This window comes from Lissotriton helveticus, chromosome 11 (assembly GCF_964261635.1).
Source record: "Lissotriton helveticus chromosome 11, aLisHel1.1, whole genome shotgun sequence".
Classification (NCBI taxonomy): domain Eukaryota; kingdom Metazoa; phylum Chordata; class Amphibia; order Caudata; family Salamandridae; genus Lissotriton; species Lissotriton helveticus.
In genome coordinates this window covers 1,150,095,661-1,150,672,376 of record NC_136072.1, presented here as the reverse complement: position 1 = coordinate 1,150,672,376, position 576,716 = coordinate 1,150,095,661, and the positions used below count along the sequence as shown (strand labels likewise).

At 47.9% G+C, this 576,716-nt stretch overlaps 1 protein-coding gene across 1 annotated transcript; it reads right to left on the bottom strand.

Annotated features, from left to right (window-relative positions):
• Positions 1 to 130,844: 130,844 nt before the first annotated feature.
• Positions 130,845 to 553,570, bottom strand: TXNRD2 (thioredoxin reductase 2). The gene is made up of 17 exons (XM_078667932.1): positions 553,418 to 553,570; positions 506,363 to 506,428; positions 466,812 to 466,868; positions 448,749 to 448,893; positions 445,930 to 446,004; positions 429,613 to 429,691; positions 425,804 to 425,866; positions 420,012 to 420,082; positions 364,741 to 364,760; positions 363,229 to 363,320; positions 313,653 to 313,827; positions 234,248 to 234,384; positions 212,141 to 212,236; positions 209,990 to 210,082; positions 170,100 to 170,171; positions 153,816 to 153,913; positions 130,845 to 135,261 (listed from the first exon to the last, which is right to left on the bottom strand). The coding sequence occupies exons 1-17, from the start codon at positions 553,506 to 553,508 to the stop codon at positions 135,138 to 135,140; spliced, it is 1,554 nt and encodes a 517-aa protein (XP_078524058.1). The 5' UTR covers positions 553,509 to 553,570; the 3' UTR covers positions 130,845 to 135,137.
• Between the last annotated feature and the right edge of the window lie 23,146 nt (positions 553,571 to 576,716).

Below are 576,716 nucleotides of genomic sequence, written 5' to 3'. Positions count from 1 at the left end.
GCTTGCATAATGTAGTAACCTACAGGGATAGCTGCGAGAATGTCAGGGCCAGAGTCCTCGGTTAGCCACGTCTCGGCTAAAAGGAGGATGTCGATGGTGCTACCATGTAATAGTTGGAAAACTTCAAGCTGGTGGCGAACTAAGGAGCGGGTATTTAAGTACAACACCCTCAAAGGAGCAAGTGTTGGGAGCATGGAGGTACAAGGGGTGGAAGAATGTTCAAGGGAGGAGGGGATTTCAAGGACATGGATATTCGAGGGAACGAGAATACCGCATTGTTGGGCGGCCCTGGTAGCGCGACCAGGGATGGGCCCTGGGAGGTTAAGTTTATGAAGGTCAGTGGGGGAGTAAGAAATAAAATGGGCATGACGGCGGGGCCCTAGGCCCGGTCGGCCGCGGACGGGCGCAGACGGGCTTGACTTGTGCGCGACTTTGGCGCGAAGTCGGCGCTCCCGCTGCGCTCGTCCGCTGCGCTTCCGCCATATTGCCATTTTATACTAATAAGAGGGAACACTAGACCGCTAACCTGCGGTGACTGGGTGCAGGGCGGAAGTGGTGTTGCAAGCAGGAAGTGTCGCTCCTCTGACTGACCCTCCGCGCAAACGGCACAGAGCCTGGACGGAACGGGGTCACGAGCGAGGCGAAGTACAGGTAGGGTTAAGGTGGGATACACCGTGGAACAGGTGGGGAGCAGGTGCCCCAACTAACGAATGGGGGATTAGTGTAGGAAATAGGTTTGGTATTTTGTCAGGCCTAAATGACTGCGACTGACTCAAGGGGGATTCTATTACTGTAAGTAACAAATTGTCCCAGGCCAATGCAAATGAGGTTTTCTTAGATCCTGGTCCCACTCACTCCAGGACACTTGTCTGCCCCGGACCATCATACAGGGCTTATGTAATATCGTAGAGGTCTCTGAAGGGACTGATGGTATAAACCCATCTAACGACTGTATGATAACAAATACCGCCCATACTAATAATGTTCAAACACAGGAGACATTGGTCACCAGTTTAGATGGGGGCCTGGCATTACCTTGTCAAATCATGGGTGGTAATGCCCCTAAGTCCAGAACTGACGGTATGGGTTTACCAGCATTATCTACATTGGTGTCATGGAATGTGGCTGGGCTGAGGAGTAAGGTTATATCTTTGGATTGGCAAGTCTTCTGGGACAATAAAGATATAATACTCCTCCAAGAAACATGGCAGGTTAATCCGGAATATAAGCAAGGGTACCTAAATTTCTATACCTCTGCCATCCCCAGTTTAAGGGGAAGATCGAAGGGTGGTTTGCTGACATGGGTTAAGCAGGACAGCAGATATTCTGTCACTCAGCTGAACACAAACAGCCCAGACATTTTGTTAGTCAAACTTAAATGCTTAAACTATAAGGATCTACTTATTTTTAATGTTTTTCAAGGGGACTTCCTGGTGGTTAACCAACAGAAGCAGTTGATCAGTTAGATATTCTCCTTGAGCAATACTGTTCAACAGATCATAATATCATCGTCGCAGGAGATTTCAACTGCTGTTTTGAACCACTAGATAACCATGATGTGGATCTCACAGTGGAAGAGGATTTCATCTGGAATATCCCTCAGCTGGCAATATCACCTATTAAGAAATGGTCAGAGGCAGTATTACAGCTTAAAGTCCTCAACGTGGAGCATGGGCTCCGTGCCACGAATGGAAGAATGGGTTCCGATAAGCAGGGTGCCTCTACCTTTAACAATGGCATATCACATAGTCGTATCGATTATATCCTGACGAATAAGGAAAATTGGTCTACTATGGTTGATATGCGGATACAAGAACGGGTAGAGAGCGATCATAACCCATTAGTCCTTAAATTCAGGTTATTTAACTTATCAAAATCAGAGGGCCCAGGTGATTGTGTGGAAATAGCCCTCTCAAACAACCTGAGACGGATTAGATGGGCAAATTGTGTTACAAACGAAGAGGGTTTAGCTGCCATAAGGGATTTAACAGTTCAGTCCATAACAGATTTAAGGAATAACTCCACTGATGAGGCGATGGTGTTAAATACTAGTCGGATTCATGATTCTCTCTTTACTAAATTAGGATCTTTTTTTGTAAAAAAGGTGTCAAAGAAACAGTGTAGACCAGCTAGGAAGGAGGACCAATGGTATGGAAAATCCTGTAGGGTTGCATATAAGGCCCTATCAGATGCAGTAAAGACCAAAGAGATAGCCAAGATTAAGACAGCCCGAGTCATGTACAAAAAAGTACAACTTAAGGCTAAAAGTGATTGGGACAACGAATATTGGAAGGAGCTCCTGAGTGCCAGTAAAGAAAGATCTATGTGCTCCTTTTGGGATATGGTAAAATGGGGTAGGGGGGCAAAAAGGGGCGATCCTACTAACTATGTATCACCAAATGCTTGGGTCGCATATTTTGCGTCCCAGTTTACCGCTCTTGACACATCGGGAGCAGTGAGTGAGGCTTCTTTAAAAGTAAAAGAGGGTACTAACCACCTATCCTTTACCAAAGCAGATACTATCAAAATTTTGGATATAATCCCTAAAGCTAGAGCACCAGGCATGGACTCCGTCCCAGCAGATCTTTTTATGCATGACAAGGATCTTTGGGCCACTTATATTTATTTGGTTGCTAATGGCATTGCGATGGGTTCGCCAATACCCGACTCCTGGAAGGGAGCCGAGATCATTCCCATCTTTAAAAAGGGGGAATGCTCGGACCCAGGAAACTACAGGCCAATCAGTTTGATTGCCTGTATACAAAAGGTAGTCGCAAGACTTTTACTGCAGCGTATTCAGGGCTGGATAGAGGAAATGGACATTCTGTCGCCTCTACAGGCTGGATTTCGTAGCCACACAAGTACCATTGACCAAGTTTTTAGATTTGTTTTAATATATTGGCGTGTAGTGTTATTGGGGGGGGGGGCATGCTTTTTGCAGTCTTCGTTGATCTTAAATCAGCATTTGACTTGGTGCCTCGCACCAAGTTGTGGGCAGCCCTCCAAGAGCAGGGTATACCACCTGATATTTTGTCACTCTTAATTAGACTGCATGAAAATAACTATGCCCGGGTACGCTGGAACCAGCAGGGAAGTGTTACAGATAAATTCCCAATTGATAGGGGGGTACGCCAAGGGTGCGTACTTGCACCTAACCTCTTCTCGTTATACATCAACAGGGTGATCAGCTATTTTGAGCGGCAACCAACTGATGCTCCCAAACTGAATGGTAAGCTGATCCCTCTGTTGATGTTTGCGAACGATACGCTACTGATTTCAAGAACACAGCAGGGACTCCAAAAAGCTGTTGGTGTGTTCGAGGTTTTTTGTAGGGATCATGGCCTTGTCATTAATACATCTAAGACTAAGTTCATGATCCTACACAAGAGCAAAATCGTCAGAGGGAAGATGGCTATGGATGGGGTCCAATTGGAGCAGACCCAGGTATTTAATTACCTGGGCATAACCCTATCATCTAAACTAGACTGGAAACAGCATACCAACCAGCTTCTCACAAAACATGCACAATTGATAGGAGCTCTCACCAAGGAATTTTATTTATCCCACACTAGGCCAATTACCCCGGTCCTAAAGATATACGACGCCAAAGTAGGAGCGTCAGTTCTCTACGGGGCAGAACTTTGGGGATTTAGCAATTTGAGAAAACTGGCGGGGCGAAAAATAAATTCATTCGTAACATCACAGGCCTACCGCCCTCCACTCCATTAATCCCTCTCCATTATGATTTAGGGTCTCATAGCCACGAGGATATGGGCAGATATAGATCGGTTGCCTACTGGAGGAGATTATGGATCACACCAGAACTCTCCCAGTATGCGCAGGCCTTCATCGAGGTAAGAGACCTTGATAAAGCTCGGAAAATAATATGGTTGAGGGAGGTTAAGGCTACCTACAAGGCCATGGGGTTATCTCCATTGTGGGATGACCCTGTAGGCAATCCTTTCCCACCAAAAAAGACTTTTCAAGATCTGTACTGGAGTATGCTTGAAGCATCGAGATTCGGCCGTTGCATTGAACCGTCACTTACGGCTGAATTTCTAGTTCTCAAGCATTCCTCGGTCTTTGAGGCATATTGGGATTGGATTACTATTCCAGGGGATAGGAAGATGTACCATCAGTTTAGGGTGGGGACATTGCCTCTAAATGCCTTTACCGCCAAATGGCGAGGAGGCCAGGGATTTTCCTGTCCCTTTTGCCCGGATCAACGGGAAGGTATTGGGCATGTCCTCTTCGCCTGTCCTGAGTACAAGGTTCCCAGGAGATCCTGGTTAAAACCTATTTGTCTCCAGCTAGGACTCAAAACGGGTACTGAGGCAGTCAGGATTCTATGTTCTGACAATTCCCAAGCCGTAGTGATAGCCATAGCAAAATTTCTCCATTGGATGTGGATAATTCGGGCCCGTAAAATGAGCCTACAGTAATTTTGTTTAAGACAAAATATGAAATTGTTAAACGCACTTAATGATTAATGTTCCTGGTGATGAATTTCCCTTTATATTTGAAATTTTTTATATAACTAATGATCTTTTATATTTTCTACTGTAACTTATTTATTGATTGTATTCTAAGGATTTTATGATTCTTAGCTGGCCATTGTTAATTGTACAGGGATGAATTGTGGATTCTTCTAGTTATAAACGATGTATTTTCCCTACTTCTTTTTTTAGAACTGTAAAATTTTTCAAATTGTTTTATGTATTGTCTTTTATGATTGAAAAATATCGAAATAAAGACTTTTGAATTTGAATTTGAGAGAGTGGACAGAGAAAGAGAGAGAGAGACTGACTGACTGAGAGAGACTGGCTGACAGATAGAGACTGACTGACAGAGAGAAACTGACTGCCTTACTGAGGGAGAGAGAGACTGACTGAGCGAGAGGGAGACTGTCTAACTGAGAAAGAGACGGACTAGGAGAGAGAGAGAGAGTGACAGAGACTGGCTGACTAAGAGAGAGAGACTGACTGAGGGAGAGAGAGACTGACTGAGAGAGAGAGACTGACTTAGAGACAGTGACTGACTGACTAAAGGGAGAGAGAGACTGACAGAGAAAGAGGGAGACTGACTGAGAGAGAGACTGACAGAGAGAGTGAAAGACTGACTGACTGAGAGAGAGTGAGAAACTGACTGAGAGAGAGACTGGCTGACTGAGAGAGACTGACTGACTGAGAGAGACTGACAGACTGACAGAGAGACTGACTGACTGAGAGAGAGAGTGAGAGACTGACTGAGAGGGAGATTGGCTAACAGAGAGACTGACAGACTGACTAAGAGAGACTGACTGACTGTGAGAGAGACTGACTAAGAGAGACTGACTGACAGCGAGAGAGAGAGATAGTGGAGAGAGAGTGGCGAGAGAGAGTGGAGAGAAAGAGTTTAGAGAGAGAGTGGAGAGAGATAGAGAGACAGTGGAGAGAGAAAAAGTGGAGAGTGACTGACTGACAGGCCGACTGAGATACTGACTGACTGACAGAGACTGACTGAGAGAGAGAGACACTGACAGAGACTGACTGACTGAGAGAGAGAGACTGACTGACAGAGAGAGAGAGACTGACTGACTGAGGGAAAGAGAGACTGACGTTTCACGGATGTAAAAGAGTGCACATGAACAGAAAGGTGTGCACTGGTATTATCCTCACCTGGGCTCTGCCCCGTTTCACAGGTGTAAAAAAGGGCAAATGTGCAGTGAGGTATGCACTGGTATAACCCTCACCTGGGCTCTGCCCCGTTTCACAGGTGCAAAAGAGTGCAAATGAAGAGAAAGGTGTGCACTGGTATAACCCTCACCTGGGCTCTGCCCCGTTTCACAGGTGCAAAAGAGTGCAAATGAAGAGAAAGGTGTGCACTGGTATAACCCTCACCTGGGCTTTGCCCCGTTTCACAGGTGCAAAAGAGTGCAAATGAAGAGAAAGGTGTGCACTGGTATAACCCTCACCTGGGCTCTGCCCTGATTTACAGGCGTAAAAGAGTGCTAATGAAGAGAAAGGTGTGCACTGGTATAACCCTCACCTGGGCTCTGCCCCGTTTCACAGGTGCAAAAGAGTGCAAATGAAGAGAAAGGTGTGCACTGGTATAACCCTCACCTGGGCTCTGCCCTGATTTACTGGCGTAAAAGAGTGCAAATGAAGAGAAAGGTGTGCACTGGTATAACCCTCACCTGGGCTTTGCCCCGTTTCACAGGTACAAAAGAGTGCAAATGAAGAGAAAGGTGTGCACTGGTATAACCCTCACCTGGGCTCTGCCCTGATTTACAGGCGTAAAAGAGTGCTAATGAAGAGAAAGGTGTGCACTGGTATAACCCTCACCTGGGCTCTGCCCCGTTTCACAGGTGCAAAAGAGTGCAAATGAAGAGAAAGGTGTGCACTGGTATAACCCTCACCTGGGCTCTGCCCTGATTTACTGGCGTAAAAGAGTGCAAATGAAGAGAAAGGTGTGCACTGGTATAACCCTCACCTGGGCTCTGCCCTGATTTACAGGCGTAAAAGAGTGCAAATGAAGAGAAAGGCTTGCACTGGTATAACCCTCACCTGGGCTCTGCCCTGATTTACAGGCGTAAAAGAGTGTAAATGAACAGAAAGGTGTGCACTGGTATAACCCTCACCTGGGCTCTGCCCCATTTCACAGGTGTAAAAAAGGGCAAATGAACAGAAAGGTGTGCACTGGTATTATCCTCACCTGGGCTCTGCCCCGTTTCACAGGTGTAAAAAAGGGCAAATGTGCAGTGAGGTATGCACTGGTGTAACCCTCACCTGGGCTCTGCCCCGTTTCACAGGTGCAAAAGAGTGCAAATGAAGAGAAAGGTGTGCACTGGTATAACCCTCACCTGGGCTCTGCCCCGTTTCACAGGCGTAAAAGAGTGCAAATGAAGAGAAAGGTGTGCACTGGTATAACCCTCACCTGGGCTCTGCCCCGTTTCACAGGTGCAAAAGAGTGCAAATGAAGAGAAAGGTGTGCACTGGTATAACCCTCACCTGGGCTCTGCCCTGATTTACAGGCGTAAAAGAGTGCAAATGAAGAGAAAGGTGTGCACTGGTATAACCCTCACCTGGGCTCTGCCCTGATTTACAGGCGTGAAAGACTGCTAATGAAGAGAAAGGTGTGCACTGGTATAACCCTCACCTGGGCTCTGCCCCGTTTCACAGGCGTAAAAGAGTGCAAATGAAGAGAAAGGTGTGCACTGGTATAACCCTCACCTGGGCTCTGCCCCGTTTCACAGGTGCAAAAGAGTGCAAATGAAGAGAAAGGTGTGCACTGGTATAACCCTCACCTGGGCTCTGCCCTGATTTACAGGCATAAAAGAGTGCAAATGAAGAGAAAGGTGTGCCCTGGTATAACCCTCACCTGGGCTCTGCCCCGTTTCACAGGTGCAAAAGAGTGCAAATGAAGAGAAATGTGTGCACTGGTATAACCCTCACCTGGGCTCTGCCCTGATTTACAGACGTAAAAGAGTGCAAATGAAGAGAAAGGTGTGCACTGGTATAACCCTCAGCTGGGCTCTGCCCTGATTTACAGGCGTAAAAGAGTGCTAATGAAGAGAAAGGTGTGCACTGGTATAACCCTCACCTGGGCTCTGCCCCGTTTCACAGGTGCAAAACAGTGCAAATGAAGAGAAAGGTGTGCACTGGTATTATCCTCACCTGGGCTCTGCCCCGTTTCACAGGTGTAAAAAAGGGCAAATGTGCAGTGAGGTATGCACTGGTATAACCCTCACCTGGGCTCTGCCCCGTTTCACAGGTGCAAAAGAGTGCAAATGAAGAGAAAGGTGTGCACTGGTATAACCCTCACCTGGGCTCTGCCCCGTTTCACAGGTGTAAAAGAGTGCAAATGAAGAGAAAGGTGTGCACTGGTATAACCCTCACCTGGGCTCTGCCCTGATTTACAGGCGTAAAAGAGTGCAAATGAAGAGAAAGGTGTGCACTGGTATAACCCTCACCTGGGCTCTGCCCCGTTTCACAGGCGTAAAAGAGTGCAAATGAAGAGAAAGGTGTGCACTGGTATAACCCTCACCTGGGCTCTGCCCTGATTTACAGGTGCAAAAGAGTGCAAATGAAGAGAAAGGTGTGCACTGGTATTATCCTCACATGGGCTCTGCCCCGTTTCACAGGTGCAAAACAGTGCAAATGAAGAGAAAGGTGTGCACTGGTATTATCCTCACCTGGGCTCTGCCCCGTTTCACAGGTGTAAAAAAGGGCAAATGTGCAGTGAGGTATGCACTGGTATAACCCTCACCTGGGCTCTGCCCCGTTTCACAGGTGCAAAAGAGTGCAAATGAAGAGAAAGGTGTGCACTGGTATAACCCTCACCTGGGCTCTGCCCTGATTTACAGGCGTAAAAGAGTGCAAATGAAGAGAAAGGTGTGCACTGGTATAACCCTCACCTGGGCTCTGCCCTGATTTACAGGTGCAAAAGAGTGCAAATGAAGAGAAAGGTGTGCACTGGTATTATCCTCACCTGGGCTCTGCCCCGTTTCACAGGTGTAAAAAAGGGCAAATATGCAGTGAGGTATGCACTGGTATAACCCTCACCTGGGCTCTGCCCCGTTTCACAGGTGCAAAAGAGTGCAAAGAAGAGAAAGGTGTGCACTGGTATAACCCTCACCTGGGCTCTGCCCCGTTTCACAGGTGCAAAAGAGTGCAAATGAAGAGAAAGGTGTGCACTGGTATAACCCTCACCTGGGCTCTGCCCCGTTTCACAGGTGCAAAAGAGTGCAAATGAAGAGAAAGGTGTGCACTGGTATAACCCTCACCTGGGCTCTGCCCTGATTTACAGGCGTAAAAGAGTGCAAATGAAGAGAAAGGTGTGCACTGGTATAACCCTCACCTGGGCTCTGCCCTGATTTACAGGCGTAAAAGAGTGCTAATGAAGAGAAAGGTGTGCACTGGTATAACCCTCACCTGGGCTCTGCCCTGATTTACAGGCGTAAAAGAGTGCTAATGAAGAGAAAGGTGTGCACTGGTATAACCCTCACCTGGGCTCTGCCCCGTTTCACAGGTGCAAAAGAGTGCAAATGAAGAGAAAGGTGTGCACTGGTATAACCCTCACCTGGGCTCTGCCCCGTTTCACAGGCGTAAAAGAGTGCAAATGAAGAGAAAGATGTGCACTGGTATAACCCTCACCTGGGCTCTGCCCCGTTTCACAGGCGTAAAAGAGTGCAAACGAAGAGAAAGGTGTGCACTGGTATAACCCTCACCTGGGCTCTGCCCTGATTTACAGGCGTAAAAGAGTGCAAATGAAGAGAAAGGTGTGCACTGGTATTATCCTCACCTGGGCTCTGCCCCGTTTCACAGGTGTAAAAAAGGGCAAATGTGCAGTGAGGTATGCACTGGTATAACCCTCACCTGGGCTCTGCCCCGTTTCACAGGTGCAAAAGAGTGCTAATGAAGAGAAAGGTGTGCACTGGTATAACCCTCACCTGGGCTCTGCCCTGATTTACAGGCGTAAAAGAGTGCAAATGAAGAGAAAGGTGTGCACTGGTATAACCCTCACCTGGGCTCTGCCCCGTTTCACAGGCGTAAAAGAGTGCAAATGAAGAGAAAGGTGTGCACTGGTATAACCCTCACCTGGGCTCTGCCCCGTTTCACAGGTGCAAAAGAGTGCAAAAGAGTGCAAATGAAGAGAAAGGTGTGCACTGGTATAACCCTCACCTGTGCTCTGCCCTGATTTACAGGCGTAAAAGAGTGCAAATGAAGAGAAAGGTGTGCACTGATATAACCCTCACCTGGGCTCTGCCCCGTTTCACAGGCATAAAAGAGTGCTAATGAAGAGAAAGGTGTGCACTGGTATAACCCTCACCTGGGCTCTGCCCTGATTTACAGGCGTAAAAGAGTGCAAATGAAGAGAAAGGTGTGCACTGGTATAACCCTCACCTGGGCTCTGCCCCGTTTCACAGGTGCAAAAGAGTGCAAATGAAGAGAAAGGTGTGCACTGGTATAACCCTCACCTGGGCTCTGCCCTGATTTACAGGCGTGAAAGAGTGCAAATGAAGAGAAAGGTGTGCCCTGGTATAACCCTCACCTGGGCTCTGCCCCGTTTCACAGGCGTAAAAGAGTGCAAATGAAGAGAAAGGTGTGCACTGGTATAACCCTCACCTGGGCTCTGCCCTGATTTACAGGCGTAAAAGAGTGCAAATGAAGAGAAAGGTGTGCACTGGTATAACCCTCACCTGGGCTCTGCCCCGTTTCACAGGCGTAAAAGAGTGCAAATGAAGAGAAAGGTGTGCACTGGTATAACCCTCACCTGGGCTCTGCCCCGTTTCTCAGGTGCAAAAGAGTGCTAATGAAGAGAAAGGTGTGCACTGGTATAACCCTCACCTGGGCTCTGCCCTGATTTACAGGCGTAAAAGAGTGCAAATGAAGAGAAAGGTGTGCACTGGTATAACCCTCACCTGGGCTCTGCCCTGATTTACAGGTGCAAAAGAGTGCAAATGAAGAGAAAGGTGTGCACTGGTATAACCCTCACCTGGGCTCTGCCCCGTTTCACAGGCGTAAAAGAGTGCAAATGAAGAGAAAGGTGTGCACTGGTATAACCCTCACCTGGGCTCTGCCCTGATTTACAGGCGTAAAAGAGTGCTAATGAAGAGAAAGGTGTGCACTGGTATAACCCTCACCTGGGCTCTGCCCCGTTTCACAGGTGCAAAAGAGTGCAAATGAAGAGAAAGGTGTGCCCTGGTATAACCCTCACCTGGGCTCTGCCCCGTTTCACAGGCGTAAAAGAGTGCAAATGAAGAGAAAGGTGTGCACTGGTATAACCCTCACCTGGGCTCTGCCCCGTTTCACAGGTGCAAAAGAGTGATAATGAAGAGAAAGGTGTGCACTGGTATAACCCTCACCTGGGCTCTGCCCTGATTTACAGGCGTAAAAGAGTTCAAATGAACAGAAAGGTGTGCACTGGTATAACCCTCACCTGGGCTCTGCCCTGATTTACAGGTGCAAAAGAGTGCAAATGAAGAGAAAGGTGTGCACTGGTATTATCCTCACCTGGGCTCTGCCCTGATTTACAGGCGTAAAAGCGTCACCAATGTACAGAAAGGAGGGCCCTCTCCTCTTATTACCCATAACTGGGCTCTGTCCCAAGGCTCAGAAAGGTCCTGAATGCCCCGGTCCAACTGCAAAGCGACTGACTCTGTCCCAGGCCCACTCGACCACACTGGAATTCCGCTGCTCTCTCTAGATGCCAATCAACATCTGCCCGGTAGCAGTGCTCGTGACAAGATGTGGAATGTGGGAAAACGGCGCAAGGCTTAGTGGGAAAATCCCGATCCGACACGGTTCCGGCGCATTAGAGAGAGTTGGCGCCCACGGTGGAGGGTTCACAGCACCGGCCTTGAGGGTACCCTTCCGCTCTGTGCGACGCAGCGCCTGGTATCCATCCTTGCCTCAGTCATGCCAGGGCACAGCGGGCACCACTGTGCCACCCTAGGGACGGCAGTGGCATTTATTATGAGAGACCCTCAAAGATGTGTGGAGAAGCGCGTCATGAAACTTGCCCATCAGGAACACGGAAAGTGGAATATTGTCTCGTGGCGCGATCCACACACTGAAAAAGGCACTTTTAGAGCCTTTAAAATAATTTGGTGCCGCCTAGAGGGGCAAAATATGTCCACGGCCCCAAAACAACTTGAGACGTCCCTGTGTAAGGTAGAGAGAGCGTGCAGTGTACTTGTGCCTTACTGGCTGGACCACGCACAATGGAGGCAGGACTCGGGTGAGACTGACCAGGCCCCTGTGTTTGACCCGAGGACAGGCTCAGCACTGTCCTGAACGCAGTGGTACACCCCAGCCTGCTCTGGTGGGCACAGGTGATCTCATTTTCCTGGAGCCCCTGGACCTTTCTGCCCATCCCCCCAGGGTGGTCAGGGTAGTGAGGTTTCAGCAGATGGTGGGTGGGGATGCCTTCCCCTTTCCTTTTGAAGTGTATTCTTCTACTCACTGTAAGGACACTCCCATCTCCACCTCTTTTTCTGCTGCATCTGTGTGATAAAGATTGGGGGGCAGATTTACAAGGAAGTGCCGCAGCGCGGCACCGCCAGCCCTTTGGCTGCACCACGCTGTGGCACTACCAAAGCACAGGGATGCAACATATTTACAAGAATGTGTTACATTCTTATGCTCTCCCCTGCGCTGGTGCACAAACTGCAGCCATGCGCCTGCGCAGGCACCCTTGCACCATGGAGCAAGGATGCCTGCGTCGTGGGGAGATTGTTTTTGTGCAGGAAGGGGCCGTTCCTGCACAAAAACAATCACAACAGGTATTCACTTCTTTCAATGCGTGCTGTAGAATGCAGCACTCATTGAAAGAGGAAAAAACAAGGGGAAATGAAAACATTTCTCCTCGTTGCGCCTCTCCTGGGGAGGCGCAGCATTCACACACATTTCCAGATTTACGATTCCTCATAAATCTGGAAATGTGTCAGGTTCCATGGGTGCTGCGTGGGAACACCCACAGCAACACCCATGGAACGCCCCTTTCACGCAAAGTGCTGCGTGTGAAGGGGCCATATTTACAAGGACAGGAAAAGCCTTGCAGGGTGGCCTTTCCTGTCCTTGTGAATATGGAGCAGGAAAATACGTCACAGAAAGTGGCGTACTGGTGGCGCAGGGGGCTTGTAAATCTGTCCCTTCGTCTGCACCAGTCTAGGCCCAATAAACAACAAGCATTGGCATTGCCAATAGGTCTTGACTATTAGACTTATTGGCTATGCCAATGATATTTAGCCATGCTGTGCGGTAGTGCTGCTGTTGTGCAACATGGCTAATATATTTTTAAGAACCATTTACCACATCACTTTGTAAATGTGCGCCTTCAAAATGAAGGGGATATTTATAAAAAATTAAAAAGTAGCACTAAAGGCGATTTTTTTCTTTCTTTTTTGCACAGAAGTACTTAAAAAATAATGAACGAACAAGCTAAGGGCAAGGAGTGGGGGTGGGTGAAGTAACACAGGGCGAGCGAGGGCGAATGGCACGGGTTGAGAGACGACAACGTGGAGAACTGGGTATGGGGAAAAGAAGTGCCTGAGCGAGATAGTGACGTTGAGTACTCTATGAACAAGCATTTGCAATGCAATCGGTCTCACCTTTGGAACCTTATGTGTATCTATCTATGCAGTACATTAGCCTGGGTGCTGAAACATCGACTGTTCATTAACATGGAGGGAAAGTAAGCACCAATGTATGGGAACACATGGAGAGAAATATTGCCTTTCAGCGGCAAATGATATAGTCCAAAGCTCTATTTTTAATATAAAATCAGGACCTTCTTTGTCATATCACTGAAAATACAAGATTTGAAAAAAATATTATTGTCTACGGGTGCTCGAGTAAAACAATTTCTATGGATTGGAATCTAGAAAATGCTAAAGTGATTCTGATATTTTACTGACGTCTGCTGGTCGTTTTCTATCAAGAAAGTTAAATAGAGGCAGTTGCCAGAAAAATAGACAAAAGAAAGTCCCTCAGCAGAAAGCAATTCTGGTATTTTACTGACCTCTACTGGTTGTTTTCTATCAAGACAGTTAAATAGAGGCGGTTGAACAAGCAGAAAGTTATTGTGGTATTTTACTGACCTCTACTGGTCGTTTTCAATCAAGACAGTTAATTAGAGGCAGTTGAACAAGCAGAAAGCAATTCTGGTATTTCACTGACCTCTACTGCTCGTTTTCTATCAAGACAGTTAAATAGAGGCAGTTGAACAGAAAAAAGTCCCTAAGCGGAAGCAGACAAGTCCTAGGGGTGATCTCCAGAGGCCGCAAAGTACATATCAGTATACACTAAAGTATATACAAGAGGTCTCAAATGCTCGACCTAATAAGGAATAAAAAGCAGAAAAAGCGAGCACTCGTGGAATAATAGAAAGAGCTTCTCAGAGAGGTGTCAAACATTGGCGTGTCCCTGGCGCCGTTGGGTTCTAAAAACCCGGTTCTTCCGTTGGCGCCCAACTTCGGGCGACTTCAGCGGTACCGGTCCAAGCCCGAGGATCGTGAGGAGCCACGTGAGAAAATTCTGAAAGAAGGCCGCCACTTCATCGACCCCTGTATGTCGACGTGGACCGAAGGTTTTTGCTTTGAGGCTTCCCGCTTTCCGACGGCTACGAAGGACTGCTGCCCTGACTGTCACCCTGTCTTGGACCCTTGATTGATCCTCTGTAAAGCGAGACGATAGACGGTCTCCTGGTGGCGTGACAGATACTTTGGTTAAGTATAAGTGGGTCGCTCCCACGATCTTTGTTTTGGTTCTTGGTTTTGATTCGGTTATTGCAATAGTCGAAGCCGAGGGGCTCGTATATTTACGAGTGTATCGATAGTTGATAACCCCTTGAAGTTTGAAGCTAGATTAGTGAGCTATAAGATGCCTGGTCTTAGCAAAATTAGGAAATGGTTTAGTTGTGGTTGCAACAAGGATTCCCGTTTGGAGGATTCGTGTCCGATACCTCCGGTTGGAACTCCAATTTATGAGCTCTATTCAAAACATGGAGTGGGTCCTATCACTTATAATGAAGTGTGGGTTCGCTATACAAAGAAAGATGGTGTTTTACGATGGCCCCAATATGGTAATTTCGAATTAAATATTTTAGATAATCTGGAAGTTGTTCTATTTAGGAAGAAAGCCCGGCCGGCGATGTTTGACTCTTTCCGCCTTTGGCGTAAGGAAGCCAAACAGCGAGAAATTAAGCAAGCAAAGAGAGATAGGAAAGATAAGAATATGTCAGTACTACAAGCTGCTAGGCAGTTTAAAGAAGATGGAGAAGAGCGTGCGAGTGAAGTTTCAGATAGACAACGTTGCATGGCTATCGATAAGTGTTATCCGGCCTTGCCGCCTTCTCTTTCAAAAGTGAATGAAGACCTTGAAAAAGATCCTTTGATCTCTCATTTACTGAGATTACCACCTCCTTATGTGCAGGGTGCTACTGCACCTCCATTACCCCCGGTTGTAGCACCCCTTGTTGTTCAGCCTCCTGCTGTTGTTCAGCCACCCGCTGCTTCACAGATGGTTTTCCCTCCTATGGTGCAGCCTTCTCTAGGGCCGCCAGCTTTGTCACCAACTTTGCCTCAAACTCCTTTGCCTTCCACTTCTGTATCTCAGACTTCTGCTACTTTTGTCCCTACGCCTCTTTTGCGTCAAAACACTCTTTCTCCTGTTCTCATGGCTACTTCTTCTCCTTCTGCTCGAAAACGAATGACTGAGACTGTTGCTAGTCTTTTGTCGCCACTCTTTGTGTCATTCAATATGACAAAGCAAAACCAAAGGTGGTGATGGACGGAGCTTTGACAATAGAAGCACTCACCCCCAGTCAACTGATCTGGGTTTAATCCATCACCGTTCTTTAGCCCACTCTGCCACCCCAGTTCAGACATGGCCATATGCAAATCAGTCTGACCCTGTGCCTCATGGGAACAGTCCAGCCCGAACTGCCAAGCCATGCCTTCCCTGGACCGGAAACAAGCTTCCGAGGACCGGTTTCTGGCATTACAGCCGTCTTCAGCCGGGCTTGCTTGAATCCAGGGGCAAAGTGAGCAAGGGACTCACGTCTGAGCATACCCTGCCAACTTATGGCGAACAAAGCAAAATCAAAGGTGGTGATGGACGGAGCGTTGACAATACAAGCACTCAACCCCAGTCAACTGATCTGGGTTTAATCCATCACCGTTCTTTAGCCCACTCTGCCACCCCAGTTCAGACATGGCCATATGCAAATCAGTCTGACCATGTGCCTCATGGGAACAGTCCAGCCCGAACTGCCAAGCCATGCCTTCCCTGGACTGGAAACAAGCTTCTGAGGACTGGTTTCTGGCATTACAGCCGTCTTCAGCCCGGCTTGCTTGAATCCAGTGGCAAAGTGAGCAAGGGACTCACGTCTGAGCATACCCTGCCAACTATTGGCGAACAAAGCAAAACCAAAGGTGGTGATGGACGGAGCGTTGACAATACAAGCACTCACCCCCAGTCAACTGATCTGGGTTTAATCCATCACCGTTCTTTAGCCCACTCTGCCACCCCAGTTCAGACATGGCCATATGAAAATCAGTCTGACCCTGTGCCTCATGGGAACAGTCCAGCCCGAACTGCCAAGCCATGCCTTCCCTGGACCGGAAACAAGCTTCCGAGGACCGGTTTCTGGCATTACAGTCGTCTTCAGCCCGGCTTGCTTGAATCCAGTGGCAAAGTGAGCAAGGGACTCACGTCTGAGCATACCCTGCCAACTTATGGCGAACAAAGCAAAAACAAAGGTGGTGATGGACGGAGCGTTGACAATACAAGCACTCACCCCCAGTCAACTGATCTGGGTTTAATCCATCACCGTTCTTTAGTCCCTTTCATGTGTTTTATTCAGCTTTAATTGTATGTATGTATGTATTGGCATACTTGTATAGCGCAATGGCTGTCACCCAACGGGTATCCTGGCGCTTTAGACTATTGTAACCCATACATGATGTTTCCAGCTACTGGTCAGCTTACATTGTTCTAGGAAAGAGGTGTGTTTTTAAAGCTTTCTTGAAGGAAGGGAGATCTCCCAGACCTCTCAAACACAACGGTAGAGAGTTCCACAGTCTCGCTGCGGTGAACCTAAAGGACCGACCTCCCATCCGGGACTTCAAAATCTTGGGCACTACTACCAAGCAAGCTGAGGCCGAGCGGAGAGATCTGGACGGGGTATACCAGGAAAACAAGTCCTGCAATGGAGACGGACCTTGTCCATGAAGGGCCCTGAATACCAAACACAGAGCTTTAAAATCAATCCGCTGAGGGACTGGCAACCAGTGAAGGTCCCTGAGTGCCATAGCAGATGAATCAGAACGTCGGCGCGAAAGGGCCAGTTTGACAGCAAAATTCTGTACATGCTGCAGTTTTCCTACCAAGGTCATGGGCCCCCCCAGAAGTAGTGCGTTACAGTAGTCAAGCCTACTTAAGATGATACTCCGCACTACCTCTGGGCTGACCTGCACAGGGAGAATGGGTAGAATCTTCCGCAGCGTGCAAAGCAGTGCCATACAAGTGGCCACCGTTTTATTCACGGACACGTCTAGCTGCAGGCTGGAACCGAACATCAACCCCAGGTTCCGAACGGATTCAGCCGGCAAACTAGTGCCCTGAAAAGAAGGAGGCCAAAAATCCTGCGGTAGAGGCCTAGGGGTGCGATCCATGGAGCAGTGCAACACCTCGGTTTTGGAGCTGTTAAATTGCAAGGAGTTGTGGCTCAGCCATTCCGCCGTGGTAATCATGCAGCGGTGAAAGATCTCTTGTGACACGGCCTCCTTACCCTCAAACGAGAAGATAAGTTGGGTGTCGTCAGCATAGTTGGTGACTGCTATGCCAAAAGATTTGATCAACTTGATCAGGGGACGGAGGTAGAGATTGAATAAAATAGGGCTGATGGCCGACCCCTGAGGCACGCCCTGCTCAAACCTTCTGATGTTGGATTTATAGGGTGGCAGGGCCACCACCTGGTGCCTATTACCAAGGTAAGACACCAGCCAATCAAGGACCAAGCCAGATACCCCCACCTCCTCCAGGTTCCTGATCAAGATCGTGTGGCTGACCGTATCAAACGCGGCCGACATGTCGAGCAGCACTAAAAAGGCTGCTCGACCTTGGTCGCACGCGTCCGAAGATCATCTAGAACAGTCACCAAAGCTGACTCCGTCCCATGGGCTGGTCTAAAACCGAATTGAGCCACGTCCAAGCAAGCATTGGTCTCTAAGAAGCTGGAGAGATGTTTAGTGGCCAATTTCTCTAGAATTTTAATTGGAAATGGAAGTAGAGAAATAGGCCTGTAATTTGCTGAGCAAGTGGGATCCAAAGTTTCCTTCTTCAGGAGTGGGGAAACCACAGCCAGCTTCCAGCAGTCCGGGACCCGTGCAGACCTGAGGGACTGGCAGCAGATGGAAAAAAGTGGGGGAAAAAGCTCTTCCCAGAACAGTTTCCAGAATTTGTGTGGAAGTGGATCAAGCGGCGAGCCCGAGGAAACACCGTTAGCCAATACACAAAAATCCTCGAAAGACGGCAATGGAAAGTTGTTCAGCCGGGCTAGCCTAACATCTTTCTCCGTGGTAACAGTCGGAGTGGGATTAGGCAAAGATTGAGAGACAGAGCCTGACGGTGAGGCAAGATTGTTCAAGATGGTGGCAATCTTGTCCTGAAAGGCCTGTGCCAGCGGATCACAAAGAGATTGAGAGGCGGGATGTCATTTGCAGTACAGGCAGGACGCGTCAAGTCTTTAACGATCTTAAATAGGTCCTGAGACTTGTTCGCGGCTGCCAGCAGCGATTCCTCTAAGAATCTAGCTTTGGCACGTCTAATCTGAGCTTTATAGGTCGCCAGTGCCTTTTTAAAAAGAACTCTGTCTGATTCAAGGTACTGCTTTCTCCAGGCACACTTAGCCCGTTTACACTGGAGTTTAAGCTGCAGAAGTTCCCCTGAAAACCACGGCATGGCGTGATTAGTCCTAACTCTAATTTTTCGCAACGGGACTAAAGAGTCTAGTGAAGCCAAAATTTGCTGGCAGAGTGTCTCGTAGCTCACATCCACACTATCTCCCAAGGTGAAACCATCCAAAAGCAGAGTAGGCAGAGTTGACTGTTTAAGGAGTTTAGACCATTGTCTACCCACCTTAGTGACTCCTACACTGCCTTTCTTCACTGAGGCGGCAGTAAGTGAGAGAGAAAAAAGGACGAGCGCATGATCCGTCCAGCACTGGGGTAGGATATCCCGTAAGGTCACTTGACGTACGTCTGCAAAGATCAGATCTAGATGTGACCCTTTGAATGGGTTTGGGAGAGTACGAGCTGCTGTAGCTGGATGTTACGGCAGGCCTGGACCAACTCTTTGAATGCAGAGTCAGTCGGTCCATCCGGCCATAGATTAAAATCCCCTAACACCATAAACCTTGTGTGAGAGTAAGATAGATCGTAAATTAGATCAATAAGCTCAGACACAGCAGGCAGTGCACTAGCCGGGGGTCTATAGCACAGCAGCCCAGTATATAGCACACCTCCCTGACCATTTAGGGAAAAGCCCAACCATTCACACCCAGGGATAGCCTTAATATCGAGCTGGGAGAAATCTAGTATCTCCCTGAAAATCAGCCCAACTCCTCCTCCTCTGGCCCCCACCCGGGGATTGTGTATTATTTTGAAGCCGGGAGGGCAAGCTAAACCCAATTCCACCATGCTGTTTGCTCTAGTCCAAGTCTCTGTCATGAAGAGTACGTCTAAGTCATGAGACTCAATAAGTAACGCAATTTCTTCACAGTGCTTGCTGAGAGATCTCACATTCATCAGGCTACAGGACAAGGATTCTAGGTGCCTACAGATGGTATCAGGCTGGCGACTGGGAATAGTGCCGGAGTTCAGGCTTATAAATTCATCGCGGGAATAAGACTGAGAAGTTCGAAACGAAGAGGCAGCATTTCCGGCACTCGGCGCATCCTGTGCGCGAACGGGCGCAAACGGGCTTACCTCTGGCGCACCTCCGGCACGCTGCCGGTGCGCCCGCTGCACGCCTACGCTGCGCGCTTGAGAAAGGCACATCTTATATAGCCGTTAAGCGCGGGAGTCCTGCGAGGCAGACCTCTGGCCCCACACCCAAGATGGCGCCCGTTAATCGGCACCTCCTGGCTGCCCACCCCAAAATGGCGGCCAAAACGCTGCGATGCGGTTACAAAAAAGTCCTAAATCCCGCAAAATGCGGGTGCAAGACGATTATAGTGCAGATAAGAGCTAGTTGGAAATTATGGCCCCAAAAGATGTCCACAATTCGCGGAAAAGCGACTGCATCCTGAATTCGAGCAGCGCGATAGTGCAAGTGCAAGTGCGAGTGATTATTTTAAAATGATAAAAACAGCAGGTAGCAGCAGCTTACGCAAGCATGCAGTGGCAAGTAATAGTCTACCTGAGCTGAGGAAGATTCCTGCTTTTATTAACTCCCCTGAGCGCGGGAGTCCTGCGAGGCAGACATCTGGCCCCACACCCAAGATGGCGCCCGTTAATCGGCACCTCCTGGCTGCCCACCCCAAAATGGCGGCCAAAACGCCGCGATGCGTGTACAAAGAAGTCCTAAATCCCACAAAATGCGGGTGGCAAGATGATTATAGTGCAGGTAAGAGCTAGTTGGAAATTATGGCCCCAAAAGATGTCCACAATTCGCGGAAAAGCGACTGCGTCCTGAATTCGAGCAGCGCGATAGTGCAAGTCCAAGTGCAATTATAATAAAGTGCATATTCTATGTCTGAAGTAAACGTGCTGGGTGGACACCAATTTATTACGTGTTACTGCACTCTGCACTGAGTGCTGAGACTCTCGACCACATCACCTCCCTCAGGGAGCCTTGGACTGCTCTACGTCACTACCCTGCGGGCCAAGTGTTGAAAAGGTGTATTTGGTGCTCAGTTTGTGAGTCCATTAGTAAAATGAATTAAGGAAATCAAAGATAAATGGCCCCAATCATCACAATTTGAGCCTGGTAACTCCTGATTGTGTGGAAAACCAGTTTGAGGGTTCCAAGACAGTGTCCAGGGTAGTGAGGTGTGATAAGGTTGTGGACAAAGAAGTTTACTTCTCCCTCATGGTCAAGAAGAATCTGGAATACTTGACTTTTTGTAAAAGTGAGTGAAGTTTCCCAACTTCGCTAGACTTTGCACAAGAAGATTGTCCAATTTATCCATCAACTATGACAATTTGTACCTCAGGATCTCTCAAGGAAGGATATCCTGCAGCAGGGACATGTGGCTTCAGCTCTTCACACGCTCACCCAAGGCACCAAGGTGCTGGGGCTGCAGGTCTTCAAGCAGAGTATCGTTGGGTGGAGGGTGCATGGCTTTTGGAAGAGGACAGTGGAAGAGATTAGATTACGTCTCCAACAACACATCATCAGTACGGTAAAACTAACTTGTCTCCTGTTCCCTATTAGAGGTGGCACAATCTAAAGCACCTCGAACTGAGAGGAGGAGCCAGAAGATGTCACAAATTGTGCAAGGGACATCAACCCGGGAGAGTACTCAAAGCAGGGAACGGACGGTCTCGGAGGAATGCCAGGAGTCTAGCCACTGCTCTATGTGGCAGTGGGATCGAATTTCCTTTACCAAGCAGCTAATGGTGTCCCCATTTGCTCACACTTAAGTCTTTGCAGTTCATGAGACTTGGAAAGTGTAAAGTATTTTTTGGCAAGTTTTCAAGTTGGCTCCCTTTGCACACCCTCCATGCAATAAGAAGGCGTGTATTTCCTGGGCTCTGAGTTTAAAGAAACAAAAAGCAGTCTGCTGCCAAAGATCACTTGTATTTTTCAGTGAATAATGGCACCTTATTAAACACATCTGGCCTTAAGTTGAAGGTCTTGGGATTTTAGAGACTTTAACCCCAATTCTTTCACAGCAGGACTCTCTCAGGTCCTCCGACTGGATGACCTGAGGTTCTGTGATTCTCAAACCGGACTCCATTTTGTCTGAGTTGTTCGTGACGCCATTTTGTGTTGCCCTCACGTAGGCCTTTAGAGGTAACTGAACGAACAAAGTTGCATGGGCTTTGTTGTTCATGTACGTATTAACTAGGCCTTTTCTGACTTGTGAGTAAACTGCAGGACGCTGACCCCGTCACCTGAAACTGACCCTTTGCGAAGCCAGTTTCCCTGGCTGATCGTTGTCTGAGATTGCCAATCAATGTTCAGGATATCGTTAACTTTAGTGCTCTTGTACATATCTTATCCTATTCAGCATCTGAATTGTTTCTTTTCTTATGTATTTTCATTGCATGGGTAGTGCTTTCAATTATGGGTTTGTCCGACTTGTAGAAATTGAATTTGGGACATTCCTAATAATTAACTTGTGGGTTGGTACAATGTAAAGTGAGCTTTTTATGATGTGATAATGTGTGGGAAAATGTATTTCATTCGTCAGTATTTGTCGCAGTGGGTGTGCATTTGTAATGAGCAAAATGTAGATAAAAAGTGATGTCTTGCTCTACGAAAATTGAGCAGTTTCCTGAGTTGTACACCGTGTTGTATTGCTGGGATTACTGTTACTAGCTGCAGCTAATAAATTTGATCTCTGACGCCACCCAGAAGTATTCCGTGTCTCTGTATACCAAGACAGGAGAACCCGAAGACTTTGGGCGTGGCCCTGGCGCCGCTGGGTTCTAAAAACCGGGTTCTTGAGACCTCACTTGAGATTTCCTGAAGTCCAGTGATAAGTTCTTGACCTGCCTTGGCAGCATGCACAACATTGTAGTGAACGCACACAGTCAGCCATACTCTCAACTCATTGTGAAAGTTGGCTATGGTCACTCATCCTGGATGGGCAAGAGATGTTTGCAGGAGCTGTGCTGGCGGTGCCACCTTGAAGCACTCTGAACCAAGGACTCAACCTTATCTCAGCCTCTTCTCAGTGACCCAGAAGTGGGTCCACCAAACCCTCTCAGAGTGGGTTCATATTTAGAGGTGGGTTGCATTATCATCACAAGCAAAATAATGCAAAGCAGTGAGATCACATGCAAAAAGGTTGGGGCGGGGGAGAAAATATCTCTGCATTAAAGTCTTTGACATTATCCAAACAGGACTTGTGCCATAACCCAGCATAACAAGCATTTGCAATGCAATAGGTCTCGCATTAGGAAAGTTTGAGCCATTGGTATTGTAAATTACATTTTTTTTATTTATGTGTTGGTTGTGAAAATAGCTAAAGTAATAGCTTTGTCATTTACAATGCCAATTGTTTTAACTTTCACAAATGTGACACCTATAGCATTTGTAATGCAATATGTGTTGTATTTTCACGAAAATCCAAGAACAGAAGTGAAATATTTTTTTGTGACATTTATAAGACAGACGTCATTGTTGTTCGACTACAATAAATGTTTAAGAGAACAAAATACTCAACATCTAACAGCACAAACCACTCACATATATATACTGCAAAGCTTCCGAATGTACTGGCTATCAGTTTGTGGATGGACAACATTCAGCTTCCCTTTGTTCTCTGTCTTAAGGCATTATACATCTTAGGAGATCCCGGGGGACCATTTGATAATGCAACACTAATGGTGCCCTTGAAAGAACGGGTTCATTTCCATTTAATAAGGCGGAGGCTTGTGGTGAATAATACACGGGCTGAATAAAGTGGGAGGTTAGCGGAAGAAGAAGTAAATTAAACTAAAACGTTGATGCAGCAAAAAGATCACTGAACAGCCCGTCCATTCCTGCCGCAAATGCTAACAAGCGTTAATGCAGCATACACAGCCTCGAAATATTAAAAAACATATCTTGAATGGCTGTATCTTAGTAAGCAACTTTCTTTTTATTATCTTAGCAACTTGGTCTCCGCTTCAAGTTTCCCAGATTAAACTTTTTTTTAAACATTTTTAGGGAATAATAGGTATGTACAACGAAAGTATTCACACTTCCCTAGTATCTATATTGACATCCCGTGAGACATTGTCTTGTATGCTTATGATACAATGCACAATTCGGAAATATATATATATATATATTTTAAAGAGAGAGCTTTCGCAAGTAATGTCTATAAGAGCTGAAACAACCAAATAGAAGGGTTAAATAAAAAGCTTCTGGAAACAAGACCCACTTCCTACTGATCTGGCTAGGAGTTACTTCTTTTTAAAGTGCACAAATCCCGCTTTTGAGGACAAATAACGTATGCATTAAACAATGACGAGGGCAGAAGAACAAAGTAGGGTAAAAAAAAGTAAGAGGACCTTCCTGCTGTAATACTGCATTTGGGTCCACGTCATTGGGACACAATTTGGTTCAGCGCCAAGCTTTACATCCACAAATAATAATAAAAACGTGCGCTACCTCAACTGTCCCAACGGAAGCGAAACATTACAAGTTTGCAACCCTCACAATACAGAGATGTGTTACAGGTCAGCTCAAGAATGAAAATATAACGTATTATGGCCACCCATGCTCTTTGGGAATGGGTCAGATTTCAAGAAAAAGTTTACCAGCTATGTGCATATTGAAAAAAGATGTCGTTTTTGGGAACTTTTGCAACATAAGCAGCGATAGCCGTAAAACACACATAAGGGGCGCGTCAATCTGTCATTGTAAATGGAGCCTGTATAAAGCTTTAGAATGGTTGGATCTGTCCTCCAAAGATAGGCTTTCCATCTTGGAGTTCATTACCCCAACAACAGAACCCTCTAACACCCCCACACCGCCCCCCCTCACCCGGCGTCCAATTCTTGGAACATTGGGAATATTTGGGTCTTGACCTTACGTTCAAAGTAGCATAAACTGCATCCGACTTCATGCTTCAACATTCTTGATCACATATGTAATCTTCACACGACTTTTAAATAAAAGCATTCAACTCATTAATGTTTGTTCCAGCACTTAGTTTGGGGGTATTACAGGTTAACAAGTATTTTAAATGAGCGAATGGCATATACAGGTAGATCGGTCTTCCCAGGTCCCTCGCCTCATTTAAAGTGTATGCTATGCTTATCAAACATGCAAGTCGTTGATAAACACCAAGCGTAACTAGGGTTAAGTAACAATTTCACAAGTTAAGGCGCTGAAAGGCAGAACACCGTCTCTATCAAATGGTTTAAATCCTGTATAAAATGGGGAGAACATAACTAGGGAAAAAGAGTGCTCTATGGTATGCGTTTGAGTTCGATTTTCTAAGCAATCTATTAAGAATGGGACTTCAAAGGACATTTTTTAAAAATCTTTGAACATATGTTTTTACAGGCTGAGTTAATTAAATCATAAGCAAGTCGGGACACATGATCCGATCCGTTTTCGAGGACAGGGATTAGCATACATTTTTAAAGGTGACAATTATCTGACACAAAAGGCAGCGTCATCTCTCAGGTGCCGTACAAAGTGCAGCATGCAGCGTTTCCTCGCTATGCAGCAGTGAAAATGTATAGGAAGGAAAAAACCGAGGCAGGGCTCTGGCGGCGGCTGCTGCATCGACTCGAAAAAGCGCTAGCAACGCGGGGACGCACTGCGCTGCATAATCCGAGCACAGGAACGGCCCCGTTAAAAAAAAAATAGCATTTCGTAAGGAACGTGTTCTGTCTCGATCCAAAATGCACTGTGCGTTATTTGGGCATATTTAGGGGGTGAAATAAAGCGCCACCACAGCTGACGGAGGGGCATAATGACGACTCGTGAACAGACAGCAATGCACCTACCTCTGGATGCCGGCGAGGAGTGTGGAAGCGGCAGTCTAAGTTGGCACGGGTAGCATTCCTCACAGCCCCCCTCAATGGGCTTTGCTATGAACAAAACAGTCAAAACGAAACCTAAGAGCCGCGCGCGTGAGCTTCTACCGTAGACAGCTCACGTCGCGCGGCTCTTAGGTTTCGTTTTCCGAAGCGCATGGCAGAGTCGCGCTCGCACACATGCGCGCTCACGAGGTCAAATCCGAGAGCCACGACGGAAAGCGCGTGCACCTCCCAGTCCCAGCGCGTGCACCCCCCCATTTACAAATACTATAAGTATACTAAAGTATACACGAGGCCGTTCGCTACGCTCGACCTAAAAACCAAGGCCTAAAGCTTATTCCCAGCACAAACTTTCAATAAGACCTACATCATATCACTGAGCCTGGCACTGGAACCCAAATCATTCAAGGAACTTAAAACCAAACCGCATCCTGACCTAGAGTGTCCCTATGAGCCTGAACCGAGAACTTAGGGTCTTAAACAAATTCAAACGTCACCCAGCCCTACATCGTAATGCTGTGTCTGATCCTTGAATCCAGCTCCAAGAGGCCTCTTTCGTTCAGTCAGGCTAGAGGGGCTGGGTGAGCTTCAGTCGTCCGGTGGAGGCATAATTCACAGCTTTCAAATGTTATTTAGTGCTTCATGTACGAGGTTTTGGCGCAGGCAGCGCCACAAGGAATGTTACTGCGCTGCCCTGCCCTGCATCAAAAGAAAAGGGCAGGAATACCCTGCATCGATGAGATACGGCACACTCCTGTCCTTTTCCCCTGCGCTGGCACACAATGGGCTGCCATGCGCCAACACAGGCACCTTTGCGCCATGGTGCAAAGGTGTCAGCGTTGTAGGGGTAAGGGTGTAGGGTTGTAGGGGTGATTGTTTTTGTGCGGGAAGCGACACCTTTTTTCACAAAAACAATCACAAGAAGTGTTCTCCTCTTTCTATGATGTGTGCCGCAGGCACTTAGGGGCAGATTTATGAAGGCCTTGCGCCGCCGGTGCGTCACTTTTTCCCATGTTAAAAATGACGCACCGGCGGCGCAAGGCCTTCATAAATCTGCCCCTTAGAGTTCTGTTTCTTTTGGTTCCAGCTCATGGGAGTTCACTTCATCATTCAGTTCCAACAAAGAATCTTCACAAAGAAAGACCAGTGCCAAACCATTTACAACTGATCTCCTTCACTAGAAGAGTCTTTTCCAGGCCCCTGTTGTGTCATTGGAGGCCACCAGAAGTGCAGCTCCTCCTACTCAATCACTCACTGTCCTCTGTGGGGCCCACTGTCCCAGCCCTTCCCCACTGTCCCAGCAGTCTCTCTCCTGCTTCCAAGGCATGCACCATGTACATTTGTGGCTTGGCTGTAGGGTCAGACGCCCAGCCATGCCCTATCCTTGGAGGGCACACACACGCTCAATACGTGGCTCTCTTGGCACAGGCCACATGCCAGCTCCAGCTCTTCACTTCTGGTTCCCATCGCTGACCAGTTCTTGGCCTGCCCCCAGGAAGGCTATCGCCACGGCCTGAGGGATGCAACTGCATTCTGCAGTTTCAGCATCAACACCAGATATGGTATTCCATCTCCAACACGAGTCACTCCCAAGCTTACCACAACGGCCAAAACTTTGCAAAGTCAGTGGTCAGTTTGCAGCTTTCCAAAATATCATTAATTACTGTAAAAATAAGATGGCACTAGAAAAATCATTTGCATTTGTCCCCTCGAATTTTAAAACAAGCCTGATTCCACACACAATTATTTATTCTCCATGAACCCAAGACTTCTCCACAAACAGTCCCTTATTATCTACTGTATACCCGGGTGCTGCCAGTCATAGTTCTTGCTCGGGGTACAGGCTTGGCCCTCTCTCCAGTACTCAGCGATGAGGCCTCGGTACAAAAGATAGGCGGGCTGGGCCCGATTCACAGAACTAACTTAAGACAAAATCCTAAGCTTACTACTTTTGGTATTCACAGAAGGCATTGAGTACAAGGAAAGTTAGGATTGTGTCTTAGTTTGACTTAAGTTTGACTTAAGACAGACTTAAGACAGTCTTAAGACAGACTGAAAACAGACTGAAGACAGACTGAAGACAGACTGAAGACAGACTTAAGACAGACTTAAGACAGACTTAAGACAGACTTAGGACAGATTTAGGACAGACTTAGGACAGACTTAAGACAGACTTAAGACAGACTCCTAACTTTACTACTACTAAATGCCTTCTGTGAATACCAAAAGTAGTAAGTTTAGGATTTTGTCTTAAGTTAGTTCTGTGAATTGGGCCTGTTGTGCGCCAGCAGCTCACAATATAGATACAAGGCAGCTTCATGGAAAGACAAAATATTAACAGGACGAGTCTTTCCATCTCTATTCCGTTTTAAGAGGAGCACATTAAATGACAACCCTAATATTTAAATCTTAATGCAAAGAATCAAAATACTTACAGAATTTAGCAGCGAAAAGTGGTAGGAACTAGATGAAAAAAGTCGATATTCCTACTCGTCCGAACATATTATAGTTTCAAGCATGCCACGGTAAGTGAGCCACAAACTCACTGCTGTATCTTGTGAGACTGATTCACATACAGTTTTAATAAAGTCACAATGTACTTCCATAGGGTTATTTATATGTGTGGCGGAAAGTTCTGACATTTTTTAAATTGTGAAGCTTTGCAGGTGTACTCCTTCATATTTATGCATGTGGCACTTTTCCATGGGTACTCAAAGGTTCAACGGTATATGCTTACGGAAATGTAACAGTAGTAACTTGCACGTGTGGAAATATGAGGTATTAGTGCATTGACAATTTTAAACGTTTTTTGTTTCTCTACTGGATAAATATTTCCCTAGGGACCCTGTAAGTTTGGACTAGTTCTGCCCAATTTTACCTCTAACAGGCATCACGTTCTGCCCCAGCCAGAAGTAAATTTACAAGCTTGTTAAGGGTGGAAACTTCCCAGCAGGTTTGTGGCTGTTCAACAAGATTTACACAGGGGCCCACTCAGAATTGGCCAGATACTTGCCGCTAGAGCAGATGCTACCACAGAAATGGAACCATAAGGCATATCTTTCTTAGAAGCAAATCCCATCTGTGAATGTACAATTCACGAGCCCTACAAATGACCCTCTGTCAGTCACCACCGAGCATGGCTAGCAAGTGTGACTTAAAAAATGTAGCCCCCTCTTAAAAGCAAACATTAGCGATATAAAGATATTGACTCCCACTTTTCTACTCAAAGTAACAGAAATTCACTTGTGACTAAAACCAGTTCTTTTGTTTATATAATACGAGATTAAATAATCCGAGAGAAAAGATATGGTGATGTATTAGAGCACTGGCCAAGTCCACAAAATTGAATCTACCTGTTGGTCAAGAAGTACCTCTCCATTATTGCTAAAGGCCTCTTCCTATCCTTTTTAATCAGTTTCTTCGGGTATCCCTAAGCTGTCAATAATCCACTAAGGGTAAAACCTGGAAGAGAATAAGGCCATTATGAATAACACAGACATATAAAGTTAGCTTTTTCTGCGTAGTTATATGAAACTGTTTCTCTTGGAAGTTCCTAGTAAATTTCAAGATATTCGCAAAAGCATGTCAACAACTCCTTACTCGTGGTTAATATGTGTGGAGTTTTTAAATGATGCTACAAGCATTTCTAAATATTTTGTAAATAAAGGGACTTTCAGTAGGATGGGTGACAACAACAACGATACTCAAATATGTTTTAACAAGAGATGTAATGAGAGTATCCACCTTAATCTCACTGCAGATCAATAGATTTCCCTAATATATCCCTTATTACTTGGGACTTTTTGTTACAATTCGTAAAGGTGCCTCCCTTGTTTAATACTGACAGACCTTTGTGGAGGCCATGCCCTGTATGCCTTTTAACCCTGAGTGCAGTACTTACAGCTGTGTGTTTTACCCCTCTGTGTAGCATGCACAGGGCATGGACATACGCAACATGTATGCGGGAGGATACACAGTCCAGGTGGGAAACGGCTTTTACAACGAAGCCGTTTCCACGAAATCTTTAACCACGCATGCTGTACAACGCATGCGTGGTTACAACTAATGCCTTTACCACGCATGCCTTTACTACGATGTTTGTAGTAAAGGCATATGTGGTAAAAGAAAAAAAAAAGGGGGGGGGGGCTTGGGGGGGTCTCCCCTCCAAATAAAACAACTCACCATAAGTCACGTCGGCATCAGAGTCGATTAAGAGAAATCGGTAAAAATATGCCGTTTTCTCTTCACGACGTATGACGTCACCACGCAAATAGTCGGTGAAAGGTTTATGCGTGCTAAACGAATTCCGTTGTAACGCATGCGTGGTAAAGGCATGCGTTGCAACGGAATTCGTTGTATCATCATATATTCGGTTCCACCAGTGAGATTTTCTGTTTTTGAGGAGTTGAGATTGAGGTGGTTTAGTTGCATACATTGTTTTGCTGTTTGGAGGCCTTGCGTGAGGGAATATTTGTCTAGGCGAAGAGGGGTTGTCAAGCTTTAGGATGGGCTGTCTGATCCTGCCTGGTATGGATAAAGGACTTGCTGAGGTCAGGTAGAGGGCTGCACTAATCTCTGAATAGAGAAGAAATAGTGGACCTGCTCAGCATGAAGGAAGTGACCCGATTAGGATCACCCGGGCCACTCGCGACCACCCCTCAGACTTCCATACAAACGAAGAGTCGGTCAGACAGTAGAGAATACAAACCAAGACATGCATTAAAAGTACACTCAAGTGGAGTCCGGTCTGACCAGCCTCCCTAACTTGCGGCAGAGGGACTGAATTCAGTCAACATGGTAGTGCATAAAGTACATTTCCAACACCCCTAAAGACACGCCCAGTCTGGAATTTTCCATTTAGGAGCTCGTGAACAAAGGAGATACAGAAGGATGTCCTGCAATCCTGGGACCGGGCACACATTATCCTGCAGTCAAGTTTACTTTGCCTGCCCTGGCCGCTCTGAGCGGTGGGAGTAGGCCTATCTAGTCTGAAAGGTATATGATAATAAGAACAGTCTATTCATTAGCCCAGCAAAACTCAACCTTGGAGAAGTACAAAAACAGAGAATGCAGTGGCAGCTGCTTTTTGATGAGGCAGACACAAAATCAGACAGAAGTTAGCTTTAATCGTTGCTCAAAATGGCGGCTCACACAAAATGGTGCAAGGAATGCTAACTTAAATCGTACAGTGCATATAGAATTCGGCAAAAACATTTTTCCAGTCCAACAAGCGTTTTGGTGACACTGCTAAGATGTTCAGAGGATAAAGGTGAAAAAGAGAGAATGACTGATCTTTCGACTATAAAGAAAGATATCTATCCAGGACAGAGCCTTGATTTCCAATCCAAAGATAAAAGTGAAGAGGAGACAAGCTGGATTGAACACCACCCTGGCCCAAAGATTCACACAAGTCCAGACTGTTCGGCAAAACACGCATTGTCTGTACTATGGAACTACAAAGCTTCACTCTTTCAACAATCATCGGCTAGTGGACTAGTGTTCTCTGTCACATGACCGGAGCGGGATACGTCAGTCGACCCACGCCCGGGTCACGTGACAAGGAACAAGTATTTCCCCACCGGTGTTGCAGCTTAACGGTAACATTCGGGTCCATGGCACCCAACAGATAGGCTGTACGAGGGAGAACACCATTCTGAAAGTAAGTAAACTGGTTTGGCAGGGCGGGCGGCTATGGCTACTATAGGGTATACACTACTACTGACCTATATCCTACTTCCATGTAGTTCCCTACAGGTAGCTTTACCCCCTCCCAGAAACCATGACGTGAAGCCATTCATGTCTTCACGTAAGCGCCAAGTTTTCCATCTTTTAAACTCACTATTCCGCAGCGCTTCCTTGCTGATTCAGCGCCGTGACAGGGCACTATCACTGAGCAACTGACATATCGTTGTACAAATAAGCGACTGCTTTAATCACGCTGTATTTGAAAGGCACCATATGTGTACTGGTAATTACCCATAACTTGGACTCCTCCGTCAACACAATTATATGGAGCGGCTGTATGTGTGACACGATTGCCTGAGTTGAGGTCACACGTGTTTTGGGTTGCACAATGAACCCAGATTACTTCAAGCATGAGGTGGACTAGCACATTAATCTTCTGATGCATCTCATGAGCAATACCACAGTTGTCACGTAGCAGTTGTATGTTTTTCATGTATGTTTTTTCTCTTTCAGAGTACAGCGGCTTTTTGGAAATCCCACAAGGCCGTATTGGCATTTGCCTTTCACACAACCCCCACAGGTCATACGCCTTAGCGTGTATATACCGCTGTGGGGTTCTGGTCCTGAAGAATGCTTAGCTGAATTACATCCATAAGCAGAAACATGTTGACCACTTTTCACCTTGTTTATTAAATCGGACGATCCTGGCAACCTAACCAGCCAGCTCACGTCCGTCTCACTTGTTTTAAATGATGGTTTTCCACCATTAAAATTGCTTTGGGATAAAACCAGTTATCTTTTAATCTGCACTACCCTTACACTAACACCCCCCCCCCCCAAAAAAACGCTCCGCTGTAATTCAGGTGTTGTAGCACACCAGGGGGGCATTCGGTCCCTCTGGTGGGAACACAATGATGAAGCATGTCACCAACTAGGTTGGTGAGTGAGGGTTCTTTTAAATAAAGAGGTTTTTCCTTGTGCTGTCCATTAGCTTCCCTCATTTTTCGCTCTTTTGTTGTTATGACGTAGAAGAGGAGACAATGTCACATCTTTCAGGACAGAAGCTTGATTCCCAATTCGAGCATAAAGGTGAAAAGGAGACAATGTTGGATGTTTTTCGACTAGTAAGAAAGATGTCAATCCAGGACAGAGTCGTGATTCCTGATTCAAGGATGAAGGTAAAGCAGTGACAATGTTGCATCTTTCGACTAGTAAGAAAGATGTCCATCCAGGAAAGAACCTTGATTCCTAATCCGAGGATTAAGGTGAAGAGGAGACAATATTGTATCTTTCGACTAGTAAGAAAGATGTCAATCCAGGACATCACTGTCGGGCTGCAGCAACAGCAACAGCAGCGGTCAGAGCGGGCTGCCTGGCAGGCCATCGGTACCTCCTGGCTCGCGCTCCATGGATGCCCCGCGCACACTGCCTCCGTCCCATCAGCCTGGCGTCCAACCCGCCACCCAACAACAGCAGCTCCCCCGGCCGGCTCTGAAGCGGAGCCCGGGCTCCCCGCGCTCCGGGGGCCAGAGCAGCGCCAGAGGCTCCTCGCCACACCAGGGATTTATGGTACTCCTGGACCTGCAAGATCACCATGCAGCCCCCGCCGAGAAAGGTGAGCCCTGGTCGCGCTCCCCGGCCGCCCCACGTCTGCAGAAGCCCCCGCAATTCTGGGCTGCAGAGAGGGCCCGTGCAGAGCGGCCCTCGGGGCACACACACCCCTCCCCAAAACAAAGCAGCGGGGCCGTGAAAACACCAGATGCAAGCAGCAGCCCTGCAGCCACATTCGAATGAAAGAAACTACACCACGGACTCTCTTGGACTTCTCTACTTTTTCTTTTGTCCTCGCCGCCATTTTGCTGCTGCTCTCGGATGCTTTTCTCTGGACCCTGACCCGCCATCTTGTCCATTCCCTCGTCCTTTAACCCTTTTCCCTCGTTTCCCCCTTGACGATCCTCAAAGGTTTCTTCCCTTTTTTGATTTGCCTTTTCTCCTTACCCTTGTATCCCTCCCACCCTCCCTTGGTGCTGTGACTGCATCCCCCCTCCAACCCCACTTAATCGAACTCTGCTTTTCTGGGGGTTTTTTGTTTGTTTTTTGGGTCTTGACCTGAGAAAATCTACTATGTGTATATATGTATATAGAGATCACTCTAATCACTAGTATATGCAGTAGACCTTTGTACTCTCTTCCATTCCTATGTGACTCTTAGAGTATATCCATTCGTATCTCTTCCTTGAGTGACCCTACTATTTGTACATCTGCAATTTTTCTTTCTGTTTGTATCTCTTCCTTGTGTGACTTTACATCTTGTACATTTGCAATTATTGTTTTTCTCCTCGTTGTCCCACTCCTTTGCCTCCCCTGGGGAGGCGTAGGATTCTGATGCATTTCCAGCTTTACAAACGTTGCAAATCTGGGAACGTGTCGGGTTCCATGGATGTTGGTTGGGAACACCCACAGCAACACTCATGGAACACCCCTTTCAAGCAGAGTAATGCGTGAAAGGGGGCCATATTTACAGGGCTATGAAAAGCCACGCAGGGTGGCTTTATGTGGCCTTGTAAATATGGGCAAGCCCATCGCTCTGCTGATGCGTGAAAAAAAGTTAAGCTTCAGCGGCACGATGGGCTTGTAAATGAGGCCCTTGGTGTGCTCAACGGGAAACAACCTTTACAACGCAACTTTTACAACGCACTACCATTACAACTAAACTTTTACAATGCAACATCCATTACATCGCATGCCATTACAACGCAACCATTACAAAGCATGACACTACAACGCATACCACTACAACGCATGTCATTACAACGCATACTATTACAACGCATAACATTACAACGCATAGTACCCTTACACTATCCAACACTTACACTACTGTTGCACCCCCCTGTGGTTAGAATAGTGATTTTTATCCCTACACTATCCAACACTTACACTACTGTTGCACCCCCCTGTGGTTAGAATAGTGATTTTTACCCCTACACTATCCAACACTTACCCTACTGTTGCACCCCCCTGTGGTTAGAATAGTGATTTTTACCACTACACTATCCAATACTTACCATACACGCAATGTAATGTAATGCATTGTAATGGTATGCGTTGTAAAGGTAGTATGCGTTAAAATGGAATGCGTTGTAAAGTTCGTTTTAAAAAATTCGTTGTAATGGCATGCGTTGTAATGGAATGCGTTGTAATGGATGTTGCGTTGTAAAAAATGTGTTGTAAAGGTATGCGTTGTAAAAGTATGTGTTGTAACGTCATACATCCGTGCTCAACTGCTTTACCAAGCACAGATTTCACACCTTGCACAAGGCTATGACCTCTTCACTGACTCGGTTCACACATTAAAAAGAACCCCCAAAATAAACACAGAAATAAGTAAAGGGAGAAATAATTTAGTCATCTATATATGGACTGGTAGTGAAGTGTTGCAACACTGTTCAATGGTGAAACCTGTAACACTTGAGTCACCAGGAGAGACATAGCTCGTCTGTGGGGAAGTAGAGAATACCCAACACTAGGACTCTGGAAGGCTGGCATGGACTGGTGCATGCAAGCTGAAAACAGTGTACAAAGCGCGGGGCTACCCACGGAAGCTTGAAAAGTTGTGGGGACTCGTGCAAAGACTACAGAGGTATGGTAGGATGTCCAGGGTTGGGATGCACGCCGTTGTGTGTGAGGACTCAGGTTATACTGCTCGGTGTATGTGTGATGCTACAATGCCAATATGTTACTATTCCTGTTTTACTGCTTCAGTGTGACAACACAAGTTAAAATAAAAAAACTCTCTAAAGTAAAAAAAGAGTGGAACAGGGTCAGGGTCTGATTTATATTTGGATGGTGATGGAAAAAAAACCAAATTCAGGAAGATATGCTACACCCCAGATAAGAATCCACCACTCTGACTTTCCCTGCCACACCCCCCTAGTGGGGATATACACCCTCAGGGCATGTCCTACGGATTTAGTACGACCTCCAATTCTATAGACAGCCACCTCTAAATCAGACTCGTAGGGCCTGATTCGCAATAATTTACACTTTTGAGTAAGTTTACTACTTTTCTGATTCACAAATGTAATTTTATTTGATTAACTCACAGTTTTGTGGTGAGTCCAGCACGACACATGGCCATCCACTGGTACTGCAACACCCTCCCATAGAAAATAATGGAGGTAGGGGTTAACTACAAACTGTGAAATTAGTACAAAAGTGCAGTTTATAAATACCAAGGGGCAGATGTATCAAGATTCCATTTTGCGATTTCTAAATAGCGATTTTTAAGTAATCGCTATTTAGAATTCTCAAAATGGAATGTATGTAGGAAATCGCTAATTTTTTGCGATTTCTTAATCTTCCTTATTTGCGAATTCACATTTTGCAAATTCGCAATTAAGGAATATTTTCCCATGCATTCCTATGGGCCAGGAGGCCCATAGGATTGATTGTGAAATAATTCTCAAATTGCGAATTCGCAATTTGCTAATCGCAAATTGAGAATTATTTTAAGGGTGCAGGGGTGTCTCAAAGACACCCTGCTGCACCCCTGAAATGTACATGTGTGTGCATATGGCGCACATACATGCCCTATGGGCATGTGTGTGTGTCACATGCCACCTTCATAAAATGCCAATTTGTGCATTTTTAAAAGAATTCGCAAATTAACATCAACTACAAGTTGGTGTTAATTTGCGATTTCCTAACCAAAATTCGCAATTTAAAAATGCTACATACATAGCATTTGAGGAATCGCAAAAATTGCGATTCCTTAAATGCAATGGCAAATTTTTGCGATTCCTTAATTTGCGAAATTTTGATGCATGCCAAAACATGCAAAAAGACCGCTTGCGACTCGCAAAGGCCGAAATTCTGCGAATTTCTGCCTTTGCGATTCGCAAACGGCTTGATACATCTAGGCCCAAAAGTAGTAAACTTACTCAAAAGTATAAGTTAGTACAAAATTGCAGTTTATTGATAGTACTTTGCAGTAAGTTTTGAAGTACTACTATAGTACGACAAAACTTACTACAAAGTCCAGTTTGTGAACCAGGCCCAATGTGCCTGACTGCCTTGTACCTTCACAGTGCTTGAAGGTGCTCTCAAGAGGCCAGGTTGGCATCTTGGCGCTATACGACAGGGCACTTCCACCAGATGCCAGCGGATGGGCGCGGTTCATGTAACCGCGGATGAATGCCACAGCCACTGGCACTCGGAAGAGGCTATCTCACACACGTTCCTGTTCTGAACGGCTCCCCAGGAACTGGTCTACAACAATAATCCGCAGATAGAAACCCAGGGATGCGTGGAGGCAGTTCCGCCAGTAAATGTTGATCTTGGCGGCGGATGGCCTGAAACCATGCCTGTGGTATTATCTGATGAGCCCTGAAGGCAGCCTGCATAGGTTAAGTGTTACCCTGTGCCAACTAATCTCTTGCAGAAAATGTGATGGGGTGGCTCTGAAAACATCAGGCTTTTCCACCCAGATGCACTGTATCAAGAGGTCAAAGGTGAAGTTTCAGTTGTGCAGAAACCCTTTTTGTGACCTGAACTGATGTGTGCATGTATAAAATGCAACTCTCCTGGTCAGGTGCAAGACAGTGCCCTGTAGGGTGTCCTCTTACCAAGCATGTGTCTACTCCCCCCAGTGGCTGGGTGCAGTTCTTTTAGTGCTCAAATCCGACTCAAGCAAATTCATTGAGCAGCAGCTGGGGAGGTTGTCAACACAAACACAGCAAACTTGACATGACTGCCCAAGCCAACACATACCCGCAGCAAGATTCCATACCCTGAAGATGCTGAGGAAGATTTTTAAATGGCCCCCAATCTGCACCCAGATAACTGCCACACATGCCCTGGTCGCAAGCAAGCTGAACTAGGGGAACACCCTCTATGCCGGGATCAATAAAAAAACTCACCAGAAGGTTGCAGACTATTCAGAACTCAGCAGCCAGAATCACTCTCTACCTCCCACACTCCACTCATATCACACCCCACCTGAAGGAGCTTCACTGACTCCCCATGAACAAACAAGCACAATTCAAACTCCTCACCCACACTTTCAAGGCACTACATAACCCTGGCCTAGCACACCTCAACAATCGTTTCTGGTTTTTAAAACCTTTCAGACACCTCAGTTCGTCTGGACTCCTACTTGCACACATCCCACACATACAGAGAACCAGATTCGGTGGTTGAGCCTTTTCCTACATCGTTCCTAAAGTGTGGAACGACCTGCCGCTACACATAAGAGCCTCCACCTCACTTCTTGAATACTGCAAGAAGCTGAAGACCTAGCTTTTCGAGTAGTCCCACAAAGCACTAGGCTTGGTGAGGCTTACACCACCCCACGCGCCGTAATTCTCAGTGCGTACCGAGGTGCTGTCAAGACCGAAGGTGCCTCCCTGCTATGGTGAAAAGCCCCAAGAGAGTCCTCTGGCTTCCCGGTGAGTGCAGCAATGAGCGGTCTGGGGAACCAGGCTTACTTGTGTACGGCATGGTGGCCTTGGAGGGGACACCGCAGGTGTAGGTGTATCCTCCTGCCGGGACCCGAGGTGGACAGAGAAGTGGTGACACCGAGCATGGGGCCCTCTCTGCATCCTGCGTGGGATAGGTGGGACCTTTTACCCCCCAGCCTGGAGCATCGAAGACTGAGTGCCTGACCCTAAGATGGCGCTGAGGGAGGACTGAAAAAGACATCCTCTGGTTTGTGGGCTGTGCCACCTTTTTCCTGAGATTGTGATTACATGGTAGCATCCTTGTTTGACCTGGGGTTCATGGTCTGCCTACACCCTGGAGCTGCAATCAATTAGCCCTGCACTTCCATTTTATTACTGCCTGACTAAGATGGCGGTGGAAGAAGCAATGTGATGAGCCTTCCTGCTATATAGATTGTGTGGAAGCCCATGCTCCTTGTGAGTGGCCTCTAGTGGAGGAGGCCATGTGGGGGATCTGACACAGGACCTGCTTAACCCAGCAACGGAGATGCTTGTCCAAGAGCTGGTACCCGTGCCCATTGAAGTGACCTATCTAACCAACCCACGCTTCAGCGGGGGCTCCATACCATCCATACGGCGGCCCAGGACTATGTATTTATGTTGACTTGAATCAATCTCAGACAAAGGAGATGGCGTCCCCTCCTGTTGAAAGCCTCCAAACCTTGTGCAATACTCAAAAGACTGATGCCTGGTGCTGCTCTTTCTAGGGAAGTGGCCTCTAGCTGGTGGGTGACACCTGCACTTCGAGTAGGGCTCTCGGATGTGCCGGCGAATGAACATTAGGCTATAACAATACCACTTTGCCGTCACTGGCCCTGTGAGCACCTGCAGACGGTCTGGGCATCCTGTGCACTGTTACTTGACCATTTGACTCCCACATGCGGCTGAGGCCGTTCACCTCTATGCCTCCAAAGAGGCAACAATTGAACAGAGTGTCTCGCTACTTTATTCCGGCAGAGGCAAAAATCTCGTCGCTGGTGGTAGCAGAGAGACCGCTGCCAAGGCACTCACTAAAGAAGACCTCCTCTCCTTTTTAAGGGACTTTAAAGGGGAACTTTGTGAAGAGCTCAAAGTACACTAAGGTCTTTGAGTTTAAGCGTCGTTCTGGCCAGGCACAAGACCTCACACACTCTTTACAGAGGCAGCTTCATACATCCATCTTGAAAACAGAAGATCAGGAGAACAGGTCGAGGCGCAACAATATATGTATCAAGGACCTGGAGGAACGATCAGAGGGCACAGACCTAGAGGTCTTCGTAACAGGCCTTTTTGCAGACCTGCAAGAGGTATGCCACCAAAGATTAAATAAGACAGGGTCCACAATGTGTGTTCACAATTGTCTGACAACAGAAAACGGCCTTGTGATGTACTGGTCAAACTTCACCCCTTCATGGCACAGGAAGCCATCTTCCAGGTAGCATAGAGGGCCGGAACTGTTGCTTTTCAAGGAGTTACTTGCTCACTTTTTTAGGATATAGCTCCTGCCACGTTGAGCAGGCGTCAACAATTTTGGCCAGTGACTTATAGATTGAGGAGAGACCACATTAAATATCATTGGACAAATCCATTCGGCTTGGCCTTTGAATTCTGCAATAAACTGCGCCATCTGACAGACCTCACGGAGGCCCTTGCTCGCTTGGAGATTCTCAACCTGGCTGATCAGCAGCCTGGTGAATGTCAGGACGCCTCGAATAATGGCACCACCGAAGCTCAAAATGCGAATGTCTGGCTTACTCAACGCCAACCCCGCCAACACAAGAAACGCTGACTCCTGAACGCTGTTCATCTTTGCCTTGTAGCAGGGGGTTACTGACATAGGTCCTGAAGGTGGTTACTGTGGTCCACCGATGAAATGTACTGGCATCACTCTGACAATGTAGACGGTGCTCTCGAGAGGGGACCCACAGAGTGGACACTGGATATCCGGTGAGATGCCTAATAATCTTTCTAGTGCCTTCTTACCTCCTTTCTTCTTCTATTTCTGACTGATAATGTCTATTGCTATCTCATTTTCTTAACTGAATGTGATTCCTTGAAGATGCTTTAGAGGTTCCTGACCCGGTCGACTATAGGGATGCAATTTCACGTACAAAGTATGTTAGAATTGGGACCAGTTGTCCCGCTTATTTTTGTTTTACGGTTTTGTTTGCGCAGGTTCTGGTGGGATGAGGGGGCACAGATCACTAAAAGCTATGGAGACGGGAGGGGTATGTTACAGTAGGGCGGATGGACGTACTGGAAAGACCCATCAAGTTGGAGGGGTAGGGTTGTAATGCAGAGACAGACTGGCTCATTTACACCACGGCAATAACTACACTCGCCTAGAATATTAAAGGCCTGAATTCCCCTTCAAAGTGCCTCAGGTTAAGGAAATATATACAAGATAAGCGCCAAGATGTGGTGCTTCTCCAAGAGACACACCTTAAACGTAGTGAGGATCATAGGCTGCGTCAAAAGTCTTATCCAGTGGTGAACACATCCTCAAAACATAATGGGGTGGCACTTATGTTTCACTCATCCACACCATTCCAACCTGAAGGATATAAGACTGAGAAGTAAGGGAGGATTGTACTAGTTAAGGGCCGCATTAGGGGCAGATTAACCACTTTTCCATCTATCTAAGCCCCCAGCACTAACCAAGCCACATTTGTGCACTCCCTTTTATCAATGCTAGGGGGTTTTGCGGAAGGTAAGATATTTTTAATGGAAGATTTTAATCTCATGTGGAACTCTGCATCTGACAGCACTCACCCCCCCAGATCTCCCATGGGGAGTTTCCCCAAAGCACTGAAGCAGGCCACACACACATACTGGGGCTCATAGACACTTGGCGCATGCTTCATACCACTTTACGTGGCTACACTTTTTTCTCACACCGCACTTACTCCGGACTGGACTCTGTGTTCCTCGGTGAATACCTCCTCCAAACTCTGTTGTCCACGACAATTCACCCAATCACTATATCTGATCATGTGCCAGTGGTGGCCACACCGGACTGGGGACACGCCCCTTCGAAATATCACTTTTGGTTCTTCCCTAATTCCATCACAAGATATCGCCTCCTTAGAGACGACGTGAGAAAAGCCATATGGGAATATTTTCAACAAAATAATGCAGTAGACACTACTTCTTCAATCCGATGGGATGCGCTTAAGGCAATACTTAGAAGGAAATGTATATCTTCGGTGGCAGCTCTAAACAAACAGAGAGCGAAAGAACGGGTAGACCTTGAAAAAGAGCTGCATGCTTTGGAGCGAGAACATGAGGGATACTCATCCCTCACCATGCAGTGAAAGGTCAAAGGCGTAGGGGGGAAACTCACTGCTATTTATGCCAACAGGGCAGAATTCTCGCTGTTACGCCTTAATCACACAATCTAGGAATAGGGTAACAAGGCTGGAGCTCAATTGGCGAGGAAACTTAGGATCAAACCTGAAAGAGTAAATTGAGGGTATTCAACACTCCTCAGGTGACCTTGTCTCTTCTGACACAGAAAAGGCCCAAATATTTAAAAAAAACAACTATATACTGCTGACCACACCCTTGCCCTGGCCCAACCTGTCCATTTGGACCAAGTAGGCCTACCTCAGGTGATCCCTCTACAGAAAGACCTATCGGGAGGACCTATCAGTGAGGACGAAGTGTGTCTGGCGATAACAGGTCTGAAACGCCAAAAGTCTCCGGGGCCAGACTGTCTCACAGCCCAGTTTTATGAAACTTTCAGCTCTGACCTGATCCCCCATTTGGACTCTTTGTTTAATTACATAGCAGAGGTGGGAAATGTGACCCCTCCATGAGTGAGGCCTTGATTTCTGTGATCCCAAAGCTGGGAAAGGATTTTCTTGTGTGTTCAACCCGGCGGTTGATCCCCAGAAACGGTACTATGGAGAACAAGGAACAAAAAACCCTAAAAAGGGTCAAATCTGACCACTCAAATCCAGGCTCACCCGTTAAAGGCAAGAAAGACACTAATGAAGCAATAGAAATGATCCTAAGCAGACTAGACGAGGTGAAAGACTTGGCCAAATCAACTAAGGAAGAGATGGTGGAAATACGACAGGATATACGGGACACCAATGCAAGGCTTACAGAGACGGAATCAAGGATTAGCCGGTTGGAGGATATAGAAATCAAAACATGCGGAGCTCTCAAGCGTCTGACCATAGCCTCGGACCAAATAACAAGGAAGCTGGCCGAATAGGAGGACAGAAATCGGAGGGGGAACCTCCGCATTTTTGGCATACCAGAGGGGTCCGAGGATTGACAGGGCTCCTGTGTGCCGTTCCTGGAATCCTGGTTCACACAAGCCACCAACATGACCTTCCACCAGCCTCTGGAATTTGACAAAGGCCCGGGCAGCATTTCTAAAACACAAAAAGGTCCTAGACCCATCATTTGCAAGCCACTACGATACCAGCATGTGGAACAGATCCTTTCCTTTGTCCGAAAAAACAACCACATCTTATGGAAAAACGCCAAAATATATATTTCGCAGGACTACAGCAAGGAAACAGTTGATGTGAGGAAGGCATTTCTAGCGCTCCGTCCGCAGCTCAAATCCATGGGATAGCAGTATGGTTTCATAGGACCAGCGAAATACAGAGTGATCATACAGGGATCCCCACATATCTTTTCAGATCCTATGAAACTCAAACGGATGCTAGATGGCCCCGAAGACCAGGATATGGACACCAACAGTTCAGGAAACATGGCAGCCTCAGCTTCCAGCTACAAATGAGTATCCTTTGCTTATGAACTAACTGTGTAAAGACACTCCTTCTGATGTTTGGTTATGTTGTGGTCACTGGTAAGAATTTCCGCGGACATGACGTGTGCAGTAATATTGATATTTGTGTGGCATATTGGTGCTATTGATACTTGTTTGAACAATTGTTGGTGCCCTGCTGCCTTCTTCTCGCCACTCAACATAGTGTATTAGCCACCATGCCTTATCCATGTTGTTGCCTATTTTCGTCATGTGTCATGACGGACTCAATACACCTTGAAGACCTGCCCTAGTAATGTGCTACGCGCCATATACAGTTGCTCTTGATAACTGCTTGTACAAATGGGGATGGTGGAATGGGGCAGTAGACGAAGAAGTTGTGATACAATTTATATCTGTAATGCTGTCCTTACTACAGATTGGTTGGGTATGACAGGAAGTCTCACTCTATGCCTGATCTTTTTTGGCCTAGAGCTACACTGATTTCTGATTGTGGAGTAGAATATGAGTTTGTTCACTGAATAATCCATAGGCACAAAGTTGGTTTCATAATTGTTACATGGTGGGGCCCTTGCTTCAACTTCCAGGTGTCTGGGATTTTGATCTCTTGTTATAATTAGCAATAGTTTATTTGTGTGCTGAAACAGTTCCAATGTTTCTATGAAGTTGTGTAACCACAGGAGGAAAACGCTGCGATTTTTCTCAAGTCACCATGCCTACTGTTTACTGTTGGGGAGGGCGGGGTGGGGGGGTGAGGGGATTGGGGGGGTATGTGTGGTATGTGTAGTATGTTTCTTTCCCTTTTTGTATTTTTTGTACTGATATTGTCGGACAGTTGCATGTCATATTCACAGGCTAATGCGATTACCTGCCATCTAGGTTGGTCGGTCACACTATTTAGCAAGACTCTCAGGTACGTCACTGTCTTTACACAAGGTGACTCGGAGATAATAAGCCCAACTAGGGGTCATGTGGTTTGGGTAATGATCGTAATGTCTCCAGAAGGTGCACTCTACAATTGATACACCGCTTGGTGTGGCCGCTATAGACAAATTGAAAATATTGTCCCTGAATGTAAAAGGTCTGAACCAGCCCATCAAGAGGCAAAAGATACTAGACTATCTGCGTAGACAGCGAGGGGATATTGTCCTGTTGCAGGAGACTAAAATTGATGCTAAACAATTTTACACGTTAAGGAATAAATATTACTCTGAGGTTGTGGGGGCCGAAGCGGTGGGGAAGAAGAACGGAGTTTTGGTACTAATAGCGAAAAAATCAAAGGTTGAACTCCTCTCATCCACAGCAGATGATAAAGGGAGGTGGGTCACAGCTAGACTAAGCAGAGACAACACGGAATTCTATGTCACAAATATTTATGCCCCTAACACTAACGACTTAAAATTTTGGGAGGACCTGGCTAAACAAATTGAGACCATACCAGACTCAGCCGTACACCTACTGGCTGGGGACTTTAATATTCCCATGGACCATACCCTAGATAGACACTCACGGTGCCCCTTTAGGCCGAATAAATCCCACAAAGCTTTTCTTAACCTATGCAAGCGCTTTCACTTTGTTGATGCGTGGAGACTACAGAACCCCACTGCCAGGGACTATACATTCTATTCCGCCCCACATGACTCCTATTCGCGTATCGACTATATACTTATAACACAGAATGGGGTCCCTAGGATAGAAGACACGTCAATAGAGCCAAGGGTAATGTCCGATCACTCCTGCATTTTCCTATCCATCTCCAACGTGAAGCCCTCCTCCCGACAAACGTCATGGCGTTTGAACGATGAAATATTAGACAAAGAGCAACACCGGATTACTATCTAGTCTGCTATTAACTCATATTTGGACCTTAATAAAAGGGAGGATACTACCAAACTCATCCGTTGGGAGGCCCTGAAAAGCACTATTAGGGGGGTTTGCATTAAAATTAGATCATCGATGAATAAAGACCATAATATGAAATTGGAATCCTTAGAGCGTGAAATATTGGCCCTAGAAAATAAGCACCAGATGATCAGGGGTAGCACGACACTGAATGCATTGGCCAACAAGAAATATGAATATAATATAATAGTGAGCGAAAGGGCTGGGGTATGGTTAGATAGGAGACGGAGGTTTAAACTCTGTGAATCTAATAAGGCGGGTAAGAGCCTAGCCGCATACTTGAAGTTTAAGGTACAGAAGAACACAATTAATGTCATTAAGGACGCATCAGGGGTCGCTCACTCGGAGCCAGACAAGATAGCGGAGGTATTTAAAAACTTTTATGAAAGTTTATACGCCAAAAATGTCTCTGCAGAAGAGAATAAGATTCAGGACTATTTAAACGAATGTGACCTCCCCAAACTTTCCGCTGATGAACAACTACGGCTTAATACACCAATCACGACTATTGAAATAGAGCAAGCGATTAAATCTTTGAAATGTGGAAAGGCCCCCGGCCCCGATGGGTTCACAGCTAAATATTATAAAACATTTCCCTCCCTGTTGGTGGAACCTCTTCTCCACCTCTTTCTGGAAATAAACGATACAGGTGAAGTTAAAGGTACCCTGTCTGAAGCTATAATCGCAGTACTCCCAAAGCATGGTAAAGATCCTTCTCTCCCAAAGAACTATAGGCCCATTTCCCTCATTAATCTTGATTGTAAACTTCTAGCCATGATCCTCTCTGCTCGCCTTCAACGAGTACTCCCTCAATTGATCCACCCTTCTCAAGCAGGGTTTCTTAAAAACAGACTGTCCAGTGACAATACTAGGGAACTAGCACACGTTCTGGAGAAGGCAAAACTCCTGGACACACCCACTGCGGCAATAACTTTGGACGCCGAGAAGGCCTTCGACAAAGTAATGTCCCTCTATTTTTGTCCCACGGCTAAAGTTAGAGCAGGTGGCTCTTTTTCCTCCTCTTTACGACTGCAGCAGGGAACAAGACAAGGGTGCCCCCTATCGCCTTCTTTGTTTCTTCTGGCGATCGAGTCATTTCTCTACCACATAAAAAATAAGGACGCGATTGCTGGTATTCCATTTCAGGGATGTAATATAAAACTCACCGCATATGCGGATGATGTGCTAATTATGTCGGAGAAAGCAGGTGAGGCCATACCCGCACTTATGGCAAATATCGATGAGTTTTCCCGGGTCTCGGAGTACTAACTTAATAAGGACAAAACGGAAGTCAAACGCCTTAATAATATAGGTAGTAGAGATATCCTTGGAGACTCAGGTCTAACTTGGCAACCAAAATGTTTTAAATATTTAGGACTCGACTTTGACAAAGACCTAATCTCCACTCTAAAAATCGGTGCACAGACATAATATCGACTCCAAAATATCGTTTGGACAGAATATCGAGTCAAAAATATCGTTTGGACAAAATATCGACAGGACAGAATATCGACAGCCAAAATATCGTTTTTAAGGTAAGTGAAGTAATACCGACTGTAAATAATATAGAAAGTGAAAATATGTAAGTATATAATATAGATAGTAAAAAAATTCGTTTTTATTTTTAGGGTTCAGAGTCAGTTTTCAGTTTTTGGGTAAAGGGGTATTTTTAGGGTTCAGGGTCAGTTTTCAGTTTTTGGTTTTCAGTTTTTGGGTAAAGGGGTATTTTTAGGGTTCAGGGTCAGTTTTCAGTTTTTGGGTAAAGGGGTATTTTTAGGATTTAGGGTCAGTTTTCAGTTTTTGGGTAAAGGGGTATTTTTAGGGTTCAGGGTCAGTTTTGGGTTTTTGGGTAAAGGGGTATTTTTAGGGTTCAGGGTCAGTTTTCAGTTTTTGGGTATTATTTTATTATATTTTGTTACTATATATATATGTTTTAATAAATATAAAATAAAAAAATATTTATTTAACTTTCATTAATTATTTAATTATTATAAGTTAATTTAAGTAATTTTAAGTATATTTTAGTAATTAATTATTAATATTAATTAAATTTAACACTGTTTTTAGTAAATACGATATTTTTTACAACTATATTTTTGTAAACGATATTTTTAACTCGATATTTTTGTACTTACCTGTTTGTAGATAGAAACTCGATATTTTGACTGTCGATATTTTGTCAACGATATTTTTGATGGTCGATATTCTGTCCCTCGATATTATTTCAGTGATCCCTAAAAATCAATGAGGAACTAACCCTAAAAAAGATCTCCTCATTACTGGACGGGTGGTCACCCAAATTCCTCTCTTGGTGGGGCAGGGCAGAGACCCTTAAAATGATGTCCACCCCGTTGGTGAATTATTTGGCCAGCATGCTCCCTATGACATTTACTGATGAATTCATCAATAAGGTGGATACGCTGTTCGGCGGATTCCTGTGGCAAGGTAAGAAAGCCAGGATATCACTGAAAAAGCTGCAACTAGCGAAAGAAAAAGGTGGCCTGGGTCTTCCCTCGTTCAGGAATTACCAGACAGCTTTCCTCTGCAAACAGGGAGCACAATGGCTGGTACATTCCCCATCTTATGTACCAATGTGGTTAAATATTGCGAAATCTATCATAGCTCATGCGCCTCTACCGACCCTGCTTACCATGGATCTATCTCACTTTCCTCACTCTAAATATATTATGTTGAATACCAGGCGGGCTCTGTTAAGACTCGATCAGACCCACAAAACTAACTTAATCAAAAAGTCCACCTTTATGGCCCTATGGAGAAATCCCTATTTTAAATCCGACGGCAAAACCCTCTATTGGGAATCCTGGTCCAAGAAAGGCATTAACATGGTGACGGACCTCTATGAGGGGGTACAGCCCCTTCCTTTCTCGAATTTACAGGCAACATATGACCTAACACCCATGGACTTTTACGAGTTCTTGAAATTGAAAGCCATCATATCAACCCGTGGCCTTGTCCCTCACACACCGTGGCTCGTGACCCATTTGCCACGTTTCATGTCCGCTGGCCACTTCATTTCTAGAGTGTATAAGCTACTACTCCCTCTACCCAAGAAATCCCACAGACAGGTTGAATTCAAATGGGAAAGAGAACCCAACTCCACTGGGATAGGGTTTGACTGGGACATGATCCATAGAACCGCCTTATCCAATAAGGTGTCGCCAATCCTATCCCAGACAAAATACATGCTATTGAACAGAACGTTTTGGACCCCGAATAGACTTTTTATGTGCCACTTGAGAGATACCCCCACATGCTGGAGTTGTCAGACAGGGAAAGGTGATCTCGCCCATATGCTCTTTTACTGCCCTTCTCTGCAGACCTACTGCGGGAAGATTTTCGACTGCATACACCATGTTTTCAATCTGAACCCTGTGAGGGAATTGGTATATGTTATATTGGGAGCTCTTGATCCACAATTGCCGAGCACACAGGATTGCCAACTCTTGGATTTGATGCTAACACTGGCATGTAAGGTGATTTTGTGCAAATGGAAAAATACATCAGAAGTTAGCTTTAAAACCTGGCAGGATTGGCTCTCCTTTCTGAGAGGAGCAGATAATCCGGTCCTGCAATCCGCTACCTGGCGACCTTCCAATAAGAGACTCTGGAAATCACTTGATGAGTCCTCCTTCAGTTTTGATCCTCCGTGATGTAATAATTCATGCGGTATACCTCCGACAATGCGGAGTCCTGTGCCTGACCTAATTATTGATAGCTTGGATTGTCATGTAACTGTACAATTTTCTATTTCCATTTCTTTATTTTGTCCATGTCATTATCCCCATGTAATCCTGTTTACAGACATCGCCAGACAAGCGTAATTTGATTTTCTTTTAGGTTTGTGTATTGTTGTCAAGTAACGCATCTGATTCAATCTATGTATTGGAAGCCTTATTGTATTGTATTTTCTTTGTTTCCCTTTTTTCCCTCAATAAAAATTATTTGAATAAAAAAAAAAAAGATTTTCTTGTGTGTTGTTCGTTTAGACCTATCGTGCTCTTAAAGTTGGATGCCAAGCTCTACTCTAATATGTTAGCCCCCGACCAGATGCTAGATTTGATCCACCCGGTTCAATCCGGTTTAATAAAGGAAAGGAAGACTCATATCAATCTGAGAAGGGTGCTTCATCTGATACCCACCATACTTTTAAGTCTGGATGCTTAAAAAGCATTTGTCCGGGCACACTGGCCGTAACTATTTAACACTCATTAGCGCTAGGGCTTCTGTGACTGCTTCATAGCTATGATCAGAGCAAACTATGCGACTTCCAGGTCTTGAGTCTTGGTAAATGTTGCGGGCTCTAATCTCTTCCGGCTTGAGAGGGAGACGAGACAGGGCTGTCCCTTGTCCCCACTTCTCTTTGAGCTCAGTATTGAACCCTACCGTCCAGAATACGCTCCATACAGGACATTCAGGGGATCACCCTTAGCTCAGTAGAACAAAAGATTTATTTATTTGCTGATGACGAACGTCTGATGCTCAGTAATCGCCTATCCTCCTTGTCAGCACTCCAGGAGGCACTTTGCCTCTTTGACAGGCTTTAGAATTAATTTAATTAAATCATTTGTACCTAATTTAACACTGCCTAAACCTGACATGACTCTGAGGACTGGCCCTTCCCTATTTTAACCTTTACTATAAAGCTGCTCAGTCACACATCTTTTTAAAGTAGTCACTTTGTGAATCTGATCAACACTGGTTGCATATGGATAGAGCAATAGTGGGGTGGGTTGTCTGGGATGTGCTATGGAAACCGACGGCAGCTAGTCGACCAAACACATACCTCAGCACCCCAACTAGAACGACTCTTGGAGGGTGGGATGAGGTGGTTGAGGCTGCGGGTGGACTAACTTTCCTCCCCCTACACACCACTGCATTGAAACCCAGCATGTCCTCCAGCTCTTATGCCTGGCCCCTTTGATTCAAGGAGAGAAGAGAGATGCCTGACTCTTTCAAGTCTTTTCCATAGTTGGGCTATCTTAATATTCGACCATTGCAAGAGAAACTTCCACCTTCTAGAAACAGAGCATTACCGTTGTACACAGCTATGACACTGGGCATTACACCCAAAGTTCGGCTGGCAGCCACACGGGCAGGGCCGGACTGGCCACAGCGGCACCGGGCAATCCCCCGGTGCGCTGCACGGGTGGGGGCCGATTTTGGGCCCCTGTAATATCGGCCCTGTACCAAAATCGTCTGAAAACCGGCCCTGGAAAAGAGTTTGGCGGCACCCACAACCCCCCCGAATGGGGAGGAGGGGCCAGCCGAGCACGTTGCCCGGGCAGGTTGCGGTTCCCAGTCCGGCCCTGCACATGGGATCTAACCCCAGTGAGCAATTTCTCAAGAGGGCCGGACCATCCCGTGGTACCATTTCCTTTTAATACTCTCTATTGCTTTCCACACTCCACTCCCTCAATCCGCGACATGTCAAATTTTGGGAACATGTACTAGGAGAAGAGGTATCAGAAGCACAATGGCACTCTCTATGGAGGGACATCCCGAAATTTAACTATTCCATCAGTTAGCGAGAAGCCCACTATAAAGTACTCTTCGATTGGTACCTCTATCCCGCTATACTTAAAAATATCTTCCCCAACACTTCTGACCTCTGCTGGAGTGGGTGTGGACTACTAGGGAATTTACACCACATATGATGAGACTGCTCGACTATACGCCCATTCTGGACAGAGAAACTTGCTCAACTTAAAGACATCTTGGGATACCCAATTCTGGAAATGCTGGGGTTTGCACTCTTGGGCTTACGTGATTTTGTACTTAAACGACAATCAAGCAGCGATAGAGCTATTGTTTGGCTGTGCCTGGGGTCGCCAAAATGGCACTGGCTGCGGCTTGGTAAAAAAGGACGCTCCGGAGATCACGCGGTGGCATACTCGCTTATGGCGAGCTCCCACATTGGAGAGGCTAGCAGATATTTTTGAGGATGATTTCAATAATTTTGAGTTCGCTTGAGGTCACTTGGTAGCCTTCCTGTCCAGGGGACTCCCACTGACTGTGTACCCCACATGTTCTAGGGCCCTTCATCTCTTTCAGTTCTAGGCCTGGCACCTCCTGCCCGCTCAGTGCCAACCCTGTCTCCTCTGACGACCCTCCTTGGGATTCTGAGTCTCCACTGGTAATGATAGCCACCTAGCTATGCCACTGGCTAAGGACATGCAGTCATGCTTCTAAAAAGGGCACAGTTCTACAAAATCCAAGTTTTCACCACATATTTGGGGGGTGTCTGTCCCGGGAAGGCAGACCCAGTGGGTATTACCAAGGATAAATCTTGCTCAGTGTCAAAACGTTTACTTAAGCTACATTGGCTACCTGTGGGTAAAAGAATTCAATTTAAGACGTTGTGCTTTGCTCACAAAATTCTGACCCAGCAGGCGCCCCCTGTCCTAGCGAATATGTTAGCGCTGGACTCTCCGAGACGTACCCTGCGTTCAGTCGATCAGTTTTTAGTCTGTACCCCCTGAATCCTACGGGCAAGAGCCGGGGGACGTTCCTTTAAGGCTTTAGCATCGGGATTCTGGAACTCTCTCCCTGTATCCAATAGAAGTATTCAGAACCATCTTGCTTTCCGAAAGGCCATAAAAACCTGGGGGCATATTATCAACACAGGCGATAAAATTATCGCCCGCTTTATCGGCCGAAAACTGCCACTAAAGCCGCTTTTGCGGCAGAAAACTGCCGCTAAAGCTGCTTTTGCGGCAGTTTTCTGCCGATAAAGCGGGCGATAATTTTATCGCCTGTGTTGATAATATGCCCCTTGGTTATTCCCAGTTTAACCTCTCTCTCTCTGCTTGTCTTGCCGCAACGTATACCTGGGTAGCGCTGTGACACCCCGTCGCTGGGGCAGCCATGCGCTGAATAAATCCTTTAACTCGTTCCGTGCTCATGACGGCTCCTGGGCTCCCAGCCACCATAAGTCACGGCAGGGGGTGCTCATGACAGCTGGGAGCCGTCCGAACGTTGCCGCTCCGTCCACGTGCGATTTATACTCCGCCTGTGCGGGCGAATTAATTAGTGGGCGGAGTTTGGATGGCCCCCGGCCGTCATGAACACACGCCTACTGTGACTCATGACGGCCGCGAACCGTCATGAGCACCATGGTGCCACGGACACCCCCGCCCCGCGGCAAAATTTACGCCGCGGCGAAGGTGTTAACATTAACAAGGAGGAGCCAGTAGACTTTGCCTCAGGGTAACCCACAAAATAAACATTTTGCTGCCAACAACCAGCAGCCCCCATATGAAGGGGTTAAGTTGGCTATGGTGGGGGGGAAGCATTTTAGATCCTTTCTCACAGCAGCAGCCTTGGACTGTGCTGATGGGGGGAATGAAGATGATAGTCAGGCTGGACCCTGGAGTCAGGGAACAGCAGGGACTCCAAAGAGGGGGACTTTGCAGGTAAAAAAATAATAACAAGCATTTACAATGCAATGGTTTTGCCTTTGTTAAAGTTAGAGCTATTGGCATTGCTCTTGAAATTTTTTTTATTTATGTTTTTTTTAACATAAATAAATGGCATTGTCATTTACAATAGCAGGGCAGGGCACAGGGAAGGGGGAGAGGAGAGACGAAGGAGAGCTGCGGGCTCAGGGAAGGGGGGGCGAGGAGAGACGAAGGAGAGACGAAGGAGAGCTGCGGGCTCTTGTTGTAATGCTTGCATAGATGAGTTGGTGGATGCATGCATGGGTGCATGCATGGATGGGTGTATGGATGGGTGTATGGATAGATGGATAGATGGATGGGTGGATGGATAGATGCATATATACAGCCAATCCCTCAACAATGTATGCAATCCACCAACCCATCCAACCAACAACCCATCCATGCATCCACCCATACATCCATGCATCATGCATACATCCATCCATCCATCATGCATCCATCCACCCACTGTGTCCCACTCCGACCCCTCTAAATATAACTCATTTTTTCTGTATAAAGAGATGACTGTATTCACTAGTATATGCAGTAGTGTGTGGTGGACTTAGTTTGAGTGTTTGTTTCCTGCACACTCACACACTGCCCCTACACATTCACACACTGCTCACCCTGCACACTCACACAATGTGCACCCTGCACACTCACACACTGCAGTCACTGTCACTCTGCAGTCACTGTCACTCTGCAGTCAGTCTGCACTCACTGTCACTCTGCAGTCAGTCTGCACTCACTGTCACTCTGCAGTCAGTCTGCGCTCACTGTCACTCTGCACTCACTCTGCACTCAGTCTGCACTCGCACTCACTCTGCACTCAGTCTGCACTCGCACTCACTCTGCACTCAGTCTGCACTCGCACTCACTCTGCACTCAGTCTGCACTCGCACTCACTCTGCACTCAGTCTGCACTCACACTCACTCTGCACTCAGTCTGCACTCGCACTCACTGTCACTCTGCACTCACTCTCACACTGCACTCACTCTGCACTCACTCTCACTCTGCACTCACTCTCACTCTGCACTCACTCTCACTCTGCACTCACTCTCACTCTGCACTCACTCTCACTCTGCACTCACTCTCACTCTGCACTCACTCTCACTCTGCACTCACCGTCACTCTGCACTCACCGTCACTCTGCACTCACCGTCACTCTGCACTCACCGTCACTCTGCACTCACCGTCACTCTGCACTCACCGTCACTCTGCACTCACTGTCACTCTGCACTCACTGTCACAAACACGTTGCTCGGGGCATTTGTTGACAAAGCAAAGCAGTTCCATTAAGTGTCAAACAGGTATGGAGCAGGTTTGCTTTCCCATGTATGTCTGTATTTGAGGTGAGTTGCATGAAAAAGATGCATCACCTTATCAAAGAGGAACTCCAATAGCCCCCAGCACCTCCCTTTGCCAGGAGGATGTGAACTCCTACACAGAAGCAGGGCAGAGTCCTGCATGCTGGGCCCTTGGCCCAGGATAGAAGGAGACGCATTCTATGGAGAATGACAATGTGCTAAATGGGGACCCTGCCCCAGACCTGACAAACAACACCTACATCTGACCTCGGGAATTTGTCTTCGGGCCCCAGAGAATAAATCCGACCCTGTCTGAAGCCTTAGGCCAGTCAGCAGGTCGAAAGCAGCAGGGCCGTCATCCCATGCGGATGTCAACAGTGGAAGTGCGCAGTTTTTCTGTCGACCTAAACTTCTACTGCGTGTCCCCTCCACTCCAAAATCTAGGGGGGGAGGGGATAAATCCCTTACGCTTCCTGTTCCCAACAACGAAGATAGTCAGAGCAGTCACAACAGACACACATGGACATGGTCATACACGAGCAGTCACCGAGCAGGAGCTCACACAGACGTGTAGGCGCACACAAACCGGCGGTGTCACCAGCAGCATTGAAGTTTGACAACTCGTCTGGACATCATTTAACAATAGTATTAGACAGGGGGCTTCTTGCAGACAGTCACAGGGCCTCGAGAAGAACCACCCATAGGTCCCCGACAGACGTTCGTAGTCTTTACGGTCTATGGGGGCGGACATTTCCAGTGTCCTGCGGATCCTGCTTTGGAGGTGTTTATGGGATGGGGAAAGAGACGAACACCCCCACCCCCACCCCCGCCTTTTTTTTTGTATTCAGTCTTGGTACACGCACTCTTCCTGCGCGCTGGGTTTGCCCTAGTTGCCTCCAAGTTATGAGCATGAGGGGCAAATATGAGTGTATCCAGACCATTCAATCCTTGGCCTCTATTTAGAAACAAGAACCTCCCACCCCGCCCCCCCTTCCCCCACACACACTTCTTCGGGCAAGAAAGTCGTGCCATTTCCAGGGAATTCCAAGGTTAGGAGACAGAGACGACTGCTGACATGACACCGTGCCAGCCCCTCCGCCTCGCCTCCTCCTGCTCTTCCTCTTTTTACCTCACCGGATCGTACCCGCAAGAACCTTATCTGTTTTGGGAGTCGCTGGGCCTCAACCCTCCGCGCTGCCAGATGTTCCTCAATGCCACTCCCTTGCCTACATGTTTGTTGTCCCTGGCCCTTCGGATTGTGGCAAGCCCTCAGCCCACCCTCCCACCCACTCTCACGTGACCAGCCCCTCTGACCACCCTCCTACCCACCCCTCCAGAACCCAGTTTGTCCGCCCAGGTTCCCAGTCACGTAGCAAGCGTGACACGAACTATAGCTTAAGTGAAGAACATTGCCTACGAAAGTCCGCGCTATATAAAATTGCATAAATAAATTAAAAAATAATCACCAGTTGCTTTACACACTAATTTTGTTATGCACAGGCAGATTAAGTGATTTGCTCAGAATCACAGGCTGTTGAGCGTCCCTGCCGAGACTCGAACTCTGTTCTACAGCTTCGAGGTTGACCGCTGTAGCCGTTAGGCCACATCCTGGTAAACCTAACCTTAAAGGAGCAATGTTTTTTGCAAATAATATTTACAACACAATATTTACATCAGGTGATAATTTTGTTAACGATACTCTGACATACAACCAATCTAGTGCCGTCCCGTTAAATTCCCCAAACCTTGCTGTGCTGCCTACAGTCTTGCTACATCGCACTACCAGGTCCATACTACTGGAAATAACTTTGTGCCACCTCCTCTTTCTGCTTTAAAAACTTCCTTTTAGACTCCCCTTCTCATGCTCGAAAGTGGCCACAATTCTTTGGAACTCATTCTTGCACCTGGCTGCACTCACGTGTCCCCCGTAATGTGCGCATGCCACGTTGTCTAGCTTGTGTATTGTCCTCCAGTAAACACATTATGCATCCAGGATAGAAACAAACTCTACTGTCACCCGCACTATTTGTGACCTTCTGTGCTGTGGAGGACACTTTTTGCGGGCAAGGAGTGTCTCTTTCCAGCTAAGTAAATGTCTACTTAAAAAAATGGAAGAAACGGGCTCAGGGTGCCAGGCCGTCCCAGTCCCATTAAAAGTAGATTTCCTTGGGCACATGACCAGTCTGTCAAAGCCAAAACATGTAGGTGATGGCACGTGCCTGCTGGTGCTGTCGGGCGTCACCTGGTCCTTCTATCAGCCATTTTCTTTCTCATCCCAGTGCTATTAATAATATGGGGCGTCTGTTAATAAAAAATGCTTACCCTCAAAGTGCTCGTGGTGCCCTCGGTTTGGAGAAGAGCCCCTCGGTCATCCGCCCCAGGGGTTGCCCCAGAATTCGCACAACTAGGGCCGATGTGGGTCCCAAGGTGCTGAATCCATTCTTTGTTGAGGCGGAGCCCCCGCGAGCCTCCTGCTAATGTCCCCCGCCGCCAGAGTGGAAATTAGCGGGATTAACCGGAGCGGCTCCCGCTATCGGAAATGTCATCGAAAGCAATTGTTCAAGACCATTTTCTTCAGCCTTGGGGGAGCCCTTTGTAGCCGGCATCTTCCTGCCCTGCAGTCATTAACACTAGGAGCCAGTTTCATTTTACTCAAATTAATACAAAACTATAAATTCATTTTATCACTTGGGGGAATGGCAAACGGCTCTTGAAATGTTCCTCGGGTGATTAGATATGAGACCTGCGGGTTATACCGGCTGGTCCGCTCCATTACTTCAGGGTCATATCTGCTCAGCTTAGTACTTTAAAACATCACTATTTATTTTACTCCCAGTGACTCCGGCCTGGAAGGGAAGCAGGTGAGGGAGGCACCTCCGTTCTTGATGTACCTTCGCTGCTAATTGCCTGGTAATGCCAGGGCAGCAGAAGCTGAAGCCCTTACCTTCCTTACTGTGGCCTCCCTGCTGAAGGCCAGGCCAGCCCAGTGAAGGGTGCACGGTGGACGTGTAATCTGTGTGAGGCTCTGCCGTCACCCCGGGAGTACCATGGCTCCCCGGGGCAGCGGGGGCTCCAGTTCATCAGTGCATTTGTAAATGTCAGGTTCTTTTTACGTTTTAGTAAATATTTAAGGTCGGACTGTTTTTAATGCTGCTTAAATTCGATGAGATCAAAATGATTTACTTGGAATCACAGGTGAGACCTCACTGGGAAGTCGGGATGAGAATTTGGGTCCGTCCCCCCCTCCGCTTCAAAATCAGTCTTCTAGGGTCGACTGTGATGTCGGAGTATTCTGTGAATATGACACGAGGTAAACGGAGGGAGGGGGAGGGGGGGGCGGAAAGGCACGGAGAGCGGGAGGGGGTCGGGAACGGCCACACACGAGGTAAACGGAGGAGGGGGGGCGGAAAGGCACGAAGAGCGGGAGGGGGGTCGGGAACGGCCACACACTGACAGCGGGAGGGTGAGGGGCGGGAACAGACACACACACACGGACAAAGCAACAAACTAAAAAACAAAGCACTCACCTGGACATCTTCCGGCAGATCTCTTGCTTCCTGCTCTCCACTCCTCCTCCCGATGACGTGGTGGAGGCTCGGCCGGCTGGGCCAATCCCAGCGCGGCCCTGGCTGGAGGCGGACGGCTGCTTCCTTCGGCTGGCCGGCCTGAGGAGAGGGAGGGAGACGGGCTGCCACGGAGCGGGAGGGAGGGGCTATCGAGCGACTTTTGTGCAATGTCCCGAGCAGGAAGGCAGAGGCAGGTGCCGGCAATGCCGGACCAGATTCGGGGGCGTTCCCGGCTTTTGGCTGACGTCGCGTGACGTCGGCAAAAGCCAAAGAATCTCGGGAACGCCCCCGAATCTGGTCCGGCATTGACGGACAGGCCCCTCGTCCAATGGCTATGCTCCATTTATGGAGCTAGCCAATAAATGACGGAGGCCGTTCCAAACCACACTACAGTTCTCATTAGGTTTTCGCCTGCGCGAAAAAGATGCGCAGAGCGCATCTTTTCGCCAGGCAAAACCTAAAACACGCAAGGGACAGCTGGTATAAACAGCTGCGGACTTTCCTTACTGCACCATGGCTTTGCAGACAATGCATCTTGCAAAAATGATTAACAATCACAGACACAGTGATGCTTTTTCATTGTGATGTAGTTAAAATGTTTTGTAGCGTTGAGGTGCAGGGCAGGAGTAACAGTCTCCTTCCCACTGGGACAGTGGGAGAAAAGTGGAACAAATTCTCGATGCAATGTGGAAGAGAGAAAATACATTTTGGATCAGACACCCCGGTGTGTCTTTTTAATGAATGCTGTAAGCCCAGAATGTAGGCTAAACAGAGAGGGGCGCCTCACAACCTTTTCCACACATAGTATGCCCTATTATTTTAGTAAGTTATTTTTATTACTGGCTCTTTATACTTTTGGATATCACAAAGCACAGGAGTCACATTGGCACCAAGGACTGGTTGAATTTCACCTTTTACCCCTGGAGACCAACCTTAGAGCAAGGTTGACAAAGCCAGTAGGTCTCGCTTTTGGGACGGATTGGGGTTGCCATTGCTCTGTAGCCATGCTGAACCACACTGGCAAGATGGTGGGCAGCATGGTGAAAACATTGTAAAAACAAGCATTTGCAATGCAATAGGTCTCGCATTAGGAAAGTTTGAGCCATTGGTATTGCGAATTACATTTTTTTTATTTATGTGTTGGTTGTGAAAATAGCTATAGTAATAGCTAAAGTAATAGCTTTGTCATTTACAATGCCAATAGTTTTAACTTTCACAAATGTGACACCTATAGCATTTGCAATGCAATATGTCCTATTATAGTAAATACTCGGTAACCAATGCAGCTGCAAACACACGACTTCCCTGGGGCAGGCTATTAGTGAAAGGCAGGCCTGCTGTTTGACGTTACTGGTTTACCTTTGAGCAGGCAATCAGCAGCTGCCGGAGGGTGCACTGAGTGCACACACCTTCAGGGGTATGCCTTAGGGTCTCGGGACACCCAATGACTCCTCCACATCTGTGTTGTAGGGAAGTACTTGGCAACATTGGATGGCATGTATCCCATATTGACCAATTTGCTGGGTCAGATGGAAAGTGGGCCTCCTTCACTCTCCCAGGTAGCCCGGTTGAGCAGCCCAGACCTACCACTGGGGTGTGGTCTGAAGATTGACTTAGATGCAGTAGAACACAGTAAATATGACTGCTCTGCCCGGGTGATAGCTTAAAAGAAAGAACATTTAAAATGCGAAAGAATTTAGTACAGTAAAAATTGGAAGGAAAAGTGCTAGTCTATAACTGATCAAGATATATATAAAAAATGTACTTCTAGAGTAGGACCCTCTGAAGTTTTTGGGACATTTCTCTTAATCTTCAGCAGTTTTAAAATGTCAAAGGATTAGTGCAACAAGTGAACCTGGCTGCCTTCCTGTTAGAGACACTAGGATTGTGTAGCTCTGCCCCTGAAGGTGCTAATCACATCGAGTCAACAATCCTGGTTTCTGGAATCTGGTGTGTTTTTGGAGTGGCTCCAGCTCAAACAACATTTTGTAATACTGACCAAGCTAGACCTAGAGTTCACATAGTGGGACTAGTTCTCGGACTTCATGGGATCTAGGTAAGTGGTGGAGGTGGTGGCTGTTTGATATTTGCACAGGAACGCAGGGTCATGCAGTCTTCTAATGATGGCTCGAAGGGTGCATTTCCAGGACCAAGGCTGGTAGCGATCTTTGCTTGCGCTTGACGGAGGCTAGTGAATCATGGGGTTGATGAAGAAAGAGGGTGCCCTACTTAAACAAAAGATCTCTACGAAGCTGGATTTTGAGCGCGCCTACAGAGACTCCCATTCTATGTGCAAGCTCACCTGGATTTTATTATTTTTACTGTTCTTGAGCGTCTCTGGAAGCCTTCCAGCGCTCTCTGTGGCTCATGTTGCCTTTGTTTGTTTAGTTGGCTTGCAGGGCAGTTTGCGGGGGGGGGGGGGGTTCTCCTCTCAGGCAGTACTTCCAGCAGTCATCGGCAGGGTCACATGAGGAGCTTAAGGTTGTGAGACAAAGTCTGGGTAAACATGCAGAATGCACCTGCAGTCCAGAAAGCACCAAAAGTCTGTTTTGGTCCAGTTCAGTGTAGTTCTTCAAATTACTGAATTGGAGCTTGAATTTCAGTTTGGGCATCATTCGACTACCTGTCAGGGTGTTTGTAATGCTCAATGATATTCAGTGTGTATTCCAAACCAAAGCCATTTAGTAAAACATGGCCTATCTGAGTTGGCCCCCAATTGTGTTGCTTAGGTAGGGCGGGGACTCTGTGTGCCCTCAACCCCTAGAGAGGAGCACCGGAATAACGAATGAGAGTTAGCATAAGGCGAGGGTACCTGAGCCAAAGGAATAGGAACTATGTATATGTGCACTATCTTCTCTGTGACATGCTTGAAGCGACACTCGCTATCTCCCACATATCGGGTGAATGGAGATGGCTCATTGCAGGAGTTTGAGAACTTTTGCTGTGGGAGCAAGGGTAAAGCCATGTTGTGTGTTCCTGTTGTGAAGCCTCCGACGCCTTCGGGTAAAGTCCGCGCTATATAAAAATGCATAAATACATGAATAAATAAATACCGCCTTCGGGTAAAGTCCGCGCTATATAAAAATGCATAAATACATACATAAATAAATACCGCCTTCGGGTAAAGTCTGCGCTATATAAAAATGCAAAATTAAATAAATAAATAAATACCGCAAAACATCCTCATTACTCTGCCGGCCTGCGACCAGGAAGTCAGGCAGGCCGGCGCGACAACAGGAAACAGGAAGTAGGAGGGCGGGAGCCTACCCCGCCTCCCACGGAAGAGCCACGATTGGAGCCGTGCACCGGAGCAGGCAGGAGCCTACCCTGCGCCCCGGTGCCTAACGAGGGAAGACGAGTCCTGCTGCCGGGCCCTGCAGCTGAGGAGAGCCGGTGAGTGCGTTGCTGAGCTGCGGGGCGGGCGGGCGGGCGGGGGGGGGGGAAGCATGTACGCGCGCACGCGCGGGAGGGGGCGGCCTGTGTATGTGTGTGTGTGTGCGTGTGTGCGTGCGTGTGTGTGTGTGTGTGTATGTGTCTTGGAGTGCGTGTGTGTGACTGTGGGGTAGGGGGTGTGTGTGTGTGAGCGCGTGTCTGTCTGCGATGTGTACGGCGCGGGACGCGGACGCGACATGCGCGTTCGCGCACACGAATCCAGGAGAGAAAAAGCGCGGGCACCCTCTGGTCCGTCATTCCTCCCACAGTGATCGCTACTGGTCTCCAGCTGGATGCATCCTTACGGATGCTTTTCCAGCGAGACCCAAAAAACCATGACGATGCGGCTACATCAATTTGTAGGCGGGAGCATGCGCTAATGCCTTCAAACTGAGGCGGACGCCATTTTTGGTATTTTCCGATTTGATATGGATCGGTAACTAAAAGAAAGTAACTAGAAGTAGCTGAAAGGCACTTATTGTTTTGCCATTGTGCAACATTCCGTCCATCATCTTGTGTGTTTTGCTGTTCACCCTATGTTGGAAGGGTATGCCCAGACGTGGGTTCCGTGCTCACTACGCCACTGGAGTGAAGGTATCCTGGCTGAAGATGGCTGATAGCCAGAAACCGGTCCTAGGATGCTTGATTCCGGTCCAGGGAAGACATGGCTTGGCAGTTCGGGCTGGACTGTTCCCATGAGGCACAGGGTCAAGACTGATTTGCATATGGCCATGTATGAACTGGGGTGGCTCGGTGGATTAAACCCAGATCTATGACTGGGGGTGAATGTTTTGCCATTGTGCAACATTCCGTCCATCATCTTGTGTGTTTTTAAAAATTTTTTTTTTTTTTTTTAAGAACCTTTATTTATTCGTACAAGCAATTACAGGCAGAGGCCTACAGCCGTTCTGGCCGGCCACGAAGCAAGTCATAACAATAGAAAATCAATAGCAATAAAACATAGTAGCACAAGGCCAGGCGTTCCCGCAAGAGCAAGACAGAATATATATGCAAGTAGGTATGTAGGCAGCCAGGATTAAGGAAGGTTCGTTTTCCAAATTAAAACAATTAAAACTAACAATCATTCGAGGTCCTGAAGTTAGCCAGCATAAAATGAAAGGTCAATTAGCAACACATTTGCGGTAGGGAAAAAGGGCTACGCATACAAATCGGGATAATCCCCAGCACAATCACAGTTCACAATAAGCCAACGCCCCATCCCTCAAGAACTGAAAATACTACAGGAACCGTAAAAGACAAGAATGTTGAAAAGGAAAAGGAAAAAGAAGGGGCCATAGAACCAAGGAGGAAACAAGGAACTAGATAGAAAAATCCCCCCCCCTAACCCCCCACCCCGCACCCCTGCAGAAGGCCATGGCCTACCCCCCCCCCCGGCAGTGTGCCTGTCGCCCTAATTAAGAGACCCCAAATTTAGTAAGATAAGAAAGAAAAAGAGCAGAGGAGAGAAACAATATACCAGCTCCCCGCCACCCATCCCCCGAGCCCCGGACCAGCAAATCAACCCAGAAGCGAAGTCAGTTTCAGTTAATACAGTGCGTGCGCCACATAGTCACCAGAATATCCAACACCAGTAATCAAGGAAGCAATCTCAACCCTGTCCCGTGCGATCAAATGCAACAACGGAGTAAAGCCTGCCAGCCTCCATGTTAACCGACATAGGCAAAAAAGGTGACCAGGAGAATGCGGTGGGCTGCCCACCAAAGCCAGCCATAAAAAACAGTTTGCAGTCAAGAATACCGTGAGAGAGTTTCATGCGCAGCAATAAGTCCCAATCCTCCTCGGCAGCAAGCAGTCTGGTAGTCGTTATAGGATCCCGGCCCTCCAACAGTACCATACCCAACGGGAGAATCATGACACGACGTTCAAATGTAGGGTGTGACACAGTGTCCTGGACGCACGAGCAGTCCCGAAGAGCGTATCCCACGGCCAGAATAATGGCATCTAGTTTCCTCACCAGGTCGTGGGTAAAGCAGTCCAGGGCGACGCGAAGGGCACCTAGAGCAGCAATAACATCACCGGTCCCCAGCATCGTCTCACGAGCACGATCCACGGCACTCGTCCTCACCAAGGGCCCCTCAACCGGTCTCGCCATGGTAGTCAGGATAACGCTGTCCCATGCACCCGATCGGGGGTCGTCGGGGCACAATCGAGCCATGACTGCAGGGGCGATGAGCTCAACGGCGTCTCAGGAAATGCTGCATAGATGGCCTCAACAGGCGACAGGATCTTTACAGCACGCCAGAGCCCTCAGAGCCCGAGCACAGATCTCGAAGTGCACAAGATGGCGCCCACAGTTCGTCGGGAGGGATGGGAGGAATATCCAGGCCGTGCACGGGCGGAAAAATCCAAATGAAGTCCAGTCTCCCGGTTCCTTAATGCTCCGCCGGCCCTCGACCCGCTCGGAGAAATGCGGCAAGGGGTAAGCAGTGCGGGTGACTCACTCCGATCGGCCGACTCCTCCCCGTTACTGGCGGCCGTTGTTGTTGCATCGGGGGCCGGTCATCCCTCCCATGCAAAGCCCCGGTTGTACGGCTATTAAGGGCCGGGCGTAGCGCGGGAATAATTCTCAGGTTCTACCGCTGGTGAAGACTTCGGGAGCACGACACCGCAAGCCGAAACACTTCCCCTTCACGATAACGCGGCTCGGGGTCAGGATTAGTTTCAGGATACGTGCACAAATCAGTGAAGACGGCGGAGCTGAGTGCCTAAGCGGCCATCACAGTCGCCTGCTTGGCTCCTCCCTCCATCTTGTGTGTTTTGCTGCACAAATGTACTCTCTGGTCCTCAGCAGAAAGAAAAATATAATAATACTTTTAAAAAAAAGAATATGGATGGGGGCAGGAAAGGTTTGGGGTGAAGAGAAGTACATGAGAGAGACAGCTGAAAAACATATGCACTCTCATGGGGCGCTTAACCGTAAAGAAAAATGTAGTTCCCAAAAAGTAAGCAGTGGAAGAACACAAGTAAAGAGGCCATGCTGTCTGATTGGTAGGTGAGACCTAAAAAACAGAAAACCTCTCATACACTGTTGTATCTGCTATTGCAAACTTCACCAGAAGTAGCAGAAAAATATCGAAAATATGCCAAAGTGTTTACAAATGTTTGTGAGAAAGAAAAGTAACATCTGCAAGGAAACCTTCATAAACCACTGAAATGATATATTAATGTTTTTCAAAATAATGAAACAAACCAAATCAAATTACACTCACTGTAGTGGTACAAATCCAGCATCCCTAAATGTTTAGAAAGCAAACTAATGGAAATATGTGTATTTGTTGGAGGGGGGTCTGTCTCCACGTGCACATCTCTCGTCAGCCTTTCTTGTACTGATACCAAGCTCAGTTTCTCCCCACACATCTCCCTTCTCAGTCCCCCTTGTGCATCTTGATGCCAAGATCTCTGTCGCCCTCACACACACATCCTGCAACAGCTGTGTCCTGATGCCAGGGTTTCTGCACCTCCTACACCTGGCCACTGCCCCCTTTGCTGCTGTGTGCCCTCAGAGCACACAGGTACTGGTAAAAGTGAGTCACTGTGTATAGAAGAGACTAGTGTTACTGTGTGAACACACAAGTACAAGGGCCCTAACAGCCCCCCGCAGGTGCTGCAGAAAAGTGGGTTTGCTGAACACCAGGACTGTCTAGTCTTGATTCCACCTCATTCATATATTTTCTACCCACACTACACTTCCACCATACATCCTAGGAAGGTCCTTGTCCCTGGGTTCTCTCTTTGTCACTGTTTCCTATCTTTGCCTTCCTTCTCCCTCTTCTGCATTTCTCTAGCTGATGATGACAAATACTTGCCGGTCCCCACAGATGACTGCTGAGGCCCCCCAACAGCACAAGTGGTGAACAGAGTGACTGACGGATAGATTTCTTTCCACCAAAGAAGCACTAATTAGTTGCCCAGTGCTCACTGCTGGCTGCAGCGCAGCTGATGATGGCCGTCCTTGTGCAGCTCATGATGGCCTCCCCTGTGCAGCTGTGATGGCTCCCCCAGCGCAGCTGATAATGGCCACCCCTGCGCAACTCATGATGGTCGCCCCAGCGCAGCTGATAATGGCCGCCCCTGTGCAGCTGATGATGTTCCCCCCATACAGCTGATGATGGCTGCCCCAGCGCAGCTGATAATGGCCGCCTCTGTGCAGCTGATGATGGCTGCCCCTACGCAGCTGATGATGGCTGCCTCTGCACAGCTGATAATGGCCGTCCTTGTGCAGCTCATGATGGCCGCCCCTGTGCAGCTGTGATGGCCGCCCCAGTGCAACTGATGGTGGTCGCCCCTGCGCAACTGATGATGGTCCCCCAGTGCAGCTGATGATGGCTGTCGCTGCGCAGCTGATGATGGCTGCTCTTGGGCTGCTGATAATGGCGGCCCCTGTGTAGCTGCTGATGGCGGCCCCTGATAATGGCTGCCCTGTGTGGAGAAGTGTGGCTCAATGGTTAGAGCGGCAGACCCTGATGCAGAGGTCTAGCCCGGGACCAGGGTTAAATTCCCCGCCTCGGGGGGTCTTGTGCTCAAAATTCCACGGACCTGATAATTCTCGCCTCGGTGCCTATTCCAATCATGGAGTCCCACTCTGCTACTCTGGGCAATAGCTTGCTTAATCTCCACAACGGCCCCCACAACGCTAAGGATGCTGGCCTCCACCTTGGGGGTGCCCAGGAGTGGACACCTCACTGGGAAAGCCTGGATGGGTTCCACAGCGGTATTCTTTCAAGCGCCTTGAGACCCTTGCGGGTGAGTAGTGCGCTATACAAGTATCAATTTACATTTACATTTACATGATGGCCTCCCCACTGCAGCTGATGACAGCTCCCCCAGCGCAGCTGATAATGGCCGCCCCTGCGCAACTGATGATGGTCCCCCAGCGCAGCTGATAATGGCCGCCTCTGCGCAGCTGATGATGGCTACCTCTGCGCAGCTGATGATGGCTGCCTCTGCGTAGCTGATGATGGCTGGCCCTGTGCAGCTGATGAGGGCCTCCCCTGTGCAGCTGATGAGGGCCTCCCCTGTGCAGCTGATGAAGGCTAACCTTGAGCTGCTGATGATGGCCGCTCCTGTGCAGCTGATGATGGCTGCCCTTAGGCTGCTCATGGTGGCTGCCCCTGCGCAGCTGATGGTGGCCGCCCCTGCGCAGCTGATGGTGGCCGCCCCTGTGCAGCTGATGGTGAACGCTGCTGCGCAGCTGATAATGGCCGCCCTGCGCAGCTGATGATGGCTGGCCCTGCGCAGCTGATGGTGGCTGCCCCTGTGCAGCTGATGGTGGCTGCCCCTGTGCAGCTGATGGTGGCCGCCCCTGCACAGCTGATGATGGCCGCCCCTGCACAGCTGATGATGGCCGCCCCGTGCAGCTGATGATTGCCGCCCCTGCACAGCTGATGGTGGCTGCCCCTGTGCAGCTGATGGTGGCCGCCCCTGCACAGCTGATGATGGCTGCCCCTGCACAGCTGATGATGGCCGCCCCATGCAGCTGATGATTGCCGCCCCTGCACAGCTGATGATGGCCGCCCCATGCAGCTGATGATTGCCGCCCCTGTGCAGCTGATGATGGTCGCCCCTGTGCAGCTGATGGTCGCCCTGCGCAGCTGATGATGGTCGCCCCTGCGCAGCTGATGATGGTCGCCCCTGTGCAGCTGATGATGGTCGCCCCTGCGCAGCTGATGATGGCAGCCCCTGCGCAGCTGATGATGGTCGCCCCTGTGCAGCTGATGATGGTCGCCCCTGCGCAGCTGATGATGGCAGCCCCAGCGCAGCTGATGATGGTCGCCCTGCGCAGCTGATGATGGTCGCCCCTACGCAGCTGATGATGGTCGCCCCTACGCAGCTGATGATGGTCGCCCTGCGCAGCTGATGATGGTCGCCCCTGCACAGCTGATGATGGTCGTCTCTGCGCAGCTGATGATGGTCGCCCCTGCGCAGCTGATGATGGTCGCCCCTGTGCAGCTTGCAGCTTGCCGGGGCCAGGCTCACGCTTTCACTTCATCTCCACCTGTTGGGATTCTGAAGAAATGTTCTGGGATTTAAATAGAGCACTTAATGGTTTAATTCGGAGGGTGGAGGGGACTTCGGGATAAGATGAAAGGCATGGGAATGCAGGAGCCTAACTACTCCTGAGGCGGGGGCGATCTGGGGAGCAGAAATTCAGTAAATGTTCAATTTAAGGCGACGCATTTAAAAGAGTGAGCTTTTGGTGAAGTAGGGCTTTGAAATGGTGGAAGTTTCTGGAGAGAGAAGAGGGGCTCGATGGCAGGTCCACCCCCGCTCACTGTTCTCCAGAGCCATCATCTCTACCTGCCCATCAGTGTAGGCACCGCACGCTATCCATCAATGCAAGCTCCTCACACTGTCCACTAGTATCAGTTTCAGACTCTACCCATTAGTGCAGGATCCATCCATTGTGCACTAGTGCAAGTGTCTCACACTGCGCACTAGTTTGAGTTTCAGCCTCAAGCCATTAATGCAGGATTCATGCATTGTCCGCCAGTGCAAGCTTCACACTAGTATGAGTTTCAGGCTCTACCCATTAGTGCGGTATCCTTGCATTGTGGACTTATTTATTTTAAAGGTTTTATATAGCGCTGGCTAGACCCAGAGGTATAAGAGCGCTTTACATGAGTATCAGACCATTAATTGCAGGTTACAAAGGTTACACAGTTATTAGAGCCTGGCAACATAGTTACATGAAAGGTCGAGACAAACAAGAAGGACATATACGTAAGGGAAAAAGCAGGCAAAGGGAGAGATTCAGGGGACGGGGGGTAGGAGCAGGGGGAAGTAGACAGAGAATGTAGGAGGGAAAGAGGAGGGGAGGGTGAGAGACACAGCATGGAAAGAGGAGAGGGAGGGAAGAGTCACGGGACACAAACCGTTAGACGAGTCAAAGCAACGTCCAAAGTCCGGTAAACTGTGGTCCAGGGGAAGTGTTATCATTTCCCCATCTCTGTTGTGAGAGGCTCCCTTTACACAGTGGACTCTCTCAGAGGGGTCTCTGAGACTCCAAGGCCTACATACTGGATCCTTCCCCTAAAAGGGGAGAGGGAGTGCCGGCAAGGGGTGCCATACCATACCTCAACTGTGAGTGGCTCCCTTGGCGCTGTGGACTCTCTCAGCGGGTACGCTGAGACTCCAGAGTATAAATATTGGATCTTTCCCCAACAAGGGCAGAAGGAGTGCTTAGTCAAAGGGCACAAAGGACAGGGGGCTAGGTGTAGCAGGCAAGAGGAGAGATTCAGGTGAGAGGGGAAAGGAGCAAAGGAAGTAGACAAAGGAAGAGAGAGTACTAAATGGGAACAAACTGCATCAGTTTGGGGGACAGACTGTTTTCTGTCTGTGTCCATGAGTTTGCCCCTAGCACAGGCCATTCCAGGAATTTAAGTACAAAGTTAGTAATTCGAATTCTTTTTTTTTTTTTTACAATTCACAGACGTTTATGTTACGCTGCACATCAGCACCCCAGATGTTATCATAGTAAGTTCTTGGGTGCAGATGATGATGCGCAGTTCGCCATGTTGTGGTCCCCTGTTGTCGGCACCTGTGAGTCTTTGGCGCCTGTGATGGCAAAGTAGGAGGAAACTCTATTTTGCTGTTTTTTTGGCAGCATAGAGAAGCCCTATATCAGTACTAGTCTCTCTGGTGTCCAGAGTCTCCCTGAATTCAGCGGTGTAGGGACCTTGCAATCTCACCTCTTTTCCACCTACCGGGTGATTCTTTTAGTGGGGTGAAGTCGTTCTGGGGCCAGTCTCAGCATCCATCCTCCTGCTGTGCAGTATGGCTCTTCTCCCTTGTTGCCACGGTGCTCTGTTGCCACTCACCTCTTCACAATGAGTGAATATAGTATAATTATATATTATTAAAGTGAATATAATTCCATAGTTGCAATTATCAGGTCCCAGCAAATCTCCACAATCCCCTCCGCTCCCAACACACTCCACCTCTTTTCTTTTCCGTACTACCTTCCTGCAGCAGTTCTGGTAGGTGTACATCTTTCCGCCCCCTCTGGTGGACAGGTGGACTAGTTCACGCTTCTCACACTGCCCACTAATTTGAGTTTCAGGCTCTACCCATTAGTGCGAGATCGATGCATTGTGCACTGGTGCAAGCTTCTCACACTACCCACTAGTATGAATTTCAGGCAGGACCCATTAGAACAGGGTCCATGCATTATCCACAGGTGCAAGCATCTCACACTGTCCCCTAGTTTGATTTTCAGGCTCTACCTATTAGTGCGTGTTCCTTGCATTGTCCACCGATGCAAGCTTCTCACACTACCCACTAGTATGAATTTCATGCACTACCCATTAGTGCAGGATCCATCCATTGTGCACTGGAGAAAACTTCTCACACTGCCTACTAGTTTGTGTTTCAGGCACTACCCATTAGTGCGGGATCCATCCATTGTGCAGTTGTGCAAGCTTCTCACCCTGCACACTAGTATCAATTTCAGACTCTACCCATTAATGCGGGTTCCTTGCATTGTCTGCTTGTGCAAGCTTCTTACACTGCCCACTAGTATGAGTTTCAGGCTCTACCCATTAGTGCGGAATCCATACATTGCTCACCGGTGCAAGCTTCTCACACTTCCCTACTAGTATGGGTTCCAAGCGCTACCCATTAGTATGGAATCCATGCATTGTCCACCAGTGCAAGCTTCTCACACTGCCCACTAGAAAGAGTTTCAGGCTCTACCCATTAGTGCAGGATCCATCTATTGTGCACTGGCGCAAGTTTCTCACACTGCCCACTAGTATGAATTTCAGGTACTACCCATTAGTGCAGGATCTGTGCATTGTTTACAGGTGCAAGCTCCTCACACTGCACACTAGTTTGAGTTTCAAGCACTACCCATTAGTATGAGATTCATGCATTGTTGATCGGTGCACGCTTTTCACACTGCCCAAAAGTATGAGTTTCAGGAACCACCCATTAGTGCGAGATCGATGCATTGGCACTGGTGCAAGATTCTCACACTACCCACTAGTATGAGTTTCAGACTCTACCCATTAGTGCGGGATCCTTGCATTGTCCACCAGTGCAAGGTTCTCACACTGCATGCCAGTTTGAGTTTCAGGCTCTACCCATTAGTGCAGGATCCATGCATTGTGCACTGGTGCAAGCTTCTCACGGTATACAGTCATAATATCGAGTCTTTTATTTCGACTGGACAGAATATCGAGTAAAAAATATAGAATGGACATTATATCGACTAGACATAATATAGACAACAAAAATATCAACTAGAGAAAATTAATATCGAATAGAATGGACATAATATCGAATCAAAAATATAGAATGGACATAATATCGACTAGACATAATATAGACAACAAAAATATCTAATTTAAGGTAAGTTAATAATAATTTTTATTTTTTGTGTAATATAAGTCTGTAGCGGGTTGTGGGTTTATAGGGGAATAGGGTGGGAAGTAATTTAATTTTAATTAATTAAATATGTTAATTTATTTATTGATATATATTTAGAATTAATTGTTAATTAATTATTAATTGGTAATTAATTAAAATATAATTGGTAATTAATTATAATTGATTAATTGATAAATATTTTAATTTTAGTAATTTATTTTCTGTAGCGGGTTGTGGGTTTATAGGGGAATAGGGTGGGAAGTAATTTAATTATTATTAATTAAATATGTTAATTTATTTATTGATATTTATTTAGAATTAATTGTTAATTAATTATTAATTGGTAATTAATTAAAATATAATTGGTAATTAATTATAATTGATTAATTGATAAATATTTTAATTTTAGTAATTTATTTTCTGTAGCGGGTTGTGGGTTTATAGGGGAATAGGGTGGGAAGTAATTTAATTATAATTAATTAAATATGTTAATTTATTGATTGATATTTATTTAGAATTAATTGTTAATTAATTATTAATTGGTAATTAATTAAAATATAATTGGTAATTAATTATAATTGATTAATTGATAAATATTTTAATTTTAGGGTTCAGGGTCAGTTTTCAGTTTTTGGGTAAAGGGGTATTTTTAGGGTTCAGGGTCAGTTTTCAGTTTTTGGGTAAAGGGGTATTTTTAGGGTTCAGGGTCAGTTTTCAGTTTTTGGGTAAAGGGGTATTTTTAGGGTTCAGGGTCAGTTTTCAGTTTTTGGGGTAAAGGGGTATTTTTAGGGTTCAGGGTCAGTTTTCAGTTTTTGGGGTAAAGGGGTATTTTTAGGGATCAGGGTCAGTTTTCAGTTTTTAGGTAAAGGGGTATTTTTAGGGTTCAGGGTCAGTTTTCAGTTTTTGGGTAAAGGGGTATTTTTTGGGTTCAGGGTCAGTTTTCAGTTTTTGGGTAAAGGGGTATTTTTAGGGTTCAGGGTCAGTTTTCAGTTTTTGGGTAAAGGGGTATTTTTAGGGTTCAGGGTCAGTTTTCAGTTTTTGGGGTAAAGGGGTATTTTTAGGGTTCAGGGTCAGTTTTCAGTTTTTGGGTAAAGGGGAATTTTTAGGGTTCAGGGTCAGTTTTCAGTTTTTGGGGTAAAGGGGTATTTTTAGGGTTCAGGGTCAGTTTTTGGGTAAAGGGGTATTTTTAGGGTTCAGGGTCAGTTTTCAGTTTATGGGTAAAGGGGTATTTTTAGGGTTCAGGGTCAGTTTTGGGTTTTTGGGGTACAGGGGTACTTTGTAAAACATAATGTAAAATTACATTTAAATTTAATTTATTTAATAAAATAAAATTATATTAAATTATATGATAATATTTTTTATTAATTTATATTCAAAAAATTATTATATACTTACCAATACTTACGTTGTCATGGTATGCGTTGTAAAGGTATATGCGTTGTAAAATCTTGCGTTGTAAAAGTTTTTGCGTTGTAAAAGTTTTTGCGTTGTAAAAGTTTTGTTGTAATGGTAGGCGTTGTAAAAGTATGTGTTGTAACGTCATACATCCCTGGAGTGGGAATAGTAATTTTAACCTCTACGCTATCCAGCGCTTTCCCTACTGTTGCACCCACTGGAGTGGGAGTAGTAAATTTTACCTCTACGCTATCCAACACTTTTGCTAATGTTGAACTCACTATAGTTGTAACAATAAATTTTAAACATTTTCTAAAATGTTATATATGTTTATTTAATAATATGTTTATATATATATATATATATATATATATATATATATATATATGTGTGTAATTTTTGGTGATATAATTTTTTAAATTATATAAATTATTTATTAAATTTTTTTATTAATTATTTCTAAGTTTATATTAAATATATTTATTACTATATTAGTTTTAACTTAATTTTAAGACATTTATAAAAATCGATATTTTGACAGTCTATATTTTTGTAAGTCGATATTTTGGAGTCGATATTTTGGTACTTACCTGTTTGAAGATAGGGAGTCGATATTTTGTCAATCGATATTTTTGACTCGATATTTGTGTATCTCGATATTTGTGTCGTCGATATTATGTCAGTGATCCCTTCTCACACTACCCACTAGTATGAGTTTCAGGCTTTACCCATTAGTGTGGGATCCTTGGATTGTCTACTGGTGCAAGCTTCTCACACTGCCCCTAATTTGAAATTTAGGCTCAAGCCATTAATGCAGGATCCATGCATTGTCCGCCGGTGCAAGCCCCTCACACTGCCCACTAGTTTGAGTTTCAGGCTCTACCCATTAGTGTGTGATCCTTGCACGGTCCACCGGTGCAAGCTTCTCACACCACCCACTAGTATGAATTTCAGGCACTACCCATTAGTGCGGGATCCATCCATTGTGCACTGGTGCAATCTTCTCACTGCCCATTAATTTAAGTTTCAGGCTCTACCCATTAGTGCGTGATCCTTGCATTGTCCACCGGTGCAATCTTCTCACACTGCCCATTAATTTAAGTTTCAGGCTCTATCCATTAGTGCGGAATGCTTACATTGTCCACCTGTGCAAGCTTTCACACTACCCACTAGTATGAATTTCAGACAGGACCCATTAGAACAGGATCCATGCATTCTCCACAGGTGCAAGCGTCTTACACTGTCCCCTAGTTTGAGTTTCAGGCACTACCTATTAGTGCGTGATCCTTGCATTGTCCACCGATGCAAGCTTCTCACACTACCCACTAGTATGAATTTCATGCACTACCCATTAGTGCGGGATCCATCCATTGTGCAGGTATCTGTTTCAGACTCTACCCATTAATGCGGGTTCCTTGCATTGTCTGCTTGTGCAAGCTTCTTACACTGCCCACTAGTATGAGTTTCAGGCTCAACCCATTAGTGCGGAATCCATACATTGCTCACCGGTGCAAGCTTCTCACACTTCCCTACTAGTATGGGTTCCAAGCGCTACCCATTAGTATGGAATCCATGCATTGTCCACCAGTGCAAGCTTCTCACACTGCCCACTAGAAAGAGTTTCAGGCTCTACCCATTAGTGCAGGATCCATCCATTGTGCACTGGTGCAAGCTTCTCACACTGCCCACTAGTATGAATTTCAGGTACTACCCATTAGTGCAGGATCTGTGCATTGTTCACTGGTGCAAGCTCCTCACACTGCCCACTAGTTTGAGTTTCAAGCACTACCCATTAGTATGAGATTCACGCATTGTCCACCGGTGCAAGTTTCTCACACTGCCCACTAGCATGACTTTCAGGCTCAACCCATCAGTGCGTGATCCTTGCATTGTTGATCTGTGCACGCTTTTCACACTGCCCAAAAGTATGAGTTTCAGGAACCACTCATTAGTGCTGGATCGATGCATTGTGCACTGGTGCAAGATTCTCACACTGCCCACTAGTATGAGTTTCAGACTCTACCCATTAGTGCGGGATCCTTGCATTGTCCACCGGTGCAAGCTTCTCACACTGCCTACCAGTTTGAGTTTCAGGCTCTACCCATTAGTGCAGGATCCATGCATTGTGCACTGGTGCAAGCTTCTCACACTGCTCACTAGTATGAGTTTCAGACTCTACCCATTAGTGCGGGGTCCTTGCATTATTCACCGGTGCAAGCTTCTCACCCTGCACACTAGTATCAGTTTCAGACTCTACCCCCTTAGTGCGGGATCCATCCATTGTGCACTGGTGCAAGTGTCTCACAATGCGCACTAGTATGACTTTCAGGCCCAACCCATTAGTGCATGATCCTTGCATTGTTGATCGGTGCATGCTTTTCACACTGCCCAAAAGTATGAGTTTCAGGAACCACCCATTAGTGTGGGATCGATGCAATGTGCACTGGTGCAAGATTCTCACACTGCCAACCAGTATGAGTTTCAGACTCTACCTATTAGTGCGGGATCCTTGCATTGTCCACCGGTGCAAGCTCCTCGCACTTCCCACTAGTATGAGTTTTCAGGAACTACCCATTAGTGCGGGATTCTTGCATCTTCCGCCGGTGCAAGCTTCTCACACTGCCTACCAGTTTGAGTTTCAGGCTCTACCCATTAGTGCAGGATCCATGCATTGCGCACTGGTGCAAGCTTCTCACACTGCCTACTAGTGAGTTTCAGACTATACCCATTAGTGCGGGATCCTTGCACTATTCACCGGTGCAAGCTTCTCACCCTGCGCACTAGTATCAGTTTTAGACTCTACCCCTTAGTGCAGGATCCATCCATTGTGCACTGGTGCAAGTGTCTCACCCTGCGCACTAGTTTGATTTTCAGACTCTACCCATTAGTGCGGGATCCTTGCATTGTCCACCGGTGCAAGTTTCTCACACTGCCCACTAGCATGACTTTCAGGCTCAACCCATTAGTGCGTGATCCTTGCATTGTTGATCTGTGCACGCTTTTCACACTGCCCAAAAGTATGAGTTTCAGGAACCACTCATTAGTGCTGGATCGATGCATTGTGCACTGGTGCAAGATTCTCACACTGCCCACTAGTATGAGTTTCAGACTCTACCCATTAGTGCGGGATCCTTGCATTGTCCACCGGTGCAAGCTTCTCACACTGCCTACCAGTTTGAGTTTCAGGCTCTACCCATTAGTGCAGGATCCATGCATTGTGCACTGGTGCAAGCTTCTCACACTGCTCACTAGTATGAGTTTCAGACTCTACCCATTAGTGCGGGGTCCTTGCATTATTCACCGGTGCAAGCTTCTCACCCTGCACACTTGTATCAGTTTCAGACTCTATCCCCTTAGTGCGGGATCCATCCATTGTGCACTGGTGCAAGTGTCTCACAATGCTCACTAGTATGACTTTCAGGCCCAACCCATTAGTGCATGATCCTTGCATTGTTGATCGGTGCATGCTTTTCACACTGCCCAAAAGTATGAGTTTCAGGAACCACCCATTAGTGTGGGATCGATGCAATGTGCACTGGTGCAAGATTCTCACACTGCCAACCAGTATGAGTTTCAGACTCTACCCATTAGTGCGGGATCCTTGCATTGTCCACCGGTGCAAGCTCCTCGCACTTCCCACTAGTATGAGTTTTCAGGAACTACCCATTAGTGCGGGATTCTTGCATCTTCCGCCGGTGCAAGCTTCTCACACTGCCTACCAGTTTGAGTTTCAGGCTCTACCCATTAGTGCAGGATCCATGCATTGCGCACTGGTGCAAGCTTCTCACACTGCCTACTAGTGAGTTTCAGACTATACCCATTAGTGCGGGATCCTTGCACTATTCACCGGTGCAAGCTTCTCACCCTGCGCACTAGTATCAGTTTTAGACTCTACCCCTTAGTGCAGGATCCATCCATTGTGCACTGGTGCAAGTGTCTCACCCTGCGCACTAGTTTGATTTTCAGACTCTACCCATTAGTGCGGGATCCTTGCATTGTCCACCGGTGCAAGCTTCTCACCCTGCGCACTAGTATCAGTTTTAGACTCTACCCCTTAGTGCAGGATCCATCCATTGTGCACTGGTGCAAGTGTCTCACCCTGCGCACTAGTTTGATTTTCAGACTCTACCCATTAGTGCGGGATCCTTGCATTGTCCACCGGTGCAAGCTTCTCACCCTGCGCACTAGTTTGATTTTCAGACTCTACCCATTAGTGCGGGATCCTTGCATTGTCCACCGGTGAAAGCTTCTCACACTGCCCACTAGTTTGAATTTCAGGCCTTACCCATTAGTTCAGTGTCCTTGCCTTGATCATTGGTGCAAGCAACTGGAGTGTTTATGTAAATAAACATACTCTGTAAATTCTTCTCTATTGCACAATAAAAATAAAATTATATATTGGAAAACTTGGAATACTAAAGACCTTAAATTGATTATTCAAGTATTACCAAACGAGATAATCCCTTTTCTGTAGCTCAATCCCTTTTTTGGTTTGCTTAATTCTTTTTTGGATAAGTATGATAAAATAATCGATTAGATTTCTGCCTCTATTTGACAGTTACATGATGAGAACATGACATTCTTTTAGAATAAGATGCTTTCTTTATTTAAAACACACTCACTCCAAAGCTTCTCTGCTATATAAATAGCGTATCTGTCCACATGATGCTAGATCCAAATCTAATATTGAATTACAGTTGGAAGAAGATTTGCATTTTGTTTATTTCTATACCTTTTTAGAAGAAACTATGGAACAAAATACATAAATCATCCAGAGCCCCTAACACTACACATACACTTTACTTTGTTTACAACAGATTACTATTGACACCCGTGGCATTAATGAAAATTAAATTTGAGGCTCAAAATAATTGTTAGTCCTGTGATGTACAACACTGCGCTACCCTACGTGTGTTATTCACATGTCCACCGATCTACAAATTCTGGAAACAAGTTTGGAATCAGATTAATATGATCTTCAAGGTTCACATTACTTTTGCATTACCTAACATTTTTATGGGAAGTTTAACTCTTGTTTGAGACATTTTACATCATAAAGTTCAATGAATAGATATTTTAATAGCTGTGGCATTAGATCAAATTACTTCTAACTGGAAAAAATGCTGATAATGTTTATTTTAAAGGTTGGTGGCATGCAATATGTTTTCATCATAGACTGGACAAGGCTTATATTAATCCGATTTCATTGACACTTAAACAGGAACATATGTGGTTACCTTTAACTCTCTCCTTAACTATTCGAGAGGTGGTAGCAGACCTATAGATTTATCGATTGAAGAAGTTACAAAACCTCCTTGAATATATACTTAATATAATGCATATAGCTGGTTTCTAATTAGATTATATTTTTTATCAATGTTGCTTACAATATACTTTATTTTCTATTTAGAATGACGTTTTAACTGATATTTCATAAGAATTGCTTTGCCCTACACATACTATATCATGTGTGTATTTGTATTTGTATTTGTGGATTTATTGAGCGCATACGAATCATCCCCGAAAGGATCTCTCAGCGCTATACAAGGAGAAAGATAAGGAGGATGTGAATTTAAAAGAGCCATGTCTTCAGCAGTTTTTTTAAAATTGATTAGTTCCTTGCAGGACCTGAGATTTTGTGGAAGCTTATTCCAATGGTTGGTTGCCAGGTAGGAGAAGGCTCTACCTCCAATGCGTGCCTTCCGTATTTTCTGGGTACACAGAAAATTGGAGTTGCTAGATCTCAGCTGTCGGGCTGGCTGATACCATCTGATTTTATTCCTAAGGTAGGCCGGGCCCTTTCCTTGGAGTGATCTGAAGGCTACGCAGAGCATCTTAGAGATATCTCTCTTCCTCACCGGACGCCAGTGTAGCTGATGCAGCAGTGGGGCTGATGGAGTTCTTGCCGGTTTGTTGAGGGCAAGCCGGGCAGCGGTGTTCTGCACTACCTGGAGTCGAGAATGAAGGTCATCCCTTGCTCCTACCAGCAGAGAGTTTCCATAGTCCAGCCGACTCACCAGGAGTGACTGGATAAGGGTCTTCCTTGCTGACAGAGGGATCCACGGAAAGACCTTCCTGAGCATTCTCATGGTGGCAAAACAGGCCCCTGAGACTGTCTTCACCTGTTCCTCCATGGATAGTTTATTATCTACATGGATGCCCAAGTTCTTCGCACACCTCCAGCTCAGTGGGCCACCATTCTGGGGACCAGATGTTCTCTGCCTTCCCAAAAAGCAGGATTTCAGTTTTTGATGAGTTGAGCTGTAAAAAGTTCCTCCTCATTCAGGTAGAAATGCTGGACATGCAGCTTCTGAACCTTGATTCGGTGGATATGATATCCTCCCCAATCGGGACGATTAGCTGCGTGTCGTCCGTATATGAAATAGTTTGAAAGCCATGGCCTCTGATGATATCGGCCAGTGGGGTTACATATACATTAAACAGGGTCGGACTGAGCACAGATCCCTGTGGTACGCCCTTATCTACCTTGACGATTTGTGATATGAACGTATCTAGCTGGTTTCTCTGGGTACGCCCTGAGAGGACGCTTTGAATCCATTTAAGGGCCCTTCCCTGCACCCCAATCCCCCTCAGTCTGCCTAGCAGCGTCTTGTGTGAGATGGTGTCAAACGCTGCTGACAGGTCGAGGAGGACTAGGATTATTGGGGTCCCGCTATCTAAGGTCATCCTTATAGTATCCGTCACCTCCAACAGTGCAGCCTCCGTGCTATGAGATGCACGAAATCCAGACTGGGAGGGGTCCAAGAGGTTGTGCTGTTCCAAATAATTGGAAAGCTGTTGGTTCACCAAGGTTTCCAGGACCTTCGAGCAGCAGGGGAGAAGAGAGCTTGGCCTATAGTTCTGTAGGGCATTCGGGTCTGCTGCCACCTTTTTCAGGTGTGGCTTTACCCGCGCACTCTTCCAATCATTAGGGAGGACCGCCGTCTCCAATGAGATGTTATATATCTTAACAAGAACCTTTGCCAGCAGCGTGCTGAGAGTTGCCATAAAGGCTGGGGGCCCCGGATCTAATGGCGAACCAGATTTTACACGGCTTAATAGGGGCTCTCTGGTTACCTTGGAAAAGGTATCCAATCCATAGGGCAGGGCCAGTTCTTGTGGTCGGTTTCCAGGTAGATCCTCCTCTGGGTCGTGTGATGTCGATCCCAAGCACTGATATATCAGATCGATTTTACTGGTAAAATACCTGGCTAGATCTTCACATCGGTCCTGAGTGGGGGGAGGGGCTTCCTTTCCAGCCTTGGGGTTTGTAAATTCCTTCAGGATCCTATCGAGTTCCCTGGAGGAATTATCCGCCTCCGCTATGCGGACACCCAAATATGCCCTTCTTGCTGTGTTACAGCTGTTTACGTAGGCTCTGTGTGATGTCCGGTATGCTAGTTTATCTGATATCTCCTTAGTTTTCCTCCACCTCCTCTCTAAGGCCATACATAGGGATTTTTCCTTTCTAAGGGTATCTGAGTACCAAGGGCTGCCCTCTCCTGCGTTGTGGCCCTTTTCAGAGGGGCCATGATGTCTAAAGCTCCCTGAATTGCTCCAACTAATCCCTCCCATGCAGAATTAGGATCTGCGTCCTCGTCCAGTGGGGGGGGGCGATGAACACCTGATCAAAAGCTAGGGGAGTTACTCTTGCCCAAGGTCTTCGCAGGTTTTTCTGGCTATAAGTCCGTGTTGCTAGGTGGGAAGATGGTAATGAAAAGTTTAAGGCCATGTGATCAGTCCAGTCCAGGAGTTGGGGAGGTTCAACCGCCAGATCGCCCACGTTGGAAAAGATGGCATCTAGCATATGACCTGCCCTGTGAGTGGAGTTGGTAACCCTTAGCGATAGCTCTAAGGATTCCATTGAGGTGATAAGACTGGCCGCGTCTGAGTTGGAGGACAGCTCTAAATGGTGATTTAAGTCACCTATCAGTAGAAATTTTGGAGCCTTCAGAACATGCGACACCAATCTATCCAGAAGTGCAGTCAGGAATTCCTTGTTGCTGCCTCTCGGGGGATGATATACTAACGCCCCTGACCATTCTATGACCTGGGACTGCTCCACTCTAAATATTAGAAGCTCCATATTCACAGAGGACACCCTGTCTAATGTCCTAATGTAATAAGGGTTCCGTATGGCAATGGCCAGTCCCCCTCCCCGTTTGTCGGGCCTGTCCAGCCTAGTGACCGCATATTCATCAGGGAATGCTATTGCCAATGTTGGCGTCGCTCTTGATTAAGCCATGTTTCCGTGAAGAGGCATATATCAGGCCTTTGTTCCTCAAGTAGGTCCCAAATTTCTGTTGCATGTTTAGGGATGGATCTGGAATTCAGGTACAGTCCCTGGATGTCAGGTGTAGATCTGACCTGCCCTGTCCCTCTAGTCTCTCTACAGCCATCAGTGTACCTCCCCTGTCGTTTTTGTTCTGTCTGTGTACAGAAATGAAGATCGCAAGGGGAGGGGAGTTGCTTAGTCCTGGCCCACCCACAGTTAAAACATCTGATGACCCTGTTTGTCCTCTTACTATTATATTTACCAGGCTCTATCTTATTGGTACAGGAAGGTGTATGTCTGTAGGCCAGGAGTACCTCTCGATTGTAACAGATTCGGCTCCCTGGGGGCATTGGAATAAAACTGGCCGCATTTCCTGGCGTCTAGCGGTGTACCAGCGCGGACGGGCGCAGACGGGCTTGCCTTAGGCGTGCCTTCGACGCGCCCGCTGCGCGGCCGCTCAGTTGTTGGAATTTATGGCGGCACCAAGTTGAAGGCTAGACCGCCAACCGCCAGGCTAGTAAACAGTAAAAAGAGACTAGCTGGGCTCTCTCCACTCAATCAATCGCCTAATGCAATTGCAGAGGACCGGAGAGTATGGTAAGTGTCCCCACAAAGTATTTAAATGCCCCAGAGTCTGGTAGTGTGTGCCCCTGTACAGCGAAATTCCCCAGCAGTAAAAACTATTTTTAAATTCACAAACAGCTTTTAAAAAGTACCCTTGGTACCTCGCTCCGCTTGTGCACTCTTGCTTTTCTTTTCGTCCTTTAGTTCAAAACTTTTATTTATTATAGGTTATTGTATTATTTCCTTTCTTAGCATATAGCGTAATGTAGTTCATTTCATTAGTTGCCATTTTTTGCCAATCTAAATTTAGCTTAATGTTTCACTATAGGATTTATGACACCTTCTGTTATTGGTTTTTTGGCATCTTATGGCATTTAAAGGTTTTGTCTTAATATTTCATTAAAATATATTTAAACTGAAAAAAGTAAGCTCTGTCTGCAATGCTTATGCCTTTCATAACCTACGGGGAGAGGGTGGGCTCCCAGGTGGTTGGGCTAATTTTGCTGCCACTGAAGCCCCAGTTTGGTGGAGGGAATTGTATTTACCCAACTCTCTGTCCATCCAGGCCTCAGGTTGGAAATCTCTCTCAGGTTTTCCTGGACGAGCCCTTGATGTTTCTACCTTACTGGAAATGTTGAGTTTTCAGGGCTGGCAAAGACGTCCTGCTGTACCTAATCAGGTTGGAACAGTTGAAAAACAGATAAAGGATTGAGATGAAAAAAAACTGGACAGGCTAGAATTTAATCTGGGGGTGCTGAGACAGCAGGAGGTTTGTGCCAAGTCAAATCTGGTCTCTTGTTGAGCCGCCTATAGCGTATGCAGATATGACATCACTGCAGAGAAGGCACACCTTGTAGATATAATATATATATATATATATATATATATATATATATATATATATATATATATATATATATATATATATTTATATTTATTTATTTTTTATTTGAGGTCCCAATATGGCACCAAGGTGTGAGGCCAGGAGGTACATATATGAATCTTTGCCTAGGTCTTTTACCACTGCTGTCACAAACTGAGGTCGTCAAAGGAAGGCAGCCTAGCGCAACACCTATGGTTTTGCCTGAATATGAAACGATGGCGAGCAGGGCATGAATACTGGGCAAGAGGACTAAAAACTCTAGGCTTAAACGAAGTTTGGAACCTACAAGTCAGCCATAATGAATTTAAAAGGCTAGCAAAATTAAGCGCAAAAAAACTCTCCTCACTGGAAGATAAGGCATGTCTAGCAAGAAGAAGCCACGGCTGGATGACCCTTTTATCATACGTCCAGCTGACGCCTCAGAGGTATCTAACTCTGCCGTTTACCGCACGCACCAAATTACGTTTTTTCAAATTGAGAATGGGAGTGATCAACTTGTTGTGTCATCTGCCTAAATGGAAAAGAGATCATGGCCAGGAACACTGTCGACTTTGTGGAAATCATAGAGAAGACATAACACATTCTATGCCTCTGTCTAAACCTGCTGAAGGTAAGACGGTCCCTTTTACGGAAAGGCTGAAACATCAATGAGGTCAGATCATGCAGAGCCGCAGTACTGGCCTGCTTTGACCCACGGAAAACCAATTTAAACTGTGCACTAGTAAGGTTTATGGATCGTGCTGTAAAAAAACTAGGGGAGGGGATCCATGAACTGACTAAAGGGGCTGAGCACACAGGATGGACTACTCCGGGACTCAAAATTCTTTAAACTTGGACACGATCACAATAGCCCCAAAGGGGCCGCCTCCAATGCTTTTGCGGCATGGAAGCTACAAGAGACCTCTGACAATCGGGGGGGGGGGACCGGGGGTCTTTTACTATAAATTGGGGTTCCACTTTCTTTTAATACGTACATTTTAATCTTTTGTAACTTGCAAAGGTTTTTTACATCATGCAATGAAGTTTCCTAACCCCTGCAGGAGATCACCTGGTTGTTGTGGCTTGGACTTTGGGGGCTCTGCCACCTCTGGTATGAGGCCGAGTGCCCCCCACATGGGTATAGAATTTGAGGGCTTGTCAGAGCACCCACAAATAAGAGGCTTCATGGTGTTGGCAAGTGTGGGCAATGGTAAAAGGTTCTGTTGTTGAGTCTGCTGTGTTGCGATCTGATGCCCTCTTATTTTTTTTTTGCTTTTCAAAAACCTTTATTGAGAAAAAACAAGACAGACACAGTACATCGTGCAAGAGCGCAGTGCAATGTACAAAACAGAAAACAGGTCAAGCGCTCCATTATACATAGGTGTCAACCGTCAACACCGTAGATTAGCTGGAAGAGAATGTCACCGCTCCAACATAACAAGGATCCTACCTCACGGGAAAACACATATTTAGCATTGTCGGCAATGGAGGGCTAAGGTGAGAGGGGCGGGAGCAAACACAGCAGGGGAGAGAAGCAGTCACTGACCAGCACCGGCAGCCGCCGCGGACCCAGGTCCGGCGGGGAGCGCGGGAGAGGCAGCACCACTAGGGTGAGAACGGGAAAGAAGGTAGGCAGTCAAAGGGCCCCAGATGTCAAAAGGACGGAACCTAGCAGGCATCAAATCCCAGAACTCCGACAGGAGAGTCAATCAATCAATCAATCAATCACAGCATTTATAAAGCGCACTACTCACCCAGAGGGTCTCAAGGCGCTAGGGAGGGGGGGTCCGCTACTGCTCGAACAGCCAGGTCTTGAGTTGCTTCCTGAAGGCGAGGTGGTCCTGGGTCCGGCGGAGGTGGGTCGGGAGGGAGTTCCATGTCTTGGCGGCGAGGTAGGAGAAGGACCGTCCTCCTGTGGTGGCTCTTCGGATGCGGGGGACGGTGGCGAGGGCGTGGCCGGTCGATCGAAGCTGGCGTTTGGGAGCGTAGAAGTTGAGGCGGCTGTTGAGGTATCCCGGGCCTTGGTTGTGTAGGGCTTTGTGTGCGTGGGTGAGGAGTCGGAAGGTGATTCTCTTGTTGACCGGGAGCCAGTGCAGGTCTCTCAGGTGTCCGGAGATGTGGCTGCGACGGGGGAAGTTCCAGGATGAGACGTGCTGAGGCGTTCTGGATCCGCTGGAGTCTTTTCTGGAGTTTGGCGGAGTCTGACACCGAGAGGCATCCTCCAGCCACCTTTCAACCGTGGGAGCTGGCCTGTGACCCCAACACATGGCTATCCTATGCCTTGCAAGGACCAGCAGCATCGCGATAAGGCGGCGAGAGGCGTCAGGTCGAGCTGCACTGTCGCGCCGGTAATATCAGAAATGGTAGAACACACCGTACTCCAAAACTCCAAGACCTTCGGGCACAGCCAAGCAAGACGAGCGAAATCCGCCGCGGGAGTGGCACAGCGCAAACAATTATCTCCGGGAGTGAGCCCGAGCCTGTGAAGTTGCACCGGCGTGCGGTAAATCTGATGCCCTCTTATTGTGGTGATAAGAGCCAGCTGAGCTGCTTAAGATGCCCCTAATGTAGCGCCAGCCATGCCCAGGGTGCAGAGACCAACACTGGGCATCATGCAACTTTCATCTGAAAAACCGTTACTAGGAAAGGCTGGAAAGAGCAAAGCAGTGCGGTGCCAAGCCCCAGATGACGCTAGTCCCGCCCTCTGCGCCTTTCGCTGAATCGTTTTTTTTAAAATGTTATTAATATAGCGCTTACTATCACTGACGAGGCGTTGAAGCTCTTTATGGCGAGTGAAGAGATCACACAGAATTAACTGAAAGGACACATTTGCTCAAAAAGTAACTAATTGCAACCCTTTGCCCTTCACAAAATCAGGATTCACCGGCAGGAAGCTGTAATTGATGTGCATTTTGCTGCACACCTGCAATTAAGTTGGGCCGGTGGTTGCATTTAGTCTGCACCAGCCTCATTTTTAGGGACCAGGATTTTTCATAATCCGAGTTAGGTAGAACGAGCGTCACTAATGAATTCTACTGGTGCAAAGCAGTGGCTTCGCAGGCCAGCGTTAGACATGAAAAACAGGTGACCTGAGGCCTAACCCTTGAGTGAAAGTGTGTGATCCTATGCAGATCTCACCTACTATGTGTCAGCTTCCTTATCTGCCAAACGCTTCTAAAGTCCAGCATTCAGAGAAGGGGGTTTAATGAAGTGGTGCTTGGATGCACAAGTCCTCTCACCCGCCCTGCCCTCTCCTTACACTTTGACCAGTCCACAGACCAGTCTGCAGCTAAGATTCCTGGAGAAACAATGGAGGCAAGTGCCCACCACCGATAATTTGGCCACGCTTCGTTCAGCAAGATCCAAGTACCACAAGCACATATTCGTTGGGAAAGCGACACACTTCAAAACCCTCCTTGACTCAGCCAAAAATAGACCCAAAAAACTATTCAATCTCATCAAGATTCCTAACTACTCTCCCCCAACCTCAAAGTTGGAGGATTCTACAAAGAAAGCAGAGGATTTCGCTATATTCTTCGATGAAAAAGTGAAATCACTTGTGGATCAGGTCGCTCATCCTACCCCTCCAGAGGAGCGCAAATCCTCAGCCATTTCGCAGAACTTTGACCCCATATCTGAAGATGCCCTTCTCAAGTGCATCCTCGAAACAAAGCCCTCCAACCACTCTCTGGACCCCATCCCCAGTGCCATTGCCATTGAATTCTATACCCATTCCCTTTCCTATTGGACCACTCTGGTCAACCTCTCCCTTTGTCAAGGATCCCTTCCTGTCTCCTTCAAAACTGGGCAGGTCACCCCTCTGCTTAAAAAACCCACTGCTGATGCTAATGAACTCAACTTCCGCCCCATCACAACCTACCAAGTCATATCAAGGACAATGATCTTCTTGACAATTGTCAGTCCGGCTTCATCCAAAACTGCAGCACTGAAACAGCCCAACTGCAAGTGGTTGATGACGCGCTGCGGATACTAGACTCGGGGGGTCTTGTCTTCTAATTCTCCTCGACCTTTCTGCAGCCTTTGACACTGTCAATCACAACACCCTCCTCAACACTCTTCAACAGAGAATGGGCATGGAGGGCACTGTGCTTAAATGGTTTGCTTCCTTCCTCTCTGATAGATCCCAAATGATCAAAATAGCGAACAGTCTTTCATCTCCTTTGGCGGTGGGTCAAGGTGTTCCCCAAGGCTCTATTCTTGCACCCACATTGTTCAATCTCTATTTAGAACCATTGGGAAATCTCCTAAGTAAATCTGGGATCCACTATGCAGATGACACTCAAATCTACCTCAAGGTTGCCTCCACTCACGATCTCTCCATCCTAAGCTCTACTCTCGACTCCATTCAAAACTGGATGTCAACTCATCAACTGATTCTGAATCCCTCCAAAACTGAATTCCTCCTCCTCTCCTCCTCACTTTCTCCTCCCCCGGTGCAATCATGCATGGATCAGATGAATCTACTGAACAATAAACCCATCATTGTCGACAGCGCTAAATCCCTTGGTGTCATACTCGACAAAAAACTCAATCTAATCTCCCACATAAATTCCACTGCAAAGTCTGCTCGATACCAACTGCGCCTTCTTTGGGGAATTCGTTGCTTCTTCCCGGAGTAGGACCTTAAAACCCTGGTGCAATCGTTGGTCCTCTCCAGACTGGACTACTGCAATTCTCTTCTTACTGGCCTCCCCAAATCCCACTTGTCCACCCTTAAATCTGTTCTCCATTCAGCAGCTCGTTTCATTTATGGAGCCAAAAGAAGCGACCACATCACACCGATGATATCCACCCACCGCTGGCTTACCATCGAGGCTAGAGCTATCTACAAGACTGCCTGTATCACCCACAAAGCCCTGCACTCCTCCTCGCTACCTGGTGAGTAAACTGAAACTCTCTGGAGGCTCTTCACGTAATGCGGAAAATCTACTGCTTGAACCTCCCACTTTCAAGAGGGAAAGATCGATGGCCCAATCCTTTTCAGGCAACGCGGTGAGAATCTGGAACTCCCTTCCGTCTCAACTCCGGACCACCTCCTCCCAGGCCTTCAAAACAGACCTCAAAGTTCTCCTCCTCCAAAGACACCTCCAAAAGTAATTCACGCCCTCTCTATTATCTGAAGGAAGCCTTTCCATTATAGAAAAATCTACTTTACATGACTATGGAAGTGCCTTCCCAGTGTTTTCTTGTGGTTTGAGTGTTTGCCATTTATTGCAGTATTATCCTTGAACACTGTGTTTGGTACTCTTTTGTAACATGCACGCACCACTTTTCTCTTGTAACACACTGTTTGCTACCTCTCACATGTTGTTTGCCTTTGATACTTGCACAAGTGCCACCATTGCCTACGTAACGTTTGTTCTTGTGCCTGAGTGTCTAGCATATATTGCAGTATTATACCTCTACTTGTACTTTGTTTTCTCTTGTAACCTGCACACTTGTCCCTTTTTCCTCCTGTAATGCACCTCACGTATTATGTTTGTTCACAATTGTCACTTTTACCTCATGTAACTTAACGTCTGCTTTTGTAATTTGTTCACTTATAATTTTCTCCTCATGTATCATTACTGTTCCTATTGTTAAACGCATAAATAAATAAATAAACTTCACGACAGCCACGGGACAGACTCGCGAACACCTTGCACCCTCTGGGAGACAAAGGACGCAGAGTATAGCGCCTAACCCACACTCGCACCGCGTGTGCACTTTGTATGAACTTTCCTCTTACATGAGCGCGCGCCCCCGCCGCCCTCGAGGCGGCGCTGTCCTTGACCCTTCAGCACATGTGAAAGGGACGTCTGGGGACAGTGAGATCACAGGGCGCCGGGGGCGAGGGAGGTGCCAGGGACGGGGCTGGCACCGACTCGAACACAGGGGGAGTTAAACGCAACACTTTCATGCCCAAGGTCACACGCTTGGAGCGCACGCCCGGCGCAGCCCAGGGCTTGAAAGAAGGCCTGGGCCTCTTGGCACGTCTGAAGGGACAGGGGGTCCCGGCCATGGGGGCAGAGGAAAGACGTGCCCACTGAGCCTCGAACCCACACCCACGGGCGGCCGGAGAGCAAAGGCGCCATCACAAAGGGCGAGAAGAAAATGAAAATTAAAGATGGGGAAAGGCGGGTTCTGTCAGAGCCACCTTCTGAGGGAGTGAATACCCAGGAGAAGCAGGGCATGCTGGGAGGGTGATACTAGGTGCCACGGGGGGCTCTCTTGATGCAGGAACACACCTGCCTGGCAGCGACAATGATCTCTTAATAATACTCGGCATGCACTTAGTACACACCGCACATCGAGCCGTATATAGGCGCTATAAAACAAGTGTTATTCCTCCACTCACTTTATTAGCCTCAGAAACCCGTGTCGGGATTTGAACCCGCGACCACAGCCTTCTCTGGTAGCTGGTGTATTTGTATTGTTGTATGGGCCTCGCTCGTTGTCCATTTCGTGTGGCTTCACACTTGTGTACAACCAAAGCGGTTGTTACCCTGACTTGGTCTCCAGATGACTCCGTCACCGAGACACTCAATTTTTTCAGTCCTGAGCATCCCTGTAACAAATCACCGTTTTCAGGTGTCTTAGTCCAATTATTTACATTTAATTCAACCAGGGCTACAACTCCCAGAATGCACTGATTAGTTCCAAAGTTAGCGTGCATGTTAAGCCTAGGGTGATGTCTATCTAGGCTTAGGGCCTGCAATGGCCTTCCACCACTCCCCACCCAACCATCCTCCCCCTCAGGTCGCCACAGACCTGAGAGAAGGCAGGAAACGACCCCTGTGGCTGAACACAGTGCATCAGCAACATGGGACCTCGAGAAAGGCTCACGGGCAGGCACACACGACATACACTTGCACACGTGAGGTGTTATGTTATGAGCTCTTATATAGCGCGTGACTCACCCGGGGGCATCTCAGCGCTTACCTAGAGGATAACATGAATCAGGACAGGATTGGAATTACTCGGGTAAAAACAGGATTAGACAGGAAGGTTTTTAATTGTTTCCTAAAAGCCAGATAGGAAGTGGATTTACCCAGGGCCTCTGGTAATTAATTCCAGTATTTGGGAGCGATGTATGAAAAAGCTCTACCACCTGTGAGACTTAACGGGATACGAGGGACCTTCAAGAGGGCCAATGCGTTAGATCTTAAGTTGCATTCGGATACCTGCTTGAAAAGTTTGTTTTGCAGATAGCGGGTCCCCCAATCCTTGAGGGCTTTAAAAGAAAGACAGCAGATCTTAAAAAAATATCTTTTTTTCACCGGGAGCCAGTGCAGTTCTATAAGTAGGGGCAGAGATGGGAATCCCGGGGGGGGGGGGGGGGGGGGCGATTTAGAACCATCCTTACGGCAGTATTCTATATCACCTAGAGTTTAGTTAAAGTAGTCTCACCTCCTTCAGCCAACAGCGCGTTCCCATAGTCGAGCCGACTAACGACCATTGCCTGGACTACTGTTCTGGGGTGTTCTAATGGCAGATAGGGGAGTATTCTGCGTAGTAGGCGCAGGCTATAGTAGCACGCCCCGGAGATGTTCTTAACGTTATCTTTCATGGTGAGTTTATAATCCAACTGGATTCCCAAACTCTTTACTGAGGATGATGGAATGGGGGCTTCACCCAGCTGGGGGGGTCACCAATCAGATGACCAGGAATGGGCATCTCGACCCAAGATCATAAACTCCGTTTTACCTGGATTGAGCTGGAGACAGCGTTCCCTCATCCAGTCCCAGATTGCTAACATTCCACCCGAGAAACGCTGTTTCTCATCAGTGGAATTTGAACCGATTAGAAACAGCAGCTGTATATCGTCGGCATACGAGACTATCTCGAAGCCGAATGGTAGGACAATCTTAGCCAGGGGAGCCAAATACATGTTGAAGAGGGTGGGACTCAGGCACGAACCCTGAAGCACCCCCTCGTCCAGCAAGAATTTTTTTTTTTAGATACAAACGGACCCAGGGTGGTGGTTTGCCATCTATCAGTTAAAAAGTTTCTCGGCCACTGCAGGGCCACACCCCCGATGCCACACTCAAGCAATCTCTCCGCTAGCCGTCGATGAGAAATAGTATTGAATGCCGCAGAGAGATCTAGGAGGATCAAGATCGTGGATCCTCTGGCATCGAGGGTTAGTCTAAGGGAATCAGTTACTGCCAAAATGACAGTTTCTGTGCGGAAGCCCGACTGTGAAGGGTCGAGAATGTCGTTGGATTCTAAATACTGTCTAAGTTGTTTATTTATTACTGTTTCCAACATTTTGCCAAGCAGGGGCAACAGGGATATTGGTCTATAATTGTTGACCACCTGGGGGTCTGCAGATGGTTTCTTTAGGAATGGGCGTACATAGGCTTCTTTCCAGGTGCTCGGGATAAGACCGGTCAGAATGGAAGAGTTAAGAATGTTTTGTATAATAGGAGCGCAGGTTGGAGAGAGAAGGGCCATTGTGCTGGGGGGACATAAGTCAGTCGGTGAACCTGATTTTGCTGCTAACACCAAGTTGTTTGTGTCTTTAAGTGAGTTGGTCTCAAACTGGTTAAGGTGACAAGTGGTGGATATAGAAGAATTGTCTAGAATCGCAGTTAGTCCAGAGTTGTTAGTGCGTGTGACAGGGAAATTGGCATAGATTATAGAAATTCTTTCTTGGAAAAAATTCGCTATTGAGTAACATAATGGTTGGGATTCTGGTGGTGATTGTTTACACGCTGGAGGGGAGGAGAAATCCTTGACGATGTCAAATAATGCTTTAGCAGAATTACCAGATTGTTCAATTTGGTTACGAAGGTATGAGCATCTGGCGATTTTTATTAGTTGATGATAGTGCGATAATGATGATTTGTAGGCTAATTTATCTGCAGAGTTTTTTGTACTCCTCCAGCGTCTCTCTAGGGCTTTGCATGAGGACTTTTTGGTTTTCAGATCACCCGAATACCAAGGGGCAGAGCGCCGCCGAGTAGCAGGGTTGCTATTTTTTACCGGGATAACAACATCAGACGTTTTTACTAAGGCAGAATTAAAGCTGGCCAATATGGCTGTGGGGTTCTGGCCAACTTGCACAGGATCCACCATGAATTGGGGAAATGTCTTATTAACCCCTTCAGCGCGGATGACAAAGCCAGCTCGTCATGGGCGTTACCTGCGCTACGCGGATGACGAGCTGGCTTTGTCACAAACCGCGCATTTTTGAAATTCCAGCGCACAGCGGGAAAACGCGGTAGCGCGGAAGCGGTTAAAGGCATCCAGAGTTAATTTTTGCCATGGCCTGTTCTTAATGCTTTTTAAGAGCTTCTGATGGCTCATATGGGTTAACCCGGGTTGGGACATGAGAGAAAATTGGATCAAGCAATGATCTGTCCAAGTGAGGGGAAGCGGAGGGAATACTCTCAGTCGTTCTGAGTGTGGCCTGCACAGTGAGTAGGTCCACGCACCTTCTGTGATAGTCCATTGTCGCTCAAGTTAGAAATGAGCTTCATTACTTCTGGATTCATCACATCTTCTCCATAGAAGTTAAAATCTCCCAGAAGGACAACATTACTGGAAGCCAAGACCTGTATGGCAATGAATTCCGTCAGGGAGTTAGAAAAGTTTGTTTTGGGTCCGGGTGTCCGGTAAAGCAGTGCCCCGTCCCAGGACACCGACGGAGACATGACCACTTTAAAAATTCCTAGGTCTATTGAGTAGTTGCAGGTGGAGGAGAGCCATTGAACTTTTAGATGACTTTTAAAGGGGATCCCTAAACCACCTCCTAATTTCCCCGTTCTGTCTAGATGAATGAATTTATAGTCAGCTGGTATTGCAAGATTAATGGCAGGAAGATTAGTAGGGGTTAACCAAGTTTCAGTTAAAAAAACATAAGTCAGGGGAGCAGGTGGAGATCAAATCCCAAATCTCTATGGAGTGCTTCGCGAGAGATCTAACATTACACAGGATGTAGTTTGGGCTATTGTGGCTTTGAGTGGAATCTATTGTGGGGTCAATTGTAGAAGAGCCAACCGGGAAGCACTGAAATCTACATGATATGCAGGATACAGAGCCTTCCACCATACCAGGGAATGAGGTATAACAACTACTTGCAGACCCATGCTTATTGGATGCGATAGATCTTATCTCACGCACAGTGGCTCCTGTGTAGGTACAACGCAAAGAGGATAGAAACTCGGGGATCAATTGAACAGCATCTCCTGCCTCCCGGCTCGGTCTGGTGTGGACGGGCGCAGACGGGCTTGCCTTTGGCGCGCCCGCTGTGCGGCCGGGCAGTTGAGCTCATTTTATGCTGGTATGGTCAGGTGGTGCCACGACAACTAGCCCGCCAACCCGAAATCACCCCCAAGATGGCGGCTCAAGGTGTGGACAAGCCGTTCCTTTCCCCGTCTCCAAACAGCACCTAATCGGCTGCAATGGAGAGTCGGGAAGTGCGCGAGCAAGGTGGCGAGAAGCGGGCTTCTTCCCACTCTTTGCTACCAGTGAAAGACAAGGGCAGGGGTGAGGGACGCTCGACTTGTCTAGGCTTTTTTTGAAAGTCCGGATGAGGGATTGTTTTTGCTTCATCTACTTTGACAAGGTTATTGGCCGCTACATTGCCCACCTGAAATATGGGACACTGAGAGATATTATCTATTACGTTACTGAGTAACATTGGATGTGGAGGACTAGGGCCAACATTTTGGGCAATCACCGCAAATATACGAGGTTAGACAATTGTGGGACACTACAGAACTTACAAGCCCACTACTTTTATTGCGATTGTCTCCATTTGGTTTGATCTTGGGGTACATTGACTCAAGTACACAGGCTGATCGGACCGGGATTAAAATAGTTAAGCCCTGACGAAGTTCCAGCTGTGGAACGAAAAGTGTTGGCTGATGTCCAATTTTTAACTTCAACTACAATAAAAGATATTCTGGATACACTTGGGGCCTCATTTATGAGGCCTTGCGTCAGTTTTGCGCTGCTGATGCGTCACTTTTTGTGACGCATCGGCGGCGTAAAACATGCGCCTTGTTGCGCATTTTTTAAAAAGTGACGCATCTATGTAGATGCGTCACTTTTTAAACCCCTGCGCCACATTATACCTGCGTCAGGTATAATGTATGCAGAGGGGGCGTTCCACCGCAAAAAGCCTCGTAATAGTGACGCAGTGAAATCTATGAGATTTCACTGCGTCACTTTTAGGACGCTGTTGCGTCAATATCTTGCGCCTGCCTCACAGCAGGCGTAAGACTGACGCAAGCCCTTTCACATGGGGCTTTCCCCATGTGAAAGGACGCATTGCTGGAGTTGCGTCACTTTTGTGACATACTCCAGCAATGCGTCACTTTTGCGCTTACAGATACGTCAGAAATACTGACGTATCTGTAACTCCTTGCGACATGATGCGTCATACATTAAATATGACGCATCATTGGTGTCGCAGGGAGAGCGCAGTGAAAAGTGACGCATCGCTGTTTTCACGCAGCGATGCGTCACTTTTCATAAATAAGGCCCTTGGAGTTCACTGACTTTGTTCTGGTGCACCTTGCCTCTTATGCAAATTTGTCTAGGCTATCACTTGGAACCGCCTTGGCCTCGAGAACACCCTATACCTCTAGGAAACATTCTGTTTTCATTAACCATTCCCTACTCTCTTTAAAACATTCAGTTTCCAATGTATCACTTATCTCCGCTGCTTATTCAGTCAGGAGGTGCTCTAGATTCTCTCCCCTGACAACGTCAGTTCAGCTTAGTTTCCACCTCCATGTGTATAGATGTACAGCTTTTGCCAGGGTGGGCCTCGAAAAGCCCTCCTCTTGAGGGTCACCACATTGGCGGCGGAGGCTTGTCCACTTACCCATCATGGGAAGAGCCAACGTGACGAAGAACCACGTCAGCAGAAAATGCACCAATATCTGTCATTGCTGGTGGAAATTCCACTACAACTCGTCCACTAAAATGCACGTCCAAAGCAGGGTAACCGTGTCAGCATTCCAGCCTCCCAAAAGTGCGACTGGTGTCAAGCGTGTTATGGGCATCGCACTGAATGAGCAGACATGGTGATGAGTTGGAGAATTGTTTACCACCCACAGGACACTCTATAGGCGGGGACACTGGCATTACCTCCTCGTCCTGTCTCCCCGTCCCATTCCTGATGAAGTGAGCAGCTAGTCTGCTCTACAGAACTCCTACCTAGCTGAGCTGTTGGCACTTCCCCCTAGGATGATGTCACCATCACGTGACTACAAAAGGGGGAAGTGCCAGAAGAAACATCCTGAAATACCAAAGACAACAGAACGAAACACACAATCACCCACAGACACCCCAAACCAGGGAGGGAGGGAAGGGATCAGGAATGGGACGGGGAGACCAGGACTCGGAGTAATGGGTATTACCGGTGAGTAACCGGGCATTATGCGATTTCCACATAATTGTAAACCTGCCTCATAGGCCAGTTAATCTATCACCTGATACATAACGGACAGATTTCACCAAATTGCTTAAAAGGAACTTATCCCGTTACTCAAGAGGACTTGACCGGGCTATATTTGGTATACTGGGGTGAAACCTACGGGCGGGCCATACCCCTCGAAGCCCACAGGGTGAGTTATACAGTATGTGATGGGGTGGCCATACCCCTTTAGGCCCACAGGGTGAGTTATATCGTATATGATGGGGTGGCCATACTCCTCAAAGCCCACAGGGTGAGATATATGGTATACTATGGGGTGCGCCATGCCCCTCAAAACCCACAGGGTGAGATGGTATGCTATGGGGCGGCCATACCCCTTCAAGCCCACAGGGTGAGTTATATGGTATATGATGTGGAGGGCCATACCCCTTGAAGCCCACAGGGTGAGTTATATGGTATATGATGGGGCGGGCCATACTCCTCCCAGCTCACAGGGTGAGTTATATGGTATATGATGGGGTGGGCCATACCCCTCCAAGCCCACAGGGTGAGTTATAGGGTGAGTTATATGATGGGGTGGGCCATACCCCTCGAAGCCCACAGGGTGAGTTATATGGTATATGATGGGGTGGGCCATACCCCTCCAAGCCCACAGGGTGAGTTATATGGTATACAATGGGGTGCGCCATACCCCTCCAAGCTCACAGAGTGAGTTATATGGTATATGATGGGGTGGCCATACCCCTCGAAGCCCACAGGGTGAGTTATATGGTATATTAGAGGGGGGGAGGGCATACCCCTCGAAGCCCACAGGGTGAGTTATATGGTATATTAGAGGAGTGGGGGGCACACTCCTGGAAGCCCACAGGGCGATTTAAAGCAGTGATCAAGTGCAAGTACTGGAAGGGAAAAAAGTGTGTTTTTATTTCGTCTGCTGCTCTTTGTCATGTGGAAGAATGGTGGCAAGCTTGCTCAGTGGGTTGAGCGGATGCTGCACAAATCCGAGAACAATTTACAAGTCACAGTTTAGAATGCCAGTATGAGCCCCTTATCCTTCCGATGATGATAAAATAGGCACCGCCGAGTAGGTAATAACAGACATCCGATTTTGGGAGCGTCCTTACCAAACAATATTTCCTAATTAATATTAGCACTATTGGTGAACCCGTGGCCCTGAATCAACTGAAGTTTGCTCACGTCAAATGCGGTCCTGCCAGAGTCGTGTATTTTTCACATATAATTGTCTTGACAGCGAGCATTAAATTGTACAGTTTAAAAATCCCACAAAAGCTGTCCCAGATGTGGGAGGTGGCGGCCTGCCCTCGGTCTTGTGAACTGAAGTCTCTCCTCCGTCCCTACTCGGCCCCACGCGTGAAGCGTGGCCCGGCTTCAGCCTCTACAAGTGACTTATGTTCTCTGATAGTTTCCTGTCCCAGCCTTCATATCCCGGATAATCAGACTTGGAAACCAGGGAGCCGAGGCCGCCTGGGCAGGAGCAGGAAGTGAGCAGGAGTGTGTATGCTTCAAGAGAGGAAGTCTCCCATCCTTAGAACAGGGAACAACCTCAACACCCCCCTCCCCCAGGCCAGGACTCCCGGAAACACCTAGAACCGAAACTAAACACTCTGGGGAGAAACAGCACTGGACTCCCAGACACACCTAGAGCCGAAACTAAACACCCCGGGGAGAAACAGCAGAGAACTCCAAGACACTCCTAGAACCCAAACTAAACACCCTGGGGAGAAACAGCACGACTCCCAGCACAGACACACCTAGAACCGAAACTAAATACCCCGGGGAGAAACAGCACTGGACTCCCAGACAAACCTAGAGCCGAAACTAAACACCCGGGGAGAAACAGCACAGACTCCAGACACACCTAGAACCGATACTAAACACCCTGGAGAGAAACAGCACAGACTCCAGACACGCCTAGAACTGAAACTAAACACCCTGGGGAGAAACAGCACTGGACTCCCAGATACACCTAGAACCGATACTAAACACCCTGGAGAGAAACAGCACAGACTCCAGACACGCCTAGAACTGAAACTAAACACCCTGGGGAGAAACAGCACTGGACTCCCAGATACACCTAGAACGGAAACTAAACACCCTGGGGAGAAACAGCACTGGACTCCCAGAGACACCGAGAACCCAAACTAAACACCCTGGGGAGAAACAGCACAGGACTTCCAGACACGCCTAGAACTGAAACTAAACACCCTGGGGAGAAACAGCACTGGACTCCCAGATACACCTAGAACGGAAACTACACACCCTGGGGAGAAACAGCACTGGACTCCCAGAGACACCAAGAACCCAAACTAAACACCCTGGGGAGAAACAGCACAGGACTTCCAGACACGCCTAGAACTGAAACTAAACACCCTGGGGAGAAACGAAACAGGACTCCCAGACACGCGTAAAACCAAAATAAAACACCCTGGGGAGACACAGCACAGGACTCCCACACACACCTAGAACCGAAACTAAACACCATAGGGAGAAACAGCACAGGACTTCCAGACACCTAGAACCAAAACTAAACACCCTGGGGAGAAACAGCACTGACTCCCAGACACATCTAGAACCGAAACTACACTCCCTGGGGAGAAACAGCACAGGACTTCCAGACACACATAGAACCCAAACTAAACACCCTGGGGAGAAACAGCACTGGACTCCCAGGCACACCTAGAACCCAAACTACACACCCTGGGGAGAAACAACACTGGACTCCCAGACACCTAGAACCAAAACTGGTGGAGTGGTGTGGCTCACTGGTTAGAGGCAGCAGACCCGTAAGCAGAGAACGACCCGGGACCAGGGTTCAATTCCCGACGCGGCAGGGTCGTGGACCAGGGTCAAAACGGACTCGATAATTCTCGCCTCGGTGCCTACTCTAACCAGGGAACACACTCGGCAACTCTGGGCATTAAGCTTGCCTCATCTCTACATTGGCCCCCCACAGACGCCGGGGATGCCTGGTTTCACCTTGGAGATACCCAGAAAGGGACCATCTCACAGGGAAAACCAGGACGGGTTCCCCAGCGGTCTTCAGCGCCAGGATACTCCATGGAGTCGCAGTGCGCTTTACAAGTACACCCACATTTACATTTACATTTACAAACTAAACACCCTGGGGAGAAACAGCACAGGACTTCCAGACACCTACAACCGAAACTAAACACCCTGGGGAGAAACAGCACAGGACTTCCAGACACCTAGAACCGAAACTAAACACCCTGGGGAGAAACAGCACAGGACTTCCAGACACCTAGAACCCAAATTAAACACCCTGGGGAGACACAGCACAGGACTCCTAGACACACCTAGAACCGAAACTAAACACCCTGGGGAGAAACAGCACTGGACTCCCAGACACCTAGAACCGAAACTAAACACCCTGGGGCCTGGGGAGAAACAGCACTGGACTCCCACACACACCTTGAACCGAAACTAAACACCCTGGGGAGAAACAGCACTGGACTCCCAGACACGCCTACAACCCAAATTACACTCCCTGGGGAGAAATGGCACAGGACTCCCAGACACACCTAGAACTGAAACTAAACACCCTGGGGAGAAACAACACAGGACTCCCAGACACACCTGGAACCAAAACTAAAGACCCTGGGGAGAAACAACACAGGACTCCCAGATACACATAGAACCCAAACTAAAAACCCTGGGGAGAAACAACACAGGACTCCCAGACACACCTGGAACTGAAACTAAACACCCTGGGGAGAAACAACACAGGAATCCCAGATACACATAGAACCCAAACCAAACACCCTGGGGAGAAACAGCACAGGACTCCTAGACACACCTAGAACCGAAACTAAACACCCTCGGGAGAAACAGCACAAGACTCCCAGATACACCTAGAACCGAAACTAAACACCCCGGGAATGACCAGCACAGGACTCCCAGACACACCAAGAACCCAAAGTAAACACCCCGGGGAGAAACAGCACAGGACTTCCAGACACGCCTAGAGCCAAAACTAAACACCCTGGGGAGAATCAGAACTTTAATCAACAAAGAACATTTTACTTTATTAAATCTCAAATTCAAATTTTAAAAAACCCTCTTTTTCTGGTGTAGCAGCCAGAACTTGGGACAGATCTCCACGATCATTCAGAACTGCATTCTCTTCCACTGCCTGCAAGAGAAGTGTAAAGCCCCCCTCCCCCCCTCATAAACAGCCCAGTCCATTCAGTGAGTGAATGCCCCGAGTTTAAGTCCACTGGGGGAAATCTTGTATCAGAACAAATATACCAAAATATGATTTAAATACCACTCCACTTTAATAAGCCATAAGGGGAAGTGGGGAGGGTACGGACAATCTTTACCATAAGTCGAAGTCATTGTGTTCTTGCTGTACTGTCCATATTCTGTTTTACAAGTGTGTAAACTGTGCTAACCTCCAAAAACTACTAGAAGAAAGGCGGTCGCATCCACCATACTGAGCGCGAGAAATCCAGAATAATGGCGGACCCCCCCCCCCCCCCCCCCCCCCCCCCCGGACCATCTCAAGGTTGGAAACATGGCGCTCCCCCTCGTAAGAGGTATGTATTCAGTACCTCCACCTATAGATGAATATTCTGGCAGTAACTGTGGGCCTCATGTAGGTAAATATTATTTACCGATTCGTAAATACCGAATTTTACCGATTCGGTATTTACGAATCGGTAAATGCTATGAAGGTAAATATTCGGTAAAAGTTACAGAATCGTTAAGATTCGGTATTTACCGATTTGGTAATTGCCATTCATTCCTATGGGCCTGGTGGCCCATAGGAATGAATGGCAATTACCGAATCGGGAAATACCGATTCGGTAAAAGGGGGAAAACATTGAAGGGTGGCAGGATGTCACTTTGACACCCTGTTGCACCCCTCAATTGTTTATGGGTGCACATGTTGCAGACATACATGCCCTAAGGGCATGTATGTCTGCAACATGGCACTGAAGCAATTTGCATTAAATTGCTTTTGTTTTTTTTCCGTTATTTACCACCAACTTGTAGTTGATGGTAAAGAACAAATCCTAACATGGGATAAGAACTCATTTAAGTGCTCCCTACATTAGGAATTCGGTAATTTACCGAATCGGTATTTACGAAATCGGCAATTTACCGATTCGGTAAATTACCGAATCCTTAATTTCGCCCCCCTACATTAGAAAAGCCCATTACCGGTCGGTAACGGCCGAAATTCGTTAATTTCGGCCGTTACCGACCGGTAATGTGCCACCTACATCTGGCCCTGTGTCCATTGGCTCCAAATCCACTGGTGCATTTTAGCATAACTCCCACTGGTGTTTTACAACTGACCCAACATACAGGTGATTATATTTCATTTTGGTGGGTTCCCCTCTGCTCACAGAGCGGAAGTTCACCAATGGCAGAATCAGTATTGCTCTGATGCACCGTTTGATTCTGAGCAGGACACGCGCAGCAACAGGGCCCGCTGGAGGGAAGAAATGCATAAATCACGACATTTGATCCGTGGATTAAAATTGGTGCACACTATATTCAGGAAAAGCAGACTTTATTTACGAAATGTTTGTGTTAGGAGTATCATTTTTTCTTGAATTCCTTCCTGCCCGTCTTCTTCTTGGCCTGAGGTGTGACCGCATCACACCCACCCTCAGAGCTTTCTTTTGGCTCCATGCATAGGAAAGAGACAATGTAAACACGTTATTCCTCATCCACAAAGCCTTACATATGTTTGTCCCACCTCCCCCAAAGGTTTAAGATCAATGAACCAGAGGTCTCTTCACACACTAGTATTTTCCCTCTGACCTTATCTTATCCAAGACTGAAAATTAGATCTTTAGATTCCAATTTCAATTTATTTATTTTGTTTTGGAACTCCGACTGTGGTCCACAAAAACACATTGATAATTTAAAAAGATAGACATTGCATACAGTACAAAATTCCTTCCTTATACATTACTATAACATGATATCAAACATAGTGTGAAATGTGCAAATAATGCTATGATACGTAAAACAAACACATAACGGGCCAATAAAATTTCTTATATACATACTAAGTAATGTGCAAATAATGCAATGAATACATGAAACTATTAAATAGCCAACCAGTAGATATTAAAACAAAACCAGGGAACTGCTGTTAGACAAAATTCTAGTAAATAGGCAAAAATGTTCTAAAAAATTGGTATATCTTAGATTCAGAAAACTTAAAAACACATCTTGTCTTCAGGGCTGGTGGTCGGTCTTCTGAAACCATCACCCTGACCAGCTACAATCAGTGATAAACGAGCCTCATACGGCTCTCTAAATCGCTATAATATTCTTGCGAGATATGCCCTGAGGAAGCTTATGGGAAACCTTACCTTAAGGGAAACGTGTCTGAATGGAGACAGATGGAAGGACTATATATCTCTCAGTCCAGGATGTCTGCCCATCACACAAGGTAGACGAAGAGCCAGGGAAAATAAAACTAGAGGTGCTCTTTCCAACCGAAACTCAAAACATTTGAGTTTGGCATGGATGGTGTGGGTGAGTGGTGTGTTTTATGTAGTACTGCATGAAGGACTCTATTTTGGTGCAATTAAGTAGAGTGGTAAAGAACATGTTACTTATCTTCAGTAACACCTTATCTGGTGCACACTACCTTCAGATTCCTTACCTTAGAATTATCCCCAGGTGTCAGACTGGACCTGGAAATATTTAGTGAGCAGTACCCGTGGATGCCAATAGGTGGCAACATTCGGCTTTCCATAGTGTCGTCTGCATCATTCGCGCAGGAGGTGATGTGCGCGTACCTATATAGGCGCAACCCCAGCATGCTGATGTCTCTTTTCACAATTTTCTACAACAGGAGCATGGAGCCACAAAGAACACGGACTACTCTCTACCAGATAAGGCATCACCATAAGTAAGCTACTTGTTCATATGATAGAGACTTCTAGCCGCTGATTTCTTACCTTAGAATAGATACCCAAGCAATACCTCCCCAGAGGTGGGTCTGCGAAACAATCTCACACCAGAAAGTCCAAAGACCAAATGAGCAAAGTGCCCCGTCCCTATGGACTGGATTTTCCAGGCAGTAGTGCTTAGTGAATGTGTGCAATGCAGCCCACGTTGCTGCCTGGCAGATGTCCAGAACCAGTATTCCATGTGCCTAACGGAGTGGGCGCAGCTTTTGCTGGGTGGAATGAGCACATAAGCCCTCTAGGGGTGTCTTCTTGGCCAATGCGTAGCAGATTTTAATGCAGAGCACCATCCATGGGGAGTTGGCCCGTTTCTGCACGGCGTTTCCTTTCTTGGCCCAGACAAACCCAACGAAGAGTTGATTGTCCACCCGGAATGTTTTTATGCGGTCAAGGTAGAATGACAACGCTCTTTTTGGGTCCGCCCAGTGGAGTCTCTCCTCTTCCTTAGAGGGATGCGGTGGAGCGTATAAGGTAGGCAAGGTGATGGGCTGGCCTAGGGTGAAATGGGGTGACCACCTTCGGCAAGAAGGATGTTAGAGTCCAAAGGACCAGTTTGTCGAGGGGAAAAAGGAATGTAGGGAGGTTGGAAGGACAGAGCCTGTACCCCCCCTGACAGTCTGAGCTTACCTAATTTCCACCAGAAAGGCTGTCTTGATGGTGAGGAACCTAAGAGGACAAGAATGAAGTGGCTCAAAGGGAGCGCACATTAGAAAGGAAGAAACAGACTGAGGTCCCATTGAGGCACAACAAAGGGAGCTGGGGGAGAGGTGATGCAGACCTTTAAGGAACCTATTTACAATAGGGGACTTGAAAAGAGAAGGATGATCTGGCAGCCGCAGGAAGGCAGAGATAGCACATAGATAACCTTTTAGGGTGCATAATGCGGAGTCCTGCTGGGCCAGGTGAACGATAAACAAAACAAAAGAACCTTGCTCAGCACACCACAGAGTTATGCCAACAGGTTATGATGTCAATAATTATGATGTCACCCTTGCTACCTTGTGTCGCGTCATACATTATTTTTCCAGTATTGTTGGTCCTCTCGTTCAACCATTAACCTAGATGAAAGCTACACCATAATCAACAGTAGTCTTGCTACACGAGGACTTAATTGGCCTCACCTAGACCATTGTTCTTTCAATACCACTACTGCAGGGGCATGTTTTCACACACTTAGCCTACTAAGGAGAGTCTTTCCTTTTCTACCATCTTCCACATGAAAAAGGTTGATCCAGGCACTAGTGTAAACCACCTGGACTACTGCAACGCCTTGCTGGTTTCAGCCAACAAAGCTTCTCTAAACAAATTGAAGGTGGTCCAGAATACTGCGGCCCGCCTTGTAGAAAATGCCCCTCCCAGTACAGCATTCGTTCCCCTTCTGCAACAACTACATTGGCTCCCGGTGCGGAAGTGGATCAAATTCAAAATTTGCTGTACTGTTTTTAAAGCTCTCTACGACCAGGGCCCTAACTACCTATCTGACAAACTTGCAAGGTATTTACCTTCTAGGTCCGCACGGTCAGGTTCTAAATCGCTTCTCTGCATCCCACGGTTTAAAAAATCTTGCATGGGTGGTAAAGCCTTTTCTCACCTTGCCCCTCTCTTTTGGAATCAACTTCCCATGCCCTTACGTCAATGTCCAGGCTACTTACGATTCAGAAAGCTGCTAAAGACCTATCTGTTCTGCTCGCAATCCTAGCACGGAGATACCCCTGATGGGGTGATTCGGGCGCTATTTAAATAATAAAATATCATTATAAATATCAAGGAACCAGAGACAGATGAGATGGGGGTCCGTCACCGAGATTTGTTGGTGACAGGAGCTGCAAGGCTTGAATCCAGCCTTTCTCGTGGAGATCCGTGCCACACCAGAGAAAAATATCTCCCAAAAACGTCAATAAAAAGTCAGTGAAAAAATGACTGGGGGTAGCTCTCTCCGGATCTGCGTTGACTGGTGCAGAGAGAAAAAAATTATGTCAGAGCGCTGGGGTCACGTCTATTAAGGCACCATGCATACCACTTCCAGTGCAGGCGTCGCCGGTGAAGCAGTCATTCAACATTAATCCAGTTTAATTCTGATGTCTACTGAGTAGTTAAGACTGACACCCCAAAGAAAACATCTGTAGGAAAAATGGTGGGACTTGTTAACTGTTAAACAATATATATATTCTTATAGTTTAAACACATACTTTTTAAGGCCACATAATCGGATCCCTTGTTTTATGTCCCGCTAGAATTTTTGGGAGGGTGGGCAGGGGCTGGGGCACTACTCAGGTGATGAAAACAGCTCTTATTGTTGAGGAGCACTGGTGGGCCACTAACTCTACAGCCTGGTCATAACCATAAAGGCCGAAAGGCTATTTCCCACTTGTGAAAGTTAAACTGGGCAGGTCTTGCGGATCGGACAAGTTGTACAGTGCTAACTTAAAAACTCTACACCAACACTCAACCTGGAGGTACACTGCTCATTGATGTATCTGTGCCATAAGCTGCTTCACTCTCTTCTAGTAAAGGAGCCCCCAGCTGCCAGTGTTGAGAGGTGTATGTGGCACAGATGCCCACACCCGCCACTGGCAGCGCCAACAATGGCTGCCTGTGCTACGAAGAGTAGCGTTGTGTAACACTGGCGCCCTTATCCTTATGGCAAGTCTGAGCCAAAAAATGGGCACCACATCTGCATCTGCATCACAGATCAAGAAACATCACGACAAAGTGATCGTGAATGTGTATCGCACCTCTTCATCCACCACACTAAGCACTACTTCTCTGAACACAACTAATCAATCAATCAATCAACTTGGATTTATAGAGCGCGGCTAATCACCCGAGAGGGTATCCAGGCGCTGTGGTGGTCATCACACACTACATGGAAAACCTTCCAGCATAGGATCATAAAACAAAAACCCTGCCAACCACAAGGCGCAGCTACATAAATACTGCAATCCAATAGTGCTTAGAGTAAAGGCCTATGTGTGTGTGCCACTGCTGTCAAGACACATACCTGTTCTCCAAACTTCCACAGCACACCCAGTAACCACCTGTGGTACAGTCACAACTGTTGTCCTCCCCCGTGACCCACCCGCGCGACCCACCCGCGCCTCACCTGTAGCGCCTGTGTTATCTTAAGGCCCGGTGTCTCTGGGAGCGCCCTGTGCAGGTGCATTTCAACACAACAGACCTCCGGCCTCTTACACTAGGCGCTATGTCAGCCAAACCCGCTAATAGGAGCTGCCACTTATGGAAAACTCACACAGCCGTCAAACCTCCATGTGAGGGGATTAGGGCTAAGAATGGCTGACAAGAAGGGCTCGGGGTGTCACAATGGGAGGGTAATGAGCTGCCTGACAGTCAGTGGCAGCACTGATCTGGGGCTGAGTGAATCACACCGAGGCCTGTGCGCGCTCCCTGCGAGCTAAGTCTCCACTGAGCATCCTTTCAGGGTGATTGACAGCTCGCTATGTCTGCTTTCAACTCCATGGGCCTGTGCCCAGGCCTCTTCCCATGTGCCGCTCACCCAGAAAGTTCTAATGACATCAACGTCACCAGCTGCACTTCTCTCCCAAAACAGCTCTCCTGCTGAGTCATGGGCGACAGGCTGGGATTAGCTACCTACAAGCTACTCTACACGTAACCTAGTGGCGTAGAGGAAGGCACTGCTCCCACAGCCGTCACTGACAGCAGGTTCAGCAAGGCTTAGCTGAGCAGCTCTGCTGGGTGCTGGACGGCTGTGCCTATGCGTTAGTTGTGTTCTAGTCTGTGGGTATTGTTGTTGCCCTCTGCCTTTAGGAGAGGGAACACTTTTGTACCTTTCCTTTCCAGGTTGCAGACCCAGCCCTCTTCGTGCTGCTACATCACCCTTGCTCTTGTCTCGATCTCACTGCTTTCTTCTTGCTTTCCTCCCTATTTTTTGAGTGGCTTCTCCTTGCTTTTTCCTTGTTTTCACTGCTTTCTCCTTGCTTTGTCCTTGTTTTCACTCCTTGCTTTTTGCCGCATTTTTTGTGGGCAGACTCCCCACACAATTCCGGACCATCATATAAATTCTGGAATACCGAAGGCCCCCAAGACCTGGCTGTTTGAATGAGCTTCCGGCACCTGCTAGCGCCTGGATACCCTATCGGGTGACTAGCAGCGCTTTACAAATCCTGTTGAGTGATTTCCTCATTGCGCGTGTTGTGTGTGGAGGAGTGTGCTGGTCTGTAGACCTGTTGCGCTGCTGAACACTTGAGAAAGGGAGCAGTTGTATCGTGGCTTGGTGTGGTGCGAGTGTGTGGTTGGCTGGTGTCCTAGGCTGTTGTGATCTGCCTTTGGGACAGGATGTTGTACCTCCGTTCAGGGACATCTTAAGGATTTTGGGGGCCCTGGGCCAAACATATTTTGGGGGCCCCTGTGCAGAACAGCTTTGAATTTATGAATAAATTTGAGCCCCTGCTTCACACCGCCTTTCCGCTTCCTTAGCTGTGTTAGTGATCCAGTTTGCATCATAGGCATTAGCCTATATATTCCTGATGCAAACGGACGCTTGCTGCTAACAGCAGTAGGATTTAGTGTTTCCTGCCCTGCTACTACGTTTTTAATACTTTTAAATTGTATATGTGTAGCTGGATTACTCTGTGCTTTTTAACAATTTCTCCTACCTACGCGCACTTGCACTTTACTGGATTCTGCTTGCCTACACTTCCTTAGCTGCTTTGATTCGCATCTCACTTTTCCTCCAGTCCTGGTCTGCCGTGGCTGATATGTCGATTGTGCGGAGGGCTGGAGCTACTATCGGGCTCCTCACTTCAGCCCAAGCAGTTTCCACTTTCTCAGCTGCATTAGCAATCCATTAGCCTATATATTCCCGATGCAAATGGATACGCACAGCTGACAGCTGTAGGATTTAGTGTTTCCTGCCCTGCTAATAGGTTTTTAATACTTTTTAAATTGTATATGTGTGGCTGAATTACTCTCTGCTTTTTAACAATTTCTACTACCTACACGCACTTGCACGTTACTTGATTCTGCTTGCCTACACTTTCTTAGCTGCTCCGATACGCATCTCACTTTTCCTCCAGTCCTGGTCCGCAGCGGCTGATACACCAATTGTGTGGAAGGCTGGGGCTACTATTGGGCTCCTCCCCTCTGCAAACACAGTTTACGCTTCCTCAGCTGCGTTAGCGAGCCAGATTGCATCATAGGCAATAGCCTATATATTTCCAATGCAAACGGACGCACCCTGCGGGCGCGCCGCTGGCACACCATGGCACACCAAAGGCAAGCCTGTCTGCGTCCGGCACCGGCCATGCTGCCCAGTTCCCCTCCGGTGAGTTTCTTCCACTATATTACAATAGGGAAAACTGCTTAGCCTTAGGCGCCTACCATTATGTCAGTGTACATCGGCTGATCCGAGCTTGGAGGTAGACCTTCGATGCAATAAGTGCAACTGGTCTCTCCTCCAGCCCAGGAAACTCGCACCCAAGATCCTCCCACGCAACAATAAGTGTAAAAACAATAAGAAAACAGAGGACTTAAAGGCCACTCTATTAAATTGTCGCTCTATGCAAAAGTATGAACCACACATTTATGACCTACTTTTAGACGAACAACTTGATCTTTTATTTCTCACTAAGACTGGGCTGTCTGAAGCCTCCAACCCTACTATCACCTCGGACATCCCTATGGGTTATAAAATCCTTTGGAGGGACCGGCCGACTGGGAAGGGGGACGGTGTCGCCATAATTTACAATCAAAAACTAGACTGCTCTCCCATCCCGATGGGAAACATTGAGGGCGCAGAGTCCTTAGGCTTCCACTGTACTTTATCTCCCATCATAGCACAGCTGGTTTTCTGATTTACAGACCTTCCGGTGCAATTGGAAATTTTATTAATACGCTTCATACAGCCACCACCTACCTGGCCTTAAAATACAACAACTGCCTTATTCTGGGAGATTTCAGTATACAATGGACAATGGAAAAGACGCTGCAGGCCTGCAACATGTTTCCATCTATTTCTTCGGCCACCCATGAGAAGGGCCATACCCTAGAACACATCTTTCACAACTTTGACATATCAGTAAGCCTACCCTTTTTTATTACCTGGTCTGACCACCTCCTATTAGAATTAGTCCCTAATTATAGGACGTTCCATATATTATACATTCCGATGTTAGCAGATGCCCTAGGTCATTCTTCTCCGGAGCTGTCTGGCTGCCCCGACTCGGACGCCCTCTCAATAGATTCATGGCTCCGAACCAACATTGATGTAGCGGTACCGGTTGTCTCCCGCTCCTCAAAGAGGTCAGCCCTACCAGCTCCATGGTCTAACGATTCCCTCGAATCTAGCAAAAGAAATTGTAGAAAAATGGAACGGAAATGGCGTAAATCCTACCTACCTGAGGACAGGAAGGTGTATTAAGACTTCTTAAAAGCTCATTACATTCTCATGAAGGCAGCCAAGAAAAACTTCTTTCAAACCAAGATAGAAAATGCTCAAAATAACAGTAAGGAAATCTTTAGTCTTTTATTGGAATTGCACCCATCCCGACAGACCACGCACGGAACCTAGGTGTTATCCTGGATTCTTCACTTTCAATGAACAGACAAGTCAACGCCGTCTCCTCATCCTGCTTCAACATCCTTCGCATGCTCAAAAAAACATTTCGCTGGATCCCCACCGAAACCAGAAAAACAGTCACCCATGCTCTGGTCACGAGCCGATTGGACTACGGAAACACCCTCTACGCAGGTACTACCGCTAAACTCCAGAAAAAACTCCAACGAATCCAAAACGCCTCAGCCAGGATCATATTAGACATCCCGCGTAACGAACACATCTCTGGTCACCTGAAAAACCTCCACTGGCTACCCGTCAATAAGAGGATCACGTTCCGACTTCTAACCCACGCACACAAAGCACTCTACGAAATCGGACCAGAATGCCTCAACTCACGACTGTCCTTCTACACCCCCTCCCGCCAACTACGATCCTCCAGCCAAGCCCTCGCCACTGTACCTCGTATCAACAAGACCACCATGGGAGGTAGATCCTTCTCATACCTGGCAGCTAAAACATGGAACTCACTTCCCACTTACCTTCGCCTTACCCAAAACCACCTAGCATTCAGAAAGCAACTTAAAACGTGGATATTTGACAAGTAATCCTCCTCCCCTCCCTAAGCGCCTTGAGACCCTCTGGGTATGTAGTGCGCTATATAAATTTTATGACTTGACTTGACTTAGCATAGTTAAATCCTCTACTGCCCCGAAAGCCAGCACAAAGGAAGGGCCATGCATGGAAGAATTGTCTAGGCAAATAGCTCAATTCTTCCACAAAAAGATCTCTGTGATCCAACAAGCCTTCACTAACAACTCAGAGGAAGAACTGACCTTTTACATTAGTTCACCTCTTGGACCCTCCATCTTTACTCACTTTCCCTGAGCTTCAGCTTAAAGAGTCACTGACCCTTATCCAAAACATTAAGTCTGGCTCTGATAACTGACCCATGTCCAGTGAATATCCTGAACCTATCAGCTCCCACCATAAACCCCACGGTAAACCAGTTCTTTAATGCTTCCCTCTCCTCAGGCAACATGCCGAAATTATGGAAGAATGCTAAGATTCTTCCACTGATAAAAAAGACTAAACCAAACCGACGGACCCTGCCAACTACAGGCCAATCTCCCTTCTTCCGGCCCTCTCCAAAGTATTAGAGAAGCATGTAAACAAGGCCCTCCAAAAACACATTGAAGATGGGAATCTCCTTCATGAGTCCCAATCCGGTTTTAGGGCTAACAACAGTACGGAGTCCGCTCTGCTGGAAGTGACTGGATTCCTCAAGGGTAAGCTGGACCAGGGAGCCAAGGCTGTTCTGATACTGCTCGATCTGTCGACAGCCTTCGCTACGGTCCCACATGAAAGGCTCCTGGAGAGACTTGCTAACATCGACTTGGGGTGAACCGCCTTAACATGGATGTCATCCTTCTTGGAAAATATATCTCAGGACATCTGGCCCCCCTTTCTAATCCCTGGTTCCAGCCATTAATGTAGTCGTCCCTCAGGGCTCCAATATCAGTCCTACCCTTTTTAATATAGATCTATCATCCCTTGCACTCCTGGTAGAGGAAGAGGGCGCCAAAATTGTTTCCTATGCTGATGACACTCAGCTGATTTTTACATATGAAAAAGGAACAGACTTTGGCGGGGCAATGATTAGGTCTTGCCTCTCAAAGGTTTTTTACTGGCTTAAGATCAATCAGCAAAAGTGCAATCCTGACAAAACTAAAGTTGTTTTCTTTGGTAATGCAGAAAGGCCTGACTGAAGCTCTTGTGGCTAAAAGATCAGCCGCCCCAGCCCGCGGAAAAGGAGAAAGTCAAAACCTTAGGAATTGTCATAGACAAGACACTCTCTGTGCGCTTTCAAACCCAAAATCTAAATGCGCTTGCTTAGGCATACTCCCGATGCAAAAAAAATTCCTGCCACTGTTACCGCTTGAGAGCAGAAAGATCGAGGTGCAGGCTCTGGTGACACCAAAGCTTGAGAATGTCAGCAGCTTGTACCCCGGTCTTCCCAAACCCCTTATCCAGCGCCCACAAGGGGTACAAAACACGACAGCCAGAGCCATCCTGAGACCTAAACCCAGATCTAGTATGACCCCTATTCTGAATTCTCTACACTGGCTCCGCATATAAGAACGGATCTTCTTTAAAGCGTTCCTCGGCTTAGGAGCCGGCCACCTAAATAAGCATGTTAATCGCTACACAACAAATAGACACTTAAGATCTTCCAATGCCAACCTGGCCATCATGACTACAATATGCAGTGCCCGCACTGGTGCCAGATCCCTCGGCTTTCTAGGCCCAAAATTGTGGAATAGACCCCCTGAGTCTCTGAACCTAACCACAGACCTACTCTCTTTCAGGAAGAACTTAAAAATCTGGCTTTTTTAATAACGGGTAGGTCTTTTACGCACTTTTTCCTCCCGCTGTCACGTGCCAGGACACTCTAGTCTGAGTAGCTGCGTGGCCTATTAAATACACTATTCCATTTCATTAGGTCCCTGACAGTGCAAAGGAACACTCATCCAAATTCTAAGGGCCTTATTTATAAGGCATTGCTTCACTTTTATGCCGCCGGTGTGTCACAGCAGCATAACAAATGTGCCATGTTGCACCCTAGTTACAAAGTGACGCATCTAGGCAGATGCGTCACTTTGTAAACCCCTGCACCACATTATACCTGCACCAGGTATAATGTATGCAGGGTTGGTGTTCCCCTGCAAAAAGCCTCGTAGAAGTGGCGCATTGAAATCAATAAGAACTCAGTGCGCCACTTCTAGGATGCCATTGCGTCAATATCTTACACTTACAGGGGGATTTCCCCATGTGAAAGGACACATTTCTGAAGTTGCATCTATTTTTAGACACACCCCAGCAACGCATCACTTTTGCGCCCACAGATATGTCAGAAATACTGACGTATCTGTAACTCCTTGCGACATGATACATCATGTCACAAAGAGGGTGCACTAAGGAGTGATGCATCCCTGTTTTCACACACAGCGATGCATCACTTCTCATACATAAGGCCCTAAATGTGTTTACATCTAATAATCAGGGATTGTCATGTGTGTTTTAAATATTTTAACACAGCAGCAGCTCACCAATATTACTGCACATAATCTCCGTGATGCTCTCCCATTTCTTATATGTTAGTCCTTGTTTTGATCTAAAAGAAATTCTTTTTATGTACATTGCATGAAACATAAACACAATATTTCTCTGCAAAATGGCTGTACTAAACTCTCACACATCAGGCTCATAAAAAATAAATTAAAGGAAAACAGTATTTAAAACAATCTGTTTAAGAAATAGTCAAGGTCATTAGGGCAAAACTCTGGAGAACGGAGCTGACTCTGTCAGGGGGGCCCCTGAAAGGCTGGGGCCCTGGGCCAGAGCCCACTTTGCCCATACATTAAAACGTCTCTGCCTCCGTTTGCTAGGCCTTGCATGTACGGACGCGGTATGTCCTCGTCTGTCAGTCCAGTTGTGATGTTTCTTTGTGAAAAGCAGTGCTGCATCAGGGCTTGATGTGCCTTGTTTATATTTTGTGTCATCATCCAGGGGCAGTGTGGTTCTCATTCACTTTGTAAAGCGAGGAGTGCTGTACGTGTGCTTGCTGTGCCTTGTAAGTAGGTATGGGATATCTGCAGCATAAAGGAGCAGTAAGGAGTTTTTAGGGCTCAGGGATGGGTAATTTATAAAATAAAATTTTATTAAAGAATAATTATTAAAAATATTTATATGTGATCACATTTTAAAACTTAAAATATAAATAAATAGGATTAATTCTTTAAAAATAAATTGGATATTAAATATATATATATATGTATGCACGTCTGCATGAGTAAAGTATATATATAGACCAAGGCCTCTGTGAAGGCCGAAACGTTATGCCGAGGTGCGCCTTCTCCACGACTGAATAAACTTGCTCACCTGCACTTGGGTCTCCTCTCTATTTCTGCGCCGTCGGTATCCGTGACTGGGCTCCAGGCGAGAGAAAACTGAGATTGTTTTATATAAATATATATATACACTTGTAAATTAAAAAAATATATATATATCTATATACTTATCACCTTGCCTACGAGGTGAAGTAACCCTGTCATAAATTGCCGCAATTGAAAGGGAAGAAAATCATGGCTGAGGAGAAATATACTCATTCGTTTGCGTTAAGTCACATTTATGTCACAGCTTTCTGAAACCAACCAGAAATGTTCTCAATGAACAAAATCACTGAATTTTGGTACAACACCAATAGAACAGCACGCGCAAGTTCATCAAGTGCAACACTACGTTCGTAATTGACGTTGTACAATCCCACTGAAGTTGTTTAGGCAGCAATCAACACTGTCTGTAGGAAAGAGCACAAGAACATATTAGGGCCATCCATCATCAGAATGAAGGAACCCCTTGGCTAAAAACTACATATCACACCACACCCAGGATGATAAGATCCATGTTAGAAATAATTAAAGTACATCCCAGAGGAGGTAACAGGGTGTTAAGGTGAAGACAAACTGAAGCCAAAGGGATTGCTAGACTCAGAGCTGTTGATATGGATCTAAATTAAGATAGAGAACTAGAATACCTTCTGGGCAGTAAGTAATTGATATATTTGATATATTAAAATAACATGATCATTGGGAATTATAATATTCTAAATAAAATAACGTGCCAAGTAAACAAGTCTTTCCACTTCTTCGCATACGTAATTACTTTCAGGGTTGTGATTGCTTTCTTCTTTGACGTGCAAGATATTGAATATGAATGGTTATCAAATGATCAGCAAAATGTTACCAATTGTATAAGTTATTGTAATAATGTATTAATCTTGATCTATAAATATGAGCAAGGCTCCCTGTTGTCAAGAGATAGCATGAAACCTCATTCGTATTCATATGGTTCTGCTTTCACTAGACATTACACTATTGTTCCCCAATTTTAACGTTACTATACTGTGAAATTACTCATTAATTAGGATATTATTACCAAGTGTTCTGACGTTCTACTTGAACCTCTTTGGGTTCCACTTTTCTTTGCTGTTTACCAATCACATTTTCACCACTCCCCAAACTATGGTTCCATCAAACCACAACTAATTTCTGGACCTATTAACCTGAATAATAAAACTCCATTGTTCAGTATACCTAATATAAGATGGTCGCTTTGTCTACAATGTATTAACTATATCATATATACAATATATGTCGTCACCTCTTACGTCTGCTTAAGCCGATATACTCATAGGACATGGACAGATGTTTATCTACCACTCTAGTGACCAGAATTCTCATTTTACCACCTTCTTTCCCCAATTACTTTTATATGGAACAAACTGATCCGGTTACCACCCATTGTCACTCACAAGTTAGTTACCTTCGGTAACGCTCCTGCGGGTGGATACTCAATCTAACCTCATATTCCTTACCTTCTGAATTCCCCCAGACACCAGACTGGATCCAGAGGTTTTTCTCAGCATTACTTCCATGCTACAATGGGCGGCAGTATGCAGCTCCACGTCGTGTTTGTCCTGCCCCGAAAGGGACACCAAAGCCACATATATGCGTCACCTCTGAATGCTGTCAGTTTCTTACCGGTCTGCGCTTTCGAATACAGAACTCAATAACGGAACAAATGTGACGGTGTGCAGATCTCTAGATGGAGACCTTTTTATAGATAGAAATGGAGACCATTGTACAGAATGGGGTGGTCCGTGAAGTATATGCGATTAGACAGAGTATCCAGAAATAGAGTTAACATACATGAGCAATTGTTCTTCTCACTGCAGATTCATCACTTTGTCAACAGATTCTAAAGCAGTACCCACCAAGGTCATGGGTCTATGAAATGGCTCAAACCAACAAGTCCTGAAGGACCGAACAGGCTAAGTGCACCCTTACGCCAAACCTGGATATCGATGCAGTAGTGCTTCTCAAATATATGGAGTGATGCCCACGTCACAGGCTAACGGATGTCCAAAACAGGATCTCCGTGTGCCAATGTAGTAGACGCAGCCTTAGTCAAATGAATTCCTCCTACTGGCTGCTTCTTGGCCAATGCATAGCAGACGTTAATACAGAGGAAGACCCACCTCTATATGGTCCTTTTCTGTACTGCATTGCCCCCCTTTGCCCTAGAGAACCCGATAAAGAGCTGATCTTCCACCTGATGGTCTTGGTACGATCAATGTAAAAACTCGAGGCTCTTTTGGGATCCAAGCCATGCAGTCTCTCCTCGTGTTTTGGGGCGGGGGGACATGTAACAATAAACGCTGGAAGAGTCATGTATTGGCCCAAATTCTTGAGGTATTCCGGCAATTCTACTCCGAACTATACAAAACTGACAATATGTATACTCTCACGATATATTGCTAAATTTTATAGGACAAAGTAATATCACAAAACTAAATGATGTACAATCAAATTCCCTTGAAAAGGATATTACATGGGATGAAATTGAATCAGCGTTACTTTCTTTGGCCAGGGGAAAAGCCATGGGCCCTGATGGTATCCCTCTTGAATTTTTTAGATTATTTAGACACGCTATGAAAGAAGATTTACTACTTACATGTCAGGAACCTTCATGGAGTCAATCCATTTTGATGGCTTTTCTTAAAAGGATAAGCCTCCTCTGAGTCCAGCATCCTTCAGACCGATCTCCTTAATAAATGCTGATAGCAAGGTTTTTTCCAAAATATTAGCCACCCGTATCTCAACAGTGATATCCTCTATCGTCTCACGATGGCAACATGGGTTTATCCCTCACAGAGATACTGCGGATCATGTTCGAAGATTAATTGCTCTGATGGACTGGGCCCAAACTGCTAATGTACCTACTGGAATCACCCTGTTGGATGCCGAGAAGGCATTCGACAGGGTGGCTTGGCCATACCTATGGGATATATTGGCTTTGAAAGGATTTGGTCCAAAAATGATTAAGGCTCTGACAACTTTATATTTAACACCATCTACACACATCAAAATTGGGTCCTATAAGTCTAGTCCATTTTCCATTTTTCGTGGTACCCGTCAAGGGTGCCCATCATCTCCACTATTGTTTTCTATCTATATTGATATATACCTTAATAAACTTAACCAAGAGGTAGATATAAAACCTGTGGAGGTGGCAGGGATGTCTTACAGAGCTTTAGCATATGCTGATGATGTGGTAGTGACTACCACTGATATAGTTAAGGCAATCCCAAAAATTGAAGAGATAGCGGAAGAGTTCGGTACCTTCTCAGGCTACAAATTAAACTCTTCAAAAACCCAAATTCTATTCGTAGGTCAAACCCCACCGACACACCTTAACATAGTACCCACCGCAACATATCTAGGAATTAAAATTACAACTCCAATTTCTGACATACCCAGGCTTAATTTTATCCCTATTATATTATTAAAAAGGCAAATGCTACTCTGGAACGGATCAATCACTTACATCTATCATTACATGGCAGAAACAATGTACTAAAAATGTTAATAGTTCCGCGATTTTTATATCTCTTCCGAACCATACCCCTTGAGTTTCCTATAGAATTCTTTAAACAGCTGGAGAGAATGGCGGGAAGATTCCTATGGGGATACAAACGCCATCGCAGAGCTTTTAAAAAGCTTACTCTTCCTAAGGACAGAGGAGGATGGAGCACACAACATTTTTTATTTTATTATTTAGCTTCAATTTTGCAGTTCATCAATCCCTTAATTATTGGCATCAAAGCTCCAATTCATGAAGCACATTTCCCCTCCATTTACGAATTTTCTTTAGGGTCAGAAGCTCGTGGTTGCTTTAAAAAAAATATTGAACCTAGTTATTTCAAGAAAATAAAATTTAAGATTGTAATAGCAGCATATCGGGCATGGCAGATTATCAAGCGACATCTAGGGATCCCGAAAATCTTGCGATATACCCCCCTGTCATCTAAACATCTATTGCCCGATATATTTAGAGATCAAATTATGCTAAAATGGAGCAAACAAGGAATTAACTCTATTAGCGATCTTTGGCATAATGATGAAATTATCTCTTTTTTGATGCTTCAGGCCATGTTCAATATTTCGCCTCTAGACTACTTCAAATACTTTCAACTACACAGCTATTTCAATACTCTATCCCCAGAGCTACGATTAGGGCTTCAGAAAATACCCTTGATTGAATCCCTATACATTAAAAGAAAGATAGGATTCCTCTATAACTTATTGATTACATCATATTCAGATGACTTAACTACAGTTCAAGACCCATGGGCAGAAAAACTGGGGGTGACAAATGTATTGATAGACGAATCCATTATGTTGGCTAATTCTATTTAACTTACGGGGAGATCCCGTACTCAGCATTATATGGTTCTCTATGATTTATATTATACCCCTGAAAAATTTTTCAAATGGGGAGCATCCACAGGTATTGCATGTAAGAGATGCTCGTTAGAAGCTGCGGATGCAACACACATGTTTTTTCTCTGCCCGAGGCTTACATCAGTACTAAACCAGATACAGATCTTTATGTCTTTAATTTTTAAATGTAACATTAGTCTTACAGCTGAGATTGTTATGCTAGGTACCTCCTCTATCAACATTCCTGAAGATCAAAAGAAACTTTTATTTATATGCATGTCATTATATCGTGCCTGTATTACTCAGAAATGGACTAGTCCAGAACCGTTACAATCTCACATCTGGAGGGCTCGGCTCCTAGCGAAATATAACATAGAACAGGCAATCTATGCTGTGAAAGGTCGCATTAAAAGACCAAGGGGGGGAGGGGGAAATTTGGGACCCAATTTATCAATGGATACAGGAAGAACTGAGAAATTATGCAACCTCTTTATTATACTAACAAAACAGACCTTTCCTTTTTGTTTGTTTTTAGATGTGAGCACATTATGAATTGTAACTTATCTTGTTTCTTTCGCTTTTGCTCTTTGCCTTGTTTATCTATTCCTTTGCATTATGAACTCTGTATCTGTCTTTGCTTGCAATAAAATTTAAAATTTAAAAAAAAAAAAAAAAAAAGGAAGAGTCATGTATTGGCCAACATAAAAGGGAGTCCCAACCTTCTGCAGAAATGCTGCTCTAGTTCTCAACACTAGTTTGTCTGGTTAAAAAGTAGTATATGGAGGCTGAAAAGCCAGAGCTAGCAGCTCCCTCACACGACGTGCCGACGTTATTGCAATGAGAAAGACTGTTTGAGAGTCAAAAGACACAGAAGACAGCTGTGCATCAGCTCAAATGGGGCGCACATAAGGAATGTGAGACCAAATTAAGGTTCCAATGCAGCATCACAAAAGTTTTGGATCGGAACACATGAATTAAATCTTTAAGAAAACCCATCACAACAGGTGACTTAAAAAAAGAGCAGTCAGTCCAGCAAACAGGCCGAAAGGGCTTGCTAGGCTAAAAATAGCACAAAATGAAAAACACTCAACAACCTTGCTTGCAATGTGTTTATAGGGCAGTAACTACACCAGGCGACTAACTGAGCCCATCGTCGGGTTTTGTGGATGGATGTCTAGCAGGTAGAATTACATCCACAACTTCGGTTTGGGAGGATGAAAGCAGTCAACTGTCACAGATCAATCTCCACGCAGAGGTGTAGATTGCGCAGGCCCAGGTGCAGAACCCTGCCCTGCTGCTGCGACAGACGATACTCCCAAAGCGGCAGTCAGACTGGAGGACTGATGCTCAGAAGATCTGCGTACCACACACTTCTAGACCAACTCAGAGCCACGAGGATGCCCTTGCTGGAAGACCCTCTGTACCACTTCTGGATGTAGCTACCATTTATGATCCATGATGTTAGAAGGTTTGCTGTCATTTGTAGGTGGGAAAACATGTATCACTGACCTCTGAAGATGTGCTCTGACCACTGCCATCAATTTTGGGAACTCCAAAGGGGTACTGTTGAGGTCAGAAGGGAGTACAGCAAGTTGAAAATGCCCGTGGCCCACCTTGAACCACAAGTAGAACCTGTTGGATTGCAGGACAGGTACATGAAAGTAAGCGCCCAGCATGTCCAAAGCCACCATCCAGTTGCCTGGATCAAGGGCAGACAGAACCTGGGCCAGCGTGAACATTATGAATGTGTCCTTCCGCACAAAGGCATTCAGCGGTAGGAAATCTAAAATGGGATTATGACCTTCATCATTCTTCGGCACAAGGAAATAATAGAATCAACAGCCAGTTCCTATTTCATGGACTGGCACCCTCCCTCTGGTTCCTTTGGCCAAAAGAACCTGCACTTCTGGGAGCCAAGTAGACAATGGCTTTGCTGAGAGACGTTCGGATGTGCAGCGGGCCAAAAAGGAATAGCAGGGCATAGCCTCGTTGGACGGTCTGGAGGACTCACTTATTGGCTGTTATATTTTGCCACCCCTGCAGATCCTCCCTCCCATTGAATAGTTGTGTGCCGCCAAGGGCAAGCTAAAGCGGCTTATAGGTGGATGTTGGAAGGGCGGAGGACTGAAAAATCTTGCTGCCCTTGGTGGCTTGGGCATTGTCTGCTTGATCCCCGACCACGAAAGAGCTGGGATGCTTGTTTCAGGAGCAGTGGGCCTTGGTATGGGTGGTATGCCAATCCTCTGGAGTAGCCTTGAAAGGGCCAAATCTGTTGCGGTGTAGAAAGGCCTAGGCAACGCACTGTGGCTGGTACTTCTTTAGAGCGATCAAACACCAAAATGGACTTCTCACCAAACAGGCGAAACTGTTGAAATGGAATGTTCATTAAAGACGCTTGCATGTTTCCAGAGAAGCTTGTGATTGCATTCAAGCATGCTGCTGAAGCACCATGCTGGTGTCAATTGCTCTGCCCAAGCAGTCAGAAGTGTCTAGGACATATTATGTACTTCGTGATGTTCCGTCCATCATGGATGGTTTGAGCCAAACTGGTCCGAAAACCCTTTGGGGCTGCCGGCAATATCTCGCCCAGCATGTCCTATAAAGCATGGGTATATCTTCCCAGAAAGCAACCGTTATTAACTGACCAGAAATCAAGACCTACAGAGGAAACCATCCACTCCCAAAGGTCTCAAGGCATTTCAAAACTCTGGCAGAAGGAGTTGTGGAGAAAGAATTAGGGTTCACCTTACTTGTGAAGCCTGAACTACCAAACTCTCTGGTGTAGTGTGCTGTGCCAATAATTCAGGGTTGCCCAGTGTTGGCTGGTGGCACAATGCTGTTGAAACTTAGTACGGTTTGGTGAACATTATCTGCGCCATCTTGCCTCTTCCCCTGATGCCACACTTTTTCGTGCGCACCCGCCATTTTAAGATGCCCTGAGCCGAACAAGCCCTTTTGCATGCCGCTGGCCCCTGACATAGCCCTTCGCCCTCACTAAGCCTGCACTCTGACCAACCCCCTGCTTGCACCTGCCTTGAATCATAAACCCCTCTTCGGCGCTGCTCTGCCTCAGGCCCTCATCCTGTTCCCAGCACAACACCTCCCTTCTTCCCTTTCATGATCCCTGGCCCTTTGATGCAAACCCCCTTTTCCCCGTGTGTCTGTTTGTCTTCCCCGTTCCCAGGCCGACACCCGGCTCTGCCGATACCATTCCTTGCCCCTCCCTGTACAATAGAAAGCTTCCCTCATCAAAGGATCCCCGGATTGATCAAAGCCCCCACCCCATGAGATCCGATCGAACCCTGCATTCCATGAATTGACGGAATATCCTGCTGCGCGATACTCATCACCTGTTGTGACCAGGGTGGGGACCTCTACTGTAAATGTGTGTGGGGACGGGCCCGGAGGGGGGGGGTTCCGGGAATGTCTTTCCGTACATCAAAGCTTTGTCATGAGTATGTAAACTGTAATAAAAACCGCAAAACCCTGTATATAAGGGGCCAGACCTCAGACATAAGTTAGAGCACCTCAGAACGATACCTGCTGTCCGTTTTGCCGTGTTCTCCTCCGGAGAGAATAAAAAACCTTGTTTCCTGCCTTCCAGTCTCCAGCGCCTGCCTCTTCATTGATTAAATAACTAGAGGGTCACAGAGGCAATACCGCCGGGCAAATATCGATTGTCCCCGACCCGAATCAGGTTTTTACAATTGGCGTCCCAAGCGTGGGGCCCATCAGCGACTCGTGGATCCAGTGGGAGAGGTCCCGACGACAGAGTGAATGACTGCAACGATCGGGAGAGCTCTTGCCCAATAGACCCTCGTCTGGCAGCCGATCATCCGAACTTCACTAGTTCCGAACAGACCTCTCTCGAGTGATCTACGGTCCTGACTGGGGACCATTAGGAGTGCCGTGAGGAATACGAGAAAAAGAGGACGAACGGGCGCTGGATTCGGAAGACAAGAAACTGTCCATACGGTCCGGGTAAGGTCGTGTAAACACGACGGATTGCGAAAATAATTGATTGCTTGATTGTTTATAATATATACTAGTATTACTCTTTGTTAACTTATTTTGGAGATTCACTGTCTGCACGCGGAGAAACAGTAGGCTCTTTCCCTTCTGCAAACAGTGAAGGATAGGTAACGCAACCGTCGCGCCTATTTTTCTCCCCCACTGACTCTATTATTTCTTAAACGGTTTTTGGGAGACTCCCTCTCCCTCACTGATTAACTGGGTTCTTTGACCCCGAACTACTGTTCGCAGATTGTCTTCTGGAGATTCTCTGTCTGCAAACCGGAAACAACAGATTCCTCTTTGCGGATAGTGAAAGGGTAGAGGACGCAGACTTTTGCGCCTTACTTACTCTCCCCATTGACCTTACTCTATCTTATTTATTTTTTGATTGTTTGATTGTTCCTCGTTATTGGTTACTCTTTTTTATTTTTGTTCATGAGGTATTCACTGCCTGCAAACAACGTAGAATAGGAATATTCTGTCTAGTCTTTGCACCTAGTGATAAGATAGGCAGTGCTGACTTTTTAGTCCCTCGTTACGAGCCGTCATGTCTGTCTTCTCCCCATTGATTGATAATTGGTTCAGCCCGGACCGTGTATTAGAGGTGGACCATATAGCTCCACTAGAAGGCACCCCTAATAAGGACATGTTCATAAACTATGGATTAGTTACCATAGCCTATAATAAATTGTGGCACAGGTATACCAAAGAAAGTCAAGACAAACAGTGGCCACTGGCAGGATCCTTTGACCTTGATAAAATAGAAACGTTGGAAATAGCCCTTCGCAATAATAAGACAACGCCTATTATGCTCGACAGTCTCGGTATGTGGCGCAGAGAGGCTATGCAACGACAGAGAAAAGACGAGGACAAACCAGGTAGAGAAATATACCGACAGGACAACCCCGGGACACCACGACCCAAAAGTTATCCCCCGACACTACGCAAAAGACGGCCAGACTTAGGGCTAGACCAATGCGCTTTTTGCAGATATGTCGGACACTGGAAAGCCCAATGCCCGACTCTACTGAGCGTGAGTAAGGGCAAAGGGCCGACAGGAATGACAGGCCAGCAGAATGAGAAAAAGCGCGAGACAAAGAAAAATCCGACTCGCACGGACAGACCAGATAGAACCACCACGTTTGATTATGCCCGATGGCACAGGTTCCGCCAGAACGATTTCAGCGACATGTTCGAGTTTTCCTAGATCGGACAATATAAAAACGGGAACCCAGCCTAGCTCTAAATTAACAGACGGGAAAAGATAATTTTGGCCAAATAATCACTGTTTTATGTTTGTCTTTGGATCTTGTGTGTCATACTTTTCTACTACACTCCCCGTCTGAGTTTGTGTGTACGTAATATATGAATCTGCGTCATCCCCCTGCACGTGCTTTCATGTTACATAAACTACGTTAATAGAAATTTTTAGCATGAAACAACCTGGAAAGAAAGAAATGGGAAACGAAATCAGTAAGCCACTGATAAACACGAACTTTTATTTTAACATAACAAACAAAGAAAAACACGATAAACACTAGAAAAACAAGAACGGTAAACTGTAGAACATGAAAGTCAATAGAACATTCGCCCCCCCCCCACCTTCTGGAACCTTCCAAAGTAGGGTAGGGTTACGGCTACGCCCAACCGGCGGCAACCCATATAAGGCGGGCCCTGCTGCCAACTCTTGGTCAGGAAATCTTAACGTATGGGGGAGCCGGAGGAGAGGCAGGAGCCAGCAGCCTGGGCAGTTGCAGGTAGTCCCGCCACATGCCTCCTCGGCCAGCCGCAACGGGCCTGGATAGTCTTAAGTAGTCCCGCCACATGTCCAGAGAAGAACGAGACACCTCTTCCTTTTCCCTTCCGTAACAGCCGCAGCAGCTCTGGACGGCGGGATGTCCTGCACGTACCTCCACAACAATTTGTCCAAATTGGGCTGGGAGGGAGAGGCGACGCGGACGAGCCTCTCCCACCTCCACGGATAGGAGGTCTCCCAGCCCCCCGGCCCAACGCCGAACACCCCCAACCAGGCGATGGTGCCCCAATACTTGCGCAGCACCGAACGTGCAATGGTGCCCATATTTTCGGAACACCGAACCTGCAATGACTGCACCGATACTCGTGCCGCACCGAATGCGCGCCACAGGTGGCCATACTCCCACAGCACAGAGCACACGACTTGGGAAGCACCGGATGGGGAGAGACCTTCGTGCGGGCCGATGAAAAAGAGCAGCATGGGGTGCACCGGAAGAAGGAGACGGCGCGAACGAGTCTCCCTCGCCCCCCCAGGTGGGGGCATCACAGCTGCACCCCAGCCGAACGTCCCGCTTTCACAAAACAGAGCCCTCTTCCTTTCACTCCGAAGGATCTCTTCCACTCTTGCAAACTCGACGAGAGTGGCCCCTGTAGGGCCTCAAAATGGCGTCTGGGTCCGCTGGAAGGCGGGCCCCGGCCGCTAGAGCAACTTTGACCAGCAATATAACTCGGACACTTGCCCACTGGGGCACAAGCCCCCATCTCCGACAGCATCTCCGCAGCCTTGAAGATTCTACAAAGGTCCCCGGCAGAGCCTTCGGCCACTGCAGGCCTCCGGTAAGGGGCAACTGCCTTGATCGCCAACGAAATAAACATGACATTGCCACTCCTTCTGTTAGCATGAATTCTAGAACTGCCGAAAAGGACTCTGGTCCAACTGCCGGTTGTTAGAAACATTTTTTCCTGATGCTACTTCCGGACTAACCCGGCCCCGCCCAAAATGGCGCCGGTATCAATAGGAACTTACGAACACCTCGTGGTGTTCCTTCGCACTAATACAAACTTGATGTTCTGAGACTCATATGATCCTTTGTACACCTGGCTAGAAAAGACAAGGAGAGCTCACTCGACTAACATTGTGAAAGGATCCCGTTAAAAATGTTGAGTACAAATGTACGATGTATTATATTTTTATAGCTGATGTATAACCCCATTTATGACGCACACATACGGTATGCATATGGGAAATCTGATTGCAACTATTCTGACTATGCTTCTAAAATTATGAAATAAATGCCCCCGAACCCCCAGCCAATTAATAGACTTTTTAGTTTCTTACGAATAAATGAATAAAACTTTCCGATGTTTTTATTGCTACAAAACGACACCCCCCCCACTGTACGCACTTTAACCATTGCTGTGTCCGGCCAAATACGACTGCACCCTCATAATCCACGTGCTGAAATGATTTTGCAAAATAAAGGTTTTCGAAACTATGAACGGGTATTGAATGTTTTATTTTTGTGGGATCGGTGGGAGAGTTCTTTTCTGTGCACCCTACTCTGCTCTCTCTTTAAGGTTGAAAGAAGATGGTTACCCAGCCCTGGAGGTCGGATCGGATCGACAACACGACACTCTGCCTTCAAAGTACGCGACCGACTCCTGAACTCTCGCATGGAGGAAGACCTCGACTCCCAAGGATGGGTAAAACGAACGGCGTAAATGAGGGAATGTAAAAGAAAGGTGAAATAAAATGATGTAAATGTTATAAAGTACGACGTTCCAAGGTATTAGGGAACGGAGCTGACCCAAGAATCGAAGAACCTTAGAACGCCACAGCGTTGAAGGAGGTGTAAGGACCCCGATAGTGAGATACATCTTTTGACTAGGTACCTCGCACTAGACACCTCTGGTTTCCTTTTTACGTTTCCCCGCACACGACCTATATGGGCACCCCCCCCCCCCCACGACTCCAGAAACCATATCCCCGGGGACTCTGCCCCGAGGAGGAAAGCCGAGTAAGAGGTAAGTAAAGGACTCTTGAATCCATGTATTTGAATAAGCGCGAATGCTGTTCCCCTCCCCTCCCCCCCTTTTTTTCCTCCCTCTGCAGGTTACATCAGAGATTACAGCCGAGGTGTGGCGAAGATCTGAAGCCTTGCCATGTCTAATACACGAAACAGACTAGCGCTGCAAGGTGGTGCCTAAACACGCCTACAAACTACTCACGTATCGAACAAACCCGAAAAATTAGCATGACCTGATAAAAAGTGATCACCCTTAAACCAGACCGGACGAATGAACCCATGTCACGTACGATGCGAAACTATGAGAGAATGTGTGTGTGTGACTGAGGCATTGACTCAACTGGTTGAAGGACCGAGAATGCAAGGAAGTGCGACAAAATGGTACCCCTCTTTTCTTTTTCCCTTTTTCTCGAAGCATGTCCCCTCTGCCCTGTCTAATGCTCGGACTGCATGATTTCAAGATACTAACGCAGACCCGTGAATGTCCTTTGCTGTGTAATGCACTAAATAGCCTTTCGTAAATACACTGCCACTCTCTGTCGCACGTGTACTATTTAGCCTGCTGTTGCGCGCTCTCTCTCTCTCTCTCTCTCTCTCTCTCTCTCTCTCTCTTTCACACTCCCGCTCTTCCGAGCGATTAGCCCCGAAATTGACAGACTGCCACCCCTAGCACACCACCTAATTGGCTTCAAATACCGCCGGTATTTGCTCAAACTTGTCTTTAATAAAATCACCCTAATGCTGTGTCACCACCTCTCCTTTCCGGAAATATTTGATGAAACCGAGAATTGGTCATAAAGGAAAGGACAGGTAAGCTGACTGAGGTTCCCTAAATCTGACCCGAAATGAGGGAACTACATGTCAGCGGCTACTACTATGAAATAAAAGTGCCTCAGATAACGCGCCCCTCCCCGTCCCAAAATTGTCGCGATACCCAAAACCATAAAGGTAACCGAAACCCCCCATCTTCTCAGGACGCTCCCAGTATTGCGTTCAGTTGCCCCCCCCCCCCCATCAACGTTTTCTATGTACCTAGGTGTCTTCCGATGAGACCCCTGTCTTCTCTAATTTAGTAATCCGGCCGCGAGAGGCTGCATAGGGACCAGAATGATGTTTTGCAAAATTAAAGATTGGACCGGAGCAAAGAAAACCATTACACTGAGCCTTGTCGAAAGTGAAAATGTTTAGTTAAAGGGCAGGATGCATTGATGATATAAAAAAGGTGTTTAGCCTATGTTCGTCCCTCAGCGAGAAGCCCATTAGTACCATGCGGTTAGCTCACACCACTTTTTATTAGCATTGCCCGGCTTACATTACAGGGGTGGGCCCCCATCAGATGACCTGTCGTGACTATATTAAACAGTTGTGAAGGAAAGCCATGGTAAACCCAGCAGGTCCACCATCGATCATTTATATGTATAGCGAACGTTCCTATCTTCATTTGCCTGGAGCTGGGAGAGAAATAGACTTATGTGGTTACTTTCCTCTACCAAATCTCTAAAAACTGTCTTTTCAAACTCCTTCAAGGGTACGGCTGTCGGAGGAAAGAAGGACCGGATGTGGGAGCACGTGGCCTGACCACGAACTATGGAACGTCTGCGACATGGGTCAAGGCGAGACCGCGACAGAACAGAGCTACAGGACGAGGCACTGTCTCCAACAAAATGAGAAGGAAGGGCTAACCTGATGCCCCTGTTCCATGTTCGAATGTGTGCCGAAAGGTCCCCGCTCTCTAGACTCGGTCATGAGCCCGCCTATCTGAAGTCTCTCGTTCCCCTAGTTTGTTCCTGATTTGGCCTTGCTCCATCCCCCTTTTTCTCCGACCTACCCTATGGACTATTTTTTACGCTCTTCTTCCACCTGAACTTTTGACTATTGATCCCAAAGGACACCGGGCGAGAAAGACCCTTTTTCTGACCAGAAACGCGAGGAAAGGGTCGTGCCCTGCAACACGGAACTTAGAATAGAGCTGGACTCGTAGCTCCACCGCCGGTGCTCCACAGTGCCAACGGAAGACGAAGAATCGCTGAAAGCTTACTAAACCTCGAACATTCCCGATCATTTCCGCCACGTCTCGTTTCTCTCCCAGCCAACATTGTATTGATTGTGTAACAATCCATCAGTTCGCCTTATGAAATGTACTCACTTTTGCATTGCATTACTATGACTTTCCTGCTAAACAAGTTTATCAAAGTTTACCAATAGGTCCGCCTCCTAACACTAGAAATGTTAAAATGTATTGTTTACAACTCTTTCATCTAGGGTTCCTACCGTTTTTCTTTCTCATGCCCACCACAATAGAACCGAGTAGAAAAAGAACCAGCAAGATGTCTTGGATATGTTAAAGGGAGGACTGTTGAAACTTAGTACGGTTTGGTGAACATTATCTGCGCCATCTTGCCTCTTCCCCTGATGCCACACTTTTTCGTGCGCACCCGCCATTTTAAGATGCCCTGAGCCGAACAAGCCCTTTTGCATGCCGCTGGCCCCTGACATAGCCCTTCGCCCTCACTAAGCCTGCACTCTGACCAACCCCCTGCTTGCACCTGCCTTGAATCATAAACCCCTCTTCGGCGCTGCTCTGCCTCAGGCCCTCATCCTGTTCCCAGCACAACACCTCCCTTCTTCCCTTTCATGATCCCTGGCCCTTTGATGCAAACCCCCTTTTCCCCGTGTGTCTGTTTGTCTTCCCCGTTCCCAGGCCGACACCCGGCTCTGCCGATACCATTCCTTGCCCCTCCCTGTACAATAGAAAGCTTCCCTCATCAAAGGATCCCCGGATTGATCAAAGCCCCCACCCCATGAGATCCGATCGAACCCCGCATTCCATGAATTGACGGAATATCCTGCTGCGCGATACTCATCACCTGTTGTGACCAGGGTGGGGACCTCTACTGTAAATGTGTGTGGGGACGGGCCCGGAGGGGGGGGGTTCCGGGAATGTCTTTCCGTACATCAAAGCTTTGTCATGAGTATGTAAACTGTAATAAAAACCGCAAAACCCTGTATATAAGGGGCCAGACCTCAGACATAAGTTAGAGCACCTCAGAACGATACCTGCTGTCCGTTTTGCCGTTTTCTCCTCCGGAGAGAATAAAAAACCTTGTTTCCTGCCTTCCAGTCTCCAGCGCCTGCCTCTTCATTGATTAAATAACTAGAGGGTCACAGAGGCAATACCGCCGGGCAAATATCGATTGTCCCCGACCCGAATCAGGTTTTTACAATGCTTGTTTCCTGGAAAGCAGGAATAGGGCTTAGATCAGTTCCCCATAACGGTGTCAGTCAGGGCCTAATTAAAAGGAAGTAAAGGCTCTGATTAAGTTTGTCCAGGGTGTTAAACCACAGTTAGACCATTGGTTTTGACATCCAAAGTAGTCAATTGCAAATCCAAAACCTCTATGCTTCTCATCACCACGGAGAAGGCACTCTTGTTTCTCGGTGGTCCAGGGAGAGAATACAGCCCAGAGTCTGGGGAAGAATCCAATTTAGTGGCATCTTGTGAATCCAGATCTAAATTGCCATCCTCATATTGTTGGGGGAAATACTCCACCATCATCACCATTGTCATCCCTAAAGGCTAGCTGGCTGTAGTCAGAGTCCAAAACAAAAAGTTGGTAGAGTGCTGCGGTACAGCACCGAGATAGAGTCATCGCTCTGTCTGATTCGGAATGAACTGGGGCCAGGTGTGGTGGTACGTTGTTGAGACCAGAACTCAGTCAAGATGATTTCAGCTCAGGGTCAGATAGGACATCCTCTAGCGCTGGTGGCAGTACTGCTGGTGCCATTGCCACAAGGACTTGGCTTGGATCTTGGTGCCTGATTGGAAGTCTGCTCTTGCGCCTGAGCCGAAACCTAGGCATGTTCTGGAGGCACAGATGGTGCTGAAGGTGGATGCGCCAGCAGTATCCCGACTAGAGGCCTGGAGGTATGTCCTTGGGCCTCAAAGGTGCGTAAGAGGGAGCCAGAAGGGTGGTGATAATTCTCTGTGAAGACCTCAATCTTTTGCCATGTTGTTGATGGACCCGGAAACTTGAGATGTGTTAAGACCGAAAGCAGTACCACAAGGCAACTTGAAGTCCTTGCAACTTCTCAGGTTGAGAGTGGCGGGACTGAGACAAATCCTGCTGGTCTTTTTGTACGTCTCCTTTGACTGACAGACTTGGACCTCAATGACGACCTGTTACTGGAATGGCCTCGAGAGCAGTAATGTTTTTTAGGTCTCGGCTAGCGTAGGCTGCACACATGCGCAGTCTCGCTGGCGAGATTTAATGTCTCTGAGTAGCGAGGGTAAACCCTGCCCCTCTTCTCCATTGGCTGGCCTCCTAAACGGCGGCCAGCCATTGGAGAAGAGGCTTCAGTGACGTCATTCTCTCGCTCTAAGCCCCGTCTTTTTCGGATTGGGGGCGTGTTTTTTCATTTCTATCTCTCCTCTTTCCATTGGCTGGAATGTAAACAAGTCAAAAACACACCCGCTGTTTACATTCCAGCCAATGGAGAAGAGGGGAGAAAGAAAAACACGCCCCCAGTCTGAAAAGGACGGGGTTTAGAGCACATGGAGAGCGCTTGTTCCCCCTGACTTCCAAACAGGAGTAAAACTTCCGAGGCTTCTTTCAGTGCTCGGAGACATACAGCTTAACTTCGCATTCCCTTCGGATTTATAAGGGGGCACTTGTTGCGGGGCTTGGAGTTGTGAACCGAGCCCTAACATCAAAGGTAGACCTCATGGGGATCTGTCACAGACATCTGTGTGCCACATCGCCAACAAGGTTTCACTTGTGGTTTTAAGAGAGGACATACCCTAGAAAATAGAATTTTGAGAAAAAACTCATCATACGATGAGTAAAAAGTAGGAAGAGAGCCGCAGATCTGCATACTAAGGTGCAGAAAGAAAGGGAATTGCGTCAGCCATGGTGGTACTTCTAGTCAGAGCAGAGCCTCACAACGCCAACTACTGGTGCAAGGAAGCAATACTGTTGCAATATTCCAGGTAAGTCTGGCACCTGGGGATATTCTAAAGGTGAGAAATCTGCGGTTAGAAGTATCTATTAGAAGTTGATTTACTCAAGAACTCCATTTATGTAAAATGTATTGTTCCATAGTAAAGAATATTTTCTTAGGAGAGGAAGCCCTTTATCACACCCCACCAATAAGCATGGAGCTATTCCCACCCTGAAAATGCACTTATTTCTACAAGCATTTCCGCAGTGGAAATCTACCTGGAAGAGTATATGAGTTTGTGAATGTTGGAATACAATTGCCACTTTCAGAAGTGCACTTCCACAATGTAAAATTCCACCAGTTTTGCTTCTGTGTACCAGGATGTTGAATTCACATCCACAGATTCATGTTTTCGCATACCTGAATTCTACCAAGTTGGACAATAAAGCTTCTGTGAATCAGGCTGTGGCGCTTGTTTCCTGCTCTACTCTCTGCTTTCCTTCCTGTATTATACAGAGTGATAGTTGTTTGTTTTTAGGTCTAACCTAGTGTCAGGTTTTGTTGTCTGCGCGTCCCATGTTTTCCAAATATTTTGTAATAAAAACACATATAGGGTCTTTGCGTCACCTCTCTTGTCTATTGCTCTCTTCAGCTGTCATTCACATTTTGCTTCTGTCCACCACAGAGTAGAGTGTGGTGCAATGTGTCAGCCCACTTCAGCCTTCTCTTTATTTTGCGTGATGGCATTTTGCTTGTACACATGCACCTAAAATGTAAGGGTATATTTTTGGGGATTGGTCATGATATCACATATTTTTAAAGACAATACTGAACATTAATGTGTCATGCATATGCCTGCAAAAAAAAAAAAAAACATCAAAAAAAATTATACATTCAAAACAACTGAAGGCGGACCAAGGCTAGACCAGTTGGATTTGCCAATGCTGGCCTCTGTTTGGTGCTTTGCGGTGTACCAATAATTATCTATTTGCACTTTTGTCTGCTTAAAGAACTCTGCCACTTGGTAGGCTTGGTTTGTGATTGACAGAACTATAAGTAGGTAGCATCACTAACAGTTGTCCCTCTCTGACAGGTTCAACAATCACTGACAAGTGCCATTTCATTGGGCTCCCTCTGCGTAGTGTCCACCTGGCACCATTCTGGCCTTTTCCATTTTTATTACAAACCATTATCCGATGCGTCAGTCCAAGTGATTTCCCCAATCAAACCAAGAACACATCTCCCAGAATACACTACGCTTTTAAGTGAGTCTAGGGCTGAAAACAGGGGGAGTTACTGACATGGAGTGGCGTGGTTTACGAATAGTGTTAAAAGCAAATATCGAATAAGCAAGGTATCATTGGTCACAGGTATGCTGACGTGGAGTATCGTGTTGAATATTCTAAGCAGGTCAACGCTGTCTCCTCCTCCTGCTTCAACACCCTCCGCAAGCTCCACAAGATCTAAAAGTGGATCCCCACCGAAACGAGAAGAATGGTCACCCAGGCCCTCTCCAGCAGCAGGTTGGAATACGGAAACGGCCTCTACGCAGGAGCTTAGGCAAATCTCCTGAGACGGCTCCAACTCATCCAGAACGCCTCTGCACGCCTGATCCTTGACATCCCTTGCCGCAGCCATATCACACCCCACCTGAAAGACCTGCACTGGCTCCCAGTCAATAAGAGGATCACCTTCAAGCTCCTCACCCATGCACACAAGGCACTCCACACACTGGACCAGCGTACCTCAACAGATGATTCAGCTTGTAAACCTCCACCTGCCTTCTCCGCTCCGCCGACCTCGCCCTCGCCACAGTCCCCCGCATCCGAAGAACGACCTCCGGAGGCAGATCGTTCTCCCACCTTGCCGCCAAGACCTGGAACACCCTCCCCATCCACCTACGGCAGAACCAAGACCTGCTGACCTTCAGAAGACTCCTTAAGACCTGGCTTTTCAAGAAGTAGCAGCGTCACCACCCCCCAGCGCCTTGAGACCCTCACGGGTGAGTAGTGCTTTACAAATTACATGATTGATTGATTGAATATAGTTCTCAAACAAGGAGTAACTGTGGAAAACCAGTTGGAATGGAATCCTGTATAAGACACATGTCTACCTACCTGCAGGTTACTAACGGATCACCAGAGGGAGTGCTCGTACCCTGAGCTGCCGGATTTGGATTGGAAGACACCCTGCAGGTTACACCATAGTCTGTGGCATGTGCTCAGCTCACTGATCTACCACCATTTACAGAGCTCTGGAGTTTTGCTAGCTGTGTAGCACCTCTTTGTACCCAGTCCATAGTGGGGTGCATCAGTGAAGTATATACCGTTTGTATCGAGTACCTAAAACACGAGTTATGATTACTACAGCGCATCGTTCACAGCTCATCAAACACAGAAGGATGAAATGCTGAGTCACTCTGTGTATTTATTTCCAGACTGTAGGGATTTCTCCACCCCCCTCCTGGAGTGTGTAACATCACATTCATCCCATTGGGTGGTGTATCTGCCCTGGGGGCACCAGTGCATTCTCCACAGCAGGGTCCCGGGTAGAGGTGATTGGTTAGTCCTCAGTCGGATGTTTCAGGAGTGATGCTCAGGGTAAGATGCAAGATTGTTTACTATGAACACATGAGCTCCCTGCACCAGAACAACCCCATCCAAGAGTCTCTTCTGACGGGCCTACCCAAATGCCACCTCTCCCCTCTCAAATCCGTCCTCCATTCAGCAGCTCGCTTCATTTCAGGGTCTAAACTAAGCGACCACGTCACTTCTATCCTGTCCTCTTTTCGATGGCTTCCCATCGAGGCTAGATCTATTTACAAAACTGCCTGCATCACACACAAAGCCTTGCACATGTCCTCCCCTTGTTACCTGGCGAATAAACTGAAATTGTCCGGAGGCTCTCGACCTTCTCGCAATGCAGAAACCATCAGCGTGGGCACCCCTCCTTCAAAAGGGAAAGATCGATGGCGCAATCCTTCTCAGGCAATGCGGGGAGAATCTGGAACTCGCTTCCCCATTTCTCCGTGCCACCAGCTTTACCCGGATCTTCGAAGCTGACCTCAAATCTCTTCTCTTTCTAAGACACTTTCAGAACTAATACCTTCATTCTCAGACCCCTCTAGGAAGTTGGTTCATCATTGTAAATTTTTATTTTTTCTTGTACATTCCTCACCCTTGCGTGATGTGTTGGAGTTTGTGTGCCCTTTCTTTTAAGTCTCCTGTTTATCTTTGTTCAATTGTGTAACACTTTTCTCTTGTAACGTAACTGGTTCAATTGTACAGCGCTCTGACACCTTCGGGTAATGTCGTTTATAAAAATGCACTAAATAAAATAAAATAAATAAATAAAAAAAAGAAGGTGGCCACCGCTATTCGGTGGCTCCGCCACTAGTTGGCGCCAATTCAAACCCATTTATCAGATTAGCAGAGCCCTGGGAGGTCCATTTCGCAGCACCGGGCGCTGAGGACCCGTGGCTTGGACCCAGTCACAGCTCTCCTATGCACCTTAATCGCGTGACATGCTTTTCACCCGGGAGCCACAGGAGTGTGTGACAGGCGTGGCCCCATCGCTTCTTTCTGGCGGCAAAAAAAAAACCGTGCACGTTAGAAATATGACTCTTTATTGAACCACAACAGGTGTAATAAATATTGCAGTTTAATGTCTCGGCCAGCGGTTCTCGAGCCTGCGCCGCCCATGCTCTGGGTTTACGCGCAGACCGTCATGAGCTGGCCTGCGTGAGCAGCGCCGAGAACATGTGCTCACTCACTCACACATTCATCATTGGAACACATCCACCCATCCAGCACATGTCTCGGCGCCGCTCTAGCTGGGAACAGTCACCCCTGTGAAGCACGCTAGAGATCTGGGCAGAAAGGAGGGGTCGCCTCGGGCCTTCCCCCTGCGAGGGGCTCGCTGGCTCCCAAACACATCTGCAGAGGAAAACACGTGAGTGCGCAGAGGCGCCGAAATGTCACTCTATATTTAGCAGCAAGCAAAGGGCAGTGTTTGTGCCAACCCCACCAGAACCTTTCAAGCCCCCCGCGGCCTGGACGGGTTTGAAGGGACAGAACATGGGTGTTTCTCACAAATGCCGGAAAGCAGGGTGGAATAAACTCGCGAGGCGCTACCTTTGATAGGGACCCAGGCCGGGGCTGGCCCCCGTTGCAGAACAGATGGACCAGTTGGCACCGGGGGCGTGTGCACGGACAGAAGGCCGTGTTAATGTGTCTTGTCAACGCCGTGGTGATGCGGCCGGGGCGGGGACATGTGTGCATGCTTGGGAGGGCTGGGACCGGGTCCACGGAAAGAAGTGACCTGGCCTCACCTCGAGAGGGGCCCACGCCAGCCACGTGCCCCCCCCCACTGAAAATGGGATGAATGTTGGGCAGATCTAGGGGTGGGCGGTAGGGGGACCTACCGAACGCACAGGGCACCACCCAGTCACCCACCAGCCTCGGTGAGGGAGGGTGCCCAGGGCAGCGGGGAGCTTCACGGGGCCCCGAAGAATTACAGGGGTGCTGGGGAGAGCAGCCGGGACACCCGAGGGGGTTACTCCAAGACTGTTCCTTTCAGAGGCGGACAGCAGTGACTTGTTTCACTGAAGGTATAAAAACGCCTCAAGAAGGGGCTTATATCTGTAAATACACAACCGAAGGCCAGGCAACGTGGCAGCATGCTTACACCCCAAAGACACCGACCTCCCCGGGCCCGCAGCAGTGCCCCCCACAGCCTGCAGGGGGCGGCACTGGCGCTCCATCAGCTGCCCTCACACATCAAAGCAGCAGCTCTAGGGGGCCTGCACTCACGGGAGGGGGGGGGGGGCAGCACGTGCTTGTTGAGTCGCCTGCCATGCTTGTGTATAGTTACCACGGTCTACTCGGCATCTGTGGTGGTGACTGGGAATCCTGGCGCTGCCCTTTAACACCCTCTGGTAGTAGCTACACCTTTCGCTTCAGGGTCAACAACTGAGGCTACAAGACCCACTGTGGGTGCTCCACACACTGGTAGTGGTTCCAACCAGCCCATCCCACTGCGGTCAGCAGTTAGAATACAGGTCCTGGTGCCCTGCCTGACAGGCTGGTATTAGTTACACCTCTCTCGATGAGATCAGGGCAGGGGTCTACAGTCCTGGTCCAACATTCAAGCACACAGGCAGGAGGTACAACTGTCTTGTTGGGAACAGTGGTTGTGTCTACAAGTCCTTGTCCACCTGTATGACACACTGGCATTAGTTACAACTCTCTTGGTGGGAACAGTGGTTGTGTCTACAAGTCCTTGTCCACCTGTATGACACACTGGCATTAGTTACAACTCTCTTGGTGGGAACAGTGGTTGTGTCTACAAGTCCTTGTCCACCTCTATGACACACTGGCATTAGTTACAACTCTCTTGGTGGGAACAGTGGTTGTGTCTACAAGTCCTTGTCCACCTGTATGACACACTGGCATTAGTTACAACTCTCTTGGTGGGAACAGTGGTTGTGTCTACAAGTCCTGGTTCACTACTTTGCCAGCAGGCAGTAGTTACTTGCTGCTATCTGCGACTGCAACTACAAGTCGAGGTTCAGCTGCCTGACGCCCTGGTAGCACTTACAACTTTCTCTTTAGGATACAGAGACGTGGCTACAAGTTGAAAGAAGGTATTTTTTCACACCCTGTAGATCCTTGGTAAAGGATCATAGGCAGTGCTTAGAAGCCACTCCCAAGTTAGCACAAGGCGCTATAAAAAATGGCCATCCATTCATTCAATTGCTCTGTCATCTAACCTAATCCATTACACAACACACTGACTTCCATCCCTCCCAAGGGTGGTAACAGGGGTCCCCTCACGCGACCATTCAACATGTCCTTCTACCCCGTCCCACCGAGCGCAGAGTTACCGTAAGCCACTCTCCGCGGGGCGGGCTGGCCGCCACTTCAGTCGCATGAGACACTTCCTCAGGATGTCCTTGGCTATTTCTGATGGCACCAGAGGGAATCCCAGGCCTTTGATGAGGACCTGAGAATCTGAAAACATTGTCACCAATGTCCACAGAAGCGGGCAAGGGTCCAAGGGTATTTTCAGCTTCAAATGTTTCCTTTTGCAGGCATGGCGAGCTCGCGTGAGTAGGCCAGATGTTGTGTCCAGAGTGGAACTGGACACTCATATCAAGCCTTCCTTTCCGGGACCCCCACTCCCGTTCCATGCATCCTGTTTTCAAGAAGTGACGTCTTCTCAGTGGGGATGTCCTGGGCAAGTTCAGCTAAATCAGGGCTAATACTGCACAAACATCTGAGTCTGCGGCACCTTCTGAAGCACAGGAATGCGAAGAGCCCTGGCCAAGGTCACATGGTGAGTCAGTGGCACAGCAGGACCAGCACTAAGATCACCCATCTCCAAGCCCAGCATTGTAATCAACAGCCCATACTTTAAACCCAGACGTCTGTGTCTAAAGAAGCGAAAGTGTCGGCAAGAATGACTGAAAGGAGGCGGGGAGAACGGGTGCTTTGATGGACCGCCAGATCCACCGCACTCACTGATCCAACAGTAAAGATGGCGTCGGAAAGGAGACCCCGTTGGAGCAGCAGCATCAGAGAACTGATATTCTATATTGCAGTTCAAAATTCTGTCTCCCCAAAGTCCTGTCTTGTAGCCCCTCAACTTCCTCCATCATTAATTTCCCCAACACAAAGTGAACAAGCAGCTACCCTTGACCATGGCCATCACGGTTCCACTGATGGACCGGCGTCTCCGGTTGCACCACTTCTGGCAATCTAAATCCTAAGACCATGTGCCAACTCTGACCCCACTGGCCAGAGATATCCAGATCCCTCGTGCGGTTCCAGATCCCTCGTGCGCGTGGTGCCAGTATCCCCACCCTCACCATCAGCGGCAACGGTGTCACACCAGCCTTCTTCTGACCAGCTGTGGAGATGCCCACACCTTCTCCAATAGCATCTAGATCCTCTCGAAGGACTGTTTCTCAACACAACATGTCAGCCTGAACCATCTAAAGCACATTTGTAGAGATAATCCGGGGTGAAAGATCATACAACATGCTTAAGGATTTCCACTAGAATCATCTCATAGCTGGAGTCAGATGCCAATCAAGCGTCTGTACGTTAAACCGGTGATTGACCACCTATTAAAAGAGCATGTCCATGCTCAAGACCGGTGTTTGGAACTCTCATCGTAAAGGAGGATGCCGCCAGCTCAGACTGGTGTCTTCAGCTGCAGATAGTACATTGCTACTACTCTCTCTGGATTTACAGGCCAGAAGAAATGATGTTACCAACTTCCCGTACGCTTCTGTATCCATGACGCCAGTAACCACTGATACGTATCTTCAATGGAGGCCGGATGAGACCCACATCTGCCTAGAGGGGATGTAAGGCTTCCCCACAGGGGGTGTCTCTGAAGGCCAGGTGGACTACCCCAGACCTACTGACCCTTCACAGAACGCCATGTCTGTCGTGATGCCCCCAGATATCGCCATTGGCCAGTTCACCGCGGGTCTGGAACCCAAGAGGCAGCGTCCATTTTTGTGTTCAATCTTCTCACTTTGATTCCATTACTGTTAGTGTTGGTTTATATACCACCTTCCTAGATATTTCTTCGGTTTGCACTGGCCTCCTGGGTCACTTCCTTTGGCATTTGGGAAAACGTCCACGAGACAGATACAGCTCATAAGGGCGGATTGGAGATGTCCTTTTATGACGTGTGTCAATGGAGGGGCTGAAAGTTCAAATGAAAATGGCCTCTGGTAGACGTGTGAGCGGTCACCCACATGATGTGGCCCGTAAATAGAGGTGTTGGGGTATGAGGCTGTGAGTGTGTGGTGAGAAAGGAGCACTACAAGCTACCCCTACTCTCTGGACCAGTCCCTAGGTGCTGCTTCTGCAGGGGGATGCTTAACCTCAGCAGCCGGTGACAGTGGCGTCCAGGCCCGAGCGCTTGGTGATGCGCAGCTTGGTCACCTCCTCCGCCGTGGTCGGGTGGATGCCCACCGTCTTCAGTAGTTGTCCATACGTCGCGCCGCACCTACAACGTACAAAAATAAAGACAAAATAAAGACAAAAATTAACAAAATAACTTACGGTGGAGAGGTTACTGCTCAAACAAGGGGTGTTATATGAACTGGGGCCGGTCTGTTTGGGAGCAGCTCAATCACCAAGCATTGGCTAAACAAATTCCATTATTGATCGGACCCCAAGTAAATTCTTTGGAAATACCTCGTACGACTATTGGCTAGAATGATTGTAGGAAAGGACCTGCTTGTTATAGTCCTTCAGTGGCTACAGATGACTGTCTGTAGGGCCTACAGGTCACTAGGTGTGTCATCTTGTGTGAGTGGCTATACACCATCATGTGCGAGTGTGTACATAACATTGTGTGAGTGTGTATATACCATCTTGTATAAGTCGTTATCCACCGTCTTGTGTGAGTCACTACATAACATCTTGAGTGAGTGATTATATACCATCTGTGCGAGTGGCTGTACACAATCTTGTGCGAGCGGCCATGTCTTAATGACTTAGTCGTTTTTATAATCGCCAATACTGGATTAGCATGTTTTAACGCGATGCTTTGTACAGCTAATGATTTTTGTGAAGGCAATTCATCATCTACATTAATAAAACTTTCTATGATGCCAGGGCTATGGTTTATTTGTGTCTGATCTTGTAAGGTCCATCTAACCAAACATTAACTAGCATTACAGTGGTATTTGTCTTCCTTCGATGTCTTTGATCTAGGATTTTTCTACCCTTTCCCTTCCATGCAGAAATTCAATCAAAACTTACGACTGACAATCTACATTGTAAGGCGGGATTAAAAATAAATTTATGAAAGATTAATTATACATACCTACACTTTGAAAAACGAGTGATACAACATTATTAACCATATAACCGAACCTGCTTCTAATACATGAAGTCCATTAGCCAATTTAAAATGCTTTATTGGGACACTTATCCTTCAAAGTTGCCCTGGGGTGTGTGGAGGGCAGTGAAAATACTTCTAATCCACCATACAGGGCTTGCTTGTGTTCATCACTTGTTAAACCCTATTTAAGGTACAAGTTCGTGCCCAACCACTCTCGCAGCTCACTAGCCACCAATGGAGGTGACTTGACATTCCACGGATCACAAAGGTTGGTCAAGGGGGGAGCTGGATTTAGAACCAGGAGCTCGACAGTTCCACAGCCGCAAGCCTGGCCACTAGATCATATCATCCGCGCTTCACTAGGCGCGAAGAGCGGATAAATGTGGCCTGTACCCAGAGTTGACGGCCTGCCATCAGTGGAGCCCTTTAAAACTCATCTGAAGAACCGGGCCAGGCCGGGAGGGTGTGGGCGACTAACAAAACTCAAGGGCAACGAGGGCCACACCCAATGTTCCAACTTTCTCAGGCTTCCACTGACTAATCCTTGACAGGTGGCCCCCAAACTTGCCCAAATATTGCTCTGTGATGCGTGGAGTTGTGATAGCAATCAAGGGGCGGGGGAATGTAAACAGCCGCCGAGCACACAGGACTTGGGATGTACACGAAGCTCGTTAGGAGCACTCAACATCCAGGCATTTCCTTCCATGCTTGTTTTGGATGAAACTTCAAACCACCTCTGGCAGGAATGCGCTCTACGGGCCGGGCCGGTCCTGTGCGGAGTACAAACACATGCTGGGAGCGGGCGGGGTCCGCGGAGCCTCGCAGGACACCCCCCTCCCCAACGTATGGCTCGCGTATGTCCCTCACACGTAAGCAAGCCACAACACCAAACAGTAACCTAGCGGTGACATGCCCGATGGGCTGGGAACATGTCCTGGGGGAAGCAGGGCTCTCTGTCTTCATCAGGAAACAAGCAATTAATTAATCATACGAGTATTATACAAAGACGACATGTCTTTGAAAACAAGACTCGGTGCAGCGTGATTGGGAACGCCGACCACATGAATGAATGCAAGAAAGAGGTGCGCCAAAAAGGGAATAAGAAAGACTGGGGAGGGGGAGGGGCCATGGTTACCCACGGTACACTGTAACCGACAAAGCACGGAGAAGGGTGGCAATAGCACCCTTTGTGATCTGGAACCGGAAGGAAAGCCCCTGCCTAAGGAAGACGGGTCGAAAGATCGAAAAATGTGAGAAACTTTTAGTTAGGAACTTTTTGAGAGAAAATGTGATCAAAACTCAAGTGTTGAAAGTTCGAAAAAGTAGTGAGGATGTTTATGCACATTTAAACAGCCCTATTTTTTCTATTTATAAATATAAAGTTCCCATCTCCTCCTAACTCGGACTACATTGCTTTACCATGACCCTTAATGTAAGCACTGACCCCTGTCAACCGTACACTGCTCATAAAATGCACCCAATACTACTCGTAACCGAGGCGGGATCACTAACAATGTCAACGCCTTCCATCATCAGATGTTCATTGCACAGGGGCAATTCACTATCCCTAACTTAAACCTTACCCCGATCTATGAACACCCCCTACACAAAACCAACACCTCGGCTTAAGCAAACCCTAACCTACACCCACTAACCCAAGCAGCATCCCCTCACCCAAGCCTGCATCCCCTCACCCAAGCCTACAACCCCTCACCCAAGCCTACACACCCTTACCCAAACCTACATCCCCTCATCCCAGCCTACATCCCCTCACCCAAGCCTGCACCCCTCACCAAAGTCTACACCCCCTAAACCAAGCCTACGCCCATTAACCCAAGCCAACACCCTTCACCCAAGTTAGCACCTCCTCACCCCAGCCTACAACCCCTCATCCAAGCCAACACCCCTCACCCAAGTCAACACCCCTCACCCCAGCCTACAACCCCTCACCCAAGCCAACACCCCTCACCCAAGTCAACACCCCCTCACCTGAGCCTAGAACCCCTCACCCAAGCCTACAACCCTTCACCCAAGCCTACACCCCTAACCCAAGCCTACACCCCCTAACCCAAGCCTACACCCCCTAACCCAAGCCTACACCCCCTAACCCAAGCCTACATCCCCTCATCCAAGTCAACACCCCCTCACCCAAGCCTACATCCCCTCACCCAATCCTACATCCCCTCACCCAAGCCTACACCCCCTTACCCAAGCCTACATTCCCTCACCCAAGCCTACACACCCTCACCCAAGCCTACATCCCCTCACCCAATCCTACATCCCCTCACCCAAGCCTACACCCCCTAACCCAAGCCTACACCCCCTAACCCAAACCTTCACCCCCTAATCCAAGCCTACACCCCCTAACCCAAGCCTACATCCCCTCACCCAAGTGAACACCCCCTCACCCCAGCCTACATCCCCTCACCCAAGCCTACATCCCCTCACCCAAGCCTACATCCCCTCACCCAAGTTTACATCCCCTCACCCAAGCCTACATCCTCTCACCCAAGCCTACACCCCCTCACCCAAGCCTACACCCCCTTACCCAAGCCTACATCCCCTCATCCCAGCCTACACCCCCTCACCCAAGCCAGCATCCCCTCACCCAAGCCTACACCCCCTCACCAAAGTCTACGCCCCCTAACCCAAGCCTACGCCCCCTAACCCCAGCCTACATCCCCTCACCCAAGTCAACACCCCCTCACCCCAGCCTACACCCCCTCACCCCAGCCTACACCCCCTCACCCCAGCCTACATCCCCTCACCAAAGTCTACACCCCCTAACCCAAGCCTACGCCCCCTAACCCAAGCCTACATCCCCTCACCCAATCTTACATCCTCACCCAAGCCAACACCCCTCACCCAAGTCAACACCCCTCACCCAAGTCAACACCCCCTCACTCCAGCCTACACATCCTCACCCCAGCCTACACCGCCTCACCCAAGCCTACACCCCCTCACCCAAGCCAGCATCCCCTCACACAATCCTACACCCCCTAACCCAAGCCTACATCCCCTCACCCCAGCCTACATCCCCTCACCGAAGCCTACACTCCCTAACCCAATCCTACACCCCCTAACCCAAGCCTACATCCCCTCACCCCAGCCTACATCCCCTCACCGAGGCCTACACCCCCTAACCCAATCCTACATTCCCTCACCCAAGTCAACACACCCTCACCCAAGCCTACACCCCTCACCCAAGTCTACACCCCCTCACCCACGCCTACATCCCCTCCCCCCAGCCTACATCCCCTCACCCAAGTTACCCCTCACCTCAGCCTACATCCCCTCATCCAATCCTACATCCCCTCACCCAAGCCAACACCCCTCACCCCAGCCAACACCCCCTCACCCCAGCCAACACCCCCTCACCCCAGCCTACACCCCTCACCCCAGCCTACATCCCCTCACCCAAGCCTACACCCCCTCACCCAAGCCAGCATCCCCTCACCCAAGCCTACACCCCTAACCCAAGCCTACGCCCCCTAACCCCAGCCTACATCCCCTCACCCAATCCTACATCCCCTCACCCAATCCTACACCCCCTAACCCAAGCCAAGACCCCTCACCCAAGTCAACACCCCCTCACCCCAGCCTACACCGCCTCACCCCAGCCTACATCCCCTCACCCAAGTCAACACCCCTTCACCCCAGCCTACATCGAATCCCCCAGCCTACATCCCCTCACCCAAGTCAACACCCCCTCACCCCAGCCTATATCCCCTCACCCAAGCCTACATCCCCTCACCCACGCCTAGACCCCCTTACCCTAACCCAAACCTACAAACCATCCCTGGTCTTTGCGTAAGGATTTCCCCTCGCCTCACCAATGCCTGTTTGTTACCCCAGCCCCACTACTTTGCAGTTAGTTTTCAAAATAGTTCCAATCTATTAAATTGTATTCTGTCTTCAATTTTTCAGATTTAGTTTCGTCACTTTTTCTTCTCCCTGTTGACCTTCAATGGCTCTGTAACTGGCAGTGCATAAAGTGGGGAGACCCCAGCAGCCTGGTCTCTTCCAAAGAGGAGGAAGGAGTACAGCGCTGCAAAGAGTTGGGCCAATCCATACTCCTGAACTGTGTCCAGAAGACAAAGACAAACAATCTGGGAGAGACAACTCACCTAAGAGCACTTTCTCTGAATGAATGTTATCAGGTAGGACACTAAGGTTTCTTTGTAACTTTGTCAACGCCTTCCTTCATCAGATGTTCACTGCGCAGGGGCATTTCACTTCTCGTGGGCTACACAAGAGTGAGTGGACCCAGAGTGCAGGCCCTCAGCTCACTCGCCTTCTTACACCCTTTGACTCACTCACTTGCTCACTCCCTCCATCCCAACACTCTTGGCACACACTGTTTGAGTGCAGATCCTGGTTGGCACAGTTTATTGGATAAAGAGGAGCAGTCTTGGTGGCATGAGTGGAAGGGCGATGAGAGTGTTGGTGGTAAAGGAATACCAATGTAGGTGAGAGATAAGGGGCAATTGAGAGAGTGGTTGTAGGTGAGCCATGACCAGTAGTGGAGAGCAGCAGCAGTCTGAGCATCAAGCAGGGAGGCATAACGAAGGCTCTGTCGGGTAAGCCTTCAGCAAGGGTGTGAGGGTGTGCGGCGAGGAGGCGCTAGCAGGGATAATAATAATAATAATAATAGGGACATTTGTAAAGCGCTGAGTTACGCACACCGGCGTGTCCCCGCGCTAACGGTGGGAGGGCATAAACAGAAAACTGGGGCTGCCACGCGGGCCTACTTATCTAACATAGAGGTGGGTTTTTAATTTGGCTCGGAACCTAGTTTCTACTGGTTCCAAGCGAAGAGCCACTGGCAGTTTGTTCCAATGGTTAGGTGCTAGGTGCCTGAAGGATCTGCCTCTCATACGAGCCTTCTTCACCTTAGGGATCCTCAACAGTCCCCCCCCCGCAGATCTAAGCGCTCTGGCAGGTTCATAGGCTTCGATCAAACTCTGCAACGGATGAGGTGCCCTGCCATTCAAAATCCGATGGCAGGTGCAGAGGGCTTTATACTCGACTCTGCTCCTCACAGGCAGCCAGTGTAGTTTTTGCAAAGCCTGCTTTGAAGGCGCTCTTTTAGGTAGCCTAAGGATCAAGCGTGCTGCCGCATTCTGCAGCACTTGAAGGCGGCCAACACTTTTACTCGGCGCTCCCAGATACAGCAGGTTCGCATAATCCAACCTTGCGGTCACCAGAGCGTGTACCAGAGTTTGACGAGCTTCCAGCGGCAGTAGGTCAAGGACTTTCCTCAGTCTTTTCAGAATCCCAAAACACACTCCGACCACACGATTGATCTGGGGCCCGAAGGTAAGACCCGCGTCGAACCATATGCCAAGGTTTTTTGCCTCCTGACAGGGGATGGGGGTTGGCCCGAGACAAGATGGCCACCAGGCCGATGACCAGGCCGACTGGGCTCTCCCTACCACCAGCACCTCTGTCTTGCTGCCGTTAAGCTTCAAACAATTCATGGCCATCCAGTCGGCAAGATCTTTCATGCACAGACGGAAGCCATCCGCAGCAAGACAGGGCGCGTGTGACAGGGAGATGACGGATGGCAGATGAATTCAGTGGGGATGATGCTGCAGCAATGAAGAACAGAAACACTGGTGGCATGGTGGGTGAGCCAGCTACGTGCTTGCAATGAGACCATAACCATCTTGGAAGGCGGGAGGGTTGGGAACATAAGAATGTGGTGGCTTAAAGAAGGCGTGAGCCTTTGGCACCAGCAGTGGATACTTACGGCCTGATTTAGATCTTGCCGGACGGTTACTCCATCACAACGGTGACTGCTATCCCATCCGCTGAAATAAAAATCCCATTATATCCTATGGGATTTATATTTCAGCTGATGGGTTATCCTTCACCGTTGTGACGGGGTTATCCTTCTGCCGAGATCTAGTTCAGGCCCTAAGTCTTCTTTCAATATGATCCAATCCGAAGACCTCACAGCAGCGATGCTAAACCCATCTCTTACGGCTCGTGTCTGACTTGCCTCTTGACGATCAGCAGGATGAGTTCAGTGGAGATGTGGACTGAAGAGAAACCAGCAGATCTTCAAGGCGCTGCCTGAGAAAATGACTGGAAGAGTCAGGAAGGCCATTGTGAATATACAACACACAGATTGTACTGGAAGTGAGTGCACCAGGGTGAGGACCAGGGTGAGGACCAGGGTGAGGACCAGGGTGAGGACCAGGGTGAGGACCAGGATGAGGACCAGGATGAAGACATGGGTGAGGACCAGGATGAGGACCAGGATGCTGTCATGGCAGCAGGTGCCACACGTTGCCTGGTGTTTTTCATGCTGATGGCTTCTTGAAAGACCTGCTAGGCGGGCACAGAGAGAGTCAAGTCTGAGGAAGACCACTGTGATTGGATTGAGAGTAGCCAACAAATGCAAAACAGAGAAGACTGAAATGATCTCTTTTGGGACACGTGTCCAACGGGTGGGAAGATCTTTGGCCCCCTGCGTTGCCAGCCTTGCCGCCTCCTTCCCTAGTGGTTAAAAACACAGGGGTGAAGTTGGATAATACCCTCTCTATGAGGGCTCAGATGTCTGCAGTGATAGGCTAATGCTTCAAGCTGCTCCGGACTATCAAGAAATGCCTCCCCTCCTGCCTTTGGAGGTGAGAAGAGTGGTGATCCATGCCTTGGTCATTTGGCGTCTAGACTATGCGAATGTCTTGTATTTAGGGGCTGGGGAAGGTCAGGTGAAGCGCATGCAGATGGTCCAAAATGCGGCAACGGGGTTACTTCTTCTTCTTTGAAGAACAACAAAAGAGTATCTAAACTATAATACAAAAAAAAGGGACAGTAGGAGAAGGGGTGAGGCCACCTATCCTTACCACCATTACTCATATGTGCCCTGTGTAAAATCATAAAATATGTCACAGAGATAAGTCAAGGATTCACAGTGAGGAAAAAAGGAACCCTCAGGCCCCTACACACGGTAGGTAGCCATTTGTCTTCATTGGGTTCCAGTTGTTAGTACGTGTTATAATACAACAAAAGTCTTCTTCTGCCTAGGGACTCTTCGACGGCAGCTCCGCTCAAGGCCCTGCATTGGATGCCCGTTAAGAAACGGGTTCAATTCAAAGCACTAGCGATGGTTCAAAGGGCAGTGTTTCTTTCCAGCCCTGGTTGTTTGGCAGAGAGATCCACTCAGTGTATACCCCCCCCCAGTGCATTGCCCGCTACATCTGGTTCACTTATAATTATCCAATGCTTTAAGAGTGTTCGAAGGGGTGGCAAAGACTTCTCTTTCCTGACTGTTAAGGCTTGGCATGAGCTTCCTCGAGATCTGCGCTTGATCGCCTCTGACCTCACTTTCTGAAAAAAACTTTCAATCTGTTTTTTTCTGGGGGAAAAGTTTTGTACTGGGAGGCCGCTTACCTGGGCTATGCCTCTAGCGCCGGGACACTCCTGGGAGTAGCTGTGTGCTTTACAAGTCTATCATTCATTAATTCATTCTCTGCCTGGACCACAGAGTGCAGACCTGAGATCGGGGGGAGATGTTTAATGTTCCTCAGCACTGACTGCTGAAAGTAGACACCTTGCACCCAGATGTCTGGTGTGACGGTGAAGATGCCCTTTAATATTAAGAAAGTCAAAGTGATCTCACACAGACACTGCGGGTAACCGAATTGTCCAAAAATCTACGCCAAGAGATACATTTAGAGGGTGTGAACGCGTGCAGAGACGCTGCATTCGGGTGAACATGGGGTGCTAGGTCAGTGAGGTCTGTCCCTTCTCCTAAAACAATAAAAGTTTTTGTTGAAATCCTCCGAGTCTTTGCTTCTCAATCAACACCCCGCTTTCTACGTGCTTTTGGGACATCCCAAGTCCCACTTGACACACCGTCTCACTACTGAGGACTTTGTTGTGTCTGTTGGATGCTTTGAAGTAGGACACAAGAAAGCAAACAGCGACATCCCGAGGACAGGACGCACTTCTGTACGAACAGCGATGCTGGAGCCGCAGACGTCATATCCTGGGCTTCTAAGAAAAAGATTTCACAGAGTACAGAGGAGGAAAGGAAATGTTCAGCAAGAGCTGTGTGTAAGGCGGGGATTAACCCAAAATAACCACCACAAGACTCTGAAGAAACTAGCAAACACATGGAGATGATGGACGTAGCGCTGAAACTTTTCAGACACTCACAGATCTGGGTTGAATCCATCATCGTTCTTTAGCTCACTTCGCCACCCCAGTTGCAAATCAGTCTGACCCGGTGCCTCATGGCAACAGTCCAGCCCGAACTGCCAAGTCTTCCTTGGACCGGAAACAAGCATCCTAGAACCGGTTTCTGGCTATCAGCCGTCTTCAGCCATGATAGCTTGACTCCAGCGGGACCCACGTCTGGGCATACCCTTCCCACAGCAAAACACACAAGACGATGGACAGAATGTTGCACAATGGCAAAACATTCACCCACAGTCACAGATCTGGGTTTAATCCATCATTATTTTGCTCACCAAGCCACCCCAGTTCAGACATGGCCATATGCAAATCAGTCAGAACCCTGTGCCTCATGGGAACAGTCTAGTCCGAACTGCCAAGCCAGGTCTTTCCGTGACCGGAAACAAGCATCCTGGGACCGGTTCCGGACTAACAGCCCTCATCAGCCAGGCTAGCTTGAATCCAGTGGCAAAGTGAGCAAGGGACACACGTATGTACATACCGTGCCAACTTAGGACGAACAAAGCAAACACAAGGAGATGATGGATGGAGTGCTGAAACGTGGGTCCCTTGCTCACTTTGCACTATGGTCGAGGTTTAGCTTCTGGGACATCAGAGTCTAGAATGGGTCTTCTTGCTTTCCAAACTAAGACTTCTAACAGGATGACCAAAAAGTACCGAGTGGACCGAGCCCAGACTCCAGGATGGCAGTAACATGGTCTGGAGCCCAAGTTAACCAAACAGATAGCAAGGAGGTGAATGAGACGTGAAGTAGAACTCACGCCAGTAAGCACTGTAGAGCAAAAGGACACAGCTGTGAGATACGTGGAGAGCACATTAAGAGAAGGAGAGACCATGCACTCATCAGAAGAGGAACAAGCATTTGCAATGCAACAGGTCTCGCATTTCTGAGAGTTTGAGCTGTTGGTATTGTACATGCCAAAGCTCAAACTCTTGTAAATGTAAGACCTATTGCATTGCAAATACTTTTTTTGTAAAAGTGCCCCATGCCGCGCTATCACATTAATGGAGGACGCGCACCTTTCTTTAAAAGAGCCGCATCTAAAGAAAGCGGTGCTGCTGCCAATAAAGTGAAAGCGCAGTATGGGGCACTTTTACAGCAAAAAGCATCGGTTTGTCATATGCTTTTTTTTGTAATTTTTTTTTAACTTTAATAGTGACCTCGGACCTTTCTTTAGACTTGGCTCATCTTTAACGTGAAAGCGTAGCATGGGGCGATCGTAAACAACAACAAAAAAGTGATAACTTGGAAAAAAAAACATGCAGCCATGTTTGGAGCGGCTGCTACTGCGGCGTGCCGTGCTATGATAAAAAAAAAAGCTTTATGAGAATGCGTGTCTTGCCTGCAACCGCAGGCAGGTGAAAACCATTTAAAGAAATAGTGCTTTTGGGCTGTAATTAAAGCCTAGCAAGTAACAACACATGTAAAAGGGCCTTTATGGGAGGTTACAAGATGAGACAAGGGGGTATTAAGGGGCAACTATTAAGCCTATTGACCAATGAAAATCCACAGTTTACAAAGGACAATGATACAAGCCAATGAAAAATATGGGCGGAGAAGTGTGGCTCACTGGTTAGAGGAGAAGTGTGGCTCACTGGTTAGAGGAGAAGTGTGGCTCACTGGTTAGAGGAGAAGTGTGGCTCACTGGTTAGAGGAGAAGTGTGGCTCACTGGTTAGAGGAGAAGTGTGGCTCACTGGTTAGAGGAGAAGTGTGGCTCACTGGTTAGAGGAGAAGTGTGGCTCACTGGTTAGAGTAGAAGTGTGGCTCACTGGTTAGAAGCGGCAGCCCCTGAAGCAGAGGTCGGCCCGGGACCAGGGTTCAATTCCCGACGCGGCAGGGTCTTGGGTCAATGTCCGCGGACTCGATAATTCTCGCTTAGGTACCTACACTAACCATGGGTCCCACTCTGCAACTCTGGGCATTAGCTTGCTTAATCTCCACAACGGCCCCAGCAACGCCGGGGATGCCGGGCTTCACCTTGGGGTGCCCTCTCACAGGGAAAGCCAGGACGGGTTCCCCAGCGGTATACAGCGCCAGGACACCACGTAACAAGGTAACAGTGCGCTTTACAAGTATACATACATTACATTACAGCTTCAAGTCTATACCTGAATAGAGCACACCTCGCAGAGCAGCGCATGTGCTGACCCAGGCTTGACCTAAAAACTGAACTACTTGACGATCATAAGAAATGGAAGGGTAATTGTTACATTCTGTCTTGTATATATTTATCATAGTAATGTTCCTTTAAACACTGTGCATCTTTCAGTAGTGCTGTGATTCTACTGAGAACCTCCACTGCTGCTAGGCACCAGGTCAGTTGCACTGGTTCTGTCTGCCAGCCAGATGCTGTTTGTTGCTGTGCCACTTATCTTGGATTAAAGACTTAAGTTAAAATATGTTTCAGTGTATTCTGTAACAGTAATGTACAGCTTTAGAAGATGATCAACTTCACTGGATATGGGGTAGTCTAGCGGCAACTTTCAAGGCATGGGATAGCAATGAAACAAGCTTACTCTGGGAGTAGGTGATGTTCCAAATATAAAACATATCCCAGCTTACTCCTTGTCTCCTGTTTCATGTTCAGGGATGACACAGGGAAAAAGAAACCTCTCACTGAAGTTATAGGTGCTTTTTGATCCAAGTGACCAGAAATAATTGAACAAGCCCAAGTGGATGAATGGCTTCTTGTTAAAAGTGAGCTAGCAGAAGGGAACACCCCCAATGGGTCTGTAGAAGGTTGTTTTTGGAGTTTATGAGCCTTCTTTTCCTCCACCTCTGCTCCCTGCCTCCACTCCATCATCATGGGGATGGAGGGCCTCAGTGATGCAGCAGGATGGACACAGCCACCACGCCAGCTCCATGATACCTGCTCATTTTCTGCCCCATGCCTGGTGACACATCGAGCGATGCATATGATGAACCACAGACCACCGTTCATGCAGCAACAGCAGCAGATCTGAACAGAAGAGGGCAGGATGAGACAAACTGGCACCACTCCTGGAGAGCCCCATCAGTGCCACGCCTCACCCCCTCCACACACAGCAGAGTCTAGCCATTCTAGCACAGCAACTTTGAATTGGCCTCAACAAATCTAGATTCTGAAACGCAAGGAGCAGAGTGTGATCCACCAGTGAGAGGGGGTTGGCAAAGACAGGTGGCACTGCCCCTGATGGGAAGGTGCCAAAGATTCAGGTAGCCTCACCGGAGGATAGAAATCTAGGCGTGGCTTAAGCCGATGCATGATTCAACGCTATGCCCAATAACGGGTGGTCCTGCAACGTCTGTACTGCGTAACCTCTCAGGGGAATCTATTCAGTTTCACCCATGACTTGAGAGACTGGTCCTTACTGGACCCACAGGAAGCATTCACTGGGGAAGAAACTTCTGAAGCTTACTGTGACATCTGTGTTAGACCTCCCTTTATGTCTATTGGGTGGAAGCATTGAGAATCAAACTGATGCCTTCTGTTTCTAGAGTCAATGCACTCTTCCTGGGGCACACGGGGTTCTTTCCACAGCCCAGCTGTTAGGTCACCTGTGTCACTCCATGTAAAATCTCACGTCAGGTTCTAAAGGCTCCAATGATAGGAAAGCTTGAAATGTTCACACAGCATTTTCAGTGAGCTTGTGTGTTTCAGACATTTTAGGCCCAACTCAGTTGGGTCACGTAAGCGTCTCAGGGGTTCAACGTCTGTGGCAGCACAAGCATGTCACCCTAGAATAGGTTTCAGGAGACAGCCACCCTAGGAGAGTCTTTTTATAATCCACTAGGTCTGCCAGGAGCGAAGAGATCACTAGGTCTGCCAGGAGCTAAGGGATCACTAGGTCTGCCAGGAGCAAAGGGATCACTAGGTCTAACAGGAGCGAAGGGATCACCAGGTCTAACAGGAGCGAAGGGATCACTAGGTCTAACAGGAGGGAAGGGATCACTAGGACTAACAGGAGCGAAGGGATCACTAGGTCTAACAGGAGCGAAGGGATCACCAGGTCTAACAGGAGCGAAGGGATCACTAGGACTAACAGGAGCGAAGGGATCACTAGGTCTAACAGGAGCGAAGGGATCACTAGGTCTGCCAGGAACAAAGGGATCACTAGGACTAACAGGAGCGAAGGGATCACTAGGTCTAACAGGAGCGAAGGGATCACTAGGTCTAACAGGAGCGAAGGGATCACTAGGTCTGCCAGGAACAAAGGGATCACTAGGACTAACAGGAGCAAAGGGATCACTAGGACTAACAGGAGCGAAGGGATCACTAGGTCTAACAGGAGCGAAGGGATCACTAGGTCTGCCAGGAACAAAGGGATCACTAGGACTAACAGGAGCGAAGGGATCACTAGGTCTAACAGGAGCGAAGGGATCACTAGGTCTGCCAGGAACAAAGGGATCACTAGGACTAACAGGAGCGAAGGGATCACTAGGTCTAACAGGAGCGAAGGGATCACTAGGTGTAACAGGAGGGAAGGGATCACTAGGTCTGCCAGGAACGAAGGGATCACTAGGACTAACAGGAGCGAAGGGATCACTAGGTATAACAGGAGGGAAGGGATCACTAGGTCTAACAGGAGCGAAGGGATCACTAGGACTAACAGGAGTGAAGGGATCACCAGGTCTAACAGGAGCGAAGGGATCACTAGGTCTAACAGGAGCGAAGGGATCACTAGGTCTAACAGGAGCAAAGGGATCACTAGGACTAACAGGAGCGAAGGGATCACTAGGTCTAACAGGAGCGAAGGAATCACCAGGTCTAACAGGAGCGAAGGGATCACTAGGACTAACAGGAGCGAAGGGATCACTAGGTCTAACAGGAGCAAAGGGATCACTAGGTCTAACAGGAGCGAAGGGATCACTAGGTATAACAGGAGGGAAGGGATCACTAGGTCTAACAGGAGTGAAGGGATCACTAGGACTAACAGGAGCGAAGGGATCACTAGGTGTAACAGGAGTGAAGGGATCACTAAGTCTAACAGGAGCAAAGGGATCACTAGGTCTAACAGGAGCGAAGGAATCACTAGGTATAACAGGAGGGAAGGGATCACTAGGTCTAACAGGAGCGAAGGGATCACTAGGACTAACAGGAGCGAAGGGATCACTAGGTGTAACAGGAGCGAAGGGGTCACTAGGTGTAACAGGAGGGAAGGGGTCACTAGGTATAACAGGAGGGAAGGGATCACTAGGTCTAACAGGAGCGAAGGGATCACTAGGTATAACAGGAGGGAAGGGATCACTAGGTCTAACAGGAGCGAAGGGATCACCAGGTCTAACAGGAGCGAAGAGATCACTAGGTGTAACAGGAGCGAAGGGATCACTAGGTCTAACAGGAGCAAAGGGATCACTAGGTCTAACAGGAGCAAAGGGATCACTAGGTCTAACAGGAGCAAAGGGATCACTAGGTCTAACAGGAGCAAAGGGATCACTAGGTATAACAGGAGGGAAGGGATCACTAGGTCTAACAGGAGCGAAGGGATCACTAGGTCTAACAGGAGCGAAGGGATCACTAGGACTAACAGGAGCGAAGGGATCACTAGGTGTAACAGGAGCGAAGGGATCACTAGGTATAACAGGAGGGAAGGGATCACTAGGTCTAACAGGAGCGAAGGGATCACTAGGACTAACAGGAGCGAAGGGATCACTAGGTGTAACAGGAGGGAAGGGATCACTAGGTATAACAGGAGGGAAGGGATCACTAGGTCTAACAGGAGCGAAGGGATCACTAGGTATAACAGGAGGGAAGGGATCACTAGGTCTAACAGGAGCGAAGGGATCACCAGGTCTAACAGGAGCGAAGGGATCACTAGGTCTAACAGGAGCAAAGGGATCACTAGGTCTAACAGGAGCGAAGGGATCACTAGGTATAACAGGAGGGAAGGGATCACTAGGTCTAACAGGAGCGAAGGGATCACTAGGACTAACAGGAGCGAAGGGATCACTAGGTGTAACAGGAGCGAAGGGATCACTAGGTATAACAGGAGGGAAGGGATCACTAGGTCTAACAGGAGCGAAGGGATCACTAGGACTAACAGGAGCGAAGGGATCACTAGGTGTAACAGGAGCGAAGGGATCACTAGGTGTAACAGGAGGGAAGGGATCACTAGGTCTGTCAGGAGCGAAGGGATCACTAGTTCTAACAGGAGCGAAGGGATCACTAGGTCTAACAGGAGCGAAGGGATCACTAGGTGTAAAAGGAGCGAAGGGATCACTAGGTCTAACAGGAGGGAAGGGATCACTAGGTCTAACAGGAGGGAAGGGATCACTAGGTCTGCCAGGAATGAAGGGATCACTAGGACTAACAGGAGCGAAGGGATCACTAGGTCTAACAGGAACAAAGGAATTACTAGGACTAACAGGACCGAAGGGATCACTAGGTGTAACAGGAGCGAAGGGATCACTAGGACTAACAGGAGCGAAGGGTTCACTAGGTCTAACAGGAGCAAAGGGATCACTAGGTCTAACAGGAGCGAAGGGATCACTAGGTCTAACAGGAGCAAAGGGATCACCAGGTCTAACAGGAGGGAAGGGATCACTAGGTCTAACAGGAGGGAAGAGATCACTAGGTCTGCCAGGAACGAAGGGATCACTAGGACTAACAGGAGCAAAGGGATCACTAGATCTAACAGGAGCGAAGGGATCACTAGGACTAACAGGAGCGAAGGAATCACTAGGTGTAACAGGAGCGAAGGGATCACTAGGTGTAACAGGAGCGAAGGGATCACTAGGTCTGCCAGGAAAGAAGGGATCACTAGGACTAACAGGAGCGAAGGGATCACTAGGTCTAACAGGAGCAAAGGGATCACTAGGTGTAACAGGAGCGAAGAGATCACTAGGTGTAACAGGAGCGAAGGGATCACTAGGTCTGCCAGGAACAAAGGGATCACTAGGACTAACAGGAGCAAAGGGATCACTAGGTCTAACAGGAGCAAAGGGATCACGAGGTCTAACAGGAGCGAAGGGATCACTAGGTCTAACAGGAGCGAAGGGATCACTAGGTCTAACAGGAGGGAAGGGATCACTAGGTCTGCCAGGAATGAAGGGATCACCAGGACTAACAGGAGCAAAGGGATCACTAGGTCTAACAGGAGCAAAGGGATTACTAGGACTAACAGGACCTAAGGGATCACTAGGTGTAACAGGAGCGAAGGGATCACTAGGACTAACAGGAGCGAAGGGATCACTAGGTCTAACAGGAGCGAAGGGATCACTAGGTCTAACAGGAGCGAAGGGATCACTAGGTCTAACAGGAGGGAAGGGATCACTAGGTCTGCCAGGAACGAAGCGATCACTAGGACTAACAGGAGCGAAGGGATCACTAGGTCTAACAGGAGCGAAGGGATCACTAGGACTAACAGGAGCGAAGGGATCACTAGGACTAACAGGAGCGAAGGGATCACTAGGTGTAACAGGAGCGAAGGGATCACTAGGTCTGCCAGGAACGAAGGGATCACTAGGACTAACAGGAGCGAAGGGATCACTAGGTCTAACAGGAGCGAAGGGATCACTAGGTCTAACAGGAGCGAAGGGATCACTAGGTGTAACAGGAGCGAATAGATCACTAGGTGTAACAGGAGCGAAGGGATCACTAGGTCTGCCAGGAACAAAGGGATCACTAGGACTAACAGGAGCGAAGGGATCACTAGGTCTAACAGGAGCAAAGGGATCACTAGGTCTAACAGGAGCGAAGGGATCAGTAGGTCTAACAGGAGTGAAGGGATCACTAGGACTAACAGGAGCGAAGGGATCACTAGGTGTAACAGGAGCGAAGGGATCACTAGGTGTAACAGGAGCAAAGTGATCACTAGGTCTAACAGGAGGGAAGGGATCACTAGGTCTAACAGGAGGGAAGGGATCACTAGGTCTAACAGGAGCGAAGGGATCACTAGGTCTAACAGGAGCGAAGGGATCACTAGGTCTAACAGGAGCGAAGGGATCACTAGGACTAACAGGAGCGAAGGGATCACTAGGTCTGCCAGGAACGAAGGGATCACTAGGTCTAACAGGAGCGAAGGGATCAGAAGATCTGCAGCCTATGTGAAGAAATGCCAAGAAGACCTGGGATGGAAGGAACCGAAGTGTGCCTATGCGGGTATACTTGACTGGCTTAGCTCAAACAGAATCACACGTTCAGCATAGATGCACAGGGGGTGGGGCTGCGGCCCCCGCTGTCAGCAGAGGACCAATGTGGCCGTCAAGATCCGCATTATTAAATTCTTGTATGAGTAGAACAAGCACGAGATGAAGATGCAAGTAAAAGATAACTTCTTACTGCCACAAAGAACCACTGAAGCACCAGGAAACAACGCACACGTGAAATCCTAGACTCCTCCCTCTCGATGACCAGACTCAGCCTCATGCTTCAACATCCTTCGCATGCTCAAAAAAATCTTCCGTTGGATCCCCACCGAGACAAGAAAGACAGTCACCCACGCACTGGTCACTAGCCGACTGGATTATGGAAATACACTCTACGCAGGAACCACAGCCAAACTACAGAAAAAACTCCAACGCATCCAAAACGCCTCAGCCAGACTCATACTGGACATCCCCCGTCAAGCCCACATTTCCGGCCACCTGAAAGACCTCCACTGGCTCCCCGTCAACAAGAGAATAACGTTCCGCCTCCTCACCCACGCACACAAGGCCCTCTACGACCTAGGTCCTGAATGCCTCAACACACGCTTGTCCTTCTACACACCCACCCGCCAACTACGATCATCCAACCAAGCCCTCGCCGCAGTTCCACGCATCCATAGATCCACCATGGGAGGAAGATCCTTCTCCTACTTAGCGGCCAAAACATGGAATTCTCTCCCCACTCACCTCCGCCTTACACAGAACCACCTCTCCTTCAGAAAGCAGCTTAAAACCTGGCTATTCGATAAGTAATGGTAGCGCGCTATACAAATTCTTGAACTTGAACCTGAGGGCACCAAGCAAGAACGTCTGATGTTTTTAAGAGGAGAAAGAACTGGAGTCTTGGAATCTGGTGCCTGCCATGCACAAGGCTGCTTGTGTTTCGGCTTATAAAGAAACCAACTTTGGCTGCATAAGGATGCGTGGTCCCTGTCTGTACAAGCAGAGATAGTCCATCTGTCTGGGGAAGATGTCAAAGTCTATAGAGTACATGAGAATTTGTGATCTTACTTTTGATCGAGCTGGGATCTGGTCACGTCCATGCTTTACACCGTATTGTCTCCTACTCACCTGTACAGCCTCTCCATGGTCTCACCACCAGCAGCAGATCGTCCACCTTTCTTTGACAGACATTGCTGGATTTTGGGGATATTCACTATGAATAATTGTCCCTTAGAGTCATCGCATGTGGATATAATCACCTGGCACAGAGTTTGAACCTGTGGGCCAACACCAGATACTCCTGATTTACAGCTTCTACAATAACATGTTCACTAGTTCGATCTGCAGCTGCTCTACGGTGACCATAAACCCACCATCCACGTGCACCACCTTATAAAGAGATACTTCAGCTTGAAAACATGAGAAACTCACTTAATTCCAAGAGCGAATCCTTGGACGACTTCACCAGCATTCGGACCAATGAAATGAAGGCCAAGTATCCGCTGCTGTTCGTCGCGCAAGCAAACCATCTGCAAAGCAACAAGAGAACAGGTCGTCAAATCGAAGATAAGTCTCTGGCCATGGGATGAATGTGGAGGGTGCAAGTGCATGTATGTAAGCATGTTTAGACTAACTAGCCCTCAAGAACACCACTTAAGACAATTCAAGACATATTTTAGTCCGCTGTATGGCGAAAACTATTGCCTCACTTTTCCTTTGAAGGTATCCCGATAGTTTCAGGAACAAGAAGTGAAACATAACTGGAAAGGCCTCTTTGCTGGGACATAACAGTTTTACAACACAGTCAGCTTCTGTAACCTGCAAAGTTTACAGTCCATCATCGTCACCTAAGGCCCACCTGAGTCCAGGATAATTGTGGGCATCCTGCCGCGAACACGCAACGAAAAATAGAAGTAAAACGTCATTAGCAGTCTTTGATGCCCAGGCTGACCTGTCTGGCATGATCTGAAGCTGAGAAAGTAAAATCTCATCATTGACGCACGCTATATTGCTAAAAACACACAGGTTTATCTACATTATCAACACATACTATAAACAACTGTTGGGAGTCCTAGCTGTCATAGGACATTTGATTTTTTTTCCCAAGAGATTCCAGCCTGAACGTGAGGACAAGTGCAAGGAGATGACATTTTCAAACTTTTTCATGAAAGCACAACTCCAAAACTTGTGAGCTGTGCCGAGCTTCCTAGTCCAATGGCTATGCTCTGATTAACTCTCTGACAAACCTCCTGACAATCCACTGACACTTGAGCCTCATTTTTCCACCAGTTTCTGTGTCACCAATAGTGCTGAATTGCCCGATACACCAAACTTAGAATGTCACTGCTCCTAGTTAGAGTACCGGCTATCCACTGAAATCAAGGGATGCTATAGTTAGGCTCAGATTTCACTCGAACACATTCAGTGAAATTTAGCTGTTATTGTGACCTGAGATACTTATAATGTACGCCCCCACAATGCACTGCTTATGACCTCACATATTGCATCACTCATGACATGATCTGTCACTAGGGGTGAGTGCCTGAAAAGTTTCAGCGCTCCGTCCATTACCTCATGTTGGCTTTGTTCGCCCTAAGAGGGACAGGTATGCCCGGACGTGGGTCCCTTGCTCACTTTGCCACTGGATTCAAGCTAGCCTGGCTGATCAAAGGTGATGCCCTGAAACCGGTCCCAGGATGCTTGTTTCCGGTCCACGGAAGACATGGCTTGGCAGTTCGGGCTGGACTGTTCCCATGAGGAACAGGGTCAAGACTGATTTGCATACAGCTGGGTCTGAACTGAGGTGGTGAAGTGAGCTAAAGAACAATGATGGATTCAACCCAGATCTGTGATTGGGGGTGAGTGTCTGAAAAGTTTCAGCGTTCCGTCCATCATCTCCTTGTGTTTTTCTACGGTCAGAGATATAACTGATGACGTTTAAAATGAAATCACTGATCACATCACTGAGGACAGTGAGCATAAGTGTTGTCTATGAATGTATGAGTGTTAAACATATATACTCAGCTACGACAAAAGTTTAATTAGTATACTAGGTGTACTACTAATGAGTGATACTACTTTTAACATATAATATGTGAGTGGCTGTGTGTATGTGTGTGTGAGTGGGTGTCTGAGTGGCTATATGGGTCTGTGAGTGGGTGGATAAGTGGGTGTGGGAGTTACTAAGTGGGTGTGAAAGTTACTGTGTGGCTGTATTGCTGAGTGAGTAGGCGTGTCAGTGGCTGTATGGGTGAGTGAGTGGGTGTCTGGCTGTATGAGTGAGTGACTGTATGTAAGTATGCTGTATGGGTGAGGGGCTCTGAGTTGGGGTTTTGTTAAGTGAGTTGGTGTGTGGGTGGCCGTTTTGGAGAGTATGTGTCTGTCTGAATGGCTATATGGGAGAGTGATCAGAAGTGTGAGTACTTGTATGGATGTGTGAATGGCTATGTAAGTGGTTGTGTGGGTGTGTGTGTGTGTGATTGGTTGTATGGGTGAGTGTGTGGCTGCGTGAGTGGCTGTGACTTGCTCCTTCAATGTCACAGGGACATCTGGTAGCTGATGCTGCAGTCCCCATCTGGTATTGCTGCTGCTACTGACGTGGAGGTTAGGAGTTCGAGGTCCTTCTCCACCTGCAGGCTCCTGTCTGCGCCTCATCCCTGGTGGTACAGCGAAAGAACATTACTGCTCTGCTGCTTGAATGCCCTTCTGTCTCTCTCTCTGCTGTATCTGTCCCTCTTTCTGCTTTTCTCTTTCACATTTTTGCCGTTGCCTTTTGGCTTTTCTTTTTTTCTTTTTCTTCCTTTTTTCTGTCCTCTCCCTCATCACTCCCTGCGATCCCCCGTGGCACTGTCACCCTTCAGTGTCCCTTCTAGTGTTTCCCGCCTCTCAGCAGACCAGCCTCCCTGCAGCACTACTTAACAGCGGCCACCCAGTGGCACGCTAAAGGCAAGCCTGTCTGCGCCCATCCGCACCTAGACTGTGTCCATTGAAAGGGACCCTGCTTCTCGGACATACAACCGCTACGATGTCAGCATCCTCCTTGCCCTCAACCCGGGACACTACGCTGCCTGCCATCTAGCATCACCGAAGAAGACACTTGGACCCTTTGCCTGCCGGAACTGCAATCACTTCTTCAGCCACTCCAACACCCCAGCTCCTCTTGCAGCCCAGCTGACCAACAGCGTACCAGTCCGGCTCAACTGCATCTTCCTCAATGTGCAGTCCCTATACAAACACGCCACAGAAATCAGGGACCTCCTTAAAGCCACCTCTCCTGACAATGCTTTCTTCACAGAATCCGGGACCAACCCCTGAAAGCTACAAAATCACCCGTAAAGATCGCCCTGACCGCCCAGGAGGAGGCATTGCTATTGTCTACAAGAGCACACGCCGACTGACCACGCAGTCTAACGACCTAACAAGCATGGAACACCTCCACTTCCAGATCCAGGCTAACCCCAACACCACACTCTGGGCACCTTGGTCTACAGACTCCCCTTCACTGACACCATCATAGAGCTTATCGCACCCCAGACTTTCGCATCCACCGACTATATCCTACTCGGAGACCACAACATCCACATGGACAACCACAGTGACCAGAACACCGCCTCCCTTTTGGGGAACCTCGCCAACATAGGACTCAAGCAGCTAGTCACGGCACTGACCCACACAGCCAGACTCATGCTCAACCATGTCTTTTCTGCCAGCAGGAAAATCAGCCACAGCCACACCACGAACTCTCCTGGACCAACCATCACTGCGTGCATCTTGCCTCGCCACACCCACTCTACACCACCGTCATCATTGCCCCTCACCACGCCCACCCCATTGCAGCTGGATCAAGGCCACTGAAGATCTTCTAGTCAACTTCCTCAGCACAACCACTCTGCCAATGCCAACACCATAGCACACAACCTCCTACGATGGATCTTCAACTGCGCCGACACCCTGACGCCCCTCAAGAAAAGACCAGGCAAGTAACACTCTAAGAAGGCCAGCTGGTTCACTCCTGCACTCCAATGGTTCAGACGTACCTGCAGGAGACTCGAGAAGAGATGGAGGAACAACAAAACTCCGTAAACTCACGCAACTTTACAATCCGCCATCAACGCACACCTCCGCCTCCTGAAAATGACAATGAAAACAGCCCTCCAAGACAGTACCAACACCAATGCACACAACAGCATAGAACTCTTCGCCATCGTCAAGGAGTTCGGCACCGTCTTCCACCACAAGATCAGGGTAGAGCTACAACAGCTTCGACAATCTAGACCCGGCTACTACGCCCGCCACCATCGCACAGAACCAAGCGGCACCCCAACAGACTGTGTTCTGCTGGACCCCGCTGACAACAGAGGACACGCTCAAGACCATGAAGAGCATCCACTCAGGAGCCCCGCTAGATTCTTGCCCCACCACATCTTCCACAGTGCAATCACCACCATCGCCCTTCAGCTTTGCCGCACCATCAACTGCTCCATCGAACCGCCACCTTCCCCGATGACTGTAAACAGGCTGAGATCAACCCCCTGATGAAGAAGCCGTTCTTAGACCCGACAGACCTCAAGAACTTCAGACTCATCTCCCTCCTCCCCTTTCCAGCCAAGATCATCGAGAAGGCCATTAAAACCCAACTCTCCGAGTTAATCAAAGTGAACCAAATAATGGACACCTCCCAATACGGATTCTGAAGCAACAACAGCACGGAGACTGCATTCTTCACCGCCACCGACAACATCCGCTCCCTCCTCTACTGGGGAGAGATGGCAGCCCTCATCCTTGTAGACCTCTTGGGCGCCTTCGACACAGTCTCCCAACGCACCCTAATCACGAGACTCCGTGGCGCCGGAATTTGTGACAAGGCTCTGGACTGGATCCACTCATTCCTCACTAGCCAGACCAAGCGAGTCAGACTACCACGGTTTCTCTCAGAACCCACAGAGATCAGCTGTGGAGTGCCCCAGGATTCCTCCGAGCCCCACCCTCTTCAATGTCTACATGGCCCCCCTCACAGCCATAGTCAGAAGCCACGGACTCAACATAGTCTCCTACGCCGACACCAAGCTGATCCTCTCCCTCACCAACTAACCCACAACTGCCAGAACCAACTTTCACAGTGGAATGAAGGCCGTTGCTACCTGCATGAAAGACAACTTCCTCAAGCTCAACTCGGACAAGACCAAAGTTCTCATCCTGAGACCTACCCCTTCAGCTTGGGATGATTCCTGGTGGCCACCCACTCTAGGATCTCCCCTCACCCTGAGGGACCATACATGCAACCTCGGCATCATACTAGAATCATCACTCACTATGAACCGCCAAATCAACGCAGTTTCCTCCTCCTGCTTCCAAATGCTCCGCCTGCTTCGAAAGACATTCAGATGGATCCCCACAGAATCCAGAAAGACGGTCACCCACGCACTCATCACCAGCAGACTTGACTAAGGCAACACAATCTACGCTGGCGTCACCCAGAAACAGCTCAAGAAAGTACAGAACATCCAAAGTGCTGCAGCCAGACTGATCCTCTACATCCCCTGCCGCAGCCACATCACGCAACACCATTGACAAGTCCATTGGCTTCCATTCAACAAGAGAATGACTTTCAAGCTCCTCACTCATGCCTACAAAGCCCTACACGACGAAGGACCAGCATAGCTGAACCACCTCCTCACATTTTACGTACCCACCAGACAACTCCAACCCTCCAAACTCACCCTTGCTCTCATCCCCAGGATCCACAAGATCAGAACCAGAGAAAGGTCATTCTCCTACCTTGCCGTCAAGACCTGGAACACCCTGACCCTCCACCTCAGGCAAACCACGTCGCTGACCAAATTCAGGAAGGACCTCAAGACCTGGCTCTTCGAATGACCTTTCACCCAGACCGACCAGCAGCCCTCCACCCCCAGCGCCTTGAGACCCCCACGGGTAAGTAGCCATTCTATTCAAGACCCTGATTGATTGATTGATTGATTGATTGCTGTATAGGTGGCCGACTAGTTGTAGGAGTAGCTGTATGGGAGAGTGAGTGGTTGTGCGAGTGGTTGTATGACTGAAACAATGGACCTTTCATATTGTTTCCTGGCTGGACCTGTGTGAGATGTACATTGAAAATTGAGAAACAACAGCGAACTCCATTGGCCGCACGTCCTCGATGTGTTCCCCAAGTGATAGCTTAGTAGTATGATAAGAGTCAGTGTGCACGATCAGCTCCTGCAACCGCCGTTGTGGGATGCTGTTGGAAATGGGATCCCTGGCTGGCCAGGGCTTTCGCCAAAGTCAGTCAGAGACCACCACTCCCAAGTCAGGGCAAGGGAGTTACACGCCAAGATAACCCCTACTCACCCTCAAGGTAACGTGGCGCGAGCAGCAAGGCTAAACTTGGAGGCGATGTAAGTTAAGTATTTGCGCACGCACCCCAACAACAACACCCAAAGGCCCCCCACAAAGGAAACTCCACACAAGGTTATATAAAAATAGCCTTTGTATTACACCAAAACACATTAGATAAAACACACACTTTACAATGTGCCAGAGGCACGGGCAGAATTTACAAGGGATTATTTACAAGACAGGGCCACCTGGACCACTGTCAGGAATCAGCACTTTTAGAGGTAACAATACAATACTTGTAGGCCTAGAACTTAGAACATAGCCTATCAGACAGTACCTTCCGTCCTGGTTGCACGGGATAATGCGAGTGACCTCCTTAGTAAGCTTGAGCGGGCGACCCAGCGAAGCGGCGCGGCTCAGGGGAGAGCGGTGCTGCTCGAGGCTTGGACGGGCTGCCGGCACGGTACAAGCGTTTCTCTGGGGCGACCAATGTGTGCGGCTCAGAAGAGGAGGGGGAGGCAGGATGCGGGCGACCCAGCGAAGCGGCGCGGCTCAGGGGAGAGCGGCGCTGCTCGAGGCTTGGACGGGCTGCCGGCACGAGCTGCCGAGGGGAACGAGCGAGGCACACTTCAGCGAGGCCCCAGGGGCCCAGGGAGATCAGACAAGTCCCATCAATTTGGCAGGGAAGGCACCATAGAGTCCACTGGTCCTGGGATTCTGGTCAGGGGGCAAGCTTAGTATCAAGCCCTTGGGATCACTTATAACAGAAGATCACTGTAATACAAAATAAGACATAAAGCACACAACCAGTACCCACTGGTAACTGGTAAGTCCCCCCTACGCAATCCTAACCACCCTAGGAACAGGTCACGCAGGGAACCAGGACCTTACTAGCACCACCTGCACTAGCAAGAACAACCACCTCAGTATCACAATACAAGTAGGGGCATAGACCTGGGGACAAAACACATGATGCAGAACCTACATTCAGCGGTGTAAGGAACACATGACGCATCGACACACGTTCAGCGGTGTAAGGAACAGGGCACATAATGTATCAACAACACATTCAGAGGTGCAGAACACAGGGTGCGCAAAACATACTACACATTGTACATTTCCTAACACCCAAAAGCAATAGGACATAGATCATAACAGCATCTAAACCTTTAGCGTAGAACTCACAAAGTCCAGGTTGCGCCACTGCGCCAAGACCTAAACGTAGCAGCTGCCCACTACTTGCTGGGCAGCTGAGGGACAGAACAGGGGGCCTAAACGCTGCAGCTGGCACTAAGTGCTGCGCAGCTGGGGAAAGGCCAGGGATGAAGGAGTGCGCCTCACTCCTAAGTCCACAGTACATGTCCCTAGGGAAAGAAATACCTACACGGTGCAGCTGCCCACTACTTGCTGGGCAGCTGGAAACACATCTGCGCCAGGGGCCCTCACTGGCCCCTCAGGAACAAAAACTGCAGCAACGGTGGGAGCCCTCTGGGCTCTAGAACATCACTTGCCCATCGTTGGAGCCCTCTAGGCTCTGCACACACTAAGCAATGCCCCCGAGCCTCTCTGGGCCCGAGGAAATGTGGTGCCAATGTTGGAGTCCCCCCTCCGGGGACTCGAAATCGATAAATGCCCTCTAGAGCCTCTGTGGCTCTGCAAACACTTGTGGCGCCTTCTTGAGCCTCTCCGGGCTCATGAAACAAGGAAATGCCCCCAGCGAGCCCTCTAGGCTCGAAGAACAACTACTGGGGGCCGTGGGAGCGGCCCTCTGTCAAACGGGGCCACTCTCGTTGTGAGGGAATCCCTCACGCACTTTCACCACCCCCGGGGCAGCCCTACTCACCGGCTGCTCTCCGGAGGCGGCGGCTGGGGGGAAGGAGAGCTCCCGCTCCTCGGGGCTCTCCTGTGCTGCGGGCTGTACTCCTTGGCCGGGGCTCCCTCCATTACATGGGAGCCCCGCAACACCGGCGCTGCACTTGGCTGGCTGCCCCGGGCTCTCCTCACCTCACGGGAGCCCCGGGCGGCCATCGCTCCGCCTCCATCCTCTTCCGGTCGGCGGCAGCCAATCCCAGCGCGGCGGCGGGCGGGACTTCCTCCGGCAAACCGGAAGTCCCGCCCCGCGTCAGGCACCTTAGTGCCTGGCTTCCTGTTTTGCGGCGCTCGGGCCGCGGCGGTGAATCTCGGGGGTATTTACGAGGGGTGGCACCCTCGAGATTAAAATAAACAGCGAGGTGGGCACTCGCTCGTTTTAAGTAATAAACGGGCAAATAACGCCGGGTGGGCACCGGCTGAGATCAATAGCGCTTCCAAGCGCTAAAAGGCAAATAAAGCGCTCACCCAGCGCTAGGCACACAGAATACCGCTCTCCTGCACCAGGGGTCAATGGAAAGCGCTCCCAAGCGCTAGGAAGGAAAATACAGCGCTCCCAGCGCTATGAAGGCACAAAAAGCAACAAGTCCTTCAGTATTCCAGCATTTTAGCAGTCCAGGGGCTGGGCAGGGCTCAGGGAGGCAAGCCATCCCTGAGCCCAAGCAGCAGCACGCCCCTGGCAAGATTCTAGTTGGGAACAAGAACCTTTTTCAAGAGGTCACAGCCTCTTTTTATACAGAGCAACCCTTTGTCTGTAGGTGCAGGGTGGGGGCAGAACCAGTTGCAGCTGGTTCTGGAGCACTCTTGATGGCCCAACCACCCATTCTATTCACTGGCAGGGCTTGGGTCATCAGTCACACCACAGGGGGGCGGAGCCAGCATTGTGTGGGGAAAACCCAGCCCATCCAGGACACAGGTACACTCTTCCCACACATCACTCATGCTAATCTCACACTCACCACCGGGCAGACCCATCCAGACTTCCTGGAGCCTGGCATGCCAGCCAGCTCCAGCCAATCACACTCCAGCACCCTCACTGCACACACACAGCCATGTCTAGAAGTGGCCCTTCCCCACTAGACACATACAAGCCACACATACCGTTGCGCAGCATTCACTCCCACGAGTTCACACATACCAAACTCGAGCCTGCACTCCCCACGCATCAGGAACTACCAGGGACCCATACATTCCCCATGCATTCCTATGGGAGGGCAGGCCTATCTCACTCCACGCACTCAAGGAGCGCACGCACTTTACACTGCGCCACAGTGTCAAAGTGCGCAAAGGCCAGAAATCACTATAATTTAAGGCAAAAAGTTCAGGGGTGAACCTGCCACAAGGCCCAAGTCCAACACAACCCCCTTCCAGCCAAAACGCAGGGGAGACCAATCACCACTGGGATGGACTTCCCTGCTTGGGGCGATAGAACACGGACGCGGGCCCGCACTGCAGGGACACCCTCCGGTTCTACGCCACGTTGATCCATAAGACAAGCCCATCCTACAAAAAAACAGGTCCAACTAGGCTACCCCACTGGTACTCCTTAGTTGTCCACGGCTAGGACCAGGCCCTAGGCCACCTAGATACCACTGGTCCTTGCCAATCCACAGAGTGGGGGGTAGTAACCCCTGGCCTACAATAGCCATTCTCCACTCCCTTTCTCAGGGTAGTTCCAAACTACCACTGATCCTTCAACCTAGGGTCCGTACCCTCAGGCTGACCAGAGGTCACGGGCACGATTGCCCCACCCTACCTCTACTTCTGAAGCACCCTCCAGAACACAACTCTCCCCCCAGTTTAGGACCTGACTTCCTCAGCAGCAGTGACCACAGTCAGACCAGCACAAGAACGGTGTAGTGAGGCGTTGCACTTTGCGGGTTGCCAGATGCGGCGCAGGTGGCGGCTCGTGGACCGCGTCGAGACGGGGACGGCGAGCGGCATAGGCTGCGCGGCCGAAGGCAGACGCGGCTCAGTGCGGTGCCTACAGGACACCAGGCTGGTCATGACAGATAGGTCACCACTCCCTTAACTGGTCTACCACCTGGGATTCAAATTCACCGGATGCACAGGGGTCAGACTTCCTCTGACCCCCTTCCAGAGTTCTGCACCCTCCCACTGTAGAACAGGGTCCCTCCACTTAAGGTAGGCCCCACCTGCTCTCAGGGTAGTACCACAACACTCAGCCAAGAACCCTAAAGATCCCTGCTAGGCCTGTACCACCCCTTCTGGGAAACACAGGGTCTCTTCACTTAAGATGAGCCCCACCTGTGTTCACAGGGGTACCCCTAGAAGACAAACCGGCCAGGACACTGGCTACAGTTGCCCTGCCGTCCAGGACAGGCAACACCTGAACCTGGCTCCCTAACCTAGGGACGCTACCCTTTGGTTAGATGCCTGGCGCACCAGGACTTCTACAAGTTGAAAACAAAAATCTAAGACTTTCTCTCCTCCTTCAGCAGCAAGGCAACCACTGCAGGTCAATACCCCATACAGCTTCCCCGGTTCCTTCTCATCAGGCAGGAGTTCCCTCTTGTAACTTCAGGACACTACGTACAATTGCCCTTACGTCCAGATCCGGAAACACCGTCTACTGGCTCCCCAACCGAGGGACGTACCCTTTGGTCAGATGCCTGGCGCACCAGGACTTCCTTGAGGGTGACACAACTAATGTGTCGTGTACAAGTCTGCCTGACACTCAGGACAGAAGTGGCATCACCATGGTCACTCACTGGCGACACAACCCTTCTGGCTGGCCCCTGACCCACTGGCTTTTCCACTGGGGAACCTATCCCCCTCGCACCCCTTCATCTGGACTTCTGCACCCTCCCAACTGGAGCGGTACTGCCAGACACCAGAACTACTGGAACCCTGGTTACAGAGGTTCCACGTTCTCCAGACACTCTGGAAGATCCTCCTCAAATGACCTATTGGTACAGCCTAGGCCCCCGACCTGATGTTCCCTTCAAGAACAATCCAGGCCCTGAGACTGGGTTTCGGGCACCTGGAGACATGCAGTCCCACCCACTCCTTCTCCTCTTGAGACAGGACGTGAGCCCCTACACCGAGACCTAGCTGGGCTACACTGAACCTCTTCCACCACGCTGGGCTGGAAGACACCTCAGACACTCCTTTTGGAATCACTCCATCCCCTATGCCTCTCTCCTCCCAGAACATTACCAACTCTAAAATTCTGTCTCTCAACAGACCACAGAAATCAAAAAGCAGGCTCCACTATCTGCAGACGTTCTTGGGAAAAGTTCAACACACAGGACTTAGGTATCTGAACAAAACTAGCATTCAGCAAGCTCCCCATCCAGAGAACTCACAAACACATCCAGTGCCACACACCATTCATCCACACACACCCCTCCCCAGACTGGTAAGGCAGTTTCTACCACCCCTGACTTCTCAACCTGACCACACGTGACACAGGTACCATTACTCCAGGGCAGGGACGGGGGACACATGCACTGGACACACTTATGCTGCCACCCCTGGATCCCACCCTTCTGGTGAATCCAGAAAACACACTGCACATAGGGGGGTGATCTACCCTCCCGAGCTAGGGACACCTAACTCAAAGTGCACAAGAAACACATTTCCACAGAAATGACATTTTCAGCAAACTTAAAACAATAATCCCCACAATGTTTTTATCTAAAATGCAGAGTTTTGTGGTGCAGCCAGCTGCTACTAAGGTACAACGCAAACACAAATCCTTATCCCACCGCTTGCCGCCAATGTTGGAAACGGGATCCCTGGCTGGCCAGGGCTTTCGCCACAGTCAGTCAGAGACCACCACTCCCAAGTCAGGGCAAGGGAGTTACACGCCAAGATAACCCCTACTCACCCTCTAGGTAACGTGGCGCGAGCAGCAAGGCTAAACTTGGAGGCGATGTAAGTTAAGTATTTGCGCACGCACCCCAACAACAACACCCAAAGGCCCACCACAAAGGAAACTCCACACAAGGTTATATAAAAATAGCCTTTGTATTACACCAAAACACATTAGATAAAACACACACTTTACAATGTGCCAGAGGCACGGGCAGAATTTACAAGGGATTATTTACAAGACAGGGCCACCTGGACCACTGTCAGGAATCAGCACTTTTAGAGGTAACAATACAATACTTGTAGGCCTAGAACTTAGAACATAGCCTATCAGACAGTACCTTCCGTCCTGGTTGCACGGGATAATGCGAGTGACCTCCTTAGTAAGCTTGAGCGGGCGACCCAGCGAAGCGGCGCGGCTCAGGGGAGAGCGGCGCTGCTCGAGGCTTGGACGGGCTGCCGGCACGGTACAAGCGTTTCTCTGGGGCGACCAATGTGTGCGGCTCAGAAGAGGAGGGGGAGGCAGGATGCGGGCGACCCAGCGAAGCGGCGCGGCTCAGGGGAGAGCGGCGCTGCTCAAGGCTTGGACGGGCTGCCGGCACGAGCTGCCGAGGGGAACGAGCGAGGCACACTTCAGCGAGGCCCCAGGGGCCCAGGGAGATCAGACAAGTCCCATCAATTTGGCAGGGAAGGCACCATAGAGTCCACTGGTCCTGGGACTCTGGTCAGGGGGCAAGCTTAGTATCAAGCCCTTGGGATCACTTATAACAGAAGATCACTGTAATACAAAATAAGACATAAAGCACACAACCAGTACCCACTGGTAACTGGTAAGTCCCCCCTACGCAATCCTAACCACCCTAGGAACAGGTCACGCAGGGAACCAGGACCTTACTAGCACCACCTGCACTAGCAAGAACAACCACCTCAGTATCACAATACAAGTAGGGGCATAGACCTGGGGACAAAACACATGATGCAGAACCTACATTCAGCGGTGTAAGGAACACATGACGCATCGACACACGTTCAGCGGTGTAAGGAACAGGGCACATAATGTATCAACAACACATTCAGAGGTGCAGAACACAGGGTGCGCAAAACATACTACACATTGTACATTTCCTAACACCCAAAAGCAATAGGACATAGATCATAACAGCATCTAAACCTTTAGCGTAGAACTCACAAAGTCCAGGTTGCGCCACTGCGCCAAGACCTAAACGTAGCAGCTGCCCACTACTTGCTGGGCAGCTGAGGGACAGAACAGGGGGCCTAAACGCTGCAGCTGGCACTAAGTGCTGCGCAGCTGGGGAAAGGCCAGGGATGAAGGAGTGCGCCTCACTCCTAAGTCCACAGTACATGTCCCTAGGGAAAGAAATACCTACACGGTGCAGCTGCCCACTACTTGCTGGGCAGCTGGAAACACATCTGCGCCAGGGGCCCTCACTGGCCCCTCAGGAACAAAAACTGCAGCAACGGTGGGAGCCCTCTGGGCTCTAGAACATCACTTGCCCATCGTTGGAGCCCTCTAGGCTCTGCACACACTAAGCAATGCCCCCGAGCCTCTCTGGGCCCGAGGAAATGTGGTGCCAATGTTGGAGTCCCCCCTCCGGGGACTCGAAATCGATAAATGCCCTCTAGAGCCTCTGTGGCTCTGCAAACACTTGTGGCGCCTTCTTGAGCCTCTCCGGGCTCATGAAACAAGGAAATGCCCCCAGCGAGCCCTCCAGGCTCGAAGAACAACTACTGGGGGCCGTGGGAGCGGCCCTCTGTCAAACGGGGCCACTCTCGTTGTGAGGGAATCCCTCACGCACTTTCACCACCCCCGGGGCAGCCCTACTCACCGGCTGCTCTCCGGAGGCGGCGGCTGGGGGAAGGAGAGCTCCCGCTCCTCGGGGCTCTCCTGTGCTGCGGGCTGTACTCCTTGGCCGGGGCTCCCTCCATTACATGGGAGCCCCGCAACACCGGCGCTGCACTTGGCTGGCTGCCCCGGGCTCTCCTCACCTCACGGGAGCCCCGGGCGGCCATCGCTCCGCCTCCATCCTCTTCCGGTCGGCGGCAGCCAATCCCAGCGCGGCGGCGGGCGGGACTTCCTTCGGCAAACCGGAAGTCCCGCCCCGCGTCAGGCACCTTAGTGCCTGGCTTCCTGTTTTGCGGCGCTCGGGCCGCGGCGGTGAATCTCGGGGGTATTTACGAGGGGTGGCACCCTCGAGATTAAAATAAACAGCGAGGTGGGCACTCGCTCGTTTTAAGTAATAAACGGGCAAATAACGCCGGGTGGGCACCGGCTGAGATCAATAGCGCTTCCAAGCGCTAAAAGGCAAATAAAGCGCTCGCCCAGCGCTAGGCACACAGAATACCGCTCTCCTGCACCAGGGGTCAATGGAAAGCGCTCCCAAGCGCTAGGAAGGAAAATACAGCGCTCCCAGCGCTATGAAGGCACAAAAAGCAACAAGTCCTTCAGTATTCCAGCATTTTAGCAGTCCAGGGGCTGGGCAGGGCTCAGGGAGGCAAGCCATCCCTGAGCCCAAGCAGCAGCACGCCCCTGGCAAGATTCTAGTTGGGAACAAGAACCTTTTTCAAGAGGTCACAGCCTCTTTTTATACAGAGCAACCCTTTATCTGTAGGTGCAGGGTGGGGGCAGAACCAGTTGCAGCTGGTTCTGGAGCACTCTTGATGGCCCAACCACCCATTCTATTCACTGGCAGGGCTTGGGTCATCAGTCACACCACAGGGGGGCGGAGCCAGCATTGTGTGGGGAAAACCCAGCCCATCCAGGACACAGGTACACTCCTCCCACACATCACTCATGCTAATCTCACACTCACCACCGGGCAGACCCATCCAGACTTCCTGGAGCCTGGCATGCCAGCCAGCTCCAGCCAATCACACTCCAGCACCCTCACTGCACACACACAGCCATGTCTAGAAGTGGCCCTTCCCCACTAGACACATACAAGCCACACATACAGTTGCGCAGCATTCACTCCCACGAGTTCACACATACCAAACTCGAGCCTGCACTCCCCACGCATCAGGAACTACCAGGGACCCATACATTCCCCATGCATTCCTATGGGAGGGCAGGCCTATCTCACTCCACGCACTCAAGGAGCGCACGCACTTTACACTGCGCCACAGTGTCAAAGTGCGCAAAGGCCAGAAATCACTATAATTTAAGGCAAAAAGTTCAGGGGTGAACCTGCCACAAGGCCCAAGTCCAACAGATGCCAACTGCCAAGCAGATATACAGTACTTTGAGAACACTGGAGCGGTGCACTCCCAAGTAAGTATTATGTCAATAAGGAAGCTCGATCAGTATATTCGTTGCAAAAAATGTAAGTCCTTATTTCAAACAATCCATGAGATTTGTCCCAAGCATCAGCCAACGCATTTCGTTCAAAGGTTGAACTTCATCAGGGCAATCGTGATTATTGGCGATTAGTGGCGAATGTTGCGCCCGTTTCAAAGTGGGTCTTAGGTCCCAATCTGGTCCAGACCCGGTCTGAAGTGGAGACTTAGTGTGCCAATCTTGGACTGCGTATGTTGTGTGGGCCTCCTTGATAAGAGAACATTTAGTGTTTCTGCAGTCCGTCGGGAATTCGTCTCAACTCACGGAAAAGCTTTCCAAGATCGACACACTAAGTCTTCACTTCAGACCGGGTCTGGACCAGATTGGGCCCTAAGACCTACTTTGAAACGGGCGCAACATTCGCCACTAATCACCAATAATCACGATTGCCCTGACGAAGTTCAACCTTTGAACAAAACGCGTTGGCTGATGTGTGATGTACATATAGAAGCCTCCTTTAGGAAAGGCAAGGTATGACTGAGTGATGAGCAGGTCTAAATGGACTGAGGTGCGGTGTCAGACATGTAAGGCTGTAACTCAAAGCCATCTCTCATTACTTCAGAGCCCAAGTATTTTAAAGTTCAGGGAAGAACATTTACTCTATTTGTTCAAAAACTGACCTTTTTAAAAGCATCAATCAAGAGTAAACGTTGAATTCAAATGCCACTTAGAGTTCAACTTCTCAGTATGTGGAAAATATGGATGTGATTTATATTAGTAAAAAATCTTAAATGTACTTTTCACATTTCAATTTAGGATAATATCAGGCTTATTTTTTATATTGTTCAAATGGTCAGGATGCCTCTTTGGGGCACCAATAAAATCGAAACATTGTCATAAACAACTGAGTCCCCAGCTTGTGGGTTCTATGTTACAATATGCACTTTAAATCATATTTATACATGCATAAATAATCCACATTGCTATTTTTTACCCTTCCTATAACTGTAAGGGGGAGTGCAACAAGGTTGTGACAGTCCTTATTATGAAGTGACAATCATGCACACTGCCAACGCTAATTTTTCTGTCTCCTATTTTTCTGAGACTTGGTCACTGCTTTTGGCGTTCAAGGGATGGCAAGCTTGGGCGCCAAGCACTAGATGGTTGGGCCTTCACAAAATGAATAAGTTGCTTATTGTTCTTGAGTTAGGGCGAGTTTTTTCATTCCAGGGTCTTTTCCATGGACCATCATGCTTGTGAGCAACGGCATCTTTCGGGGCGAGCGCGCCATCTCGTATCCCAATGAAACTGCTCATATGAACTGGACCCAATCAACAATTTTGTGAGCCTGGCTTCCATGTCCAGCACTCCCTTACCTTTATGTAGCACTGTGACGCGTCTCTCTCCGCCACCGTGAATTCCAGAGGTTTGTAATACGCGTGATAGACCTAAGGACAATGAAGACGAAAGCATCAATAACGCCATCTTAGGACAAAAAACACAAATTGCTTCATCAAACAACAGTTTCTTGAATAGGTTAGTGGGGTGATACATTAAAATGCAGGTCTGCAACTAATGACAGATTCTATGGATTCATATGTAAAATATACACTGCATAAAACAAATGACAATATTTTGGATGGGGTTCTGCCTCCTGTGGACGAGAAAGCTGGGAAAGCACATTACTGGGGCGGGCATCCTTAACTCCATAAAACAACCCCAAAGACTGACATATCACAGAAAGTCTACCAAAAGAACACAATGGGAACTAGATCTTTGGGATTGATGGCTGTATAAACAACTTACGTATAATCACAAGTACATGTTGCCGTTGTTGTGAAACACAGGGACCAGACAGACAGTATTCTGCCAGGGGGCCATCCCCGGTCTGCCATCAACATGAATACTTAAATTATTGTTTCCACCAAAATGGTAGATACATTTCTATATGCAATCTTGCAGCTTACAATAGCAAGTATAATATTATACTTTTTTTAATGACATTTCTTTTTTAACTTGCATCTGTTTCATGTTTCTGTTTAGTTTCTGTGGTCCACCACTAAGCGGACTTCTATCTCCAAATGATCAAGTTAGTATTAACATGACCCTGGCTTCTATCGGTAAGTGGAAGGGGGGTAGGGAATCTGCTGTGTTGGGGGAGGGAGGTGGTCGTGTACAGGGTAGGAATTTACTATTCTGGAAAAAAAAATCATTCTATGAAAGGCTTTCACAGGAGTAACCATCAGAAAAGGGAAACATATCTTGATGTGCCCCACAAAAGAAATAAAAAATGTCGACCAAAGAAGTAATCTTCGCTTAATATATCACGATGGTAGCCTTTGGTAAATACACACAAAAACGTCCACATTGCCGCCCGGGAGATGTTTAAAAGAGGGACTATACAGTCAACTAGCAGGGCCATACATCCTTGAATAACTCAGAGAAAGTGTCCTTGAATAAGCAAAGTCATGTGGACTTCCACCAATTATCTGGCCGTTCTTGACCCCATTGACAATTTCATATAAGCTGAGTATCTTTCACTCTTCCATAAGTGGAAACATCCTTTTGAAGTCTCCCCAATCTAATCTCATTCCCACTTTAGATCAATGAGATGGAGCAAAAATACAGGGTGTAACTTCTGAGCCAAGTGGAACTCTGTGACCACTTAGGGAACAATCATTGGTAATGCATTGGATTCGCCTATGTAATGAATAAAGAGCTATTTTAATCAATCATCGTTCGGGAGAAGGAAAGAGCTCCCTGACAGATAACACAGGAGTGGAGAGGATGTGACACAGCAGCCAGAGCTGCTGACTTGAGAGCTGGGGATCCCGGTTCGAGTTTCGGCAGCACCATGCAACATCCTGTGATTCTATGCAAATCACTTAACTTCTCCGGGTGATAAATTGGTATATAAATATGCTGCAAGAGTAAAGGGCAAAACTTTCTGAAAATATAGTTCCACCAAAGTGGATGTTAACAGTATTTTGCGGCGAGAAACTGATAAGAGAAGCAGACGAGGAACAAACATTGGCAAATGCAGGAAAATATGCTACAGCCAATAGAAATGGAGGAGGTGGGATGTAAGTCCGTTTTAAGTTTATATTAAAAACAATAGAATTCTCAAGCACAGCGCAAGCGCTGTGCAGGTGAAACCTAAAAAGGAGGGTGTAATAGTCAAATACACCTTTATTTAAGGCACGCAATGAATGATGGATCAACTTACCTTGTGACCGGAGGTAACATCTGCAGTGGAAGAAGCAAGAATGGACCAGTCTGAAATGTGAATCAATAAGGTTTTATATCAAACTGCAGCTTCGATTCCATACAGAGGAAAGACACTCGCCAGGCCTTACACAACCGACATCATCACAAGTGGAAAAAAGTGGGATCCTTGTTCTGTCCTACACTGAGACCTTCAAAGGCCAAGCCAAGAATAAAATCCAACATGTATCGAAGAGGGATGAGATCAGATCCCCTTCAAAGCACATTTTTAAAAAATAATTGCAAGAGTACAAATCTTGGGTAGACGAACTGAAGACTACAAAGAGAGCATCAACCATGTGATTATAAGGGTTCCGGGGCCATTACCAGGGCCTTTGAACATTCATGAATTCGGGTTATTTTGCCTGATCAAAGCATCACCCATCGTGTCTTGAGGAAACTCTTTGAAGCAAGAGGGTCGCTCCCTATTATTGCTTTTAGCAAACAGGACCACTTTAGGGCTATCACCACTTCACAAGATCTCAGCAGGATCTGAAGTCCAGTTCTGATCCAGGAGGCACAAAACCACTCCAAAGATACAGAATAATGAGAGGTGCACTAGATCAGTGCCAGAGCTCTGTCCTGACCACGTCCAACATTCTCTGCGAAAAAACAAAGAACCTCTTGGGAGGCTACAAAGCTCCCTTTTGATGTCCCACAATAAATGCGAGTACTTTAAAGTGCGGAAAGCACAGAGCCACAGGCTTCTAAAAGAAAACTTATTTCCACCTGGCACTGGCTGGCTGGACAACCAAACTCATGTGCATGGTGCAAAGTTAGAAATCCTGAGCCTCCATGGGCCAGTCTGTGGTTTCTGTCCAATATTTTATGTGCTGCAGGAATGGAAGATGGCATTTTTCAGAGACCACAAGACGTTTCAGTGGTACTGCAGTGCTCGATGGTACTTCAGTGAATGTAAGTAGTCACTGCATCATGCATCTTTTTATCCACGGACGGAAATTTAAGTCTTGAGAATCAACTGCTTTTAGGTAGCAGAGGAACAAAGAGCGAGATTCAACTGGTGGCACTGAGATTAGAGAAGTCCAGCTCAAGTGGGCACTGCCAACATGCAAACAATTTCTAAGTCTAAGAATAGCCCCTTACCAGTTTCTAAGAAAGGGAGATATTTAACAAGGTTCATCGGCTTTCTCTGATGTACTCAAAATCTTCGTTCATGGGGCGGGTCCTATGATCAAATGAGACAAAAATATTCCAGAAATGTCCACTGTCCATGGACCCATCATTGAACGACCAATGTGGATCTTGCTGTTAAGAATGTTCGCCAGGCTCAGATCAGGGCCAACTTGATGTCAATAGGGGCAACACCACTACCCTCACCTCCCTGGTAAAGTTATCATTGCAGATTGCATTGGGATGGATGGCGCAAGTTTGTGGTCAACGGGTGCTACTAGTAAATTGGTTAAGTCTGAAACTTGGGGTTAGAGTCATAGGGTAACAGAGTAAGAGGGGTTAGATAAGGAGAGAGGAGCCATAAGGAGCCCAAATGCTTCATCAACAAATGAAGGAGCAGTGGTGGAAGGTGCCACCGTGGCCCATTTCAAGAACTACAACTGAGTTCAAATGGAAAAGGTAGAGGGGAACGGGACCTTATCTCTCTCTAGTTTGATGGACTGGAATCTGCAGTAAGACGGGGAAAGCAGACATGTGGCATCTTGAAGTACTGTGCTAGGCTCTCTTTAGCAATACCACTTTCATACACCCTTCCTCACTTATCAAACCAAACTTCGAATACAGCAGCCTCATTGATTCCGACTAAGCCAGTCTCTGATCCAAAGAAGCGACAGAGGCTGGGCCCCTCACAGTCTGGGCTACATCCTCGAAAGATCAGACCAGCGTAGCCTAATGGTCCTCATTCTCCTTGACTGATCAGTCATGTTCTACACCGCAGACCACATAGTCATTCCTCACAGGATACAATCAGTGGCATGTGTAACAGAGGAAGTGCTCAAATGGCACACTCCCTTCCTGACCATCTAGAGCAAACCGTAAGACGTGGAGTCGCCTCCTTATCAATGAGCCCAGTCAAAACTGGGGTTTTCTTAATATTCAAGCCTTAGACCTGGGAACACATCCCTTGCAGAGGAAATCCAAGTCTATCTAAGGATGTCTGGGCAGTCTAACCTATTCTCGCCCATACTGAATCGCTTTTAGGCCATTGAAAGGCTGATGGGCGACAACAACCTCAAAATGAATGCCTCAAAAAACGCAACTCGCTGTGTGGACCCACACTACCACCTCAAACAAATAAACTCTTTCTGTCCCCTCCTATGCATTCTTCAGCCAAACTGATAGAAGCCTGTGAGTCACGTACAGACAGAAGCAGCAGCAGAAGACACATTTTAACAAATGAACAAACTAAAAAGAAACAGGCGTTGGTTGGCAAAGCCAATAGCTCTCAACTCTGAGAGAGTTATTGACTTTTCCAATGTCTTTTAACCATGTTCTATAGCAGCGTGACTGTTGTTCAGCATGGCTATAAGTTAATAGCGTACAGTAGAGTGGCGGAAAGTACAGTGGTATAGACTAGATTGGCATAAAGGAGAGTAGAGTGGCTCAGAGTAGAGTGGAGTGACAGAGTAGAGAAGTGCAGATTTGAGTGATGTAGAGTAGAGTGACAGAGTGGACTTCAATAGAATGGAGTACAGTAGAGTGGAGTGGAGTAGAGTGGAGTGGTGTAGAGTGGAATGGCCTACAGTGGAGTGGCATAGAGTAGAGTGGCGTAAAGTGGTATTGTAGAGTTGAGTGGTGTAGTGTGGAGTGGCGTGGAATGCAGTGTTGTAGAGTAGCGTAAAGTGGAGAGAATTAGAGTGGAGTGCCAAAGAATGAAGTGGGTTACAGTAGAGTGGCATGGAGTAGTAGAGTTGTGAGTATAAGTAACTTAAAGAACTGAACTTAAAATCAATGCAAAAGTATGAGGCATAAAGGTGATGAATAGCTGAAAGGCACTGAAAATAGGCGTGAGGCAGCACGCATCATGAATATGTGAATGTGTTGTTAGTGCAGCATTTATACATATTAACCAGGGTCACTGAAATTATGTGAACTGGCGGCCGCAGCTTTTTTCCGTATAATTAAGGAATTGATGCATTTGCCACATAATTGATAATTTACTGCATAATCTGCAAATGTTAACAAAGAAATGTGGTTTCTAGCTCAAACGGATCAAAAGTTATTAAAAACATGGTGGAATGGGGTCGCGCGCAATTGAAGGCCCTTTGCATATGGTAATTGGTCCTTTTTCAGTTGCTTCTTACTGTATGTGGTTGTAAAACTGGTACTAACCAGGTGGAATATTTGCCCAGACAGTATTACCATGTGTAAAAATAACTAAATAATGAAAAGTATCACAAAATGTGTAGTATTATGCTGCATAATTTCCCATTTCTTGACACATAATTTAGTCAACCCTGCAGCATAATTTCGGTAACAATGTATCTGGTAGAGATGATTCTAGCCTCAGAGTCCTTCACGTAGAATTATCCCCTACGTGAGACTGGATTCGGAAACTTTTTTGCCACAGCATCCCTGCGCGCCGGGGGCGGGGCGACATCACATGATTACGCCCAGGCGTCGTCCGCATACGTGACGTCAGCGAGTTCACATAAGCCTCACCCCGGCGCGCCTACATCAGTTTTCTTCTGAGAACTTTTCCGCACCATAACGCGGGGCCACCAAATAAAAAACAGTGAGAGCATGGGAACAGTGTGCAAAAGAGTATACCAAAAAGAAACCCCATAGAAACAGTGCTACACCGCAGTGTCCAAGGGCAGAAAAAGAGGGGAAGAACAGAGCAGAGCCCTCAGCAGTCACCCTGCCAATACAAAGACAGCAACCCCCCCCACCCCCACCTCTCCCCTGGAAACAGGGAACCTGCTTAAAGTCATGTCACATGTAGCAGGCCTACAACCACACCCCGAAAAGAGGAAGGGGAGACAGTCCTAACAGGCAGGAACAACCAGCCCCAGCCACCCCAGCCCAGAGGGCATCCACCCCCCCAGAAACAAGGGTAAGGCACTACCAGAGGGCCCAAACTTAGAGGTGTTAGAGGGGCCAGGCCCCTAGCAGCAAGAGGAAGGGAGAGATAGGAGGCAACCTCCTCGACCTGGATCAGCCAGAGCAGCGGGGCATAGGAGCACCAGAACCCCACCTTCCCAGAACCAAAGAGGAGGGAAGAACAGCAACCAGACGGAGTCACTGTCAAGAGCAAAAAAAGGTACTCACAGAGGACATGGCCCCCCACCGGGACACGAGTACCAAGGACCAGCACAGAGGGGTCCTCGCAGAACGGGGAGGAAGGGCGGGCCGTGAAGGAATCTGCGGCTAGAATCGTCTCTACCAGATACATCGTTACCGAAGGTAAGTAACTCGTACATCTGATAGAGACTACTAGCCGCAGATTCCTTCACGTAGAATAGATACCCTAGCAATACCCACGGGGAAGGAGGGTCTGCGAAAGGATCCCACCAGTCTGGACAGGACGGAAGGCCCACAGGGGACCAGCCCTGTAGACCGGGGAGGCAACCTCGTCCTTACCAGGCAAGAGGACCCCAACAATTCAAACGCCAGCAGCCCCAGAAAGGATGTAGGAGGAAGAAGAAAGAGTGGAGGCCCATACACTCACAACAGAGGAACCAAGGGCAAGGCCGGAGAGGCCGAAGCACCCCACTCCACCCCCAGGGCAACCGAGCTTCCACCCAACACCAGGACAGGCAGAGGAACAAGAAGAAGCCCAGAGGGCCCAAGGAAACCAAGGAAGAGGCGAGCCCACCCAAAGGGAAGGCAACAGGCCAGCCAGGATGGCAGCTATAACCATAAGCCGCCAGAAGCATGAAGGACACTGAAGCATTCCAGCTCTCAGTACAAGAGCAGGAAGGAGAGGAATGGCCGGACCTACCACTACAAGGGCCGCGCACCCAACCTCAAGAAGCAATAGCAACATAGAGAAACGCCATGGAGAACAGGCACCCGAAGGCAACCAGCACTCCTCAGTAGAGCATACCTATATAACTGCTACCACTACCCCACATAGGGTCCAGTAAGTCCCAAAACACGGGAACACTCTTTGGAAGAACTTCCGCAGATGGGGAGATAGCAAAAGCGTCAGAGGGAACAAAACAACCCCGCGGAAGGCCTGACATCAGCCCAAAGAAAAAACACAGAAGGCCTAATCTCAGGACAAAGTCCGTGTAACTATTCCAGCAAAAAACACACACACAGGCAACAAGGGCAGTCCAGCAGCCAACAATGTCAAAGTCCCATCAAGGAGGACTCAACTGCCAGGAAACACCATCTATAGCAAGGGCATCCAAAAGGGCTAAACCCAGCTCAGTTTGGCAGTCACTGAAGAGGGGAAGGAGGAGGAGGAGGATTAGGAGGTGGAGGAGGACGGAGCCCCGCCAGGAACCTCTGGTTGGCAGAATCAGCTGGGGCATGGAACAACGGGCTGCCATTAAACAGAAGATCAATAACCTGCTCCCAAATATTCTCAGGGAACACGCCGTCCCGAAGCCAAGCATGGCGACGGAGGGCGACTGAGGAAGCCATAGCCCGGCCCAGCACCTCCGAGATGTCCAGAGCAGAGCGGAGAACAAACACCGCTAGCTCCCGGCCATCCAAAGCATGATACCATAAGTCCACCTGAACAGTCTACTGGGAAACCGCAGATCCTAGAGATTCAGCCGAGTCCCACAAACAAAAGGAGGCCCTTGCCAATACACACAAGGTGTTAAGGGCCTGCAAACATGTTGCACCCCCAGTAGGCCAGCCAGCGGGAGTCAACAGTGGCGGCAGGGAGGAGAAGTGGTCCTCAAAAGTGGACTGGCAGCAGAAGGGAGAGGCACGCCAGGTCAAGTGGAGCCAGAAGGTGTCTGTGCAGAAGGTGTTGAGGCACCGGATCCCCTGAGGCAGGACGCCTCCAAGCTCCAGTCAGTGAAGAAAGGAGCGAACCCTCAAAGGAGAGTTAGATCTCCCTCCCACCACAGCCCTGGTGGAGAACCTCCAAGAGATGGTCTGCCGGAAAAAGAGCAATCAGCGCCCCAATGTGCAGAATGCCCACAGCGTGGACACTGAGTGAGTGAAGGCCGCACCCGCCTCCGTAGGGCCCTGTGGAGAAGAAAGCAGTTCCTCCGTTGGTGACAGCTGTAGACTAAGTTGGCCGTCCCCGAAGCCAAGCGGGACGGGCAAGGGCCAGACCTGAAAGCCAGAAGGTACTGAAGATTGGGGTACCTGCCGCTCCTCCAATGAGCACCTCAGCCTCAGACAGGGCGGGGAGCCACCCTTCGACAACGCCGGTGAAAAAGACACCACGCGGCGGCCAGTCTCCGGGGAAGAGGACACCAATATGCAGCCAGCCTCCGGAGAAGAGGGAGCGTCCAAAGACGAATCCGCGGTACGACCTCTGTGGAGCCGTGGAGTCCGCACCCTGAGGTAGGACGCCAGCAACATCCGGCGCTGAGGGAGAGACCGGATAGGGCTCCTCCAAGTCACACCACCTCGGGGCCGGAGTGGAGACCGGAGTGGGGCCGGAGCTGAAGTGGCCAAGGGGCGACGCCGGAACGGCGCTGACTCGACCTCCGCCGAGGCAGCCGCCTGCATGGAGGGACGAGAGGAACTGGGGGAGTGACCCGAAGTCCCCCACCAGCCGCGGCCCAGAATGTTGCGGAGGCGGTCAGGCGACCCATGTGGTGGCGCCAGGGACGAATTAACCTCTCACTCACCCTCCGACGAGGCAGCCGCCCACGGTGAGGAACGAGAAAGGCCCAGAGGGGGACGAGGAGTCCACACCCCACCTCGGCCCAGTGCGGGAGGAGGAGAGGTGACGACCCTTGTGGCGCTGCCTGAAGCAGACACCGGCGCCAGCACGGCGTCAGCTCAGCCTTGGACGAGGCCTTCGCCTGCCCAGAAGGTCGAGCGGGGCTTGGTGATGCGACCCGAGCCCTGGCGACCTCCCACGACACCACAGGGACTCCCGCAGGAGTTTGCGGCGAGGCAGAGGCGCACTGGCCTGAAGGAGGGACCCCAGAGAGGCCGCACCTCAACAGCACCACATCCTCCCTCCAAGCCTAGATCCGAACCAGTCGGCGCCGAAGCAGCCGGCGGCGCTGCGGAGGGCCCCGCGCGAGGCAAGGGATCCGTCGGCGCCCCAGGAGAGGAAGGAGGAGGATGAGACGCCAGCGAGGCCCGCAAAGCCGCCGCGTATGTCTCCATTTGGACTCTCGATGCCCCCTCACCGGGAAACGGTGGATAGGAGGATGACATGCGGGGCCGCATCACCCGCGGAGAGCCCTCGCCCCCAGAAGGCCAAACACCAGCCCCCGGGGACAAACTGCGACACTTACCCACCGGGGAGCGGCGCTCTCGCGACATCGGAGGACGACGAGGATGACTACCATGGCCGTATCTGAAGCCGTCTGCCGCAGCTGATCGAGGGGAGGAGGTCGACCTGGAGAGACGCGCCAATAGAAGTTTCATGCTGCGCTCCTGCCGCGACTTCGGCTTCAACTGTTGACACGCCTCATACAAATGAGATGAGGGTCCGTCGCCGACATAAGACGCCCACACGACGTGCAAGTTTGAAAGCCCAAAGGCATTTGCACACTGTTCCACCAGGCAGAAGACAATTGGTGAAGTAAAAAGGGCCCCAAACAGGCCGGCAGCAAGACCGGATCAGCGTTGCACGCGTAAAAGGAAAAAACGGATGTAGGCGCGCCGGGGTGGGGCTTATGTGACCTCGCTGACGTCATGTATGCGGACCCCCCCCACCCCACCAAGCAGACCCCCATCTACCCGAAAGGATGTAGAAGGGAGAAAAAGGCTGAAGAGGAACCAAGGGCATGGTCAGAGAGGCCGAAGCACCCCACTGCCCCACAAGGCAACACAACTCCTGCCCAATGCCAAGATAGGACAGGAGGAAGAGGAAGAAGAAGAAGGAGCCTAGAAGACCCAAGGAAGCGAGGGAAAAGAAGGCAAACCCACTCCAGGTGGAGAACAACCTGCCAGTCAGAACAGCGCTGGCAGTCAAAAGCCGCCAGAAGCAAGAAGAACAGCCTGAGGCACCAGGAAGGCCGAGTAGTCGGCGCCTGGCAAGGGAGAACACAGGATCATCCCAGACCTCAGGGCAGGAGCAGGGAGAAGAGGAGATGCCTGGGCACACCACTACGAAAGGCCTCACACACGACCTCAAGGAGCAAAGCAAAACAAACGCCATGGAGAACAGGCACCCAAAGGTGACCAGAACACTCCAGCAGAGCGTAAGCCATAGGACAGCTACCAATACCCCACCTAGGGTACTACAAGCCCCAAAATATGGAAACCCTCTTTGGAAGGACTTCCGCAGCAGAGGAAAAAACAAAAAGCCATGGAGAACAAAACACACCCGCGAAAGGCTAGACAATCAGCCTAAGCAAGCAGAAGGCTTAATCCCAGGGCCAAATCTGGGCAACAATTACAAACACACATAATCGACAAAAGGGCCGTCCAGCAGCCAACAAAGCCAAAGTCCCAAGGAAGGACATAATGGCCAAAAAACACACTCCACAGCTAGAACAACCGGCCTAAGAAGGCCCAGAATCAAGGAGGAGGATAAGGCGGAGGAGGAGGAGGAGGAGGACGGAGTCCTGCCAAGAGCCTCTGGATGGCGGAGTCGGCCGGGGAATTGAACAACTGGCTGCCATCAAACGGACGGAGAGCGACCGAGGAGGCCCGGCCCAGCACCTCTGAGATGTCCATAGCGGAGCGGAGAATAAACGCCGCAAGCTCCCGGCCATCCAATGCATGATGCCTCAAGTCCACCTGCTTACCCTCCTGGGACGCTGCGGATCCCAGAGATTCAGCCGAGTCTCACAAACAAGAGGAGGCCTGAGCTAGCACACACAAAGTTTTCAGGGCCCGCAGGGCAGCGCTGGACGAGGCAAACATGTTGCGCCCCCAAGAGTCCAGCCAGCGGGCCTTTTGGGATGGCGGAGCCAACAGCAGCGCCAGGGAGGGAAAACGGTCCTCAAAAGTGGACTGGGGGCAGTGGGGAGGAGGGAAAGGCAAGCCGGGTCTCACGGCGCCAGGAGGTGCCGTTGCAGAAGATGTTGAGGCACCGGTTCCCCTGAGGCAGGACGCCTCCAAGCCCCCGTCAAGGAAGAAAGGAGGGAACCTTCAAAGGTAAGTAAGATTTCCCTCCCACCAGAGTCCTGGTGGAGGACCTCCAAGAGATGGTCCGCCGGAAAGTGAGCCACTGGGTCACCCATACGCAGGATGCCCACAGCCGCGGACACAGCGTGAGCGAAGGCCGCACCCACCTCCGTTGGGCCCCACGGTGGGGAAAGCAGCTCCTCCGTGGGCGACAGCTGCAAACTAAGGCGGCCGTCCCCGAGGCCAAGCGGGACGGGCAAGGGCCAGACCTAGAAGTCAGAAGGAGCCGAAGAATGAGGGACCTGCCGCTCTTCCGACGAACACCTCTTCCTCAGGAAGGGTGAGGAGCGGCCCTTCGACGCCGGTGAAAAAGACACCACACGGCGACCAGTGGTGTTGGAGGACGACACCAATATACAGCCCGCCTCCAGAGGAGAAGGAGCGTCTGAAAACGAATCCACGGTACAACCCCTGCGCGGAGCCATACAGGCGGAGCCATACAGTCTGCTGCCTGAGGCAGGTTGTCAGCACCATCCGGCGTCATCGGACAAGGTCCCTCCAAGTCACCACACACCGGAGACCAGAGTGGATACCGGAGTGGAGCTGGAGTCGACCCGGCTTCGAGTCGGCGCCAGAACAGCACCAACCCGACCCCAGCCGAGGTATATACCTGCGTGGGGGAATGAGACGGGCCTGGGGAGCGACACAAAGCCCTCCGCCAGCCGTGGCCCAGAATGAGGCGGAGATCGCTCGGCAACTCACGTGGCGGTGCCAGGGAAGATCCAACCTCTGACTCGCCCTCCGTCGAGGCAGCCGCCTGTGGGGAGGGACGAGAGGGGCCCGGAGAGGGACGAGGAGTCCTCACCAGGCCTCGACCCGGAGAAGGACGAGGAGGGTTCACCGACCCCTGTGGCTCCGCATGGTCCAACTGCTGCCGGTGCCGTAGCGGCGTCACCTCGGCCTTAGACAGGACCACCTTGTCAAAGGACCGAGAGGGGCTCGGGGATGCGACCCGAGCCCCAGTGACCTCCCTTGACACCACAGGGACTCCCGCAGGAGTTTGCAGCGAGGCAGATACGATGTGGCGTGAAGGAGGTGCCCCAGAGGAGCCGCACCCCAACAGCACCACATCCTCCAAGCCTGGATCCGAACCAGTCGACGCCGGGCCGGAGCCACCGGCGGCGCCACGGAAGGCCCTGTGCAAGGTGAGGGGTTCGCTGACACCCCAGGAGGGGAAGGAGCCAGCGAGGCCTGCAAAGCCGCCGCGTATATCTCCATTTGGACACTCGACGCCCCAACACTGGGTAACGGTGGAAAGGACAACACGCGGGGCCGCATCACCCGCGGAGAGTCCACATCCCCAGCAGGCTGGAACCCAGCCCCCAGGGACAAACTGCGACACTTACCCACCGGGGAGCAACGCTCATGTGACATCGGAGAAGGGTGAGGACGACGACCACGGCCGTAGCTAAAGCTGTCCGCCGAAGCAGACCAAGGGGAGGACATCAACCTGGAGAGCCGCGCCAAGAGAAGTTTCATGCAGCGCTCCCGCCGCGACTTCGGCTTCGACTGCTGACAGGCCTCACAGTCAGAGGTGCCGTGATCCTCCCCCAAACACCACATACAAATGAGGTACGGGCCCGTCGCCGACATAAGACGCCCACAAAATGTACAAGTTTTGAAGCCCAAAGGCATTCGCACACTGTTCCACCAAAGAAATAGAGAAAAAAGGGGCCCGAAACAAGCCCGTAGCAAGTACCGGATCTGTATTGCAGGCGGAAAAGGAAAAAACTGACGTAGGCGCACCGGGGCGGGTCTTATGTGACCTCGCTGACATCACGTGTGCGGACGACGCCTGGGCAAAGTCACGTGATGTCGTCCCGAGCCCAGCGCGCAGGGATGCTGTGGCACAAAAAAAAAAGTTTCCGGATCCAGTCTCACGCCTGGGAGTAATTCTACGTGAAGGAATCTGTGGCTAGTAGTCTATATCAAAAACACGCTCCACTGAAAGAAAATTAAGTGATGCTTGGAAATGCTGGCCAATTAGGAGGCAGCAAAGAATGACAATGATGCTAATGAATGGCTACCAATGGGCGGGTTCCAAGCCCTTTCCAGTCAACAATACCCTTCCCAGCGGACAGCCTATGCGCTGTCGGGATGTGAGACCTAAAAACATACACTCATCACACCAGACAGGCATACCAGGCCAAGAGGCTGCATGAAGCCTAAAACACAGCTTTCCTCCTTCTGATTGGGCTAAATAAAACGCCAAGCTCCGGAAGCCTATGTCACAAGCATTGGCAAAGGCAATAGGTCTTTCCCTTGGGACTCACTGGATTTGTCAATTTCTTTTGGTCCTTGGATGCTTTACAGAATAGGGAAAAAAGGATTTTTGCTGATGCTGGGCAGAATCAGCCAAAAGAAAGAAAATAAGGCGCCATGACGTGACCTCCGTCATTTCGTCAGCGCGTCTATGTGTCACTATGAAAACATGCTCATGCACCTCCACTGGCACTCAGCACTGGGAAGAATACAGGTCTCTGCTTAACCTACAAGAGCACGGAAGGCTCATTTCCAAAATACTTACAAATTCTTGTCGTCCCCCCACACAAAGTCCACCACAAGAGAAAACCTCCCAAAGTCACAAAAATCAAGTGCAGAGGAGATAGGAGCTTTCAGTGCTGGCACACCCCCCTGGCATTAGTTAGGGCCTTTGTCCACAGGGAGATAGTCCAGGGGAGGAAGGAACCTGGTGTAACTTGCTGCTAGGATCAAGACTGAACTGCTGCGTAGCCGCTGGACAAAACTTTCCATCTCCCATTCTTTTCACTGTATTACCTTTATTTGCTCTGTAAAAACATTGTGGCAAAAGCACACCGCAAACAAAATACAAAAGAGAAATTTCTGGGAGATATTTGCTAAGGGATTATGAACCCAGCACAGGCAGCAGAAACGCTGGGGAGAATGACAAGAGCAAAAAGAAGAAGAAAAGACCAACCCAAGATCCTGGTTCTCCCCAGAATCCTTTCTCTTCACTAGTCACTCTTCAATAGTTTTAGACCAGTCTGCTCTCCGGTGGCAGAACCCTGAGCAATATTTTAAGGTGGACTGACTGTGATGGTGCACTTGGACGTTCCTTCTAGAGCACCACCTCCCACACTGTGGGGCTGGTGAAGATAGACTTGACCGCTCCTTGCACAGCACCAGTGCCCACACCGTGGGGTTGGTGAGAGTAGACGTTACTGGTCATGGCAGGGCACCAGTTCCCACACCGTGGGGCTTGTGAGGGTAGACGTTACTAGTCCTGACAGGGCACCAGTGCCCACACCGTGGGGCTGGTGAGGGTAGACGTTACTGGTCCTGGCAGGGCACCAGTGCCCACAGTGGGGCTGGTGAGGGTAGACGTTACTGGTACTGGCAGGGTTTCAGAGCCCACAGCGTGGGGCTGGTGAGGGTAGACGTTACCGTGCCCACACCATGGGGTTAGTGAGGGTAGACGTTACTGGTCCTGGCTGGGCACCAGTGCCACAACGTGGGGCTGGTGAGGGTAGACGTTACTGGTACTGGCAGGGCATCAGTGCCCACAGCGTGGGGCTGGTGAGGGTAGACGTTACCGTGCCCACACTGTGGGGCTGAGGGTAGGCGTTACTGGTCTTGGGAGGGCACCATTGTCTGCATCGGGGGGCTGGTGAGGGTAGATATTACTGGTCCTAGCAGGGCACCAATGCCCACACCGTGGGGCTGGTGAGGGTAGATGTTACTGGTCCTGGCAGGGCACCAGTGCCAACACCATGGGGCTGGTGAAGATAGGTCTGACCATCCTTGCAGCGCACCAGTGCCCACAACCTGGGGCTGGTGAGGGTAGACGTTACTGATCCTGGCAGGGCACCAGTGAGCACCCTTAAGGGGCTGGTGAGGATAGACATGACTGCTCCTCCCAGAACACTAGTGCTACACAACAGGGCTGGTGATGGTAGACGTGACCGCTCCTTCCAGAACATCAATGTCCACAGTCTGGGGCTGGTAGAAGTGACGGCTCCTGTCAGAGCACTACTGCTCACACTGTGGGGCTGGTGATGGTACACCTGACCACTGCCTGTCACCTAGCATTAAAAAAAAAGGCATTCAAGAAAACAGCGCTGGGAAAAATCTGCTCTAAAACTCACTATGGCACGCATGCACCTTGGTATACACCGGAACTACGAACCGAGAAAGCACTGTGTACATATTTCGAAAGACGGTGGCGCCAATTTAAAACACTTGTTGATAGAGAGGCGTATAAATCATCTTTAACAAGCTATCATCGTACATAAAAAAGCTTGTAAGGCATACATACATTTCTCATCAAATCAATCAGGTGAGCAACTATTCCAAAGAGTGATTCTAATTTCTCAATGATTTCATAAATTCCTGGGCCTGCTCCCAAGAGATTCAGCCATCCCAAGAGTTATCAGACTCTCTGGCGAATCACTCTGAAGGAAAAATTGATGTAATTTACCAGAATGTTCCTACAATAGCTGAGCCAGAATGTGGACAGTTTTATTCCAGTCTGCAGCTTTCTAATAGTGCTTTTGCTTTGAACAAATTTAAGCTACTTTTGCCAGATGTAATTCAGAAAGCGTTGGCAGCCGCCAAATCAGGGTCTCCGTTAGACATTTGTCCTCCTACTATCTCTGCGAATTTGTCCTCTCAGCTTGCTCCTGGTCATTTGCTCATTATTCAACAAGACCATCAGTACGGGTAAGGTCCCCGTAGCTTGGAAAGCAGCTCAGGTCATTCAGATTTTTTTTAAAAGGCAAAGTCATCACCTATGGACCTTTCTAACTATCGGCCTATCTCTCGGCTTCCCTTACTGGGCAAGCTATTAGAAGGACAAATAAATATTCAACTCGTGGAGGTTCTTGAAAGTAATACGTAGTTGGATCCATCTCAATTGGGCTTTAGACCCATGCACAGTACCGAGACAACTCTAATAGGGGTTACTGACCAAATAAGATGCTTGCTTGCCTTCAATACTCCCTCCTCGCTTGTGCAGCTCGACCTATCAGCAGCTTTCGAGACGGTCCCATCCCAGATTGTTCCAAAGGCTGCAGGAGATAGGAATCCATGACACCGCATTGAGTGTTCAAAAAGGTCTCAACCAATCGAACCAGATCATTAATATAGGTCCTTATAAATTGCAAACCTTACAGTTAGATAAGGGGGTGCCTCGGGCTCTTGTCTGAGCCCTACACTTTTTAACATATATGTAAATCCCTTGCTAAAATTGCCTGAGCCTTTGGTTTTGAACCATTGTCTCAGGAAGATGATACACAGTTAATTATTACATTTGTCAAAGATCTGAACAATGTAAAGAGCGCTGTTCTGCCGTTATGACAGCTATTGAGACCTGGATGACAGATAACTGTCTCCAGTTGAACGCCAATAAAACTGAGGTCATGCTTTTTGGCAAGGCCAAACAGCTTTGGACACCTTACTGGTGGCCCTCAGAATTGGGCACTGCTCCCACTCCTAAACTGGTTGTAAAAAAATGAGTGTTCACCCAGATCAAGCCCTCACTATGAAAGAGCAGACTGGGACCAAGGCCGGAACTTGCCTTCATATTTTGCGCTTGTTGTGGAGGTTTTTTTTATCTCCTTCCACATTTTACGAGGAAGGCCTTGATTCAGGCACTAGTCATCAGCCGCCTAGATCACTCAAATTCCTTACTGGCTTCCATCAATGAGACAGCGACATATACACTGCAAGCGGTGCAGAATACGGCAGCAGGTCTCATAACTAGGCTCCCACCTATGCCGGCCTTCTCTCTTCTTCTGAGCTCTCTTCACTGGTTACCTATTCATACAAGAATCATTTTTAAAATGTGTGGTTTGACTCAGCAATCCTTAAATGGCTAAGGCCCAAGCTATTTATCTGCAAGACTTTTTCCTTACTGAATTGGTCAATCATTAAGATCCAGTGATGAAACCCTGGTTCCTGCTCCCACACCCCTCCCCGATAAAGTCTCGTTGAGGGGGCGGTTCTTTTTCCCATTTAGCTCTGTTGTATTGCAACAAGCTTCTGCTCCACCTACGTCAATGACAGAGAGCACAAGGCCGGCCGAACCAGGGTCCTGCTGACAGAGAGCACAAGGATAGCCGAACCAGGGTCCTGCTGACGAAGAGCACAAGGCCGGCCAAACCAGGGTCCTGCTGACGAAGAGCACAAGGCTGGCCGAGCCAGGGTCCTGATGACGAAGAGCACAAGGCTGGCCGAACCAGGGTCCTGCTGACGAAGAGCACAAGGCTAGTGGACCAAGGGTCCAGCTGACCGAGCACAAGGCCAGCTGAAGCAGGGTCTGGCTGACATGTACAGAGAGCACAAGGCCGGCCGAACCAGGGTCCTGCTGACGAAGAGCACAAGGCTGGCCGAACCAGGGTCCGGCTGACGAAGAGCACAAGGCCGGCCGAACAAGGGTCCTGCTGACGAAGAGCACAAGGCCGGCCGAACCAGGGTCCTGCTGGCGAAGAGCACAAGGCTGGCCGAACCAGGGTCCTGCTGACGAAGAGTACAAGTCTAGCCGAACCAGGGTCCTGCTGACGAAGAGCACAACGCTAGCCGAACCAGGGTCCTGCTGACGAAGAGCACAAGGCCGGCCGAAGCAGGGTCCGGCTGACGAAGAGCACAAGGCCAGCTGAAGCAGGGTCCTGCTGACGAAGAGCACAAGGCTAGTGGAACCAGGGTCCAGCTGACAGAGAGCAAAAGGCCGGCCGAAGCAGGGTCCGGCTGACGAAGAGCACAAGGTTGGCCGAAGCAGGGTCCTGCTGACAGAGAGCACAAGGCTGGCCGACCCAGGGTCCAGCTGACGAAGAGCACGAGGCCGGCCGAACCAGGGTCCAGCTGACAGAGAGCACAAGGCTGGCCGACCTAGGGTCCTGCTGACGAAGAGCACAAGGCTAGTGGAACCAGGGTCCTGCTGACGAAGAGCACAAGGCCGGCCGAAGCAGGGTCCGGCTGACGAAGAGCACAAGGCCAGCTGAAGCAGGGTCCTGCTGACGAAGAGCACAAGGCTAGTGGAACCAGGGTCCAGCTGACAGAGAGCAAAAGGCCGGCCGAAGCAGGGTCCGGCTGACGAAGAGCACAAGGTTGGCCGAAGCAGGGTCCTGCTGACAGAGAGCACAAGGCTGGCCGACCCAGGGTCCAGCTGACGAAGAGCACAAGGCTAGTGGAACCAGGGTCCAGCTGACAGAGAGCACAAGGCCGGCCGAAGCAGGGTCCGGCTGACGAAGAGCACAAGGTTGGCCGAAGCAGGGTCCTGCTGACAGAGAGCACAAGGCTGGCCGACCCAGGGTCCAGCTGACGAAGAGCACGAGGCCGGCCGAACCAGGGTCCAGCTGACAGAGAGCACAAGGCTGGCCGACCTAGGGTCCTGCTGACGAAGAGCACAAGGCTAGTGGAACCAGGGTCCTGCTGACGAAGAGCACAAGGCCGGCCGAAGCAGGGTCCGGCTGACGAAGAGCACAAGGCCAGCTGAAGCAGGGTCCTGCTGACGAAGAGCACAAGGCTAGTGGAACCAGGGTCCAGCTGACAGAGAGCAAAAGGCCGGCCGAAGCAGGGTCCGGCTGACGAAGAGCACAAGGCTGGCCGACCCAGGGTCCAGCTGACGAAGAGCACAAGGCTAGTGGAACCAGGGTCCAGCTGACAGAGAGCACAAGGCCGGCCGAAGCAGGGTCCGGCTGACGAAGAGCACAAGGTTGGCCGAAGCAGGGTCCTGCTGACAGAGAGCACAAGGCTGGCCGACCCAGGGTCCAGCTGACGAAGAGCACAAGGCTGGCTGAACCAGGGTCCTGATGACAGAGAGCACAAGGCTAGCCGAACCAGGGTCCAGCTGACAGAGAGCAGAAGGCAGGCCGAACCAGGGTCCGGCTGAGGAAGAGCACAAGGCTAGTGGAACCAGGGTCCTGCTGACGAAGAGCACAAGGCTAGCGGAACCAGGGTCCAGCTGACAGAGAGCACAAGGCTGGCCGACCCAGGGTCCAGCTGACGAAGAGCACAAGGCTGGCCGAACCAGGGTCCAGCTGACAGAGAGCACAAGGCTGGCCGACCTAGGGTCCTGCTGACGAAGAGCACAAGGCTAGTGGAACCAGGGTCCTGCTGACGAAGAGCACAAGGCCGGCCGAAGCAGGGTCCGGCTGAAGAAGAGCACAAGGCCAGCTGAAGCAGGGTCCTGCTGACGAAGAGCACAAGGCTAGTGGAACCAGGGTCCAGCTGACCGAGAGCAAAAGGCCGGCCGAAGCAGGGTCCGGCTGACGAAGAGCACAAGGTTGGCCGAAGCAGGGTCCTGCTGACAGAGAGCACAAGGCTGGCCGACCCAGGGTCCAGCTGACGAAGAGCACAAGGCTAGTGGAACCAGGGTCCAGCTGACAGAGAGCAAAAGGCCGGCCGAAGCAGGGTCCGGCTGACGAAGAGCACAAGGTTGGCCGAAGCAGGGTCCTGCTGACAGAGAGCACAAGGCTGGCCGACCCAGGGTCCAGCTGACGAAGAGCACAAGGCTAGTGGAACCAGGGTCCAGCTGACAGAGAGCACAAGGCCGGCCGAAGCAGGGTCCGGCTGACGAAGAGCACAAGGTTGGCCGAAGCAGGGTCCTGCTGACAGAGAGCACAAGGCTGGCCGACCCAGGGTCCAGCTGACGAAGAGCACGAGGCCGGCCGAACCAGGGTCCAGCTGACAGAGAGCACAAGGCTGGCCGACCTAGGGTCCTGCTGACGAAGAGCACAAGGCTAGTGGAACCAGGGTCCTGCTGACGAAGAGCACAAGGCCGGCGGAAGCAGGGTCCGGCTGACGAAGAGCACAAGGCCAGCTGAAGCAGGGTCCTGCTGACGAAGAGCACAAGGCTAGTGGAACCAGGGTCCAGCTGACAGAGAGCAAAAGGCCGGCCGAAGCAGGGTCCGGCTGACGAAGAGCACAAGGTTGGCCGAAGCAGGGTCCTGCTGACAGAGAGCACAAGGCTGGCCGACCCAGGGTCCAGCTGACGAAGAGCACAAGGCTAGTGGAACCAGGGTCCAGCTGACAGAGAGCACAAGGCCGGCCGAAGCAGGGTCCGGCTGACGAAGAGCACAAGGTTGGCCGAAGCAGGGTCCTGCTGACAGAGAGCACAAGGCTGGCCGACCCAGGGTCCAGCTGACAGAGAGCAGAAGGCAGGCCGAACCAGGGTCCGGCTGAGGAAGAGCAAAAGGCTAGTGGAACCAGGGTCCTGCTGACGAAGAGCACAAGGCTAGCGGAACCAGGGTCCAGCTGACAGAGAGCACAAGGCTGGCCGACCCAGGGTCCAGCTGACGAAGAGCACAAGGCTGGCCGAACCAGGGTCCAGCTGACAGAGAGCACAAGGCTGGCCGACCTAGGGTCCTGCTGACGAAGAGCACAAGGCTAGTGGAACCAGGGTCCTGCTGACGAAGAGCACAAGGCCGGCCGAAGCAGGGTCCGGCTGAAGAAGAGCACAAGGCCAGCTGAAGCAGGGTCCTGCTGACGAAGAGCACAAGGCTAGTGGAACCAGGGTCCAGCTGACAGAGAGCAAAAGGCCGGCCGAAGCAGGGTCCGGCTGACGAAGAGCACAAGGTTGGCCGAAGCAGGGTCCTGCTGACAGAGAGCACAAGGCTGGCCGACCCAGGGTCCAGCTGACGAAGAGCACAAGGCTAGTGGAACCAGGGTCCAGCTGACAGAGAGCACAAGGCCGGCCGAAGCAGGGTCCGGCTGACGAAGAGCACAAGGTTGGCCGAAGCAGGGTCCTGCTGACAGAGAGCACAAGGCTGGCCGACCCAGGGTCCAGCTGACGAAGAGCACAAGGCTGGCTGAACCAGGGTCCTGATGACAGAGAGCACAAGGCTAGCCGAACCAGGGTCCAGCTGACAGAGAGCAGAAGGCAGGCCGAACCAGGGTCCGGCTGACGAAGAGCACAAGGCTAGTGGAACCAGGGTCCTGCTGACGAAGAGCACAAGGCTAGCGGAACCAGGGTCCAGCTGACAGAGAGCACAAGGCTGGCCGAACCAGGGTCCTGCTGACGAAGAGCACAAGGCTAGTGGAACCAGGGTCCAGCTGACAGAGCACAAGGCCGGCCGAACCAGGGTCCAGCTGACAGAGAGCACAAGGCTGGCCGAACCAGGGTCCTGATGAGGAAGAGCACAAGGCCGGCCGAACCAGGGTCCAGCTGACAGAGAGCACAAGGCTGGCCGAACCAGGGTCCTGATGACAGAGAGCACAAGGCTAGCCGAACCAGGGTCCAGCTGACAGCGAGCAGAAGGCAGGCCGAACCAGGGTCCTGCTGACGAAGCGCACAAGGCTAGTGGAACCAGGGTCCTGCTGACGAAGAGCACAAGGCTGGCCAAACCAGGGTCCTGCTGACGAAGAGCACAAGGCTAGTGGAACCAGGGTCCAGCTGACAGAGCACAAGGCCAGCCGAAGCAGGGTCTGGCTGACAGAGAGCACAAGGCTAGTGGAAGCAGGTTCCTGCTGACAAAGAGCACAAGGCTGGCAGAACCAGGGTCCAGCTGACGAAGAGCACAAGGCCGGCCGAAGCAGGGTCCAGCTGACAGAGAGCACAAGGCTGGCCGAACCAGGGTCCTGCTGACGAAGAGCACAAGGCTAGTGGAACCAGGGTCCAGTTGACAGAGCACAAGGCTAGTGGAAGTAGGTTCCTGCTGACAAAGAGCACAAGGCTGGCCGAACCAGGGTCCAGCTGACAGAGAGCACAAGGCTGGCCGAACCAGGGTCCTGCTGACGAAGAGCACAAGGCCGGCCGAACCAGGGTCCAGCTGACAGAGAGCACAAGGCTGGCCGAACCAGGGTTCTGATGACGAAGAGCACAAGGCCGGCCGAACCAGGGTCCAGCTGACAGAGAGCACAAGGCTGGCCGAACCAGGGTCCTGATGACAGAGAGCACAAGGCTAGCCAAACCAGGGTCCTGCTGACGAAGAGCACAAGGCTAGTGGAACCAGGGTCCTGCTGACGAAGAGCAAAAGGCTGGCCGAACCAGGGTCCTGCTGACGAAGAGCACAAGGCTGGCCGAACCAGGGTCCAGCTGACGAAGGGCACAAGCTAGTGGAACCAGGGTCCAGCTGACAGAGCACAAGGCCAGCCGAAGCAGGGTCTGGCTGACAGAGAGCACAAGGCTAGTGGAACGAGGGTCCTGCTGACAAAGAGCACAAGGCTGGCCGAACCAGGGTCCAGCTGACAGAGAGCACAAGGCTGGCCGAACCAGGGTCCGGCTGACGAAGAGCACAAGGTTGGCCAAAGCAGGGTCCTGCTGACAGAGAGCACAAGGCTGGCCGACCCAGGGTCCAGCTGACGAAGAGCACAAGGCTGGCCGAACCAGGGTCCAGCTGACAGAGAGCACAAGGGTGGCTGAACCAGGGTCCTGATGACAGAGAGCACAAGGCTAGCCGAACCAGGGTCCAGCTGACGAAGAGCACAAGGCAGGCCGAACCAGGGTCCTGTTGACGAAGAGCACAGGGCTAGTGGAACCAGGGTCCTGCTGACGAAGAGCACAAGGCTAGCGGAACCAGGGTCCAGCTGACAGAGAGCACAAGGCTGGCCAAACCAGGGTCCTGCTGACGAAGAGCACAAGGCTAGTGGAACCAGGGTCCAGCTGACAGAGAGCACAAGGCCAGCCGAAGCTGGGTCTGGCTGACAGAGAGCACAAGGCTAGTGGAAGCAGGTTCCTGCTGACAAAGAGAACAAGGCTGGCCGAACTAGGGTCCAGCTGACAGAGAGCAGAAGGCTGGCCGTCCCAGGGTCCTGCTGACGAAGAGCACAAGGCAGGCCGAACCAGGGTCCAGCTGACAGAGAGCACAAGGCTGGCCGAACCAGGGTCCTGATGACGAAGAGCACAAGGCTGGCCGAACCAGGGTCCTGATGACGAAGAGCACAAGGCCGGCCGAACCAGGGTACTGATGACGAAGAGCACAAGGCTAGCCGAACCAGGGTCCAGCTGACAGAGAGCACAAGGCCAGCCGAAGCTGGGTCTGGCTGACAGAGAGCACAAGGCTAGTGGAAGCAGGTTCCTGCTGACAAAGAGAACAAGGCTGGCCGAACTAGGGTCCAGCTGACAGAGAGCAGAAGGTTGGCCGTCCCAGGGTCCTGCTGACGAAGAGCACAAGGCAGGCCGAACCAGGGTCCAGCTGACAGAGAGCACAAGGCTGGCCGAACCTGGGTCCTGATGACGAAGAGCACAAGGCTGGCCGAACCAGGGTCCTGATGACGAAGAGCACAAGGCCGGCCGAACCAGGGTACTGATGACGAAGAGCACAAGGCTAGCCGAACCAGGGTCCAGCTGACAGAGAGCAGAAGGCTGGCCGTCCCAGGGTCCTGCTGACGAAGAGCACAAGGCTGGCCGTCCCAGGGTCCTGCTGACGAAGAGCACAAGGCTGGCCGAACTAGGGTCCTGATGACAAAGAGCACAAGGCCGGCCGAACCAGGGTCCTGCTGACGAAGAGCACAAGGCTGGCCGAACCAGGGTCCAGCTGACAGAGAGCACAAGGCTGGCCGAACCAGGGTCCAGCTGACAAAGAGCACAAGCTAGTGGAACCAGGGTCCAGCTGACAGAGAGCACAAGGCCGGCCGAACCAGGGTCCTGCTGGCTGGTGCCTGGAGCCTCTCTCCCTCGGACACCGCAGAGTGGAGGGCGCATCCACGGTCGCTCTCGCCCCAGGCTCACCGCAGCTCCCCGCGCCCCATCCCACGGCAAGCACCGGGTCCAGGGTTAAAGACGGCGCCGGTGCTCGGGCGTCAATCACTTTTAAAGAGCGGGAATCCATGGCTGTCACTTCATTCTGCAGATGGCGGTGACACCCCCTGGACGCCACGTCCATCCTGCGCCCCAGAGGAAGGCACGCGGCGCCGTCGCCCGGGACTGACAGGAGGCCCGTCAATGCCAAGCCTAGCGCCTCGAGGACCCGCACAGGACATCAATGCGCGGGGCCCTTGAAGCTGCGGACACCGCCGACGGATGATGGCTCTCTTTCACCGAACGGCCTTCAATCCGTGTTTACAGCAGAACAAAGTCTATGTTTAACTGTACAAGTTTAATAGCTGTTCAAACATCCTTAACCATGGCATTTTTTAACCGCCTGGAACTGGAAAAGTTACCTTTTGTTGACGGCGTTATTTCACCCCTTCTTTCCTGTCAATCAGCGGATCCTGGAAACTGTCGCTGCAGCGTGGAGATACAGGGGGCAGATCCTAGAAACGGTTCGAAATAAAGCATCTCCTCGCTGGGCTCGCGCATGCGCATCGCTGCGCACAGACGGCCCTCTGGTGCAAGTGGGCAGCCACCACTCACCAGTGTTATAATAAGATGTGAACCTGCACAGCGATGCCATCTGATCTGACGTCAGTGACTGCACAGCCCCGCGAGGCTTCACTGCCCCACAAAGGGCCAGAGAACGACAGCCTCGAGTTAAACACCGAGTGGCAATGCTTACCACTCAGACAGCAGCTTCCAAGCTTCCCTGGATGATAGGTGTGTAGAAAGGGTGTCCAAGCAGCAGGGCCGGCCTTGGGCATGGGCGGGCTGGGCCCAGGCCCAGGGCGCCAGTATCCTAGGGGCGCAGCCGGGAGCTGCCGGACTTAAAGTCACGCGAACACCGCTCGTCCACCCCGCTTGGAATCAAGGGGGGCCCTGTAAAGACTGTGTAATCAGCCCTTCATGCACCCCAGCGTCATTTCTAGCACCCCATCAACCCACTGCCCCCATTCCATCTTCCTCACACCTCTGCTGTCACACCGCAATGACCCCTCCCGGCCTCCACAACAAACACCATTTTTTCTGTCCGCCCTGGCCGGCCTTCCCAAGCAGAGATGTTTTAGGGTACTGTGGGATCTCGTCCAATGCCCCCTCTTCAGGCTTTTCTGACAATCCCACACTGCGTAGAGGTTTTAAATAACCAGTTTGTTTATTTGCGTTTTCTTTCTTTAGCCAGCCCAGCCTGCCCACCCATTCCAGCCCCAACCTGTCCTGAGACATAGTGAGGGTGGAACAAAAATACCTATTAGATTCTGGCTAGATTCAGCAAGATTTTCACATTTTTAAGGGGTATAAGTCGAGCAGAATTGTACCAGCTTATGCCCATTTGCCGCATGTGCTGTGCTACGCTCACTGTGCAGTAGAGAGTGGCACTGTGCCTCTGTTATTGCATCCTTCTTTTTGGAGCTGCTGCCAGATAGGTGAGACTACAGCCTTGTACCACCCGACTCCGAATACCAGTCTCAAGCAACAGAGGCCCTGTAGTAAACAAAAGCACCCCTGGGAATGAATGGTGCAGACATACAAACCTGTACCACACATTGTGGGCACAGGGCTCGGACGGGCCACCAGTCTACCTGTTTTTCTGGTGCAATCCCCCTGAAGACGGCTTTGGCCGAGGTAGGGCCACACGTGTAGGCCACGCCACCATCCACGTGGAGCAGCTGCTGGGCCAGTGCAATCAGAGCATAGTGGCAACTGACTCAGAATTGCTGTTCCTCGCACAGCAGGGACTGGAGTGCATAACACAATAAGGCACTCTCCGTATGTACAACCCCAAAAGATGAGACACCGGTCCACTGCACCCTATGCAGCTGCCTTGTTGATGCCGCCAGTGTTTCTGCTGCACCAGTGCTGCAGTTATGCCGCAAAGGATGGCAGCCAAGGAAGAGGGTTGTCAATGATCCTAGCCTAGTTGCCAATGTCTTGATCGAGCTGAAAATGTATAATACATTCAGAATTGTTGCGAGCAGAGGGCCCCAAATTAGGTTTGGCCCAGAGCCTCCAAATAAGACGTCCCGGATCCAAGTAAAACAGGTTTGATAGCACCAGGTCTCCACACTTGTAAACTTACTTTTTAAAAAGATTTCTTTATTGATTTCAAACTTCAAATAATCACAATTATTGGTATGCATACATTTCAGTTTGGTTACAGCAGATACACATAGCATAACAGTGCACAGTAAATCAGTCAATCATGTCAGGTGAGTGTCTATTGTTTCCTGACATTTCCATCTCTACGGTTTGGGAGATACATAAGTCCCCGAAAATGCGCATTCCACCCGCTCCATGTTTTATCCCATTTCTTGAACATCCTCTAGATTTATACACTTCTTTTTCTGCAACCATACACTTATCGAGTTCAGCCGCCCAAACCTTAGCCGATGGTCTTTCCGCTACCCCATTTCATTGCAATTGCTCTTTTCACTAAAGTGTATCCTAGAGCAGCTAGTTGCTGTTCCACTTCCATGAGATCAGTTGCTTCACAGATGTTAAGAAGCCCCAGCGGTGGTGTCAGAATTATCTGTTTCCCCATTGCGTCCTGCATTTGTGCCGTCACCGTGTCCCCTATGGGTCGTATTTGCGGACAGTCCCATATAGTGTGATAGAAGGTTGCCTCCTGATGACGTCCGCGCAAACATAGAGCATCCTGTCTAAATCCCATTTTCGCGTAAGTAACCCCGGTAAGGTACGTTCTAGGTAGGATTTTTAATTGGATCAGTCTAAAACGAAGAGAAATAGCTGCTTCCTTTGGAACATCAGTGCTGTTTGCCAGTCATCGTCTTCGATGTGTCCGATATTGGCTTGCTACCTATCTCGGAGAGTGCGAAATTAAAGTTACTTTTAAAAAGCAATTTTGTGAATACTGAAAAAGCGTAAACGTACACAAACATGGAAGTTTACCTTTGTAAATCAGGCCTATGGTGTGAGTTTCTCCCTCAACCTCATGTGATAAAGAACTGCAGATCAACAGAGAGATCTTCAAAGTGATCCAATGATCCACCCAAGGTCAATTTAACTCTCAACAGGCGGAGGATACACAGCCATATTTACTGAGACCTTTGTTAGATGCAGATCTGCAGTCTATGCAAGACGCAGTGTATTTACTGAACCAATGAAAGGCCAATTCAATGGCCTTGACCTCACAAGGATGTCACACAGCCTTGCCAGCTGACATAAAGGCATTTGCAACCACAACAGGAAGATGAGTTGGAACAAACTCAAGAATCTTCGCTGAAAGATATGATGGATTAGTTACTTACCTGTAATCCTAGTTCTCTTCCAGGGGTATCCTCATCAAAGTCATAAGCATTAGAATATTCCCGCCCATGTGCGGGACCCCGGAAACACTATATTATATGTGCCCCACATATACATATACTCATATATATATAAATACATATATATATAACATGCAATAGCAGCCAGTAGAAAACAGAGCTGAAATATGCTGTGTAGAATTTCCACCATACATGTAATAATAAGCATTAGAAACATGAGAAAAAACAACAAAAAGTTTGTTTTAGAAATTGTTTTAATGCTCAGAAAGCAGTAGAAATTCTCATAACTCACTGGAAGCATAGAACGCTCCCAGGCTGCATTGCAAACACACAGTCTAAAAAGACTGAAAAGCTAACCTGTAGCTGCATAGCAATAAACTGACACCGTGCCTTTAAGGCACTCATGACCCCCAGTATCCCATCATGCCTCAGGGGTGACAGTTAGGTCAGTTGTTCTTTTCGGAGACTGAAAACAAACCCAATAACAAATAGGTTAACAATATCTCCTTATTAAAAGAATGTCCTTTGCCCGGGGAGGCGGGAGGGTTGCTTATGACTTTGATGAGGATACCCCTGGAAGAGAACTAGGATTACAGGTAAGTAACTAATCCTTCTCTTCCAGGGGATCCTCATCAATAGTCATAAGCATTAGAATAGAATAGCGAGCCTCACCTCATCTCCCTGCGGGCAAAGGGGTAACAATACAGTAATAACCATATTAAGCTTAGTAAATACTAGGCTGGTACAGGCCGTAGGCTACCCAAATAGATTCCTCAAAGAGGCTTGTCCTACTTGAGTATCGGCCCTGGAATCAGAATCGAGACAGTAATGTCTCGTAAATGTATGAACTGATTTCCAAGTCGCAGCCTTGCATATCTCCGACATTGGAATGTCGTGCAAAAAGGCTACTGTAGCGGCCTTCCCTCTGGTGGAATGCGCTTTGGGTGACTGCAACAAAGGCTTGCCTGCCAGCTGATACGCCAATTTAATGCAAGAGACAATCCATCTTGCGATGGACCTCTTGGCCGCCGGAAAACCTGTTCGCATTGAACCATAGTTCACAAACAGTTGATCCGTTTTCCTAATCCCTTTGGTCCTTTCCAAATAAAACTTGAGCACTCTTTTAAGATCTAAAGAGTGAAGTGACCGCTCGGCTGGGGTCGTAGGATCTGGAAAAAACGAAGGGAGGGAAATAGCCTGATTTATATGAAAATCAGAAATGACTTTAGGCAGGAAAGTCGGATGAGCCTTTAGGACTACCCTGTTATGATGAAAAACAGTGTATGGTTCTTTCGCGCAGAGAGCTTGAATCTCGCTGACTCTGCGAGCAGAGGTGATAGCCACCAAAAAGGCCGCCTTCCAAGAGAGATGTTGTAAAGAGGCCTTGTGGATGGGCTCAAAAGGTGGTGACATTAACCTGGATAGAACCAGGTTCAATTCCCATGGGGGAGAAGGCTTTCACACAGGGGGATACACTTTTTTCAACCCCTGGAGGAAGTCCTTAACCACTGGAACTTGGAAAAAGGAAACCTGATCAGGTGACTTTCTGTATGCTACTATGGCTGACAAATGCACCCTAATAGAAGCGTACTTTAAACCAGCAGTCGCTAGGGAAAGGAGGTACGGCAGAATACATCCTCCTGTCCTGTAGTAGGATCAAGGTGATGATCTCTACACCATAAGAAAAACCTCTTCCACTTGAACGCATAAGACGCTCTTGTGGAAGGTCTCTTAGCCTCCTTCAAAATGTTCATGCACTCAGGAGGCAAGTTTAAATGTCCGTATTGCAGGACCTCAGGAGCCATGCTGTTAGGTTCAGTGAAGGGAGGTTGGGGTGCATTATCCTCCCGTTCATCTTGCTCAACAGGTCCGGCCTGCAATGGAGTCGTCTGTGTGGACACACAGACAGATGTAGAAGATCCGGGTACCACCAGTGCCGTGGCCAATCCGGAGCTATCAGAATCATGTCCATGCTCGACCTGCAGAGCTTGGAGACTACTCTCGGAATCAGAGCCAAGGGAGGAAACACGTAAGCGAATGTCCCTGACCAGTCCATTAGTAGAGCATTCCCCTGAGTCCCTGGCCGGTGGAACCTGGACGCGAAGGCGTGGCATTTGGAGTTTTCGTCGTCTGCAAACAAATCTATTGATGGACGACCCCAGCAGCGAAAAAGCTCTTCCACGACGTCGTCGTGTAGCACCCAGTCTGGCTGATCTTCGAAGTGTCTGCTGAGTGCGTCTGCTTTTCCGTTCAACTCGCCTGGAAGGTGTACAGCCACTACCGTGAGTCCCCGAGAGAGGAGCCAGAACCAGATTGCCTGAGCCTCTCGAGACAGAGGGCGAGACCTTGTGCCTCCTTGCTTGTTCAGATAGAACATGGTGGTCGTATTGTCCGTCTGAACTAGGATTGAGCTGGTCTCTATCGCTGGGAAAAAAGCTTTGAGAGCCAGGAATACCGCTCTGAGCTCCAGCATATTGATGTGATACGTCTGCTCCTGTGCAGACCACTGGCCTTGAATTTGAAGCGGACCCATGTGCGCTCCCCAACCTTGTAGAGAGGCATCTGTCACTATCGATTGGGTCGGAAGAGGCTGGTGAAAACGAACCCCCACCAACAAATTCTTTCTTTTTGTCCACCATTTGATGGAGCCTTTCGTCGCATGGGAGAGCTTGATGCCATCCTCCCAACGACCTGTCGCCTGGTCCCATTGATCCTCCAGTGCCTGCTGTAGAGGACGGATTCTCAGCCTGGCGTTCGGGATGAGAAAGATGCAGGATGCCATGGAACCCAGCAGAGATGCAACTTGTCGGTCTGTTGGAAGCCGAGATTGTAGCAGAATTCCACATTTCTGATTCAGGGAAAAAAGTCTCTCCTCCGAAGGAAACGCTTTTCCCACTCTTGTGTCCAGAACGGAGCCTAGGTAATGAATCGACTGTGTAGGTCGCTGGACTGACTTCCCCAGATTCACATGGAGACCGAGCCTGTGCAATTGGAGAAGACACAGATGTAGATCTTGTTTCACCCGCACGGGAGATGGACCCTTTAGGAGCCAGTCATCCAAGTATGGGTATAGGAACAGTCCCTTCTTGTGCAGAAAAGCCGCCACCACTGCCATGCATTTGGTGAAGACTCGTGGTGCGGACTTGAGACCGAAGGGTAGCCCTGTGTACTGATAGTGTTTGTTCCCTACGACAAACCTCAAGTACTTTCGATGTTGTCGAGCAATTGGGATGTGAAAGTATGCATCTTGCAGGTCCACCGAACACATCCAATCTCCGACTTGAAGATGTGGGCATATTTGGTGAAGCGCCAACATACGGAACTTTTCTTTGATGATGACCTTGTTTAGAAGTCTTAGATCGAGAATCGGTCTGAACTTGTCCTCCTGATCTTTTTTGGGGACAAGGAAGTACCTGGAGTAAACTCCTTTTCCTCTTTGAGCGAGAGGAACCTCCTCTATCGCTCTTTTTTGCAGTAGGACTTTTACCTCTCTTCGGAGCAAGCTTAGATGGTGAGGGAAAGCGCTCTTTGGAGGAATGCTCTTTGGCGGTGCACGGAAACGTATCCTGTATCCATTGCGCAGTATATTCAGCACCCACTGATCCTTTGTGATGCTGACCCACTCTGCCAGGTGTTGTGAAGCACTTCCTCCCACTGGAGTGGGCAACGGCGTCAGAGGAAGCCACTGTTCAGGCCTTTCCTCCTCTTGTGGTGTTAGAGGATTGTTGATGGCCTCCTCTACCTCTGGCAGGTTTGCCTCGAAACTGGGGTTTGCCTTGGTTCTTATTTTGGGACCACTGAGGGGTTTGAACCCTCTGTTGAGCCCCTCTCCCCCTGTTGGTCTTGAAGCGGCACTTGAACTCTTTCTTTTTCTCTAAGCCCACCGCTTTCACTGTATCGAGTTCCGTTTTCATTCGGGTCATTTCTTCGTCAGCATGCTCCCCGAAGAGAGCGGAACCAGAAAAGGGGAGATTGAGTATGCGATGCTGAGCATCCGGCTTCAGGCCTGTCAGGCGCAACCATGCCGACCTCCTGGCACAAACCCCATGCGAATAGGAATGTGCTGCAAGGACAGCACCATCCGCAGCCGTGCTTATGGACTGATTCGCCACTAGACATCCCTCAGTCACGGTCTCCTCAAAATCCTGCTGATCTTCCTTAGGAAGCTTGGCCTTGAACCTCTCCATAGAGTCCCATAAGGCTCTGTCGTATCGCCCCAGAAGCGCAGCCGCACTAGAAACTTTAAGAGTCGAAGCAGCAGACGTGCAAACTTTGCGACCCCAGGAGTCTTGGGTCTTGCTGTCTTTGTCTGGTGGGACTGAAGAAGAACCTGCAACTGCGTGGGTCTTCCTCGCCGCTGCCACAATCACTGAGTCCGCTGGAAGATCAGATTTTACAAATGCCGGGTCCGAGGAGGCCGGTTTGTATTTTTTCTGAATGCGGGCTGGCACCGCTCTTATCGCCGCCGGAGTCAGGAATACCTGATTGACAGTATCCATAATTCCCGGGACCAATGGCAGTAAAGGACGGGAGATCGCTTTCTTGTGCAAAATCTCAAAAATTACTGTCGTTGTAACTTGAGGGACAGACATTTCAATGTTCAGCTTCTGAGCTCCTCTTTGTAAGACATCCAGATACGTGCCAATGTCATCCACTGGGGAGGATCGGGACGTAGGACTGTCCGTCAAAGTAGGGGAGTAGTCCCTCTTGGAAGACCTGGTAGAAGAGGTAGATGAAGTAGACGGAGTTCGCCGCCGTCTACGGTGAACACTGTGCCTCCTCTCTTTTGAACGTTTCGACCGTTCTTCTCGTCTAGGAGAGCGAGACCTGACCCGCTCCTCTTGTCTGGGAGATCGAGGCCTTCTGGGAGATCTAGAAGGTGTTCGTTCAGGAGATTTGCGACTGGGAGGGCTATGCTTGTCCATCCCTCCACCAGATCCTGAAGAGGAGACCTGTGCTGCGAGCTGGCATAGTCTTGCATACGCTTTGCAGCCCCAGAATCCCTCCAATGGTCCAAAGATCTGTACCACCTAGGTGACAGTCTGACTTTATCCGCACGAGGATCCGTCCGACGCTCAGGTGATTTGCGTACCGGACTTCTGGATTTCGACGATGCAGTAGAGGAGCCAGAGGACCTTGAGGTGGAATGACGGGAAGCTGACTCCGTTACCATCACCACATCCGAACATCTCGACGTCGAGCGATCTTCCCTCGTGGTCGAGTGCTTTCGGGGAGTCGGCGGATCAAACAATCTTGCTTTAGAATGACCATGCGAGGATGTGTGGTCTCTCAACGTCGAGTGGCGATGAGCGGCCGCCGACGGAGTTCCATGTCTCGACGTCGAACGGCGAGTACCGGCCGTCGACGGAGTCCTCTCTCTCGACGTCGAACGACGATGCCCAGTCGTCGACGGAAGTATCGACGTCGAACGACGATGTCCTGTCGTCGACGAAGCACCCTGCCTCGACGTCGATTGACGATGTCCAATCGTCGACGGAGGTCTTTCTCTCGACGTCGAACGGTGATGATCAGCCGTCGACGGAGTTTTCTGCCTCGACGTCGAATGTCTGTGCGACGACGGCGGAGGGGTATTGGACACCCTCGACGCCGAGAGCTGACGAGACATCGACGGAGAATGCATCCTCGACGCCGATCGACTCTTCCCTGTCGACGGCGGAGGGGTCTTGGTCCTCGACGCCGAACGTCGTTTCTTCGACGACGGCGGAGGAGTCACACTTCTCGACGCCGGTCGACGTCTGGATTACGACGGCGGAGGGGTGACCTCCCTCGACGCCGGTCGTCGCCTGGTTGACGACGGCGGAGGGGTCTTGGATCTCGACGCCGACCGTCGCCCGGTTGACGGCGGCGGAGTCCCCTTCCTCGACGTCGGACGTCGCCCGGTTGACGCCGGCGGAGGGGATTTCGACGATGGAACTGGATCCTTCGACGTCGTCGACGTACCTGGTCTTCTTTTCGACGGCGAGCCCGCCGTCGACGGTAGTTTAGTCGAAGAATGAACCCCCGGTGGTTCTTTTCTCAGCGCCGAGCCCGACGCTGAGGGAGAGGGGTGTGAAGACTTCTTTCTGGAAGATGCATGAGTCTTCTTGGAACCCTTTCTCACCGGAGATCTTCCTCTTGATGACCTATGGGCAAGGCCATAAATGCGAATCCTCTCCCTGTCTTTCAAAGTTCTTCCTGACAGGTGCTCACAATGAGGACAGGTGCCTGGATCATGTTCCTCAGGCAGACACAGGATACAGACGTCGTGGTTGCCTGATTTGGCCTTCTTGTTGCCACAAGAAGGGCACTTGTCAAATAGTGAAGGCATTTTCAGGAGAAAAAGCTCACCAAAGTGACTGAAAAAGACAGTATCTTACTTGACTAGATGTTAAATGTCGAGTAAGTACCAAAAAATGTCAAAAGTGAAGAGATTTTCTGTCAAAAAACAGGAAAATCAGTGGAGCTGTGTAACCAGGGTCCTTCACTGAAGGAACCGGAAAGAACAACTGACCTAACTGTCACCCCTGAGGCATGATGGGATACTGGGGGTCATGAGTGCCTTAAAGGCACGGTGTCAGTTTATTGCTATGCAGCTACAGGTTAGCTTTTCAGTCTTTTTAGACTGTGTGTTTGCAATGCAGCCTGGGAGCTTTCTATGCTTCCAGTGAGTTATGAGAATTTCTACTGCTTTCTGAGCATTAAAACAATTTCTAAAACAAACTTTTTGTTGTTTTTTCTCATGTTTCTAATGCTTATTATTACATGTATGGTGGAAATTCTACACAGCATATTTCAGCTCTGTTTTCTACTGGCTGCTATTGCATGTTATATATATATATGTATTTATATATATATGAGTATATGTATATGTGGGGCACATATAATATAGTGTTTCCGGGGTCCCGCACATGGGCGGGAATATTCTAATGCTTATGACTATTGATGAGGATCCCCTGGAAGAGAACTAGAATCATCATCAGGGGTGCCATGGTAAGAAATTTATCCCAGTTAGGCGTGTCCCAGGGTAGGAAGTTGGTCCAGGGTGCTAGGCTAGATCAAGGTGCCGTGTGTTTCAGTTTTAATTCGTGCTCTGGACTGCTAGGAGGCACCAAAGATCTCCATCCATTTGAGGAGGATCTGGATTGTGTCGTCTAGAAGTAAAACAGAAAGCCAGGCCCTCATATCGAACGCAATTTTGCAGTTGGTAAGGCTCCGATTCATATAATCAGAGCCTTCTGACCGTAAAATGCCATTTTTACACTCCGCAAAGACAAATAGCGATTCGGTAAGTTGTTACAGAATCTTACCAAATCACGACTTTGGTTTGGTAATAAATAACGATTAGTATTTTGAAGGTACGTATTAAGGGCGTCCCTTTCAGATAGTAAATCTTTAAGGTATTTATTAATGTATTTATTTATTAATGCTTTGCAGTCCGTGAGACCACTGCCTGCTCATAAAAAAAGGGTTGTGCATTTTTTAACTCATCCCATTTTCCTCTAAGAAAAACTATCTGCATAAAAAAAGAATCTGTATTTAAAAGTAATCACAGAGATAGTGGTCAGTTGATCAGGCCACCGCGTTTGTGAATGCAGCCAATCAGAGTGGATCACTATGTACAACCTATCTCATGCATATAAATGAGGTAGACCCTATTACGACCCACTATGATTCTGTATTTGGAGAGGAGTTGGCCTAACAGCTAGGGGGGTCGACCTCGAATCTGGGGACCTGAGTTCGATCACTTAATCTCTCAGTGCCTAACAAAACAAGCATTTGCAATGCAATAGGTCTCACATTAGGAAAGTGTGAGCTATTTGTATTGTAAATGACAATTTTTTAAAAATATGTGTTGGCTTTGAAAATATATAAATTAATAGCATCGTTATTCACAAAGCCAATAGCTTACATTTTCCTAATGCGAGTCCTATTGGCTATGGCAATGCTTGTTGGTAGCAAGCAAGGACAGTGCTGTTGTGGTGCTGAGTGATGATGTGGTTGGGCTGAGTGATGTGATGGTGTATTTGAGTGATGTGATGGTGTATTTGAGTGATGTGATGGTGTATTTGAGTGATGTGGTGGTGTATTTGAGTGATGTGGTGGTGTATTTGAGTGATGTGGTGGTGTCCCAGAGTGATGTGGTGGTGCCCCAGAGTGATGTGGTGGTGCCCCAGAGTGATGTGGTGGTGCCCCAGAGTGATGTGGTGGTGCCCCAGAGTGATGTGGTGGTGGCCCAGAGTGATGTGGTGGTGGCCCAGAGTGATGTGGTGGTGGCCCAGAGTGATGTGGTGGTGGCCCAGAGTGATGTGGTGGTGGCCCAGAGTGATGTGGTGGTGCCCCTGAGTGGTATCCCCGAGTGATGTGGTGGTGCCCCCAAGTGATGTGGTGGTGTTCCCGAGTGATGTGGTGGTGTTCCCTGAGTGATGTGGTGGTGTTCCCTGAGTGATGTGGTGGTGTTCCCTGAGTGATGTGGTGGTGTTCCCTGAGTGATGTGGTGGTGTCCCCTGAGTGATGTGGCGGTGTCCCCTGAGTGATGTGGTGGTGTTCCCGAGTGATGTGGTGGTGTCCCCGAGTGATGTGGTGGTGTCCCCGAGTGATGTGGTGGTGTCCCCGAGTGATGTGGTGGTGTCCCCGAGTGATGTGGTGGTGTCCCCGAGTGATGTGGTGGGGTCCCCGAGTGATGTGGTGGGGTCCCCGAGTGATGTGGTGGGGTCCCCGAGTGATGTGGTGGGGTCCCCGAGTGATGTGGTGGTGTCCCCGAGTGATGTGGTGGTGTCCCCGAGTGATGTAGTGGTGTCCCCGAGTGATGTGGTGGTGTCCCCGAGTGATGTGGTGGTGTCTCCGAGTGATGTGGTGGTGTCTCCGAGTGATGTGGTGGTGTCTCCGAGTGATGTGGTGGTGTCCCCGAGTGATGTAGTGGTGTCCCTGAGTGGTGCCCCCGAGTGATGTGGTGGTGCCCCCGAGTTATGTGGTGGTGTCCCCGAGTGATGTGGTGGTGTTCCTGAGTGATGGAGGGTGGAGTTGGAGGGTGGAGTTGGAGGGTGGAGTTGGAGGGCGGAGTTGGAGGGCGGAGTTGGAGGGCGAGTTGGAGGGCGAGTTGGAGGGCGAGTTGGAGGGCGAGTTGGAGGGCGAGTGGGAGGGCGAGTGGGAGGGCGAGTGGGAGGGCGAGTGGGAGGGCGGAGTGGGAGGGTGGAGTGGGAGGGCGGAGTTGGAGGGCGGAGTTGGAGGGCGGAGTTGGAGGGCGGAGTTGGAGGGCGGAGTTGGAGGGCGGAGTTGGAGGGCGGAGTTGGAGGGCGGAGTTAGAGGGCGGAGTTAGAGGGTGGAGTTGGAGGGTGGAGTTAGAGGGTGGAGTTAGAGGGTGGAGTTAGAGGGTGGAGTTGGAGGGTGGAGTTGGAGGGTGGAGTTGGAGGGTGGAGTTGGATGGAGGGAGGTACCACTGCCCGATGCACATATTACCTGGGCGAGGAACAACGCAGAACACCCCTATCTCTGGTGGCATAATGCTTTCTGTTCCTTTCTCCAAGACTGAGTACGCCCGTTCTGCTTCTCTCTGATGGGGTCCAAACTACCCCTGTAGGACAGCCTGGAGGAGGCCTTTGTTTGTCCCCAAGTGCCCCAAAACTACAAATATATACTTCATGAGCCTTCACTCTCCTGTGGTATGAGATAACAAACATTGGCAAAGCCAATAGGTCTTGCCTTTGGGACCTTATAAGTGTTTAGCCATGCAACACTTGGTGTTGTTGCACCAAGGATATTGTGCTGTATAACTAAACACTTATAAGGTCCCAAAGGCGAGACCTATTGGCTATGCCAATGCTTGTTACCCATGTCACCGAACCAACCGGCACACACAACCTCTACTTGTAAAAAACACCTTACAACGACTCCATCTTTCCCAGTGCGGGAGAGATCAGGCCTGACTTGAAAAGGGGGGCGGGGGGGGGAGAGTGGGGTGTCAGAGATCCCTCTGGCGGATGTTTTTCTCCTTTCAGATGGCACACTTGGGAAGGGGGTGGGGGTGGTCTAACTGTTTGCCTCTACCTTGTGGTGCACACTCAGTGTGCCTCTTCCCAGCCTCCTTCCCTCTGTGCCTGCGCCCATAATACAGTACAGGTGAAGAGCAAAGTGTGTCCTCATCTGTAAAGCGTAACGGTCCATGCCAAGGGAATGCCCTCGTAAGTTAGCCATGGCGCTATGTGTGTGCCGGTACTGTCTGAATTACAAAACAGGGCAAACAAGCACCTTCTGTAATACTACTGTGCCCTGGGGGAGAAGAAAATGGATGCACACGTTGATTAAGCTCACTGTCCTCTGTATGTAAAATGGCCCTAGGCACTGTGGTTATCTCAACTTTGTGGTAACAGAAAGTGCTGATTATCTTGCCAGTTGTGTGTCAAGTATTACCACTTCAAGTAAACGAGTACTCTCCGCCTTGGATTAAGCCTGCCCTAGGGATGGGGAGCACAAAGCCTTGCTGACTCTGTGTGATAGCTTCAAAAAAGCAACAAGACACAGGCATTCAGAGGAAGTGCTGCAAGAACTGCACAGGCACTGCCCAAGGCATTAACCCAAAAAGTTAAATATCGGACTGACCACAGCAAATCGTGTCACAGTTTAGTGCGTCAACACTGGGACAAATGCAGCGGTGCCGGTACATTTTAATTGTATATGTCTCCATTCGGAGTAGAATGTTGCAGGGTATGGGGATTGATGTCACTCTCCAGCACAACAGGGCTGCAACTGCCTCACTTCCTGGGCAATTTTGTAATTATTTTTGACTGAGTTTATTCCTATTTGGGAAGAGTACACGAGATACTTGGCAAAGTAGCAGGCATATTAATGCCCTAAACTACTTCACAGTGCGCCAAGCCTTTGCCCAGAGATTACAGAGACCTTTTCAGCAAGCCAATTACACCAATGTTTTACTTGTATTGTAGACCAAAGTTTCTCTGGAGTATATGCTTTACCCCTAAACTATTATTAAATTAATTCAGCTAGTAACTAATTTAGTAAAATCAGAACAGCTTTACTTTTTCCTTGTTATTAATTCTTTTAGGGGTACAGTTTGTAAAAAAAAAAAGAACCCATGGGTAACGGCAGGCAGTAGACTGGTTTTCATTGCCGTGTTCCTACTCATCATACACAGCCCTTCGTCACTAGCAACCCATGACCTCCCCCCTCCCCAGTTCGCACGTGGTGCCATTCCCTGTACCCCCACCCCACAAAAAAATGGTGGTTTGATAAATACCAGAGTAAATTGTTGTTTAATTAATTTTTCTAGTACTGCCCATAACCGGAACAAATGAATGAAAACAAATAAAGTATAGTAGTCCGCAGCTAGTGAATCTCCTACAACCTAAAGCCTAAAATGAAAGAGTTTATTTAGCAGTAGTAATAGCTCTACGATACAGGTGTTCATATAAAGCATAATACAGCTTTGCTTAAAACTAAAAGTATGTGAAGAGGGTGCGTGTCTTAAGGAGGAGTGACTACATTTGTAAACACTGCTGTCTTCCGAACACAGCGAAATGGCGCATACAATGAATTAGCAGAACCATAGAGGTCAATCACAAATTCAATTGCCTGGATTTAGAGGGTGTGGGGGATGCACTCATCGGTGTTTGAAAGAGCATAACAAAATCTTGCCTGGATTTAGGAGGGGGGTGCACTTATTGGTGTTAAAAGAGAGCAAAAACAATCATCACGCTGCTGCCCTGCACATGCTTAAAGCGGAATACTGGTCTGAAAAGTGACTCTCTCCAGACCGAATATGGCTAACAGAATGTCCAGCACACAACTGCATCCTCTTCACTCTGTTCTGAAACAGAAGAAACAGGATTTGGCGGCACTAGCTGTTCCACTTTTTTTCTATTTGTTTACTTTTGCTACAATCGTGGCACCCGCGCTTTACTTTAACCATGTTAAAGGTAAAGCGCGGGTGCCAGGATTGCTGCTAAAGTAAAGAAATAGAAAAATAAATCTATTTCTTTACTTTTTCAACAATCGCGGCACCCGCGCTTAAAACCATGTTAAAGTAAAGCGCGGGTGCCGCAATTGAAGCAAAAGTAAAGATATAGATTTTTTTCTATTTGTTTACTTTTTCAACAATCGCGGCACCCGCGCTTTAACTTTAACCATATTAAAGTAAAGTGCGGGTGCTGCGATTGTAGCAAAAGTAAACAAATAGAAAGCATCTATTTCTTTACGTTTTCAACAATCGTGGTACCCACGCTTTAGCTTAACATGACTGAAGGTAAAGAGCGTGTGCCCCCAAAGGGAAAATAAAAAAAATAATAATAATAAGCATTACAGAGTAAAACAAGTGGCAGCAAAAGTGAAAGAAGCTGCAGTGTCCCCGAGTGGTGCGCACGCGCTTGGGAGAGCAGTCTACTCATTTTAAAAGCACTGTACTCGTGCTTGTGGCGCGCTGCTGCTCGCTCCCGCAAGGTGGATGCCGCCACAAGCACGAGTGTGTGCTTGAAAATGAGCAGAGCGACGGCTAAAGGCCCTCCTATGCAGCGCATGCGCGTTGCCTAGGCGAGACCTAAAAATAATATAATATCATTTTGCTTTTTATAGAGCGCTTAAAACTGCAAAGCTGCAAATAACAGCAGTTAATATTAAATAATTCATAACACTCCATTCACTGACCTTAAACGGATGTAAGGCTGAGACAGCATTGCCGAGATTCATAACAATGACCTGCACATCACTGCACACATCAGCGGTTCCATTGTTGTCACCCATCTCTTACCTCAGTTTACTGGACACAACACCACATGAATGGGTCCCGTAGTCTTACCTCAATGTTGTCCTCCCCGTGGCGCTCGACGGCTTCCTCTTCTGACAGTCCCACACATCCATATTCCAGAGGGGTGAAGACAGTGGTAGGCACCTGAACAGCCCCACCAGATGAAAGCAGGTATTAGTCTTGGCCAACAGAAGTACTCATTCTTTTTTATTTATAAACTTTTATATAGCACAAACTTGACCCGTGAGGGTATCACAGCGCTTTACAGATGGTCGGAACAAAAAGGAAAACAAGAATGCAATCGACAGCATAATCATGAGAGGTAAAAACAGTGTAGGTTCACAGATTGAGGAAGGTAAAATCTCTAGGACAAGTCGACGGACACTGAACATGGGCCGACAGTCTAGCAGTATTCATGGGAGTAGATCAAAGGTCAGGGTGGTCGGGAAAGAAGAAAAACCGAGCAATAACACAATCAAGTAAAGTACACACTGTCAAAGTTCTCACATTGAGAAAGGTAATATTTCTAGGACAGATCAACTGGTTAATGGGGAAGGTCAGACAGACGAGTAGTAGTCCTGGGTGGAGATCATGAGTCAAACTGAATGATCTAGTGAAGGAATTTGTGCATAAGCAGTAATTTAACTTCTTTTTTTAAAGATGCAGTTGAGGGCATTAGTCTTATTTGGGGTGGTGGGAATTCCAAATTCTAGGGGCCATGCCTGAGAAGGCTCTGTTGCAAGTTTTCTTTTTAAGGAATTTCTGTGGTTTCAGTACCAGGGTGCTGTTGCTTCTAGAGGGTCTGCATCCACCAGATAATTCTAGATTTTGAGCCTAGTACCTAAGGGTGTTCTAATGAAGGGCCTTGTGTGTCAAGCAGGCAATTTGTAACTGTATCCTTGCATCATAAGGGAGCCGTTTTAGGGCTTTCAGTTCCGGGGTACACCAAAGCAATCCACAGTGCTGTGCTTCCAGTGAGGAGTGTGTGTGAAGGTGTGTGTGTGAGAGAGGGGCTTGGTGAAGGGGAGGTGGTACAAGAAGTACACGCAGAAGGACAAAGTGATGAGATAATGATCAAGAGGAAGGAGATGATGCTCAAGATATGCAGAAGGAGGACTTCAGAAAGATGTGGGGAGAAAAAGTGACTAATTGAGCGAGAGACTCCAAAGACAACTGTTGTGAAGAGAGGGAAAGGGTGACTGAGACCCCAACGACAACTGCCTTCTCCACAGACCTTAGAGATGTTTAACACAGGCTCTTCTTTTCAGAACACACATTTGTACTCTAATCCCAACAAAATCATAATTGAAATCACTTATCTGATATTGCTAACAAGCACTGGCAAAGCCAATAGGTCTGGCTTGTTTTAGGCACATGCTCATTGCTTTGTGAAAAGTCTGGATGCAATCAGAGAAAACTAGCATTCACGAAACTCTTGTAAATGCGAAACATATTGCATTGCAAATGCTTGTTTGCAAAAGTGCACATGCAGAGCTTTCACTTTAATGGCACCAGCACCCCCTTCCTTAGACGCGGCTCGTCCAAGTAAAGGGGTGTAGCCGAAATTCACTTGAAAGTGCAGCATAGGGCAATTTAGACATGCGTCTGTGTTTGGCACCGCACATAAAACAAAGGCACGGCCGCCACTGTATGAGCCCGGCGTGGCGTGCTTTGAAAAATAAAAATTAAAGCATCGCAGGAGAGCCCGTCATGCCTGCAACAGTAGGCAGGAGAAAACCATTTAAACCATTTAAGCAAATAGGGCTCAGAGGCTGTAATTAAAGCCTACTGGGTAACAACACATGTAACGGGGGGTGTCCTCATGGGAGGTTACAAAATGAGACAATGCGGTACTAAGGAGGGACTGCTAAGCCTATTGAGCAATGTAAGGCCACAGTTTTTAAAGGCCAATGACACAAGCCAATGACAAATATGGGAGGAGAGTGGGCAGAACTTTAAGTCAATACCTGAATACAGCATGCCTCGCCGAGCAGCACATACGCTGCCCAAGCTCGACCTAAAAATCAGGACTGTCCCTGCAAATCCAGGAGGCCTGGTCACCCTACACCAGAGTTTTAGGTTCTGGCTCTGCCACCACCGAGCTCCTAGAAACAGTGTCATGTTGTCCGTGTGCCATGCAAGCTAACATGGTCAGATGCGTTTTGACGTCAGTGAGACGAATGAAGTTCAGGGGACACTTACGTTGTCATAGTCCATCGTCTCGGGCGAATGGTTGAACAAGCGCTGGGCCAAAAGCTTCCCCGCAGCGATCGCAGTCGGCGTCAGCTCAGGACGACCCTAAAAGCAAAACAAAAGAGCACCATGAACGAATGATGAATGTTTATTAAGTGCTCTCTTAACTCCCAGAAAGTGTCCTGCTGCTAGACTCAAGCATGAAAGCTACTAATCTGAAAGAGTGATTCAACAGCACTAAGCTAGTCATGTCGAGGGGCAAGGGAGGAGCAGGTCTGGGTACAGAACCACCGTGCTTTCACCCCACTGATATGCTGACCATTTATTTATCTAATGGTTTTTTTAACGCTCTTTCCACCAAATTGGCATTAAGGCTCTTTACAGAGTGCAATGAGTCATACAGACACCCATAAAACAAATAATTGAGGAGGGCCCTAGGGAAATTTTTACCGACCTAGCCCTGACATTGTTCCCTTAAATATCAGTAACACAACAAAATGTCAGGGGGTCAACATGTATAGTGATGCCTATTGACAGTATTAGCCAGAAACCAAAGACAGAAAGTTATACTCTAAAACTCCCAAGTGTACTTAAATTAAGGGTCAGCCAACCAAAAGACAACTCATAGTGTTTGGTCCGGATGCCCATCAGTCACCACACGGAACCGCCCTTCATCATTTGGGTTTCCTCAAAGGACCATCTCACAGTGAGAGCCCGAAGGTTAAGGGAACATAGCTGGATTAGATCCCTCCCTAGAGATGTAAGGGTCTCACTCAAATGTGATGTTGGTAGTGTAGATGGTATAAACACAAGTGACTAGTGTTGCAGTGTATAGAAAGTGATGGAACAAAAAATGGAAAAAAGTGAGTGACTTTAAAATAGGATAAACGGGCCCTGTAAATAGTTTATTCTAGTGCTGCCTGTTTGTCTACTCTAAAAAGTAGGCAAGGTAGTCGAATAGATGTTGGACTACCCAGCTGCATATTTGGTCAACATGTTTCTGCAAGTGAACGACAGTAATTGTCTCTTGCTTTCATCAGGACCTTACAACTGGATACTACTGCAATGTGAATTAAGATAAAGAAAAAATCATAAAGTGACACCCAGAAAGCATAGGAACAATAACAGAGTTCACCTGAAAATCCCACGTGTCCGTTACGTTCACTGCCTTATGAATCAGAATGCTGTTCTGTAGAGATAAGAGAAACTAATGTCAGTGCAATGGCTAGAACTTAACAACAGCAAGACTGTGACATTAACCATTGGCCATAGCGATGAGCAAGAATGGCCGTGTGTCTTCCTTATGGGTACAATGTTAACTTGTACTGGCAGTCCAACAGTGACTATCTAGAGGTTCGAACAATTTTGTTCATATTACCAAAAAGGCTCCTTACCCGATTCGTAAGGTGTGCCGACCTCACCCCACCTGGCCGCGGCTCAGGAAATAAGGGGAAGCATCGCTCTACAAAATAAAGGCAAAAGTACACAGGCGTGAACAAAAAGCCTCTTTATACACATAACTCAGCGCAACTCACCACTCAAACACAGTTTCCACTCAATCCACTCTCAAGATGTAAATTGAAAAAAAAAAAATGCGCCTAAAAAAAAAAAAGCAACTCCTTTAGCTTCAACTTGGAGAAGGGCATGTACTCATCTCCAAACCCCTCTCGCATTATCTCTATCATTCACTCGATCTCACCAAGAAACGCCTTGGCATGACACCTACCTGTCCGTCGATACTTCAGGCTGGCGTCTGAGCCATCTGGGGAGGTATCGCGGACAAGGTGGGGGAGTTATTTAAGCGCGCCTCCCATTGGCTCCTAGATTGAAAGCAGGAGCATGATTGGGGGACGTGTAACCAATCCTATTAGCACTTCTTAGGTTAGGGTTGGTCGTCATTGTAATCACTCATGTGGCCGGTTCGTAGTTTTATGAATTCACACATTGTTATTACCCACATCGTTAAGGTTGAAAAAAACCTTCTGTTTAGGGATTTCCTCAATTGCGCGTAATGATTTCTCGAGTGCCGATGAGCTGCACTCTGTTTGTTCTACCCAATACTCACGCCCCTCATTGGATCGCTCTCGACCAATGAGAAAGGTGCTCAAGGCTTCAGAGCGAAACTATGGCAACTGTAGCGTTGCCCGATCCATAACAATGTAGCACTCGGTAGCATGGCTAGCCCTAGAAGCAGTCTCAATTTAGGGGCCATAGGCGTCTGAAAATGTGCAAAGACTGACAGTTGAATCAAAAACTAGCCCAAACTATATCATCATTCAGACCCCTGATGTTTGTTCCTAGTTTGTAGACCCACTGCTGTTCTTTGCGGAACAGAAATCGTGAGACATCTGACACATGAGCAGGAATATAGGGTTGCTCTAACACAGTCCAATGGAATGATGTGGCTGGGTGGTTTGCCTCCAGAAAATGGTTGGTAAGCCTGGTGGCTTGTCTCTTGAATCTTATTGTGCTTCTATGCTCACCTATTCTTACCTTGACTTTACGTGTAGTCATACCCACGTATTTGAGCCCGCATGGGCATGTGATCAAGTAAATCAGATTAATGCTGTTGCAGTTGGTCAGTTTGGATAGGATCCAAGGTCTATTGGTTCCTATATCAATTTGCATTGTCTTTGATGTATGTTTGTGGACACGCTTGACATGAACCACATGGGTGGTGTCCCATTGCAGGTGGCATATCCCATAATGTTCCCAGGGCCCTGGGTATCATTTCTCGTGGCCTGGTGTGTACCATTTGATCTCGGAGGTTAGGACCTCTCTTAAAAGAGAACAGCGGTTTCTGTATCGTGTGATGGCCCGAGTTGAGAATGGGCCAATGTTTTCTCACCATGCTTTGTATTTTGTTCGATAAAGTACCAAACGTGTTGACAAACGTTATTCTGTCCAAAGATGGTTTTGGGACAGGTTGGTCCAGGAGTGCTTGGCGGTTGTTATTTCTTGCTCGCTTGAGGGACTGGTGTACCAACTTAGGAGGATATTTGCGTGATATCAGCTGTTGTTTCAAAGATGCTGAATGTGTTTTAAAAGTCTCTGCACTTGAGCAGTTCCTCTGGATCCTTAAAAATTGTCCGTACGGTAAGTTCGTACGCAAAGCTCTAGGATGATGGCTATCGAAGCACAAAAGAGAATTTCTAGCCTCTGGTTTTCTGTACAATTCCGAATGCAGGCCTTCTGCAGTGGCCGTAATGAGGAGGTCTAAGAAGGCCAATTTGTGTCTACCTATTTCCAAGGTAAACCGGAGGAAATTGTTCCTGCTGTTTAGCCATACCAGGAATTCTTGGCATCTTTCAGCTGTTCCTCGCCATATGACTAGAACATCGTCGATGTATCTTTTCCATATCTTGATACATCCGATGTAAGGGTTGGTATCCACCAGCACATGCTCTTCTTCAAATGAGTGTACATAAAGGTAAGCCAGGCTGGGGGCATAAATGCTCCCCCATACTGGTACCGGACACCTGTAAATACAAGGTGTCCTCAAATCTGAAGTAGTTTCTCTTCATGGCCAAAGTGGCACAAGCCATGATAAAATGCACTGGGGTGATACTATCAAGATTCCTCGTGTGCAACAGTGATTGAATCACTTCGAGAGTTTCATCCTGCGGAATAGACGTGTACAGGGATTCCACGTCAAAAGATATCAGTAGATCCGTGTTGATATCAAAATCTATGTCTGGCAGTAATCGGAGCACATCCGTGGTGTCCTTGAGGTATGTACGCATCTCCGAAACAATAGGTCTCAGGAACTGGTCTGCAAAAGCTGACAGAGGCTCAAGGACCGACCCAATCCCAGAGATAATGGGACGGCCTGCAGGTGGTCTCTGCTTTTTATGGACCTTGGGCAAGGTGTAGAAATACGGGACCACCGGATGTTCCGTGTGGAGAAACGATGCTTCATGTCGCGTGATCCAGCCCTCCGCTAGAGCTTCCTCGGTCATGGTTAGAATTATAGTTTTCAATTCATTAGTTGGATCAACATCTAATTTGCGATAGGATTTTTCATCGCTCAATTGTCGGAGGCATTCAGCTCTATAGGTATCGGTGTCCATAAGGACTATGGCACCCCCTTTGTCCGCTGGTTTTATGGATAAGCTTTCATTAGCTGACAGATCTTTAAGTGCTAACTGTTCAATTCTCGGAAGATTACAGAACGTGTTCTGTTGCTCTGTGAATAACTCTTCAACACTCTTCTCCACCGCTTGCTCAAAGGCCAAAACCTGGGGTGGCATGGTATGTGTTGGTGGGTTGAAGGTGGATTTCTTTTTGAGACCCGTATTTGTGAGCTGCTGGTCTATTTCATCAGTATTTTGTTTGTCCGCAAAGAAAAAATGCAGTCTTACTTTCCATAGGAATTTGGCTAATTCCAAACGTGTCTCAAAGCGATCATTCTTGTGAGTCGGTACAAACCCCAGACCCCTATCTAATGCATTTCTCTCAGGGACTGTAAGGTTGTGTTTGCTTAAGTTAATTACGAGACTGTCTCCCCGCTCCCGGAGGGTAGTTCCTTCGTCTTGGTACTCCTCAGATTCCTCGTGGAGGATGTTGGTGGGCTGTAGTGTACTTGTGCTTGTGGCTGTTGCTGTCCTCTTTTCCTTCCTCTTGGCCGGCCACGGCCAGACGGTAAAAAAGGCTGCCCATTGTAGTTTACTGGGTAATGTGGGGGGAAGGGACCCATGTGAGGTTGAAAAGGGCCCATCGGTGGAGGCATCGCTTGTGGATGGGGTGGCATCGGAGGTCCCCCAAATTGCCACGGCCCAGGCGGCCACCATTGTTGTGATTGGTTGTACTGGTTATTCCCCCAGTTACTCCAGCGTTTTCTCTTTCCTCTTCCCCTTCCACGGGAACCGTAATTAGAAGGACCTGTGTCGCTGCCCTATTTGTTGCCAGTGGAATTGCCATCTGAGCTAGATGTTCCGTAATTTGATCCTGTTTTGCGCCCTTTGGCCGAATAGTCTGGAGGGACATATGAGTCAGAAGTATAAGGATAGACTTTCTCAAATTTAAATTTGTCTAAGTCTAAGTGTTACTCCCTGACTTATTGGATACAATACCATCAGTGATAAGTGTGAATGAAGACTACTGGGCCAAAATTCTTGGGCTCAAGAAATCCCACACACGTATCACATTACACGGCAAGGTGATGGTACAATATCTGCGGAACAACTGTTCCCCTACAGGACTAATCGTGACTAACACTCCACGACTGTTCCTCACAGATAAGGAATTTCTCAGGAGTTGGGCCCTCATTGCATGGCGATTCACGAGGGACTGGCTCATTCTCATTATACAAACCTCCACCAGAATAGCTGATACATTATTAATAGAGATCCAAACACCCAGATTAAGGCTACACTATCCACCAAAGCGTTCCAGAAGAATCTGGATGAGGCAAACAAGAACAACAGAGAGTACAATGAGTTTACTTTGTCGGTTAAGATGGAGAAATTTAGAAAGGATTTAGACAAATTTAAATTTGAGAAAGTCTATCCTTATACTTCTGACTCATATGTCCCTCCAGACTATTCGGCCAAAGGGCGCAAAACAGGATCAAATTACGGAACATCTAGCTCAGATGGCAATTCCACTGGCAACACATCGGGCAGCGACACAGGTCCTTCTAATTACGGTTCCCGTGGAAGGGGAAGAGGAAAGAGAAACCGCGGGAGTAACTGGGGGAATAACCAGTACAACCAATCACAACAATGGTGGCCGCCTGGGCCGTGGCAATTTGGGGGACCTCCGATGCCACCCCATCCACAAGCGATGCCTCCACCGATGGGCCCTTTTCAACCTCACATGGGTCCCTTCCCCCCACATTACCCAGTAAACTACAATGGGCAGCCTTTTTTATCGTCTAGCCGTGGCCGTCCAAGAGGAAGGAAAAGAGGACAGCAACAGCCACAAGCACAAGTACACTACAGCCCACCGACATCCTCCACGAGGAATCTGAGGAGTACCAAGACGAAGGAACTACCCTCCGGGAGCGGGGAGACAGTCTCGTAATTAACTTAAGCAAACACAACCTTACAGTCCCTGAGAGAAATGCATTAGACAGGGGTCTGGGGTTTGTACCGACTCACAAGAATGATCGCTTTGAGACACGTTTGGAATTAGCCAAATTCCTACGGAAAGTAAGACTGCATTTTTTCTTTGCGGACAAACAAAATATTGATGAAATAGACCAGCAGCTCACAAATAAGGGTCTCAAAAAGAAATCCACCTTCAACCCACCAACACATACCATGCCACCCCAGGTTTTGGCCTTTGAGCAAGCGGTGGAGAAGAGTGTTGAAGAGTTATTCACAGAGCAACAGAACATGTACTGTAATCTTCAGAGAATTGAACAGTTAGCACTTAAAGATCTGTCAGCTAATGAAAGCTTAACCATAAAACCAGCGGACAAAGGGGGTGCCATAGTCCTTATGGACACCGATACCTATAGAGCTGAATGCCTCCGACAATTGAGCGATGAAAAATCCTATCGCAAATTAGATGTTGATCCAACTAATGAATTGAAAACTATCATTCTAACCATGACCGAGGAAGCTCTAGCGGAGGGCTGGATCACGCGACATGAAGCATAGTTTCTCCACACGGAACATCCGGTGGTCCCGTATTTCTACACCTTGCCCAAGGTCCATAAAAAGCAGAGACCACCTCCAGGCCGTCCCATTATCTCTGGGATTGGGTCGGTCCTTGAGCCTCTGTCAGCTTTTGCAGACCATTTCCTGAGACCTATTGTTTCGGAGATGCCTACATACCTCAAGGACACCACGGATGTGCTCCGATTACTGTCAGACATAGATTTTGATATCAACACGGATCTACTGATATCTTTTGACGTGGAATCCCTGTACACGTCTATTCCGCAGGATGAAACTCTCGAAGTGATTCAATCACTGTTGCACACGAGGAATCTTGATAGTATCACCCCAGTGCATTTTATCATGGCCTGTGCCACTTTGGCCTTGAAGAGAAACTACTTCAGATTTGAGGACACCTTGTATTTACAGGTGTCCGGTACCAGTATGGGGAGCATTTATGCCCCCAGCCTGGCTTACCTTTATGTACACTCATTTGAAGAAGAGCATGTGCTGGTGGATACCAACCCTTACATCGGATGTATCAAGATATGGAAAAGATACATCGACGATGTTCTAGTCATATGGCGAGGAACAGCTGAAGGATGCCAAGAATTCCTGGTATGGCTAAACAGCAGGAACAATTTCCTCCGGTTTACCTTGGAAATAGGTAGACACAAATTGGCCTTCTTAGACCTCCTCATTACGGCCACTGCAGAAGGCCTGCATTCGGAATTGTACAGAAAACCAGAGGCTAGAAATTTCTTTTGTGCTTCGATAGCCATCATCCTAGAGCTTTGCGTACGAACTTACCGTACGGACAATTTTTAAGGATCCAGAGGAACTGCTCAAGTGCAGAGACTTTTAAAACACATTCAGCATCTTTGAAACAACAGCTGATATCACGCAAATATCCTCCTAAGTTGGTACACCAGTCCCTCAAGCGAGCAAGAAATAACAACCGCCAAGCCCTCCTGGACCAACCTGTCCCAAAACCATCTTTGGACAGAATAACGTTTGTCAACACGTTTGGTACTTTATCGAACAAAATAGAAAGCATGGTGAGAAAACATTGGCCCATTCTCAACTCGGGCCATCACACGATACAGAAACCGCTGTTCTCTTTTAAGAGAGGTCCTAACCTCCGAGATCAAATGGTACACACCAGGCCACGAGAAATGATACCCAGGGCCCTGGGAACATTATGGATATGCCACCTGCGATGGGACACCACCCATGTGGTTCATGTCAAGCGTGTCCACAAACATCAAAGACAATGCAAATTGAAATAGGAACCAATAGACCTTGGATCCTATCCAAACTGACCAACTGCAACAGCATTTATCTGATTTACTTGATCACATGCCCATGCGGGCTCAAATACGTGGGTATGACTACACGTAAAGTCAAGGTAAGAATAGGTGAGCATAGAAGCACAATAAGATGCAAGAGACAAGCCACCAGGCTTACCAACCTTTTTCTGGAGGCAAACCACCCAGCCACATCATTCCATTGGACTGTGTTAGAGCAACCCTATATTCCTGCTCATGTGTCAGATGTCTCACGATTTCTGTTCCGCAAAGAACAGCAGTGGGTCTACAAACTAGGAACAAACATCAGGGGTCTGAATGATGATATAGTTTGGGCTAGTTTTTGATTCAACTGTCAGTCTTTGCACATTTTCAGATGCCTATGGCCCCTAAACTGAGACTGCTTCTAGGGCTAGCCATGCTACCGAGTGCTACATTGTTATGGATCGGGCAACGCTACAGTTGGCATAGTTTCGCTCTGAAGCCTTGAGCACCTTTCTCATTGGTCGAGAGCGATCCAATGAGGGGCGTGAGTATTGGGTAGAACAAACAGAGTGCAGCTCATCGGCACTCGAGAAATCATAACGCGCAATTGAGGAAATCCCTAAACAGAAGGTTTTTTTCAACCTTAACGATGTGGGTAATAACAATGTGTGAATTCATAAAACTACGAACCGGCCACATGAGTGATTACCATGACGACCAACCCTAACCTAAGAAGTGCTAATAGGATTGGTTACACGTCCCCCAATCATGCTCCTGCTTTCAATCTAGGAGCCAATGGGAGGCGCGCTTAAATAACTCCCCCCACCTTGTCCGCGATACCTCCCCAGATGGTTCAGACGCCAGCCTGAAGTATCGACGGACAGGTAGGTGTCATGCCAAGGCGTTTCTTGGTGAGATCGAGTGAATGATAGAGATAATGCGAGAGGGGTTTGAAGATGAGTACATGCCCTTCTCCAAGTTGAAGCTAAAGGAGTTGCATTTTTTTCTTTTTTTTCTTTTCAATTTACATCTTGAGAGTGGATTGAGTGGAAACTGTGTTTTAGAGTGGTGCGTTGCGCTGAGTTATGTGTATAAAGAGGCTTTTTGTTCACACCCGTGTACTTTTGCCTTTATTTTGTAGAGCGATGCTTCCCCTTATTTCCTGAGCCGCGGCCAGGTGGGGTGAGGTCGGCACACCTTACGAATCGGGTAAGGAGCCTTTTTGGTAATATGAACAAAATTGTTCGAACCTCTAGATAGTCACTGTTGGACTGCCAGTACAAGTTAACATTGTACCCATAAGGAAGACACACGGCCATTCTTGCTCATCGCTATGGCCAATGATTAATGTCACAGTCTTGCTGTTGTTAAGTTCTAGCCATTGCACTGACATTAGTTTCTCTTATCTCTACAGAACAGCATTCCGATTCATAAGGCAGTGAACGTAACGGACACCTGGGATTTTCAGGTGAACTCTGTTATTGTTCCTATGCTTTCTGGGTGTCACTTTATGATTTTTTCTTTATCTTAATTCACATTGCAGTAGTATCCAGTTGTAAGGTCCTGATGACCGCAAGAGACAATTACTGTCGTTCACTTGCAGAAACATGTTGACCAAATATGCAGCTGGGTAGTCCAACATCTATTCGACTACCTTGCCTACTTTTTAGAGTAGACAAACGGGCAGCACTAGAATATACTATTTGCAGTGCCCGTTTATCCTATTTTAAAGTCACTCACTTTTTTCCATTTTTTGTTCCATCACTTTCTATACACTGCAACACTAGTCACACGTGTTTATACCATCTACACTACCAACATCACATTTGAGTGAGACCCTTACATCTCTAGGGAGGGATCTAATCCAGCTATGGTCCCTTAACCTTCGGGCTCTCACTGTGAGATGGTCCTTTGAGGAAACCCAAATGATGAAGGGCGGTTTCGTGTGGTGACTGATGGGCATCCGATCCAAACACTATGAGTCGTCTTTTGGTTGGCTGACCCTTAATTTAAGTACACTTGGGAGTTTTAGAGTATAACTTTCTGTCTTTGGTTTCTGGCTAATACTGTCAATTGGCATCACTATACATGTTGACCCCCTGACATTTTGTTGTGTTACTCATACAGACATCCCCATATATATTTACTGGAAAAAAAAGGTTAAAGTAACGTTATAGTTAGTTCAATATGTCAGTGACAACATAAACGCTTCGAACTAAAAAAAAAACACAGAGCTAACTATAACTTGCGCCCCGCCATGCACTGCTTATATTCTCACATATTACATCAGTCATGACGTGCTCTATGACAATTTATGACATCACAGATAACATCTCAAATGACATCACTGATGACATCTCAAATGACATCACTGATGACATATCAAATGACATCACTGATGACATTCGCAAATGAGTGTGCAAGTTTATTTTATACTTTACATAGGATGGGTAACTGCTAAATTACTTACCTACGATATTTTGTACTGCTTGTGTGTCCAGGTAATGGGTGTTAGTATTTGCAAAAGGCATGTTTTGGCCATGCACAGCAGGGGGTTAGCAACAGGGTCCGGCCTGCGGCCAGCACAGTAGCTTACTACTAACGTGGAAGGGACGGGGCAAACGGCAGAGCTTGTAGGTGAATTGGTGCCTTTTTAAAAAAAAAATATTTTTAAGGAGAGACCAGCCCTACTCTCCGTGATTTGAAAAGGCCCTGCGGACCCCATCCCTCTGGGCTTTGGTTTTCTTTCTTTCAAAAGGGGAGGAGAGCTGCTGCGGCCCCCTCCACAAGCCTATTCTGGCCCCAGGGACACCATACTCTAGGGCCTAGGTTTGATAAAGATCTGTACCCTGGTGCCCACCCAGGGCAGCACCATACACAATGACGAGGGCTGCGGCAGGTTTGGATTGCTAAGACGCGCACACAGGCAATAGCGGCGGGACCGGTATATCCGAGTTCCAGCTGTGGGCTGCTTTTTTGGGCAGGCTGGGGGGGGTGGCTTGCAACAAGCCACCCTCCCCCCAACTCCACCATCGCACCCCAACTCCGAGACGTCATCAACACCTCCTTCGACACCGCCACCTTCCCGGAGAGCTGGAAGCATGCCGAGCTCAGCGCCCTACTGAAGAAACCAACAGCGGACCCCACCGACCTCAAAAACTTCCGCCCCATCTCGCTCCTCCCTTTTCCGGCCAAAGTCATCGAGAAGATCGCCAACAGACAGCTTGCCGCCTTCCTCGAGACGAATGGATCCCTCGACCCCTCGCAGACCGGCTTCAGAGCAAACCACAGCACCGAAACCGCCCTCATCGCAGCCACCGACGACATCCGAGCCCTTCTAGACAACGGGGAAACAGCGGCACTCATCCTCCTGGATCTCTCCGCCGCGTTTGACACGGTCTGCCACCGCACCCTAGTCCAACGCCTCAGCAACACCGGCATCCAAGAGAAGGCATTGAAGTGGATCATCTCGTTCCTCGCTGGAAGAACACAGAGAGTCCGCCTCCCCCCGTTTCGTTCCGAGGCCACCGAAGTCATCTGCGGCGTCCCGCAAGGATCATCACTCAGCCCCACCCTCTTCAACGTCTACTTGAGACCTCTCGCAGCCATCGCACGCCAACACAACCTCAACATCATCTCCTACGCCGACGACACCCAGCTGATCCTCTCCCTCACCAGAGACCCCGACACCGCCAGAACCAGCCTCCACGAAGGGATGAAAAACGTCGCCGAGTGGATGAAGAACAGCCGCTTGAAACTGAACTCAGACAAGACGGAAGTCCTCATCCTTGGACCATCACCCTCCGCCTGGGACGACTCCTGGTGGCCCCCAGCCCTGGGCACCGCCCCCAAGCCGACAGACCACGCACGCAACCTGGGCTTCATCCTGGAATCCTCCCTCTCGATGACCAGACAAGTCAACGCCGTCTCCTCTTCATGCTTTCACACCCTCCGCATGCTCCGCAAGATCTTCCGATGGATCCCGATCGAAACCAGGGAGACGGTCACCCAGGCCCTCGTCACCAGCCGGCTGGACTACGGAAAAACCCTCTACGCCGGAACCACAGCCAAGCTACAGAAAAGACTACAACGCATCCAGAACGCCTCCGCCCGACTCATCCTGGACATCCCTCGACGCAGCCACATCTCCGGCCACCTGAGGAACCTACACTGGCTCCCCGTCAACAAGAGGATCACGTTCAGGCTCCTCACCCACGCACACAAGTCTCTCCACGACCTGGGCCCCAAGTACCTCAACAACCGCCTGACCTTCCACACGCCCACCCGCCAGCTACGGTCCGCTAGCCTCGCCCTCGTCGTCGTACCACGCATCCGAAGAGCCACCGCCGGAGGCAGATCCTTCTCCTACCTGGCGGCCAAGACATGGAACTCCCTCCCCATCCACCTTCGGCTGACCCAGGACCACCTCGCCTTCAGAAGACAACTCAAGACCTGGCTGTTCGAGCAGTAGCACCCCCCTTCCCCCAAGCGCCTTGAGACCCTTCCGGGTGAGTAGCGCGCTATACAAATGTTATGATTGATTGATTGATTGATTGACTTTTGCACTCGGCTACCATTTTCTTTTCCCCCTTTTCTCCACAAAGTAAATATTTTTTCACTCTGAGGGACCCCTTTCCCGTCCAACGATGGGCTCCGTTCCCAGCGTGTGTGTATATTTACTCCTTTCATACCTGTCTGGCTGTCCACTCGTATCCCTTCAGGGACCCCACTTTTGGTGCCCGAGTCCTAGTTCCCACCCCAGGGCGCACTTTAAAGGCTCCACACTCTGCGGCGGTAATGGAACCAGGTGGAAACACAGGGAGATAAGCGCCTACCATCGGCTTCTAAACACCCTTGTGTATCCTGGGATACGAGTGGACAGCCAGACAGGCATGAAAGGAGTAAATATACACACACGCTGGGAACGGAGCCCATCGTTGGACGGGGAAGGGGTCCCTCAGAGTGAAAAAATATTTACTTTGTGGAGAAAAAGGGAAAAGAAAATGGTAGCAGAGTGCAAAAGTACTTGTGCTAAGCAATGAATAAACATCACAAAATGTGTAAATGCTTACGATTAGAAAAGCATTTGTGCGACTATCGATGATTGCAAAAGAAAAAAAACCATAAATAAACTAAGAATGGGATTGAGAAGCTTGTTGCCCCTGAACGCTTGCATCCGTATCAACATCTACCTTGAAAGAGGCAAAAATACTGCAAAACTGGTACAGGCTGTCTAGGGCAGAGAGAGATCTGCTTCTTTGCTTTGTGTGACGCGCTCTAGTTGTCTCCAAAGAGATGGGTGCCATTGGGCCGCATGTCGACGAGGGACAATTGGGCATAACTAGGGAAGCCCCTTGATCATATTCATGTGCGATGCCTCTACCCCTTAATCATATTCATGTGCAATGCCTCTACCCCTTGATCATATTCATGTGCGATGCCTCTACCCCTTGATCATATTCATGTGCGATGCCTCTGCCCGTTGATAATATTCATGTGTGACTGATGCCTTTACCGTTGATCATATTCATGTGCGATGCCTCTGCCCCTTGATCATATTCATGTGCGATGCCTCTACTCGTTGATCATATTCATGTGCGATGCCTCTACCCCTTGATCATATTCATGTGCGATGCCTCTGCCCGTTGACCATATTCATGTGCGACTGATGCCTTTACCCGTGATCATATTCATGTGCGATGCCTCTACCCGTTGATCATATTCATGTGCGATGTCTCTACCCCTTGAGCATATTCATGTGCGATGCCTCTACTCGTTGATCATATTCATGTGCGATGCCTCTGCCCCTTGATCATATTCATGTGCGATGCCTCTACCCCTTGATCATATTCATGTGTGATGCCTCTACTCGTTGATCATATTCATGTGCGATGCCTCTGCCCCTTGATCATATTCATGTGCGATGCCTCTACCCCTTGATCATATTCATGTGCGATGCCGCTACTCGATCATATTCATGTGCGATGCATCTACCCGTTGATCATATTCATGTGCGATGCCTCATGAGCGATGCCTCTACCCGTTGATCATGTTCATGTGCGATGCCTATACCCGTTGATCATATTCATGTGCGATGCCTCTACCCCTTGATCATATTCATGAGCGATGCCGCTACTCGATCATATTCATGTGCGATGCCTCTACCCGTTGATCATGTTCATGTGCGAATGCCTCATGAGCGATGCCTCTACCCGTTGATCATGTTCATGTGCGATGCTTCTACCCGTTGATCATATTCATGTGCGATGCCTCGTGAGCGATGCCTCTACCCGTTAGTCAAGTTCATGTGCGATGCCTCATGAGCGATGCCTCTACCCGTTGATCATATTCATATGCAATGCCTCTACCCGTTGATCATATTCATGTGCAATGCCTCAGGAGCGATGCCTCTACTCGTTGATCATGTTCATGTCTGATGCCTCAGCCCATTGATCATATTCATGTGCGATGCCTCGTGAGCTTTGCCTCTACCCATTGATCATATTCATGTGCGATGCCTCTACTCGTTGATCATATTCATGTGCGATGCCTCTGCCCGTTGATCATATTCATGTGCGATGCCTCTACCCATTGATCATATTCATGTGCGATGCCTCTACTCGTTGATCATGTTCATGTGCGATGCCTCTGCTCGATCATATTCATATGCAATGCCTCTACCCGTTGATCATATTCATGTGCAATGCCTCAGGAGCGATGCCTCTACTCGTTGATCATGTTCATGTCTGATGCCTCAGCCCATTGATCATATTCATGTGCGATGCCTCGTAAGCTTTGCCTCTACCCATTGATCATATTCATGTGCGATGCCTCTACTCGTTGATCATATTCATGTTCGATGCCTCTGCCCATGGATCATATTCATGTGCGATGCATCTACCCATTGATCATATTCATGTGCGATGCCTCTACTCGTTGATCATGTTCATGTGCGATGCCTCTGCTCGATCATATTCATGTGCGATGCCTCTGCCCGTTAATCATATTCATGTGCGATGCGTCTACTCGTTCATCATATTCATGTTGGATGCCTCTACTCTATCATATTCATGTGCGATGCCTCTACCCGTTGATCCTATTCATGTGCGATGCCTCTATCTGTTGATCAAATTAATGTGCGATGCCTCTACCCGTTGATCATATTCATGTGCGATGCCTCTGCCCGTTGATCATATTCATGTGCGATGCCTCATGAGCGATGCCTCTACCCGTTAATCATATTCATGTGCGACGCCTCTGCCCGTTGATCATATTTATGTGCGATGCCTCTGCCCATTGATCATATTCATGTGCGACTGATGCCTTTACCCGTTGATCATATTCATGTGCGATGCCTCTACCCCTTGATCATATTCATGTGCGATGCCTCTACCCCTTGATCATATTCATGTGCGATGCCACTACTCCTTCATATTCATGTGCGATGCATCTACTCGTTGATCATATTCATGTGCGATCCCTCATGAGCGGTGCCTCTACCCGTTGTTCATGTTCATGTGCGATGCCTCTACCCCTTGATCATATTCATGTGCGATGCCTCTACCCCTTGATCATATTCATGTGCGATGCCGCTACTCAATCATGTTCATGTGCGATGCCTCTACCCGTTGATCATGTTCATGTGCGAATGTCTCATGAGCGATGCATCTACCCGTTGATCATGTTCATGTGCGATGCCTCTACCCGTTGATCATATTCATGTGCGATGCCTCATGAGCGATGCCTCTACCCGTTGATCAAGTTCATGTGCGATGCCTCATGAGCGATGCCTCGACCCGTTGATCATGTGCGATGCCTCTACCTGTTGATCATATTCATGTGCGATGCCTCTACCCGTTGATCATATTTATGTGCGATGCCTCAGGAGCGATGCCTCTACTCGATCATGTTCACGTGCGATGTCTCTGCCCGTTGATCATGTTCATGTGCGATGCCTCATGAGCGATGCCTCGACCCATTGATCATATTCCTGTGCAATGCCTCTGCCAGTTGATCATATTCATGTGCGATGCCTCTACCCGTTGATCATATCCATGTGCGATGCCTCTACCCGTTGATAATATTCATGTGAGATGCCTCTGCCCGTTGATCATATTCATGTGTGATGCCTCTACTCGATCATATTCATGTGCGATGCCTCTACCCGTTGATCATATTCATTTGCGATGCCTCTGCCCGTTGATCATATTTATGTGCGATGCCTCTGCCCGTTGATCGTATTCATGTGCGACTGATGCCTTTACCCGTTGAACATATTCATGGGCGATGCCTCTATCCGTTGATCATAGTCATGTGGGATGCCTCTACCTGTTGATCATATTCATGTGCGATGCCTCTACCCGTTGATCATATTCATGGGCGATACCTCTACCCGTTGATCATATTCATGGGCGATACCTCTACCCGCTCATCTTATTCATGTGCGATGCCTCTGCCCGTTGATCATATTCATGTGCGACTGATGCCTCTACCTGTTGATCATATTCATGTGCGATGCCTCTATCCGTTGATCATATTCATGTGCGATGCCTCTACCCGTTGATCATATTCATGTGCGATGCCTTTACCCGTTGATCATATTCATGTGCGATGCCTCTACCCGTTGATCATAATCATGTGCGATGCCTCTACCCGTTGATCATATTCATGTGCGATGCCTCTACCCGTTGATCATATTCATGTGCGATGCCTTTACCAGTTGATCATATTCATGTGCGATGCCTCTACCCGTTGATCATATTCATGTGCGATGCCTCTACCCGTTGATCATATTCATGTGCGATGCCTCTACCTGTTGATCATAATCATGTGCGATGCCTCAACCCCTTGATCATATTCATGTGCGATGCCTCTGCCAGTTGATTATATTCATGTGCGATGCCTCTACCCGTTGATCATATTCATGTGCGATGTCTCTACCTGTTGATCATAATCATGTGCGATGCCTCAACCCCTTGATCATATTCATGTGCGATGCCTCTACCCGTTGATTATATTCATGTGCGATGCCGAAGCACCGTGCTGGCACCAACTGCCCTACCCAGACAGTTAACAGTGTCCAGGCCCGATCTAATGCAGTACCCTGCCACACCTTCACAGTCCTGCATTATTTGCTGGAGGCTGGTGCGGAAGTCGCCTAGGACAGCAGGCAGGACCTCCCTCACCATGTCCCACAACACACACGAGTAACACCCCAGGAGGCATCTTGAGTGCTCACACCAAAGGCCATGGCTGGCAGAGGACATTATTCGAGCTCCGGATTCATGTCCCATGATACAGAAACAAAGGAACTGATATTGACGTGCCGGTGTGGTGGCTATATTGTGGCCCTGATTTCACTTCCGGGGAAGGGTGGAGCAGACACACAGCTGCATGATGCCACCTACTGGCACAACGAAGGAATTACGCAGATAACATCCTCAGATGGAATCTGGCACATTAGAGTATTCACAAGTTGAGGAACCTATGGTTCTAAGTATCCATCAGAAAATAGCCTTTTGTATAAAAGGCATAACATGCTGTAATAATTCACCTGGCTAGTCTGTAGAGAGAACTAGCTAAGCTTAGTTACTATAATTGTTATCACTGGGAACCTGCCAGCTGTTATAGTTAATTACGCGCTGCTACGAGTAAATATGATGCTGCAAAACAAGGAACGGGACCATATTGTTCCTGCTTACATTTCACATGCTTTACTTATGCATTTCCTACGAGTGTTTGCTTTTTCCCAGATGCTATTACTTTTTTTTCCAAGCAGCATATTACTCTTGTCTAGTGCGTAATTTGAACTGAGTCAAATCCAGGTGTTTATAGAGGAGCACAACTGAGTCGTAGTTGAAGGCAGTGCGAGTTTCTCTCAGTGGGGCAGTATGGTGATCGGTGGGGGAGAGGATGCAGCACTATGACCAGAGCTGCCGAATTTGGAAGTGGGGAACCAGGTGCAGCCTTCATGACCAGTCCCCAGACCACTCTCCTGACGGAGCACATTCCCCTGCTAGACTTTAGAAGGCCCCGCAAGACCTTAGAAGCCCTGGTATAGCACCAGCAGGTGGACCCTAGAGGTAGCAAGTGTGGGTTAACCTTGAAGGCTTTTCCACCACAATCCATACTGAAGTTCACCTCCAGTCTTGCAGGCAGGCCTGTGGAGCAGCACTCCCTAAAGTGACAGTGAATCGGTCATTGAGGACACAGGACCCTTGAGGCCAGTACGCCCCACCCATTGTTACCTACATTAGCCTTGTTTCAGCATAGTAGTGACACTCACCAGGGATCTGCAATGCAGGAGTTATATGCACACCAAACTAAGTTCGCAAACTTCACGTACTCTCTGCTTTATGCACAAGCACTTTTAACATGTGCTGCTTGCTTTGGGACCACTGTAATTATGCAGCAATGGAGGACAACATTATGTTGCTGTGTTGACTAGATTTATGCTGCAAAACAAAGGCTGCAGCGTAATGCGGTACATTTTCTTATACTTTATTATTTTGACATTTTTACACATGCTATCAGTTTTTGCAAAGATTTTACCTGATTAGTACCAGTGTATTTTGCAAATGCAGTGGTGAGAAAGATGACCAGTCAACCTTTGCAAATGGCCGTCCACTTTGCAGCAACAAAATTCACATTTTTTAAAAATAATATTTGATCTGTTCGAGCTACAATTTTTTTTATTTAAAATCTCCAGAATATGCATCATATGATGTATTATGTGGTAAATAAGGCAGAGCCATAATTATGGGGAAAACTGTTGCAAACTAGGATATCTTGCCATTTATGTTTGAACTGCTCTTGTGGAAAAAGGGAGGAGAAGTTCTGATGAAAGGAACTGCATGGCTCGGAGACAAATGGCTTGAGCTTCCACTTTCTGGCTTGTGCTTCCACTTTTAAGTGTATTTGGAACATTCTGTGATTGGAAACATATCCCACTTTGTGAATGTATTTGAATGTCAATAACTCATAGTAAATCATAAATAATCATGAGTATCCATTGGTTGAATTAAATAATGTAAAAAGCTGTAACTGGTCAGTGAAATGTAAACAAATACTAAAAATTGGGATGTTTTGCTCTTTCTGGCCACACCTGTGACTCCGCTCACTGACCCAATCCTTGGGTTCTTCCCGCCCTCTGATTCTCCACCCTCAGTTCCCCTACTTTTTTCCCCCGTCTTCGACCACTGGGTATAGTTCATAAAATAACAGTATAGTTCATGATGGGATGGTGCACTGTATGGCATGATAATTAAAAATACAATTGTGCTACAATTAATATAGGAATGGCGGTCCAGGTTTTGATATGTGCCCGCATAATTAATGCAGATAATAACATGCTACCAATGTTAAAATAAAATTATGGCACAGTTACTGACATGATGGATAAACTAATAACTTTAAGGGGCAGTTTAGGACATGATACCCTAATATATAGCCTTTCTTGCCCTGTTAGAGTTACGGTCTCACCTTTCCTCTTTGGGATCTGCATTTTTGGGGAGATGAGCTCCTGGCTGTAGCCATTCAACATACTACCTGTGTCAACGGGCTGTATGACCAGGGCTTGACTATGACTGGATCATGGCCACCAAGATGGAAGGGGCCTCACGAAATTCAAATGGTGGAGATCACAAGAGTGGACCGGTCTTGCCAACCAGGGAAACTATGGTCAATCATTTGACCTCGCAGACTAGAGATCGGGGCAGGTCCTCTGACCAGGCCAGGGGAGTCACCGACAAGATTCAACACTGGAACTGTTGAAGGACTGTCCCTTTCTTCATGGACTGGGACCAAGTCTGGGAAGAAGCAAAGAGACAGCTTGCTTGAAGCTGGGAGAACTGACACATGTCTGCACAAAGAGCTGGAGCGCTTTTTCCGGGTGCAAGTGCCCTGCTAACCAGATGAGTACCGTAGTCCAGCTGATTGGAACGACCTGTGGTACATCGCAATGACCCATGACCGCCCCAAGACCCAAGGTCACCACAGCCAAGTGCCCAAGACAAGAAGTGCATCTGGGTCCAGGAGAGGCGACACTGTGTGAACCTGCGCCATACTCTGCACCCATACGGATACCTGTACGTCATTCTTAAGACATTCGTGGAGGTCAAGAGAAATCCTAGGTTTGGCGCCTGACTTGGGTCTGAGCGGCATCTTCCAAATTAGGGAGCCACTGGGATTGTCTTCTTAGCCAGAGGCAAAGCAGTTCTGGGGATATCATGGTCTGGAAACCTGTTTACCAACCCCTGTGATGGCCGGGAGGCAACTGGCAACTAGAGCTCCCAGTGCATGCTTTGGGAGCCCCAGACCAGTAGGTGTCCAAGCCACAGGAACATCTTATCAAGGATTGGTAGCTGCTGAGATGCTGGCCCTTTGGCACTGTAGGGGCACCTAGGGTGAACTTTCATCCTAGCTTGCCACTTCCACCTGACACCGCAGTGACTACTGCACGTAGGACTCGAGTGACTGTGCCAACTCCAAGAGGCAAAGGTGACCAGGCACTTGGGTCAGGAACACAGGAGACATTTCTAAAGAAAATGTAATATACACCGGGAAGAGTGGGCTCTTCGGTTCTTTTGGGTAGAGGGTCTTTGGGCTTCGCTGAACAACTTTAGGTTTCGTAGAAGGGCACATGATGCGTTCCTGAGCACATCACGAAACAAAATCACTGCAAATGAAACTAGAGGGCCGTTCATTTTGGTTCTAGATCAATCCTGAAACAGGCTTCAAAGTACACAGAGTCCCTCCAAATTCTCCAGAGTTTAGGTAAACATGCTCCATGGGGTAACATTGCCAAAAGGGCTCAATGTTAAACTATTATTGCCCCTAGGATCTATAAACCTGCTGGGTGTCTAACTCTGGTTCGGAAAGTCCCACAAGGCCCTGGTTTTGGCTAGACTCACACCTGCTCAGCGCCAAGATACCCTGCCGGGTGATGGTGCGCACTACAAATCTGCATAACATGCCATGCAATGACAACATAATATGACATAAGATAGTTTTTGGTGTAGTCGTACTAGGCCCTAGGTGTGCCTAGACTTAGACCTGTTTGGGGCCACCATGCCCTCCTGGGTGACAGTGCCCTCTACAAATCTGCATGACATGACCTAACCTAACATGACATTCCATAACGTTAGGTGCTTTAACCATGTATCTCTCTATGTGGCATGTAGACTAAAGAGAAAGAATAACCAGGATATTCAGGTTATAGGGTGCTATCTTCAGGTGTAATGCCTAGCCCGACACTATCTCCTTGAAGAGTGATACTCAAAGTACGGCCCGGGGGCCGCATGCGGCCGTCCTGACCTTTACAAGTGGCCCTCTGGTCAAGATTAGCACTGGGATAATGTTTACGTGTCTTAGCATTAACAAATTATATGTGAAATAAACCGGCAAGCATTTATTTAAAGGTTAATTGAAATTACATAAAGTAAGTAACTAGAGTGCCCTAAATCACTTACCTTTAGGAACATCTTCATTTATAAAGACATCTTGCAGTAAAACTACAATAAAGTCTGTAAATAATCCATTAAATGCAGAACCGTTTCATCTTAGTGCATGAGATTATCTGTGTATTGAGAAGTTTTTCTTTTTAAGTCCTAGTTTTACAACATGAATTGACCAAATAGTGCACAAACAGGCAAATCAGTTGTCATGTGCACTTACTGGGCCCTGGGGTTTCTACTGCACATGAACAACATATAGTTTATTAAATCAAACACTGGAGAAGACTTTGTACAGCACACTTCCTGGAGTCATGTATTTCGAGGTCCTCATGTGTGATAATGAAGTAAAAGGAGGGAGAGTGAAATAAAAAAAATTGCTTAGGATCACACAATTTGGTTAAGCGGAGAAGCCGGGCTTAATCCCAAGTTTTTGGTTTCACATTGCAATTCAGACACTAGATGTATACGCCTACCTTCCCTTACACCCACCTTAACACAAACCCCTCCCAAACCCTGACTGCCACCTTGCTGTTATCAGTGTGGCCCTCGGTCACATCACAGACCAAATTTGTGGACCCTGGAAAAATGTTTGTGAGTACCCATGTCCTAGAATGAACCTTGACTGCTTTACCCCAGTACTCTAGGGACGTCAGGTAATAAAAGGGAGTGCCTAGTCAGTGAGTGCAGAGTACTGCAGCACCAGTACATCAAATGAGTTAAATGCACTAGAGCAAACTAACGAATGATGTGATAAGACCACTGCACCTCGGTTATGTCTCCAACGGCGAAAATATGAGGGACGGAGGTAGCTTCGTAAGCATCTACGATTATCTTCCCTGAGCTGGGATCCATCCGAACACCAACCTTCTCCAAATTCAAAATTTTGGTTTCTGGAGCCCGACCTTTGAGAGAGAGAAAATAAAAAGAAACAAACAGGTTAAACCTGCAAAAGTTTTCTCCTTAGCCCAACACATAGTACATAGTTCTTTTACCACAGAAGAAGTGGAAATAAAATGGGAGCTGATGATCGGGCCCACTCCCCTCAACGGATGGGTCAAGTCTGCCCCAGCAGGGTATTTTCTGTATGCGTGTGAGTATGCATGTATGTAGCATTCATAGTGCAAACCTAGCCAAAAGAGAGTGGAGCGCTGTATGTGGTCAAAGACGAGCATAACGTCAACAATTGATAGGATAAGTTGCTGGTTTGTGGTCTATTAAAGCAATGTGATGCGGAGGTCTCTAAGTCTTCAACTTGTTCCTAAATTGGAGCAGCATTGGGAAGACCTGAATGTTGTCCCGGATCCTGGATGTATACATAGAACCTTTTTCTGCAGTCCGATGACAATCTGGCTGCGGGTGTGCTGTGCTCCATCGCAAACGGTGAGCATGTCTACAAGATAAACAGGTGTGCTGGTTGTGAATGTTTTATAAATGATGATGCTGGTTTTGAAGAAGGTTGGACAAATGATTTGAACACAGGAGAGACGTCCTCGTCCATCGTGACAGGGGGGACGGACGCGGACGTCTCTCCTTTTTCTCCAAAGAACTGGATCGCTCCGGCAGCCGTCTCTGTTTTCAACTTTAAACGGCTGGTGAAGTTTGCAAAAATTAAGACCACGACTTACAGTGGCGGTTCATCATTGTCCATGTAGACCACGACCGATCAGCGTGAGTCATAGGTGTCAGCTGACATCTACAGGTTGCAGTTGGATTCCGATTAATTAGGATTCACAACCGGCGGCTATCATACCCACCCCTTGTCCTGAAGAAGACCTGCCCGGATGCCCATGAATACGCTCCCATACCCAGGGTTGAAACGTCGACGTTAGAGTCATTATTAAGTCCATACAATCCCTCTGAATTGAACAGGAAATCGCAATCCCTGTCGGAGGATTATGTTGGTACTCTGGACCTAACTACAAAATGTTTTTTCCCCCCATGTGTATTTATATGCCATCCATGTAACTGTTGTATGGCACAATCGTCCCTTATCACGAAAAGTCACTTATTATACACTAGTACGTTTTGTATTTTTCGTTGTTTGTATATTATGTCACACAACAGCCAATCCAATATACTTTGAAAAGTAAAGCATACCATTTCCTGCCTATCTAAGTGATTTTGCTTGGTGTGTTTTTTGAAATATATGTTTTTTTAAATAACTTTTATGTAGTAATTACTGTGTTCAAATCATTTGTCCTACCCGACAGAACCATTTTTGCCTATTTTTATACTTACCCAGGTTCTGAGGGACACCGGGTCACCCCATTATCTTTAATTTGTTTTGAAGAAGGTGCAGGCTGGTAAGGGGAGCAAATGGAATTCCATCAGGATGGGGGAGATTATAGTTCTTCACGCCCTGGTTGAGACATGCTCTGGGGTACAAGATGCGTTTTAGGGGTCCCAGTGTGAAGTCTGGGAGGCCATGGAGTAGACCATCTGGATGATTACCACCATCCAGATGCAAGTGCACAAGGATTTAAACAGCCGTTCTGAAGTTGCTTGCTGGAAGAAACAGTTTCACTTTCTTTAGAAGACAGAGTTCATACCAGGCCGTCTTTGTTTTTTTGGTACAGTGTTCCTTGAGGACAAGGTTAATGTCCGGGGTGAATCCATGTGGCTTGGCATTCAGTGAAAGTTGGGGTTCAAAACCATCAAGGTTCATATAAGTTGTACCATTTCTTATTTGTTAATCTTCCCAAATAATAGGAATTGTGCCTTGGTTTGTGTCAGCTTCAGGTCAGCGCTTGACTTCCAGATCTGGATGATATGCAGGCAGTGTTTGAGGCACTGGATGTCGGAAGCAGAGGAGACTGTCAAACAAATTTGTTCATCAACAGCATACTGGTGAACCTTGATGCTGTTACCTGTGAGTAGAGTACCGAGCGCCTCCATGTACAGGTTATAGATGACAAGGGACAATATGGAATCCTATGGGACTTCACAGGTGATAGGAATCCTTCGGGACCTAGAGGTGCCCATGTGAACAAACTGGTGTTGGTTGGACAAGTAGGAGGAGAACCTGTGAAGGTTATTGCCAGGGATCCTACTTGAGTATCCTGGATGTATATGAGGGTGGAATGGTTGACTGCGTTGACGGCAGCTGAGAGGTTCACTAATATCAGGATGCAGGTGTCATCTTCATCTGTGTTCAGGAGGACATTGTTTACGATCTGTAAGTTAGCAGTATCCATGCTGCAGCCTCACCTGAAGCCAGACGATAGCCCTGTAAACTTGGAGATGAACATAAATTACTTTTTCAATGATCTTGCAAATGAATGATGGGTGTTAGTTGTCGAGGTGATCAGGGTCTAGTGTGAGTTTCTTTTTAAGTGGGATCTGCTCTGTCTTGCCAGCCTCTGGAAGATGCCTTGAGTGATGGAAGCATTGTCAACAGTGAGCAGGGGTGAGAAAGAGAATCACCAGAGAGCTTTGATGAAGGGTGAGGATAAGACATCCATACAAGAACTGGATTTGAGGGAATTGAGTATATTGATTAGAACTGCAAAAGGTAGTGCTTTAAAAGATGACCATGGTGGGATTCTATGGGAAGGAGTGGGCCTAAGAGATGAAGCAGTCTTGGGATGGTCAATGTTCTCCCTCTCTCTTCTGTATTTTCTTTTTACTGAAGAGGTTGAAGTTATTGCACTTGTCTGTGGAGTGAGGAAATGGTGGGTCTGACAGGGGTCGTAAAGCAGTGTTTGATTGTCTTGAAATGCATTGTGCTTCTACGGGTTTCTTCAGTGATGGTTTGGTATAGTACTTTGGTTTGCCTGCTGTGATGAGATGTTTGTGTGTTGCATGGAGAAGCATGGCTCAGTGGTTAGAGGCGGCAGACCCGGAAGCTGAGATCAGCCGTGGACCAGGGTTCGATTCCCCGCCTCGGCGGGTCTCGGGCTCAAAAATTCCACGGACTCGACAATTCTCGCTCCGGTGCCTACTCGACTCACGGGGTCACACTCTGCGACTCTGGGCAATAGCTTGCTTAATCTCCACTACGGCCCCTCGCGGCGGGATGCCTGGCTTTCACCTTGTGAATACCCTGCCGGGGTATCTCACAGGGGAACACCAGGACGGGTTCCCTAAGCAAGCGCCTTGAGACCCCTGGGTGATTCGTGCGCTATATAAATCGAAATACATTTACATACATACATGGACTGCAGTGTCAAGAGGTCATTGGGAGTACTTTTTTTTCCCATATTCACTCCTGTCAGTGGATGGATTGTTTCTTGTCAGCAAGGTCTTTCGAGTACCAGGTTGGTGAAGGCTCTTGCATGCATGTTTTAATTGTGGAATGGATGTTCACACAGTTTTATAAATAAGTGTTGAAGTTGTTTAGAAGGATACTGGCGTCGAACGTGGAACTGATAAGGCGAGAAATGAGTTCAAGCATTATATTTCTTCATATCCTGGATGAGACATCCTGTGGGGTGTAGGATGCATTTCAAGGGCGCCAGTGGGCAGTCTGGAGGCCATGGAGCAGAGAGTCCTTGAAAAATCTGAAGGTTTGGTCTTCTCGTTTCATGCGGAGCAGGGAGATATGGATGGTGAAAGGGTCAGTCTAGTTCGGAGATATGGGTGGTTTGCAATGGGTTACTGGTGATGTTGAAAAAACATGGTTGAGGATGTGGCCTTTGGGGTGTGTTGGTTGTGTGACATGTTGTAAGGTTGCGGAGAGGGCCCCTTGGGGTTTGTTTTTGAGCTTGTGTTATCTGGGAGGTGTGGGCAAGCCCGATGGACAAGGAGGTCTGAGAATCCCTCGACTGTTCTCACCGGGAAGATTGGAGCGAAAGTGGTGATCTGAGTTGCAGAAAGTGAAAAACAGCGTTCCAGCATCTCCATGGAGTGGAGTTTCTGTGCTTGCCTAGGGTGACCAGGAAGACTTACGGATGATAGTGAGGTATGTTCCTGCTTATGTGCATAGTTCATGCAAGGAAATGCCTCTTTCTGTGTTCCCCCCATAGTTATGAACTGATGCTACTTGTTTTCTTAACTCTAACAGTGCACTGAGGCCTGCCAACCAGACCTCAGTTCCTGTGCCCTGGTTTTAGTCTGTGTATGGTTGATTGGCTTATACTCAAATGGCATAAGCTAACTTATTTGTAAGTCCTTAGTATATAACATCCAGGGTACCCAAGGCCTGTAAGTTGGAGGGTCACTCCAGGATTGCAGCACTGGTTGTGCAGCACTGGTTGTGGCACCCTGGGTATGACCAAGGTAAAATGTGGCTCCCAGTCTGCCACTGCAGACTAGAAGAGCAGAATTAAACAACTGCTGACTCGGCCTTGCCATTTAAAGCAATTGCAAAATCCACACTCCCAGCTTTAATATATATCAGTTACCCTGAAGGCAGACCTATTGAGTCCGAAGGCAGGTTGCAGTATATTAGAGAATGGAACATGGACCCTTTACACGTTCCAAAAGTAAAAACATGCAATTGTTTTTACTGTGAAAAAATCTAGTAGCCCCATTGGCGAGTGCAGCGTTGCAGGTTGCCACAGCGGCCCTGCTAACTGACTGGGACTACTAAAGTCGAGACTGTAAAGTATCAAACAACTCATTACCTTAAGCTTGACTTGATGTCCAAGTCGAAATTATTGTAACTTGTTGCAGTGTGCAACTTTTACAAAGTTGCCACTTTGTTGCCCTGAATCCCCTGTGCTCATCCACAGTCACACACAGCTTCAGCCCTCCTAGGGGGACATGCAAATGACTCTCTGGAAAGGAGACAACAGCAGCACGCCCGGGAGAGAGGTGTTCCCTCTCCTTGGCTGGAAGCCACAAGGGTGTTGGACCAAAAGGTGATCTTCAATGGAGGAGCTGCCTTTGAAGAGCAAATGGGGAACACTAGGGAGAGGGGCTGCTCTACTGTTTAGTTTGATAGGCTGGCACTCAGGAAGGAGAGGGTAAACCAGCTGCCTAACCAGTTTCTCAAGGGAAGCCACACCTCTGGGTTGTGCTCGGGAGCCCTCTAGCCCAGAGAAGGGTTCTGTCATGTTGGAAGTGGGAAGAATGTAGTAACAGATTCATACCATTTGAACCTTACTGGTATCGCATTTTACCTACTCCTTTATAATGTTGTGAGGACCTCGAAGAACAATCGTTTTTTCAAGTAATAATAGCACTACAATATTTCACTCACTGTTGGACTTTGGCCCTTAGGGCAGGTTCACCCCTAGACTTTTTGCGTGAAATGGTGACCTGGTGATGGTGATTTTTGGGATTTTGCGCACTTTCACTGTGTCCCAGTGGAAAGTGCGTGCGCACTCTGAGTGCATGTGCTGAGCTAGGCCTGCCCGCCCATAGCAATGCATGGGGAATGTATGTGTCCCTGGTAGTTCCTGATGCGTGGGGTGTACAGGCTTGAGTCTGGTATGTGTGAACTCGTGAGAGTGAATGCTGCGAGATGGTGTATGCAGCATGTATGTGTCTAGTGGGGAAGTATCATTCCTAGACATGGCTGTACGTGTGCAGTGAGGGTGCTGGCGTGTGATTGGCTGGAGCTGGCTGGCATGCCAGGCTCCAGGAAGTCTGGATGGGTCTGCCCGGTGGTGAGTGGGAGATTTGCATGAGTAATGTGTGGGAGGAGTGTACCTGTGTCCTGGATGGGCTGGGTTTTCCCCGCACAATGCTGGCTCCGCCCCCCTGTGGTGTGTCTAATGACCCAAGCTCTGCCAGTGAATAGAGAGGGTGGTTGAGGTAAACAGAGTACTCAAGAACCAGCTGCGACTGGTTCCGCCCCCACCCTGCACCTTCAAACAAAGGAAAATACTGTATAAAAATGGGGCTGTGTCCCCACTGAGGTTGTTCTCTTCCAGGATCCTGAGGGGGCTGTTGCTGCTGCTGCTGGGCCAGAGGACCGCCACTTGGGGTGTCTCCCTGCCTGGAGACCCAGTGTGCTGGCTCTGGGCCCAGCCTTGCCCCCCCTACATTCCACAAGGAACTTTCCCTGTGATCCTGCCCTGCTGAGGGCACCTGGAAGCGCTGGGATTATTGCTAGCGCTAGGAGCGCTGAGGATTTCCCTCCGAGCGCCTGGGAGCGCTTCCCTTGATTTGCGGTGCTAGATTTGCCCCCTAGCACTGAGAGCGCGCCCTATTTCCTGCCAGCGCCTCGGGCGCTTTATTGTTTCAGCCGGTGCCCACCCGGCATTGCCCCGGTGATTTGCTGTTATTCTTAAACTCGAGGGAGCCCTCGGTTTATTGAGCCCCCGCCTAGAAGTGCCGGAAACGGGCCGCCGCGCTGCCCGCGACGACCCGGAAGTGCTCCTGCCGGCCGGCCAATCCGAGCGCGGCCCGGCAGAAGTCCCGCCCCCACAGCCGCGACCCGGAAGTCAGGCAGGCCGGGGGCAGGACAGAGAAGCAACCGGAAGCGGACGGGAGGCCACCCCGCGCTCCGGTGAGGACGGAAGCCGGCGTCTTTTCTTGTCTCCCCTCCCAGGCTCCCTAAGCGAGGGAGAGCCCAGGAGAGGGAGGGAGAAGTGTGGAGGGAGCCCCCGAGGAGCGGGAGCTCCCGTGCAGAGCCGCCCGAAGCAGAGGAGCTGCAGCCGCCCGAGACCGGTGAGTGCCCGCCCCTCCCCTTCGGAGCGCGTCACTTGTGCTGAGAGGCCCGGGGGGCCTCAAGTGATTCCCGAGTCCCCAGGAGGGGGACTCCAACGAAGCCTAGTGAGAGGCTCAAGGCGCCCCCAGTGTTCCCGGGTCCCTCGTGAGGGACCCCAACAGCCCAGTGAGGCTGCACCCTTCTGAGTTAAGAGTCCAGAGAGGCTCTAGGGGGGCATTTTGATTTACTTGGAGCCCAGAGAGGCTCAGGGGGCCAATTTATTTCTTGAGAGCCCAGCGAGGTTCCCACATTGGCCCCATTGTTGTTTTGAGCCCTGGAAGGCTCAAACCTTGCTGCACCAGTTGCCCAGCACTTTGTGGGCAACTGCTCCGTTTAGGCCCCCCTGACATTGGACACAGGGCGTCCTAGCCCCAACAAGGCCAGAGGGCCTAGGGACAGTCACAGGTGGTGACTTACGTGAGTTTGGCGCAATTGTACTTTCTATGCACCTCTGAATGTATTGTTTATGCGTCATGTGCCTTTACACCTCTGAATGAATGTCATGCATTGCATCATGTGTATGTTCTTACACCCCTACAGGTATTGTGATACATAGGTGGTTGTTTTCTCCCTAGTACAGGTGGTGCTAGTGAGATCCTGGTTACCAGTGATTACTGGTTGTGTGCTATTTTGTGCTATATTCTATGTACTAAGTGCTATTTCTGAAAGTGCTACTTCTGATTCCTGACAGTGGTCCAGGTGGCCCTGTCTTGTAAATAATCCCTTGTAAATTCTGCCCGTGCCTCTGGCACATTGTAAAGTGTGTGTTTTATCTAATGTGTTTTGGTGTAATACAAAGGCTATTTTTATATAACCTTGTGTGGAGTTTCCTTTGTGGTGGGCCTTTGGTTGTTGTTGCTGGGGTGCGTGCGCAAATACTTAACTTACATCGCCTCCAAGTTTAGCCTTGCTGCTCGCGCCACGTTACCTAGAGGGTGAGTAGGGGTTATCTTGGCGTGTAACTCCCTTGCCCTGACTTGGGAGTGGTGGTCTCTGACTGACTTTGGCGAAAGCCCTGGCCAGCCAGGGATCCCATTTCCAACATTGGCGGCAAGCGGTGAGGATAAGGATTTGTGTTTGCCTTGTACCTTAGTAGCAGCTGGCTGCACCACAAAACTCTGCATTTTAGATGACCACATTTTAGGGGATTGTTTTTTTTTGAAGTTCCATTATTTTCTTCTCCTGAAGGTATCCATTGTGTAATTGTGTCAGTACATTTGTCCCCCTCCCTGCGCCCAGAGTCGGTACCTGTGTCACTTGTGGTCAGGTTGAGGAATCAGGGGTGGTAGAAACTGCCTTACCAGTCCGAGGGGAGGGTTGTGTGTGGATGAATGGTGTGTGGCACTAGGCAAGTGAGTAGGAGTTCTCTAGGGTAGAGAGCTTGCTGAATACCTTTGTGAATTGTGTACTCCTGTGTTAGCTCAGACCCCTAGGTTCCCTGTGTGATCTCTTCTTTAGAACGTCCGCCAGAATGGAGCCTGCTTTTGATGTCTGTGATCTGTTTAGATACAGTATGGGAGAGTTGGTAAGGTTCTGTGAAGAGAGAGACATAGGGGTGGATGAGTTAGACACTCAGTCCGAACTTAGGAGCAGCCTGATCCTATGGCAAAAGTGTCAGTGGGACCTTGAGCGCAGTGAGGAAAGGGCCCGGGCTTCACACCAGGAGGGTGGTTGGTCTGTGGGGAGCCCTGAAGATTCAGAAGAGGAGGAAGAAGATGACAGCACAGGGACGCCAGCAGATAGCGAGGACCCCATAGATAGGGAGTCCCTTGCTGGGTCCAGCGTAGGAGGCAGCGCCTCATCCCTTTACCTGTCCCCAGAGGAGCTGGAAGATAGGAGGAGAGAAAGGGAGCACCAGCTGGCTTTAGAGAAGCTCAGGTTGGAGCATGCCCAGGCTATGGCACAGCTGGGCGTTAGAAAGCAACAGCTAGAGACCGAGAGGGTCTTAGCGCAGGAAAGGATAGAGGAGGCTGAGAGGGCCGCCACCAGAGGCAAAGTAGCTCTGGAGGGTAGACTATCCCCTGCGTGCAGTGTTGAATGTCTGGATTCCCCAGGGAGGGTTGAGTCCAGTGGTGGCAGCTATTTAGATTTCAGTGTAGGAAATCCCAGTCCCAGTTCCCCCAGTCTGGTACCTGTTTCCCCAGAGGAGGAGTTAAGGTTGAAGTTCAAGGACAGTAGGAAACTGTCTCACCAGTCTTGGGAGGATTTTGAGGATGAATGTTGTGATACCCTGTGGGCTTGGGTGCAAGTTCACACGAAAGATGATTTTGACGTCTTGTTTGGTCTGATGGTCAAAGAGCATCTGCTCAGTTGTTGTTCACCAGGGTTGCGCACACACCTGTTGGGGTGTGGATTGTCTGAAGCATGTGAGCTTGCAGATGAAGCAGACCGCTGGGAAAGGACTAGAGGTTCTCTAGAGTCATTAGGGAGTGACTCCAAAAGTAGTGGTTCAGGTATCTTCCAGCCCAGCGTGGTGGAAGAGGCTCAGTGTAGCCCAGCTAGGTCCCAGGATAGCGAGGAGGGTGTAGGGGCTCACTGCCTGGCTCAGTGGAGCAGGAGTGAGGGGGAGACCGAGGTTCCCCAGACGCCCGAAGCCCTGCCTCAGGACTTGGATGGTTTCTGTAGGGAACACCAGGTTGGGGACCTAGGCTGTCCTGTTAGTCCATTTGAGGAAGATCTCCTAGTGAGTAGAGGACCTGGAGCGTCTGTAACCAGAGCTCCTGTGGTTCTAGAGGCTGGCAGTACCGCTCCGGTAGGGAGGGTACAGGAGTCCAGCGTGAGGAGTGATTGGGGGATGAGTTTCCCAGTGGATGCACCAGTGGACCAGGGACTAGCCAGTTGGGCTAGATCTTCTTGGAGGGACCCGGGTGGCGCCACTTCTGGTCTGGGGGATCGTCACGCACTGTCAGGTGGACAGAGGGCGGGAGATCTGCGCCAGACAGACAGTCACACAACAGATGTGACATTTGTTAGCCTCAGGGGGATTGTGTGTGAATCCCCAGAAGTCCTGGAGTGCCAGGCAATTGTTCCACCGAAGGTTTTAGACCAGAGGTTGGAAGGCCAGGTTCAGGATCAGCCTGACCTGAAGGGTAGGATGACTGTAACCAGTGTCCTGACCGGTTCTTCTTCCAGAGGAACTTCTCCAGGTGGGAGAGGGCAGACCTCTGGAAGGGGGTGCAGAGGGTGGGAGAGCCCACCTCTGACCCCGGTGCAACCTGAGTGGATAAGCCCTGGGTTGGAATGGCGTTCTAGGTGTACCCCTCGTCGGAGGTGGAGGAACCCTAGGAGAAGAGGTAGGGGGAGGAGAGCCTTCCCCGAGACTCCTGGTCCGCCTGAGGTTGTAGACCCTAGGCTGGAGTACCAGTGGCAGTCTAGTCCTGTCTGGCAGACAGGAAGAGTGGAGAATGGCTCCTATGGGCCAGGGGTTACTACCCCCCGCTCTGCGAATTGGCATGGACCAGTGGCACCTGGGTGGCCCAGGGCCTGGTCCTGGCCGCGGACAACTTGGGAGTACCAGTGGGGTAGCCCAGTTGGTCCAGACAGTGTGTTGAGAAGGAATCCCATGGGATCACCTCGGCGTAGAACAGGAGGGTGTCCCTGCAGTTGCGGGCCTGCGTCCGTGTTCTATCGCCCCAAGCAGGGAAGTCCATCACGGTGGAGATTGGTCTACCCTGCATTTTGGCTGGAAGGGGGTTGTGTTGGACTTTGGCCCTTAGGGCAGGTTCACCCCTAGACTTTTTGCGTGAAATTGTGACCTGGTGATGGTGATTTTTGGGATTTTGCGCACTTTCACTGTGTCCCAGTGGAAAGTGCGTGCGCACTCTGAGTGCATGTGCTGAGCTAGGCCTGCCCGCCCATAGGAATGCATGGGGAATGTATGTGTCCCTGGTAGTTCCTGATGCGTGGGGTGTACAGGCTTGAGTCTGGTATGTGTGAACTCGTGAGAGTGAATGCTGCGAGATGGTGTATGCAGCATGTATGTGTCTAGTGGGGAAGTATCATTCCTAGACATGGCTGTACGTGTGCAGTGAGGGTGCTGGCGTGTGATTGGCTGGAGCTGGCTGGCATGCCAGGCTCCAGGAAGTCTGGATGGGTCTGCCCGGTGGTGAGTGGGAGATTTGCATGAGTAATGTGTGGGAGGAGTGTACCTGTGTCCTGGATGGGCTGGGTTTTCCCCGCACAATGCTGGCTCCGCCCCCCTGTGGTGTGTCTAATGACCCAAGCTCTGCCAGTGAATAGAGAGGGTGGTTGAGGTAAACAGAGTACTCAAGAACCAGCTGCGACTGGTTCCGCCCCCACCCTGCACCTTCAAACAAAGGAAAATACTGTATAAAAATGGGGCTGTGTCCCCACTGAGGTTGTTCTCTTCCAGGATCCTGAGGGGGCTGTTGCTGCTGCTGCTGGGCCAGAGGACCGCCACTTGGGGTGTCTCCCTGCCTGGAGACCCAGTGTGCTGGCTCTGGGCCCAGCCTTGCCCCCCCTACATTCCACAAGGAACTTTCCCTGTGATCCTGCCCTGCTGAGGGCACCTGGAAGCGCTGGGATTATTGCTAGCGCTAGGAGCGCTGAGGATTTCCCTCCGAGCGCCTGGGAGCGCTTCCCTTGATTTGCGGTGCTAGATTTGCCCCCTAGCGCTGAGAGCGCGCCCTATTTCCTGCCAGCGCCTCGGGGCGCTTTATTGTTTCAGCCGGTGCCCACCCGGCATTGCCCCGGTGATTTGCTGTTATTCTTAAACTCGAGGGAGCCCTCGGTTTATTGAGCCCCCGCCTAGAAGTGCCGGAAACGGGCCGCCGCGCTGCCCGCGACGACCCGGAAGTGCTCCTGCCGGCCAGCCAATCCGAGCGCGGCCCGGCAGAAGTCCCGCCCCCACAGCCGCGACCCGGAAGTCAGGCAGGCCGGGGGCAGGACAGAGAAGCAACCGGAAGCGGACGGGAGGCCACCCCGCGCTCCGGTGAGGACGGAAGCCGGCGTCTTTTCTTGTCTCCCCTCCCAGGCTCCCTAAGCGAGGGAGAGCCCAGGAGAGGGAGGGAGAAGTGTGGAGGGAGCCCCCGAGGAGCGGGAGCTCCCGTGCAGAGCCGCCCGAAGCAGAGGAGCTGCAGCCGCCCGAGACCGGTGAGTGCCCGCCCCTCCCCTTCGGAGCGCGTCACTTGTGCTGAGAGGCCCGGGGGGCCTCAAGTGATTCCCGAGTCCCCAGGAGGGGGACTCCAACGAAGCCTAGTGAGAGGCTCAAGGCGCCCCCAGTGTTCCCGGGTCCCTCGTGAGGGACCCCAACAGCCCAGTGAGGCTGCACCCTTCTGAGTTAAGAGTCCAGAGAGGCTCTAGGGGGGCATTTTGATTTACTTGGAGCCCAGAGAGGCTATGGGGGCCAATTTATTTCTTGAGAGCCCAGCGAGGTTCCCACATTGGCCCCATTGTTGTTTTGAGCCCTGGAAGGCTCAAACCTTGCTGCACCAGTTGCCCAGCACTTTGTGGGCAACTGCTCCGTTTAGGCCCCCCTGACATTGGACACAGGGCGTCCTAGCCCCAACAAGGCCAGAGGGCCTAGGGACAGTCACAGGTGGTGACTTACGTGAGTTTGGCGCAATTGTACTTTCTATGCACCTCTGAATGTATTGTTTATGCGTCATGTGCCTTTACACCTCTGAATGAATGTCATGCATTGCATCATGTGTATGTTCTTACACCCCTACAGGTATTGTGATACATAGGTGGTTGTTTTCTCCCTAGTACAGGTGGTGCTAGTGAGATCCTGGTTACCAGTGATTACTGGTTGTGTGCTATTTTGTGCTATATTCTATGTACTAAGTGCTATTTCTGAAAGTGCTACTTCTGATTCCTGACAGTGGTCCAGGTGGCCCTGTCTTGTAAATAATCCCTTGTAAATTCTGCCCGTGCCTCTGGCACATTGTAAAGTGTGTGTTTTATCTAATGTGTTTTGGTGTAATACAAAGGCTATTTTTATATAACCTTGTGTGGAGTTTCCTTTGTGGTGGGCCTTTGGTTGTTGTTGCTGGGGTGCGTGCGCAAATACTTAACTTACATCGCCTCCAAGTTTAGCCTTGCTGCTCGCGCCACGTTACCTAGAGGGTGAGTAGGGGTTATCTTGGCGTGTAACTCCCTTGCCCTGACTTGGGAGTGGTGGTCTCTGACTGACTTTGGCGAAAGCCCTGGCCAGCCAGGGATCCCATTTCCAACATTGGCGGCAAGCGGTGAGGATAAGGATTTGTGTTTGCCTTGTACCTTAGTAGCAGCTGGCTGCACCACAAAACTCTGCATTTTAGATGACCACATTTTAGGGGATTGTTTTTTTTTTAAGTTCCATTATTTTCTTCTCCTGAAGGTATCCATTGTGTAATTGTGTCAGTACATTTGTCCCCCTCCCTGCGCCCAGAGTCGGTACCTGTGTCACTTGTGGTCAGGTTGAGGAATCAGGGGTGGTAGAAACTGCCTTACCAGTCCGAGGGGAGGGTTGTGTGTGGATGAATGGTGTGTGGCACTAGGCAAGTGAGTAGGAGTTCTCTAGGGTAGAGAGCTTGCTGAATACCTTTGTGAATTGTGTACTCCTGTGTTAGCTCAAACCCCTAGGTTCCCTGTGTGATCTCTTCTTTAGAACGTCCGCCAGAATGGAGCCTGCTTTTGATGTCTGTGATCTGTTTAGATACAGTATGGGAGAGTTGGTAAGGTTCTGTGAAGAGAGAGACATAGGGGTGGATGAGTTAGACACTCAGTCCGAACTTAGGAGCAGCCTGATCCTATGGCAAAAGTGTCAGTGGGACCTTGAGCGCAGTGAGGAAAGGGCCCGGGCTTCACACCAGGAGGGTGGTTGGTCTGTGGGGAGCCCTGAAGATTCAGAAGAGGAGGAAGAAGATGACAGCACAGGGACGCCAGCAGATAGCGAGGACCCCATAGATAGGGAAACCCTTGCTGGGTCCAGCGTAGGAGGCAGCGCCTCATCCCTTTACCTGTCCCCAGAGGAGCTGGAAGATAGGAGGAGAGAAAGGGAGCACCAGCTGGCTTTAGAGAAGCTCAGGTTGGAGCATGCCCAGGCTATGGCACAGCTGGGCGTTAGAAAGCAACAGCTAGAGACCGAGAGGGTCTTAGCGCAGGAAAGGATAGAGGAGGCTGAGAGGGCCGCCACCAGAGGCAAAGTAGCTCTGGAGGGTAGACTATCCCCTGCGTGCAGTGTTGAATGTCTGGATTCCCCAGGGAGGGTTGAGTCCAGTGGTGGCAGCTATTTAGATTTCAGTGTAGGAAATCCCAGTCCCAGTTCCCCCAGTCTGGTACCTGTTTCCCCAGAGGAGGAGTTAAGGTTGAAGTTCAGGGACAGTAGGAAACTGTCTCACCAGTCTTGGGAGGATTTTGAGGATGAATGTTGTGATACCCTGTGAGCTTGGGTGTAAGTTCACACGAAAGATGATTTTGACGTCTTGTTTGGTCTGATGGTCAAAGAGCATCTGCTCAGTTGTTGTTCACCAGGGTTGCGCACACACCTGTTGGGGTGTGGATTGTCTGAAGCATGTGAGCTTGCAGATGAAGCAGACCGCTGGGAAAGGACTAGAGGTTCTCTAGAGTCATTAGGGAGTGACTCCAAAAGTAGTGGTTCAGGTATCTTCCAGCCCAGCGTGGTGGAAGAGGCTCAGTGTAGCCCAGCTAGGTCCCAGGATAGCGAGGAGGGTGTAGGGGCTCACTGCCTGGCTCAGTGGAGCAGGAGTGAGGGGGAGACCGAGGTTCCCCAGACGCCCGAAGCCCTGCCTCAGGACTTGGATGGTTTCTGTAGGGAACACCAGGTTGGGGACCTAGGCTGTCCTGTTAGTCCATTTGAGGAAGATCTCCTAGTGAGTAGAGGACCTGGAGCGTCTGTAACCAGAGCTCCTGTGGTTCTAGAGGCTGGCAGTACCGCTCCGGTAGGGAGGGTACAGGAGTCCAGCGTGAGGAGTGATTGGGGGATGAGTTTCCCAGTGGATGCACCAGTGGACCAGGGACTAGCCAGTTGGGCTAGATCTTCTTGGAGGGACCCGGGTGGCGCCACTTCTGGTCTGGGGGATCGTCACGCACTGTCAGGTGGACAGAGGGCGGGAGATCTGCGCCAGACAGACAGTCACACAACAGATGTGACATTTGTTAGCCTCAGGGGGATTGTGTGTGAATCCCCAGAAGTCCTGGAGTGCCAGGCAATTGTTCCACCGAAGGTTTTAGACCAGAGGTTGGAAGGCCAGGTTCAGGATCAGCCTGACCTGAAGGGTAGGATGACTGTAACCAGTGTCCTGACCGGTTCTTCTTCCAGAGGAACTTCTCCAGGTGGGAGAGGGCAGACCTCTGGAAGGGGGTGCAGAGGGTGGGAGAGCCCACCTCTGACCCCGGTGCAACCTGAGTGGATAAGCCCTGGGTTGGAATGGCGTTCTAGGTGTACCCCTCGTCGGAGGTGGAGGAACCCTAGGAGAAGAGGTAGGGGGAGGAGAGCCTTCCCCGAGACTCCTGGTCCGCCTGAGGTTGTAGACCCTAGGCTGGAGTACCAGTGGCAGTCTAGTCCTGTCTGGCAGACAGGAAGAGTGGAGAATGGCTCCTATGGGCCAGGGGTTACTACCCCCCGCTCTGCGAATTGGCATGGACCAGTGGCACCTGGGTGGCCCAGGGCCTGGTCCTGGCCGCGGACAACTTGGGAGTACCAGTGGGGTAGCCCAGTTGGTCCAGACAGTGTGTTGAGAAGGAATCCCATGGGTTCACCTCGGCGTAGAACAGGAGGGTGTCCCTGCAGTTGCGGGCCTGCGTCCGTGTTCTATCGCCCCAAGCAGGGAAGTCCATCACGGTGGTGATTGGTCTACCCTGCATTTTGGCTGGAAGGGGGTTGTGTTGGACTTTGGCCCTTAGGGCAGGTTCACCCCTAGACTTTTTGCGTGAAATTGTGACCTGGTGATGGTGATTTTTGGGATTTTGCGCACTTTCACTGTGTCCCAGTGGAAAGTGCGTGCGCACTCTGAGTGCATGTGCTGAGCTAGGCCTGCCCGCCCATAGGAATGCATGGGGAATGTATGTGTCCCTGGTAGTTCCTGATGCGTGGGGTGTACAGGCTTGAGTCTGGTATGTGTGAACTCGTGAGAGTGAATGCTGCGAGATGGTGTATGCAGCATGTATGTGTCTAGTGGGGAAGTATCATTCCTAGACATGGCTGTACGTGTGCAGTGAGGGTGCTGGCGTGTGATTGGCTGGAGCTGGCTGGCATGCCAGGCTCCAGGAAGTCTGGATGGGTCTGCCCGGTGGTGAGTGGGAGATTTGCATGAGTAATGTGTGGGAGGAGTGTACCTGTGTCCTGGATGGGCTGGGTTTTCCCCGCACAATGCTGGCTCCGCCCCCCTGTGGTGTGTCTAATGACCCAAGCTCTGCCAGTGAATAGAGAGGGTGGTTGAGGTAAACAGAGTACTCAAGAACCAGCTGCGACTGGTTCCGCCCCCACCCTGCACCTTCAAACAAAGGAAAATACTGTATAAAAATGGGGCTGTGTCCCCACTGAGGTTGTTCTCTTCCAGGATCCTGAGGGGGCTGTTGCTGCTGCTGCTGGGCCAGAGGACCGCCACTTGGGGTGTCTCCCTGCCTGGAGACCCAGTGTGCTGGCTCTGGGCCCAGCCTTGCCCCCCCTACATTCCACAAGGAACTTTCCCTGTGATCCTGCCCTGCTGAGGGCACCTGGAAGCGCTGGGATTATTGCTAGCGCTAGGAGCGCTGAGGATTTCCCTCCGAGCGCCTGGGAGCGCTTCCCTTGATTTGCGGTGCTAGATTTGCCCCCTAGCGCTGAGAGCGCGCCCTATTTCCTGCCAGCGCCTCGGGGCGCTTTATTGTTTCAGCCGGTGCCCACCCGGCATTGCCCCGGTGATTTGCTGTTATTCTTAAACTCGAGGGAGCCCTCGGTTTATTGAGCCCCCGCCTAGAAGTGCCGGAAACGGGCCGCCGCGCTGCCCGCGACGACCCGGAAGTGCTCCTGCCGGCCGGCCAATCCGAGCGCGGCCCGGCAGAAGTCCCGCCCCCACAGCCGCGACCCGGAAGTCAGGCAGGCCGGGGGCAGGACAGAGAAGCAACCGGAAGCGGACGGGAGGCCACCCCGCGCTCCGGTGAGGACGGAAGCCGGCGTCTTTTCTTGTCTCCCCTCCCAGGCTCCCTAAGCGAGGGAGAGCCCAGGAGAGGGAGGGAGAAGTGTGGAGGGAGCCCCCGAGGAGCGGGAGCTCCCGTGCAGAGCCGCCCGAAGCAGAGGAGCTGCAGCCGCCCGAGACCGGTGAGTGCCCGCCCCTCCCCTTCGGAGCGCGTCACTTGTGCTGAGAGGCCCGGGGGGCCTCAAGTGATTCCCGAGTCCCCAGGAGGGGGACTCCAACGAAGCCTAGTGAGAGGCTCAAGGCGCCCCCAGTGTTCCCGGGTCCCTCGTGAGGGACCCCAACAGCCCAGTGAGGCTGCACCCTTCTGAGTTAAGAGTCCAGAGAGGCTCTAGGGGGGCATTTTGATTTACTTGGAGCCCAGAGAGGCTCAGGGGGCCAATTTATTTCTTGAGAGCCCAGCGAGGTTCCCACATTGGCCCCATTGTTGTTTTGAGCCCTGGAAGGCTCAAACCTTGCTGCACCAGTTGCCCAGCACTTTGTGGGCAACTGCTCCGTTTAGGCCCCCCTGACATTGGACACAGGGCGTCCTAGCCCCAACAAGGCCAGAGGGCCTAGGGACAGTCACAGGTGGTGACTTACGTGAGTTTGGCGCAATTGTACTTTCTATGCACCTCTGAATGTATTGTTTATGCGTCATGTGCCTTTACACCTCTGAATGAATGTCATGCATTGCATCATGTGTATGTTCTTACACCCCTACAGGTATTGTGATACATAGGTGGTTGTTTTCTCCCTAGTACAGGTGGTGCTAGTGAGATCCTGGTTACCAGTGATTACTGGTTGTGTGCTATTTTGTGCTATATTCTATGTACTAAGTGCTATTTCTGAAAGTGCTACTTCTGATTCCTGACAGTGGTCCAGGTGGCCCTGTCTTGTAAATAATCCCTTGTAAATTCTGCCCGTGCCTCTGGCACATTGTAAAGTGTGTGTTTTATCTAATGTGTTTTGGTGTAATACAAAGGCTATTTTTATATAACCTTGTGTGGAGTTTCCTTTGTGGTGGGCCTTTGGTTGTTGTTGCTGGGGTGCGTGCGCAAATACTTAACTTACATCGCCTCCAAGTTTAGCCTTGCTGCTCGCGCCACGTTACCTAGAGGGTGAGTAGGGGTTATCTTGGCGTGTAACTCCCTTGCCCTGACTTGGGAGTGGTGGTCTCTGACTGACTTTGGCGAAAGCCCTGGCCAGCCAGGGATCCCATTTCCAACACTCACCAATAGTTTCACGCCAATAAGATGTTTTCCGTTCACTCACGGCTCATAGTTTTTACCCTACCAACCCCACGTCACCCAATTTTTTTGTGCTAAATTGTGGAAGTATAGATAGACCTGTTGCATATTCCAATGCCTTTTTTCAATTCCAGATTGAATTTACCTCCCCTGATGAAGGGCTCAGTCCCGAAATGCATAGAGATGGGATGTACATTATTTGATACAGTCACAGTGGCGGCTCCTCTATGGGGGCGCCGCCCCCCTGCTTTCTCGCCGTGTAAGAAGGCAGAAACAAATGGTAGTTATTACGGTAATAACTACCATTTGTTTCTGCCTTCTCGCACGGTGAGAAAGCAGAAGTTCCTGGTTGGAGGTAGGCGGTGTTACTCGAGGGCAGGGGTGAGTGGCTTGCCCCCTGTTAATACTGTCTGTTTGGGCAGCTTACGGCTGCCCAAACAGACAGTATTAACAACAGTGGGCAAGCCACTCCCCCTGCCCTCCAGTAACACCGCCCACTCTCCCTGCTCTCTCTGTATGCTGCAGCATACAGAGAGAAAATGACGCGGGTGGGAAGCAGCCTCACCAATCAAAAACGCTGCGGTGGAGGGGAGGGAGGCTACCTGCAGCCTTCGTGATGACGAGCCCCCTGGGAATTCGAAACCAGGACGGCGGGAGTCGGGAGTCTGGAGTCTGGAGTCTCGGGACTTAAGAAAAGCGGGAAGGTTAGTTTTACTTATATTATTTATCCTGCCCCCGCCCCCCCATCCCCTCGTGGCGCGACAACCCCATTCCCACCCCCCCACCCGCCCGTAATGCCGGCCGCGACTGCTTGATAACATGGAGACACCTGTTCGTTTTTTCTTATTTAGAAGGTCACAATGACACACAATCCATTTAAACTATGTTTAGCGTTCGGTTTTAGAACTGTTTATAATTACCAACTCAACCCATGCTTGTGACACTCAAATGCGTTGTCTCACTCTAACCTCGTTGTATTTTAAGATACTGCTGTTAACTTGTTTTGAAAAAGGTGACTTTTCATTGAAAGCATGTGTTCGGTAATTTTACATATTTAGTAATGACGCACGAGAAACTATTTAAGTTGTTTTGGCAAATGAGGGACGCAGAAGATCAGGAAGTTCATGTGGTCAGGTAAGTTTTCTAAATGGTATTCTCCCTCGGCCCCCCGGCCCCGCGCAACCTCCCCCAACTGAGAGAGAGGTCACGCACCCTTCTCTGCTCGCACTTCTACAGTTTTCATTTCATGCAGCCGCCGCAAGTCCTGACATGCCACATTGATGAAATACACTCACAGTCACAACAGAAAAGCGCGCACTTTAGTTGTGCACACAATGCTGTGTTAGCCCTCAACGTGCTGTGTCATTGTGATGAGTCTGATGGCATTCTCCAGAAACTCTGCATTCTAGCTCTCCAATTAGAAGCACACCGCGTTTTCGTTCCTGTGCGAGGCACAACACTGTCAAGCGGAGAATGTGCAAAGATGCTGTTTGAAAAGCCGGTGATGTGCCCCGGTATGGCAGATAATTTTCCAATGACAGCACGAAGCTAAGTAAGCTTGCGCTACACAAGCCATGGTAAGGGGCAAAGCCTGATTATGCATTTAATATGTGTAGCGCAGTGGCGGTCAGAGCACTGGCACCCGTAAAAGTGGTCTCCACAAACAGTTTTATTAAAAAATGTACTTACCACCCTTTGCTATATAAAAATGTTAAAGTCCATTCAATTCACCAAATTCCGTTGAACCAATGAAACGATGCACACATGGTTCGGCGGTGGATGCCTCAACTCGTCTACAGGAGTAGTCAATAACACTAGAGGCGAGACTGGTCGAAATGTCAAACCGTCACTAAGCAGATATTGGTGGGCCAGCCAGTGTACCACTGAGAACTTGGTAGGAATTCAGTGGGGCAGCAGGTGTGGTAATGATGGACTTTAGGCCTGCTAATGCTATCCATCGCCATCTGTGTATTTTGGTGTTGGGGAGTTACAACAATCTAGGGCCCCAGACAAACCCCAACTTAGACCACTGATGCACTGTGATGACACTGTTTACAGCCACTGTTTTTACCATCAGCGCTGCTTTGTGTTCTGGGTTCTTGCATGATCGCCTTGTCTCTGAGAGACCAGATGTGGCAGTGGGGCATGTTGGTGCTGTTAAGATAGTGCGCCTGGCTAACACCAGAATCCCGGCGAATCCCATCCCCCCCCCCACCTCCACCCACCCTTTGAACCTCCCCATAGGTTGTTCGGTCTCGCTCGCTCACCACGGTGCAGTACGACAATCCTTTTACGCCCTACCTCTTTCAAATGTCACCAGCCACCACTGTACAGTCAATATATATGATTGAAGTACAACCTGAGGAACAGGATTGAATCCATGTAAAAGTTGAAATGTGAAAATTGTGGAGCAACAATTGAAGATAACGCATTGAATGATAAACAATTAACTTGATGAAAACTTACACAAAGACTTTTGGTTTTTATTTCATGAAGACGTAAAGAATTGTAGAGAAAACGGGAAGAATACGTTCTAAAAGGAGTGCTAGTTGGGCACAGCGTTATTGAGGTAACAGTGTACTCTTTGGGAATACTGGGATAGCCAGATGCCACACTTCACTTGAAGTAGTCATCGGGAGGGAGGGAAGCAGGAAGCCCACTGAATACCAACCGCATCCTTCCTGAGGGCATTTTCTGAGCATAGAAATGGCACCCCTGGCACACAGATGTTGACTGGACTGTATAAGGACTGCCCTACTGCACCAAGCACCCAGCGAAGAGAGGTGGCACCGACGTGGACGGCACCTGCTGAACCTGGTGGCTTGCAAAGGAGAAGGGACTGTGTCTGCTGGTTCCTGATCGGGGAGAAATCGTCTCCATTGTCCAGCCAAAGTAAGTGACTCCCATGGTCAGTTGGCTGACCACCTGTATCCAGCCCAGTGTCACAAAAGCTGAAGAGGCCTGCTGGGAAAAGTTGGGAGCCCAGGCCTTCAAATTGCTGACAACCACTGATGTGCTGCACCAGAGGCCAGGAGGCTGTTGCTCAAAGTTGCACCCTGGTATGCTGGACCCAGGTGAGACATCCGAGTGTAGGTTGGTAGCTCAGAAGATGAGGTATCTCCCAGGGAAGGATGTAGGTGTAGCTGCGATACCCGGCGACTGGTAGCTCAGTGATGACTAGGCTTCTGCCAGGACCTAGAGGACATCGAGTGATGTCAACCCCTGTGGCTTGGACAGCCTCACCAAGTTTACGGACTGAGGCGTAGCCGCAGAAAGACCTCCGTCAACTGCATGGCATCCATAGCATCCTTGAGCATCTTCAGCATCCAGTATCCCTTGCATCAGGACCACTTCCATAGAAACCTATTGTAATAGGATAAAAGTGTCTGAAATTGACTGAAGACTGCTTCTCCCTAAGAGAGAACTGTATTCAAGACCCCTTGTTGGTCCCCTGGACTGGCTCCCAGCCGGAGCTGGTCACCTAAAGTAACTGAAAGTACCCGCATTGATACTTACTTAGGCTTTTCTTTAAAAATGTCTACGTTTCAAATTTGTCAATGCTTGTTCATGGAAAAGTAAAAAAGTGCATATTTACTATAGCCTGTAAAATCTACATATGTGGAACACTCTGGTGGATCTTGTTTGTTGTGGTGTCTAAAACACTCAATAATGCAGTCTAATTTTATAAATTGGTGTTGGCTTTCTACTTCAATTATTTCGGTGCTGTTTCAATGCTTACATGTGTTACTTTGTGTAAGTAATCTTGCCTGCTCAGAGCCACAGCTACCCAGGACTGAACTAAAGATTTCACAAACTGAAACCTACTGGTCTTAAAGGGGAGTGGTAAGTTTATTACACAGTGAGGTCCCACAAACACACCATATAATACAACCCATTTTCTCACAGTCCAAATGATGGATGCTGCGTTCATTTTAATTGATAACTAAGGACTTTTAAGATGAATTTGGTTGGGCCTACCGGACAGCGCGAGTCGTCTGGTTGTGAAAGACATATTGTGGGCTTATCAAGAACATACACGCCTGTAGTTTGCCCATTCCTTGGTTTTACTGCCACTTTTATTTGCTAGTTATCTATTGGATGGATTTCCATGTTTTAGCTTGTCCTTCTTGTGCTTGCTTATCCATGGAGCGTAACCTATTTACCATCTCTATGATAGGCTGGAATTCGTTCTCTTAGGCTGAAAACAACATCATTAGCCCTCTCAGATCGCTGTCTTTCACCCCCACGCCAGAAGTGTGTTCAAACTCTGCTGGACCATTTCAGCTCCTCGATGCAGGGGGCTTTGAGAAAAGGTGGCAGTGTGGTGGCTGTGGCGAAAGTAGTGAAGTAGCCAGTTGGTGGATCATGATTTTAGAATGTCAAAATGGTTCACACTTTCATGGTTAAGATGCAACCTTTGCTGCCCAGTGCCTGCTCTAAACTATTTTATAAACTTGGAAAGAAGGGGCTGCTTGCTGTATCTCATCCAAACACAGCTGGTCTGGTGAGCTCGCTTGTGTTGTCTAGTACAACGCAGGGAAGGGTGTGAGGGACTTTGGAAAGCCAAAGGATAAAGCACATGAGAATAGAAACACAGTAAAAATAACAAACATAAGAGACAGACGAGAGGCCAAACAGGACGACGGTCAGCAGAAGAAGGGAGCACAGGAGCACGTAACACCCTATGATGGTGGGAGAGGGAAGGAGCAAACAGCCAAAGAGCCATGGGGCGCGGGAGAGGTCAAGCAAGAGGAGGGTGGGGTACGGTGCAAGCAAGAATGCCGAGTGGGGGAAAACAATTTCAAAGACATGCATTCAGCAACAAGGGAAAATGCTTCTAGGTCATAGAAAAAACAGGAAGGGTGGGTGGGGGAAGTAAGTGGGTAGGGGTGGAGAAGAAACGGAAGGAGGCAGAGGGGAAAACACAAGCACTCATGTGGAGCGCTGAAACAGAAAAAAACAAGAAATTGTTGGAACTAACACATAATCCTTCGGATGGCCAATGGTGATCACTTTTGCGGCCGCTTTGATGTTCTCAGTGGCCGCGCAGCTCACTGAGAATATCAAAGCGGCCACAAAAGTGATCACGCAGGCTGACAAATGGTGCACGCGTCCAGCGCACATGCACTGTACCCGATCACCCTGCAGACTTTGGGAGCACTTTCAGAAGCCTCAAAAATTATCTTGCAAAGTATCGCTTACGTGATAGCTAGGCGAGACCTAAAAATGATGTTATTAAGAACGATTGCATTTTGAATTGTCGTGTCGGAGAGCTCCCTGCCCAGTGAAAAGTGTTACCAGTCCTGTGTTTTAACTTTGGATTCTAGGTATTGTAAATGACAATGCCTTTTAATATTATGAAAGGCATTGTCATTTACAAAGCAAATAGCTTAAAATCTCACAATTGCGAGACCTATTGCACTGTAAATGCTCGTTTTGTAAAGCTCTCCAGTGCAATCAGGGCAAGCATGGAATACAGACTGTACATAAAAAAAAACATGTATGGCATCAACAAAACAAATACGTATGGACGGATCTTATGATAATGAAATACTCCAGCAGGAAATATGATAAATGAATATCATGAAAGAGTGCTTGTGTCAAACACGTATCGGAAGAGTGAACAACAAACATCAAGCAATGCCACAGACCACAAGCAGCTATCACGATAGTTGTGTAAAATGAAAGGCGGGGACTCGGCAATAGCAAACACCATATACAAGTACACGACAGACGACAAACAGTATACTCGTAATACCATATCAGGAAAGAGATGACGTACCAAACATGATATTAAGCCATCCAGAGCACAGCACCAAGATAGTTTTGAACTGACTCTGTTGTCGGTTTGGTTTTAATTTAAACAACTCTCCAAAATAAACAAAGTGGAACTGACGCCAAGGGAATTTGGGAGCAATGCGGTTACGGGCCGCCCCGTATGAATAATGGGAAAATCGTTTACTCAATGGTGATTCAGGATACTTTCTCGTCTATTATAACGAGGAAGCTAACTACAATTTATTTGTGAGTTTACTCTCTCATCTGAGAGGTCGCTTTTGATTCTGAAAGTATATCCGCTACACCTTGGATATTCTATAAGTGTGTTACTGTATAATACAATAGTTGCGCTTTCCCACTGGGAAGCGTCTCTTTGGTGCACTGCCGGGGTCACAAATACATTTTATTTAATCAATTTAATCCCAAGTCAGGTGGTGATTCCATTTGAAATTCTTAATTCGTCTTCAAAATGAACATTTCTCATATTGTAATGGTCCACGTTCTCCATGTATTAACACAAATCATATGAATCAATGGGTGGGAATCAGACAAAGGTTACAAAGATCCCCAGTGCATTTCAGGCATACCACTGCCCTTCATCAGGGGTATGTTCCTAAAAAACAATAAATCAAGGCGAAAGTGAAACGACTGTTAAGGATGTGGGCAACCCACTCCACCAGGTGTTCGATCTTTGTGTGTTAGTTACGGTGGTGACCAATCATTAACTCGTCTTAAGTGTGTGTTACTGTATAATACCCCAGTACACGAAGGGGACTGGTAATTATCCAGCGCTTACAAATAACAAACTGAATTATTACGGTTGAAGTGTATTGACCTTTCTCAACAGCCTTGAAAAAGTCGTCTACACGACAAAACACGTGTCGACTGTCTGCGTCTACGTTCTACCTACGTGTCAACAATTAACCATCTATATTTAAATATTGTGTGCACATATGGACTTCATCACACTGTTCAACTTTGTTTATTTTGGAGTGTTGTTTAAATTAAAACCAAACCAACAACAGAGTCTGTTCTAAACTATCTTGGTGCTGTGCTATGAATTGCATTTTCAATTGCGTAGTTTATGTGAAATTTATTTTGTATACTGAGTAATACTAAGATGATGGCATGGTGTTTTTCATTGAGCACGCTATTACGACAGTGATCTTGTACTTGCAAACTCAGCAGAGTTGCCAAGTGCTCATTCCTACCACTGCCCTCTCATTCTAGTGTGATGATATAAAGTCACCACAGAAGATGAAGTGCAGCAAACACGATATAGAAGGATCGTGAAGGACAGCAAGCACCAGGCACAACAGATAAGCCAGTCAGTCAGTCAGTCAAAAGCTTTTATTATCGGTAAATAACCATAAAAAGACATATATACATAATTACAGATAGAAATACACAATCACAGTTAGAATGAGGATATGTAAGGAATCGTACATTGCAATCCTAACAGCAAAAATTCATAAAATAGTTAAGGGAGAGTCATGAAATTTGTTTAAATAAGTTCAAATGAAATAGCGCTCCCAGTGAACAGTCCCGAGCCATGGTATATAAAAGGAGCCGTGTTCAATAGAATGCTCATGTTACTACAGGATTGGTGATTTGTGTGCATTCAATTTTTAGTTTTGCACACCGTGAGTACCACATAGACAGAAGAAATCTAGCAGTTGCAAACACTATCAGGGGGGTGGTATCGTATTTAAGGATTCTATTCTGAATACCTCCCTGCAGTCCCTAAGTCCCCTGGACTTACAGAGTTGGATGATCCATTTAGCTCTTGCCTTGGAGTAGAAGGGGCAGAAGAGCAGAACGTGCAGATCTGTCTCTCTGCTACTAGTACACCCTGGGCAGGAACTCGCGGTATATAAAGTATTTGACCACTTGTGTGTTACGCCCCTAAAAGGCAAATGAACCATGTCTAGACTGAATAATTAGTTTCCTAACCAGGGGAGGATGGATATCATCCAAGAATTTCTCAAAGTGAGGGTGGGCCTTGATATCCAGAAAGGTGTTGGTCTGTCTACCCATGGAAGAGTTGGATGTTATGAGTTCCATTCGGTAGCGCTTGAGTGCCACTCTCTATGACTTCTTGGAACACAAGGCACAGGTCTCCTCAGGGGACGACCACATGACCACCCTTCCAAGGGCATGGCAAAGTTGCTTGATGTGGTTTAGCAAGGGGATTTTTCCCGTTCTCCCCCTGGACAGAAGATTTCCCAGGTCTTCCCTATAGATCGAGAGCTCGGGGGTCGACCATAGACGTCTCCAGTACAGGAGGAGATGATTTGAGACAATCTCCTGGATAGGTACCAAACCTAAGTCCAGCCGAAGGGGGGTCAGAGGGGTGCTCAGAGGGAGTCTCAGAAAGCGCCTAATGAAGCTATTCTCGGTAAGGGATAGGGGGGCAGCACTGACATGACCTCATAAATCTGCACCATAAAGCGCTCCCCCTCTCGCCTGGGCTTTATAAATTTCCACCGGCGGACTCAGCAATTTAAGAGAGGTGTCATCAAAAACCTTTCAAATACTGCCAGATGATTGGGCCAGCTTCAAATTAGCCTTAACCACATGGGACCCCCAATCCATTCTGTCGTTGAGTGTAACCCCCAGATAGTCAAAGGTAGACACTCGATCCAACACCGTTCCATACAAGTGGGGGTGGGGGCAATTGGCTAGTTTGGTGTTGTAAACCATAAATTTGGTTTTAGAGAGGTTAATCTCCAAGTTCCTCAGTCTGCAAGAGGAGCAGAATGCCTCTAATGTACGGTAATGGCCTCTAAAACCACTGACCCTGGCCTCTAAAACCACCGACCCTGGCCTCTACAACCACCGACCCTAGCCTCTAAAACCACCGACCCTGGCCTCTAAAACCACCGACCCTGGCCTCTAAAACCACCGACCCTGGCCTCTAAAACCACCGACCCTGGCCTCTAAAACCACCGACCCTGGCCTCTAAAACCACCGACACTGGCCTCTAAAACCACCGACACTGGCCTCTAAAACCACCGACCCTGGCCTCTACAACCACCGACCCTAGCCTCTACAACCACCGACCCTGGCCTCTAAAACCACCGACCCTGGCCTCTAAAACCACCGACCCTGGTCTCTAAAACCACCGACACTGGCCTCTAAAACCACCAAGTGGGTAAGAGTTTACAAAGCGCGCCCATACGTGGCGATGTGAGATCCAGAGGACAGCACTGTTGTCCAAGCTATCAAGCGCATAAAACACTCTGAAGTTCATCCAGAAGCAGCAGGGAGGCACATTGCTGTTTCCCCACAATCATGTATGTGTCCCCGGAGCATCCGGCAACATGTGGCTTCTAAGTTGAGTCACTGCTGACCACCACCTAACATAGAGAATCTGTTGGTTCCACCCAAGAGGGTAGGGAATCAAATGACTGGAAGACAGCTTCCCAGACGCCAAAGTCAGACATAAGAGTGTGAGATTCAACCAGGAGTGAGGAGCCGGCTACGCGAGTTACGCTTTATGGCGCCATCTTGGTGGGATGCAAGAGCCTTCGGTTAGGCTCTTATGGGTCTACAGAGGAGAGACTTTAAGTCATGCAGTCTGAGCCCTAACGCCAGAGAAACCATGGAAGCAGCATGAGAAGTCTGGTAGTGAGGGGCGGGTTAGAAGGAGAGGAGGAAGGATTTGGGTCCCTTTCGGACCTTAGCAGGGCCAAGTTTGCAGCCAAGAGTCCCTGGGAGGAGAAGTAAGCCTGAGGGAGTGAATGGTCTAATATGGGCACGGAAGAGGACTTGAGGGGTCAACCAGGTTCATTACGTGGCCTCAAGGTGGACCTGGCTCACTACTTCAGCAAACACAGAAACAAGACTGACCAGGTGACAAGTTAATGCACACTGTACACAAAAGACTATGCAGAATGAGGGGTCGTAGGCCTGACCTCAAACCTCAGCAGAACACAGGTATGGTGGGCGGCGGGGAGCAGCGTTATCAAGGAAGCTTGTGTGCGCGAGCGTCGATGCACACGCGACGTTTGGTGGTGCAGCACAGAAGTCCCCTGAAAGCAGGGGAATCACCCACGTGCTGTACAAGCATGAGCTTTTCAAACCTGCCAGCGCCTTTCAAACAGCACATCAACAAACTGCGAGAAGAAACCCAAGCCTGCCATAGGAAGCCCGGAGTTTATTTGAAATACAGTGGAGCCCTCCCTTAATGTACTCGGTCGGAGTGAATTTCCTGCTATGCCAGAGCGAACATTTCCGGTCCTTCTGTTTTCTTTCACTGGAGGTGGAAACACAATATACTGCAGAGAATGATCTGTCTGCAGCTGGGAGCCAGCGACTGGTGCAGAAACGGAGCCCCTTCCCAAACATGGGGGTCCCCGCGGACAAGTCCAGGTTTATCAACACAAACAAACCGAGAACTCGGGCAGGATCTCTAAAGTCAACGGGCGAGAGGAGAACTGCTCAGATAGGAGCCCTGCCCCCAGGTGATGGAAGAATGAGGGGGCAGTGATTCAGAAAAGAGCGATTTAAAACCGCACGCTGGAGAGATTTGAGAACAGCACATCGGATAGGGTTAGGAACAGCACATCGGATAGGGTTAGGAACAGCACACTGGATGGGGTTAGGAACAGCACACTGGAGGGGTTAGGAATAGCACACTGGATGGGTTTAGGAACAGCACACTGGATGGGTTTAGGAACAGCACACTGGATGGGTTTAGGAACAGCACACTGGATGGGGTTAGGAACAGCACACTGGATGGGTTTAGGAACAGCACACTGGATGGGTTTAGGAACAGCACACTGGATGGGTTTCACACTGTATGGGTTTAGGAATAGCACACTGGATGGGTTTAGGAGCAGCACACTGGATGGGGTTAGAAACAGCACACTGGATGGGGTTAGGAACAGCACACTGGATGGGGTTAGGAACAGCACACTGGATGGGGTTAGGAACAGCACACTGGATGGGGTTAGGAACAGCACACTGGATGGGGTTAGGAACAGCACACTGGATGGGGTTAGGAACAGCACACTGGATGGGGTTAGGAACAGCACACTGGATGGGGTTAGGAACAGCACACTGGATGGGGTTAGGAACAGCACACTGGATGGGGTTAGGAACAGCACACTGGATGGGGGTAGAAACATCACACTGGATGGGGGTAGAAACAGCACACTGGATGGGGTTAGGAACAGCACACTGGATGGGTTTAGGAACAGCACACTGGATGGGGTTAGGAACAGCACACTGGATGGGTTTAGGAACAGCACACTGGATGGGGTTAGGAACAGCACACTGGATGGGTTTAGGAACAGCACACTGGATGGGTTTAGGAACAGCACACTGGATGGGGTTAGGAACAGCACACTGGATGGGTTTAGGAACAGCACACTGGATGGGTTTCACACTGTATGGGTTTAGGAATAGCACACTGGATGGGTTTAGGAGCAGCACACTGGATGGGGTTAGGAACAGCACACTGGATGGGGTTAGGAACAGCACACTGGATGGGGTTAGGAACAGCACACTGGATGGGGGTAGAAACATCACACTGGATGGGGGTAGAAACATCACACTGGATGGGGGTAGAAACAGCACACTGGATGGGGTTAGGAACAGCACACTGGATGGGTTTAGGAACAGCACACTGGATGGGTTTAAGAACAGCACACTGGATGGGTTTAGGAGCAGCACACTGGATGGGGTTAGAAACAGCACACTGGATGGGGTTAGGAACAGCACACTGGATGGGGTTAGGAACAGCACACTGGATGGGGGTAGAAACATCACACTGGATGGGGGTAGAAACAGCACACTGGATGGGGTTAGGAACAGCACACTGGATGGGTTTAGGAACAGCACACTGGATGGGTTTAAGAACAGCACACTGGATGGGTTTAAGAACAGCACACTGGATGGGTTCAGGAACAGCACACTGGATGGGTTTAGGAACAGCACACTGGATGGGTTTAGGAACAGCACACTGGATGGGTTTAGGAACAGCACACTGGATGGGTTTAGGAACAGCACACTGGATAGGTTTAGAAACAGCACACTGGATGGGTTTAAGAACAGCACACTGGATGGGTTTAAGAACAGCACACTGGATGGGTTAGGAACAGCACACTGGATGGGTTAGGAACAGCACACTGGATGGGTTAGGAACAGCACACTGGATGGGGGTAGAAACATCACACTGGACGGGGTTAGGAACAGCACACTGGATGGGTTAGGAACAGCACACTGGATGGGTTAGGAACAGCACACTGGATGGGTTAGGAACAGCACACTGGATGGGTTAGGAACAGCACACTGGATGGGTTAGGAACAGCACACTGGATGGGTTAGGAACAGCACACTGGATGGGGGTAGAAACATCACACTGGATGGGGTTCGAAACAGCACACTGGATGGGGTTAGGAACAGCACACTGGATGGGGGTAGAAACATCACACTGGATGGGGGTAGAAACAGCACACTGGATGGGGTTAGGAACAGCACACTGGATGGGTTTAGGAACAGCACACTGGATGGGTTTAAGAACAGCACACTGGATGGGTTTAGGAGCAGCACACTGGATGGGGTTAGAAACAGCACACTGGATGGGGTTAGGAACAGCACACTGGATGGGGTTAGGAACAGCACACTGGATGGGGTTAGGAACAGCACACTGGATGGGTTTAAGAACAGCACACTGGATGGGTTTAGGAGCAGCACACTGGATGGGGTTAGAAACAGCACACTGGATGGGGTTAGGAACAGCACACTGGATGGGGGTAGAAACAGCACACTGGATGGGGTAGAAACAGCACACTGGATGGGGTTAGGAACAGCACACTGGATGGGGTTAGGAACAGCACACTGGATGGGTTTAGGAACAGCACACTGGATGGGTTTATGAACAGCACACTGGATGGGTTTATGAACAGCACACTGGATGGGTTCAGGAACAGCACACTGGATGGGTTTAGGAACAGCACACTGGATGGGTTTAAGAACAGCACACTGGATGGGTTTAGGAGCAGCACACTGGATGGGGTTAGAAACAGCACACTGGATGGGGTTAGGAACAGCACACTGGATGGGGTTAGGAACAGCACACTGGATGGGTTAAGGAACAGCACACTGGATGGGTCTATGAACAGCACACTGAATGGGTTTAAGAACAGCACACTGGATGGGTTTAAGAACAGCACACTGGATGGGTTTAAGAACAGCACACTGGATGGGTTTAGGAACAGCACACTGGACAGGTTAAGGAACAGCACACTGGATGGGTTAGGAACAGCACACTGGATAGGTTTAGGAACCGCACACTGGATGGGTTTAGGAACAGTGCACACTGGATGCGTTCAGAAACAGCACACTCTATGGGTTTAGGAACAGCACACTGGATAGGTTTAGGAACAGCACACTGGATGCGTTCAGGAACAGCACACTGGATGGGTTTAGGAACAGCACACTGGATGGGTTTAGAAACAGCACACTGGATGGGTTTAGAAACAACACACTGGATGGGTTTAAGAACAGCACACTGGATGGGTTAGGAACAGCACACTGGATGGGTTAGGAACAGCACACTGGATGGGGGTAGAAACATCACACTGGATGGGGTTAGAAACAGCACACTGGATGGGTTAGGAACAGCACACTGGATGGGTTTAGGAACCGCACACTGGATGGGTTTAGGAACAGTGCACACTGGATGCGTTCAGAAACAGCACACTCTATGGGTTTAGGAACAGCACACTGGATAGGTTTAGGAACAGCACACTGGATGCGTTCAGGAACAGCACACTGGATGGGTTTAGGAACAGCACACTGGATGGGTTTAGGAACAGCACACTGGATGGGTTTAGAAACAGCACACTGGATAGGTTTAGAAACAGCACACTGGATGGGTTTAAGAACAGCACACTGGATGGGTTAGGAACAGCACACTGGATGGGTTAGGAACAGCACACTGGATGGGTTAGGAACAGCACACTGGATGGGGGTAGAAACATCACACTGGATGGGGTTAGAAACAGCACACTGGATGGGTTAGGAACAGCACACTGGATGGGTTTAGGAACAGCACACTGGATGCGTTCAGGAACACCATACGTGGCGATGTGAGATCCAGAGGACAGCACTGTTGTCCAAGCTATCAAGCGCATAAAACACTCTGAAGTTCATCCAGAAGCAGCAGGGAGGCACATTGCTGTTTCCCCACAATCATGTATGTGTCCCCGGAGCATCCGGCAACATGTGGCTTCTAAGTGGAGTCACTGCTGACCACCACCTAATCCAGCACACTGGATGGGTTTACGAACAGCACACTGGATGGGTTTAGGAACAGCACACTGGACGGGTTTAAGAACAGCACACTGGATGGGTTTAGGAACAGCACACTGGATAGGTTTAGGAACAGCACACTGGACAGGTTTAGGAACAGCACACTGGATAGGTTTAGGAACAGCACACTGGACAGGTTTAGGAACAGCACACTGGATGGGTTTAGGAACAGCACACTGGATAGGTTTAGGAGCAGCACACTGGATAGGTTTAGGAGCAGCACACTGGATGGGTTTAGGAACAGAACACTGGATAGGTTTAGGAACAGCACACTGGATGGGTTCAGGAACAGCACACTGGATGGGTTCAGGAACAGCACACTGGATAGGTTTAGGAACAGCACACTGGATAGGTTTAGGAACAGCACACTGGATGGGTTCAGGAACAGCACACTGGATGGGTTTAGGAACAGCACACTGGATGGGTTTAGGAACAGCACACTGGATAGGTTTAGGAACAGCACACTGGATGGGTTTAAGAACAGCACACTGAATGGGTTTAGGAACAGCACACTGAATGGGTTTAGGAACAGCACACTGGATAGGTTTAGGAACAGCACAATGGATGAGTTTAAGAACAGCACACTGGACAGGTTTAGGAACAGCACCCTGGATGGGTTTAGGAACAGCACACTGGATGGGTTTAGGAACAGCACACTGGATGGGTTTAGGAACAGCACACTGGATGCGTTCAGGAACAGCACACTGGATGGGTTTAGGAACAGCACACTGGATGGGTTTATGAACAGCACACTGGATGGGTTTATGAACAGCACACTGGATGGGTTTAAGAACAGCACACTGGATGGGTTTAGGAACAGCACACTGGACAGGGTTAGGAACAGCACACTGGACGGGTTTAAGAACAGCACACTGGATGCGGTTAAGAACAGCTCACTGGATGGGTTTAAGACAAGCACACTGGACGGGTTTAAGAACAGCACAGTGGATGGGTTTAAGAACAGCACAGTGGATGGGTTTAAGAACAGCACAGTGGATGGGTTTAAGAACAGCACAGTGGATGGGTTTAAGAACAGCACAGTGGATGGGTTTAAGAACAGCACAGTGGATGGGTTTAAGAACAGCACAGTGGATGGGTTTAAGAACAGCACACTGGATGGGTTTAAGAACAGCACACTGGATGGGGTTAGGAACAGCACACTGGATGGGGTTAGGAACAGCACACTGGATGGGGGTAGAAACATCACACTGGATGGGGGTAGAAACAGCACACTGGATGGGGTTAGGAACAGCACACTGGATGGGTTTAGGAACAGCACACTGGATGGGTTTAAGAACAGCACACTGGATGGGTTTAGGAGCAGCACACTGGATGGGGTTAGAAACAGCTCACTGGATGGGGTTAGGAACAGCACACTGGATGGGTTTAGGAACAGCACACTGGATGGGGTTAGAAACAGCTCACTGGATGGGGTTAGGAACAGCACACTGGATGGGTTTAGGAACAGCACACTGGATGGGGGTAGAAACATCACACTGGATGGGGGTAGAAACAGCACACTGGATGGGGTTAGGAACAGCACACTGGATGGGGTTAGGAACAGCACACTGGATGGGTTTAAGAACAGCACACTGGATGGGTTTAAGAACAGCACACTGGATGGGTTTAAGAACAGCACACTGGATGGGTTCAGGAACAGCACACTGGATGGGTTTAGGAACAGCACACTGGATGGGTTTAGGAACAGCACACTGGATGGGTTTAGGAACAGCACACTGGATAGGTTTAGAAACAGCACACTGGATGGGTTAGGAACAGCACACTGGATGGGTTAGGAACAGCACACTGGATGGGTTAGGAACAGCACACTGGATGGGGGTAGAAACATCACACTGGATGGGGGTAGAAACAGCACACTGGATGGGTTAGGAACAGCACACTGGATGGGTTAGGAACAGCACACTGGATGGGTTAGGAACAGCACACTGGATGGGTTAGGAACAGCACACTGGATGGGGGTAGTAACATCACACTGGATGGGGTTCGAAAAGCACACTGGATGGGGTTCGAAACAGCACACTGGATGGGGGTAGACACATCACACTGGATGGGGGTAGAAACAGCACACTGGATGGGGTTAGGAACAGCACACTGGATGGGTTTAGGAACAGCACACTGGATGGGTTTAAGAACAGCACACTGGATGGGTTTAGGAGCAGCACACTGGATGGGGTTAGAAACAGCACACTGGATGGGGTTAGGAACAGCACACTGGATGGGGTTAGGAACAGCACACTGGATGGGGTTAGGAACAGCACACTGGATGGGGTTAGGAACAGCACACTGGATGGGGTTAGGAACAGCACACTGGATGGGGGTAGAAACATCACACTGGATGGGGGTAGAAACAGCACACTGGATGGGGTTAGGAACAGCACACTGGATGGGTTTAGGAACAGCACACTGGATGGGTTTATGAACAGCACACTGGATGGGTTTAAGAACAGCACACTGGATGGGTTCAGGAACAGCACACTGGATGGGTTTAGGAACAGCACACTGGATGGGTTTAAGAACAGCACACTGGATGGGTTTAGGAGCAGCACACTGGATGGGGTTAGAAACAGCACACTGGATGGGGTTAGGAACAGCACACTGGATGGGGTTAGGAACAGCACACTGGATGGGTTTAGGAACAGCACACTGGATGGGTCTATGAACAGCACACTGAATGGGTTTAAGAACAGCACACTGGATGGGTTTAGGAACAGCACACTGGATGGGTTTAGGAACAGCACACTGGACAGGTTAAGGAACAGCACACTGGATGGGTTAGGAACAGCACACTGGATAGGTTTAGGAACCGCACACTGGATGGGTTTAGGAACAGTGCACACTGGATGCGTTCAGAAACAGCACACTCTATGGGTTTAGGAACAGCACACTGGATAGGTTTAGGAACAGCACACTGGATGCGTTCAGGAACAGCACACTGGATGGGTTTAGGAACAGCACACTGGATGGGTTTAGAAACAGCACACTGGATGGGTTTAGAAACAGCACACTGGATAGGTTTAGAAACAGCACACTGGATGGGTTTAAGAACAGCACACTGGATGGGTTAGGAACAGCACACTGGATGGGTTAGGAACAGCACACTGGATGGGGGTAGAAACATCACACTGGATGGGGTTAGAAACAGCACACTGGATGGGTTAGGAACAGCACACTGGATGGGTTTAGGAACCGCACACTGGATGGATTTAGGAACAGTGCACACTGGATGCGTTCAGAAACAGCACACTCTATGGGTTTAGGAACAGCACACTGGATAGGTTTAGGAACAGCACACTGGATGCGTTCAGGAACAGCACACTGGATGGGTTTAGGAACAGCACACTGGATGGGTTTAGGAACAGCACACTGGATGGGTTTAGAAACAGCACACTGGATGGGTTTAAGAACAGCACACTGGATGGGTTAGGAACAGCACACTGGATGGGTTAGGAACAGCACACTGGATGGGGTTCACACTGTATGGGTTTAGGAATAGCACACTGGATGGGTTTAGGAACAGCACACTGGATGGGTTTAGGAACAGCACACTGAATGGGTTTAGGAACAGCACACTGAATGGATTTAGGAACAGCACACTGGATGGGTTTAAGAACAGCACACTGGATGGGTTTAAGAACAGCACACTGGATGGGTTTAAGAACAGCACACTGGATGGGTTTAGACAGCACACTGGATGCGTTTAGGAACAGCACACTCAATGGATTTAGGAACAGCACACTAGATGGGTTTAGGAACAGCACACTGGATGGGTTTAAGAACAGCACACTGGATGGGTTTAGGAACAGCACACTGGGTGGGTTTAAGAACAGCACACTGGATGGGTTTAAGAACAGCACACTGGATGGGTTTAGGAACAGAAGACTGGCTGGGTTTAAGAACAGCAGACTGGCTGGGTTTAAGAACAGCACACTGGATGGGTTTAGGAACAGCAGACTGGATGGGTTTAGGAACAGCACACTGGACGGGTTTAGGAACAGCACACTGGATGGGTTTAAGAACAGCACATTGGACGGGTTTAGGAACAGCAGACTGGCTGGGTTTAAGAACAACAGACTGGCTGGGTTTACGAACAGCACACTGGATAGATTTAAGAACAGCATACTGGATGGGTTTAGGAACAGCAGACTGGATGGGTTTAGGAACAGCACACTGGATGGGTTTAAGAACAGCACAATGGATGGGTTTAGGAACAGCACACTGGATGCGGTTAAGAACAGCACACTGGATGCGGTTAAGAACAGCACACTGGATGGGTTTAAGACAAGCACACTGGACGGGTTTAAGAACAGCACACTGGATGGGTTTAGACACAGCACACTGGATGCGTTTAGGAACAGCACACTGGACGGGTTTAGGAATAGCACACTGGACGGGTCTAGGAACAGCACACTGGATAGGTTTAGGAACAGCACACTAGATGGGTTTAAGAACAGCACACTGGACAGGTTTAGGAACAGCACACTGGATGGGTTTAGGAACAGCACACTGGATAGGTTTAGGAGCAGCACACTGGATGGGTTTAGGAACAGAACACTGGATAGGTTTAGGAACAGCACACTGGATGCGTTCAGGAACAGCACACTGGATGGGTTCAGGAACAGCACACTGAATAGGTTTAGGAACAGCACACTGGATGCGTTCAGGAACAGCACACTGGATGGGTTTAGGAACAGCACACTGGATGGGTTTAGGAACAGCACACTGGATAGGTTTAGGAACAGCACACTGGATGGGTTTAAGAACAGCACACTGAATGGGTTTAGGAACAGCACACTGAATGGGTTTAGGAACAGCACACTGGATAGGTTTAGGAACAGCACAATGGATGGGTTTAAGAACAGCACACTGGACAGGTTTAGGAACAGCACCCTGGATGGGTTTAGGAACAGCACACTGGATTGGTTTAGGAAGAGCACACTGGACGGGTTTAAGAACAGCACACTGGACAGGTTTAGGAACAGCACACTGGATGCGGTTAAGAACAGCACACTGGATGCGGTTAAGAACAGCACACTGGATGCGGTTAAGAACAGCACACTGGACGGGTTTAAGAACAGCACACTGGATGGGTTTAAGACAAGCACACTGGACGGGTTTAAGAACAGCACACTGGATGGGTTTAAGAACAGCACAGTGGATGGGTTTAAGAACAGCACACTAGATGGGTTTAAGAACAGCACACTGGATGGGTTTAAGAACAGCACACTGGATGTGTTTAGAAACAGTACACTGGATGGGTTTATGAACAGCCCACTGGATGGGTTTAGGAACAGCACACTGAATGGGTTTAGGAACAGCACACTGGATGGGTTTAGGAACAGCACACTGGATGGGTTTAGGAACAGCACACTGTACGGGTTTAGGAACAGCACACTGTACGGGTTTAGGAACAGCACACTGTAGGGGTTTAGGAACAGCACACTGGACGGGTTTAGGAGCAGCACACTGGACGGGTTTAGGAACAGCACACTGGATGGGTTTAAGAACAGCACACTGGATGGGTTTAAGAACAGCACACTGGATGGGTTTAAGAACAGCACACTGAATGGGTTTAAGAACAGCACACTGGACGGGTTTAAGAACAGCACAACTGATGGGTTTAGGAACAGCACACTAGATGCGTTTAGGAACAGCACACTGGACGGGTTTAAGAACAGCACAACTGATGGGTTTAGGAACAGCACACTAGATGCGTTTAGGAACAGCACACTGGACGGGTTTAAGAACAGCACACTGGATGGGTTTCAGAACAGCACAGTGGATGGGTTTAAGAACAGCACACTGGATAGGTTTAGGAACAGCACACCAGATGGGTTTAGGAACAGCACACTGGATGGGTTTAAGAAAAGCACCCTGGATAGGTTTAGGAAGCGCACACTGGATGGGTTTAAGAACAGCACACTGGATAGGTTTAGGAACAGCACACTGGATGGGTTTAAGAACAGCACACTGGATGGGTTTAGGAGCAGCAAACTGGATGGGTTTAGGAGCAGCACACTGGATGGGTTTAGGAGCAGCACACTAGATGGGTTTAGCAACAGAACACTGGATGGGTTTAGTAACAGCACACTGGATGGGGTTAGGAACAGCACACTGGATGGGGTTAGGAACAGCACACTGGATGGGGGTAGAAACATCACACTGGATGGGGGTAGAAACAGCACACTGGATGGGGTTAGGAACAGCACACTGGATGGGTTTAGGAACAGCACACTGGATGGGTTTATGAACAGCACACTGGATGGGTTTAAGAACAGCACACTGGATGGGTTCAGGAACAGCACACTGGATGGGTTTAGGAACAGCACACTGGATGGGTTTAAGAACAGCACACTGGATGGGTTTAGGAGCAGCACACTGGATGGGGTTAGAAACAGCACACTGGATGGGGTTAGGAACAGCACACTGGATGGGGTTAGGAACAGCACACTGGATGGGGTTAGGAACAGCACACTGGATGGGGTTAGGAACAGCACACTGAATGGGTTTAAGAACAGCACACTGGATGGGTTTAAGAACAGCACACTGGATGGGTTTAAGAACAGCACACTGGATGGGTTTAAGAACAGCACACTGGATGGGTTTAGGAACAGCACACTGGATGGGTTAGGAACAGCACACTGGATGGGTTAGGAACAGCACACTGGATAGGTTTAGGAACCGCACACTGGATGGGTTTAGGAACAGTGCACACTGGATGCGTTCAGAAACAGCACACTCTATGGGTTTAGGAACAGCACACTGGATAGGTTTAGGAACAGCACGCTGGATGCGTTCAGGAACAGCACACTGGATGGGTTTAGGAACAGCACACTGGATGGGTTTAGAAACAGCACACTGGATGGGTTTAGAAACAGCACACTGGATGGGTTTAAGAACAGCACACTGGATGGGTTAGGAACAGCACACTGGATGGGTTAGGAACAGCACACTGGATGGGTTAGGAACAGCACACTGGATGGGGTTAGAAACATCACACTGGATGGGGTTAGAAACAGCACACTGGATGGGTTAGGAACAGCACACTGGATGGGGTTAGAAACATCACACTGGATGGGTTAGGAACAGCACACTGGATGGGTTTAGGAACAGCACACTGGATGCGTTCAGGAACACCATACGTGGCGATGTGAGATCCAGAGGACAGCACTGTTGTCCAAGCTATCAAGCGCATAAAACACTCTGAAGTTCATCCAGAAGCAGCAGGGAGGCACATTGCTGTTTCCCCACAATCATGTATGTGTCCCCGGAGCATCCGGCAACATGTGGCTTCTAAGTGGAGTCACTGCTGACCACCACCTAATCCAGCACACTGGATGGGGGTAGAAACATCACACTGGATGGGTTTAGGAACAGCACACTGGACGGGTTTAAGAACAGCACACTGGATGGGTTTAGGAACAGCACACTGGATAGGTTTAGGAACAGCACACTGGATGGGTTTAGAGCAGCACACTGGATAGGTTTAGGAACAGAACACTGGATGGGTTTAGGAACAGCACACTGGATGGGTTTCACACTGTATGGGTTTAGGAATAGCACACTGGATGGGTTTAGGAACAGCATCCTGGATGGGTTTAGGAACAGCACACTGGATGGGTTTAGGAACAGCACACTGGATGCGTTCAGGAACAGCACACTGGATGGGTTTAGGAACAGCACACTGGATGGGTTTATGAACAGCACACTGGATGGGTTTATGAACAGCACACTGGATGGGTTTAAGAACAGCACACTGGATGGGTTTAGGAACAGCACACTGGACAGGGTTAGGAACAGCACACTGGACGGGTTTAAGAACAGCACACTGGACGGGTTTAGGAACAGCACACTGGATGCGGTTAAGAACAGCACACTGGATGGGTTTAGGAACAGCTCACTGGATGGGTTTAAGACAAGCACACTGGACGGGTTTAAGAACAGCACACTGGATGGGTTTAAGAACAGCACAGTGGATGGGTTTAAGAACAGCACAGTGGATGGGTTTAAGAACAGCACAGTGGATGGGTTTAAGAACAGCACAGTGGATGGGTTTAAGAACAGCACAGTGGATGGGTTTAAGAACAGCACACTGGATGGGTTTAGACACAGCACACTGGATGGGTTTAGACACAGCACACTGGATGCGTTTAGGAACAGCACACTGGACGGGTTTAGGAACAGCACACTGGATTGGTTTAGGAAGAGCACACTGGACGGGTTTAAGAACAGCACACTGGACAGGTTTAGGAACAGCACACTGGATGCGGTTAGGAACAGCACACTGGATGCGGTTAAGAACAGCACACTGGATGCGGTTAAGAACAGCACACTGGATGCGGTTAAGAACAGCACACTGGATGGGTTTAAGAACAGCACACTAGATGGGTTTAAGAACAGCACACTGGATGGGTTTAAGAACAGCACACTGGATGTGTTTAGAAACAGTACACTGGATGGGTTTAAGAACAGCCCACTGGATGGGTTTAGGAACAGCACACTGAATGGGTTTAGGAACAGCACACTGGATGGGTTTAGGAACAGCCCACTGGATGGGTTTAGGAACAGCACACTGAATGGGTTTAGGAACAGCACACTGGATGGGTTTAAGAACAGCACACTGGATGGGTTTAAGAACAGCACACTAGATGGGTTTAAGAACAGCACACTGGATGGGTTTAAGAACAGCACACTGGATGTGTTTAGAAACAGTACACTGGATGGGTTTAAGAACAGCCCACTGGATGGGTTTAGGAACAGCACACTGAATGGGTTTAGGAACAGCACACTGGATGGGTTTAGGAACAGCACACTGGATGGGTTTAGGAACAGCACACTGTACGGGTTTAGGAACAGCACACTGTACGGGTTTAGGAACAGCACACTGTACGGGTTTAGGAACAGCACACTGGACGGGCTTAGGAGCAGCACACTGGACGGGTTTAGGAACAGCACACTGGATGGGTTTAAGAACAGCACACTAGATGGGTTTAAGAACAGCACACAGGATGGGTTTAAGAACAGCACACTGAATGGGTTTAAGAACAGCACACTGGACGGGTTTAAGAACAGCACAACTGATGGGTTTAGGAAGAGCACACTAGATGCGTTTAGGAACAGCACACTGGACGGGTTTAAGAACAGCACACTGGATGGGTTTCAGAACAGCACAGTGGGTGGGTTTAAGAACAGCACACTGGATAGGTTTAGGAACAGCACACTAGATGGGTTTAGGAACAGCACACTGGATGGGTTTAAGAAAAGCACACTGGATAGGTTTAGGAAGCGCACACTGGATGGGTTTAAGAACAGCACACTGGATAGGTTTAGGAACAGCACACTGGATGGGTTTAAGAACAGCACACTGGATGGGTTTAGGAGCAGCACACTGGATGGGTTTAGGAGCAGCACACTGGATGGGTTTAGGAGCAGCACACTAGATGGGTTTAGGAACAGAACACTGGATGGGTTTAGGAACAGCACACTGGATGGGTTTCACACTGTATGGGTTTAGGAATAGCACACTGGATGGGTTTAGGAACAGCACACTGGATGGGTTTAGGAACAGCACACTGGATGGGTTTAGGAACAGCACACTGGATGGGTTTAGGAACAGCACACTGAATGGATTTAGGAACAGCACACTGGATGGGTTTAAGAACAGCACACTGTATGGGTTTAGGAACAGCACACTGGATGGGTTTAGGAACAGCACACTGGATGGGTTTAAGAACAGCACACTGGATGGGTTTAGGAACATCACACTGGATGGGTTTAGGAACAGCACACTGGATGGGTTTAGGAACAGCACACTGGATGGGTTTAGGAACAGCACACTGGATGGGTTTAAGAACAGCACACTGAATGGGTTTAAGAACAGCACACTGGACGGGTTTAGGAGCAGCACACTGGATGGGTTTAGGAGCAGCACACTGGATGGGTTTAGGAGCAGCACACTGGATGGGTTTAAGAACAGCACACTGGATGGGTTTAAGAACAGCACACTGGATAGGTTTCAGAATAGGACATCGGATAGGGTTAAGCACAGCAAATGTGATAGGGTTAAGCACAGCACATTGGATAGGGTTAAGCACAGCAAATGTGATAGGTTTAAGAACAGCACACTAGATGGGTTAAGGAGCAGCACACTGGATGGGTTTAAGAACAGCACACTGGATGGGTTTAAGAACAGCGCACTGGATGGGTTTAAGAACAGCGCACTGGATGGGTTTAAGAACAGCACACTGGATGGGTTTAGGAGCAGCACACTGGATGGGTTTAGGAGCAGCACACTGCATGGGTTTAAGAACAGCACACTAGATGGGTTTAGGAACAGCACACTGGATGGGTTTAGGAACAGCACACTGGATGGGTTTAGGAACAGCACACTGGATGGGTTTAGGAACAGCACACTGGATGGGGTTCACACTGTATGGGTTTAGGAATAGCACACTGGATGGGTTTAGGAACAGCACACTGGATGGGTTTAGGAACAGCACACTGAATGGATTTAGGAACAGCAGCACACTGAATGGATTTAGGAACAGCACACTGGATGGGTTTATGAACAGCACACTGGATGGGTTTATGAACAGCACACTGGATGGGTTTAAGAACAGCACACTGGATGGGTTTAGGAACAGCACACTGGACAGGGTTAGGAACAGCACACTGGATGGGTTTAAGAACAGCACACTGGACGGGTTTAGGAACAGCACACTGGATGCGGTTAAGAACAGCACACTGGATGGGTTTAGGAACAGCTCACTGGATGGGTTTAAGACAAGCACACTGGATGGGTTTAGGAACAGCTCACTGGATGGGTTTAAGACAAGCACACTGGACGGGTTTAAGAACAGCACAATGGATGGGTTTAAGAACAGCACAGTGGATGGGTTTAAGAACAGCACAGTGGATGGGTTTAAGAACAGCACAGTGGATGGGTTTAAGAACAGCACAGTGGATGGGTTTAAGAACAGCACAGTGGATGGGTTTAAGAACAGCACACTGGATGGGTTTAGACACAGCACACTGGATGCGTTTAGGAACAGCACACTGGACGGGTTTAGGAACAGCACACTGGATTGGTTTAGGAAGAGCACACTGGACGGGTTTAAGAACAGCACACTGGACAGGTTTAGGAACAGCACACTGGATGCGGTTAGGAACAGCTCACTGGATGCGGTTAAGAACAGCACACTGGATGCGGTTAAGAACAGCACACTGGATGGGTTTAAGAACAGCACACTAGATGGGTTTAAGAACAGCACACTGGATGGGTTTAAGAACAGCACACTGGATGTGTTTAGAAACAGTACACTGGATGGGTTTAAGAACAGCCCACTGGATGGGTTTAGGAACAGCACACTGAATGGGTTTAGGAACAGCACACTGGATGGGTTTAGGAACAGCCCACTGGATGGGTTTAGGAACAGCACACTGAATGGGTTTAGGAACAGCACACTGGATGGGTTTAAGAACAGCACACTAGATGGGTTTAAGAACAGCACACTGGATGGGTTTAAGAACAGCACACTGGATGGGTTTAAGAACAGCACACTGGATGGGTTTAAGAACAGCCCACTGGATGGGTTTAGGAACAGCACACTGGATGGGTTTAGGAACAGCACACTGAATGGGTTTAGGAACAGCACACTGGATGGGTTTAGGAACAGCACACTGGATGGGTTTAGGAACAGCACACTGTACGGGTTTAGGAACAGCACACTGTACGGGTTTAGGAACAGCACACTGTACGGGTTTAGGAACAGCACACTGGACGGGCTTAGGAGCAGCACACTGGACGGGTTTAGGAACAGCACACTGGATGGGTTTAAGAACAGCACACTAGATGGGTTTAAGAACAGCACACAGGATGGGTTTAAGAACAGCACACTGAATGGGTTTAAGAACAGCACACTGGACGGGTTTAAGAACAGCACAACTGATGGGTTTAGGAAGAGCACACTAGATGCGTTTAGGAACAGCACACTGGACGGGTTTAAGAACAGCACACTGGATGGGTTTCAGAACAGCACAGTGGGTGGGTTTAAGAACAGCACACTGGATAGGTTTAGGAACAGCACACTAGATGGGTTTAGGAACAGCACACTGGATGGGTTTAAGAAAAGCACACTGGATAGGTTTAGGAAGCGCACACTGGATGGGTTTAAGAACAGCACACTGGATAGGTTTAGGAACAGCACACTGGATGGGCTTAAGAACAGCACACTGGATGGGTTTAGGAGCAGCACACTGGATGGGTTTAGGAGCAGCACACTGGATGGGTTTAGGAGCAGCACACTGGATGGGTTTAGGAACAGAACACTGGATGGGTTTAGGAACAGCACACTGGATGGGTTTCACACTGTATGGGTTTAGGAATAGCACACTGGATGGGTTTAGGAACAGCACACTGGATGGGTTTAGGAACAGCACACTGGATGGGTTTAGGAACAGCACACTGGATGGGTTTAGGAACAGCACACTGAATGGATTTAGGAACAGCACACTGGATGGGTTTAAGAACAGCACACTGTATGGGTTTAGGAACAGCACACTGGATGGGTTTAGGAACAGCACACTGGATGGGTTTAAGAACAGCACACTGGATGGGTTTAGGAACATCACACTGGATGGGTTTAGGAACAGCACACTGGATGGGTTTAGGAACAGCACACTGGATGGGTTTAGGAACAGCACACTGGATGGGTTTAAGAACAGCACACTGAATGGGTTTAAGAACAGCACACTGGACGGGTTTAGGAGCAGCACACTGGATGGGTTTAGGAGCAGCACACTGGATGGGTTTAGGAGCAGCACACTGGATGGGTTTAAGAACAGCACACTGGATGGGTTTAGGAACAGCACACTGGATAGGTTTCAGAATAGGACATCGGATAGGGTTAAGCACAGCAAATGTGATAGGGTTAAGCACAGCACATTGGATAGGGTTAAGCACAGCAAATGTGATAGGTTTAAGAACAGCACACTAGATGGGTTAAGGAGCAGCACACTGGATGGGTTTAAGAACAGCACACTGGATGGGTTTAAGAACAGCGCACTGGATGGGTTTAAGAACAGCGCACTGGATGGGTTTAAGAACAGCACACTGGATGGGTTTAGGAGCAGCACACTGGATGGGTTTAGGAGCAGCACACTGCATGGGTTTAAGAACAGCACACTAGATGGGTTTAGGAACAGCACACTGGATGGGTTTAGGAACAGCACACTGGATGGGTTTAGGAACAGCACACTGGATGGGTTTAGGAACAGCACACTGGATGGGGTTCACACTGTATGGGTTTAGGAATAGCACACTGGATGGGTTTAGGAACAGCACACTGGATGGGTTTAGGAACAGCACACTGAATGGATTTAGGAACAGCAGCACACTGAATGGATTTAGGAACAGCACACTGGATGGGTTTAAGAACAGCACACTGAATGCGTTTAAGTACAGCACACTGGATGCGTTTAAGAACAGCACCCTGGATGGGTTTAGGAGCAGCAGACTGGATGGGTTTAAGAACAGCAGACTGGATGGGTTTAAGAACAGCAGACTGGATGGGTTTAAGAACAGCACACTGGATGGGTTTAAGAACAGCACACTGGATGGGTTTAAGAACAGCACACTGGATGGGTTTAAGAACAGCACACTGGATGGGTTTAAGAACAGCACACTGGATGGGTTTAGACAGCACACTGGATGCGTTTAGGAACAGCACACTCAATGGATTTAGGAACAGCACACTGGATGGGTTTAGGAACAGCACACTGGATGGGTTTAAGAACAGCACACTGGACAGGTTTAAGAACAGCACCCTGGATGGGTTTAGGAGCAGCACACTGGATGGGTTTAAGAGCAGCACACTGGATGGGTTTAAGAACAGCAGACTGGATGGGTTTAAGAACAGCACACTGGATGGGTTTAAGAACAGCACACTGGATGGGTTTAAGAACAGCACACTGGATGGGTTTAGACAGCACACTCAATGGGTTTAGGAACAGCACACTGGATGGGTTTAGGAACAGCACACTGGATGGGTTTAGGAACAGCACACTGGATGGGTTTAGGAACAGCACACTGGATGGGTTTAGGAACAGCACACTGGGTGGGTTTAAGAACAGCACACTGGATGGGTTTAAGAACAGCACACTGGATGGGTTTAGGAACAGCACACTGGATGGGTTTAGGAACAGCACACTGGATGGGTTTAGGAACAGCACACTGGATGGGTTTAGGAACAGCACACTGGATGGGTTTAGGAACAGCACACTGGGTGGGTTTAAGAACAGCACACTGGATGGGTTTAAGAACAGCACACTGGATGGGTTTAGGAACAGAAGACTGGCTGGGTTTAAGAACAGCAGACTGGCTGGGTTTAAGAACAGCACACTGGATGGGTTTAGGAACAGCACACTGGATGGGTTTAGGAACAGCACACTGGACGGGTTTAAGAACAGCACACTGGATGGGTTTAAGAACAGCACATTGGACGGGTTTAGGAACAGCAGACTGGCTGGGTTTAAGAACAGCAGACTGGCTGGGTTTACGAACAGCACACTGGATAGATTTAAGAACAGCATACTGGATGGGTTTAGGAACAGCAGACTGGATGGGTTTAGGAACAGCACACTGGATGGGTTTAAGAACAGCACAATGGATGGGTTTAGGAACAGCACACTGGATGCGGTTAAGAACAGCACACTGGATGCGGTTAAGAACAGCACACTGGATGCGGTTAAGAACAGCACACTGGATGGGTTTAAGACAAGCACACTGGACGGGTTTAAGAACAGCACACTGGATGGGTTTAGACACAGCACACTGGATGCGTTTAGGAACAGCACACTGGACGGGTTTAGGAATAGCACACTGGACGGGTCTAGGAACAGCACACTGGATAGGTTTCGGAACAGCACACTGGATGGGTTTAAGAACAGCACACTGGACAGGTTTAGGAACAGCACACTGGATGGGTTTACGAACAGCACACTGGATGGGTTTACGAACAGCACACTGAACGGGTTTAAGAACAGCACACTGAATGGGTTTAGGAACAGCACACTGGGTAGGTTTAGGAACAGCACACTAGATGGGTTTAAGAACAGCACACTGGACAGGTTTAGGAACAGCACACTGGATGGGTTTAGGAACAGCACACTGGATAGGTTTAGGAGCAGCACACTGGATGGGTTTAGGAACAGAACACTGGATAGGTTTAGGAACAGCACACTGGATGCGTTCAGGAACAGCACACTGGATGGGTTCAGGAACAGCACACTGAATAGGTTTAGGAACAGCACACTGGATAGGTTTAGGAACAGCACACTGGATAGGTTTAGGAACAGCACACTGGATGCGTTCAGGAACAGCACACTGGATGGGTTTAGGAACAGCACACTGGATGGGTTTAGGAACAGCACACTGGATAGGTTTAGGAACAGCACACTGGATGGGTTTAAGAACAGCACACTGAATGGGTTTAGGAACAGCACACTGAATGGGTTTAGGAACAGCACACTGAATGGGTTTAGGAACAGCACACTGGATAGGTTTAGGAACAGCACAATGGATGGGTTTAAGAACAGCACACTGGACAGGTTTAGGAACAGCACCCTGGATGGGTTTAGGAACAGCACACTGGATTTGGTTTAGGAAGAGCACACTGGACGGGTTTAAGAACAGCACACCGGACAGGTTTAGGAACAGCACACTGGATGCGGTTAAGAACAGCACACTGGATGCGGTTAAGAACAGCACACTGGATGCGGTTAAAAACAGCACACTGGATGCGGTTAAAAACAGCACACTGGACGGGTTTAGGAACAGCACACTGGATGGGTTTAGGAACAGCACACTGGATGGGTTTAAGAACAGCACACTGGATGGGTTTAAGAACAGCACACTGGATGGGTTTAGACAGCACACTGGATGCGTTTAGGAACAGCACACTCAATGGGTTTAGGAACAGCACACTGGATGGGTTTAGGAACAGCACACTGGATGGGTTTAAGAACAGCACAGTGGATGGGTTTAAGAACAGCACACTAGATGGGTTTAAGAACAGCACACTGGATGGGTTTAAGAACAGCACACTGGATGTGTTTAGAAACAGTACACTGGATGGGTTTAAGAACAGCCCACTGGATGGGTTTAGGAACAGCACACTGAATGGGTTTAGGAACAGCACAATGGATGGGTTTAGGAACAGCACACTGGATGGGTTTAGGAACAGCACACTGGATGGGTTTAGGAACAGCACACTGTACAGGTTTAGGAACAGCACACTGTACAGGTTTAGGAACAGCACACTGTAGGGGTTTAGGAACAGCACACTGGACGGGTTTAGGAGCAGCACACTGGACGGGTTTAGGAACAGCACACTGGATGGGTTTAAGAACAGCACACTGGATGGGTTTAAGAACAGCACACTAGATGGGTTTAAGAACAGCACACTGAATGGGTTTAAGAACAGCACACTGGACGGGTTTAAGAACAGCACATTGATGGGTTTAGGAACAGCACACTAGATGCGTTTAGGAACAGCACACTGGACGGGTTTAAGAACAGCACAACTGATGGGTTTAGGAACAGCACACTAGATGCGTTTAGGAACAGCACACTGGACGGGTTTAAGAACAGCACACTGGATGGGTTTCAGAACAGCACAGTGGATGGGTTTAAGAACAGCACACTGGATAGGTTTAGGAACAGCACACCAGATGGGTTTAGGAACAGCACACTGGATGGGTTTAAGAAAAGCACCCTGGATAGGTTTAGGAAGCGCCAACTGGATGGGTTTAAGAACAGCACACTGGATAGGTTTAGGAACAGCACACTGGATGGGTTTAAGAACAGCACACTGGATGGGTTTAGGAGCAGCAAACTGGATGGGTTTAGGAGCAGCACACTGGATGGGTTTAGGAGCAGCACACTAGATGGGTTTAGGAACAGAACACTGGATGGGTTTAGGAACAGCACACTGGATGGGTTTCACACTGTATGGGTTTAGGAATAGCACACTGGATGGGTTTAGGAACGGCACACTGGATGGGTTTAGGAACAGCACACTGAATGGATTTAGGAACAGCACACTGAATGGATTTAGGAACAGCACACTGGATGGGTTTAAGAACAGCACACTGGATGGGTTTACACACAGCACACTGGATGCGTTTAGGAACAGCACACTGAATGGATTTAGGAACAGCACACTGGATGGGTTTAAGAACAGCACACTGTATGGGTTTAGGAACAGCACACTGGATGGGTTTAGGAACAGCACACTGGATGGGTTTAAGAACAGCACACTGGATGGGTTTAGGAACAGCAACACTGGATGGGTTTAGGAACAGCACACTGGATGGGTTTAGGAACAGCACACTGGATGGGTTTAGGAACAGCACACTGGATGGGTTTAAGAACAGCACACTGAATGGGTTTAAGAACAGCCCACTGGTCAGGTTTAAGAACAGCACACTGGACGGGTTTAGGAGCAGCACACTGGATGGGTTTAGGAGCAGCACACTGGATGGGTTTAGGAACAGCACACTGGATAGGTTTAAGAATAGGACATCGGATAGGGTTAAGCACAGCAAATGTGGTAGGGTTAAAGCACAGCACATTGTATAGGGTTAAGCACAGCAAATGTGATAGGTTTAAGAACAGCACACTAGATGGGTTTAGGAGCAGCACACTGGATGGGTTTAAGAACAGCACACTGGATGGGTTTAAGAACAGCACACTGGATGGGTTTAGGAGCAGCACACTGGATGGGTTTAAGAACAGCACACTGAATGGGTTTAAGAACAGCCCACTGGTCAGGTTTAAGAACAGCACACTGGACGGGTTTAGGAGCAGCACACTGGATGGGTTTAGGAGCAGCACACTGGATGGGATTAAGAACAGCACACTGGATGGGTTTAGGAACAGCACACTGGATAGGTTTAAGAATAGGACATCGGATAGGGTTAAGCACAGCAAATGTGGTAGGGTTAAGCACAGCACATTGTATAGGGTTAAGCACAGCAAATGTGATAGGTTTAAGAACAGCACACTAGATGGGTTTAGGAGCAGCACACTGGATGGGTTTAAGAACAGCACACTGGATGGGTTTAAGAACAGCGCACAGGATGGGTTTAAGAACAGCACACTGGATGGGTTTAGGAGCAGCACACTGGATGGGTTTAGGAGCAGCACACTGCATGGGTTTAAGAACAGCACACTAGATGTGTTTAGGAACAGCACACTGGATGGGTTTAGGAACAGCACACTGGATGGGGTTCACACTGTATGGGTTTAGGAGCAGCACACTGCATGGGTTTAAGAACAGCACACTAGATGTGTTTAGGAACAGCACACTGGATGGGGTTCACACTGGATGGGTTTAGGAACAGCACACTGGATGGGTTTAGGAACAGCACACTGGATGGGTTTAGGAACAGCACACTGGATGGGGTTCACACTGTATGGGTTTAGGAATAGCACACTGGATGGGTTTAGGAACAGCACACTGGATGGGTTTAGGAACAGCACACTGAATGGATTTAGGAACAGCACACTGCATGGATTTAGGAACAGCACACTGGATGGGTTTAAGAACAGCACACTGGATGCGTTTAAGAACAGCACACTGGATGCGTTTAAGAACAGCACACTGGAAGGGTTTAAGAACAGCACACTGGAAGGGTTTAAGAACAGCACCCTGGATCGGTTTAGGAGCAGCACACTGGATAGGTTTAAGAGCAGCACACTGGATGGGTTTAAGAACAGCAGACTGGATGGGTTTAAGAACAGCAGACTGGATGGGTTTAAGAACAGCACACTGGATGGGTTTAAGAACAGCACACTGGATGGGTTTAAGAACAGCACACTGGATGGGTTTACACACAGCACACTGGATGCGTTTAGGAACAGCACACTGAATGGATTTAGGAACAGCACACTGGATGGGTTTAGGAACAGCACACTGGATGGGTTTAAGAACAGCACACTGGATGGGTTTAGGAACAGCACACTGGATGGGTTTAGGAACAGCACACTGGGTGGGTTTAAGAACAGCACACTGGATGGGTTTAAGAACAGCACATTGGATGGGTTTAGGAACAGCAGACTGGCTGGGTTTAAGAACAGCAGACTGGCTGGGTTTAAGAACAGCACACTGGATGGGTTTAGGAACAGCAGACTGGATGGGTTTAGGAACAGCACACTGGACGGGTTTAAGAACAGCATACTGGATGGGTTTAAGAACAGCACATTGGATGGGTTTAGGAACAGCAGACTGGCTGGGTTTAAGAACAGCAGACTGGCTGGGTTTACGAACAGCACACTGGATAGGTTTAAGAACAGCACACTGGATGGGTTTAGGAACAGCCGACTGGATGGGTTTAGGAACAGCACACTGGATGGGTTTAAGAACAGCACAATGGATGGGTTTAGGAACAGCACACTGGATGGGTTTAAGAACAGCACACTGGATGGGTTTAAGAATAGGACATCGGATAGGTTTATGCACAGCAAATTGAATAGGGTTAAGCACAGCACATGTGATAGGGTTAAGCACAGCACATTTGATAGGTTTAAGAACAGCACATTGGATAGGGTTAAGCACAGCACATGTGATAGGGTTAAGCACAGCACATTGCATAGCTCTTCACGTGTGCATTTTGCTGAATCAAGTATTTAGTGCACTGGTGGGAACGCATTTAGCCACAAATTTGACAAGAACCAAAGAGCGTATTGTTCCATTTGTAGAGTGCATCTGGTACCCCAGAAGGTGTCCTGGCGTCGATGACTGCCAGAGTCTCCTGGGCTGGTTCTGCATCTATCCACAGGGTGAAGATCCAGGGTTCAATGGCTCTCTGCACTGCCACACTTCAGAGGTGGAACGGAGGGAGGTGGCTCCTTAGGCTGCTGCCTGGACTAGAAAAGCTTTGCCTCCAGCTTTCATTTTTAAAGAGATGATGGTGGTGGTAAAGTAATACTTCTGAGGACATTACTACTCTGCTGGGGGGTGATCTTAGGGACACTGGTAGTCTAGATTACCAGCAGCAGCATGGCATTAACATAAATACCAGCAGCTGTAAAACGACCACTGGAGGAACGCATCATGTTAAGCAGCTCAGAGAGCAGAGGTTTTACATGGGTTCGGCAGTACATTGTTATTATGGTGGCAAAACAAATAACCTTCCTTTCTCCGGCCCTGAAACAAAAGTGTGAATTGATGAGGCAGCGACTAAAACCCAGAGGCGAAAAAATACATGTCTATTTCAAAACGGTCTGCACTATGCGGCTCTATGCTGTCTGCGAGCGGGGAGTGATGCCCCCATAGCTCAGTTTTAGGTAGAAGAAGCTGGAGCAGACTTTGGGGCACTATGCGGTTCTATGCTGTCTGCGAGCGGGGAGTGATGCCCCCATAGCTCAGTTTTAGGTAGAAGAAGCTGGAGCAGACTTTGGGGCACTATGCGGTTCTATGCTGTCTGCGAGCGGGGAGTGATGCACCAAAGCTCAGTTTTAGGTAGAAGAAGCTGGACCAGACTTTGGAGCACTATGCGGTTCTATGCTGTCTGCGAGCGGGGAGTGATGCACCAAAGCTCAGTTTTAGGTAGAAGAAGCTGGACCAGACTTTGGGGCACTATGCGGCTCTATGCTGTCTGCGAGCGGGGATTGATGCACCAAAGCTCAGTTTTAGGTAGAAGAAGCTGGACCAGACTTTGGGGCACTATGCGGTTCTATGCTGTCTTCGAGCGGGGAGTGATGCACCAAAGCTCAGTTTTAGGTAGAAGAAGCTGGGTCTGACTTTGGAACACTATGCGGTACTATGTTGTCTGCGAGCGGGGAGTGATGCACCAAAGCTCAGTTTTAGGTAGAAGAAGCTGGGTCTGACTTTGGAGCACTATGCGTTTCTATGCTGTCTGCGAGCGGGGAGTGATGCACCAAAGCTCAGTTTTAGGTAGAAGAAGCTGGGTCTGACTTTGGAACACTATGCGGTTCTATGCTGTCTGCGAGCGGGGAGTGATGCACCAAAGCTCAGTTTTTGGTAGCAGAAGCTGGGTCTGACTTTGGAGCACTATGCGGTTCAATGCTGTCTGCGTGCCGGGAGTGATGCCCCTGAAGCACAGTTTTAGGTAGAAGAAGCTGGACCAGACTTTGGGGCACTATGCGGTTCTATGCTGTCTGCGAGCGGGGAGTGATGCACCAAAGCTCAGTTTTAGGTAGAAGAAGCTGGGTCTGACTTTGGAACACTATGCGGTTCTATGCTGTGTGCGAGCGGGGAGTGATGCACCAAAGCTCAGTTTTAGGTAGAAGATGCTGGGTCTGACTTTGGAGCACTACGCGCTTCTATGCTGTCTGCGAGCGGGGAGTGATGCCCCTGAAGCATAGTTTTAGGTAGAATAAGCTGGACCAGACTTTGGAGCACTATGCGGTTCTATGCTGTCTGCGAGCGGGGAGTGATGCCCCTGAAGCTCAGTTTTAGGTAGAAGAAGCTGGAGCAGACTTTGGGGCACTATGCGGTTCTATGCTGTCTGCGAGCGGGGAGTGATGCACCAAAGCTCAGTTTTAGGTAGAAGAAGCTGGGTCTGACTTTGGAGCACTATGCCGTTCTATGCTGTCTGCGAGCGGGGAGTGATGCCCCTGAAGCTCAGTTTTAGGTAGAAGAAGCTGGAGCAGACTTTGGGGCACTATGCGGTTCTATGCTGTCTGCGAGCGGGGAGTGATGCACCAAAGTTCAGTTTTAGGTAGAAGAAGCTGGGTCTGACTTTGGAGCACTATGCGGTTCTATGCTGTCTGCGAGCGGGGAGTGATGCCCCTGAAGCACAGTTTTAGGTAGAAGAAGCTGGAGCAGACTTTGGGGCACTATGCGGTTCTATGCTGTCTGCGAGCGGGGAGTGATGCACCAAAGCTCAGTTGTAGGTAGAAGAAGCTGGAGCAGACTTTGGGGCACTATGCGGCTCTATGCTGTCTGCGAGCGGGGATTGATGCACCAAAGCTCAGTTTTAGGTAGAAGACGCTGGACCAGACTTTGGGGCACTATGCGGTTCTATGCTGTCTGCGAGCGGGGAGTGATGCACCAAAGCTCAGTTTTAGGTAGAAGAAGCTGGGTCTGACTTTGGAACACTATGCGGTTCTATGCTGTCTGCGAGCGGGGAGTGATGCACCAAAGCTCAGTTTTAGGTAGAAGAAGCTGGGTCTGACTTTGGAGCACTATGCGGTTCTATGCTGCCTGCGAGCGGGGAGTGATGCACCAAAGCTCAGTTTTAGGTAGAAGAAGCTGGGTCTGACTTTGGAACACTATGCGGTTCTATGCTGTCTGCGAGCAGCGAGTGATGCACCAAAGCTCAGTTTTAGGTAGCAGAAGCTGGGTCTGACTTTGGAGCACTATGCGGTTCAATGCTGTCTGCGCGCCGGGAGTGATGCCCCTGAAGCACAGTTTTAGGTAGAAGAAGCTGGACCAGACTTTGGGGCACTATGCGGTTCTATGCTTTCTGCGAGCGGGGAGTGATGCACCAAAGCTCAGTTTTAGGTAGAAGAAGCTGGGTCTGACTTTGGAACACTATGCGGTTCTATGCTGTCTGCGAGCGGGGAGTGATGCACCAAAGCTCAGTTTTAGGTAGAAGAAGCTGGGTCTGACTTTGGAGCACTATGCGGTTCTATGCTGTCTGGGAGCGGGGAGTGATGCCCCTGAAGCACAGTTTTAGGTAGAATAAGCTGGACCAGACTTTGGAGCACTATGCGGTTCTATGCTGTCTGCGAGCGGGGAGTGATGCCCCTGAAGCTCAGTTTTAGGTAGAAGAAGCTGGAGCAGACTTTGGGGCACTATGCGGTTCTATGCTGTCTGCGAGCGGGGAGTGATGCACCAAAGCTCAGTTTTAGGTAGAAGAAGCTGGGTCTGACTTTGGAGCACTATGCGGTTCTATGCTGTCTGCGAGCGGGGAGTGATGCCCCTGAAGCACAGTTTTAGGTAGAATAAGCTGGACCAGACTTTGGAGCACTATGCGGTTCTATGCTGTCTGCGAGCGGGGAGTGATGCACCAAACCTCAGTTTTAGGTAGAAGAAGCTGGACCAGACTTTGGAGCACTATGCGGTTCTATGCTGTCTGCGAGCGGGGAGTGATGCACCAAAGCTCAGTTTTAGGTAGAAGAAGCTGGTCCAGACTTTGGAGCACTATGCGGTTCAATGCTGTCTGCGAGTGGGGAGCGATGACACCAAAGCACAGTTTTAGGTAGAAGAACCTGGGTCTGACTTTGGAGCACTATGCAGTTCTATGCTGTCTGCGAGCGGGGAGTGATGCACCAAAGCTCAGTTTTAGGTAGAAGAAGCTGGACCAGACTTTGGAGCACTATGCGGTTCTATGCTGTCTGCGAGCGGGGAGTGATGCCCCCATAGCTCAGTTTTAGGTAGAAGAAGCTGGGTGTGACTTTGGAGCTCTATGCGGTTCTATGCTGTCTGCGAGCGGGGAGTGATGCCCCTGAAGCAAAGTTTTAGGTAGAATAAGCTGGACCAGACTTTGGAGCACTATGCGGTTCTATGCTGTCTGCGAGCGGGGAGTGATGCCCCTGAAGCACAGTTTTAGGTAGAATAAGCTGGACCAGACTTTGGAGCACTATGCGGTTCTATGATGTCTGCGAGCGGGGAGTGATGCCCCTGAAGCACAGTTTTAGGTAGAATAAGCTGGACCAGACTTTGGAGCACTATGCGGTTCTATGCTGTCTGCGAGCGGGGAGTGATGCCCCTGAAGCACAGTTTTAGGTAGAATAAGCTGGACCAGTCTTTCGAGCACTATGCGCTCCTATGCTGTCTGCGAGCGGGGAGTGATGCACCATAGCTCAGTTTTAGGTAGAAGAAGCTGGGTGTGACTTTGGAGCTCTATGCGGTTCTATGCTGTCTGCGAGCGGGGAGTGATGCCCCTGAAGCAAAGTTTTAGGTAGAATAAGCTGGACCAGACTTTGGAGCACTATGCGGTTCTATGCTGTCTGCGAGCGGGGAGTGATGCCCCTGAAGCACAGTTTTAGGTAGAATAAGCTGGACCAGACTTTGGAGCACTATGCGGTTCTATGATGTCTGCGAGCGGGGAGTGATGCCCCTGAAGCACAGTTTTAGGTAGAATAAGCTGGACCAGACTTTGGAGCACTATGCGGTTCTATGCTGTCTGCGAGCGGGGAGTGATGCCCCTGAAGCACAGTTTTAGGTAGAATAAGCTGGACCAGTCTTTCGAGCACTATGCGCTCCTATGCTGTCTGCGAGCGGGGAGTGATGCACCAAAGCACAGTTTTAGGTAGAAGAAGCTGGGTCTGACTTTGGAGCACTATGCGGTTCTATGCTGTCTGCGAGCGGGGAGTGATGCACCAAAGCTCAGTTTTAGGTAGAAGAAGCTGGGTCTGACTTTGGAGCACTATGCGGTTCTATGCTGTCTGCGAGCGGGGAGTGATGCCCCTGAAGCACAGTTTTAGGTAGAATAAGCTGGACCAGACTTTGGAGCACTATGCGGTTCTATGCTGTCTGCGAGCGGGGAGTGATGCACCAAACCTCAGTTTTAGGTAGAAGAAGCTGGACCAGACTTTGGAGCAATATGCGGTTCTATGCTGTCTGCGAGCGGGGAGTGATGCACCAAAGCTCAGTTTTAGGTAGAAGAAGCTGGTCCAGACTTTGGAGCACTATGCGGTTCAATGCTGTCTGCGAGTGGGGAGCGATGACACCAAAGCACAGTTTTAGGTAGAAGAACCTGGGTCTGACTTTGGAGCACTATGCAGTTCTATGCTGTCTGCGAGCGGGGAGTGATGCACCAAAGCTCAGTTTTAGGTAGAAGAAGCTGGGTGTGACTTTGGAGCTCTATGCGGTTCTATGCTGTCTGCGAGCGGGGAGTGATGCCCCTGAAGCAAAGTTTTAGGTAGAATAAGCTGGACCAGACTTTGGAGCACTATGCGGTTCTATGCTGTCTGCGAGCGGGGAGTGATGCCCCTGAAGCACAGTTTTAGGTAGAATAAGCTGGACCAGACTTTGGAGCACTATGCGGTTCTATGATGTCTGCGAGCGGGGAGTGATGCCCCTGAAGCACAGTTTTAGGTAGAATAAGCTGGACCAGACTTTGGAGCACTATGCGGTTCTATGCTGTCTGCGAGCGGGGAGTGATGCCCCTGAAGCACAGTTTTAGGTAGAATAAGCTGGACCAGTCTTTCGAGCACTATGCGCTCCTATGCTGTCTGCGAGCGGGGAGTGATGCACCATAGCTCAGTTTTAGGTAGAAGAAGCTGGGTGTGACTTTGGAGCTCTATGCGGTTCTATGCTGTCTGCGAGCGGGGAGTGATGCCCCTGAAGCAAAGTTTTAGGTAGAATAAGCTGGACCAGACTTTGGAGCACTATGCGGTTCTATGCTGTCTGCGAGCGGGGAGTGATGCCCCTGAAGCACAGTTTTAGGTAGAATAAGCTGGACCAGACTTTGGAGCACTATGCGGTTCTATGATGTCTGCGAGCGGGGAGTGATGCCCCTGAAGCACAGTTTTAGGTAGAATAAGCTGGACCAGACTTTGGAGCACTATGCGGTTCTATGCTGTCTGCGAGCGGGGAGTGATGCCCCTGAAGCACAGTTTTAGGTAGAATAAGCTCGACCAGTCTTTCGAGCACTATGCGCTCCTATGCTGTCTGCGAGCGGGGAGTGATGCACCAAAGCACAGTTTTAGGTAGAAGAAGCTGGGTCTGACTTTGGAGCACTATGCGGTTCTATGCTGTCTGCGAGCGGGGAGTGATGCACCAAAGCAGAGTTTTAGGTAGAAGAAGCTGGGTCTGACTTTGGAGCAGTATGCGGTTCAATGCTGTCTGCGAGCGGGGAGTGATGCCCCCATAGCTCAGTTTTAGGTATAAGAAGCTGGACCAGACTTTGGAGCACTATGCGGTTCTATGCTGTCTGCGAGCGGGTAGTGATGCCCCCATAGCTCAGTTTTAGGTAGAAGAAGCTGGGTCTGACTTTGGAGCTCTATGCGGTTCTATGCTGTCTGCGAGCAGGGAGTGATGCCCCTGAAGCACAGTTTTAGGTAGAATAAGCTGGACCAGACTTTGGAGCACTATGCGGTTCTATGCTGTCTGCGAGCGGGGAGTGATGCCCCTGAAGCACAGTTTTAGGTAGAATAAGCTGGACCAGACTTTGGAGCACTATGCGGTTCTATGCTGTCTGCGAGCGGGGAGTGATGCACCAAAGCTCAGTTTTAGGTAGAAGATGCTGGACCAGACTTTGGAGCACTATGCGGTTCTATGCTGTCTGCGAGCGGGGAGTGATGCACCAAAGCTCAGTTTTAGGTAGAAGAAGCTGGGTCTGACTTTGGAGCTCTATGCGGTTCTATGCTGTCTGCGAGCGGGGAGCGATGACACCAAAGCACAGTTTTAGGTAGAAGAAGCTGGGTCTGACTTTGGAGCACTATGCAGTTCTATGCTGCCTGCGAGCGGGGAGTGATGCCCCCATAGCTCAGTTTTAGGTAGAAGAAGCTGGGTCTGACTTTGGAGCTCTATGCGGTTCTATGCTGTCTGCGAGCGGGGAGCGATGACACCAAAGCACAGTTTTAGGTAGAAGAAGCTGGGTCTGACTTTGGAGCACTATGCAGTTCTATGCTGTCTGTGAGCGGGGAGTGATGCCCCCATAGCTCAGTTTTAGGTAGAAGAAGCTGGGTCTGACTTTGGAGCTCTATGCGGTTCTATGCTGTCTGCGAGCGGGGAGTGATGCACCAAAGCTCAGTTTTAGGTAGAAGAAGCTGGACCAGACTTTGGAGCACTATGTGGTTCTATAGTGTATGCGAGCGAGGAGTGATGCCCCTGAAGCACAGTTTTAGGTAGCAGAAGCAGACGTTGGCACTATGCGGTTCTATGCTGTCTGCGAGCGGGGAGTGATGCCCCTGAAGCACAGTTTTAGATCGAATAAGCTGGACCAGACTTTGGAGCACTATGCGGTTCTATGCTGTCTGCGAACGGGGAGTGATGCCCCTGAAGCACAGTTTTAGGTAGTATAAGCTGGATCAGACTTTGGAGCACTATGCGGTTCTATGCTGTCTGCGAGCGGGGAGTGATGCACCAAAGCTCAGTTTTAGGTAGAAGAAGCTGGACCAGACTTTGGAGCACTATGCGGTTCTATGCTGTCTGCGAGCGGGGAGTGATGCCCCCATAGCTCAGTTTTAGGTAGAAGAAGCTGGAGCAGACTTTGGAGCACTGTGCGGTTCTATGCTGTCTGCGAGTGGGGAATGATGCCCCTGAAGCACAGTTTTAGGTAGAATAAGCTGGACCAGACTTTGGAGCACTATGCGGTTCTATGCTGTCTACGAGCGGGGAGTGATGCACCAAAGCTCAGTTTTAGGTAGAAAAAGCTGGACCAGACTTTGGAGCACTATGCGGTTCTATGCTGTCTGCGAGCGGGGAGTGATGCACCAAAGCTCAGTTTTAGGTAGAAAAAGCTGGACCAGACTTTGGAGCACTATGCGGTTCTATGCTGTCTGCGAGCGGGGAGTGATGCCCCTGAAGCACAGTTTTAGGTAGTATAAGCTGGACCAGACTTTGGAGCACTATGCGGTTCTATGCTGTCTGCGAGCGGGGAGTGATGCACCAAAGCTCAGTTTTAGGTAGAAGAAGCTGGACCAGACTTTGGAGCACTATGCGGTTCTATGCTGTCTGCGAGCGGGGAGTGATGCCCCCATAGCTCAGTTTTAGGTAGAAGAAGCTGGAGCAGACTTTGGAGCACTATGCGGTTCTATGCTGTCTGCGAGCGGGGAATGATGCCCCTGAAGCACAGTTTTAGGTAGAAGAAGCTGGACCAGACTTTGGAGCACTATGCGGTTCTATGCTGTCTGCGAGCGGCGAGTGATGCCCCTGAAGCACAGTTTTAGGTAGAATAAGCTGGACCAGACTTTGGAGCACTATGCGGTTCTATGCTGTCTGCGAGCGGGGAGTGATGCACCAAAGCTCAGTTTTAGGTAGAAGAAGCTGGACCAGACTTTGGAGCACTATGCGGTTCTATGCTGTCTGCGAGCAGGGAGTGATGCACCAAAGCTCAGTTTTAGGTAGAAGAAGCTGGACCAGACTTTGGAGCACTATGCGGTTCTATGCTGTCTGCGAGCGGGGAGTGATGCCCCCATAGATCAGTTTTAGGTAGAAGAAGCTGGAGCAGACTTTGGAGCACTATGCGGTTCTATGCTGTCTGCGAGCAGGGAGTGATGCACCAAAGCTCAGTTTTAGGTTGAAGAAGCTGGAGCAGACTTTGGAGCACTATGCGGTTCTATGCTGTCTGCGAGCGGGGAATGATGCCCCTGAAGCACAGTTTTAGGTAGAAGAAGCTGGACCAGACTTTGGAGCACTATGCGGTTCTATGCTGTCTGCGAGCGGGGAGTGATGCCCCTGAAGCACAGTTTTAGGTAGAAGAAGCTGGAGCAGACTTTGGAGCACTATGCGGTTCTATGCTGTCTGCGAGCGGGGAGTGATGCCCCCATAGCTCAGTTTTAGGTAGAAGAAGCTGGAGCAGACTTTGGAGCACTATGCGGTTCTATGCTGTTGGCGAGCGGGGAGTGATGACCCTGAAGCACAGTTTTAGGTAGAAGAAGCTGGACCAGACTTTGGAGCACTATGCGGTTCTATGCTGTCTGCGAGCGGGGAGTGATGCACCAAAGCTCAGTTTTAGGTAGAAGAAGCTGGACCAGACTTTGGGGCACTATGCGGTTCTATGCTATCTGCGAGCGGGGAGTGATGCCCCCATAGCTCAGTTTTAGGTAGAAGAAGCTGGGTCTGACTTTGGTGCTCTATGCGGTTCTATGCTGCCTGCGAGCGGGGAGTGATGCCCCCATAGCTCAGTTTTAGGTAGAAGAAGCTGGAGCAGACTTTGGAGCACTATGCGGTTCTATGCTGTTGGCGAGCGGGGAGTGATGACCCTGAAGCAGAGTTTTAGGTAGAAGAAGCTGGACCAGACTTTGGAGCACTATGTGGTTCTATGCTGTCTGCGAGCGGGGAGTGATGCACCAAAGCTCAGTTTTAGGTAGAAGAAGCTGGACCAGACTTTGGGGCACTATGCGGTTCTATGCTGTCTGCGAGCGGGGAGTGATGCCCCCATAGCTCAGTTTTAGGTAGAAGAAGCTGGGTCTGACTTTGGTGCTCTATGCGGTTCTATGCTGCCTGCGAGCGGGGAGTGATGCCCCCATAGCTCAGTTTTAGGTAGAAGAAGCTGGAGCAGACTTTGGTGCACTATGCGGGTCTATGCTGTATGCGAGCGGGGAGTGATGCACCAAAGCTCAGTTTTAGGTAGAAGAAGCTGGAGCAGACTTTGGAGCACTATGCGGTTCTATGCTGTCTGCGAGCGGGGAGTGATGCACCAAAGCTCAGTTTTAGGTAGAAGAAGCTGGACCAGACTTTGGGGCACTATGCGGTTCTATGCTGTCTGCGAGCGGGGAGTGATGCCCCCATAGCTCAGTTTTAGGTAGAAGAAGCTGGGTCTGACTTTGGAGCTCTATGCGGTTCTATGCTGTCTGCGAGCAGGGAGTGATGCACCAAAGCTCAGTTTTAGGTAGAAGAAGCTGGGTCTGACTTTGGAGCTCTATGCGGTTCTATGCTGTCTGCGAGCGGGGAGTGATGACCCTGAAGCACAGTTTTAGGTAGAAGAAGCTGGGTCTGACTTTGGAGCTCTATGCGGTTCTATGCTGTCTGCGAGCGGGGAGTGATGCCCCCATAGCTCAGTTTTAGGTAGAAGAAGCTGGGTCTGACTTTGGAGCTCTATGCGGTTCTATGCTGCCTGCGAGCGGGGAGTGATGCCCCCATAGCTCAGTTTTAGGTAGAAGAAGCTGGAGCAGACTTTGGTGCACTATGCGGGTCTATGCTGTCTGCGAGCGGGGAGTGATGCACCAAAGCTCAGTTTTAGGGAGAAGAAGCTGGAGCAGACTTTGGGGCACTATGCGGTTCTATGCTGTCTGCGAGCGGGGAGTGATGCCCCCATAGCTCAGTTTTAGGTAGAAGAAGCTGGGTCTGACTTTGGAGCTCTATGCGGTTCTATGCTGTCTGCGAGCGGGGAGCGATGACACCAAAGCATTGTTTTAGGTAGAAGAAGCTGGGTCTGACTTTGGAGCACTATGCAGTTCTATGCTGTCTGTGAGCGGGGAGTGATGCCCCCATAGCTCAGTTTTAGGTAGAAGAAGCTGGGTCTGACTTTGGAGCTCTATGCGGTTCTATGCTGTCTGCGAGCGGGGAGTGATGCACCAAAGCTCAGTTTTAGGTAGAAGAAGCTGAACCAGACTTTGGAGCACTATGCGGTTCTATGCTGTCTGCGAGCGGGGAGTGATGCCCCCATAGCTCAGTTTTAGGTAGAAGAAGCTGGGTCTGACTTTGGAGCTCTATGCGGTTCTATGCTGTCTGCGAGCGGGGAGTGATGCCCCTGAAGCGCAGTTTTAGGTAGAAGAAGCTGGACCAGACTTTGGAGCACTATGCGGTTCTATAGTGTATGCGAGCGAGGAGTGATGCCCCTGAAGCACAGTTTTAGGTAGCAGAAGCTGGAGCAGACGTTGGCACTATGCGGTTCTATGCTGTCTGCGAGCGGGGAGTGATGCCCCTGAAGCACAGTTTTAGGTAGAATAAGCTGGACCAGACTTTGGAGCACTATGCGGTTCTATGCGGTCTGCGAGCGGGGAGTGATGCCCCTGAAGCACAGTTTTAGGTAGTATAAGCTGGACCAGACTTTGGAGCACTATGCGGTTCTATGCTGTCTGCGAGCGGGGAGTGATGCACCAAAGCTCAGTTTTAGGTAGAAGAAGCTGGACCAGACTTTGGAGCACTATGCGGTTCTATGCTGTCTGCGAGCGGGGAGTGATGCCCCCATAGCTCAGTTTTAGGTAGAAGAAGCTGGAGCAGACTTTGGAGCACTATGCGGTTCTATGCTGTCTGCGAGCGGGGAATGATGCCCCTGAAGCACAGTTTTAGGTAGAAGAAGCTGGACCAGACTTTGGAGCACTATGCGGTTCTATGCTGTCTGCGAGTGGGGAGTGATGCCCCTGAAGCACAGTTTTAGGTAGAAGAAGCTGGAGCAGACTTTGGAGCACTATGCGGTTCTATGCTGTCTGCGAGCGGGGAGTGATGCCCCCATAGCTCAGTTTTAGGTAGAAGAAGCTGGAGCAGACTTTGGAGCACTATGCGGTTCTATGCTGTTGGCGAGCGGGGAGTGATGCCCCTGAAGCACAGTTTTAGGTAGAAGAAGCTGGAGCAGACTTTGGAGCACTATGCGGTTCTATGCTGTCTGCGAGCGGGGAGTGATGCACCAAAGCTCAGTTTTAGGTAGAAGAAGCTGGACCAGACTTTGGGGCACTATGCGGTTCTATGCTATCTGCGAGCGGGGAGTGATGCCCCCATAGCTCAGTTTTAGGTAGAAGAAGCTGGGTCTGACTTTGGTGCTCTATGCGGTTCTATGCTGCCTGCGAGCGGGGAGTGATGCCCCCATAGCTCAGTTTTAGGTAGAAGAAGCTGGAGCAGACTTTGGAGCACTATGCGGTTCTATGCTGTTGGCGAGCGGGGAGTGATGACCCTGAAGCAGAGTTTTAGGTAGAAGAAGCTGGACCAGACTTTGGAGCACTATGTGGTTCTATGCTGTCTGCGAGCGGGGAGTGATGCACCAAAGCTCAGTTTTAGGTAGAAGAAGCTGGACCAGACTTTGGGGCACTATGCGGTTCTATGCTGTCTGCGAGCGGGGAGTGATGCCCCCATAGCTCAGTTTTAGGTAGAAGAAGCTGGGTCTGACTTTGGTGCTCTATGCGGTTCTATGCTGCCTGCGAGCGGGGAGTGATGCCCCCATAGCTCAGTTTTAGGTAGAAGAAGCTGGAGCAGACTTTGGTGCACTATGCGGGTCTATGCTGTATGCGAGCGGGGAGTGATGCACCAAAGCTCAGTTTTAGGTAGAAGAAGCTGGAGCAGACTTTGGAGCACTATGCGGTTCTATGCTGTCTGCGAGCGGGGAGTGATGCACCAAAGCTCAGTTTTAGGTAGAAGAAGCTGGACCAGACTTTGGGGCACTATGCGGTTCTATGCTGTCTGCGAGCGGGGAGTGATGCCCCCATAGCTCAGTTTTAGGTAGAAGAAGCTGGGTCTGACTTTGGAGCTCTATGCGGTTCTATGCTGTCTGCGAGCAGGGAGTGATGCACCAAAGCTCAGTTTTAGGTAGAAGAAGCTGGGTCTGACTTTGGAGCTCTATGCGGTTCTATGCTGTCTGCGAGCGGGGAGTGATGACCCTGAAGCACAGTTTTAGGTAGAAGAAGCTGGGCCAGACTTTGGAGCACTATGCGGTTCTAAGCTGTCTGCGAGCGGGGAGCGATGACACCAAAGCACAGTTCTAGGTAGAAGAAGCTGGGTCTGACTTTGGAGCACTATGCAGTTCTATGCTGTCTGCGAGCGGGGAGTGATGCCCCTGAAGCGCAGTTTTAGGTAGAAGAAGCTGGGCCAGACTTTGGAGCACTATGCGGTTCTAAGCTGTCTGCGAGCGGGGAGTGATGCCCCTGAAGCGCAGTTTTAGGTAGAAGAAGCTGGGTCTGACTTTGGAGCACTATGCGGTTCTATGCTGTCTGCGAGCGGGGAGTGATGCCCCAAAGCACAGTTTTATGCAACTAATTTACCAACTGCCTGTTATATTATGAATTGCAATGTTATTTAATTGTCCTACTGTGATTTAATTGTTTGTATGTGTTTCACTTTTATGGATACATTGTTATCCGAATAAAGTTTTTGGATTGGATTGGATTGGTTAGTAGTTGTGCTGGTAATGCCAATGGCAGCGGTGGCAGGGGTAACGGATAGCACAAGCTTCAGTAGACCCCCGAGTAGGGTTCTGGCACTTAGTTTACAAATTAAGCATTGGTCCTAAAACCTCTACCGTTCTAAAATGGCCATCTATGTAAACTGTGCTAACACAATTGAGAAGTGCAGTGTGCCCTGTCGAGCCGGAGCGCCACATTTTCACAGCTATGGAGTAATCCTCGGTTACACACACTGGGATGAAGTAAAGGCAGATCTGGAAGTTGTATCTGAGCATCCCCTTCGAACCGGTCACGTGATGCACCGGTCAGAGCGCCTCAAACACCAACCTTTGCTCACATTACTAACCCTGGCAGTTACCAGGCTGGCACACAACTCCTGTTTAGACTAAACTGGTGAAGCGTGCCAGCTGTCTCCGATGACACACCCACATGGCCTTCTCTCTCAGATGAAGGATCTCAGATGCGGGTCTCCAGGCAGGAAGGCCTCCACCGGGCACGTTCCCGATGTGCTATCTGAGGCGCCTGGAGTGGGTGCGCCCAGGCACCCTAAAACCACAATCAATCATGTTCCCAGTGCAGGTCCGTGAGCGCCCCCAGCTGTTGGCGCGTTTAAACCTGCAGGGTGGAGGTCTGAGATGGAAAGGATTGGGACAACACCCGTGACGTCAGAGCGAGCACCACAGACACCAGTGTAGCGCTTCGAAGCCATTCTGCATGACCACAAGGCGCGCAGGAGGAGGCCGGGCGCAGAGCCACCATGTACGTGAACAGTGACATGTAACGTGTTGGGAAGAGACAAACTCCAATAGAAAACAGGATGTTTCCTCGGAAACTCAAGAGTGAACCACAATAAACCTGAATTCCTGGTCCGCAGCTTCAAACCAGAACCCCCATGGTTTTAGGCTGGAAAAAGAAATAACTACTAGTCGACCTGTGCCCCCCCACCTCCTCACTGTGCGAAGGCCCTGGCATCACACTGGACAGTAAACCCAACCTAGGTAGGCACAACTACGGAAAGGCACCGAGAATGCCATCCCTGCGGGAGAACAAGAGGGTTCACGCTCTTCCTAACCCCACCCCTAGGGTCCTCCTAGAACAGCCCCTCTCCAGGCCATGTCAGTGTCGCGACGAGATGGGTCGCGACACACAGAGACCGGAAACTCGTGACACAAACCCTTACCAAACTGAGATGGCTCCCTCAGCCTGTTGTAGGTTTAGACCAGCAGGCATCATCTTTGAAGGAATGAAACTGACCACCCTCACTATCTAAGGAACAAACCTGCCACATCAGGGTAACAGACATCTCGGAAGAACAAATAAAGCCCTCATCGACTCCAAGCAATGCAAGACCATAACACGGTCCCTCTCTTTCTCTGCTCCCAGGATATACATGAACTTCCCTTAGAAAATAGTTTTTCAGGATTTTCAGCATTCTTGCAGCCAAGGCTTGAATGTTTCCGACCACTCCTAGACAGTTCTTGAATGAACCATCCTGTGCTTTGTGACAAGTCAATCAGGGGAATTATAAGCGCACTACTCACCTGTGAGGGTCTCAAGGCGCTGGGGGGGGGAGGGGGCGGAGGGAATCAGCAGTTCCGTATTATTCAGAGAGCCATGTCTTCAAGGCCTTCTTGAAGGTATTCAGGGAGGAGGCACCTCTGATGTCGGTGGGGAGCTCGTTCCAGGTCTTGGCCGCGATGTAGGAGAAGGATCTTCCCCCTGCTCTGGCTCTGCGGAGGCGCGGGGTGTTGGTGAGGAGGAGGTTGGTGGAGCTGCGGTTTCGTTTGGGTACGTGGAAGGTGATTCTGTTGTTGAGGTAGTGGGGTCCAGTGTTGTGTAGGCATTTGTAGACACCGGTGAGAATGTTGAAGGTGACTCTCTTTACGACGGGGAGCCAGTGGAGTTTCCGTAGGTGTTGGCTGATGTGTTTGTGTCGAGGCATCCCAGGACAAGTCTAGTGGCAGTGTTCTGTATTGTCTTGAGCTTTCGGAGTAGAAACTTGTTGATGCCGGCATAGAGGAAGTTTCCGTAGTCCAGCTTGCTGGTGATGAGTGCGTGGGTGACCTCCTTCCTCGCCTCAGGGAGGATCCACTTGAAGGTCTTGCAGAGGTCCGGAGTATCTTGAAGCAGCTGGAATTGACGGCGTTGACTTGCCGTTTCATGGAGAGGGAGGAGTTGAGTACGATGCCAAAGTTCTAAGCGTGGTCTGTGGGGGTCGGTGGGCTGCCAAGGGCGGTGGGCCACCAAGTGCTGTTCCATGCCAAGGGGGTAGTTGCGAGGATGAGGAAGTCTGTCTTCTCTGAGTTGAGTTTTAGACAGCTATTTATCATCCAGGCTGCGACGTCCTGCATTCCTTTCTGGAAGTTGTGTCTGGTGGTGATGGGGTCCTTAGTGAGGGAGAGGATGAGCTGGGTGTCATCGGCAGGTGCGTCTGGCTTCTTGGAGATTGGCGGTGAACCAGGAGGCTTTCCTGGGGCGTTGCTTGTCGTGGTTGTGCAGCAGGGCGAGTTTGTGCAGTTGGCGATCCAAGTGCAGAGTTTCATGGCCGTGACGTTGGCGTTGGTTGGGGTGGGGATGGGGCGGGGCGGGGCGGGCGGGCGGTCTGTTCAGGGTGAAGTTGAGCTGTTCCTCGGTGACTCTGCTCTAGTTCCTACGGTGGGGGGGGGGGGGAGCGAAGCGGGTTAGAGTGGCTTGTGTTTATTGACGAGGAAGTGCATGCAGTGGTGGTCTGTCCAGGGGGCTGCGTGGTGTGGATGAAGTGAACATTGTTACCTCCAGCGAAGACGGGGTCGAAGGTGTGTCCTGCCTTGTGGGTCAGTTTGGTGAGGAGTTGTTTCAGTCCGATGTTGGCGAGGTTGTCGAAGAGGGCATGGGAGTTGGGGTTACTGAGGTTGTCGAGGTGGAAGTTCAAGTCTCCGATGAGTATGTAGTCTGTGGTGGCGATGGAATGGGGCACGATGAGGTGGGGATGGTTTCGGAGAAGAGTGCTCAGGGGCCAGGGGTTCTTTAGGCGAGGGCGCAGCGGAGGGTGGAGTTAGGGCTGATCTGAACCTGGAAGTGCAGGCGTTCGGCGGCGGGGACGTTTCCGCTGTAGATGGTGAGGTGAAGGGAGTTTTTGTGCGTAATGGCGATGCCTCCTCTTGGGTGGTTAGGGAGGTCCTTCTGCTGGATCTTAGACCCGTCTGGGATGGGGCTGGCGATGTCACAGGCCGAAGAGGCGTTGGTCCAGGTTTACGCGAGGAAGGCGATGTCAAGTGAGAGCGAGTCCAGGAGGTTCCAGATTTCCATGGCGTGTCGGTGTACGGAGCACACGTTGAGGAGGATGCATCTTAAGTTGTCGACGATGTTGATGGCCAGATCGGTAGTGAAGGTCTGTCGGCAGTGGCGGCAGGAGAATTGGCCATGGGTGGTGTTTGGTGTGGGCAACTGGCAGTTGTTGTTTCTTCCGGGGTTGAGTGCGAGGAGGGTGGTTGCATTGTAGCAGTGGGTGGTCGAAGATCCAGGTTTCCTGGGGCTGGTCGCAGTCGGGGTTGCCTTTCGCATGCGGCGCGACCACCATTAATTAGGGGTGGGGGGAGGGACGGGCAGCTGGGAGGCGGGAATGGGCATGTACAGGGGGAGGGGCCGCAGGGGCAGCATCGGCGGGATGGAAAAGCGGACACAAAAACCAAGTAAACAATTACAAAGGTCAGACAATACAGTCCAAAAATACAATTACTAAAATTACCTAATACAATTACAAACAGATGAAGCAAATAGGCGCACAGCTGACCCACCCGGGAGATGGAATCAGGCAGAGGCAGGGACGGGCACACAGAGCAGACAGTGGCCTTGAACACCTCCAAGGAGGAGCTGGAAGTTCAAGCGGTGGTGGGGAGAGAGCAGGCCAGAGACAGAGGTCAGAGGCAAGGGGTGCAGCTACAGCCAAATTTCAGGGGAGGGGTGGTGGGCCCCTAATACTTCCAGCAATGTTTGCCAGTATTATGTAACTGCTGCTCATGCAAAAGTGCCTCAATACCTTCGGGTGGAGTTCGAGCGGTATAACACTGCAAAAAAACAACGCCAAAGGTTACTTTTCAGGAAATGCATTCTCACACTGTGGCAGCAAACGTAATTTGCAACTTTAAGGAATAGGCAGAGTGGAGATGCAAGGGCTCTAGGAATGGGTGAAAGAACAACAAAGCCTCGTTACCAAGTCAACGGTCTTTTAAAGACTTGTGAAATCCTTGGGTGCGGTTGTGATAAGACGCCAGACCAGCCAGCCCACAGCAGCTCAAGAACTGTGTGTGTATGTGTATGTGTGTGTGTGTGGGGGGGGGGGGGGGGGGGGGGAGGGGGAAGCGTCTCAGCCTGGGCTGACACACACGACGGGGGGAGGGTCGTGAGGGTTTCTGAAGCCATTTGAGCCCTATGGGTGTTTCGCGCCTGCTTTACGCCATCATACAGACACTTCACCTTCCCAAGTGCGCAGGACAAGCCAAGGCCCAGCCAGAAAGCGTATGTCTCTGATGATGCAGGACTCGCCAAGGCCCAACCAGACAGCGCTGGTCTCCGATGATGCAGGACTCGCCAAGGCCCAACCAGACAGCACTGGTCTCCGATTATGCAGGACTCGCCAAGGCCCAACCAGACAGGACGGTCTTCGATTATGCAGGACTCGCCAAGGCCCAACCAGACAGGACGGTCTTCGATTATGCAGGACCCGCCAAGGCCCAAGCAGACAAAGCTGGTCTCCGATGATGCCGAAGACACCAAGGACCAACCAGACAGTGCTGATCTCGGATGTTGCAGGACCGCCATGGCCCAACCAGGCAGCCCTGGTCTCTGATGTTGCAGGACCGCCTAGAGCCAAGCAGACAGTGCAGGTCTCCGATGATGCAGGACCCATATGCAGTGTCTCTAAACCCAAAGAGATGGCGCTGTCTCAAGCATGCCGCTGCCTATCCAATGCCAACTGCATCCGTCTACTTGGCTACTGCCCTGGTCGCACTTCCAAAGGAATCCAAGGCTGGCCATGCTTAATACCGACTCTCCACCTGACTCTCTTAGTGCTGGTACAGGCTCTTGTACTCACTTGGTGTTCAGGCGACAGGCAGTTGGCCCATGTCTCATACGCTGGTATCTGTGTCTCAGCAATGCTTGGGTTGACGTAGCTTAATCACTTCCAATGGGCAGCCATTGGAGGCATCTCTCTGTGGCTCAGGAGTCGAGGTCTGATAGGACGTTAGGAATGACCTGCACGTCACTGGAGTTACTGCAGCAGTGAGGCTGGAAGAGAAGACGATGAAGCCAGTGCAGAACCCTACTCTGTCCTCCTGTGCTTGGGTCTATGTGGACCTGCTGGTGAGCCATGCAGAATCACCTGCGCAGGGCAGGTCTAGGAACAGAAGCGCCGCCGCCTCATTAGTCAACGATAGTCCTGATGCCTTCCCCACAGGGATCCGAGCTGCGAATGGCTTCTTCCTTCGAGGACTGCTGATAGTTCCCCTGATAGCCAGAAACCGGTCCTTGGATGCTTGATTCCGGTCTGGGAAAGACATGGCTTGGTAGTTCGGACTGGACTGTTCCCATGAGGCACAGGGTCAGAGCTGATTTGCATATAGCCAGTGTCTAACCCAGGGTGGTGTGGAGTGCAAAAAAACGATGGATTTAGGCCCAGATCCTTGTACTGGGGTGAATGTATGAAATTGTTCTACATTCTGTCCATCAACTGTGTTTTTTGCAATTTTCACCCCGAGTGGGCTGGGTATGCTCAGACGTGAGTCCCAGGCTCTCCACACCACTGGAGTCAAGCTATCCAGGCTGATGAAGGCCGATAGCCAGAAACCGGTCCTTGGATGCTTGATTCCGGTCTGGGAAAGACATGGCTTGGTAGTTCGGACTGGACTGTTCCCATGAGGCACAGGGTCAGAGCTGATTTGCATATAGCCAGTGTCTAACCCAGGGTGGTGTGGAGTGCAAATAAACGATAGGTTTAGGCCCAGATCCTTGTACTGGGGTGAATGTATGACATTGTTCTACATTCTGTCCATCAACTGTGTTTTTTGCGATAGTTCCCCGAAGGCAGATCTTTCAATGAGTTTGCTTAAGATCCAGACTTTTATCAATCATGCAGTTACACAGACAAAGTGAGTTTTAGAAAAGGCAACCAGCTGACCGATTATACAAGATCCTCTGCCAGAGGGGGTTTCTTTCAGTAGCCATGATGGGGGGCGACACGGCCTGAACCAATCTGATGAACCCAGTAGGGTGACCAATTGGCATGGGTGCAAATTCAGGACGGTAAGTGTAAAAATTCAGGACAAAGGGTCAAAATTCCAGACAAAAGGTCAAAATTTAGGACAAAACTTTGGGACAAAAGGTACATTTTACAGACACATCAGTGCCATTGTGAGATGTAAAGCGGCACACATAGCATGTAGCTAATTGGGACCTGCAGTGCTGGACTAAAGTGCAGTCCTCCGAGTGGCCAGCTTTATGTGTCAGATCGCTTCAGGTATTCCATGTCTGTTCAGCTGGTGATGAGTGTTATAGGGGCTGGTACAGTACTGAGTGATGGATAAGACCCATAGCGGACAGGTCTTGTGTGAGGGTAAGAGCATGAAGCAGGAAAAAGGAGTTATTAACCAGCCTCCTTTCACTATAACAGGCTGCACACTGCTGAGTGTTATGGTATTATTGCGGGTTAGAATGGTTACAGCCCTCCATAATATCCCTGTATGTGGGAAGTAGTATATTGCTTGGGCGGTCTCATTTCTGTGAGCTGTAAACTGCAGATTCTCATTGATGCACAGAAGTGTGCTGCACACTAGAAACTGTATATGTTGTTGAGGCATTATTGCAGGTCAGGAGGAGGCACTGTCTTTTACATACAGAACATTTTCTATTGAATGGAAGCAAAATGGCAACATTCAGTTTTACTGATAAAACTATATATCGCATGAGGAGGTCACCACATGCATTAACAGCCCAGACTGGCCCATTGTCATTCTGTATGTGACAATCATCAGCCGGCATACAGAATGACAGTGGGCGGGGTGGGGCTGCTCTTTTGCTCAGAGGATGACTACGAGGCGCCCCCATCTGGGAGCTGAGGCTTCTCACAGGGGAATAGCGCTACTCCCTGCAATGCCCAAGATTAGGGACAAAAGGCGTCTGTATAAGGGATCATCACGGATAACGGACGGACGTGAGATCCAAGTCACTGACAGTTCGGGAAATTTACTACGGAGGGTTGGTCACCCTAGAACCCAGGACCCTGAACAGCTCGTTTAGCTCAGCGAACGGATAGGCTGATATCAACTAATCCATGCACCTCTTTCCCGACTCGTATCAGCTAATCCATGCACATCTCTACCAGCTAGTATCAGCTAATCCATGGACATCTATCCCAGCTGGTATCAGGTAATCCATGCACATCTCTCTCGACTAGTATCAGATAATCCATGCAACGATCTCATGGCAGGTATAAACCAATCCATGCACATCTCTCCTGCCTGGTATCAGCCACTCCATACCCTGACGCAGGTCTCGGGGTGGTCGCTGTCTCGCTCCATCAGGGAAATACTTCTGGGACTTCTTCCCAATCCCAAGGGTAAGAAGCTCACCCGTAGATTCATCCAGCTGGGGTTAGTCCTGGCCAAAAGAAGGATGGCGATCAGTTGGATGAGCTCACCCCCCCCTATGGTAGGAAACTGGGCAAAGGATTTGAGAGAGTGGTCTACAGCAGAACTAATTCGAATGCAGCGTGTTCGAAGAGATGAAAAATTGGAGGAAGACGCAAGGTTGAGGTATATCATGAGCTCAGAAATCCCTAGTGGTGAAACCCCCAGCTCACAAGTGACTATGACAAAGCAAGATGACAGCTGTGGGGGAATAGGCAGGCTACAATTTTTAGTTGCAGTATGTGTTAAAGCCCACGGTGTGTATCCAGTGATCTCGATACAGAATAAACGGTGGTGTATAGAGCGTGGGACTCAGGGGAGAGTGGGGAGTGGGGAGGAACAAGTTGATATTATTGGGTATTTGTACATCCGGCTCATCTATGAGGTGAACTCACTTTAGATTGTCAATATGAATATATCCTTCGCAGATGTAGATGTATTATATCTTCTCTCTGTACACTAATTGTAACTCTAAATTTGTACCTTAAATTGTCATAAATGTAATATTATCCTGGTCGGACGACATCTTCTAAAACTATTTAAAAAAAATAATATTCAGCCACTCTGTGCACCATTCTCCCAGCTGGTATCAGTTAATCCAGGCACATCTCTACCGGCTGATATCAGCTAATCCAAGCACATCTCTATCGGCTGATATCAGCGAATCCAGGTATATATCTATCGGCTGATATCAGCTAATCCAGCAACATCTCTACCGGCTGATATCAGCTAATCCAGGCATATCTCTACCGGCTGATATCAGCTAATCCAAGCACATCTCTATCGGCTGATATCAGCTAATCCAAGCACATCTGTATCGGCTGATATCAGCTAATCCAGGCACATCTCTACCGACTGATATCAGCTAATTCAAGCACATCTCTATCGGCTGATATCAGCTAATCCAAGCACATCTCTACCGGCTGATATCAGCTAATCCAGGCACATCTCTCCCGGCTGCTATCACCTAATCCATGCAACACTCTCCCAGCAGTATCAACTAATGCATGTACATTTTTCCCAGCTGGTAAAAACTAATCCATGCACCGCTCTCCCGGCTGGTTATCCGCTAATCCATGCACATATCTACTGGCTGCTATCAGCTAATCCATGCACAAATCTCTAGGCTGGTATCAGGTAATCCAGGCACAACTCTCCTGGCTGGTATCAGTTTATTCATGCTCATCTCTACCTGCTGGTATCAGCTAATCCATGTACCGCTCTCCCGGCTGGTATCAGCTAATCCATACACTGCTCTCCCCGCTGTTATCAGCTAATCCATGCACAGCTATCCCGGCTGGTATAAACTAATCCAAGCACAGCTCTCCTGGCTGGTATTAGCTAATCCAAGCACAGCTCTCCCGGCTGGTATCAGCTAATCCAAGCACAGCTCGCCCGGCTGGTATCAGCTAATCCAAGCACAGCTCTCCCGGCTGGTATCAGCTAATCCAAGCACAGCTCTCCTGGCTGGTATCAGCAAGTCCATGCAACGCTCTCCAGAGTGGTCCCCCTTACTTGCTGGTGCTACTGCAAGTACGTTTTCCAGTCCACTGATGCTCCCCCTGGATTCTTGTGGTCCTGTTAATGCCTTTCCCGCTCCAGCAGCGCCGTCCCAGACAGCTCTCCGGCCCTCCCAGGTGCAGAGACGTGAGCAAGGGATCAGGGATCCCTCGTGGCCCATCTCGCTGGGCTGGAGTCCAAGGCATGGAGAAGCCACTTGTACAACTTCTCTCCAGGCTTGTATGGCAGGTTAGAGGAGATAAGGTTACCTGAAGAAATCCACTTACCTGCAAATTAGTTTAACTGAAAATAAAAGAAGGAGCTTCACATGACACTGGCTAGAAGACAAACAGGTTGACCGGGCTGCCCGGCTGCAGAACAGACAGATCTGGAGAACACATCTTCCCTCGGACACGCCCGCTGCCATCCACATCAGATAATGATGAATGGCTTACACACTGCTGGTGGGAGGGAGGCCACAGGGAAGCAGGGCTCGCAGACATGGCGGTGGGTTCTGCAGCTGAAGCTAGGACACGCTGGTAAAGCCTCCTGGAGGAGTGGTAAAGTGACAACTGGCAATGCTAAAGACAGAGGTGCTCTGGCAGAGCTGTGTGTCAGCCAGGGTCGGGTGCACTGGCAGAGTGGTGTGTAAGCCAGGGTTAGGTGCTCTGGCAGAGCTGTGAGTAAGCAGGGGCCGGGTGCACTGGCAGAGCTGTGCTTAGGTTAGGACTAAGAGGCACTGAAGAGATCTGCTCAGGCCAGACTTAGATGCACTGACAGACAGAGCTGTGATTATGCCAGCCTTAGGTGCACTGACAGAGCTGTGCGTTGGCCAGGTTTAGGTGCACTGACAGAGCCCAATAGAGCTGTCCTTCAGTAAGGATTAGAATGCACTGGCAGAACCCTGCTTAGGCCAAGACGGAGTTGGCCCAATAGAGCTGTCCTTCAGTAAGGATTAGAATGCACTGGCAGAACTCTGCTTAGACCAAGACAGAGCTGGCCCAATAGAGCTGTCCTTCGGTAAGGATTAGCATCCACTGGCAGAGCTCTGCTTAGACCAAGACAGAGCTGGCCCAATAGAGCTGTCCTTCGGTAAAGATTAGAATGCACTGGCAGAGCTCTGCTTAGGCCAAGACGGAGCTGGCCCAATAGAGCTGTCCTTCAGTAAGGATTAGAATGCACTGGCAGCGCTCTGCTTAGGCCAAGACAAAGCTGCCCCAATAGAGCTGTCCTTCGATAGGTATTAGAATGCACTGGCAGCGCTCTGCTTAGGCCAAGACGGAGCTGGCCCAATAGAGCTGTCCTTCGGTAAGGATTAGAATGCACTGGCAGAGCCCTGCTTAGGCCAAGACGGAGCTGGCCCAATAGAGCTGTCCTTCGATAGGTATTAGAATGCACTGGCAGAGCTCTGCTTAGGCCAAGACGGAGCTGGCCCAATAGAGCTGTCCTTCGATAGGTATTAGAATGCACTGGCAGAGCTCTGCTTAGGCCAAGACAAAGCTGCCACAATAGAGCTGTCCTTCGGTAAGGATTAGAATGCACTGGCAGCGCTCTGCTTAGGCCAAGACAAAGCTGCCACAATAGAGCTGTCCTTCGGTAAGGATTAGAATGCACTGGCAGAGCTCTGCTTAGGCCAAGACGGAGCTGGCCCAATAGAGCTGTCCTTCGATAGGTATTAGAATGCACTGGCAGAGCTCTGCTTAGGCCAAGACGGAGCTGGCCCAATAGAGCTGTCCTTCGATAGGTATTAGAATGCACTGGCAGAGCTCTGCTTAGGCCAAGACAAAGCTGCCACAATAGAGCTGTCCTTCGGTAAGGATTAGAATGCACTGGCAGCGCTGTGCTTAGGCCAAGACGGAGCTGCCCCAATAGAGCTGTCCTTCGGTAAGGATTAGAATGCACTGGCAGCGCTCTGCTTAGGCCAAGACGGAGCTGCCCCAATAGAGCTGTCCTTCGGTAAGGATTAGAATGCACTGGCAGAGCTCTGCTTAGACCAAGACGGAGCTGCCCCAATAGAGCTGTCCTTCGGTAAGGATTAGAATGCACTGGCAGCGCTCTGCTTAGGCCAAGACGGAGCTGCCCCAATAGAGCTGTCCTTCGGTAAGGATTAGAATGCACTGGCAGAGCTCTGCTTAGACCAAGACGGAGCTGCCCCAATAGAGCTGTCCTTCGGTAAGGATTAGAATGCACTGGCAGCGCTCTGCTTAGGCCAAGACGGAGCTGCCCCAATAGAGCTGTCCTTCGGTAAGGATTAGAATGCACTGGCAGAGCTCTGCTTAGGCCAAGACAAAGCTGCCCCAATAGAGCTGTCCTTCGGTAAGGATTAGAATGCACTGGCAGAGCTCTGCTTAGGCCAAGACGGAGATGCCCCAATAGAGCTGTCCTTCGGTAAGGATTAGAATGCACTGGCAGAGCTCTGCTTAGGCCAAGACGGAGCTGCCCCAATAGAGCTGTCCTTCGGTAAGGATTAGAATGCACTTGTAGAGCTCCGCTTAGGCCAAGACAAAGCTGGCCCAACAGAGATGTCCTTCGGTAAAGATTAGACTTCACTGGCAGAGCTCTACTTAGGCCAAGATGGAGCTGGGCCAATAGAGTTGTTCTTCTGTAAGGATCAGAATGCACTGGTAGAGCTCTACTTAGGCCACATTGTAATTCACTGGCAGAGCAGTGGCTAGAGAGTATTTACGTGTGGATTGAGGCGGAGCTGTGCTCAGGTCAGGATTAAGATATCCTGGTACAGCTATATTTGGATGTACTGGTTGAGCTGGCGTAGGCCAGACTGAGAACTACTGGCAGAGCTCTACTACTGCAAAAGAACAGCACTGCTTACGTTCCGAGTGAGCTGCACTGGAAGAGGAGTTTTTGGTTGAGGACCAAACTGTGCCGGCAGAGTAGTAGTGATTCCAGAATGAGGTGCCCTAGAAGAGCTGTGCTTGGTTCAGTGTTGTGCTTAAGAAGTGAGTGAGCTTCACTAGCAGAGGAGAGCATAGGTGAGTATGGAGCTAAGCTGGCAGAGGGGTTCTTTGTGAGCATGGAGCTCAGCTGGCAGAGGTGTGCTTAGGCCAGACTGAGATGCCCTGGCATGGCTGTTCTATGATAGGCTGAGGTGGCAGACATGTGCTTAGGTGAGCATGGAGCTCAGCAGCCAGAGGTGTACTTAGGCTAGACTGAAATGCCTTGACATGGCTGTTCTATAATAGGCTGAGATGGCAGAGATGTGCTTAGGTGAGTATTTAGCTCAGCTGGCAGCCGTGTACTTAGGCCAGACTGAGATGCCCTGGCATGCCTGTTCTACGCTAGGCTGATGTGGCAGAGATGTCCTTAGGTGAGCTTGGAGCTCAGCTGGCAGAGGTGTATTTAGGCCAGACTGAGATGCCCAGGTCAGACTAAGAGGCCCAGGCATGGCTGGTCTGTGCCAGGCTGAGGTGGCAGGGATGTGCGTCAGTGAGCATGGAGATCAGACGCAGAGGCACCCTGGCAGAGTTGTACTTAGGCCAGATCCATATGCCCTGGCAGAGCTTTGTTCAGGTCACAATTCTCCAATGAGTACCTTGCGAGATGCGGGTAGCTCTCTAGCTCCCTCTAAGTAGCTCCCCTGTGTGCAGCTGAGCCTAGTAAATTAGAAGTTTGGGCTTGGCTGAATTAATATATGCAGAGCAAAATTGAAAAGTATGTATTCAAGACGAAAATGTGTGAATTTTCAGAAATCCTAAGTAGGTGTTTGAAGGCAAAAAATGGTTACGTTTTCAAAAAATATGTAAAGCTGATATTTGAGAGAAATCTTTTTGGGCAGTGGGGAGGCTTATTTATAATATAATTACCTTGGTGTCAGGGGAGTTGCAGCTTTGACTATTGTGTAATGGCTGTGCAAAGGCATCCCAAATTGACAAATCCTTTTATCTTACTGCTGGCAACCCGATGCACTAAGTTGATCAGTGGTGGCAATTTTGCATATGGCGGCCACTAATGTAACCGTGTCTGATGTGCTCACTATTACAACACTAATATCAGTAGCTCAGGATGGAGACCCCTGGTTTAGGTCAAAACTGAGCTCCCAGGTTGTGGGGAGCCGGTTCAAGTGCATCGTTTAGGGATATTCATGAAGCACTTTTATCAAACCCCCTGCGTCCGTTAAATGTTCTAGGAGTGGCTCAGTCAAGGGTACCTGTGGGCCAGAGATGGTGGAGAGCCCCAAAGGTCAGACACGGAACCCGTGAGACCAGAAACTACCAATTCTGGATCGGATGCTAACCGAAACCTAGCAGGACGTCACCATACACCACTGAGAGTTCACTAGGGAACTCCAACCCATGTGAGTAGCAGTGGATTACTTGACGCTCTCTCCTGAGCTAGCACACTAGCAACCGTCTCAGCCTAAACTAAGGTCAGAGGGAAATCCTGGGAGCAATGCAACGTTCTGATCACCTGCCCTTCGAAGCTGCATTGAATAAAGGACGGCTTGTGGCAGAAGAACAAGGATAAAGGTGCTGGGACTCATGCAGTGCTTAATTTGAGCCCGTGCTTTCCGGTGCTCAGCACCGGCACCTAAATGTCAACACCATACTTAGAATAGTCCACCACATGGTGGCGCTGCTCATCTAATTTAGAGATGAGCAGAACAACTGTAGTTTAGAAGTACAATATACATTAAAATTGCAAATTTCTGGCTCCCCAATTATTCCTTTAGCTTTGGGGACCTGGAATAATCTTAACTGTCGCATTTACATGCAAGAGAGATGGTTAGTAGTTGTTTTTGCAGCGATGACAAGGGTGATGGGTGGTGCAAGCAGCAGTGGTCTCCTTGTCAGAGCCCTGGCACGTAATATTTTACAAATTAAGCACTGGACTCATGACATGAGCAACTCAAGGTCAACCATCGATTTTGAAACTGGCCAAAATGAGATGCTCAAACTGGATGGCCGTCCACAAACACAAAAGCCACACTTTCTTTCAAATCACATGTGAATTGCCTCTTTCTCAAGGTGTATGTGAGTCCATTCCTGCTAATAGTGACACTTGTCAGATAGAGTTAGGGTAAGTGTCAGCTCCACCAGCAGACTGATGAATCATGGTGGTTGTGAGGACCCAGTTCCAGGGCAGGTCAGGCTCAGACACAATCTACATGCGACACCCGAGACAAGCAACGAGAAGTGAAGGACAGCGCTTACCTACAGCCCACATCACAGTGTCATACGTCTCCGACTCCTCCGCACCGGAGTCCACGTTCCGCCACGTCACCCGGAGTCTGCCGGTTTTATCCTTCTGTACTCTGGTCGGTGTGCACTTCCATAGAAATTTAGTGCCATAGGACTTCATGTAATCTGTCACCAGCGCCGCCATTTGCTGCAAAGACAGAGGATAATGAACACCGCAAAAGCAAAGATTTCAGTCTAGCAACATTAAAAGCAATTGTATGCCAAGGGTAGATTTTTTAGTTAGAGTCACCAAGTTGTAAGGATGTTGGGCGCATTGCGAAAAATGCAAATATTAAAACGTTCTGCTAAATATTTAAAAGACAAACTTCAAAGAATGGTTGTTCGGAAAGATGACATTTGCGGGTGTCGAAAAGATTAGCACAGCAGTGCCACAGGGAATCTGCTAATAAGGGCACCGCACTGGAACAGTGTAAAGCTGGGCTTGATTTGAGCCGTGGTTTCCGGTGCTTGGCACCGGCACTTAATTGTCAACACTGACACTTATGACAGCTGCCACATGGTGGCGCTGTCGGTCTAATTTAGAGATGAGCCCAACAACAATTTATCATTACCATAATATAAATCAAAAACTACGAATAACTGCCTCCCAAGCCATTCTTATTGCTCTGGCCACCTGGAATAGTTTGAATTGTTACTGGCAGCGCTGCCAGGGACAATGGGTGGAGCAAGCTGCAGTGGCCTCCTGACAAGGGCCCTGGCACTTTTTTTCCCAAATTAAGCACAGTGTTGATCTAATGGTGATGTAGGCTATGTCATTGAAACAAACAGACTGATGAAATGAAAGGTTGTGTGCTGCAATGTTCTCTTTATCACTGTGTTAGGAAACCAGTGCCACTGGATCAGCAAGTTTGGTGTACACATTAACACATCTGGGCACCAGCCTCCTTGCCATCCCATTGGCTGGGTGTGTGACTGACCAGCAGATTGCGGTACCAGGGCTCTCTGACGTCAGGCACCCAGGGTCCCCAGTCTGCAGTGCCACTCATACCCCACAGTGGCACTACTTTTAATCATGGTATCAAGGAAGAGGAGTAGAGGGCTATTACTGTTCTAAACAGAGCAGAAGGTCCAGTCACGATGTGCCCACATCGGTATGTCTTTACAAAATTATCGTGCTGTTCCTAATGAGAGAAGGGGTTGGTACAGTCAGAGGTGCAATTGTGTTATGGCAGGGTAGTCAAAAGATCACCCTGGGAATCCATTTTGTTGGATTTAATGCCCTCACACACCCTTTCAGGTGTCATGCTTCATCATCTGGGCCTGCTCCTCGTTGGGTCGGCGGTGCAATACCCAACGGGCAACACCTCAAAGAGGGGCTCTTTGGCGGAGATCTTTTTCCAACTGCCGTATAGATGAAGTGTGGGTGTGGGGCCAGAACTGAGTGGTAGACGTGAGTGTGGTGGATTAAAAAAGGCTAGTGGTACCGGGAACTTTATTCGAGAGGGCCACTGTCTTGGTTAAAATAATGAGCCTGGAAGAGAGTAATGGAAAATAATGTTTCCAACTCTTATCCAAGGGTTATTGCAGTCCGGTCAACATGTTTCTCGCTGTGGTGAGTTTATCTAGCGATTCTTCAGGACCAAAAATGACTAACTAGCAGGTATCTAATGGTGAAAGGAACTGTCTACACTACATTATCTAATATTGTTATCCCCTCGCACCCACGAGTGAGGTTACCACATGAGTATACACACACCACACTCTAGATAATGTAGACCGGACTGCAATAACCCTTGGATAAGAGTTGGAAACATTATTTTCCATTACTCTCTTCCAGGCTCATTATTTTAACCAAGACAGTGGCCCTCTCGAATAAAGTTCCCGGTACCACTAGCCTTTTTAATCCACCACACTCACGTCTACCACTCAGTTCTGGCCCCACACCCGCACTTCATCTATACGGCAGTTGGAAAAAGATCTCCGCCAAAGAGCCCCTCTTTGAGGTGTTGCCCGTTGGGTATTGCACCGCCGACCCAACGAGGAGCAGGCCCAGATGATGAAGCATGACACCTGAAAGGGTGTGTGAGGGCATTAAATCCAACAAAATGGATTCCCAGGGTGATCTTTTGACTACCCTGCCATAACACAATTGCACCTCTGACTGTACCAACCCCTTCTCTCATTAGGAACAGCACGATAATTTTGTAAAGACTACTTTTAATCACACATGCATTGTGGGAACACAGCTGGCTTGGTTGGTCTTTGTGCGCTCACAGGAGTCCTTGAGCAGCCAGGGGTTACTGGGCCAAGATTCTATCCATCAGAGCTCTTCCCCACCGGTGTCCCCAGGGTTAATGTTACTATTGAGCCCAAGACTAAGCTTGAAATAAACTATTCAGCAGCTGATCTTCAAGGAAGCGAAGTCCTCCAGCCCAAGCTTTGTCGGGAGATGCTGTGCGATACAAACTCCGAACTTCATTTTATTTATTTATTAAAAAGATGTTATATTGCGTGAACATGACCACAGGGGGTATCAGAGCGCTTTACAATTTAGCAATCAAGAAAGGTACGAGGAAGTAACAGCAAACCAACAAAACAACATACAATCACAATACTCTCATAGTAACTAGCGAGTCCTCAAGTGCATTGGAAGCTAGGGCTCTAAGGAAGAAGTTTCTTCATAAATACAATTTTATCTGGCAGATTGAAAAGGCAATAGAGGAATCCGGTCTATATTGCCAACATGACCACAGGGGGTATGATAGCACTTTACAATTTAGCAATCACCAAAGGTATAAGAGGAGGCAACAGAAAATCAACAGATTAACATACAGTCTTCAGTCCCATAGAAACTAGCGCGTCCTCGAGAGCATTGGAACAAGGCTTCTATAGCAAAGGTTTCTTCAAGAATATCGCTTTAACTTCCTTTTTGAAATGGCAATCGAGGGATTCAGTCTGACTTCGAGGGGGCAGGGAGGTCCATATTTTCGGGGCGATACCCGAGAAGGCTCGATTGTAAGTTTTCTTTTTATGGAATTTCTGGGGTTTGAGCAGTAATGTGCTGGCACTTCTAGAAGATCTAGAGCCACCAGAGAGCTCCAGTTTTTGAGCGAGGTATATCGGGGTGTTGAAATGAATGGCTTCATGGGCCATGCATGTTATTTTTAGTTGTATCCTTGCTTCATATAGGAGCTAATTTAGGGATATCAGCTCAGGCATGATATGATTGTTACTTTAAGAGCCTCTTATGAGCCTTCGAGCACAGTTGAGAGCGTCCCTAAGTGGAACCGACTTTGATCTAGGAATGCCGCAGAGGGTTGTTCTTCCATAATCCATCTTAGAGATCTTTAGGATTTGCACCGCAACCTTTAAGACATCAGAGGAGCGGAAAGGTTTTACTTTCCTTAAGATGCCGAGCTGGAAGTTTGCTCCTTTGGTGAGTGCACTAATGTGCTTTTGCATGTTCAGACTCCTATCTAGCATTATTCCCAATGAGTTTGTGGAATCAATGATGTCTGGTGTGCAATAAGTGCGGTTAGCTGTTTCATCCATTCTTCGATGAACTGGTGACTGTTTGGGTGGGGCGATTAAGAGGAATTCTGTTTTAAGAGCGTTTAATTTCAGGTGGTTACGAGTCAGCCAACTTTGTGTTTTCGGTAAAATTGAGTTGAGGGACCCGATGTCTTCAGGGAAGGCGACCTTCAGGTACAGTTGGGTGTCATCGGCATACATGTGATAGTCAATGCTGGATGATATCAGAATTTCTGTTAAAGGCTCCATGAACAAGTTGAAGACAATGCGTGAAAGCGCGGACCCATGCGGTACCCCCAAAGTGACTGGTGAGGGATGAGACAACGACTGGTTCACCTTGAATCTTTGGGTTCTATTGTGGAGAAATGAGGAGTAACAGTTTAGTATAGGGCCAGAAAGCACTGGCCTGTGTTTTAATATAATAGGTCGATTAGGTTGTTGTGCTTAACAGTATCAAAAGCTGATGATAGGTCGAAGAGGATCAAAAGGCAGTATTCATTCTGATCAAGCATTCTTAGCATGAACAAACAATGACAGTTATAATTCAATGCCCAGTCAATGCCAGCTTTCTAGAAAACACAGCATTGTACTCACTTCACACACAATGAGACACTGCACCGAATGTTCTATAGATGACATATTGTACAGGTCTGATTGAAACCTTTGTCATGTATTCCTATAGGTTCTGAATCGATCCCCCTATTCCTGACCCTATTCTAGTTAAACGAACCAACAAGTTAACTAGCAGTCAGCCCATGAGGCAGAAAACCCCCATGATGCAGATACCGTTATCTGACGCAGTCACACTACGGCACAGGAACGTGTTATCTGATTAGGTCATAACACTTGCGATCTAATTAGACAAGCGATATTCCTCCAGCCCCTGATAAGGCATACGGAGTTCTCATAACAAATCAAACCTATGACAACCTGGGCAAAACCCTACGGCCATTGTTTTGATTTCACCGAGAACTTTAGTAAAAGAATGTGCTAACGAGCAAGTCGTATGACATCTTTATTGACGTATCTATGTCCATCCTTACGTCAATCTCGGCACCTTAAAGGTATAAATATTACCGATCTTGCCATATGCAAACACACGCGTGGTGACGAGACGGAGCAGCCATACTTGCTGAAGCGAAGAGCAGAGCAGACCCCGCTGGCAGCAGCCCCGCCTTTCTGACGCGCTGAGAGACGCGCTGCTTTCTCCTGCCGAGAATCCAGCACCGGCGTTTCTGGGCAGCCCTCGCAGGCAGCCTGGAATATCGAGACCAGAGAGAGAGATACCATTCCTCATTCATCCTAACTTCCAGGTACAGAACTGAATAACCCCTCACAGAGAATTCTTTAGTTATTCACTTGGCAAAAACAAACTTAACTTAAACTGTAACTATCTATTCCCGCCCACGTATTAGACTTAGGTCAGGTACACGGGGTAGGCGTATCTAGAAACACCAGTTGAGCACGTTTAGTCAAATGTATATGTGTATGTAATATATTTTATTCATTTTAAAACATCTTATGGCTTAGAAACCATATCAATGTTTTTACAGTATTATTTTATACTATTGCTTTTAATGTATGCACTTTACTTAACTATAAGTATTGCAATAATATCGATCCATTTCTCTTGTATGAGAAAAGAGACTGATCAATAAATAACACCTTTTTATTGAACACGCCCGTCTCTTCCTTTTCTCTACAATCTGATGAGACTAAGAATGCACGTACTGACTGAGTAAAATTATTTGCCTTTTGTTCACACGACTCTCGAGATTGACTCTTGATTAGGGGAGAGCAAAGTTGTCATGTTCTATGGTTGTCAGAAACTAAATCCCTTCTTGTCTAATCAGGGAAGTTAATTCCTCCTTGAACATTCGAGAAAGTTTCTAGTGAACTCTGAGCTAAGCTGGCAAACCCAAAACTTTAAGTCTAGTATCGACAGTAGTAGACCTAGTTAACGTCTGGCCTAGGCCTTTACTGCTGTAGGTATTATTCCAATGCGCAGAGCCTATTGGGAAGATAGGAACTACAATACATGGCGCCCAACGCGTTTGGAAAGGGCGATAAAACTAACGTAAGACATTTAGAGTAACTCAGCCGTGCTTTCTCACTCAGACCCCTTTTCCCAAATACTCCAAAGACGTCTGGAGTGGGTGAAAGGTTATATCCGCCAGACCTCGCAGGAGGGAACTCCTAGGTATGGTTCTTGGTATAGTCAACGTTGAAGGATAAACAGTTCCAAAATATTGTGCATCTAATCTTTGTTTCCATAAGAAACCTGATCTGCAAACAAACAAAATAACCATCCTGTCGGTAAAATGGCAGACAGTGATGAAGAAAGAGAGGCAGTTAGATTAGCAGCTGACATAGCAGAAGCTGATACTGCACTACAAAATGCAGACCCGGAGATAATACTCATCCCGGTCATTAAAAGAAAATCTATAACCTTAAAACTTATAGAAAATGGACTGACACCTAGAGGTGGCACAGTCATATTCGTAATTGAGGCACACGAATATCGGCAGACAGAGGTATACTATTCATGGATATATTTTCCAGCAGCAAATGCTGTAACAAAGTACTTCCACTATTACAAAATAGAGGAACCTCCTAATGAGTACACTCCTTTCGAGGAGGTGGAAGTACCACTCAAATTCCAAGAGCATTTGCTCTTATTTGATGGCGCCCTAAAACATAATAATCACATCACCAGGCTCGGTCCTTTAGGTAGACCAGGAGCAACGTGGCCGGTCCTAGCCGGATACACACCACATCCAGACATCAATGGGATGTCTGCAGCAGAGCTGTTAACACAGCTAAAACAATTAATAAAAATTCATAGACAATTAGTTCAGTATGTGATGCGGACTTCAACAATTCAGCCAGCGATTAAACTTCCACAGCTGACCCCTCATCAGGGGAACACAAATAAAATTACACCAATCCTGCCTAGGTAAAGTACCGGCTAAACGGGAACAAATACCATTCTGGTTGGCACAGAAAATTACCCAAATTGAGGCGGTGTTTCCTGACACCACCCCGCTAGAAAAGCACAGGATTCTGACTATCTGTCTCCCAATGGGAATCGCACCACACATAGAGGACTGTGACACTTGGGGTACAGTCTTTGCTTCCATCTACACAAAAACGCACGGTGTTCCATCCATTTCGGTAATACCAGATGTGCTAAAACAAATTCAAGATGAATATGGTCCTGAACCCGCTTTAACTCTTGGTATGAAATTACTGAAAGACTTCAAGCAGGTCTCGGCTATATTATTAGCCAACATAAAAGGTGAAGCAGCAAACGTGGCGATCCGCCAGAGGTTAAAAGAGACAGATATAGCAGACCAACCAGCTGAAATTGCCAGAATCATAGAAAAATCCTATGAGGAACTAGGTAGAGACAGTTTAGGTGGAATACCAGTAAAACCACAACTGACTGAAAGTCCAGAAAAAATATTTTTTAATAATAATTCACCAAAAAAGAACTGGGATGGAAACAAACAATCCAATCCCAAAGAAAAGAAATTCCAGTCCCGAGGAAGGTCTCCTAGGCGAAGAGAAAAATCTCCGAACCAAAGACACAGGTCACCTCAAAGTGACCCCTCTGGGAAAAGATATAACCTTAGAAATAGGGATAATATAAAAAAACCTGATAGATATCAAGACATTGATACGCGTCCCTCTCAATCTTTTCAGACTTCCTCGCAGAAATCGGAAAGAAGAGGACGATCAGAACAAAGAGAAGAGCACGCCAAGTCCAAAGACAAGGAACCTGCTCAACTAAAAAAGAAATTACAATTTCCAAAAAAGAAGGTAGCCAGTATCAAGGTAGTTAACAATGCCGAGAATACTGAGGACACAACTGAAAAACGGAGAGTGGGCTCAGACAATGCTAGACAGCGCAGCAGAAGTGAGCATAGCTCGCAAAGTCCTTATGAATCATCTGGAGACAGTGGACACGAATGAATATCTTCAAGTGGAAACTGCGGACACCAGAGTTAGCAAACCTCACAAAATATACGAAATAACATTGCGTATAGAGGGGGATAAGACTAGGAAAATAAGGGGACTATTTTGGGATAATCTCTCCAAGGGCTATGACATCCTTCTAGCTGAAAAAGACTGGCCACCAGAGTTTGTCAGGGAGTGCCCTCATGGCGAAGAAGTAATTATGCCTGCCTTCTCAAATCAAATTCCAATTCATAAAAAATACACACTTGCTAGAAAGTGGGCAGTGGCTCTAGCACCTGCTTTATATAAAAATCACGTGGGATGGGATGAGGATTCTCCTCCTCACAAAATCCAGTTAAAATCACAACCTACTGCACAAAGGCAGTACCCAATTAAGCAAGAAGCTAAAAAACAGGTAAATGAAATACTAGATCAGCTAGAATACCAGGGGGTGATTGAAACTTGCACCTCACAAATGAACAATCCTTTGTTTCCGGTCTCCAAACCAGACAATTCATATCGTCTAGTTTTGGATTACCGACACCTTAACACATGTTGCAAAACTTTTGCAGTGCAAAACTCACACAGTGCTGCACTAATGAATAACATAGTGCGCAAAAAATACAAAACAACCTTAGACATCTCTAATGGATTCTTTTGTCAAAACATAGCACCAGAGAGCAGATATTTAACTGCATTCTCAGTAAATGGCACTCAAAAACAATTCTGTCGGTTAGCCCAGGGGTACAAGAACAGCCCGGGGGTATTCTCAGCGAGAGTAACAGAATTACTTCAACTATATGATGATGAAGCATTATCTTATGTCGATGACATTTACTTAACAGATGATGACTTGGAGACTCACTTGAAAAGAGTGAACACCATAATACTTGGGTTCGCTGCAGAGGGTTACAAATTCAACTTTAAAAAATCCAGAATTGCCCATCTGAAAATCCTATACGAAGGATATGAATTATCAAGTATAGCCTGGTTGACAATTTTTTGAGAACTAGAAGAATTTAAAAATCTAGAATATGAAGAAACATATCCTCTGCCAATCGACATTCTGCCTTTACGACATTACGCCTGTGTAATCTATACAGACGGACATGCTCAACCGTCCGTTTGGGGAGAACAAGCATACAACCCCACATGTGAGATTACAAAAGAAGTGTGGCGCGGAGGTAAACTAAAACCTCTATTAACAAAATCACACTCAGTAGAAACTAATTCAGAAAAACAAACTGAAATATTAGCTTTGAAAATGGCGCTAGATAATGCGGATCGCGAATTCCCGACACTTATAGTGTCAGATTCATATTACTGCGTCAAATCATATAACAGCGATTTGCAGACATGGATTCAAAACGGTTACAAAGATGACACAGATGCACCAATAAAGCAAAAACTGCTCTGGGAACAAATAGCTCTTTTACAGAAAGAGCTACCAAAGACTCACGTGACACACTCACTGAGTCATCAGCGTGATGGCGTTCACGTTGCAGGGAATTCATTGGCCGAAACAGCCACAGCGGCAGCCACTAAATCGGCTCCCGTAGTTCGAAAAAAGCGTACATTAAAATACATTGACGGTGAAACAGTGCTGGCAGTGAAAACGTCATCAAAAGGCGACTGCTCAGCGTTACCGATCAACTATCCACTCAATTATACATACACAATCGATGCAAACTCCGTCCCTTTTGCTCGAATCCCTGGAGTGGGGGATAGGGTGATTCCAAACATGGACAGGAGAAACTTGTTAATCGCAGACGCACATATGGGCGAGGGTCTCAGACACCTTAAACTAAAAGATTCTCTGGAAGAATTACAATCACGGTACTGGTGGCCAGGCATGAGCCTGCGTCACACCATGTTTGTAAAAAACTGCCCAAACTGCAACAGAGATCGCAGTGGGGAGAGAAACAGTTTAATACCTCGTCGTTCTACTCCAGAAAAAATCAGGAGTAAAAAGGAAGGGTTGCGATTAACTTATACAGGCTAGTTCCACTTATAATGTAGATCACCAGCACTCGGCTGACGTTCGGACTATTATACAAAGATTTGCGGGTCTAAATGGCATATACGCTAAGAGCATGCTATGTTTGACCATTGTCTCCACTCTAGCCCTCAAGCCTGGGGGGGAAACATGGCCAAATGAGCATAGTCCAGCGGGAATCTTCTCACTTCCTTCCTGAGGGTACGGGACGGTGTAAAGAAAAAACCAAGGCATAAAGCAATCTATAACGGAAAGGATATTAGGTTCGGGAGCTGGGTGGGTCAAACATCTAATAAGTGTCCAACGTAGTCTCAATAACTTGCCAAGAAATTCTCTGAAGGGATTCAGTGCGTACGAATTATTATTTGGAACTAGGATGATGATCTCTGACATTGATAGTCAGACTTCAGTGGTGAAAGAAAAAACCTTTGATATCAAAGACCGTTTGGCTATTTTGCAGGACTTAAACAAAACAAGAAAAGACCTGAGCAACATAAAGTTGAAACAACAGCCAAAAACCACTGAAGAACCACCACCTGTCCCAGCAAGACCTGTCTGGATTCCAAAAGTCGGGGATCTAGTCAGGGAAAAGATCGCGGTAAAGAAGGAATTTGGGCCTTCTTACAGAAAAGCAGTTCCTGTCTTGTCTGTCAACGGGACAAGATCAGTTGTACTACCGCCACTTGCTGGTAAAAAGGAGAACCGAGTTGTATCCATCAACCTGGTAAAACCACAACATGTGGCCGATAACAAACAGTAGGCCAAGTGGACTCCCAATAAGTAGCAGAACACCAAGGTTTGCTACCAGTACAGAGGTCCTAACGAAGAGGCTCATCACATTCGAAACGCCTACAGAAGAACAACAAGGACTATGTAACAATGCAATAGAACTAAGACCTCTGAAAACCCAAATAAAAACATTTAGCAGAGACACACCACTCTATAATGAAGTACCAAGTGAAAATGCAAGAAACAGAAATCCTGAACCAATTGGAACAATTGACAGAACTGCATTCGGCTACTTCATTAACTTCGATGATTCCTCTGAGGGCTTCAGCGAATCAAAGACACAGCCATCATCAAAAACCTTTAAAGACAAAGCTAAGGAACTTTTGAGACAACTGAAAGAAACATATCTGATTTCCCCATGGATTGAATTTTGGGTGGGTTTTGGTGAATTTACTCTCATACCCTGGCTCATCATGGTACTTACTTTGGGACGCTTCATTGAGGGAAAATATGCTAAAATGGACACAGCAAGTCAGAAAATCAACTTGATCCTCAAACCACACACATCTTCACACGTCGAGAAAAGAGAACTTTCTTCAGCCAACTTCACAGCCAATCCGATACCTGGTGGGGTAGCCTGGGACAACACTGACTATGAAATGTATGGTCCGGTCGAGATCCTGAAATATCCACACCAAATTAAGATCTCATTGAGTGACTTTGCAAAACCAAACTCATTTGCTGATGATTGGGACTTCGAAAGCATTAATAATATGATGTCTGACTTAGTAATGTCTGCTAAATTTACCAAACATGATTATTTGCAGGGTTCCACAAATTATGACAGTATGTATTGCTATAACCACTATGGTAACCACTTTTTACATAGATCTGCACAACCTAGAAATGTTTTAAATTATAATCAATGGGAACATTGTGCAACACCTCCAAAAGGGAGCTCAAGAACCGTTTACGACAAATATTCATATTTTTCAGGTTTTAACACAAGTAATGCTGAAACATTTTATTTTAAATTGTCGAACAAGACAGGAACCAAAACCATGATAACCAACACAAAATTGTTATATTCAGACTCATTTTTTGAACAAATGAATACTTTTGGATTTGATTATTGGGACAAAAATGTTGAATTGAAAAGTGTTTGGGGTACAAAAGAATGGCAAGTACAGGGTATAGAAGCTTTGTTTAGAGCCTGCATGATCCCAGAACAAATGATATTTTTAAATGACACTGTTCAACAGACCACCTGTCTTGGCTTAGCCAAAATCAAAGATTTAAATAAACCGTCTATTCCAAAGCCAACAATGTTTAGCAATAACTCTGATACAGATGAAGAGATAGACGTAAACCATATATTAAACCAGAACAGAACACATCCTGATTGGAAACAGTGGTTGATCTGGCCCACAGATACTAATAACTGTCAAGACAGATTCCTGAACAAAACACAGGGGTTCAAAATGACCAGGCCAGACCCTAGATATCCTCAAAGACATCACCCAGGGATAATAACCACCTACAGTGTGGGCAAATTATGCCTTCAATGGCTACAAACTTCCACACTGGCAGAAATTAAGCAACACCTAACTTTACTTACTGATGGTGCTGACTTGCGTGATTTCACTTTGGGACCACGCAAACAGCGTCAAAAGCGTTTCATAGCAGCCTCTGTATATGCAGCATACAATGAGGCCTGGAAGGTTACTCAAATTGAAACAGCAGAGAGAATACGGGAAATTGACCGTATTAATTTGGAAAAATCACTTTCTGTAGTGGACAATGGGTTAATGACTCTGTCCTCCAGAATTTTTTCTTTGGACAGCATTGTGTCGTCAGCAATCGATATATTATCGCAAGACTTACTGTTATTACAACACGGTCAGTCACAATTGCGTTCTATTGTACAGCTTGGCTGGACGTTACAAAATCTGCGTTCAGGCTATGTGCCTTGGCGTTTAATCAACACAACGTCACTATTCCAAATCTTTAACCTTACTGATAGACAAATCAGTATGGCGCAAAAGGGTGCTGATTATACAATCTTGAGCATTGAAAAACTAGAAAGATTACCAATGACAATGTCAGAACGACCTGTCAGTGAATGGATAATACATGGGATAATAAATATTCCAATCTCAACCTTCAGGTTTCAATACTGCCAAAAATATATACAGGCTGGCATGTACGAGAAATTGGGAAAGGGGTACCTTAAAACAACATGGAACCTGCCCTATTCACATGCATGTGTCAGTAATAAAGGACAGAAAGTGTTTCTTAGTGGCAACAATTGTGCGATGTCACTGAGTGGCACACTTCTGTGTAACGGAATTAGTTTGCATGGAGCCTGTGAAGGGAATTCATACAACCTTTCATGTCACCAGCAAGGCGCACCTGCAACAGAAATAGAACCATTCTTTCAAAGACTCTATAATGGGAGTTACATTCTTATTGTAGACCGCAGATGTTGTAGTCTTATGCCCGGGACTCCTTATCTAGTAACTACTACTGCGAAGGTCAAGTGCTGTGGACGCACATTGTTCCCCAGCTCCTTCCCAGACAGGGAGGCAAGGGCATGGCCCGATTTGAAAATTACTTCTATTCGAATAGATACTTTAAGCAGAATGAAAACAGTCCTTCTTCAGACGCCTACCAGGCTCTCGTCATCAAAAGAAACGTATGATCTACAAGTCGCAAGGATGACTGCAGAGATACATACATTATTATCAACTAATTCCCCCGTACATTTCGCGGAAATCCTGAATGAAATCTTAAATATTTCTGATACCAATGGGGTCTCAAAGGTATTTAAGACAGTATTTTCGATGGCATTAACACCATTCAAAGCCATACTGGGTATTTTTCCAGATTTCGTCCATTCGATTTTTGGCGGACTTCCCCTGATCCTGGGACTAATTGCAGGAATCCTATTCTTAGTCCTTATTTTTCGTTATGGCAACCCATGTCACAGACAAAACTCTTGCGACAAGGGAAGAAACAATCCTAGCCATTGGATACCGGGACCGGATATCAAAAATCCTGGGACTCTCCCGGCTTAGAGACCTGAACATGACTTGGTTTCTATCATTTCGACCAATGTGGCAAAGATGTGTTTTACCTGTATTGAGGTGTCTGCTATGCGGAGAAGAATGCGTGTTAGACACCTGTCTGACGCTACAATCGGATGCGCCGATGGATGCAGAAACATTGTTGAGCCCGATCAAGGTTCATGCATTGTGCTGCCCTCAAAGGCTACCAATCCTGATGTCGGCATTCGTGGAAGCTTCACCACTACGATTGATGGGTAGTGAAGTTCAAGATGAAAGCAGCATCGAACAGGTACGACCTTCTGTCAGTAATGCAAATCAGAATGTCAATGGAGACAATCATGCGCAAGAATGCATGATTGCACCTATTTCCGAGTTAGTGGAACTTTCCCAGGAAGCTGTTGACAGTTTCTTCGAAAGCCTAAATGATATGATGTTCTCACCCGAACAGAAATAGAGACTTTTGAGCAAGCTCGCACACGGCGTTCCCTGAATTCGGCCTTCAACTTTAAAAATAAAGTCACATGAACATTTTCGCTCCAGTTCACGGACAGCAGTTTTTCCAGCAGCCCCAAATATTTTTGCATATTTTTCGGGACACTATCTTCTGCTTAAAGTAAGACCTATTCTTAGAGAACTAAGGTTTCTAAATTTTAGACAACTTATAGACATTAGCTGCCCGCTGGCATGTTCATAGATATTTTATTCTGTGATGGAATGGTCTCGAAACTTTTTTCTGTATTTAAGAAACCATTTCATGTGTAATTCTCATATACCAAATAAGCAATAATGTATACAAATGCGATTACTTTGGCATTTTTCTACAGCTTGAGTGCATACCATATATATATGTCTGCAATTTTTCAGTATATTTGAAAATTTCAAAATGCATTTATGTATTTTGGGGTGGTAAGGTATACACACTACTCTATAGTATGTTGTACTATGTTATACTATGCCTAGATTAGTAAATATGTCCATAGTTAGCGTGGAGTGGGTGTCATGTATTCCTATAGGTTCTGAATCGATCCCCCTATTCCTGACCCTATTCTAGTTAAACAAACCAACAAGTTAACTAGCAGTCAGCCCATGAGGCAGAAAACCCCCATGATGCAGATACCGTTATCTGACGCAGTCACACTACGGCACAGGAACGTGTTATCTGATTAGGTCATAACACTTGCGATCTAATTAGACAAGCGATATTCCTCCAGCCCCTGATAAGGCATACGGAGTTCTCATAACAAATCAAACCTATGACAACCTGGGCAAAACCCTGCGGCCATTGTTTTGATTTCACCGAGAACTTTAGTAAAAGAATGTGCTAACGAGCAAGTCGTATGACATCTTTATTGACGTATCTATGTCCATCCTTACGTCAATCTCGGCACCTTAAAGGTATAAATATTACCGATCTTGCCATATGCAAACACACGCGTGGTGACGAGACGGAGCAGCCATACTTGCCGAAGCGAAGAGCAGAGCAGACCCCGCTGGCAGCAGCCCCGCCTTTCTGACGCGCTGAGAGACGCGCTGCTTTCTCTTGCCGAGAATCCAGCACCGGCGTTTCTGGGCAGCCCTCGCAGGCAGCCTGGAATATCGAGACCAGAGAGAGAGATACCATTCCTCATTCATCCTAACTTCCAGGTACAGAACTGAATAACCCCTCACAGAGAATTCTTTAGTTATTCACTTGGCAAAAACAAACTTAACTTAAACTGTAACTATCTATTCCCGCCCACGTATTAGACTTAGGTCAGGTACACGGGGTAGGCGTATCTAGAAACACCAGTTGAGCACGTTTAGTCAAATGTATATTTGTATGTAATATATTTTATTCATTTTAAAACATCTTATGGCTTAGAAACCATATCAATGTTTTTACAGTATTATTTTATACTATTGCTTTTAATGTATGCACTTTACTTAACTATAAGTATTGCAATAATATCGATCCATTTCTCTTGTATGAGAAAAGAGACTGATCAATAAATAACACCTTTTTATTGAACACGCCCGTCTCTTCCTTTTCTCTACAATCTGATGAGACTAAGAATGCACGTACTGACTGAGTAAAATAATTTGCCTTTTGTTCACACGACTCTCGAGATTGACTCTTGATTAGGGGAGAGCAAAGTTGTCATGTTCTATGGTTGTCAGAAACTAAATCCCTTCTTGTCTAATCAGGGAAGTTAATTCCTCCTTGAACATTCGAGAAAGTTTCTAGTGAACTCTGAGCTAAGCTGGCAAACCCAAAACTTTAAGTCTAGTATCGACAGTAGTAGACCTAGTTAACGTCTGGCCTAGGCCTTTACTGCTGTAGGTATTATTCCAATGCGCAGAGCCTATTGGGAAGATAGGAACTACACTACACGTTCCAGCCGCTCCTGGGTAGGTAGTCTCCGGTGCTACTGTGGAGCGGCCTCCGGTGCTACTGTGGAGCGGCCTCCGGTGCTACCGTGGGCCGGCCTCCGGTGCTACCGTGGGCCGGCCTCCGGTGCTCCCGTGGTGCGGCCTCCGGTGCTCCCGTGGTGCGGCCTCCGGTGCTACCGTGGGGCGGCCTCCGGTGCTACCGCGGGGCGGCCTCCGGTGCTACTGCAGGGTAGTCTTTGGTGCTACCGCAGTGCGGCCTCGGGTGCTACCCTGGGACGGCCTACAATGATACTGAGGGGCGGCCTCCGGTGCTACCGCGGGGCGGCCTCCGGTACTACCGCGGGGCGGCCTCCGGTACTACCGCGGGGCGGCCTCCGGTACTACCGCGAGGCGGCCTCCGGTGCTATCGCGGGGCGGCCTCCGGTGCTACCGAAGGGTAGTCTTTGGTGCTACCGCGGGGCGGCCTCCGGTACTACCGCGGGGCGGCCTCCGGTACTACCGCGGGGCGGCCTCCGGTACTACCGCGAGGCGGCCTCCGGTGCTATCGCGGGGCGGCCTCCGGTGCTACCGAAGGGTAGTCTTTGGTGCTACCGAGGGGCAGCCTCCGGTGCTACCAAGGGGCAGCCTCTGGTGCTACCCTGGGCCAGCCTCCGGTGCTACCGAGGGGCAGCCTCCGGTGCTACCGAGGGGCAGCCTCTGGTGCTACTGCGGGGCAGCCTCTGGTGCTACCCTGGGCCAGCCTCAGGTGCTACCGTGGGACGGCTATAATGATACCGAGGGGCGGCCTCCGGTGTTACTGTTGGGCGGCCTCCGGTGCTACTGTGGGCCATCCTCCGGTGCTACCGTGGGACGGCCTACAATGATACCGTGGGGCAGCCTCTGGTGCTACAGCAGGGCAGCCTCCGGTGCTACCGAGGGGCAGTCTCCGGTGCTACCGAGGGGCAGGCTCCGGTGCTATCGTTGGGCAGGCTCCGGTGCTACCGAGGCGCAGCCTCCGGTGCTACCGAGGGGCAGCCTCCGGTGCTACCGAGGGGCAGCCTCCGGTGCTACAGCAGGGCAGCCTCCGGTGCTACCGAGGGGCAGTCTCCGGTGCTACCGAGGGGCAGGCTCCGGTGCTATCGTTGGGCAGGCTCCGGTGCTACCGAGGCGCAGCCTCCGGTGCTACCGAGGGGCAGCCTCCGGTGCTACCGAGGGGCAGCCTCCGGTGCTACCGAGGCGCAGCCTCCGGTGCTACCGAGGCGCAGCCTCCGGTGCTACCGAGGGGCAGCCTCCGGTACTACCGAGGGGCAGCCTCCGGTTCTACCGAGGGGCAGCCTCCGGTGCTACCACGGGGCGGCCTCTGGTGCTACCGCGGGGCGGCCTCTGGTGCTACCGCGGGGCAGCCGCTGGTGTTACCGTGGGGCAGCCGCTGGTGTTACCGTGGGGCGGCCTCTGGTGCTACCGCGGGCGGCCTGTGGTGCTACTGTGGGCCATCTTCCGGTGCTACCGTGAGGGGCCTCTGGTGCTACCGTGGGCCATCCTCCGGTGCTACCGTGGGGCAGCCTATAGTGGTACCGGGGGGGCAGCCCATGGTCTGCTCAGGGCAGCACTTCCAGCCTCAGAGGCCCATCTTAGAAGGGCCCATTATGTGGAGAGCCCCTGTGAGGTGCTGACGCGGTTGTGGACCAGTCTGTCAGAATATCTGTTCTTCTCTGCTGGCGGAGAGCCTGTCTCCCCACTGGTTGGCTCCCCAGGATGCACACTACCTTTTTGACCCAGCCCATTAGGCCGTGCCCACATCTGCTGGCAGTCCACACTGCTCACCATGGTGTGCACGGCATGGCTGTGCGCATGAAGAGCATGACCTTGCCACAGACCTGTAGATTGGTGCACAAACGTCTGTCTTTGGCACCAGTGCCAGGGGAATAGAGGCAGTGCCAGTCGAGCAGGCTGTGTGGAGTAGGGGTGTGCTCCCCTGGGGTTCTTCCATGGGCCTAAACATAAAACCCGCCCCTCGTGGTCTTGGTGAGTACGTCACTTCTGGGTACCAGCCTCCGGTTTGACGTTCATGTTTGCGCAGTGTGCTCTGGTTTTCATTTGCGCCTTGTGGCTTCTTGGCACTTTTTTACGCCAAAGAACTCAACCGGGCACAAGTTCCTCCACACTGAACCATTCACAGTTCTGCTCACACTGGCGTGTCACTTTGGGAACCGTGGGCACAGGGCTTTAAGTGGACAGGGTCCTGCCGGTGCTCAGCACCAGAAGTTCTTAAAAGTAGGCACCAAAATGGGTCCCTACCGCGCTCTCCATTTTACCTTATGGTTAGAAAAAAAAAGATGCACTGTTCAATAGCACCACCCGCCACTGCTTTTGATGTAACTTCAAAGAGACTCATTTTTCAGTTTTGCAAAGTGCAAACCTGGAGTAAACATGAGCAGCAGTTACATCACACAAGGACATAATCATGTTTTGAATCGCAGGATGTTGAGCTGATGTTGAGGTCCGAAGCTGCTTTCTCAGCTGTAAGTCAGCAGCTCAAGCCTTACGCCACAACCTCGCCCACAAGAAGAAAGCTTTTTTAATATTCTATACAACGGAGTCATAGTTGTTGGTCATTTATCTTATGCAATGTACAACCATTGACAAAGCCAATAGTTCTGGCCTGTTGTAGGTGTAATGTTACTTGTTGGATTCTAGATCTCTATATATGGACAGAAACAGCAAAATACCAGTGAGACGGCGCACTATGCGAAGTACAGATTTTTAGCTTAAGGGTTTTAGGCCACGCCCTTATGAGAGAACCTCCCCCCCCCCGTTTTTTCATTCCACTTAAAGCCCTGCGCGGGCGCATCCGTGGAGGCGGTGCCGGTCCATCCATCCCTGCATCTTCCTCCGCTTCCGAGCAGCGTCTTCCTCCAGAGCAGTCGGCAGCTCGCTCCCTGAAGCCCATTTCAAGCCCTGCCGTGCTAAGAAGCCCTGCAGCTGTCGGTGCACAGACAGCGCTATGACTGACGGCCTCACCGCGTCGTCAGCGCACAGGAGCACAGCGGTTCTGTCATCACCCTGCCTGGAAGGTTTAAGTTCACTGTTCTTGGTATTCACCAGCGCGGTTAACGCTCAGACTCAGGAGCCGCGGCGCCAAACAAGTGAAACATGGGAGGGGTTTAAAGTAACTCGTCCGAGACTTGTCTGAGGTCAGGCTACAGCGCATGAGGGCTCTCATACCCCGGCGCTCGTCCAGGGGCCACAGGCGGCTATTACACAGCACACAGAGACGCCTTGCGGATGCGCCTTCCAGTCTCATCCGTCATGTACGGTGATTACCGCCCCGAGGCCCAGCTTCAAGCTGCTGGACGCGTCAGAGTCAAATATGAAATGGGGGTGGGGTGCAGGCGGCGTGACGCGCGCCCGTGAGTGATGGTGACAGCTCACAGATTCATGGCCGTGCAAGGCTCTAATCGGGTGTGTGCACACCCCGTTCCGTGCATGGGACTTCCGAGAGCTCGGCTGTTTGTCTTCATCTGATCGCTGTTTGCGTTCCCCTCTCGGGGCCCAGATGTGAACCGACTGGTTCCATGTCAGGCCCCGGGCAGAATCCGCGGGGCTCCAAAACAAACACGAAAAGTACAAAATATAGCAACAGCGGCATGGAACATCGGGGAGGTGGGGCGCGGGGGACACACCTCTGTGTCGCCCGGAGAGACAGCTAGAACTGTGTATGTACAAGAAGACACATCTGTCTGGCGTTCTCCTCCCGCCCGACCCTTGGAAACCAGAAATTTATCATATAACGCTTTTTTATTCTTATATTGGATCATCTATTTGCTCGAAGGATGAGCTCTACGCAGTTGTGGGACTGCCACCTCTGTTAGAATATACCCACGTCTAAGGCTACTACCATATTCACCCTACCTACTGGTTTAGTCAGACATGAATGCCCTGAAGAAGACCTGTGCCTAAGGATAAAACACGTTGGCTCCTTTAGAATGAAACAATAAAGAAAAAAGGTTCTCACTTCATGCCTCATTGAGCAATAACTATTTGCATGGACTTGATTATCTCATAAATGGTGCAGCTCTGATCTAGCTCTTCTACATAATTGTCCCTGGTGATAGGGGAGTGTTCTTGGACCGGGGGCACCTTTATACGCTTGCACACAATATATCTTAAGTTTTCTGACTTTGATTGGTGATTTTGCTGTGATTGCTGCCACAAGTGCTTGCTGTTGGTCCACTGTCCGAGCTTTGTGGTTTCTATTTGCTGCGTTTATTTGTTTTAGGCTGTCCAGTATGTCCTGAGCATAGCCGGTTTACTGTATTTTTCCACGTGTGCTCGCTTTCTCTAAACCAGCCTTTACATTTTGTTGTTATCTTGTCACATTTGCTGTGCATTTAAAGACAGAGGTCAAGTGTCAGTTTCCATTGGTGTTTAATTTTTTTTCTCTGACTTCAGAGAGAGCATTTATGTGACAATCATGCTGGTTACTCGGGTGTGCTGGAGGAAGGCTCTAAACGAACTGTGTACATATTTCACAATATGTCAGAATTAGGAAACCACTAATGAAGCACTTTGTTTGTCATTCTAAAGTGTAGTGGAAACAAATATTTTAATATGATCAAGACAAATCAAAACGCTAAGTGATAACATTTCCACATATTATCATTTGAGCGCTGTATAGTTTTATCAGTAAAAGTGTCTGACTGTGCAAAAGTAATGGTCATTTCAATTGAAAATGTGCTGTGTGTAATGGCAGTGCACTAATTCACCCTCTACTCCACAACACTCTACTTCCCTCCGTGCAATGCCATTCCATTCTACAACACTCAATTCCACTCCTATCTACTCTACACCACTTGACTTCACTCCAATCTATGACACACTTCTCCACTCTACGTCACTTGACTTTAGGCCACTCTAAGCGACTCAACAATACTCCACTCTATGTCACTCTACTCCATTTCACTCCACTCTACACCACTCCAGTCTATAGCACTCCACCCTAGGACACTTTCCTCCACTCTATGCTATGCCACTCTGCTCCTCTCCATGCCATTCTACTCCACGACCCTCCACTCTATGACCCTCTACTCAACGACACTCCACAACACGTCACTCTACAACAATCTTCTCCACTCTGTGCTAATCGACTCTAATCTATGCCATTCCAGTCTAAAACACTTTACTCCAATCTACGCTCCTCCACTCTACAACATTCTACTCCACTCAATGTCTCTCAGCTCTATGCCGCTCAACCCTACTTCACTGAACTCTATGACACTCCAGGACACTCTACGACACGCTAGTCCAGGACACTCTATGCCACTCTACTCTAAGACGGACATATTGGTATGCTTTGCCTACACACTGTGTTAAGTTAGCATGAGCTTATTAGGATTTTAAACCCATTTTACCTTTCTGCTGCTTCGGCACACGACACATAATTGTTGCTTTAGCTTTGAGCCTAGTAGTGTGTTTTGCCCCACACAAAAATAATATGTTATTGCTCTGATATCAGCTTTGCTTGGTGAGCTGTGTCTGTACAGTGAGTGCTGAAACCTTCAAGGATATCTCAACACAGTAGTTGTTATGAGGTCTGATCTTCGCACGTTCATAGACATAACATAAATGCAACTGCGGCCAAGTTCTGACTTTAGGCGCGTTTTATATTGCATTGCACAGAGCATACAAACACACTTGATGGTGCTTCGCATGCAGAGAGCTGGTGGAAGATGATGTGGTCCCTTACCACTAAGATCTAAGGTATGGGCCCGCCTGCTAAAAACCAAAGAGTCCTTCTTAGATATAATATAATAGCCTAGCTAGGGAGGGTGAGAATTAGGTGTTGTTAGACCCTATTCATTTCAGCATTTTAGCATGCTGTCACCCTTTGCATTCTATGGACTAGTAACTATGCTGATTACTTTGCTTCTAATAATATGTTTGCTTGTATTAGCTAAGATACTGCGTTTGAGACCACTGCATTAGTAAATAAATATTTCAAATATGCACGCGTCCTTATTTACTCCTTGTTCTGGATTGAAATGATTGTATAACGAAAGAGTGTTCATGTGTTCCACTGTACCTGAGGTATTCTAAGTCCATGTTCTGGTTTGTCTAAGCATTGTGAGTTTTTAATGACCAATGAGACACTGTAGCTAGTCTGGTAGGGGATTTTGGGTACTAAGGTGAGTTTTGGCACACCCTAATTCACTGAGGTTCCAAGTCTCCATACACAGTTCTGTAAGAGAACGGAATCCCTGCGGCATGGCGCCCAACGTTTTGGTGGTCGTATTACATGACACTTGAGTAGTACTTCATTCAGTCCTTAACCCCTTCACTATTGTTTCCGGATAACGGTGGTGTCGGACAAACCTACCTATTTTTTGTAATAGGTCTTTTCAAGCTTGAATCTTTCTAAACGGTTTCCTTGAATTACAACCCAGTTGTGCTACAAAGTTTGCTTTGTACCTCTCTCTTTCTGTGTCATTATGGCCGCGGTGAACATTCCGCAACATAGTCGTGTTGCGGTGCGCAATCATTTGCATCAGTTTAATGTTCCCTTGGATGGCATGGCCGTGATTATGGTGGTGAGTGCAGAGGTGGCTTACCCGTACGAGATCTTTTACTCGTAAGTGACCTTCCCAGCTGCGAACGTAAATACTACTGTGTTCGACACGTACACTGCCACAGCCGTGCCACTGGAATATACTCCATATAGGGCACAGGAAGTTCCTATTGATGCTTGGCAGCACCGCGTTTGGTTTGATGGCGCCCTCCCCCACTCCTTGACAGCTCCGAGGTTAGGTCCTTTGTCCATTCCAGGCGCAAATTGGCCTGTTTTGGCTGGATTTACACCTCATCCTCAGTACCGTAGTTGAGTTGCATTGACTACATGTGGTCGCAATTAGCGTGATTAGGTCGTTAGTACAATACATAACCCGTAATCTCCCAGGCGGGGCCCCGGGAGGTGCGGCGCTCCCAGCTGGACAGGGCGGAATGAAGCTTAGTCCCGTGATGGTCAACGCTGTGATGGGCAGGCGCCCCCAGGATAGGGATGAATTTCCTTTCTGGCTTGCCGAAAAGTTTGACCAGCTGGAAGCAGTATTTCCTAACACGACTCCTGGTGAAAAACACAGGATTCTGACAATTAGCATGCCGAAGGACTTGATTCCTGAAATCGGTGACTGTGAGACCTGGGGTAGAACATTTGCGGCAGTCTATGCGAGGTGTTACGGCACACCGTCTATGACTGTTTTGCCAACGGTGCTTAAACGTCTTCAGGATGAGCACGGACCTGAGGCTGCTGTTGAATTGGGTATGCGCCTTTGTGGCTCCTTTGATGTAGTTTAGGATCTCATCCTTGCTAATGTCAAGGGGGAGGCGGTGAACTTTCAGGTGGCCAATGCTTTGCAGGCGATACCCGAGGTCGAAAATCCCCGACAGTTAGCACAAATTATTGTGGCGGCTTATAAAACCGTGGGCCGCAATAGTAGGGGTCTCAAGCCTTTTTCTATTAAAGAGAAGAAACAACCCCAAGGGCAGAAGTCAGAAACTGACGAACAGCCCAAGAATAAAAAACAAAATTGGCCGAAAAAACAGAAACAGGGTAAGCAACAACAACAGAATAAGGAGTCTCGTCCTTCGTCTCCATTGCCTGCGCCCACAGAACGTGTTTATGACTTGCGCGATCGCGCGACGATAAAATCACCTGATCGATTTCAGGTTTCTGATCAAAGCTCTCCTTGTTCTTTTCAGGAGTCATCGGCCTCAACGACCGGTGGTGGAGGAGGCGGCAGAGGTCAGGGTGGCCAGCAGGGACGCGACCAGCCCCGCCCAAAAGACGGTAAAGGCAAACAGGACGATTCTACATGGAAGAGACCTCAGTTTCAAAAGAAGAGAGTCGCCGCCTTAACAGCGAGATATGCCACAGATAGTGAGAACGCGGCTTCGGAATCTGACATGAGCTCTGACCTTGCTGGACAGCGTGGCGGAGATTACCATAGTGCGAGAGGCCCTGCATCCACTACTGAGGGTGACAGCGACTGACTGTTATGTTGTTATGGAGACTGCTGACACTAGGGTTGCTCCCCCTGACAGACTTTATGAAATTGTCCTGTGCATTGAAGGTGACATACAACGTACCATAAAGGGTATATTTTGGGAAAATCTTACTACTACCTCTGACATTTTGTTAGCGGAGGCTGACTGGCCCCCACCTTTTGTTCTCGCAGCTCCGAGAGGGGAGGAGGTAATCCTCCCTAGTTTCGCGCACACAGTCTCGAAGGAGCATGCGCTGAATTTTGCAGAAGAGTGTGCTAGAGCCCTTGCGCCGGCTCTGTACCGTACACACTGTGGTTGGGATAAATTATCCCCTCACCATGAGATTCCTTTGCGGTCACAGCCACAGCCTCAACCTCAATATCCCATCAGACGTGAAGCTAAAGCTTCTGCTGCGGAAATCCTTGAACAATTGGAATATCAAGGTGTGATTGAAACGTGTGTGTCACCGATGAATAACCCTCTTTTTACTGTGACTAAGCCTGACGGATCATTTTGTTTGGTATTGGATTACTGGCATTTAAACTCGCATTGCCGTACCTGTGCAGTACAGAATATACACGGCTCTGCCTTAGTGGATAGTCTTGTGCGTAAGCGGTTTAAAACCACGCTTGACATATCCAACGGTTTTTATGCCCACCATTTGGATGGTCTAAGTTCCCAATGGACCAGTTTTACATGCGGCGGCGTCCAAAAACAATTCAGGCGTTTACCGATGGGCTATAAGAAATGTCCTGGGGTATTTGCTGCCCGCATAGTCTCTCTCTTGGAGAGAATCGACCCTGATGCTTGCTCGTATGTGGATGACATTATCTAACAGACGACGAACTTTGGGAGCATCTGTGTCGAGTTAACAGCATTGTTTGTCGCTTTGCAGACTTCGGTTACAAATTCAACTTTGCGAAGTCGCACATTGCAGAGTACACAGTGTTGTTCTTGGGCTACGAGCTCAACAATGAAGGCCGAGGATTGGCTCCTCACTTCTTGGAGAAATGCGCACAATTGCGCGCTCCGACAACTCTGAAAAAATTACAGTCTTTGCTGGAATTTTTGAACTTCGGGAGAACATACATTCCTGAATATGCCCAGCGTATCAAGCCTTTGTATGCTTTGATACAACTTACTTTTACCAAATCGTGCTGGCTGCCAGAGCACTCGGCGGTTCTGCAATCTTTGCAGGCTGATTTGCTCGCTTCTAAATTTTTACTGACGCGTGATAACCACACCAACCTGGTGATAAGAATCGTCCCTGGGGCGGTGGTTTTCACATACCTTACTTTTAACGAAGGAGACACAGTACCTATTGCCTACAAGTCACACTTGTACACTTCGGCTGAAATGCGATTTTCCAATGTGGAGAAAGTTTTGACGGCTGTACAGATGGCGATTCTTAAGGAACGCGCTCTGTCACAGGGAAAACGCATGTTGGTTGTTACCCCGTGTCCTGCTTTGGAGGCAGTTACGAAAGCCAGTGTACCTAATTCTAAAGCTTTGCACCCTCGGTAGATACAATGGGCTGCATCATTGACATCTCCGGATGTCACATTTATTTTTGATGCCTCCTTACGGTCGCAGGAGTTCTTGCAATATGAATTCGTTCATCCTGCTCCTCTGGCTATGCGGCCTTTGGAGGATTTCCATTGCATCATATACACTGATGGTTCGGCGCAGGTTACGCATGGTTCTAAACACGCCTACGTTTCCGCATGCGCCATTGTGGTAGGTGCCATGGTGAACGATGAGTTCAAGTCCCGGGTCGTGCACACGCAGACTCTAGGGGACTGCACCGCGCAATTGGCAGAGCTTCGTGCTCTGATGCTTGCATTGGAGTACACTGATCCTAGTGTGACGACTCTTGTTGTAAGTGATTCTTACTACTGTGTCCAGTCTTACAATGAAGAACTTGCTCTTTTGGATGCAGCATGTTTTTCGTGATTCCAAAGGTAGCACAATAAAACATAAAATGATCTGGGTCCGAGTGGCTGAGCTTAAAGAGCAGTTACCACTCGTGTTTGTAATTCATACTCTTGGGCATCAGAGCGTTGGAGTCCACGCTCTTGGCAATTCGCTTGCTGATGAGGCAGCGAAATCAGCGGTATCGACATATTTAGTTGCAGCGGTTACACGGTCCAAAAGTAAGATTGATGAGGACATCTTGGCAGCTGTTGCTGCCACTGAGAAGGGAGGTAAATATCCTGAGGGGTTCCCTTCGAAGTACTCTTACCACTTAAGTCCCGATAAGGTTCCTTATGTGAAAATACCTGACGTTGGGGAGAGATTGATTCCCAACTCGGATCGCAGGAATACATTGCTCACAGCGGCCCATGAAGGAGTTGCGTTTGCGCATGCGGGCGTTTCTGCCACTGTGTCTGAATTACAACAGCGTTTTTGGTGGCGGGGACTGTACAAACAGACGCGTTCTTATGTCCTTCAATGTGACATTTGCCAGCAGATTAAGCCTTCGACTGCTGCGCGTCCGCCCCAAACACAGTTGTTCATTTCTAATAAACCACTAGGTTGTGTTTATTTAGATCACTGCGGTCCTTTTTCTTCTGATACCGCATATAAGTACATCTTAGTCGCAGTTGATTCATGCACACGCTTTGTGTGGGTGTGGCCTCACCGCAGCGCTGATTAACGGACTGTCATCAGGGATTTGCGTGTCTTTGTAGAGATTTTTGCCTGTGGTACCTTCCATTCGGATCAGGGTCCTGCTTTCGCCTCTAAGGCGTATAAGGATGCCATGGCTTCGTTGGGGGTCCAAGTCAAGTTTTCGTCTCCATACAGGCCTGAGGGCAACAGTGTAGTGGAACGAATGAACCGTGACTTAAAGCAATCATTGACAGCTCGAGTTATAGGCACTGGCAGGAACTGGCTGGCCCATCTCAATGGCGTGCAGCATGCTCTTAATAATCTCCCTAGAAGGTCTCTGGGTGGGCGGACCCCATACGAAATGCTCTTTGGTATCAAGATGTATGTACCGGACCTTGACGGTCTAGACTCGGTGGCTGATGCTACCTCCTTTGACGTAGATGAACATTGCAATGTTTTACAGACTCTACAAAAGACAAGAGACCGTCTTGCAAAGGAACATTTGCCCTCCACTTCGGATGATGCGTTGCAGATCCCGGTAGTTGGCTGGCTACCCCAAGTTGGAGATTTGATTCGGGAGAAGATCGAAAACAAAAAAGAATTTGGTCCATCTTACCGTGCTCCGGTTCCTGTGCTTGGTGTGAAGGGCACAAGTACAGTCATTTTACCACCACTTCCTGGTCGTAAGGAAAACAGGTATATCTCCATTGACAATGTCAAGATACACAGAGTGGCCGATTCTTCTTAGTATGACACCGGCAGTCTCCTGTCCTTCGATTGTGAGAAATTCTGTTTTGGCTGCTACTTCGAATCCTGAACCGGAGGTGGCCCTCGAGATGCCTGCAATTTCTAGTCCTTTATTGAGTACATTGCCTGGTACTCAACTTGATGAAATAGACTACACTTACAACTGATTTATCGATGCCTGATTTGCAAACTCGTTTAGCCACAGAATCCAGATTTTCATTTGACACTGTCTCACACATATCAGGAAAGCCCTCACGAATTGCAGTCTATACAAGTTTATTTAAAAAACATTTTTTGATTCCCCCTTGGACATATATTTGGCTGGTACTTTTTTCAATTTACTTTTTTATGTCAATTGGTTTTGTGTTTTATTTTTTCCGATTGGTCAATGGACACTATGTTGAAGAAAGAACATGCATTCGACATCTGAATGGAACATTGGCGCCCCATTTCTCGTCACATACAGCACACAGATTGAAGAGAGACTTGGCGTTTGTTAACATAACTGCTTGGCCTGTCCTGGATGGGATAGTATGGGACGCTGTTAAATTTCAAATCCATGGCCCCACTGAGGTTATAAATGTCCCTAATGTGCTTAGGGTTAACATGGGGGATGTAGTTAAACAAAACATATGTTCTGATGATTGGGATGTTTATGGCGTAGAGGCATTGTTTTCTGATATATTATGCTGCATTTGATGCTGAGGATTTATATCTGGAATCTGCTAATTATGGTTATTTGTTTTGTTTCCAACATTTTGGCAACCACTTCCTACATAAGACTAATTCCAGGAGTACTGTAAATTATACACAGTGGGAGCATTGCCCAGCTCCTTTACAAGGCAGTTCGAGTACGTTTTTGAAAAAGTACACTTATTTTACTGACTTCAATCAGTCCAATCCCGCTTCGTTTTATTTTAAACTGAAAGAAAAGTCGATGTCCAAGGTTAAACTTACCGATACTAAGTTATTGTATTCAAAGTCCTTTCTAGACCAGTTAGCTGTTGAAGGCTACATGTTGTGGAGGGAAAAAATTTACCTTAAATCTGTTTGGGGTTCTAAAAGTTGGCAGGTACAAGGCGCTGAGGATTTGCACCGTGCATGTCTCATCCCGAATCATATGTTGTTTTTGAACTCTACGATTTCTCAAACAACATGCTTTGGATTGGCTACTTCTAAAAAATTAAATGCTCCTTCCATCCCTGATTTAGAGGAATATTCGGGCTGGAGTAACACTACAAAATACTCGATTAGAGGGTTACAAACTCAATTGCAAAATTCGCCCTTTAACATATCCAGTTTGGATCCCAAGGGTTGGTTGATGTGGCACAGGAGTGCAGATTCGTGCCAACATCGTTTTCTGGGTTTAACGGATGGTTTTACACAAGTCAGGTCGGATCCCCGTTTTGAGAATGACCATTCTGTCACCACATATTCGGTAGGCAAATTATGTCAGCATTGGCTCAAACATTCTACCCTGGCATCAGTTAAACTGCATCTATCTAAGCTGACTGATGATGTTGATTTAAACGATTTCATAAAAGGTCCAGCTAGTGGCAGATCAAAGAGATGGATATATGCGGTTTATAATGAAATCTGGAAAACATCACAGATTGAGGCGGCTACCCGCCTTAGAGCTATTGATCAAGCTAACTTAGAGAAAGTGCTTGCAGTTGTAGATAATAGCATTAACACACTTTCTTCCCGCATTTACACATTGGATAATATTGTGTCATCCGTTGTTGGTATTGTGCAGGATGAAGTGTCTGTATTATATCATGGTCAGAATCAATTGCGTTCCATGATGCAGTTTGCGAGGACCCTGCAGACGCTTAAGGCCGGAAAAGTGCCTTGGAATTACATGAATGTCTCCTCTCTCTTTGCCCCATTTAATTTGACTGACAAGCAGCGTTTGCTTTCTATGAGAGATGCATCTTTTTCCATGCTTCACATTGAACGATTGGAATCTTTGCCATTCTCTGTGGCAGAGGCCACTGCTGCGACATGGCTTATCCACGGGTTAATTACTTTAACATTTGCTCTATTTAAATTTACAAATTGTATGGAATATTTTGCCATTGGTAGATACGAGCCCCTGGGTAGGTCCTATCTCCATGAAGCCTGGTCGCTTCCTTTTACATACAGATGCCTTAGGGAAGGGAGGGAAGTTTATCTCAAGGGTGAGGAGTGCACAGAAACACCAGATCACTCGTTAATGGGTAGACATATCCAATTACACGGCTCTTGCAACCAAGAACAGCCTAATTTAGCCTGTGTTTTGAAAGGTACCCCCGTTCCCGCAATCGTCCCTACATTCACATTACTGGCAAACGGCAGTTATTTACTTTTAAATAATGAAGATAGTTGTGGGTTAATAAAAGGCATCGCTTATGTGGTGACCGTCAGTGAACATGTGGTTTGCTGTAAAATGTTTTGTATCCACCCCCGCATGGGAACTTGGATGTTTCCATCTGGCCGAGAATTCCAACCTTGAAGGCAGAGTTCAATGGAATGAGTCGAATAGGAGCCCTATTGTCACAGAAAGAAGTTGCCCTGACTTCAGCTGGTGAAACATTTGTCCTTCACGTAGCTAACACCCACACAGAGGTGCAAGCTTTATTAAATACTGACCTACCATTACACTTCAGTGAACTGATTCGTACAATCTTTAACACATCCTCCACTTCGGGGCTGGCGCATTTTTTAAAAACTGTTAGCAGCGGTCTTGTGACTTCATTTGAAAAAATATTTGGAGTCATTCTTGCTTTCTTTCATTCAATATTTTCCAGTCTATTTGGTGGATTTCCCGTTTTACTAGCGCTGGCTGCAGGCATTCTGGTGGGCTTTTGTTTTATTAGAAATGGATGCCCGTCCTGTGTTACAAGACGACCTATCACTTCTGGCACTGTTTCGCAACAGGATGCGTGATTATTATGGCACACTGCCGCTCGCCACCTTAAGTGCGGCATATGGATTATCGTTTAGATTTCCTACTTCACATGTGTCCAGCCTGTCTTTCATTGCCTGAGCTACGATTTCGACTGGGCCCTGGATTTGTGTCTCTGCAATATGGTGTCTCCTGACGTGGATTTTAATAATCTCATGAGTCCCTTAGTTACTCATGAGTTGCTTTGTTCTGACGGAGGGATTATGGCCTTGGCAGCGATGCATGGAGTACTGGGTCGTTGGAATGTATTCGCAGCGGCGCAAGATTTCTTGGCACACAGCTTCATTGAAAACCCGCAGAGTTGTCCTCTGATGGTGCTAGAGGCTCTGGTAATTGAAGAGCATGAATGTTCTTTCCCGCTATTGAATTGGATGGCTGAACTGTTTTCGGATGATAACAGTGACTTCCTTTTGGAAGCGGTTACTGCTTATTTCGCATATTCGGTCCTAGGATGAAACCACTCAAGGCCTTTGTTGACATTGAGTTTTTTCTTTTTCTTTTTTTGAAATTATGAAAAAACCTTTTGAGTCCCTGACCTATTAGCTTGGATTAGAGTGAACACTAAATTGTCATGATGGTGAGATTTTGTTTTTTTGGGTGACGAAATATATATTTTTCTCACTAGCTAAATTTGAACTGACTATCGTGCTTGAACTCTGCATTTCAAATATGTGCCTCTTATCTTATCTTATCAGTGCTCTGATCAAGGGAGGGTGTCATATTGATATGCTTTGCCTACACACTGTGTTAAGTTAGCATGAGCTTATTAGGAGTTTAAACGCCATTTTACCTTTTTGCTGCTTCTGCACACGACACATAATTGTTGCTTTAGCTTTGAGCCTAGTAGAGTGTTTTGCCCCACACGAGAATAATATGTTATTGCTCTGATATCGGCTTTGCTTGGTGAGCTGTGTCTGTACAGTGAGTGCTGAAACCTTCAAGGATATCTCAACACAGTAGTTATGAGGTCTGATCTTCGCACGTTCCTAGACATAACATACATGCAGCTGCAGCCAAGTTCAGACTTTAGGCGCGTTTTATATTGCATTGCACAGAGCATACAAACACACTTGATGATGCTTCGCATGCAGAGAGCTGGTGGAAGATAATGTGATCCCTTACCACTAAGATCTAAGGTATGGGCCCGCCCTGCTAAAACCCAAAGAGACCTTCTTAAATATAATATAATATCCTAGCTAGGGAGGGTGAGAATTAGGTGTTGTTAGACCCTATTCATTTCAGCATTTTAGCATGCTGTCCCCCTTTGCATTCTATGGACTAGTAACTATGCTGATTACTTTGCTTCTAATAATATGTTTGCTTGTATTAGCTAAGATACTGCGTTTGAGAACACTGCATTAATAAATAAATATTTCAAATATGCACGCGTCCTTATTTACTCCTTGTTCTGGATTGAAATGATTGTATAACGAAAGAGTGTTCATGTGTTCCACTGTACCTGAGGTATTCTAAGTCCGTGTTCTGGTTTGTCTAAGCATTGGGAGTTTGTAATGACCAATGAGACACTGTAGCTAGTCTGGTAGGGGATTTTGGGTACTAAGGTGAGTTTTGGCTCACCCTAATTCACTGAGGTTCTAAGTCTCTATGCACAGTTCTGTAAGAGAACGGAATCACTGCGACAAGACACTCTACAACACTTCACACCACTCCACTCCACTCTAAGACACTCCACGCCACTGTACGCTACTCCACTTTATGTCACTTCATACTATGTCTTTCCATGCCACTCTACAACACTCAAAGCCACTCTCCTCTAAGCCACTAACTTTTAGCCAGCCTGAACAGCAACCACGCTGGTGTACAACATGGATAAAAAACATTAGCAAAGTCTATAGGTCTCACCTATGCAAGAGCTATTGGCTTTGCCAATGCTGGTTTATTATACTTTCTACTCTACATGCTGAGATATTAATACCCACTGCGGTCGCAGGACTGGTAGAAAATGGAGGGACTTCTATCTTAGGAAAGATGGGCTTCCCTCGTCACTCTTGGTACTGTGTTTCTTTCCTACCGCTGGCGGTAAGCTCATGGCTATGAATCGAGGCCGACCTCCATACTGTCTCTGGTGACTCTGCACTCATCTCCCCATTTTTCTCATGGTTTGAGGGTGACCATCAGTCACTCTATGAATGTCTCATTTGTGAGTAAATCCAAGTGCCTCATAGCACCTGAAAGACGGTCATCTTCATGGAAGGCAGACCACCTCCACAATACCCGTCTGACAAAAATAGACGTGAACTGCAAGTGCAACAACACTAGGCTTTCTCGTCTCTCTACACCACCAGCAAGGGCATCATGATAAGCAACGTAGAGCAGCCGCCTGGCACAATATGCATTACTGCCATGTGCCAAGGTAGAAGCCATTCCTATTCATGGAATGGAAGTGCTGAATCAACGAAGGCATCTTTGATGTCATGTATAATGAAATACAATGACCCAGCACTCCCCACCAAAAAGTGAATAGCAAATGAGTATGGCAAAAATCAGAATCCGTTCAGCTGGAGCTAGGAAGGAGCCCAAACTTTCGGCATCATAACCTGATTTTCCCAAACTCTCTGTGGAGGGAGAAAGACTCTGAAAGTCGCCTTAACTAGAAAGGCCGCTAGAAAGGAAATCCTGTGCTGCAAAAGACATGTTGGCTCATTAATAGATGACAACAGGGTGACCTCTGTCTTTAAGTGGTCCATAACTGAGTGCAGCGAGCTCCCTTTCAAAAGAAAGTTATTGAGGTACAAGAATGTGTGTATCCCCAATTCGGAAGGCTGCCTGCAACAATCACCATCACCTTTGTAAACAACCAGAGGACATAGGTGATGCTAAAGGGTAGGAGGGTAATTGAAAGTGTTCCGATACCACCATGAACAGAAGAAAGCATCTGTCAGAATACAGGACGGACACATGGTGGTACACATCCTAGAAGTCCGAGGACACCATCCAATCCCCTGGATCCAGGGCAGCGAGAACCTGGGACACGGTCAATATCTTCAGCTTGTCCTTCCGAAGCAAGGAGTTGAGAAACCAGAGTCTAATATTAGCCTGAACCCTCTGTCCTTTTTGGGCAACAGAAGGTACGGAGTAAAAACCCCTGCCCCATCCGCCTCCAATACTCTCAATAGTGCCCCTTTGGCCAGCAGTGGTTGAACTTCCTGGGCAAGGAATAAAGAATGATCTTCCAAAGTCTGACAAAAACTGAGACAGGAGGAAGGCACATGAAAAGGGGGGTGTTTATCTATAATGAATAATCTGCAGCTAGCTGCCACTCATCTGAGCAGTATGCACACCTGCCGGGTAGGTAAAAATGATTTCTGCTCCCTACCTGCGATCTAGGACTTTGGCTGGGCTTGAAAAATCCCCAAAATGGTACTAGTCCTGCAGGACTAGTTCCTTAAAAAATGTCCTCGACCTAACTGCAACCTACTTGAACTCAGTCTCTGAAAGTGGAGCAAATGTGACAAGATAACAAGATTTAAAGGCATATTTATTGCTCATTAACTTTGTGAGCACTAAAAATGCCTTTAAATCTTGTTATCTTGTCACATTTGCTGCGTTTTCACAGACAGAGGACGAAAGTTGGTTTGCTTTCTTTCTCGCCAGAAAGGGCAAGTAGGACCTAAAAACAGCTCGACCTAGTTAAATTTAGCTCGACTATGCGAGCGGTTGAGTGGAATTTTCGAGCCCTTGGGAAGGAGAATCAAAGCCACTTAACTGCAGTCACGACAGGAGACAAAGAGGAAGAAAATTATTGTTATGTTTCAGATCCACTCTGGCCCCAGGTGGAATTCAAAAAGTGAGCAATCTGTTGTTACAAGTATCTATCAGAAGAAACAGGCTTCCTCACAATCTTTAAAAGGAATGGATTTCACCTCGCTGATCATTTAAACCTGATAAATGCAATTTACATAACACAGCATTTTTATTCCATTTGTTTATTTGTATTAATTCTTTTTAGAACCCCCATTGAATCTCGCTTTTTTCAGCAACACTCCTGTCTACCCTGCCCTTGTCTTCTGCCTGTTTTGCTCCTTTACGTCCCTGCCTCCTGTATTTACACTTCAAATTAGCTCTTGCCCCATGCTGTACTCATTTTTTTGTACTTTTGTCCCTTCCTTTCTCGTCCCCACTCACATTCCACCACCCCATACCACCAATACCACACCACCACCAATACCAAACTCCGCCTTTACCACAACGCCACCGCTGCCAACAATAGCGCCACTGCAATACCAAAACCAAATTACCACTAATACCACAATCAAAAACACAACAGTTCTACCAATACCATACCATGAACACTAGGGTCACTATCAGGCATTGGAAAGACAATAGATCACTCAATGGAAACTTCATGTCCATATACCTATGTTTGCATGCTGAACCTATTCCTACTTTGATTGTATCCTACTGGATGTGCCAGTGCTTGTTTTCTTTTCTCTTAAGTGTCCATTTTCTATCTGAAGAACTCATCGCTTATTGCTTTCTTTTAGATTTGTGATCAAAAATGAGATCAGGCTAATTTTGTCTTTTCTTCCTTTTTTGCACAATTTTCCAATTTCTTCTTTTCTTGGAAAATGTTGGGGGAATTTGTCTTATTATAAATATGTTTTCCTTTTACAGATGTACTCACAATGTGACACGAAATACGTGATGTTTTTATTTTTTGGGCCAATTTGGCTATTTGACAAATTGTGCGTTCTGATTCAACAATTTAGTTTTTCCAGTTTCTTCTCACAGTATAAGGAAGTATCCTGTCCTCCACGCTGGGCTTACTAATTGGTATTGTGTGTCCAGACCTCCCATGACTCCTACAATAGCACAAATTAAATCCGAAATATCAATTTTTTTAAATGTCGTACTATGTTTCACACCCATGCATCAGTGTGTGCTAAACAACACAATATCAACCAATTTGATACAATGAGAAGGCCCGCCTTTACACACGTAACCTCAATATTTTTTTCCTACAATCACTTAAAATCCTCCCAAAGAGTTGTGGTTTTCAAAGTGAGAACAGAACCCGTACCCGAAATTCCAAAGACCGGGGGTACTTATTCTTCTTGCAAGGTTTATTCAAAATACCACAAACCCTAGCAACGCAAAGGATCAACCATGTAAAGAACTCATAGGTGGCTTGTGGGCACCACTCAAACATAAGGCTTGATTTCTGGTGGCAAAAAACATGATCACAAGAACAGGTCACCTAACAGAGCATTTTCTTCACCCTCAAGGTTAGACTCTTGTGCTTTCAACTGTATACTAGGCAAAGGACTCAGAAGGTCCCAACTACACGTTCCACATTCTACAAGGATAGGGCGGAGCTCGGGGCATTGTGAAATGCAGAGATATCACAGGTTTTAAAGCGCAGCGACTGGGAAACACAGCATATAACAAAGATGGGTTTATTCCTTCAGGGCGCCTCATTCACCAACATCTCCAGTATAAAGTTCTTCCAAAGAACCCTCATCATGACTTAACCACATGCATGTTCTGAAAACACTCATGCATCATACCATGTCAAACTCCAGATTCCCTGCTCTAAGCACCACAAAAGTTAATCCCACACATCTTCCTCTTTATGAAAAAAACGAACACAGAGAGTGGAAAAAGAGCGTTCATCAAAAACATAGTATTGGAGAAGTTTGGAACTCTCCTTCCTTGAAGAACACTGGTATGTCCTTGTGCGACAAGATGCAAACTCCTCTTATCCCAGATGTTTTAGAGATCTGCTCATTGTTACAATAACTATAACCCTTTGGGGCATGGGGAAACCCTGCTCATTTTGGTTTGTGACTGTCGTCTGTTTTGACTGCACACTTGAACAGTTTAATCACTCCTAACGGACTCACGTGCCTCACAAGTACCTTCCTCACAACAGCTTCTATGTTCATCCTAAATAAGCAAATACCTTTATGCGCATCGCATCCCAATTCCTTCTTACAGTGCTCCTCCAACTCTCTCCTCATTCACAACTCAATTTTTTGATGCAATTTCTCTTTCCAATTTCTTCCCATACTTCTTGCCATTTGGATACCCTCTTTGAATGTTCTGAGAAATCTTAACACAATTCCTATTTTCTGAGCTTGTCTCGACACACTTTGTGTGTGATTATTCTACCTGACAGACAATACCCATTGATCTTTAAAGGAGCTGAACTCCACTCTCAGTTAATCAGGACTCCATTCTCTATGAAAAATTTATTCGTATTAATAGACTAACCACATATACCACAAGTCAAAAATGGAAAACATCTACTCCCAACTACAAGTATTGTGCATTTTTACATATTGAGTAGAATCCGCAATGTAATATCAAAACAGGGTTCAAATGGTAAGGACCTGCATCAGACGGGAGGTGTCCTCACGCTGCAAGACTGGTCACTGTGCACAGTTCACACAATCTCTGACCTGCCTTTCCACCTGCAAATAGATCCCTAGAGAACCAAAACCATCCTCCATCTCAAATTCATATTAAGAACAACTATGGTATCCAGCATGAGCCAATTCAATTAATCTCTTCCCCCAAATTACACAGAAGTAAACAGCACCCCTTCTTACTCAGACATCTTCTCCTAAACATTAAAACTGGTCTCCAGTCTTTATGCTTTTCCTTATCTTTCTTCCTATCTTACTTTATACATCTACACACCTTTTACAACTTTGAATCCACTTGCATAACGTTTTCCTGCTCACCTTGAGTGAATACTAACTCTGTCTGCTTCAACAAAATGAGCATTATTTCACCATCAATACCATGAACAACTAAGCTGCATAAGCAGTATGCTGTTTTATTTTACCTCCGGCAATGTGCCTTTAAATAAAATCAAAATCCAGTAACCCTATTCTCCATTTGCATATCCTTGATGACACCAAGTCAAGCCCTTTTCTAATAAAGACTTCATTAATGGTGTACAGTTAGACACCACTTCTAACTATGTGCCCCATACACAATTCTTGAACTCTTTCATTTCCCGAAACACCACTATTGCCTATCTTTCAGTAGTGGAATAGTTCATTTTGCCTCCTTTAAGAGCTTGTGAGGAAAAAGCACCGTTATTCACAACTGCTCTAAATCTTTGAGCGAGTGCTATGCACAGCCCCTTTTCAGTAGCAATACTTCATTTGAAAGCAGGATTTTAACTATGTAAATCAAGCACAAACAATAATTTATAATTAAGATTGTTAAGCTGCTGCTCACACTCACTAGACCAAATGAAGTTTGTTCCATTATAAGTAACTCAGGCAAAGATTCTGTCTTACTTGGAAAGTTCGTACAAACATGTTCCACCGTAATTTTTCTTCTCTGGTCTATTTTCTGATGATCCTCCCCGAAATGTTTTTTGGCTTAATTCCTTCCTTGAGAAGCATATGTCCCAGGTAATTAATTTCACTTTCAATTGACCTACATTTGGTCCTCTTCAAACACGAATACTATTCCCCACAAGATGAGAACCTTTTTAACTCTCTCATCATGTTTACCCACCATACGTCAAAAAAATAAAAGATCATTCATAATTCACCGAAATACTGATGTCACTAAAAGTAACCAAAAAGCACGTGGCAAACCTAAAACCGCAAAATGGAGCCATGAAAGCTGTCAAGTTCTCAGGCTTGTTTGATTATAAACAGACATCTGATCTAAGGTGGAAATTACACTAGCTCCTCCCAACAAACTCACTACTTCAGCAATTTGGCTAATAGATATGTATTCACCACTAAGAACCTATTCTGCACTCTTAGATCAGTACATACTCTACTGTCACCACTGGGTTTGTGTGCCACTACCATTGTAACCAACCATGCTGTTGCTTTGACTGGCTATATCATTAGGACTCCAGCATTCTGGTCTCAGCTGCGCAAGATCATTGGCTGAAATTGGTACACATATTTATGGACTCCTTGAACTCCCACAGTCTTTCCAAAATTCCACTTTAGTGTGGTGTGAATAGATGTTTCGGGTAGAACTGCTGACAAGTTAGTTTTAAAGTTACAAACTAATTTATAAACTGTGTTGAAGTGGTGCTATGGGAATCAATGGAGACTTCAGAATTCTATCAAGCAGACATCCAGAAAAGGACCACAAAAGAACCAACAGGCTCATCTAGCCTGTTCATAGCCGTCAAGATGCAATATTGTAGTCTCTACTGCCATGGGGGGTCCACGCTAACTGGTGGATCTGAATTATAGACAACGAATTTTAAACAAACTATTCATGCATACCCACACATGTATACTAATGACAAATTTAAAGAGTAAAAACAACATGAACGTGTTACTTTTGGCAGTCATTTCTACAATGTTTTTCAATATTGAGCCTCCACCCCCTTTGTGAATGAAGCAACTGCCATATCCATAATGTTAATTTTGAACCCCAATAGTAATTCTCAAACTCCGAGACACTGAAGGCAAAACTTATGCCTTAGATCTCAATGGGTCTTTCTCTCTTTCTTGCAGTGCAAAAAATGGTTTTCGGTAAATGTTGTCAAAAAAGTTACTTGTGATCAGAGATTAATTAAATATAATTTTGCAAAAATGGTTGAAATATTAAGAATCAAAAGAAAGGAGAGATAAAACGGTAGCCGTTATGTTCTTTTTGTTTTCACATGAATCTCATACCTTTAACGGCATAGAAACACTTTATATCATACAAAAGAATTAGAAGGGAACATGGTGGGGCATCTGGAGAGGGGGCAAGAGCAAATGAAGCTGAATGAGTTTAGAAAGTCTGAAGCCTTTGTTCTGAATGGTTTTCAAGTGATGGAAAACCGGAAGAAACTTTAATGTTGGGCAGTATGCTTGTATGGTCATGAGGCAACAGTCGAGGAGGACTATTCATGGAGATCAGTGCTACATCCACTGGCAATGCTCTTCTCTCTGCCAGGCTGGTTTCTGCTTGTATTGCTTTAACTTTAGCATTCAGTTTTTTGTCTTCAAACTAAAACAATCCAGTACAAATCCTACGGTCAACAGTTTCACAAAAACACCTCTTCGGAGGGGTTACAGTCAAAGATAAATGACTCGCAAAAGTCACTCTCAAAATTGTTAATAAAAAGGAAAACAGGAAGTCCGAGAACAATGGGCCTAATGTAATTTCCATTAACCCAATTCAGAGAGTTTTCTTCCCCAGTCTTCCTCCATTTTTTCTGTTCAGTGAGTAAGACCAGTATATCAACTAAAAGTATCCAATTGACTTTAGTTGTTTCCTCCCAAACAAATTCCTTTTAAAATTTTACTGCTCTGAATAGTAAAGCGAGTTAGCAAAGATTGTGCAGAACCATATGTTTTGGGAGAGGATTTTCAAGAATAAATCAGGGTTTGACTTTCAGGCCTCTGTTCCAACCACTTGCAAGAAAGCAGTTTGCTAGAGTGCAGATAGTTATGGAAAGAAATGGATTACAAAGTGAAATCATGTGGAAAATTAATTCGTATTGGTAAACATTGTCTGCGCCATCTTGCCTTTTTCCCAATGCCACACTTTCGTCGCACACGGCAGCCAGTTTAGATGCCTTGATCAGACCCCCCTCTCTGCACGCCGCCGATCCTCAGCACGGCTTTCCTCCCTCGCAAACATCTCCCCCACGCACTGGTCACCCTCCCTCTCTCCCTCTCATGCATGGGCCATAAAAACTCCTCCATCTGCGCTGCTCTTCCCTGGGAATCACACCCCGTGCCTGCCCGACACCTCCCTTTCTTCCTATGCGCTATCACACCCTCTGACACCCCTCTTCCTCCGTGTCAGATTGTCCAGGCCGGTCCCAGGCTATCACCTAGCCCGGCGGATGCAGTTTATGGCCCCAACTGTAAAGAATCGCCCCTCTTCAAAGGAGTTACGATAGATCAAGGCCCCCACCCCATGGGATCCGTCACACCACACGCATTCCGGGAATCGGCGGAATGCCCTGCTGTTCCTGTCGTCAGATGACAGTCCTGTATTATGATTGGGGAGGGGATTCTCACTGTAAGGGTGCGTGGGAGCGGGTCAGAAGCGGAAGATTCCGGGGATGTCTTTCATACTTCAAAGTACCTTTATTGTAATAAAGAATGTCTTCCTGCCATTAATGCGTGTATAAGAGGCCAGGCCTGAGAGATGCAGTTAGAGCACCTCGAGAAGATTCCCTGTTGGTCTGATCTGACGTGTTCTCCTCCGGAGAGAATAAACCTTTGTTTCCTGCCTTCCAGTCTCCAGCGCCTGCCTCTTCATTGAATTATACTTTGTGGGATAAGAGGCGACATCGCCGGGCAATACTTAAAGTTATTTTGTTCGTTGATTGCCTTCCTGCTTTACAATTGGCGCCCAAGGTGGGGCCCATCAGCGACACGTGGATCCAGTGGGAGAGGTCCTGACGACAGAGTGAACGACTGCAACGATCGGGAGAGCTCCTGTCCGATAGACCCTCGTCTGACAGCCGATCATCCAAACTTCACTGGTTCCAAACCGACCTCTCTCGAGTGATCTACGGTCCTGACTGGGAACCATCAGGAGTGCCGCGGCAATATCGGAGATTGGAGGACGATCGGGGGCTGGACGCGGAAGACGAGAAACAGCCCATGCGGTCCGGGTAAGGTCGTGTAAAAACGACAAATTGCGAAACGATGATGGTTCTTTGAGACATTCGCTGCTTACAAACAAGGAAGAGTACAAATACTCTATCTTCCTTTGTGGATAGTGAAGGGTGGGTAACGCGGACTTTTGTCCCCCTTTGTAATCTGTCGTGCCTATCTTTTCTCCCCACTGTTTGTTTGATTGATTGATTGATTGTCAGAGTAGCTCCCTTTTCTTTGATTGTCAGAGCAGCTCCTTTTTGAGGCATTCCCTGCCCGCAAACGGTGAGGGATAAAAAGAGTCTCTCTCCCTTTGCAGATAGTGAAGGATAGGTAACGCGGACCTTTGTCCCCCTTTGTAATCTGTCGTGCCTATCTTCTCCCCACTGATTGTTTATTTGGATCTAGTTCTCTTGAAGCATTCACTGTTTGCAAACAACGTAGAATAGCAGTATTCTGTCTAGTCTTTGCAGGTAGTGAAGGATAGGTAGTGCGGACCTTTGTCCCCCTTTGTAATCTGTCATGCCTATCTTTTCCCCACTGAGTGGTAGCTGGTACAACCCGGACCGCTTGTTAGAGGTGGATCATCCAGTCCCACTGGAAGGCACCCCTAACAAGGACATGTTCACAAAGCATGGATTAGTCGCTATAGCATATAGCAAATTATGGCACAGGTATACGAAGAAGGAACCCCAGAGTCAGTGGCCACTGATAGGATCCTTTGAAGAAAGCAAACTAGACGCATTAGATGAAGTTCTAAAAACTCGTAGAACAACACCGACCATGCTAGACAGCGTTGGCCTGTGGCGCAAAGAAGCTGTACAGCGAAAAAAGAAAGAGGAAGCTAGGAAAGACAAGGAGCTACGTAAAGCAGCTCACCTAGCCGCAAAGAAACTAGAGGAAGAGATAAAGGAGAGAGAGGAAGCTAAGCGGAAACGAGAAACCGAAACATCGAGTCAGTGTCCCGTTAGAACACCCTCTGCGCTCTACCCTGAATTACCCTCGAAACAGCGAACCAACGATGATCTCTTATTAGGTCCTCCGATCATCTACATGCCCCCTCCATATGCCCCTTCCCAACCTTCAGCGCAACACTCGCTGCCCCCAAGCACAGGCGAGAGTAGCCCCAGGGCCTCGGCCCCCATGGCCTCCGCGTCGGCCGAACCCCTTGTACCAGATATAAAACAAGCAGCAATATTAGATGACCATGAGGCCCGAAAGACAGATCTCACGAGAACGAACAGGTTGAACAAAGATGAGCGAGCAGGGATTGATAAAGTAGTCAGGACACTAGTAGAACGAAAGGAGAGTGAGGAGCACATCATGGATATGTTCAACTCATACGCGGGAAGCCACAGACGACACTTTGTCGTACGACTGTGTTATTACGTCCTAAATGCTTATGAGGACCGATACCGAGACAAAGGTCCCGAGAGCCTAACGGCTCTGTATAGAAAAGTCGATATCTGGGATGAGGGCGAGTGTGACGTGACGGACCTCCTTGCGCGTACGCTTGAGGTTTTCCGCCACCTCACTGAATCAGAGTTGGAAGCTAAACCTACGACACCTGTAGCGACCGAACCACGAATAGAGCAACCTAGCACCATGATGCCGATAAGAGAGGCTGCCCCCTACTGGGTCCCCCCACGAGGTCAGGGAACACACGATGATGTCAACCATCAGGATGCACGAGGGAGGGTAGTGTACAACTGGGTCTACCAACCATGGGATCGGCAGGATATTCTGACGTTCCGAAAATCTCTACCTGATTTACGGAAAAACCCCACTGCCTTCTACACTGAACTAGGTACAGCCTTAGGTTCCACTATCATGACCCTAGCGGACATCGATTTGTTCTTCGGGTTATGTCTGCCAGCTGATGTGTGGAAGCAGATCCGCAAGGTCGACCACCTTGAGCTGTTCGGATATACCTGGAGACAACTCGATGAAATCGACAAGCAACGAGGAGCCGGACAGAAACCCGTAACGGCTATTCTTGAACTCCCGGACAAAATCGTCCAGAAACTCAAAACCCTGATTCCCGAGAAGAAAATAGACTGGTCAATAGTGACGGCCTGTAGACAGAAACCGCAAGAAGACGCCTCGGAATACTTTTCTAGGTTCGAAACGGTGTTCTCCGACTACAGCGGCCAAGATATGACCACTGCAACCGGACACCACTTGTTCGTCCAGAACTTTGTGAAGGGTCTGGTGCAATAGGTTTCTCAAAAGCTGCAGGCGAGCGAAAGCATCTGGGCAGCCTCTAAACCCGCGGCTATCCTCCAGATGGCCCAATACTATGAGCATCAGAAGAATGAGAACGACAGGGCATCCGAACGGAAAAAGAAGGAGTTGAAAGAGAGGGTTATGATAGCTCAACTGCAGGGGGTGACGATAGGTAGGGAACCCTCCATAGGAAACTACCAGTCGACAGCCCCTAAGAATACACCCTCCAGAGAACGAACGTCCGTACCCTATGCAGGTCGTAGGGATTTAGACGAAAACCAATGCGCGTTTTGTAAGGGATACGGTCACTGGAAGTCGCAGTGCCCGGTCCTCCATGAAATGAACAAGAACCGAGAGGCCAGGGACGGGGCAAACGGACGAAAGAACAGGGACCAGGGACGGGGACACACCAATGACGCTAACTATGACAGATCAAACCGACCTAACACCTTTGACCACCCACGACAGAATCAGTATCAGCAGTCCGATTGCGAAAACGCCCACGACTTCGCATAGGACAGCCAGGGACAAGGGAGGGATCCAGTCGAGCTTTGTGTTAACCAGCAAGGTCCTTATGTCACTGCTAAGGTCCTGGGTACGAAGTCCCCATTTTTGGTGGACACTGGGGCAACACGTAGTGCGTTATCTAAACGACTGATTCCAAGGGCACCCTTGTCTGGCTCACACGTGACATCAATAGGATTTGATGGAACGCCCTCTACTAATCCCTTATCTGCACCGATTCCCTTTGACTTAGAGAACAACATCACGGACACGACCTTCCTGCTATCCTCCAACACACCCGACGCCATTATGGGTCTTGACCTCCTGAAACACTTTCGAGCCACCATTCGGTGTTCCCCAGACGGAGTACGAGTCATACTATACGATAACCAAAATCTGTTCAGGCCTTGTCCCACCCGACGCATGTTTTCCATCACTGACGCCGACTTGTCCCTACTAGACACTTTACCCTCGTACCTTTGGGCCAAGACCGACTCGGACGTAGGACGCATGATGATAGACCCTGTGCACATCACTGTACGGTCAGACGCTATGCTCCCAAAGCTCCCACAGTATCGGATATCGCCCGAAGGCGAGAAGGCATTGGTAGAAATCATTCAGTCCTTAGTCGATGCAGGAGTGGTAGAGGAAGTAGTCAGTAACGTCTGTAACAGCCCTATCCTACCCATTGTTAAGAAGCAAGACGAGGGAGATGAGAAGGCTTATCGCTTCATCATTGACCTCCGAGAAGTGAACAAAGTAGTTGTACCTCAGTACCCAGTAGTCTCCGACATCACCACTATCTTGACCCTGATCCCCTCCACTGCCACTGTCTTCACTGTCATAGATCTCAAAAATGTTTTCTTTTCCATCCCCATCCATCCAGACAGCCGATACCTCTTCGGATTCACCCTAAAGGCCCGTTCATATAGATTCTGTAGAGCACCCCAGGGCTACACTGAAAGCCCCAGCATCTACAGCCAGGCTCTCAAGAGACAGCTGGACGCAGTCCAGCTTCCGGACGGAGTGGTGTTAATCCAGTATGTCGACGACATTCTCCTGGCTGCCGACACCACTCCACTTGCCACCGCAGCCACCATCCAACTCCTGCACTTCCTCGCGGAGAACGGTCACAAGGTCTCCAAGAAGAAGCTGCAGTTCTGCCAACCCCAGGTGACATACTTAGGCCACCTCCTGTCCAAAGACGGGAGGAAGCTCACACCCGATCGGATCCGGACCATCCTAGAGACCCCTGTCCCCAAAACTCAGAAACAAGTTCGCTCCTTAGTAGGTCTCACGTCCTTCTGTCGGCAGTGGTTGCCAAACTTTAGTCTCATAATCAAACCTCTACTCTCTCTGTTAACAAAGGATGTTCCCTTCCCACTCCCTTGGACCCCTGAATGCCAATCCTCCTTTCAAGAACTACGAGATGCCCTTTGCTCAGCCCCTGTCCTAGGAACCCCCGACTACACCAAGCCCTTCTCCCTCTTCACCCACGAAAGGGAGGGGTGCGCTTTGTCTGTCCTAACACAACCCATGGGTCCCAAACAACGCCCTTGTGCCTACTTCTCTGCCACTCTTGACCCCGTAGCCAGAGCTATGCCCGCCTGCCTTCGAGCGGTAGCTGCCGCTGCCGTCTCTATCCGACAAAGTGAGGGGATCGTACTTTCGAATTCCTTCACTGTGCTGGTCCCCCATGCTGTCGACACACTCCTGAACCAGACCAAGACTCAGCACCTGACTAGCGCACGACTGACTGGTTACGAATTGACTCTGCTTGCACCTCACATCACATTGAAACGATGTACCACTTTGAACCCTGCCACTCTGTTACCCCTCCCTGATGACGACCCCAATGTATCCCCTATGCATGACTGTGTGACCCTCACGGACGAGCAAACTAGAAGTAGAGCTGACCTCCGTGACACTGCTATCCCAGACCCTGATGGAGAGCTATGGGTGGACGGCTCGTGCATTAAGCTCCCCGACGGTACGACCTCAGCTGCCTATGCAGTCACCACAGCCCGGACGGTAGTTGAGACGGCCCGCATCACCCAACGGTCCGCACAAGCAGACGAACTGATTGCTCTCACACGAGCATGCATCCTAGCAGCAGGCACAGTCGCAAACATTTACACTGACAGCCAGTATGCCTTCGGGGTGGTTCATCATTTTGGACTCTTATGGAAAGAAAGGGGATTCCTGACTTCACATGGCACACCCATCCTTCACAGAGATCTAGTCTCTGCCCTGATCGAAGCAGTCCTCCTCCCCAAGCGGTTAGCGGTGATCAAATGCCAGGCGCACAAGAAAGTAACAGATCTCATTGGACAAGGGAACGCACTAGCTGACACCACAGCCCGAACCACAGCCGAGAATAGGACGACCACACGCATGTACGTGACTAGGTCACAGACGGAGAAATGGAAGGACGCTAGAGAACACATTAGGGACATACAAATGGCCTGCTCCCCCCAAGAACTGACTGAATGGGCAAGGGTGGGACTGAAAGATGATGAAGGCTGCTGGCTGACAAAAGACGCGAACAAATGGCTGCTACCCAATTCCTACTTGATCCCCATACTGACTATGGCACACTCCCCAGCACACATAGGATCTGCCCCCATGATTGAACTCATCACCCGAGTCTGGCACAACAACAAGATTCCCGACTCTGCTAGACGCCTAGTTCAGCAATGCTTAATCTGCTTGCAACACAACCCAGGGAAAGGAGCTGTTGTCCCTCGGGGTGGGTTCGGGGTCCCCGACCATCCCTTTGAAGTCCTACAGATGGACTACGTTCAGCTAGAACGTTGCCTGGGTTTGAAGTACGTCCTTGTTGTCGTGTGCGCCTTCAGCAAATGGGTGGAGGCCTATCCCACACGCGACAACACTGCCATGACCACTGCCAAAGTCCTGTTAAAAGATTTTTTCCCCCGATATGGCCTTTGTCGAATTTTATGGAGTGACAACGGCCCCCACTTCATAGCTGAAGTTATCCAACTTATCCTAAAAGGGTTGGGTGTAAAACAGAAATTTCACGCAGTCTTCCACCCCCAATCTGCAGGCCTGGTCGAGCGTCACAATGCCACACTCAAGCTAAAAATCTCTAAGATTGTTGCCTCCACCGGACTGAAGTGGCCTGATGCCCTCCCATTGGCATTGCTATCAATGCGTTCCACCCCCACTAAGCACCACTTGACCCCCTACGAAGTAGTATTCGGGCGACCAATGAACATTTGGGCCGCGCCTAGGCCAACTTCGATTCATGACGTCCCAGACGTCCTAATGTCTGACTATCTGTACACCCTCACTAAAACCTTAACTGTCATTCATCAACAGGTGCTGCAAGCCATCCCAGACGCTTCCAGGGGCCCAGGACACGACATTCGCCCAGGGGATCACGTCTTGATCCGCAACTTCCAGCGTGCCAGAAGCTTGGAACCTCGGTGGACGGGCCCCTGGCAAGTCCTAATCACTGCACGGACGGCTCTCCGAGTAGAAGGCAAGCGTCACTGGGTGCATGCGCACCATTGTAAACGCGTCCCATCAACCCTGACGACGGAAGAAGACATCGCGACTCAAGAAGAGCTCCTGACAAAAGACAAACCATCATTGAGCTGTTACACCGACACAGAGGCACTCGAACTGGCAAAGTTTCCCGACCCCACCGTGCCGTCCAGAGAAGGGTACAACCTGCGTAAAAAGGGAGGAGCTTTGGCAAAGCAGACCACTGACTAGGTAAAATCTCAGAGCGGTAGCCTAAAACACTCAAGGTTGCCCAAAGAGAAGTCAGAGAAAGTCGGTGGTTCTGCCCGCGACCGAGCACTCTGAAGATGATGGAAGCGCCCGATTCCCCAATGATGGAAGCAACCGGATATCCGAAGATGACCTACCGAAATCCAAAGACTGACAAGCTGCACAGCTCAAAGACTATAGCCATTTTCGTTACCCTTCTCTTTTGTCTCCTCCTCATGACAACCTTCTGGATCGCCGAAGAAGGCACACCCGCTCACAAAACGTTGCTCCCCACTGAACTACCGACAGCTACCTCGGAACACTTCTTGATTGCCCTTTCACCACAGCTCCGAGAAAGGCGCAGGGAGTTCTGGAATAACTCCTTTGTGCAACTGCTACACCAACACAACCTTGCCGCTAATGCCACTAATTGCTGGATCTGTGGGCTGCTGCCCCATGCAACCGGACACTCCATCCCATTCATTCCTTCGCCTTTTTCCATCCACGGCTCCTGTCTTGCCTGGCTGATCCTTCTGCAAGAAAGCTTTAAAGACAATGCCACTTCAGAAAGAACTGTTTCACATTTCTACCACGGGATATGGCTGAATAAGACTGGGCGAACCGCTACTCCCTTTTGCCCTCTGACCTCTGGTGCCACTATTCACATGGACATCCCTGCCAAAGAGCGAGTGGAAATGCAGGTGTTCCATAACCCAGCCAGACCCACTTTCTCCTACCTCCGGAAACGAACAGCCGCCACTCTGACTGTGGCCCTGTCTGTCGTCAACGTCTCAGGCCTTGTGTGCATCGAAGGCCTGGGAACGCAACTGGTGGGCCACAGCGCCTGCGCCATCACCAGAACACTGGATTCATCCGACCCTCCCTCCTTTGTTACTTCTCCAAATATGTACTTTGTTTGCGGCACCAAAGCATACACCTGGCTCCCCAAAGGTTGGGGGGGGGGGCACTTGCTACATTGCCTTCATTCTTCCACCTACGTATGTGGCCCCGGCAAGCCACCACCGGCAAAAGCGTGCAAGGGACATCGACCAGGCCGACTCTACAGGGGCACAGTTCTTGGATGCCGCGAAGGGACTTGTGCCATTCTGGGGTCCGATGGCGAACAGCCGTGCCATCCGACATTTGACCCAGGCAGTTGAAACCACCATGAACATCACAGCTGGCATCTTGACCAATAACACCGCAGAGCTTCAGGCAGTCCGCCTGGTGGCTCTTCAGAACCGCCTTGTTCTAGACGTGGTTCTGGCAGACCGAGGAGGAGCATGCCGCATCATTGGGTCCAGCTGTTGCACCTACGTGCCAGACAATTCACCTTCTGTTTACAAGGCCATCGAACACCTCCATAGACTGTCCTCTGAAGTGCACCAGGAACAAGAAGGATGGTCGCTTGGGAGCTGGTTCTGGGACTCACTGAAAGCCTGGGGGTGGAGGTTGTTCACATTCATTCTAATTCCGATTGTGGTGCTATGCGGGTGTTGCTTAGGTATCCAATGTCTGCCTCCTCTGTGTTTATTATTTTCGAATTGCATTTGCCCAAAGACTTTGGACTTACAGACTGAACGCATGAAAGCTTTGTATGATGCAGAAGTACGTGGCATTATGGGGATCGACCCGAATTAACAAGTTGGCGAGAAATGTTAAAAGGGAGGACTGTGGAAAATTAATTCGTATTGGTAAACATTGTCTGCGCCATCTTGCCTTTTTCCCAATGCCACACTTTCGTCGCACACGGCAGCCAGTTTAGATGCCTTGATCAGACCCCCCTCTCTGCACGCCGCCGATCCTCAGCACGGCTTTCCACCCTCGCAAACATCTCCCCCACGCACTGGTCACCCTCCCTCTCTCCCTCTCATGCATGGGCCATAAAAACTCCTCCATCTGCGCTGCTCTTCCCTGGGAATCACACCCCGTGCCTGCCCGACACCTCCCTTTCTTCCTATGCGCTATCACACCCTCTGACACCCCTCTTCCGATTGTCCAGGCCGGTCCCAGGCTATCACCTAGCCCGGCGGATGCAGTTTATGGCCCCAACTGTAAAGAATCGCCCCTCTTCAAAGGAGTTACGATAGATCAAGGCCCCCACCCCATGGGATCCATCACACCACACGCATTCCGGGAATCGGCGGAATGCCCTGCTGTTCCTGTTGTCAGATGACAGTCCTGTATTATGATTGGGGAGGGGATTCTCACTGTAAGGGTGCGTGGGAGCGGGTCTGAAGCGGAAGATTCCGGGGATGTCTTTCATACTTCAAAGTACCTTTATTGTAATAAAGAATGTCTTCCTGCCATATATGCGTGTATAAGAGGCCAGGCCTGAGAGATGCAGTTAGAGCACCTCGAGAAGATTCCCTGTTGGTCTGATCTGACGTGTTCTCCTCCGGAGAGAATAAACCTTTGTTTCCTGCCTTCCAGTCTCCAGCGCCTGCCTCTTCATTGAATTATACTTTGTGGGATAAGAGGCGACATCGCCGGGCAATACTTAAAGTTATTTCGTTTGTTGATTGCCTTCCTGCTTTACAATCAGACAAAAAGCTCCCAGTGATTGATATTTTGTGTAAATAAATACCTGATCAAATCCTCGAAGAGGTATGCTTCTCACCATGGCGGTGGTGTCCATTCCAAGGCCTGTGAGAAATCCAGCGCATTCAAGAGAAACATCTGGCCATTGTGCAGTCAAGGACAGAAGACCCTGAGAATGGATGCCTTCCAAACATGTACATTTCTAAGACAATTTTCTCACAATTCCTTCACTCTGTAACCATCTGTTGCAATAGATCCTCTATACTCTGAGGCTAATTCAAAACGTATCTTCATGTTCAGAACGTGTGTGTGCATATGTGTATTTAGTTTCACGTATTGTGAAAGTAGTCTGGGAAGACGTCAGAACGTTTTACACAATTAGAAAGAGGCCAAAATTTACCAAAAACAGAATGGCATTTTATGTTACATAAAATAAGAATATATATATTGTGCTTCATCAAGACATCCTTCATGCAACAGTCAGTCATTAAAACTACAGTTTGCCATGCACAGACATTATTAGGAGTGCTATTACAACAATAAGGGCTTGTGTGGCTACATACATTTTAAAGGTCTGTCTAGTTAAAATATTGTTATAGTTTACAGCTTTGGGGTTCTGTACAGTGTACTAGACCTACAAATGGTAACATAGCAATTTATATAAGTACATACACACTTTTTACTGACGAAGTCAGAGGAAAAATATACATTTGTCTACTAGCTATAGTAGCAACGAGAAGAATAAAAAAAACATAACCTTGGGAAACAGCGTAAAGACTTTAGAAGTAATATAAATGTGTACTATGTCAGTGTAAGCAAACATCATTGGTCCTCAGGTAGATGAATTAGGACCCAAAAAATGGAAGGCAGAGGTGCAAGCAACCAAGCTCAGTTATCCCACAACTGATAACCTCAAGAAACTGAGGTGGCCACAACTAGGTAAGATCCAAGTGGTATCCACTGATCCCAACTGGCAAAAATCACAGCAGACACCACGAGCAATTGCAATTTTGAATACATTTACCACTGTTACTTTGCGATAGTTTGCCGGGTCTCTTTTAACATAGCGTGGCGATGGAGTGTTTGGTTCTCTGTGCCGATCCTAGTACGAGAGCCAGAGGGAGCAGGTATTCACAGTAAAACACAAAGTAAACTAACAACAGTTGTTGGATACTTGGGGAAAGGGAGAGGGGTGTAAAGTTCTCCTTTTATGGAGTAATTCATGCAAATCCTTCATACGTGCCAGAGAGCGGACAACAAAACAGGCACACTCCCTGGGACACAGTTACACAACCCTAGAGATGCATGAAGAACCAATCTATATTCTAAAGACCTAAGAAGGACTGCATTTTAAGAACATGTTTCAGGTGGTGCTAGCAAGTCCTATTGCAGACGTTCATCAAGAAAGTGTCCCAAGTCAATCCTAGCTTAGACCCTTTAATGCCATGGTGTGTTTATTACTTCAATGGGCTACCTAGCCAGTTCATGCTTAGCTTAAACTCTAAACAGCATCAATCAGGAAAGTGCAACCAATGGTATTTCACCGAATAAAGGATACAGCTGGCTCCAACCACTAATCTGTAACAAAAAATAAGCATAGAATGAATGAGTCATGTCTCTTTATTAACACGTGTAGTCTTCAATCATGCCATGTTAGGCCTGCCAACTGACTTCAGGATAAAACACTTCAGCTTTTCAAGTGGCTCAGCTTCCTGAACCTCAACAAAAAGTAATGATGAAGCTGAAACTTCGCTTTTGAGGTCAAGGATTTTTTTGTAAGCAAAGATGGACGTTAGAGTAACCAATATTAACACATGAATTCATTTCCAATGTAAACCAATGTAGAATACTGTAATTCGGCTGGTGTTCACTGGGCCATGTTACCTTCAAACAGAGTGAATGGAGGCAAAGGAGCAAATGCACAATATCTGATGTTGTACATTAGATGATACAAGAATGGGGAAACGGCCTGAACAACGCGGGTAGAGCCACTTGTGCCATTTTTATGCAAGTGCAACTATGCTTGCCTTAACCATGCATATGTCTTAACCGCGCATATGCGTAGTTAAGGCAATGCACGGTCTAGAGGGGGTTGAAGAGGTTTTTAGGGCTTGAGGGAGGGGTTGGGTTAGTTTTAAGGGCTCAGGGTGGGTTTGGGGTACTTTTTAGGATTCTAGGGGGGCTGGGATAGTTGTTATGGCTTGGGACGGGGTCAGGGTAGTTTTTAGGGCCGGGGGGGGGGTTGAAGACGTTTTTAGGGCTCGGGTTACTTTTTAGACCTCTGGAGTTGGGGTAGTTGTTACAGGTTAGGGCAGGTTGCATAGGGTGTGATCTTGACCACACATCCCTATATCAGTCATGTCTTTACCACAAAATTGCGTAGTAAAGGCATGCATGGCGAAGGCATGCGTGGTGAAGGCATCCTTTGTTCAGAAACATTTGTGGTTTAGGCAGCGTAGTAGAGACATGCGTGGTTTAGCCACGCGTGCCTCTGTCATACAACCCAATACTGAGCTTCTACAAGAGTGCACAGCAAAACAATTATTTTGCAACTGAAGCTTATTTTGCATATTATGTTTGTTGCAAATAAAACATTCAGAATGTATTTAGTACAGATCTTTCATTTTCAGATTTTCCAACTGCTTTCATATATATATATATAAGGAAAAAACTTTTAAAGATAGTACCGTTATAGAAAATAACACTCCTTCCCGCGGTTTCAGAGACTGATTTATTAAATACCTAAACAAAAAAAGTATTGACACCTTGGCTACCCAAAACAATCACTTTTAGAAAATTCTGCAAGAAATTAAATCTCTCAATCATTTAAATAAATGTACACGAGTTTTAAAAAAAAAGCTTAGGTTTCTATAATATTAGTCTGGCTACATAGAATATATTTGTTCCTTATAAACACTGGAGCATAAATTTAAAAAGTTAAAGTTGAGTACATTAAAAAAATAACTGAATTAACAATGGGTGCTGAAGAGTGCGGGTGGACCAACTTGTTCTTAGTCGGAGAACTGTGAACGTGGACTCTGCCTTCAATGAGGGGGACAAGAGAAATGCTAGTGCATAGCACAGAGGGCTGTGGACCCCCTGGGAGGCTCAGGGCCTTGCAGCTATGCCTTGGACGCCCAACCTCTGCCTGGACCACAGGACGTGTCCAGGGCGGCGTGGAGTGGGCAGCCATTCATTCAGACAACTTATTCTGGACTTTCAGAATGGTGGAAACATTTGGGTGAATTTCACCTGTCAAATGGCAGTCAAGTACATTGGAATAGGCAAATTCGAGTTTTGGATAATCTGTTCGCCTACCACTGACCAATTAATCAAGGCCCTGTGCCTCGGTTTATCTGATTGGGTGCAAAGCAGCCATTCAAAACAGCTGAACCACAACACACCTTTCTGGGCCAGCTTTGTGTGCAGTGCAAGCAGTACAGGTTAGGCACTGGGGGCGATTTTCATTGGTGCAGAATTCAAGTCCAGACATGCTAACAATTCATTTATGTTAGCAGAGCGCGGGAACATGCAGAATTTCCCAAATCGCATTTTGGCAGAATAATTTTGCCCTCTTCTACTGAAAAACAAAAAAACCACTGCCACAGATTCCCCCATCAGGAGTATGGAGGAAAAAAGTGATCACTCATATGAGTGGGGCACTCAAGTAATGCTTCCTTAAACCAGAATCGAGCAACGAAAACACAGATTGCACAACAGCACATACCAGAATCACGAGACACCTGGTACTCTGTCTTCTTTAAGGAAAGTATGGCCTTCTTGTTATCTGCAACTTCTCTTTAGGTGTGATTAGCTTCTTTCCAGCAGTCTCAGTGATAAGGCATTCTTTATTATAATACCGAGACGTCTCCCGTGCAAGCACACTAAACCTTTTGCTTCCACAGCACGTAAATGATCCCACTATTTTATGGCATCTGTTTCTTTTTAAGAACAAGCTTCACTGTGTTGAAAATGTCCCAATTTCAAATTATCCGGTCACCACATGTACATCATCTTCCAATTGCGATAAATAGGCATGTTTTATTTCAACTATGCGAAACAATCCACTGCAAAACAAAATGCAGAAAGAAAAAACATGTTGCATCTAACATACGCCACTTTCATGAACTAGAATTGGTACTTACTTTTTCATACTAGCGCCTCACTATAACCCGCACCCCCGCCGTGCAGTGTTGTCATCAATATTCTATTCCAGATGCTGCATTGACATGATCAATGATGTCATATAGAACATATTACGTATGATTTAATATATGAGGTCATAAGCAGTGCAAGGCGAGGGTGTGAATTATAGTCACTTCAATTAAATAGAACTGGTGAATTTCAGTAGGTTTTAGAGATTAAAATTCAATGTTGTAACTGACACTTTCACCGAACTATATCACTTCAAATTTTATTTTTTACAGTGAATTTTTTTTATTTATTAAAATGTAATGTAAGATATTATTACCAAACCTAATTACAATGTCACTTTAACCTTTGTTTTTTTTCAGTGAATTTCTTAGGTTTTCTTTAACATAAAGCAATATTTTATTATCCTACCCAACTAGACCTGCAGCATGGGGTTGGCCACAGGGCATGGCCCGTTGCCAGGCACTGCGCCCAATCCTCGTGAACTGTCAACTCTGCACAAGGTCTTTTTCTTGCATGGTGTGGGATTCGCTGTATGGCCTGACAGACCCAGCTGCAGACCAACCCCCTTGATTTTACCACGCTCCGAGGCCCTGCCTTATTTTTTATTTTTTTGCGATACTGAGTTTCTACAGCAAATTTACACAGGCCCGCACTGTGCACTTAAGTACTGACATGTAGGTAAAAAAAAATTGCTTCTTAATTTGACCTGGGGAAGGGGGAGGGAGTTAGGTGTTGAGAGTACCCCCTACATTTGAGATGTCATTAGCCATGTCACTGAACATGTCGTAGGTTATATATAATATGTGACGTTATAAGCAGTGCATCGCTGGGCACAAGTACCCCACTGAACGATTATTGGTGAAGTTTAATGTTTTTGGGAGTTTAAAATGTAACACTATGACCAACATTGTCACCGGGCTACAACATCCCTTTAACTTTAGTTTTTTATGTGAATTTCTAAGGTTTGTTTTTAATGTAAGTTAATGTCTTTTTTCTGGACCTAACTATAATGTCACTTTAACATTTTTTTCTTCAGTGTATTACTAGGGTTTTTTAACGTAAAGTAAGATCATATTACAAGTAGTAAGACCATAATTGCCTCCTCAATGAGTACCAAATACCTCGCTGTAGCACTTGACACTAAATGGTAGCGAAGCCAAGTAGTCCAAGGCCTACTCAGGAGAAGTGGAGTGCGCTGGCAGTCCAAATTTGCTGACACGCAACAATAATACTCAATAAATTATTGTACACTCAATGCTCTTTCTTGTAAAATGGAAATGTACATTTATTACACACATACTACTAAATACTACACATTAAATAGATGGACATACCTTTGGTAACACCCTCACATAACATTTGACTCCAAGGGAGAAATGACCCCCATAGTAACAACCCCACTACTATGCCAGATGCAACATCACAATATAAGAGGGTGGCGTTTTAAATAAGGAAGGCCTATTGGTTTTGTAAAAGGGTCACCACATTAATAAATCAGCCACGTCATATTTTACCATTAAATCCAATGGAATAAATAACCAGGATCCAATACGTTCATTAATTTATATCCTTAATTAAAACAACTATAAACATGTGATTTTGAGTCTTTCGTTAACACTCTTTAGGCCACCAAATACAGCCATAGGACCAACCACTAGGGGTCCCTGCACTCCAGCCAAAGAGCATACAGCTCCATTCAGAGTGCTTCAAAAAACATTAAAAGCTATCCTGGCGTCATGCATTCAATGTTTCAAGAGACTTACTGCAAGTTTTAATAAAACATTCCTGGGGAGCAGCTGCACTCCTTGCAGCCCCCACAACATTTAAACACATGGTTGGTGGTGCATTAGACTCTCCGTGTGGACCCAAGAGGAAGAAGAAATGCATAAACAAAGTCCTTGCAGGTCATTATTGGGCACTTCTCACTAGAGCAGTGTATATTTAATGAGTGGCTCTGCTCTCTTTCTGTGAGGCCGCTGCAGTCTTTTTTTAAATGCATTTTCTGTGTGTCCACGTCTGACTTGGGGAACTCATAACTCAGGCTTCCATTAGGCGGTGTGTGGGGGGGACCAAGGTTGGAGCCGCCCTGCCGGCTCCACAGCCAGCACCCACCCTTGGGTGATGGGATGGCATGGGAACAGACCACAGTTTTTACAAACAAAATGTGGGTGCTCTGCCTCACTTAGGGCACCCACAACTCAGGGTGCAGCTGGGGGTACCGGAGGGAGGTCAAATCCTCTGGTCCTGCCTGCTACCGAGCCATCACCCATCCTCGTATGCCAGTGTGGGCGCCTGCCTCAGTTGTATGTAGTACCACCCAGCCGTAGCAACCTTTCTTTCTGCACCCGCCCATTGCGGGAGCAATTCAGTGTTCCCTACTCAAGCTCTTCTGGGCAGAGATGAAGGCCTCATTGAGTGTCCTGGGGAATGGGATCCTCAAGGCCAAAACATTGCTCCTGGGTGGGGCGCCACACATGAGTCTGCCTTCCCAAAATATTTTTTAATAAAAAATGTTTTACACTTGCAAAAGGCCCAAGGGGTGGGAACACAGGGGCAAAAGTTTGCTAGGGCCAAAACGGGAATTATTTGTTGATGTTATTCAGCACCGACAAACAAGTTTTTTTGTGATGCGGTTCAACATCTGCAACATGTAAAAAGAAAATTGATGGACAGAATGTTAAACAATGTCATACATTCACCCCAGTAGAGAGATCTGGGCCTAAATCCATTGTTTTTTGCTCCCCATGCCATTCAAGTTTAAACCCAGCAATATGCAAATCAGTTTTAACCAGGCTCCCCATGGGAACAATCCAGCCCGAACTGCAAGGCCAGGTCCTCCCTGGACCGAAAACAAGCATCCTGGGGCCGGTTTCGGAGTTTTCCATCTGCAACTTGCATTGGCAAAGCCAAAGGGTTGGCTAACACCTTTTAAAGGTAAAACATATGATTTTCCAAATGCTTGTTTTCTTGGCGGACATGGATTACTAGGCCTGAAATGTTGAGGCTCATTAGTAATAACTGTCATCTATATTGACTTTGTTGTAGTTCAGATACTTTTTAGGTATTGATACAGCAAATTTACATTGACTTAAAAGGTGTTTTATATATATTTCTAGTATAAATGTTTATAATGTCTGAACAAGGACCTTCTGAAATTATGAGATTGCGCGTGTTTAATCTTTTCCTGGAGTTTTAGTTTCTGAAATAAATCTTTAAAAAACTAATTATATACTTCCACATAAGACATGAATTTTTTAAGTGCAACGTCCTTTCTCAAGGAGGTCTCTTGACACTACTGAGAGATCACAGATCTTTATTGATTGCCAACCAAGGGCATTAATATGGAATTCGAACCCACCGTCCAGAACAGAGGATTGATCGGGAGAAGAGACAATATTCCCATTGTTAAAAAAATATATGGTCGAGAGCGAGAAAGACTTGGAATTTCCTATCTACTGTGCCAGAAGGAATGACCACTGAGTTTTTCAAACCTCGAACCACGAATAGCTTGTAACTGGGTACTCCAAAGGAGGCCTGCTTCCAATGATGGAGCAGCATTCAGTTTACAATATGCCTCCAGGAATAGTGCGCAAATGACCCCAGAAAATTGCTTCTTCGTGGCTTATTTGGACAAGTAAGGCCTATTGACTGAAGAGATGCTAAACCCTGCAGCCTCCGAAGAACATTCAAAGGTGTAAACATATCCACATCCCTTTGACAGACGGCGGCCTGGCAGGATTGTTGCACCTTTGTGGAGAGGCTTAGACAAGTACAGCCCAGCTCGGACAGGTCCAGTGGCCTCCGAGCTGAGCATTCAAACTGTTCCCAAGAAAAAGGTTGAAATGGGAGAATAAATGTGTTCAGTTCCAGCGCTGGGCTGAAGGTGACGCGTTCAGTGGATGAGAAGGAGGCAGACGATCACCTGAGATGAAAGTCGCCGAACTGCTCTCATCTGGTCGGTCGGCAGAGTGGCCCCTTCACCAGTCACCACGGGATGCAATGCAGAACACTGCATCACACCAACGGGAAAGCAAGGGTGGGGGCGGGGGGAGCCCGGCACCATGCGCGGGACAGACGCCAGGGACTGTAAAAAGGTACGTTGGGTCGGAAATCTAAAACTAATGTTGACGGCTGAGGAGAACCCCTGCAAACCCATCGAAAAAACAACCGGACACCTCCCCGGCCCCGCCGAACTCAACAGCTACCGGTGCCATGTGTCCAGGACATCAAGTACTGAGAGTTACTGGCGCCGCAAACCACAGCACTAAAAGAGCGCCTTGAAATAGAAAGCGTCGGGTCCACCGGGCCTCGGCTGTGGGTGGCCAGGGCGCAGATCCGCGCGTCTTTGACGCATCAAGGGATGCTGCGGCGGCTCAGGTGGACGTCAGCGCTAATCCTCGCAGGTACTAATAGCCTAATTCCACCTCAAAGAGCACGAGGAGGCTGCACGTGCCCCAGGGCGGCAGCGCGCGCGGATCCCACCTGAGCGCGAGGTGACAGGAATGCGCCTGGAGGCGCTGTCAAGAGTAAGGCGCTGTGGAAGCCGGCGCGCACGGCGGGGGTGGCTCGGGTCAGCCCCGGGAGATCAAAGGATCAGACGAGATTGAGTGGAGAAGTGAAATGGTGAGAGTGGAGAAGTGAAAGGGTGAGAGTGGAGAAGTGAAATGGTGAGAGTGGAGAAGTGAAAGGGTGAGAGTGGAGAAATGAAAGGGTGAGAGTGGAGAAGTGAGAGGGGGAGAGTGGAGAAGTGAAATAATGAGAGTGGAGAAGCGAAAGGGTGAGAGTGGAAGGGTAAAAGTGGAGAAGTGAAAGATTGAGAGTGGAGAAGTGAAAGGGTGAGTGGAGAAGTGAGAGTGGAGAAGTGAGAGTGGAGAAGTGAGAGTGGAGAAGTGAGAGTGGAGCAGTGAAAGGGTGAGAGTGGAGCAGTGAAAGGGTGAGAGTGGAGAAGTGAAAGGGTGAGAGTGGAGAAGTGAAAGGGTGAGTGGAGAAGTGAAAGGGCGAGAGGAGAAGTGAAAGGGCGAGAGTGAAGAAGTGAAAGGGTGAGAGTGGAGAAGTGAAAGGGTGAGAGTGGAGAAGTGAAAGGGTGAAAGTAGAGAAGTGAAATGGTGAGAGTGGAGAAGTGAAAGGGTGAGAGTGGAGAAGTGAAAGAGTGAGAGTGGAGAAGTGAAAGGGTGAGAGCGGAGAAGTGAAAGGGTGAGAGCGGAGAAGTGAAAGGGTAAGAGCGGAGAAGTGAAAGGGTGAGAGCGGAGAAGTGAAAGGGTAAGAGCGGAGAAGTGAAAGGGTGAGAGCGGAGAAGTGAAAGGGTGAGAGTGGAGAAGTGAAAGAGTGAGAGTGGAGAAGTGAAAGGGTGAGAGTGGAGAAGTGAGAGGGTGAGAGTGGAGAAGTGAGAGGGGGAGAGTGGAGAAGTGAAATGATGAGAGTGGAGAAGCGAAAGGGTGAGAGTGGAAGGGTAAAAGTGGAGAAGTGAAAGGGTGAGAGTGGAGAAGTGAAAGGGTGAGTGGAGAAGTGAAAGGGTGAGTGGAGAAGTGAAAGGGTGAGTGGAGAAGTGAAAGGGTGAGTGGAGAAGTGAAAGGGTGAGGGGAGAAGTGAGGGGGTGAGAGTGGAGAAGTGAGAGTGGAGAAGTGAAAGGGTGAGAGTGGAGCAGTGAAAGGGTGAGAGTGGAGAAGTGAAAGGGTGAGAGTGGAGAAGTGAAAGGGTGAGAGTGGAGAAGTGAATGGTGAGAGTGAAGAAGTGAAAGGGTGAAAGTAGAAGTGAAATGGTGAGAGTGGAGAAGTGAAAGGGTGAGAGTGGAGAAGTGAAAGGGTGAAAGTAGAGAAGTGAAAGGGTGAGAGTGGAGAAGTGAGGGGGAGAGTGGAGAAGTGAGGGGGAGAGTGGAGAAGCGAAAGGGTGAGAGTGGAAGGGTAAAAGTGGAGAAGTGAAAGAGTGAGAGTGGAGAAGTGAAAGGGTGAGAGTGGAGAAGTGAAAGGGTGAGAGTGGAGAAGTGAAAGGGTGAGAGTGGAGCAGTGAAGGGTGAGAGTGGAGAAGTGAAAGGGTGAGAGTGGAGAAGTGAAAGGGTGAGAGTGGAGAAGTGAAAGGGTGAGAGTGGAGCAGTGAAGGGTGAGAGTGGAGAAGTGAAAGGGTGAGAGCGGATAAGTGAAGGGGTGAGAGTGGAGAAGTGAAAGGGTGAGAGTGGAGAAGTGAAAGGGTGAGAGTGGAGAAGTGAAAGGGTGAGAGTGGAGCAGTGAAGGGTGAGAGTGGAGAAGTGAAAGGGTGAGAGTGGAGAAGTGAAAGGGTGAGAGCGGAGAAGTGAAGGGGTGAGAGTGGAGCAGTGAAAGGGTGAGAGTGGAGCAGCGCCCGATGCCTCGCTAGCGCATGAAGGACTTCCACAGAAGGATCGAGGCGCTGAAGACCAGGCCCTGCTGCTAGGCCGCGACTCACCCATCATGCGCACTAATGCATGGGGCTTTAAACCCACGTGCACTGCATGCCCACTGCTGTCACTCCTCTTAGCAGTATAATGTCCACTACCAAGGAGACGTGTCTCTCCCCACAGGGGCCCAAAGGAATGAGGGTTTCATAGCTCGGGTTCAGGGCCTTCTGTATCTGCAGCCCCCCAAAGTAAAGCAGCCAGGCCTGAAACGACAACACCAGGCCCGGTCACTCTATATTACAGATATCTGGGCTCCCACCTACCCTCAGCACCAACCTGAAACAACCACACGTCACTCTATATTACAGATATCAGGGCTCCCACCTATCCTCAGCACCAACCTGAAACAACCACAGCAGGCCTTGTCACTCTATATTACAGATATCAGGGCTCCCACCTACCCTCAGCACCAACCTGAAACAACCACACCAGGCCCGGTCACTCTATATTACAGATATCTGGGCTCCCACCTACCCTCAGCAACAACCTGAAACAACCACACCAGGCCCGGTCACTCTATATTACAGATATCTGGGCTCCCACCTACCCTCAGCGCCAACCTGAAACAACCACACCAGGCCCGGTCACTCTATATTACAGATATCTGGGCTCCCACCTACCCTCAGCACCAACCTGAAACAACCACACGTCACTCTATATTACAGATATCAGGGCTCCCACCTATCCTCAGCACCAACCTGAAACAACCACATCAGGCCCGGTCACTCTATATTACAGATATCTGGGCTCCCACCTACCCTCAGCACCAACCTGAAACAACCACACCAGGCCCGGTCACTCTATATTACAGATATCAGGGCTCCCACCTACCCTCAGCACCAACCTGAAACAACCACACCAGGCCCGGTCACTCTATATTACAGATATCTGGGCTCCCACCTACCCTCAGCGCCAACCTGAAACAACCACACCAGGCCCGGTCACTCTATATTACAGATATCTGGGCTCCCACCTACCCTCAGCACCAACCTGAAACAACCACACCAGGCCCAGTCACTCCTTATTACAGATATCTGGGCTCCCACCTACCCTCAGCACCAACCTGAAACAACCACACCAGGCTGGTCACTCTATATTACAGATATCTGGGCTCCCACCTACCCTCAGCACCAACCTGAAACAACCACACGTCACTCTATATTACAGATATCAGGACTCCCACCTATCCTCAGCACCAACCTGAAACAACCACATCAGGCCCGGTCACTCTATATTACAGATATCTGGGCTCCCACCTACCCTCAGCACCAACCTGAAACAACCACACCAGGCCCGGTCACTCTATATTACAGATATCTGGGCTCCCACCTACCCTCAGCAACAACCTGAAACAACCACACCAGGCCCGGTCACTCTATATTACAGATATCAGGGCTCCCACCTACCCTCAGCACCAACCTGAAACAACCACACCAGGCCTGGTCACTCTAAATTACAGATATCTGGGCTCCCACCTACCCTCAGCACCAACCTGAAACAACCACACCAGGCCCCGTCACTCTATATTACAGATATCTGGGCTCCCACCTACCCTCAGCACCAACCTGAAACAACCACACCAGGCCCGGTCACTCTATATTACAGATATCTGGGCTCCCACCTACCCTCAGCGCCAACCTGAAACAACCACACCAGGCCCGGTCACTCTATATTACAGATATCTGGGCTCCCACCTACCCTCAGCACCAACCTGAAACAACCACACCAGGCCCAGTCACTCCTTATTACAGATATCTGGGCTCCCACCTACCCTCAGCACCAACCTGAAACAACCACACCAGGCTGGTCACTCTATATTACAGATATCTGGGCTCCCACCTACCCTCAGCACCAACCTGAAACAACCACACGTCACTCTATATTACAGATATCAGGGCTCCCACCTACCCTCAGCACCAACCTGAAACAACCACACCAGGCCTGGTCACTCTATATTACACAGAACTAGGCTCACCGCTGCCCTCAGGATCAAGCAGAAACAACCACAGCAGGCCTTGTCACTCTATATTACAGATATCTGGGCTCCCACCTACCCTCAGCACCAACCTGAAACAACCACACCAGGCCCGGTCACTCTATATTACAGATATCTGGGCTCCCACCTACCCTCAGCACCAACCTGAAACAACCACACCAGGCCCGGTCACTCTATATTACAGATATCTGGGCTCCCACCTACCCTCAGCACAACCTGAAACAACCACACCAGGCCTGGTCACTCTATATTACAGATATCCGGGCTCACACCTACCCTCAGCACCAACCTGAAACAACCACACCCGGCCCGGTCACTCTATATTACACAGAACTGGGCTCACCGCTGCCCTCAGGATCAAGCAGAAACAACCACAGCAGGCCTGGTCACCGTTTCCACAAGGTCACCTTCTCAACCCAATATAAGAAACATTTACACATTTTCTTCACATATGCAGTCCAAGGACGATGCGTGACAGAAACGAAAACTTTCGATAGTGGTGTAAGCAGGTGGATAATTGTTTCACCAGAAGAGTGCCAAATGTCCTTGATAAGAGCTTCAAGGCGCTGAGCTAACTCGATGGAGATTGGGCCTAATGGTTCAGTTTAACATAGGCATGTAAAATGGCTACATGCTAAACATTAGGGTTAGTAAATATGGCATATGTAAATAAAAGTGCATGAATTCGCACTTATAAGGGCAAGAGATCCATCCACTCTGCTTAGTCTCGGCTGGAAACAGCCCCAGGTCCCCCTGGGACCATGGTTTCCTCCGCTAAACCTCACAAGCCCATCCTGTGTGCTGATATGGCCCCAGCCCATTTGGGATCCCTATTCCTCCCCTGATAAGGAGCCTTGGGCCCATCCACTGTGCCAGTTCAGTGCAGCGATGTCGCTTTAGGCTCTCCAGTCAGTCCATTTCTAAGATACGGACCCCAAGATCACCCTGTCTGCAGATAAAGATCCCTTAGGTCGTTAAATATGGCCACCAAGTCTATCTAGGCTACACAAGTGTCCTCAGATAATGACGACAATCTCATGCTGTATGCAGAGAAGGCTTAAACTCCCATCCTGTCTGACCAAATCTCTGCAGATAAACATCACTGAGCTCTTCCCAGCCGCAGATAAGGCCACCACGCCCACTCAGCCTAGTCAGTCTGCCCATTTCTGTTCAATTAACCCCTTCAGTGCTGATGACAAAGCCAGCTCGTCATGGGCGTTACCTGCGCTACGCGAATGACGAGCTGGCTTTGTCATAAACAAGCCATTTTTTTAATTTTAGCGCACAGCGGGAAAACGCGGTAGCGCGGTAGGGGTTAAGGACCCCAATAGCATCACATCTGCAGACATACACACCAAGCCCAGCATCTCTGCAGACATGGCCCCAATATCATCACGCTTGCCCGATTCTCTGCAGCCAAAGAACCCCAGGTTCGTGCTGACTGTAGACGAGGCCCCACCCCCGTCATGTCTGCCCAATTCTCTACAATGGTCCTCCCCAAGCCCAGCCTCTCGGCAGATATGGCTCAAATATCAGCCCAGCTGCCCAATTCTCTGTAGATAAAGAACACTATGACCATCCTATGAGCTGGCAAGGCCTCTCCGATCATGAGCAGCTCATGACAGGTCTCACGTACATTGCAACTTTTGCCAGCGTTAAGGGTTAAAAATCACGTTTAACCAAATGCAAGACTCTTTAATTTAGAAACATACATGGATTGCAACATTATCTTTGATATAGACACTCAGCTCTGTCCTACAATGTTCTTTGGTCTAATGTTTTAATGGGTTGGGTTATCTTTTTTTGAGGACACCTGAGTACTCGGATATCTCCCATTAGAAAGGACTGGCCACTCCTCGGACTCTCCTCCATTCCTCGCTACACCTTACCCATCATGTCTGTCCACTTCTCTATAAAGACCTCCACCAAGAACATCTTGTCTTCAGATTTGACCCTATGTAGTCTATCAATATCTCTGCATATAAGACCCCCAAGCTCACTCTATTGCCAGAAATGGCCATTCATCCCAACCAATCTGACCAATTATCTGCAGATAGGGACCACAGGCACATCTGCCTGCAGATAAGGCCGCATCTCCGTGAAGTCTACCCAAGTCTCTGCAGATAAGAACTACAAGCACATCCCGCCTGCCGATAAGGCCGCATCTCCATCAAGTCTACCAAAGTTTCTGCAGATAAGAACTACAAGCACATCCTGCCTGCAGATAAGGCCGCATCTCCGTCAAGTCTACCCAAGTCTCTGCAGACAAGACCCACAAGCACATCCTGCCTACATATAAGGCTCCATCCCCATCAAGTCTACCCAAGTCTCTGCAGATAAGAACCACAACCACATCCTGCATTCAGATAAGGCGGCATCTACATCAAGTCTACCCAAGTTGCGCAGATAATATCTAAAAACACATCCTACCTGCAGATAAAGCTGCATTTCCATCAAGTCTACCAAAGTCTCGCAAATAGGAACCAAAAGGGTTCACTGACATAATATTGATGTTAAAAATATCAATAACAAAAATATTGATGAAAAAATATAAAATGCAAAAATATCGACTCCTTATACTTAAACAGGTAAGTAGAAAAATATTGAAGTAAAAAATACAGATGTAAAAAATATTCTTTAAAAAATATATATAAAATAGAATAAAATATATTACATATTAATATTTTTAACACAATTAATTACATTTAATATACATTATAACTAAATATAAAAAAGAAACTTAATTTATAAAATATAAACACAAACAATAATTTTCACATGTACATATATTTAACTATGATCTTTTTGAATTTTTTAACTTTAAAATTATATAAAAATAAAAAACTATATGTATATCAATAATTTAAAATTACAAAAAACATTCTATAACAAAATAAAATATTACATTATTTAAAAAATAACGTACATTTCGCAACAATAAATGAAACAGTAGGGAAAGGGTTGGATAGCGGAGTGGTAAAAATTAATATTTCCACGCCAAAGAGTGCAACTGTAGGTAAAGTATTGGATAGCACCGGGGTAAAAATTACTATTCACACTCCAAATAGTGCAACAGTAGGGCAAGTGCTGGATAGCGGAGGGGTAAAAATTACTATTCCCACTCCAGTGAGTGTAAAAGTAGTGTATGTGGTGGATAGCAAATGAATTACATTAACTAGTCCAACTCCAGTGATTGCAACAGTAGGGACAAATTACTATTCCCATTCCAGTGAGTGCAACAGCTGGGAAAGTGCTGGATAATGGAGGGGTACAAATTACTATTCCCACTCCAGAGAGTGCAACAGTAGGGGAAGTACTGGATAGCACAGGGGTAAATATGACTAATTACTATTCCCACTCCAGTCAGTGCAACATTAGGGAAAGTGCTGGGTAGCGGAGGGGTCAAAATTGCTATTCCCACTCCAGTGAGTGCAACACTAGGGAAAGTATTGGATAGGACAGGGGTAAAAATTACTATTCCCACTCCAGTGAGTGCAACAGTAGTGAAGGTGCTGGATAGCAGAGGGGTAAAAATTACAATTCCCATTCCAGTGAGTGCAAAAGTAGGGAAAATGTTGGATAGCAGAGGGGTAGAAATTACTATTCCCATGCCAGTGAGTGCAGCAGTAGGGAAAGTGCTCTATAGCAGAGGGGTTAAAATTACTATTCCCACTCCCGTGAGTGCAACATTAGGGAAAGTGTTGGATAGCAAAGAAACAAAATTACTAATAGCATTTAAAGAATAAAACCAATTTAAAAAATCATAAAAATAAATAAATATAAAAAAATATACGATTAAATATATTAAACATATAAAAAGAACACATAATATAAATTACATATAACAAAAAGCTACAAATATGATATAAAATAAAATGAATACATTTATAAATAATAACTATTTAAATGGAGCAAATATTAACAAACAAAAACATTATTTAAAACAAATGTATTAATTTTATTTCCTACCCTATAATACCACACCAATAAAAAAACTTCAAAAGTTTTATTTACATTTATTTCCATACTTAACATACTTATAATCAATTAAAAAATATTATTAATAACAAATAATAAACAGGAATTAAATACACATGCTTTAACACTACAATGTCCACATTACACCTAAAATGTATTACACAATTAGCATAATTATTTCGAATTAATTAATTTAAATTAATAAATAATCCACCAATTAAAAATAAATTACTCCCCACTCTTCCCACCCTTTACACCTATAAACACCACAAAACACACCTAAAACTAATTAAACAATGACCATAATTACTTATTTATTATTTAAAATTAATTATTAATTAATCTATTAAAAATAAATTACTTCCCATCCGTCTAACCATTTACACCTATAAACACCACAACACACACCTAAAACTAGTTACACAATTACCATAATTAATCGACAATTAATAAAATAAAATAATTAACAATAAATGATACATTAATTCGTAATAAATTATTTTACACATATAACATCTCAATTAAACAAATATTAATACATTAAAAATATTCAATAAATGTAATATAATTGAATTACTTCTCACCCTATTCCCCTATAAACCCACAGCCTGCAACGGAATTAAAAACACAAAATTCAAATAAAAAAATATTAACAACTAAAAATAATCTATACATTTTATATAATTAAATTACTTCCTTCCCTATTCCCTATAAACCCACAACCCGCTACTGAACTAACAACGCAAAATTCAAATAAAAAAAAGAATAACTACTAAGATTTTAACACATATAATAAAAATACAAACAATTCTTATACAAAAAACATACATCACATACATATAACATGTACACTAAAATACATAACATTAATAAAAAAACATCGATATTTTTAACAATGATATTTTTGCAAACAATACTAAACCCTTCGATATTTTAAACATCAATATTACTTACCTAAATTCGATATTCTTGACCACGAAATTTTGTCAGTTTAGATTTCTGACTCACAATATTTTTACCTCGATATTTGTGCAAGTCAATATTTTTACATCAATATTCTTTCTCTGCACCACTACAAGTACATCCTGTCTGCAGATAAAGCTGCATCTCCATCAAGTCTACCCAAGTCTGGCAGATAGGAACTACAAGCACATACGGACTGCAGATAAAGCTGCATCTCCATCAAGTCTACCCAAGTCTCTGCAGATAAGAACTACAAGAACATCCTGCCTGCCGATAAGGCTGCATCTCCATCAAGTCTACCCTAGTCGCAGATAAGAACCACAAGCACATCCTGCCTGCCGATAAGGCCGCATCTCCATCAAGTCTACCCAAGTCTCGCAGATAAGAACCACAAGCACATCCTGCCTGGAGATAAGGCCCCATTCCCACAAAGTCCACCCAAGTGTCTGAAGATAAGAACTACAACCACATCCTGCCTGGAGATAAGGCCCATCAAGTCTACCCAAGACTCTGCAGATAGGGACCACAAGCACATCCTGCCTGCGGTTAAGACAGCATCTCCAAGCCTACCCAAGTATCTGCAGATAAGAACTACAAGCACATCCTTCCTGCCGATAAGGCCGCATCTGTATCATGTCTACCCAAGTCTTGCAGATAAGAACTATGAGCACATCCTGCCTGGAGATTAGGCAGCATCTCTATCAAGTCTACCCAAGTCTTGCAGATAGGACCCACAAACACATCCTGCCTGGAGATAAGGCCCCATCCCCACCAAGTCCACCCAAGTCTCTGCAGATAAGAACTACAAGCACATCCTGCCTGGAGATAAGGCCCATCAAGTCTACCCAAGTCTCGCAGATAGGGACCACAAGCACATCCTGCCTGTAGATAAGGCTGCATCTCCATCAAGTCTACCCAAGTCTCGCAGATAGGAACCACAAGCACATCCTGCCTGGAGATAAGGCCCCATTCCCATCCAACCTGCTCATTTTTCAGAAGGTAAGGATTGCAAGACTCCACTACTCGCCCTCTACCCTTCAAATAGAGCCCCATGTCCAATTCGTATTTAGGATTCCTCGGGTGAGAAGTACCTTGGGTGTATCCAAAGTGCTCATTTATCTACATTTAAGTTCACTGTAAGAGAGTCAGACATCCAGTTACAGGATGGGGAACCAAAAGTTGTCTCAACATAACTTCAAGACATTTCTTCCCAAGTGCACTGGCTAACAATACAGACAGTGTAGAGCTCTGACCTGAGGACACTCGGTTTCTTCCATTTCTCTTCTTTGTCTTACTGGGAGGAGCAGAAGGTACGGTCTAACTTCCATAGAGCATATAGACAGGCCAAGTACCCCATGCATATGAAACAGAGGTCTGACCATTAGAGAAACCAGGGAGACAGAACTGGAAAGAAACTGCAGTTATCCCTATGTGGTGAAAGCAAGTGGATCCCATGTAGTAGATATGGATGCTGACTCGCATTGTGACATAAGCTAATCAATGAGCTGTGGGGGAATAAAGAGTTTGAGCTGTGGTCCGGCACCAGTGGTAGTAAATGTAATGCTAGCGAGTGCCTGATATAGAGATATGATCTGGTCTACACTACAAGTATCTGAATCCAAATCTCGATTGCTTTAACAAGCCTGAAGTCCAAAAACATAGTGACATAAAAAAAGACTTCTAAAATATTGCCCACACATAAAATTTGTCTCTACAAAAATGTTGACCTGTTTTAAAGTACTAAATCCGGGCTAACTCGTTCTCCCCTTTTTGAGGGACTGAGTTAATTTACTATCCATATCCAGCCCTGACATGTTTGTAGAAATTGGGGATAATGGGCTTAAGTAAATACTGAAACTGTAGAGATATTGAAATATAGTCACTGTTTTGACCATCCCCATTTATGGAGTTTAACTTTTCATACTCTACAGCTGAATGCACCGACTTGAATTGTGATAGGCAGAAAAGGAAGAGAGGATAAAACGTGCCTGAAAAAAACATGTGACTAGGCCTGGGCAAAGCACTACGCTACGCTTGCGTAGTTTGCGAAGTTTGTGCAACATCGCACTACGCGAACTGCACGTAGCACAGTGCGAACACGCGTAGCGTAGCGGTCATTTTTTGCTTGCTCGCGGTCGTCAACGTCAAGTTGGCGACCGCGAGCAAGCAAAATTACAACCTGGTGAGACTTTTTCCTCGTTCGCGATCAGCAACATCAAGTTGCCGATCACGAGCGTGGAAAACAAATCTCCCTGCGAGAATCTCAGCGCAGGGATGTCTGGTTTCTCATTGCGAGTGGTCGTGTATGCTCGTGAGCGCTCGCGATGAGAAACTACCAGTCCGCGTTGAGAAAGCTGCAGCTCGAGGAAAAATCTCCTCGAGCGGCAGAAAACTACAGCTCGCACTGTGCAAGATGCCGTTTTCAATGAGTGCACAGTGCCGGATGCTTGTCCGCACTGTGCAAACATTGAAAATGGCATCTTGCACAGTGCGAGCATGCTACTACGCAGTTCACATAGTGCTACGTGTAGCTCGCGTAGTGCGAAGTGCACTTTGCGTAGCTTCGCGAAGCGCTACTTCGCAAACTACACCCAGCCCTACATGTGACAACCATACTGGGGCCAGAGCACCTCCCTTCTCCTCTAGGCAGCAGATATGAAATGCTACTTCACGGTGTGGTAAATATGGGATCCGAGGCAAGATATGACTGCGCATGCGTCTTTGCCCTCACTATTTTTCTTTCTAGCAACTTCCAGTACCCTCCAAAAGGTGTCACTCGCTGTGCAACTTCCAAGATGGGAACTAGATGGAGGCATCCAGAAGGGTTCCACAAGGAGATCTGATATTTACTTTCCCAGCCCTTCAGGGAGCAGCACTGCTGGATCTTCCATCTCATAAGCTGATGTCAGCTGTCCCTGTTCTTGGCACCCTGTGAAAGGCAGACCACACAGGAGACTTTGTGGCTTACATTCCAAACACAGTGAGAGACACCTCAGACAGAAGTGAAGTCATCAGCACACGTGAACACTTTTTATCTGTCAATGGGCATTGAATGCCCATTAATCCTGTTGCCTTTAGGGATTCCCTTGGTTCTGCCCCAGCTCTTGAAGGGCCCCTCCTGATGGGCCGCTCTAATGGGGCACATGCTGATGGAAACAAGGGTGCAGCGTCACTGTGGCTTGGAATCAAAATCCCCTAAACCTACGCAGTGCACTCACTCCAGGCTCCTAATGGAAGGAGAGGCAGGTGAAGACCCAGGCTGGAAAATGAAGAGGAGATCAGTTATGCAAACACATTACCAGGCACAGCTACTGACATGCCCTCGGTTCAGGGAGCTCAGCTCAGGCAGGGAAGGCACAGGGTCCTGGGGCAAGTGCAAGGAAGTAGGATATGTGCAGGGTACTGAAAGTGTGCAAAGTGATCGGAAATGAGCAGGGTGCTGGGACGTGCACGGGGTGATAAGATATGCACAGGGTGCTAGGATATACACAGGGTGCTGAAAGTGTGCAAAGTGATCGGAAATGAGCAGGGTGCTGGGACGTGCACAGGGAGCTGGGACATGTACAAGGTATACACTGGGTGCTGGGCATGCAAAGGTTGCTGGGATGTGTCCAGGATGATAGGAGATACACAGGATACTGGGAAGTGCACAGGGTGATAGGATCTGCACAGGGCTACTAGGATATGCACAGGGTGCTTTGACGTGCCAACGGCGATAGTATATTCACAGGGTGCTGGGGCGTGCACGGGGTGATAGGATATACACAGGGTGCTGGGACAAGCACAGGATATACACATGGTGCTAGGACGTGCAAAGTGTGCTGGAGAGCGTGCAGGGCGACAGTATATGTGAATGGGTGCTGAAAGTGTGCAGGGCGCTGGAGCGGGTGCAGGGCGATAGGACATGTGCTGGGGTGCTGAAAGTGTGCAGGAAGATTGGACATGTGCAGGGTGCTGGAGCGTATGCAGGACGATAGGATATGTGCTGTGGTGCTGTCAGTGTGCAGGGAGATTGGACATGTGCAGGGTGCTGGAGCGGGTGCAGGGCGATATGACATGTGCAGGGTGCTGAAAGTGTGCAAGGATATAGGACATGTGCTGGAGCGGGTGCAGGACGATATGATATGTGCAGGGTGCTGAAAGTGTGCAAGGATATAGGACATGTGCTGGAGCGGGTGCAGGGCGATATGATATGTGCAGGGTGCTGAAAGTGTGCAAGGATATAGGACATGTGCTGGAGCGGGTGCAGGGCGATATGATATGTGCAGGGTGCTGAAAGTGTGCAAGGATATAGGACATGTGCTGGAGCGGGTGCAGGGCGATATGATATGTGCAGGGTGCTGAAAGTGTGCAAGGATATAGGACATGTGCTGGAGCGGGTGCAGGACGATATGATATGTGCAGGGTGCTGAAAGTGTGCAAGGATATAGGACATGTGCTGGAGCGGGTGCAGGACGATATGATATGTGCAGGGTGCTGAAAGTGTGCAAGGATATAGGACATGTGCTGGAGCGGGTGCAGGGCGATATGATATGTGCAGGGTGCTGAAAGTGTGCAAGGATATAGGACATGTGCTGGAGCGGGTGCAGGACGATATGATATGTGCAGGGTGCTGAAAGTGTGCAAGGATATAGGACATGTGCTGGAGCGGGTGCAGGGCGATATGATATGTGCAAGGTGCTGAAAGTGTGCAAGGATATAGGACATGTGCAGGGTGCTGGAGAGGGTGCAGGGCGACAGGATATGTGCAGGGTGCTGAAAGTGTCCAAGGATATAGGACATGTGCAGGGTGCTGGAGCGGGTGCAGGGCGATATGATATGTGCAGGGTGCTGAAAGTGTGCAAGGATATAGGACATGTGCAGGGTGCTGGAGCGTGTGCAGGGTGCTGGAGCGTGTGCAGGGCATTAAGATATGTGCAGGGTGCTGGAGCGTGTGCAGGGCGCTAGGATATGTGCAGGGTCCTGGAGCATGTGCAGGGCATTAGAATATGTGCAGGGTGCTGAAAGTGTGCAGGAAGATTGGACATGTGCATGGTGCTGGAGCGTATGCAGGGCGATAGGATATGTGCAGGGTGCTGAAAGTTTGCAGGAAGATTGGACATGTGCAGGGTGCTGGAGCGTATGCAGGGCGATAGGATATGTGCAGGGTGCTGAAAGTTTGCAGGAAGATTGGACATGTGCAGGATGCTGGAGCGTATGCAGGACGATAGGATATGTGCTGGGGTGCTGAAAGTGTGCAAGGCGATATGATATGTGCAGGGTGCTGGAGTGTTTGCAGGGCAATAGGATATGTGCCGGGGTGCTGTCAGTGTGCTGGGAGATTAGACATGTGCAGGGTGCTGAAAGTATGCAGGGAGATGGGACATGTGCAGGGTGCTGGAGAGTGTGCAGGGCATTGGGATATGTGCAGGGTGCTGGAGCGTGTGCAGGGCGTTAGGATATGTGCAGGGTGCTGGAGCGTGTGCAGGGGGAATGGATATGTGCAGGGTGCTGGAGCGTGTGCAGGGCGTTAGGATATGTGCAGGGTGCTGGAGCGTGTGCAGGGCGTTAGGATATGTGCAGGGTGCTGGAGCGTGGCAGAGCTATCGGATATGTGAAGGGTGCTGGAGCGTGTGCAGGGAAATGGAACATGTGCAGGGTGTTGAGCAGGTGTGAGTCTAGGCACACATAGTGCCTAGTGGGACTACTCAAAAAGCCAGGTCTTCAGCTTCTTGTGGAATTCAAGAAGTAAAGAGGGGCTCTTTTGTGGTGCAACAGGTTGTTCCAAGCTTTAGACGCGATGTAGGAGAAGGTTTGACCACCGTATCTGGTTTCTGTATATGTCAGTAGGAGTCCGGACAAGTGGAGGTGTCTGGAAGGTTTGAGAAAGCAGATGAGATTGTTGAAGTATGCAGGGTCAGTGTTATATAGTGCCTTGAAAGTGTGGGTGAGGAGCTTGAATTGTGCTCATTTGTGAATGGGGAGCCAGTTGAACTCCTTCTGGTGTGTTGTCGGAAGTGAGAGGCTGAGAGTGATTCTGGCCACCGAGTTCTGAATGATCGGCAGCCTTCTGCTGAGGTTTTTTTTGTTGATCCCGGCAAAGAGGGTGTTTGCGGTCACCAGATTGCTTGTGATAAGGGGGTGCATGACCCTTTTGCGGGTGCTGCTTGGGAGCCACTTGAAAATCTTCCTCATCTTCAGGGTATGCAGGAATGAGGCGGTGACGCATTGTCTTGGGCGGTCATGTTAAGTTTGCGGTCAATGATGATCCAGAGGTTCTTGGTGTTGATGGTGGAGGTAGATGTTGGTCCTAGCGCTGTTGCCCACCAGGTGGAGTCCCACGATGAAGATCACGATATCAGTCGTGTCGGTTTCATCTTTTGACAGTTGTTCTTTATTCAGTCAGCGATTTTAGTCATGCAGGCATTGAACTTGATGCGGATACAAGGCATCTTGTCTGTGAGGGAGAGAATGAGTTGCATGTGATTGATGTAGGAGAGGGCATTGATATCATGAGAGCGGATGATGCTGGCTAGAGAGATCATGTATGCGTTAAAGAGGGTCAGACTCGGGGAGGATCCTTGAGCAACTTGGCAGATGAGGTTGCAGGTGTTCGAGGTGTATGCTGCCAGGCTGACTGACCGGGTCCTTCCAGTCAGGAAGGAGCACATCCATCAGAGTTCTTGTCCTTGGATTCGAATGTCATGTAGGCATTGGATGACGATGGGGAGGGAGGCTGTGTCAAATGCTAAGGAGAGGTTCAGAATGATGAGGGCCGCCATGTCTCATCTTCCCAGAATCATGTGGATGTCATCCGTGGCAGCGATGAGAGCAGTTTCTGTGCTGCGCTTGGGTCTGAAACCAGACTGAGTGGTGTTGAGGAGTTGGTGGTCTTTGAAGTATTCAGTGAGGTGTTTGTTGATGATTTTCTCTAAGACCTTGGCCAAGAATGGTAGCAGGGATATCAGTCTGTAGTTGGCGAGCGTTGAAGGGTCTGCAGAGGGTTTCTTCAGCAATGGGAGGGCAGTTGTGTGTTTTCAAGCATCTGGAAAGGTCGCAGAAGAGGAGGAGGCATTCAGAATGGGCGTGAGGATGGCACTGATAAGTTGCAGTCCTCTGGAGTAGGTGTGGTGGAAGGGGTTGATGGGACCCCTGAGTGGATGGACTTCATGATGGCAGTGGCTTCTTCTGGGGTGATGACAGGCCATAAGGTTAGCATTGGTTCTTTGGATAAGATCAGGAGAAGTTTGGCGCGGTATGTTGGGTCTGGTTGGTGACAATTATTTTGCTTCTGGTGCTACTGGCATCAATGCGGTCCATCAGAGTGGTGGATTGGTGGTCTAAATCATTTGGTGGGTGTGTCTCCGGATGGATTTAAATGTGCTCCTGTCTGCGTTGTCCTGGTTCATTCTCCATTAACGCTCTAGTTGTTTGCAGTGGTGTTTCAGCAGTCTCAGTTCCTCCATGTACCAACTGGCCTGGGGTGTAGATCTCATTTAATTGCTGCATTTGAGGAGGATCCACGGAGTTGGCAGATTAGGTGATCAATTATTGAACTTCTTGATGGCTCTGAGGAGGCTGCTGCTGTGTTTGGGTCAGAGGTTGTTGAGAGCAAAGTTCAGGTCCTTGTCAGTGATGCTGTTCCAGGTTCAGCAGGCTGGTCTGGCGGTGGTGCATGTGCACTGGACCAGGACGCAGATGCTGAACTTATTGAGGATGTGGACTCCAGTTGGTAAAAATAGGGTCCGGGAGGTGTCCGGCAACATGGGTAGGCCCCTTAACTCATTGGTCGAGGCCTTTGTTCCAAAGCATCAATGAGTGCGCTTGACTTGGGATTGGCGTGGGCTTCCAGGTGGAAGTTCATGTCTCCGAGTAGGATGTAATTGCTTGCATCGAAGGTGTGCGGTGAGGTCTGTGATGTTGTTGGTGGTTCAAAGGTTAAAGGGTCACCTTTCAATCAATCAATCAATCAATCAAGACATTTATAGAGCGCGCTACTCACCCGCCAGAGTCTCAAGGCGCTGGGAGGGGGGGGCGCTACTGCTCGAAAAGCCAGGTCTTGATGTGCTTCCTGAAGGAGAGATGGTCCAGGGTCAGTCGTAGGTGGGTGGGGAGGGTGTTCCACGTCTTGGCCGCCAGGTAGGTGAAGGATCTACCTCCGGTGGTGGTTCTGTGGATTCGTGGAACGGTGGCGAGGGCGAGGCTGGCGCAGCGGAGCTGGCGGGTAGGTGTGTAGAACGTGAGGCGGTTGTTGAGGTATTCGGGACCCATGTCGTGGAGAGCCTTGTGTGCGTGGGTGAGGAGCCTGAACGCGATCCTCTTGTTGACGGGGAGCCAGTGCAGGTCTCTCAGGTGGGCGGAGATGTCCAGGACGAGTCATGCGGATGCGTTCTGTATGCGTTGAAGTCGTTTCTGTAGTTTGGCAGTGGTCCCAGCGTAGAGAGCGTTCCCGTAGTCCAGTCGGCTGGTGACGAGGGCCTGGGTGACCGTCTTTCTGGTTCCAGTGGGGATCCAACGGAAAATATTTCAGAGCATGCAGAGGGTGTTGAAGCAGGAAGAAGTAGCGGCGTTGACTTGCCTGGTCATCGTGAGGGAGGAGTCGAGGATGAATCCCAGGTTGCGTGCGTGGTCCGTGGGCTTGGGGGTGTGCTTGGGGGGGGCCACCAGGAGTCGTCCCAGGTGGAGATGGATGGGCCGAAGATGAGGATCACTACTGATCACTGTATTCAGGTGTTGAAAAAGGTATTTAAGTTTAGTAAATGCTCTTTCTAGTGTATACTCTTTCTAACTGCAAATTACTCATCTTATGAATATTTCCCGGTGCCAGACTGGGTCTGGAACTCAAAGAGAGGTGCCGCTGTGTGCTGGCAGGTAGCGTTGTGAAGGTTGGTGCCAACTTCGTTCCACTGCTTAAGTTATGAACGGAGCTACATATAAGTGCCACCCATGCACAACAATGGCATTTTTCAAGCCTATCCACACACACAGGCGAATAACCCAAAATAGGATGAAAGCCTCCGTTCTATTATGGCACAAGGAAGTTTTGGGAATAAAATCCATTCCGCTCTTTCGAGGCAGACATTCTCACAATGACTCATTTGGCCAAAAAGGCCTGCACCTCCTAACGCAAAATGGACAGTTAGTCCTCCTAAAGCCGCTCTGATGCAGGTGGAAGGTGCAATGGGACAAAAAGGAACGGCCGGGCTTAGCTGCGTTGGATAACTTAAAGAGTCTCACCACCCAAAGAAAAAGTGCACTTACGGCATGAGTAACGTGTGGGTTACAGACAGATCTCTGGAGCGGGTGCTTAACTCACTGCGAGGAATGTGTAGGTGGATGAGTGGATAAATGAGTGAGGTACTGCAACACTCTCACTTAGGTGATACTCCACATCAGCATCCTAAATGTCTTGCTGCTGTCACACAAAGGTGTGCGGTCACTGAGGTGACTCCTGGTATTACATCCTCCAGTTGTTGCTGCTGCCACGCCTTTTAGATCGGACTGCTGACATTCACATTTGCCAAAAAACCTTAAATCTTAAGTGCTGAGTCCTTGCTGCGCCAGTCCAGAACCCTCCCTTCCTGTGGTGTGAGCGGGGATAGAGGGAGCGACATGTACCTACTATGGTTTGTTAAAAGAAAATGGCAAAAAAAAGCCTCTACGCTTCTCTCCTGTTCCCACCCCACCACTGCCCCGTCTGTCTCAGTGTCCCCCCTCTATTAGATATTCAATTCTCTCACACTCTACCGCTACCCATTCTCTCTTTCCTATCTTTTCCACTCCCACATTCCTTCCTTCACTCTCTCCCTTCATGTGCACCTATTTTGCTTACAGTTCTCTCTCTTTCAATGTTCTCTTGTTTCACCTTCAATTGTCTTTCACCCTTACTGCCCTCATTCTCTTCATTCACACTTGCCCCATCACCCTCTTCTATCACAATTTAATCTATTCTAAATATCTGTCACACTCTTCTTATTTCAACACCTTTTCACCCCTGTCTTTTCTTTCTTTCTTATTTGTCTCTACTACATCAGTTTCCAATTGCACCAACTAGGGCCAGCACAAGAATTATGCCACCCTAGTTCAAGGTACATTTTATTCTACCATCAATCCCAGCAATGGAGCCTCGTTTGCTGTTTGTGCTGGATACACTCCCCCCCACCCTGCTGGAGGCACCTTACACACCAACCTAGTGCTCTCCTAAACGTGGCCCTGCTCCCAATCATGTGTGTCATAGTATTCTCTATTCTCACAGCTACTCTCTTGAACTCTTTTTAATCAATCATCTGCTTTCTTCCTGTAAGTAAGTGAGCTTCACTCTTTCTCTTCTCAACCATCCACCTGTGTTTCTCTATCTCCCATACTGTTCTCTTACAACGTTTCATTCGTACACTCCTTTGTGCCACCCTGCTCTCTCCATACTTTCCTCTCCTTCAAGCTCACCAATCAACTTCTCCTTTGTCTACAAACCCCATGTCTTGCTCTTCTCCCTTGCACTGTCCCTTCTTTTGCTCTTTTCATTCTAAGCTCCTGGTTCTCAAAAGCACGTGCACTGTTTTACTCTCCCCTTTACACAGAAGCACACACTCAAGGATGCCTGTGCTTTCATGTTCCTGGAGTGCCACAAAATATGCATTACTACAATGCCTGTAAGACTGTGTCATGTTGTAATTAGACCTGGGTGGTAAATTCCGTTCCGCTTGCGGAATTTGGGTCATTTTGAGTTCTCCGCAGAACACGGAATTGCCAAAAATTCCTCAATCCGCTGAATTTTTTGCTTGTTCGCGCTTTCAAAATGCGTGTTCGCGAGATATTTCTCCCCGAGCACGTGGAGACTTACTGTTTCGCTGAGGTTTGCGTAGCGCAACTACGCAAATTCTGCCCACCCCTAGTTGTAATGTTTTCAGTTTATGCCTGACACATACTTAACACCATGTTTTTTCATCTCTCTTCTGTGTTTGTTTTTGTATTTTCTTTTATTGTGATCTTCATTTTCTTGCACATTTAATAAAAAAATATGTTTTTTCCTTAGTTACCTGGGTTTCTTCTCACAGCTTTTGTTTTGTGCGCCTTATCTTTTTTTAACTATGCTTTGTTTCTTGATCTGTCTCTTTTTTAGTTTTCTTTCATCGTTTGTTATTCTTTGTGTACCTCCAAGTAGCTTTAATTGTGAAATATGGGTGCCAGTTTCACATCTCAACCTCCTCCGCCTTTCTTTTCTTTCTTTCTTTTTCTTTATATCTGAAAGGTACATTTATCGCACCGTTCATTGTGTGATGAGAGGACCACTCACGTGGCTGCCTCGTTCTTGATCAAGGGCCGAATCTGGCCTCCGCTGGTCATTATGCCCCACACACCGCACGGCCCAGTCCAACTCTCGTTGGTGGAGAAGTGTGGCTCAGGGGTTAGAGGCAGCAGACCCGGAAGCTGAGATCGGTCCTGGACCAGGGTTCAATTCCCCGCCTCGGCGGGGTCTTGGACTAAAAATTCCACGGACTCAATAATTCTCGCCCCGGTGCCTCCTCGACTCACGGGTTCACACTCTGCGACTCTGGGCAATAGCTTGCTTAATCTCCACAACGGCCCCTCGCGGCGGGATGCCTGGCTTTCACCTTGTGGATACCCTGCTATCTCACAGGGGAATACCAGGAAGGGTTCCCTAAGCAAGCGCCGGGACACCCACTGCGGGTAGCTGTGCGCTATATAAGCTCAACTACATTTACATTTACATTTACATCTTGTTTTTGTGTGCATTAGCACGGTGCATGCATGTGCTTGAGAGTATTTTGTCCGTGTGTGCAAGAGCTATGATTGAGCGCTTTTAAAGTGTTCTGTGTGTTTGCAATCATTTATAAGACAAATACCGGCCCTCATGGCGTTGCCAGTGCTTGGTTGTGGTTCACAGTGGCTCGGCTTACACTGCAGAACCTTTCAAAGCGAAGCACAGACTAAAGGCGGAATCTGCAGATCGTGAGTTCTATTGTTTTTATTGCTGTGGTTTGAAGTGGGATTAGCTTCCGCCTGTCGTGCCGCATCAGACGTCAGACTGCACGCGCAGCCTAACTTGAAACATGTTGCACTCACTTCCAGGAGTGTGCTTGCTTCCTTCTTGGCAGGAGCAGATGTGAAGTTGCTTTTCTGTTTGAAAAACGCTGCAATTCTTCCTCTACACCCATATCCTTCCTTTTATTGTGTAATACCTGAATTGTTGCAATGTGTGCACAGATTAACCTGTTAGGAATGTTCTTACTTTGGCAGCTGTGTTACTTCTCAAATGATCTATTTCACTCTGCCCATCATTTCCACATATTCTCCCATCCAACAATTCATTTCCTTCTTTCACTGCCCCACTGGGGGAGGGAGGGGTTGTCTCTCAATCTCTCTTTATGAAAAGAGAGGGAAGCATGCGTTGTGATTGCAGTCATTCGGGTGGCACCCGGCGGTATTTTTCTTCGCAGACAAGTTAAAGACACTCCCCTTGACCAGTGCCTGCCGCTGGCACCGCAGAAGGGAAATGGACATTTGTCCATGTGCTGAAAGCAGGAAAGAGTCCACAATTCACAAGTCAACAGCTCTTCGGCAGCTGTTCTGTTTGTATGTTTGTGACTGTCGCATTGTGTGGATAGGTGCAGGTTTGTGTTTGAAGGTTTGCGTGTGTTTGTGTGGCTGTGTCTATGTTATGCTTTATATGTTTGTGGCTGCAGCCTGTGTGTGTTTGTGTGCCTGTTTTGGTGCATTCCTCTATTTGAGTCTGTTTTGGTACTCGCCGGTACAGGTATGTGTGGGTTTATAACGTGGGTATGAGTGTGTTTTGGTGGCTTTTTTTGTGTTGAGTGTTTGTCTCTGCTCCCTATGACATCAGCAGTGACATATGGGTTAAAGCTTTGAATGCAGGAAGGCCCGGAACGACTTTCATCTTCCCAATCTCAGTAAATACAGTGCCATGAAACTGACTAAGGAAATAAGATATTTACAGTGCTTAGAAACAGCAAAACCTGCATTTGTGAGAACTATGTAAAAACATCTCAACTTTAAAAAAGCGTCCACTATGCAACGCAAATTTAGCGCAGTAGCACTCACCTGTCTGCACAGGCAGAATATATTTTCTGGAAACAAGAAAAAACATTCTTTTTACGTGTGTTTCAACTGCTGAGGGTCACAGTCCCCAACATAGACTTCCTCCTCCCTAACATATAGTCCTGCACCCTGCGAGAGCTCCCTGCCAATGCCCACACACGCTGCCCTTGCCCTCACACATTGTCTTTGCCCTCACATCATTGGCAAAGCTAATAGCTCCGAGGGCAGCCATCAGAGGCCAGACTTACTGGCTTTGCCAATCCTTATTACATGAGAAGGTAGCAGAGGCCTTTTGATTTTAAAACTATATACATAATCTACTTACACAGAAAAAAAACCTCAAAAACGGCTCCTGAAATCATCAATTTTTAGCACTTTATACTGCCCGCACTATGTTTTTAAGAATCAATCATAAACCACATAATCTATTACACTCAAATTAAATGGAACACACATTTATTAAAGTGGTTTGAAGTGCAAATCACACTTCGTGACAAACTATATCTGCACATTGGGAAGTGTTAACTTGCTGTTTTAAAAGTTTTTATATCTTTTGTGATGGTTTAAATTAACTGATAGCGGTACAAAAGGGGGGGTGATGGACGGAGCATCTGAATCCATCAAACACTCCCACCCAGTCAACAGATCTGGGTTTAATCCATCACCGTTCTTCAGCCCACTCTGCCACCCCAGTTCAGACATGGCCATATGCAAATCAGTCTGACCCTGTGCCTCATGGGAACAGTCCAGCCCGAACTGCCAAGCCATGCCTTCCCTGGACCGGAAACAAGCTTCCTAGGACCGGTTTCTGGCATTCCAGCCGTCTTCAGCCAGGCTTGCTTGAATCCAGTGGCAAAGTGAGCAAGGGACTCATGTCTGAGCATACCCTGCCACACTTAAGGCGAACAAAGTGGTACAAAAGGGGGTGGTGATGGACGGAGCATAAATTAACTGATACACATAAAGAATGTAGTATTGTATACAGAGCGCTTTCAGCCAACCTAATTCATCCATTGGTCTGTAAGTGTGTCACCCGCATTTGCCTTCCTGCTACAGGTCAGCCCGCTTCAGCCATTGGGTAACTTCCGTCTGCTGCAACACGGGGCAGGGGGTCAGCCCAATTCAGCCACTGGCTATCTTCAGTGTGAGTGACTGCATTCCTCTATTTCACAAGGCTCTCATCCGCACATAAAGTAGTTCCTTTAAGTGCCAGGGACTAGTGTGGCACTGAGTGCTTTTTATGAGCCCCCAATTTTTTTTTGATTTAAGACAATTTTTTTATAAAGATTGAGAGGCCTGACTGCTTCCACAAAAAGAACGACAAAATAAAGACAGCAGACAAATACAAACGGCCAACACTACGCCTGCTTGCTTTGCCAATGCTTGTTGTGACCATGTACTGACTGTACACTGGAGAGTCTGAAAAGTTCTCGAAGGGTTGTGGTCTCAGAGACCTGTAGGTCTGAGGTCGAAGAAGGTGACCGCACGTCAACGCCGCGGTCTGGAGAAAGACTCGCCCCGGCCCTTCTGGCCTCTCTTGAACCTTCCCATCCACGCTATGGTACGCCGGCCAGTGGTGCAAACCACGCCCCCTCTGCAGATACCACACGGCGGTGACTGATGGCAGAAATGCTACTGTACCCCTTGCAGGCTTATTTTGACGTGGGCGGCGGCGGAATGCGGCGTGTAAACAGGCGGCTCTCGGGCTCCAGAGTGACAACCTGCACCGGCTCTGACGGGCAGAGAGCGACTTTCAGACGGTGGCCCCTCGCGGGTACATCCGGGGGCCCGTCACTGGTGGCCTTCGCCGTTTCCTCCCATCCATCATGTTATCAGGCTCTGTAAACACCGGCCCTCCAAGCCGGGGCCCCGCAGGGGAGCCCCTCGTTGCAACCGAGGCAGGGGCGTGGGCAAATTTTAAAATTTATTTTATGCGTTTTTATATAGTTCGGACTTTATCCGACGGTGTCCGAGCGTTTTACAATAGGAACAGTAGTGAAACATGAGGAAAAATTGCAAGTCAGCAAGTTACAACAGCAAACGTTACATCGCATAAGGCAATAGTGACAATTGTGCATGAATCAAAAGCAAACAAAATACAAGCAAACGATATGTTACAAGAGGAAAAAAAGTGACGTGTGTATGTTACACAAGTATACAGAGAACAAATAGAGGTATAAAGGTGCACTAAGTGGCAGATACTCAAAACACAAGAACAAACGTTACATGAGGCAATGGTGGCAATTGTGCATGTATCAAAAGCAAAAAAAGTACAAGAGTTAGCAAACGATACATTACAAGCTCAGCGAACCCCAGCAAGGCCGCCGACAACCTCACGAAGTGGATCAGCAACTGCGGGGACGAACTCGCCCCACTGAGGACCCCGCCCAGCAGACCCGGCAGCAAGAAGGCCCCATGGTTCACCGACGAACTCAAGAGCTCCAAGAAGAACTGCCGAGCCCTCGAGAAAGCCTGGAGAAGGGAGCCAACACCGGACAACATGACCACCCTCAAGCTTGCCACCCGAAAGCACCACCAACTGATCCGCGCCACCAAGAAAACTGCATTCAAAGACCGGCTGGACAACAACGCACACAACTGCAGGGAACTCTTCAACATCGTGAAAGAGCTCTCCAACCCCAACGCCGAAAACAACGACATCACCCCATCGCAAGACCTCTGCAACTCCCTCGCCTCCTACTTCCACAACAAGATCGCGGACATACACAACAGCTTCAGCCCTCAACCGACGCACGCCACGACCGAACCACCGCCCCCCACCACCACCCTCCGCGCCTGGACTCCGATCAGCACCGAAGACACCGTCCGCATGATGAACTCCATCCACTCCGGATCTCCGACCGACCCCTGCCCTCACCACGTCTTCAACAAGGCCGACGCTGTCATCGCACCCCACCTGCAGGACATCATCAACACCTCCTTCGACACCGCCACCTTCCCGGAGAGCTGGAAGCACGCCGAACTCAGCGCCCTACTAAAGAAACCAACAGCGGACCCCACCGAACTCAAGAATTACCGCCCCATCTCGCTCCTCCCGTTTCCAGCCAAAGTCATCGAGAAGACCGTCAACAAACAGCTGGCCGCCTTCCTCGAGACGAATGGATCCCTCGACCCTTCACAGTCTGGCTTCCGAGCCAACCACAGCACCGAGACCGCCCTCATCGCTGCCACCGATGACATCCGAGCCCTGATGGACAACGGAGAAACAGCGGCCCTCATCCTTCTAGACCTCTCCGCGGCATTCGACACTGTCTGCCACCGCACCCTAGTGCAGCGCCTCAGCAACGTCGGAATCCAGGAGAAGGCACTGGAATGGATCATCTCCTTCCTCGACGGAAGAACACAGAGAGTCCGTCTACCACCGTACAAGTCAGAGGCCACCGAAGTCATCTGCGGCGTCCCTCAAGGATCCTCGCTGAGCCCCCTCGCGGCCATCGCACGCCAACACAACCTCAACATCATCTCCTACGCTGACGACACCCAGCTGATCCTTTCCCTGACCAACGACCCCGCCGCCGCCAGAGCCAACCTTCACGAAGGGATGAAAGACGTAGCCGAGTGGATGACGACCAGCCGCCTGAAACTGAACTCAGACAAGACGGAAGTCCTCATCCTGGGCGCCTCACCCTCCGCCTGGGACGACTCCTGGTGGCCCCCCGCCCTGGGCACCGCACCCAAACCGACAGACCACGCACGCAACCTGGGCTTCATCCTGGACTCCTCCCTCTCCATGACCAGACAAGTCAACGCCGTCTCCTCGTCATGCTTCAACATCCTGCGCATGCTACGGAAGATCTTTCGGTGGATCCCCACCGAGACCAGGAAGACGGTCACCCAGGCCCTCGTCACCAGCCGACTGGACTACGGCAACGCCCTCTACGCCGGAACCACCGCCAAGCTCCAGAAGAGACTCCAGCGGATCCAGAACACCTCAGCCAGACTCATCCTCGACATCCCACGACACAGCCACATCTCCGGACATCTGAGAGACCTGCATTGGCTCCCCGTCAACAAAAGAATCACCTTCCGCCTCCTCACCCACGCACACAAAGCCCTACACGATCAAGGCCCGAGCTACCTCAACAACCGCATCAACTTCTACGCTCCCAAACGCCATCTACGATCAGCCAGTCACGCCCTCGCCGCCGTCCCCCGCATCGGAAGAACGACAACAGGAGGAAGGTCCTTCTCCTACCTGGCCGCCAAGACCTGGAACTCCCTCCCGTCCGACCTGCGCCTGACCCAAGACCACCTCTCCTTCAGGAAGAAGTTCAAGACCTGGCTGTTCGAGCAGTAGCAGAATCCCCCCCCCCCAAGCGCCTTGAGACCCTCCGGGTAAGTAGTGCGCTCTATAAATGTCTTTGATTGATTGATTGAAGAGGGAAAGTGACGTGTGCATGTTACAAAGGAGTAAGTACATAATGCAAGTAGAGGTACAATACTGCAATAAATAGCAGGCACTCAGACTACAAGAACACACTGGTATGGCACGTCCATAGTCATGTAGAACAGAATTTCTTATAACGGAAGGACTTTCTTCAGATAATAGAGAGGGCGTGAATTAAATTTGGAGGTGTCTTTGAAGGAGGGAAACTTTGAGGCCAGTTTTGAAGGCCTGGGAGGAGGCGGTGGTCCGGAGCTGGGGCGGAAGTGAGTTCCAGATTCTCACCGCGTTGCCTGAAAAGGATTGCGCCATCGATCTTTCCTTCTTGAAAGTGGGAGGTTCAAGCAGTACATTTTCCGCATTTCGTGATGGTCTAGAGCCTCCAGAGAGTTTCAGTTTATTCGCCAGGTAGCGAGGAGAGGAGGAGTTTACGGCTTTGTGGGTGATGCAGGCAGTCTTGTAGATAGATCTTGCCTCAATTGGAAGCCAACAGAGGGTGGATAAAATGGGTGGGATGTGGTCGCTTCTTTTGGCCCCATAAATGGAACGAGCTGCTGAATGGAGAACAGATTTAAGGGGGGACAGGTGGGATTTGGGGAGGCCAGTAAGAAGAGAGTTGCAGTAGTCCAGTCTGGAGAGGACCAGCGATTGCACCAGGGTTTTAAGGTCATGCTCCGGGAAGAAGCGACGAATCCCCCAAAGAAGGCGCAGTTGGTATCGAGCAGACTTTGCAAATGAATTGTGCAGTCCTCCAACAGGAACAGCCACATATACAGAAATCTGGACAATGGTCTAGGGAGGTGCCCCTCTTTGGGCGTCTGGGCTGGGGGAGTGTGTGTGTTGGGGAATGTGTGTGTTGGGGAGTGTGTGTGTGGGGAGTGTGTGCGTGTGGGGAGGGGGAGTGTATGCATGTGGGGAGTGGAAGTGTGTGTGTGTGGGGAGTGGGAGTGTGTGTGTGGGGGGGAGTGGGAGTGTGTGTGTGTGGTGAGTGGGAGTGTGTGTGTGTGTGGGGAGTGGGAGTGTGTGTGTGTGTGGGGAGTGGGAGTGTGTGTGTGTGTGGAGTGGGAGTGTGTGTGTGTGTGGGGAGTGGGAGTGTGTGTGTGTGTGGGGAGCGGGAGTGTGTGTGTGTGTGGGGAGTGGGAGTGTGTGGGAGTGGGAGTGGGTGTGTGTGGGGAGTGGGAGTGTGTGTGTGTGGGGAGCGGGAGTGTGTGTGTGTGGGGAGCGGGAGTGTGTGTGTGTGTCGGGAGCGGGAGTGTGTGCGGGGAGTGGGAGTGTGTGTGTATGAGTGAGTGTGTGTGTGTTTTGCAAGATGTAGCCCCCACACAACCTGGCTCCTAAGTGCAGGCCTGCTTTGAGAGGTGTAAGCCTGGCCTTGGGGAGGCCTCTCCCTCTCCAAGCGGCATCTTTTGCACAACCACAGCTTAAACAAGACTGGCTCAGATCAGGTAAAAAGTCTCTGATGCTTTTTAACTTCCTAACTCTCAGCTGGTAATTGTGGCTCTACGCTAAGGTCTCGAGTGTCTCCAAGGCTAGTATAAACCCAGTCACTTTGCACTCACTAGGGAGCATTACCCTTAGAGCCAACCCGGTTGGAAATTCGCCTTTTTATTTAGGAGCCATAAGAAATTCAGGGCTTTCCACTTTAGCTTTAGTTGGACATCATTAGGTAGTTGGTGTATCGAGGCTGTTCGGCAGTCGACTGTCATGTACCATTGGATGGGACCCATATGCAAGTCAACTGACGCAGGGGCTCTATAGCCACTCTTCTAGTGGTTCTGCAAACATCTTGAAAAGGTGTCCAGGATAAAACCCTGAAGAACCCTTAATAAAGAGGGTGTTAGACTTGAGACTGCTTTGCTAATCGTACCTTGTAGGAAGTTATCTGTAAGGCAGGATCTAAACAAGCTAGTACAGTGTCTTCAAGGCCCCTTCGGCCTTGTATAAGACAGAATAGGGTGGCATGCTTAACTGTGTCAAAGCTGATCAGAAGTTTGGAAGCAACAGTAAATATCAGTTCCCCCTATCAAGGGGTTTGTGAGTAAGTAGAGGCTACCGCAAAAGTAAAGTGTGTGTGTGTGTGTGGGAGGTGTGGGGGCTGGAGGGGGAGAGTGGGGACTAATAATAAAAAAAAGTACCGGTCTCTGATGGACGCCTCTGTGGTTTTCTGCTCCCGGTGGCCACGGTGAAAGCACAGGCTCCCCGCTCAATCAAGAAGATGTTCTCATGCTATAGCTAGCATGAGAGCAGCGCCAGGATTGGTCTGAGCAGCCTGGTCTGCCGCTCAGACAGTGCATGGGAGTAAAGAACAAGTTACTTACCTTCGGTAACAATATATCTGTAAGAAACAGTAGTTCGTGTTAGATTCCTTACCTTAGAATATCCCCAGGCATCAGGCTGGATCCGGAAAGTTTTCGTCAGCAGTACCCTTGCGCATCGGTAGGCGTCGTCTGCGGATCTGCGTCCGTCGACGTGATCGCCGGAATGACGTCGTCAGAGTACTTAGACGCCGCCCTCGCTGACGTCAGTTCTGTACATAGCTTTCTGCGCCAGGAACGCAGAGCCATGACAGAAATCGACACTGGTGCCATAAAACTAGGGCCCTGAAAGGGATGTCCTTAACCGTAGATAACGGTTCGCAGAACGGGGAGGATGGGTGGGGCGGTAAGGAATCAAACACTAACTACTGTTTCTTACAGATATATCGTTACCGAAGGTAAGTAACCTGTGCATCTGAAAGAAACAGGTTAGTGTTTGATTCCTTACCTTGGAATAGATATCTCAGCAATACCAACCCCAGTGGTGGGTCTGCAAACCAAGATCACACCAGAAAGTCCTGGAGAACGAAACAACCGAAAAAGCCATCTCTCCGGACTTGGCTGTCCAGGCAGTAGTGCTTAGCAAAAATGTGCAGCGAGGCCCACGTAGCTGCCTGACGGATGTCCTGCAAGGGGACTCCCCGACCCAGGGCAGTAGTAGCCTCCGTGGCCCGAGTGGAATGGGTGCGTAGCCCCACAGGAGGCTCCTTTTTCGCCAAGGAGGAGCAAACTTTGATGCACAAAACGACCCACCGAGAGATGGTCGGTTTGTGCACCGCCCGTCCCTTCTTAGCGCCCACGTTACCAACAAAGAGCTGGTCATCCACCCGGAATTGGCGTGTGCGGTCTAGATAGAAGGAGAGCGCACGTTTTGGGTCCAGACGGTGGAGCCTCTCTTCCTCTTTCGAGGGATGCGGAGGCGGAAAGAAGGTGGGGCAGGTGATGGACTGCCCGATATGAAAGGCTGTAACCACCTTGGGCAGGAAAGAAGGATGAGTTCTCAGAACAACCTTGTCCGGATGGACAGAGAGGAAAGGAGGTTTAGAAGATGGAGCCTGGAGCTCACTCACTCTCCTGGCAGAGGTGATGGCAACCAGGAATGCAGTCTTAAGAGTTACAAGACGTAGAGGACAGTTATGAAGTGGCTAAAAGGCAGCGCACATCAGATAAGTCAGTACAAGGTTCAAGTCCCACTGAGGAATCACGAAAGGAACAGGAGGAAACATGTGCGTGATGCCTTTCAAGAATCTACTTACAATAGGGGACTGAAAAGAGAAGGCTGATCAGGAAGCCTCAAGAAGGCTGAAATGGCCGAGAGGTAGCCTTTCATAGTGCCCAGAGCAGAGCTCTGCTGGGCAAGAGAAAGAAGAAAGAGGAGAACCTCTGAAAGGGGGGCAGAGAGTGGATCCACAGCCTTTGCTGTACACCATGTCACAAATTTGTTCCACCTGCTGGCGTATCCTGATTTTGTGGAGGGACGCCTGGCTGCCAGAATCACATCACAGACTTCAGGAGGCAAGTCAAATGGCCTCAACTGTCGCAGCTCAATCTCCACGCGTGCAGGTGGAGACTGGACAGGTTTGGGTGGAGGACCATCACTGCTGCTGCGACAAGGTCCTACTGAAGAGGCAGACGAATCAGGGGATCGACTGACATGCTGAGTAGCTCGGGATACCAGTATCTTCGTGCCCAGTCCGGAGCCACAAGGATGACTTGGGCCCGGTCTCGCCTGATCTTCTTCAGCACTCTGGGCAGAATGGTATAGGCGGTAAGGCGTACAACAGACCGCAGCTCCACTCGTGACGAAAAGCGTCTCCGAGCGAGTGCTGCCTTGGAAATTCCAAAGCTCAGAACTGATGACATTGCGCGTTCTCTTCGGTGGCGAATTGATCTAACTAAGGCTCTCCCCACTGCCGAAAGAGACCTTGCACCACGTCCGAGTTCAGACGCCATTCGTGATCCATCATGCACCGGCGGCTGAGTTTGTGCGCCCTGGCATTCAGGGAACCTGCCAGGTGTTGAACCACCAGGGTGACGCCCTGGTGTTCCAGCCATGTCCAGAGCGCAGAGCCTCCTGAAAAAGGGTCCATGACCCCACCCCTCCTTGTTTGTTGCAGTACCACATGGCGGTGGTGTTGTCCATGAACACCTGCACTACACTTCCCCAGACAGAGGGAAGGAATGCCTTCAGTGCAAGACGGATCGCCCGCAGCTCCAGAAGGTTGATATGGAGCCGGGACTCCGCCGGAGACCAGAGGCCTCTGATCTCCGCCTCCCCCATGTGGCCCCCCCATCCCAGGAGGGACGCATCCGTCACTACTACGTGCTCCGGTTGGGGTAGGGAGAGGGATCTGCCGCTGACCCAATCGCGGTTCGTGAGCCACCACTGCAACTGACTCGCAGCGCCCTCCGAGATCAGGACATGGTCGGACAGATTGCCCTGATGCTGTGCCCACTGAAACTTCAGGTCCCACTGCAGTGCCCGCATCCGCCACCTGGCGTGATGCACCAGAAGGTTGCAGGAGTCCATCAGCCCCAGGAGCAACAGCGTCAACCTGACCGAAACTCAGGATAAAGGCTGAAAGATCGGAATCAGAGCCTGAATATCCTGAACCCGCTGTTCGGGGGGATAAACCCGAAACTGCGCAGAGTCCAGAACCGCTCAGATAAAAGGGAGCTTCTGAGAGGGGCACAGGTGCGACTTCGGCACGTTGATGGAGAACCCCAGCGAGTGCAGGAGGTCTGCCGTAGTCTGGAGGTGGCAGACGACTGTTTGGGGGGAGCCTGCATTCAACAACCAGTCATCGAGATAGGGGAAGACTGAAACCCCTGATCTGCGCAGATGAGCTGCGACCACTGCCATCATTTTCGTGAACACCCGAGGAGCGCTGGTAAGGCCGAAGGGGAGCATGGTAAACTGAAAGTGCTCGTGGGCTACCGTGAACCGCAGGTAGCGCCAGTGGGCCGGCAGGACGGGGATGTGGAAATATGCGTCCTGCAAGTCCAACGTTACCATCCAGTCTCCCGGGTCTAGGGCAGCTAGGACCTGAGCTAAAGTCAGCATCTTGAACTTCTCCTTCCGGAGGAAGCCGTTGACTCTCCGGAGATCCAAGGGCGTGGGCCTCCTTTACCCTTTTTGGGTACCAGAAAGTAGTGGGAGTAGCAACCACGTCCTACTTCTGGCCCAGGAATGAGCTTGATGGCCCCATTGGCCAAGAGGGCCATAACCTCCTCCTGCAGAAGTCGCAAGTGATCCGCCGACATGCAGTGGTACTGCGGTGGCATGTCTGGAGGGGTCACCTCGAAGGGGAGGGAGTAGCCCCTTCAGACGATTTGCAGCACCCACCTGTCCGACGTGATGGAGAGCCAGTGGAGGAGGTGATGGCGGACCATGCCCCCCACTGGCGTCGAATGGGCCTGAAAGCTCAGACTAGGAAGGCTTTGCGGCAGATGCTGTGGGAGCTAATGTGGAATGACCTTGCCGTTGTCCCCGGCACAACCACAGCGGTTACCACGTCCGCGGCCGCGTTGAGGCTGGTTCTGAAGCCTGTGGCTGGCAGGATGTATGGGGGTGCCTCTTCCTTGGCCACGAAAGGGGTGAAAAGCAGAAGTTTCCTGGCGCTGGCCTGACAGGCCCAAGGACATGGCCATAGCCCTGGAGTCCTTGAAATGCTCAAGTGCACTGTCTGCTTTGTCGCCAAAGAGGCGACGGTCATCGAAGGGCATGTCCATGAGCGTGGCCTGGACATCGCCCGAGAAATTGGTGGACCTCAGCCAGGCCTGGCGGCGAACCGCCACCGTCGTAGAAATCGCCCTTCCCAGCGAGTCCGTGGTATCCAGTCCACACCTGATGGAAAAACACGCCGCATCCTGCCCCTCCGCAAGGGCTTGGACGAGCCGGGCCCGGGCCTCCTCCGGGCACTGGGGCAGCACGTCCGCAACCGTGTCCCACAAAGAGTGGGTATAACGACCCAAAAGGCAAATGGTGTTGATAGACCGCAACCCTAAACTCAATGAGGAGCACAGTTTCTTCCCAAACTGATCAAACCTTTTGGATTCCCGATCCGAGGGAGCGGTCAGGAATGCGGTCTGGGATGTAGATGCTTGGATCACCAGGCTTTCGGGGTGGGGTGCATGGACAGAAAGCTAGGGTCGCTCGGAGCAGGGCGGTGGCGTCGGGCCACGTTCCGATCCACAGGGGGTACTGTGGAGGGCTTGGACCAGGTGCCCATCAGAACGTCCGTGAGGGCCTCATTGAATGGCAGTAGAGGCTCCGAGGAGCTTACTGGTGGCTGAAGCACCTCAGTGAGGAGCTTAGTCCTCACGGCCGCAGCAGGGAGCTCAAGAGCCAAGGCCTAGGCTGCCCTGTGCAACACCACACCATACGTAGCACCCTCCTCCGTAGCCAAAAAGGGAGGAGAGATGAATCCAGTGTCGGGTGATGTGTCCAGACCACTGGCCTCCCCTAGTTCATCTGCTCAGTCCTGGCTCAACTGGCACTGCTGTGCCAGAGGGTCCTCAGACCCCTCCCAGTCCTCCCCTTCATCCGTGTCCTGGTACATAAGCTGGAATGACGGAGTCGGGTCGTAGGTGAACGCCTCACCGATCGACGCCAGAGACGGTGCCGAGCAGCGCCGATCCGATGCCGGATCTGGGCTGAAACTGGGGCCTGCGTCGTCCGAGGATGGCGCCGGGAGCGACACCATTGGGGTCGGCGCCAGCGGAGGAGTCGTAAGGTCAACTGGAGTCGACCGGGATCCAGGCACGGATCCCACGAGGGCCGGCGGTGCCGGGGCCAAAGCACCCTCCTTACCCCTCACTTTTGGTCTCCATTCCCCAAATCCTTCTTGCATGATTTTTCTAGCCCCCCCCCCTCACCTTCAATCCTATGTTTGTTTGTGACTTGTCTCCTTTCATTCTACTTTTAGTTTGGAGTAATGAAAGAAATAAAAACAAGCATTTGCAATGTAAATTGTCTTGCATTAGATACATTTAGAGCTATTGGAGTCGCAAATGAAAATGCAGCTGGTGTCTTGTTCAAACTCTCTTAAATCTGTGTTGCACACACTGAAATTCGGGTGTGCAGGATGGAGGAAGACGTAACACTGTGCAGGTGGAAGAAAAGACAGCAGAAAGCCATTCACATAATGCCGCGCTTTCAAATCAGATGTTTAAAGCTAAAGCGTGGCGTAATTGCTACAAAAGAAAATAACTGGAAAACAAATGCAGCATCTACCAGTCTTTTTTCCCCCACTTATTGACATTTGTAGCAATGGCGGCACGCCACGGTTTAGCTTCTGATGTTTAAAGCTAAAGCTCGGCTTGCAGCGATTGCTATAAAACTAAATAAATAGAAAAGAAATGCGGCTTACAATAAAGCAGATTTCGTTTTTATTAGACAATAAAGAAGAAAGGAAAAGAAACCAGGTGTGGACCAATAATACATACAAACATGTCATTACATTGCTGAGATCAAAGAATAAGAAGTGAGAAATAACAAATAAGAAACAATAAAGAATAAAAAACTAAATAACCAATAAAGTGGAGTGTAACAGTGCTTGATCCAGAACCACACCATATGACGGATATACAGCCAAGCATAAGGATGACGTTGCAACACGAGAAGACATTGAATTTACAGTAGACGCGTTCTACATGGTTATGACCAACAGATTACAGTTCCGCAATACGATGTGAGGGTACAACATCATAATTCTCTCGGTGTGGGTTTGGTTAACAGTTAGTTTTCCAAGATATACAGTGTGCAAGCAACCGTCTTGTTCATGCATATTATGTCAAGAATATAGTTTGTGAAACCACAGTGGAGCTCAACAAAGCAAATGCAAGATCTTACTGATAGAGTATGGTAGTGTGCTGGGCAACTATAGAGTAGCAGTATGTTATTCATGGCCTGTCCCCGGGTGGCTACTCGCCGGGCATTCTCGGGTGTCTAGTGATTATTTGGGCATTCTACGGCGGGCCAAAGGAGAAGGAGGCTGCATCCAGAGAGGTCCCGAGTTTCTTTTTGGTAACTTGCCAAGGAGAAGAGTGTAAAGCAGGATTATCTACTCCTCTGATACAAGATAGCCACTCTTTCCAAGCAGTGAAAGAGACCTCTGAAGCTGCCTTCCAGTGACAGAGGACCACTTTACACGCCAGGGTTAGCAGGAGGTCAAGGAGTTGGCGATCATGGTCTCTTATTAACATCGGATCAATGGCCCCCAGAATTATGTAGATGAATTCCCTCCTCGGTTTAATGACGAATATGTGCTCAATGTAGTCAAAAACTTTGGACCAGTACTTGTGTAGCATAGGACATTTGAATAGCATGTGTGGCAGGTCACCGTCAGCTAGGGAGCAGTTCCAACACGTGGGGGTATCTTTTAGATTAAGTTTAAATAATTTTTGTGGGGACAATAAAGCAGATTTTAATAATAGTACCTCCTCTGCAGCATCACGGGTTGAAAAAGCGGGATAACATGTCATGCCTCCTACAGCAGCTACAAACCAGGAAGGCTGCAATTGTGTGTCTTTTGCAAAAGTCAGACAGCATGTTGTGCCTGCTTCAGCAAAAGATTAATATACTAAATAGTGCTCACCAACGGTTAATGAAACCTAGAGAGTATGGACACCTGTAAGAGGGGCTCTCCTCGTGGGAGGTAACAACAGAAGAGAGGTAGGTACTAAGGAGGGGCTACTAAGCCTAGTCACAAATCAAAAACCATCATTTACAAAGAACAGTAAAAGGAGCATATTGAAAAGATGAGTGGAAAATGGGTGGAGCATAAAGCTCATACTTGAATACAGCATGTCTCGAAGAGACTGCGCATCGCTGCCTAGGCGAGACCTAAGACGCTAACCTCCCTGTTTTCCTTCTCTTTTTCCTTTTGGTTTTTTTTCCCTTTGATTATTTGGAATTATTGAGTGTTAGCAGGATTTGAATTGTGTATTTAATGTGTTTTGCCTTTCTTTCTTCAGTCAAATTGGACCGTCTCTAAATTAACTTTTCAACATGAGGGAATCTGGTCATCCTGGTTTCAATAACTTGTCTTTCCCTATGTTGTTTTTTTTTGCGGGAAATATAGTGAAACCCTTGTTTCACGCTTCCAGGTTGGCTTTTATTATAGGGTGATGTTTCAATAAGCCAACATCATCACCCAGGTTCTAGATGTTGCTAACAGCATCCATCGACTTGCTGTGACGAAGCCATTACACAGATAAGTTATCAGAAAGCATCTCCAAGTCAGCTTTCACTTTTAGTAATACCGCTAGGACAATGGCCCTAATGCCCTCTACACTTCATCGTCATGTGTTTTTAAACACCAGTGACTCATCATCACCCTCAGCAGCTCCCTCGCCCCTAGGCATAGGACAAATACGCCCACTTCAGTTGTTATGATTGTTTCTGTAAATAAAAATGTATCTAGCTGTGGAGCAATATATATCAAAGAGCGGTGGGAACACATCTGAGTATTGTGCACCTCAACTTGGGATTTGCATATTTACTTTATTCTATTTTTTATCGTACACGTCAACAATTTTATAATTTAAAATTATAATTTTCACAGATTCAAACTATATCTTGATCTTGTGTCAAAGCCCATTCGAAATAAAGTTCTGAAGTTGGAAGATGTGAAACTTAGCTACTACACAACAGCTATTACTGTTCATCCTCGAGCCACAGCCATTGCCAGAGCTATCTGTAAGGACTTGTCTAAGCTAGAATCAGTGGATGTATTTAACAAAAGATCTCTATTCTTGCTCTTTTAATCTCAGTCGTTAAATGTATGTCCAACAAGGTGGAGGTACACGCTAAAGACAACTGCAAGTAGTAATGCTAGAGTAAGGCACCAAATATGTTGTTGCAGGAATACTTTCATGTAAAGTTCATCTCTGTTACTCATGAGAGTTGCTCCCCTCTCTGGCAGAACCACCAGCTTATTTTCTGAGCACAACAGTCAATCCAAGCAGTGTCCAGAGCTGGCAGGTTCTCGCCAGGGTTCTCTCCTCATCACTGCAGCATTGCAGGAAGCCTGGGGCTTGTAGTTCAGCAAGTGTGAAGACCCTGCGTAGTAAGTTGCCAAGCGTGGATGCTGTGTTCCGCCCCAGGCTGAATCACTGCGAGGAAGGGAGAACTTTTCCACGCGTGCTAGGGCAACTGTCCGCTTCTCCTCCCAATCCAGCCGACATGACGGCCTAAGTAACCACCTAGTCGGATGAACATCCACAGCACAATTACCAGTGGCATAGTGGCGGAGCGCAGTTTGTGCTGATAGCAGTCCGGCGACTCGCAGTTTTGTCGGTTTTTCCTTGGGCCCAAAAGCAAGCCCCCGCCAAACAAATCGAGGAAACCATCCCGTGGTAGTGATTCTCCTCAAGCATTGATCCATCTCCTTTCTGATGATGTGAGACACTTTCTTCCTGGGCAAAAGCCAGTTAGAAGGTAGTGAGCTACTCAGTGTCTCACACTTCTTGGCAACCACTTGTCCCAGTCAGCGAACCGCAAGCTATCTTGGAAATCTTTAGGAAGGCACCAAGATCACTTCCACGAGTCGGCACATGTAGCGGGAAGCGCTCTGGACACTCAAACCACGCCTTCGGCAGGAGTGGTGCAGGTCATTCTGAGTTTCATCAGGGGCCTCAGTGGTAACTTCTTCTGCTCCTTCACTGTCCCCATCTTCTAGACAGCATCTTCTTCATCCAAGAACAATGTCCTTCCTAAGCAGTCTGGCAGCTCCCTCACTCAAGGCAGACCCCAAGTCAGCTTTTCTTGGCAGGCTGTACAATTCTCCAGGTTTCTAGTCCCTAACCTGGCAAAGAGAATTAGGCAATGTATACATCAAAGCTGGAGCACACAAGAGTTTCCTGGTTGATACTGGTGTATGACCGTGGATTCTGGTAGAGAAATGTTTGCACAATCGCTGGATGCTTCAGTCCCATCCTTACACCAACGGTGCAGAGATCGTTTGTGCATTCTATTCCCTCTCAGACTGGTCCCCCCATTGTCTTTGTCTTCAGCTATCAGCAGGAAGGTGGGATGGGCCTGTCAGGAAAGACCCGGAGCAAAGGCACAGAGGAGATAGGGGCAGCCAGTCCACTCTACTAACTGTTAACCTGAGGGTGGTAGCCTTTTCAGTGATCAGTAGGGCACGAAGAGGCTTGGGAATGCAAGTAAGGTTCAAAGAGACCCTCTGTCTTATCCCCGCACATCCGGAAGACTGACCCACTAAAAGGAGCCCGTGGGATGTCCTGGAGCAGCCTGGCAATAAGTACTGTTGTCTGTAACGGGCACTCTCCAAAGATGATGTCCAAGCAATTCTTGGCCTCATACAACTGGTCATGTACAGACATCTCTTTGTTACCCTAAATCGCACAGGTAGGAGGTACAGCAGCAGCGCATTTTCAACCATTTGATGTATGCGGACACGCCACTCATTTATTTATTTATTTTATTTACTTACAGAGTTTTATATAGCGCGAACTTGACCCGAACTGAATCAGGTATCAGAGCGCCTTACATAGCACCAGTTACGTTACATGAGGACACGCATTCATTTTTGTTAGGCACGGGGAGATTAAGCGATTTGCCCAGAATCACAGGATGCTTGGCGTCGTTACCAAGACTCGAACCCAGATCCCCAGGTCCGAGGTCGAGCGCCTTAGCCGTTAGGCCAACTCCTCCCACTCATCTTTAATGAATATTAATGAGCCACTGACCCCCCAGTGGCTCTCTTTAGCCCACTGTCCTGAAGGAAGCACCTGACCTGACAGAGGGTCTAAGGCACCTTTGGTACCCATCGTTGTGAGTCTTTCAGGTTTCAGGGTGTAATACTGGTAGGATAACTCTGGCAGCAATTGTGGTTGCTGTGAGATCTGCGTGCACTCTCTGGTGACAAGTCTGAACAATCATAAAACAGCACAGGATTAATGTGACTGTTGCAGACATGGACAATAAGTGTAGGTCAAAGATTTGTATTTTTTTACGTACCGTAGCTCTGTGGACTAATGGTTCTGTTGCCGACATGCTTGTGTCACCCACAGGTGCCAAGTTACCATTCTGATCATAAAAATAGTTTAAAAAACTTGTTGCGGTATGTACCAGCTTCAGACAGCTGCATGCAACCTGCAAAGCGTATGTTTCAAACCATGTGGCTTTTAACTAATTTTTGTTATGTGAGGGTTAACTTAGCATAACAGATTCCAGGGGCAGTTATCAGCCATTCAGTGATAAATATCACAGCCTCAAGAGGAGTGTTACCAACGAAACCTACCCATTTTCTCAAAGTAGATACCCTTTTGGTAGGACAACCTCTGTTCTTCTCGGTCTCAAAAAATATTAAGATTATTTACATGAATAAACGGGTGTTGATAACATGAGTAATGAGGCAATGCTATTTGATTGTCGAGTCTGAGAGCGCTGTAGTTACACCCTCGCTTGTTTCTGGGCGCTATCTTTCAAGTTGTAGCCCACGCTCCACTGGAGCACTTGTTTGACCAGAGAGGTTTGTTCTGGGGGTGCATCCGCTCCCGCAGCCCCGGCACCTCATTACTCACTGCACGGCTCTGCTTCACACCCCCGGCACAGGCCATTTCCACAAAATGTCGTCGCTTTACTCTTTAACAAAGGTCAATAATAGCGCGTTCGGCTCCGGGCTGGGCTTCTAGGCGCTGACAGCTCTACAATGCGGCCGGGGCTGGGGCCGCCGCGTCACCTGGAGAAGCTCATTCAGCGGGAACAAGAGACAGTTCTATGCGAGTATTTACCCGCTGACAGCACGTCAAGTGCTGCTGCCCGCGAGAGTAAACAGTAACACAACCCCCAGCAGCCCCTGCGCTGCACAACCCAGGTCCATTGTGTGTGTTCACGGCTCGCAGAGTCTAGCAGGCCTGGGAGAACACGCGCAGGCACCGGCAGAGGGCAAAGCGTGGTGTCTGCTGGCCTCTGGTGGCCGCTCGAGGCGCTGCAACAGGTGCACCGACACACACAATATTGGTGAAAGACAAGACAACTGGTTTAAATAGATTGTGATAAGGGACGGGCGTAATTTGCGCAATTCCGCGAAGCAGGATTACGCCGAGACACGCCACGATTCGCGTAATTACGCGAGGGGGTTAATTCTGTTACGACTTTTTTCTTAAAGCAAAAATGCCACATTACGGCCAAAATGGGTTCGAGAATGCATTTTTCGCTAAGAAATAGCGCTAAATGCAATAGAACGCAAAAAGTGAGTGCAAGCAGTCTCCCATGCTCGCCAAATGTGCTATTTTTGTAGGGTTTTCCCCCAACTTACTCCCGTCATGTAACACTATTTTGTTAGCGCAAATGCCCCACTGCCCCCCACCCCCCACCTTGTATTCAGATTGGGTGGAATAATGCATTTTGTGGTAAGATACTGCACTATATATACTTTGGGGTAGGATTTTCCCCAACTCACCTCCTACATCCAGCATTATTTTCTTAGCGAAAAATGCACCCTCACGTTCAAAATGGACGTGAGGATACACTTTGCTCTACGAAATAGAGGGAAATGCAGCAAAACGCAAATAACGCACGCAAGCTGTCGCAATATGTGCTCTCGTGGTAGGTTTGCTCCCACCCCCAATTACTCTTATTTACGTGAGCAGGAGTAATCATGGCAATATCGGCAATTCTGCATCAAAGAGTAATGCAGAATTACCGAAGTTACTCAGATTACTACAGCGTAATTAAAATTACACCAGCACTAATTGTGATATTAGTGGCAACTGTGACAATGAGGGCGGATAAGTATGTGCTGATGCTGAATCAGATCCAGGTCATAAAGGTCAAATTTATGCATCAAAATACCATCGCAAAAAAGAGGCATTTTGACTTTAGCAGAGTTGTTTCTGTAACAAGACTTTTGTGAGACACTAAAGAGTGAGCTGTTATGTCAATGAAGCTGCGCTGCAGTTACACGGAATGTAGTCTTTGCACTCTAGTCATACATCTGCACATGTGGGTTCATTAGTCCACGTGTGTTACGTGGGCACATTAAGTTTCATTGCCACGGAATCAAACATGATCAACGGCTGTACAAAGATTGACCGACGCGGGGCCAAAGGTAAGGCTGAAAGTTCCCAGCGCTGCCCAACCTGAGAAATCTCGGTTTAATGCCTCAGAGATTATATTTATGCATATTTATGAACTTTGTCTGGGAAAACCTCAACCAACCCTACATAACCAGAGAAAATGGTAGAGGGTAACACATTGAATGAAAAGCAGAAGGGTGCTTAACTTCTGACAAAATGGGAATACATATGTTCCTTTATGCATATGTCAAGACTACATCATTCAGACAAAGGACATTATTGAAAAAGGATACTTTAGTATGCAGAGAACTTACAAAGGCAACAATGGAGACTCTGAACGCCCACGTGCGTGGGTTTTTCACAAAAGTCAGTATGTAGGATTCTAGGCGCTGTGCACAGTGGCTTAAAAGTGCCCCAGCATGAAGGGAAGTCCTTCCAGGGAGATGAGAACTTCTGCTCACTGCTATTAACCGTGTGGCCGCCTGTAGGACAGTCTTCAGAAGGGAGGGGTGTAGTGTCAAACGTAGAGGCTTGTAAGAACAAAGAATGCTCGAGAAGCGGTTTCCTGAGAAGACAGGACCACGAAGAGCTATCACCTGAGGCCTAGAGGAGTAACGCAGCGAGAACTAATGCCTCCACAATCACAACCCGATTTAATAATATTTGATCTCACCACAAAAATGTATCCCCCTGTACAATGTGTCTGATTAAATCACGATAAAGCCAGCATGGTGTAAACTCTACATGGTGGAGACCAACACGCGACTAGCAGGAGACTTGGACAATTCAAGTCACTCTTTCTTCTGTGAACAGTGCTTGAATATCAGGGGATGCAGAGGTGGGCTACGACCTCTCCCATCCGCACCGCAGCACAAGGAATAACATGGATGAACAAGGGCACAGCAACGAGAATTCTTCCTAAGAAACTTTAAACTGAAAGTTGCTTTGACTGCCATGCTCTCACAGTATAGCGCATAGAAGTAGACCTTAGGGCAGAGGTATTCACATTTTTTGCTCTGAGCCCCCCTCCCGCCCCCCAAGCAAAATGTGTTGAAGTCGTGCCCCCCCCCTCCAAAAATATATGGCAAGTAAATGAAGAGTGGAAGGGGCAGGATGGCGCTTAGGAGATCATTTCAGGGGTATTTTTCTGTAGCACATAATCTATGCATTATGTGAGACTTATAAAAGTACAACTATAATAAACCAAAACAGAAATGGACCAAAAACTCTAGGCCCCATAATTGGAGTGTTGTGAGCCTGGATCCTAGTGCGACTGCACCTGCTGCACTAAAAAACCCTAAAAATATAAAAGCTCTCAAAACTCCCCAACTTCTTCAAGGCATCTCTCTGAGGTAGCGGTCTCTATCAATTGTAATCTACAACATGACCCCCCAACTCCTGTATAGTGTCATTTCCTCTGGGCTGTCTCTTTGATGCTGTCCAAGGAGCTCACTACTTTCCTCTTTCTCCTGGAACGAGACCCTGCTGGCCTCCTCCTTGTCATCCCCTGTACTCACCTTGAGGGACATCTGCATGCTAACAGAGGTCGCGGCACACGTGATCTATGGGGAGCCACAGGCCCCGTGCTTTTTTAATTTAACAAAAGCAGTCCCCATACTTTTCGCTAAAAACCCAAGCACCCCAGAACAATGATTGTGGCCCTTGAAGTGCCTCTGTGTAAAAGTGAAGGGAGGGCGGGGTTGGGGGTGGAGCTTTCCTGTGCTGTGAAGCTCATGGAGGGACACAAAGCTAAGGAGGAAACAGGCATTCTCACCAGGGTGCCTGCTACCTGAAAGAATGCAAATGCGTGTAATTGGTTAATCACCAAAGGCAGCTTTTCTTTTTGATACTTTGGGGCTCATTTACTATTTTTTCACGTAGCGCACTGCAACACCCGCGAATGCTAAGCTGCATGAAAAGGAGAGAGGAGGAGAGCATCCTATTTACTAAAATAAGGCACTCTCCTCCCTTCTTGCTAACGCCGGTGCTGAAATCAGCTGTCTTGCACCACGGAGACACCTTTGCGCCAGGATGCGAAGATGTCTCTGTGAGACTAGCATAGGTTTCGTACTGGAAGGAAGCCTTTCTGTACAAAATACTATGCACAGACTCACTTTAACCATTTTCCAACTTTGTATGTGTGCTGCAAATTGCAGTACACATGCAAAGTCGGAAATGTCAGTGTTTATAAGCTGAGTTCTAGAAAGTGTACTTTTAATAGACAAATGTTTGCACTAGGTATAGTTCACCTATTACTAAATTATATATGTTGAAAGCAATTGTTTTATCTTAAAATACCAAATCATTTTGCAGCCGTCTACCTTATAAAGTGTATAATACAATTTTAAAATAACGATTTGTGTATTCACAGTGCTTTATGCTCCAGGCAGGGACCTTGTAGCACTATGCATACACAAGCCATTATTCCTCCTATCCGCAGTAGTCACATTACTCAAATGAAATTTCAGAATGTAAAAGAATGTATTTCGATTTGATTAGCTTAACTTGCATTTATTTTTCAGTTAAGGTTTCTACATTATTTTATATGCACATACCTAAAAGTGATAAAATAAAAAACTTGATGAATATTTTCTTCTTATTTGCCACGTTTTTAAACCTGCCGCCACGTGGCCAAAAGGAACAACATATTCTGTAAGTGTCTTGTTTTTCCACTTTCAGTTACCTGCACATAATATATAACAGAAACCTTAAACGAAAAATAAATACAAGGTAAGCTAATCAGATGGAAATGCATTCTTTTAAATTAGAAGGTCCCCATGTATGCTTTTTTCAACTAATTCAAGGACTGCACGTAAATGAAAACAGCCTGGAAATGTGCTCAGTTGCTTCCAGGCGCTCTTCATTTACAAGTGCTTGTGAGCTATTAGCGCCCCCACCTCCCCCCGGAATGCAGCCACGGCCCCCCAGGGGGTCACGCCCTACAGTTTGAAGACCTCTGCCTTATTGTGTTAGGTTCTAGAGGACATTTTAAATAACATTTTAAACAATGCTATACATTTTATTTTTATTCTCATTATATATATAACAGCTTTCTTGCTCTGTTCATAATATTCTGTGTAGTTGTTTTAGATGTGCTGAGAAACAGATTGTTCCTGTAGTAATAAATACTTTTTATTTAATAGTGTTCATTCTTAGTACAGTGTGTATGATCAAGCAATCAACCAATGATTAAGTCAGCCTCCAGCACCGAAATGTTGGATTATGGTTTTTGAGTGGGGCGAAATAAAAAAAGCGATAGCAGCCCACCGGCTCCACCATCAAAATCTCAACAGACACCAGTTACCCTCACAGTCCCCAAGGATCCACCCCCTTCCCAGTGATCTTCAAGCTTGCTTCTATCGGCACCAAGATCCATCAATTCTCTGATGATGCCAATCTCCGCAGTCCATCGACTAGCTAGGGACACGCCTCATTCCCTTGCGGGAATCGGACGGACAGTCCTGCCGATGACAATCAAAACTTGAATTCCTAATCACTGCTAATAGGAACAGGCAATCTTACATCTAGACATGAACCTCAATGGATCTACGCTTCAGCTTGCCATCAATACCAAACCATTCATGCTCATCCTTGACACATGACCACACCGCCAGTGTCAAAGCAACCCAGGCCGCACAATCTCCATCGTCACTTTCCTGTGGACAACTTCAGAACAATCTTCAAAGCCCTCGTCCTCATCCACCAACATGGAGGGAAAAAGCCATCCTCGACAGCATCCCCGCTTCACACTGGCCTCTCAAGACAGTGTCCAATTTATGGACAACACAAAATATTGACAAAACTTTCCCAACGCAATAGGACATGAACTGGCTACCCTCAGAGCTTCACCTTCTTCAAAACTATCTGCGTAATCTACAAAGCAGCCAGAGCCGCTGCACCTTCCTATGCGGGCAAACACACAAAATTCAAGGCGGCCAAGGGATGCAAGGAACCAAGAAACTGCTGAGCGAGAAACCATGACATTTTAAAAAGAGAAAAACAGGTGTCTTCCGCCTCGATGCAATGAGCATCTGAAGGACAATCCCTCACCCCAGCTCCTCTCTCAACTACAGAAGACGAGCCTGTTTAAAGGACACCTTCTCAGCCAACGACGCAGAGCAGGTCCTCTGGCCTTGCAACAAGAAGCCCCCATCAATGTACACAATATTGAATTATTCCTTTTCCTACAGACTAACTTCTTATGTTTCACTATATAATATCAAAACCATTCAACATACATATTCAACACCAATGACATTTTCTTGGCATGGGATTAGCTCTTACCCAAACTAATGTTGCTCATTTAATAAGCTTCTAATATTACATTTCACAAGAGCTGTCTTTACACCAGTGGGAACCTGGGAGTATAATCAATTAACAAAACAGTGGTTCACTTGGAACTCAATAAATTAATCTTGTCCTTTTGAAGAAAAATAATTTGATGCATGCAATCAATGTACGAGAAAACATAATTAGAATCTGGTCTCATAAAGATATTTAATCTGCACAAACAGCAAGTACAAATCAAACACTATTCTAAAATCTAGTACACGGTTTATGTACAATTTTTATGTGACAAATGACAAAATGCACATAAAGATGAAAAAAACGGTGAACCTGGATAGAAATAAAACCTTTCCAAAATCTGTTTTTTGGTCGCGCACAGCGATAGTCCCTTTTGACGGCAGATCATACATGACAAATATGTTCAGTTGTGTTGAAGTCGTTTCAAACTCTTTTGGGAATAATGAGTTCTCATCAGGACAAGTAGATAACGGGGACCAGATATCTGCAGCTCTGCAAGACCATTTCAGATTCTGAAAACGACTCGAGACCGATCAAGGTTTATGTAACTGCTCAAGCCCCCCCACCGGAAACATCCTACCACTGCATCACCTTTCGAGTGCGACAACGCTCGCTCCCATCTTCCTCTGCACGTGCACTTTGACGCGCTTGTCTCTAGCTGCGTGAGAGCATTACAAAACCAAAACAACAAATAAATGTATCAAGAGTTGTAGTCTGTCCACCCTTTTCAAGGACGTTCTCCTCTCTGGGTCTTACAAGAAGTGTTTTTAATCTGAGGTCATACTGTCGTTGCTTAAAAGGGGAAACATGTATGGTATTCAAACAGCTGCCTCATTCTCCCTTCTGCTTCGGCCACGAAGTATCTACAATCTTGACATGGGTGACTTTACTTCACAGAAATTACCCCCAAAGAGATCTGGAACTTTCCCATTTTTTCATGACACAATCGGTTTTCCTCTAATGTGGTATTCCGTAGTCACAGCGGAGGCCGCTCTTTCTCCCAACTCTCCGCCAAACCCTGAAATGTCCTCCCTCTCCTCCTCCAAGCATCACTCTCGCTGACGGTCTTCAGGAAGAGACTCAAGACCTGGCTATTGACGAAGCCCAATAACCCAGTGCCTGGATACCCTCGCGGGTGATAAGCCCCACTCTACAAGTACTGACTGATTGATTAATCGATGTGTAGCATGCAACACACTCAATAATTCACCATATATCTGATTCCAGTCACCTGGACTATCTCAGGCATGGCTTTCGAATAATTTCCTTTCTAGCTAGTCATTTATGATGTTGGTGACAATGACACTTACCAAGGACTTCTGACCCCGGTCTAAAGGTCTCATGATTCAGTCACGTGCACTCAGTCCCGTGGTGAAAACATTCCCTTTGTTTTCTCATATCACATACATGATGACAACACTCTCACATTTATCCTTAAACCACAAATCTATGAAAGAATCTGCCGGGATGGTGTACGCCTCCTAGGCGCTAAACATGTCTGAAAGTGGGAACAAAATACTTTCCAGTATCAACTGCTCATGCCCCCGTGCCAACCACTACCTCCCACCTCCACACAGTCTACATCAGCTGAAGCCTACAAATTAGGTCTCCTATTTAACCAAACCACACAGCGTGGCTCAACATTACCACCAAGCTGGGCGCCTACCTATCAAATGGAGAGCTCAGTACAACATTATGTGCCAAGGGTTTTAAGAAATCACAGCTCTACACTTCACTGGGTATCTTAAATGGTCTCCCTCTGCCGCCCAGACTCCACCGCACATGCAGCCAACCTCCAACTAATAATACCAAAACCCACATGTTTACAAACATCAAACTCGTTGGGAAGAGAGAGGTAACTCAGCAGAGACAACCAGGCTTTCTAAATTTGCAAACCATTGTGAAATTTGGCGACAGTGCATAGCAGTAAAAGATGTCTGACTGGCCAAATCAACTCAATTTTTAACTCTAAGACACCCTTTTCCATAATTAATGTTCCCTTGAGAAGTCTGGCTACTTTTGGACTGCGGTTTTCACACACACAAGAATGATAGATGTTTTGCTATCAGTGGCATTCCTGCAAACCACAAATAATTGGAAAGACTTATCCCAATTATCCTTTCAAGCTTGGTGATATGAAGTTTGTCATAAACAGACGCGACACATCATATTGTCATCTCCTCTCGCTGATTTTGAACCGTTCTGTTTTGTGGTCTTCAATTACAGAATGTTTGAATGAACAGGGACAATTCTCTTTTCAATGCCAACCAAATGCAGAGGAAGTTCTAAAACCTTCCTGATGTTCCTTTCTTTTCAAACTTTAAATGGTGATTTATTACTGTTTCTTTACAGCATATACTCATGCATAATATTTTATATTATCTTTAAATTGTTATTAAATTGACCATCTATGACCATCTTGTTATAATATTTCGCTTTTCTCCCCTCCTCTTTTCCCTCAACTATAACTTTCTCATTGGTTTTAATTCCTTATTATGCTGTACTTTGTTTACTTCTAGTAGACCAACTTTTTAAGCTTAAAACATACATGGGACTATGCACAGCCTGCTCCAGTACCAGAAATGTGCTCTATAGGGAAACAGTGCCCAGCCTTTCAACTTTCAGGTCAAGTTTCTAATTGCATGAACCGCCATGCTCAGTCCATCAGACACAGATTAAAACTGATAAAGAACCTTACAACCTTAGTCCAGTCACAATCTACCCGCAAGTAAAACACCAAGAGTACTGAACCATTGGTCTTTTACCCATAGCAATGACCCTCTAAAGCCTAAACGCTAGGCCCAGCATAGAATTTGGTGTATTCTTTATGGCTCTATTTTTCCTATAATTTCATATTGTGTAGACTCCAAATTCCAATTTTAGTAGGTTTCAAAGTATACTTTACAAAAAAGCAATTAAAGGTTTTAAAAACAGAAATTGTTTTGACAAGTGCTTCTTGTGTCCACTGTAATCTTGGGTCATCAGTCACAGAACAGAAATTTATCGTAGATGCATCAGAAAATGGACACATGCAAATTCCCAAACTCATCTCAACCCTGAAGGTGGGTGCCATGACATCAGTAATTTGGTCACTGACTTTGCTTCGCAGCCGGCACGCCTGGCTACGGGAGGGTGCTCGTCAGAGCGACATACATCGATGGGTCTTCCAAGAACAACGCTTTACAAATGGACTTACGTTTTTCCTGGAGGCTCCTTCATCCAGAAAATGTCATCGCTTGTAATGCCATATTCCTTTGCACCTGCGACCTAGCAACAAAAATATGAATTGAGAACCGAATAAGACGTACGGTATGAAAGATTCATAGAGTTATCCACAGTGTCATAATGTAGCAGCAAAATGGAGCAGGGTGGGCTGTGTTGCCGCCCAGGAGAACCATCATTGGTCAGAATCAATGAGCCAGCAGATCTCTTTATTAACCCCTTCCACACGGGGCTAATTCACCCGCGGTGCGGCGGGAGGGGCCGCGCGCGGCGCCGCAGTACTCATGACGAGTCCAGCTCGTCATGCTGCACAGTGGAGCTGTGCTCATGACGAGCTGGACTCGTCATGACTCCGCCCACTCCTTTAGAACACCCGCACAGGCGGGGAATTCGCCGCGCGTGGGAGGCGCCGCTGCAGCATGACGAGTCCAGCTCGTCATGCTGCACAGTGGAGCTGTGCTCATGAAGAGCTGGACTCGTCATGACTCCACCCACTCCTTTAGAACACCCGCACAGGCGGGGAATTCGCCGCGCGTGGGAGACGCCACTGCAGCATGACGAGTCCAGCTCGTCATGCTGCACAGTGGAGCTGTGCTCATGAAGAGCTGGACTCGTCATGACTCCGCCCACTCCTTTAGAACACCCGCCCAGGCGGGGAATTCGCCGCGCGTGGGATGCGCCGCTGCAGCATGACGAATCCAGCTCGTCATGAGCACACGACCACCATGCAGCATGACGAGCTGGACTCGTCATGAGCACGGAAAGGGTTAAACACTTTTACAGCAGGGTCTGCAACTCGGCGATCCCTTTGTTGATGCGGAGGATCAAGGCCACATCTCAAAATGTTAGAAGAAGTGGTATGATCCAATCTCTGTCAAAAAAACTCACCAGTGAGCATCTGCCAGAGCAGTAATCCATGCAGTGCATCAGTAGAAGACTATTTACTTTGTGCTATCACCATATGCCTCGTTTCATCACCACCTTTTCGACTACTTTTATATTCCTCAGCGCGCAGATATCCTCCTCACTCGTAGATCCCTCAATGATTCACGGGCACCGTACTGATAACCCTTCACTACCACACAAATCACGTTTTTATTTATACAAGCATCAAGGTAGGTCTCCACTGCAGCATGTGCTTTAAAAATAAAATCCGTCACTCAGCACAGCATGCTGTTACTGAGCAATACACAACTTTAGGGTAGAGAGTGAGCCAGCCTCCTTGTCTTCCTGCCACTGTCTTCTCCCCTCCCTCCCTCTCCTTCTGTGCATTTGTCTCCATCTCTTAGCACTCGCATACCCAGGGGTTGGAGCCAGGAATAAGAATGTGAAACAAAAATACTGTAATGATTTTCATCCGCTACAAATAATATTTTAGTCCTTTTGGCATCAGGAAGAGGTAGACTGCTCCAATTGGTTCAAACTGATTAGGAAAGAAGATAAGAAGATTGATGGGTTGTTTAATACGAAAATCCTAAACACCCTGGAGAGGAAACTCTGTATAGCTGTAAGAAAACCTCTCTCTATTATGAATAAACATAAAAGATTTGGCTGCAGTGCTGAATGGAGGGTGGGTGGTCAGGCACAGAAGTGAAACAAGAGAGCCAAATGAGCTGTACTCCGCAAGGAACAGAACAAATGTAGTGGTATTTATTTATTTGAGTTTATGTAGCACAAACCAGAGCTAAAGAGGTAGCAGAGAGCTTTACACAGCACTATGTTATATAAAGCACAGACTGTTACATGATCACCGCGTAAGTAATACAAAAGTTACTATATATATATATATATATATATATATATATATATATATATATATATATATATATATATATATATACACACACACATGCATACCACAGTCAAAAAATGAGTTATGTTTGAGGCTCCATCATGCAGAACCACTGAAATTCACCCGTTCTGTCTTAAAATGCACACAACACATGACATAATTCACAGTCGTCTGCCATATTGTTCTAGAGTTAACTGTTTTGCTTGAGATTTTTTTTAGCGGCTGAAACTCGCGAGCTACAATGTCCGTCCAGCACCTCCAATGGCCTCTGTCGAGCTTACAAGTTGGCTACACTTTGCAAGTTGGGCGCTGAAAGATGAATTTTCATTTTTTGGGGGGATTTTCTACATGTCTGGAAAACACACACACAAATGTACATTTATAGAAATTACAAACAACAGCACAATTAATGGCTGTCAATTGGCATTCACAGGGTGTTGGTCTCAGGGTGAACTGACGATGAATGGATTTAAGCTCTTTTTTTTAAAGACTAGTAGGGAGGGTCCGTCCAGTTAGCTAGGGCAGGGTTCTCCAACGTCGGTCCTGAACGGCCTGATCCATGACAGGTTTTTAGCATATCCCCATTGAGATCAATGTAGTTACCTTAAAATCTGGCATGGATCCGGACCTCCAGGACAGACTTTGGAGAACCCTGAGCTAGAGGACCAAGTAACAACATCTAGGTGCACTTGCAGTCAATGACTGCTTGAGAGTTCTCTTCTTTCTGAAGGAAGTGGTGTATTTAAGGAGGGTGTCAGATCTAAACGTATCAGCGACCGCCGCAGAGGACTGGTTAATGCACCAGGTTGTTTGTTGCTCCTGAATGAAGCATTTGTGGACTTTGCAGGCTTGCTAGACGATGCCCCTGGACTCAAGAAAAGCCATTTAAGAATGATCAATATTAGAGAAGTGTGCAGAGAATTCTAACAGACAGTGTTAGAGAGGATGGTGAGGTGGGAGGCGATGCCGATCATCGAGTTCCTGTGAGGGTGCGCGTTGGGGGGACATATTCTGGGCCTGTCCCATGATGGTGCTATTCCAGACCGTGCTGCACAGAGAGGCGATCAGGATGCCGGTCAGGCTACTCCTGAGTGAACAATGGAGGAATAAAGTGAAAGGATGAGAGAGATGGAGAGAATACACATATCCGTCAGACCACACTTTACATTACTCGAAAATGATACTCTTATAATTCCTACAAAGTACAGTGATGTTCGCATAGTTACTCCAAGGACAAAATACAGCACTGTTTCAGGCCCGCACTACAATAAATATTTCTGAAGCCTTATATCTGAGTAACACCCTGGGATTGAAAGGATGGACCAATTTTGATAGTCCAAAAAGAATAAGCACTGGGGAACAGCGGACTGTAATGAAGGAACATGGCCGCATCAAGAGTAATTTCCCACTGGGCCCTGCTGGATGAAAAAAAGGCTTTTGAAGATATCGTATTATCCATGTTGAGTTCTCCTAAGAAGATGCGGATGTGGAGGCGGGACTTCCTGTTTTGCATCGGCACTGTTCTGTTAAAAGCCACAAACTTGGATCTTGGGTAAAAGGTCCGTCTCAAAATATGTCAACACATTTATTGTGCCTTCAAGAACGACTGCATAGATGGTGCCCGGAGAAAAACGAATGTTTACAGTGTTTTTACAGAATGAACGTAGGGCCATAAGAAACACACAAGTTCTGTGGATTCAAAAGAAGGTCCCACCATAAAAATAAAAAATAAAAATCGAAGAAAAACCGAGCAACAGCTGTAGAACTTCACAAACTTTTTGAAAAGTTTAAATTGAAAGTAATGAGTTGCATTATTTCTCAACAGAAAGTAATACCTGGTTAAATTAGAAGAAGATCTTCCTTTTGTGTGCCTTCCTCATACTGCGCTCTTTACGATTTCATTATTATACGCCTGAGGGAGAGAGTTTTAGCAAGAGGAAAGAGATAGTCCAGATCAGGGTAGACTTCAAAGGGAGGAGGAAGGGTGAGAAGATACAACTTTCTCTGCCTTGGAAAGGACACAGATACACCTGCAAATTTTAAGTCGAAGATACAGTGCTGTTTATTCTTTCAGGATATCTACAATAAGAAGGCCAAGAGTGAGAGCTTATAAGACTGAGCTAAAGACATAAAAACACAAAGATGCTAAGGGCTTGAAGAAGATTCACATGGCCGGGTTATGAACCCAGTCGTCCTTGCGTCCAACCACGGGTGCAGGCCAGGCCATCCAACCAACCAACCACCAAGCTGTCCCAGCAAAGTCACCTGCAGAATCTGGCTGGGCATCCCAATGTGTTTATACACAGCTGGGCCTGTGGTCACACCCTATGCACAACTGCCTGTGCCTCCTTCCAAGCCCTGCACTCAACCACAGGCCAGTTGACTTGAGGCATGACTTGCAGGTAGGTGGAACTTCAGGATCTCGAAAAGGTGTCTACTCTGATATAGTACTTCAACAGCTCGACAGAGTACACGCTGTCGGAGTTTTGGCGATTCGACTGCCCTCCCTATTTAGAGTGGATGGTCGAATGGAAGAGGACAGTAGGCATTTTTAAATGACTCGCACACAATGGTAAACCAAAAGAAATTCACTAACGTTCGTCAATATAACTCTACCATGACGGCGCTTCCTGCCAATGACTAGTGATATCCGCTGGTCCAGTAGATAAATCTAAATGCAGAGGACAGGTACTCTATCAAAGCAACTGAGTATTTTACTTTATCGCCCTGACTGAACTCAAACTGCACTCTAGATCCTTAATCAACCCTTTAAAAAAAATGTGTTTTTGGAAAATTGCTAATTTTTTAAAACATTGTTTCCAAGGTCACATTTTCGTCTCTACTTGTAAGATTGTTCTAAATTTAGAAGTGCTTTTTTATTGTACTCCAATGATTAACCCGTGCCTTCCTTCATCCACCCCCTCTTTTCATTAATCTTGCTTACAGTAATGCCATATGTACATTCACTTTTGTTTGGCATTTCTGAAATTTTCTAACTCACAAGTGCGAGACAATACTGTGTTTTTGAGAACTGGATGCCCTCTGCTTGCTCTTGATTTTTTTTTTTTTTTAACATTTGTGAGTTTGCTGAACTCTATACGTGTTTTACTATTTTTCTGACGGGGTACTTGCATACCCCTCCTTTATTGCCGAGAACTAATCATATTATCCCTCTACTCTATGGAACTTTAATTCTCAGTGTAAAACTCTTAAACAAGGTAAATTTATGCATCTCAAGGTGGCAGAAAAAAAATAAGTACAGCTCTATCTACTCATCACGTTGGTTGCATTAAAATGTAAATGTGTAATCGATAGAACTCTAGCATTTCATGCTGCGAGTGGGTGGCAAAGACATCTCTAAAATGCACTCATTTAAAGCTGCCGTAGACTTTTTTCAAATACAAATATCTCGAAAACATTGTGAAAGAATTGCTGAGTAAAAGTTCTAGCTTCATGTTTGATTTAAATCCAGAGCCGGTTTTTGAGATGCCAGACAGGAGCATTTCTCATGAGAACTGAAATGGAAAATTTATCTTTTTTAGCTCCCTGTAACTTTTTCGTCGGCAGGGATCTGCATGAAGATTACAAAAAGTAGCCAATTACAGGAGGGGAGCAGCACAGTTTCTGTCGATTCCTCAAAATGGTGCCTAAATTGTGACGTAACAAATGGAAAGTGCGGCTTAAAAAAACAGGAAAAATAATAAAATGAAAAAATGGTGCTTGACGAGGATGAAAAAATATCCCAAAATTTAGTCAAATTCATTCAAAGTTAATGAAGAATCTTCACGGACAAGCAAAATATTGCTCACTGCACTGGACAGGCTCCGTCCATCAACACACGCAAAGACTGAAACCCTGTTTAACTTGTCATCCACCACAGTCCTGCTTTAGGTCTCGTTTAAACATTTCTTCATCTTTTTCTGGTTAGTGGTGGAAATCTTAATTTTGCATCAAATTGTTTAAAAGGTACTCACGTTTGCAGGATACAGTGGGCGTCCGCCAGTCGCTATCACGATGTTATTTGCAGTAATTCTAGTCTGTGAATAAAAAAAATGGTGTCAATGAGAAGAATAAAATGAACAGGTCCTGTGGGCGATCTGTGTGGAAACAAGATACCAAAAGAATTTCTGCAGCCTTGCTGCATTGAGTGGTTGCCTCAACACACTCCAGAAAGGACAATGTTTTTACAGTAAAACCTGCACAAGGGAACAAAGAACCATCTGGATTTACCACCCCTCTTATACAGTAATGGATTCTGGCAGCAGGCCTACACACAAGAAGGATTTGTCCAGGAAGCATCTGAGTGTGATTTAAGAAAAACCATACCATGGTGGGATCTTTGGAGAGAGTCAAGGCGGCACTCTGGATCCGAGGTGCCCCGGTACCACAACCGGCCCTCGTTTGCAGCGCTGTTGGCAGTCTCTGCTCATGGGGCGGGGAGTCCTGGCATGGGACTGCCCACGCTCACAGGTGGCGGCGCCCTGGGGAGCGCGGATCTAAAGACTAATGGTTGGAGGGGAGTATAAACGGATCATCGATCAATTTTGCCAAGATATACTAATGATAAAGAATGTAAAATCAAGGGGTATCAATCGGGCACATTTAATGAGCACTATTTGCAACAAACCTTGAAAAGAGCAAGACAGGATACCAAAGTACAAGGGTTTCTCACCAGCAATTCCCTACCCTTTCCTATCCGTAGCACCCCTGACCACCTGACCTTCACACGGATGGTGAAGACCTGGCTTTTCTCCAACTATTAACTCCCTGGTGACTCCTCACTCTACGTTCAACTGCAGCGCTGGGACGCCTCGTTGTTGGGGCAGCCATGCGCTTTACAAATAATTTAACATAACATAACAAGACAACACTTTTAAGCAGAGCATCACACAAATGGGCTGCAATCTGACTTCTTGCAAGCAGTCTAACGGGAAGCAACCACTCCAAAAAATCTAGGAGATGAGGCAAGGCGGAGAGCTTCATCTGATGTGAACATCTAAAGGCCGGGCTGGTCAAAAGCCTCAGCACTGCCACGCAGATGCTGGTGCCACAGCCCTTCGTAGAGATGGCACCACTGCTGAGGGAGTGTCAGAGGATGCAATCCCTCCAACATTAGATGCACAAGCTCTAGTGATCTGCTTCCTTTGAGGAGCCCCAGGGTGGGACACCGTCTTGGAGCGTGGGTTTTACATCCTCACTGACACTGCGACCAAGAATCCATCGCAGGGAGTATCTTTGGGAAGATCTGGATGCTGCTGCCACTAGAAGTGAGCATGCTTTACATCATCGCTCTCAAGGAGCCCTCCACAGGTCATCAAAATGCACAAAATTAAACTTTTGCCATTGTGAAACTTGAACCATATCTAAAAAAAACAAAAAGCGAGTGAATCATTCAATGCTTCATGTGAGATAGTAGAGACGCAGGAGAAAGGCTCTGGTCTTGGTACCACTGTGCTGCCACCATCTTTGTAGCATCAATTAAATGCCCACATTAAAAATCATGATTCCAGTGTTGCCGGGTAATTCAAAAGGCAGGAGTGTAGGTGGTAACTGGGCACAATAGGTAAAAATACTGCAGATTATGCTGTTTTGGGTCATTTAAAACAACAGCCAGCCATGCAACAGTTTTCTAAACTCCAAAATCTCAAAATATGGTATGCAAACTTTTTTTTTAAAGTTCCTCGGCATGTCTGTCCACTGGTTTGGCTTTTAGAATCTCTCAGTATGCAATTTTTAGCAACTCGTGCAGAGTCCAGATCAGTAGTTAAATCTTTAACGAAGCACCCTGGAGAAGTGTGAGGGAGAGCTGGAGAAGTTTACCTTTACTCTTAGCCTTTCAGTGTGGGGGTTGTGTTATTATTCTCAAAAACAACAGAAGTCCCTGCCTGGGATAAAATGCTGGCCTGGTCTCGGGAAAGAGGCCGACTGCAGGAATAGCAGCAGGGTTTAGAGATCAGGGCAGGAGACACATTTGCATAGAGTGCGTCTAGGTGAGAAGCATGCACACAGGCCTGGGTGATCCTGGAAACGTGGCCGGATTACCGCCCACCCAGGGCTGCTGGCAGCAGGCTTAGGGGGTGTGACTTTCAGACGGGCCAGCAGCAAAGGAAGACACCTTGGGAGAGGTAAACAGAACGTTCACAGGGCTATCAAGGAAATCCTCCTTGGGGAAGAGTGTTTAAAAAGCACTTAATCCTATTTCATTAGCGGATGGTATTGACATGGGAAGCAAACAGACCAAGCCAGCTTATGGTACCGCGGCTTTAAAGGGCCTTAGTGGACAATAAGCCTTGGGCACAAATGCTCTCGCCTTGGAGGCTAAAAACTCTCAGTAAAAGTCACTATTTGTGTTAGGAGACATTCGAACCCTGTCTGTGTGTTCATAGATGCAGCATTCCCCAACACATAACCCCAATGTTGCCATAAGGTAATCTCGACTCTTCCCCCAGACCTATAGATGTGAACTGGCTCCTTATACAAACTCCAAGCGTATTCAAAGAAGGCGCTACATCAGTCTCAGTTTACTAGATGGGTCAGGCGGGAATGTCATTTGCCCCGGGAACTAAATGACTGACGAGAGTGACAGACACAGGGGCCAATCACAGTGTATTGTAATTGCATTTATATAGCGCTTACTACCCCTGACGAGGCGTCAAAGTGCTTTTTCGGCAAGTAGCACAATACTCTGGACCCATAAAGGATTAGTGTTGAATTAGTATAGTGAAATATTAAAGTAATTAAAGTGGTGGTTAGGTTAGTCAGTTATTTGGATTCAGGAAGGATAGAAGAGGAAAAAAGATTTGTATTTATATAGCGCTTGTTACCCCTGATGGGATGTTGAAGCTCCTTTTTTTGGGGGGGGGGCAGTAGCACGCTACTCTGGAAACCCATAAAGGATTAGTGGTGAATTAGTATGGTGAAATATGAAAGTAATTTGAGTGGTGGCTATTAGTTATTTGGAGTGAGAAGGATAGCGGAGGGATAGAGGGGGAGAAAGGTTTGCATTCATATAGCGCTTGTTACCCCTGAAGGAGTGTTGAAGCGCTTTTCTGGTGAGTAGCACGCCACTCCGGAACCCATAAGAATTAGTGTTGAATTAGTATGGTGAAATGAGAAGGCAATTTGAGTGGTGGATATGTTAGTCAGTTATTTGGATTGAGAAAGGTTGGGGAGGGGTAGAAAAGGGGAAAAGTTTGCATTTATATAGCGCTTGGAACCCTGATGGGGTGTTAGGAGCAAGGACAGAGGTAGACGGTGCATATAAATGTTAAATGTTGTATACTTGTAAAGCTCACAGCTGCCCCAGCAAAGGGGCGTCCCGGCGCTGTATACGGCTGGGGAACCCATCCTGGCTTTCCCTGTGAGATGGTCCCTACTTGGCATCTCCAAGGTGAAGACAAGCATCCCCGGCGCTGATGGGGCCGTAAGTAGAGATTAAGCAAGCTATTGCCCAGAGTTGCTGAGTGGGACCCATGGTTGGAGTAGGCACCGAGGCGAGAATTATCGAGTCCGCTGACCATGGCCCAAGACCCTGCCGCGTCGGGAATCGAACCCTGGTCCCGGGCCGATCTCTGCTTCCGGGTCTACCGCCTCTAACCAGTGAGCCACACCACTCCATGCATGTGGAATATTGTAAGGCATTGCAGCAGAAAGCGCAGACCAGGTGCACCAGGCCTATGTAACCCACCTCGCATAAATCCTCTATGCAACGACCACAAACCTCGCAGCACAGGTGCCTGCGCAAGAACAGCACAGCTCACAGCTCTGCTCCACGGACACTCACCTCTTTGCCCGACTTTGTTGAACCGCAGACTGTATGCTCATCCACAAACTTCCCCTTCATGTTCAGATACTTCACTTTCCTGCAAAAAAGAGGCACAAATCACACAGGTGAAGGGCACGGCGACCACACTGCAGTGCCAACCACATGCCTGGTACTTAAGAATCAGTGACACTTACCTCCCTGTAAAGCAGGCATAAGAAACATGAAAAGGAATATAACATCAAGACAACTGGGCCCGTTGACAGAGATTCACAAAGTTCAAATCAGGAGCGCAATTATGTACGGGGCAGAACTTTGGGGACACCGCCCCGTAGGTGCACTGGTCAGAACTGAGAACAGGTTTATGAGACAACTCTTGGGCCTACCGCCAAGTACCCCTTTCATCCCCCTACGCTTGGACCTTGGCCTCAGACCCATAAATGAGGATCTTGAGTTGCGACCGTTGACCTTTTGTCACCGATTATGGGTGCCTCCCGAATTAGCAGCTTACCAGTCGGAAGTCAAGGCGTTCCTGGGGCTCCCAGGGGTGGGAAGCACCCTGGTTTGCATATATAAAAGATCTGTGCTTCAGACTAGGCTGGCCGAACCAGTCGACCCACCCCGAGGAAGCGTCCCCGACTATCTCACGCCTCGAGGTAGTTACATCTTATAGACTTCTTAGACTGGGTGAACTCCAAGTGAGTATAAAACCTGGCTGCTTAACTTTTGACTTTTTTAACTTCAAAGACAAATATTTATTTGAGGCTCTCCTTAATGACGCCTATCCACTCATGGCAAGGAAACTCTATGGTCAGTTTAGGTGGGGTTGTCTGCCAGTCCATGCATTTACAAGCAAATGGACAAAGGCTCCTCAGCCGGCTGTCCTGCCTGTGAGAGCCTGGAAGAGACGCTTACACATACTTTCTTCTTCTGTCTAGGTTATATTGTACCTAGAAGGTACTGGCTCCTACCAATCTGCAGGAACATGGGGTTCAGACAGATACGCCAGGCCTTTAGAGTTATGTGAACTGGAACACCCCCCAGATTGTTTTTGCTGTATCCCGATTCCTTAACTCTATGTGGCTTAGGCGTCGCAAGTTTTTAAATCCCTCTAGGCCAGGCTAAACATATCCCTTCCGTTTACCACAGCTTTGATCATATTAAATTGCAAATTCATTATTTTAAATTCAACAATTTTTTAATATGTCATCAAATTTGTATAACTAACTGCTAATGGCCATATTTTGTGACGTTTAAAAAATTATGTGATGTATGTTTTTATCTGCTGCTTTTATGGTCTGCAATGATCGAAATAAAGCTTGGAAATGGAATGGAATAAAGTGAATCTGGCCACAGCTGTGTGTGCAAACACCTGCACGAGATCAGGGCACAGACACATAGAAAGAGAAGACACTGTAATGCATTATAGGGTTTGTATAAGGTTCCCCTTGTGTTTTTATTCATAGAGAACGGGCCTGCTGGCGGGACTCTGGGGATGACATAACACAATTACTGGCTGAAGAGGCGAACACAAAAGATGTGCAAGTGAGAAAGGTTCCACAATAAGAAACATAATTATTATTTTTTCAGCGTCTCTGGTTAAGATAAAGTTACATAAGACGTGGGAGCGGTCAATGATGGGAGAGGGCGTCTCTCCACTATCTAAGCTAGTTGAAATAGATGCACATCTCCTGCTCACACTCCATGCTTCATGGATTGGAAGCCCTCCTGCTTCAGAACACATTTATACAACTTCTGCAATAACTCTGATTCTACACAACTTGCAAGACTTTGCATTGTGTGTGTGTGTGGGGGGGGGGCGAAAACGTCTCGTCTTCTGAACCTTTCACTGAGTTAACCCGTTCCATGCTGATGACGGAACCGCTCCGTCATCAGCAGCGGGTGCGCTGTGCTGATGACGGAGCGGTTCCGCCATGGCCCGCTCGCCGCTCATGCGCGGCGCGAATTCCGCGCCTGCGCTGAGCGTTCTATTGAGCGGGGCGGGCCATGACGGAACCGCTCCGTCACAAGCACAGCCCAACCGCGGCTGGTGACGGAGCGGTTCCGTCACCAGCATGCGGCCGCCGCCCCGCCCCCTTAGCACTGCGGCGGAATAGCCGCCGCAGTGAAGGGGTTAAAGTCTCGTTGCGATGCCTTTGTGCGTCCTGCAGCTCGCAAGAGTCCTGGTAGGACTGACTCCACCTTTCGCCCTTCAAGTGTTTAAAAATGATAAGAAGGGAACTTGCTACCCACACGAGCCTCTCTGGGCACCAGGGTCTACCCTTCTTACCGGATCACGCGTTCCACCTCTTTTGTCAAGAAGCGGAGTGCAGGTGCGGTAGAATCTATAAACAAAGCGCTAGCATTAAGAAGCTTTGCAGGTAGCGCTCACCTAGTCGAAGTTGTAGGACTGGTAAATATCACCAAGGGATAAGAAATGTGCGAGCATTCACCCTCCATCTCAAGCCCACAACAGCCCTTACTGCCAAATAAGAACCACTGGCCCAGCAACAGTGGCAGGCAGGGCAAGTAACCTGCCAGGATGGCAACAGAAAACATGCCAGTAACTGGTTGCCTCAGGACCCGAGGTGAGGCCCCTGGCAGCCCCTAGAACACCAGCGGGTGCTTGGCCACACTGGCGAGAAAGGCAGACAAAAAGCACCCCTCACCTCATCCACTAGAGATGGCTCCATGTGCACTCTGGTGGAGAATGCAGAGCTAAGCCCCAAACACAAGGACATCCTTATGTTGAGGCTTCCCCGGGGGAGGAGGGACATGCGGAGATGCACCAGGGTCACCTTTGTAATTCAGAGCTTTACAGGAGTCCTGCTGTCCAGAGAGAGGCCCCCAGTCCCACATGTAACCTAGGTGGGTGCACATGTGAACCTGGGGATGGAAGGCATGCAGAGATTCACCAGGGTCACCTTTGTAATTCAGAGCTTCACAGGAGTCCTGCTGTCCAGAGAGAGAACCCTGATGTAAATGATGAGGGAGAGATCATGAAAGATTATAAAGCATTTATTATGCACTACAGAGAAAAGCTGGTGATCCCATCAGAAAGCAGAGAGCTAACTGACTGGGAAGAACACAGTGAATAATGACATCAAGGAAATGGAATGTTGAACTTAAAGTGATACAGCATAACATAAGTGAAGAGAATACAACATATCCTCTTCCCTTCATATATATAAAAAAAACAAAATACGAGTTCATGCTTATCATTACAGAGAGAGTCCTTATTGGCAAACAAAATCATGTAAGTAACCTGGAGGTCTTCTAGTTCTCTGAACTCTACTAATATTGCTCTCCTTAGAAGGAACATCATATTTACATTCAGCTTTTTTGTACAGTGCTACACGCCTCAAGTTCCAACTTTCGCCGTTGAATAGAGTAATGAACCTTCTATGAACAGACTTGACCTTGAATGGGCCCCTGAATTTGGTCAACCCGACCCCAACTCGACCAGGCTTGACCTTCACCCAATCATTCACCGCAATCTTACAACTGTCATCTGGTTCACACACAGTGCCGGGATTGTCAGGACCAACATTTATCAATTCTTTCATCCAGGCGGCAACAAGCTTTGTGCCAGCTGAACGCCCCCTCATGATGTTAAAAGGAATCATTCCAGTCACACCATTCTCAGTGGTTCTGTATGCCCAAACCAGGTCATTTACTAATTCCCTCACATCTGTTCTTGACGAGATTGCCATCTGAATCGCACCTTTAACCATCCGGTTCGCCCTCTCGACTATTCCATTCCCCTGGGGATTGTAAAGTGAGGTTCTAGAATGTGCAATTCCACATGTTTTTAAGAAATTGGTCATCTCCAAGGAAGTCAACTGGGTTCCATTGTCGGTGACAATTTTAGTAGGAAAACCTTCTTCTCTAAAAATGTTGTTCAACACAGTAATAGTGTTATTGGTAGTGATTTCCTTCATGAACTTAACTACTAACCACTTTGAGGAAATGTCAACTACCACCAACCCAAACCTCATATCTTGACTCAACTGGTAGAACGGGCCAATGAAATCAAGGCATATAGTGTGCCATGGGCTCCCTGGGTCACCTATTGATCCACAACCAGTATGACTACCAACTTTAAGCCTTTTTTCACTCTCTAAACAGTCCGTACATTTTTCCACCCACTGAGAGATTTCCAAGTCCATGCCGGGCCACCAAAAATTCTCCCTAACTCTCCTCTTGGTGAGGGACTGACCCAGATGGCCTTCGTGGGCTAGTTTAAATATAGTAAACCTCACGTCTTGTGGGGGAATAAACTTATCTTCCATTAAAATCAAGAAGCCATCCTTGTCCAAGAGAGACAGCTGATCAAGTACTTTCAAATATGGGCGAACTGCTGGGGATAGGCAACTCTCTCTCCTCGGACCCTTAACAATCATGTCCTTGACTTCTCTCAATACCACATCCTTTGCCATGGATGTATTCCACAAACTCTTGCCAATTGCCCCGGCACAGATATCTACTACTTCATCCACTGCAGCTACAGACCCTTCGGAATTGGATGATTCAACACGTAGCTTGTCTACCGACTCCCAAGGTAGTGGTAGTCTAGAGAGTCCATCGGCTTGGCAATTCCTCCAACCTGGGATGTACTCAACTGTATACAGATATTCTTGAATCCTAGCAGCGAGTCTAGCTAACCTCGCAGAACCCTTGCCAGCTCCACCAGGTGACAGAATTTTAACCAAGGGTTTGTGGTCTGTCAAGAGCGTGAATTTGAACCCCCACAAATACATCCTGTAATACTCGCAACCCCACGCTGCGGCTAAGGCTTCACGCTCGATAATAGAGTAATTCCTCTCAGCTGTAGTGAGCGTCCTAGAAGCGAAAGCCACAGTCTTGATCCCACACTCGTGTACTTGAGCCAAAACCGCACCAACACCCACAGCGCTGGCATCCACAGTCAAGACTGACTTACGGTTGGTATCAAATGGTGTCAGGATGCCTGCATCACAAATTTCATCTTTGATTTTTTTAAAACATTCTTCTTGCTCCACACCCCATACAAACTTGCATCCTTTCCTCAACAACACCTTAATTTTTTCTGTCTTCTCTGCAAAGTCTCTTACGAATTTTGCATAGTACTCAATGAGGCCGAGAAACGACCTCAACTGATCTTTGTCGCTCGGAGCTGGTGCATTCCTGATAGAGTCTAATAAATCTCGCTTGGGTTTCACACCATCGACTGATAGGGTATAACCTAGGTATTCAACTTCTTCTACTGCAAATTTGCATTTCTCTTTCTTAAGAGTTAATCCAGCTTGTTCCATCCTTTCTAGAACAGTTTTTTAAGATCAGATTGTGTTCCTCTACGGTCTCACCAAAAATTAGAACATCGTCTTGGAAATACACTACGTTGTTCACACCCTTCAGTACGGCCCCCATCATTCTTTGAAACACTCCGGCTGCAGAGGCAAGCCCGAAAGGCATACGTGTGAATTGATAAATCCCCTCGGTTGTTATAAAAGCTGTCAAAGCCTTGGAGTCTTGATGTAATTTTATTTGATGATAAGCGCTGCGAAGATCCAGCTTAGAGAAGTACTTCCCCCCTTTTAGTGACAGAACCAACTCGTTGATGTTTGGTAACGGGAAGTTATCTACTACAATGTTCTGGTTCAGGGTGCGAAGGTCCACACAGAAACGAAATTTTCCATCAGATTTGGTTGTAATAACTACGGGAGAAATCCAGGGTGATGTTTCTATTTGTTCTATCACTCCCTGGTCTAACATTTCTTTCAATATTTTGTTCACTTCCTCACGTGCAATAAATGGAACCTTCCTCACCCTGTGTTGCATAGGCATGGCATGTTCGCGCAATACAATCTTATGCACATAACCTCTCAACTCCCCAATGTGTTCATCAAATAAACACTGCATCCCTTCAACAATTGAATCTGTAGTTATGCTATCAACAACCATTACCTGTTGTGTTGCCCTGGGATTGATGATTATACCAAGGTCATACTGTTGCCCCCATCCCAAAATTGCTGGGCCTGATCTGGACACATACACCTTCCCTTTGACGGAACGATCTTTAAATGATATTACACATACCATGAACCCAATTACATCTATACTCTCACCTTGGTAACCACAGGGACTAATATCACTGGGTAATAGTTGCACATTTTTCCAATTTTCTAAATACATATCCTTTGGAATGATAGTCTACAATGATCCTGGATCGACCATCAGCTGGGTCTCGATCTCATTGATAAGGAATTGAGCTTTGGGTCTGAACCTTCTACCGGGTTCATTTTCGCTGACACCATCCTCACCCAAGCACAAAATTTTGTTGGTACCTTCAACACCAATAACGTCTTTCACTATTTCCCTGTTTTCTACAACAGCTACTTTATTTGCATTACCTCCCCTGCACATCTTGGAGAAATGTCCCTTCCTCCCACACTTCCTACAGACCTTGTCAATAGCAAAGCATTTCCTAAAATCTGAGTTATGAAAAGTGCTCCCACACCTACTACACATCCTTCCTTGATATCTGTTCCTGTCACTTCCTGGAAACCCATTGTTGTATTTCTTTGGACCTCTTTCGCTCAAATCTACACTTTTCATGTTCACAGCGGCAACTTCATCTTGTTCTACACAAGAAACATCATCCCCTTGAACATTTTCCTTTCCATTACCTCTCTTCTCCATCTCTCTCATACATGCATTCGATTCTTCGACTACTTTCGCTATATCAATGGCCATTTGTAGGGTCGGATTTTTTGCTGCCCACAGTTTTTCTTGCATCTTTTTGTTACGACATTGCACTATCAGTTGGTCACGTATCATTTCATCTCTTATCTCTCCGAAACTACATTTGATGGACAGTTCTCGTAACCTAGCTACAAATTGGTCTACTGATTCTTCGTTCCTCTGGGGTTGAGTGTAGAATTTATGCCTGGCCATAACAATATTCACTTCCTTTGCATACTGCTTCTTCATGCGAGCTTTTGCTTCAGAATAAACATTGGTTATTGCTCTCCCATCTTGATTTAATCCTACTGGAAGATATTTAAAGGAACGTTGGCCTTCTTTGCCTAGAGCGCTTAACAACAAGGCTTTTTTTCTGATTGTACTAAAATCCTTTCCATCAAGTGCTTCTAAGTAGTTCTCAAAAATGTCTATCCATTCATCCCACTCAATGGGTGGATCCCCTGTTGTTTGTAGAAACATGGGAGGTGCTATAACATTTATATTCTCCATTTTACTTTAATTGGTAGTACCTTCTCTTGTGTGCACTATAATATAAATATGGACACAGCCTCAAGATAACAGTAGTTCTACTGGATTGCTCCTCACGGCGTCTTAATAATGATATCAATTATACTTTAATCTTTGTGCCTCTTATCTTTTGAGAACAAACAAAATGTCAATTGCATTAGTCACTTGCGCTAGGCACTGCTTACCGTTTCACCTTCAGTTGAACTGGTGCAGTTATGTATTCAATCTGGAAGCACAGAGTAACGCAGAGCGTTGAGGGCGTGTAGCGCTGACTTAAAACGCGGTAATCCCTTTGAAAGTGTAGTCAGCGTTAGCGCTAGCGTTGTCTCAGAGCGTGTTACCGGCGTTGCTAGGTAACCAGCGATGGATTCAAGATGGCGTCTGGATGCGTAGCGTCATTGCGTCATCTCCGCTTCCGCTTGTTCTATTGACGTTGCCTGGCGCTTTGCGCTTGCTCACCTTCCTGTGACGTGGTGAAAGCTCTGATAACGATTCTGTTCAGCACAGCTTGGGGCTTCCTTCTTGTGACGTGGTCCGTCCGGCAAAGAAGAACGTTGTGCAGTAAGTCTTGACAATGCAGCTCGTGTTGACCTGCTCGTGCAGGTTTCAAAAAATGCTTGGCGCTTGTGCAGATTTTCGAAAAATGCTCTGCGCTTGTTAGAAGAATGCGACGAGTTCCTGAGTCAAGTTTACCACAAATACAAAGTCCCAAAAATCGATCACAAGCGAACGATCGATCGGTGATTTAAATAAAAATAGAGGTTTACTCATTTGACGAACAGATTAGCTTAAACAAAGTCTTACTGATGCACTCACCGCGTGTTTAAGCAGGGTGATGACTTCTTTAGTTTCTTTAGTTTAGTCGAGTTGGCTTGCACTTGAATTGTGAAATCAGGGTTTGCACACAGAGATGTAGTTCTTTGTTTCAGGCTGTGAGGAGTAGGGTTCCAACGGTTACAGGTTACTTGAAATTCTAGTAGCTGTAAATTATTACTTTAGTATCTTGGTTATTCTTGGTTTCTTCCAGAATGGGTTTTCTTCTTCAATCTGAATTTCTCTTCTTCAATCTGAATTTCTCTTCTTTAATTTGAATTTCTCTTCAGTCTACAACAAATAAGATTTTCGCGTGGTTCTTTTCTCACCAGTAGAGTTTCACTCCCTCTGTAGTTGTTTAGCTTCTCTGCCCATCGTCGCCATGTGATGTAAATGATGAGGGAGAGATCATGAAAGATTATAAAGCATTTATTATGCACTACAGAGAAAAGCTGGTGATCCCATCAGAAAGCAGAGAGCTAACTGACTGGGAAGAACACAGTGAATAATGACATCAAGGAAATGGAATGTTGAACTTAAAGTGATACAGCATAACATAAGTGAAGAGAATACAACAAACCCCAGTCCCACATGTAACCTAGGTGGGTGCACATGTGAACCTGGGGATGGAAGGCATGCAGAGATTCACCAGGGTCACCTTTGTAATTCAGAGCTTTACAGGAGTCCGGCTGTCCAGAGAGAGGCCCCTGGTTCGACATGTAACCTAGGCGGGTGCACATGTGAACCTGGGGATGGAAGGCATGCAGAGATTCACCAGGGTCACCTTTGTAATTCAGAGCTTTACAGGAGTCCGGCTGTCCAGAGAGAGGCCCCTGGTTCGACATGTAACCTAGGCGGGTGCACATGTGAACCTGGGGATGGAAGGCATGCAGAGATTCACCAGGGTCACCTTTGTAATTCAGAGCTTCACAGGAGTCCGGCTGTCCAGAGAGAGGCCCCTGGTCCTACATGTAACCTAGGCGGGTGCACCCGCTCTGAACCTGTCAATTGAAGGCAAGCAGCACCCCGGGCGAGTGCCTGGATTCATGAGGTCCCCAGAGGGCATAGAGGAGGCTGACAGTTGCCTGTCAATGGTCGGGCAGAGAGTCGCAGGACTTGGGGCCACATGTACGAAACTTCCATTATGCATTTCCTAAATAGCAATTCCTAAGAAATCGCTATTTACGGAATGCAAAATGAAATGTGCAAAAAGTTAAAAGGACTGTCAGGAGCTCGTGCTATGGTATTTCAAATGAAACTGCAGGGATCTCGTTTGTAGGTCTCGCCTAGGCGACGCTTGGACTATCTCTTCGAGATACGTTGTATTCTGAATATGGGCATAGTCCTCCTCCAACTTTCCACCTATCTTTTTAATTGGCTTCTGTCTCTGTCCTTTGTATATGGCGGCTTTCCATTGGTCAATAGGCTTAGTAGTACCTCCTTGGTACTGTCTTGTCTCTTCTTGTGACCCCCATGAGTACACCCCGTTACATGTGTTTTTACTCCCCAGGCTTTAATTACTGCCTCAGAGCACTATTACTAAAGAAGACTGGCAGTAGTTACTAACTAGCACATCTCACATTTATATGAGACCTTCTATACATTTCCCTTCATTAGCTCCACACTGAGTACAACCTAATTCGGAATTAAGATATCTAATATTTAGTCACATTTCAAATCTATTGATTGTATAAAAGGACATAGCTATCTGAATGTACTGGTACTGTCTTACATGAATGCATTATGGGTAGGGTGAATTTATCCTATCTTCTGCAGGGTGCAGTACCAGATGTGACCAAGAGGTCCCTCTTTAGGCCACATATGGTATGCACCCTGCAACATGGCTAGGTAAAAAACATTGCCATTTAGAATGCCAATAAATCCAATTCCAACTAATGCGAGACCAACTGCATTTCCAATTCAATTGGTCTCACATTCGTTAAATTTGGAGCTGTTGGCGTTGAAAATGACAATGTTTTTTCTTTTTTATACCAATGGCAATAATGCTGTACACATATAGTAACTCCACTGCCAATAAAAAACAAAAGTAAAAAACATTCTTATTTTCAACGCTAACAGCTCTAACTTCAACAAATGTGAGACCTATTGCATTGAAAATGCTTGTTTTTTTCTAAACAGATTTGTATGGATACAAACATAAAAAAATCAACACTGTTGTTCGTACAGTAAGAGAAAGAATGAAATCCAGCATTCGCTGGGAAGGCCTTAGGGCATTTAGTCAAAGAAAAGGACATAAATCAACGTGGCAGGAACAATAAAGAGCAGAACATAACCGATGAGACGAGCAGCGGGGACCAATAATAATAAACACAAAACATGTCTGTTGAAACAATTCGAACAACAAGCAAAGAAACAAAACCATCATTCATCCCCTTATCCATCCTGCGGCTTCCACTACCCCCTCCCGAAAGACTCCAGAGATCAACACAATATAGAGGCAGGTCTCCGTTAGGGTGTCGGAAGCTGTGGACAGGGCCAGTCGTCAAAAGCGGTGTAGGGGAGCTGTGACCCAAGGTTGACACACCAGCAGCATCACATTGATGGAGCAAAAAGAAGCAGCTGGGGTCTCGTATGCATCCTGGGGTGTGGGACAACCCCTATGTAGGACACGACACCCACAGCCCCTCTGGGATAGTTACCCTATGTTATTTCTGATTAAAGATTCCCTCTCTGGTAGGTGACGGGGAATGCTCATGCCAGCCCCATTTCGAGAACGCAATATCCAACCTTGTTCTGCATATTAATAAGTTTACAGTAGTGGACGGTTTCGGAGAGAAGTAGTTTCCCAGGTCCACTCCTCGAGCAAACAAAATTTACAGCCAACCTGCTCTTCAGTGTGTTCCTGGACACACAACAAGCCTGTAAATGACAAGGTTATATATTCCTCAGCTTACTTCCTGCTCACAACAAAACCCAAGCGCTGCCAATTTCACTCAGGCCAATGGTCTATTGAATCCATGTGGGAGCAACCCGTCAATGACAGTAAAATCACTATGCACGATAGCTTCACTCCTACTAATCGCGATTACAAGAATTTAATGCAAACTTTTTAAACATCAAAACACTGGTATCCTTATTTAAACAAACTGCATTTGAAAATAAGCCTGTGAATTTAGGAGTGACAGCCACCAACAAAATATGTGAGACCAGGAAGTCAGGATCATACATACAGACAATGCTTCGCTTAAGACCAATAAAAACTAGACATAGCTTCATACTTTCATGCGGTCGAGTTGCAACCACCATAAATTCAATATATGTCAGATAAATCATTTCAGCTGTCCAGTCTGTGGGTTTGGCACTCTGTGAGTGAAGAAATAGCACATATGCGCTGCATTATATGAACACGCATACTTTTGTGTGTGTAAAGACTGTTCCAGCACGTTTCCCATTCAGCTCCAGTGGAGGTGTGTTCCGACACCCACGCATCACCCACCGCTGAGGGTTGGGAGTTACTGTCAGATTATGAATCTAAGGGAGTAGCCGACATCCCCAGCTGGCAGCAACAGGAGAAGGTTGCGTACTGTCATGTGGCTGCGGATGTGATCCAGTCGCTAAACCCAAATAACCAGTCCTAGAAACACATGCAACCCTCTACTAGCCATATACCCTGCCTTTGGCTTCTAATGCCCAAAGCTGGCATAGGCTTTGGAGCTGAAACCAACTATGCTTGTGCAACAACTGATGGCACCACTGAACAGTGTTCCATTGTCTTTGTTGAGGGCACTCCTTACAGCACCATTTGCACCACAATCTGTGAGTCTGCGTACACAGGTGCCACATACGCTAAGTCACCATCCTCTGCAACGTTCAGTAACACAGTCAGTCTTTTGTAGCAACTAGGGGTGCTGGGCCTCAGATGCAAACAGTAATGGGCAGCCTGGCTGCATTGCTGGAGCCGGATACCTATTTCCAGTAAGAGGCAGCAAGAGAGGTCTGCTTCTGAATGCTATGGCATGTAAGGACTGTGGTGTTGGTGGCCCTCCGGAGAATTATGGACAATGATCAGCCGAACACAGATGCTCAGGAGGCTGCAGATGCTGGGTTCCATCCCCTGATGATGGCTTAGGGCCTGGGTCCCATGCGGAGCCTATGACTGCCATACTAAAGCAGCCTGGCAGCAAGGCACAGCTGTAAGGGATTCTTACTTCAACCATGCAACAAACAGCAGCAAGAGAAAACGCCACCACAGGTAGAAAAAGTGACCTCAGTAGGAGAAGCCAATGCCACTATGTCTTGAGGTGTGCGTTGTGTGGCGAGACAGATGCTCTCCTCAAAAACAAGTCAAGTAAGGCACAGTGTCATGCAACGTTGCATGACTGACAGTTACTAAGCCATTGTGTGCCCATGGCTTATGCACTACCTTACCACTTCTACACACTACACACACCTTGATACATTTCAGCTCCACTCAGGTCACACCACCAGTATCACTTATCACTGCCCCTACCATCCACTTGGATAATGCACCAATATGTAAACAAACACACTTGACTACTCCTGTGCACTGAAGCATGCAGTTGCATGTGAGTGCGTGCTTTGATGGTGTAAGAGATTAGATAAAGGCTATGTCTTCTGGCTCAAGTACTACACTCACATCTCTGAAGTCTATACAGTTCAAAACAAATCCATATTTAATTCCTCTTCAGACCCTTTGTATATTCCAAGCGTGTTGTCATTTGTTGAGAGTGAGAAGACCAACATCGAATGAGATGTTCAAAGAAGATATCCAAAATATGTTTCAAGAAGCAGTCCAGAAAACAAACCCATGGTAAACAAAAAAACCTGATTGTGCTTATATGCTAGAAAACATTCATAAATAGTGAAGGCGGAGTTCTACACAAAAGGGGGATATTGCAAAAGCGTTCATAACTCCTAAAAAGGAAAGTTCTTGCTGCTGCAGCACTTGAATTAGCGCGAGCAAAGCATTTGAAACGCTACACTCAATAAACGGGAATACTCTAGTGTAACATTTTGAAACGTAATTCACAAAATCTCGGAAATGGTACTAAATATCTATGAGAACAGTTTACGAGGGTCTTACTGGATGGAAATTGCAGACACAAATAACAGATCACACAAACGTGACAAAGATAGCTGAAAGCCAATGTAATTTGCAAAACACTTCCTTCATCACAAATCTCAATTACTATTTCAAATTCGAGATCATTGATAAAATGTCCAGACAAGGCAATATCACTAATTGTTTGTTGAAACAAGAACGCTGATGGATCAAATATTTCGCTTTAAAACTGTAGAATGAATGATAAAGTGAAAAATGTTTCCTTTTCTTTGAGTTTGCGATTGGAATCGTGTGAACAACATATGGAGAGGGTTGTGTCCTGTCTGAGGGTTTTGTTCTTGGTATGGTCTTTTGAGGAGGCCAAAGACAAGTAATAACTGCTGGACAAAAACACCACAAAAGACAAGTAATAGTGACAATGAAGTTTGCCAGTCAGAGATGTTGCTTCATTAAAAAGAAACTGTAAAAGCTTTTGACCTAAATAAGAAAGCTTACTATATATTTTTTTTATGGGGCAGTAATTTTGTAATAAATGTTGAAGTAATGGTATGGATTATAATTTACCTTTTCGTATTACATTTGAAAAAATATATTTCCATAAATATTCCTGATAAAGAGTAAAGGTTACACTCAAAGTGCCTTGAGTTAATTATAAGGAACATATTATGCTGGAAAGCAAAGAAAGAAAACATTTTTTATTTGCATTAAAGGGTAGAATTGATTAAAATAAATTCAATGGCACTTACTTCCTAGTGAATTATCTTATTATCCGCAAATGAGCCCAATGTGGTATCCTTATGATTTTCTTATTTGTCTTCGGTGCACATTTGTCAAACTTTGAGACTGATGTGGGATGGCAGCCTTCATCGATAGACATTTTATGCCTTGTGAATGTAACACCATGAAAGGCACTGTCTTTGGGTGAGAACTGCCAGCAGAGTCTCAGGGTGTAGGCTGTCAATATGATACAATAGCTTGAAGTTCGAGCCAGACCAATTTATTTATATTTTTATCACTTGCAGAGAGCATGGCAACCCGGAGGCCTCCCAGAGCTGGACAAGAGGAAGCATCATAACAGAACGAGAAGAACTCACTTATTGGAAGAGCTAAGTTTTTATTGCTTTCCGAAAGCGGATCTCATTTTCTGTGACTCTTACGGCCAAGGGTGTTCCAGAGCTTTGCTACATTAAAATTGGCTACCTGGTTGGTAGCCAGGGATAGGTTCAAGGGCCAAAGTGACTTATTTGGGGTATAGGGGGTCAGAAATTGGTGTAGGTTAGGCAGGCTATGGCCTTGCAAAGCCTGGTGAGCAATGCATAATGATTTAAATTCCACTCTTTGTGCAATAGGAAGCCAGTAGAGATCTCTCAGTCCCTGTCTAACTGAATGTGATCGGGTGGGGGTGGTCCAAGCAGTGTGCATACGGGCACATTTTGCACAACCTGCAATTTCCGAATACCTCTTTAGGGGACCCCAGGTGCGGGGAATTACCATAGTCCAAAAGAGAGGACAAGGGATTGAACTGCCACTTATCTCGAGGTTTGGGGGAGCAAGGGTATGATCTTGCACCTAAAGATAGCTAGCCTATTGCAGCACTTATTTTTGGAAACTGTACCAATATGGATAGCAGCACTCATTCCAAAGTTTGTGAAACTTTACCACTATGGATGACACTGACGGACTAGTAGCAAAGTTGATAAAAAGCAAAGAAAGATAGTTACTGAGAATAGGAAAGCAGAAAACAACAAGGAAAGAGCAGAAGGAAATGGAGAAACAACTAGAGAGAAGACAGAAGCAAAGCACCAACAAAAGCTGGAGAAATCAGAATACCAGATCGGAAGACTGGAGAAAACATCTGGAAATGCTGCATACATAGAGCTTTCTATTGGTTGTTAGACGATTCAGTTATGAAGCGCTTAGTGTTAAGGGGACTCCTCTGCAATCTATAGTGCAGTCATAAACAGCTGCTATATTCAGAGGCGTGCTTAATACAGAAAACTTCCACAGGACCTGTTTTGTTCTGCGTCACTTTTATTAGGTTGTCATGTATTGGCCTTGACTATTTAATAAATATTGTTGTGTTTGTTTCTGTATATCTTGGATTCATGTTTTACATAATCAGAAGCTTCTAGTATGTGTCTATCATAGGTTTGAGTCATGTTCCATGGATGAAAATCAAAAGTAGTATACAAAGGACTTGAATTCAATGATGAATATTCAGATTTTATATGCACATTGCGTCACAGCAAGATATTCTAGCAACAATTCTGATTGATCATGAGTAGAACATAGAAAGTACTGCTCAAATGTCTCATTAACCTGTTTTGCCTGCCCATCCATTTGAGGATTATTAGCAAAATAGAGAGCTAGCTGAAAATGTAGTAACTGGAGAGTTAATGCCAAAATCTTCCTTTATCAGACACTATTTCCATGTAAACAGAAAACATTGTTAATGAAAATCAAGGCAAATTCTTTCTCTGTAGGTAATCTCTAGTGGTACGTAATGAGCGAACTTAGTTGCAGAAGGATAACAGGCTGAGATAATTGTGGACTTGCTTTTGTATACAGGCACACTCAACCAGCATGCGCCATACATCTCAAGCATGATACTTAGAGTTTGAATGCCTATGATGCAGCAGAAACCAAGGTATGCTGCAACACCCCTATTAAGGTAACGCAGGAGACAGTCGAAATGGAGCCAGGAGACATGAGAAAAGAGGGCAGGCACCGTCACCTGTGCTCCACAGGCTGCATATACATGTATATCATCCTGTATATCACCACCTCTTCTTCTGCTATACTTTGGATTAAGACCCATGCCCAGTACACTTTCTGAATCCTCCTTTGCTAAAACCTATTTTTTTTCTCCGAGTGCTTTCTAACATTTGCTGACAGTGTGCTGTAATGGGGAAGTCCATTAAGCAGAAACGTACACATCTCTCTACTTAGACATGCCTGCTCTTTAGCAGTCACAAAACATTACAGACAACCTCCATCAACACTTGGGCATTGTTTGAGTCTCCAGTGGGCATCTTCAACATTGTAAGTTTCAGGCACTTTGATCACAGCCATGTATTTTTATATATACCAGAAGTCATAGTGCAACAACAAGGACTCGAGTACTACCTCGGGTTTCAAACTAATATTGCTGCTCCTGCTAGTTATGCATAAAATCACATTAAGCAGACAAGCAGCAGCAAACCAACAGTATTGAAAGGCTTTTCACTTACTTGTCCTGCAGTTGCACTCGATGTCCCCAGTTCAGAGATTTAACGTAATGTTGGACCGCTTTCGCCATTTTAGACCTTTGGAGAAATTAAAATTACTGTTAGGATGTAAAACGACAAGCTGCACAGTACGAATCTTTTTATATTTAGTGCAAGTGTTTGTCTGCTGTAGTGTTAGTCTCTGGTAGTTTTAATCTGTTGTAAACTCTATGGTGATGTCCAATTTGTTAAGAGCTCTACAGGGCATTATTCAACTTTGAACACAGCAGTGGTGTTAGTGCACTGTGAACTCTTGGGTGCATAGTCCACTGTGTACCCTGTTGTGACAGTAGTCTGCTATCAGCACATCATTTGTATTAATCCACTAAGAAACCTGCAGTGGTGTTAGGTCATTGCAAGTCGTGTGGCGGTGTTAATCTGTTGCAAATCCTGCAGTGGTGGAGTCAACTGGTGCGCCACGCAAGAAAAGACCATGTACGAGGCGCGTGGCTGGCTCCACCATTGCTCAATCACCTTTCATGGTGACATGCAGGGAGATTGAGTTAGAGAGGTCTGCTAGCCTCAAGTTGAGCAAGGTGTTTAACATGCGTTGGCCCGCACTGTGGCTTGGTCTGCAGACTTGAGATGCGCAGGCCCATGGATGGTGTACTGAACCAACAACTACTGCAGAGAATTTGATCTAAGTGATAGCTGTAGCACTCCATTCTTGAAAGGGCAGCAGTACATTCAACAGTCATAGCTGTAAAGATGCTCATTTTCACAATTCAATGATCTCAAACGAAAGGCGAGGTTCTTTGATCTCTATAAATGTCAAAAGGGTGGAGAAATTGGAAGCATATATAACTTTATTATTCACAGGGCGTGTGTTAGCATCCCACAAGCTGTAGGGCCAGATCCGCTACAAACTCCACCTCTTGTAGTGATCAAGCAAAGGTCCTTTGTCCCGGTCTCTTGCTCTGCCCTCAGAGGAAACAGCAAGAGCCACCTCTTGGGCCAGGGAGATGGGCTCGATTATAAATCTCAGTCAGTGCTTTTCAATATCCCTGCTTGCCCTCTGCCAAGCAAAACAACATTTTTGAGCACTTCGACATATGCCATTTGCAAATACAGCTGTCACTTTTCAGGGCTACCTTCCAATTTGCATTAGGGATGTAGTAAAGTGGATAATGTAAGAAGTTGGATCTTTGAAGCAGCGAGGTGGACCTATGATTGGGGAGAGCGGAGACCGGTAGCCCATAATGTCCTCACCCAAGTGTGCATAACTATGCCCTATTTTTAGATTGACAGACCACATTTTTGGTTCCAACTCCAGCTGCCCAGCCATGTCCTAAACTGAATAAATCGAACCTATCTATTTTATGTTTTACCCTTATTTTACTCTGTATTGTTTTACGTCTTTTTCAAGTTTCTTCAATTTGTTTTACTCATTCATCTGTCAGATGAAAGTGTTGACGTAAACACAGGAGAAGTGAATGTTTCCGCATGTCACAACTTTATTGAAATTACCCAATGCATTTTGGGATATGTTCCTTTCGTCAGGGGTATCGACAAAATTAAAAAACACCACAATCAGCATAGATATAACATTCCTAATTTGGTTAAAAAACTTAATGTTGAATGAATTCAATGTGTAAACTTGGCAGGAAAAACATCATTTTTTTCGAAAAAAATGTAAAACAATAGGGAGTAAAATAAGGGTTAAACATAAAATAGATTAATTCGATTTATTAGATTCATTCAGTTTAGGACATGGCTGTGCAGCTGGAGTTGGAACCAAAAATGTGGTTCTTTCGTGTCGGTTCATATTGAAAGCGCAATGGGGCAGAGCGTGGATCTAACATGCACGCCCTTACAATTCTGAAGCGGTCAAACTTGAAAAAGAAAGAGTACATGGGTGTGCATCTTACCACCCTCAAATGTTCACTATTTTTAGATCGAACATATATTTAGTGATCTTAAGACTCAATGAACTACTTGGTGAATACATGTATATAGAGTAGTGTGTGACAGACCAAGGACAAGTGGAGTTAGGGGAACAAGACTGTATTTACAGGTCCACTGAACGTTGGGTACGGTTCTTGATGCATAAATTATTCCACGGTGGCAGAGCTTGGACACAAAAATGCATTTCCCTCAGAGGATAATTTGAAGGAAGAGACAGACAGACAATCTGCCCTCTCATTCTGGGGATTGAGTGAGCAAGTCTAAATGAAGTTTATGGTACAGACGGACAATGCCCTTCCCACAGATTCGTGATGCATTCAACAGGTATAAAGCTCTTTGACCTATTTACTTACGCTCGGTCTGTATGAAAGATAAAAATAAAATGCTGTTTTCTTATGTTCCAAGACCTCAGGTTGGGTTTGCATTCATGCAGGTTGCAATTTTTTAAATATAACAATTTTAATTAATTTCAACCTTTTTGCGAATTTCTTTTTTCTCTTTTAATTATTTTACTTGCTGCTAATGTATGATGCACTTTACATTCTGAATCTTTATATATGACATGCTAAAATTGGATTTGTATACTGTACAATATATGGACTACTTTTAACTAATGTTTCCGATTTTAAGTGATGTTATCTGTATTGTTCTTGTGATAATGTATGTTTTATGAGTTTTTTAATCCTGAAATAAACATTTGAATACTCAAATCGTTGCATTTCCTGATAGACAGGGTGCAGACAGCAAGCACCATCATATTGTTCATCTAATATGGTAATATGGCCATGAAAGACTGCAGGGTTGATGGGTGCAACAGCAGAAAATCCAAAGGCAATGGACTAGAGCACAAAGCAGCCAGAGAAGGAGGCACTCCTTACCAGTCATGGTGAACAGGATGGGGGACATTCCAGCCATAGTGAGCAGCATCTTTGAGCGCACCCCCAAAAAGTGCTGCCTGATGGATCAGCTTCTTCGGAATGCAACCTACATTCACGCATGTGCCACCCAGTCCCCATTTAGTACCTACAAAAAGATGTAAAAAGATAAGGAATAACATCACATAATACGGTATCAAGTGTCAATTACAGCCATCTCACACATGGAGAGGAGCAATTCTTGCAGAATCTCAATTCACTAGGACTTTAAACTGTTACAGTCCTTCAGGTTAAACGTCATGAACCCTACCCCTCAAACCACCTGCTATGTGCCTTCCCTCTCATCAGGTCTGCTCAGTTGGGCGCCATCTCTCAGACCCCCATTTCTGCCTTGGACACATAGATCAAAGGAACAAACAGGAGGTAATCTAAATTTCAACTGTGGGCTCCATTGGTCACATTATCTAAAGATCACAGAAGTAGTCAGTTGAATGACTTGTGTATTTCACTCTACTGATACATCTAACCTCACCTGAGATTACAAAATGGCGAGAAACAGCATCAATATATGCTCCTAGGTGAGAGCCTGCAGCTGGTACAAAGTGCAGGTCTCAGGCTCGAAGCTAGGAAGGGTCCACTCCGCCTTCAACCATCTGATATTGCTAATGGAAGTTCCATTAAACGGAGAGAATTGTTATATCTAATATTAACAGCTCTTAAAAACAGCAACTAACGTAGTACTCTATTCTATACAAAAATGTTTATTGTTAGTGGCATCTTCGGAATTATTTAAAGAATTCCATACTGTAAATTTGAAATTAAAAAATTTCAAGAGACACTTAAAATTAAAAATAAAAATCGCAATGCTCATTACTTCGAAATATTAGAATTCTGAAAATTCTTTAAAAAGTAATAGAATAAACAATAACAGAAAAGATGTGTGACTTCTGTTGCAAACGACAGACTACAGAGAGAAGGGACCAGGCAAGCACCCTCTCGCCGTAAAGAGGAACAACACAATGGGTCCAAAAGTAAGAGTGGCATTTATCTTTTAAGGACAACATATTTAAAAAAAGAAAACAGTAAAAAAACAAAAATGCTGAAAATAATGAAGGAAAAAGAAGCAAAGAAAGGATAACTTAATTGGACAGAAAAAAGCGGGAGAGCGACAGGAGAAAAGAAAAAAATGAATATATAAATATTTGAGGCATTGAAAGTAATAAGATACTTTAAAATACAAAATTTAACTTTTTGAGGTATATTTGTCACTCGCCATCTAAAACCCAGCATTTAGCAATCAAACGAAGAGTCAAATCACAAAGTCTGTGCGAAGTATGAATAAAAAGCACTGAGATCTCAAGATTTTCATGTCCATGTGTGAGGAGATCTTTCAGAACAGGTTATTGCTTTTCATTCTAGGATTTCTTGCTTGTTGGGCGTCAATGAATAGATGATGGCTCCTGGCGACCATAGAGAGAGATTGGCTCCAGAAGGCGCTCTTCTATTTGAGCCTTAAACTTCTCAGTGGCTTGTTCATAGTTGTTGTAATTGAGTCCATCCATCTTGAGACTAGTCTGCTTTTTCTGCCGCATGACAGTCTTTTTCAAGGAATTGGGTCTTTGCATTATGTTTCTACAGTAGGACTCTGGGCATCTGTACTTCAAGTGATACCATATAGCTTGATTTCAAGATGGATATATCAGTGTGTTTTCCAGGTTCCCCACCGGTAATCTTAGAAGACTCCTCAAACACTAAAATTCAAAGCATGTATGCTCTCCCTGACCTGTTTCTTTCTTGTCCAACGTTCACACCTTTACAGTGTCATGGGGAAAACCATTGGTTCAGTTCGATGTCAGGACCCGGAGGCGAGTATTATGCCAGACGTTCTCCATTTATTTCAATAGCAGACATTCAGTAATCATAGCAACCTCATTTCCCAACATTCATGTGCAAATCAGTACAAGAACACAACAGAAACAATTGTCCAATCCGGGCTCAGCCTGACCCTTAAGAGCCCCCATCTGCCTGTAATCATCCTTTTTTAGGTCTCGCCTGGCGAAAGCAGCGCATGCGCTGCGTCGCCATGGAGAGAACCTTTTGGAATCGATTCAGCCAAAGCTGAATGCACATGCATCCAAAAGGACAAAGATGGCTGCTCTCGCCATCTGCAAAGCTAAGCATGCATGTGTAGGGACAAAAAAATGCACGCTCAGGTGGACAGCCCGACGCCATCTTTGTGCACATGCAAGCGCATTTTTTGTCCCTACGCTTGCATGGCGGCGTGCTCACGCGCAGCCACCGCTCGACCCCAGGAGCTGGCACGAGGCTTTCTGCGAGCATTGCTTGTTAACCGTTGGTAAAATATTTTTTCTAGGGGGAACCCCTGTCAGTTCCCAGGGTGAGAAACGGGACAAAGTCCCTCCAGCCATTGACCGGGGAACCACGCGCTCGTGCGTTTGTGGGTGCTGCGGTTAACCGATAATTAAAATAACATTACACTGTAGCGAAAATTGCTGTTTCTTCAATAGAAAACGTGACTTTACATTCGTTAAAAAATGCCTTTTGTTTCTCTGAATTCAACTAAAGGCACATTTGCCGCTTTGGAAAACGGGCTCAATACTCATTCTCTTCTGAAAGTTCAGTCGCCATTAACGCTTGTCTGCGAGGATATGGAAGTCGCCACAATTGTTTGCTTTGAGGTTGTATCTGCTGCCTTTCTGCTGCACCTTCCTTCCCTGTGGGAGAAGCAACGGCGCGCTGTCTGCAGCACAAACCTGCTGGAAACACTTCGCCCCTCTTGGGCCCGGTGTCACCGTGGAACAATGGGCGGCACTTTCCACCAGCGCAGGTCTCTAGGAGCTGTCGGGATCGGCTTGTTAACCCCTGCAGCGTCCGCGGGCTGCAAACATTTCATTGCATTGAAGACTCCTCATGTGTTATAGTTCTTACAGCACAGTGGCGGGAATAGAAACATTTTACTCCGCTGATCCATAGGGGTGGAGGCTCAAAAATGGCTGCATTGGATTCGTGAATGGTTACGTTGTGACAGGCCACGCTTTATCACTTTCCTTTGACAAACTTTGCACCCAAAGATATTGGAAGCATGGAAAAAATTGAGATAAAGGTATTCTGGTTTACTTATTTCATCAGAGTGCATTTTAACATAGTTAAGGGTGTAGGGCAAGCATTTCTTCCAATAGTGCCCTAAGTGGACAAACAATTGGTGCCCTCTACGAGCCCCCACACCCCTTCATCAACTCAACTTCATCCAAACCTGCTTTAAGGTCTGGCTGGACAGAATAGTTGTCGCCAGACATTATGCGATCAACCTAAACAAGCATTGGCATAGCCAATAGGTCTCACTTTTTTGACCTTATAAGTATTTAGTTATGCAGCACAATATCCTTGGTGCAACAACATTAACTGTTGCATGGCTAAACACTTATAAGGTCCCAAAGGCGAGACCTATTGGCTATGCCAATGCTTGTTTTTCGCTGCTGCAGCCGAAAGATAAATCAGGGACCTCAGTCCTCGCTTTGTTTTGTCCACAGTTGTATTTCTTTGACTTTGCCGTATTTGAGCTGTCACACTGTTTGTATACTGCATATTCGGTGCTTTTGTAACACAGCGGCCACAGGAACGCTCAGTCGCTCCTTTCGCAGCCGCTCATTTCGTATTCATTGACTGTGTGGAGCCATGAGGGCTAACCTGCTGCGGTCCTACGACCGCTTGGGGACGTGCCTTCGCCCAAGTTTTGTCAATGCAAGAGCTTTCTCTTCCATGATGCGCGTATGGGCGATGCTTTTGGCAGCTTCAAGGCGGACATAGCCGATTGCTTCCCTGATTGTGGGTGCGTTTTCTTAGGTGCACCCACATGGACTGGAGTCTGAACGCTCGCAAGCGTCTGTAATTTGACATATTTCCGACCTGAACACCCCCAGGGGTCTGTATACCAGCATAAATACATACAGCAGTGCTTCTGCATTACAGAACACTAACCCAGACTGTGGTTATTGGCCAGTCCCAAAAAAAGGCGGTTTTGGAGGCTTGTGTCTGTCAAAATTACAGCTTAGCTACCCCTATTCAACTGGGTTCCCCCGGTCCATTTTTGCCCTCTGTACCAACGCTTTCCTACGGTGCTACTTACTCCATTATCTGGCTTGGGATGGAACAGTACGACGACTCCTACGCCGCCGAGGAGAAGGTAGCCTACTTCCCAGTGTCTGTAGTGTTTTCTGAGGCAGTGGACACCCCTAGCTACAGGTCGGTCTCAGACGTGGTAGCACCTCAGGAGAGGAAATTACTCGATTATGCACAGAAGTGCTTCCAACCCCTCCCTTCGTGGAAAAACCTACCCGGACCTTTGGCCCTCTACCTCCTGGGCTGCCTGTGAAACTGGAGAACCTGCGCAAGCGCCTGCATACCAGGTGTACATCTGGATGCCTTTACCAGATTCAAGAAAGCCTTCTTGGGCCATGCTTTGCTCCCCACCCCACCAGCCGAAAACTCCCAGTTACCACCCTATGCCCTAAATTTCCCCTCCTGCTTCTGACGGATCCTCAGTGAAATTCGATGAGGATTTCCATCAGGAGCAGTCGTGGAGGCTGAAGAATGCCCATTTGGGGTCAGTACCCCCCGCAAGCACCCCTGACGGGACAGAGTCCGACATGCTGGGCCCGGAGGCCCTCATGCATCCCTGCTCAATGGAGACGTCTCTGGCCGAGAAGTTCACCACATATGTGGCGGGGAGGCTGCGTACACCTTTGGACCAAGAGATCTGCAACCGCCTAGGGCCAGAATGCCCCTGGCCTTCATTGGAGGGTAAAGCAGGGTTCTTCAATCTGTGGGGTGTGCCCCCCTGGGGTGGCGCGGCACCATCCCAGGGGGGGCGCGCACTCCACTCCGATCTTCCCTTTGTGCCCGTTCCTTTGTCTGTGTGATTCTCCCAGGAGGGGGTTGGTTCATGGAGTTGATGGCTTCGGCTGCGGTGCGAGGCGGGGGTCTCCTCTGCCAAAAACGAAAGCAAACAGACACGCTTTCAGTTTTAGCAGAGGAGACCCCTTGCCTCCCACTGCAGCTGAAGCTGTCGACTCCGTGAATTGGCCCCCTCCTGGGAGAGTTAGCTCTTCCCAGAAGGGAGAGAAGCTTTCCGGAGAGGTTTTGAGGCACTTGAAGTCTGCATTAAAAAAAATATTTTCGAATACGTGGGCAGGCGATTCTGCTTCTTTTCTGCATAAGAGTATGATCGGTGTCTTAAATGTATTCTAACACACTGTAGCCATTATAGGCCTTATGACAGATATTTTGCGCTTCAGTAAATACAGGGCAAATCATTGTGGTGGTATGAATACAGGATGAATCTGTTTGCTCTATTATTTGCCACCTTTGTTTTACGTAATGGACTAAAACGTATGTGCTCCAAACTAAGGGGCTTATTTACAAGGCCCTTGCTCCACTTTTGCGTCATTTTAACATGGGAAAAATGACGCAAAAGTGGCACAAGGGGCTTGTAAATCTGCCCCTAAACCTTTATCCTCCAGCACAAAACGGAGCAAACTGGTATGATGCAATTTTTGCTCCATTGACATAACACAAAACACAGAAAACAAACGTTCTCCACTGTTCAAATACAAATGATGCGGTTAAATATGAGGATAAATCAGTTGGTTTTATTAAAGTAGCACGAAATTAACAAAATCAGTTTACCTCATGTTTTAAAATAAGAATGTTATTCAGGTTTCAGGACTTATTTTTAAATTGTTTCTCACCCATCTAAAAAAAATTCTAGGCAGGAATGTCTCACGCTTTTATGGGACCCGGGCATAACATTTAGTGGGGCCTCCTGACTATTGGGCACAGCAAGCTTAACAAAGAATCTTAACTATTTTCCAATACTATTTCTACCTGCAACCTTCACGTAGGTGTACCGTTCCTTTTCTAAGCTAATTTTCTCTCACGATGAACACTCACCTCTTCCTACACCTCTCTCACAGTCCCTTTATTTTCCTTACATTTGCACAACACCCTTTCACTTCACTCCGCATTGTTGTCAAGTGTGACACCTTCTATCGGTCCTGGCTTCTTAGCTTATATCTCTGTGCATTATAATAATTGTATTGTACTTTGCTTATTAGAAATATAGGTTTAAGAATCTCAGCATTCAATATGTTGTTGGCTAAATAGCCAGGGCTTTAATGAGGGTGTCATGAATGAAATATGGCCACGTACACTTCCCTCTTATCTCTTCCATACATCACACACTCACTATGTCTGTCACCTATTTTCCGGCCCTCTCCCATGCACCTATCATATAATACACACCGGACAACTCTCCTCTCTGTGGGTCTGAACATTACAGTAGGTTTGGGCAATGAAAGCATGAGCTCCTTCTCAAGTAGCCCCAAGTCGATAGATTCTGTCTTGCTTATCCCTGGTTCAGTATTTCATGACAGAGCATTGCCACAATTGTGCAGGGCTAGAGGTGGGCACAGGTGGGCATCATCATGCCAGGGTTTCCCACAAAATGGCAAGATTTACCATTATTAAGGTAGCAATCCAGGACACAGTCCTCCATATATAGAAATACCGACCGTCCTACCCACTGACACAGTTGCAGCAGTACCACCAACCTACCCACAGAAGCAGTTGCACCAGAGCCATTCAAGTCCTTGGCTCTTATTACAAAGAGCTCTTCCCAGAAGGGAGAGAAGGTTTCCGGAGAGGTTTTGAGGCACGGGCGAGGTGGGCTCTGGCCCAGGGCCCAGACTTTCAAGGGGGGTGGGAGTGAGGGGGAGGGGAGGGGGGTGGCGGGAGTCCTTCAGTTATTTTGTGAAGGGAGGGAGAGGTTGCAATCCGGGTTTGGGCCATGAATCGGGACGGTGGGCTCTGGTCTGCGGTCCTCAACTCATGAGGATCTGTGTGTGGGCACCGAAGTGTTGGTGTTCAGGGATGTTGGTCTGCAGATTCAAATTTGAATCATCAAATGTGTGAGGGATGTCGGGTGGAGCCGGCCACCAGACGTCCGTTTTGGTGCCATGTGGGTGAATATATGTATGGGTGGAGTGGTGGATGTATGGGTGGGGTGATGGGTGGAATGGTGGATGTGTGGGTGACATGGTGGATGTATGGGTGGGGGGTGGATGGATGAGTGAGGGGATGGATGGATGGATGAGTGAGGGGATGGATGGATACTGTGATACTGTGTTTTTTAGATTTACCTATCTTTTGGGCACATAACGCTGCAACCTAAAGCACCCTCGCACAGCCGAATAATCGCTGCAGCGGGTGAGTGTTTGTTGTTTCTTGCCGCCATTCCCGACCCATCAGACACGCCCACTCGCGCTGGCCACACCCCCTGTGCCAGGCTATTTAAACGCACGCTGACTACAAGCGCCACTCTTACAGAATCCTCCTGAGGCGAAAAGCCGGGAGCGTAGATAGTGAATCTCTTTAAAATGTATCAGTGATACTGTGTTTTTTAGACTTACCTATCTTTTGGGCACATAACGCTGCAACCTAAAGCACCCTCGCACAGCCGAATAATCGCTGCAACGGGTGAGTGTTTGTTGTTTCTTGCCGCCATTCCTGACCCATCAGACACGCCCACTCGCGCTGGCCACGCCCCCTGCGCCAGGCTATTTAAACGCGTGCTGACTACAAGCGCCACTCTTACAGAATCCTCCTGAGGCGAAAAGCTGGGAGCGTAGATAGTGAATCTTTTTAAAATGTATCTGTGATACTGTGTTTTTTAGACTTACCTATCTTTTGGGCACATAACACTGCAACCTAAAGCACCCTCGCACAGCCGAATAATCGCTGCAGCGGGTGAGTGTTTGTTGTTTCTTGCCGCCATTCCCGACCCATCAGACACGCCCACTCGCGCTGGCCACGCCCCTCCCAACATACTTTCCACTCCCATAAAACATGTACATCCATCGGAAGCGCAGCGGGCGCGACGATTGCGCGCCGAAGGCGCGCTTAAGGCAAGCTCGTCTGCGCTCGTCCGCGCCGAGTCCGGGCCCAGGGCTACCCCCCTTGGCCCTGCTGAGCCATGCATCGCTCAAACTCCGACTTTACTTAAATACACCTCCAACCAACTCCGAAATCTTAGGTCTTCGGCAACCCTGCCACATTCCTTACCGTATCTACTACATACCAACCCTATGGTAGGTCCTTATAAGTGCCCAACCTGCACTACTCCTACCCCCCTGGCCAATCCCCCCTTCCAAATCTTAGCTGCACTTATTAATGCACGCTCTGTTCCGAAACATAAAACTGAAATTTCAGAATTCATTGAGTCGCACAATCTAGATCTCCTTTTTATTACCGAGACTTGGGGTGATGACTCTTCCGGCCCGGATTTTAAAACAGCCACCCCTGAAAACTACTGTGTATACAGACTAGATAGAATGAAAAGAAAGGGGGGAGGGGTAGCCATTATTTACAGGAACCACCTCAAAGTTAAAATTACTGATCTTAAACACTATGATTGTGAGGCCTTGTCCTTTTCCATCTGTCTCTCTGACGATCATTTGTAGGCATTTTACTCTACCGCCCGCCTGGGACTAGATCTAAATTCCTCAACAATCTTAATAACCTAATCGAGGTCACAGCTGGAGCTCCTCACTTTACCATACTGGGAGACTTTAATTTCCATCTTGAATCCATTTGTGACCCTGATACCACGGCGCTAATTAACGATCTATTAGCAGCCAGCTTCCAGCAAACTGTCAACCAGCCTACCCATAAAGCCGGACATACCCTTGATGGTATATTCACTAGTAATCCACACATTGCGGTTTCAGAGGTGATCCCTCTCATCTGGACGGATCACTCCGTAGTTTGCTTTTCCATTAAACTTAAATCCATTCCTCCTTCTATCGTATCATCTTCTCCTATCTCTTTCAGAGACTGGAAAAATATCAACACTTCTCACCTAGCTTCTATGTTGTCTGACAGCCTCATCACTACTGAACAGGATCCGTCTCTAGCCTCCACCAACTATCTCAACAGCCTAAACACGGCTTGTCATGTGCTAGCACCCGTAAAAACCTCCCATCGTAGCAGAAAGCTCCCCTCGGCCCCTTGGTTCACAGAATCCCTTCGTCTTCAGAGACAACACTGCAGAAATCTGGAAAGATATTGGCGCCGCTACTACAACCCCACTGATAACATCCCATACAAAAGCACCCTCTCCAAATATAAATATCTTATTATCTCTGCAAAGACCGATTATTACACCGCCCAAATCAATCAGGCAAAAAACTCTGCAAGACAATTGTTCCAGGTAGTTACTCAACTTTCTAACCCCCCTACCCCTCGTCCTGACGTTTCACAAGCCCTCTGTAACTCTGTTGCCGAGTTCTTCGAAGACAAGGTTACCTCTATTTTCTCAGCATTCACCCACTCTGTTCCCACTACCACCACCAACCAACGGCCGCCCATTAATACCCCTATCTTCTCGAATTTTGAAGCAACCACTGAGGAACAAATCAGACGCTTAATTTCTAGTACAAAATCAGGATCACCCTTAGATCCTTGTCCCCCTGCCACTCTCAATCTCATCCCAGAAGCCATTTCCCCCGCATTGACGAACATCTGCAATGCTATGTTCAGCACTGGCTTATATCCCTCAGTTTGGAAAGAGGCTATCATTAAGCCACTTCTAAAAAAAAAAAACACACTCGATCCCCTCCTCCCAGCCAGCTATCGACCCATTGCATGTCTTCCTTTCCCTGCAAAGATATTCGAGAAAACTATGAATATACAACTTTCCAAATTCATAGATAAAAACAACCTACTGGATGAAATCCAATTTGGGTTTAGACAGGGTCACGAAACCGAAACTGCCTTACTAAAAGCGGCAGACGAAATAAGGATGACATTGGACAAAGGAGGAGCGGCAGTATTAATACTGCTAGATCTCTCCGCAGCCTTCGACACGGTCGATCATGCCACCCTGATCGACCGTGTCTCGCAATAGGCATCCACAACAAGGCCAAAGAGCTTCTCGCCTCCTTCTTAACGGACCGCTCACAGACAGTAAAAATGGGATATTTCACCTCCCTTACCTTCACCCTTCCCTGCGGAGTCCCGCAGGGATCCTCGCTAAGTCCGACACTGTTTAATATTTATGTTGCGGACTTAGCAAGGGTGATAAAAACCTACGGCATCGCCCTCACGACCTACGCCGACGACACCCAATTGGTGCTATCGGTGCACAACGATGGCGCATCAGTTGCTGCCAACTTTCAAGAAGGAATGCTGGCAATCAGTTCCTGGATGTCATCAAACTGTCTCAAACTGAACTCTGACAAAACAGAGGTGATGACATTCGGGAAACTGGAACCTACTTGGTCCCCCCAATGGTGGCCAACTAAGATGGGAGCCCCACCAGTACCTGTCACTAAGGTTCGTAACCTTGGAGTTACGTTTGACAATAAAATGACCTTCCATCATCATGTCAACTCTGTGGTTTCCTCATCCTTTTTCATCCTGAAAAGGATCAAAAAACTTCAACCCTATCTTCCCACTTCAGCTGGCAAAACCTTAATCAGCACTTTGGTCTTTTCTAAAACAGACTATTGCAATGCCCTTCTTCTGAACGCCCAGGAAAAAGTCCTTAACAGGCTGCAGCTAGTTGAGAATGCCTCAGCCAGAATCTTACTGGGCATCCCCAAGTTCTCCTCGATCTACCCTTACATTCAACAACTGCACTGGCCGGCAGTCAAGAGCCGTACAAAATTTAAGGCACTGTGCATCGCCTATAAATCCATCAACAACTTAGGCCCACAGTTTCTCAAAGACGCCCTCTGCCCGCTTGAAAATTCAAGAACGCTTCGTTCTTCCTCTGCCCAGCTGCTCAAAGTTCCACGAACTAAAAGAGCTAACTGGGGTGACAGATGTTTCACGATTTCTACAGCTAAACTCTGGAACACACTCCCCCTTTACATCAAAACGGCCCCTACACTCATCAGCTTTAGGAAGAAACTAAAAACCTGGCTTTTCTCACGTTAAATTTCTGCCATAGCTATCATTCTGTATACTGAGCGCCGAGACACCTCCGGGTAGTTGTGCGCTATAAAAAAATTGCAAAAAACATAAACATAAACATGGATGGGTGAAGGGGTGGATGGATGGTGAGTGAAGGGGTGAATGGATGGTGGGAGAGAGGATGGATGCATGAGTGGAGGGATGCATGAGTGGAGGGATGGATGGGAGTGGATGGATGTGTGTATGGTTGGAAGGGTAGATGGATGGGTGGAGGGGTGGATGGATCAGTGAAATGGTGGATGGATCGATGGGGGGGTGGATGGTGGACGAGTCAGTGGGTGGATGGATGAGAGAGGTGATGGGTGGATTGATGTATTGATGGGTGAAGGGGTGAATGAATGAATGGATGGATGAGTGAAGGGGTGGATGTGGGGATGGATGGGTGATTGAGGAGGGTGGATGGACGGGGGATGGATGGAGGAGTAAAGGGGTGGATGAGTGGTCAATGGATGGATTCATGTGTGGATGAGTGGATGGATGAGTAGGTGGATGGAGGGATGGGTGGCTGGGTGAGGGGGGAATGGAGAGAGAGAGAGGGGGAGGATGGATGGATGGATGAGTGAGGACATGGATGAATGATTGGCAGAGTGGATGGGCAGGTGTGTGCATGGATGGGTGAGGAGAGGAGCATGGAGATGGATGGGTCAGAGAGTGCATGCATGAGTGGGGGGAGGGTGGAGAGCGGGATGGATGGGTGGATGGATGAGTGGGTGGGGGGATGGCTGGATGGGTGAGAGGGTGGGTGGTTGGATGGATGAGTGAATAGATGGATGGGTGGAAGAGTGGATGGATGAGTGGAGGAGTGGATGGATGAGTGGGAGGATAGCTTGGGTGAAGGGGTGAATGGTTGGATGGATGGGTGGAAAGAGTGGATGGATTGGTGAGGGGATGGATTGGGTGAAGGGATGGATGGATGATGGATGGATGGGTGAGGGGGTGGATGGAGGGATGGATGGGTGAGAGGATGGATGGAGGGATGGATGGTCGATGGGTTTGCAAGTGGTTGAAGGGGTTTGGATGTGGATGGGGCACAGATGGAGGGACGGAATGAATGGTGGGGGAGTTGGTGGATGACAAGGTGTACATGATGGATGGGGAGGGTTGTGATGACTTTCTTTGCTTTCTTGGTGCCATGGGAGCTGTGGTTCAGAGTGGGAGGTATTTGAATTGTTTGGCTGCTCCCTTGCCTATTTGTTACTGTTCTGTATTCTATGTGTGCTCATGTGTGGGATCTATGCATCATGCGTGTGACATTTTGCGTGACGTCCAGCTGCTACTTTAATGCGGGCCCCCATGGGCAAGGACGAGTTCCATGTTTTGGTTCCCGCTTGGTGAAGCACCCATGGTGTGTTCCCTATAGTGGATTCATCACTGCGGTCCTCCCTTTGGTTCACTTGTGCATGGTGCTTTACATCTTACAATGTATTTGTTTATTTGTTGGGGAGTTTGTGAGATTGGGTTCTCAGCACTTGCGATGTTGAAGACTAGGTACCGTTCAGGACTGGATGTGGAGCACAGCCTGAGGATGGCAGTGGCAGGGATCCACCCACAGATTGAGAGTCTAGGTGTGGCTAGGCACCGGCACACCCGTCACATTCATGTTGGTGGTGTTGTTGTTGATCTGTGTCCTGTGTAAGGCAGGGCATCCTAGTGGGGAGAATTTGCGCACATTTTGTCTTGGAGGATTGTGTTTTGAGCTGTGTGGTACACCTCTGTCGTTTCACCACACCCACTCACAGGCCTGCAGTTTGCTAGGCACTCTTGTTGTGTTGAGCATTGTTTGCCGGATATGGACCGTGGTGTGCGCGTGGCAGTCGATCATATGGTGTGCCGGATTCCCGAGGTTTCTGTCGGGTGGTGGGGGGGCCCAACATCTGGTGGGGGGGCTCAACCTGGAAAAGTTTGAAGACCTCCTGGGTAAAGTCACAGCTACGCCATAGATCGACTCTAAAATGGCCACATTCCTGACCAAATATATGAGATCACCAAGCAAGGCCATTGACCGCTCCTGGCGGTCAGGCCAAGATAAACTGCTAAACTTGACAGGCCATTAACTAAAATCCTTAACATTACCAAAGGATACTCTCTGGTTGGGTCCAAAGGGCAGTGATATTTTTGGGGGTACATCAACTGCGCCATCTCTAGAGCGGCGCAGATCTCTCCTGATTAAAATCAATCCTAAACGTTGGAATTTAGCGACCTCCGGGATGAGGCAGGTGGCACACAACAGCCTCTTTGGTGAACCCTTCATCGAAGAGCTCGGAAAAACTTTCTTCACCTTTAACGTGCTTGATAATGCGCAAACATTCCATCAAGTACATTTTTACCCCAAGGTTTTTGCCATGGCAGGGAGGTGCTTGACCGGCCCCCTGCAGTTACAGGCCCCTCCCTGTCAGCTCTCAAGGAGGAGGCAGTGGGATGACCCTGCTCGCTATCAAAGACACAGAGGTTCCCAAGACGGTTCCCTGCAAAGTGAGTCTGAAGTTTATTTCTCACAAGCATTTAGGGGGGCAGGTTGGCACATTTTTACACGTTTGGAGGACGGTTACTATAGACGCTTGGGTTCTGCAAACAGTTCAAGGCTTCCACATAGACTTGGAGCTTCGAGGACATTATGAATGCTGCGGACTGGTCTTCAGATTCAACCTTCAAGAGGTTTTAATTCAAACCAGTTTCCTCCACTGCGACCTGAGTGGTAGATAAGCTTTAAACTGACATAATTCTCCACTCCGGGTCCTGACATAGAATTAGAAATTTCCTAGCAATCTTAAAGGAAAGTTTCAATTCTATTAAGGACGTGGAGGCGAGGATTAGCCCACCCTTTTGCTCTGTAATCCACACCGTTCCAAACAGATCAGAGCTTCCGTTAAGGATATAAGTAATACGTTTTGATAAACTTACATATTTGTCTGTAAATGAAGATGCATTGCGAATGCTACTTTGCCTCGGAATGTTCTGTGTTAAATTGCGCTGAAATACATATTGCTCGCCTAAGGTCCTGGTTTGAATTTCATGTTATGGTCTCTTAGAGATTCAGAGTCGTCCAAACAGTAGTGAGGTTTCTCATCGTCCGCTTTGGTCGCAGGAAGAAAGAAGAGGAATACAAGCGGACGGGGGCTCATTAGGGTCATGCTGAACCCGGATTGGACAATTGTTGCTGTTGTATTTTCTTTTAAGTATTTCCCCATGAATGTTGGGAAATGTAGTTTATTTATTCAAAGTTTTATATAGCGCGAACAAGATCTTTGCAGATATCAGAGCGCTTTACAGAGACAGGGGTAGGGGCAACAGGAGTTGATATGGTAACTGAACATTACTACTGAAATGAATGAAGAAAGTATGGCATAATCCTTCCCTCCATGTCCTTAATAGAACTGAAACTTTCCTTCACGATGGCTAGGAAATTTTTCATTCTGGCCTTTGTTCTTGTAGGCACATCCATGGGTAAAGGGGCGGGAGGGAGTTGTGCTACAGTCTTGGTTGTCGATTCACGAAAATGCCTGAGGTAGCGGAAATGACATCACACACCCACCGACAGGAAGTGATGCCACACAAGCTTGATCCCGATGACATTACAGTCATTTATGTCATAGAAGCCTCAAAATGTATTGATAAATCACACAGAGATTCACCAAAAAAGAGATTTAAAAAGCCATAATATGGGAAATGCCCACTGCTGGTATTCCAGATGGACCACATACTGAATATAAATGATGTCATTGGCTTGGTTTACACTTGATCCTTGTTAACAAGTTTTGATTAATGATCACTTTTAAGGACTGTCAGGCCTGGAAGGCAGAGAGGTGATTTTTGTTCAAACACATCATTAGGTGGGACTTAGAGAAAGATTGAGCTGTTTACCACTGTCATATAATGAAAAAAATGAAATCATCAATAAAAAAACACAAATATGTCCATACAGAAAGGGGTGTTGCGTTAGCTCTCTTCATCGATTGGTCTGTTCAAGCGTCAATTTCATTTTTCTTCCGTCTATTGCAGCATACAGCATGGAGCACTGGCTCACTCCACTTCATCGGTAGGCTGCCTCACTCTGAGTGGCATTTTCAAAGAAACAAGGGAACCCTTTAGGTAATCAAGGACCTGGGGTACAGTATATAGCAAGCAACAGTGGTCCTTAATTTAAACAGTTAAGGTAACAATTACAATTATAGACACCAATCTGTACTATAAGTGAGCGAGTATCCAGCCGGACACTAATTTAATCAATGTTCAGGATTTAAAGGAATATAAAGCGAACAATTACAAAGTGGGATACAGTCCTGTATCCAGTATATAAAACACAAATGACAACACAAGGGAAAAGGGGTTTGCAGGCAATTCAAGAAGGAGGCGTTAGTAAACAATCAAAAAATTTAACTAGCTAGCCTCATGTAGTTTTACACATTTAATTGACAATTTATGTGTCACTACAAAGACAGTCGACGGCGTTTCAATCCTATGTACAATGAAGGATCATCATTAGGACTCAATTAGATTGCCTGAACTTGCAAAGCCTGGGATGGGTGGATGGTGCACATAATTGCGAACCATCAGTTGTTCAGATAGGGTTGCAGTCAGTAGGGCGGTAACTAAGACAGCAACCACGAGGAGAACGGCCTGATAACCGGGTGGACTGGTGAACCTGTAGCGATTAGGATAGCGCACAAGAGTGCGAAGCATCAGTTGTAGGTTGCAGTACGTAGGCGGCAACAGAGTGGGTTAAGGTCGGTCGGTTGGTTACTTATACCAGGAGCGTTTGTTCATAATAAGAGAAGGGAGATACCGGAGTTCCTGTAGTGGAGTACTTTGATATTCCGGCGGAATGCCTGGTAACCTTAGTGTCCTGAATGGGACATCCTGGCGTCCTTCCGGCTCGGTGGCGCTGTGAAGGAGCCACCGAGCGGAAGGACGCCAGGATGTGCGCTATCCTAATGGCCTTGACTACCATGGCGACGAGTATAAACTGTGCTCTGCAACCTTTTTTTCCATGTAGTGATTTTCCAGCAATTTCCCAATTTGAGAAACTGTTTATTATCGTTTATACATCTAGAAGCTAAAAATAAATTTAAGAGGGCTGTGTTTTTGCAGCATTTAAAAAAAATGGCGGTGTGCAGCTGAATTATTAGGGCGTTGTAAAAATGCCATTACCTTACAGAAAAAGAATTGGAAGCAGTATCACAGCATCATGACATTTTAATTTATTTTTCACAATTATATACTGCGTGAATGTAGCCCAAGGGAACTAGAGGACTTTACACACGTACATTATAAAAGTTTAGACACAGGAGATTAAGTAATTTGCCCAGAATCTCTAGATGTGGCCGGGACGCAACCCTCGTTTCTCAGTTCTAAAGTTTGGCCGCTGTGTCCCTTTGATGCATGTCGAGGACATTGATTCCCTCAACATTGTTATCGTTCCCTTGCTGTCATACACAGTTCTATTAAATCTGTCACTGAATTGTTTGTGGTAAACTAGTTTGCAATGAACCACGATTTAGCCAGGATTATGACTGGGAAAGTCGCACAACTGCTGCTGGGCATCCCTTGTCCCACCCACTTGAATCACATATCTCATCTGAAGCCTGCACCTTCCTTTGAAACCCACCACAGCCAACATCTCTTGATGAGAGAAGGTCATGTACACCCTTTGGATTTTAATGTATATGTCTTATTGTATCGAAATCAAAATTTCTACAGTTTGTCCCCACTGCTATTTTTATTTCTTTATTTATGGATGGGCACTGGAAGAGGAAACCAATAACTGTCTAGACTTTAATGAAACAAATGTGTATTGAGAGCCTATTTAATGTGAATAATGTAAGGAATAATGTAGAGAAGTTGGCTAATCTCTTTATTTACGATATTCTAAGGTTCTAATAAAAGACATTCACCAGCACAAGAGCTTAAGAACTTTCATTGCACCTGCTTTTTGCCAGGATTACATAGATGCTTTTAAACTTTTAAGCTACAAGACTTCACATTTCTCCATCTGACTCTCTCTCGCCATCTTGTCTGCTTATCTGTTTTCATCCTCCTCTCAGAATCCATCGACCTCCATTTCTTTTTCACCAGTATGTACTCTTCATCTCCTCTCACCTACTCTCAGAGAATTACCTCAATCCCGCTGCTTTCCCATTCCCTAATTTTAGTACCTATTTAGCTCTGTTATATTTTCCTGATCCTGCGGTCTCTTTCTGTATGCGTTGCAGTACATATGAAGAACACTACCTCTAATACAACCCTTTATTTTCTTTTTAATAAAAAGCATTCTCCGATTTTTCAAATCAGGGTAATCATTTGTTGTAACAATTTCTAATGTTTTTTGTATTTATCTGGTGAAAATCATTACATTTTTGTCGGAAATGTTTAAATCCGTTTTGCATGTCCTGAAATTGGAGAACGACGACTCTAGGGTCAACAGGCATGCATTTTTAGATTTGCTTGTCTCAGCAAAACATAGCGCCCCTTAACACACCCTTAACACACTCACTCAATGCACATATTTAAATGTGCTGAGTCTAGAAGGAGTTATATCAAAAGTCATGCTGTCAGAAACAAAAACACTTGAATTAATAGGGCAGAGTGAAACTTCCCACCATACTACAAAATGTATCCTCAGGAGCAAGATCTAGGATAGTTCCTTACTAAGTCAGTAACTTTTTTGTAAAGCCAATTACTGATCCAACGTTACATCTAGGATTAAAAAAAAGAGGATATGTAGCTCCAGTTTTAAAAACCTGCTGTGAAATTCACAATGTTTACAATGTGCCTGTGAGCTCCATCAGCCTTAAGGACCATCCAAGCCAAGAGACGACAATCCACAATTCAGCGGAAACATCATCTGGTCCTCTCTTGGCCAGATAGCTGATTCAGGTTAAGGCAGGAAGCCCAAGAGGCAGCAGGCGCATAGCTATGGGTACATAGACATATTTAAAACTGAACTTTAACACTTTGAATGGAAAGCTGTAGAACAATATACCCTCCTACTTTTAATGCTTTGTACGATCTACATACCTTTGGGAGAGGGATCCACGTAATCCAGAACTGCTACTTTCTTCCCAAACTGGGCAGCTGTTGAAGAAAATAGAAGACATCATTATACGCTAAAGAGAAGCAGAAATTAAATAGGCATTTTCATGTACAAAAATGAAAAGATCACATCTAGCAGCAGATTTCAGGATTAGAAAAGGTATGACACTTTACGTTCATTGATTATTGCCAGTTTGCAAAATTGCTAAAGGCTATTTATAATTAGTATTTAAAGCAGAAAGCTAGGAACACTTTCCATCAAGATAAAATTGAATAGAATACTTATTTCAGACGCTTTGTTATTAGTACAGGCTATTTACGAGGACTATTTGGCCTTTAAAGATCAATAACTAGATTTCAGCACGAGTAAAACTGAAATATGAATATAGAAGATCTGTCTGTTTCCCCCTTAACCCATAGATTTCTCCAGTTTCCGTATTTCCATTTTAATTCAACAAAGTTGCAGAATCTGTGCCCCAATCTTATGTTTTATGTGTAAACATTCTAATGTTGTAGGGTCATCTGAGTGCATCATATGCCAAAGTGCAATACAGCCCAATTATTTTAACAAAACGTACGGCACACTATAGTGCTGGTTTCCAAGAATGCCAAATCCACATGTCTATTGATGTGGCTTGATCAACTCATCATCATCATCAAAAATAGTCTTTATTCATTATTTTGCAATCATAAAAGACACAATATAAACATACAGTGTCCTAAAATACTATATGTAAACATAAGAACAAAATTGATTCACTTTAAAATTCCTTTAAAATGTCACATAAAAGGCACATAAAAGGCACATTTGGCCGTTAAAATCATGGGTTCCTATAGTACTTAGATATCAGCAATAATAATACAAAAAAAGAAAGGTACCAAATATTAAACAATTCCCCAGGGGTAGAATGCATACAAGACAGACCTGCTAAATATATGGGCCAACCAATTTTTTTTTGTTTTTAGCTGAAGTTCCTGAGATGGTCGCCAAATGTGTTCTTCTAAGGGCCCATGTCAGACTAAGGAATTTAGCCATAGCTATGACCACATCTTGTCTTGTATCGGCTTTCAAAATGCGCAGAGCTGTTTTACACGATCTCGTGCCAAGATTGCGACAAATCGGCTTAAGCCACTTGTGTCGCAGACCCCTGTATACTGGGCACACAAACAGTATGTGGGCTATAGACTCTTCCATAGTCGGACAACTGGGAAAATTAGTATCTAGAGCGTTGTGCCACTTCGCTGAACAAGATTTTAAAGGAACAGTGCCCACTCTGAATTGGTGATATAATTTCATATTGAAGGGTCTCGTAATGAAATCCCAGTAGGCTTCAAATCTCAATTCATACTTGTGCTCCAGGAAATTACCTGTTAAAGAGCTACTGTTCACCAGAGACATAGACGTATTACTTACCATGTCCCTCTATAGTGCTTTATAATCACTTTTATTTGGAAAAAAGTTCCCTGCTGGGTCTTCCCACAAGTGGCTAAGCCACATGTCGAATAATCTACCCTTGATCTGTTGGAGCTTGATCAACTCATGTTTGTATTTCCTTTCTTAAATTCTTGTTTTAGCTGTGATCACCAATACCATTAAATACACAGAGACAACTCAATTTTATCTGAACATCTAATAGTTGTACAATAAATGTTTGATGGCCTTTGTAAACTTTACCTCTTCTCATCTTTGTCAACATTTAGAGGAACAGGTTTGTTTGGAGTTTCATGCACATGGCTGGCCTCAGTCTTATGAACTTCCTCAGGGAGGCTCTTCCTTTGTTCCCTTTGGTGTTCAGCTGAGTGAGCCATATTGTGATGGCAGAAAAGATTACTTTCATGTGGATATCTTCCCTATTGCATAATGTAAATAAAGGAGCCCACACTTTTGGACCTTGAATGATTCAGCACTAAGAAGGACAAGATTGGAACAATGATTTTCAAGCACACGCTATTTTTCTGAGCCTAGATGAGAGACCAGAGATTTCCACTTCACTATCATAAACGTGGAATGGTTGCCCATTTTAAGGAGATTGTTGTCACTTAAAGTATGCAGAGATACAACAATTCTGGTTTACGGGTCTGCCTTCTTCAACATTCTTTGGCTCGCAGGTCCCTTTCCAACTGAAAACCTTAGTGCTTGCCCTGATTCTTTGCAGCACTGACTACTGCTTCCATGACAAGGCTATCAGTTCTATGAGACATCTACAGAACCAGGGCACAACCACAGAGACCATGGATTATTGGTTTTTAGGTCTCGCCTGAGCCAATGCGCTTGCATATTGCTCCGGCGAAAATGTAGTAAGCGGTCTGAAAAGTCTACCAAAGCGGCGGATTAGACACAGTTCATGTGAGACAAGTGAGACAAGCACAACGCCAGCCACGTCACACACCACCATTTGTCTGTTTCTCGGCATCAGACTTCAAAGGCTGCCGCTCCCCCGCCCCCGCGTGGTCATCGCACACCACCATTTGTCTGTGCCTCAGCATCAGACTTCAAAGGAATGTGCACCCGCCCCGGCCACTGCAATGCCGAGAGCTTGTTTTATGTCTGACTCTCCTCTGTCCTGCCAAACCAATTTCATTTTTTTCCCTAAACAAATGTACTATCTCGCTACACCTTGCTTTTTCCTGCATTCGGACCATGTTTTCCTCGCATCCTCTTCCGTCCCCTCCTCCCCTCTTTCTATCACGCCGACTCCCACTTTCACTCCTCTCCGTTGATCCATGCTCTTCCTCTCTCGCCCTCAACATACCCAGTATTTTCTCCCCCTCCACCCCATGCACCTCTCTGGCCCCCTCACGCCTCTTCCTGGTGACTGCTCTCTGCTGCTTGCCCTCAGCTTCCATCTCCAATCTCCCTCCACATCCTTTCATCTCTCTGCTCTCAGCCTCCCCGCGCCCTCTCTTTCACAACGTCCTTTCTTCCGCCTTACCTCACCCACCCGTCTCCGCTTCCTTTTCCTCTCTCTTGCAGTCTCATATCCTTCGCCTCCCTGCTACCCCTACCCTTGCCTTTCTCTCTTTTTCCACGTTTGCTGGTAATTCTTCCCTACTCCTTTCGACCCTCCACCCCCATCCTTTCTCCTTCTCTCACTCTACCCTTCTGTCCCTCTCCCACCTCCCTCGAGTGCGATTTCTCACTCGCCACCTAAATCTACCATCCCAAAATTCCCACACATATGTGTACATTCACTTCACGTTTCCATAGACTACAGGTTTACATTTTTAGCATGGATGCTCCTAGCATGCTACGGGCATATTATAAACTATGTCCATTGGCCAATCGCATCATCTATGTCATCATGACGTGGTTCCTGGAAACGCTTCATACACTGGACTGACATGACATCCGAGCAAATCCCAACAGCCCCATTCAGCACGTGCAGGGGTCGAGCAGTAAAGGATCACTGCACTGTGCCCAGATATCCTTTAAAGGGTCTTAAGGCGCTGTCGGGCACGCTCAATACTGCTGACAACCAGTTTGTTCATCTCTACAGATTCAATGTATGTGGCATTTATATTAATATTCGTTTGGTCTTTCTCTGTCCGCCGTAATACTCCATCCAGTTACAATGTCAAATATTCAATTTTTTTTCAAAAAATTCTTTACGAAAAATCTAATGTTTTGGACTTTTTGCACAACGTGAAGCAGAATGTGCAGTGTATTTTCTGGGCAGGGTTCCTTCACCCCAGTCCTGCCTTCTTTAATAGATCCTCGATGAAATACAGCATTCTTGTCCAAAGTTTCCCTATCATTAAACACCTTGTTTTTTTCGTTGCACACTTTCAAACTTTCTCTTTGGCACACACATTACCAGCCGTCAGTGCATACTTTCACCAGGCAGACACCAACAGCCGTCAGTGCACACTTTCACCAGGCAGACACCAACAGCCGTCAGTGCTCACTTCCACCAGGCACACACACAACCAGCTATCAGTGCACACTTTCACCAGGCATACACACCACCAGCAGTCAGTGCACACTTTCACCAGGCACACACCACCGGACGTTGGTTGGTGGTGTGTGCCTGGTGAAAGTGTGCACTGTCAGTGCATGCTTCCACCCCAGGCATACACACCAACAGCCATCAGTGCATGCTTCCAACATTCACACACACCACCAGCCATCAGTGCACACTTTCACCAGGCACACACCACCACCGTCAGTGCACGCTTCCACCAGGCATACACACCACCAGCCATCAGTGCACGATTCCAACAGGCACATACACATCACCAGCCATCAGTGCACGTTTCCACCAGGCACACACACCACTAGCGCACGCTTCCTCTAGACACACACACCACCAGCCATCATCACCAGTCAGTGCATGCTTCCATAATGCACACACACTGCTAGCTGTCTGTGCACGCTTCCATCAGACACACATCACCAGCCGTCAGTGCACGCTTTCACCAGGCAGACACACACCGCCTGCTGCCAGTGCACATTTTAACAGGCACACTCATCCAGCTGTCAGTGCACACTTTCACCAGGCATATACAATACCTGCTATATTTGCATGCTTCCACCAGGCACACACACCACCAGCTATCAGTGCACGCTTCTAGCAGGCAGACCCACCACCATCCGACCCGCCTAATTGTTAGACAACTATTTTTTAATGTATTGTCTTTTACACACTTTTGTTAGGGTGATCTATTTTAGTACACATTATGTTGCAATCTGGCGTTTATGAGTTTTTTTCTGGCACACCTGTACCCCAAAGCCTCTCACTGAAAGGTGTGAACTCTAGCACTGCCACGCTCGCGAATGCCTTACAGTGCAACCACACACACAACCACACACACAACACCACACACACACACAAATACAACCACAACCACACATACAACCACACACAACACACAAACACAACCAGACACACACCCACAACCACATACAACTACACCCACAACCACACATACAAACACACACAACAAACACACACACAACTACACTGAAAACCAAACCGTCAGTGCGCATTTTCACCACGCAGACACCACCACTCATCAGTACACGCTTTCACCACACACAAACACCACCAGCCATCAGTGCACGCTTTCACCAGGCACACACCAACAGACATAGTACACACGTTCACCAGGCACACACACACCACCAGCCGTCACTGCACGCTTGCACCAGGCATACACACACCACCAGCCGTCACTGCACGCTTTCACCATTCACACACACACCACCAGCCGTCAGTGCACACTTTCACCATTCACACACACCACCAGACGTCAGTGCACGCTTTCACCAGCCGCACACACACCACCAAACGTCAGTGCACGCTTTCACCAGGCAAACACCACCAGCCGTCAGTGCACACTTTCAAAAGGTACACACACCACCAGCCGTCAATACGCGCTTTCACCAGACACACCACCAGTTGTCAGTGCACGCCCTCACTGTATCTATCGCCCTCACTTTATCTATCGCCCTCACTTTATCTATCTATCGCCCTCACTTTATCTATCTATCGCCCTCACTTTATCTATCTATCGCCCTCACTTTATCTATCTATCGCCCTCACTTTATCTATCGCCCTCACTCTATCTATCGCCCTCACTCTATCGCCCTCACTCTATCTATCGCCCTCACTCTATCTATCGCCCTCACTCTATCTATCGCCCTCACTCTATCTATCGCCCTCACTCTATCTATCGCCCTCACTCTATCTATCGCCCTCACTCTATCTATCGCCCTCACTCTATCTGTCTATCTTTCGCCCTCACTCTATCTATCTATCAATCTATCTATCGCCCTCACTCTATCGCATCACCACAGCATCACTTAGCACCGCCACAGCATCACTCAGGGGCACCACAACATCACTATACTCTACCACAGCATCACTGAATGCCACAGCATCACTCGTCGCAACCACAACATCACTCAGCGCCACCACAGCATCCATCTGTACAACCATTCAACAACAACTGGTTCAAATGTGTTCTCTCAATGTTTCAAGCTTTATTACAAATGTCACAAAAAGATGTTAATATTTCACTTCTGTTCTTGTATTTTCGTCACAATAAAATACACTGAACATAATCTTCACAAAAGTTATTTACAAAAGTTTAAGCTATTGCCATTATAAATTACAATAACTTTTAAGTATTAATTACTTAAAAAAATAAAAGCCATTGTTATTTGTAATATCAATACATCTAAGTCACGTAAATACAACACATATTGCATTACAAATGCTATAGGTGTCACATTTGCGAAAGTTAAAACTATTGGCAGTGTAAATGACAAAGCTATTAATTTCGCTATTTTCAAAACCAATACATAAATGAAAAAATTGTCATTTACAATACCAATAGCTTAAACGTTCCTAATGCGAGACCTATTGCATTGCAAATGCTTGTTCTACTGGAAGTCTCGTGCCTGGGAGCCAGAAACAGCAGTGTTCTGTGGTGGGCAAGCATTTACTGTTCAGTCCCCTTCTCCGGACAAGTTGGTCTAATGGTCATCCTACTGTTTTGGCCTTCAACAACATTTTCCCTTACTAGGAGATTTCTCTTCACCTCAAAAAGGGTTGAACAGGAGCTACAGTCAAGCCAAACTGAGGTCACAGAACCTGCTTCAAATGCTGACACTAACCTACACCTAATTAACTATGGGGCAGGGGGGTTGCGGGGAGTGAAATGAAACGGACAGTGATAATACAATCTTCTAGTTCTATCATCGGGTCAAAGAAGTAATATCAGCAAAAGCTCACATTGAGAAAAGGCTTCACCTGTGGCTCAGTTTGTGATTCTGGTTTGGAGAGTCTTTTTATGAGACGTCAAACCCTCACTGACATCATATGGCATTCTTCATCAGTGGGTCTGCTGCTGTGTGCTGTGCATGTGGTGTAGAATGAAGAGTTTTATTAGCCAGTTGTAACAAGTTTTGTCTTTATCAGCCCTCCCCCATTGCCAGCTATACCTTTAAAAGGGCACCCACTATTGTCAGGGTGGGAGAGAAGATAGTTGAATAGAATATCATCCCCCCTCCACCACCACCACAAGGTTAAAATAAAAGAGAGGGATAAAGAGGACTCTTCGTGTTATGGCTTATGTCAACATGTTTCGGTGCATGCATTGCCATTATGGGTCACGCACATTCATCAGGATAGTGTAGGGACTACAGTGCTGGGAAAAAAAGCCTGCTAAGGATGCATGCTTGTGGTGTAATGAACATTTTCTTTTTAAATAGGAAGGGATAGCAACTGAGGGATGACTTAAGTATTACAGGAGATGCAATGCTTAGTATAAGCAGTTCTATTGAATCTGAATAGGACCTAGTCCAGGGGGCTTCGGTTACTACAACTCACCCTCCAGGTGTTAAAATGTGAAAAATGATTCCGGAGGCAGATTTTTGTCAGATAATCATGGATGGACTATCAGCAACATAGTGAATGCAGTTCTTTTTGCTCTAAGAGGGTCTAAACCATTGAGCCGCTCTGCAACAGCACACACTAGGATGATCTTTTGTTCAGGTACCCAGAACCCATCTCTTCATCAGAACAAAACAGACATGTTTTCCTTTATGTCCTTCCCTCCCACATTTCTCTTCACACTATGTTCTTCCTTAAATGCAAAGAGTCCAAGATGAAAGGTAAGGTGACTTTGATAGCAACAGCATGGCCATGTCACTCAGACCAAATGCCTTGTTCAGGATTTGACAGCATTCACTGTCACTGCTGATCACTGCTGACTCTAATTGCATAACTCCTGAATATCTGCAATAAAGTCACCCACAGTGAGACAAACAAGTCAACTTCAAATGGAAGAGGTTCTTAAATGAGAAAATTGTCCTCGGAAAAGAGAACACTAAATTATCTGTATCTAGCTAAGTATGATTTATAGTTCTCTTCCTTCAAGTATTCATATAACAGACAATACAGTATAAAAAAATTATCCTTTTTAGGCATAGACTGAAAGGTTTGGCGGCCTACCAGGCTTTAATAATAAAGAAAGATAATAAATAACATAATACCATAGAACAAAGCCGTTGGGGACAGCTCCCTTTTTACTGCTATTTCCCTATACTAACTCCCCTCCACCTCCACTTTACACATCCAAACCCCCATCCTACGGCTATAAATTCCAAAAATAAAAAATATATATAGAATTCTAGACCCTTCCCTCTTTTATCCCTCCACTATTCCTTTTACATCCAAATAACAGATTAACATTTCCATCACTCAAATTAATTGCATATTTCCCTATACTAATTCCCACTAATCCTGTGTGGGTTCCGGAGTAGCGTGCTACTCAGCAAAAAGTGCTTCAACACCTCGTATGGAGTAGCAAGCGCTATAAAAATGCAAACCTTTTTTCCCTCTTCTATCCCTCCGCTATCCTTTACAATCCAAATAACTGACTAACATATCCACCACTCGAATTACTTTCATATTTCACTATACTAATTCATCACTAATCCTTATGGGTTCCGGAGTGTAGAGTGCTACTACCCGAAAAAGCGCTTCAACACCTCATCAGGAGTATCAAGTGCTATATAAATGCAATTACAGTACAATATTATTATCTTTTAGATCAGCTAACAGGACAGTATACTTAAATTGGGTAGAGGCTCGGAGCCATTTAGCATCAGTATTGTTTGAAGTGTGGTATCAGGCACCTTTTGGGATATCTCCACCCACCTGCCTCCACATGACAGCCCTAAATACTTGCTGTGCCAGTACTCTTGAGTGACAAAATGTTGTCTCTTTACGTTCTCTAGGTATTGCCAAATGGAGGAACAAAGGAGTCAATATCCACCCTCCATGGAGTTGAGAACAGTTGCATGCCATGCGCAGTGAGGATGGAGAGCGTAGTTTACATGGGGATTAATTGTAAATGCTGTAGTTACAGTGATAGCGGTTGTAAATGCTGTAGTTACAGTGATAGCGGTACAAAAGGGGGTGGTGATGGACGGAGCATCTGAATCAATCAAACACACACACCCAGTCAAAAGATCTGGGTTTAATCCATCACCGTTCTTTAGCCCACTCTGCCACCCCAGTTCAGACATGGCTATATGCAATTCAGTCTGACCCTGTGCCTCATAGGAACAGTCCAGCCCGAACTGCCAAGCCATGTCTCCCCTGGACCGGAAACAAGCTTCCGAGGACCGGTTTCTGGCATTCCAGCCGTCTTCAGCCCGGCTTGCTTGAATCCAGTGGCAAAGTGAGCAAGGGACTCACGTCTGAGCATACCCTGCCACACTTATGGCGGCCAAAAGCGGTACAAAAGGGGGTGGTGATGGACGGAGCATCTGAATCAATCAAACACACACACCCAGTCAAAGGATCTGGGTTTAATCCATCACCGTTCTTTAGCCCACTCTGCCACCCCAGTTCAGACATGGCTATATGCAAATCAGTCTGACCCTGTGCCTCATGGGAACAGTCCAGCCCGAACTGCCAAGCCATGTCTTCCCTGGACCGGAAACAAGCTTCCGAGGACCGGTTTCTGGCATTCCAGCCGTCTTCAGCCCGGCTTGCTTGAATCCAGTGGCAAAGTGAGCAAGGGACTTACGTCTGAGCATACCCTGCCACACTTATGGCGGCCAAAAGCGGTACAAAAGGGGGTGGTGATGGACGGAGCATCTGAATCAATCAAACACACACACCCAGTCAAAAGATCTTGGTTTAATCCATCACCGTTCTTTAGCCCACTCTGCCACCCCAGTTCAGACATGGCTATATGCAAATCAGTCTGACCCTGTGCCTCATGGGAACAGTCCAGCCCGAACTGCCAATCCATGTCTTCCCTGGACCGGAAACAAGCTTCTGAGGACCGGTTTCTGTCATTCCAGCCGTCTTCAGCCCGGCTTGCTTGAATCCAGTGGCAAAGTGAGCAAGGGACTCGCGTCTGAGCATACCCTGCCACACTTATGGCGGCCAAAAGCGGTACAAAAGGGGGTGGTGATGGACGGAGCATCTGAATCAATCAAACACACACACCCAGTCAAAAGATCTTGGTTTAATCCATCACCGTTCTTTAGCCCACTCTGCCACCCCAGTTCAGACATGGCTATATGCAAATCAGTCTGACCCTGTGCCTCATGGGAACAGTCCAGCTCGAACTGCCAAGCCATGTCTTCCCTGGACCGGAAACAAGCTTCCGAGGACCGGTTTCTGGCATTCCAGCCGTCTTCAGCCCGGCTTGCTTGAATCCAGTGGCAAAGTGAGCAAGGGACTCACGTCTGAGCATACCCTGCCACACTTATGGCGGCCAAAAGCGGTACAAAAGGGGGTGGTGATGGATGGAGCATCTGAATCAATCAAACACACACACCCAGTCAAAAGATCTGGGTTTAATCCATCACCGTTCTTTAGCCCACTCTGCCACCCCAGTTCAGACATGGCTATATGCAAATCAGTCTGACCCTGTGCCTCATGGGAACATTCCAGCCCGAACTGCCAAGCCATGTCTTCCCTGGACCGGAAACAAGCTTCTTAGCACCGGTTTCTGGCATTCCAGCCGTCTTCAGCCCGGCTTGCTTGAATCCAGTGGCAAAGTGAGCAAGGGACTCACGTCTGAGCATACCCTGCCACACTTATGGCGGCCAAAAGCGGTACAAAAGGGGGTGGTGATGGACGGAGCATCTGAATCAATCAAACACACACACCCAGTCAAAGGATCTGGGTTTAATCCATCACCGTTCTTTAGCCCACTCTGCCACCCCAGTTCAGACATGGCTATATGCAAATCAGTCTGACCCTGTGCCTCATGGGAACAGTCCAGCCCGAACTGCCAAGCCATGTCTTCCCTGGACCGGAAACAAGCTTCCGAGGACCGGTTTCTGGCATTCCAGCCGTCTTCAGCCCGGCTTGCTTGAATCCAGTGGCAAAGTGAGCAAGGGACTTACGTCTGAGCATACCCTGCCACACTTATGGCGGCCAAAAGCGGTACAAAAGGGGGTGGTGATGGACGGAGCATCTGAATCAATCAAACACACACACCCAGTCAAAAGATCTTGGTTTAATCCATCACCGTTCTTTAGCCCACTCTGCCACCCCAGTTCAGACATGGCTATATGCAAATCAGTCTGACCCTGTGCCTCATGGGAACAGTCCAGCCCGATCTGCCAATCCATGTCTTCCCTGGACCGGAAACAAGCTTCTGAGGACCGGTTTCTGTCATTCCAGCCGTCTTCAGCCCGGCTTGCTTGAATCCAGTGGCAAAGTGAGCAAGGGACTCGCGTCTGAGCATACCCTGCCACACTTATGGCGGCCAAAAGCGGTACAAAAGGGGGTGGTGATGGACGGAGCATCTGAATCAATCAAACACACACACCCAGTCAAAAGATCTTGGTTTAATCCATCACCGTTCTTTAGCCCACTCTGCCACCCCAGTTCAGACATGGCTATATGCAAATCAGTCTGACCCTGTGCCTCATGGGAACAGTCCAGCCCGAACTGCCAAGCCATGTATTCCCTGGACCGGAAACAAGCTTCTGAGGACCGGTTTCTGGCATTCCAGCCGTCTTCAGCCCGGCTTGCTTGAATCCAGTGGCAAAGTGAGCAAGGGACTCACGTCTGAGCATACCCTGCTACACTTATGGCGGCCAAAAGCGGTACAAAAGGGGGTGGTGATGGACGGAGCATCTGAATCAATCAAACACACACACTCAGTCAAAAGATCTGGGTTTAATCCATCACCGTTCTTTAGCCCACTCTGCCACCCCAGTTCAGACATGGCTATATGCAAATCAGTCTGACCCTGTGCCTCATGGGAACAGTCCAGCCCGAACTGCCAAGCCATGTCTTCCCTGGACCGGAAACAAGCTTCCGAGGACCGGTTTCTGGCATTCCAGCCGTCTTCAGCCCGGCTTGCTTGAATCCAGTGGCAAAGTGAGCAAGGGACTCACGTCTGAGCATACCCTGCCACACTTATGGCGGCCAAAAGCGGTACAAAAGGGGGTGGTGATGGACGGAGCATCTGAATCAATCAAACACACACACTCAGTCAAAAGATCTGGGTTTAATCCAACCACTGTTCTTTAGCCCACTCTGCCACCCCAGTTCAGACATGGCTATATGCAAAATTCAAATATGTTCTCTCATTGTTCAAGCTTTATTACAAATGTCACAAAAAGATGTTAATATTTCACTTCTGTTCTTGTATTTTCGTCACAATAAAATACACTGAACATAATCTTCACAAACGTTATTTACAAAAGTTTAAGCTATTGCCATTATAAATTACAATAACTTTTGTATTAATTATTTTTTTTTAAAAAGCCATTGTTATTTGTAATATCAATACATACGAGTCACGTAAATACAACACATATTGCATTACAAATGCTATAGGTGTCACATTTGCGAAAGTTAAAACTATTGGCAGTGTAAATGACAAAGCTAATAATTTCTCTATTTTCAAAACCAACACATAAATAAAAAATGTGTCATTTACAATACCAATAGCTTAAATGTTCCTAATGCGAGACCTATTGCATTGCAAATGCTTGTTCTGCTGGAAGTCTCGTGCCTAGGAGCCAGAAACAGCAGTGTTCTGTGGTGGGCAAGCATTTACTGTTCAGTCCCCTTCTCCGGACAAGTTGGTCTAATGGTCATCCTACTGTTTTGGCCTTCAACAACATTTTCCCTTACTAGGAGATTTCTCTTCACCTCAAAAAGGGTTGAACAGGAGCTACAGTCAAGCCAAAGTGAGGTCACAGAACCTGCTTCAAATGCTGACACTAACCTACACCTAATTAACTATGGGGCAGGGGGGTTGCGGGGAGTGAAATGAAACGGACAGTGATAATACAATCTTCTAGTTCTATCATCGGGTCAAAGAAGTAATATCAGCAAAAGCTCACAGTGAGAAAAGGCTTTACCTGTGGCTCAGTGTGTGATTCTGGTTTGGAGAGTCTTTTTATGAGACGTCAAACCCTCACTGACATCATATGGCATTCTTCATCAGTGGGTCTGCTGCTGTGTGCTGTGCATGTGGTGTAGAATGAAGAGTTTTATTAGCCAGTTGTAACAAGTTTTGTCTTTATCAGCCCTCCCCCATTGCCAGCTATACCTTTAAAAGGGCACCCACTATTGTCAGGGTGGGAGAGAAGATAGTTGAATAGAATATTATCCCCCCTCCATCACCACCACAAGGTTAAAATAAAAGAGAGGGATAAAGAGGACTCTTCGTGTTATGGCTTATGTCAACATGTTTCGGTGCATGCATTGCCATTATGGGTCACGCACATACATCAGGATAGTGTAGGGACTACAGTGCTGGGAAAAAAAGCCTGCTAAGGATGCATGCTTGTGGTGTAATGAACATTTTCTTTTTAAATAGGAAGTGATAGCAACTGAGGGATGACTTAAGTATTACAGGAGATACAATGCTTAGTATAAGCAGTTCTATTGAATCTGAATAGGACCTAGTCCAGGGGGCTTCGGTTACAACAACTCACCCTCCAGGTGTTAAAATGTGAAAAATGATTCCGGAGGCGGATTTTTGTCAGATAATCATGGATGGACTATCAGCAACATAGTGAATGCAGTTCTTTTTGCTCTAAGAAGGTCTAAACCATTGAGCCGCTCTGCAACAGCACACACTAGGATGATCTTTTGTTCAGGTACCCAGAACCCATCTCTTCAGCAGAACAAAACAGATATGTTTTCCTTTATGTCCTTCCCTCCCACATTTCTCTTCACACTATGTTCTTCCTTAAATGCAAAGAGTCCAAGATGAAAGGTGACTTTGATAGCAACAGAATGGCCATGTCACTCAGACCAAATGCCCTGTTCAGGATATGACAGGATTCACCATCACTGCTGACTCTAATGCCACAACTTCTGAATATCTGCAATAAAGTCACCCACAGTGAGACAAACAGACACCTTCAAATGGAAGAGGTTCTTAAATGAGAAAACTGTCCCCGGAAAAGAGAACACAAAATTATCTGTACCTAGCAAAGTACGATTTACAGTACTCTTCCGTCATGTATCCATATAACAGACATTCCAGCATTAAAATAATATCCTTTTTAGGCAAGGACTTAGAGGTTTAGCGGCCTACCAGGCTTTAGTAATAAAGAAAGATAATGAGTAACATAATACCACAGAACAAAGAGCCATTGGGGTCAGCTCCCTTTTTACTCCTCTGAAGAATGTCATTATATTTCCCTATACTAACTCCCCTCCACCTTCCCTTTACTCATCCCAAACTCCCTCCTATGGCTATAAATCCCAGTAATAAATAAATAATATATATAGAATTCTAGACCCTTCCCTCTTTTATCCCGCCACTATTCCTTTTACATCCAAATAACAGACTAACATGTCCATCACTCAAATTAATTGCATATTTCTCTATACTAATTCCCACTAATCCTGTGTGAGTTCCGGAGTAGCGTGCTCATATAGGGTAGCAATCGCTATAAAAATGCAAACCTTTTTTCCCTCTTCTATCCCTCCGTTATCCTTCACAATCCAAATAACTGACTAACATATCCACCACTCAAATTACTTTCATATTTCACTGTACTAATTCATCACTAATCCTTATGGGTCCCGGAGTGTAGCGTGCTTCTCGCCGAAAAAGCGCTTCAAGACCTCATCAGGAGTATCAAGTGCTATATAAATGCAATTACAGTACAATACAATTATCTTTTAGTTCAGCTCACAGGACAGTATACTTAAATTGGGTAGAGGGTCGGATCCATTTAGGATCAGCATTGTTTGAAGTGTGGTATCAGGCACCTCCACCCACCTGCCTCCACATGAGAGCCCTGAATACTTGCTGTGCCAGTACTCTTGAGCGACAGAATTTTGTCTCTTTACGCTCTCTAGGTATTGCCAAATGGAGGAACGAAGCAGTCAATCTCCGCCACCATCAGCCCTCCATGGAGCTGAGAACAGTTGCATGCCATGCGCAGAGAGGATGGAGAGCGCAGTTTACATGGGGTTTAATTGTAAATGCTGTAGTTACAGTGATAGGCACTGGAGCAGCACTTGAGCAACCTCTGCACCTTCTTACCAACTGTTCTGCCTAAAGACCACAGTCCAGATCATGAAACCCAGAAAGAGTCCTTTTTCTACCCTTCTAATCTTTTGGAAGTTGGTCCTGGTTCAGCACAAGGTCCACCTTTGAACTCATTCTTTATTACTGCAAGAAGCTTGAGGTGATAAACATGTACCCCAACTCCTCTTCTCAGAAGCAAAAGCAAACCAACAGAAGCCTCAGGCTGCAGAAATGGTGGAAACTCCGAAATACAAAACGCGGTCCCAACCAAATAACTCAGAGTTGACAGACATCACATTTTTCATATCGACTGTGGCTTCAGCTGTCATAGCCATGACCACAGAAATGCAGTATTTTAGGGAAGAGATCACCACTTTCCGGGAACGACTCATGCATGTAGAACAGAGGATCGCAGATGTGAAAAAGAAACTACATAATCAACAAGAGACGGGGTCCCACTCCTAAATATAGAGCTTGCATAAGAAAAACATTGATTTGGAAGATCACAGCAGAACAGAAAATGTACGAATCTCTTAACACCTTGGCTGCTATGACTTTTCCCCTCCTGTGCTGATTGATTGATAATCCCATTGTTCATGACAAGGTCAGCTCGTCATAAGCACAGCTCCAGTGTGCCTCATGACGAGCTGAGCTAGCTTGTCATCAGGGCTTCCTTCATGTGGGCATAAAGCATCCTAATCTCACTCATTGTAATGTTAAAGCTCCCTCGAGCGGTTGGCTGACGAGCCTGGGACCCCGCACCTGCGCGCCCGAGTGGTACTAAACCTGACAATATTTGGCAGCCACCGGCAACCCCAGAACACGGCCTAATCCCTGCTGATGAGGGGTAAATACCCCGAAACACTTGTCCAGGGATGGCGAAGATAGCGAAGATAGCAGAGAATCGAAAGAAGAAGCATCGCGAAGGGAGGACTTTTTGAAAACACATCAAAATACATAGACTTCTTCCTTCAGCCCTATTTCCATGAACTCCCAGCATACATCAGAGAGACAGGAGATTTTTTTTTTAATTTATGATCAAACACGGAATAACAATTTTGTATTTACGACATTGGATGTGTATACTTTATACACCAGTATAAGACACAGGGATGGCCTGAATGCATTGAGACACTATCTGGGGAAACGGCCTATTGGTCTACACCAACTCACCATGCTGCTGTTGCAAATGGCAGAATGGTGTTTAGACAACAATATATTTATTTTTGACAAACTTCTATAAACAAACACAAGGCATAGCCATGGGTACTTGCTTCGCCCCCAGCTATGATAATTTGCATATGGGCTGGTGGGAAGAGCAAGCACTCATGAAGACGCAAAGGAAATCTATGACTGAAAATGTGATGACATCTTTATTCTGTGCGAGGGCTCTGAAGAAAGTGCTAAATGTTTTGCAGAAAAAATCAATAACAGCCTAAATCTATCATTCACGTGTACCACTAGTAGAGAATCCATCAAATCCCTAGATCTAGAAATCTATGTAGAAAACAACAAAATACAGTCTAGGACATACAGAAAACTTACCTCAGGTAACGCAATCCTCCATGCCTCCAGCTTCCACCCCACAAGTCTCAAAAAGAGCATACCATATGCAGAATGCCTCCGGATGAAGCGTAATTTCGTACACATGAAGAAGTGAGACAATTTACAGAGGGCTTGTTTTAGAGATTAAAATGTAGAGGGTATAGTACCAAAACATTGTCCAGCGCTGATCAGAAAAGTGCCAATATCAAAAGCTATTTTCCACAAACAGAAATAAAAACACTTATAAAAAAAAGAAACAACACCCAGGTTGATTACAGGCTTCAATGCTTACCATACTAACCTCCGTAAAATATTGCACAGGCACTGGCAACTAGTACGGAGCGATCCAGTCATAGGCCCCACCTGCGCCAAACTTCCCCAGATTACATTTAGAAGAGCAAAATCTATGCGCCAGGAACTTGTTTGTAATGCACCAAGAATAGAAAAGGGATCCGGCTGGCTGAAACCACAGAGAGGGTTCCATACATGATTTAAATGTAAAGCGTGTAAACATAGAATGAATACTAAAACAGTCCCTTTGCCACTTAGACGCCTTTTGAAATTTGAGGCAGTTACACATTTAAAACAGATTTCGCAGTTTACGTTCTCCAGTTTTCATGTGCAAAACAAAACGTGGGAAGGACCATACACCCCGTACACGTGCGGCTATTACAACATCTTAGGACCATCACACATGATGACCCTACATATCCGGTAGCGAGACACATGAACACATGCCATGGTAGTAAGGCTCAAGAATTTTCTTTCTTTGTGATTGATAGTGTCCCCAAAAACCTTAGAGGAGGGAACAGGCAGCTAACACTCAGGAGATAAGTATCAAGGTGTATAATCCTACTTGATTCCAAAATCCCAAATGGGATGAATGCAGCCTAGGCACTTAATGTACATCTTTAACAAGCTTGCCCCTTGTCCTGCTCCTGATCCCTTTCCGTAGCGTTAGGTTCTTACACTTGAGTCATTTTGTATAATTCTTTTGGCACATTATTCACAATTTAAGTCAATACTTTATTCAGTAGTTGAGCGGGCGTTCACTTTCAATTCACGTTTCACAATAAAGGAGAGAGATCCTGGGGTAATGGGCCACTTGGGCTTTATTCATTGTTTGTTCCTTTCTTACCCTACATGTATTTACATTTCACCTAATACTCAGAGATGCTGTTCATACGCATTAACTGTTAAACACAAAGGCATTTATTCCGTTGACCATCTCTTAAATAACCACTCCCTATGTTAGTTCATAGGATCGAGTGAGAGAGAATTCTCTGCATTAGCGATGAGGGTAGGATACATTACAGATGTAACTCTTCCCTTTCACCGGTTTGTTGGGATGCAGCTAAGCCCGTAACCAACGCTGTTCTAATCACTGTATATATATATATATAGTAATGTATATGAGGTTTGTTTAATGTCACAGTTTGCATATTTTTGTTTTTTAACTAAATACTGTTGTGCGGATAGCACCATAGTCTAAAACAACAGTGAAATGATTTTCTCTTTGGTTTAATATTGCACTGTCATAGGTTAGCATACCAATTCTTCTATGTCCTTTGCCTGTTCTGGTTGCTGTGACAACCCACTGAATGTGCTTGACATATATACTGAGACATTTTAAAGATGCTTTATGTAGTGAGCAAGGCGGCCTGCCGCCTAAACGTGTCTAGGTCGTCTTTCTGGAATAAACATCTTTCTAATATACAATCCCACGGAGTCAGCGCCTGTTCTTTTATGGATGCCAGGATTGGTGATATATATTCCCCCACTCACACATTTATGTATTTATTTTACAAGGGTCGGAGGCTGCAGCCATTGCAAGACCACAGGGAGGAAGATGGGCCCAGCTTCAACACCACAGAAGCCTGGTGGGAGTACCCGCCACTGACAACTACATCACATCTCACCACCACCAACCCAGCAGCACAACGCACATTCCATACTCAGAGGGTGGCAATTAGTCACGAGAGAGACCTCCTCATCGGAAACTTCTCAAGTAAGAGTTAGCAGTCCGAGTCACAGGCAGCACGAGGAGAACCCGAGCAAACACAGCAGTGCTGCTGCAAACAAAAGGAGAGGACACAAGCGCATTAAAACGGACAAAAAGTATAAGACTCTGACAACAGAATTGTGCTCGAGGTAGGAGCACATGCGCTTGAAACAGAGGTCGCTCCCACGCTCCCTGGCTCCTGGTGGTATCGTTACTCACTTTGACTGTCTGTGCCTTTAAAACTGTGTATTTCAAAAACGTCACTGCGCTCATAGCGCTTCTGGTGATCTGAGTATTTGCATTGTTTGTGCCATTTAATCTGTGTGACGAAAACGGCACTGCGCTCATAGCGCTTCTGGTGATTTGAGTATTTGCATTGTTTGTGCCATTTAATCTGTGTGACGAAAACGGCACTGCGCTCTATTTCTGCCCACTAGCGCCGCTTGTGTAAAAGCGCTCTGATTATACTCTCGGTGGCCCCAGCCTCACTCGACTTTTCACCGCCTCCATTTTGTTTGTTTGTTGTGCCCCAGAGCCCTTCCTCCCCGCCCCGCTCCCGCCTCCACTCTCCATTTAGGACAGATGGCCCTACGCGCAGCGTCCACGCGCTGCGGCCGCGCCGAAGGTGCGCCAAAGGTAAGCCCGTCCGCGCCTGGACCGCGCCCGGCGCCAGACCCCCTGGTCCCCGCAAAGCCCAGCCCACTCGCATTACATACGCCGCCTCCACCCTCTTAGCACTAAACCCCGGCCCTCTCCCCACTTGTGCCCAAGCCGCACCTGGACATACCCATGGACCCTTCACATGCAACTCTTGCAAGTTTGACGGCGCCAAGACCAACTCCACATCCACAAACACCAAACAGAGATCCGACACCAACCACCTTAAATGCATCCTGCTTAACACCCGCTCGGTCCATAGACATGCCATCGACCTTTGGAATCTACTAGACACCATCTCTCCAGACGTCGCCTTCCTAACAGAAACCTGGATGAACGCCTCATCAGCTCCAGACATCACCACAGCCATCCCAGAAGGCTACAAGATTATCCAAAAAGACCGCACCAACCAAACAGGAGGAGGCATCGCCATCATCCATAAGAATTCCATCCGCATTTCAACCAGCTCAGACGTCAACCTCGCTAACGCCGAACACCTCCACTTCCAGATCCACACCGACCCCAAGACAACACTCAGAGGCACCCTCATCTACAGGCCGCCAGGTCCCCGATCACAATTCAGTGAAGACATCACTGACTTCATCACCCCTCACGCCCTCCCCTCCGAGGATTACATTCTACTAGGAGACCTCAACTATCATCTGGAAAAGAACAACGACAACTACACTACCACTCTTCTGGACAATCTCGCCAACCTCGGACTCAAACAACTAGTTAACACCCCCACACACTATGCAGGACACACACTCGACCCTATCTTCACCTCCAGCAAACATATCTCCTTCAGTCACACCACAACTCTCCACTGGACGGACCACAGCTGCGTTCACTTTGTCTACAAAAAACCACAACCCACAACCATCCTCAACCTACTCTGCGAAGAAACTGGAACAAAATCACCATCAACCAGATCTCCTCATCGCTTCTTCAAAACCCTCCTGCCCACTCATCGAACCCCAACCAAGCAGCCATTAACCTCACTCAATGGCTAACCATCAGCGCCGACAACCTAGCACCTTTGAAAAAACGTCAAATCAAACTAGGCAGCAAAAACACCCCCTGGTTCAACGATGATCTTAAGAAATCCAAGAAACTCTGTTGCTCCCTTGAGAAGGCTTGGAAAAAAGACCCAAACAACAGCACCAGGGACGCCTTCAAAAACGCCACCCGTTTACACCACCAACTAATCCGGACAGCCAAGAAAGCCGCATTCAAAGACAGACTTGACAACAACGCCCACAACAGCAAGGAATTATTCAACATCGTCAAAGAATTTACCAACCCCACTGCCAACTCCAACGACATCACTCCATCTCAAACCCATTGCGACTCCTTAGCTTCGTTCTTTCACGACAAAATCGCAGACATCCACAACAGCTTCGACAACCAAACCGGAGAACAACCCTCCCAACCGTATGCCGAACCTTCACCCCCCTTGAACATCCTTAATAATTGGAACCCAATTTCCACGGAGGACACCATCCGCCTGATGAACTCCATCCACTCAGGATCCCCCACTGACCCATGCCCTCACCACATCTTCAACAAAGCAGACTCCATCATAGCACCACACCTCCGAGACGTCATCAACTGCTCCCTAAACACCGCCACCTTCCCAGAAAGCTGGAAACACGCCAAACTCAGCGCCCTTCTGAAAAAACCCACAGCTGACCCCACTGAACTCAAAAACTACCGCCTCATCTCGCTCCTTCCATTCCCGGCTAAAGTCATCGAGAAAGCAGTCAACAACCAGCTCGCCGCCTTCCTCGAAACCAACAAATCTCTCGACTCCTCACAATCCGGCTTCCGAGCCAAACACAGCACTGAGACCGCACTCATCGCAGCAACAGACGACATTCGAACTCTACTGGACAATGGAGACACAGTCGCCCTCATCCTCCTCGACCTCTCTGCAGCCTTCGACACAGTCTGTCATAGCACCCTGTTACAACGCCTCAGAAACATCGGAATCCAAGGAAAAACACTAGAATGGATCACCTCGTTCCTGGCCGGAAGAACTCAGAGAGTCCACCTCCCACCGTTCAAGTCAGAGGCCACTGAAGTCATTTGCGGCGTGCCTCAAGGATCTTCACTCAGCCCCACCCTCTTCAACGTATATATGAGCCCCCACGCGACCATCGCACGCCAACACAACCTCAATATCATCTCCTACGCTGATGACACTCAACTGATCCTCTCACTCACCAAAGACCCTAACACCGCCAAAACAAGCATTTACAATGCAATGGTTTCGCCTTTGGAAAAGTTAGAGCTATTGGCATTGTAAATGACAAAATTTGTATTTATGTGTTGGTTTTGAAAACAGATAAATAAATGGCATTGTCATTTACATTGCCATTAGCTTAATCTCTCGCAAATGTGAGACCTATTGTACCCTACGGACGAGCTCAGCAGACAGCAGTTACTACCACACACACCCAAAGCCAGCCACACACCCAAAGCCAGCCACACACACCCAGAGCCAGCCACACACACCCAGAGCCAGCCACACACACCCAGAGCCAGCCACACACACCCAGAGCCAGCCACACACACCCAGAGCCAGCCACACACAACCAGAGCCAGCCACACACAACCAGAGCCAGCCACACACACCCAGAGCCAGCCACACACACACACACACCCAGAGCATTTCAGCAATAAAAAGCAAGCAGCATTCATCTAGAGCAAACTGTTCAGAATGGGGAATAATCTGCGACCTCAGATCCCCCGCAGTTATTCCCCCATTTCGATATTCAAACCTTATATTAGCACAGAACTGCTGCAACTGGTAATTACAACACTTGACATTGTCGGCAATTATAGTGTTAACGCAGCGTTTAAAGCTGACATCATGAGACCCTAAATGGGAAAGATTGATCCTCTTGGAAACAGCGGGAGTTTTAGGATTTACACATCAGCGGCCCCTGGGAGCCACTGTTATACAGCCAGATCAGTTTTCTTCTGTAAATTAAAAAAACAATACAGTGTTCAACTGCACCAGGTGAACGTCTGCCAATCTCTCTCCACCCCTCATGATGTTTTGTTTTCTTTGCCTGCCCCTAGTTCTTCTTTTGAAATGTCTGGAACTCAGCACAGAGAACCAATACAAGGAAAAGCAGAAAGAGGAATAGAGGGAGAGCATCACTGAATGGGTGAATTAGCTGAGGGGCCCCAAGGGGCCGAGAAGGTAAACAGAGAGCAAGGGACTGTGATAAGAGCAGGGGGTCTGTGAGTGATCTAACTATCCCTCAGAGGGTAGGGGCAGATCCCCGAAAGGACACCCTAGGGAGATGCACGTGAGAGGCAGGAGAAATTCGAACACCGGGCAATGAAGTTCTTATCCGAGAGAGCGCGGATACCGGAGGCCGGGTGCCCCGCCAGGGGGCGGCACGAGCGGTACCACTCTAAGAGGCAAGAAAAACAAACTGGAGCGACGCCACCAATGAGCTGCAGAAGGCCCACCAGGAACTTCCTCAGAGTACACGAGAGTGGCCACGAGGGACCTCAGAACTCACATGACTGATTCATGAGGGGCCTCGAGAGAAGACAGGTGGGAACCCGAGAGGACCTCGTACCTGGTCAGAGTGATAAAGTAGAGAGATCACTAGTGACCTGAAAGCGAGAGGACCCTCAGAATTACAGGGCACGAGACTCCGGGGGGCGAAGGAGGCCCGCCTGTGATTACAGAGGGCAGGGACGGAGCAGAAGTCCCCTCACCTGAGGACAAGGGACGTAAGGCATGGCCCTCAACTCATAGGACAAGAGGGACCTCAACGCAGGGCGTGAACACGCGAGGGATCCTATCAGAGGACAGTGGGGCTAGTATGAGGGACCTCAGAGGGCGTGGAAAGGACCTGGAGGAGCCCCTTGAATGGGCCGAATGAGGGACTTAATGAGAGGACAGGAGAAGGCTGCAGGGCAGCAATAAGGTATGAAGGACCGCAAAGGGCAAGTCAGGAGCTGAGGAGAGACTCGCCAAAGGACAAGTGAAGTACGAGAGGGGCGTCCTAGGGCCCAGGAGTGACCTCTTCTGAGGGCAGTCGGAGACTCCCCACCCGGGGCGGGGGCTGGCGGGGTCAAGGAGTGACTAGGGCGACGCTAGGTGAACGTGAAAGGTTACTTTTACAGGCGGCGTCTTTGAAAAGCAAGGCGCCCCCGTGCCTACCTTCCGTCCGGGCGTGCAGCAGCAGAGCGACGAGCAGCAGGCAGGCAGCAAACATGGTGCACGGAGATCCCTCGCCGTCCGCGTGGACCCGGATCCAGCCTCCCCCTCCTCCCGGCTGGCTGGCACCGAGATACTTTGTGCAGAAGAGAGCTCTGGAGCAGGGTCAGGCTGCGCCCCTGAGCTCTGCGGCAAGGGAAAGGACGCCTCCATCTTCGGCCGGTGCCGCCATCAGGAAACAAGCGGGAGGGGGAGGAGAGACGCAGCGCCATTGCGAGGCCAGCATCAGGAAAACAAGCGGGAGGGGGCGGGAAAGGGGGAGGAGAGACGCAGAAGACGGCCGGAGCAGGAAGGCGGGTGCCGGCTCAATGCCGGACCAGATTCGGGGGCGGGAGAGAACACGGACGACGGGAGGGGGGCGGGAGAGAACACGGACGGCGGGAAAGGGGAGGGAACGGGAAAAAACGTAACTCCACCCAGGGAAAAAATCTCGGGAACGCCCCCGAATCTGGTCCGGCCTTGACGGACAGATCCGGCACCCAATGGCTAGCCTCCATTTATGGAGCTAGCCAATGAGAGCCGGGGGACGTTCCCGAAGTCCTTATGGTCAACATAGGATTTCACCTGCGCCGAAAAGCTGCGCAGAGCGCAGCCTTCGGCAGGCGAAACCCAAACAACCTACATGAAGGAATGAAAGAAGTAGCAGAGTGGATGAAGCACAGCCGTCTAAAACTGAATTCAGACAAAACAGAAGTCCTTATTTTAGGTACCTCCCCCTCCGCCTGGGACGACTCTTGGTGGCCAGCGGCCCTTGGAAAAGCACCCATCCCAACGGACCACGCACGGAACCTGGGCGTCATCCTGGACTCCTCACTCTCGATGATCAGACAAGCCAACGCCGTCTCATCATCTTGCTTCAACATTCTTCGCATGCTCAAAAAAACATTTAGCTGGATCCCCACCGAAACCAGAAAAACGGTCACCCACGCACTGGTTACAAGCCACCTGGACTACGGAAACCCACTATACGCCGGTACTACCGCAAAACTTCAGAAAAAACTACAACGCATCCAGAACGTATCTGCCAGACTCATACTAGACATCCCGCGTAAAGATCACATCTCTGGTCACCTGAAAAACCTCCACTGGCTCCCTGTCAATAAGAGGATAACATTCCGCCTCCTCACCCACGCACACACAAAGCACTTTACGAACTTGGACCCGAAGGCCTCAACGCGCGACTCTCCTTCTACACCCCCCCCCCCGCCAGCTACGCTCTTCCAACCAAGCCCTTGCTGCTGTTCCTCGCATCAACAAAACCACCATGGGAGGAAGATCCTTCTCCTACCTGGCAGCTAAAACCTGGAACTCACTCCCTATTCACCTTCGCCTCACTCAAAACCACCTAGCATTCAGAAAGCAACTTAAAACCTGGATATTCGACAAGTAATTCCCCACCCTTCTTCAAGCGCCTTGAGACCCCTCTGGGTATGTAGTGCGCTATATAAATTATTTGACGTGACTTGACTTACACTGGGGCAGTTCACACGGTGGCGTCGCGCTGAATTAAAGCAGCACAATAGTAATGTGAGCAGTTTACAAACCTTTATAAAAGAGATGTTCCAGACAGGTTTATGAGAACACTGCCAGAGCTTCAGGGTAACCACTGACTACGTGCACGATTAACCGTATTTGTGGAAACAATTGAGAATCTAAAGTACATCCTGTTTGTGGCCAATAGTGAACAACCAGTATAATAAATGGGAGTTCTCAAAAATCTCCACTAGGTGGCACACTTGTACTTTCACATGAGTATAATCTTATTCAATTACGAATTTACACTCAAATTTGATTGCACTTGAACATCCGCTCATGATAATAGAATGTCGATTTAATTGCTATTTGAATTAATCTGCATTATGTATTGTTCATTAGTTTCAGAATATATAATTCTAAAGCAGTAGTAGTAATAAGCTTTATTCGATAAAATGTATCATAAAAGAATAAACATCCGAAATTCATACATATAAAACATATAATGCAATGTAATAGATAAGAATGACTGTACATCATATAATTACAATTAAAATTAGGTTAAAAAGTTCCATAAAAACATGGAAAACAATGATCAAAGTAAGTACATCAGGTGACATGTGCACCGGAGACTTGTATAAACACGATATAAAGGTCTGGGCACCCTATGTAAACTACTTATTTAATGTCTTATCTAGTAATTGTAAATTTCCAGATAGCTGGCGGGGTGCCGAGATTGTTTTAATTTTTAAAAAGGGGGATCGGTCTGTACCCTCTAATTATAGACCGATTAGCCTCATGGACATCCTGCAGAAATTATATTCAAGGCACATACTAATCCGCATAAACTCCTGGCTAGAGGAGAAAAGGGTACTTACAAAACTGCAAGCTGGGTTCAGGAGTAAGGTCAGTACCATTGACCAAGTTTTTAGGTTCTGTTGCCTATACTGGAAATACGTCTCAATTAGGAAAGGGCACTTATACGTCGCTTTCGTAGACTTGAGAGCGGCATTTGATTTAGTGCCACGGGATCTCCTTTGGAGGTCCCTTGATGAGGCCGGGATGCCAGGATGCCTTCTGGCTCAAATAATCGAGCTGCACGCCAGGAACTTCGCAAAAGTGAGATGGGGCCCAAATGGCGAATTGACCCAAAATATACCAATAGAACGTGGAGTTCGCCAAGGATGCGTCCTGGCCCCAACCTTATTTTCACTTTTTGTGAATGACATCCCTGCTCATTTGGAAGGCTGCATGAATGATTCGCCCCGACTAAATGGAGAAAGGGTGCCTGCGCTACTTTTCGCGGACGACACCATCTTGATTTCGCAAACCAAGAAAGGTCTCCAGGCGCTACTTAACTCCTTCAATGAATACTGTGAGAAGAAAGGGCTGGAAATTAATGTAAATAAAACAAAGTGCATGGCCCTAAATCCAAGTAGGCCGGATAAAGGACGCTTAACTTTAGATGGTCAGGATCTGGAACTGGTGGACCACTTTTCCTATTTGGGGGTCGAGATAGACTCGAAATTTACCTGGAAACCTCAAATCCAGAAAAGTAAGGTGATCTTTGCCCAAAATACCGCACCCATTATCACTAAACTCAACGCAAGCACGAGCAAGGCGGTGACTCCAGTTATGGAACTTTTTAAATTTAAAGTCCAACCTGCAGCTCTTTACGGGGCTGAGATCTGGGGACCTTCGGCAAAGGATACCTTTACGTCAATGGATAATAAATTCATGCTAAGTACTGTAAGGGTCCCTACAAGCACACCTTTAGTGCCTCTCCAATTGGATCTGAACTTCAAGAGGACAGATCATTATACCACCCTCAGGCCTTTAATGTTCTGGGTAAGATTGTGGTTGACACCAGAGTTGGATGACTACAGGAAAGGGTTACAAGAAATAATGGGCTTAGACTTGCTGAACTCTATTCCCTGGCTTAAACATATTAAATCATGGTTTTCCATCTTAGGTCTCGCACAGTTATGGGAGCACCCAGAAAGGCTACCGCATAACACAAAAACGTTGGTGAAAAAAGTCTTTTGGTCTTTTATAAACAACCAATTAGTCAATGGGAATTGATGTGGGACTCTTGCGAATAACTTTGTATCTTTTATGGATGAGCCCCTCTTTGAGATCTTCCTCGACGAAGTTGAGCCTCCCCTTGCAAAGACCTTATTTTTGAAGTTCAGGTATGGAAACCTTATGACCAATCACTTAAAGGAATATTGGTCAAGGAAAAACAAAGATGAAACCCATGTAGCAAGTGGGAATTGCTTAATGTGCGAGGGGAATTACAAAGAGGATGAGGTTCATATATTGTTTTTCTGTCAAGCTTACTTTAAAGCCAGGAAAAAATGGATTAAACCATTGTGTAACATTTTGGATATTAGGTCATGTCATTTGGCATATAGATTGATTAAGTCTGATACTTCCCAGATCATTGTTTTTAGTGTTAGTAGATTCCTTTACTGTGTTTATATTGCCAGAAGCAAAAAAGTATTAAAAATGTGACCAGAAATGCATTACCATTTTCTTGTACGATCTAACGGTGGTATACCCAACCATGCAGGCATGTGCTTTTAATTACCTTATTTATTGTGTCAAATTTTAACGATTGTACATTGTAAAAATTGTATATTTTCTCATTTTCTCATCTATAACATGTATGTATTTGTGCAATCTTTTATGGCAAATTGCTGAAATAAAGAAATAAAGAAATAAAGAAAGAATTAATCTGCATTATGTATTGTTCGTTAGTTTCAGAATATAGAATTCTAAAGCAGTAGTAGTAATAAGCTTTATTCGATAAAATGTATCATAAAAGAATAAACATCCGAAATTCGTACATATAAAACATATAATGCAATGTAATAGATAAGAATGACTGTACATCATATAATTACAATTAAAATTAGGTTAAAAAGTTCCATAAAAACATGGAAAACAATGATCAAAGTAAGTACATCAGGTGACATGTGCATCGGCTGCCGGGCTGCTATTTCTCCCTAAGAGGTTTGTTCTTGTTAGCCATGTGCAACCCAAAAATTTAGCCACACCACAGACCAAAGTAAGGGAGGAGGTGTCAGTTTTTAAGATGCGCAATGCCACCCAATAGTTCTTGGAGCCAAGCATTTTACAGACTGGTTTGAGCCACTTGGCTCTGGCCATCCTGTACGCCGGGCACGCAAAGAAGAAATGGGCAATGGACTCATTTGGGGCTACACAGCATAGGCAGAATTCTAAAGCACATAACACACAAACTAGGTTTTACACTATTTCATATAATTCGTAGATGTATACTATCAATTTTTATTAAATTAATCAAATAAGGTCACTTATTTGTCATGTTGTTAATCGTTTCTCATATATATTACGTTTGCACTATTGCCCCTTGCCTTATTTTATCGCTCAGTACGAAGTTTAACATTGTCTCCCTGGTCAAGAAACACTACTTGTGAAACAGCTGACTTAGCCCCACCTTGGCACTATGCATACGTTCAGTAAACTTTTCACCACTTTTAGGCAAGTGTGATTTGTTTTTGGACTTTTCAAACAATCTACGCATCAAAAGCAGTGAACTTTAATGGGTAACTTAGAATAGGTGCACGGGTGCAAATAATGATAACAGTAGGTTTTCTAATCCTGCCTACACCGATCCATAGCATTGCAAAGTCTTGTGAATTGGAGGAACACTGTTCGTGTTTTATGCTTGAAAAGATATGTACATTAAACTATTACCTTTTTCGCCTACAGTTTGCGCCTGAATAACAGATGCCTGGCCACGTCCATTATTTGTGCGTTTAATGACCAAGTATAGCATTAAAACCTGTAATTTACTCACACTTCGCGGTGTCCAGAGTCTTTTCAAAGTTGTAATGTAGAAAAGTAGGTGTGAGATGGGTAGCTAAGCTGCAATCTGGGTCTTACAAGCCCACCACTACTAACGTCTTCGCGTTTCCGCAACAACAAATAATGGATTTTCAACCGTGCGCACAGAATTTAAGAAATGCAATACAATTTAAGAATATAAGAATTTAAGAAATGTAGATACAAATTGCCAAATTAGAGCACCTGATTCACAAAGCAGCTCGAAAAATTCAGAAATATATTCCTTAAGATTTACTCCCATGTTTGAATTAGATTAAAGGCTTTTTGAGAGCCAACACAATCATTGTGGCACTCCTGGAAACCTACTACACTCCTAGAATACCAGAATACCTCTTACAAAATGTATTCATGAAGATGTATGTGATATATCTGTAGAGCAAACCTAGCCAAAAGACAATGGAGCATTGCAGCATGGTCAAAGACAAGCAGGAAGTCAACAAGTAATAGGAGAGGGAGCTGGTTTGTAGACCAGTAATGCATTATGATGCAGTGTTCTTTAACCGCATGCGCGCTAGCGGTTTTCCCGCTGTACGCGGCGGTTTTTAAAAACCCGCGTTACATGACGAGCTGAGCTCGTCATGAGTGTACGAGAGGCGTAACTCATGACGAGCTCAGCTCGTCATGAGCGTCGAAGGGGTTAAAGGGGTGAGTTTTCAACTCTTTCTTAAATTGGCACAGTGTTGGGGCAGTTCTGATGTATACGGGGAGGTTATTCCAGATCCTGCGTATATAGATGGAAAAGGACCAATGCCTTGTTTTTCTTTTTTACACTTCTTCGCCTGGAGTCCGATGGTGTCTTGAGAACCACAAGGGATGATGAGCTTGTCTGCAAGAAAAGATGACGGCTGGTAGTGATGGCTTTGTAAATGAGGCAGCTGGTTTTAAAGATGGTGCAAGCGATAAGGTGAGTCAATCGTGTTCCATCAGGATGGGGAGCAGCAGCGGTGCGTCCATTGGGGCGTAGGGGCGTAGCCCCCCTAAGCCTGGTGGACGCACCTGCGGCTGCGACAAGAGACGCATGACAGACACCAAATAAAATGAAGCGTAGCACAGCGCTTCAATCGGGACAGACACGATGTAATCGGGACTCGGGAGTGCGCAGGGGGTGGGGCTGGGGGTAACCTGGGTAACCAGTAACAACAACAATAACAAACACCTTGGACTGCGCAAGAGGCATTCAGGGCAGAAACTTGCCCGCGCATGCGCTTTGCCGTCGATTTGACCAGCACGGACCGAAGGGGCCAGGGGGTGCGTCTTTACCCTGGCCCCGTTGATTCAGAAGGCGCCAGAGCGAGGAGTCTCTATGCCCCCCCTAGCCAATCCTGGCGCTTATGAAGCGCCAGGATTGGCTGGTCCACGGCGCTGAAGGGACAGGCAATTCACTATTGGATGCCGCGCTGTCGATTCCGATTCACGTGCGCGGTGCGCACCGTGACGTTGTTAAGTTGCAACTCCATTAATGGATGAAACTTTTGCTGAGACGTGCAGCAGCACTACTGACTTGAAAAGGTGCCAGCACTGCACGTGTAAATCAGATCTCCCAGCGCCCTCTGCAGCGCCATCAGGGCCAAGTCACAAGCGATGTTTCATCGGCGACACAACCGCACCTTTCACTTGCAGGCTATTTGCTTGCATGATATGCGGATTGCGCCGCATAGAGTACAAGTAAGAAATCCCGTACTGCAGCGGAGGGCCGGTTGCTCTGCTGGCTGCAGAGGAAGCATCCCCGGCGGCTGCAGGAAGCCGCCCGGTGTCTGTAGGAAACGGCAGCCCGGTGATCCTTAGGTGACAGAGACAGATTTGTCACAAGGAGCTGGGGGTGGGAGGGGAAGCCAGGAAGCCTGCCCTGGAGAGCCCGCAGCCGCTGGGGAGGAGCCGGCTCTGCTGCCGAGACCGTGACGGAGAAATATAAAGGGCAGCTTTTAAAAGTGTAGCCGAATATCTGAACATGATACAGGTACAGATCTGAAGTGGGTAACTGGGTAGAGCTGGGGGAGGCAGAGCAGAGGATTTAAAGCGGCAGAGGGGCAGATCAGAAGAGGTAGGTGCGCAGATCTGAAAGAGGTTCAAGGATCTATTGGATCCCAAGGGACGCTCTTGGATGTGAAAAGAGGCGAGAGGCATTGGGGCAGTTTAAAGGGGCTCAGGGCAGCGAGTACAGTGGATGGAATTACATGAAACTGGGGAGTACTTGAGAGTGCCAGGGGAAATCCTGATTACTACCACAGGGCAGATATGCAGTGTTCCAGAAAAGAACCCAGGAGCACACGGTGCATCTGAAGTGCGCCTATGGCAATTAAAGTACAAGGGCAGATGTGAAACGAGGTCGGGCCTATTTGAAGGTGGTGCAGAGGTAAGGACACCTTTTAACACGGTATTGGGGCAGATCTGAGGGCGCTACATGAGCACACCATAAAGGGGTGGATCTGATGGGGGTACAGTGGCAGCTCTGAAGGGGGAAGGCCCTGATCTGACTGAAGCAGAGACGGATCTTCAGAGGCCGGGTTAGATCTAAGAGGGGAATTCATTGGAACTCTCTTATGTTTTATTACTTGTAATATTATGTATGTATTTTTATGTGGACCAACTAGGAGTTTCAAATTTTTAATATATATTGAATTGAACTAAGAGGGGAAGGGACAAACTCGGATGTGCTGAGACGGATTTCTAAGGAACAGGGCCTCTGGGGAAAGACCGGTCCTCAGGGGTAAATAGGGTAGAAACAGCACTCATGGGGGCAGGAAAAGATGTTTTGGGGGGCATAGACACTTCTCCAAATACCTTGGGCTTAGGGACATATTTTCAGGCTGAAGGCAGCTCTCGTGGGTAGGGAGAGGTCTTCAGGCTTCTTCAGAGACTGACAGACCCTTAGTCCTTTTGTCCTCACCCCATCCGTGGGTTAGTGGGTGAAGGGAATGGAGAACGCTCAGAACCCTCCTATTTGGACCGTTCCTGTGAGACAGATGGGGGCGCCAGAGGAGCTCAATGGGTCCCAGAAGGGCAATGGCCCTCTCCCCGAGCCAGGGAAACAACTCCCTGCTAAGGATGGGTTCTCTGACATTTTTACAGTGACACTTGACGAGGGTTCCACCCTTCCCAACCTTCAGGATCAGCTCGCCACCCTCAATGTAGCACTTTCCAACCCAGGTACTTCTATACCCACCTTGGTAACAGTGCCACCTGTGCCTGGCACAGTATTACCTTCCTTGGTTACAATGCTGCCCACCCCGAATACAGTGTCACCTGCCCCGGAGGTCCATGGAGGCACGCAGATACCCCTGCAGGAGGCAAGCTGCCCAGAGCATGGACTGCCACAGAGTCGCTGGTGCCAGGAAGAGTCGCGACCAGTGTGCCAGCAGTGCCCGTGCCAAGACCACCACACCAGGGATCTGGAGCAGAGCGCCAGCAAGATCCGGGTAAGAGGGCATGGAGCTCAGGAGTGTGGCATGGTGGGGTGTCAGCGGTTCTGGGGCAAGGGACATGGGTATGCATGGACAGAGGCAAAGAAAACCCCATAATTGAAGCAGAGGAAATGAAGAGTGATAAACAGGCAAGGAGGCAAAGGACAAGGGGAGTGTGCAAGAAGCAGGGTATCAACGTTAGTGGTTAGGCTAGATCCCAAGGAGCTGCAGGGTTGCCGGAGGTAGGACCACACAAGCATCAGAAGGGCAGCAGCTGGGATTGTAGACTATGGCTTGTGAGTGATGCAGGTAAGAAGGCAGCAGGAGGCTTCATATGGATGTGACAGGGACAGATGGGGAAGCTGGAGCCCTAGTTGCATAATCTTCAGACGGTCAAAGGGCTAAGGGCAGGGCAGCGTCTTAGTAATGTGGCCAGTGGACGTGTCAGGAGTCACTCTAACTGGAGTTCCCCTTTCATTTTATTAAAACAGAGTGTTTGGATCAAGCATTAAAGCCATTTGTTTCAATAGAGATTGTTTTGGAGAGGGTTCTGTGGGCTTTTAAATAAAACTCTATTCTTGGTTTCGACTGAACCCTTGCTTCATATTTATTTTTAAAGAGGTCATGCATGGCTAGCATAAAATGTATTATTTGGCCATGTCTCCTTACTTATAAAATGAGGTTATGTGGGAAATATTTAGTTGTTACTTTTCAGATATGTTTCTTTTTTTCTTTGACTATGAATCCACACTCTTCTTTAACATATTTATTTATTTGAGGAGTTTTTTTTAAAAGCGCGAACATGACCCATCAGGGTATTAGAACGCTGAAAGAATAGCAGGCAACGCATACATATAAAAAAGAAGCAATCAGTGATAAGTAAGAACAGAAAAACTGCAAAGTAACCATCGGTTAGGTAGATTTATGATCCGGAGTTATCTACATGAGAATCGTCCAGCTGCGGTCCTCAGGGTTGTTATTGGAGAAATGTGTCGATCAGAAGCCTTTGCACTTCTTTTTTGAAGGAGGTCGTGGGGGGGGGGGGGGTCCTCATTACGGGTGGCTGTGCATTCCATATTATAGGGGCTAAGCCAGAGCAGGACGGTTTGTAAGTTTTCTGTTTGTTGAGCTTCTGCGGTTTCAGCAATAGGGAGTTGGCGCTTCTTAAGGAACGACTGCCCCCGACAGCCTTAGTTTATTGGCCATGTACACAGTAGTGTTGTTAGCTTCTCTCCTAATGCTCCAGCTCGTGGCCATCTTTCATTCAATATTGCAGAAAAAACAAGTTACTTACCTGTACACTGTGATTCTCCTCTATTGATATATTTCATAGTTTCACATGACACTCTCTCTCCTCTCATTATAGGAGCTCGCCACATTGGAGACCTACTTTAGATTACCTTTAAACTTGTGCTGAGAAGTCTAATGTATGGTGGTCCTTTAGGGGACAAGTGACTCAGTAGCTGGCTGGAGTTTGGTTCTTTCGAAAATTATGTGAATTGGTTAACAATATCACTTGTTTAAGCTTTACTGTTCAATGCTTCACTTTACACTGTCTATTGCAATTAGGGCTCCAAGTTTTATGTTATTGTTTTCTGGTTTCCGTCTGTATTTATCCATATTTATTATGGGTTTTGTGATAAAAGTAAAGCTGAAACTGCTATATTTCCACATTTATTTCACAAATAAATATGCAGTCATGCTTGAATGCCTGCCAGGTTTCAGGAATATGAAAACCCGCAGAAGAAAAATCAATGGCTTATATGAAAATATGCACATTTCAGTATCAGCCTTGTGCATATTTACTGCTGTTTAAGCCTCTTTATTAAAATTCCCTTCATTTTTAGCCCCTTTTCCTATCAATCCAAACAGTTATTGGCCTGGCAGTCAATGCAAAGTGTATTTAGAATCACTCAAAAAGCACCAAATTTCTGTTTTTATTCACATTTAAAAATAAATACAGACAAGAAAATAAATGGTTTTCTGTCTGTATTTATCTGCAAAAATCAGTAAAAATGAAAAACAGGGAGTCTTATTTATAATTACCACGGGACTCCCGCCTTGACGACAGGGAAGATTAAAGCATTTGAATTCATGAAAGATAACAATTCTGGCGAACCAGAGTGTAGAGGTTACCTTGTTTTTTTCATCCACCCTGTAATGTAGGTGGCCCAGACATTCAGCTAATTAGTTCAGCCCCCTAATCAACTACAATCTGAGATAAAATCAAATATAATTTGTATGTCTCAACATTAGCATGACATTATTTATAAACACTTGTTTAGGGGTAGTGCACATACATGTATGATATCTGGGATCCTACAGCACTACAACGGTACCTTGACTTGGATGCCCAAAGTTTAATTTCATAGGTGCCGTTGTGAGAGAAGGATTAGATACCCATGACCAGGGTGATGTCTAAAATTCCCTATATGTTCTCACAAACTCCAATGTAATATGTTGTGACGTGCCATGTTGAAGGATGTTTGGATGGCAAGGATAGTCTTTCCACTGAAGATGTCTGCCTGAAGGATAACATGGACATAATCACTGATGATTCTTTGTGCGATCTTGATACTTTTTGTGGGACTGAGTCTAAGAGCTGTCGTGTAAAAGGTCATATATTCAGGGGGAGTGTTTGGGGTGTGACATCCCCAAAATATTTGCATTCTTGGCTTGGTATTTTGGTCTGGAGGCCTTGAGTCGGGTCTGCTATGTCTATATTCGTTCTTCTCGTCATCCCAATTTCACTATGAGGTTTTAACTTCTTAATTTTAGATCAGAACCTTCAATATAAATATTGACCTGTATACCAAAAAAGTAGTAAATCTGCAGCGTTTTCTTTTTTCTTTCCTTCTTCCTTTCATCCTCCATCCCTTCGATTCTCATCCACTGTTTCCTTGTCTTCTTATCCCTCCTCCCCCCTATTTTCCCTTTCCTTTGACCTTATGTCCTTACATCCTGCTTTCTCAAATTTGCTTGAAAATGCACGATTTTTCTTCTTTTTTTCAAAATTTTCTTGGGGGGGGTAATCCCCCCAAACACCCCTTTTGGGGTTTGGCTCGCTCGCTGCGCTCGCTCGCTACGGTGCTGTATGCAAATCACTTTGCGCCCCACGACTTTAAAATCTCACCCACCGCCACTGATGGGGAGGTGACCATATTTCTTCAAGCCTCGTGTAAGATATGCTGTGGTGCATAGTTTGCCCTTAAGGGGTTCTAGTGTAGAGTCTTGGAAGCCACGGAGCACGTGTTACAACCATTCAGATGCAAGAGTAAAGGAGCTTGAACATCAGTTGTGAAGTCTCTTCCTAAAATAATTTGTTCCACTTTCTTTAGCAGAGAGAGCTGGTATCAGGCCACCTTTTGTTTTTGGTAATGTGCTCCTAGACTTTAAGGTTGGTGACCTTGGTGAATCCAAGCGACTCAGGATTCGGTGAAAGTTGGGGTTCCAAGTTGTCAAGAATCAGGTCATCGAGTCAGATTTGCACAGTACCTGGTTTGTTGTTCATGACAATAACAAGAATACTATCTTGGTCGGGTGGAGGTTCAGTAGGCGCTGGACAACCAAGTCTGAATAATGTGCAGGGAGCATCTGAGACACTGGATGTCTGAAGCAGAGGAGACTTTCAAGCAGAGTTGTACATCATCAGCATATTGGTGAATGCTGATGTTATCTGCGAGTAAAGAACCAACAAGCTCCTGTATAAGGGTTAAAATAATAGGGAATAGTATGGAATATTAGGGAACTCTGCCAAGTGACACAGATCTTTTGGGACCCAAAGGTGCCCCTGTGAACAAAGCATTGCTAGATGGAAAGGTAGAAGGAGAACTAGTATAGGAAACAGGAAATTTATTTGGAGTGGATATTTGAAGCAGGGTCTAGTTTTACCATATAGTGCCTCAAGCCCATTCTGTCCACATCTGAAGCATGAGTCTCAATTGTCCCTGCCAGCCCATAGACAGGGTTGTGCTAAAATTCATACTGCCTTCAGCGTCTATAGAGGCAGTAGGCCTCACACCCTCCAGTAACCTCAGATGTATCTCTCCTATTAAGGCCAATAACCTCAGGTCTTTCTGATGAAGGAGTGGGGCCAACTGGGACTTCCCACACCGTTGGAAACTAAAATAGTGACAGGGCTTAAAATAAACAATAGTCTTAAAAGGAGCTTCCACCTTAAAGCTTCCAAGAGGTGCCACAAAGTGTTTTTGATAAAAAGTTCAAACTTTTAGTATGTTCTGCGGTCAAGCACCTGCCAAAATTAGATCTTGTGGTCAACTGTTTATCAATTCAAATGTATAAAGGGACTGCTTACTCAACAATTCGTTGACCACGATGTACAGTGTACCTTTTGTCACGTCGATGGTGCTCCCGGTTACCTGTTTTATTTAGCATTTTTAATTGAGGTTGTAATGCTTCATTGTACTTTGATGTTCAGTTTCTCTCTCTCGGTCTCTCTTTCTTTGCATTAGCGTGATTTTGAACTTACTAGAATTCATGTTTTTGTTCCCAATCTGCGAGGTGTCTTTGACACTTGTTACCTACTAGAATGTATACAGTTATTTTTGATTAATGGTGTGTCTGACATTTATTGTCTAAACTGTTTCTTGAATTAATAGTGCCACTCGGTCTCAGTTCCTGCATTTCACACGTGTCTTGTTATTTTGGATAGCACATTTCTGCGGTAAAGTATGTTAAAAATTACCCGCCAACAGATTACCAACTCACTACAAGGAGTAATCACAGATCTAATCAGAGTGAACCTTTCAAAGGCACTAAATTAACCTTAACTCAGCCCCCTGGTACCTATAGAACAGAGCAGACCAGCTTAAGTTAGGGAAATGTGTAAAGAACCAAAACAGTATTACAGTCAAAAATTTTAAAAATTAAAAATCCAAAACCGAATTAGAACAATAGTGTAAACTTTAATGAAGAAAATTATACCAAAAATGACAAACATCCAATTAGTTCAACTGGAGATATGAATTGTTAAAGTTTTAAGTAGAAATTGTTCCGAAAAGCACCAAGCACCAATGATTATTATTATTATTATTATGTCATTTATAAAGCGCGCAGCTACCCCAACGGGGTGTCCCGGCGCTGAAAGGAATGAGAAACGGACTCTGAAAGCAGGAATTTACTGGCAGAAAAGGAAGGTCTTCAAGGATTTACGGAATACGCGTTCGGAGGTACTCTTACGCAAATCAAGGGGCAGTTTATTCCATCTTTAAGCGGCTCCCAGCTCAAAGGTTCTGCCCCCCGCTCGCGCTTTTTTGAATCTTGGAGTGGCCAGCAGGAGTTTGGTGTTAGATCGAAGGGCTCTCGAGTTGCAGTAAGGCCGTCTAAGTTCGTGGTAGACCGAAATCCAGGTGCAATTTTGTGCTGACAGCGATGGAGCAGAGGTTGGATACATCAACCAGGTTCATTCTGGTCAAAGATTTTCCCGTCTGATGTAGTCTTTTATGTCCCGATATTTCAGGGTTTCTGGAGCACAGGCTGCTGGGTCAAATCTAGGGCTCCTAGGACCGCAGGGCAGCACGTACGGGCCAGGACTCATTCCAGCAGAGACCACCAGCAATGTCCTGACTAGGTCCAACTGCTACCGGTCAGCTGGGCATTTCATGGAAAAGGTCTCTTGAAGTTTATTGTGTCCAGGTAGCCACACAGGAGTATAGCCAACTGACCTTTGGAGTCCACTTGTTTCGCTGGGTGTGAGAGGTAGCGGGTCCAGTCCTTCAGGGTTCCTCTCAGGTCACAGACAGCAGGTCACGTCCACTTCTGTTCTTCCACAGGTCCAGCAAGTGTTTTGAAGTGGGAGCCTTGAGGTGCCACATTTATGCTTTGCACCAACTAGTGGGTGGAAAGGACTCCTGGATGCTCCCTAATCAACTGGGTAAAGGTTTCTTGGGCCAACCATACCCACTTTTTCAGTAGATCCTGTTTGCCTTACAACAAACAGACCCAAAATGCCTTGCATCAGGGCATTTTCAAGATGGTGAAAGTCTTCGGCAACACTAAACTTGGGCTCTCAGCTCGGGGTGTGAGTGGGGAATGTACTATGGAAATCCTAGTATCCTCCTACATGCAACATTAAAATCCAGTTTCAAGCAGGCACTGTATCCACAACATACCCAGAGACAGAAGTCTGATAGGAAAAAAGCAGGGCCCTTCAGCAACCAGACAGGTGACACATAAGAATTGTCTTGGCATCTGTTTCCTTCCTTTCAAGTATGCCTTAAGTGTTACATATGGCTCAACAGACCTGTCAAGCAGACTTTGAAAGTGTGGTGTAACAGCCCCCACTCTATCCTGTGGAGTTCAGAGGAGGATCTCTGCCCATTAAGGCCAACCTATGTTTTGCTCCTGGGAGGCATTTCACACCTATTCCTGGGCTAAGTGCAGGCTGGGAATTGCTAAAGAGTTAACGCAGATTCTCCTCTCGGCACATCAGGCAGGCTTTCTAAAGTTACTTTTCTTATTATTTATTACAAATTCAAGTTCGCAATTGAATTGGGTTTTAATAACTATTAAAAATAGTGGTTTCATAATTTTTCTAGCAGGTCACTTTCTATGAGTTAACAATATTAGTATTGTAACCTGCACTTTGGTTTTCTTCACGGGACAGGTAGGCTGCCATAGGGAAACAATCTTTTGAGTCATGTCACTATAGGAGTACGCTAACATTTATTTTCCACATGTCTCACTTTTAAATAGCATGCAACCTACCTTGTGGGTTACAAGGCCTACAAGGGGTGACTTACTGGTATTTAAAAGGGAGGTTTTTTCCTTGCGAAAGGATTGTTCAAGCAGGTTGCATGGTAGGTTTTTCACTGCAGCTGTCAGGCTACAGTGGTAGGCCTGAAGCTGTGTCTGTTTTTTTAATACTAGTGGATTCTCCAAAGGGCGCCATACTAATACCATTAATTGCCCCACATTAAAATCATGATGGAAATGATGACTGTAGATAATGTGCCACTAAGTGCGTTTTACAGTTGTATAATTTCACAAATCAGAGTCTAAAGGACTTTACTATCACAATTTTAAAATAAATGCATCTACATCCTTGCAGCGTTTAAAAATGGGGTCAGGTACACACACTTTTTGGCACGCTCCTGAACCAATACTTTAAATGAAATTAAACAAAGAGAAGGTAAGTATTACTGATAGCATTTTACATGAGAGAACTTTACAGAAACTGGTTAGTTCAATCTAGAGAAGTAATCAAAGCATAACAAAAGGTGCTACAGGACTACATTCTTAATCAAGAGAAGAAACAAACGCGTTTTTACTTTCAGGCTTATTTTATCAAATTCATGCACAATTTGGAACATACCTTCTTTTGCACATGCCAGACCCCCAGAGCCTCCGCCAATCACCAGGAGATCGTACTCATGACTTCCTGTCGAAAGAACACAAAAAGCATGAGTTACTGAGAACACATGAGCAAGAAACTAAACTTCCAAATCTGATGGACATTAGAAGATAACATTTTTGACCAGTCCAGCCTAAAGGAAACAAGCATTAGGTCTCGCAATAGAAAAGTTTGAGCTTTTTTTTTTTTTTTTTTTTTGAAACCTTTATTTATCTTATGCATAGTACACAGCGTCTGCCTACAACCACTACGGGCCGGCCGCTATGGCAATCCACAACATTCCAGGTCGTCTTACTATGCGGTAAAGCTAAAAATAAGAGCGGTACGGTGTATTAGCAGCAGACATATGAAGAATAACGTAGGTTTCATTTTATAAATTTAAAGAGGTGTCATACATTCAGACCAGACAACCGAAAGGGCGAGCCATACGACATAATATCAACTAAAGGAGCAGCAATAGTTAGGATTTGTGCGTTGAACATTTTAGGCAGGATACATAAACACTATACTTCATTCCGTGCCAGTCAGTACCCACCCAGTCAATATATCACTGCAGGATTTATTTGCAAACTTAACCACTATATAGCAGGACGTGAGAGGGCACATTCTTACAGCAGGAAGAAAGGATCCAGTGTCATACAATAAAGCGAGTTTTACGTGGAACAAGCCATGTAGGAGGATACAGGCCCTCTAAGAAATATAACCGGGAAGTGAAAACAGGATATGCGAGCATTCAATGGCTGTGTACTAATATCAACGCCGTACACACAAAATCCAATAAACAGTGCAAACAACATAAGCACAGAGTGCTAAATCCTACCCAAAGGAACACCACCCGACCCCCCGTCTGATCTAAAATATACGAAAAAAATGAAAAAGAAAAAGGAAATAAAAGAAATATAAAAGGAGAAACACAATCGTGCAAGATGGGCGCCACCCCGGGCCAGGCATCCCGCGGCTAATAATACAGAAGAAAGTAGAGAGCTGGCGAGAAGAAGGGTATGGCAGTCGCGACGGAGCATCGAAACAGATAAAAGTGGCATAGCGACAGACCCCAACCCACGCATGCCAGAGAAGCGAGGACAGAAGCGGCACCGCTATAAAGGGATAGAAGAGGGCCATAGAACCAAAAAAGAAACATCTGAAAGACCCCGCCCACCCGTCCCACCCCGCACCCCTGCAGAAGGCTACGGCCTACCCTCCAAACAGCGTGCCTGTCGCCCTAATCCGAAACCCGAAATATAGTAAAGAAAGAAAGTAGAATAAGGAGACAAAAAGAAGGAGGAAAGGGAATATGAAACAAAAATAAGATGTGAGAGAGGAGCCAGAGGATATGAACAAACACACTCGGCTACGACCCTCCCCCGACCAGCAAATGAATAATTATCAAATCAATGCTACACCTTCACATACAGCAAAAACCCGCAGGGGGGGTGGGAGGGGGGGAAATGTTAACGTTTCACAATGTCGAGAGTACAAGCATCAGTGCAACGGACAGGTAAACCAGCAGTCTATCAGTGTCTTGCAACTTACCCCCAGCCCTTCCTAATCACGAAACCAACCCAATAAAGGATAACATGGAGCGGACCTCCCAGCACAGAATAATCGCAATGTTGACCAGGGTTACGGCAGTGATGTAGAGTAGGGAGAGCCACCATACTAATGGAATACAAAAATTCAATGAAGCAAGTCAATTGTAGCAGCAACGACAGGGCAAGCAAAAGCAAGCCGGAGTCCAGTGTCGCAGTTCGACAATGCAAAGGTACCCCACCAGGACAAAAGCTCGAATCCATCGAAGCGGGAGCAAACAGCGGTCCACCATAGTTCCCAATTGTCCGGGAAGGAGCAGATCTCCGCGTCGTGTGCAAGTCCTCGAAGTCCGGGCGGTGAGAAAGCGGAGGTTCAAAAGCCACCGGCCCATCAAGCGGCCGAAGAACAGCGACAGCAACTCCTGGCGCAGCCGAAGGGGGCAAAGCAATGGAGGCATCAGGACGATAGGGGTGCATGAAAGAGCGACGACCCAAAATGGCGGCGGGCCGCATGGGGTCGGTAGAAGCACCGGGGGCCAAGACAGCGTACAAGGACATCAAGGCGTCCTGGACATCTCCGAGCGTGGGCGCTCGAGCACACGCCCAGGCCTCCGCGCAATCCGGCCAGCAAGGTCCGTCGGTGCAGAGCGGATCACCCCCACGTTGTTGGTAGCCATTTTGTGAGTTTCGCCGCCCCGCACTCCACCGCGGGCCCCCGAACAGTTCCCAAATGTAGGACTTTACAGACCTCCGGAGGTTCCCAACAATGGCCTCACCGGCACAGAACGGGCCGGCGCTCAATGGGGGGGGCCCCCTCCGAACAGTGGCGGGCCCCACAAGCGAGAGCCAGGCGCGGGGTCCAGGGCTGCCGGACAAAACAAAGGCGAAGGGACCCCTTCACACGGTCAGCCCCCGACACATCTCGTCCCCCTCCAGCCGCATGGTCCACAAATCGGGGCCGGGTCAGGATCGCCGGGGCATACACACAACGGCTCCCACCAGTGGCTCACTCTCGCGGCCGGGGCCGGCAATCTCAGCACCGCCGGTCGGGTCCCACAGGCGAGGTCCCGGCCTCGAGCGCCCGGAGGCCCCAATCCCACCGAGGGCACAGCTGCGGATCCACAGCACGCAGGAGCCTCCGGACCAGACGGTGAGTAAGAGTGGGTCGTTAGATTCCAAAATCTGTAGTGAAGTATCGTCGCAGTACAGGATATATTGCAGGATATTCGAGGTTGGCCGGAGGGCCGACGGAGCCGAGCTAAAAGGCGGCCATTACGCTCTCGAGCTAGGCTCCTCCTCAAAGTTTGAGCTTTTGATGTGGAAAATGTTTTCTTTTTGTTGCTAAATATAAAAGTATTGATTAAGTTTTTACAAATGGCAATAGTTATAAAATTATCACATGTTACATGTATAGCATTAGTAAAGGTACAATATATAGTTTCCCCCTGTTTTACATGTATTGACCTGACAAATAAATTTTTTTAACATGAACAGAAGTGATAACCTTTAACATATTGTTCTGACATTTGTAATAAAGTTTGAAACATTGCTAGAAAATAATTGAACCAGTTGTTGAATTGTTGCACAGAGTGATGGTGTTGTGGCGCTGAGTGATGTTGTTTTGGCTACAAGTAATACTGTGGCGTTTAGTGATGCTGTTGTTGCGCATAGTGATGTGTGGTGCCCCTGAGTGACGCAGTGGTGGTGCTGAGTGATGCTATGTTGATGCAATATATAGAGTGAGTGCGATAGATAGATAGATAGAGGGAGGATGTTAGATAGAGGGAGGGCGATAGAGGGTGGACGGTAGAGGGAGAGCGATAGAGGGAGGGCAATAGAGGGAGGGCAATAGAGGGAGGGAGGGTGATAGAGTGATGTAGGGCGTTAGAGTGATGTTGGGCAATAGAGTGTTTGATGGTGAAAGAGTGAGGGAGGGTGTTAGAGTGATGGAAGGGCGATAGAGTGAGTGAGGATGGTAGAGTGATGGAGGGCGGCAGAGAGTGCACAAGAGGCGGGGGTGGAGGTTAAAGTAGACGGCTGGGGAGGGGGAGATACGGGGAGGTCTGGGTTGGTGCAAAAGGAGGGATCCGGGAAAATGCTACTGAAGAAAACCAGTGGACGAGGTAAATGGAAAAGGAGCGGCTAGTGAGGGAGAGCAGTGGGAGGAAAGAGTACAACATGGGAGAGGATGGTGAGAAAGGGGGGGTTGCATAGAAGGAGGCTAGCGAGGAGGGGGGTGAGCGCTGGGGAAAGGAGGAGGCTGGTAGAGAGGACACGGGGGGCAGAGGCTCGTGACAGAGCATAGGGAGGGAGTGGAGGCATTTCAAGCAGCTCGAGTGAGAGGGCGGGGGTAGCGGGCACAGAGGAGGCAGGTGAGGGAGAGCTCATGAGGGCAGAGGATGACGCAAGCGGAGGCTGGCGAGAGAAGAAAGGGGCACACAAGGAGGCTCTGGGGATCAGCGCACAAGAGGGGGCTGGCGAGGGGGGGCACGTGAGTGGGTGGTGTGGAAGAGCAACGTGGGAGGGTGCAAACGAGGTGGCACTGAGGGACAGCAAGACGCTTAAGGTACAGGAGTGAGCTTGCGAGGGCAGAGAGGAGAGCACGTGAGGTGGCTGATGTGAAAGAGAAGCAGGGAGGGGGTGGAGAGGAGGCTCTGAGGCAGAGCAGGCAACTAAAGCTACAGGAGGAGTGAGGTAGTGAGGGACTGCCACAGCATGAGGGTGCAGACGAGGAGCCGCGAGGGGCTAGTGTTGAAGAGCAGCAGTAGAGGGGGTGGAGAGCAGGCACCGAGGGCGAGCAGGAAACCAAAGCTAAAGGAGTGAGCTAGTGAGGGACTGCCACAGCGCGAGAGCGCAGAAGAGGAGCAGCGGGGTGCTGGTGTGGAAGAGCAGCAGTGGAGGGGGTGGAGAGCAGCCACTGAGGGTGAGCAGGAAACCAAAGCTAAAGGAGTGAGCTAGTGAGGGACTACCACAGTGGTGCGAGAGTGCAGAAAAGGAGCCGCGAGGGGCTAGTGTGGAAGAGGAGCAGGGGAGGGGGTGGAGAGCAGGCACTGAGGGTGAGCAGGAAACCAAAGCTACAGGAGGAGTGAGGTGGTGAGGGACTGCCTCAGTGCGAGAGTGCAGAAGAGGAGCCGCGAGGGGCTAGTGTGGAAGAGCAACAGTGGAGGGGGTGGAGAGGAGGCTCTGAGGGAGAGCAGGAAACCAATGAACACCTGGAATACAGTGAAGGTGATGGCGTGTTTAGGTGGGCGGGGTTAGCGAATAGATGGTTCTACCATGAGGAACGTGACGGGGGGCAGAGGCTCGTGACAGAGCATGGGGAAGGAGAGGAGGCATTTCAAGCAGCTCGAGTGAGAGGGCGGGGGTAGCGTTATTAAAGACAAGTCCGGAGTTGTGTTGAAAGTAAAAAAAAAATGAGACACGGCCTTCCGGCCGTGAAAGTCCGGAGTTGTGTTTAAAGTAAAAAATTTAAAAAACGAGACACGGCCTACCGGCCGTGAAAGTGAAAGTACGGCCGGACGGCCATGAATAATTAGGGGAGGAGAAATCCTGTGAAGAGCTGCTGGCGGCACCAAGCTGGGGAACAGATGGCTGGTGATTTGATGCTGTGCACGCGCATTTTAACTCATTGCGCTTGCGCATTGACCTAAAAGCGCACGTGCACTGCATCAAATCGCCACTTTGGTTAAACTCTGGATAAGCCCCTATATCTCTCGCCAGCTCGAATGCGCAAGCGCATCGGCAGGCGAGACCTAAAAAGGGAAAGTTTTGAGGACTGAGTATCAAGGCCCATGGGTGGGCTAGTACTATGAATGTTTAGCCGCAACTGTAGATTTCTTCATTAGGGAAGGAAAAGAAATGAATGGTAATCAGAGTTGTTTTACCCCATTCTACAATTTGTTTTAGCTTTTAGAGTGATCATCATGGCTCAACAAAAACAGATCTCGTTGAGAGCCTTTAGTTTTCCACCACAAACGCTGGTAATCCCAATCTAGAACAGTGGATATTCTAGTAATGATTGCAATCAGCTTAGTGTTCACTCAGTTAATTGGTGTACTCCCCCCCCCACCCCCCGCTCTCAAGCCCACAACTAACTAAGGACATAAGCAAATCACCTGGGTACAGGCCTCGGAGGAGCCAGGGAAGACTGGGCTTGTTTGAGCCAGATAGAACATCTCTGTGCTGTGCTTGAGAGTGGGTGGATAGGTTTGTCTAACGTGTTCTGTAGTGTTTGTAAATTAAGATTATGGGGGGATAGTTGTATGCTTAGCGGGCACTGCTTTACAATCCATTTAGCTTTAATGCATGTTTAACAATTACAAACATTAACCTCTTAAAGAGGTTTAAAAAGCACACACCCAGTATCTCACAAAGTTGCCCTTAAAACAGACTAGCATCTCACAAAGTTGTCTTTACAGTCGTAGACTGGCATCTCACGAAAATGTATTTACTCTCCCAGGTAGACATCTCTTAAAGAGGTAGAACAACCCCCAACATGCTGACTTTTGTGCTGCAGGTAGCCATTCTTAGTGGTTTGACTGACAAGACCTGGTGGGAGGAGAAAGGAAAGGAAAAGGAACTCGAAACGTAAAGAGGTAGAAAACAGAAGGTCTTATCTTTGTGATATTTACATTGTGTGACTTGAGAACTCAATATTGAACGGTGTGTAAAGAGAGACCAAAAACAAAGTACTATACTTTTTGCACCATTAAAGTAAATCATTTCTTAGCCTTTAGTACAGACATACTTTTTTCATGCTAGGAGTACATAAACACAGTGTACAATGCAATACTGCTACAATATATTTCCTTTTGACAATTTTACAATTAATCCATCATTCTGAAATGAAATCATCGATTTGAAAACAATCAATTAATAGCATTTTGCACCATTTGTGGTCTCTGGAAGGGTCCTTGAAACACAAAATAAAAAGAAATATAACACTGACAAGAGAAAACTTTCCGGATAAAAAAAGACACCAATTTATTAGCTGCCTTGTGAATTCAATAACTGCAAAGTATGTGCACCCAAGATCACTTTTTAGTATTGCCATACATTACTGCCCCCCCCCCCTCCCGCCCCCCACACAGCCAGCAAAGCTCCAAAGAATGTAACCACCGTAAAGCGGATTTAAATTGCGGCTCCTCTCAGACAAAAATGCACTATCTTCATGGTGACTCTTATAAATAAGTACACTGCTTCTTCACAAGTGTGCATGCCCTGCATGTGTCCTAAAGACGGATATCAAGTAACAGATTCTAAGAAACTTCAAGCCGGGACCGACGATTTAAAGGCGACTGGGATTCTCCGTGCCCGGTCACACAACCGATATTTACTACAAGCGTGGGTCTAATCTGCCGCCAGCCAGCTACTCTAAGGTTTTCCAAGTACTGATGTTATGTACGCATGAATACCTGTTGTAGATCTCGTTGAAATTTTGTAGATAAAAATCTATAGCTAAATCAAGTAAACAAACAAATAAATAAATTTGTAGGAAAACGCCCACTAATTCATTTCAATCAAATGTAACATAAACATGACATATGTAACAACACATCATTTCAAGTTGAGTATTATTTTATTTTATAGTTACGTCATGTTTAGAATAAAGTATATTTTTTGTATATTTTTCTTGGTATATAAACAGTCATATCAAAAAAGAGAATTATTTCATTATTACAAAAAGTGCTAAAAAAGACAGTACACACAACTTATAGACAGATATTAATGGAAGCTAGCTGAGACTACGCGCGTTTCAGCGTTATAGCCTTCTTCAGGTCCCCGTCTTTTTGTACTGTTTAAAACCAGGCCAATAGGGCCGGACACCAACAAAACGGCTAGCGATGAGAGGCAGCTAAATGATGTTCCACAAATGTACATATGTTGCTAGGCAGTTCAGAGGATAAAGGAGAGCTGCCAAAATACTTAAACACGTGCCACTTCAAGAAGATTAAACTCCATAAGTAAATGTTTACACAGTAGATCCAAATACTCTGTTTGAGTTGATATCTATCCTGGATCCACTAACTCGGATCGTGTAGATATTTATCCAGGATTCCGGTACGCCAGCCGTCAGTGAGTTCAAAAAGAGCTCGTTGGAAGCCTGACACTAAAGAGGACTGCAATTCATAACGATTTAGAAATATTGCCCTTACTTGTAGTTTTTTAGTTTAGCCAGGTCATCAGCTAAACCCCTCCTCATGACCAAGCAGTGAGCTTGGGTTTAAACAACACCTTCGAGATCATATGGTCATTCAACAGATCCATCGCAGTAAAGCCACTTCTAAGCTTACCACTAGGACCATTCTGGATGCCACCTGTTTTGTGGACTTCTTCCCACATTGCAAAATGAATATTTTACTGTGGGGATATTTTATTGCGAGGACAAGACATTTCAACAATTACTAACCTTTTTGAGACTGATAATGTATCTAATTCAAGACAGAATAAGTCAACAGAATAAAGCAGGGTCAATATACTACTATAATTGGTCCAAGGCGGGAGCCAATTTTAACATGAAAATTGGAGCGCACTACAAGAGAGAAGAGATACAATTTTACTAACCAATACACAGATAATGGGGCCAACTGGCCATCTGCAGTGGGTGGACTTAAATCTTCTCAATTCTATAGTAGATCTTGTTCCTTCACCAATATGTCTTCCAAGAGCGGTTTGCATCTCAAAGACTGAGTAAATGTTATCCAACTTTGAGCTGTTCAAACAACTTACAACTGGTTCTGCCCCTTCCAAACACCGCCATTTTGGTTTTGCGAACATTCATAAGCAATTTATTTTCAACATTGTGAAAGGCCAAAGCAACTTAGAGAAGCTGAAGTCCCAGAGGCACCAGCAACATTAATGGTATCCAGGCCCTGCGGTTATCAGCATTGATAACCTTCCTTCCTCTGATAACATTTACAGTAAAGACAGCGATACTTCTCTTTGGTAAACACGTTTCATTTGGTGTACATAAATATGTCCTAAAAAAATTGATGATCTCTAACAAACAAAGACTTGGGAACATCAGCACAGATTCAAAGCCTTTTCTTTCTGGAAAGCACATTACGGTTAACCAAAGATCATGAACATTTTGCAAAGAATCCATCAATACTCTGTGAGAAAATAATACACAATTCAACATTTTATCATACAGTAAAAAAAAGTCTGTACAACAACCGGAATTGGCTGTGAGAAAGGGCGGTTATCCCGTTGCCCGGATCAATAAAGAGCTTGATAACATGTTTTTTCAAAGACAGTTTTAACAGCATTTCAAGATTATAAGCATGCATTAGTCTTCAGGTAGAACATTCTGAGGAACATGGTCGAGAACTGGCACTAATAATGAAAACATTTAATTCCAGCACAGACAGCACATTTACATTTTTAGGCAGCTCACTGGCTTAAATTCAACAATTAATTTTAAGGCTGACTCAAAACCAGACTCCCCTAAATAGCTCAAATAAGATATTTCATCTAATTTTTTTGCAAGTGAGCAGATAACGATCTTCACCACATTGGGAGTGGATTGACGGGAAAGAGGAAAAACCCGAATTATTTGCTAATCGATATTTCATTTGGCTATTTTAGCCTTTCTATTGGCAATTTACCATATCAGGTTTCACTTCACAGAACTGACAACATTTTTAACTAAATTCATTAAAAAAAAACATAACAGTTCTTAACATTCATACTCAAAACAGATTTGGATGTAGAATCATTAAATTATTCTTTCACCAAAAACCACACAATGTGAACGAAAATCTTTGTAAACTTGAATGTGACGATTGAGAAAAGGATAATAATTTAGTATGATTGAAATCACAAATTATTAATGCAATTCATTTTCTTTAGTGTGAAGCATCAGAACAGAAGTGTTAACTGGGTTTTTATCACAAAACTGACACCTAAACATTACTGAGGGATTGTTACTTTGATCTCCATGTCTACAGAGGTAAAGACCATGTAACCTATTTTACCTAAGCCACAGCTTTAGTGTGACTTACTGAAGTACACCACAAGATGGCAATATAGGACCATATTACACTTTGATAGTTATTTCTTTTTATATGCCACGATTTATTACGAGCGGTTTAGTGTTCATTGTTTCAGACAGCAGCTATGAATGTCAATGTTTTGAAAAATATGTACAGTTGCTGAGAACACTATGCTAACATTTCAAATGTGTTTTGTGCAACAATGTGCATTATTAAAAGTCTAATTTAAGTGCAAAGCACACTGTAAAGAAATGAAAAACATGTATTACCCAATGTATTTTTCTTTTTTAGTACAATGACACTGTAGAGTAACTTTAATAAAACATAAAAAGAATAAAAAATGTATTTTCACATACAGGGGGATGATTCATTAGTAAAGCATAGGCATAAACGGGTGCGCTTGTCAGGTGTGCTGATACATGCTCCGATGCAGCACTGCGCTGTTATGGAAAGTTTCCCATTTTCACTGAGGGCACCAAAGTTGTATTGAATTATTATTTCAAATAATCGATTCAAACTATTGTGCTATTGAAGATGGAATATAGAAATCCTCTACTTGTAAGAATACCTAAAATACACCTAGGGGTCCATTACGATGTCGGGCGGTTTGCCCAAACCGCCCGACATCGCAAGCCCAAATCCACTGTGCCAGATTAGGATGGCGGAGGGGAAGGCGGCGGTGAAAAACACCGCCCGCCTGTTTTCCCCCCCGGTCGCCTTGCGGCCGGGGCGGAAAACCTGTAACATGGTGGCGGTGTCTGTAAGACACCGCCCGCCATATTACAATGGGATGTGAGGCAAGCCTTTCCGTGGCGGCATTGAAAGGCAGGCCCCTGTGGGCCCCCAGAGTGAAGGACAGTAGGGGGGTGCACACGGGGGGTACCTGTGGTACCCCCCTGCATTTGTATAATGAAAGCGACAGGCACCGCGCGGTGCCTGCCGCTTTCATTATGCAAATGGTGAAAAGCATTTTCTGCATTGTGGCGGGCGGTGCAGAGGGCACCGCCCGCCACAATGCTGTAAATACAGGATGTGCCCGCCACTGTGGCAGGCACATCCTAATCTCACCCCCGGGACCCCCGCCCTTATGGCGGGCGGTCCCATTCCCCACTATGGTGATGGGCGGACAAAGTCCGCCCGTCATCATAATGACCCCCCCTAGTGTTTTTTAAGGCAGCATTACAAGCAGCAGCTAGGGAGGTCAAAGCATAAAAAAAGTTTGATTATATCAGCCAGTCTAGACTCCTGATCACAGTACAATAGCTCAGCACAGAGGCAAACTTTATGGGGCAGATGACAAGTCTGGCGGTCCACGGACTGCCAGAACCGTGCGGACAACATGTGCTCCCCTGTGTGCATGCACACCAGTTCCTGCACGGCATGGACTTTACAGTCCATGCCGTGCAGGAACTGTTTTTGGCATTCCCAATGCGGTGCACATTTTCAGGGCACCACTGTGGGAAGGTCAAAAACAAAGCCCGCCAGACAGGAGGACACTTCTAATCTGGCAGGCTGCATGAATACGGCTTTAGCAGTGTAGCGCCGGGGCTTACCCTGAACCACACTGCCAAAGTCGTAATCAGGCTGTTGGACTTGGCCCTTCTGGCAGGTTCACCCCTGAACTTTTTGCTTTTTATATGTGACCTGGGGATGGTGATTCTTGGTTTCTGCGCACTTTCACTGTGTCCCAGTGGAAAGTGCATGTGCACTCTGAGTGCGTGTGGTGAGATAGGCCTGCCCTCCCATAGGAATGCATGGGGAATGTACGTGTCCCTGGTAGTTCCTGATGCGTGGGGTGTGCAGGCTCGAGTCTGGTATGTGCGGACTCATGTGATTGAATGCTGCGCAATGGTGTGTGCAGCGTGTTTGTGTCTAATATGGAAGTGCCAATCTAGAAGTGTGCCTGTCTGTGCAGTGAATGTGCTGGCTAATGATTGGCTGGAGCTGGCTGGTGTGCCAGGCTCCATGAGTCATGATGGTTCTGCCCCGGTGGTGAGTGTTGAGATTAGCATGTGTGATGTGAGGGGGCGTGCACCTGGGACCTGAATAGGGCTGGGCTTTCCCCACACAATGCTGGCTCCGCCCCCTGTGGTGCGTCTAATGTCCCTAGCCTGGCCAGTGAAAGGAAAGGGTGATTGAGCACATCACAGTGCTCCAAAACCAGCTGAGACTGGTTTTTCCCCCACCCTGCACCCTGAGACAAAGGAATTCACTGTATAAAAAGGGGCTGTGTCCCCTTACAAAATGTTCTTGTTCCCAACTCGAATCTACCAGGGGCGTGCTGCTGCTTTGGCCCAGGGGAAGGCTTGCCTCCCTGGGCCCTGACCAGCCCGTGGATATCCTGGATGCCTGGAAAGCTCTCTCCCTGTGGGGCCCTTCTGCCTTGCCTGGGGGGGAATGGAGGACTTCTTCTTTACTGGGAGCTGCCTGCTCCATTTCTCTGCCCCAGGACTCCTTGGACTCCCCAGCGCATTGAGAGCGCTTTATTTGAATTTTGCAGCATGGAGCTGCTCTCTGATCTGCTCGTGATCCGAGATTCGCAGGAGCCTACCATGTATTGTGCCCGATCCTCGTTATATTTTTATCTACGGGTGCCACCCCGTTTATCTGCCCCTTAGCGAGTGCACACCTCGCTTCTACGTTTATTTTATCAACTGAGGGTGCCCAACCCTCATTTGGCCCCCCGTGAAATCACCGCCTCGGCCCTCGCGCCGCAAAAAGGAAGTCAGGCACCGGCGTGCCTGATGTTGGGTGGGACTTCCTGTTTGAGAGGGAAGTCCCGCCCGCTGCTGTGGTGTGATTGGCTGCGCGCAGAGTCTTCCCGCGGCCCGGGTCTCCCGTGAGCTGGGGAGAGCCCCGGGCCGCCTCACCCTGAGACCCGGTCCCGAGATGGGGGACCGGCTGAACAGAGGCGCTGTCGGGCGGGGCTCCCAGGGATCGGGAGAGCCCTGCTACCGCCGCCCAAAGGAGCGGAATCCTTTCGTAGCCGTTGAATGGGGTCCGGTGCTGTATAGGGAAGAGAGGGGCGTTGGGGCACATTGCCGATGCCCGCCCCCCTCTCCAGTGGTGCAGAGTCCTTGCGGGGGTGCCGAGAGGCCCCATTGCTTCTCGAGCCCACGAGGGGCTCAGGGGGCATTTGTAGTTAGAGCCGCAGAGGCTCAAGGCGGCATTCCTTTGAGTCGAGTCACCCGAGGAGGGACTCCAACGATACCGGGGCATATTTGTGTATTTAGAGCCTGAGAGGCTCAGACCGGCCATATTTCTTTTACGAGCCCGAGAGGCTCAGGGGGCAATCATTGATCTCGAGTCCCCAGAAGGGGGACTCCAACGAAGGGGCCCATTGTCATTTAGAGCCCACAAGGCTCAGGGGACATTTTTGCATTTTGAGTCCCCAGAGGGGGGGGGGGGACTCCAATGCTCCTGAGGGCACAGTTGGTTGTTTTAGAGCCTACAAGGCTCCCACGTGTTGGCCCCATCAGTTCTTCAGCTGCCCAGCACTTAGTGGTACAAAAAGGGGTGGTAATGGACGGAGCATCTGAACCAAACAAACACTCACACCCAGTCAAAGGATCTGGGTTTAATCCATCACCGTTCTTTAGCCCACTCTGCCACCCCAGTTCAGACATGGCTATATGCAAATCAGTCTGACCCTGTGCCTCATGGGAACAGTCCAGCCCGAACTGCCAAGCCATGCCTTTCCTGGACCGGAAACAAGCTTCAGAGGACCGGTTTCTGGCATTACAGCCGTCTTCAGCCCAGCTTGCTAGAATCCAGTGGCAAAGTGAGCAAGGGACTCACGTCTGAGCATACCCTGCCACACTTATGGCGGCCAAAAGCGGTACAAAAGGGGGTGGTAATGGACAGAGCATCTGAACCAATCAAACCCTCACACCCAGTCAAAGGATCTGGGTTTAATCCATCACCGTTCTTTAGCCCACTCTGCCACCCCAGTTCAGACATGGCTATATGCAAATCAGTCTGACCCTGTGCCTCATGGGAACAGTCCAGCCCGAACTGCCAAGCCATGCCTTCCCTGGACCTGAAACAAGCTTCTGAGGAGCGGTTTCTGGCATTACAGCCGTCTTCAGCCCAGCTTGCTTGAATCCAGTGGCAAAGTGAGCAAGGGACTCACGTCTGAGCATACCCTGCCACACTTATGGCGTCCAAAAGCTGTACAAAAGGGGGTGGTAATGGACGGAGCATCTGAACTAATCAAATACTCACACCCAGTCAAAGGATCTGGGTTTAATCCATCACCGTTCTTTAGCCCACTCTGCCACCCCAGTTCACACATGGCTATATGCAAATCAGTCTGACCCTGTGCTTCATGGGAACAGTCCAGCCCGAACTGCCAAGCCATGCCTTCCCTGGACCGGAAACAAGCTTTTGAGGACCGGTTTCTGGCATTACAGCCGTCTTCAGCCCAGCTTGCTTGAATCCAGTGGCAAAGTGAGCAAGGGACTCACGTCTGAGCATACCCTGCCACACCTATGGCGGCCAAAAGCGGTACAAAAGGGGGTGGTAATGGACGGAGCATCTGCACCAATCAAACACTCACACCCAGTCAACGGATCTGGGTTTAATCCATCACCGTTCTTTAGCCCACTCTGCCACCCCAGTTCAGACATGGCTATATGCAAATCAGTCTGACCCTGTGCCTCATGGGAACAGTCCAGCCCGAACTGCCAAGCCATGCCTTCCCTGGACCGGAAACAAGCTTCCGAGGACCGGTTTCTGGCATTACAGCCGTCTTCAGCCCAGCTTGCTTGAATCCAGTGGCAAAGTGAGCAAGGGACTCACGTCTGAGCATACCCTGCCACACTTATGGCGGCCATAAGCGGTACAAAAGGGGGTGGTAATGGACGGAGCATCTGAACCAATCAAACACTCACACCCAGTCAAAGGATCTGGGTTTAATCCATCACCGTTCTTTAGCCCACTCTGCCACCCCAGTTCAGACATGGCTATATGCAAATCAGTCTGACTCTGTACCTCATGGGAACAGTCCAGCCCGAACTGCCAAGCCATGCCTTCCCTGGACCGGAAACAAGCTTCCGAGGACCGGTTTCTGACATTACAGCCGTCTTCAGCCCAGCTTGCTTGAAAAAGGGGAGAGGGGTTGGCCTAACGGCTAAAGGCGCTCGACCTCGGACCTGGGGATCTGGGTTCGAGTCTCGGTAACGACGCCAATTAACCCCCTGTGATTCTGGGCAAATCACTTAATCTCCCCGTGCCTAAAAAAAATGAAAGTGTGTCCTCATGTAACGTAACTGGTGCTATGTAAAGCGCTCTGATAACTGATTCGGTTCGGTTCTAGTTCGCGCTATATAAAACTCTACAAAAAAAAAAAAGTGAGCAAGGGACTCACGTCTGAGCATACCCTGCCACACTTATGGCGGCCAAAAGCGGTACAAAAGGGGGTGGTAATAGACGGAGCATCTGAACCAATCAAACACTCACACCCAGTCAAAGGATCTGGGTTTCATCCATCACCGTTCTTTAGCCCACTCTGCCACCCCAGTTCAGACATAGCTATATGCAAATCAGTCTGACTCTGTGCCTCATGGGAACAGTCCAGCCCGAACTGCCAAGCCCTGGACCGGAAACAAGCTTACGAGGACCGGTTTCTGGCATTACAGCCGTCTTCAGCCCAGCTTGCTTGAATCCAGTGGCAAAGTGAGCAAGGGACTCACGTCTGAGCATACCCTGCCACACTTATGGCGGCCAAAAGCGGTACAAAAGGGGGTGGTAATGGACGGAGCATCTGAACCAATCAAACACTCACACCCAGTTAAAGGATCTGGGTTTAATCCATCACCGTTCTTTAGCCCACTCTGCCACCCCAGTTCAGACATGGCTATATGCAAATCAGTCAGACCCTGTGCCTCATGGGAACAGTCCAGCCCGAACTTAGTGGGCACCTTCCATGTTTAGGCTTGTTTTTTGGCTGCCTGCACCCTGCCCTGACATTTGGGACACAGGGCGTCCTAGCCCCAGAGAGGCCAGTTGGCCTGGGGACAGTTTTATGAGTTCATGCTAATGTGATTTCTGCGAATTATTCTGTGCTGCACCTCTTAATGTGTTTTGATGCATCATGTGCCTTGTTCTTACACCGCTGAATGTATGTTTATGCATCATGTGTTTCTCCTGCACCTCTGAATGTGTTTTGATGCATCATGTGCCTTGTTCTTACACCGCTGAATGTATGTTTATGCATCATGTGTTTCTCCTGCACCTCTGAATGCATTTTGATGCGTCATGTGCCTTGTTCCTACATCTCTGAATGTTTTATGCATCATGTGTCTTTCCTACACCTCTGAATGTTCTATGCATTATGTGTGAAGCTTCTGATTGTTATATGTTCTAAGTGCTAGTTCTACTAAGTGCATATTCCTGACAGTGGTGCCTATGGCCCTGTCCTGTACATAATCCCCTGTAAATTCTGCCCGTGCCTGTTGGCACATTGTAAAGTGTGTGTTTCTCTAATGTGTTTTGCAATACAAAGGCTATTTTTACATATACATTGTTTGGAGATCCTTTTGTGGGGACCTTGGATGTTGTTGCTGGTGGGTGGGTGCGCAAATGCTTTACACATCGCCTCTGGGATAAGCCTGTCTGCTTGTGCCAAGCTACCAAGGTGGTGAGCAGGGGTTATCTTGGCGTGTGACTTCCTTACCCTGACGTGGGAATGGTGGTTTCTGCCTGGCTTTGGCGCAAGCCTCAGCCAACCAGAAATCCCATTTCTAACACAGGCCATATGGCTTTGATAGTCTGGATTACCCTTAAAACAATTCCCTCGAGGGGCATGGCCGAACGAGCAGCAAAATGGCCACCTAACTAGCGCGCTCCGCCGGCTGCTTTACAAATCCTGCAAAAATCCTAGCTGTTTCGGGTAACACATGCCCGATTTCGGTTTCCACTGGCTACGCATGGACTGAGGCACAATCGACCTAAGTTTTGAAGCCCTGGCACGAATGCTACTGAATTCACAGGCTTCGGCTACCTGGACCGAGGCAAGGTCGTGTTGGGGTCCGGAGGCGCTGGAGGACAAGCCCGGGTGCCTGACATAAATCGAGGCCGGGGATGCACAGGCCTGGCCGATCGTGAGGCGGAAAGACAGGAAGCAACACTGAGCCCACACACACGGAGGTGGGGTAAGGGCACTGTTTCTGCTGAGGACGACTTCCGTGCAAATATCCTTAATGTGGAATTACTTATTCCTTTCTTGAATAAACGGCTGGCCTAGATGAATCGGCAGTGTGGCGGGCCGCCATCTTGAAATGGGCGGCCTTGCCGCGCAAACCAGAGCGTGTGTGGCTCTTCTAAGGATATTGAACCTTGGGCTAATATATCGAGTGCAAGAACGACCCAACATCGAGCAGAAGAGATTGTGGATGAGCACGGTGTACCCACGACATAAGGTAACACTGCGGCATACATTGTGCATATGGGAGCTGGAGGGCATGTGCGTTGCGCTCAATAGGGCTGACACGGCGACTGAATATTAGCGCTACAGACGACGTCCACCTCTGCCCTGGCACAGCGGAGACAATTCCTGACTCTAACATGCGACTCTGATTTCGTGTAACTTTGAGACACTGGCTTCTACACCACAACACCCGCATCCGGTCAGGCCTGTGACCTGTACTTCGCCAAAGTGAGCTGCCATAGATACACCTGATGAGTGCCCATGACCTAGGGGACATCCTGCGCGCAGTAACCTTCCTCCTTCGATGCCCGGCTGCTACATGATCTCGTGGGCTTTCCTGTGGTTATGACGCTGTCCTGCTTACCTCCCAGATCGGTGACCTTATGCACACAGAAGGGCACCACCAGAAGATACAGTGAGGTGTCTGCCTGACTTGTGTTACCTGCAATGCGCTGTGCCCACTCCACGATCCTGAGGCCATAAGACACCGAGTGGTCAGATTCGCTGCAGGCTCAGTAGCTGTGGGTAAGGACTAACCTGATTACCGCATCATGGGTAAGGGCGACCCCCACCAGCCGAAGCTCACATTTGAACAAAAAAGGCAGTCCAAACAAGCGGAACAAGAACTCATGGCTGCAGGAGGGTCGTCACAAGAGGCTCCTCCAGAAATTGATGTTGCCGCACTCTTGCTTGAGGTACGTTTGAGTCTAAAAAGTATAGACACCAAGCTGGATGCCATGACGGTCCACTTAGACACTGTACGATCCCAGGTTGCCACGCATGAAACACGACTAGACAGCCTTGAAAATCGACACACAGAGTGCAGTGAGTTCCAGCAAGAGACCAAAACGCACATTACCAATATGGAAAAAAAAATTGAGACACTGTGCGCAAAGGTGGACGATTTAGAAGCGCGCTCTCGGAGATGTAATATTCGGGTCACGGGGATTCCGGAGACCACAGCGATGGGGAAAATGGAAGTCTTCATTACGGAACTACTACATGACATCTTTGACCCGAGCCTGTCTCCGGTGTTCACCGTGGAACGGGCGCACAGAACACTAGGGAAGAAACCACCTGTGGGGGCCACGCCGAGACCGATTCTAGTGAAACTGCTCAACTACCAAGATAGAGACTTAATATTGCGTTTGGCAAGGGAGAAGGGTAAGATAACACACAAAGGGAACAACATTTCTTTCTATCCGGATTTCCCGCCACTGGTGCAAGCGACCCGCAAAGAGTTTTTGCCAGCCAAGAGGCTGCTGCTCCAGGCTGAGATCCCATACTCCCTCTTGTACCCGGCAAAACTAAGGGTCGTGCATGAAGGCACAACACACCACTTCCTCGATGCCAGATCTGCTCTCAAATTTGCTAAACACGTGTGTGGCCCCAGGTCCAAGAGGAAGGCTCAAACTGAGGTTGAAGGGGGTAGCCCAATGAGTGACAATGATTGAAGTCTAACTGCCCTAATATGCTGTCACCTCTAGGTAAAGTTCACCTCTCGCTGGTACTACTAAAGTGGACCTGCTAAATATGCTGATCTGCTTTCATTGATATGCATTGTGTTGAAAATGCTGTCCGGATTTTGATTTGTGAACTGATTCTATTTCTGTCTCATACTGCGTGATATTTCAGTTGTCTTTTGTCCTTGCTGCTTGGATGTGGATTCGATCCTCAGAATAGGCACACAGCTTCAAATAGTGCAGCCACCCTGTGAAAACAGGGGTGTACGAACGAGATGCCGCGCCTCCGAGGGGTGTCTCCCGCAATTCAACAGTTCTACTGTTCTAACGCCTTTGGCGTGTTAGGGGGGTTCTGACACAGCCTAATTGGGGGGTTGGTGTGGGAGGCGGGTGGTCTGGGGAACGGGGAAGGTTGGCGAGTTGTCAGTGCTACATAGACAAACTTATTCGCTTTAATGTACGGTGTTCTAATATGGGTCAATCAGAATGTACATTCACTACTTTGGACGAAAGGCAATGGGTGTGACAAAGGTTCTAACATGGAACATAAGAGGCTTGAATGATGGCAGAAAGTCTAGATTGATGCACCGCTATTTACTAAGGCACAACATTGACATCTGTTTCTTACAAGAAACGCACTTTAATTCCACGGCCTCACCCAGGCTCAAACATTCAAGATGGGGGTCCACATACTCGGCTATATTTTATAATTATGCCAGGGGAGTAGCTATACTTGTGCGCATTGGTATTGACTGGAAAGAACACACGGTGACAAGTGATAAAGATGGCAGGTATGTGGTGCTGCATGGAACCCTACTTGGCAAAAATTTGATATTGGCGGCTGTCTATGGGCCGAACGTGGACGACCCAGAGTTCTTCAGGGAGGTGTGGGCGCAGATAACGATTCTAGACTGCCCTATGGTCATCTGGGGGGGTGACTTTAACGTGGTCATAGATGATTCATTAGACAGAAAGGGTACATCCAGGCAATTACATCCACACGCCAGCCAGGCATTGAGAGACATAATTAATGAAGGCTCTTTAATAGATATATGGAGATCCGGAAACACACGCACTAGATTAGGAACATGTATTTCCGCACACCACGCTGCCTGGTCTAGATTGGACTTTTGGCTGGTATCCCAAGACGTGGCCACCTGGACTGTTGATGTTGGAATTTTGGCCCGCTCCCTCTCTGATCTTGCTCCCTGCCTTCTAGAACTAGAAATTCCCGGGGCCCCCACGAGGGCTTTCACCTGGCGCCTCCCGCCACATGCGCTTCAAGATGCAGCCTTCACTGAAGAGATAAGACAAGACATAAAAGACTATTTTGCTAACAATGAAGGTTCCGTCACTACTGAAGCAGTTCTATGGGACGCCTTTAAAGTGGTCATAAGGGGTCAATGCATAGCACGCAAGGCAGGGGTTCTGAAGGCCATCAGAAGCACCATAGCTGGGCTAGAGGGGGAGCTCAAAACACTTGAACAATCTTTCTGCGCTGACCCTACACCAGACACAGCCTCAAAAATTAAAGCTAACCTGCTGGACTTCGCCGAGGAAGCCCAGCGCGAGCTGAAATTCCTAGGTAAACAGGCTGAGGCACGAAGATATGGTGAGGGTGACAGGCCCAGTCGAACCTTAGCTAGAAGGATCAACTTCTCTGCACCACCCACACACGTGCACACCATTTTTGACACCGCAGGGGTCATGACGACGGGGCAAAGTGAAATACTACAGGCGTTCACTTCATACTATTCCAACTTGTATAAGTCCTCGCATGCTGCGCCGCAGGACGCTCTAGCGTCTTATCTAGAGTCCATAGCGCTTGTATGGTTTAACAACGCACATAGGCAGTATATGGACCACCCCGTGACGGTCCAGGATATCGCCAGAACTATCAAAGCTCTCCCGCTCAATAAGGCTCCAGGGCCAGATGGCCTTACGGCAGCATTCTATAAAACTTATGTGGATGAGCTTGCCTCGCGGCTACATGAGGTGTTTGCTGAGGCTCTAGAGGTGGGAACGCTGCCTGAATCTATGAGGGAAGCCCTTGTCATGACACTGCTGAAACCAGATAAAGACGGCCAATACCATGACTCATACAGACCCTTGTCACTGATTAATATGGACGTGAAAATGTATGCGAAAATAATAGCAGATCATTTACAACCTTTGCTCCCAATGGTGGCCCTTCCGGACCAATCAGGTTTCATACTTTTTATTATTATTATTATTATTATTATTATTATTATACCTGGCCGTGCAACCACACACAACCTAAGAACTGTATTCTCGGTATTGCATTATTTGCATCCAGATGTACAAGCTGCAGTGATATTCTTAGATGCCACAAAGGCATTCGACTCTCTTGAATGGCCATATCTCTTTACTACACTGGAGCGTATGGGATTCAGCCCGTTATTCATAAATCAAATTCGCCTACTCTACACTGCTCCCAAGCCTAGGGTGACAGTAAATGGCATGATATCAGACCCGTTCACAATTTCCAGGGATACCAGAGAGGGGTGCCCCTTATCCCCTTTATTATTCGCAATCGCCATGGAGCCATTAGCAGCCAGGATTAGGCAACATCATACCGCTAGAGGTATAGGATTCAGCTCCCGAAGCTTGCTGATCTCGCTATACGCTGACGACGTCACTCTGTATGTGCATAACCCAGCTGAGAACCTGAATCCACTATTGAGAGAATTTGTTAAATTCGGGGGGCTGTCAGGTGTTAGTATAAATTGGTCTAAGTCAGAAATATTTCCACTGACCGACAATACTTCCGAAGTGCACTCTGACTATCCTCTGCGATGGGAAGCTGATGAGGTTAAATACCTAGGCATTTGGATCAGCCGAAATCTCAAAGACCTCTGGACCCTAAATTTTGGAAGGGCGGAGTCCTGGCTTGAGGGTAGGGTGGCAATATGGTCGAAACTCCCTCTATCTCTGGCTGGTAGAATTGCACTGGCGAAAATGATTGTATTGTCCAAATTCCTCTGTCTATTCGCAAACATCCCCATCCCACTGACGCAATGTTTTTTCACTTGTCTACGCTCTCATTTACTGTCCTTGGTGTGGGCTGGGAGCCAGGCTAGACTCTCATGGGCATTGTTAACACTGCCGCTGCGACAGGGGGGCATGGGTGCTCCAGACATGCAACTGTGCGCACAGGCCCAATATCCCTATCCCACGCCTTACCAACCACATGTGGCGGTTGAGCTGGACACGGTGGCTCCGCTGCCCTTAAATGTTGCCTTATATCGCAAAACTCCCAGGCCAGCAAGAGATATTGACTCGGCTAACATGCTTCGCTGGGCATGGCGTGAGCTGCAGAGGCGAGCTGCCCTACCCTTTTTATACGCACCTGCGATCCCCCTCAAACAGAACCCCATGCCACCCTGCCTGGAAGTAGGCGGAGGAGATGTATCAATCGCTGGATCTAAGCTGTACACATTTGCGGATTTGTACCCAGAGGGTATATTTCTAGATCTGCAAATCGCGGAGGAAAACCAGCTTTTGTCGTTTGGGGACGCGTTCACATATCTCAAACTTAAATCTGCATGCAAAGCGATGTGGGAATGGTTCCCAGAGGAGCCGCCACACCTAAATGCACTCCAGAACATACTAGCGAGGGCATCCCGGAAGAAACTGGTATCACGCTTATACAACTCCATGCAGGAGCAGTCTCCTATTGTGGTGCCTAAATCTCTGCAGTTGTGGAATGAAGAACTTGAGACGCCCTTGACTGACGACCAGTGGTCATTCTGTTGTAGACAGCTGTTGGAACTCTCCCCAAATTACAAACTTCGACTTATCCACTTTAAGTTTCTACACAGGTTCTACCGCACCCCACTAGCTCTACACCGCATGGGTATTAGAGAAGATGATAAATGCTGGAGATGTGGGGCAGAGGGAGCTTCCTTTATGCATGTGGCTTGGAACTGCTCGGCTCTATCTGGGTACTGGTCAGAGATATTTGTAGCTATAAATCAAATTCTGAATAGAGCAGATGGTCCTTCACCGCTCCTCGGTATCCTAGGATGGGTGGCGAACACGGAACCCAAAAGTCGGAAATTGCATGCTCTATTGTTGTTATATGCTAAACGTCAAGTAGCTATGAAATGGGGACGCAGAACTCGGCCTAAATTTGCGGACTGGCTGTCAGATGTGGCATATGGCCACACACAGCTGGGTGCATATTGGGATCTGATGCCGACTGCCTTGCGGCCATGGGATATCTGGGAGCCGTTCTTGCAATGGTCACGGAACAGAGCGGAGTCCCCCCCCTTCTGAGCCTGATGGCCTTGTGGCGTAGTTTTGGAGTGATGTGTTGGGATTGCCCTATGCTGGTATCTGTGTAATTGTACCACTTATAAATGATGCACCCCGCTCCAGCCAAACATTGACAGAAGATGTGATAAACACTCACCTGTGTCTATATGTAGGGGTATATGATCTATCCACCACTTTGTGTATTGACTCCATATGATATGTTTCTTTGTCAGAATGATCCTAACTTTGTACAAGAATGCTGAGATTGACAGATTTGCCTCATGTTTGTACTGACGGTAGCCTGTTTTACTAGTTGTTTACAAAACTCTTATCCTTCCTTAAGGTGAAGCAGCAGAGCCCAAAATGCTTGCTTTTTTCGTACATGCATATGTTGATGTAATATGTACCTGCTGTGATTTACTATGCAATCTTCAATAAATACATTATAAAAAAAAAAAAACAATTCCCTCTGGATCACTACACTGGCCCATAAACTGGCCATCTCAGGGGGCCACTGCCAATATCAGAATGTACAGTCACTTCTTGAAATCACATAATTCAAAGACACAAAGACACTAGAGCAATCCTTCTATGACCCTGGGTCTGGAACTCTATCCTCTGGTCATCAGAGAAATATCTGCTGACGATACCTTTAAAGAATTAAAATGGCAGTTATTTCAGTTCCAGCTTATATCCCGGGGGCCTATATCAGACAACAGTGTGTTTCAATCTGTTAAGTGCAAAGCCCTCAAGCCTAACACATCAAGCATGAGCATTACACAAACTGTATGGAAACAACTAGAGAATAAGGAAAAAAGTTAACTTGTCCTCTTCCCTAAGTAGTATATGAACAAACAAAATGGACAAGTCCTTCTTGAGGTTTTTAGGTCCTCAGTCCTGACCAAAATCTTCAAAGAAAGGAGCGCAGACAACTGCAAGTTGTTTTAGGAAACCCCTCACCCACCTACCTACAAGGTGACATGCTTCATCATCAGGGCCCAGCTGGATCACCGAGCGCAATCCAGCTGTGCTTCAACGCCTGAGTTGCAGCGGAGCAGGTTGTTTGTGTAAAGAAAGTGAGGTGCTATGTGAAGTGCAGTTATGGGTTAAAAATGCCTCTAGGAATAACCCTTGTAAAAGTTTTAATAAAAGGGCCCTAGGACATAGGTAAAAACATTCTCGGGATCTGCATGAGGTTTTTAAATGTACCTCTGGATCCCAGCGGAGATTTAGGTCCACTAGTTTCAGCCTTTATGTTGGTTCATCAGGCTTTCTTCAGGACCAAAATGAGTGTGTGACCAAAAAAGAGAGGTGGGTTGATCACAGTGGTGATAGTATCAGCACACGCCCTAAAGTGTGCTGTGAGTGTAGTGGGTTTTTTAATTACAAATCCTCTGTATGGAGTACCTGAAAAGAAAAGAATTAAAATTGCAGATACAAGGCAATAAATTGTTTGGCATGCATTCATTTTATGCCCGCTCCTTGATGTGTAGATGATGTCATCATGCATGTGACTGAGTGAGGGCATGCATGATGGTTATCTACAGAATAACCATGTGTGGCTACAATGTGCCCCGGTGGTGCTAGATATTATAGGGGTCAAAGAGGTAAAAGGATCACTTTGATTATCGTGTTTGTTTTCTTTTTTTGTCGCGTTTATTCGCTTTTTGTTTAGCCGCGTGCTTCACAAAATATCACATACTGGCACGTTGTGTGTGGGCATTAAAATTAAGTATCTAGTGAATGCGCGTGAAATTTGCTCGGCGAGAACACAAGTAACATAAATTGAGACAAACTTATGACTACTCAATCAGTGGGTGGAACTCGCACAGCTTGTTCAAAACGATAAAGTTGCACTGTTTTTAAGTTCTGTAGTGTGCTCGGAGGTAATCACTGTCTGGCCGGGCAGTGTAAAATCCAAGAGAACTAATACATAGCTCCCCCGCTTGGGAGAGAGCACCTTCGAGCACTACTGAGGGGGGACCGCAAGGTCTTATTCTGTAGAAAACAGGTTTTTTCAACACACAATGGTGTTAGTCCAACATTCACAGTTTATTAAACTCTCAATATGTTCTTGGTTTAACATTAATCACTGGATAGTTGGTATTCAAGATATCTTAATCAGCGAAGCATTGTTACACATGATAGCAAATCCCGATGCATTTCGGGCCACGCCCTTCCTCAGGGGATTACTCTACAAGCAAAAAACAGAAATATATGGAATCAGCTAAACATTCTCAAACTGACAAATTCAAAGAAAAAATAAATACTACAAATGAACTATGTGAGAGAAAAGCATCACTAAGCAAAATCAGGCAGTGAGCGACCAAAAATAGAGGAAGAAACACAAACGTGTATGTACTCACACTCCGGTAGGAATGACCGGGCAAAAATTAGCCTCTCAGTTTCCCTTGTTAACCCCAGGTCAATAACAGCATAAATCAAAAAGGCAGGGTACACATGTTTTAAGCGCGTAGATACAACAGACAACGTATACCAAACATGAAACGGCTGTCGGCTTACTAGGTAATATATGAAAATAATCTGGTTCCCAGGAGGGTACTTACAATAGCGTAACTCCGCTAGAACTCCGCGGAGTTCCGTGTGGCAGACAGTAAACCGAACTCGCGGTTAAGCAGCAGAGTAAACAAGCAAAAGAGGAATCAACATAGTAAAAGGACTGGGATAGGGAACGCAATTGTGGGGGCCATGATGTAACGTGCAAGTCTCACCAATGTCAAATGGAAAGCATAGAAAAAATACATTAAAACAACAAACCTCATCTGTAAAGGCACAAAAAATGAAGAAATGTAAAACAGTGAGAAAGTCACAAGTAACATTGAAATTCCATGCGGTCATTTAACCCATGGGGCACCATGGTGGACATAAATCGGATCCAGAAATTTTCTCTTTTTAGTAACGTGTTCTTGTTATTCATAGTCACCTTGACTTGTTCCAACACTTGGAATTTCAGCTGAGCCACACTGTGTCGATTCTCATGAAAATGTGTAGCCACTGTGGATTTCAAGTTCTGAGTTCTAATGTTACTCTTGTGTTCAAGGATCCTGACACGGATCTTTCTTTCAGTGTGACCTATGTAACATTTCCCACAGGGGCATTTTAATAGATAAATTACATTACTACTGTTGCAAGTGGCTTTGACACGTAGTTTAATTGGATAACCTTTCATGGGATGGTTGGTCATATTTCCTGGAATGCAGTTGTTACAATTACTACAATTGTAACAGGGTTTTAAACCTTTGTACGTCATCTGAGTGTCTGTTGCATTGGATTTTGTCAAAATTTCTTTTAGGTTTTTACCTCTGGTGAAAGCAAACATAGGGGGTTGGCTGAAAAGGCCCTGAAAGTCTGGTTCCATGGACAAGATGGGCCAATGTTTACGAATGATACGTTGAAAGTGGTTGGAAATCACAGAATATTTCGAGACCACCACCATGCGGTCTGTGTGTTTTTTAGATTTCAACTGGAGAAGTTCTCTCCTCGTTACTTTCTCACTTCTATCCACAGCCAAATCCAGGATCGGTGGGGGGTATCCCCGTGCCTTTAATCTCTCTAGCATGATCTTGATCTCTTTTTTGCTCTCTTTTTCATTAGAAACAATTAGTTTAACCCGGAGTAGTTGAGCATAGGGTAAATTGTTTCTCAAACCTAGACGGTGAAAACTTTTGTAGTGCAACGTGGAATTCCTATCAGTAGGCTTACGGAAGATGGTGGTGGACCAATCTCCCATCTCTCTGTGTATCTCCACATCCAGATAATGAACACATGTCTCATTGTATTCCCATGTGAATTGGATACGATTGTTGATGTTATTCCAGGTCATCAAAAAGTCAGCCAGTGTGTCAGTGGAGCCTCCCCACAGCAGAAAGATATCATCAATATATCTCAGGTATAATCTTCCATGCTCTAACCAACTAGCTTGATTAAGAATGTGTGTCTCCTCGAATTGTTTCATGAAAATATTCGCATAGCAAGGAGCTGCGCAATTTCCCATGGCCGTACCATTTAGTTGATGTATCCATTTGTCCTGTGCCAAGAAGTAGCTGTAGTAAAGTGTGCACATAGTTAATTCGATCAGGAACACTTTCAGATCCGGATCGAGATCAGATGCAGTTAGAACGTGTTCTATGGCTTCTATGCCCCATTCGTGGGGGATGGAGGTGTAGAGTGAACAGACGTCGACTGTACACATGATGAGTTCTGTGTTTTTTAACTCTTCCATGCAGGATTCCAGCTTCAAGAGAAAGTCTGTAGTGTCTCGTACATATGACCTTGTTTTGAGAACAAAAGGTTGAAAATATTTGTCTAGAAATTTTCCAGGGTTCTCATGGATGCTGCCTTTGGTAGAAACAATAGGTCGAAATGGCGGTTTTGTGGGATGCTTGTGTATCTTGGGTAACATGTACAACACAGGGGGTTTTGGGATTTTACACTGCCCGGCCAGACAGTGATTACCTCCTAGCACACTACAGAACTTAAAAACAGTGCAACTTTATCGTTTTGAACAAGCTGTGCGAGTTCCACCCACTGATTGAGTATTCACCACTTTCTGACTCAGGAGCTCAGCACGCCGCAAAAATTCACAATGAATTTCGATTCGGTCTCAGGCATGACCGACCAAAAGACGAGTACGTTCGCCTTCACCTTGGAAGACGCAGATAAAATATACGGCATGATTTATGAAGACATTATCTCCACTGCAACCACTCGCAGTGTGGAGAGTAACATCAGACAATTACTCTACTTGCTCAAAAAAGAATCCAATCAGAAATTACACGTCAGTACACTGGTGCGGTACCATCGTGCCCAACGGATCCCGCGGGGCCTGAGGGTCCCTTTGAAACCTTTACTCTGTAAAAATAACGTGAAATTTGTGGAGCGATGGTATTCCATCCTCAACAAGTGTTCTCTCGACCTGATCCTCCTGATCGTGGAAGAGTTATCAAAAACACTGGAAGAATTGTCCCAGGAGATAAAGACCATAAGGAATGAGCTGGACAATGCCATGTCCGAAGAAGACCTCAATAAAATGTTGGAGGATGTTAAGACTCAACTTGAAAAACACACACGTGAAACACAGGAAAGAAAGTTTCGGAAATTTAAACGAGACACCATCGATTATAAGCTCAGCGAGGTGTACACCTGGGCAGAGATGTATGCCCGCCGACGCCCTAACAAACCATATAATCCTTTCTCAGGGAATGAAACATCATCCTCTGAGGATGACAACAGACAGCGATCCGTTCGTACTACACCCAATGCAGAGTCGCAGACACCAAGCACTTCCACTGAACCTGCGGTTAATTTTTTAGAACAAGGCCAGGATCATCCACCAGATCCCGGAAGGGAAAAACCCGTCGAGGAAAGAGAAAAAACAACACCGCCCGCCATCAGGGGCAAGAGAAGCAACAAACGACGATGAGTTCTGACGACAACCTAGTTATTAATATTTCTTCCACACAATTAACCACGGAAGAGATCAACACCCTCCAAAAGGGGCAATCATTCGTGCCCACTACTCGAACCAATAATTTAGAGTTAGAAGTCAGTGCCTTCAAACTGGTACGAAACATCCGACTACGACATTTTTTTCAGAACATCAGCCCGATGCCACCACAAGAAGAAGACATGCTTCGAGGACTTCGCCCACACAGCACTTTTATGGCACCACAAAGTCATAAGATCATCGACTCTTTTGAGAACTTGATTAAACAAGAGATTGCTAGTTTACCATTCCAACAATCTTTGAAACATGGTAATTTGTCTAAAACTGAAAGAAACATTCTGAAAAATCTGGCTGACAATCCTAACATCATCTGTCAGAACGCTGACAAGGGCGGTGCCCTGGTGATTATGGACACCATTTTCTACGAAAAGCAAATGGAAGCTCACATTTTGGATACTAACATATACAATGTTCTGCCGGGGGACCCCACTCGGGAGTTCTCGACGAGTTTAACACATATTATCAATAGAGCCTTTGACAATGGCACCATTAACGACAAAACAAGAAGATATCTGGTACCTATTAACCCCAAACCACCTGTGTTGTACATGTTACCCAAGATACACAAGCATCCCACAAAACCGCCATTTCGACCTATTGTTTCTACCAAAGGCAGCATCCATGAGAACCCTGGAAAATTTCTAGACAAACATTTTCAACCTTTCGTTCTCAAAACAAGGTCATATGTACGAGACACTACGGACTTTCTCTTGAAGCTGGAATCCTGCATGGAAGAGTTAAAAAACACAGAACTCATCATGTGTACAGTCGACGTCTGTTCACTCTACACCTCCATCCCCCACGATTGGGGCATAGAAGCCATAGAACACGTTCTAACTGCATCTGATCTCGATCCGGATCTGAAAGTGTTCCTGATCGAATTAACTATGTTCACACTTTACCACAGCTACTTCTTGGCACAGGACAAATGGATACATCAACTAAATGGTACGGCCATGGGAAATTGCGCAGCTCCTTGCTATGCGAATATCTTCATGAAACAATTCGAGGAGACACACATTCTTAATCAAGCTAGTTGGTTAGAGCATGGAAGATTATACCTGAGATATATTGATGATATCTTTCTGCTGTGGGGAGGCTCCACTGACACACTGGCTGACTTTTTGATGACCTGGAATAACATCAACAATCGTATCCAATTCACATGGGAATACAATGAGACATGTGTTCATTATCTGGATGTGGAGATACACAGAGAGATGGGAGATTGGTCCACCACCATCTTCGGTAAGCCTACTGATAGGAATTCCACGTTGCACTACAAAAGTTTTCACCGTCTAGGTTTGAGAAACAATTTACCCTATGCTCAACTACTCCGGGTTAAACGAATTGTTTCTAATGAACAAGAGAGCAAAAAAGAGATCAAGATCATGCTAGAGAGATTAAAGGCACGGGGATACCCCCCACCGATCCTGGATTTGGCTGTGGATAGAAGTGAGAAAGTAACGAGGAGAGAACTTCTCCAGTTGAAATCTAAAAAACACACAGACCGCATGGTGGTGGTCTAGAAATATTCTGTGATTTCCAACCACTTTCAACGTATCATTCGTAAACATTGGCCCATCTTGTCCATGGAACCAGACTTTCTGGGCCTTTTCAGCCAATCCCCTATGTTTGCTTTCACCAGAGGTAAAAACCTAAAAGAAATTTTGACAAAATCCAATGCAACAGACACTCAGATGACGTACAAAGGTTTAAAACCCTGTTACAATTGTAGTAATTGTAACAACTGCATTCCAGGTAATATGACCAATAATCCCATGAAAGGTTATCCAATTAAACTACGAGTCAATGCCACTTGCAACAGTAGTAATGTCATTTATCTATTAAAATGCCCCTGTGGGAAATGTTACATAGGTCACACTGAAAGAAAGATCTGTGTCAGGATCCTTGAACACAAGAGTAACATTAGAACTCAGAACTTGAAATCCACAGTGGCTACACATTTTCATAAGAATCGACACAGTGTGGCTCAGCTGAAATTCCAAGTGTTGGAACAAGTCAAGGTGACTATGAATAACAAGAACACGTTACTAAAAAGAGAAAATTTCTGGATCCGATTTATGTCCACCATGGTGCCCCATGGGTTAAATGACCGCATGGAATTTCAATGTTACTTGTGACTTTCTCACTGTTTTACATTTCTTCATTTTTTGTGCCTTTACAGATGAGGTTTGTTGTTTTAATGTATTTTTTCTATGCTTTCCATTTGACATTGGTGAGACTTGCACGTTACATCATGGCCCCCACAATTGCGTTCCCTATCCCAGTCCTTTTACTATGTTGATTCCTCTTTTGCTTGTTTACTCTGCTGCTTAACCGCGAGTTCGGTTTACTGTCTGCCACACGGAACTCCGCGGAGTTCTAGCGGAGTTACGCTATTGTAAGTACCCTCCTGGGAACCAGATTATTTTCATATGTTACCTAGTAAGCCGACAGCCGTTTCATGTTTGGTATACGTTGTCTGTTGTATCTACGCGCTTAAAACATGTGTACCCTGCCTTTTTGATTTATGCTGTTATTGACCTGGGGTTAACAAGGGAAACTGAGAGGCTAATTTTTGCCCGGTGATTCCTACCGGAGTGTGAGTACATACACGTTTGTGTTTCTTCCTATATTTTTGGTCGCTCACTGCCTGATTTTGCTTAGTGATGCTTTTCTCTCACATAGTTCATTTGTAGTATTTATTTTTTCTTTGAATTTGTCAGTTTGAGAATGTTTAGCTGATTCCATATATTTCTGTTTTTTGCTTGTAGAGTAATCCCCTGAGGAAGGGCGTGGCCCGAAATGCATCGGGATTTGCTATCATGTGTAACAATGCTTCGCTGATTAAGATATCTTGAATACCAACTATCCAGTGATTAATGTTAAACCAAGAACATATTGAGAGTTTAATAAACTGTGAATGTTGGACTAACACCATCGTGTGTTGGAAAAACCTTTTTTCTACAGAATAAGACCTTGAGGTCCCCCCTCAGTAGTGCTCGAAGGTGCTCTCTCCCAAGGGGGGGAGCTATGTATTAGTTCTCTTGGATTTTACACAAACTTATGACTGACAACATAACAGACTGATAATGGCGGCCTCTCTTAGACTGAGTGTGATATGCCTTATGGATCCGATCGTATACTGCTGCTACCCCTGCTGACCCTGGGGAGGAGAGAGAGAGAGATGGCCGTGGGCAGTACGTGTGGTTTAGAATGGGGAAAAAGATTTAGATAAAGCAGATGGTGCAGCTTAGATTGACGGCACCCGTAAATCGCGGGTGCCGGTACTCACTTTTGTCGAGGGAGTATAAGTCGGTATGTCCTATGCAGCCATACCGACTTATACTCCCTCGACAGACATGAGTATCATCATTAATTTTAATGCTCACACACAATGTGCCAGTATGCGATATTTTGTGAAGCATGCGGCTAAACAAAATGCGAATAAACGCGACAAAAATAGAAAAAACTCGATAATCAAAGTGATCCTTTTACCACTTGGACTCCTATAATATCTAGCACCACCGGGGCACATTGTAGCCACGCATGGTTATTCTGTAGATAACCATCATGCATGCCCTCACTCAGTCACATACATGATGCCATCATCTACACATCAAGGAGCCCGCATAAAATAAACGCATGCCAAACAATTAATCGCCAGGTAACTGCAATTTTAATTCTTTTCTTTTCAGGTACTCCATACAGAGGATTTGTAGGTAAAACATCCACTACACTCACAGCACACTTTAGGGCGTGTGCTGATACTATCACCACTGTGACCAACCCACCTCTCTTTTTTGGTCACACACTCATTTTGGTCCTGAAGAAAGCCTGATGAACCAACATAAAGGCTGAAACTAGTAGACCTAAATATTCGCTGGGATACAGAGGTACATTTAAAAACCTCATGCAGATCCTGAGAATGTTTTTACCTATGTCCTAGGGCCCTTTTATTAAAACTTTTACAAGGGTTATTCCTAGAGCCATTATTAACCCATAACTGCACTTCACATAGCACCTCACTTTCTTTACACAAAAAACCTGCTCCGCTGCAACTCAGGCATTGAAGCACAGCTGGATTGCGCTAGGTGATCCAGCTGGGCCCCGATGATGAAGCATGCCACCTAGGTAGGTGGGTGAGGGGTTTCCTAAAACAACTTGCAGTTGTCTGCGCTACTTTCTTTGAAGGTTTTTGTCAGGACCGAGGACCGAAAAACCTCAAGAAGGACTTGTCCATTTTGTTTGTTCATTACACAAACTGGACAGGGGGTTCAGCAGTCACAGTGAGCACGCCAATTTTCAGGTACAATCACCATTGCAACTTTGCATAACAATGTGACCAGACATGTCGTGGTTTGAAAGTGCCACAGAGTTAGGCTGCCATCCTGTCCTAGTTTGGTTTCATGTGGAGGCAATGCCAATAAGCAATAAGAAGTGACTGGCCTGTCGTCGTCTTCTCTGGCCGTCAGCGTCCTTCTGACGGTGGTGAGTTTTGGATTCTGAGGCAATGCTGGACGAGCAGTTTACAGCGTGGAAGCCTGAGCTGGCTTTATAGCCAGCCAAGAGCATCCATGGGTTGATTCAGCAGCTGGGGTGGGCTCCATGTTGGAGGTTCAGGGGAGGCCTTCTTCCTGCTCAGTTGTTTCTGCACATGCACAGCTTCAGTTGGTAGGCTGCGTGGGATACAGACAGGCATGCTGGCAGGTGCGGACAGTCATTTGTCTGGCCTACTACCAGGTCCTGTCGGTGAGCGGCTCAGGCTTGCCATGCCTGCCCTTCCTTGGTGGCATTACATGCTTGCAATATCCATTGTCAGTCTGTAGAATGCCCTGACTTTGAGGTAGTCTCCTTGCAGCCGGGCCTGTCACTCTAAACATGTGTGACTATTTTGTGTCATTTTATTTTCCCTATTGTTTTATCGATCTGTTCTCATATTACATGCTGTCTATCTCTTCTAACCTCTTGTAGGTAACTTTGCATTGTGAGACGGACCTGCCCATCCACTGAGCCTAGTCAAAGATATGGAAAAATGCTAAGAAATATAAACAGCTGTATGTGTGTTATTCATTGTGATCCGAGTGTAATAAATTCAGTATTCAAGGTGGGAAAGACGTCGGCAGGCAGCAAGGATACATCGCAGTGACGGACTGTGTGAACACTGTGACAGTGTTCAGGAAGTTCAGTGAAAGGCTGTGAGAGGCACAGCAACAGTATGCTTGGAGCATTGTGAGAGGCTGTGAGAAGCACAGTGACAGTATGTGTGTGTAAGAAGGTGGTATCTGATCTGATATCTGTATTAACTGTACAATTAATTAAAATCTTTACAGTAAAAAGGAGAGAGAACAAAGAACAGTGATTGCAAACTTCTTTGCTTAATAAAATGTGTACTTCTGTACTAGTTCTGTTCTGACCATCTGGGCTGCCCGGATTTTTCACTTTTTGAATACCTGATATTTGAGCTTTGTCTGTGGTACACCCTCATAAGATGGGACTCACCCATTGTAAACTCATGATTAAATGGACTGCATGTGGATTTTGCCGGTGTTCCCCACACGCTGCAGCCAGGGTAAGGGGCACCGGACTGGTTACATGTGGACACGTGTGCACCCATTTAAGGGCTGCGTGGAGGAGATTCCTGTTGGGCGCAGCCCAGGAGCTGGTACAGATAGAATGGTGTGGCAGGGATTATGCAGAGTTGGGTGATGACATGGAATAGGCTTTATAATGTGGGGAGACACATGTAAGGGAAAGTCAGTGTGCTTTACTGTTTCACTGTAGGAACACTCCATTATTCTCCTATGGCGACAGAGACCACATGGGGTCATTTCAGTTCCCTAGGGCCTACAAACTCCAGACACGCACCAAAGTACACTGAAAGTTGTGCAGAAAGAATACTTCTACTGAGTCTAAAGCCATATCTGTACTGCTTATGGGTCATCCAGAAATGTCATATTCCTCTGACTCCGCTCATAACCAGAGCCTGGCCAGTTGTGACCCTGCCAGGCTGGATTAATTACCTTCCTCCCCAAGCTATAGCATCCGAGGCTTAGCCCTTCACAGCAAGCATTCTCAAGGGAGAAGATCTTCTGTCCAGGAGGGAGAGAAGGGGTGTAGCTGCAGGGTATCTATGAGCAGATGTCACCTGGTGCCAGGCCAGCTCCGGGCCCAGGCCTTGAATTCAGCAAGGTGGGGAAGTGGGCTTTTGAGAGACCACGTGGCATGAGACCCCTGGATGACGCCATCTTGAAGTATCCCAGAGGCCTGTGCAGGAAGGACGGAGCAGGGGGTAGAGAGGTAATGTTTCGCCGCAGGATAGGGCAGAAGTGCCTTCCTGCCAGCCCCCTCCAATTTCTCTTAAAAGGTCTTGCGCAGGAAGAGGAGCTCTCTCTGGGGGTGTGGTCTTGCTGAGGAAGACTGGTGCTGGAACCTGGCGCCATGGGCAGTTGGAAGGAGGAACCCCCTGACTGTCCCAGGACTCTGGACTGCGCCTTTGAGGGAGTCCAGGGCCAATAAGAGGGAGTCCAGGGCCAATAAGAGGGAGTCCAGGGCCAAAAGGGGAGAGCCAGCAATGCCATGGGAGGCCTGGAGTCGCTACTTTCTGAATTACCTGTCAGCGTTAGAGCACGAGGGAGAAGGTGAATTCTCCAGTGCGAGGAGGAAGAGAATACTTCTACATAACCTAGGCCCGGAAGGCAATAGAGTATATGACAACTTAGTGAAGAAAACCAGGGCCGCAGATGACACGGATGAGTTCCAACACGCGCTGGACGATTTTGATTCCCACTACCGCACAGTAGTGTGCGTAGCAATAGACAGGTGCACCTTTTTCCAAAGAAAACAAAGCAGCGGAGAATCTATAGACGAGTACATAGCGGCCTTGCAGAAGTTAGCTGTGACGTGCAAGTTTGGCACACTGCACGACGAGCTCATCAGGGATCAGATCATAATGCACACAGCAAATACCGAGATCCAAGAAAAACTATGGGTAAATGGAGACGCCCCCCCTAAAGGAAGTCGTGGCACTCGTGAAGAAGGCGGAACTGTTGAAGCGGTGTGCGGAAGCGGCAAGAAGGGAGAACGTCAACAAAACACCAGTGTGCAAGGTAACAAACAGGAGCAAACAAGAAGCAACACAACAGCCTACGCAGCCGAACACCAAGTTTCTGAAGAAATACCCTCAGAGACCCATGAGAACCCAAAGACCAAAGGGAGAAGGCAGAAACAGCTGCTACAGGTGCGGTAGCCAAACACACGCCAGCAACGACAAGGGATGCCCGGCGTTCAGAGCAAAATGCTCCTTCTGCGGAATAATGGGGCACTATGAAAAAGTGTGCAGGCGGAAGCTCAGGAGATCGGAAGAAAAGTATGTAGCTCCAGAAACGGACAGAGAGGAAGAGGCACCAGAAGGAGAAGACGAAGAGGATGAAGTCTTGTGTATTGATGACCAGGTCTTAGGAGTAAACTGCGCATGGTCGAGAAAACCAGCGTTGCAAATGGAAATTGGAGGAGTACCGATCAACATCGTGGCAGATTCAGGCTCCCCGTATACCATTATCCAGAGGATGGTATGGGAAAGCGACTTTAAACCAAGGGTGAGCAGGGAACTACTCCCAACAGACATACACCCGGTCACATTTACAGGCGAGGCCATACCAATGGTAGGGTATTGTACCCTCAAGTTCGAGTTCATCGGAAGGACTCGAACTACAGGAAGCTGTACGTCGCTGAGAAAGGGCCCTCGGTCCTAGGATGGATAGATCAAGGAGCGTAGGGGATCCAACTCAACCCAGGAGGAACCAGCCAAGTGATGATGACGGACACTGTACAGGCTTATGAAGAAGAGGCATGGAAAAGGAAGTACCCGGAAGTCTTCAGGGGAATGATTGGTCGGATGACTAAATTCACACACAAAATATGCCTCAAGGAGGGAGCGCAACCAGTGAGCCACAAGGTTCGCAACATTCCCTTCAGGATCAGGGAGGCGGTGCAGGAGGAGCTTCAACGATCGGAGAAAAACTGAGTCATAGAAGCCATTGACAGTGCGGAGTGGCTCGCGCCGTTGGTGGTAGCACAGAAACCCAATGGGAAGGTGCGCCTGTGCGTGGATTTGAGGAAGCTCAACAAGAACATTGTAGTCGACAAGTTCCCACTGCCCCGGATAAACGAGATGATGGCAAAAACCAAAGTGGTTCTCCGCAGTGGACCTCACATCCGCGTACCACCAAATCGCCCTGCACCCATCATGCAATCACATGACATCCTTCATTACACCATTCGGATGCTATAAATTCCTCAGGATGCCGTTTGGCTTGGCATCCGCAGCTGCGGTGTTCCAAAAACGTATGCATTGATTGTTTCAGAAGGTAGAAGGAGTACTGTACTTCCAGGACGATATCCTGATCATGGGCAAATCAAAAAGTGACCACGACGCCAAACTACACGCAGTCTTGACAATACTCGCACAAAACGGTCTCACCGCTGAATGGGATAAATGCAAGTTTGGTGTGGGATCCGTGACGTACTTAGGCCACGAAGTCAGTGAAAGGGGGATTGAACCAAAGAGGGCTAACGTGGCAGCCATAAGAGAAGCGCCTACCCCAAAAAGGAAAGAAGACATCCGCTCATTCCTGGGCATGGCAGAATTTTATAGCAAATTTGTTCCCCACTTTGCATCTAAAACACATCATCTGAGACAACTCCTGAAGGAGAAGAACATCTTCAAGTGGACAAACGAGGAGCAGACAGAATTTGATCAACTAAAGAAGGACATCTGCAAGGCCATCCCGCTCAGGGGATTTGACCAAGCGGCCCTATCCATATTGACGACTGATGCCAGCGACAAAGGCCTAGGGGCCGTGTTGATGCAGACATCCCAGAAGGGAGAAGTTACCACTGACAGCTTTGCCTCCAGGTCCTTAGCTCCCAATGAAGAAAAGTTTAGTGTTATAGAAAAGGAGATGTTGGCAACAGTATGGGCTATGGAACGGTTCAGGCAATTCCTGTGGGGTTCGAAATTCCTGCTCCGCACAGATCACAAGCCACTGGTGAGAGTTCTGACTTCGAGTGGACAAGCACACGCGACACCACGAAGAGCCAAGATGACCTGGAGAGTCCTAGATTATGTCTACGAAGTGGAATATATCCCAGGGACAAAGTAGCCGATTTTTTGAGTCGGGCAGCTGCAATGGAAACAGCAACAGCAGAAGAGCCCTCAGAGTGGGAGGATTACATAGTGGCACTCACACAAGATTACGAAGGAGTGATCAGTAGCCAGGAATGGGAGGAGGCATACACCAAGGATGAAACGCTGGAAACAGTGAAGAGCTACGTGACGAAAGGATGGCCGGACAAAAAGCACCTAGACAGCCAGTTGAAGAAGTTCTGGGAGGTCAGGGTGGAACTATCCATTGGCGACAATCCGGTGTTTCTGCTCAGGGCTGACAAGGTGGTGCCCCCACAACCGGTGATAGATCACCTCTTAGACATCTTACACGAAGGACATCTCGGGATAATGAAGACAAAGGCCAGGGCGAAGCAGGCGAATTGGTGGCCAGCAATGGACAATCAAATAGAGAAACATGTCAGGATGTGCGAAAGATGCTGCCGGGCTGACAAGGCACAAGTCTTACTACGACCACCCTTGGGGAAGTTCACGAGTCCTTCAAGTCCGTGGGAAATGCTGTCAGTAGACATCTTGGGCCCCATACTGGACAGCAACGGCGTACCTAAATATGTGATAGTCCTGGTAGACAGGTACACCAAGTGGCCGGAAGTGGACATCTGCAAGGAGGTGGACACCGACGCAGTACTTTCCTTCCTCACAACAACGTTTTTGAGGGAAGGTATCCCTAAAGTAATCACATGCGACAATGGACCGCAATTTGTTTCAGGGAAGTGGAAGGCATTCATGGACCGAAATGGTATAGAAGTCAAGCACACCCCTGTGTACCATCCCGCGGGGAAAGGTCTAGCGGAGAGGTTCAACAGGGTAATAATGGGCTCAGTGCAAGCGGCAATAAGTGAGGGAAAGGACTGGGAGAAGGAAATACAAAGGATGCTATGGGCATATCGCATCACCCCAGCCAACACAGGATATAGCCCATTCAAGGTACTCAGGGGGCGAGACCCCTTCACGAAGGAAGGAATTGAATGGAAACAATTGGTGGGGCAAAGCAAATGGTCCCCTGCGGTGGTACGTCGCAACTTGGACAGAGCACAAGCCCTATACACTGGAAACTACAACAAACGGTACAATGCCAAGGAGGTGACCTAAGACAGACCCTTCAGCATTTCGCGATTTGCAAAATAAACGTGAAATCAGCAGAGGAGCGCGATTCCCGCGATATTTACCCTTTTGGCCGCGAAAAAGGTCTCCGGCAGACAGCAAAAGAAATAATAACATCTTATTGGCTGTACGCGCATAGCGCATACGTCACTACGTGGCTCCTACACTGTAATACTTGCCTGCTTCTTACTGCGGCCGGCATTAGGGAATAATTTCCTTGTTCCTGCTTTTCACCGAACTTTGCTAAACCTTTTCACAAAAACACCGTCGTGTATCCCGCACATAATCAGTGTGTGCACCAGTGAACGGAAATAGACCCTAAAATTCTACAATGCGAGGTGCACAGCACGGCAAATCGAGAGAAGGAAAACAGGACACGTTTGGAAGAGACAGGCAGCAGAGCACGCGCCCTCCATTCACTTACGAAGGGCAGGATTAGGAGGCGGCAGAGTCCACGGTGAGCTAAGACAGCCAGTTCTTCATCCTTTTTTTATGGATCCATCACTCTGCCTATTGTTCATTAATAAATCGGCTTTCTTTATGTAACACTTTAAATAAAAAAAAACTCAAAATATAATCACACAACACCAGTCATTTCATATGCACAACTATTTTGTCTGTAATAGTGTTGAAGAACATTTCACTGCACAGGGGCATCTCTGGTGTGTATTTTACCCGGAAAAACGAGACTGAACACGAATAGTCAAAGTTTACGTAATGGAAAACAGTACAAGATTGTCTGCCACGTGAACTGAATTGAATTAGTGATGGGTGAAAAAAATCTGCAATGTATCTCTATGTCTGATTTATCTGTCTGAAATAATCTCCCTACATTCTAGCTTATTTTCTTTTCTTATTATAGTCGTGTTCTAACATACACGCCTGTAATAAGAAAATAAGGTGCATCAAGTCATCTGTAATAATAAGTTATTACAAGTGACTTGATACATCACAATCCTTTAGGAACAGCTACCGTTAGTCAGTATAAAGGAGGTTGATGCAGGGGAGCCTGTGGCGTTGTGAGTTGTGAGTTTGTAAGCCTACATGTCCCTTGGAACTTCTCAGTGACTTGCAATATCCATCAAGGAGGTACTTTATCTCATACATATACCTGGACTACCCAAACAAACCAATGCATCATGAGCTCAGAGAAAATGCTGCTAGACTGCTACATCGATTTTTAATAAATGTACTAAGTTCAGATTTTAGCATAAGTGTTTTAAGCCAGGCCCTTAATTACATCGGCCACGCCCCTGTGAGTGACCCCCAGTTTTTTCATCCTACTTAAAACCCTGCACACACCCCTCTGCTGTTACTTAATTGTGGACTTCGTTCCAAACCTAAGTCATGTGCAGATGGAGACGTGCAGACTGGTATAGAAGAAAATTCACTTTGTCCCTGAGGCAAACACTCCTCTTGGCCCACAGGTGTAGCACATTCTGGAAGGGTCCAGGAGGCAGCGGTGCCTCGGCAGGGGTGAATACAAGGGTGCTAGAACACCCCAGGGAGAAATAGGGACCTCTCTCACGAGGTGCAGATTGGAGCTGTGCTACTGTAGAGCAACAAAGATTTTAAACATGCCTATTTCACAGTGGAAAACTCTGCTAAATCAGTTGGCATTGATTTAAGGCTGAAAAGGAATGATTTCAAGTAAAATGAAGGGACGCAAAAATGCCGCTAAATTTCCATTTTTGTGCCGCTAAATTTCTATTTTTGTGCCGCTAAATTTGCAAATCTATGCCGCAATATCCTGGGGGTCTGCTTAGAGAAGGGTGAGTGGGTGAGAGTGAAACAGGCTGTGCTGAGGAAGAAAGGAGACAGCAAATTCACCCCCCACTACAAGTTGTGGAGCTGTATGCCCGGTCGGCCTTGCTAAGCGACGGCAAAGTATGGTCACAAGATAGAATGGCCCGATGTAACCGGGTAGTGAAGTGGGAAGTCCCAGAAGCAGGGAAGGCAACCGCTTCTGAGGAAACTCTAGAACCTGGAAGTGCAGATCCTTTGGAAGGGACCTTGCAAGGAACCATCGATGCAGAACGGGTTGAAGAAGAGAGGCGGGTTCCAGAGAAAGGTGTTGAAGAGGGAGACACCTATCAAGGGACTCCGCGCAGCATTGGAATGAAGGAGAGCCGAGAGTAAAAGCTAAGGTGAGAGTCTACCCACGGGTCAGCGACCAGCAAATAGGAGGCAGCCGGGTAAAGACACGTACCAGTTTGGGCAGACTGATAAAGGCACCCAAGAGGTTTGAGGACTATGACATGGAGACCAAGTAAGAATGTTCCATAGTTTATTCATAGATTATCCATGCAGTACAAGGACAATTCCAGCATATTAAGTGGTGTGCTATTATTAAGTGGTGTGCTATTGTTGTGGTGATGTGCAAAAGGAGGGAGATATGTGGCGACGCGCTCTAGTGTTTGGAGCGTGCGCCTAGGGGGATTGTCGGAACGCGCGAGCGGCGATTCGCGGGAGATGCCGCGAAAGTGAATCGGCAGCAAGGCGCGTTCCCGGCACTCGGGAAATAAAGGCTTGCAAAACCAAAACGTGTCCGAGTGCTTTGTAAAGTCGGACTTTAACACTGTAATGTTGATAGACTGCACGGTTGCGGTCTAGTTTATCGTAGGCGTGCGCATACGCGGCGGCGTACAGACGCCGCGTATAGTGTAAAATAAAGGAGGCGTGGCCCCAGTAGTTAGTTGGGACCACGCGGATACTAGAACTGGCGTCCGTGTCAGTTAATGAGCGGCGCGATCTGCCCATGCGCCCGACACAGGCTAGAACCTGACAATGGCGACGAGGAAGTGAACGGCCCCACGCTGTGTGTTTTCTCCCGACGCTCCGGCCTGCAATCCCTGAACGCCGATGCCAGCCCGGCCCCCAGGTCTTCCAGCTCCTTCGGCCTAGCTGTGGCCCGTGTCCCGACCTCGGCAGTCACAGGCCAGGGCCTGCGGTGGCGGCTTCGCTAGGGGCTAGTCAGCGCTGCTTGTGCGCACGCTGTTGAGCGGATGCCCCGGGCACGCCCCTCGCCTGCCTGGCCGGTTGGGGTGAGTGCACCTACATCCCATGCAGACCTTGGAAGTCGCTAGGCCGCACATCGTGCCTGCATGTGCCCTTGCCTCCGAGGGTAACCCCGCCAGCCGCAGACATCACTGCGGTAGCTCTGCCTGACGTCCCACCGGCGGTGCACCCGCGAAGAGGTGTCGCCTCGCCCCTGCTCCAGGACTCGAGCCCCTCACCGGCAGGGTTGGGCATCCTCGTGCCACGATGACGGCCATTCCTCCAATTGAGCCGTTTGTAGTGGACGGAGCGCCCGCTTCCCTGGCACCCAGATGGAAAGATTGGACTGAACGACTACAGTTCTACTTTGAAGGTGCTGGAACGGCTAGAGAACGGCGCAGAGCGCTCCTCCTCCACCTCAGGGGTAAGGACATCCACAGAATTTACAAGACTCTAGTGGAGGCCACGCCACATACTTACGTCACCCTCCTTACTGCGCTCAACGCGTATTTCGAGCCTATGGCCAGCAAGGATTACGAAAGATTCATCTTTCGGCAGGCGCGCCAGGAGGCAGAAGAGTCCCTTGACGCCTTCCACGGGAGACTGAGGGAGCTCGCCAGCACCTGTGGCTTCAGGGATGAACAGGAGGAAATACGCGGCCAGATCATTCAGAACTGCTACTCCTCTGACTTGCGTGTCAAAATTCTCCAGGAAGATGGGAAACCTCTGGCCGACATCCTGAAACTAGGCCGCTCCAAAGAATTATCGCGTGCAAGAGCATCGCACATGGAGGCGGCACTACATAGGCCAGTGAAGGTCGAACAAGTCAACGTGGCAGAACAGGTGAACGTTGTCCGACCAAAACAACGACAATTCGGAAACAAGAAGCCACAAGATCGGCGAAAAGTCTGCGGATACTGCGGAGGAGTGCCTCACCGTGCGAAAGACTGTCCTGCGAATGGCAAGAAATGTGGCGCATGCGGACGGATGAACCATTTCGCCTCAGTCTGAAGATCCTCGAAACAAAGACCAGAAGCAGCACACGCCATCTGAGAAAGCCCGGAGAGCGAAGACATGGATGATGACTCCAATGACTATCCTGTCCACTACGTCTTTGCCATCAACCAGCCAGCCAAGAAGAAGAGACGCCTCCCGAAGTGTCGTATACGATTGAACCAACAAGAGGTGAGAGCCACCATCGACACGGGGGCCTCGATAGAACTCATGGCGGCCGACGTCTACCATCAACTGCGAGACAAGCCAATCTTGAAGACGGCGAAAATCCGTGTCTTTGCCTACAGACAGAAAACCCCGATCCCACTCATCGGGTGCTTCCAAACTGAAATCCGTCACCTGGATCGGAAAGTCTCCACGACTGTCTACGTGACGAAGGAGGGGAGTGGCATGCTCCTCAGTGGACGAACGGCGGAGGAACTTCAGCTAATCTTCTACGCGATGGCGGTACTGGAGGATGAACTGGATGCAATCCTCAACGAATTTGAAGACACTTTTCGAGGCATTGGATGCCTCAAGGGGAAGGAGGTGTCGCTACACATAGATCCTTCCATCCAGCCAGTCGCCCTTAGACACCGAAGGATAGCCTTCCACCTCAGGAAGAAAGTGGAGGAGGAACTCGAAGACCTCGAGAGGCAGGGCATATTTGAGAAAGTCGAAGGGCCCACACCCTGGGTATCACCGATTGTGGTGGCACGGAAGCCCAAGCAGCCAGGCCAGGTACGCATATGCGTGGATATGCGCCTGCCCAACGCAGCAGTCAAGCGGGAACGTCATTTGACACCTACCATTGACGATATCTTGGGCGAACTAAATGGCGCCAAATGGTTTTCCAAGATGGACCTCCGCTCCGGCTACCACCAGCTGCCCCTGCACCCCGATTCCAGGTACATCACCACTTTCTCTACCCATGTGGGACTCAGGCGTTATCGGCGCCTCAACTTCGGCATATCCAGCGCGGCCGAGGTTTTTCAAAATACGATCCGAGAAGTACTGAGCGGACTTCCAGGAGTATTAAACGTCAGTGACGACCTGCTTATATACGCACAATCTGTGGAAGAGCATCACCAGAGGTTGAGGGGAGTACTGCAAAGAATTAAAGACTCCGGCTTCACACTACACAAAGAGAAGTGCCAATTTCTACAAAATAAAATCAGTTTTTTCGGATACACCTTCTCCGACAGAGGGATCGCACCCGATCCGGACAAAGTCAAGGACGTGCAAGCAGCTCCTGCCCCGACGAACATATCGGAGGTGCGAAGTTTTCTAGGAATGGTCAACTTCTGCGGGAGATTCATATCAGACCTTTCCAACCTCACCCGACCTCTCCGAGAACTCACAAAGTCGACCACCCCCTGGCAGTGGGGCGAAGAACAAACCGAGGCATTCCAGAATACCAAGGCGGCACTGTCAGCCGAAAAGACACTCTCCTACTTCGACCCGGCCAGGCCGACCAACATAGCTGTTGATGCCAGTCCGTACGGTCTGGGAGCGGTCCTGACCCAACGCCAAGGGGAAGATGACTGGGCGCCTATCGCCTACGCGAGCAGATCGCTGACCGAGACTGTGCAACGGTACTCTCAGATTGAGAAGGAGGCCATAGCGATCCATTGGGCGTGTAGACATTTCCACGTGTATGTGTACGGACATCCATTCACCGTCTCCACGGACCACAAGCCCCTGATTCCACTATTCCGAGGGTCAGTCTCCAAACCACCCCCCAGGACAGAAAAGTGGATCCTGCAACTACAGGAGTATGACTACCGGCTGGAGTTCAAACCAGGGGCTACCAACCAGGCAGATTATCTCTCCAGACACCCCCGGGCAGCCACCAGCGGGGAAAAGGAGGATGCTGAAGATACAGAAGCATATGTGAAGGCGGTAGTCGAGAGATCAAGGCCCTTGCCCATGAGTCTGGATATGATCATCAATGCAACCAAAAATGACGAGATCTCCCAACTCATAGCGTGCGCCATACGCACCAACGACTGGAGGACCCTCCAAGCATCGTTGGAACAAAAGAACACCTCCAGCAAAAAGAGCACTGGAAGCACTACTGAAGGTCAAGGAAGAACTATCAGTGGACAATCAAGGGTGTTTATTAAGAGGACCCCGAATTGTAATGCCTTCAAGCCTCACCCACCAAGCTATCACTCTCGCTCACCGAAGACACCAGGGAGTGGTAAAGACCAAGAGCAGGCTTCGCGCAAAAGTCTGGTTTCCAGACTTGGACTCCCAGGTGGAACGTGCCGTCAAAGACTGTCAATGGTGCCAAGCCGCCGGACCCCCAGACAGCCCGCCCTGGTCATCACCGAAGACGACCCGCGGAAACCTTGGGAGCATGTGAGCGCCGACTTTGGCCATCTGCCAGATGGGAGACATATGCTGGTCATTATGGATGATTTCACGAAATATCCGGAAGTGGAAATTGTGACGACGCTCACCGCCAAGGAGGTCATAGCTAAGTTTGAAAAGGCCATCGCCACACATGGCATCTTCGAACGGGTCAAGACCGACAACGGGCCACCTTTTCAAGGACAAGAGTTTGCGGACTATCTGGCAGAGTGGGGAATACAACACAGGAAGGTGACACCCCGGTGGCCGCAAGCCAATGGAGAGGTGGAAAGATTTATGCGCACCCTAAACAAAATTATCCGGATTGCCCATGCTGAAGGAGTCCCATTGGAAAAGGAAATATACTCGTTTCTCAGGGAGTACCGGCTTACACCGCACCGCACCACTGAGGCTGCCCCCGGCCCATCCGCAATGGGACGAATAGTCCGTGACACCATCCCCAGTCACCACACCTGGACTCCCAACAAGGCAAACACGCGGAGAACATGGTCCAACAGGAAGAGGTCAAATGAGTACGCCAGTTTTCGGAGGAGAGCCAAAGAATCATCTATAGATGAGAACGACCGAGTCTATGTAAAGGACAGGTACCCGGGGAGTAAGTTCAGACTCCCTTATGAGCCACGGCCGTGGACCGTCACGAGCCGAAAAGGGACTATGATAACAGCTCAGCGAGGAGGAGAGACAGTCACTCGCAATGTTTCGTTCTTTAAAAAAGCGGCAAATCCGACAGAAGACCAGCCCGACCCAGAAAGTCATCAGGAATCACCCGACCGACCCGACGCACGCCAGAACACCCCAGACAGTGCCGGCAGTGACAGAAGCGACAGTCCTGCAGAGGGGCCACGAACCTCCGAGACACCTAAAGCTGCAAGTTCTCAGAGCCCCCTGGGGTCCCAGGCGATCATGCCTCCCAGTAACGAGCCACCCAGGAGAGTGCTATTCCGTGGAGAAGCGGCAGGCTACGGACTTAGAAGAAACCCAGCCCCTTCCTCGCAGCTGGCGGACTATGCGGTCGGCTGAATCTGAGCGGCTGAATCCAGAGACTGGTAACTGGCCAGATGGCCGTGAACTTTTTGTGTTACTGTTTATTCCAATGCATGAGTGCCTCTGTATCCCAGTGATTCTGATTCTCAATTAAAGGTTGAAAGGAATGTAATGTTGATAGACTGCACGGTTGCGGTCTAGTTTATTGCGCACGTAGGCGTGCGCATACGCCGCGTATCGTATAAAATAAAGGAGGCGTGGCCCCAGTAGTTAGTTGGGACCACGCGGATACTAGAACTGGTGTCCGTGTCAGTTAATGAGCGGCGCGATCTGCCCATGCGCCCGACACAGGTTAGAACCTGACAAACACCAGGCTGTGAGAAGTAGCACCAGAATGTGAGAAGCAAAGTGACATGCCGTGAGAAGCAGAGTGACAGGCTGTGAGGAAGCACAGGGGCAGACAGAAGGAAGAACAGTGATGGGCTGTGAGGAGCCGAGTGGTATGCTGTGAGGAGCACTGTGGCAGTCTGTGAGAAGCACGGCGATGGGCTGTGAGAAGCAGAACGACAGACTGTGCGGGGCACTGTGGTAGCAGTAGTGTCCACACATGCCAATAGGCACGATTCAGGCAGAAGACTCCCAATTTTTTTAAGCTAAAAATGCATTTGTTTTTGTCAGGCTCCTATCTGAAATTGACTCTGCTTCAACAGAAGTCAATGGGAGAAATATATTCTCCAAATGTTGGTTTTTTTTTATCTCCCACGTTCCTCTAAAATGTTGGCATGTACAGAGTGTCATCTTAAGGACTTTATGGAGCAACTTTGAGTTTTATTACCCATTCTTTTGCTAATTCAAGACCTGTTTGGCCTCTTAATGGTGAACTTACAGTTAAGATACAAAAATACACAGAAGGGAGCTATAGAGAAAGTTCATGTTGCCAGGGGCCCCCTTGGAAGGAGGGGCCCCTGGGCTACTGTCGCTTTGCCTGCCAGACGCACAGTGTGACGGGCTGTGAGGAGGACTGTGGTGCACACTGACAGCCTCCTGCCCAGCGGGGGTGGGCACGTCGTGTGTGTCACCCCATGGATTACATGATGACGAGAGTTAAGCACCTATCACGCCGGCCCCAGACACACACGCTCCTCCTCGTACCTGTCGCCAGGCCCCGGGGTGCCGCCAGCCAGGCCCTCCTGAGGGGAGCCCCTCGCGCAGAGCCCCCCAGGACCCGCAGCGCCGCCGCCATCTTTACCGAGGACACCGGGCCCCGGGCAGATTCAAAGTGCGAGCCAGGAGCAGGGCCGGAGCCGCGACACAGAAGACGGACGCCGCCAACGCGGCCGCCATCTTGGAGTGGTGAGTGATGGGCCGGTCCCCACCGGCAGGGCCAGTAATCTATAGGGGAAAACCACTGATGCACATGATATACTGTCAAGTACGTGAAATAACTTCTTTATAAACGGACAGTTATTGCTACATTTAATTGTATGTCTTACTGCACTCAAATCAAATATGGGAAATTTAGAGGCATCAATTAATTCTATTTCGTTTTCTAAATAATATTATTTAATGATTAGTTGTTATTCGAGCAAATAGGTAAAATTTATTTTAAAATGCACTGCGTACTTACCTTACGGTACACCAACGCACCATTTGTCCTTCTATTTCCACCTTGAAATATCCGCCTGCGGTTTTCGGTTTGTTTTGACTTTTAAGTCCGTCACTCTGTTTTCTGTGTCTACTTATATGTTGACAGCTCGAGGAGCGCATGGGTTGGGAAGCACGTGTCTGAGTGACATATCAAGGCAGCACAGAGTTTATTTTGCCTTAACTTAAGTAACAGTCAGGAAAGATGTACTATAAATACACAGAATGTGTTTTTTACTTTGCAGTTTTGTGTAGGCATTGGTCAGGTCGGGCAGCTTTAGAGTTGGTGGTCCCCCAGTGCCTTCAATTTTGTTGGCACCCCTCCACACCTTGAACTCGTGCAGTAAACAGAGTTGATTCCATGCTTATTTGTGGGCTCGGTGCATGCTGTTCTGGGCGCATAACATTTAAAATGTGTATTTACTGTGTTCCCTAAAATAAGAAAGACATTTCGTCTTGAGGCACACCGTACAGAAGGGAAAGAATGGCACATCGAGTAGCAGTCAGTAAACACACTGCTGCAAGGCATTGTGTGGCACAGACAGTGACAGGTGCAATACCGTGACGCACCTTCAAGTGCATGCTGCTTGGCAGAATGAGACTTTGAAAACAAAATGATTTGATTTGTGAATTTGTAGAGCGCACGAATGCCCAGGGGCGTCTTGGCGCTAGTTAACCTCTTGGGCGCGGCCGCGATTCTGCGCCTGTGCGGCCGTTTTAACGAGTGGGCCGGTTCATGACGGCTCCCAGCCGTCATCAGCACACGCCCACCGTGCTGCATGACGGACGGGGGCCGTCATCAGCATGGAAGGGGTTAATGCAAAAGTCTGGAGCTGCCGGTGAAGTGTAACAGACTGACATTTACATCTTTCAAGACCCAAAGAGAAAGTGTTAAAAGCCAAGGCGCTTGTGTATCAGACCTTTGCAAAGAAAATGAGCACAGATCCCAAAAGGAACATCGAGGGTCGTGAGTTCCGAAGAGAGCTTGAGACTCAAACTTAGTTCCCCAGTTCCTAAAGTTGGCAACTGTTAGGCCACATCTTCCATATTGGCCATTCAGATTTGTCAGATGGCAAGACTGTGTATATATTGAAAGCTGTGTCAAAAATGCCAAAACAGACTGTACACTCCAGAGCAGCAGCATAAAGCTGGTAAGGATCAGACTCTACACACGAGAGCAGCCATCTAAAGAGAGACCAGTTGACTGTGCACACCAGCAGCACAGCAGTGTAAATTGGAGCAAAAAGCAGACTGCGTATATCTGGATAGCAGTGTAGAGTCACGTGATCACGTGACACAATAGATCGTCATTAGCTGTGTTAAAGCTCGGGGGATCATTTTAAAATTGTTCTTACCTGTTTTTATCTCACTGCTTGCACTTTATTGCTGAAACGTGATTGTCAGGAGCTGTGTTATATCTCCGGGGGGCATTTTCTATTTTATTAATTTGCACTGCAGAATTCACCGCCATTTTGGTCAGTGGTATAGTCGTCAAATTGATGCTTAAAAGGGGCTTATTGACGCGACCGTGCAACGGACGCGTGCAGCTCGGCGCGCCAAAGGCAAGCTCGTCTGCACCCGTCCGCGTCAGACCGGGGCCAGTAACCCTGCCCGTTCTCCGATTGAGAAATGTGTCTTTTCCCCGAAGTAGCTTCTTCACTTAAGAGGGATAACAAACGTCAAATGTTTACACTCCATTTCTCATTTTAATAATGAGTCCCGCTTTTAAGATTTGTTTGTCCTCCAAACCACTAGTTGCACTACCCAAAAAGATACCCTTTAGAATGTTCCTGCTAACCTGCGCACCTGAATAAGGCCTAAGGGTATACACGGGGACCTGGCCTGGAACACCTCCCGAGCCAGCGACCATGGGGCGGAACAGAACAGCGAAACACCAGGACCCGGTGACGAATGCAGACCTCCAATCCACCAGCTCTGAGGACCCGCTGGCCTCTTCCAATAACGAGATCATACCTCCTACGGGAAAGGACACGCAGGAGGCTAAATTAGACCTCATTCTGACGGAAATAAGGGCCTCGAGGGAAGCATTGGAATTGCGGATGGATACAATGGCGACAGGCCTGTCCCTCCTTAAAGACGACCACAAGAAGTTGGCGGAGAGGGTAAAGGAGCACAAAATGGCGCTGGACGATCTGATTCCACAACAAACTGAACATTCTACGAGACTAGAGGCTAGGGACAAGCAGCTCAGGCACCTGAGAGACAGGGTGGACGATGCGGAAGGGCGCTCGCGCCGCAATAATGTCCGCATACTGGGAGTTCCTGAACGCAGCGAGGGGAGAAACCCAACTCAATTCGTGGAAGATTGGCTGAAGAAGGTGGTGGGACCGGCGGAACTCACCCCGCTGTATAGCATGGAACGGGCGCACAGACTGCCTCCGAAGCCTCCCAAGCCAGGAGCTCCTCCTCGACCTCTAATAGCGCGATTGCTGAACTATAAGGACAGAGACTCGGTGCTAAGAGTGGCTAGAGAGAAAGCTCCCTTAAAGTTTGAAGATAAAACGATTTCCATATATCCGGATTTCACCCCGGCAGTGCAGAAGGCTAGGTCGACCTTTTTTGGGTGTGAAGCGCAAACTCCGTGATCGTAATTTGAAATATACCCTCCTCTTCCCGGCACGCCTTAAGGTCATGCACGACAGCAAAACCTACTTCTTCGAAACTCCTGAGGATGTGGCGGAGTGGATGGAGGTGACGCTCACGCCCATGCACACGCAGGACCCACTGGTAGGTGATCGGGAGGAGAGACCATCGCGACAGGGAAACACGCAGCCCGATCGGAGAGATGGCCCCAGGGACCAGACTGCTGCGACGAGCGGGAGGACGCCGGATGGACAGCATCTGAATCAGGATGTGACCTTGCTGACGACGGAGGCGCTGGCTGAGCACGATGCCAGGGACAAATCGGAGCTGGGCAGCAACTCGGACTCCCGTACTGAAATGTCGGGCTCTGTCAATAGCTTACAACTGTTTCCAAAAATCACCGCACAATTGGCGAACGAATTCTGATAATGACTTTTGAAGATGCCGATTGGTAATGTATGAAAATGTTATGTGGGAGCGGAGGGGGGCACACAGGGAGCGAGGTACACACATGCACTGGTATAGGGCAGCGTGCTTTACTGACAGGAGGCTCACGTTGAGGGCGTAAAGGAGGCCACCCCACCCTCGAGCGCAGTCACATTTCAAGTTAGTTGTTGCCCACGTTGGGCACTGATGTTTGGACCTCAGGTTCTTCTAGATGGGGACCTTAAATTTCTAGGGTACACTATTGTTCAGGCACTTATGGCACCACACTACATAAATTGCGCACGACCGCTCCAGAGTTTGCCGTTTGGAATGAGTACACACTGCCATGGAGACTCCCAGTACGTATAAGATATGCACCTGGAATGTGCGAGGTATAGGGTCCATACATAAGAGACATAGACTACTAGCGCAGCTCAGAAGGCGGCAGGTGACCATAGCATACCCCCAGGAAACCCACCTTAATAGCGCAGAGAGTAAGAAACTGCATAAGAAATGGAAGGGCCAACTGTTTGCCACTACTTACTCTGCGTTCTCAAGGTGGGCGGCTATTTGGATTAAAAGTACTGTCCCATTTAAGATGCTGGAGCAGAGATTGGACCCGGAAGGGCGTTATGTATTTATATATGGACTGTTGGACGGCTACCAAGTGGTACTAGGCAGTATATACGCACCAAACACGGGACAGATGGCGTTCCTTACTGCGGTCAACAGGGTACTGGCAGACTGGTCGGAATATGGCTTGATAATTGGAGGGGACTATAACGCAGTGTTGGACGTCTCCCTCGATAGGTCCCACCCCCCCTTACAAGCAACGGAGTGTAGGAGACAGGCGGAGGCTTTGGCACAATGGGCAGGGGGCTGGGGTCTGACTGATGTGTGGAGGAGTAAACACATGCTACACAGAGAATATACATTCTACTCTCCACCCCACAAACTGCACACAAGGATAGATCACATCTTCTGCTCTAGGACCCTTCTAGGGTCTATGGTGGCTGCTGAACATATGGGGAAGACACTCTCCGATCACAACCCGGTAGAAGTCACAATTCAATGGGGTAGGATCCCAACTCCCATCCCGACGTGGCGCTTATCGCCGGACCTCTTGGAGGATGCCGTGTACAGGTCCACACTGGCTGATGCCATCATGCAGTACTTTAATAGCAAACAACTGGGGGTTGGCTCTATTCAGTAAGGCTGAGCCTACAATTCAATAAACACAACAAAGATGCCAATACTGAAAAACAAGTTACTCACTATCTTTCAATGTACTTCCTTAACATGAAGCCAGATTCAAGCAAGGGAAGTTGGCTATTCAATAGCTTTTTATTATAAAGTCACTTTTGTACATTTTTCAAAATCAATACATAGTACAATAGCACTCATTATTAAATGCAAATGACCAATAAAGTTACTAAATATACATTCAAACAATCATTCAAAGAACCACACATATCACAGACGACCAAAAGCAATTCATGCATGTTGGACTTGGCCCGCAGGGCTGGTTCACCCCTGATCTTTTTGCCTTATGTGTGACCCTCTGTCAGTGATTTTTGGGTCTATGCGCACTTTTCCCTGGGTCCCAGAGTGAAAGTGCGTGCGTGTAGCATGGCTGGCCTGCCCTCCCATAGGAATGCATGGGGAATGTGTGTGTCCCTGGTAGTTCCTGATGCGTGGGGAGTGCAGGCTCGAGCTTAGTATGTGTAAACTCGTGAGAGTGAATGCTGCGAGATGGTGTCTGCGGCATGTATGTGTCTAGAAGGGAAGTGCTACTTCTGGACATTGAGATATGTGTGCGTGTGCTGTGAGGGTGCTGGAGCGTGATTGGCTGGCGCTGGCTAGCATGCCAGGCTCCAGGAAGTCTGGATGGGTCTGCCCGGTGGTGAGTGGGAGATTAGCATGAGTGATGTGTGGGAGGAGTGTACCTGTGTCCTGGATGTGCTGGGTTTTCCCCACACAATGCTGGCTCCGCCCCCCTGTGGTGTGTCTAACGACCGTAGCCTCCCAGTGAATGAAATGGGTGGTTGGGCCATTAAGAGTGCTCCAAAGCCAGCTGAAACTGGTTTTCCCCCCACCCTGCACCTTGAAACAAAGGATTTGGTACTATAAGAAGGGGCTGTGTCCCCTTGGAAAATGTTCTGCTTTTGGATCCTGCCAGAGGGGGCTGTTGCTGCTGCTGGGGCCAGGAGGACCGCCACTTGGGGTGTCTCCCTGCCTGGAGACCCAGTGTGCTGGCTCTGGCCCAGCCTTGCCCCCCTGCCTGCCTCCAGCCCCTGCTGGAGCTTGTGCTGTGCCTACAGCCCTGAGAGCGCTGCTCTCTGCCCTTCAGCGCTGGGGAGCGCTGGAATCCCTTGCCTAGCGCTTGAGAGCGCTTTATTTGGCCCGGTGGCGCTTGGGAGCGCCTTTTCTTGGAGGCTAGCGCTGCTAGCGCTTTGAGAGCCAGCCGGTGCCCACCCGGCATCAGCCCGAAATTGCGGTGCCTAGCGAGTGCCTACCTCGCTTTATATTTGCTTAGGAGGCCGGTGCCCACCCGGCATTGCCCAGGTCCGTGATTTATTGGAATCACGAGGGAGCCCACTCCTCGGATCCTGGGAGCCCGCCTGCCTGCCTAAAAACGAGCCGCCGCGCTGCCCGCGGCGACCCGGAAGCACTGGGCTGGCTGACCAATTGCAGCGCGGCCCGAGACAGGCAACCCGGAAGTCCCGCCCCTCGCAGCAGAGAAGCTGCCGGCCGGGTCCCCGAGGCTCCCCGAGTGGAGAGGAGAGCCCCGGGACGACAGGAAAGGAGCCCCGCCGTCCAGGAAGAGTCCTGGACCTTCGAGGCCCCGGAGAGTGAGGGGGAGCCCCGCCCGCGGCCCCTGCAGCGCCGCCCAGAGAGGAGCAGCGCGAGAGGAGCCGTCCTGCACCAGAGCCGGTGAGTGTTGCCAGAAGCAGAGGGAGGGGCGCCGGGACACGTTGTCGGTGTCCGCCCCCCCCTGCCCCCTCAGCAGCGCGCCCTCGCGCCCTTGTGTTCAGAGCCAGAGAGGCTCTTAGGGGGCATTTTTGAGCAATTCGAGTCCCCAAGAGGGGGACTCCAACCCGAGCCAGAGAGGCTCGTGCTACCATTTGTCTTCCTGAGTCCCCAGAGGGGGGACTCCACCGAAGCGCCCCCACGTGTTCGAGGGTCCCCCGTGAGGGGCCCCGACACCCACATCATTGTTGAGGAGCCCGGAGAGGCTCCTGGGGGCCATTTTGTTCTTTGAGCCCAGAGAGGCTCTGAGGGTGCCATTCCCTCGTGTAGGAGCCCAGAGAGGCTCCAGCCCTTTTGCGTGACGAGCCTGAGAGAGGCTCCAGCCTGCATTTGCTTTACGAGCCCTGAGAGGCTCTGGGGCCCAGTAGTTCTGGAAAGAAGCGCCTGAGAGAGGCTGAGGGCGCCATTTCTTGTCCAGAAGCCCAGTGAGGCCCCACAGTGCCACAGTGGTGGTTCTTGAGCCCAGAGAGGCTCCAACGTTGCCCTAACTTTCCCTGCACCAGTTGCCCAGCACTTTGTGGGCAACTGCGACGTTTAGGCCCTGACATTGGGACACAGGGACTGTCACAGGTGGTGACTGATCTAAGTTTTGCGCAATGTTATTGCTACACCTCTGAATGTTAAATGCATCATGTGTTTTGTTTTTACACCCCTACAGGTATTGTGATGTGTAGGTGGTTGTTTTCTCCCTAGTACAGGTGGTGCTAGTGAGGTCCTGTTACCAGTGATTACTGGTTGTATGCTCTACTTTTATATTGTGTGCTACACTGATTTTACTTTCTAAAGTGCTATTTCTGAAAGTATTATTTCTAAAAGTGCTGATACCCCTGACAGTGGTCCAAGTGGCCCTGTCCTGTGCAATATCCCTTGTAAATTCCGCCCGTGCCTGTTGGCACAGTGTAACAAGAGGTGTGTTTTATCTGATGTATATTTATTATAATACAAAGGCTATTTTTATATAACCTTGTGTGGAGTTTCCTTTGTGGTGGGCCTTTGGTTGTTGTTGCTGGGGTGCGTGCGCAAATACTTAACTTACATCGCCTCCAAGTTTAGCCTTGCTGCTCGCGCCACGTAACCTAGAGGGTGAGTAGGGGTTATCTTGGCGTGTAACTCCCTTGCCCTGACTTGGGTGTGGTGGTCTCTGACTGACTTTGGCGAAAGCCCTGGCCAGCCAGGGATCCCATTTCCAACATTGGCGGCAAGCGGTGAGGATAAGGATTTGTGTTTGCGTTGTACCACAGTAGCGGCTGGCCGCACTTCAAAGCTCTACATTTTTAGATAACCACATTTTGGGGATTATTGTTTTTGGTAAAATTCCATTGTTTCTTCTCCTGAAGAGTGTCATTTTATAATTGTGTCCTGTACATTTGTCCCCCGCCCTGCTTCCAGAGTTTGGTACCTGTGTCACTTTTGGTCAGGTTGAGAAGTCAGGGGTGGTAGAAACTGCCTTACCGATCCGAGGGGAGGGTGTGTGTGGATGAATGGTGTGTTTCTCTGGACGCATGAGTGAGTTCTTTTTTAAGGAGAGTGTGGAAGTTTTGGAATTGTGTACTCCTACTTCAGATTGCAAGGTCCCTTGTGTTGCACGTGTCTGTGAGCATCCTGTCAAGATGGAATCTCCTTTTAACCTTTGTGGCCTGTTTAAGTACAGTGTGCATGAGTTGGTACGGTTATGTAAGGAGAGAGACATCCCAGTGAGTGAGTCCGACACCCAGTCCAAGCTTAGGGATAACATGATCCTGTGGCAGAAGAGTGACTGGGAGCGTGAGCACAGTGAGAGGGAGAGGGCCCGGGCCGCACACCATGAGGGTGGTGGGTCTGAGGGGAGCCCTGAAGAGTCTGATGTGGAGAGTGAGTTTGACAGTGGATGGGCGCCAGCAGAGAGCGAGTACCCCCTAGATAGGGAGTCCCTTGCTGGGTCCAGTGTCAGATGTAGCACCCCATCCCTTTCCCTGTCCCCAGAGGAGTGGGTGGATAGGAGAGAAGAGAGGGAGCACCAGCTGGCCATGGAGAAGCTCCGGTTAGAGTATGCCAGAGAGATGGCGCAGCTGGGTGTGAATGAGCGGACTGCAGAGGCTGAGAGGGCCTTGGCCAGGCAGAAGATAGCCCTAGAGTGTAGGTTATCCCCTGAGCGCAGTCTTAATTTTCTGGATCCCCCAGGGAGGGTGGAGTCCAGTGGTGGCAGCTATTTAAATCTCAGTCTAGAAAGTCCCAGTTCCCAGAGTGTGGTTCCTGTTTCCCCAGAGGAGGAGAATAGGTTGAGGTTTAGGAACCTTAGGAAACCGTCTCATCAGTCTTGGGAAGACTTTGAGGATGACTGTTGTGGAGCCCTGTGTGATTGGGTACGGGAGCCCACGAAATGTGATTGGGACATATTGTTCGATATGTTTCTCAGAGAGCAGTTGCTCAGTTGTTGTTCACCAGGGTTGCGCCAACACCTGTTGGGGTGTGGATTGTCTGAACCATGTGAGCTTGCAGAGGAAGCAGACCGCTGGGAAGGTACCAGGGGTTCTGTAGAGTCATTAGGGAGTGACTCCAAAAGTAGTGGGTCAGGGATCTTCCAGCCCAGCGTGGTGGAAGAGGCTCAGTGTAGCCCAGCTAGGTCCCAGTATAGTGAGAAGGGTGGAGGGGCTGACTACCTGGCTCAGTGGAGCAGGAGTCAGTGGGTGGCTGAGAGCCCCCCGAGGCCCAAAGCCCTAAGCCCTGTCTCAGAACCTGGGTGGTTTCTTGAGGGAACACCAGGTTGGGGACCTAGGCTGTCCTGTTAGCCCATTTGAGGAGGATCTCCTAGTGAGTAGAGGACCTGGAGCGTCTGTAACCAGAGCTCCTGTGGTTCTAGAGGCTGGCAGTACCGCTCCGGTAGGGAGGGTACAGGAGTCCAGCGTGAGGAGTGATTGGGGGATGAGTTTCCCAGTGGATGCACCAGTGGACCAGAGACTAGCCAGTTGGGCTAGATCTTCTTGGAGGGACCCGGGTGGCACCACTTCTGGTCTGGGGGATCGCCACGCACTGTCAGGTGGACAGAGGGCGGGAGATCTACGCCAGACAGACAGTCACACAACAGATGTGTCAGTTGTTAGCCTCAGGGGGATTGTGTGTGAGTCCCCAGAAGTCCTGGAGTGCCAGGCAGTTGTTCCACCAAAGGTTTTAGACCGGAGGTTGGATGGCCAGGTTCAGAGGGTGGGACGACTGTAACCAGTGTCCTGACCAGTTCTTCTTCCAGAGGAACTTCTCCAGGTGGGAGAGGGCAGACCTCTGGAAGGGGGTGCAGAGGGTGGGAGAGCCCACCTCTGACCCCGGTGCAACCTGAGGGGTTAAACCCTAGGTTGGAATGGCGTTCTAGGTGTCCCCCTCGCACGGGGAGGAGGAACCCTAAAAGAAGAGGAAAGGGGAGGAGCGCCTTCCCTGAGACTCCTGGTCCACCTGAGGTTGTAGACCCTAGGCTGGAGAACCAGTGGCAGTCTAGCCCTGTCTTGCAGACAGGAGGAGTGGAGAGTGGCTACTATGTGCCAGGGGTTACTACCCCCCACTTCGTGAGTAGGCAGGAACCAGTGGCACCTGGGTGGCCTAGGGCCTGGTCCTGGCCGCGGACAGCTGAGGAGTACCAGTGGGGTAGCCCAGCTGGTCCTTACAGTAGCTTTAGAAGGAACCCTAGGGGTTCACCGTGGCATAGAACAGGAGGGTGTCCAGCAGTCGCGGGCCTGCGTCCGTGTTCTATCGCCCCAAGCAGGGAAGTCCATCACGGTGGTGATTGTTCTCCCCTGCGTTTTGGCTGGAAGGGGGTTGTGTTGGACTTGGCCCGCAGGGCTAGTTCACCCCTGAACTTTTTGCCTTATGTGTGACCCTGTGTCAGTGATTTTTGGGTCTATGCGCACTTTTCCCTGGGTCCCAGAGTGAAAGTGCGTGCGTGTAGCATGGCTGGCCTGCCCTCCCATAGGAATGCATGGGGAATGTGTGTGTCCCTGGTAGTTCCTGATGCGTGGGGAGTGCAGGCTCGAGTTTAGTATGTGTAAACTCGTGAGAGTGAATGCTGCGAGATGGTGTCTGCGGCATGTATGTGTCTAGAAGGGAAGTGCTACTTCTGGACATTGAGATATGTGTGCGTGTGCTGTGAGGGTGCTGGAGCGTGATTGGCTGGCGCTGGCTGGCATGCCAGGCTCCAGGAAGTCTGGATGGGTCTGCCCGGTGGTGAGTGGGAGATTAGCATGAGTGATGTGTGGGAGGAGTGTACCTGTGTCCTGGATGGGCTGGGTTTTCCCCACACAATGCTGGCTCCGCCCCCCTGTGGTGTGTCTAACGACCGTAGCTTTCCAGTGAATGAAATGGGTGGTTGGGCCATTAAGAGTGCTCCAAAGCCAGCTGAAACTGGTTTTCCCCCCACCCTGCACCTTGAAACAAAGGATTTGGTACTATAAGAAGGGGCTGTGTCCCCTTGGAAAATGTTCTGCTTTTGGATCCTGCCAGAGGGGGCTGTTGCTGCTGCTGGGGCCAGGAGGACCGCCACTTGGGGTGTCTCCCTGCCTGGAGACCCAGTGTGCTGGCTCTGGCCCAGCCTTGCCCCCCTGCCTGCCTCCAGCCCCTGCTGGAGCTTGTGCTGTGCCTACAGCCCTGAGAGCGCTGCTCTCTGCCCTTCAGCGCTGGGGAGCGCTGGAATCCCTTGCCTAGCGCTTGAGAGCGCTTTATTTGGCCCGGTGGCGCTTGGGAGCGCCTTTTCTTGGAGGCTAGCGCTGCTAGCGCTTTGAGAGCCAGCCGGTGCCCACCCGGCATCAGCCCGAAATTGCGGTGCCTAGCGAGTGCCTACCTCGCTTTATATTTGCTTAGGAGGCCGGTGCCCACCCGGCATTGCCCAGGTCCGTGATTTATTGGAATCACAAGGGAGCCCACTCTTCGGATCCTGGGAGCCCGCCTGCCTGCCTAAAAACGAGCCGCCGCGCTGCCCGCGGCGACCCGGAAGCACTGGGCCGGCTGACCAATTGCAGCGCGGCCCGAGACAGGCAACCCGGAAGTCCCGCCCCTCGCAGCAGAGAAGCTGCCGGCCGGGTCCCCGAGGCTCCCCGAGTGGAGAGGAGAGCCCCGGGACGACAGGAAAGGAGCCCCGCCGTCCAGGAAGAGTCCTGGACCTTCGAGGCCCCGGAGAGTGAGGGGGAGCCCCGCCCGCGGCCCCTGCAGCGCCGCCCAGAGAGGAGCAGCGCGAGAGGAGCCGTCCTGCACCAGAGCCGGTGAGTGTTGCCAGAAGCAGAGGGAGGGGCGCCGGGACACGTTGTCGGTGTCCGCCCCCCCTGCCCCCTCAGCAGCGCGACCTCGCGCCCTTGTGTTCAGAGCCAGAGAGGCTCTTAGGGGGCATTTTTGAGCAATTCGAGTCCCCAAGAGGGGGACTCCAACCCGAGCCAGAGAGGCTCGTGCTACCATTTGTCTTCCTGAGTCCCCAGAGGGGGGACTCCACCGAAGCGCCCCCACGTGTTCGAGGGTCCCCCGTGAGGGGCCCCGACGCCCACATCATTGTTGAGGAGCCCGGAGAGGCTCCTGGGGGCCATTTTGTTCTTTGAGCCCAGAGAGGCTCTGAGGGTGCCATTCCCTCGTGTAGGAGCCCAGAGAGGCTCCAGCCCTTTTGCGTGACGAGCCTGAGAGAGGCTCCAGCCTGCATTTGCTTTACGAGCCCTGAGAGGCTCTGGGGCCCAGTAGTTCTGGAATGAAGCGCCTGAGAGAGGCTCAGGGCGCCATTTCTTGTCCAGAAGCCCAGTGAGGCCCCACAGTGCCACAGTGGTGGTTCTTGAGCCCAGAGAGGCTCCAACGTTGCCCTAACTTTCCCTGCACCAGTTGCCCAGCACTTTGTGGGCAACTGCGACGTTTAGGCCCTGACATTGGGACACAGGGACTGTCACAGGTGGTGACTGATCTAAGTTTTGCGCAATGTTATTGCTACACCTCTGAATGTTAAATGCATCATGTGTTTTGTTTTTACACCCCTACAGGTATTGTGATGTGTAGGTGGTTGTTTTCTCCCTAGTACAGGTGGTGCTAGTGAGGTCCTGTTACCAGTGATTACTGGTTGTATGCTCTACTTTTATATTGTGTGCTACACTGATTTTACTTTCTAAAGTGCTATTTCTGAAAGTATTATTTCTAAAAGTGCTGATACCCCTGACAGTGGTCCAAGTGGCCCTGTCCTGTGCAATATCCCTTGTAAATTCCGCCCGTGCCTGTTGGCACAGTGTAACAAGAGGTGTGTTTTATCTGATGTATATTTATTATAATACAAAGGCTATTTTTATATAACCTTGTGTGGAGTTTCCTTTGTGGTGGGCCTTTGGTTGTTGTTGCTGGGGTGCGTGCGCAAATACTTAACTTACATCGCCTCCAAGTTTAGCCTTGCTGCTCGCGCCACGTTACCTAGAGGGTGAGTAGGGGTTATCTTGGCGTGTAACTCCCTTGCCCTGACTTGGGTGTGGTGGTCTCTGACTGACTTTGGCGAAAGCCCTGGCCAGCCAGGGATCCCATTTCCAACAATGCATTTAAACCAAAAAGAAGAAAAATTAAATGAAATGCAGTAAAGTAGCAAGGAAAAAAAAAATAATCTTTAGGAGCAAGAAAGCCGAAGCCTACAGAAATTTTCAATGAAAATAAGAGATCAATAAGAACTGTACATTCCTATGTGTCAAAACATTTTCTTTATAGTTCATTAACACTTCTATTGTCCGGTAATGTACACGAAACTGGATCCCAGGCTGAATTATTTGATACACCTGGATATCCGAGTAGACTATAGGTGGCTGGGCCTACGCGTTTCGAATCCCTCTTGGAGTAGCATGGGGGATTCTCATCAGGGCCAAAGAATAGAATCGGTTAAACTAGTTATGTGGCATCCGCCATCTCTTGTCTTTGAATTAGAACATCTCACAGAGGTTATGGCGTATGGAGAAGGGCTGTTACGTCTTTCGTGTCTAACTCCCAGGGATTACAGGTCTCGTGGCGAGTGAGGCCTGTCTTCAATTGATTTCTAACCTTTTGGATGGGGCAGTCGCGTTCAAGAGCGGCGTTCCATGGAGCACTGATTGTTCGCGCAGGCGGGTCTCACAGGCGGCATACAGCGTAGCACTCATCATGCAGTACTTTGACACAAACGCAGGCACTGCTAGCTCGCGACAGCTCGAATGGGACGCATTTAAAGTGTCCATCCAGGGGGTTGCAATGAGTACGAAGGTGGGCATGCGATACACAACACTGGAAAGGCTTAACGAGGTAGAGGGACGACTGGCACTGTTAGAGACTGAAGCAGCGGGTACGACAGTAGGCCTTACGCAGTTGCAAGAAGCACACATACAACACGCCGAATTACTAGAGGACCTGAGACTGCTGGACTACAGGGAATATACACGCAGGCAACACGCACACGCGGAAAGGTCGGGACCTTTATTGGCGCGTATGATACGCAGTGAACCCATACACACTCCCATATTGGAAGTACATGATCAGCGAGGGACACTGGCTTCGACACAACTAGACATAAACACTGCATTTCGGGAGTATTATGCAACGCTATATGGACGACATCCGCCTCTCCCAGAGGACTCGTATGAGTCTTTCATGACAGGCCTCCGTCTGCCGCAGCTCGAGGCACGCCAGAGTGAGGACTTGGCACGCCCTATCACAGTTGCTGAGATACGCCAGGCGATTCGGGCACTCCCACGAAACAAGGCCCCCGGAACTGACGGCCTTCCGGCCGAGTTGTATGGGGCTTTTATAGGCCACATGACGCCCCGATTACAGGCGTTGTACCAGGAGGCGCTGACTTCCGGCGGCCTTCCGCCCACGACCCTGCAGGCACTGATAGTCTCATTACCGAAACCTGGTAGGGATGGCCTTCACCTAGCGAGCTACAGGCCGCTTTCACTACTGAACACGGACTATAAGATCCTTAGCAAGATACTAGCGGAGAGGCTGTCTCAGTATATCCCACAGTTAGTGCACCCGGACCAATGTGGCTTTGTGCCCGGCCGGAGTACTGCCATGAACATGCGGAGGCTTAGCCAGATTATGCTGCATGAGGACGCGGTGCATGGGGCGGAGGGTTGTGCATCTTTAGACCTTAGACAGGCATTTGATTCCATCAGGTGGGATTATATGTTCACGACACTCAGTAAATTTGGGATACCGCCCGAGTTTATAAATTGGGTAACACTACTTTACACGCATCCTACTGCCCGGGCACATACAATGCATCTCGGAGCCTCTGACGATAGCGAAGGGCACCAGACAGGACTGCCCGTTATCCCCCCTATTATTCATCCTGGCCCTAGAACCCCTATTACTCAAGCTAAGGGAATCCGCTCAACACAGAGGTATACAAAGGCAAGCACAGACACATGTGGTGTCGGCTTACGTGGACGACATAATACTTTACCTACTGGACATAGGAGACTGCCTTTACCCTATTCCGGGTATATTTGAGGAATTTAGGATCATATCGGGTCTTACAATTAATGACACTAAGTAATATGGGTATTGCTTTTACGCCTCAAAGGAAATCGCTCAACTGAGATTCCCCCCCCCCCACAGCTTCCAGATGGCGGAAACCACCTTCCGCTACCTGGGGATACAAGTGTACAGAGAGGCGCAGGACATGCTAGACGGGACCATGGGACGCCCGGTTACTGCACTAAAGGTGCAGGTGCAGTTTTGGAACACGCTACCGCTGTCAGTGGCCGGTAGGGTGGCCATATCTAAGATGGTGGTGCTGCCCCGCCTGTTCTAATTCTTTACTAATCTACCGTTGTGGATCACCAATAGCACATTCAGAACACTTAACACTATCCTTACTGAGCTGGTGTGTGGGATGGGTAGACGGCGGATTGGTCTGGCCAAATTGCAGCTACCGACCGATCGGGGTGGGATGGGGGTCCCGGATATGATGGCATATGGTTATGCGTGCCAGCTGCAATGGCTAGCTTACTGGCTGGCGGGACGCAACCTACACGAGCTGAATATGTCCGAATCCGACAGGGAGAAAGGTACCATACATAGACTGCTACTGCCGAGGGTTAAGGTTCCCAGCTCGACACCACACCTACTGCGGTTGGCTATCAGCTGCTGGAAAAAGGCGGTTAAATACACGAGTTTGACGTCCTCCTATGCACCCACAACACCTCTACTAGGACTTCCATTCGGTACGGGCCCGCTGTCCTCCCGCGAGCTCGATCCGTGGCGCGAGGCGGGTGTCACACAGGTCGGTGATTTCTTTGTTGACGGACGTCTAATGAACTATGCAGACTTTCGCAGGACACACCAGACTCCGGAAGGGTTGTTTCTTGCATACGCTAAAATCAGACACTACATCACGTTGACCTGGGCACCAGATGGCACGGAACCACCAATAAACCCCCTGCTCACCATACAGTATTTAATGGGAACCGGCAGCCACCTGACGAAGTGGATAACACACGGTATCAGGACGGGGAGGGCAATCTCGCTACAACAAACCCGGGAATGATGGGAGGGTGACACGGCAAGGGCCTTCAGGGATAAGGAATGGGAACGGATCTTGAAATTCCCCAAGAAAGTCTTGAGGAACCCCAAATTTAAATTTATTCAGCTAATCGTGATACATAGGGCGTACCTCACACCACACAGGCTGCACACCATGTTTCCTGATGCTGCAGACACGTGCCCCCGCTGTGGGGCTGGAGACGAAGGTTTACTGCACATGTTATGGGATTGCCCCAAATTAGGATATTACTGGACAACAGTACATGACACGCTGACTAGGATAGTGCCAGCCAGACTATACGAATCTGTGACCTATAGTATACTGGGGCTGGGCCCTGCCGAAAAGAAGAGGAGTGTGGCGACTCGCTTCGCCGACTTGGCCCTCCTACTGGCAAAGCGAACGATCACGATGAGGTGGAAATCGGCGAAGCCGCCGGAGCCGGACATTTGGCGGGGGGAGGTGTTGCGCTGGGGTAGGGCGGAGGGTATGGAACTACAGAGAGAGGAGCCTAGAGGCCTACGGAAAATCCCTATTTCTATGGAGTGGAACGCACTGATCTTGGACTTTGAATCGGGGTTTGCTGATAATGTCTCACAGTCGACTATGGGGGATGTCGTGAGAGATATATGTTCGCAGTGATATGGGATTCCCTTCCTCCCCTCCCCTGGCCCCCCCCCTCATTTCCCCCCCCCTCCTTCCTCCCCCTTCCTCCACCCCCTTTCCCCCCCCCCCCTCACTCCTCGCTGTTTCCTCTGCACCTATTGTAGTGTAGTTCCTATATTCCCAATAGGCTCTGCGCATTGGAATAATATCTTCAATAGTATAGACGTAGGACTGTGGTTAACTAGGTCTTCTACTGACGATATTAGACTTAAAGTTATGTGTGCCAGCTAGCTCAGAGTTTACTAGAAACTTTCTCGAATAGGCAAGGAGGAGTTTAACCTCCCTGGATAGACAAGAAGGGATTTAGTTTCTGACAACCATAGAACATGACAACTTTGCTCTCCCCTAATCAAGAGTATATCTCTAGAGTCGTGTGAAAACAAAAGACAACTATTTCACTCAGTCAGTACGTGCATTCTTAGTTTCACCAGTTTGTAGAGAAATAAGAGATGGACGTGTTTCAATAAAAGATGTTATTTATTGATCAGTCTCTTTTCTCATACAAGAGAAATGAATCGCTATTATTGCAATACTTATAGTTAAGTTAAGTGCATACAGTAAAAACAGGATTATAAAATAATACTGTAAAAGCATTGATATGGTTTCTTAGCCATATGATACTTAAAATGGATAAAAGATATACATACATATATACAGTTGACTAATCGTACTCAACTGGTGCTTCTAACTACGCCTACCCCGGTGTACCTGACCTAAGCCTAATACGTGGGCGGGAGTAAATAAGTAGCAGTTTAAGTTAAGTTTTGTGTGCCAAGAATCTGATTCAAGAATTCTCTGTAAGGGGTTAGTCAGTTCAGTACCTGGGATTTAGAAGGCTGGAGGGTTGGTATCTCTGTCTCAGGACTCGATATCCCAGTTACCCGCGAGGGCGGCTGGAAACGCCGGAGGCTGGATTTCTCGGCAGGAGAAAAGGCAGCGTTTCTCTCAGCGCGTCAAAAGGGAGGGGTAGCGTCCGTGGGCTTCTCTGCATCAGCTGGGCTCTCCGGCAAGTAGCGCTGCTCCAAGCTCGTCACCACCGTGTGTTTGCTTAGGGCAGCGTTGGTATATTTATACCTGAAAGGTGCCGAGTTTGACGTAAGGATGGACATAAGACGTCAGTAAGAATGTCATAAGGACTGGTCGTTCTTACATTCTTTTCAGAAGTTCTCGAGCGAAATCAAAACAATAGCTGCGGGGGATTTCCCAGGTCTGCTGGAGGTTTGATTTGTTTTGAGAACTCGGTGTGCTTTCTAGGGGGCTGGAGGGATAGTGCTTGCTTAATGTGACAGCATGCGCTATGACCTAATCTGAAAACGGGTTTCTGTGCCGTTGTATGGACATTAGTGAATTAATAACCGGACAAGGGTCAGAAATAGGAGTATCAATATAGGTACCTAGATAAACACACTACACCCACTCCACGATTTTATGTACATATTTACTAACCTAAGCAATAGTAAACATAACTAACAGTGCATGTGTATACCGAACCATCCCAAAAACATTTTTTCTTTATTGTATTTGAAAAATGGCGTACGCGAAATGCACGAAATGAGTATAGGTACTGTATGCATTTAAGCAGTTCAAAAAGGAGATGCATATTTGATATCAGCATGAATGATTGGCGAAATTACACATGAAATGGCTCTTGATACAGAAAAAATTGCGAGACCATCTCATCACATATAAACACAATTAATTGCATATAAACTAGAGGTTTGAGGTAATGTAATGTCTCTAGTAAGCCTAAGAATAGAAGTTCTGTTCTCTAAGAATAGTTTTACTTTAAGCAGAAGATAAGTGCCAAAAAGGTAAATATTTTGGAATTGGGAAAAAAGTTTTCGCTTTTCAGGGGAGAAGAGAAAAAATAGTTCATAGTCACTTTCTTTTCAAAGACCGAAGGCCAAATTCAGAGTTCAGGGAACGTCGTGTGCAAGTTTGTTTTAAATTCATTCTCTCTGTTCCGGTGAAAACATCATTTCAGACAGACTCTCGAAAAAACAGTCTACAGCTTCTGGTGAAAGTTCGACTAGGTTGGAAAATGTCGCTATCATGCAGTCATGCGCATGATTTCTTTCAATGATGGTTCGATCAGAACTGCTTACAGAAGGTCGTACCTGGTCGATGCTGCTTTCATCTTGTACTTCACTACCCTTCAATCGTAGTGGTGAAGTCTCCACGAATGCCGTCATCAGGATTGGTAGCCGCTGGGGACAGCACAATGCATGAGCCTTTACTGGACCCAACAAAGTATCTGCATCCAATGGTATGTCCGATTGTAGTGTAAGACAGGTGTCCAACACGCATTCTTCGCCGCATAGCATGCATCTTAATACAGGCATCACACAATTCTGCCAGATGGGTCTGAATGAAAGAAACCAGGTCATATTTAGATCTCGTAGCCGGGCTAAGCCAAGGACTTTAGTTATGCGGTCCCGGTAGCGGATAGCTAGGATCGTTTCTTCCATTGTTGCTGGAGTCTTGTCTGTGACATGGCTTGCCATACCGAAGCAAGAGTAGCAAAAATAAAATGCCTGCTACGAGTCCCAACAGGAGTGGAAGTCCGCCAAAGATGGAATGGACGAAATTAGGAAAAATACCCAGGATCGCTTTGAATGGTGTTAAAGCTCCTGAAAAAACTCTCTTAAATACACTTGCGATACCACTTGTATCAGAAATATTTAAGATTTCGTTCAGCATTTCTGCGAAGTGTAGGGGGCAATTTGTTGATAACATTGAATGAATCTCTGCCGTTGTCCTTGCAACTTGGAGATCATACGTTTCTTTTGATGATGTCAACTGGGTTGGCGTCTGTAGGAGCACAGTCTTAATTCTGCTTAAAGTATCAATTCGAATAGAAGAGATTTTTAAACTGGGCCATAACCTTCCCTCCCTGTCTGGAGCATCATTCAGGAACAATACTCTTTCACAGCACATGACCCTGGAAGTCACGCTTACAAGATAAGGTTTTCCTTGCAGCAAACCACAACATCTGTGATCTACAATTAGAATGTAACTCTCGTTTGAAAGTCTTCTAAAGAATGGTTCTATTTGTGTTGCAGGTGTGCCTAACTGGTGACATGAAAGGTTATTTGAAGACCCTTCACAGGCCCCATGCAAACTTATACCCTGGCACAGAAGTATACCATTTAGTGATTTTTCGCAATTATTACCACTAAGAAATACACTCTGTCCTTTATTACTGACACATGTGTGTGTATAGGGCAAGTTCCATGTTGACTTAACGTATCCTTTACCCAACCTTTCATACTGGCCTGCCTGTATATATTTTTGGCAGTATCGAAATTGGAAAGTTGTTATCGGAATAGTTATGATTCCGTGTATTATCCATTCAATGACAGGTCGTTCTGACATTGTCAATGGTAATCTCTCAAGTTTTTCAATGCTCAGAATTGTATACTCTGCACCCTTTTGTGCCAAGCTGATTTGTGTATCAGTAAGGTTAAAGATATTAAATAGTGACGTTGTGTTGATTAAACGCCAAGGCACATAGCCTGAACGCAGATTTTGTAACGTCCAGCCAAGCTGTACAATAGAACGTAATTGAGACTGACCGTGTTGCAACATCAGTAAGTCTTGCTCTATTATATCGATTGCAGAAGATACAATACTGTCCAGTGAATATATTCTGGAAGACAGAGTCATTAACCCATTGTCTACAACAGAAAGTGATTTTTCCAAATTAACACGGTCAATTTCCCATATTTTATCTGCTATCTCAATTTGAGTTACTTTCCAAGCTTCGTTGTAAGCTGCATATATAGAGGCCGCTATGAAACGTTTTTGACGCTGTTTGCGTGGTCCCATGATGAAATCACGCAAGTCAGCACCTTCTTTAAGTAAAGTTAAGTGTTGCTTCCCTGGATGTTGTCCCCGGGAGTATCTTGGGTCTGGCCTGGTCAATGTGAACCCCTGTATTTTGTTCAGGAATCTGTCTTGACAGTTATTTGTGTCTGTGGGCCAGATCAACCATTGTTTCCAATCAGGATGTGTTCTGTTTTGGTTAAAAATATAGGTTATGTCTATCTCAACATCCGTAGTGTTATTACTGTTAGGTGTTGGTTTTGGAATAGACGGTTTATTTAAGTCTTTGATTTTTGCTAGGCCAAGACAGGTAGTCTGTTGAATTGTGTCATTTAAAAATATAATTTGTTCTGGGATCATGCAGGCTCTAAATAATGATTCTATACCTTGCACTTGCCAATCTTTTGTGCCCCAGATCGTTTTCGTTTCAATGTTATTGTTCCAGAAATCAAAACCGAATATATTCATTTTTTCAAAAAATGAGTCTGAATATATCAATTTTGTGTTTGTAAGCATGGTTTTCACCCCTGTCTTATTTAACAATTTGAAATAAAATGATTCTGCATTACTTGTGTTAAACCCTGAAAAGTATGAATATTTTTCAAAAAATGTCCTTGAACTGCCTTTTGGTGGAGTTGCACAATGTTCCCATTGGTTAAAATTAAAAACATTTCTAGGTTGAGAAGATTTATGCAGAAAATGATTACCATAATGGTTGTAACAAAACATTTGGTCGTAATTAGATGAACCTTGCAAATAATTATGTTCTGTAAATTTAGCTGACATTACTAGATCAGACATCATATCATTAATACTTTCAAAGTCCCAATCATCAGCGAATGTGCTTGGTTTTACAAAGTCACTCAATGAAATCTTAAATTGATGAGGATACTTCAGGAGCTCAACCGGACCATATATTTCGTAATCAGTTTTGTCCCATGCTACCCCACCGGGTATAGGATTGGCTGTGAAGTTTACTGAAGAAAGTTCTCTTTTCTCGATGTGTGAAGACTTGTGTGGTTTCAGGACCAAGTTGATATTCTGACTTGCAGTGTCCATTGTAACATATTTTCCCTCAATGAAATGTCCCAAGCATAGTACCATGATGAGCCAAAGTATGAGGATGAATACTCCTAGTGCCACCCAAAGTTCAATCCATGGAGAAATCAGATAGTTTTCTTTTAGTTGATGAAAGAGTTCTTTTGCTTTGTTTTTAAAAGTTTTTGTTGTTGGCTGTTCCTCAGGTTCACTCAGATCCTCAGAAAAATCATCGAAGTTGATGAAGTAGCCTGATGCTGTTCTGTCAATTGTTTCAATTGCTTCTGGATTCCTTTTTGTTTTTGGAATTTTCTTTGTTTCATTAGCATAGTCTGTGGTTACATCATTGTAGACTGGTGTTTCTTGATTTAAGATTTTAATTTGGGTTTCAAGAGGTTTAAGTTCCATGGCTTTGTTGCATAGTCCTTGTTCTTTTACTGTAGGTTTATCAATTGTGATTAGTCTTTCAGTTTGAACCTCTGTGTTTGCAGCAAACTTTGGTGTTCTGCTACTTCTTGGGAGTCCACTTGGCCTACTACTTGTTATCGGCCACATGATTGTGGTTTAACCAGGTCGATGGATACAACTCGGTTCTCCTTTTTACCAGCAAGGGGCGGTAGTACTACTGATCTTGTCCCGTTGACAGACAAGACAGGAACTGCTTTTCTGTAAGAAGGCCCAAATTCCTTCTTCACGCGATCTTCTCTCTGACCAGATCCCCGATTTTTGGAATCCAGACAGGCCTTGCTGGGACAGGTGGTTTCTCCTCAGTGGTTATTGGCTGTTGTTTCAACTTTATGTTGCTCAGGTCTTTTCTTGTTTCGTTTAAGTCCTGTAAAATAGCCAAACGATCTTTGATATCAAAGCATTTCTCTTTAACCACTGAAGTTTGACTGTCGAGGTCCTGGATTAACATTCTAGTCTCAAACAATAGTTCGTACGGACTGAGACCTTTCAGAGAATTTCTTGGTAGATTGTTAAGACTACGTTGGACACTTATTGAATGTTTGACCCACCCAGCTCCCGAACCTAATACCTTTGCTGTTATAGATTGCTTTATGTCACGTTTTTTTCTTTCCACAATTCCGTTTCCCTTAGGATGAAAGGGACAAGAGTACCGCAATGCAATGCCCATGCTGGTCATGGCCTCCTTATAAGCTCGAGAGCTAAAAGCAGGACCCTGGTCAGAATGTAGCATGCCAATTGCGTATGTGCCGATAAAGACTCGCAAATCTTTTATAACAGTTCTGGCGTCAGCCGATCGCTGGGGCCACATCCATATGAATCTCGTGCATGAATCCACTGCGACCATGATATATTTATAGTTGCCGTCCCTTTGTAAGGGACCGCAGTGGTCCAGGTAGACACAGGCTAATGGTTTATCTGAGATTAGAAGGGGCGTCTGGGCTGGTCGTTTCACTATTGATACCTTGATTCTTTGACATATTTCACATTCTAGAACATAGTTCCTAGTTTGTCTCCTCATTCGTGGCCACCAGTATCTCTGTTTTAATAATGATACTGTGGCTGAAACGCCAGCATGTACAGAAGCAAGCCCTTCGTGTGCCGCTATAATGAGTCCTAACCTATGTTCCATGTTCGGAATTGCCCTATTTCCCACTCCAGGGATTCGAGCAAATGGAACGTTATTAGCATCAGTTATGTATGAGTACTTTACTGGAAAGCCTTTCGGGAGTGTTTCTATCGCATCTTTTACCGTAGCACTGACAGCCTGTA

What these genes read in the sequence shown, in the direction of transcription:
- TXNRD2 (XM_078667932.1), bottom strand. Translation starts at nt 553,508, where the DNA reads ATGGCGGCGGCGCTGCGGGTCCTGGGGGGCTCTGCGCGAGGGGCTCCC. An exon ending in ACCCCGGGGCCTGGCGACAG is followed by an intron (nt 506,429 to 553,417) that starts GTACGAGGAGGA and finishes TTCTTTCGACAG; the next exon opens with GAAGTCATGAGTACGATCTC. An exon ending in CAACAAAGTCGGGCAAAGAG is followed by an intron (nt 425,867 to 429,612) that starts GTGAGTGTCCGT and finishes TTTTATTCACAG; the next exon opens with ACTAGAATTACTGCAAATAA.